General features: G+C 44.2%; 1 protein-coding gene across 2 annotated transcripts; it reads left to right on the top strand.

The window, feature by feature from the left end:
- The first annotated feature begins 192,424 nt into the window (after window positions 1–192,424).
- Window positions 192,425–437,902, top strand: ZFHX3 (zinc finger homeobox 3). 2 transcript variants are annotated; one of them, XM_082862484.1, is made up of 10 exons: window positions 192,425–193,068; window positions 267,782–270,543; window positions 276,166–276,662; window positions 331,554–331,785; window positions 384,535–384,642; window positions 411,024–411,157; window positions 411,311–411,511; window positions 421,296–421,398; window positions 422,670–428,081; window positions 431,989–437,902. In XM_082862484.1, exons 2-10 carry the CDS (start codon window positions 267,828–267,830, stop codon window positions 433,641–433,643), a joined length of 11,058 nt encoding a protein of 3,685 aa, XP_082718610.1. In that variant the 5' UTR covers window positions 192,425–193,068; window positions 267,782–267,827; the 3' UTR covers window positions 433,644–437,902. The 2 variants fall into 2 exon arrangements, with proteins under 2 accessions (XP_082718610.1, XP_082718611.1); XM_082862485.1 differs by lacking the exon at window positions 267,782–270,543.
- The last annotated feature ends 138,814 nt before the right edge of the window (window positions 437,903–576,716 follow it).

Here is a 576,716-nt window from a genome sequence, read left to right as displayed (position 1 = left end):
TGCTTTATCATCTAATAAATCTCCAATACTATCCTTCCCCTGTCCCCACCCATCACTCTTTATTGCAACTGACTTTAGGGTTAGGTATAGAACAAGAGACATTATCTGTAGATCAAATCCTCCAAAGGTCTCACTACATTACTAAGCAAAAACGTATAGTGAAAGCCTGGATTATGCATGGGATGTTTAACAAGTTGTACTTTCTAGATGTAGAAACAAACCTCCACAGGATTTCCCAGTAAGAGATGACATGTGAACTTGTCCCTGAGTACCCATCAATCATAACCACCTGAGACCTCATCGAATAATAGTTATGCTTGTAAATTCTGAGACTCTCCCTTTAAAAACCTAAGAGGAGGGGGAGATACATATATACATACATACATACATACATACATACACACACACGTGGGAGGATTTCCTATCAAGATGGCATGTTAAATTCATACATTGACTCACTTCCTTTGCTCCAACATATAAAATATAGAAAGAGAAAAATTAATATATAGCTGGACTTAAAAGCACAGTAGATCTCCCCATGGACCAAAACTGGAACAGAAATAAAAAGTGATGAGCAGGGCTAAAGCCATGGATCCACCAGACTCTCCAACTGGAAATAGACAGTGGCAATCTGTGGGGTAATAGAGGCTAAATGTTCTTCTTGAAAGATGGGGAATTAGCAGCCTCTGTGCTTGAATCCAGAGTCTATGGTAGGCTTCAAAAAGAAGACAATTTAAAAGTAAAAGTGCTAACTGCCACTGCCTGGAGATAAAGCTTTATAGGGAACTGTAGACATGGGGAAGTAAAAGAATAAAGACATAGCTTCTGGAGAAATGGAGCCAAGCTATCTGCAATTTCAGTGACTGGACCTATGCTATTCCCAATATTGCAGTGAGGCAAAAGTCCCAAAGTGCTATTAAAATAATGCCTTGGTCCTGGGCTGATGATCCAAGGACTGGGCAGAAAGACATATATAAAACTAAACAAGGGGGCTTCCCTGGTGGTGCAGTGGTTGAGAATCCGCCTGCCAATGCAGGGGACACAGGTTCGAGCCCTGGTCCGGGAAGATCCCACATGCCATGGAGCAACTAAGCCCGTGAGCCCCAACTACTGAGCTTGTGCTCTAGAGCCCATGAGCCACAACTCCTGAAACCCGCATGCCTAGAGCCCATGTTCCACAATAAGAGAAGACACTGTAATGAGAAGCCAACACACCACAATGAAGAGTAGCCCCCACTCGCCACAACTAACAACAAAGAGAAGCCCCTGCTCGCAACAACTGGAGAAAGCCTGTGCGCAGCAATGAAGACCCAATGCAGCCAAAAATAAATAAATTAAGTAAATAAGTTAAAAAAAAAAACTAAACAAGGAATGACTGAGCTTAAAGAGAAAGAAACAACCACCACCACCAAAAAAAATAAATAAAATAAAACCTCTTCCTACAGACCAAAATTCCAAACAACGTGAAGAAATCCAATGTTAGTAAAGATAGCAAACAAAATGCACAATTAGAGCATGAATTTTCTATAGATTAATATTCTGACATAGTCTGACAAAGAATTTATATTAGTGAGTTTAAGATATTCAAAGATTAACAAGAATTATATCCATTGAAGATGAACATGGAAGACTATTTTTTTAAAACAAATGAGAAACTATGACCTAGAAATAGGTAGAAAGAAAACAAAAATTGTTGAATATGAAAAAGAACCAATTAGAAATCCTGGCAGTCAAAAATTTGAAGTTGTTATGAAAATGATCTCTACACTTGATACACACAAACGCACACAACTAATAATTCCTAAGATAGCTTGTCTATCTTAGGCACCCACATATGTCTAACTATGAATTTCAGAAAAAGAGAATAGAAGTATGCTGGATATTCCAAAATTTAAAATGTAATTTCTTATGTTAATGCATTGTAGATTTAAAGGAAGCTAAATAAAAATAATTCCACACATTGTAATAAAACAATTAAGAATAATTGTAATGTAATAAAACATTGTAAGAAAAAAATTTAAAGCTGTTAGAGAGAAAGGCAAATTATTTTCAAAAGAAATGAGCATTAGATTGAGCACAGACTTCTCAGCAATAGCAAGAGATACCAGAGACAATCAGAATGCTTAAAAAAATTGCCAACATATGCTTTAATACTCAGCTAAACTATTTTTTGAGACTAATTGCAAAATAAAGTTCTTTTTAGTTGTATATAGATTAGGAGTTAAACACTCTCAGAGCTTCACTAATAGAACTATTAATAGAACCTAGAAGGGAGTCAAAACACATCAGTAAGAAAAAAAGAAGAAGTAAAACATGCCAATAAATGTAATTGTTTACATTTATTAAAAATTTTTGTATTTTAATTAAAATATTAGACAATAATGACAAGCTGGAGTAAGGAAGATTTTAAAGGATAAAGTGTGTAATACTTTATCCTTATCCCGAGTAATACATACTCGGGAACATGATAGAAATATATTTTGTTATAAAAATCTACAGTTAAGTTTACGTTTAAAAAATAAGTATAATTTCCAAAACAAGAGGCATGCAATCCATAGTTCAAAACCAGTGCAGAGCAACATGACCAAAAATTGGTTCTGTGAAAAGCTGAGAAAACAGACAATCTTTCTCTGGCAAAATCGACAAAGAAAATAAATAAAAGTTTAAAAAAAGCAAATGCTAGTCATGGAGAGGGACTTAACTACAGACAGATTAAAGATTTTAATAGTCATAATTTTGTGCCAATAAATTTGAAACTTAGAAGAAACATATAGTTATCAAGAGAAAATGTACGGTGCATTGTCTCCAGAGGGAATGATAATAACAGTTAAAAAATTGAATATATAATCAAATCTCTCACCACAGAAGACACTAAAAGAAAGAAGACTTAGGGAACTGTAAAATCCCTAATAATCCATTTCAGAGAATGAAAAAAGAAGGATGTTGCCCAACTTGTATTATGAGGCTAGTATAATCACCAAATCTTGCAGGACCAAAACAAGAAAAGAAAACTAGAAACCAAACTTATTTATGAATCTAGATGCAAGAGTCCTAAATAAGCAAGCAAATACACGAAAGCTAGCAAAATAAATTCAGCAGGAGATAAAATATAAAAATTCATATTAATGGAGAAGAGTTATTTCAGGAATGCAAAGTGGTTCAAACGCAGAAAATCAAGTCTTGTGAGCTACCATATTAACAAATGAAATGAACTGTACCATGAGATAGAGCAAAATCATTTAATCAAATAAATTCATATTCAACATAAAAATTCTTAGCAACCTAGGCATACAAATGTTTCTTAAACCAATAAAAGATATCTATCAAAATATACAGCAAACATCATACTTACAGCACTTTCATTTGAGTCATTTTCTTTGAGGAATGTAGAGAAAATTAAGAAAATGATGCTGGTAATTACTGTGAAAATATGTATACATGTACATATACATACACATATATATACACATACAGTTCGTACATATGCATATATATACAGTATATTTCATTATATATACAGCATATGCTGGCTAGGAGATTTCAAAGAGAAGGGTAGGGAAGAGTAATGGAGTCAATTATCCCTAACAAATTATCAAAACAGATTAAGAAGTAACAATAATTAAGGCAATTTGGTGTTGCAAAAGAAATAGATGGATAGAATCCAGACAGAATGCAGAAGTAGTCCTAAACATGAAATGAAGAGAGTATATCAAGTCAGTAAAGAATAGACAGATTATTAATGAATAATGTGGAATATTGGCTAATCATTTGGGGAAAACAATAAAGTGACATCAACAAACCCAATAAATTCCAAATGGATCAAAGTCTTTAAAGCAACAAAAGGTGTAGAAGAGAGCATAGGTGAATTTAGTATCCTGAAGTACTGAAGTATATTTGATTTACAATGCTGTGCCAATCTCTGCTGTACAGCAAAGTGACTCAGTTATACACATATAGACATTCTTTTTTTAATATTCTTTTCCATTAGGGTTTATCACAGGATAATATAGTTCCCTGTGCTCTACAGTAGGACCTTGTTGTTTATCCATCCTATATATAACAGTTTACCTCTGCTAATCCCAGATCCCAGTCCTTCCCTCCCACACCCTCCTCCCCCTTGGCAACCACAAGTCTGTTCTCTATGTCTGTGTGTCTGTTTCTGTTTTGCAGATAGGTTCATTTGTGCCGTATTTCAGATTCCACATATAAGTGCTATTACATGGTATTTGTCTTTCTCTTTCTGACTTACTTCACTTAGTATGATAATCTCTAGTTACAACCATGTTGCTGCAAATGGCACACTTTTGTTCTTTTTTATGGCTGAGTAGTATTCCATTGTTTATATATAGCACATACTCTTTATCCATTCATCTGTCAGTGGACATTTAGGTTGCTTCCATGTTTGGGCTGTTGTGAATAGTGCTCCTATGAACATAGGGGTGCTTGTGTCTTTTTGAATTAGAGTTTTGTCTGGATATATGGTCAGGAGTGGGATTGCTGGATCATATGGCAACTCTATTTTTAGTTTTCTGAGGAACCTCCACACTGTTCTCCATAGTGGCTGCACCAACTTACATTCCCACCAACAGTGTAGGAGGGTTCCCTTTTCTCCACCCCTCTCCAGCATTTGTTATTTGTAGACTTTTTAATTTTCATATCCAACGGGGGTTTTTAGATAGTATGTTTATAAGCCATTTATAGTCTTCATATTTTAATAAATGTATTTCAAGTGGCCCACAACCATTATATCTACTGTTCTCTGCACTACCTCCTTGTAGTAAGTGAACCTCAAAACTATGACCACATGAGTGTCAGGACACCCTTATTAGTGTAGCCTCATCAGGGGCTGATGGACTACATAGAACAGGAATATTATGCGCTGTCTAGTGGGATTGTTTCAAAAAGGTAACAAATATTGATTGAATGTTCTTGTAATATATTGATAATATTGATATTTCTAGCAGACATGCTTCTTTTTACTTTTCCTAAACTAACTATTGGAAATGACATTAAGCTCAATGAGGGCAGAGGTTATATTTTACTTGTTTTGTGTCCTTCCTGAGACTCCAGCACAGTGTTTAGGACAAATCAGATGCTCAATAACTGTTGGTGGAAGAAATTAAATCAGAAGCTGAAGGACTTTCTTTCTCTTCCTTCCTTCCACTGGCAACACGTTTGCACTGGAAGATAAAGTGTGATATTCATTGATTTAACAAATGTATATTGTGTATCTTTTAATACATAGTTATTCTTTAGAGTAATGGCTCTCAGACTTCTTCACTTCACAGCCTAGTAATATCTCACCCACATAATGGGAGAGACAAATATAGGCTACCCAATATTTTATTTTTCCATGTAAAGTCATTTAAAAACATCTACTACAATCTACTATCATTACTGTGCCATTAATAAAGAGGCATTTAACAATCAATCAATCAATCGATCAGTCAATCAATGGAAGCTATAATCTGAGAATAAAAGACGGTTCTTTAAATAAATACAGTTAGCGCTCCTTTTTTCTTATTTTTGGCTTCAGTTGGTGAAAACTCCATCAGGGGTGAATATTATTCCAGGAGCTGTGTGACCTCAGCCTTCCTGAGGTTCAAGTTGCTTGTCTGTAAAACAGGGCAGTAATAGTGCCTGGATCTGGGGTCATTATGAGGATTAAATGAGGTACTGTACGTAAATCACCTACCAGTTCTGGGCACAAAGCATTCAGTAAATGTTCGCTATTAGTATAGTTGTGGATGATGATATTATTGTCTTGGAATTGCCCCTACAGAGGCTGAGAGGAAGCATAAGACTTCCTTTCTTCCCTTTAAGAACTCAGCATGTCACTGGGAAGAGAAGCAGGTGATGAGAAAATGCCCCCAAAAGTGATATGAATGATGAGAGGCATAAAGGTGTTGTCAGAGGCCGGAGGCAGTGCAGTGGAGTCAGGGGAGACTGGGGTGGGTGGACCAGAATATAACCAAGTCTGAGTGAGCCAGGATGGAATGCTACCCTTTTTCAGGTGCTTACTGTGTACCAGGCCCATGTCAAGTGCTTTACAGTCATCTCATGTCATCCCCATTCAAAAGTTTAGTGAGGAGGTTCCCTGGTGGCGCAGTGGTTGAGAATCTGCCTGCCAATGCAGGGGACATGGGTTCAAGCCCTGGTTTGGGAAGATACCACATGCCACGGAGCAACTAGGCCCGTGAGCCACAATTACTGAGCCTGCGCGTCTGGAGCCTGTGCTCCGCAACAAGAGAGGCCGCAATAGTGAGAAGCCCACGCACCGCGATGAAGAGTGGCCCCCACTTGCCGCAACTAGAGAAGCCCTCGCACAGAAACGGAGACCCAACACAGCCAAAAATAAATAAACAAATAAATAAAATTTTTTAAAAAGTTTTGTGGAAGAAGATATACTGACAGCCAAGATGCACTTGAGAAGATGCTCAACATCACTAATCATCTGGGAAACGCAAATCAAAACCACAGTGAGATACCACCTGTACCTGTCAGAATGGCCATCATCAAAAAGACAAGAAATAACAAGTGTTGGTGAGGGTGTGGAGAAGTGGATCCTAGTACACAGTTGGTGGGAATGGAAATCGGGACAGCCACTCTGGAAAACAGTATGGCGGTTCCTCAAAAAATTAAAAATAGACCTGCCATATGACCCAGCAATTCCACCCTTGGGTATACATACAAAGAAAGCAAAAACACTAATTCAGAAAGATATGTGCACCCCAATGTTCATAGCAGCATTATTTATAATAGCCAAGTTACGGAAGCAACCTAAGTGCTATCAACAGATGAATGGATAAAGAAGATGTGGTATATAAGTATACAATGAAATATTACTCACCATGAGACAGAATGAAATTTTGACATTTGCAACAACGTGGATGGACCTGGAGGGTATTACGCTTAGTGAAATAAGTGAAATAAGTCAGACAGACACAAATATTATGTGTTCACATATCTGTGGAATCTAAAAAATAGAACAAATGAATGACTATAACAAAACAGAAACAGACTCACAGATACAGAAAACAAACTAGTGGTTACCAGTGGGGAGAGGATTGGGGAGGGGCAAGATAGGGGAAGGAGATTAAGAGGTACAAACTACTAGGTATAAAATAAATAAGGTATAAGGATGTAATATGCACCACAGGGAATATAGCCAATATGTTATAACTTTATATGGCATATAATCTATAAAAATATTGAATTGCTATGTTGTACACCTGAAAACTAATATAATACTAATTATAATATTATATCATATATATTATAATATCATATAAACTAATGTAGAATACTATTATAATTATATAATACTAATTTAAGTATAGCAAGTCAACTATACTTAAAAAAAAAAACAAAAAACTTTGTGTCTGTTCCTGTTGTCATTCCTATTTTACAGTCACCAAGCTGGTCACTGGCAGAGGTGGGGTTCTGATCCAGTTCTCTTTCACTCAGAAGCCAGGCCACAATGTGGGTCCAGACATCTGCCCTTAGCCCTTGACTGTGCCTTGCTGCGCCATAGAGCAGTACGGGCTTTAGCCAGTAGGACAGGAAAAGCCACCAAGAAGTGAACAGAGGCATGACCTACCTACCCAAGGAGGTGGCACAGGAAGATCACGTATGGAACACAGTGAAATAGGGAAGGACTCAAAGCAAGAAGACCGGCTTAGAGGGAAACCAAAAGCACCCATTTGGTTGAAGCGGTTCTGCTTAGAATGATGAGAGCACTTGTGTGCTCAGGATCTTTCCTCGTGGCTTATAGCCTAGACTTGGTCATTAATGGATGCTGTTGTAGCCACATAGCTCAACTCTGGGACACATTCCACTCAATGCCAAGCTCTTAAAAACATCCATGCCTGGGCCACACCCTAGAAAAATTGAATCGCAGCCTCTTGGATGAAGCCCAGTGGGACAGATCAGATTTCATGAGAACTTCTTGGGAAAAAAAGAACATAAAATCACCATCATCATCAACAACAAAATTCCATGCTGAGTATTTCTTTAAAATGAGGACAGAAATCTTACAAATTACTGAGATACAGGTCCCTTGCTTCTGAGATTTCTGCCAGTGTCCTGACTGCAGCCTGTCTTCTTCCCTCCGCATCTAGAACACTCTATAACTCCCAGCACCTGCCAGCACTCATAGGGTAGCAGGCACTTGTAAAGGCCTGGAGCTTTAGCCTGACTATCTTCAAGGACAGTCTGTGCCTGGTCCTAGGCATCGTTTTATAAACTCTCCACCTGATTCTAATGAGCAGCCTGATAGAGGAACACTGATCTCTATCCAGCATTAACACACTCCACAGGACATAAGAAACTCTTAGTAAGTGACCGATCAGCCCTGTGTGATTTTAACATCTCCCACCACATATGTGCACACCCTAGTCATGTCCGCTTGGAACATGAGCCACCATCCTGCCTGCATCAATCATCAAATATTTATTGAAGGACCTGCGTGTGCTTGGCCCTGAGCTGGGTGCTGTGGGGAATGGAAAGGCTCAATTTCTGCCCCGAAATGAGCTCAGCATGTTGGAAACTTTAACGAAGAGCATTGCTATGTTTTGCCTTTCCTGGGTTGTACATTTTTTAGGTACTTGGGAGGAATTTGACAAATCTCTGCTAAAATGAGGTGCATGAGGGCTTGCTTCAACAAGAATTTGGGCAGAGTGGATTCAAAGTGATTTTTTAAATGAATTATGACATGAATCTCAGCATCATTACAAAGATGTAATTTAAAAATCACAGTGAGATCTTGTAGATACCTATAGAAATGACAAATCCCTAGTGCTGATGGAGAAGTGGAGCGACTACATCTTGCATCCACCACTGACGGCAGTGCAAAATGGTATGCAAAATCCGTACATGAAAATATTTGAGCAGTTTCTTATAAAATTAAATATATGACCAAGGACCAAGCAATTCCACCCCTAGACATCTAGCCATGAGAAATAAAAATATATACCCACACAAAGATTTGCACCTGAATGTTCATAGCAGCATTGTTCACAGTAAGCAAAAAGTGGAAACAACCCAAACATGCTAATGCTGGAGCATCAACTGTGGTACACCTGTCGAATACCACTTACCAATCAAAGGGAACCAACTACTAATACACAGGATGACACAGATGAATCTCAAAAGCATGATGCTGAGTGAAAGAAGCCACTAACAAAAAACTCCTTTCTGAATTATCCAATTTATATTACCTTCTGGAAAAAAAAAAAAAAAACAGAATAATAGGGACCAAAAAACATCAGTGGTTGTCTGGTCTGGAGCCCAGAAAGGGGAAGTGACAAGAAAAGAGCAAGAAGGGATTTTCAGGGGTGGTGGAACTGTTCTGTATCCTGATCGTGATTATGGTTTATGTGACTGTTCACATTTGTCAAAACTCATAGAACTGTATAGGTTAAAAGGGTGAATTCTCCTGAATGTAAATTATACATTAAGAAGACTAACTTGTAAGATGGTAGGTAGGTAGGTAGGTAGATCGATAGATACATTTTTTTTTTTAAGTAACCAAATTAGGATAAAGGGTACATTCTTAGAATAAGGACAGGTGCCAGGTTATATGAGACTAAAAGAAAGCAATAACTAAAGAGCTTTTCACCCCAAAAGTACAGTCAGTCCAGGTCTTTGTCCCCCTGTATCACATCCATGGTGGTTTCTGAACAGTTTCCAGCACTGGGCACAGCTCCAAGCTGGGCTTCAGCACGTCCGTGGAGTGTTTCTGGACCCTGTTGCGGCTGCCGCCCCATAGGTAGCTGCCTGGGTTCCCTGCTGCCCTCCGTCGTCCTCTGTAGGAAGCGTGCCTTCAAGGCTGACAACCAAGTCACACTCCAGGCGTACCCCTGCGTCCCCACGGTTATCCCTAACCAGGGGGAGAATGCAGTGTTTCAAGTTGACACCAACCCCTCGTTTTAGAACAAAAGCCTAATGAAAGGGCAGGTGTGCCCTGAGCCCTCTGTGATTAGCTGTAATTCTTGGCAGTGTGACATACTTATTCTTCTGAATTAGCACAGGCCACAAGGCATTTACCATGGTACTAATTGCTGTTGGATGAGAACAAGCAGCCCCAGTATGTGGGCATGAGGCAAGACAAAAGAGATGCCAAAGCTATTCAGAGCCATACCCCACATCAGGCATTGTGCCGGTAGCTGAGAACACGTTTGTCTAAATGTCAGTCTCCTGTGGGTAGGGTGTGGGGAAGTGAGCCTGGAATCCCGCACGATTCTGGTTGGGTAAGTGGGCACACCCTTCTTCCTCCCCTGCAATACAGTCAGCACTTGCATTCAGTGCTGTTCTTTATACTTACATAGAGATAGATGGGGAAATACTTCCAAAGCATCTCCCCCCACAAACTGCAGTGTATGAAGTGTCCTCAGTAAGGGAATGATTGCTCCAAGCAAAGCCAATTGCAGGCCAAGTTTAACTCATACGCTAGACTTCTTCAAAAATGCAAGTCCAGGAAAAATGACCTATTTCAGTGTCATTTATTATGGGAAAAAAATATGAGCACATCCTACTTCTTCATGCTTCCTCTTGTCTTCCCGGCAGTCACCATAGACATATGGAAATGGACTTACCTAATAAACCAAGTCTTCTGAAATCTTCCAAGTATAGTAACGGAGGTCAATTATAGAGATAATATCACCGTCCAATTTTATCAACAGATACACCCAGAGGTGGTGATGAGGGGACTTCATGAATTGAAAAAATGAATACACTTCCTGTGGTTCTTAATTACTTTTCCTATAGTTAAAAGTAAAGCTCTGGAAAAAATAAAATGAGGAAAAGTTCACTTAATGAACATTTGCTTATCCCCTTAAAGATGAATGGAAACAGCAATACTAGTTCTTTCAGCATCTACTGGGGTGGACCAGGTCTGATCTTAAGAGTCTAGCCCAGCACTCCCTCAAGGGGCCCCAGGCTGGACCAAGCCTGTTGACAGAGATCTTTGGCAGGCAGAAGGGATGCCAAGTGCAAAGGTGTCAGGGCAGGTGGTCAGGGCTCAGGAGGGAAAAGCCATCCCGTAACCATGAAGCCGCCATCTGACGTCATCTAGGCTTATCTGCTTTGTATGAGAATGACCCATGTTTTAGTGAATGTCCCATTTTCAAGGCTGGGATGCTAGGTAAATATAGATCTCTGAGCCTGGTGTCATCACTAAGGACTACTCTATATGACCAAATTCCACTTCTCCCAAACCTAGTCAGAATTATCCTCCCCACTGAAACCTAGCTGCTGCATAGCTGTTTGGGTAGGTGTGGTCATATGGAAGCCATGTGTTTCCTGATTAGGAAGACGACCCCCCAAGAGCCTGTGCCCCTGGACCCAAGATGACATTCTCCGACTACAAGCAGAGGAGCATAGTGTCACAAAGGGCATGAATAGTTCCTGGAGTCTGTCTTTGCATCTGTAAAATGAGGACACATTGGTGCATAGTTCTTCATCCTGAAAGCCTTGTGAAAATTCTAGGTAATAACAGCTCTCGTGATGCTTGGCACCTCATAGTTGTTCATATGTTTCTTGAATTTCAAAGGGAAAAGTGTAGATATTATCCTGTATATAAGTTTGCTTCAGAAAAGGAAATGTATAGTCATTTGTTAAAATGTACAGTAGATACATCCTCCCACCAAAACAAACAAAAAAGATTGCAGAATTTGTGATGATAAGGTTATAAAAACCCTGGTATTCAGAAAAGAACCCAGTCTGAACTGCCTACTGGGTGCAGCCTGGAAACAGTCCAAAAGTTCAATGCTGTTGAGTACTGTCTTTGCTTATAGGACCTAAAGGTTACATTTGCATTTGTAATCACTGCCCTGTCACATTTTGATAAATTGGAGAGCAGCTAGATCTTTCTCTTGAAAAACTTCATTCCCTTTGCTGTAAAGAGTAAGCGGGTTGCTTTCAAAATTGACTACTTGATTGCCATGTTTTCTCCCATCTCTATTAGCAATTGAGAAAGTGGTCAGATTTGGGAAATTGCTGCTGAAAAACTGAAGCAGCTCATATGACACCCACACCCAGAAGCTGTTTACATTTGCATCATTGTCCTTAGGAACTCTTGATTTTCCCTTCAGCAATTTGTGCTTTGGCCAGCAAACATCAACTTCTAACTTCCACTAGGACTAGAACCTGAACTAACTTATGTTGCCAGTCAAAATGCTACAAATTACTTGCAAGCATTTTTATACAAATGCCCAGAAACTTCCAATAAAGTGGCTGATCTCCATTTGGGACAGAAAACTGACCAGGGAAATTCCAGAAGGGCTGATGAGGTAATGGACCAGAGTTTCCAGGGTGATGACACAGAGATTTCCTCATCTCTCTTCTAAAGCACCTCTTAAAAGTACCAAATACCCCACAGGCTGATGGGAGTGGTCAAAACCACTTTCCTCCAACCTACATGATCAAAGTATCTCAGTTTATTCTGAGTCCTATGAAGAAATTTGCCATCCACAGAAGACAATTGTGTGTCTCAAAGTTGATGGAATTCTGAAAGCTGTGTGAAGCACCAAGCTAGGAGCGAGGGAAGCAGAGCCCTGGTGAGAAGGAAACAGAAGCCCCACTGACCGCAGCTCACTTTCTGCCCTCAGCGTCTCCTCCTGATACCCACCAGGGTTCTTGGCCTCCCCCAATCAATAGAAATTGACTAGAGGCCAAACAAGAAATTCAGACAAGGCTTTACTGGGCCCCTGCTGCAGCAGGGGGCAACGAGAACAAGAAACATGTTCCTTTGCTCGCTAGCTCCCTGAGAGGGGGTAAACTTGTTCCTTATATGGGGTGAGAGTAGGGGTGTGTCCAGGGGTCACATCAGAGGGGTGGCTTAGGTGTTTTGCCCACCTATCTGGTGGTGTTGAGTGCAGGGGGCATGCTCAGTACCCTGCTTTTGCTCCCAACACCCTGTCTTTGTTCCCAGCTCTTCAGAAGTGGCAGTTGAAGTTTTTTGGTCTTTTGTGTCTTTTTGTCCATAATTTGCCCCAACTGTGCATGCATGCAGTTTTGTTTTGTTTTTTAAATTTTTTCACGTAGTTATTTTTAATCCCATATAGTTTCTTCATATTTTGTTGCTCAAGGAGAGGTCTGTCCAGATGCAAGTATTGCAGCACTGCAGCAAAGGATCCCAGGTCCCAGGACTGTCTCACTCCCCTCTTGATTTCCGGGTCCCCGACTGATTCTACCTTTGTCTCCAAAGACAGGTTCTCCCTTTGCCCATATGCACTTGGTCTCCTGGTAATAAAGAGATGCCAGAACATCCTAAGATTCTGATCTGGAGAACCGTGAGACTTTAATCAGGAGCCTGGTATCACTAGGCTCATCTTCACGTGGGCAATTAGGAGGAAAATTGTAAAAGAGAAAATTGAGAAGATACCTAAACTTGGTGGGAAGGGGAATGGGTGAAAGATGCAGCCGTGAAATTTAGCAGAAACCCAGAAACCTTAATTTATTTCTGGAAACAGCACCTTGAGGGAGCGGAGGTGGGGGGCATGTGGAATTATTAATAAAAGCCAAGTAAAAGGGAAATGAAGGAGAAAAGGAGAATGGTGAGTGAAAACTTGGAATCATGTGACTCAAGAAAATTACTCCCTAGTTCTCATTTTTACAGGATGTTCTTCTGCTGTTGCCCAGCACCCCCCAGCCAGTGCCAGCCAAGGCCCCTCCCTTTCAATCCTATAGGAATAATCTGACAACAGTGTATCCGTGTGGCCCATAACCGGGGTCTCGAGTCTGTAAAGGAAGAGGTGGAACAGAAGGGCTCTGCAGCTAGCAGCTCCCTGCGTCCTGGACTGCTCTCTCATGCTGTTACTACAGAACTATGGTCCGTGACTCTGAAGGACACGGATTTTCCTTCCCTTGCTAGGGTTGCAGGCAGAGTCAGGGGGTGTCCCTGGGAGCAGAGGGACATGGACCAGGCAACAAATAGGCAGGGGGAGCGAGTCAGTCTAGGTGAAGAGTTGTCACCCCAGACATCCTAGAAATGCATTCCAAATGTGGTCTCACTGAAGAGAGGCTGTTGCTGGGTTCGTTATCAGTTATTTTTTGCTGTATAATAAGCCACTCCTCTACCTAGTGGCTTAACACATCAAGCATTTATTAGTTAGCTCATGGCTCCATGGGATGACTGGGATGGCCAGACAGCTAGGGCAGCTCTTCTGGTCTGGACCAAATCTGTTGATTTCTGTGGTCTGCTGGTGGCTTGACTGGAGCTTGTGTTGGAGCTCTGTGATCTGGGGGTAGGGAGGATGGGGGAAAGGAGGTCTCACTCATGTGTCTAGCAGCTGGCCAGTTTGTTGGTCGAGAAGGACCTTTACTGGGACTTCTCGCCTCCACTCCACGCGGTCTCTCATCCTCCCACAGATTAGCTCAAGCCTTTTCCCATGGCAGCAGCATCCAAAAGAGTGAGAGCAGAAGCTGCGGGATTCCTTGAGGCCAAGACTCATATCTCACGCAGCCTCCTTTCCGCTACATTCAAGGAGTGCGGAAATCAACTTGTCCTCTTGATGGGAGGAGCTACAAGGAATCTGTGGCCACTAACAATATACCACAGCTAGCAATCCCACCACCAGTGTTCTAGGTTTGAATCTGCTCTGGTTGACTGTGCCCGCTTGGGTAGCCACTTTATCTCCTCAAGCCCTACTTTTATCTGTTTCATCATCTGGAAAATAAGAGACAGGGATTAGATTATCTCTGAGCACCCTTCAAGGTCTACAATTTGATCATAGTAAGAATTATAGTTTGATAACAAGTGTTAGCGAGGATGTAGATAAATTGGACCTCTTGTTCACTGTTGGTGGGAATGCAAAATGGTGCGACCTGTTTGGAAAACCGTGTAGAGCTTCCTAAAAAATTAAAAATAGTACTTACCCTATGATCCAGCAATCCCACTTCTGGGTATTTATCCAAAGGAATTGAAATCAGGATCTCAAAAAGATGTTAGCGTTCCCATCTTGTTTGCAGCACTATTCACCAATAGTCAAGAAATGAAAAAATAACTCATATGTCTATTGTCGGGTGAATGGATGAAGTGGTATGTACATCCAATGGAATTCTTATTCAGCTGTAAAAAATAAGGAAATCCTGCAATATGTGACAATGTGGGTGAAGCTGGAGGACATGTAAGTGAACTAAGCCAGTCACAGAAGGACAATACTGGCTGATTCCCCTCATCTGAGGTATCTGAAATAGTTAAACTCATAGAGGCAGAGAGCAGAACAGTGGTTGTCAGGGGCTGGTGAGAGGGACAAATCAATGAGCATAAAGTTTCAGTTGTACAGGATGAGTAAGTTGTAGAGACCTGCTGGACAACATCGTGTCTGTAAGTTAACAATATTGTACATTTAAAATCTGTTAAGAGAGTACATCTCACAAATGTTCTTACCATTTAATAATAAAATAAATGAAAATGAACTAAAAACAAATTATAGCTTATATTTATTGAGTGATTACCATGTGTCAGCATGGTTCTAAATGTTTTACATAGAATTACCTTGCAACGATCCTAGAAGTCCCATTTTACAAGAGAGGAAACTGGGACAGAAAGAAGTTAAATAACTTGCCCCAAATCACAGGCAGAGCCAGAGTATGAACATGAGTTCCCTGACTCCAAAACCCACGGTCATATCTGCTAGCCTCTGTTGCCTGCCTGGAGTATCACAGTTCTTCCACGAAGTATTGAATGACAACAATGCATTAGGACTGCTCCTTAAGTGTATTTCTGTGCTTTTAAAAGTGGTTAAACATAGTTCTTCCCCCATCTTTCTTCTTTCATAATTTTATCCATCTATCCATCCATTCTTCACAAATATTTATTAAATTCACATAAGTGTAAAAAGGTGTCATTATTAATAGTCACAGTAGCCTGGAATTTTTGTTTTCAGACTGTTTCACTCTCTATTCTTGCTTCAATTTCATTTCCTCTGGTTTATAGGCTATATATTATTATGCCCATATGACAGATGGAGAAGTTAAAGTATAAAAGGATCATAAGGTTGTTTATACATACTTATGCCAGGGGCTGGTGATCAAACTGCGGTTATGCTTTTAACTATCCTACTGTTCCAGAAAATGGATTTTCTTCTCCAATATTTGAGTTACTAATGAATACTTTATGTAAAATGACGCTATATTTTATCTTTTATGGTATTTTATTTTTTAATACTTCATATAGTCCCAAATTTAAAAGGTACAAGGAAGTTTATGGTAAAAGCCTTTTTCCCCAAGTTGCCCAATTCCCCTCTCCATCAGCAATCAAATGATTTTTGTTTCTTGTATGGTTTTTCAGAGCTGTTTTATGCACTTATCAACAAGCACATATACATATACAGATATATATACATATATATACATATATATACAAATATATAATATTTGTCTTTGTCTGACTTGCTTCACTTAGTATGATATTCTCTAGGTCCACCTGTGTTGCTGCAAATGGCAAATTTCATTCTTTTTTATGGCTAATATTCCATTGTGTGTATATGTGTATGTATACACACACACACACACACACACACACACACACACACACACACACACACACACATATACATACATATATACCATGACTTCTTAAACCAATCATCTGTTGATGAGCACTTGGGTTGTTTCTGTGTCCTGGCTATGGTAAATGAACAGTGGGGTACATGTATGTTTTCAAATTAGAGTTTTCATCTTTTCTGGATATATGCCCAGGAGTGAAATTTCTGGATCATATGGTAGGTCTACTTTTAGTTTCGTAAGGAACCTTCATACTGTTTTACATAGGGAATCACCAGTTTACATTCCCACCACCACTGTAAGAGAGTTCCCTTTCTTCCACACTCACTCCAGCATGCATAATCTGTAGGCTTTTTGATGATGGCCATTCTGACCAGTGTGAAGTGATACCTCAGTGTGGTTTTGATCTGCATTTCTCTAATAATTAGCAATGTCGAATATCTTTTCACGTTCCTGTTGGCCATCTGTATGTCTTCTTTGGAGAAATGTCTATTTAGGTATTTGCCAATTTTTTGATTGGGTTGTTTATTTTTATGATATTGAGTTGTATGAGCTGTTTGTATGTTTTGGATATTAACCCCTATTGATCGCATCGTTTGCAAATACTTTCTCCCGTTCCATAGGTTGTCTTTTTGTTTTGTTGATGGTTTCCTTTGCTGACCAGACACACAGTTTTATATTTTGATTTTTTTTAACTCAACAATGTATTTTGGAAATAATTCCTCAGTCTTTTATGGATACATGCCATCCCAGTATATGGGATGTAAATAATTTTAGTGGTCCCCTACTGATGGACCTTTAGGTTTTGTCTCATCTTTTTCTCAACTGTATAATGCTACAATTAATAACTTTATATATAAATCTTTTAACAAATGTATGGGTATATCTGTTGCAGGGATCTCTGAAAGAGAAATCACTAGGTTGTAGCAGTAACTAAGAGACAGCAGTAACAAAGCGTACACCTAGCAACCAGATCTTGGTTTCTAAATACCATTCCCCACTTAAAGGAAGCAGGACTCCTTGGAAAACAGTCAGTTCCAGGACAGGAGCTTGGAAAGCAAGAGATGAACCTGAAACATTTTATTATTCCAGAAAGTAAGGAAGTGCTCAAAGAATAATGGAGACATGTCAAAAGGACCCAGAAGTCAGCTTAAAAGGGTATCTGAAACTAGTTGGTCATCAAAATAAATAATAATAGTAACCAATATGGCCTATTAAATCCATGAGTCCATTCTGATATAAATAGGATATTTCCATAGTCACAAAATAATGTCCTCAAAAGATACTTATTAATTACAAAGCAAAAAACAGTAACCTGGCAGATAACCCCATAACCAAGTGATAAAAATAGCATCACCAGTAACAGAGCAAACTGACATCAAGTGTATACTTATATGATGTACTGAGAAGGACACAATATCACTTCTGTGGGAATTTTGCCAAAAATGCATACCTTGTATCTAATCATGAGGAAATATCAGATGAACCAAAAATGAGCACTGTACAAAATAACAGACCAGTACTCTTCAAAAATACCCTGAAAAGATGAAAAAGACTGAAGAATTTCTCCATGTTAAAGGAGGCTAAAGAGATATGACAACTAAATGCAACAAATGATTTTAAATTAGGGCCTAGAAAGGAAAAAAAATTTTTTTTCTTTTACTATGAAGGACATTCATAGGACAGTGGATGAAATTTAAATAAGATATGTAGATTAGATAATAATATTATGTCAATGTTAATTTCCTGACTTTGACAGCTCTTCTATGGTTAAATAACAGAGTGTCTTTGTTTTTAGAAAATTTTCAGAAGTCATTGGAAAGGTAGTGTGTGGGTACAAATATCTATAGATGCATATAGCTCTAGATACAAGTATGTATATACACAGAAGGAAAGAGAGAGAGGAGGGACAGAGAGGAAGAGGGAGGCTGAGAACTGTCATGCAAATGTGATAAAGTGGGAACATTTTGACAATCTGGAATTCTTTTTACTAATTTCACAACTTTTCTGTAATTTTGAAATCATTTTTTAAGTTAAAAGAAAATATACGTGGATTTGAAATTTTGATAGATTCTGTCAAATTACCTGCTCTAGAAACTGTATAAATATCCTCTCCTACCACTAGCAATGTTGCACTTGATATTTGCAAAATACATTCACACATTGCACCGGAAAAATTTATTACTCCTCCAGGAAATAGGCAAAGGTGTTTTCTCCCTTTTACATAACTGAAGTGTAGACAGTAAGACTAGTGGTTAAGAACACTGGATTTTGAAACAATAATTATATTTTATTTCACCCCAGTCAGACTGGCAAACATTATAAAGTTTGAAAATACTGAGCATTGGCAGAGATGTAAAGAAATGAAAGCTCTCATAATTCCTTGGAGGGAGTATAATTTACTACAGTCATTTTGTACAACGATTTGGTAATATTTAACAAAATTGAAGACGTGTACATTCTGCAAGCCAGCGATTACACTTACAGCTGTATGTCCTAGAGAAGGGCTCACACATGTGTGTGCACAGACACGCACATACACACAGCCGTGTTCCCAGTAGTGGGACTTGTGATAGTGAAAAATGGGAGACAAACTAAATGTCCACCAAAAGAAGAATGCTTGGATACATTACCATCTGCTTATTACAATACAATAATTAAAAACAAAGAATTAGACCTATAATTTCAACATAGATAAAGCTCAAAAACAAATGTTGACTAAAGAAAGCAAACTGCAGAAGAATGTGTACCCTTTCTGTGTATTTTTTAGAGTGTTATGTAATTGTTGGTGAACATACTCACATACATGTAAGAAAGTATAAAATCTTTCCGAGGGAGGATATGGCTTCAGTAGAACGGTTATTTGGGGGAAGAAAGTGAGAGGAACAGGAATTAAAAAGTCCAAAAGGGAGGGGCTTCCCTGGTGGCACAGTGGTTGAGAGTCCGCCTGCCGATGCAGGGGACACGGGTTCGTGCCCCGGTCCGGGAGGATCCCACATGCCGCGGAGCAGCTGGGCCCGTGAGCCATGGCCGCTGAGCCTGCACGTCCAGAGCCTGTGCTCCGCAACAGGAGAGGCCACAACAGTGAGAGGACCGCGTACCACAAAAAAAAAAAAAGTCCAAAATGGAGATTCATCTGTATTTGTAACATTTTATTGCCAAAAAATAAATATAAAGCAGAGATGAAAAAATATTAAAAATTGTAAAATTGGGTTGCATAGTACATAGATATTTATTAGATTATTCTGTGTACTTTTCTGATTGGTTAGAATATATCAATAGGAAAGAAAGAATAGGAAATAATAAACATGTGCCTTGAAGTCAAATAATCCTGGGTTCAAATCTCCTCCAACACTTACCAGTTGTGTAGTATTGGGTGGTTTCCTTAACATCTCTGGACCTCAGTTTCACCATGTGTAAAATGGGAATGATATTGCTTGCTTTGAAAGGCTGGTGTCAAGACTGAATGTGATGATGTATATAAAGCCCCAGCATAATGCCCCTAATAGGTGCTCAAAAATAGTAGTTATTACTGTAATTCAGTGTGGTTCTCAACCGGGGACAGTCCCTGCCCCCTGGGAGACATTCGGCAATGTCTGGAGACATTGCCACAGATATGGGGTTGGGGAGATGCTAATGCCATCTAGTTGGTAGAGGCCATGTTTGCTGCTAAACATCCTCCAATGCACAGGATAGTTCCCCCTACTCCCACAACAAAGAATTATTCAGCTCCAAATCTCAATAGTGTTGAGGCTGAGAAACCCTGCTCTAGCCCAAGGTCATCCAGAACTTGAACCAGGCCTCAAGTGGAGTTGAATGTTTTTGCCTCTAAAACATATACAGTTATTAGACCGTGATCTTTCTATTAAGTTATTAGAGTAACTGGTGATGGATATTTACTCTCCTTCTAGCCAATCAGCTTCACATTGGGTAAAACTTCATATGTCACTGAGTAGAACAAAGGCTGGGCATATAGAAGGTCTTCATAAATATGTTTTGAATGAATGAGTCAATCAGTCCTTTAATGAATGAGTGCAACCTCTTAAATCGTGAAGATCTAGTCACTATTCTTGACATGATTTCTCTATTTCCCATTCATTTGAAATGAGGACCTGCTCAGTTATTATTTTCTTATATAAAGAGAAGAACCAAAAAACAAATGAGTCAGAAGTTCTCAGAGCCTTGTAGCCCATCTCAGAGAGGTCCTCTAACAACTCTGGGCTATTCTTCCAATGGTCCTTGTCAGGACACCTCTGGAATTTGCTAAGATACACAACTTTTCAGCTTCAACTGATCGTGGCCACACAAAGTAAAGTGAGGAATTGACCTAAAGATGATGAGAGTAATTATGACACTTAAATTTGACTTGATTCTAGCACAGCTTGTGGAAAGCACTTATTATTCTTCTGATGAAGCATCAGGACTACATACAATTTCTTGCAACTCTTTACTTTCGTTTTATCCTAGGCACCGATTTGGGAACCCAGACACTGTGGTTGCTCAGAGGACGACTTTGAATCCCTACTGTCATCTTCTTCATCGTCAATTTTAGAGAGGGTAAGTACCGCTTCTTTCTGAACTCATTTTTTCTAATGTTTGCTTTGGCATCCCTGAAGCTCTCCACCAATTGGTTCAAAAGGTTTAAAAATTTCCGAAATAATCCAGACATGTTCTAGTTTCTCCTTATGTGCATATGTGTCCAACAGGACTTGAAGGAGAAGATAGTGACCAAACCACACAGTATAGTGAATACAAAAGGCACTAAGACTAGACTTTGCTTCTAGTCTTAACTTTCCACTTATAACTGGCTGTGTGACCTTGAGAAAGTTACTTAATCCCTCAATTTCTTCATCTTCAAAATGAGAAATTTGGGCTGGATTATTCTGAAGGTATTTCCCTTTAATATTATACTCATGTAGAGTTGAAAAGCACGGGTTTAAAGCAGTTACTTCCGAAATATGATGGGCAATCCTTCTGCTTCTATCACTGGAGTGTTTACTAAAAGTGTACCTTCCCAAGCCCCTTCCAGATCTACCAAGTGAGAATCTTGAGGCTGAAGAGCAGAAATCTGTCTTTTTAACAAACTCTTGAGGTGAATTGGATGCACAGTAATGTTCGACAGTCATTGCCCTAACTATTGAAAGCATCATTCTGGTCACATGTACATTCAGTTCTGGGAGACGTGATGAGCTAGTTCTGAGCCAGGCAGAAACTGGCTGGAATCGTCTTGTATTTGCAGTAGCATTAACAAGGGCAGCATCTGATGGCTGTTTCACCCTTTGTTTCTTGACTCTGTACCTTCCCTTTGGCAGTCCTCCACTCAGTGGTTCACTGGCCAGATCCAGGTGTCTTGTGTAGGCTTCTTGGCTCTCCTCACCTTGGCTGCAACTGAATGAGAGTAAAATCCTTTAGGAAATGATGATAAAAGGATAGAATGTGCTCCTAGACTCTATTAAAACAAGATCTTGTCAGTCTTCTCGCTCCCAGAGATTTCATGGTCATCACTTCCTCATTTGCGATAGGCTTCGCCGTTCGTCTTGTTCTCAAGTGTGTCATCACTGTAAAATGACTGAGTGGATGTGGGTTGAGCCACGTTTGTATGTGGAACCAAGGTGGCAGACTCCTAGAGAGAAGGCATCGGTCCAGAGATCCCACATGAGATAGTACCAGACTGTGCTCAGAGATCTGAACCATGAATCAGAAGAGCATTCAGACTGTGCTATAGTTTGATTCTGTTGCCGATACAGGGTATGTGCCATTTCAGCCTTTCTGTGTTGTGTGCCTAAATCCTCAAGGAATCACAGGCACCCCTAAAGAGACTTATGTCTTAAAGGAAAACAAAATCCTGGCTTTGACATACAAACAGGGTCTCCCAATACTGCCTACAGAGACTCCCCACCAGGATCAGACTAATTTCTCAGTGGGGTGACCATTGCTCTTCTCTAGAGCTTCAGCAGATGCTATTTTCTGGCATCAAATAAAGGGAATTGGAGTTTAAGAACGCAGTGTCGCTGCTGTCTGCTGTGAGTCACACGTAAAACTCTCCTCCCAAATCACAGGCAAGACATTGTGTGTGATGTGTTAGGGAAAGTACTAACAAGTGCCCCTTCCTGAGGGAACCACTGGCCCATAAAGAGTGTTCCAGACAACACCACTGCTGGCTGCGGATGGAGGTGGGCTTTATTTGATTTGGGTTTGATTTATTTGTTTGCCTTGCTTCTAGAACAGCATAACTTGGGTTTAATGTCTCGAATACTGAATCCAATACTTCTGGGTTCACTGACTTGTTATTATTTAGCATTTATGAAGTATATGTCAATGCACTTGCTGCTTTACAATGACTCGTAAAAAGGCATGATCCTGGCCATTGAGCATAAGGTTGCTACCGTTTGAATTACTGCCTGTGTGGAAATGATCACAGGACAAATCTGGATATCCTTTTGTCCCCTAAACAACTAGATATTCTTTTCCTTTTGTTAAAAAATTATTTATTTATGGCTGCGTTGGGTCTTCATTGCTGAGTGCGGACTTTCTCTAGTTGCGGCGAGCAGGGGCTACTCTTCATTGCGGTGCGCGGGCTTCTCATTGTGGTGGCTTCTCTTGTTGCAGAGCACCGGCTCTAGGCATGCGGGCTCAGTAGTCGTGACATTCAGGCTCAATAGTTGTGGCTTGCGGGCTCTAGAGCACAGGCTCAGCAGTTGTGGCACACAGGCTTAGTTGCTCCGCGGCATGTGGGATCCTCCTGGACCAGGGCTCGAACCTGTGTCCCCTGCATTGGCAGGCGGATTCTTAACCACTGCGCCGCCAGGGAAGTCCCCACAACTATATATTCTGGTTCCTCATTGCACCTGAGCCCAGGCAGAGGAGTGGTAGCTGCTGCTGCTGTGTTGATGTCAGTGTCCTCATAACTCGGTGTCCAGCTCCTGACGCTTAGGAAACGCTTAGCAAACATCCATGGATGGATAGATGGAGGAGTTGATGGATGGGTGGATGGATGGATGGATGGAGGGCTTTCTCGTCAGTGAACATCTGTAATTTTCTGTTTGTCCCTCCACCCATGGCTTTATTTATGCATTTCACAAACCTTGTGGTTATAGAACTGGCTGACCTGGAAGAAAGGGAACTGTTTCTTCTTAAGGGGCTTTTGGCAATGAAGATGAGATCAATGTATCTGTGAGGTGAACAGAAACATAATGAGAAACTGATTACTCCACTGGCTTTTTCCCCTGGGTCTATGAACATTGGCTCCTTTGTCCTAAACTCAACTTTCCCCTGATCCTTCTATCCCTTTGAGCTGTCCTCATACAGCTCTCCTTTCCTCATTATCAAACCTCTTGAGAGATGTTTCTGTACCTGCTGCTTCCTCCCCTTTCTGACCAGACACACATCCTCTGACCCCTCTCCTTCCCCACCAGTCAGTTGAAGCTGCTTCCTCACAGGTCTGTATTGTTGAACCCAATGCCTTGCCTTGGGTCTCCCCTTCCACCTTGTCTGTCACCCCTCATTCTCCACTTTTTCTCTTCCCTTGGCTTCTAGGCCATGCTGCCCTCATGCCTCCTCCTGTCTTTCTGACCTCATCATTTCTGACTTCTCTTCTTATTATCTCTTAATGTTGCCCCAGATTCTCTCTTCATCACTCTTGCTGTGACTCCACCTTCTCTCCCTTCACATTCTTTGCCATTTTCAGGATTAACACTCCATGCTCTGCAGAGTCTCTCCATCACCAGCTCTAATTCCCTCTCAAGCTTAAATTCCCAGACACGGTCCCTGTACATCTTGCCAGAGCTTCAAATTCTGTGCCTGCACTTCCCCCCTGTATTCTCTTCTCCTCTGGGCTTTGCTCTTTCTCTTAATGAGACTCCATTCTGTCTGTCATGCGGGTTGGAATCTTGCATCAACTTGGCCCTTCATATCCATTACTCTGTCTGTCCTTCCTCCACAGAGTCTCTCCCAGCCTCTCTGTGCCCACAGTCCCTGCTCAGCTCCAGCCCTCGCTGCCTGTCCATGTGGTCCTATCGACACCTCTAAATCAGCCTTTCCACCTTGAGTCTTTTCTCCTTGCAGGCCGTAATAGTCACAATGGCAATTTTATTTTCCTAAAAGCATAGCTTTCATTATGTCCCGTTTGTGCTGAAAAACCTTTGATGGCTCTACATTGAGTATTGGACTCCTTCCTGCCCAGGAGCTAAAAGTAATCTCCTCCCAACTAAACTGCCTTGTTTTTTTTTTTTTTTTTTCTCTACATATCTTTTTTTTTAGTACTTATTACTAACTGATTACTAACCAACTAGTTCTCTAAGCTCATTTCCCTACCCCTCACTGACCTCCAAAGAAACAAAGATGTGTGTGTGTTACTCTTGTTTCTAACTTATTCCTGTGTGTTTTCACCTGCAGTAGCTAGTCTCCCAGAAAGGACGTAAAGCAGAACATTCTGTTGGGTTCTACACTTAAATAGGGCTCATGGTGTGTGACTAAGAGTGAGGCTCTGGGGGTCATTCTGCCTGGGTTCAGATCCTGTCATCTTGAACATGTAGTTTATCTCCCTGAGGCTTGGTTTCCTCACCTATAAAATAGGCTGATAATTGTATGTCTGCCGTAGGATTATTATGGGGACTAAATGAGGTAATGCACAGAAGAGGTTCAGAGCCACGCTTGTCACCTAGCAGTGCTCAGTGTTAGCTGCTGTTATTTTCATCATCGTTATTGTTTTATCACACTTGCAGCATGACGTTATCTACAGCTTAATTATTCACTGTTTGGCACAAGAGACTAACTTGGGAATTATACACAACTGGTGAATTAATATCCTGAGTACTTCCACTAAGACATCAGGCTAATAATTTTTGGTACTTTAGATAACCCATGATGGGTCCCAAAGGATCCTGAAATCAAGAGCCTACATTTTCCCTAGTAAGAGTGAACTTTTTTTTTTTTTTTTCTGAGTTTTATTTGTCTGTAGTTTAACATAGCAGCTTCCCCAGCTAGAGAGCTGGAAGTTGAACTGAAGAAGGAAGGAAAGTCCTGCTGACACAGAAAATCTCTGGTTCATCACACGTGAGGTAACACACATGTCTCAGATTGTAGATGAGACCAAGGACCTGGCAAAGGTGGCAAAAAACCAACTGTAGGAAGAAAAAAGGGCTATCTTAGAGGAAGTTTTAAAAAAGCAATGTGAAATATAGAAGTTGATTCTAAAAATGAAAGGCATTAAAATGAGGGTTAAAACTGTTGAGGTAGGTGGTTGCATAACATTGTGAATGTAATTAATGCCACTGAATTATACACTTAAAAATGATTAAAATGGCAAATTTTATGTTATATATATTTTACATAATAAAAAAGTAATCAATACACACACCAACAAAGCTAGACAGCTAAAATTTGTAATACTATTTTTATTTGAGAAATGTATTTCCATATGACAGAGATGCTTATGTCAGCTTGGTGTTCATTAAGTACCACTGTTTATAAACACCATGCTTGGCACATCATACTATGATAAGTAGCTATTTTTTATGCATTAGTACTGAAGTCTTTATTACTACTAATGAAAGAATGATATCATACACGAAAGAGTAAATGAACATTAATGCAATCATCACAGACTTGTGGACAAAGGACATCTATCTTAGTTAAAAGAAAAAATTAGCTTCAAAATTGTTTGAAAAGTATCTTCTGCTTTAAACACTGAAGAATGAGCCAGCTAGCTCCTGTATTAGCATTATGATGCATAAAAGAACCGATGTGTTCTTTTTTTCCCACCTAACCCTGCATTAATTCAGTCTAGCAACAATCACTAAAGAGGAGTGCAAATAAACAACAGAGTCTCTCGTAAGTGACAGCAGATCCTTGGGTCATGTGGTGGCATCAAGCTCAGTCACTGAGAACTGGTACAACTTCCTGGTTGCTTTTGAACTCTTCCACATATTTAGGGAGAGGAAGGGTCAGTGACTCTGGCTGATGTAAATGATCATCTTAGAGTCTGTTCCTAGTTGTCTTTCCCCAGTTGGAAGACAGGAAAAAAAAAAAAAAAGAATAAGAGCAAAAGTAGTGATAGAACAGACAGCTTCTTTTTTTTTCTTTTATTTTTGAATTTTATTTTTTTTATACAGCATATTCTTATTAGTCATCAATTTTATACACATCAGTGTATATATGCCAATCCCAATCGCCCAATTCATCACACCACCACCACCCCCCCCCCACCGCTTTCCCCCCTTGGTGTCCATACGTTTGTTCTCATCTGTGTCTCTATTTCTGCCCTGCAAACCAGTTCATCTGTACCATTTTTCTAGGTTCCACATATATGCGTTAATATACGATATTGTTTTTTCTGTTTCTGACTTACTTCACTCTGTATGACAGTCTCGAGATCCATCCACGCCTCAACAAATGACCCAATATCGTTCCTTTTTATGGCTGAGTAATATTCCATTGTATATATGTACCACATCTTTATCCATTCATCTGTCGATGGGCATTTTGGTTGCTTCCATGACCTGGCTACTGTAAATAGTGCTGCGATGAACATTGGAGTGCATGTGTCTTTTTGAATTATGGTTTTCTCTGAGTATATTGCCCAGTAGTGAGATTGCTGGGTCATATGGTAGTTCTATTTTTAGTTTTTTCAGGAACCTCCATACTGTTCTCCATAGTGGCTGTATCAATTGACATTCCCACCAACAGTGCAAGAGCGTTCCCTTTTCTCCACACCCTCTCCAGCATTTGTTGTTTGTAGATTTTCTGATGATGTCCATTCTAACTGGCGTGAGGTGATACCTCATCGTAGTTTTGATTTGCATTTCTCTAATAATTAGTGATGTTGAGCAGCTTTCCATGTGCTTCTTGGCCATCTGTATGTCTTCTTTGAAGAAATGTTTATTTAGGTCTTCTGCCCATTTTTGGATTAGGTTGTTTGGGTTTTTTTTAATATTGAGCTGCATGAGCTGTTTATATATTTGGGAGATTAATCCTTTGTCCGTTGGTTCATTTGCAAATAATTTCTCCCATTCTGAGGGTTGTCTTTTTGTCTTGTTTATGGTTTCCTTTGAGGTGCAAAAGCTTTGAAGTTTCATTAGGTCCCATTTGTTTAGTTTTGTTTTTATTTCCATTACTCTAGGAGGTGGATCAAAAAAGATCTTGCTGTGATTTATGTCAAAGTGTGTTCTTCCTATGTTTTCCTCTAAGAGTTTTATAGTATCCGGTCTTACATTTAGGTCTCTAATCCATTCTGAGTTTATTTTTGTGTATGGTGTTAGGGAGTGTTCTAATTTCATTCTTTCACATGTAGCTGTCCAGTTTTCCCAGCATCACTTATTGAAGAGACTGTCTTTTCTCCATTGTATATCCTTGCCTCCTTTGTCATAGATCAGTTGACCATAGGTGCATGGGTTTACCTCTGGGCTTTCTATCTTGTTCCATTGATCTATGTTTCTGTTTTTGTGCCAGTACCATATTGTCTTGATTACTGTAGCTTTGTAATATAGTCTGAAGTCAGACAACTTCCTATAGTGGGAAGAAGAATAAAGCAGAGTTATGAAGCTGGGCAGGCTATAATTTGATTAAACTTGATTTGATATAGCAACAATGAAAAACTTTGGTAGACACAATAATTTGTTTTTGTTGTAAAATGTAATATGTATTTGGAAGAGTACATATATACAGTTTAAAGTATAATCGTAAAGCAAACAAGTATGTAAATCACCTCCCAGTTCAAAGCATGGAATATTGCCCACCCCTCAGAAACCCCAGTCCCCACTGTGAATTCCTTCTTGATCATAACCTCCATCTCCAGTAGAGGTAGACATTTTCCTGGATTTTACGGCAATCGTTTCTTTGCTTTTCTTCAGGGTGTTTTAGTTTGTTTGTTTTTTCATTTTCATCTGGCTTCATTTTATTTTCATTACATTGTAATATTTCACTGTCCAAATAGAATGCAAAGTAGCCTTGTTGATGGTTACACGGTTGCTGCTGTGAACATTCTTATGTGTCCTGTAGACATGCTCACAAATTTCTCTCAGGTGGTGCTTCTTGTACTTGAGAGCTCATCACCACCACCCGGAGAGTTCACAGGTGGCAGGGCCTCACCCTCAGAGTGTCTGATTCAGTGGAAGTGGAGTGGGATCTGAGAGTTTACACTTCTAACAGGTTCCCAAGTGATGCTGATACTGCCAGCCAGGGCTGGGGACAACACTTTGAGAACCACTACTTTAAGTTATGGAAAGGGATTTGCTGGATCAAGGGATGTGCATCTTTTCGGCTTTACTAATTAATGCAAAACCATTTTCCAAGGTAGTGTCTTACATTCCCACCAGAAGTGTATGTGTTCCATGGTTCTGTTACACCCACGCTAACACTTATTATTATCAGACTTCAATTTTTGCGAAGTTGTTGGCTATGGACCTTTTCTCTCCTTGTGGTTTTGATTTGCATGACCTTAATTCCAGTGAATTGAACATTGATTGGTCATTTCACTTTCTTTTTTTGTGAAGTGCCTTTTCAAGTCTTTTGCCCATTTTTCTGTGGATTATCTGTCTGTCTTTTTCTTACCAATATGTCAGGACTATTCATTGAAAAGGCCACAAAAATTTTTTCATTAATTTTTAAAACATAAGGAAATCTTAGTATCGTTGAATATCTTCTTTAGTAATAGGAGGAGCAGGTACAGAAGAGAATTCTTTAGGTAGCCTCTCTTTTGCAAATGGCTTGAAAGAAATAAGTTAAGGACTTTTTCTCCAAACAAGCTACTGACTGTAGAGGCAAAACCACATAGAAGAAATATCAGCATTCTTCATACGTTCACTGAAAATGTGTCTGTAAGCACAAGGCCATCTTTAAACAGTAATAATGCAACTGAAATAGATCATTCAAAGAAAGGAGACCTATTATTGAGGCCAACATGGCCATCGACACTTGTTAGCTTGTCTCTGAAGAACAGAATTCTGAGCAGCAAAAGCTTAAAGTGAATGAAATTGTATGCAACTCTCAATCTAATGAAAATGCTTTGGGCTCTGGGCCAGAGAATAGATTTGGACCACGGATGCAACTTTTTTCAGGGTCTTAAATTTAAATGGCTGAATTGTTTTTAAAGTATCATCCTACTCAGTCTTTTGGAATAGAAACGTGTTTTTTCAATTTAAAAAAAAAAAACATCATTTTAACACAAGGATGGAATGCAACATCTTTTTCTAGAAAAGCTGATACTTCATTCTAGTGCATGCTCAGCACAGAATAATGATACATATTATAGCCTCCCTCAACCCATGAAAAACACACACACACACTCCACGCATACAAATGTACACAGAGACACATTATATACATAGTATGCACACACACAAAAACACACATACACACACATATATTAAATATACACACATAACACGCACACGCACACAGTTTGTGCCTAGAATACTTGAAACAAATATGCATGTACATCAATTTAGCATAAAGGGATATATCTTCCACTCTGAAAACGCTAAATATTGTATCTTGAAAACATTTATAACACTCAGTTTCTCAACCAGTCAAGAACAAAGGAGCCATTTTAGAATTACTAGTTTGTGTAAAGCTTAATTATCTAGGAACTGAAGTTAGTTGCTGGAGAGGGAAAGTTTACCTCAAATTGTTGTTTATTTTAAGGATGTCATGCCTGAATAATATATAGAGTTGCTTTAAATACAAGCATTTAAAAGGAAAGGTGTTGTTATGGCCCGCGTGCTCATTCATGCTCTCTGTCTCTGTCTCTCTCTGTCTTTCTTGCTCACTTGGTCTTGCGCTCACTCTCTTACATAAATAAGGTAGTATTAACAGTATGTATAATTAATACAACATTGTAAATCAACTATACTTCAATAAAATATTTTTTTAAAAAAACAGTAAGTGTGGATTAATTAAGAGATCTGCTCAGATGGGAAAGACCCCCCCCATAAAAGTCGTAATCAAGCTGCTTCCTAAAGCTTGCTCACTGCCCACCCCCATGTACCTCAGGGCTCAGTGGGTGGCAGTGGCCCAGCTGGTTCCATATGGACCCAGTCATCCCTGACTCTATTCCCAAGGCATTTACCTCCAGACTTCTTGTCCTCGGCCCTGTGCTCACAGCTCCAGCCTCGATGGGGAGATGCTGCTAGGGAACACAGATTCACCTCTGACTTAGGAGCCCACCACTGGCCATGCCCCTTCCTCCAAGACCCTGGCCACGAGGAGGGAGCCAGACCCCAGTGAGGACTGGATGCTGCCAGCAGGGCCTCATATTCAGGGCGCTTTACTTCTGGGCACTCCATGGACCACTGCGGACCAGCTCTCTCTTTGAATGTCACAACTCTGGGGTTTGGAATCAAGAGACAAATGACAACCTGTCAGCCTGGGAAGGCCCCCTGGCCAAGGTGCCCTGCTTACCAGGACCATCACCAAGAACCTTGGCTGGGAAGCGTAGGACTGCTCACAGGGATGTGGGCCTTCTCACTATACTCTGGGAGGAGACAGGAGAGTGACCCCCGTGCCACAGTCACAGTGTCTGCCAGCCTTCAGCTGCCTGAAGTATCTCCAATCATGTTCCAACCCCAAGGATCCAACCCTCTTGAAGTCCACGGATCTAAAGAAGCAGGACAAGTTCATCTGTCCTAAGTTCTCACCTTGCAGGACCTTGCTCTTCTTACCCTTTCACTTTTTCAATTTTCAAGACCTCAAAGTAGTTGGGGTATGAGACTACCACCTGCCTGCTCATTGCAGAGCTCTGGGGACCTGTTTTAGAACACTGAGATCATCACTAAAGGCTACAATCAGGAGGGTATAATCCAGAAGGTTCTGAAAGAGCCCATGTAGGGGCCAGCTTTGGACTGTACCTATTCCCCCGAACTTGCCTCTGCCCCGGGAGGTTCTGAATGGGGTCTTGCACCTCTTTCTCTGCAATGTCCTTGAACACATCCTTGCTTACTGACATAACCTCATCTCAGACGGTCATTTCATTTGTGACATCTCTCGATCTCTTCACATATTTATCTATTCATCCAACAAACATTGGTGAAGTGCGTGCTGCTTACCTGACACAGTGCTGAGAATAGGAATCTAAAGGTGAATTAAATATACTCCCTTCCCTCGAGGAGCTTACAGCTCGCAGGAGGAGACAGATGAGTAAATCAACAATTAGGGAACAAAGCGGCAAGTGCTGTTGGCTCTGGGGGAAGTGGAGACAGAAGCTTCTATATCGGTTATCATGTCCACGCAAGTAGCGTTTGACTACCCACAGTGTCGTGCTCCTGACACCCATCCTTTCTTCCCAAGGTTTCCAGGGATAGATCCCTGAGCTAACCGGTTACTCCAGGTCACACCAGTGTGGACCAAGGGTCATGTTGATGTGGGTGGCTTTGACCTCTACCTACAATTGTAGGACCTCCATACTCACTCACAATTTCCCCCAGGTGGGAAGTAACCAGGGAGGGGGATGCCACATGTGCTCACATAAGTCCTCTGAGCCTCCACTGGTCTCTGAGTCCTCTGCCACGTATGTCTCCTTATGGGTGTGCCTCGTCCTGCCACTGTCCAGGCTGCCATGAGGGCACATGGCTGCTGTCCCTGCAAAAGTACTATTTCCTGTCATCCCCAAAGCTGGTGGCATTGCTGTCTGCCAGTTTCTCCCTGCTGCCCGAGCTGGCGATGTCCCACATCACTGTGCCAGTCACTAGGGGAACCTCCTGAAACTGGAGCTGATAAGACCATGAGCGCTCGGGCCTACTTCGGGTTGAAATTTCCCAGGTCTACCTTCCCATTTCTACCCTTTGCCATTGCCATCACCTGGAAACAACCACACTGCCAACGGAGAATCCCTTTCCTTCACTTTTATTCCACACTTAATCGCCTTGATCCCAAATGCTCCTAGCTACCATGTCCCATCACTCAAAAAGGCGTCGTGTGAAAGTCATTCTTGAACCTTTCACTTGTCACCAGGACTTAGCCCTGTGTCTCGGGCTTTGGCCTGGAAGAAGGAGGAGAGAAGGCTCATCTTCACAGTTGGAGGTATCCCATGTCCCAAATCATAGGGTCACCTACCCACCCCTTTGATGACTGTGTCATTCTTGAGTCAAGCTTTATGTGCCTGACCCTCTCCTTGGGATGAATACTTTTCTAGAAGATTCCTTCATCTACCACTCAAAAGTATTCCCAGCACAGCTTTCCACAGCTCTCCATCCCAGAAGTGTGGGAATCCCTGTGGGATACTGCTCTTAAATTGTAGAGCTCTAGGGCTTCCCTGGTGGCACAGTGGTTGAGAGTCCGCCTGCCGATGCAGGGGACATGGGTTCATGCCCCGGTCCGGGAAGATCCCACATGCCACGGAGCGGCTGGGCCCGTGAGCCATGGCCGCTGAGCCTGCGCGTCTGGAGCCTGTGCTCCACAACGAGAGAGGCCACAACAGTGAGAGGCCCGCGTGCCGCAAAAAAAAAAAAAAAAAAATTGTAGAGCTCTGTCCATGGACAGACAATGTTTCCCGGTATTCTTTGGGGTCCTTCAGTTATCAGTTCAGATATTCTCATGTACCCTCTAAAGAAGAGGCAACTTAATAATGGGGAGTCCCCAGAAACCAAGAAGTATTGCAGATCCAGAAGCACCAACTTTTATTGGACCAATGGTACCACTTCCCATTCCCCACAGGGACCAACACATCCAAGGTAGCCTTCATGAGTGACCCACACAGAAAAAGATCTAAGAGCCCATACCCTTTCTCATCACCCTTTCTTTCAAGGGAGGGCAGCCTTGCATGGTGCAGTTACTTCTAAGAGCTCCTGGCCATGAGCGTAGCATTCAAACCTGGTACTTGAAGGGAGGGGGCTTCACATCCAGCTGAGACTGAGTGCTTAAGGGACTCTAACATCCTGCGCTTCCGTGCATGCCACTTCAGCGGCAACTTTTCTGGCTCCTAGAGGGCTTTTCTTTTTAACTAGTTCCAGATAAGTAAGGTAGTTGCTAACAGTTGGATTCTGGATGAGTGAGATGTTGCATAAATCCAGATTAAACCACTGAACAGACTGTACCCGAAAAGCACAATGTGTTAGATGCTTCTGTGTATCCATTGTGATCTTTTTCTATGCCTATAGAATGATGGAATTGCTGAAGCAGAACCCTGATGAAAGCTATTCACCATGTAGCATTTACCATCATATGGAAATGTCAATTCCATCTACCAAAGAGAATATTACAGGCATGTTCAATATAAAATGCAAATATAATAGCTTTGTGGACCGGATATGTCAGCTGTGTTTCACTTAAACCTATTACCTTGGCAGATTAAATACAGTTCCAGATCTTTTGCAAGGAAGATATTCTGAAGAAGTTACATCTTATATCAGCTTTTGTGGCTCATCAGTTCAATTGGATATGAGTAGAATGGGAACAAAAATGAGTGAGGAATAAGACTGAGTGGGACACAGCCATGGAAAAATAGGAGGATCTGCCCCACAGACCTTCCCTACCCACTAAGGAACGTTACTATTGGCTCAAGGATAAATCTCAGCAATTTGTAGCAAAGATTTATCTCTTAGGTGATGAAATAGGTGAGGATCCACCAGTTCTCACCAGGCCTGCCTCACCACTTCTAAATCTTGCTGCCTGCTTGGGTAGCGCAACTCAGCTGAGCAGAGGTGGGCCCAGCCTGTGCTCTGACGCTGACTCCAGCTTGGCGCTTCTGTAGCTATGTGGGGCGCCAGCTCCCTTAGCTGAACTCAACAGTAGTAGACCCCTCTCTCGTTTGACCACACACTCCACACTCTGACCGCAGCTTCACCTTTAAACTCATGCATACATCATGCCTTGTCTTGCTAATGCTGCTGTCCTGCTGCATACAACTTCCCTCTTGAATGCCACGAAATCCCCATCATTTCATGGTGCCAGCCAGTTCCTGCAAGGGCTTCCCCTGGACTGCCCTGTCTCACCTCCCACCCCACACCAATGGAAAGGTTGCTGGCTCCTGGAACAGCCCACTTTGAGCCACCACTCAGTAAGACAGGCTTGGTGGAAATTAACCAGCCCCGTACAGTTTGTCCAGCACAGTTCTCTTGTCTCATCATTGCATGATCAGTTATAAGCTTTGGGGGTTATACATCCAGCAGCGTTTCCCTGTGGACTTTTCCGAGAGAGCATCTTGCAAATTACTGCGTAGAACTGCAGAAATACTTGATCCTTTTTAAAAAGAGCATTCCTCTGTAGCTTCTATGCTCCTTTTTGCTTCGTCTTACACTGATATGCAGTGAATGTTATTCCTTGATAACTATTTATATTTGTAGTAAAAAAAGAATATGAAGAAATCATGCTCAATAGTTCCTGCTCTAAAATACTCTACTTGGCTAATGCACAGCAAGCACTGAGCTTGATAGTAACCCACAGAGCAATGGTTTCTGGGCTGTTGGGGTGAGAAAGGTGGGTGTGGTAGACGGTTGATAGTTGGTGGAAAGAAGTTCTAGAAGGGAGATCTGGGCACGCAGGACTTGACTGCATAGTTGTGAACTGAGCTCCAGAGAGCTGGGTTCTCCTTTTGATTCTGTCCCAACTAGCTATGTGATGCTGTACCGGTTGAATCGTACTCAGCCGATTTTCTCCTCTACACAATGAGGTGGTTGACCTAGAAAGGTTTTTCAACTCCAGTCTTCTATGACACCATGAATATGCATTACCCAGAGGTCAGAGCAGATGGTTAGTTAGGAAGCTAGAAAACTGTAACAAAAGCAACAATTACCACCTTCTATTTTCATAGTGTTTTCTGCTGGACTTTGAGTTCAGCACTTTACATGCATGACCTCATTTAATCCTCACAGACACTTCTGAAGGTTGGTATCATGCTCTTTACTTCACAGAAGAGGGAACAGTTCTCAGCACCATTACCCAATCTTGTTAGGATCATAATAATAAATAACAGAGATTCCAATCCTGCTGTGGAGCCAACTCCACACTTACTCCTTGTAAGACATAGTAAGAAGTTCCAGACCCTTCTCTTATCACTCCCATTATCTGAAATTTTGCCATGCTTCTCTTTTCTTTATACTCTGAATTCTTAATTTATCCCCTTTCCTGGCTTCTCAAATGCATGTCTGTGTCTTTGGCTTGTGTGAAAGAGTAGCATAGTTTTAGCACAGAGTTCTGCATCCATTCTTTGCACCAAGATGGGGATCAATAAGAAAACAGCAAAAACAAATTTCTAAGCAGTTGCTTGCAGTATGAAATGTAAATGAAGATATGACCCAGAGAGGCCAAGATTTAGCTCAAAAGAATAGCTTTATAAGACAGTCATGTAAGGACTTCCCTGGTGGTGCAGTGATTAAGAATCTGCCTGCCAGTGCAGGGGACACGGGTTCGAGCCCTGGTCCAGGAAGATCCTACATGCCACAGAGCAACTAAGCCCACGTGCCACAACTATCGAGCCTGTGCTCCAGAGCCCGCGAGCCACAACTACTGAGCCCTTGTACCACAGCCACTGAAGCCCACACGCCTAGAGCCCGCGCTCCGCAGCGAAGAGTAGCCCCCACTCGCGGCAACTAGAGAAAAGCCCATGCACAGCAACAAAGACCCAGTGCAGCCAAAAATAAATAAATAAAAATAAAATAAAAAAAATTAAAAAAAAGAGAGACAGTCATGTAAAATCCTCTTCATATGGACAGAGATGCCTAACATGAGTCAATGTTAATTTTGCTGAGGCCATAATAAACATCGGGAGGTGGCAGTGGGAGACTTCTCCTAGCTGGTGACAGAGTTTAAATGCTCTCCCAGGCTTTGCATCTCATCACAGCAAACCAATTTTGTTCCTTGGAGAAAAATGCACCACCCCAACCGCAACAATCAGACAACTTCTAGCAAGTGGCAATTACTTATATGAAGGGTTCCAAGAAAGTGAAGGTGAGGTGACCCTTTGCCAGAAAGAAGTTTTGCACAAATTAAAGAATGGACTCCAAAGTCAGAACTGTCCTGTGAACAAGGTCATCCTAATCTCTATTTGCAAATAAGCAAAACTCTTCTGTTTCATCAATATATATTAGTAGTACAGTCAATTGCATTATTCACAGATTCTGTATTTGCAAATTCACCTACTCACTTAAATTTATCTGTAAATCCTAAATCAATACTTGCAGCACTTTCATAGTAATTGGTGGACATGTACAGAGAGGCAAAATTTTTGAGTCATCTAATATGCACATCCCAACTAAGGCTGAATGAGGTAACACTCCACCTTGTTTCAACTCTACTGTAAACTAGTGTTCTTTTCACTGTCTATTCAGTGTCCTGTTTTTCACTTATTGTGCTTTTGGTTCACTGTTTAAAATGGCTTCCAAGCAGAGTGCCGAAGTGCTGTCTTGTGTTCTTAAGCTCAAAAAGGCTGTGATGTGCCTTAGAGAGAAAATGCATGTACTAGATCAGCTTCAATCAGGCATGAGTTTCAGTGCTATTGAACATGAGTTCAATGCTAATGATTTAACAATACATATTAAATAAGGTGTCTTTAAACAATAACACACATAAAACAAGGTTATGTATTGACCAGTTGACAAAAATACTGTGACCAGAAGCTCAAAGGAACCTAACCCCGTATTTCCCCTAGGAGCAATGGTTCAGTTTTTGCTAATTCAAATTCTTTGGTGACTTTATAGAACATAAGTACCAAGAATAATAAGAACCAACTGTCTTTGGAAATTTAGGAATTCCTGACGATGTCTTGAGATATTTCTGGGGACTGCCCGGAGGCTATGGTACTAGTGATTTCATGCCATTTTCTGCTTCATGGGAGATGGGGGCTTACAAAACCATCCTCATTCCTCCTTCTGTGGTGCACATCTTTTCTCACCATTCAACTCAACCGGTATTAATTGAGTGCTCCAGAATGTGCTGCTGCTGGAAGATATGCAAAAGACGCGTTTAGCAGTCTCTGACCTCTGGGTTAGGGTTAGGTAAGATTACCTTTGTTGCAAAGACCAGGGTTAAGGTGGCAGATGCAGCCAGGTCAAAAGGAAAGTGGAAACATCTTAGAAATGGCAGGGAAGAGAACAAGCTCTCGGAGGTATAGCCTAAAGGAAACAGGCTATTTCTCTAATAGTAACCTTGAACTGTTAATTTAGTGTTTCCTCCCAGGAACTCTGCAAAGGAAGTTCAGCTTTGGCCAGAGCTTCTAATTAACTCCAAAGTTTCTACCACATCCACAAACACCTAAAGACCACCCCAGTGTTCATTTCTTACCTGACAAAAGTCAAAAAACTGATGTAAGTGAGAATTACACCATAGGAAATCCTTTTTTCACTATGGGAAGTGGTTGCTATATTTCCCTCAGTTTGATTATTTGGGGGACCTGTAATCTTACAGCTAAAAAAATATTATTTATGATACGGAGAATAAAAATAGTAATATTAATTTATTAAGCACACAGTGTACACCAGGACCTGTTCTGGGTGCTGGGAATACAGCTTTTAAGTGTCTCACAGTCAAATAGGAGAAACTCACTGTCGTAAAACCAGGGTAAATGCCATGAGAGAGGGAGGCAGGGTAGGGGGCTTGTGGCAGCACATGACACAAAGTGGGAGACTTGGGAGGGTGGATAATGCTTCTTCCTGGAACAGAGTCTTGAAGGTGAAGAAGGAATTGGCCAGACGAAAAAAGTAGAGTTGAACATTCCAGGAGGCGGGAACACCATGTGAAACCCTAGAGGCATGAAAGAGCTATGGGTATTGCATGACCTAGAGCATAGAGCAGGAGATGGAAGAGGTTCAAGAGAGAAGGTTTGGGAGAGGAAAGACCCAGATCATGAGGAGCCTTGAAGGCCAAATTAGGAAAGTGGAATCCACTGAAGGATTTCACAGAAGTCAGCAAAATAATCCCATTTGCACTTTCTCTAGATTAATTAGAAGTAGTACAGAGAATGCACTGTGTGTTAGAAAAGCCACTGGGGAAATAAGCCAAGAGAGGAGCAGTAGAAATGTAGTGAAAGAGAGAGGTTAGAAAGCAGTTAGGAGAGTAGAATTGAAAGAACTTGAAGAGCAGTTGACAATGGGGTGGGGCCGGGGGAGAGGGAAAAGGGATGCAGAGGAGGAACAGATTTGGGAATGATGATGAGTTCAGTTCAGGGTGTACCGAGTCGGGGGTGCCATGGACCAACCCAAGGAGAGGTCAGCATACAGCCAGATATCTGGGGCTGAGTTCAGGAAAGTGGTTTGGGCTGGAGGTTATAATTTGATGACTGGTTCATATGACTACTGAAGCCAGGGGCTTACACTTGCACAAAGCTAAGTATGTACAATTGAGACTAAAAGAGAGCCACAGAAACCCTCTTTGGGAGCACTAATATTTAAGGGACTAAAAAGAAGGATGTCTGAGGTGACACCACCATCAATGAAGGAGAAAATCTAGCATAGAATAGTGTCAGAAGTGACAGAGGAGAAGAGTGCCATGGAGGAGGGAGCGGTCAGTGGAATCCAACCATGTCAGGAAGGAAAGCACAGTTTAATTGGGCATTAATGACCTGAGCAGTTAAATGGGGAAGTAGAAATGAAAACAGAGTGCTCTGTGTAGAGATGCAAAAGGGGGTGAAGAAGTAAAGACATGGCACATGTAGACGAGCCTTTGGCTAAACTAGATTTTCAGGGGAAGGAAAGAGATAGGAGCAAATAGCAGAGAGTGGAAAGTTAAGGAGGGTTCCTGCCACTGCCGGTTGGAACTTAGCAGTGGTTCTTAATTGCTGTCGGGGTACAGGGAGCACTTTCAAATTGCACATGACTACAAATTACACAGACTACAAGATGCAAATCTCATAGTGAGGGAGTGAGGTGGGGGAATGATAGAGGATCAAGAATACAGGAAGCATTGGGTCAGGGGTTCTGAAGAGGATTTTTTTTTTATGAGACCTATGGCAAATAATAAAATGGCATCAGATGAAGACTCAGAGGACCCGTGAATGCCTCTTAGTAGCTTTCAACCTCAGGCAATTTCATCACCTCTCTGAGCCTAGGATCCTCATCTATGAAATCAGCTAAATACTAACTATCTTGCCTGGTTGTAGTGCGAATTAGACAGGATAATATGTGTGAAGAGCACCCTGGAAATTGGAAAGCCCTGTACAGTTGTGTGAGGAGATGGGCTCTCTTGCTGCCCTTCACCATTTGCTGAGGTGCTTTTTCCTGTTGAAGTTATTTCAGGTGCCGTGGAAAAGCTTTCTTCCAAACTAAAGGCAGGATCTCTCTTTCCTGGGGATTTCTATCTTTTTTTCCTACTCAGCTGCGATGAAGAGTTCTGTTGATAAATAAGAAGAAAAATGTTTTTAAATTTTTTTGATGTTAAAATACTACTAATCACTAATTGTCTTAAAAATTGATGGAGATACACATGAAAAATATTCAAATGTATTCCTTTCTAGATAGTTAATCCTCCCAGTTATAACCTTTGTGAAAAATCTTTGTGGCTCAATCACTACCTTAGATAAAGCTAACATTAGACACTGCCTGCTAAGATGCCAGTGACCAGCAGACCAGCAGGCCATGCAGATATCTATTTCCTTCCCCGCCTGATTGTTTTGAATTAGCACTTCCCTCTTGGTCCAACAAAACACACACTCCCATGATATTTGCTATACAGTTGCTAATATCTATATTTTTTAATTAAAATATTTCACAGAAAGACTGAGCGTTTAAAAAATTACAAAATTAACAAAAACACCTGTGGTAGTTATTTTAGACTAAAATGAAGACTGCAAACTGTCATGCTATAGGCCAAGGCTGTCCCCACAAATATGCTTTATTTGACCTGTAGAATTTTTTTAAAATAACACTTCGAGCCAATATTTCAAAATTGATATTTTTTATATTTAAACATACCAATTTCTATTACCTCTTGGAACATTGAAAGATCAGGCGGCACAAGGCAGGGCCTTTATTCCCGTAAATAAAAGTGAGTGGCTGTGTCTGAAGTTCATCCCAAGCCCCACTCCTCCCTGTTGCCTCCTCAGGCTGGTACCCACAGATCCCTGGAGAGTTCAGAGTGTGTGACCCCTGGCTTAAAGTCAAACCAGTACAACACAATGGAAGGGGAGAAGTTTGTTTCTAATGATACAGTGGCTAAGATAAAGAAAAAGGAAGCCCACATACCTGGGGTGGAGTGCCTGATTCTTAGCTCTTAGGCAGCATTCTGTCTGCTTTCATATGGGGCTCTACAGGAGTGGAAGTTAAATTTCTTCCTTTGTGTACTTCTTTGTATGATAGAGATTAAAATAAAAGCAACTACTTCCTTTGGGAAAGGCCAAAGCATAGCCCAAAAGAAAAATCTGTATTACTTCAAAAGCTGAGGCAACTGGCCAAAAGATTCCAGAAGGCTCTCCCTAGCCTCACAAGGTCAAGAAACTTTGATAACCTGTGACGGCATGGAAAGACGTCTGGTAGACCACACTTTACAGTTCGGAAGATAAAGCTCATTCTAAGTTTTATTAACACAGACATACTGGCCATGGCTGGTCTTTGCCACATAGAAGAAATTCCCAAGCAATGCATTCTTGCGCTCTCATCAAGGGGTCTGTTGGCTGTGGAATTTCCTATTCTCCAGCGCCAGAACAGAAAGCAACCCACCCCCACCCCCAGCTTTGGCCGACATGAGATTTAAAGAGGATCGTTTGTTTTCATTACAGCCCCTTGAAGCCCTTCCTTCCCTCCTCATTAATGAATTTCCAGTCTTTCATCAAAAAACAAAAACAAAAAAACAAACACAAAAAAGGACCTGCCAGAGGACATGGTTAAGTGGCTCGCGCGTAGCGATGCCGGCTTTAAAGAGAGGAGACGGCCATTTACTGATTGCAAGGAGGGGTTGACATCCTTGGTTAGTATGCTAATTTCATCTTCTGCATTTAACATTCAGATCAGGTCTGTACAGGCCCTCCAGAGTGGCAGAGTCCAGGGATGGATGGCTGTCTGCCTTGCAGCATTGAACATTCAATGCATGAATTACATAAATGCCCAAACATTCCGTCTGCTCCGACTTCACTCTCTTCCTCCCTCTGCGAGAGACACACAGACACAGAGCCATACACATGCAAGCAAACACACGCGTGCACGCGCGCGCACACACACACACACACACACACACACACACACAGACCCTATAGACACAGGTCTCTATGAATGCTGAAGAAATGCAGTTTAAGATGCCCGAGCCATCCGCAACTGGCTTAATTCCTCCTCCTTTGAGTCTCCAAGGCACACTTCTGCAGGATATATTTCTCCTGCTCAGGAAACTTGCAATGTACTGGGGTGTCTGAAATAAGGAAGCAACATGAAGAGTAAATCCCCTGTGAGAAGGAGCATGTCTTTCTATTGACCTTCCAGTCCTGGAAATCCTAAAAAAAACCAAAAAAACAAAAAAACCCAACTCCACTCATCTGTAGGGGAACAAGACAGCTCAGTTAACTGAACGCCCAGAGAGAAGGAAGATCCAGCTCATTTTATTCTTTGGGGTCCCCACTTTGTCGTGTGTGTTTGGAACCCTGTGTTAAGAGTCTTAATTCATCATGGTTGGCTTTGGACTCACCAAGTCACAGCTGGGTGACAACAGAAGACGAATCCCAAACTAGCTCCCACATGATGGTCCAGATGTCAAAGACAATCACCTGGCATGTTTTGCCAGAAGCCCGGTCAAGGGAAAACTGAATTTCCTCAACCTCCTTTTCCCAGCATCTTTCTGTAACATTGCAGCAGCTTCCTGGAGACAAACAGAGAATCAGCAGCTCCTGTTATCAGAAGGCACATTTGGAGGTTGCTTTCAATAGACAGAAGCTATTTTGAGCAAGCAGGGGCTCCCACTAAAAGAAAAGGACAGGTTGGTCTTTATTATTTTGTTTTGTTTTGTTTTCTCAAAGTATGACATAACTGTGTCACCTGGCATGCCATGGCTCTTTCCTCTGGATGTTCTTGTGATCCCTGGCTCTATCCCCTGGTGCCCACATAATATTCCATTGTCGGCTGAGGAACACTGGGCAGTTCCTGTGGGAGCCTCCAACAGGAGTGATGGGTGTTTTCTCTGAGCCGCAGACTTGATTTGACCGGATTTTTTTTTTTTTTTTTTTTGGCTCTGGTCCAAGATGTTTTCCTGTCATCATTTCACTGTCTTTTCCAGTAATCCCTTTTTTAAACATGGCCAACAATTAGTCGATTTATCTCCGCCCTCGCCCCCACCCCCACCCCATCTCCACACAAACACACAGTCCACTGAGCCCCATCACTGTCTTGTTTTGCCTTGAAGTCTAAGAAATTACAGCTTCTCATTAGCCGGAGAGCACGTTTGGAACGGCTTTGTATTTACTCACTTAGTAAGTGATGCTGGCCTTTTTAATTACTCTCCCTCCGCGTGCCATCAGAGAGCTGCGAGCTGTTCCAGGCAAGCCAAGAGACTGCATGTCCTCCGCCAGGCGGTTGGAAGTAATCGTGTTTTACCTCCCGGCTGCTGCTTTCTTCCTTTCCTGTCAGCAAGCCAAGGAATCCCCCCAAAGCTCTTACGTAGGAGATACCAAAACTGTGAGTCACTTCTGGCTCCCCGAGCAGAGGGAGTCCAGGGCAGGATGCACGGAACAGCAGACCCAAGATGGGGGTTTCCTCCAAGCCACCAGGAGCCCTGCAACCAGATGTGCAGCCGGCGCTTCGTTTTTCTTGCTGTTGCTCCCTCTTTCTCCTCCACCCTCATCCATTCCTTCGTTTCCCGGCACGTTCCTCTTTTTCTCTTCCTTTCTGTGTTGCCGACAGCCGCAGACCCAGCAAGAGCTGGGTCCCTCTCGCCTTCTGCTGTTTCTTTCGCCTGCAGCAGGCTTTGGCTGCTACCTCTGCGAGCCGGATCACCAAAGACACACGACTCCCTCACAATGAATAATCAATACAGATATTGATCTGTGGAAAATGTTTGTAAATTCCTGAAAGGGAATCAGGAGCACGGGGCAGGGAGGCTTGTGGGGGACGACGCTGAAGTGCTGGTGGCGGCAGGCAGCCGAACTGGATTTGGATCCCAAGGCTGGCTGGCTCCGAGGTGACGGTACCGGAATGCGTGCGAACGAGGGTGCGCGCGTGTGAGTGCGCGGGTGACGCCGGTGTTCTGTATTCCCCTTTCTCTACAGCTGCTTTCCCCGAAGAATCAAGAGCCGAATGGTCGGGAGCCCCCGTCAGTGCCATGCCTTGGCTGCGGGCCAGCACTGTTTTGTTTTCATTATCACACGCTACTTTGCAATTTGCATAAATACAGGGTTATTTTTTATCGTGTCGCCCAAAAGATAAAAAAAAAAAAAAAAAAGAAATAGAAGTCTTTGTTGTGTGCAAGAGGAGCTCGCTGCACTCATCATGGCTAAGGATTTAGCGCATGTAGAGGACTCCAGAAGAAATGCCGGCAAAGAAGTGGCAATCACAGAGAGAAACGAATAGAGGAGAGGCGGAGAGAGGAGTTGAAAGACAACTGCAGGGCATTCAGCTTGGTAGAACCAAATATTAGGGATACGTTTTCCTCTGTGGAGAAGTGGTAGTGCCTTAGTAAAGCAAAGAAGATATAAAGACCACCAAGGTCTAACCAGTGCCCTGTATGGTATACACGTGTCACTCTTCCAGCTGGAATGCACTATTTATCTCTGGTGGAAAAGGTACACAGGACGCTGAACACAGCTTGCTTTTTCTGCCTCATCCAAAACCTAGAAAGTATGGGAGCAGATGGAATGTTTCCAGCAGGCGAGACATTTCAGACCTTGGTCTTTTTTCCCCTCTTCCCCTCTTCCCTGCCTGAGCAGCTCAACGGAGTCTCCTGAATTGCACTTGCCCTAGTATTGAATGGAATTCATCCTCCCCTTGGCTTTTTCACCTTCAGAAAAGTGGGTACAGGAGTGTCAACCTAAACGCAAGCTTTGAGTGACTTTCTCCTGAGTGCTTGGAGTCCTGGCTGCAGAGATGAGGCCTCCTGAAGCTATGCCCCCACGTGGATGGCAGGCATGCTCACGGGTCCCAGGAAGTAGCACCTTATGTCAGAAAAAGCTTCTAGCTCTCTCAGGCCATTGGATGGTCCCCCCGTCTTCGATTTCCTATCCTTTCACCTCTCCCCCACTTACTCTGTTTCTGTGATTCGGTAGTAAAATCTCTTTGGGATCATTCTACTCTCTTCTCTCACTGCTCCAGCTGTCTCCTCCTGGCCTGGCAACAGAAGGGATGCACCTCCTTTGAGATAGCCATCTAGAGTAAGACCTCCACATGAGGACTCAATTCCAGCACCCCCGTCCTGAAAGGAGCGGTCTGCTTTATCAGCCAGCAGCAGCAGCGGGAAGACGGATTTTTTTATTCCCTTTCTGGCTTCTGATTAGCTCCAGCAATCCAATTAGCAGAGGAATTTATATCACACAGGCTGAGGTGTCCCTACTCATCACAGCAGCTCAAACGCACTCTTAAATTCTGCCAATAGTACATCTTCCTGTGACGTAGATTAATTACAGCGCCAAGCCTTCCCGAGTAGATCTACCAGGAAAGGTATATGTGAATATCAGAATTAAAGAAGAGGCAAAAAGCGATGACTTTTGTGTATCACCAAGGATGCACGAAGGCTGCCTTGTGCACCCTCCACTCTGCGCATCTCCCATTGTTCTAGTGTGTATCAAAGAGGCCAAGCGAGCATTTCAGAGGATTCAGAAGTGGCTAAATCATGGAACACCTGTGCATTTCCTCCCTATCACTGACACATTTATTATGAAACTTCAGAGCTCTTAGACACTGACTAATTTCCTGCCTCCAGCCTATACTTCCCCCAAAAGAGTTAAACTATTTAAAGTAGCTCCATGGAGAGAAATGACATTATCTTCATTGTTATTCCATTCCAGTTGGGTACAACCGTGATATCGTTGTACCCTTGCATCTATCTACAATTTCATTCCAAATTTATCCTTACATTCATCAATCTCTAGCATCTATCTCTCCATTCATCTCTCTATATTCATTTATATATCAACTATTTATTCTATTTCCCAGTCATCTATTCATCCATGTGCATCTAGCTATCCATTTTCTAACCATGTATTGATCTATGAATATCTTTCTATTATCTGTCATCTACTTGTCTATCCATTTGTGTCTCTATTAATTCATTCATCTGTATTATCCATCTATCTGTTTTTCTATCTATTCATTAATCTATTCGTGTATCTAGCCATTCAATCATCTATCATTTGCTTATCAGCTACCTTTTTACTTTGTGCCTTTTGTTAGCTGTGATCTTAACAGAATCCCAGATTAACATTCTCGATCATTTTTAAGGTAAATAATGCCCGGTTTCCAAATGAAGTCTGTACATGCTGTGTACTTGGTTATCTGTTCTCTAGTTTAAAGGAGTCTTGTCAACTAAAAAAGTAAGTCAGTAAAATCATACAGTTTTAAATGTGTTAAAAACTACAAGGAAGATATTTTATCCCAGATTCTTGGTACATTTTTCTTACTTACCATGGCTTTAAAAGAGGGGAATTTCACATGAAGTCTACACATAAATCTCATTCAGGTTGTTAAATCTACCACTGAGAGACCTCATGAAAGTGATCCAATTCAGCTAGAGCTAACCTGAGATTACTTTTATCATAAAGCAAAACAGATACTAAACGCTTACATGGTAATGTGGTCATACATGTTTGAATCTTTCTTGTATCCAGGCTGGGAGTCGAGTAGCAGTTTGGGAACTAAAAATAGATTTTTTTTTGTTTCCCCATTACTTTTGTTCAGAATATATTCAAGTTTGGGCCAACACTTGAGAGTCAACACCTTCTCAGAGTGACCCCTAGTTTATTAGCTCTTAAGAACATGAAGCATTACTGGGTTGGGAGGAAACGTCAGTGGATGAATCTCATTTGCACTGGGGACAGAAACTACAGTTTGTTGCTATGAGTACTGTGGGGTTTGGCTGAATTTTTTCTGTGTTTCTAGGGAATCACTTCCCAAATGGGGGCCCAGGTCAGAATCCTAATAGAGCAGTCGATCATGTCTCTGACAACACTGGTCATCTCTAATATTTATTAATCTGTAGGCAGTACTGTCCATTAAGGATCCAAGTTTGTTTTTCTTTTTGTCATTTTTTTTTTAACTAAGCCATAGTATATTGATTAAGGTAAAGCCCATAAAGACCTCATCAGTTCCGAAGTTGCCATCCTCAAAGAACCGGCAAGGACCCAAGCCATGCGTCCTCCAAGAAAAAAAGGAGATGAAAACCTCCTCATTCCTCTTCTCATGTTATTTCCATTCGTTCCATCACCATAGCTTTGTGGACTTGGCTGTAATCAGAGATGAGATTCCATGATCTCCCGTCCTAGGCCTGGCTTTTTTGTCATGCTAACCACGGCTGACTTCTCGAGATAACCGTAGACGCAGTGCCTAGGGCCCACCACACTTTGAGGGGGCCACGAAAGTCTTTTAATTTCTTTTAAAATCATCAAAAAGGTGAACTTTTTGGTCCAAAAATTTTTAATATGTATTATTAATATATTCTAATGCCAATGCAATTAGAAAATAGAAGTTTGAATAATTTTTCAGGGAGAAAGAAGCCCATGAAGGCAAAAGCACCCAGAGCCAATGAATGTGGCTTTGACACTAACCAGCTGCTTATAACTTAGTTACGCTCACAAGAGTGCAGTGGTTAAGGACCTGCTCAGGAGTCAGATTCCTGGGTTCAAATCCTGGCACCACCACTTGTTAAAGTCATTTAACTTCTCTCAATCTCACTTTCCTTAGCTGTAAAGTAGAGATAATAGTGCTTAATGCATAGGAATGCTGTCAAGATTAAATGATATTGTATATTTAAATTGCTTAGCATAGAACCTACACGTAACGAGGGCTCAAAGAAATTTGTTATATTAATTGTTATTATTATGATTGTTTTGGCTTTGTTTTAAATGTCTACCTCTCCTAATTTCAGCAGCCATGACTAAATTAATTTTTTATTAAAAAAATTAGAATGTCTTCTAGTTACCATAGACAGAAGGAAAAGTTGCTAATTGAAATGTCCTCCTTATTCTGGAAATCAGGAAATTTTCTCTCCCAGAAGTAGCAAATTCTGTACTCTCTACCTGGAGCTAGGTCTTTATTCTGTATTATAAAACTCCTCCAATAAATCAGCATCATCTCTCTCGGTCGGAGATTTGATTCTTTCCTAACCTAAAACAATCCTGCAAAAATCTTATTAAGAACCACAGGTTAAAAAGAATATTGTCAAAACTTTCTCTCTCCTTTTCTCTTTACTTTATTATCCCCTCATTTTTTTTGTCATTTAACTCCAATTATGAGATGCTAAGTGCTTTTGGAAATTTCATTGTTAATATCTTCTTACAGTGCTATTAACGTAAATCAAGTTTAATAGTGTCCCAGCAAGTGTAAAAGCAATCAAAAATTCAGTACTCACGAATCATTCTGTAATTTCAGCATAAAATGTTAATAGAAATAATATCCAATACCATAAAATATCAGTAAATTCAACTTTAAATATATGTGATGAATTACCTCACCATCCTATAGCATTCATGGAATATTCTAGTATGAAGTACTTAATTGGCCAAGCCATACCTCAGTCATTCTCAGGCTGCCAGAAGTCCCCTCCTCTGCTTTCCCCCTACTAGCCAATCCTGGAAGATTGGACAGCTCAATGACAGGCATTTTTTCATCCCAGGCGCACTGAGTTATTTGGCCATAAGGAAAAATGACTCAGGATCAAGGTGGGAAGTACAGTCAACTTGAAGGAATTCAAATTAACGAGAACAAAGACACTGTATTCAGTTCTAAGAATATTGATCAGTAGCTGCAAGGCCTTAGCTACATATACTCAGCAAAGATGGTTAAGATAGAGAGGCCCTGTCCTTGGAGAGTTCACATCTCATGAGACAGGCCAAGGCTGAGACACATACGACATACAGTATTTCAGGCCCAGCAGTGAGAACAGCTGTCGTGTATGCCCTTAGGAAGGCTCTAATGGAACAGGAGTTGGTTGGTTAATTTTAAAATTTGTCTAAAGCAGGGAAACATAAATGTATATATGATCACATGTACTTTAAGCATCTTAAACTTAAAACAACATACATCTTTTTGCGTGAACCAGCGCCATATTGCTTGTCCACCGCTTCCGATCTTTGAAGTAAGGGGAGAATTTAAGGCACCCAAGAGGCGCTTAGAGTGCAGAATCCTTCAGTTAACACTTCTCCTACCCACACGGCAATTTTCAGCAACTCAGCTGAATGTTTTCACAGAGTTAGTTTAGCTGTCATAGAAACAACTCTTTTTGCACGCATGTATCTCTGGTTTATACTTTATTTAATTCAGTTATGAATTTCATGAACAAGAACAACCTCCATAAAGAGGCTTGGGGACAAACACAACTAACTCTTAGGAAGGATATAGCTCAGCTGGTGGGGCCAGGACTGCTCAGGTGCTCCAGGGTGTAGATTATTACCTGGGACCACACTGAGTACATGGGCCTCAGTCAGCAGGATTTCCAAAAGGCATGGAGAGTGACTGTCAGTTCAGCTAGTTAGTGAAGTGAGTGATGCTTAAGGAGTTTCATAAACAGAAAGGTGAGCCCAGAGACAAAGAATGTAACTTTGGGTCAGAACAAAGAACCACGCTGGCCAATATTTAGTTTGTTCTAGGATTATGTGACGCTGGACAGTGTTAATGGGTCCCTCTGCCGTCAGAGAGTCAAGTTAGTGTCTTTAATACCGCTAATTGAACAGCTCATTGTGGCTCTGACCCCTAGACATTTATTTAAATCTTCTTAAAACTGGCTTCATTTATAGTCTAGAAGAGTTTCAGAGAAACAAGTCTCAAATGTTTACTCGCTATTATAGACAGTCGCACTTTCTGCATTTGTCCTGAAAGAGCTTTCCTTAAACCAGTATGTCCTCACGTGTGGGTGCATAGCCACAGTGATGTGGAAAATCATGTTTGGAGGTATGCTAACAATTTTTTTTAACATTTATGTACCTATAAAAATATAATAAGCACGTAATCTCATGATTTCATACATATTGTCTCTTAGGATGAGGCTAAATCTTTCAATAAAATTGTGAGTCCGTTGAGAGAAAAATATTTAGTCACAGTGGAGGTGTTGTAGGAATAGGACAGAATCATGAAGATGATAATCAAATGACTGAAGTTTAGGAAAGCCAGCTTAAGCTTTGAGGGATATCTCTAAGTTTGAGAATTCTACAATTCAGCCACTCTACTATTCATTTTTCAAGTAGAAGATTCTGGAAGTCATAGGTTGTTATGCTCATGTGAAGCAACTCACCATCCTGATTTTGTGTTTTCTGCGCCTTGCTGTTTTTGTCTATTTGAGTGAAACATTTGAGCTTCCACTCACAGGTTTACATCAAGCAAGACACCTGAGAGACCTCTTTTAAGCAAACAGTTCTAGGGGGTTGGTGCAGCCTTTTCATCAGTGTGCCAACATGGAGGCCTTTTTCCTGTAAATAAGACTCTGTTGGCCACAGTTCTGCACAGGCTCTTTCTGCACAGGTCACACCTAGAGATATGGTGCAAGGTACTTAGAAATAGCACTTTAAGAATATTGCTTTTTTGGGCTTCCCTGGTGGCGCAGTGGTTGAGAGTCCGCCTGCCGATGCAGGGGACACGGGTTCGTGCCCCGGTCCGGGAAGATCCCACATGCCGCGGAGCGGCTGGGCCCGTGAGCCATGGCCGCTGAGCCTGCGCATCCAGAGCCTGTGCTCCACAACGGGAGAGGCCACAACAGTGAGAGGCCTGCGTACCGCAAAAAAAAAAAAAAAAAAAAGAATATTGCTTTTTTGACTGGGCTCGTCTTGCTTAGGTGAGGTCAGCCGGCTCCTCATGACTCTGTCCTGGGAAAGTTCCATGTCAAGAAACTTGACAGAACCACAGAGAAGTGATCTAGAAGCTCAGTATGTGACTGATTTGAACAAGAAAATTTTCTGAGTATTTTATATACATATTGTGCTGCTAAATCCACTTTTTATTTTTCATTTTCTTATGTTGTAAGGGAAAGTAATACTTTAAATTTATTTATTTATTTTTGGCTGCGTTGGGTCTTCATTGCTGCGCGCGGGCTTTCTCTAGTTGCAGTGAGCAGGGGCTACTCTTTGCTGGTGTGTGGGCTTCTCATTGCCGTGGCTTCTCTTGTTGTGGAGCACAGGCTATAGGCATGCAGGTTCAGTAGTTGTGGCTTGTGGGCTCAGTAGTTGTGGCTCACGGGCTTAGTTGCTCCATGGCATATGAGATATTCCTGGACCAGGGCTCGAACCCGTGTGCCCTGCATTGGCAGGCGGATTCTTAACCACTGCACCACCAGGGAAGTCCCATGGGGAAGTAATACTTTAAAGCCGAGTATTTTCAACATGCCATTTTGTGTTACTGATCTTCGTATATGACATTCACATGAGGAGAGATTATTCACACCTGGTAAGTATCTTGTTCATCTTTGGAAAATAATTATAACCAGCAGTGATGACTGTAGGGTTTATAGTGTTATAGAAGTATAAGAAAAAGATGTGAGAGGCTTCTGGGAAACAATCAGAGATGTGGGAAAAAAGGGGTTCATCACTGAGTTATGTATAAGAGAAGAATTTAAAGCAACCTAAATATCCAACAATGGGGGTATATTAAATAAAATATAGCTTGTCCATATAATGGTATACTGTGCAGCCATGTTGTGAAGTGATATTTAAAGACAGGGAAAATATATATAATACATTAATAAGTGATTTTTTTAAAATTAAAAATAGCATAGATAAGAGATCCCAATTTTATTTTAAAATCTATTAAAATGAAATTTTTAAAATAAAATGTATAGTCATATGTAAACAATCTATAAAAATAAAATACATACTTATATATAAAGGTGTATAAAATGTATACACCAAAATTGTAACTGTGAACAAAGGTATTACAGTGGTTGTTTTTATTTTCTTTGTGTTTTTTTATTTTCCAAATTTTCTACAATGGTCACATACCTTTTATAGGCAGAAAAAAATAACACATGATATACAATGTGTATATATATATTTATTACAAGGCAAGAAACAGATAGCAACCTGACGTACAGAATTACTTTTATTTATGAGCCATTTGGCTTTAATGCCACCAATTTTGTAATCCTAGAAGCATGTTTATCTAGTAAACCCTGTTTTCCATTATGATCATGGCCATGGTTTGGGATGTTGTGATTAGTCAAATCTTCTTAGAACTATCCCACATGGAGTACCAGTTTTCAGAGAATTCGAATATAAATACATGAAACTAGGCAATATAAAAAATAAGTTAATCATCCCGAGTTGATTCAAAAGGAATCTCATAATCCCTTAGTGCTCCAATATTCTTTTCATTTTGAACATCAATGACCTCTGAGGGGAGGAAGCACAGAGGTGAGAGTTAATAGCTGTGTCCGATTCAATGCCCAGCTCAACTTTTCCCTGAAGACTTTCTGGACTGTGCGTCCCACTGATGCCTTCCTCTCTGACTTCTGGGGCTTTTAGAGGATGTACCTCAGCCTTGGGCTTTCTGTCAGCTCCTTCCCTGCCTCTGGTCTCCCAGACCTTCATCCTGGACTTCCTAAGACCTTCCTCCTGACCAAAGAAGAAAGCACAGCCTCAAGTTCAGTCTTCAGGGAGGTCAGAATTAAATCAAGTTTAGGACCTCAGATATAGGGGCTCAATTACAACAATAGGGTTCTGCCATGCTTCCCGAGACTGCTCATCCCTAATGAATTCCAAGGTGAAGTGGCTCTAGGCATCAACCCTTGGATTACTGTCTTTCCCTGTTCAGGCTGCTCTAACAGAAATACCACACACTAAGCGCCTTATAACAACAGGAGTTTATTTTTCTCAATTCTGGAGGCTGGAAAGTCTCAGATCAGGTGCCAGTAGATTTGGGGTCTGGTCAGGGCCAACTTTCTTATTCATAGCTGGCCCTCTTCTCACTGTGTTCTCACATGGTGGAAAGGAGAAGTGAGGTCTCCAAGATCTCTTTCATGAAGGCTCTAATCCCATTCATAAGGACTCTACTCTTATGACCTGATACCTCCCAAAGGCCCCATCTCCTAATATCATCACTGGGGTTAGGTTTCAACATGTGAGTTTGTGGAGAACACAAGCATTCAGTCTACAGAAATTGCCTTGTTCTTAGTAACTGGTCTTTCCCAGGGCTACAGCCTTGCCCTATTTAGGATATGCCCAGCAATTCCCTAGAATTGTTTGTTCCCTGCATACATCTCCCTCACACACACACACACACACACACACACACACACACACATATCCATCCCCAGTGCTCTACCAAAAAGGGTTCAGGGACTCTGCTACCTACAGAGCACACTTAGGAAGGTTAGAAAAGGGAGACCTTTCTTGGAAGACAAACAAGAACGCAAGTCCTCTGGCTGAACGCAGCCCCACAGACCCTTAGTTTGGCAGGCGGAGCACAGCGCACATCCTTTACAGTGCACAGGGATTCCACAGTCAATGAATTTTAGAGAATACTGCATACTGCGTCTGGCCTCTTGGGGTTTCAGAATGCACATGCGTGTATTAAAACTCTCTGCCAAGACCTGTACACCGAGATCTATTTGACTTCCTTTAACCTAACCTCTGACCATATTTCTCAGACTTACTTGTCAGTGAAACCCATTCCTTTTTTTTTTTTTTTTAATGGTTTACAGTTCACATAGCTTTCCCCCAAATATATTTTGCAGAGGAACTCTTACCCGGTTTCCTGAGACCCTACTGACCAGGAAAGGCAGCCTTCAAGCTCTCACCCACCTGAACTCTGGATAGGGCCAGTCCAGGAGAAGCCAGCACAGCCCTCTCTACTCTCTGTCTTATGGGCCATTCCCTTTAGTTCAGGATCTCTTACCACCAACCATTTGTCCAAACAATGATAGGAAATTACAATATCCTTCAGACAAATGGTCTCACAGTCCAACAGGGCACATCTTGGGTACCTGTTCTGCCCTAGCCAGCAGATTTCACCTGATATCCTCCTGTCTGACACATCCATAGACCACCTGTACTAATTATTTTGCAAAATTCTTTCAAGGACATGAACTCATCAAGCAGTCTTGACTGAGTGCCTCTAGTGCCAGTACATGTTGACGGGTGACTGAGAGTAAAATGTTAACAACCTGACTTGTTAAAAACAACTGCAACAACAGTAGATCCGTATGTTGTTTCTCTGAATTTCTGTTACCACGAAGAGAAGCAAAAATCAGATCTAAGAAGCCAAATGTCCATCACCAGATGAATGCATAAACAGAATGTGGTACATCTGTACGATGGAATATTATTCAACCGTAAAAGATAGTGAAGTGCTGATACATGCTACAGCAGGGGCCCCCAACCCCCGGGCCATGGACCTGTTAGGAACTGGGCCCCACGGCAGGCAAGCGAGCAAAGCTTCATCTGCCGCTCCCCGTCTCTCCCCATCGCTCACATTACTGCCTCATCCATCCCCCTCCCGCCACCCCGTCCATGGAAAAATTGCCTTCCACGAAACGGGTCCCTAGTGCCAAAAAGGTTGGGGACCGCTGTAGCTACAGTATGAATGAAACTTGATGACATTATGCTAAGTAGAAGAAGCCAGACACGAAGGGCCACGTATTGGGTGATTCCATTTATATGAAATATCCGGAATAGGCAAATCCACAGATAGATAGAAAACAGATTTTTGGTTGCCAGGAGCTGGAGTGAGGCGGGAATGGGGAGTGACTGCAAATAGGTACAGGGTTTCTGTTTGTGATGGTGAAAAAGTGCTGGACTTAGTAGTGATGGTTGCACAACATTGTGAATAACTTAATGCCACTGACTGTACACTGTAGAAGGTTAAAATGATAAAGTTTATGTTATGTGTTTTTAGCACAATTTTTTAAAAAATCAAACTAATTCTAAGAAGGTTCTGGGTGTTGTAGAGATGCTTAAAAGTATTAGTTGGGAAATGCCCTGGATCCAGCCCAGGATTATTCCCCGTGATCCTCGTCCAAAAAGTTTCCTTGGACAGGTTAATCACTGCCTCTCCGTCGTGAGGTTTTAAGATTGGAATCCTTTTAATCGAGTGGGCCAAAGCATACTGAGCAGTTTCCTTTTTCTTATTTAGTCATGGTTATGACACATTACAGAATTTTCTAGTGAGCTGTCTCTGGCCTCCTAACGTATATAAATCCCAGTAAGGCCACACCTTTTATTATGCTCCATTCTGGGTACCTCATTTTGCAGGATGAGTGATTCCAAAACTATACTAAATATAGGATAATTGAAAAGACATGAGAATTGGTGGAGAGGATGGAGTGACATAAAAGCTTTCACTCCCGGAATAAAACTGGAGGCAACAGTCACTTCTGTACTCTAGAAATGACTCATGGACAATATAAATCACCAATCAGTTTTTTCTTTTAAGTTCTGGCATCTATGGGTTAAAAGAAATTGGATTTTTTTTTTTTTTAGGTTAACTACAAAGCCACCAGCAGGGGGAAGTATATAGAGCGATGTCAGGATGCTTTGGGGCCCCAAAATGTCCTGGGCTCCTCTGTAAACAGGGAGGCTTCTTTTGTGCCTTCAGTAGGAAAAATAGTCCTATTGTGAGGCTGTGAGAGAAACAACCTTTAATCCTTGCAAAGCCCAATAATATTATGTATATTGACTAAAACCCTGTAGAGTGGGCCTGACGGGGTTTTTTCATTACCACGGTACATTGTAACCTAGCTACCTCTGAAAAGTAACCAACGCCAAGAGGCACTTGACATTTGCAAAGTATTATGGGTGTCCTCTCTATGTCCTCTCAAGTTCCCAAATTTACAATGGTCTTAATTTAAAAGTTAAGCTGGGGGATCAATTGCTTAGTGTAGGGCCAGGCTGCCCTTTTTAAAACAAAACAAAAAATATCAAACCCCTGTGGGCCAGTGTGACCTGACTTCCTCATGTGGCTCAGGTTTTGGTGGGTCGCATGTTGTCTTGTGTTTAATTTTGAAGGAAGGTGTCTGAACCCCAACTGGACGGTCGTGTTCCACTCCTCCAGGTGTTGCTGAGTTGTATGAAGGAAGCAGCAGCTGGTAATGAGTCGGGGAAAATGAAAAAGGAACATAAGTAGCTTCTTTAGCAAATCCCCTGGAAATGACATGGATCCTTGAGGATCGATAACATCGATCTATCCCAGGGCTACAGCCCTGCTCCATCTGACTCATCTGCAACAGTCAGCCCGGGGAAAACAGCAACATTATTACAGTCAAAACTGCAACCGAATCAACTGGGAAAATCAAACTGCAGCCCGGTTTCAGCTCCCTCTATTTGGGCAATGGCCATGGGTCAACATTAGAGCAAGGATCAGGCTGGAATCCCAAGGGGAGAACTTAAGTAGGCCATGGCCTTGCTTTCAGAACATATCTTTATGACCTTCAATGATATTTGCACCACTATCTACCTCCTACTGAAACTCAGATCATTGTGTAAACCTAGACTCCTGACCTAGGAAACTGTGGAGTCGAAGTTACTTTTTAGAAAATGTTCAGATGACATTTGAGTCTGTTGTAAGCAAATGGTCTGTCAATGTTTTCTGTCAAAGGCAGGCAGGCTGTAATCATTACTAAGTAAAAGTAAAATTTCAATTTGTTTACCATAAGCTAGTGCTGAGACTACAAAGATGAAGAGACTGACTCTTGACTCTGAAGTTTCACAGTCTTTCCAGGGAGATAGATGTAATACTAGTGATATCCAGTGTGGCAACTATGGTTGTAGCAGATCATGGGACGGCTCTGGAAACCCAAAGGAGGGGAACCAATTCAGTTTGGGAAGGCTTTGCAGAAAGACTGACACTCAGGCCAAAGCTGGATTGGGAGAGGCTCTGAGTGCCATGGCAAAGAGTTTGAACTTACCCTATACATGGCAAGGAGCCATGAAGCAAGAGGCTAACATAATAACATGGCAGTTTTAGAAAGATAACTCAGGTGGCAGCGTATCAGTCAGCTATTTCCACTATACTGCCGTGTTACAAACCTTTCCCAAAACATAGTGTCTGAAAACAGCAAACATTTATGTTTCCCTTGTATGTCTATAGGTCAGCTTTGTCTCCACTACGCTTGTCTGGGATCTGCTGAGCTTGGCTCCAGGTTGTAAGATGCATTCAAGTCAGACACACGCACCGAGTGTTTTGTCATTCTGAGACCAGTCACTACTTAGGGCGTATTGTTCTTGTAGCACATCAACAGAGCATAAGAGTGGGAACAGAAAAATGCAGTGCCTCCTGGGCCTCAATCGAGGGCTAGCACCCACGTGCGCACGCGCACACGTACGCACACTCACATTCCATCAGTCAGATGAATTCACATGGTTGAGTCACACGCTAATTCAATGAGCAAACACACTCCACTTTTAGTGGAAGGGACCTCACAGTCACAAGGCAAAGGGTGTAGGTGTACAATCCAGATACAGAGAAGGCATGAAGAACTGTGAACAGTGATTCTCTCCACTACACCTATGGAGAGACCACAGGCAGCTTATGTGGAGTACGGTCTATGTAAAACAGAAGGAAACAATCCATTGAGCGACACAGAACTTTTCTGAAACTGCATAGTCCAACCAAGTTGGTCTCCCCCATCTAATCAGAACAGGGAGAAAACTCCAGCTAGAACATGATTAAATGCTTGGTTGAAACATTTAGGAATTCCTGGTTGAATTATAGTCTCGCTGCAGCTGCCTTCCAGACCCATCTGGTTTGAATTGGCAAAAGTGCAGCTGTGCTTGTTGGTATGGGTGAGCCTTTCTTTTGAGTAATGGGCCTGCATGGAAGGGGTGGAGACGGGGAAGAGAAGGATGAAACTGTTGTCATGAAAAACGGGTAGAGAGAACAAGAAAGCTACTACTGTTTCACTCTGCAACATGGAAGTGGGCCTGTGGTTCTGGACTGGAGGACAGATTCTTGTAGGATTACTGGGTCCCCTCTGCTTCTCTTGAGCTGTCGTACACAGTAGATGCTGTCACATCCCATACTTGGGTTATGAATTGATTGTTATGCTTTTATGGCGCTGGTATAATTAGTTTCACATTTTTAATTTATAGCATCAGCTAAGCTTTTTAATCCGTTATTTATGGCAAAGACCTAAGAACTAAATTGCCTCCCGCCCCCCCCTCTCAGAAAGCATTTCAGTCCCACAGTTTGTAATCAGTTGTTTGGCTAAGACGTGTGGCCTTCTTAAAGGAAAACTTTTCTCACAGAGGAGTTGCTGCAACTTCTTTGGATTTCTTCCTATGTGAGTCCTGGAAACCCTGGAAAAAAAAAAAAGCCTCAAATATTTAAATGGAGTAATGTTTGTCTAAAGCTCTGCTTTAGCAGAAAGTGAAGCTGGCAGGGATGAGAAAGTCATGCCAGAAAAGTTCCATTTCAAGAAAGACTCTTGTGTTGGGTCACATCTTCTATCTTTGGCTGCCCCCCTATGCAGTACTCAGGTGTATTTTTTTTTTTTTTTTTTCCTAAAACAACTAAGGAATGTTGAGTGTATGAGAAGGGAGCTCAAGGAGCTGGGATATGTGAGGAGAGGTCTGTGCCGGGAAGCAAGGGTCTTGGAGATTAGGCAAGTGAAGGCCAAAGCAGCCCGATGGACTCAGAAAACATCCTGATCTACTTCTGGTTCATTTCATAGGGCTCCCGATGCATCTGGTCTCGTTTGGGAGAACAGCTGCGAGGTTTTTGGCATCCTCCTCCTGTTGAGTTGTACTGATGGCCACACCATAAGTCACTTTGAAAAAAATCACAGTCACACTTGCAGATCTGGAAAGACAGGGTAGCCTGTAGCTCACAGTCAGCGTTGCTGTTGAGAGGGCACCAGGGGAATGTGGACAGCTTCCAGACTGGTAGCCCCTGTGGTAGCTTGAGCTGCGAGCTGCAGTTTCGGCTTCAAAGCTGACTTTGATTCTTTGCCCAAGTCCATTTGAGCTGGAGTGTTGAAGGGTTAAAGATGAAGAACCAGACTGCGGCAGGAGCAGCTCCTACAGGACAAAGGAAAGCATTGATGCCGGGCTGGGGTCCTCCCCCTTCCCCCCCGCCGCCCCCATCGAGGCTAAAGGGTCTCAGTGTTTACTGAATGTTAAATAAATACCAATTGAATAGTATGTTTAATGAGGTGTATCAAACATGTAATAAGATACATATCTATTAAACAGTTGTGAAATCTCAGTAAATATGTTCTTAATAATAAAGGATGCAGATGGCTTACAGATTGGACCAAAGAACAAAGGCTAAAGGAGCTTATGGAAGGAATAGGAGAGCCATCTTCTGAAAGCTGAGAAGACAGCTGGTTTTCAGCCAGAATTTGATACACGTATCTGTGCTCAACGAGAGCAAAAATGGGACCCAGGCCCACAAAGGAGAGGACTATAAACTTCGAAACCTAAAGACTAGGAGAAAGAGCGACCAAAATTAAAGACAGAAAAATGGTTGCTCACAAAAATGTCAGCAAGATTTTAAATATACCTTCAGGTTTTAGCAGGATACAATTCTCAGTATCACATGTTTACCCCTTGAATGTCCCCAAAGTGTAGAGACTAGCCAAGTATTAGAAAACAAAAGAGTCACATGATACGTAGGTAAAGGATTATTAACTTGTTTTCCTTTCTCTGAAAAGTGGTAATTATCATATTATATTGCAATATGCTATTGAAGTTACATCAGAAAACTACTATTGAAAAACAATCTCTCTCTCCTTGCACACACAGGTCAGGCTGAGAGTCTGGTTAAGTGTGATTGTTTGTCAAATAATTGGTCCTTAGAGTTGAGAGAAAAGAGGGAGAAAGCAAAATGTGCAGAGCAGAGGCAGGGTGTCTTACAGTGAATTCGGAAACAAACATGAAGCTCGTGGCCATGCTTCCCATCCTTTCTCGAGTCTTTGCACACAACAAAAACGATCCTATTTGTTCAGCACCCTGGGACAATCAAAGCTTGGGTGCTACCAGCTCAGGGGCTCTCTGATCCCTCAGGCATTGCCGTACTGTCTTGAGGGCAAACAAATCGCCATCTCATCATACTGTTTGGGAAGCTTCGTCCCAGGCCGTACAGAGGACTAGAGCTTCCAGACCCCAAGTGTAACATTCTGTCTCTCTGATCAGAAACCATGCCAGCTTTGAAGTAGTCAAAAAGTGTGCAGGTGTATATACAAGGTTCATTGACATTTTGATTGCTTTCCATCTGTTTGACATTGTTCTAAGTGTTTACATGTATTAACTTATTTCAATAACACAATAACTGTGAGCTCGGTATTATTATTACATCCACTTAAGAAATGAGGGAATTGGGGGATACAGAAAGTCACTTCCCCAAGATCCCCCCCACCTCGTCAGTGGCGGCACTGAGGTTCAAGGCCAGCTAGTTTTGCTGGAGAGGGCTTGTTTGTAACTCCTACTCTCTATTTGATGCTTTCTAAGAATTTTAGAGTCGTGGGTCACAGAGAAAAGCCCATTTATAGAGTATATTGAGGTAAACCCTGGAGGTAGCTCATAGCCGCAGGCATAGGGGTGGGGACAGAGCAGCAAGTGGGCTGAGTGGCTCTATATTGCCCACACTGGAGACTATTTGCTCTATGTGCCATGTGCCGTGGCACACCAGACTGGAGCTTCTGCTCTCTGTAGCTCTCAGGATGTTCACAGCAGGGTTGTTTACAATATCAGAACGAATGCCTTGGATAGACTAGATGCATAACAGAAGTGGATAAAGTCCATATGCTAACATCTGGGGAGCCTTTACAAGGTTTGACGTAGAGGTATATTTGCTGGTGAAGAGAAATGTTCATGATATATTATGTAAAAAAAAGTCAAGTGACAAAACAGGATGTAGAGTTTGATCTCATTTTCATTTTTTAAAAAAGGAGGTAGATAGATTGATAGAGAGAGAGAGAGAGGGAGAGAGACGGGCTTATAGAATAGTCACCAGATGTGTACAGCTGTCAGGATAATGGGCTCATAGGCGGCTTTTTGTTCCTTTGTCTGTTTTCTCCATCCTTTTTCTATAATGAACATGGATGACTTGAAAGTTTTTTTATAAAGAGAAGTCACCTGTTGAATTCCTGTGGAAGAATTATTAACGTTCAGGTTCCATTTCAGTCCAAACATAGTTTCCCCAGACCAGTGACTTTCAACCTTTCACTGTCATTGTTTTTAGCAGCAGATTTCTTTTGCTAATAAAATCTAACTCATAGCTTCAATATATAAAAGCAGATCAAACAGAACTTCTCTGATTGAAGCCAGATGTCGGGCCCAGATCCCACCACCCAGTTACTGCCCCCTTCCTCACCACCCCAATTCCCCAGTTCTTAAGCGGGCCTTGTTCACAAAATGCTGCCCTGGACCACTACGGGAGAATCATGGTAGCCTGAAAAACATGCTTGGAAGGAATAATATATATATATATAATCAAAATAATAATAATTGAGAAAAATAATAGAAAACTTGATTGTTTAAAAAAGATGATTCTTTGTAATTTAAATTGAAATGCATAGACTTTTGCCAGATCCTGCTCTGTGGGCACTAAAGGGGGGTCGCCAGGTGGTTTATTCATGTGGCAGCCTCCTTGCATCCAACGTGATGCCTTTATCACAGATACAGGTAAATGTCCCCTTCTTTGTAGTTTGACTTCTACTGTCTGATTTCTGCTCATTTCTATATTGTCCTTAAGTGTCATTGAACCTCAAGAAGAGTCCAGAAAGAAGCTGAACGCCCAGAAACTCTACTCTCCCACCCCTTGTTTAAGCTTGCTTTCATATTTACCTGCCCCATCAAGGGGCAAGTCAATTGCAATTGGTAGAAAAAGATTTTTAAAGAAACTGGGTTGTTTATCCAAAGAACACAGATACACTGATTTGAAAAGATTATAGGCACCCCTGTGTTCGCTGCAGCATTATTTACAATAGCCAAGATATGGAAACAACCTAAGTGTCCATCAGTGGATAAGTGGATAAGGAAGATGAAATATATAGACACAATAGAATACCACTCAGCCATAAAGAAGTCCTGATCTTTGCAACAACATGGGTGGACCTTGAAGGTATTATGCTAAGTGAAATAGGTCAGATGGAGAAAGACAAATGCAGTATGATTTCACTTGTATGTGGAATCTTAAACAAGAGAAATGAACAAAGAAAATTAAACAAAAATAAACTTACAGATACAGAGATCAGATTAGTGGTTACCAGAGGGGAAGGGGGATGGGGGGCTGGGAAAAATGAGTGAAGGAGGGCAAATGTATGGTGATGAATGGTAACTAGATTTGCGTAATCACTGTGTAGAGTAGACAGATGTCAAATTACAATGCTGTACATCTGAAACTTATATAATAAAAAAGTAAGAAAACTGGGTTGTTGCTTTTTTAATGCAATATGGTCCCCAACAACCAACATTTTTGGCTGATAAATAATGGCATTGTGAGACAGACCAGAATCAAGCCTCAAGACTGCCCTTATGTGGACTTCGAATCTAAGCTTCATCCTCTGTTTCTCTAGAATGAACCCAACAGTCAACGAAAGAGATATCTTTCTGCTTGTATTTATCATTCATTCACAAGAGGAAAGCTGAGTAGATCCCTAAGAATTGGGTGAATCATCATTCAATCACTGGAGGGCTATTGTCTTGTTACCTTTGCTTCCTAACCGTTCAGGAAACCAAAAACATATTTGAAAAAAAATCTTTCTGAAAAAGAAGCCCAGATATTCCTACCACTTTCTTCTTTTCCTAGCTCTCTTGTCTGCCATCTCTGCTGTTCCCGCACACCCCACATAAGAGTAGCTTCGTGACTTTTAGAAAGGATTGTGACACTGTGAGCTCAAGTCCACTGAGCTGAGCTGAAATCTCGTTCTGTATGCTACAGGTTATTAGGGTGAGCCAGAAGAATGTACATTTATTTACTGAAGGTACTTTATAAATCAATACCTTGTTTTTGAATTCAGGTCAACAGGAAGAACTCTGAAACACAAGCAACAACTACAGCAACCCTAAAACAGCACTTTCAACTTATTGATTTTCAGAAAAGTATCTTTTCCTGGCATTATTCACACACCCTTGATAAGCAGCTCAATGCAATTAAAAATCTTAATGGATTTTTTTACCCCCCCCCTTCCCAAATATATATATTTATATTTTTTTCAACGTGTCTTTGAATTGCAACCAGTTAAGTTCTTGAAAAAGATAAGTTGGGCGGGGGGGGCGGTGGTGAAAGATGGAGTTTGCAGTTATTTCTTCCCATTTGTATGGGGAGGCATTTTGCTGATTCATTGTTAGAGCACAGCTAACCAGATCCACTAGCTGTTTACTATTTAATTTCATTCAGTCTTTGGGTGATTTTAGATATTTCTCTAACTTCACTGAGAAAATTTTATTTCTTCTTGTGAAACAGTATTTATCACGTACTTAACTGAGCATGGTCCTGAACCGGGGCATTTAAAAAGCAAAAGTAGCTGGAATAATTCTTACCTTCCTTTCAGGCCAAGTATTTTTTTTTTCTTTTCGCGGTACGCGGGCCTCTCACCACTGTGGCCGCTCCCATTGCGGAGCACAGGCTCCGGACGCGCAGGCTCAGCGGCCATGGCTCACGGGCCCAGCCGCTCTGCGGCATGTGGGATCTTCCCGGACCGGGGCACGAACCCGTGTCCCCTGCATTGGCAGGCGGACTCTCAACCACTGCGCCACCAGGGAAGCCCCCAGGCCAAGTATTCTTAATCTGGGGTGCCCATAGACTTCAGGGTATTAGGGAATCCCCAAAGTTGTTTACAAACTACTGTGTGTGTGTGTGTGTACATGTGTGTGCATGCTCCTTTCTTGGAGAAGGGAGAACATGCATGGTTCTTGGAAGAACCATGACCCTGAAAAGGACATGAATCATAGCTCTAAAGCAACATTTCTCAAAGTGTGTTCTGGGAACCCGTGGGTTTCCTGTGGTCTCTGAGGTCAAATAATTTACATATGAATGCAAAGACATTATTTTTCACTCTCACTCTCTCACAAGTATACAGTGGAGTTTTCCAGAGGCTACACAACATAATATATTGCAGCAGATGAAATATAGAGGCAGATCTGAGAATCCAGCTGTCTTCTCTTAAACTAGACATTAGAGATTTACAAAAATGTAACACAGTGGCACTCTTCTCATTAAATTATTTTGGTTTGGGAAATATAATTATTTTTATAAAAAGATGTTAGTTATGTTAATGCATAATGCGTTTCTTATTTTATGTTTTACATGAATTAAAACATATTTTTTAAATTTCTCTTTTTCAATCTCTAATATATCCATAGATATAACCTAGACAGACAAAAGCTCTTTAGCATCCTTAATAATTTTTAGGAGTGTAATTAGGCCCTGAGACCAAAAAAGTTTGAGAATCGCTACTTCATAAGATTTCGGGCTTTCTCTGAACAATACTAACAGACAGAAGTAAAAATAAAAATAGACACTCTGGTAATTAACTTTACAAGTAAGCAGTTGCGCTGTTCCTAATACAGGGTTGAATCATATGAAATTGCCAGCATGTTACTGTTACTTACCTACAAAAATGGTTATTTCCTGTAGTAAAACTAGTAAAAAGATATTATTATTAATCTACCAGATGGGTTACAGTTGCTTTGGCATTTCAGACTTGTTTGGGCAATGCTGGTAAAAGAGTTCACTGCTTTGTCTGCACGCTCTTATCCCGGTTCCTTTTGTAAAATAACTTTTTCTTTTCTAAGTATTTTATTCATTAACTTTGATTATAAAAGTAATACATGACCTAGTAGAAGTACAGAAAAGTACTAGAATGGACATTCATAATTCGTCATCCGGAGGTAGCTTCCTGTGGAGCTTTCTTACCAACATATTACTTTCACTCAGTTTTCTAGGCATATTTTTACCTAAATAAGAACGTACTGTATTTTTCGATCTTGAATCCTACTTTTAACACTATTATATAAACATTGCCCACTTTATTTTAATCTCTTCATTTAAAAAAGTAAATATGTTTTCTGATTAGAAAAATTAACATGCTAACTTTTTTAATCTTTGAAAATATAGAAAATTGTAAAGAATTAAAGTACTCTACGTCACCACCCGAAATAATCATGCTTATGATTTTTGTGTTTTTCAGTATTTACACATAATGTTTTACACACTTGATATCATATCGTTTACACAGTTTTATATTCTTTTTTTCATATGATGAACATTTTTTGTATCAGTGGAAAACTTGTCATAGTTGGTTTGCAGAATATTTTATCATATGGATATAACATTAGTTATTAACAATTCCACTATTTTTTCTATTGTTTGCACTTTTTCACAAGCACAAATAAGGCTGCTGTGAACATCTTTTTCTCTACTGGAGGTCTTTTCACCTCATTTCTCAAAAATGGAATCATCCCATTTCGACTCAGAGGCTCTTCACACAAGTATGCCACTAATAGTGTTAAAGCACAGGGCATAGTAGAGAGAATGTTCTAGAAGAAAAGGGCAGCTTCCCTAATTCTGTAGGCTAGATTCCTAGAAGTAGAACTACTGGGCCAAAAAGCTTGAACATACATTTGGCTCTTTACTGCCAAACTGTTTTCCAAAAAGTTGTGCTAATTTCCATTTCCATCTGCCATGTTGGAGTGGCTGTTTTACTTATCCATGCCACAACTGGGTTTTCTCCCTTTGTCTCTTACTCATCCTCCCCTCTCCCCTCCTCCCCTCCCCTCCTCTCCCCTCCTCCCCTCCCCTCCTCTCCCCTCTGCTCTCCTATGTTTTCCAAATGAACTTAACGGGAAAAATGTTATCTTATTTTAATTTGCATGATTTTGATCTTTAATGCTGTAGAAATTGGTTTTCCAAATATTCTGTGCTGGCCACCGACTGTGCCTCTCCAGTGAGTCGCTTTTATTTTCAAGATGGCTGACTAGCGCTAGAATCAATCTTTCATATCCCTAGTCTGTAGTTAGAAAATGGGCAAAGCCAACTGGTCTGCAGGGTTCTGAATTCATTCTTTCGGATTCATTATTACCTATTTGCTAACCAAATGAACTAATGCCAATCAAATGCCACTGTTAGAAATATCTCTGACCAGAAACATAAAATGTTGAAACCACAAGTAACCTTCTCATTAGACCCTGCACTGGTCAATAACCCCACTTCAGTCTAACTTGAGGCCCTATCATTTATACTTCAAAAAAGGGCAGTAACAGAAGAGTAAACTTGAAATGGGTCTTATTTAACTGGGAAACTAGTGCATATCGTCTAGTACCTTGCTGGCTCTTTCCTCTGGCTTGAAGTCTCTTGAATGACTGAACGTCCTTTCTCTGTGGATGTGTATCAACATATCTAAAGACAAAGGTGGTGTTTAGTTCTCTTTTTATAATTCTGCACAAATAGATCCTTTCTAAGTGTTCTGTTTGTTTGTATTTTGAGATTGCGGCCACATGTAGGGAGGAAAGAAGGAGATTGGGGAGAAAAATTGTTGTAAATATATTTAATAGAAAAAAATACTGAATGTATGATAGTAAAGGAGAGGACTCCAGATGCCAATAAGAATCTTTGAATGAAAAACCTTGAGAAACCCTATTTATGATGTAACCAAGCTATGGCCTTGACAGGAAAGGCAATAGTGAACTGTAAGCTTCCCTAGGGATATAAAGGGATCAAAATTGAAAGGGAAACACCCTGACATAAATGTCTAAAAACAGCAGACTCCCTGTGTTCTGTTGACCAGATCTCTTTATTAACTATCTCCCAGGCCTCACCAGTATCAATAGTGGTTCATAATGATGACCTGAGGGCAGAGCAAGATCTCGAAGTGGCCTCTGACTCATCAAAGAAATATTAAATTAAATGTATTTTGTTGTGGTCTAATTCTTTTAAAATTGGTAATCCATGTGGGGTATAGATGATAATTCCCTATTAATCCAATATTTTATTCGACCAGAGCAATCTTTGAGTCATCCATTTTCCAACCACAAGGAAGGGTTGATGCTAGTTTTTAAATGTCGTTGAGCATACATCAGTTGCGTCTCTATTGTACGTCGCTCGAGGAATTTACATAAGCACAGCTGAATATCCATTGTTTTCTTGCTCTGTGATAAAAGTTCATTTTTAAAGCCTCAAATTGTGATTTGTCAAAGTCCATTTGCCAGTTCTCTAACAATTTCAGCCAAATTGTAAATTGTATAACTGTCTGCATCATTTGCATACGTAATCATGTTAGAGTGATGGTATAATCTAGGCACATCATTTATGAGAAGAGGGAACAATAGCAGGGAGCTTCCAATTCTTGGGATACTCAGAGTAATTTATTACATGGCTGATGTTTTCTTTCTAATTTCCACCAAATGATCTCTTTTAGAATGATGAGCACTAAGGATGGCTGTCCCTTGTGTATTATCTTTACTGCTTTCCTAATCTTGAATTGAGAGCCTAGATGAGCACCGTGTTACACATCTGCTTCATTCTCTCACATACACACAAACACACACACACACACATACAGAGTAATTTCAGTCCAAACAATATCGGAAGAGTTCAATGTTCAGTGAAACATCCTCCTGAAATGGTGCCCCTGTGTTAAATTAATTTGATATCTGGATCTAGTTATTGAGTATTCTTTTCTGTGCATTGACAATTTACCAATTGCTTGCTTCCTATTTTTAATCAGTCTTGCAGATAATTTACCAGCCAACTAAATTGTTTTACTGGCCTATCACACTTCTCTACCTGACAGAGAGCAAAAGTAAATACAATCAGTCTTGTGTTGCACCATCGGAAATTTACGATGACCCCAGGCAAGTAGCTTTCTGCAAGACTAATTTATGTATAGTCACATCTGTCACTGTGGCACTTGGACACATCTTAGGCTTTTTTATTAGTTATTCCTGGTAACAACCCTGTGAGATCACAAGGTGGGTCAGATATACCCTTTCTTGAAAGGCCTCTGAAATTTCATTAGACACCTACATTCTGGGACTCAGCCCTCAAGTCGGGAGTATGGTCCAGACCATCGATCAGGGTCACCTCGAGTCCTAGGACTCAGAATCTCTACCAGGCCCAAATCCATTACTCCATTTATTAATTTCTTCCCCCACAATAAATGGGGAGAGGAAATCACTTTCCAGGGGTCATAAAACAATTTAGTAGTAGTAAGATTAAGCTCCCTTGTAAGTTAATGATTAACACAGACTCAAACCTAGATTCTCATTCTGACTCAGCCATTTATTTATTTATTTATTTATTTATTTTTAAATAGACATTGGTTCAAAGTATTTATTTTATTTATTTATTTTTGGCTGCGTTGGGTCTTGGTTGCTGTGCACGGGCTTTCTCTAGTTGCGGCGAGCGGGGGCTACTCTTCGTTGCAGGGCGCAGGCTTCTCATTGCGGTGGCTTCTCTTATTGCAGAGCACGGGCTCTAGGCGCACGGGCTTCAGTAGTTGTGGCTCGTGGGCTCTAGAGCGCAGGCTCAGTAGTTGTGGCTCACGGGCTTAGTTGCTCCGCGGCATGTGGGATCTTCCTGCACCAGGGCTCGAACCTGTGTCCCCTGCATTGGCAGGCGGATTCTTAACCACTGCACCACCAGGGAAGTCCTCATCCATTTATTAGTGGTGTGACTTTGGAGTTGCCTACCATCTCTTGAAACACTGTCATCTTTCTGAAAGTGAGGGAACCGATGCTTATCCTTCGGGGGTTGTTGGTAGTGTTGAAGTAGAAACAGGTCCCTGTCTAAGTGTTTTCTGGGACTAGCTATTTATACTCCTTCCTCTTATTAATCCATACCACAGCCTTGCCAGGGGTGGGGGTTGTCTCTGTATAGAACTCCTAGTACAGGATCTACACTCATTATTATTATGATGCTATGTGGTAACTCATTATTATTAGGATACTATACAGTAGAGAACATCACCGCGGTTGTCTTTCTTTCCTGCCCTTTATTTACTGTAAACATCTTGGAATTCAGAAAGGAATCTTTTCCATTCAAGTTGCAAAATTACAGTTTAACAGAATTTGAAATAATTTTGGCTTAAAATACTCAAGTGTGGGCAGAGAGCAATTGATGAATCTCTCTGCCGACTCTCGGGACAATCCGCATAATCTCAGCTTTCATAGACGAGGCTGAAGCTCGCCAGATCCAACTCTCTCCCGAGTTACAGACGCACAGCTGTCACTGCTTCCAGCAGGGGTCGTGCTCACGTACCATGGGGCATCATCGAGTGGCGGTTTTATACACATAAGGCTCTTAGAATAGCACGTGTCCTATAGTAAGTGCTCAGTAAGTGTTAGCTAGTATTGTTGATAGAAGTATTACCCTGCTCCCATCCCACCCGACTAGTTATGTCTGCTGGATCAGCATTCTTAATGTCCAAAGCTAGAAAGATTCTCTGGTCCAGTATGAGATTTTTTTGAATGGCATTCATAGTTTTATGGCCTAGTGATACTACTTAACTTTCCATAAATGTTTATGGAACAGAAACAAATGTACACACCCTGTGGACAAGGCATCTTGAGGGATACAAAAATGGAGAAGCTTTGAATCCTCACCTCAAAGACCTTATACTCTGTTGAAGGAGACGGTGGGGCCTGTTCATTAGGGAAGTCAAACGGGGGAATTTTTTTAACATTATGTATGTGTGTAAGTGCAGCAGGATATGGGAGGGATTAAGGGTTCAGTTATCCTTCCTTCCTTCCAACCGTCTCTCCGCCCTTCCCACCAAGCACCAGGCACTAAGTGATAGGACCGCCAAGTCAGTGGCTGCATGATCTCAGCTGTCACGGTCATTCCACGGAAGAGGTACAGGTGTAGGCCAATGGCTATTGGAGAGTGGAGTAAGTGCTCATAAAGTAGGCTCTAGGAGGCGCTAGAAGAGCCCAGAGGAGAGTCTTCTGAACTGGAATGAGAGATCAGGGAGAGCTTTCAGGAAGAGGTGATGCTTGAGGCAAATTTTGAACGATAGTTTGAGGAGGTCAAGAAGAGGACAGAAAAGAAGAAAGAAAAAGAGAAAGAAGCTAGGTCAAGACACGGAAGCAAGAAAAGGGCTGGAGCATTATGGCACCCCAGGCAGTTCAGAACATGCAGGCGGGCTGGGAACGAAAGCAGAGTAAGGTAGGCAGGATGGTTAGGTCTTTAAACGGGGCAGGAGGGGAGCAAAGGAGGCAACAATTCCAGACAGAAGGACCAGCATAATCACAAGCACAGAGATGCAAAAAGGGAATTACGTGAAAGAAGGCCAACAGGTGGCATAGCTGGAAGAGAGGTGAGTCTGGAAAGGTAAAATGGGGCAAAGCCCACCTTCCTCCTGTGGAATTCCTGTCTGGCTCCCTCAGCACCATCTGGCTGGCCCAGTTCTCAGTGGTACAGTATAGTCATTCTGATTCCAGCAGCCCTAACACCCTCCCCTGCCATACCAATGGTCTTATGACTTTGATTTTGATTCTGGGCCAACTTGGCCATATGGCTGGGCTGCCTTAGTACAGAAACTCTTTGAGCCATTTGCCCTGAGTAATGTTTATATTTTCTTCAGATCTCTCTTCCATGTGGCTTTTGACTGGCCTCCCATTTCAGCCAACAGCATCAGAAAAAGATGGTTAGGAAATAAATGCCTAAGAGATAGTTGGTTCAGAATGAAAGCATTCTTTCTTTTTTTAATTAATTTATTTATTTGGCCTCACCAAGTCTTAGTTGCGGCGCGTGGTATCTTCGTTGCAGATGCGGGATCTTTTTTAGTTTGCGCCATGCATGCGGGATCTAGTTCCCTGACCAGGGATCGAACCTGGACCCACTGCATTGGGAATGCAGAGTCTTAAGCACTGTGCCACCAGGGAAGTCCCTGAAGGCATTCTTTTAACAGTACTCATTCCAGAGAATTTCAAGGGCTCAGAAATATTGGGTCTCTCCCAGATTTGGGCCACGTCTATGCATTCTAACAAGGTTTGCGTTCTTACACATCATCCTGAGGTAAGGAGTGAGTGATGGGCTACAGCAGCCGTAGAATGAATAATAGTGAGCTTAAATCTTTGCATTCAAATTTTTTTTTCAAAGATGATCATGTGAACCACAGAAAAAGGAGGCTCTTCCCATTGATTTATGTTCTTGGTGTTTTCTTGGAATTTTGTCAGTCTTCAGAGAACAGCCTGATCATTTTTAGATTGCATTAAATTCCTCAGAAGTACTGGCGTGCCATAAGTGCCTTTCACTTTTTTTAATATATATAGTAAGCGTTAATAACTGTCAGAACTTTTTTCTAATAAATTTAGCCCCCAAAATGCCTAGTTTGCACCTAGCTCTTTGTTTGCTGTCGTGGATGTCAATGAAACACAGTAGATTTGAGGAGATTTTGTATAATTCAGTACTCCCTAAAACAAAACAAAGCAAAAATAGCAAATCTTCCTCTTTCTTATGATTTTTAAGGATTTTTTTACACTCTTCTCTTACTCTAGAAGAGTCTTTCTCAGACCAAGGCAGTTTGCAGGGTCAAGTCTAAGATGTTTTAGCAACATTTTCTTCTCAAATGGACAACAAAATCATTAAACCCCTTTGAATTCAGTGAACCTGCCTACACGTTCCTATTTCAGAGCAAAAAGAAATCCATTTGAAGTATGCATATTGTTCATAGACAAAATTGCCCTAATTAATAAGGTTCTTTAGGTTGAAACTAACTGGAACTAAACTCACATTAGCTCAAGTAAAAATAGGAATATTACTTCATATGCCAAAATGCCTGGGGTAGGTAGCTTCAGGATCAGCCAGTTCACCAGCTCAAACAGTAATATCGATCTCACTTCCCTTCTCTCCCTGCTCCCACACCCACCTAGGTTCTGTTTGCCTCATTTCCAGGGGGACTATTTGCATGTGGTAGTCCCTGGCAGCTCCAGGCTCACATCTACCAACATTACCACTCCAAGGGGAGAGAGCCTCTCACTGCCAAAGGCTCCAGCAAAGGCCTGGATTGGGCTCTCATTGTCTCAGCTTGGGTCCATCATTGTGGACAGTGGTATGGTATCCAACTGCCAGGCTTGGGTCAACCTTGAACCTGGGGTTGGGTCAGCCCTACCCAAACCAAATGGACTGAGAACAGAGTAAGGTACCTCCCGCCGCAAAGAAATTTAGAGTACATGTTCCAACAGAAAGGGAAGAGAGCAAACAACAACCATTGTCCATTACAATTGCCTCAGTAAATTCTAGTGTACTGGAAAAACAGGTGGTACAGTCGAGTGAAGGACATAAAGCCAAAAATTAATAATAATAATGTAAGTGGCAATAGACAATTGAAAAGTAAAATATGTCATCAAGTATTTGGGGTTTTTTAATCTTTAAATGCCAAATAGCTCCTTTGATCGGAGTATTTTCACTGACTTCAAAAAATTAAACTATAATTGACCCAGTTGATTCCTAAGCTCACTTTAAGCTAAAAAAAAAAAAAAAATTCTATAATTCTATGTATTGGTTAGGTTGATTAGTTCATTGTTTTGGAACAATCTAGAAATGGCTTTCGTGTCACATAGCTAGGTAAACTACCTGATACTGTGTAAATGGTCTGACACTTATCAGGTTTTTTCAGACGGTGGCTTCCCTACAAGACCAGTCTAAGATATACTCCTTCAGGGGATGTTTTTATTTAATATCACTTTGTAAAAGAAACGAAAAGAGAATTCAACTCTATGTTTGGGTGAAAATATATCACACCGTTTTTTGTATGATTAGTTAATAATATTAAATTTTTCCTTGAAATTTATAATCACATTCTCACCATAACTCTAAATATATGAAGTAGAAATTCATGAAGGAATTTTACAGGTAAAATAAAAAGTATTCCCTAGAAATATGTAATAATATAGCTGATTAATTTTTAATCATAAACTTTTAAAAAGCCAAATAATAAAGTCCAAATGTGGGACTAGAAATTCTACCCAATTTGATCTGATTTATTACTATGAGCCTAAGTTCTACCTGTCTGGAAAAAAAATACAATTTTTTTTTGTTTATTTCTCTTTTTAACACTGGTGTGTTTTACTCAAACAAAACCTCTCACAAAGTTATTTATTATTCTATTCTATTTTTTCCATCATGCACACATGTCCTTTCATTTCCATCTCCTCCATGTGGAACATTGATTACAATAAAAGGCAAACATCTGTTTCACAAATTGACAAGAGCAGTGATTCTTCTTTTTTAAAAATCATAATAGATACACATTTATCAGTTTTAGGGTTATTTCACAGACCTTTTTTTTTCTTTTAACTAAGTACTGCCAATCTGCAGAACACTCTTTACCTCATTTCTGAAATAAAATTTGCATAGAATTCAGCAGCACATCAAGAATGTGACAACATTCACTTTGGAGTTAGCATTGTTCACGCTCTCATTGTGCATCTGAACTCTTGTGAAGCTACCGTTTCATCCACCAAGGCCTCCCAAAGGTACTTGTTTTAGCGATGTGTTTCACCAATTTTTCCTCATTCCAGAAAAGACAGTAGCCGACTGTCTCTCTCTAGTGGAGTCGGCGATCTTACCTTGAGGTGTTAAGAATTGCTAAGGGCCATAAGGACTTGTGTAAATTACAGCCATGCAGAGAGGCATTGAAAAATCAATAAGTAATGAAATAGTACTGGAGTGAAGTGGCCAAGAGAGCAATGGGTGGGAAACTCCCAAGGACACAGTTTCATTTTGTCAAAAGGTAAAAGAAGATGTTCTGATGTGTATCTATAAAACAGGCTTCCTTGGAAACAAGAGGCTATTGGCATAGACGGCAAGAGGGTCACTCCAACACGCCACTAAACGCAGTGGACTGTGGACTTCTTGTTGGTACAACGGTTTTATTTTAGACAACCATGCATTTTATTATTGCAGTTAAGCAATAAATACGGCGTTTTCTTCATCATTTTGTGTGTCTGCCCCACCACAATTTTTCTGTCCCCTGGATACCCAAGTGTACCCCATTTCCTGCATTCTATAACGGACCATCCATATTGCCTCCACAAAGCATCCTCATCCTTTCTGACTGGACGTTAGCAGTGTTTCCCAAGAATGTGATGGTGTGGTTGAATCTGAACATCAGTTCCCAAGGATTCCCACCCATTCACAGATGACTCTGGATACATATGGCCTGGAGGCTGGAGCTCTGTAGTCTAAGGAACATTCATATGGTTAAGAGTCCCTGAGCTGATAATTAAATCTGCTGCTTCTTTTTCTTTCTTCCTCTTTAAATTTGAAATGAAATCATGTTGATATTTTTGATATGGATGATTTGTTTTGAGATGGTAGAACTGATTTTTATAAAAAAGATATTGTGGCATATTTGAGTATCACAAAGAAGTAGGTAGTGGGAGGGATCCGATGCAGTCAACTTTGCTTGGGAGAACGTGTTTCCCTCCTGCTGACAGATGAAGGTCCCCTTTTATCTCTGCCCTTTCCAAGGTGATAATGCCCCTTGCTCCTTACATATCCATCTGGTATATAAATGAAGCTATCTGTAGAGAACGATGAGCCAGGCACCAACTGAATCCCAAGGTCTAGATCAAGAAAAAGGGAACCATGAAGATGTTATCCAGGAACTGATTGAAATGACAGGATTACATTTGCTGTGTGTGTGTGTGTGTGTGTGTGTGTGTGTGTGTGTGTGTGTGTGTTTATGTAGCTTCTGTCCTTTGTTTATCAATGGAACAATGAACACTGGTCCTCAAGCTCTATTTTGGGTCAGCTGGTGTCACTCTAGCTATGGAAGTTGAAAAGATACCCGCCTGGAAGAGAAAAAAATAGCCATGAGTGTTTGTACAATTAAAAGACTTGTAGTCTTGGTGAATTGTGACTCGAGTCTTAAAACACCAAATAAAATATTCTACTTATCTCCTTTCCCTTTACTGACACCCAAGTACACTTGGAACACTGACAAGCAGAATCTTTTATATCTGATGAAACAGGGCAGTAACCATCGAGTGAAAAGGATTGAGATGTGAACCAACCGCCAGCCTATTCCCAGACCATTTATGATATGTCGGGTATGTTTCCTGATAACTAATGAGCTAATTTTTTAATATAAATGTCAGTTATACAGCATTATAATTCAACATGTGCATGTACCCCAAAGTGGTGATCACCGTAAGTCTAGTTACCATCCATCATGATCGATCCCCTTCACCCTTTACCCACCCGTCCCCTGAACTAGTTTTAATTATTATTTTTTATTTTCAGGCTGTGTCTACCTATTATTATGTAGCATGGGAAATGAAGACATATATCACATTTAATAGAAATCTGTACAAATCAGGTCCAGAGAAACACTTTCTGATAAATAATAAGGAAGCAATGTAGGTAGCTTGGGTTGTTTGACGTTCCTCTTCTCCTTACATGAACATACAGAATCAGATTGCTTTCTTTGTACCCATAATATTCTGCCATGTCTGGATGAGAGTGCCAAGGTGAAAAATTCAACAGACAAGTACTTGTGCCACTCATCACACCCAGCTTGCTCGTCTGCCCACTGCGTGCTGTACTCCTAGTAAATCCCTGCTGGCCATGTTCCACACCATGAGCAGAGCAATACCCACCTCCTCCAACAATTCATCCGTTGATGCCATTATCCACTGTTTATGACACTGCAACCACAGTAATGAATTGATATGTCTTGATCTTTGAAATGCTTAGACAGGAGGCCACACATTCTAAGAAAAAACAATGTCAAGACAACTCTATTCGGCAGGGGTTGGAAATGGATACTGTGCAGGAAAATGCATTAAAGTTGAAGAGGGTTTTGTTTAACATGGTGGTTTTAAAGACGTAAACAATTATGATGGGCAATAACTCCCTCAATCGGAAGATTATGGAGAAGCCCCACATAGGCCAGGGTGCTGGTATGATTCCAAGTGGTGCTACCACGATGAAACACTAGGGGTCACCATATTAATACCAGTGTCCAGGCTCCATTGCTCTCCAGAGAGCCTACCATCCAGGAGCTCTTGGCTCCCTGTTTATTCAAGGAATGTTGCTCAGTGCCTACCGTTCATGACGTGTGACCCTTTGCAGTTATTTCAAGCACCACTGAAACAATGGGGTAGAGTCCTCTCTAAGCCTCTTTCTGGTGAATGACATTTTTTAAGGGCCACCTAAGTGTATCAATCCATTATTTGGGGCTAGAGATAATTATAAGGGGTGTGTAGGCCAATTAACCAAATATAGAACATTTTCATTCAATAGCTGCACAGTATGACATTTCAAATGTTCTACTTAATCCTGAGTCTCTCAAACCATGTCAATACTTTTTTACTTGGCAGGATTGATATTCTGTTGAGTGTTGACTAAAACATTAATCTCTCTCTTCCTTTGCTTCTCATCTCTTTATGTTTTCAATCCCCAATTCAGAAACTATTCTCCAAAGAAGAAATTTAAGCAGTTGTCTATAATCTACAGATACGTTATCCCCAGGCTGTACCACAGTCCCTAGAATCAGAATGGGAGACTGCTGACCCAGATCCACAGGAGGCCCCAACCTCATAGTGAGTGATATGATTCTTCTTACTCCTATTTTAGTCCTAAGGATAGTGCTACCCGCCCCACCATCATAAGGAGGAAACTCTAGTTATCTCATTTGGCGTAGAGCTTCTGAAGGCTAGGATGCAAGCAGTTGATGATCTGTGAACAGCATTTAAACCACATACACGCAACCATATACACACACCAAAAAAAAATCAGTATTGCAAGGGAAACAGATAGCAATTGATAATAATGGTAAATTCATAGCCTGGATAAAGTGCACATCTAAGTCAAAATTAATTTCAAAGCTTCTGGGTTTTTTACGTGTTCTCTTTGTCTCTCTTTATTTATTGAGTATCTAATATGCAGAGGCATGTGTCTGGCAATGGGGGAGATAGAAAGATACACATGTGCAAAGAAGGTAACTAGTGATTACTATGGCTTTCTCTTCCCTGCCCCCACCATTTGTGCAGCTGTCTTACCCAAATACATCCCTTCTTCATCCACCATTTCCCTCCCACCCTGTTCAGTCATGGTCTCGTATTTTCTTCAGCATTTCATATTATTCTGGACTGTTACTTTCACCCATCCTTTTGCTCTGTCTCTAGCCCATTTCACTGTACATATCTGTGGAGAAACTGAAATATATTTTGCAGTGTGCATTTCTCTTCCTTATCAGGCCTTTCTTTCTCTAAGAAAGAAAAATATTGATATTACTTTTATTTTTGTGTGTAGCTTTCAGTCAGTTTCTTTCTGTGGGTTATCACGCCTTAACAGTGAAAACAGAGGATTCCCCCTTTTCTTCCCCTACAGCAACCATGGTTTAGCAGGAAAGTGATTTAAGATATTTCTATGCAGCAAATTAATTTTGCAAAGCCAATGGTACAGAAGTAGAAAAATAAATCAAAACCATGCCAAGAGTGGTGTTTTTTAAGAAGGTATTTGGGGAGACTTGAAATATGCTTCTGTTGAATCTGAAAATTAAACTCTTGTGGGTCCAACCCTTAATTCCTAGCAAATTACAACGGAGCCGTCCAGGGTATAATCATATCGAAGGACGTATTTGCTATTATTTGTTTTTTAATTTAAGTTCTTCCAAACTCTAGCCTATAAACACCATACATAAGAGAGTTCTTTATCTCACTTGAAATAAGGAAACTTTCATTGTTAACTAAGAGGTTCACAACTTTGACGTTCCATTTCTCCAGAACTGGAAATTCTTAACACAGTGACCCTTGGCTCTTTGCAGCTGCCAAAGGGTGGGAAAGAAGGAGAGAGAGAATGTCTCCAAGGCTCTCTCAGAGCAGTGCGGGCTTGGACGAAAATTGCAACAGCATACGTCAAAAGCATACTGCTCAAGAAAGAGATTGTATAAAGTCTAGCTCCAGTTCAGTTATATCATACATTTTATTTTCTTTCTGGTTCTCCAGTTGATGTTACCCATAATTTAAGTTTTGAATCAGATAAACATCCTCACTGCATACAAAGCTATACTTGGATAACCCTGATGAGCTCATAAACAAGAAGGCGATAAAACAGAAGTTTCTAACCAAGGGTCTGTGGACCCCAGTAATTCCGTGGTTTGGCTGTGTTGAAATCCTCTGAAAAACATATGTGAAATTTGGGACCCATATTAACTTTTCTGCGGAGGGAGTCCACAACATTTATCATTTCCTCAAACAAGCCATGTGCCCCCCTGCCCCAGCAGCTTAAGAACCCACTGGACTTGAGTGTCTTCTCTGAGTGAGGTGTTCCGTGACTGAGTCAGGAATCTCCTGGTCAGGCTTCATCACTGCAAGGACTAGAAAATTTCAATGAATGATAATACCGTTAATATTTACTGTTTCCCACGTCCCAGAGCACTGTTGTGAGCACATTCTGTGTAGTCATTTCACCTTATCAGGTGGAAACTACTCTCATCCCCATTTTATAGCGGAGAATGCTGAAACACAGACAGGTAGGCAGCTTGCCCATGGACACAAGTTGGGAAAGTGGCAGAGTTAAGACAGAGCCCGGGTCTGGCCCTGTAGCCCCTGGGCTTAGCCGATGCTTAGCCACTCTGCATGCTGCCTCCTGACTGAGGGGTCCTCCCAGACAGGGGCTGTCCCTTTCAAAACAAAACAGGACTGAGAGTCTAAGGAAATGTGAACACTAAGAAGTGAGGAAATCAACTTCAACTTCCCTCATCCCCCTCCGGGTTCCCAGGATACTAGCAATTCAGGGCAAGGCTGGCAAAATGCCAGGGCACTGCTCGGTGCTAGAGAGGCCTCCGAGGGCAGCAGGCAGGCCTACGGGCCCGAGGAGTCAATTCGTCATCCCCCTTCGGGGCCCTTAGCGCCTCACGTTTGAAGACCACTTTCCAGTTGACAAGCCATAGCCGCGTCTCTCCCCTCCCCACTGCCCTGCCAGGAGGACAGGTGGAGGTCATCTCACAGACAGGAAAACTGAGGCCCAGAGTGGTCACGGCCTAAGCTACAGCAGAGCGGTGTCTAGGGCCCAGGTCTCCAGACCCTCAGTCCCGTTCTCTTTCCATGGCTCTTTGTTGCCTGGCCCATAGGTATCCCTTGGCATCTTCAACAGAACAGCCAGACAGGCAAGAATCCACATGCACTCAACTCCGCTCCAGTGGGAGCCTTTCTATCTGTGGCCGCAGAGTAAGCCCTACCCTGACCCAAGGCAACCACGTGACTTTCACTATCTCATTTAATCCTGAAAACAACCCAGTGAGGTGACTATTATTTCCTCAGTTTCACACACAGGGAAACTGAGACGTAGTAGCACAGCTTGTCAATTATAAAACCCAGACATCATACCCAGGCGTGTCCGATTCCCCAGTGTTTGCTCTTCACCGCTGGGCCATGCCACCATCCAGGGAGGCAGGAAAGAGCAGAGGAGTAGGAAACGGACAGCCCCATTTGCATGATGAGCAAGGCTTTTTACCTTTTCCGAGGACTGCACAGACGGAAATCTGTTTCAAACACTAGCGCATGGGGTTAAAACTGAAGAGGACAGTTACGAGTGATTCGTCACTGGAGTGGGGCTCCATGGGCATCTTCAAAAATAGGATCAGCTCTCACCCACTTGGACCTGGCACAGAGGAGCCGCCGGAGAAGTCCTTTCCAGGCCTGTGATTCTGTGATTAACTCTTTTAAAGGAGTCAGACTGCTGAAGCTCATTAGAAACAATGGCCCCATTTCTCAGGGGCTGTCGAGTCAAGCGGGTCCTGAGGAAATTTCTCTGGCACCCAGGGATCATGAAATTAACACCAGAGCCGCTGGCACCAGATCACTGTCCTCTGTTGAGACCTCAGGAAGGGAACAGTCACTCAACCTTTTTGTCCTGAAAACCCAGGAAGCCCAGACGGCGGGGTGGTTTGGGTTTCAGCACCTCTGAATGCATCATTTCAAACAGCCGCTCTTCCTAAATTTTCATTCATCCCGAGTTCCCAGGAGAGGCATCCTGAATGAACAGAGGGGCCGGGAGGGCTTTGAAAGGCTGGTGGGAGAAGGTGATTGGGAAGGACTCTGAGCCGGATAGAAGGCAACAAGCGAGGCTCACGTGCCGGTGCCAGGGCGGAAGGGGCCCTTCTGTCTCTGATCCCTGAAACAGGCCACCTGAACAGGGGCCTTCGGGAGTTTTGCACAGACCCCCGGCACGGACAGCCGGCCAGCGCCACCGAGCTGCCGCCAGCAGCGCTTCCAAAGGGGGAGGGTAGAAGGCCGTGTCTTTAATGTGCTCAGTGGGTAAAATTCCTCTTTGTGGAACCTTCCCTCAGTTTCCAGCATTATGTCTACTGAAGACTGTGTTCGCAGCCCAGAGGAGACCTGGCCCCCCTGCAAGCCAGAGAGGCTGTAAGCCTCCCCTCCAAAGGTGGCTGGGATCCCTGGGGCAGCCCAGAGGGAGAACCAGCCCCAGGCCCCAGAGAATTAGGGTTTCTCCTCCATCAGCAGGAGAAATGTGTATCTCAGGGGTTCTCGCTGAAAGAACTATGGGCTGGAGGGAGCCAGAGAAAGGTCTGACTTATGGCCACTGTAAAAGAAAAGACGAGAAACTGAAAAGAAAACAAGAAAAGAAGAGAAACAAGTAGGGTGGAGGAGTGTAGGGAAGGGTTGGGGGTTTCTTCTGCCACAGTTTCTCTTTCAGAGATCTGAAATCGGCAAGTGTTACGTCAAAGCTTTCTCCAAATGACTTGATGAGGGTTTTTGGTTGGGTTGCTGCACTCCCGGGACTCATTGGGATGGCAGGATAAAAATTAATTAGAGGCTGTTTGGAGGGGGCTTTGCAAGACAGCCTGAGGCTACGCTTCAGTCTGGTCGTTAGAAGCAATATCATCACCACCTCCTCGCCCAGAGAATAGACCTGCGCTGGGGCGGCCGGGGGGAGCCACGGAACGTTCAACACAGACATCAGAGCCAAGACTTCCTCCCAGAGAGATTACTTACCACAAGCCAGTGGATCTACCTGCTGACAACCTCAGAAATGTGTCTCATTTCATTTTCAGATTTTTAAGAGGGGTTACATCTGAAGCTTACAGAATCCTGATGAAACGCCTGGTGGAAGAAGAGGTACTTGCCTCTTCCATGCCTCTGAATGTGACCTCCAGGCTGGGTAGAGCCACCAGACAGGCACAAGGCAGGCAAGATCCTTTCCAGGATTTGCTTCCTTCCTGTAGGGGGTGGCACACCAAAGAGGAGGACTCTAGGAGTTGGCACGTTTCTGCGTGACCAAGGCTGACCCATGATTATTGCAAATTCAGATAGTTTACAAGAAAAGTAATGCAAGCCCTCTTCACTCCTCTGTTCTTTCTCTTTCTCCCTTCCCTTCCTCTGCCCTGTGGTCCTCATGCCTCCTCTCTTCTCTCACCCATACGTAATCCTCCTCTACCTGAAGTACTGGTTCAGTGAGTGACCTTGAGGTTGGAATAATTGGGAACTGGCTCCTTAATTCTGGATGAAATAGTTCAAAGCATGAGATTAGTCCCAGCATTTTGTCAGTCACAAGTAGCTTTTCCAGCTGTATATTTCACCCTGAAATGGAAAATGCAAAGGGAGTGAATGCCTGGGTTTCCTTCTTAAGAGCACTTTTAGCCATCATGAAAGATCCTGTGCGCTTCATATATATTTATCTCCATATCACTGTAAAAATGTTAGCTAGTTAGTCCTTATAACGTTTCCTGTGATGCAAGCAATAATTAAGATCCCTGTCTTATGGATGGAAAAGCTGAGATTGTTCCTATTTCCCATGTCCAGAAAAAGGCAATCTGTGTGTGAGCTCAAAGAAAATGTGGAACCTCCGAGGGCCCTCCCCTCTCCCTAGACTTAGCTGTGTCTGTTTTATTGCCTATAATTGCTTCCTTGCGTCATGGTGAGGATGGGGGTAGGGTAAACCAATGGGAACAATTACCAAAAGAAAAATAGCAAGTTTCCCTCCAAACCGGCCACTTCCAAAATGAATTCACCAGCTGCGTCGTGATATGAAGTCACAGTACCGCGCATTTCAGCAGCTTCCCGCTTTGAAAGATATCAATACATTCTCTAAGGTGAGACTTGTTCCCTTGACCTTAGACAAGGAGTGATCGTGGCACTCACCACGTCTTCAGAAGACACAAGAAGACTTCCTCCAAGGAAGGCTGACCATCAAACCTGAACACTCGGCTTATTTCAGAGGGGTGTGAGGCAGTGGTGAGCCAAGCTAGCACCGCTTCCGTGCTCTGATCTGCTTATACATAACCGGAGAGACAAGACATAGTCCCCAGTGCACAGGGGTGATAGCGGCTGGTTAATGAGCTCAGGGGGGAGCCTAGGACCACCCCTTGCCCACTTGCTCTCTGCCGAAGGGAGGTGAAAGGAGCTACTTGAGGGCTGCTCTCAGAATCCAGGCCCAAACTGAAGTCAAGGTCAAGGGGTATGGCTACCTAAAGCCAAATCCTCTCCACTAAGTGCTTTCAAAACCAACCAGTCTGCCCGGAAATCAATCTACTGCTTTCTAAGCAGCCAGCATATTTAGAACTGTGGAAATTAAAGATGGAAAAGACCTATTAAGGCTTCTAGATCATTCCCTGGGGCCCAGTGCAGGCTCATTCCCTGTAGTACATTTGTTAGCGCTGTGTCAGGCCTAATTTCAAGTGTCTCAAGCAATGAACATAAAGGAGACAGAGATAGTGGTGTCTGCCCATGGCCGTGAACAATGATCATGTGATTAGAGTCCTCCGTGCTGCTCGCTGGCCTTTGGCATGCCTGGAAAGGGTTTGGATTCCCCAGGGCTCGGCCCAGAAGACACCAGCAGCTTCTAGAAAGTGGAGACATTTAGAGAACTCCTCACTTCTTTCTGTGTGAGCAGAGTAACACCCTGCCTTTCGGAAGTATCAAGGCACCAGGCTCTCTGTAAATAAATTGCCGTAAGGTGAGAAGAGAGAATCCAGGTGTACCAGGACTCATTTTAAAATGAAATAAACCCTACCCCCAAGGAATCCAAGCTTCTCTCTCACAAATTTTATTCTGGGTCGGTCATGGGTTCACTGAACCGCATTTCTAACCAGTGGTGAAATGGAGGAAACATTTTCAGAGATGCCAGGGCTTTATTCTAGAACATTCAGGACCCAGTGATAGGAAAATAAGAACAGATGGCTCACAATAGCACAGTCAAGTTTTTTCTGAGAAATCATTTCTCTTTTTATCTCTGTTCCCAGCTAGGGAGGAAGCAGGTCACATTCACAATTTCAGGTGGAAGAAGACTCTTTAAATGAGGGTAAACAGAAGCCAAAGCTAATAGAATCCAGAGAACAAAGGGATCAGAATCGAATGCAAGCCGTGTTCTTTCTACTTCTCCGTTTTGAGACGATGGAGAAAGTCCCTTTAGATATTCACATCAAAAATTCCAAATGCGTGCATTGTAAGCCCAGCTCTGTTACAGGACACGAGCAAAGGGAGTCATTCACGGGTCCAGTGCAAAAACGGTGTGACAAGGACTTCCCTGGTGACGCAGTGGTTAAGAATCCGCCTGCCAATGCAGGGGACACAGGCTCGAGCCCTGGTCCAGGAAGATCCCACATGCCACGGAGCAACTAAGCCCGTGCACCACAACTACTGAGCCCTCGTGCCACAACTATTGAGCCTGTGCGCCACAACTACTGAAGCCTGCACACCTAGAGCCCCTGCTCCACAACAAGAGAAGCCCCCGCAATGAGAAGCCCATGTACCACAATGAAGAGCCCCCGCTCGCCGCAACTAGAGAACGCCCGCGTGTAGCAAGGAAGACCCAACACAGCCAAAAATAAATAAATGAAATAAATAAAAATTTAAAAAAAACAACAACAACAATGTGACAGCTCATCGACCCCAAAGATCTTGAAAACGGGACCACATTACATTTCCTGGAATAAGAGTTTCCTCCAAAGAGACTCTCTAACCCCATACCTGTTATCAAGGATGAGGCCCATTTTCTTTCCCGGATACTTGAAGCAAAACTGAACTTTTCAAAGCCTGAAGTTTGACGCTCGGCCCAGCAGCAAATTCACTTGCCACCACCCCCACCACCACTTCCTCCCTGTAGCCCTGTTCTCTTCCACTTTAAAGCATTATCTCATCTCAGCATTGCCGCTTTTTTTAAGTTCAATGTCACTAGCTAGTTAGGAGAGGGCAGGAGGGTCAGGGTTTAGGACTCCAAACCGTCCTTGACGTTTCTCTGTAGATGGATCTGCTGTTTGCATCAGCCCCATAAAAAAATAAAAAAAAATAAAAATCCCTCTTTACTATCTGAGAAAAGATCAGAACAGGAAAATGTCAGTTTGAGAGCTGACAGAATTCTGATAAGAATGAACTGGAAATGAGAGAAAGAAAGGAAGAAATGCTGTCACTCAGAGTTTTTAATTTAATGTTTTTAGACAAATATGTTTCCCACTGAGTGTGTATGTTTTTTTCACACACGAGTCTTCCATCCCTCCACCTCTTTTCCAAACGCTCTTCTTGAGAGAAAGGCTGTCTATTTTGACTTGATTTGATTTGATTTTTACGGTCTTTCCACAACCTTTCAAAGATCTGGAAGGGTCAACCCTCCTGGCCTGAGAGCTGTGAGCACATTCACTCCACAGCATTTCTTCTAAGCCCTGGAATCGTTTCCACTTTCAGAAGTATCTATACATATTTTTAGAGTTAGGGAGATAATTTAAATTCTCAGGCTTAATTGAACCGACAGAATGGAGAATGGAGCGCTCCAGATGGAAACACTTTCAGAGTGTGACGACCTCTGAGTTCAAATTTAATACCTACATAATAAAGGCTTGAAGATAATATAATGGGCATTGTTTCTGTTGCCTTATTTTTTTTTTTTTCACTTGTGTAGCAACTTTCCTATTAGAGGAAATGGCTAATGTTTTTAAATACAGGCTACACGAAACATCAAGAAATGACCCCCATTAAGAGATATATTTTTCATGAAGAAAAGGCCAAGTCTTTGATGAATAAAATACTCAGTAAGAGTTAAGTGTTCTTCTGAATGGAAAAAAAAAAAAAAAAAAAAAAAAAAAAACTTTCTCTGGAAACTAGGCAGCTGCCCAGTTCACCAACAAAGCATTTATTGAGCACCTACTCTATGCCTGGCACTCTACCAGACATTTTATATCATCTCACTTAGATATTATTATCCACATTTTTCAGCTGAGAAGAATGAGGTGAAGAGAGGTGGGTTTGCCCAAGATGGCAGAGAAGTGGCGTGACAGACCCAGGGTGCACACCTGGTGGGGCTGCTAAGCGTCCTCTGTGTACAGGCCGTGTCCAGCATGTAGTGACTTTTGTCCTGCATCTTTATGCAGGGTGCCTTAAATGTCCTGTATTCAGCTACCTTTAATAAGTTACAAAAGCTTGTTACAGCTACTTTTCAAATTCAACTAAGCGTTCTGTATTTTTATTTGCTAAATCTGGCACCCCTGATATCTGTATCTCAAAATCCCAAATCTAGAGGTTTGCCCCTTCTTCTACACGAAGGAAACAAATTTTTCTGGACACTTGATGCAATGAGCAATGTACACACTAGGCCTGATCTATAGTAGTTAGGAGTGTGCGCTCTGCAGTTGTTGAGACTTGGGTCTCATCCTTGCTCCACCACTTGCAAGCTGTGTGACCTTGGACCTCCCTGAGCTTCAGGCTGCCTAGCTGTAAAATGAGGACAAGAGTAGTACCTACTTCATAGGGTTGTATGGAGATTCAAGAAGAGAATGCATGTAATAAAATAACCCGGTTTCTGGCACACAGTAAGTGTTCAAGAGACATTAGCTATTACCTGTATCTTCAAAATTATTCTACTATGGCTCTTCTAAAGCACAGCTCTGCTCCAGCATCCCTTTGCCTTAAAACATCAATTCTCGTGCTCGCTTCGGCAGCACGTATACTAAAATTGCAACGATACAGAGAAGCTTAGCATGGCCCCTGCTACTTGAAGCAAGGATGACACGCAAATTCGTGAAGCGTTCCATATTTTTGCAGCCGCGTAGCACAGGGAGATCAGCTCAGTGCTTTGTGACCACCTAGAGGGGTGGGATAGGGAGGGTGGGAGGGAGACACAAGAGGGAGGATATATGGGGATATATGTATACGTATAGCTGATTCACTTTGTTATACAGCAGAAACTAACACACCGTTGTAAAGCAAAAGATGTTAAAAAAAAAAAAAGGAAATCAATTCTCTACAAGAAACAATGCAGATCCCTTATCTTTGTATGTAATGTCTGACCCCACCAAACTATTCCCTGCTACCACACATATGAGACAGCCAGTCAATGACGGTCAGGATAACCTGCTGAATACAACTCTGAATGTGACTTAAGGAAATAACTATGTTTTCAGATTTAAGTGTGAATTCTTTTTCTGCCAAATAGGATTAACTGATAGCGCGTCCTTGGGCTTCTTTGTCCTTATAGGTGGATTTCACTTTTTAATTAAAGATGCCATATAACTTAGGATGTTCTGGGACCCTCTGCACAAGAACACCGCACTGGAGTAGGCAAAATGCTAGAGAAAGTGTCAGTGGGAAGATTTTTGTGGGGAAAAGAGTTAAGGTTCTGTCTGTCCACCACCCTCGAGGCTCACACCCCTTCCTCTGACCAAGCTCACCTCCTGGCTTCAAAGCAGTCAGGCCGTAAACACTAAGGAGGGATTTTACTGGCCCATCCTCAACTTGCTATTTTATTGTCTGGCATTTCCGCTACCTTCTCTGGGAGTTAACAAAAATATCTTCCATAAAACGGTGTTTGGTTTTGCAGGCTTGGATTCACGTTGTCCGCGGGGGCTTCCTCTGTAGCTACATTGTCTTCTCTAGCCCTTGCCATGCTGTCTCCTGCTCACCCTGTGTTCTTGGGAGGCAGCAACCACTGTCTGGACGCTTCTGTCCCTGACCTGGGAGACATTGAGAAACACCAGGCCCTGACGGCATCCCCATGCACGGGGCAAACCCTAGAACCCCAGGACGGGGACCAGGCGGGAGGTTAAGTCAGAAGGAAGGGTGGGAAACAACCCCAAGGAGCCAGCATTCCCCCTGTGAGAGAAAAGAAGTGGTAGGCCAAAGGCTTGCCTTAGTAACAACCAAGGATACAAAGCAGGCCTCTTTATAGACACATGACCTGCATCCCTGAGGCCCTGCTCTTTACGGATTCATGCACTGGCATAAGTTCTAAATTGCTGCCAGTTTCACAACTGTTTTTAATTTAAAGGCCTCCAGGCCATGATATTCCAGGGCAAAGAGAGATTTTTCTTCAAGCCGAGCAGAAGAACGAGATCAGAGCGCCCCCATGGCTTGCGACAGCCGACTTCACCTCCTCAGCTTGGGAAATCGTTATTAATTTCTCCCCATCTCCAAAACGTACTTCCATTTGGAGATAAGCGAACACACTGGAAACCATTCAGAGGAGGCTCCAAGGGGCAGAGCAGTCAAGCGCAGCGGCTATAAACATAACTTCCTTTTCAAAGAAAATAAAAGGACGTCTCAGAGTTTTCCAGAAGTTAAGACGGCGTGTGATGTCTGAGCTGTAACACCAACCATCTCTGGAGGCCGGTAGAAAGAGAAGGGCTCAGTGACACCCCAGGAATAGAGTTCACGCGGACAGGGAATGCTTGACAAATCCCTTCAGGGAGGAGAAAAACGAAGGGGCGCTCACCTCGCTTTACAGTAACCCAGTTGGGAAAGAACAAGAGAGTGAGCCAGGGTAATTATACAGGCGTTTTATTAGCCACCGCTGCCTTTTAAAAGGCAAAGTATGAACTCCTAAATGCTGTAGTTAGGAAAAGGTGGCCACACTGGGTAGACAAAAGCCCATGGACTGCATGCCTGAAGGACCAACTTTTCCCGTGTATGAAGATAAATTTACCTGCCCTTCCATCTGGACACCGCCCTGTGTCCGGGCGCTCTGCGAGACAGCTTGGCAGATAGAACATCAGCTGGTTTCAGCCCCCAATTGTCCCCTCAGCCAGGCACGTTTACAAAACCCACAAAACACCCAACCATGCATGGTGACCCTAATAGGAATTATGCCTCCAACACACTTCTGTGACATATTGACCTCGTATAGATGATCACCTCCCTCCTCCCCAATCATCAAAGCCTACTTATCCCAGAGCAGTTTTGCCCAATTCCCTTTGAGTGATAATTGCATATTCACAGCCAAGGGCACAAAAGGAAAGAAATGGAACTTGGGTTAGAAGGGCAGAATTTCACCCCGACACTGCTCATAGATAACGGAGCCAGTGGTGATTTCAGCAGCCCCCTGAGGGCTTCCCCATCCATCAGGTGGAACCCTGTGCTGCCCCCATCAGAACAGAGGGGTTTGGGGTGACAGTCTCACTCCCACAGGAGGAGCTGGCATAAAGAGATGGCTCTGAAAACGAAACTGCAACCTCGCTTTAGGCCCTCCTTACACAAATTGCTCCAGACATTCCCATAGGCACTTCTCTCACTGAAGAAGATCCCCATATAAAGAAGCAGGATGACACTGACCATGCAATGCGCCTGGGGAGACCAGGATGGCAGACCAGAGCTCTTGTTGCCCTGGCAACACCAATATGAATATGCCCAAAAGGGTGGACGGGGTGGGTTGGCAGAAAAATTTTATTGGCTGGGACTTCCCTGGTGGTCCAGTGGTTAAGACTCCATGCTCCCAATGCAGGGGGCCCGGGTTCCTTCCCTGGTCAGGGAGCTAGAACCCGCATGCTGCAACTAAGACCTGGTGCAGCCAAATAAATAAATAAATGTTAAAAAAAAAAAAAAAAGCTTATTAGCAATGGTTGCCACCCCCAATCTCCCTGTGGGAGTGGGCTTCATGCCCACTCATGTCTCCTATGTCCCCCCTTCAGCATCTGTGGCCTCATGACCTCCGCTGGCAGGCAGGGCACAGAGACCAGGTGATCTGGATCCTTCCAGTGAGTCTAGACCAGACTTGAGAGTAAAAGCAAAAAAAAAAAAAAAGAAGAATGAAATAAGAGGATCCCTTGTGAATGGATCTGGGTCCTGAATCTCTTCCCAACGTGGCTTTAAATCTTCCCTACAAATATTTGGATCTGTGCATAGCAAGTCTGATTTCATGGAGCAACTTGCTCTCTCGATGACCCCTGGGTCCAAGAGTTGGCTGGAGCCAGCAACGACTGGCCAAAGCCTGGATGGATCCAGCTAGCTCAGTCCCTGAAGGCTTTGTTCTTCAATCTGTTTATACAGTTTCCCGTAGGAGTATGTAATTTTAATCAGTAAATATCTCCCTTGATTTATCACCTTCTATTGACACAGTGGTAATTCAAGCAGTGGAACTAAAGCTGGGCCTGCTGTGTGTTTTTTCCCCTCATTGTGCCCGGCCTCTGTTTGATTTTTCTCCATCCTCTTAGGTAATTGGTCCGCCTCTGACACTCTCTGTATGACCGGCTGCAGTCAGGGGTCAGTGGGTTCCCCCTTCCAAAGAGCAGAATATTGTAACCAATCACGATGCAAGCCCATCTCAAGTTTGCAAAAACCAGAGCAGACAAACCACAGACTAATAGGACCCAGTGGATTTCATTTTTAAAGTAGAAATTCAAGATGCTTATAAAGAACACTGTTATCCTCTCTAGGCCCAGAGACAGTTTGGAGACTTAATCCGCTGATTTAGTATCTCTGAGTTGAACAGGGAGATCCTCTATCCCAAACCTTCTGGAGCTGCCAATTTCCACATTAGTGGATTGATCGCTCTGTAAACACGGGGTTGGAAAAGGCCTGGTATTCAGTTCTACTTTTTATTAATGCATTTATTTATTTAGTATTTATACTAGTAAATTGGTAAAAAAAAAAATTCCTTGGGCCCACTGTATTTTGATTTCAATATCACATTTGACCAAAAATGATCTCCTTGATAGCCAAGATAAAGACATGAGGCCTTGCTAGTCATAGAGCTGGGTGGATTCAAAGCTGGCTTGATATGCTCCAGTGTTCCGGACTAAGCTACTGGTGTTCGTAGGTGGACTAGAACTAAAAGGAAAGGCTTGATGTTTGGAGGACAGGGTCTAGATTCCCAAAAGATCTCAATAAACTGAAATAATGGGCTGAAAGTTCAAAGGCCAGGATCAATGGAACATTCTGAACTTTAGTTCCCCAAATCAAATGCCAATGCACTGAACAAGGGCAATCTGTTTAAGTGTAAGTTTTGCGAGACTTTGTTCGAAATTTAGGGGTCCACAAACTCAGTAGATGCTAACTGTGTGATCCACGGCTGCCAAAGTACTAATGAAAGCTTAGGCTGTGTTGGTAGGAATATGGTTTCCTCCAGTCGTCCTCTCACTAGACTTGACTTTCATTGAAGTTTTTCATCTTTTTATCCCCTGTAGTAACTAGAACAGTGTCTCCTATCACAGAAGCTTATTTAAGTGTCATTTGGATAGATGGATGGATGGATGGATGGATGGAGGGATGGATGGATGGATGGATGGATGGATGGATAACAAGGGAAGAAAGCGACCCACTGGTCAACACATATCTAAAGTACTATGTTCAGTTTTCAATGCCAATTTTCAGGATGGACATGAATAAAGTAGAAAGTGTAAAGAGAAGAATGCCCAGATAGTGAAAAATTTGGGAATCATGCCCTAGGTGAAAGAGTTGAAGAAATTGGTATATTTAATCAGAAATAGAAGGCAAAGGAGTCTTTGGGAAGGAAGGCACACTGGGAAAGGGGAGAGAAATGTCATCCAGATTTAGAATTGTGAGGGCAGGTACATACGAGAGGGATTACAATAATTTACATTGCTTTAGAGGATACAGCTAGAAGCACATGGTGGATACCTACAGATATCTACCTACAGACAGGTAGGTTTCAGCTCAGAACAAAGAGGAAATCTCCACCAGTCAGAAGGGTTCCCTGGTGCCTACTAGGGAAGTGGCCTGATTCTACCAATGGGTCTTTCTCTTTCTGATTGTTATAAGCAGCCCCCAACTGGAGCAGCTCCATCCCTGTGATGTCTCCACAGCTAACTGCCAATACTCCTTTCTCAGGGCTTTAATTTAATAGTGCTTTACATTACATTTAGTTTATACGTCTGTCTCCTTCACTAAGTTACAAATTCCTTGAGAACAAGGCCTGTGCCTTTCGTATTCTTTATACGTAGTAGACACTTAATCAACATTTATTTGTTGAGTTAACTACAACCTGGCTGCCTCTTTGATTCAAGTCTAATACCAAAAAAAAAAAATTGTTTGGTCTAGCCTGAGATCTGTGGAAACACAGAGGGCTCTGGAATGGCAATATAGCCGTGTTGGCTTTCCTCCAAAGTTCTGTATCTGGGGGAAGACTCATCTATGAATCCATTCTTCCCATCTTTAAAGTAAGGATACTTGTATTCTTGAGGTTTACAATACTGTGTACATAATGTTTCATATTCTTTCAAATAGAGGTAATCTCTGAATTTAAGGTGCTATTATAATGATATATATCACACTAAAGAAACATCTTCTTCTTTCTCTTTACCATCAGCATTCTTTTTTGTTCCCAAAGTTCCCACTATGAAATTCTAGAAAATTCATTTCAGTAAAATCATGTTATCTGCTACCCATCCAAACATATATGTTGGGTTGCCCAAAAAGTTCATTCGGGTTTTTCTGTAAGGTGTTACGGAAAAACCCGAATGAACTTTTCGGCCAACACAATATAAACCAGTGGCATCTCTTCTGCGTATAATGGAAGAGATCTTTATTTTCTTCTTCTTAAGGGAATTAATAACTATTTGGACTTTTCTCAACAACTCAAATCACTGAATAGTTTAGTCTGGGGGATATACAGATCTCACCTTCAGATCACATTAAGGGAACAGAGTCTCTCAAATGTGGTGGTAGACGTGTTTCCACGACTGAGTCACACCAGTGGTGCAAATGCAGGTGGGGCCAGGAATGAAATGATGAAGACAGTTGTCCTCAGGCTTATTCTGTTGGATGAAAAGAATGCCTCTGATGGAAGCCTTGTGCTATTTCTCATGATTACATCATTGCCTTCGTAGCGCATTAGGTTGCAGGGTGGGGCTGCACCAGCGCTTCAATATGAAGACTCTTCTGGAAGCTCAGTTTGTATCAAGCCTACATTCCATCACACTGCCACCTTCTTTCCCAAAGGTGGCAGCTATCTGGTGAATGGTAAAGTAAAAAGATTTCCAGAGAAGTAAAGTGCACGGAGGCTTAAGAACAACAACCAAAAAAGACAGGCTATCAGCCAATAAACAATAAAAACTTCGGGCGAGGACATTTCCTCTTAGTGTTCTTGGCTATGAGAGAGAAAGTGAGATTCACGAGGACAGGTCAGGTTACTGCGTCTTAGCTCATGTTACACAGTTTCTATATAATACAATGGACACCCATAATGAGTGGTGAGAAGGATCAAAAATGGGGACTATCGTTTCCTACTATCACTTTAGGCTTTCAGGTGGGGCGGTAAGATACGTGATCTTGGGTATTCATGGAGTAATTGCATAGACGTTGATCTCTTAATGGTAGACGATGAGTTAATTCATCCCCAAACCCTTCTAACTTGGCCGATGAGGAGTTATTAGTCATAGAACTCACTCTGGGCATTGCATATTCTATTATTTATTATTTACATATAAATGAAAGTGTGAGCCTTTCATTGGAGAAACTGGCCCACAGGCAAGAGAAGAGAATGGAGTGGTGGTGGAGGGATGTGGCAGCCCCTGCAGGATTCAGAGAGTTTCTGTCGCCAAGAGCCCAGGGTCAATACTGGCAAAAGGATGAGAGAATAAATAAATAAATATAGGAATTGGAGAGGAGTGTGGCCCAGGAGACAAGGTGGCTTGAGGGTGGCTCTGGTATCAGAAGAGGAAATGTCAGGAGTTTGATTCATTCCTTTACTCATTGATTCAGCAAATGTTTCTTGTGCTAGATCAGGATGTACAGACCTAACCCTGCCCACAGGTAAACAAATAATATGTGATGACAAGTGGGAAAAAGTGGTATGAGGGAAACAAATAGGCTATTACAGGAGAAAATAATAGGGTGAGGGGTTAAATGGATGGGAACATATTTGAATAGACCGGTTAGAGAAGATCTCTAGGGGAGTTGACATTTAAACTTAAACTTGAAGGCTAAGAAAGAAACAGCCTTACAGATATAAAAACATGAATGGCGGGTGTTTGTGAAGCCCTCAAAGCAGGGACGTTCTTGGCAAATTCAAAGAGGTAAATGGAGCGGCACTTCCAGTTACTGAGCCCCTGTCACAGTCAGACCCTGGTTTCGGTGCTTGTGTTAAAGCATTTACTCCTCCCAACCCTTTGAGTAGACATTGTTGTTGTTCCTACTTTATTGGTGAGGAAAATGAGGCTAGCGTGTCTGGAACATGAAGGACCAAAGAGAGATGGCTCAGTATCAAGTTGGAGAAGTGGGCAGGGCCCACCCAGTAGGGTTCTCAGCAGGGCAATGGGATTCATCTGATTTGGGTTTTCCAATGATCCCTCTGGCTGTTCATTGATGAGTGGACTGAAACAGGGCAAAAGAGGAAACAGAGGGACCATTTAGAAGGGCTTTGGGTTCCAGGCAAGCATGGATGTGGTTGGGCCAGGCAGGTGGTAGAGGAGATGGTGGGAAGTCGTAGCTTCGAGGCATGTTCTTGCTGTGTTGACATTTGAGAGAGGGAGAGAGAGCTCAGAAAGAGACACTTGGAAATTGGGAGATTTTCAGGCACCTAACCAGGATCCCGACTGACTGTCAATCTGACTTAAATACCCTTTGCCTGCATGTTGTGGTTTGGCCGCCCTAATTCCTCTCTTGTTTTTTTGTCAAATGGACACACACATACACACACACCACTGATCCGCTGAGCACTCAGGAACAGTCAGCAAGTAAGGCTTGTCTCCATGCAGAGGAGAGAGACCTGCTACCCAGAAAAAGAGAGAGAGAGGAAAAAAAAAAAAAAGAAGAAGGAGAAAACTAAGATGTGAAGACAGCTCACCTGGGGAAAGCAGGACCAGCTAACCTCAAGCCAATCATTAGCTCTGCCCAAGGCCACTCACACACTTGGGAATTTTAGGAGCCCGGAAACTCAGAGCAAAGTTTATTTTCAGAACAAGGCCTGAAGAAGGAAGCAAAGGATAAACAGGGACCAAATGTTTTAATTACTTGAAATGGTTTCCACCGCAACACCATTCCCCAAGTGTTAGAAAGAATGGCCGGGAGGGTTTACGGGGGACCCTTCTTCCCCCCAGCTCACTGCACCAGCCCCACGCACCCACTTGCATGACAGTTCCTTAGCAGGATGGGTGGGGCGTACCCATGGCTGTCTTGTGACTGTAGCCAAAACTGGGCGTCAGAGCCTGGTGAGTTTTCCAGGCGGCCGCCTGGAACCGTCCTTGGCTTCAGAACAGTAGCCACAGTTGGTTCTCCAGAGACCGCCTCTGAGTTTCATGTGATACAGTTCTTCATCTGGGTTTTATAGAGAACAGGGGTCTTGACCCTGGAATGGAAGAGAGCACAGCCTTGTTAGCAAACTGTCCGGGGAAAACTTTAAGGAAAACGAATGCGGTGGAGGCCAGGGAAGCCAGGAAGGGCTGAAGGAATACAGGCCTGTCACCCAGCACGGGGCCCCATCAGACTCCCCGGGCGTGGCCTCCAGACCAGCAAATCAAGTCCAGATAGCTCAGGGAGAGCCAGAGGAGAGGACAGACGTGTCCGGGGGGGGGGGGGGGGGATAGCTGCTAAGATGATAAAATGACAGAGGATACGACAAGCCGCGGCCCATCGGAGATCTCAGGAAACGCAGCTCGGAAAAAGTACAAAAGTCCTTCAGTGTGAGGTAATGAGGCGCGTCTAATTATATTTAAGAAAGAAACAGCAAGAAATGCTTTCAAAGCCCTCCCCTCTTTCTTTCCTCACGAACCGAGTCCAAATCCCAAACCGAGAGACACCGTAATTTCAGAGAAAGTGAGGAATTTCCGAGAGCATCACGGGAAACAAGGTTGTGATTTTCCCAGAACTGAGAAAAACTATCACACCAGCCCTTCCCCGCCTGCTGCCTTTTTCCCTCCCCAAAAGAACTCCCATCAGGAAACGGCAGGGGGAGGAAGAAAAAAAAAACCAAACCAAACAAAATTCAGGCAGCCCCACCATGAGAAATCAAGGCAGTCGAAATGACATTTGACACCGCCAGGCCACAGCTGAAGAACAAGGGAAAAGTTTTAGGGTGACTGTCACTGACCCATAGTCTCTCACTCCTAACCTTGCTCTCCAACATATGTTTCTCATTTCCTTGCTTATAGCTGGTCCAAGCTAATGATATGTGTTTTGGCCGGGATCCCGTGCTTGGCATACAGCCGGGCTTGTTCTCATTGTCCGGGCTACTTACAGAAACCTCCTTCTCTGTCTCTTTCTCTCTCTCCAAAAACCGGCTTGAAAGAACAGTAAATATGCAAAACAGCCCCCGTGCTCTATACAGCTACCATCTTGAACATGGCCCCCTCTACCCTAACACACCCCATCAATAAAAGCCTAAAGAGACCGTCCACGGGTGAGGGGTATGTTCAACACAAAAGCAGTGGAAATTCAAACAAATTGGCCCATTAGAGTCTCACACGGCTATAAATACAGCTCAGCTTGGGCTATTTTGAGGGACGGTGGCATGGGAAAGTTCGGCCTGGAATCTTGAGTTTGTCAGAAGAGACGGATCTCTCCCAAGACATGGGAAGAAGACGAAGCGCTCGGCAGGCCTTGAGGAAGGAGGGCATCGATTCTGGTCAGTTCCAGGGCAAGGCTAAAAGCGGACCAGGAGGCACGTCCAGGCCTCGCCCCTGTTCTCCAGGGCTGCTGGCCTTGCCATTGGAAGCATGGGCTCCGCTGTCATTCAGAGTGTCCATAACCTTTAAGAAAGCTGAACATGCCCTTTTGCTCCCCAGAGGTCAGTGGACCATTGCACTCTCCCTGAAGAACCGGGCAGGCTGCTGGAGGAGGGGTGGGAACAAGAGTGGCCAAGCAAGTCTGGGCAGGCCCCAGGCTGCGACCGGCATCTCTGGCTGACGCAGAAGGGAATCCTGAGAAGCCCATTTTTGCGGAGCAGACCCCAAAGTATGGCGCCCGTTACGTATATATTATAAAATCAGGGCACAGTCGCATGGATTTTAGGAAATGGGGACCCATGCATGCGTGTTAGCAAAGTAAGTAGGCAGACAGTGCACGCATGCAGATGTCGAGAACTGCTTCCCATTTCCCCCCAGGGTGTGTCAACAGAAGGCAATTAACTGCTAACAGTTAGGGATGGGTAAACACAGAATACACATCTACTTATGCATTGGTACCTGCCTACTTTGGGGAGAACACAGACCACGCCTTGTAGTGTCACTCCTGGGTCTATTTGACCGAGGTTCATGGACCCCATATCAATTTCTGTTCAGAAAGCACACCGAGGACAACTTTGGATCTACTCATTCGGTTAATAAGTTTGAGCACCTACTGTATACCAGACACTCTCTGAGGCGGGGGGTCACACAGACATAGCCCTGACTGCCAGGATTTTCAACCCCGGGAATGCATTTAATCTGTTCTTGACCCTAGAGTTTTCTTGACCGCACATCCCATTTTGCCCAGGACAGCCCAGCGGATAGCTGTTGTCCCAGTGCGATTATTAATAGTGCTTTCCACTCTCCAAGCTGTCCCAGTTTGGATAATAAATTCTACGATTACTTTATCTAGAGTCCCTCTTTCCGAAGTACTCTTTTGGGTCTGAAATCTAATACACAGAGAGAAAGGTGCAAAAAATATAGCGTCCTCTATTTTAGAGGCTCTTTGGAACTTGCAAAAGTCAAGAGAGGGTTCCCAAATTGTCGAGAAAATAGCTTTAGTGGATTAAATTTTAATTAGTTCAAGAACCGACTCTGCTGCATCCTGGGCTTTGAATCCTTGCCACGTGCTGCAGTTGGGTCTGTCGTGGCAGACCTTGTCTGCTCTGGATTTTCCATGATGCATCTGAAACCTCAAAGTGACTGCCTTCCCCCCAGCATGGGGACAGCCGGGGCACACGAGGGCACTTGTCCCCATACAGCCAGGAGGGGAAGAGCCAATTCAGGTTACCATGACAACACCCTTTCCTGAAAATGTCTGACTGACACTTCCTGGGGAGACGGGAAGTAAGGACAGGAAGACACCAAGGTCACTCTCTTCCCAAGTCCAGCTCTCCCCACCTCCCGGACTTGTCTGATATTTGGCCTTTCCTAGCTCAGCCTTTCTTCTCCCATTGCCATCAGCTTTTGTCCTGGGGGTAAAAGCAACCAACTGCTTCTGTCCCCTTCTCCACAGCCAGCCATTGGAGCCGCCAAATGGTTCAATCATATGCCAGATAGAAGTCACGAGTAAGGGAAAGATGCCTCAGAAAGTCAGGCGGCTGATTCCAAAGTGAAAAATAAACAATGCGTGGACTGTCTGCACTTTTGTAATCAGTGTTATTATGACATTAATAATCACTCACCAAATGTTATTGAACACTTACTACATGCCAGGCACTGTGCTAGAGATTGTGTATAGAGTATTGAACAAAAGGGATAAGGTCCCTGCCTTCCTGGGGCTTACTTACAGCGTCCCGAGGGAGACAGGCACGAAAGGGATAATCCCGCACTAAATCCATAACTACAGATTGTAGTGAGTACTACAAAGGGAAAGCGCACAGTGTAGGAGAAAGTACAAGGAGGACTAATTTCTATTTGGGTGAGTCAGGGAAAGCCCCCCCTAATAAAGCAACGTTAATCTAGGACCTGAATGATGAATAGGAAGTAGGCAAAGAAGTCCATTTATATAGAGTCCACGAGTCTCCACCATATTGGGCATCACTTTTATGCATTACTCAAATATTTCACTTCGAGACTAGAAGAGTTCTGGAGGTATGACCTTCAAACCTACATATTGATAACCTGCATCAAAAGTAATGCAAGAGGTAATAATCCCTCACTTCTAGGTTGTTAGTTGTGTGTGAAGTTCCTAGTGCAGGGCTTGAAATGTAGAAAGTAATCAGAGCATGGCATTCACCTCTCTGGAACTATTTTAGCAAATGTAGGGTCTCTCATATCTGAATCCCCAGCAACTAGCATGATTCAAAGTATTATTACCATGTAGTGTTTTATGCATGAAGTGCTCAGTGTCCAATGAACGAATAAAGGAATCAATGAACCCATGAATTAACTTTTATAGGATGTCTTCTATGGATCAGGCACTGTGCCAGGTACTTTCACAAATATCCTCTAATTTCAACACCATAACATTGTTGTACCCATCTCAAGGCTGGGATTCTAATGTGCCAAACCAAACAAGAGCTCTGAAAATAAGTATAAAATATAACCCGAATGAAGTTTGGAGAAGCAGATAAAGCGGCAGATGCACTTCCAGGGGCATTTTGAAATAGCAAGCAAAGATGCAAGCCGATGAAATGAAAAGCTACAAATGCGCCAAAGAGTCATGAAAGTGGGATGAGAAAGAGGCTTTAGAGGGAGAGGAGGTGTGAGGCAAAATGGTGGGCAGCATCGCTAAAACCTGGAGCTCCTTCGGCAGCCCACAGAATGTTTTGTAGACAAAGATGATGCAGTTGCATCCTGTCATCCTTGGGACATGTGTTGGATACGCCCCTAAAAGTCTAGGGGTGTGAGGCTTCCCTGGTGGCTCAGTGGTTAAGAATGCACCTGCCAATGCAGGGGACACGGGTTCGAGCCCGGGAAGATCCCACATGCTGCGGAGCAACAAAGCCCGTGCGCCACAACTACTGAGCCTGCGCTCTAGAGCCCGCGAGCCACAACTACTGAAGCCCACGTGCCTAGAGCCCGTGCTCCGCAACAAGAGAAGCCACGACAATGAGAAGCCCGCGCACCGCAATGAAGACTAGCCCACGTTCACCGCAACTAGAGAAAACCTGCGCACAGCAACGAAGGCCCAACACAGACGAAAACAAACAAATTAATTAATTAATTTTTTTAAAAAAAGTTTAGGGGTGGGGGAATTGGGTTTGGAGAGAATTCAGGCTCTGCGGAACATTTAAGTGCAGAGAAGCTTCAGAAAAGAGAATGTTAAAAGACTGGCATTTACTGTGCAGGTGGTAGGTAATAGGGCCGTGTTCTGAAACAAAGGTAATGAGAAGAAGTATGAAGTCAGAAGTAGCTCCAAATCTCACTGGCTTAAGAAAGGACATTGGATAAAGAAGAAAACTAAGCAGATGATTTTATTTTAAGAGGTTTCTCTAGTCTAAAAGAGGCAAGTCTTAACCGTGAACGATTTAGACAAAAGAAAGTTTAAACAGAGGTAGTGTATTTCATCAACGATGGCAGTGGGAAACAGAAAGTGGTTTTAGGGTCGGAAAATCTCTACATTTTAAAACCATTCACATTAAACAGGGGATGAATGCAAAAGGGAAATGTCTGAAAAGCTTCAAGGGGGTCGGAAGAAACCTGAAGGCAAAAATAATTGCCTCTTGTAGGGAGCTGTGATGTTCTAGAGGATTTTCTGCAGAAATGGACATGGGTTTAAACTTGGTGCTCCTCTGTTGAATTCCTGCAGTTACCTGAGATGAGGACAAGTTCCATCATTGTTCTAGCTTTATGGTTTTTCTTCCACAAACCTATTTGTGAAAGCGCCATAAAATTGTCTTACCTAACGCTCTCAGTCTCAGGAAATACGATATACAGCAGCTCAGGAGAAATTAGTATTTTTTTCCGATTCCGCGGCCTCTTGGCACAAGTTCAGCATTGAAAGGGTTAAAATATCAGCACATTTCACTGGTCTTGGGTTTTACTCATAAACATTCAGCAAAGCAATTTCGCTCAATCGCACATATTAACTGCTTAAGTTCTTCTCTCTGAGGATGTGGACTGTTATTTTATGCCAAAAGTCCTGTAATTAAGTTTGACATAAGCGCATGGATTAAATATGTGGTTGGGGGGGGGCGGGTGGAGACGTGGAATGGAAGGTTTTCTCTCCTCGCCTTTTTTGCCATATGGAGACTGTAACCAAATAATGTGCAAAAATTTTTAAGAGAATTTCCAATCTTACTACTCAGAGTTGTTTATCAGGTAATTCATAAGGCCAGCACAGTTACAAAACCAGTTTTTCTTTTCCCCAATTTAGCAATAAGAACAACAACAAAACATTCCCCTTACAGCAGTCCTGGACCCTCGTAGCTGAGTCTTTATAAGGCAGAGGACAGAACAGCTACTAGAAATTCTTCCAATGGGCAAGCGACTGTGGCTATAGTTTGGAGCTAATTTCTCAAACTGATCTAATTCACTGTTATATTTTAAATGCTAAAACCATGATGGGAGTGCTGTGCATTGCATTGCTTCATCAGCTACATTAAGGTAGGCAACATTTGGAGGTACTTCATTCTAAGGGGACTTTTATTGTGTCCAGATTTTCCCTGTCTGAAGGGTCGTCAGGTGACTCTGAAAAGGCCTGAATCACGTAAGCGGCATAATAACAAATTTACTTTCAATTTCTGGCCATATTCATGAAGGTTTCTTGTGGTTTCAGAGAGGAATTCTCTTGTTCCTCCCTTCCTAAAAACAGCTGAAAATAGCTTTTTCAAATGTTTGAAAGAGAAAACATCCTCCTTGAGTTTCCCCCAAATCGGAGTGAGCATGCAGGAGATTAACCCTAAAAGTCGGGCAACAGGCCACCTTCCAGCTTCCCTCCTGGTGAATTTGCTCCAAAGCTCTTGCCCAGTTCCAGATCTTTCTATTCATTGGTTTCACTGAGTTGATTGCCTTCTTGGTGGCTCTGTCCTTATATAACTTCTTTGAAGTATGAAAAAATGTTCTCCAAATCATTGCCAGGGTCAAGTTCTTTATACTTTATACTGTCACTGGGGAAAATGTCATTACAATCATTCCCAGCTACCTTCTGATTTGTCTCCGACTCTGAATCTTTTCCTTCTGGAGGGCTGCAGTCAAGGCTGTTCATAACTTTGGAATCCCTGTAAATCTGCATGTTGTGCTGACTTCTAGAGCGGGCTTCTGACCATTTTAGTATGTCCATTTTTATTTAACAATAAGTAGCTCAAACGGAGTGCAGTGTTGAGATAAAGCCTTGATATTTGCTGCACAAGAGTGAGAATAATTTACTAGGCTCCATACAGCCCTCTATTTGGGGCAATATCTACCTCATCGTTCAAAAGCCCATCCCAAGCCCTTCAGGAATATTCCTGTTTCTTAGTTTATCTTCCTTGTGTTATAACTTATATTTCTGCTCATTAAATTACCTAAGCCTGTTACTAGGCCCACAGCCTTAATGTCTTCCAGGCATTCTGAATTGTACTATACTCTTCTTTATTATCCCCAATCTGGTGCAAAATACAATTACCTTCGACTCTACTGTCCATGTCATTATTGGGAAATGTCCTGTTCTCTTAAATGGCTTTCACTTTTTCCTTGATATCTTAGGCAGTTCTTTCTATTCTCAAACCTTACTGTCTAGGGGGCTCAGTTCATAAGATTTGCCCAAGAGAGGTAATGAAATGCAAAGCCCTGCCCCAGAGCTGAGCTCTTACTTTGGTCATGAGGAGTGGAGAGAAAAGACTCTAGTGGGTTGCCACTCACTGAGTCCAGTCCAGTGACTTGAAATTAACGGGACTGACCCAGACTGCTCTGAGAGAGGTGGGCGTGTTCTGCTTTCTAACCATGTCTGATTGCATTTTCCATGGACCCAAGTCTGCCATTTTATTTTGTCAATATCTGATTCTTCCCTAACAACTCCAGAAAGAAGCAAAAGCCAGGCCAGGACGCATGTGAGTTTAGACTGGGCACCAGGCTGAGTTGCACGTAGCTGATTTCAGCGGGGCTGAGTGTGGTAAGTGAAGAATGCAGGGGCTGTGGCGTAGTTGTGCAGTCGTTCTTGGAGGCCTATTGAAACCTTTCTGCACTTGCGCCTTTTCTCACCTCGGTTCCCAAATAAGAACTTATCCCCATTTTTCCTCTGAGATGCTGTCACACTTTGCCTCCAGGCTGAGGCAATTCCATCACGGACCATACATTTCTCCTGTGCTTCCTATCTTCCCTCGGACATACCTGTAGGCATGAGGACCTATTAGGAACTTTTGAGGCCTGTGCTCACAGCTTTCTAAATCTGACCATAGCCCTGTTGAAGAGAATGGTCATTTTCCCTGAAGTTTATGCAGAGCAGTTTTTGGTTTATCTTCTGGAGCATGATTCAAAATTACACACCCCCACTCTTGTTGGTGAGTGGTGGTATGTAATGGTACAGTGAATAAGAACGTAGTAAGCCCTGAAGCCTGACCGCCTGGGTTCAAATTCCAGCTCTGACATTTATTGGCTATCTGACCTCAAGCACGTTAACTTAACCCTCATGACTCATTTGCCTTATCTGTATAATAGGGAATAATAGTACCTCCTTCTTGGGGTCACTGTGAGGATTAAACACATAAAGCGTTAATGAGAGCGCTTGGCGCATGGCAAGCCCTCAGTAAGTGTTGGCTCTACTCCAGATTTTCTAAGGAGTATCAACTACTCCCTAGCTGTTTTTGGTTTGAGATGAACTGGGCCTTCAAAGACGTAAGATGTTCAAGCTCTCAAGGGGATGAGGGATGAGCACATTTATGTCTTCAGGTTGTACTTCACTTGGCAGCATTTAAGTACAACCTTACATCAAAACTGATAGTCAACCCATGACTCAACCTCTCACAGCCAGGTGTTAGTTAAGGACATGGAGACTCAGAAAATGGAAAGGTTGGTGTAAAAATTAATCAAAGGATAACCAACAAGGACCTACTGTATAGCACAGGAAACCCTGTTCAACATTATATAACAACCTAAATGGAACAAGAATTTGAAAAGGAATAAATACTGTATATGTATAATTGAATCACTCAAGGACAAGAGTCTTTGTTAGGTGTTTGTAATGCCCTATTGCCCACTTCTCTGAGCCCAGCGCCTGGTTTAGTACATACATGTTAGATTAAACTATCACATGGGAAAATTATATATTTCTTGTGAATAGATGAACTTAGGTAACCAAGCCAGGCCAAATGCCCTGAAGAGTTAAATCAGGAGAAAAGACACGTAGTCCTAACAGAATGAGAGATGGCCATCTGCACGTCAAATACATGAATGTAGGAGAAACGTTGCCCACTGATCACTGTCCAATCCTGAGGGAAAACCTATGGAAAATACCTGAAGACCACATGTTCCTGGAATCTGAGCTCTGTGCATCAGTAATGCCGTAGAAGGCCAGGAACATGGGTAGCCTGAGTCTTTCCTAAGGACACAGTTATAAATGAACTCAAAGACATTCTTTAGAGGCAATTCTTATTATTATTCTTGAGTTTAGAATAACTTCACTGTTGTTTCCCACTTAGATTCATCTGAAAATAAATATTTTTATTTGTGGAAATATGACGCTCCAGGGGCAAGTACAATAGGGGTTTAGGGCAGCAGGGCTTAGAGTGATACCTAATTCAAATCTATGAGCCTTTGAGTATGTTGCTTAACCTCTTTAAGCCTCAGTGTTTCCTTCTGTGAAACAGGAATTTTGTGAGGATTAAATGAGTACAGGTATATGAAGAACTGAGTATAGGGCTCAGGACACAATAAATGTCCAGTAATTATTAACATCCAGTAATAGCAGTAGTAGCAGCAGTCAAGTCAAAGAAATAAAAGATAATTCTTTAAACATATGACCAAGGAATTCCACTATGAAGCACATACGCAAGAGAAATGAAAACCTATGTCCACATGGAAACTTGCACACAGATGTTCAGAGCAGCATTATTTATAATAGCCAAAGAGTGGAAATGACCCCAACGTCCATCCACTGTTGAATGGATACACACAATGTGGTCCATCCACTCAATGGAATATTATTCAGCCACAAAAAGCAGTGAAGTACTGACACATGCTCCAACGTGGATGAACCTTGACAACATTATGCTAAATGAAAGAAGCAAGTCACAAAGACCGCATATTTTATGATTCCATTTATATGAGGTGTCTAGAACAGTCAAATACATAGAGACAGAAAGTAGATTGGTGGTTGCCAGGAGTTGGTGGGAGGGCGGTGTGCAGAGTAGAGAAGGGTGAGGAGTGACTGTTAATAGGAATGGAGCTTCTTTGGGGGATGATGAAAATGTTCTAAAAATAGACAGTGGTTACTGTTGTACAACTCTGTGAAATACTAAGGACACTTTAAAAGGGTAAGTTTCATGGTATATAAATTATATCTCAATAAAGCTGTTAATTTTTTAAAGGCATTTCCTTAAAAAAAGTAAATTAACTTATCCTTATCAAAAAATAATCCGTAGTATATACCGTCTTTTCCCTTGATATGAACTAGAAGTTTATAGTTTAAGCATTTGACACCAAAATATATATATTTCAGCCACACCACACGGCATGTGGGATCTTAGTTCCCCCACCAGGGATTGAACCCACAGCCACTGCATTGGAAGCGTGGAGTCTTAACCACTGAACCACCAGGCAAGTTGTAGGGATACACTTTAAAAATAGATTAGTTATTAGTGAAGTTCGTACATCCATAGTGTGGTTTTTTTTCTTTTCTTTTTCTTTGGCCACACCACACGCGGCTTTTGGGAACTCAGTTCTCTGACCAGGGATTGAACCCGGGCCACAGCAGTGAAAGCACAGAATCGTAAACACTAAGCCACCAGGGAACTCCCGTCATCCACAGTGTTTAAGTGAACTTATCAAGGACATATATACATAAACTTCATTTATAAATGCCAGTTAGTTATAAGAATTACTCAGCGTCAAGAACTATGTGTTGAGGGTCTGCTGTGTGCCGCACATTACCTTGGACATAGGGACATAGGAGAAATAAGGTCCTAGAGTCACAAAACTTATAGCTCAGCAGTTTTTTGCACAGCACACCAACCAAGATGATTTGGTCATGCTCCAGTTCTCTGTAGTTTATGTCATAAGAACAATGCGATTTTGCCCAATATAAATCATATTATCATCTTATCATCATGCCTTTTCAAACCCTTCTCTCCAAGGGCACACCACCCCCAGAAAATCTCAGTTCTGGAATCTAGAAGTTTAAATAAGCTCAGGATCCCTAAGTTTTCCATAAAGAAGCTTAGAGGTCCACCAGGCCGTACATATATGGATTGCATTTTCTCCCTTGAGGACCTGCAGTAAAAGAAGGAGTCTCAGGGACTTCCCTGGTGGTCCAGTGGTTGAGACTCTGCACTTCCACTTCAGGGTCAGATCCCTGGTCAGGGAACTAAGATCCTGCATGCTGCAGAGCATGGCCAAAAAAAAAAAAAAAAAAAAAATGTTAAATAAAATAAAGAAAAAAGAGGAGCCTCAAATTTTTATGAACATAAAAATCCCCTGGGGAAGTTTGTTGACTATGCAGATTCCTGGGCCTTAGCCCAGAAAGGCAAATTCAATAGGTCTGAGGAGCCCAGGAGACAGAGTATTTAACAAGCACCCAAAGTTACTCTGTGCAAGAATGCAGGAGCAACACTTTGTGAAATACTGATCTCAAAGTTTGGAAACCAATGCATTTCTGGCTGTATATTAAGCAGCAGCCTTAAGCATAGCACTGTCTAGGCACTTCAGGGGATACGTAGACATGTAGTGTCTCCTGCAAGGAACACATAATCAAGTCTGGAAGACTTAGAAGACACAAGCATGATAACTGACTGTACACACTGGGTGTCATCAATAACCGGTGAGTGACGGACACTCAAAGGGCTGGAAGAGCTCAGAAGAGCTGAACCGCTCGATAGGCCCCGGTGGTGGAGAACGTCACGGAGGAGAGGGGTCCCTCAGGCCTAACCTTAAAAGGTAACAGTGACTGTAAAGAGGAAGACATAAGAATCTGGAACAGACAATGAGGGAGACTTGTCTCAGAGCAGTTGGCTATAGCGTGTTTATACGTGGAATAAAAAGAGGCCCAGTTGGCAAAGTAGAGTGAGGGCAAATTCTGGAAGGCCCTAAAGGTTTGGCCAAGGGACTGGGACTGGGTACCCACTTAGAACTTTTGAACAGAGGGTGGCATTCTGAGGTCAGTGCTGTGAAAGGGTTAATCCAATAATAAGTCACTGGGAGCATTTTTGGAATGAAATGACACATAAATAATGGAGCAATAGCGTGATGGACGTAGAATCCAGAATGGATTGGAGCAGGAGGGAGCCTAGGGATGAGAGAAGCATTTGGAGGGACTAGGACTGGCCCCCCACACCAGAATAAGCACGGTCCCCCCAAAAGAATAAGCATGCCATGACAGAATTCCCATTTTACTTAATACCTACTTTACTTAGAAGGGAAAAGCAATATTAATATCCTTTCTTTTGTACACTCGTGGTAAGAGAGGTGCCAACTTGAAGGAGCCCATTAGGGAGTGAGGTGACCATAACAATAATAAGGGACATGAAGATAGAAGTAAGGGGGCTTCCCTGGTGGCGCAGTGGTTGAGAGTCCGCCTGCCGATGCAGGGGACACGGGTTCGTGCCCCGGTCCGGGAGGAACCCGCGTGCTGTGGAGCGGCTGGGCCCGTGAGCCATGGCCGCTGGGCCTGCGCGTCCGGAGCCTGTAAGGATTTAACCAGCCTCAGAGAGTAGGAAAAATGCCTGTGGGCTAAGGAAGAGGAGGGGTGGCAAACCACGTGCGCTGAGCCCTGTTGGAGTGCTCACCCTTAGGACCTTGCCCCTCATCACTAGGATAAGGAACAGTGCTTCCCGTGAAACGAGTCCACAAGCACATTAGAAGCAACCTTTACAAATGACCACAATGACAACTCAGGAAAACTTAATAAGATAGGTAACCTGAAAGGGAGGGTTGGCACTGGGGAGCAGTTAACAATCGTATATCCAAAGAATGCCTTACATTTAAGGACAGATGTCTAATAATAGAGCTTTAAGGAGAAACATAACGAGCTTGGTTTTCGTTTGTTACACGGCTTTTGCCATATAACAAACCACCCCAAAATTTAGTAGCTTCAAACAGTCAACCATTTCCCACAATTCTGTGGGTTGGCCAGACAATGCAGCTGGTTGGAGCTGGTTTCACTGAAATGGACAAACGAGAATGGCCTCACTCTCATGGCTGGCAGTAGGCTCACTGTCAACTGAAGTGGTGTTCTCACCCTTCAACAGGCTAGCCCGGCTTCTTCTCATGGTGGCCTCAGGGTTTCAAAGGGCAGCAAGAGAACCAGCCCTAATGCACAAGCATTTTTCAAGCCTCTGCTATGTCACATTTGCTATTGTTCCTTTGGTCAAAGAAAGCCACACAGCCAAACCACACCTGTGAGGCACTGTTCAAGAGCACAGGTGAAAGGAGGTGGGGCGGGGGTGTGTGTGTGACCATTTTTACTACCACAGCGACGTATGGCTAATATATCCTGCACCTCTAAAGGAAGTGGCAATTTTCTACTTAATTCTGCCGAAAGGATCTGGAAGGCTAAGGGTTGGTGTTGGGCTTACGCTATACTTGTCTGAACGTGAATGTTTGAACTACTGTGAAAGAAATTAATAAATATATATTACTGATGAAAAAAGTCTTCAAAAGGAGGAGAGAGAGAGAAGAAAAGAATGAAGGAAGGAAGAAAGGAAGAAAGAGAGGGAGGAAGTGAGAAAGACAGGAGGAAGGAGAGAGAAAGATATCTTTGTTGGCATATCCAATTTCATTACTCTGCATTGGCCGCACACTACCAGTCTTATAAAGACCCTGAACTATTTGGCTGTCATCTCTTGTCTTGTAAAATAGCCTCCTCTCTCCTGAACTCCTGCGTGGGACAGATTTCTGCCTCTGCGGAGGTGCTCAGCGGTGTACGACCAGGACCCTGTCAGAGAAGAGAAGCCCAAGGTTCCATTCCAGTGGTAAATGCTTGGACTGCAGGCTCAGCCTTGGAAACACCGAAGACCAGCCACGCCCCGTTCTTAGGACATAATTAATGCGCTATTTTTTTCATCAACAAAAGATTACTAAAATACTGCATGATTTCCTTAAAAAATGTGACCCTCCCTTTCCTGTCTCATTTTTCTTTTCCTGGATCTGAACGTGGTTTCCATTGGCCTCACAAAAACAGTTATTTCTGTTCATTTTCCTCGACTCATCTCTCAGTTCCTTGATCTCAATGAGCCCAGAAATGCTAAAGCGGACTATTAGTAGAAACTTCGGGGCTGCTTCTCTCACTCGGGGCTCTTCTCTAAAACGCTTCTCCTCCTTGTGAGGCCAGTGGCTGCTTCCGCGTCCCACAGCAAACCTCATGGTGTTAGAAAAAGCCAACTAACTAAATAATGCCGCAGGAATCTTAATGACTAGGGCCGTTTGGCCAACAACATTACACAGTTTTTCCTCTCAGAATTCAAGCATTTAAAATTACAAGTATCACATCCAATTCAAATTTAATTACCACTGTTCAAACTGTAAGAACTTTCTAATTTTCAATTATGTGAAACTGGAAATAATGAACTACTACTGCTGAAGAATGGTGAATTGACTCCTTTTTTAAGAGAGAGCAGGAAAGTGGTATAATTGTTACCTCTTCCTGATAAAATTTCTATTGCTAACTGGCCATTCCTTTACTAAACTTCCCTAAATCACCCAGGTCAATTTCTCCATATTTATCATCAAGCAGGAATGAAGTTAACCTGTGATGAGCCCTGATGTCTGATTTGGCCATAGAGACTGTCCTTTCCAGAACAAAAGTCCATGTCTGAGAGCTCGGCTGACGCAAGCTTTGACAATGGCAGAGGGCATTTTAAGTAAGAATTGGCACGGGAAATCCAGGACTTAGCGGTTGCCATTAACCCAAACTTAGAGCTATTTCTGCACCATCTGTTGGGAGAGGAAAGGGAATGGGTGTTGCAGCACCTTAGGGGCTTCTAAAGCGGCCTATCCACGACTTGTCCTCCTGCCTGTGAAAGGCTAGACTTTAGAGTCAGGCACTCCTGGCCATGCTTTAGAAACAGAGCTGCTGGGAAGGCTGGGCCCTGAGCAAAGGCTTCCTTCAAGAGAGCCCTGCCAACTGGGGAGATAGCAGCTTGAAATGATGATGGACTCATGGTAGCAGTTCTCTGAAAATCTGTTCCAGTATGCTTTGCAATCTAGTTCATTGTCTCTAATGATCATCTTTGAAAAAGAAAAAATGGTTTTCTTTTAGTGTCCCAAATCACTTTTTTTTCATATTTTTTTACTGAAGTATAGTTGATTTACAATATTGTGTTAGTTTCAGGTGTACAGAAAAGTAATTCTGATACATATGTATATATTCATATATGTACATATATTCAGATATAGGTATGTATGTATATATATATATATATATATTCAGATATAGGTATGTAATATATACAAATCTATTCCTTTCCATTGTAGGTTATTACGAGATACTGAATATAGTTCCCTGTGCTAACAGTAGGTCCTTGTTGTTTATCTATTTTATATACAGTAGTTTGTATCTGCTAATCCCAAACTCCTAATTTATCCCTCCCCACTCTTTCCCCTTTGGTAACCATGTTTGTTTTCTATGTCTGTGAGTCTATTTCTGTTTTGTAAATAAGTTCATTTGTATCATTTTTTTAGATTCCACATATAAGTGATATCATGATATTTGTCTTTGACTTACTTCACTTAGTATGATAATCTCTAGTTCCATTCATGTTGCTGTAAATGGCATTATTTCATTCTTTTTATGGCTGAGTAATATTCCGTTGTATATATTAATATGTACCACATCTTTTATAATTAATGAATTAAATTTTGGCTCTGTTGGGTCTTTTTTGCTGCGTGCAGGCTTTCCCTAGTTGTGGCGAGTGGGGGGGCTACCCTTTGTTGTGGTGCGTGGGCTTCTCATTGCAGTGGCTTCTCTTGTTGCAGAGCACAGGCTCTAGGCGCATGGGCTTCAGTAGTTGTGGCTCGGGTCATGGGCCCTAGAGCACAGGCTCAGTAGTTGTGGCGCACAGGCTTAGTTGCTCCGCGGCATGTGGGATCTTCCCAGACCAGGGCTCGAACCCGTGTCCCCTGCATTGGCAGATGGATTCTTAACCAGTGCGCCACCTGGGAAGCCCGTACCACATCTTCTTTATCCATTCATCTGTCAGTAGACATTTAAGTTGCTTCCATGTCTTGGCAATTGTAAATAATGCTGCTATGAACATTGGGGTGCATGTATCTTTTTGAATTAGAGTTTTCATCTTTTCCTGATATATGCCCAGGAGTGGGATTGCTGGGTCATATGGTAATTTTATTTTTAGTTTTTTAAGGAACCCCCATACTATTCTCCATGGTGACTGTACCAATTTATGTAATGTAAGTAGGTATAGCCAAATCACTTCTTTAAGTGGGATCTACTCACCTACGTATCAAGTAGTTCATAAAATGAACCTGACTTTTGCATTCCAGGAAAGAAAGTTACAAATAAATAAATAAATGTTTGTGTACGTATGTATACTCTGTATGATGGCATAACAACATGTATCTGACATATGTGTGTGTTTCATTATATCACTGGCATCCATTTGAAATGGGCTGCATCTTGTCACCACTGGCAGTTCTGTTTACGTGGAAGGTTGAGAGATGGGGGTAAAAACTTTATTTTCACCCAGCTTCCTCTTTGGAAACCAGAGTCCTTGTGTCTAGGAGATGCTCCCAATTTCATGTAGGAATAAGATCCTTTGTATTGACCACTAAAACCTAAAGCCCCAAGGATTATTCACCCTTAAATGTGTGCTGTTTTTGCTTTGGAGCAAGTGGAACTGTTTTGAGGGTATATGTGCCAACTGAAGAAAGAAGTCCTTCTTTACTTTTATGCTGGAATTCTATTCATCCTTCTTCATTTCCACAAGCTTTCCTTTTAGTTTTTTTTTAAAGACTTTCACTAACCATATTTCTTCCATTCTTCACCTGTCTTTAGTATTACAAGGTTTTCTGAAGGTTGAACGTTTTGTATCTGACCTACAGCTTTTCCCCAGAACATATTCCTATTTACCAAAATCTCAAATTACTGTGGTAACTATCAAGAGGTCCGAAAAATGTATTTGCTTTTCCTGTACTCAGCCTATGGCGAAGTCACCACAAATGACCATAGAGATTACGTAACAACTACATCCAGGGCTGAGAAAGGAGCCACCCACCCCCATGTCATTCATTTCTTTCCATTTTAGTGTGTCTTGGGGGAGATTGAATGGCAAACCTTGGAGGAGAATAAAATCGTCTGTACAGACTCTTCTTGTTAGTTCACAGACAGGGAGAGACTGTCCAGGGGCCGTGTGTGCCCGGTCAGTGGTGCAGGAGAGAGAAGAGGAAGTGGTGAAAAACGGAACAGGAAACAGATGGGAGACGTGATCTCTCAAAACTCCCCAAATTCTGAAAAACCTCAGAAGAGCCTGGTTGCTTGAAGATTAGGACCAAAGTGAGGTCTGTGCATTTACCGAAGAGAGGCAGGCTGAAGCAGGCGCAGCAGGGAGTCGTGTCACGTGGACACGAAATCCAACTGGTCACAGCGCAGCAGCAGCGCCAAAGGGAAGTGAGAAAGCTGGGCCATTCTGAGTTAATTTGGGCCAAAAGGTGTGGAGCAGGTTCCCACTCTTGCAATGACTGCCTCAATTCTAACTCTTCATTGAAGGCTGAAATCTCTGCAACCATGTGATTTGGGGTTAAGAATACTTCTTTCTTTCTTTCTTTCTTTTTTTTTTTTTTGCGGTGCGCGGGCCTCTCACTGTTGTGCCCTCTCCCGTTGCGGAGCACAGGCTCCGGACGCGCAGGCTCAGCGGCCATGGCTCACGGGCCCAGCCGCTCCGCGGCATGTGGGATCTTCCCGGACCGGGGCACGAACCCGTGTCCCCTGCATCGGCAGGTGGACTCTCAACCACTGCGCCACCAGGGAAGCCCAAGAATACTTCTTTCTTTACTCAGAATTCAGAGGTATTTACTAGGAATGAAGCCTGTAATGATGGCCAGAGGAAAAGGACTCAGTCTTCTACATCTACAGCCTTTAGGGCTCATGTAAGGGAAAGGAGGGAGCAGAGTCTGGAATCAATGGGTCGGGGTCATTTTCAGTGACCCCCCCCCCAAGGCAGAAACGTCAAAAAATCTAAATGGTTTCATTAAAATTCATCCCAAGGTGCAGTTATTTGTCTAAAAATGATCCCTATGCCCAAGTTCAGAGCTCCGGGAGAAATGGTGGCGCTGATTGTTTTCCCAGGTTGGAACAAACATCCACCCTTGATCTGTTCATTTCCTTGCTGGTTTGGCAAGCGGGGTGTGGGAGAAGGGGGAACGATCACTCCCTAACAACCAGAAAGTGGAACCTGCTTCCTGAGGAGATGCTAAAATCTGATGGTCCAGCTGACCTCCTCTTAACAAAGCCTGATAGCAGCGCCATCCAAAACTCCCAGACACCCCTCCCCCTTCCGGGCAACTGCATTTCAGTTGTGATCTTGCACAGCCTGTGGTCAGGAAAGAGCCTTTGAACACATCTCCAGAGCTGTGGTGATTAGAGGGTCTTTGGTTGCTCAGCTCAGCGGGTCCTCCCTTCTCTGTATTTCCCAGGTCCCCTCCCTCAGCCCCCTTCACCTCACCCAGTAGCCCAGTTTTTTTTTAATGCAACCAATGTTTTTTCCTCTCTTTTCATTTTCCTATAACATCCTAAACCTCAAGATGTGGTTAACACTAATCCTGATTTATTTAGGGTTTATCTGCATTATTAATTCCAGTCATGAAAAAAAAAAGTACTCTAGGCCCTAGTTTGTATACAAAGTTTCAGTGTTTATAAAAAAGACCAGCAATCCTTGGGAAACATATTTTCTTTAGATATCTTTTAAATCCAAACAACTTTCTTTTCGAGACTGGAAATATTCCTTGTGATGGGTCCCCTCCTTCGCAGTTTCATTTATTATTATTTTTCCCCCAGTCAACATCCTTTGAAGCTGCTTCCTGCATTAATCTGGACTTAATATGGATTTAAACATTTACAATGGAAAATAATTTAGGTTAAAAAATAATCTCCCTTGATAAAGCTAGAAAACCCCTACAACTGTCACCGTCTCTGACAGCCAGGAATGAAATGAGATTCTTGAATATGCATATTGAAGAAAAGGAGAAGCAAGACCAACAGGGTGTGTGTTATATTTTATATTTGTCAGCTGTTATGACTGACTGGAGTTGAGTGATATCCAGGGTCTTGACTTGTTGTTTGAATGAATTCATCATCACTCGGAACATATGAACAGTTATTTCGTGCCCAGGATGTACTAAAAATATCTCCCATTGGAGTGAGAGAAGGCTGTCTCTCCGAGGTAGCAACCGGCATCCATCACTCACAGAAAGGGTACTCACTAACAGATTCCAGCCCCTTCCTACCCGTCCTTTCCATTTTTGCATTCTTCAGCCTATTAACTGGTATAGCGCTGGATATAGAAAGTTTACATTGCTTTGGGTAGGCCCCAGGCAAGACCAGTGTTAGCAAGGAAATTCTTCCTGGATTTGATTCAAGGAGCACATGGGGATTAGAATATTTTCATGGGAATTCAAAGGAATTCAGTTTAGACCTCCAAGTCTATTTTGTCAGACCTCGACACTTAAGACTTGTTTTGATTTCTTGGGGACTTACAAAACGAGGCTAGGCTGAATCCAAGAAGCACCCCTCTTCCAGGGGTGGAAAAAAACATGGCGTGGATACTGTCACTTTCCACTCCTATACCCAAGGCAGACATCACTAATCAATCACAACATCCTTTTCCACTGAGCCAGGAGGCAGGCGCTATATCCTTCTCATCACAAAGCTACCTGCTATGGATCCAATCTGGGACACATGTTGAAAGCCATTTGCCATTCCTGCTGGGCCCTGAGACTCTTGGCTGATCTCCTGGCTTTTAGCTTTCCCCTTTAGCCTACCTTGTACGTTGCTGCGGCTCCTATTCCTGTTCCTGATTATATGGGGACACGGTGTGGGGAACAATTCCAGAAAGAGGGCATGGTCCCTTTGATCACTGTAGCTTCCAAAATCACCAGTACTAACGAGACACACTGGAAACCTTTGCTCAGAAGGAGCTACCCCATTCCTGTTCCTGAGCCCCAGAAAGTCTGTCTCTTGTGGATTTCCTTCAGCATCCCTCAGTCACTTGGGCCAGGAGGTAGGGTGGCTGGGATAATCTTCCAGGACTCAATGGACCACTCAGAACCAATTATACCAGACTCAGAGCCTTCCCATAGTTCTTCAAGGCCTTCTTCCAACGAGCCCCTGACCATTTCACCAGGTTCATCCCTCTTAAGACCCCCTGTTACATCAGCCACTTGCCATATTCCACATGTGACATTTCTTTCCCATCCAGAAAACTTTCCAGTCCACACACCCTCCATTCCCTCCTAAGATGGCTGCCCCAGTTAACTGACTCTATGCCCTTCACCACTTTTTGCTGTATACTTTATTTGAATAACATTTACCTCTTTCCAAAGTAATATAAACTCATTATAGAAATTTTGGAAAATATAGATACACCAAAAATGAGAAAATTAAATTGATTTAATAATCCCATTAGGATGTACATATTACTGTATATGCTTCTCTTTTTATGAAATACTTCTTTTTATTGTAAAAAAATTCGTATACTTAAAGTGGGTGCATTTCATGATTTCTTATATATTAATTATACCTTAATAAGCTGATCATATATCTATATATTATACATAGAAAAGAGCATATATAGTGTGTGTCTGAACTTTATATGCATCTTAAACAAAAATAAGAGTTTTGTATTTTATGTTCTCTCTTGAAAAGTCTGTAAACTTCGTTGTCTGTAAATTTTAGATCCTAAAATGTATAATTGAATAACCTTAGGGGATATACCTGCATTTCCAGTACTCCAAAGATATCTCAATATGTTTGCCCATTCTTTTTAAAATTTCTTAACAGCTTTACTGAGATACAATTTACATACCAAGCAATTCACTCAAAGTGCACAATTTAATGGTTAGGGGTATATTCACAAGTTGTGCAACCATCGTCACGTTCAATTTTAAAACATTCTCATCACCCCCACACCAAGGAGAGCCCCCCACACCCTCTGGCGGTCACTCATACTCCCTTTTTTCTCCAAACCCCCTCAGCCCTTGTCAACCACTAATCTACTTCCTGTCTCTCTGAATTTTCATGTTGTGGACGTTTCATATAAATGGAATCATTCAATATGTGGTCTTTTGTGAGTGGCTTCTTTCATTTAGCATGTTTTCAAGATTTATCCATGCATTGTAGCATTCCCTCATTCCTTTTTTTAAAAAAAATAATTTATGTATTTATTTATTTTTGGCTGTGTTGGGTCACTTGCTGCACGCGGGCTTTCTCTAGTTGAGAAGAGCCGGGGCTACTCTTCGTTGCAGTGCGCGGGCTTCTCATTGCGGTGGCTTCTCTTGCTGTGGAGCACAGGCTCTAGGCGTGCGGTCTTCAGTAGTTCTGGCACGTGGGCTCGGTAGTTGTGGCTCACGGGCTCTAGAGTGCAGGCTCAGTAGTTGTGGCACATGAGCTTAGTTGCTCCGTGGCATGTGGGACCTTCCCAGACCAGGGCTTGAATCCCTGTCCCCTCCATTGGCAGACGGATTCTTAACCACTGCGTGACCGGGAAGTCCTCTCCTCATTCCTTTGTATTGCCAAATAATATTCCATTCTCTTTGCCCGTTCTTTGCGGTACGCGGGCCTCTCACTGTTGTGGCCTCTCCCGTTGCGGAGCACAGGCTCCGGACGCGCAGGCTCAGTGGCCACGGCTCACTGGCCCAGGCGCTCCGCGGCATGTGGGATCTTCCCGGACCAGGGCACGAACCCGTGTCCCCTGCATCGGCAGGCGGACTCTCAACCTCTGCGCCACCAGGGAAGCCCTTTGCCCGTTCTTTATAAGAGTTTGGGTTCTGTTTTTGTTTCAGTGATGTTGATTTTAGTACTTTACTGAATTGAGTGGCCCTCACATCTCCCTTTAATCATTCCAGTGATTATTTTTGGTAGGATTCTACTGAACTTACAAAGAAATCCAGTTCAGTTCAGTTCAACAGATACAAATTGCTGGGGATAGAGAGATAACTGGATGCAACCCTTGTCATTCAGGAGTTTACAATCGATGTACATCAAATCATGAGAGCAAACCATGTCCATGAGTCACCCTGATACCTTTAGCTTTCAAGTAATATTTTAATTTACATTAATTAGATGTAAATATATTAATATTTTCCAAGTTGTGTTTTTATGTTTATACCCATGCTATTCTGTAAGCTGCCCCAAAACAGTATCTATGGGCTCTATTTCTTTTCTATTATAATAATATTAATGATAACTACAGCAACTACCAGTTACTGTATATTTATTTTATTTGATCTGCAAAACAATCCTGTGAGGTAGCTACTGTTATTTCCATCTGCTGATGGAGAAACTGAGGCTCAGGGTGATCAAGCAACTTGCTGAAGGTCACTCTTCTGGTAAGGGTGGTCTCTGGACCACACTAGCCCCCAGCTGCACGGAGGGCATCCTTAGCAGCCAGTAGATGATATTGTCCACCTGCCACCCCAGCAGGCAGCTCTGCATTTCGGTCTGGGCACCCTGACATAATCTCTGGGGATAAAGGATAAAGTTAGAGTCTCAAATCTTCATCCTATGGCATCCATAGTTGTGTCCATTCCATTATTCTCTTGATAGTGATGGAAAACCTACCTCCCCCCTCAAAGAGCTCCCTCTGCTTGGTACAGAAATCGCTGGATGTCATCTCTGGAATTCACCATTTTGGAATCAGACTTTAGAGGATGCACCCAGGGATAACAAATTAGGAAGCTCTCAACCCCCAGGATGTGCCACTTGGTAGAGCAGCGTGACAAACGGCAGGATTTGAGAACTCAGGCCTCCTGTTTCGGGTCTCTAGAACTGTCCGACTCCTTGCTAAGACACACTTGACTGTACTGTGCTGTCGTCTTCAACAATGAGGCAGGTTACCTCCGTGAATCTACATATCACACTGAAGACACTCGATAAATATTAAATAATAATTATTGTTTCTTTCACATTCGCTGACAAGATAAAATCCCAGTAAAGAGCCTTTAAGGTCTAATTACTTCGTAGGCATTGCAACCAAACTGCCAGTTGAAGAATTAATTGTGGAGCCATCGGAGGTGGAGGAGTAGGAAGTTGTTTTGAGTGGTGGTGTCACTATGGAACGCCGTTGAAAATGTGGAGCAATAAATACCAATGTGAGCTGCCAAAAGAGACCGAGCAAGAGGAGACTGGGAGTGCAGCTGGCATTGGACGGACTGGAGTTCATTTACCGACGATGACTTCAGCACACAAAATATGTGTTGAGCGAGCGAACAACTGAATAAACTAATAGGCAGAATATGTCGCTAGGGTTATTTAGAGCATATGCAGATAGACTCCATGGTGCAAATGAAGGCCCCCAATATTAAGAACAATTGCAATAGTAATTAACATTTGCTGACCACTAGCTATGAGCCAGGCCCTATTTCAAGTGCTTTAAATATATTATCTCATTTAATCCTGACAACAAATTGTGAGGCAAATATCCTCATTTTTTAAAATTAATTAGTTAATTTATTTGGTTGCGTTGGGTCTTTGTTGCTGCATGCGGGCTTTCTTTAGTTGCGTCGAGCAGGGACTACTCATCGTTGGGTACGCAGGCTTCTCATTGCGGTGGCTTCTCTTGTTGCGGAGCACGGGCTCTAGGCACGCGGACTTCAGTAGTTGTGGCTCGCGGGCTCTAGAGCGCAGGCTCAGTAGTTGTGGTGCACGGACTTAGCTGCTCCATGGCATGTGGGATCTGCCTGGACCAGGGCTTGAACCCGTGTCCCCTGCGTTGGCAGGTGGATTCTTAAGCACTGCGCCACCAGGGACGCCCTCCTCATTTTTTAAATGAGGAAGCTGAGGCATAGAGAAGTTAAGTAACCTGCCCAACATCACATATTTAGTTTAAAAAATTATTATTATTATTTTTACTATGCCATTCTCTAATCTCTGAAGAGATCACTGAGTTTCCAGGACCTTAAAAAATATCCTGGGATTTTTCCAGTCTGTAGTTTTCAAACTGGTCCATGGAACCTTGGGACCTTCAGAAGCTCCACCAACAATAAAGTATTTGTGTCAAGCAGGGATGAGTTTAGCTCCCTCGGGAAATATCTGCTGCTTGAACCTGCTTGGCATATTGGATTTCAACATGGCATTTTGTTTTCATACAAAAGGGAGAAAGAGTGTTCCACTGTCAGAGGTTTGGGGCCAGCAAACGTTTTCTGTAAAGAGCCAGATGGTAAACATTTTAGGCTTTGCAGGCTACACCATCTCTGTTACAACAACGCAGTCCTACTACTGTAGTACAAAAACAGCCATGGACAATATGTAAATGAATGAGCATGGCTGTGTTCCAATAAAACTTTATTTATAAAAGTAGGCAGTAGGCCATAATTTGCTAACCTCTGATCTAGGTCATCCTCCTGTGGTCAAGTGAACCTAAACTTTCTAAATACCGGTTGTCTTGCTAACTCATAAGGGGAAGGTTTATTGTCCAAGTTCCCCATATTTATTAATGCCCATTATCAGAAAGCCCATGCCACAGTTTAAGGGAAAGAAAACTAACATGTATTGAATGTGAACTTTGTGTCAGGTACTCTGCTAATGGTTCTACACCTGAATTAATCCTCCTTGTAACTGTGGAGGGTGAAGAGCAGGATTCCCCTCAACAAAGAAGAAAACTGAGACTTGAAGATGTGAAAATAGTAACGAGAGTCAAGCCAAAGTCTCACTCTATGCGATTATACCATGTTGACCTGGATTAAAGTCACATTGCTTGTCCTGTCATGTAATAGACTGGAAGGTTATTGATAAGTCACCCTCAGTTGATTCTTCTCTAGGAAAAACCCTTCAAGTTCACTTCATAACCTCACTTTGCTCCCCCCACATGCTTTACCATCTCTGTTAGAGACTTAAAGACTAGTGCTACCATATCTATATGAGTTTTCCCAAGGTATCACGCAAGAGGAGAATAACCTTGCAATTTCAATAAGCTGTCCTCCCATTTATGCTTTCTAGTCTTCTGCTGTCTATCTTAGCAGGCTGCAATGGGGGTTTGTATTAGCTGGTGATCCTCCATGATCCATATGTGTTTTATAAAGATCATTTTTTATCTCTAAACTTTGTTCTCTGCCTCCTGTACTTGTCTCTCTTGAATTCATACTACACTTCAGGAGTCCTCAGTAACTCCTTTTCCTCAAATATTTAATGGCACTACTAGCTTGGTTATATGCCACCAGTAGGTAAATCTAACGTCTTCCTCTTGCATGGGATAGGTTGAAAATTTGAGGCTGAGATGTTGATGGTTGGAATACTAAATGTCTTCTAGAACACATGTTCGTCGTCTTCTTTCATGTTCACCAAAATGCCGTGGGACAGAAGGACCTCTTACATCTATTGTCAATTCATTCTGGATTGGTTTCCTCTCAAGAACCAATCAGACCCATTCAACCAGCAATAGGAGGTTGGTGCCATCCCAGAAGTCAGTGACAGCATCGCCTGTCATGGCTCTCGATTCCGGAAAATCCCATGTCCGCGAGCCACTGTAGCCCACCTCCACAACTGAACGGTAACACAGATGCTTGTGAAACAGAAGAGAAATCCATCATATGTGGAAAACTCAGCCATCAATAAGCAGCTCTGCAAACCTTTCAGTTGGGGACCAACCACAGAACTGGCTCTCCATCTACAATCAAACAGTCTTTAGCCGTGATCGGCCACTTCCATCACCTCTGAGACTGGCAGATTTCCAATAAAGCCAATAGCCCCTTCCCCTGGGGTAAGGTCATCAGCAGGAGGCAGGCATTGTCGTTCAGCCCAGCAATTTGACAACAGTGTTAGCTCACACTCTATTAGCCAACAGCTACACCCTGACCCCTGACCCTGACATTGGCCTCAGACGTCCCTCTCCTGAGGTAGACTCTGATCATTTGAGGTGGCCCGCCCTGCTGGTTAGCATGAGAGAAGGTCCATCAGGGCCAGGAAGGGCTCCCTGGTCACCCCTGTTCCCAACAGGAGGCTTAAGCCTTCAAGTACAGAAACAAGCCAGAGTTGAACCCAAGATGGCAAAGGTGAAAGTTCAGAAGCATATCCATCAGCAGCCTGTCACCAAAGGACGATGTAAGAACCACGGAAGCTTTCAGCATAGGGATAGCTGTTGTCTCCAGACAGTTCTGCTCCTTAATGGAAAAGACATACCAAAATATGGCTTACAAAATACAAAATAATGGACTGAGATGTACCTTATATGAGGGTGTTAGATTGCAATGTACTTTGCAGTAGGGGAATTAGATTGAAGTGTTATGCCAGGGTAGTTAGGTTGAAATATGGATTATCCTAGGAAAGTTAGCTTGAGATGTGCTTTATAACACAGTTGTTAAATTAAGACGTGCTCTTCAATGCAAGCATTAGTCTGAGATGTGCATTATAGCAGAATTGTTAGGGGAAGATGTGGATTCCACTTTGGGAGGGGGATAAGAGCAAGAAAAACACCTTGTACTGAATAGTATTCAAGGTTACAGAAAGTCTTGTGCATTACATGGATTTCAGGGGTTTAAATGCAGGGGGAATGAGAGCATGGTGCATATATAGAGATAATGTTCTTCCCTTCTCCTTTCTCCCCGGCCAAACAATCTGCCGCTTTCCCCACTTTTCCTGTTAGGGACTTAAAGGCCTCCCCCATCAATAAAGACATTAACTCACTAAACAGCCTGATGGCTTTTCCTTCCCTGGCTTAACCCTTCGGGAGCTGGGGTTTCCTTCGGATTTGTAAAGATATTGATCCCAGATAATGTTTGCCTTTCTAACTCTCTCTTCCCTAGACTTGATGGATAGGTTCAGGGCTACATCTCGGCAGCCAACTCACCGCAGCTACACAGGGAAAGGGGAATGGAAAGAGAGGCAAGTGTTCAGTAGTTAACACCATTGGAACACTTTCCCTGGGATAGACAGGTAGTAACGTGGTGGCTGGGGAGAGATGCGGGAGCTGCAGCCTCTTTCAATCAGCACGGGATTTCACTTTCGATTTTCCTCATTCTTGTCTGATCCTTCTACCAAAATTTCTTTAGTTCAACTTAGAGCGTTGTATAATTTCTAATTAATATCAGATGCTGTCTTGAGGTCGGCCGCCCTGAGTTGCATTTGTAAAGACTCCTTTTCCAGTTAAAGTATGTGCTTTTCTCCAGCTCTGTCAACATGGAATGAACACAGGTAGCTGGAACATTTGCTGTGATAGTGGCCTAGGTGGGGGCGACTTTAATAAACGCCCCCCTTAAATGCAAATTTTACCCAAGAAAAATAAGTGAAGAAGGATGGGTTCATCCTGTCTCTCATTCACCAATTGGCCTACAAACGTTCACCAGTTGTCTCCCCAACAGTGTTTTTGTTCTTTCTTCTCTTCCTTAGCTCGGAAGATATCGTTTACAGCCTCCAGAAGTCTAGCCGCGCATGATTGGATGATGTCCAGCTTTGCCCGAGTCAGAGAGGTGAGTTCCAGCCTTCTTGATTCTCAGTGAAAGAAAATGTTATACCAGGTGAGTTAACGCAGTCAAAAAGACTAACCTTCCAGACAACAGTACCAAACAAAACCAAACAGTTCAAAGGAAATTGCAGTGTTACTAGACACCTCTGCATTGTGCCTTGAGGTTCCAGGAAAGAGGCAAGCAGGCGATTCCGCATGTGTTTTGTCAGGCCCTGTTTTTCTAGATAGAAAAGTGGGTTTGTAGCAGAACCACGGCACTTACCTTCCCTGGCTGAGCTTCCTAAGGGCAGAACACAGGAATATGACAGAAATACACTGCCCAAGTGGGAAAGCACTTCCATCCCCCCCGTGCATCTTTGCCAATTTTCATCTTTTTGTCAGCCTTGCTACTCTTCCTGTCTCTGAGCATTTCCTGGTTAAGCACTCCTTAACTCCATTCTGGTGTATTCTTTTCTCTTCTTGGTGTCCATTCCTGCCTCATTTTTTGACATCACATTTTCCTTAAAAATAGGCTTTGAGAGCTATTTCTAGCCCCTGTCAAGGGATCTGTCCAGCCAGACTCCCACGGGATGTAGGAATGAGTTTAAAACCAATCCCAGAGAAGAGTTGGCTTAGTCCCAGACTCCGTTTTAAAACAAATCTTCTGTTGGGTCAAGTGAGATATTTGGGGCCCCTCCCTAAATAGAAAGGGGAATTTCATTATGGTTCTCTTGAAACACCACCTAAAATCCCACTCCGAAGAGACCACATACTATCATGGCAAAATCATGGTGGCCTTGTGGTTGGAAGCAGCTTTGGAATCTGCCCCCTACCCCCCATCACTTAATTGCTTTGTGAATTTGGGCAAAGCACTGGACTTTTCTGAACCTCAATTTCTTCATCCATAAAATGGGTTTAATGGTAGTATTGACCTCCAGGTTTCTATGAGGACCAAACTGGCTAATGCATATAAAATGCTTAACCCAATGCCTGCCACAAGGTAATCCCTCAACCGATGGTGGCTGCTAACTTTGCAATTTTAGCGCCATACCAACGACTCACCCATTTACCTTGGGCTCCCGCGACACTGAGTTATCACATACCACACTGACCCTCGTGTGCTCATTAACACATCTGGTTTTAGAAACATGCTGTATCTCTTAGCCTTGCTCCTTTCCAACACTGCTGTTCATGAGGATATTCTCTGTACAGGAAGAAGGGCAGCCCGGCCAATGAGGGGAGAGACAGATTAGAAGGGCCTCCCTGATGGAATATAATCCATGCTCTGTACTCACTGCTAACCAGCCATGATTGTATTTCAAAGGTAACAGTTCATCTCCACCGTGGGGATTGGCGTACGATCCACAAATAGGGCCTAATGTGATCCGACAGGCCTGATTTCTCTAGATATATATTAAAACAACATGCCCAGTGCTGATGGCTCCAAGGTCCTGACCCTTAGCAAGGACTTATGACGTAAGGCAACCTGCCCAGGAGAGCCAGCGGGGCAGGAGGCCAGAGGGACAAGGTCGTCGACTAATGAAGTGGTCAGCATTGAGTTTCTGTCACTCAGCTGGTTAAGAGGAAACTGAGAGGGAAGTAAAAGAAAATGGGAACATTTAAGGAACAAAGGAAAGGACCACATCTGGGCTGAGGCTCTGAAGGTGGACTGTTGTTGTCAGAAGGCAAGGGGACGAAACACAGCCCAGCTAAGCCTTCCCAGTGGCCTTGTTCAGTTTTACCTGCTGAACACAGACTGGTTGCAAGAGCATTTGAAAGAGGCTAACTCTACAGAAATCCCAAGTTAAAATGAAAATGAGCAGGTACTAAACCAGCCTGATCTTTGGTTCAAATTGGTTTCAGACACAGTAAGGAAAAGTGGTCAAGAGCTCAGGCTTGAAAATGGATTCCAGACTGATTCTCTCTGGGTTCCAAGCAAACTATGCTCTGAGCTTCAGCATCATTATCTGGAAAACTGATAACAGAACCCACCTCAAAGTGCGGGTAGAAGGAGATGATGAAGTTCACCTAGTGGGCTTCGTGCGGTGCCTGACACAAATCATCACTCACGTGTCAGGAGTTGTTACTGTTATTCCACGTGCTCTAACAGTCTTGGAGAGAAGGTGTGGGGCTTTTTAAAAAATGGATAGTAAATTGTGTGTTGTTCAGTAAGAGGACAGTTCCACCTGTTTCACAGTGGCAATTCCTAATGCTTCCCACTGGAGGAGCGTTTCGAACTTTTGTACCACTCACCAGGTCAACAAACGTTAATTGAAAACTACCGCGTGCTAAGCGCTGTGCTAGGTCTTGGGATGGGGTTGTATTGAATCAGAATCATTCTTGACTTTGTTCTTCAGAGCCTTGCTGGGGAGGCAGAGATATCAAGACCTATAGAATAACTGGTAGTCTGTTACAAGAACATGGCAAGGGGTGGGGGCAACCAACTCTTCTAGAGAAGGTCAGAGAGAAGTCAAAGAGATGAGGACGTTCATATCTGTTGCATCGCTTGATCCTTCAAAGAATGCCTAGGGGCAGGTAAGACTGATGCCACTCTCCCCCTTTGTTTTATGTACAAAAAGGTTGAGACCCAGGCAAGTTAACCCTTGCCTTGTTTGCAGTAGTTCATAGTAGGATAAGACTGTTATCCCAGGCCCCAAACGTCCAGGAGGAAGCCTCCTCTGCAACATCAGAATGAATCAGGACCACTGATAGCCTTCCAAGGTCCAAAAACATTTCTCCTAACTGGCACTCTCATCAGATATAATCCAGTTCTTGAACATCTCAATGCACAAAAGGGAAGAAGGTTTCCGTTCCATCTCCTGAGTTACTGAAAAGATTCTTTCCAACATTTTACCTTTCATTGCTCAAGGTGAGGCACTATGGGTTAGGCAACGAAGCACTCAATGGAGAGAGCAAGGACCAGAACGCTGATCTCAACAGTGCCATGGTTTCCCTCGAGTCCCATAGGCACTAGTGTCTCAGGTCCCCAGACTAGGAAACTTCATGTTCCTTGCCCACTTCTGCCTTACAGAGGTCACCTGAGGATGAACTGAAAGCACTGATCTGAAGAAGCACTTTGAGTGTTTAGTGGGGAGCATAAAGTTCCAATGGAAGTGATGATCAGATTAGACTGTAGTAGCCTGGGAATAAGGAGTTAGCGCACCACGGTGGCAGCCAACTCTCTGTTCCCATCATGACCCAGCCAAACCTCTTTCTCCGGATTCAGTTCCTTGGGACTTTTGGGGGCGTTGGGAGACACTAGCGGAGCAGCACAGATACTCACATGCCATTAACCAAGGCTGCTCTCTTTTTTTCTCTCAAATATACACCTAACATTAAGCTTTTTTCTGATTATAAAAAACATATATATAATCTCTTTTTAAAGTGCAAGCAGTTGATCAAAGCAGAAAGAAAATTAAGATCACCCAAAATTCTACCACCCAGAAGCAAACACTGTTAACCTGAAAGGCATCCTATCAGATGCCTGGTCTTCAGACATATACATATATTTGTCTTACTTTATGTCAGTGGTATCATATTATACATGTTGTCCAAACACGTAACACACCAGTGCATTACAGATTTGCATGTTCCTTTTGAATGACTGTGTTGCATTCCAGTGTTGGATGTACTGTCGGTCATTTAACTAATCCCCTACGGGTGGATAGTAATGTTATCTTAAACAATACTCTAATGAACATCCTTGTGCTTGATGAATCTTTCCAGTTGTCTCCTTAGGATAAATTCCCACAGTTGTAATTTCTGGGAAAGCTGTCCCCTTCAACCCAATGTTAAGAAAGAATTCACGTGGAGCATCGAGGGAATAAAAGGGCAGTGACCAGCCAAGCTGAAGAGTCCTGTCAATCCTAGTGGCCCGTGATGATTGCAGGAACTCTTATCCATTCATCTCTGGGGACATGGGGGTGAGAGAAGGTGAATTTTCATATCCCTGAGATTAAGCATCATGCCAGGAGGGTCTAGAACTAGATGCTTGCTTTCTTTTACTTCTTAGCTCCTGTGCCTCTTGCCCTGGCCTTTGGGTCCATTGCACATGATACAGCCCTGTCTGCCACACTCTTCATTTCCTGACACTCTGACCATCAGCCAGTGGATTCCATTTTCCCTTGACTTCCCTTTCTTCCTGCTTTCCTCCATATGGGGCCCAAAGGTTGATGAACTCCTTTGGGTAAGAAAAGGCACTGAGACCCACCGAGCAGTGAGTTGAGTTGGGTGATTACCTTGCAATGTTTTAATTTGCCTTTGGACAAATTCTCATAAGCTTTCCCGAGAAAATCTCCCTTTAGACGTAGTCATTTAATTTAAGAACAGTTGGGAGAGGAAGATGAGCTAAGATGACAGATGGAGGAAGGCAGATGTGTGTGTCTTAGAGGAACTCAGAAGCGCTCTGAGGATTTGGCATTCAGTGAAGCACAATGCCAGCTTCTACTGCTTGTGCCCGTGGACTTGAGAAATTTTCAAGAAATCATTAGAATACAATGATTTTCTCAGATGACAAGCAGGTTTTATTATTTTCTCCTGTCTGTAAAATCATGACAAGGTCACCGAAAGAACTGGATACCCCCTACACGCACCCCAAGTCCAGCAAACACAAAAAATAAAAATTTGAGTAGCCTTGTAGGAAGGCAAAACAAAGCAAAAAAATAATAACAAGGCTGTTGTTAGAAATTTCCTTTGGTCACATTGCCACAAAGATAACTTTTTAAAATTCCATGCTTACCCTGGTTTCCTTCAGACAGATTTTCTGAACATCCTAATTTGGTGTTCACATAATTCAATGTCTATTATTGTTTTAGGTCCACAGTTATTATTTTAATTATAATTCAAAGCTGCCTAATATACCCTGAAGCCACTGGGCACCTAAAAGAAATAAATAAAAACAACTTGCCATTTTTAAAAGCAGAGTGTTTATTTGGAAGTCAATCAACTAAGACATCATAAAACCTTCAAATAAACTAAAACGGAAACAAAATAAAATGTCCAGTCTTAATGTCCTTAGAAGGCATGCAGGAGACCGTTACAGCTAGCTGAGTGCTGGTGTGAGAGCTCTCAGAATGACCTTATTACTGGGAACCCAGTGTACATCTTGATGCCCACAGTCCATACCACAATCTGCACAGTCCTAGTCCTAGGTGTATAATCCTTGAGCCTTGGTGTGAAGTTTTAGTCAGTGAGAAGTTGGTCTAGCAACAAATTTGGTGCAGAAAAAGAAAAGGGCGTGCCAGAGGATTGGAAATGCCCACCCACTGACTACTTCATCCATACGGTGTTGGATGACTTTCTCCAGTGTAGGTGTCAATAAAGCAGATGCAGGTCTCATTAACTCTGATATTTTAAACGTGGAATTGCTAAAATATCAAAGTCTAGTGATTTTACATTTGGAAGGCTAAAGATATTTCAAAACAGTTCCGTAATGTTCCTACATGTGAGTTTTCCATAACAGAAAATAGTAAAATCATTTTCAAACCATTTACTGCTAGTATTCTGCATGTAATCAGAGCTGTTATGGTTTGTTAAGCAACAGAATTATCTAGTGGGCAGGAGGTTTATGCTTCTTCAAGGCCTTCAAGCTACACAAGTATGCAAATCAGTAAATATTATAGAATCCATTGAATAAGCATAGTCAGGATTTCCAGAGGGAAGCATCTATTCCCTCCACCCCCAGAATGGTCTTAGATAGTTTAGGTGACTCTCTTTGGGACCCAAACAGCTGGACTGTCAAATTTGGGTCACTTCAGGTTCTAAGAACAAGGCAGAGAGTAGTGTCCTCAGGGCGGCAAAAAACGGGCTCCCAGAGATCTCCTTCCTTACTGTGGAAGAAGTAAGAAAGAAAAGAAAAGTAGAGGAGGGGAGGGAAGGGGAGAGAAGGGAAGAGAAGAAAAAGAAGGAAGTTGACCCCCAGAGAAGCAAACTCCTGTGGCTGCATGGATTAAGCAAAGAATACAAATAAGTGAAGTGGGAATAGTATAAGGCAATAAAGAGAGGTGGGGACTATGGAGAACACGCCCAGCCTTAAGGGCAGCTGCTGCTTAACTCTAGCCAATGGTTCCCAGGCCCAATGTAACCAGAATTTTTGATTTTTCAAGAGAAGCTGGAAATATCAATTTTTTTTTACTTGAAATATCTCAAATTTTGAGTGTTGGCAATCAATCTGATATAAATACCCACACAACATAACAAACCAAATAAAAGATTCAACATGCCACATTCAGCTCATGGGCCATAAGTTTGTAAACTGTATGAGACCGAAGCAAGGAGTTGGGAGTTAAAAGGAGCAACAGATTCTGAAGCATGGAACACAGAATTTATACTAAGGATTCTTTCATTCTCTGTCTCAGATAAGGGAGAGTTTCATCAAGTCTTGCCACTAATTCCCATCTATAAAGGAAAATAGACACTTTTTCTCTCCCATGCTATCCAATGCCCTCAAACCTAAAATAACTCAATCTACTTCATCCTTTCTTTCTGATTCTCTTTGTAAGTATTGGGCTGGTGAATGAATTCTGGATGTACTGAGCTAGGCAAATGCTTCAGATCTCTTAGCATTCTGAGATGGGGATGGGTCAATGCATAAAAAGTATTCGTGGAAGGTGGAAGTCTGTTTTGAGCCTATTTGCAATATTTCTTGGAAAAATTATAATGTATTTTATTGGTTATTGAAGGATATTATCCTTATAGCATTTCTGGCACTTGAGCTTAAAAATATTGATATTCAGCAGGTATATCAGTCAGTTTTTACTAGGTAATGCTGCATTAACAAACAATCCCCAAGCCTTAGTGACTTAAAATGAAGATACATTTTTCATGTACAAAATTACATGAAAGTAATCCCTCTGTTTCACCTTGCTCCATTTCATCTAAATTACATGGTTGTATCTGTGCTCCACTTTCTCTTTATGCCGAGTCCTGGTCTGAAGGAGCAGCTCCTCCCTTGCTTCAAAACAATATCCTGCTAGAAGGGAGAAAAGAAACAACATGATGACTTTTAAGGCTTCTGCTCAGAAGTAGCGTACATCACTTCCTCTCACATTTTATTGGTGGCCAAAACAAGTCACATGGCCAAGCCTGATGTTGACGAAGCAGGAGAAGTATTACCCTCTCACAGGGAAGGCGACATTTAGGAACAATGAAAATCTCCCATAGAGGGTACTGCCTCAGGGACTTTGAAAGGGAAAAATAAGGGGAAGCTCCCCAGCATCTCCTGTTGGAGAAACAAAACTAGACCTCAGACTCCATTCTGCCCTTGGTAGGGACCATTGAGGTCATTTGAGCAGTGAGTGGTTAAAAGATGGTACCTGGAGTCAGACTTCCTGAGTTCAAATCTTGGCTCTACCATTTCTTGGCTGTAGGACCTTGTATATATTACTCAACCCTCTTGTGTCTTGTTTATCCAATGTAAGCCACCTGTCTCATAAGGCTATTGGGAGGATTCAGTGAGTGAAGATATGTATTTATATATGGAGAGAGAACACTTAGAACAGTGTTTTGCTCATAATACATATTGACTATTACTACAGTGATGATGACTAGAAAGCTGTTGGCTCAAATGCATCTCAGCCACCTTCTCACCCCTCTATAGCTAGATTACTCCAGGTCATTTTGACGTTAAGTATCCCATATGAAAATGCATGTACTTCTGGAAGGTCTAAACCCTTAAGTTTTTATCGACTAATACCTTGTTGGGGAACACTTTGAAAGCAGGTTCCAGCAGGATGAGATATAGGAAAGGGTCCTGGAGACAGTGAGACAGAGAAAACAGAAGTTGGGGTACAAGGACCCCCAAAGTGAATTTGCCACACCTGATGCTTTTACCGAGAGCTACTCTGAGCAGACCAGTAATTCTCATCCTTGGCTACATATTAGAATCAAGGGGGTGCTCAGACCATACCCTACACCAGGACATCCAGAATCTCTGTGGGTGGGATTCAGTACTCTGAACGTCTTAAAGCACCCCAGGTTCTTTTCATGTAAAACCAAGGTTGATTAGCCCAGGAGCAGTCGGACTTCCACTGAGAGCACGTGACTGCCTCTTCCTTGGTTCAAATTTTGCTCCAGGGCTTCCCTGGTGGCGCAGTGGTTGAGAGTCCGCCTGCCGATGCAGGGGACACGGGTTTGTGCCCCAGTCCAGGAAGATCCCACATGCCATAGAGCGGCTGGGCCCGTGAGCCATGGCCGCTGAGCCTGCATGTCCAGAGCCTGTGCTCTGCAACGGGAGAGGCCACAACAGTGAGAGACCCACGTACCGCAAAAAAAAAATAAAATAAAATATAAAAATAAAATTAAAAAAAAAGAAGTACCTTAAGCATACACATGGAAAGCAGTGAATCTGTAACGGTGAACTATCGGCCATTATAGCGAAGAGGACAGACAATAGGTAGAAACGAGGGCTTTCTGGGTGCTGCTAAAATTATGCGATGAATATATATATATATATATATATATTTTTTTTTTTTTTTTTTTTTTGCGGTACACGGGCCTCCCACAGCTATGGCCTCTCCCGCTGAGGAGCACAGGCTCCAGACGCGCAGGCTCAGCGGCCATGGCTCACGGGGCCCAGCCGCTCCGCGGCATGTGGGATCCTCCCGGACCGGGGCATGAGCCCGTGTCCCCTGCGTCGGCAGGCAGACTCTCAACCACTGCGCCACCAGGAAGCCCCGATGAATGTATTTTTTAAATTGAAGGAAGGAATCACAAGAAAATGTTAACAGTGATAGTTATTGTAGAGCAGAACCAAACGCGGGTGAGGAGAGTGGGGGTTTTCATGTTCATTTTGTTTTTTTCTGTATTATTTGAGTTTTCAAACCCAGCTCCACACATTGGTTTTGTTTTATACCGACAGGATTTATCGGAAAAAATTAAACTATTGCTCTGTTTTGTTACTTGATCTTTTCTTCCTTGTATACTCCACATTAAAAATTGAGTCCTTTTTAAATATCATACCATACAACCAACCACTCTCCCCACTCCAATGCCACGCCCTCAAGCTGCTGATCATCTCAACGCAGAGATAAGACAGAGCAGAGGGAAGAACTAGAGCGCCCAGCGAGATGGGTTATAATTAAGTGCCCGAGAATGCAGAGCCATCTCTTGAGACCGTAGGAGTCCAGCTCTCTTCCCAAACATGGTATTTTCCCTGATGTTTTTTTTTTTTCTCTCCACCAGAAATTTTCCACTTTAATTATGTGGGGTAGGTTAGAGGAGTTCACCTTCGGAACTTTAAATGCGCAAACAGCTAATCCCTTCCATAAGACACATTTCTGGGAAAGCCCAAAGATAAATGTTTACAGCCTGTGCTGGAAGAATAGAACCCAGCGAAATTCAAAACGATTTAAGCATGATGTGCCCATGCCTGAAGAAACAATTTAGAGAGACTCTAGCCTCTCTGTTCTGGAATTCTGGCCTTCGTTCTCACAAAGAGTGAAATCACTGGCAATGCGCATAGGTTAGATTTTCCCCCCACCTTTTCCCAGTTTTTCCTTCAACATGAGAAGGATGGTAATTAAAACCTTACTTAAAATATTAAGTCTACTACCTAAAGGAATGAAGTTTATTAAAGTTGCTAGGAGTTAAGTACAGAAACTCAAAATAGCTTGAGCACACTCCCCTCGGCATATACCCAAAATATTGGTTGAGAGGAACCCAAGCATAGAGGTGGCACGCATGCACACATGAACACACACACACACACACACACACACACACACACACCAATACATTGATATATCAATAAATGGAAGGCATTTCTCAAGTAACTAACGTTTGACAAGCAGAAAGCAAAGATGACCTCCCTAATTAAGGTACTTAGAAGGGCCAGTTACTCAGAAAAATTATTAAATGTTGTCATAAGGGCACGGAGAAAATAAGGACCAATCCTAGGCACCGCTTAACCTCTTTGAGACAGTTTCTCGTCAATCATATGGGGTCAGTGATTGATGGGAGGATGTGGGGAGGGTATAAGGAGATAGCCTGGCATGATCCCCGGCACAAAGGCAGGAGGTATGTAGTGTCAGGCCCCTTGTTCCTGGGGATCTCATGGTGGTTCAGCTGATGAAATATGAGCACTCTTTCTCCTCCCCCTGGGGCTGGCTGGAATCTACATTTCAATCCAGGTAAATTCTAACTATGATCAAAGAGAATTCCGTCACCATCCTTTTCTCCTCACCTAAGGTCATAAAGAAAGGGCAGTGTGAGGGCTTCCCTGGTGGCGCAGTGGTTGAGAGTCCGCCTGCCGACGCAGGGGACACGGGTTCGTGCCCCGGTCCGGGAGGATCCCACATGCCGCGGAGCGGCTGGGCCCGTGAGCCATGGGCGCTGAGCCTGCGCGTCCGGAGCCTGTGCTCCGCAACAGCAGAGGCCACAACAGTGAGAGGCCCGCGTACCGCAAAAAAAAAAAAAGAAAGGGCAGGGTGGTGTCGTGGGTAAACTCGGTCCTGTTTTGGACATGAGGCAACTCTCATCGCCATCCCAAAGGTTGTTGTGAGGCATGACTGCGATGCTGAATGGCAGGTGCCCAGCAGGCAGCAGGGTCTTAGCTGCTCTGCACTGCTCTGCTCTCCAGGGACTCCACGCACCCCTACACAGCTACCCGGATGGCCTGCAGGCAGGTTATGGACCCAGACCCACTCAGAAAGCACACCAGCATGATGAGGGCTGCTGCCACTCCCTGTATCCCATCACTCGTTTGGCCTGGGATCCCCTCTGGTGCTTTCTAAGGAGTTGGCGCTGTGGGCAGCCCAAGAGTGTCTTGAAAGGCAGTAGGGACAAGAAATGATTTCCTTATATGTTTGTTTTCAAATTCCTTGAAAAATTCCTTTAGGAATTTCTTGGAGCACACTACCTAGTGCATAGAAGCTGCTCAATAAATGTTTATGTGGAGTTCCCTGGTGGTCCAGTGGTTAGGACTCATTGCTTTCACTTCCATGGCCTGGGTTCAATCCCTGGTCAGGGAACTAAGATTGCACAAGCCACACAGCAAAAAAATAAAGGAAAGTAAAATAACAAATAAATAAATAAATGTTTATGAATGAACCGTAATTCGTGCTACCAATTCTTGAGTTGCTATTATGTGCCAGGCCCTGTACTCTAAGAGAATCTTAACTTCTTATTCTATTTTAACTACGCAAGAGGGAGAAAGGTACTAGAGTTTAACAGAAAAAAGACCAGGCTTTGGGATTATAATTTGAACTAGCTCCCCATCCTTCATTCTAGCTGAGTGACTTCTGGGAAAGTATTTAAATTCTCTGAGCCTCAGTTTTCTCATCTGTAAAATGGACATGTTATCTATCTCCTAGGATTGCTGTGAAGATTAAAAGATAGATCGTTAAGTAGGTAGGTAGGTAAGTAGATAGATAGGTAGGTAGATAGATAGATAAACAGATAGATCTTTTATATGTGTGTGTACAAACACACACATATAAAATCACATAACACAGTGTCTAGAACCTAGAATATGATGTTAAAAAACAGATGAAAAAATGGTATAACAACCCAGTGAGATGGGGGTTATTACCCCCATTTTATACATGAGAAACTCCTCAGAATGGCATCCTTTGACAGAAGTCCATTCAGTCTCTTCCACTGATAAGGAGTTTCTTTGTTTGTATCATGAATGAGTAGGGAATTGATCTGGAGCTTTAGAAAAACCCAAGATTGAGGGGAAAAAATGGAGAAGGTTATTCCAGACAGGCTCAGACCTTACAGAGACTTGTGGGAAGGCATGGTGTAGACAGACTAGTGAGAGAGCAAAAGAAATACTAGCCACATTTTTCTCTTCTCCTCCCATACAGAATGCTTGAGTGTGAGCCAACTGGTAAATTTATTCCCGAGCCTATACTGGGAGACCTGTTATATATTAAGTGACTAAGCTGAGGTCCAGGAAAATGGTAGGTAGGAAAATGGTTAAGAAAAAGTGTTGTGGAGTGATCTGCCTAGGCTTGAATTCTAGCCTGTCATTTACAAGCTGTGTGACCATGGGAAAGTCTTTTAACCTCTCTGAGCTTTGGGTTCCACATTTGTAAAATGAGGATAATAATAGATCCTACTGCAGGGCTGCTTTGAGAATTACACGAATTAATATAAGCAGAGCCTATGCCATGCTTATACCTCGTAAGCATTCAATACATCATAATTTTTATTGTTGTTGTTACTATTTTTATATGCTTTATATACATAGTCCAAGATATGGGTGGATTAAGCAATGGGCCAAGTCACACAACTACTAGCAACTGGTAGACACAGGATTCTAAAAACCAAAATCCCCCTGTACCAGTCAGAAAGGGTTTGGTTATGCTGGGTAACAAACAGGCCCAAAAGTTCAGCAGCATGACATAATCGAAGTTCATTCCTCACTCACACAAAATCCAGTGCAGTTTTGGACAACTATCCATGTGTTAGCTTAACATTCCAGGGGGTTTGCTCTTATCCATATGAACACAATCACCTATGATCACAGTGGCAAGCGAAGAGCAGGAAAGTTATTCACTAGCAATTAAATGTCCACCCAGAAGGGACACACATTTCATTGGCCCAAACAAGTTACATAGTCATACCTAATTCAAGAAAGAGAAGCGCAATCCTGAGCACGTGCAAGTTCAGAAAACAAGTTATCAGTGAGCACCGAATCTCCCAAAGCCAGTCTCTTAGCAGCTCAGCATTGCACCATTCTGCCTCTCTCTGTGAACGGACCAGCCTTTGGTCAACTCTCTCTTTCTGCAGCAGTTAGTTTCAATACTCCTTAAGTGCAGAGAAAAGAATCAAGGTTTTAAATGAACTAATTAATCAGAGACTGTGTCACAAATCCCAGACTGGCTCTTGTCCCTTTCCTTCCCATCAGCAGCATTCCGTGGTCCATGGCTGTCCTCCAGTGCACCCAGTCAGCTCAGTCAAGACCAGGGCCACCCATCCCTCTGTTCGGGGGCCTCTCTTCTTCCCCCATCCATCACCAGGGCCCTGTGATCTCACCTGTCGATGCCCAGCTCTTGCTTGATATCTCAGTTCTGGAACAGAGATGCTCCAGCTGCTACCTGGGAAGGCTGTAGCCCCAAAAATATTTAGTTAGCAGCCATTCAGTTAAGTGGAATTGACTTTTTATCGGCTTTCCTCTGTACGGCTGCCACCAGCGAAGACTGCCTCCTCCTTCCCTCTTCTCTGCCTGTCAGTTCACTCCACATTCCTATCGGCAGCCTTTAGCTCTGATCAATACTAACCGCTGTGTAACAGCTCACGCACGGCTGCTCTGGTCTGCATCGATCAGAACCTTCTTCCAACAGGTTAGTCAGCTATTCGAGGCAAAGACTTGAGATAAACACCTACTTTTACTTTAGGCTAATTCATTTCAGGTGGATTTCAAGGAGGCTCTGCACACCGTGTCTGTTAGACGAGCTGAAATCATAGAGTCAAGATCAACTCCTCATGTGCTCGAGACCCTAGGAGAACTTTCTTCCTCTCCCCACTTTCCCCATTCCCTTGTATGTTGTAAGTGCCACTTATAAACAAGTTACCAAGACTTGGGACATTGAAAATGCCACTTCGGGAAATGTGTCAGCCAGCCATCCCTCTTTCCTTTTAATAAGATACATCTGGGACTGCAGGAAACCCAGGGCTGCCGTGGGGACAGCATTGTCGCCGGGCAACCAAGCATCCTTCCAGCTTCCCCAGAACGAATCTCACAATATCCTGCAACCCTGGTCTCTTACCACTACAGGGGGCAGTCCTTGAATTCCTCCCCATCCTTATTCCAGCCTCACCAGTGAATCTGCCAGGAGCTGATATTGCAAAACCAGTTGTTATTTTGCAATTGATTAGGGGTTGGTACAACTTCATGGCATTTGTGTTATAACTAGAAAAAACGCAAGACTGGATGACGTACACTTTTTTCTCAACTTGTACACTAAGTGTGGCTGAGTGGTCCATCTGATACCATCGTGACCCTTTCACCTGGGTCCCAAACCTCTTGTCCTGTTTCTCTTTCTCCAGCACCCCCACCACTTGACACACCCAGCTCCTCAGTCCCCTCGTTCTGCTGAGCCTTCCCTTGCGTGCAGTTCCAACATCCTGCCCTTCATCTCGATGTTGTCATCTTATTCAAGCCCTCATCTCCTGGTGCTTGGACTACTGCAGTATCTTCTAGCTGGTTGCCTGGCTTCCCGTTGTTCCCTGCTTTGTTAATTTCATGCCGCACAAAGATTTATCTTCCTTGCACTCTGCTGTGATTGCCTTTCTCTTCTCAGAAATCCTCAGTGGCTTCCCATCGCTCATCAGAATAAAGGCAGATTCCTCAGCCTATCATTCTGGTCTCCAGTAGTCTGGTCCTTACCTCGCTCTCTCCAGACTGTCTCTTGCTATCCTCTGGCAGAAACCCCGCACTCTATTCCATCTGGATAACATCCTACTTTCTCTATAAGAGTTTTCTAGCTCTGTGCCTAAAAAAAAAAAAAAAATAGTCACGCCCCACACCGCCTTTGAAATGGGTTCAAATCCTGGCTCCCTTACTTATTAGCTGTGTGACCTCAGTTGGGTTATCTAACTTCTCTCTGCCTCAATTTCTCACCTGTGTAATAGGGATAATAATAGTACTTACCCCATAAGATAGTTATGAAGATTAAATAAATTAACATACATAAGGTGTAAAGAATGGTACCTGCACATAGTAAATTCCAAATAAATATTTGCTCTTATCATTTTGTTATTATTTTCCCAATCCCTCCAAAGCATATCTTGTCCATGAACATTCTCTAGGTCACCCTAGCAAAAGATACTCATTTCCTTTTCTGCCTCTTACAGACCTTGTTTATAGATGAATGATAATTCATCGTAATTACTGGGTGTCAGGTACATGCTCAGTTCTTTGATGCACATTATTCGCCCCAGATCTACTCTCCCTCCATCGTCACCTTACTTTTTGCCACAGGAGGCTGATCTGTATGTCCAGTGGCTCCCAGCTGGATTTGGCCAACAAGGAACACTGGCAGGAAATAAGGAGGAAAAAGTGTGGGTCAGAGTTTTTATTCCTCCAGCTCCTTCTCAGACGTGTCACTGCGGAGCAGCTTCGTCTCTCAACTCAAGGTCATGGCTGCTGCCAGGTGGCCCTCTTGATCCTGCCTGCTGTGTCTCCAGCTCTTGGTCACCTCCTTGTCTCTTCACACCTGCGGTGATAACGTGGCCCCAGGGCACTGCACTCTCCCTTGTGGGTCCCTGAACCCTGACCACACCTTTGTAAATACAATTGTTCCTCTATAAACTATCCCCAAATTATCTTAATTCCAATGTGCCACGCTGGGTGACACAGTTCTCATTACAACCCTATGAAGTAGGTACTGTCATTTTTACCAAAGAGGCCCGAGAGCACATCATGCGAGTGTTGGAACCACATCTGCCTGTCTCCAAAGCCCGTACTCTGAATCACTCTGTTATAATAAGGTGTAAGTAAGGTGGCTATTTCTCTATGGATTTCCACACCTCTTTGTCAGAATATATTAGTTTGCTTTTGCCACATGAAAGAACACCCCAAAACTTAGAGGCCTCAAACAACAATCATTTAGTAGCCCACCATTCTGGGGGGTGGCAATTTGGGCTGGGCTCAGCTGGGAAGTTCTTCTGCTGGATTTGCCCAGTTTTGCTTGTATGGTGCAGTCAGCTGGAGGATTTTCTGAGGCCTGGTGGTCCCTGGTGGTGTCACATACATGTCTAGCATATAGGGGGTATCCACAGGGGTAACCAGCTACATGTCCCCAGTATCTAGCAGGTTAGCCTAGACTTCTTCACATGGTGGCTGGGTTCCAAAAAGAGCAAAAGAGGGCAAGCCTCAGTGTTCAAGCACTTTTCAAGCCTCTGGTTGCATCAGGCTGTCTAATGTCCCATGGGTATAACCCAGATTCAAGGCCTGGCAAAATCTACTCCACTTCTTTGGTGGGAACAGCTGCAAAATACTTCAGCCATTCTGTTTTCAATCTACCACAAGGGACATTCCTATCTGGAAAGATCTATGCCTTGACAACTTCATATCCTGTATCCTCATAACCCAAGTCAGAAAAGCAATATGGGCAGGTTCTGTGTTTAGGGGGTGGGGAGTATCCGCTTTATAGCTTGGTGAACATCTGACACTCTTCCTGCCTGTTACCACCAGACTGAAAATAATTCTGAAAGGGAAGTCTCTTAAAACTTAGCATGAGGGAATGGAATTTTTTTCTAATTAGGCTTCAGCAGAATTTTTAAAAGAATCTTTCTTTTCTTCAGTTGCCTCTCCCTTGTTATAAATTTTAACTCCACCCAGTGGCATACCACAGCCAGCCCTGCTTCTCCTCCCCGGCCTTCGACACCACTGTTTGCTTGGCAGCAATGCTCAGCTCACTTTGCCACAGAAGGCAGAGGGACAAGGCTTGCTTCCTGCATTCCTCACTTCCTCTTTTTTTCCCTCCATTCCTCTTGGAGCTCATCCTTGTCTGCCCATTCCTGCTCTGCACCCATCTGGTACCCTCTCAGGATCAGGGTTCTAGGAAAGGCTGAAAGGTTAGCCTCTAGGGCTGCTCTGTACAGCCCCCCAGGTTGGGCACTGCACACAGTAACCAAGAGACTCAGCCAAAAGACGGGACCTACAGGAAGCCCTAAGATAGCATATCAATCTAGAAAGTAGTTGTACGTGAAAGTTCACTTTGAAATACCTGTGATATCATGAACTTGATGTGGTTAGCCACTCATTAATTTATTTCACAAGTATTTACTGAGTACCTGCTATGTGCCAGGCACTGTGCCTGGAAAATAATACATGGTCCCTGCCCTTGAGAAACTTATAGTCTGGGGATAGATGGGAGGGAGACAGACACATGAAGAGACCGTATTGGTTAATGACATAAGTACTATGTAAGAGGGTGTCATGAGAAGCCAGGAAGCCACTGCACCTAGCCTGGGTGACTAGGGAAGGGTTTCTCAAGAAGACGAAACCTGGTAGGGTCTAGTCCAGTGCTGTCCCAGTAGAAGTATACTACCAGCCATGTATGTAATTTAAAATTTTCCAGTAACCACATTTAAAAAGTGAAAATATACAGGAGAAAATCATCTTAACATATATTATTAAAACCAATATATCCAAGATATTGCTATTTCACTACCTAATCAATATAAAAATTATTAACGAGATATTTTACATTCTTTTTCTTTTTTTTTCTTTTTTTTTTTTTCCTGCGGTACGCGGGCCTCTCACTGTTGTGACCTCTCCCGTTGCGGAGCACAGGCTCCGGACGCGCAGGCTCAGCGGCCATGGCTCACGGGCCCAGCCACTCGGCGGCATGTGGGATCTTCCCGGACCGGGGCATGAACCCGTGTCCCCTGCATCGGCAGGCGGACTCTCAACCACTGTGCCACCGGGGAAGCCCTACATTCTTTTTATTGTACAAAGTCTTTGAAATCCAGTGTGTATTTTATAGTTACAGAACATCTCAATTTGGACACCAACTTCTCAACAGTTAAAGTAACATGTAGTCCTATCAAAGCAATAAAGGTGTGTTTAATAGAAACATATTTTATATTGTTCCATATATTCTTTTTTAATTTAAATTAATTTAAATGGCATAAAATTAAAAATTCAGTTTTTCCCTTCCACTAGCCACATTTCAAGAACTCGGTAGCTATGTGTGACTTGCGGCTACCATATTGGAGAACACAGGTCTAAAAGGATAAATAGATGAGAAGCAAAGAAAGTGGAGAGGATTGGGCATTCTTGGCAGGAAAAAGAAAACAGTGTCAGCAAAGGCATATACGATTGTATGGGGTTTGGACGGAGCCGTTTAGTATTACTGTGGCATAATGGGCAAGGCTAGTGGTGGGAAATGAGCTAAATGTGGAGGAAGAGGCCAGAGACAGTCAAGTGAGCCTTGAGTGCTCCAAAAGAATCAAGGATCATGTGTTTCATAGGAATGTACTTAATATATGAGGGAAGCTGGGCACAGAGAGGAGTCTCAGGTGTAGGCCCTGGCTGAGGCCACTAAACCCTCTTGTGAAGGAAACCACCCTCCTGGAAGCTTAGGACAGAGGCTCAGCAAGTCCACATCTGAGGTGATGGAGCTTGGCAAAACAAAGTATGGAGTGGAGGAAGTATGTATTTCCTACACCCAACAGAAGTCAACTCAAGCATGCTTCAGTGAGGGGGCCTTACTGGCTCACAGGGAACAGTCCAGAGGTAAGGCAGGCCACGTGGCTGGTTGGTTCAAGTGCTCAAGAGTATAAAGAAGGGCCAGAGCTCTTCTTCCCCTCCACTCTGTCAACCACAATGTTGACCTTGTCCTAAAGCCTGTTCCCCTTGGAGTCTTAGGATGCCTGCCGGCCAAGTTTGGAGCCCCATGTTCCCTCATTTATGTCAGTGGTAGAGAGTGTTTCATACCATCATTCCAAGTAGAATTCCTGAAATATACCTGATGGGACCATCCCAGGACACTGTGTCCACCCCTGAAGGAACAACTGTAATCAGGGAAATGAAAGGTGCTGACTGACTCAAGTCATTAGAGCTCACGGCTGGAACAGCCCACAAAGTCCATAGGCTGCATGGGGGTGCAGTTATCCAGAGGAAAATCTAGATGCTGTTAAGGTGGGAGAGGAGGACACGGATGCCCGGTAGCAACTGACAAATGTCAACTACAGTCCACCCCTTTGGGTGCCCACTCAACACCCATTCATGCCCATCTTCCGCAGAAACACTTTCCCAAATACCCATAAAACACATAAAAGTTCATGCAACTCAAATGGAAAGAACCCAAAGGTTCATATAACTACATCCTGTGAAATCTCTTTCCTTGAAATCTAGAGGTAGCTCCTGTGGTTCAGTGACCTGTGGTTAAATGATAAGTTATCTACCCCCAGTACCCCCAATACAGTGCATAAAGAACAGGATGTGTACGAGAAAAAGTCTGTTTGGAAAAACAGGGAAAAGAGCATAGCATATCCTACAGAACAGAAATAACTAAGGCTCTTGGCAGTGGAAAGAATTATTGGTATCCAGCATAGACCAAGGAGGATCGCCTCTTTCCGTTTGTCCTCTATGAGCATATCTGAGAAAGGAGCTGGAAGGCTGTGCTCTCTGGGAATGATACTGCTTTAGCAGTTCACAACCGCTTGGTACAAGTTTGGGCACTAGGGATTATCCTAAAGTTTTCCTAAGATTTGAGTAATTGCAAACTACTGTCCTCCATTCATGGAGTTTCTGTGGCAGACACACCTCAAGAAAAGTTAATGGGCTTTCCATCCTTTGCTTCTGGTCAACTCCATTGGACAGCAACCACAGCCAGAGGTTCTGTTTAATCATGCATTTCAAACCTGGAAATTTCTATTTTCTAGCCGAAAACCTCTGTGCTTCATTGATACATCTAGACTACTGGCTTTCAAACTTTTAGGCCATAGGGAATTCCCTGGCAGTCCCGTGATTAGGACTCCGCGCTTTCACTGCCAAGGGCATGGGTTCAGTCCCTGGTAGGGGAACTAAGATCGTACAAGCTGTGTGGCGTGGCCAGAACAAAACAAAAACTTTTAGGCCACAACTCATGATAAGAAATGAACTGTACTTCACAACCCAGTATGCAATTATGCATGTATGTGTATTAATATGTATGCATATATAGCCAGGTCAAAAGTTTCATGCAACAGTATGTACCCTCACTACACGAGGTGCTTGCCGATATTTTCTATTCTGTTAGGAAGGAAGAAAAGAAAAGCTGGTCACAAAACACCAAGTTGATTGTACAACCCGCGAATGGGTCACACCCAGAGTTTGAAAGCACTACCTTAGTTGAGGCCTAGTCTAAGGGCCTCCCCCTTCATTTTAGCCTCTGCTTTGAAGCAAATAAAAATAATAGCCTTGGATGGAGAGATTCTTATCATTTCTTCTAGCCCTTAGACTGCTACCACATACAACTTCACAAAGCATGTGAGTCTCCCTTTCTTAGAGACTGTTTAACAGGATGTGCCCAGGAGAGCCTAGGGTGAGGTGTCAGCATTTTCGCCATGTGCCAATCTCATCTCCTGGGAGCCCTCTGGCCTCCCTGCTTCTGTGTACGGAGCCCATCTGTAGGAATCAAGACCTCCCATCCATGTTTGATTCCACTGCCTGTTATCCCTTCTGGAACATTCCTTCCTGTGTATTTGTGGCACTTGCCTCCTTACCTCACCCCCGTAGTTCACGTAGTAGATGTATGTGGTAATATCCCACGGGAGTTCTTGCTTAATTGTAATTACTCACATTAAAGCAACACCTTGGATGAAGCCTCATTCTCTAGGCTGTAATGTGGACATGAGCATGGATAGACGTGGGCCATGTGCACAATGACTGCCCCTGGATTTTTAATTTCTGGGAGGCAGCTCTGTGGAAGCTGGCAGAAGTTCTCGTACTTCCTCAGGGCTTTTGCTAACCCTCAACTAGAACTTGTTCTTTATTTCCCAGCCAGATTTACTGACCTTCAGGATATGGGGAACAGTCTTATATTATTCTTATATTCTTGTATATTATTCTTATATATTATTATACATTCCTTCCTAGGAATATAAAACACCTTCCTTCCTCCCTTCCCTCCCCTTCCCTTCTTTCTGCCAGCTTCTCTCCCTCTCTCCTTGTTTCTTATCATCTCTTTTTCCTGTCATCTTTCCTCTTTTCTCCCGTTGTCTTCCTTCCAGTTTGTCTCTTGTCCTAACTGCTTTTCTTTCTCCCTCTGTGTGTCTCTGTCTCTCTCTCTCTCTTCTCCCCATACCCTTTCTCCCGTGGTTTGCTGCTTCACTGTTTAATTTGTTTTATCATTTTGCATGGATGCCCAGAGACTTTCAGGCCAAGGGCAAACTTTGAAAATCCCTAAGACAGTAACATAAAAGGTGCAGGTCTTCTGCGGGTGTCTGGGCCTCAAGTGTGGAGCATGTTCCCAGGGTGTGGAGGGGACCTGCCACGCCCGAATCCAGAGGGGCTGCAGACTTCCCTCCTGGTCAGCCAGGCCCCAGGGCAGCATCTGGGGACCCTCCACCAGCTCCCCTCGACGCAGAAGGAAAGTGGGTGGTCTCTGGGGCGCTTCTCTCCTCTCCACCCTTCACTAACCTCCCCTTTCCCATGCTATTAGGAAAAGTGTCTATATTATTATTTTTATTATTATTATTTTTTGCGGTACGCGGGCCTCTCACTGCTGTGGCCTCTCCCGTTGCGGAGCACAGGCTCCGGAAGCGCAGGCTCAGCGGCCGTGGATCACGGGCCCAGCCGCTCCGCGGCCTGTGGGATCCTCCCAGACCGGGGCACGAACCCGCGTCCCCTGCATCGGCAGGCGGACTCTCAACCACTGCGCCACCAGGGAAGCCCCAAGTAAAAGTGTTTATTATTTTTTAATCCTTCCCGCGTGGCTTTGTTGTCATCCTTGTAATTCATGAGACCAAGATTCCCATAGTTCGTTGTATCACAGGTCCAACCCCTCCCCCCGGCTCATTTTCTCTGTCTTCTATTTATCGACTCCTCTGTGGTCTCCTGCCTCTCTTTCTCTGACTATCTCATCCTCTCTTCTTCATTGACACTGTTCCTTATTTCTCTCTCTTGAGATGGGATACCATGGGCAAATGGGAACAGAGAAAAATGGGGGTACTCTGGAGAGAAGTGTGTCAAACATGCCCAGGGCATTACTCAAAGCTTGTTCTGGAGCATCCCTAAAAATCGAGGAAAAGGACAAGAAGACAGACACCCAGGACAGACACTGAGATCCTGAAGCTGCAAACCCGCTCTCCAGCCATCCGTAAGGGATTCTTGAAAGGCAGAGTCAGTGAGCTTCGGGGGTTGGGAAGGACTGAATCTGAATTAGCCTCCATCACCTGCTAGCTGGTGTATTCAAGACTTTGCACAAACATGTTAAACCTTCTGAGCCTTGGTTTTTCCATCTTTAAAATGGAGGGATAGTAATACTTTCTGAAGTTCCCGGCACAGAATGAAATAGTAAATAGGATGAGTGTTTGGAAGGTGTTAAGTATACAGTGAATATTAATTTCCTTCTTTCCTCCTAGAGAATATTGAAACTGCTAAGACTTAGGATAAATAATAAAGCTTGGTACTTGAAGCTGCTGAGAGCAAAGCATTTCATGTACTTGTTGGTGCTGTTTCCTATGAATGGCAAGAGTCTACAGGTCAATTTTTATTCTGGTTATGCTGTAGTAACTGCATTCGATTCTTTAATGCTTAGATAGTGGCTGTTTTCCCTTAGCTGGCATGATGATTAGACTTCCCATTAGTGTGCTTATTTATTTATTTTTAATTTCACTAGCAATGCATGAAAGCATTCTCATAGAAAAAACAAAATCAAGGAAGATAGGATAAAACAAAACTCAGTCCCAGAGGTAATAACAGCTTGGCATGTGTCCGTTCAGACCAAAAGGAAAAACGTTCATTCACATGCATATGTGTACATACAGAAATGTCTAGATTTATTTTGTGATTTTAAACATAAAATATATCCTGACTGTTATTATTTTGCAACTTGCCTGTTTGTTTCTTTACTATTTAAAATGCTCTGGAGATCTTTTGTTGTCATTATGCAGAGCCCCATCTCATTTTTTCTACCTGCTGCTGTGCGTTCCATAATCCTTCTACTAAAATGTAGGCTCAATAAGAGATGTTGTCTTCATTTCTTTGTCCCTTAAACCTCTAACATTACCTGTCACATAGTAGGTGTTTTACTACTATGTTAACAGTTACAACTATTTCTTAAACGTTTAAATGAATTGACATGGATATAACCACATACATTTTTTAACCATTCCCCTACTGATTGACTTTAGGCGATTTCTTTTTTTCCTATTACAAACAACACTGCAGTGAACATCCTTACGCTTGTTTTGTCGTGCACATATGCGTGGATTTCTCTGGTGTAGGTCCTAGGAAGTGAAATTGTTAGGGCAAAGAGACGTCTTCTTCTAAATATTGATTGCCACAATGTCTTCCAAAGATGGTGGTGCCAGTCTACAGCCCTACATTAATACCTTTTCTTAGGTGTCTTCTTGAAAATATGTTTCCAAAATAATCATATGTTGCCCTCCTCTGTTTTGATTTCAGGGAATGAGGAGGTATGATGATTAGAATGATTAGAATTAGAATGAAATAAGAGGTGGCACAGAAATTCACTCATTCGTTCATTTTTCCAATCATTGATTTCGTTCTAGGCCCTGCTCTAAATGCTGGGCACGGAAATATAAATGAGACCTGCTACATACCCCAGAGGATTTCATAGTGTGGACTGAATACTTAAATGCTTAATTCTTAAAATGCAATGACATAAAGAGACATGACAACTAAATGCGAAGTCTGATCCTGGATTTGCTCCTGGACCAGAAGAAACAATGGCCATAAAGAAAAAAATTGGGACATTTGATGAAATTCAAATGGGGTCAGTGGATTAATGTCATATTGATGTTAAATTTTCTGATTTAGATCATTGTACTGTGGTTGTGTAAAAGAATGTTTGTGTTCTTAGGAAGTACACATTGAAGTGTTTAGGGGTAAATATACATGATTTCTCCAACTGACTCTTAAATGGCTCAAAAATATGCATTCATATAACTCAGAGCTTTCCAGTGAAGCTTTCCATGATGATGGAAATGTTCTATTCCTGCTCTGACAATATGGAAGCCAAGAGCTTCACATGACCACCAAGCACTTGAAATACAGCTAATGCAACTGAAGAGCTGAATTATTAATTTAATTCAATTTAAATATAAATAGCTATGTGTGGCTAGTGGCTACCATATTGGATAGCACAGATATAGAAAGAGAAAAAAAATACTAAAACAAATGGGACAAAATGTAAAGAACTGGTGAACTTGCATAAAGGGTACATGGAAATTCTTTGGATTATTCTTATAATTTTTCTTTAGGTTTGAATTACATATTTTTAATTCCACAATAAATGCAATGTCAGGGAAAATCAAATTAAAATATCACTGAGATATATTTTATTACAATTAAATTGTCACAAATAAGTAAAATTATACTAACCAGGAGCCACAGAAAGGACACACTTAGACATTACTGTTAGGTGGGCAAATAGGCACAACCAGTCACAATATACACTTGCACAAGTACGTGAGAAAATGTGTAAGGATGTCATTGTAGCTTTATGTGTAATACCGAGAAATTGGAGACGGTTGAAATGTTCAACAACAAGAGAATGGTTAAATGTATTTTGCTTTGTTCTTCTTCTGGATTATTGTAATGTTCTTTCTCACATTAAGGCAAAACTTTTAAAAAATTTATTTTATTGAAGCATAGTTGAATTTACAATGTTGTGTTAATTTCTACTGTACAGCAAAGTGATTCAGTTATACATATATATATGTTCTTTTTCATATTCTTTTTCATTATGGTTTATCATAGGATATTGAATATAGTTCCCTGTGCTATACAGTAGAACCTTGTTGTTTATCCATTTGATATATAATAGTTTGCATCTACTAATTCCAAACTCCCAATCCATCTGTCCCCCACCCCCTCTCCCCCTTGACAACCCCAAGTCTGTTCTCTATGTCTATGAGTCTGTTTCTGTTTTGTAGATAAGTTCATCTGTGTCATATTTTAGATTCTACACAAAGTGATATCATATGATATTTGTCTTTCTCTTTCTGACTTACTTCACTTAGTATGATAATCTCTAGGTCCACCCATGTTGCTGCAAATGGCTTTATTTCATTCCTTTTTATGGCTGAGTAGTAGTCCATTGTGTATGTATTCCACATCTTCTTTATCCATTCATCTGCTGGTGGACATTTAGGTCGCTTCCATGTCTTGGCTGTTGTAAATAATGCTGCAATGAACATTGGGGTGCTGTATCTTTTTGAATTACAGTTTTCTCCAGATACATGCCCAGTTGTGGGATTGCAGGATCATATGACAACTCTATTTTTAGTTTTTTGAGGAACCTCCATAGTGGCGGCACCAATTTACATTCCCACCAACAGTGTAGGAGGGTTTCCTTTTCTCCACACCCTCTCCAGCATTTGTTATTTGTAGACCTTTAATGATGGCCATTCTGACCGGTGTGAGGTGATACCTCATTGTACTTTTGATTTGCATTTCTCTAATAATTAGCGATGTTCAGCATTTTTTCACGTGCCCGTTGGCCATCTGTATGTCTTCTTTGGAGAAGTGTCTATTTAGGTCTTCTGCTCTTTTTTTTTTTTTTTTTTTTGCGGTACGCGGGCCTCTCACCGTTGTGGCCTCTCTCGTTGCGGAGCACAGGCTCCAGACACGCGGGCTCAGCGGCCATGGCTCACAGGCCCAGCCACTCTGCGGCACGTGGGATCCTCCCGGACCGGGGCACGAACCCGCGTCCCCTGCATCGGCAGGCGGACTCTCAACCACTGCACCACCAGGGAAGCCCTTCTGCTCATTTTTTGATTGAGGTTTTTTTTGTTGTTGTTATTGCATTGTACGAGCTGTTTGTGTGTTTTGGAAATTAAGCCCTTGTAGGTCACATTATCTGAGGCAAAACTTTAAGCACTGATAGGGAAAGGTGTCCAAGAGAGATGGTTGGGTGAACAAAAAAGCAATTTGCCAAACAAAATGTTTAGTATGATTGCATTTTTATAATAAGAACACTAAAACTACACACACACACACACACACACACACACACACACACACACACTCATTCACATTTATATGCACATAGAAAAAAGTTTACACATGAAATACACATGAAACAGTTACAGGGCCATTCTCCAGAAATTCCTCAAGTCCTGTGGAAAAACCACCCAGCTCCATCACTCAAGTCCTTGGGCTGGCTGTGGAGGGTCCTCTGAGCACCTTGTGCTATAACAACAGAGGCGCCTCCAGCCAGGCAAAAATCTCAAGCTGGTGCCCGTCAGCTTGTTAGCTGCACCTCTGCGCCTACACCACCAAATCTCCAGGAAATGCCCCCTAGCATGGCCTGCCATTTCCAGGCCCACACAGTGCCCCTCCCCACAGCCACCAGGCCTGTGGGGCAGGCAGGGTCATTACTGAGTTCCAAGAAGGGAGTGTTTATTATTGTTGTCAGTTTGATGCTGATCCCAAAAGGACCTAATCAACAGGTAATAAGACCTCATGGGAGCGATTAGAAACCTCAACTTTAACCCTGTTATAACCACAGCAGAGATGACTAGACTCACTGCAGGACTGTGCCCCTTGCGAACAGGGCCTGATGGGGAAGAGATTGATGGGGAAGTAGGAGGGACAGCCAGAGAGGTACTGGTGGGTGTGCTCAGGGATGGGCTGAAAAGGGAATCTGGGGGGAAAGGGCACATCTAAAACTGAGTCTACCCAATAATACACATCATCATCGTCATCATCATCTTGCTTAATTGAAGAGCCGTACTAGGTACATGAGGTACAAAAGTAAATAAGCCAGGGTCCTGCCCCCAAGATGCTCACAGACATGGGTATAAAGACTTGCAATATGATAGGAGCTACACTACAGGATAGGTTTATTCAGGGCACAGGGCTGGTACAGAGACGGGAATTATCACCCTTGCTGGGTGAGTCAGGAAAGACAAATGTGTCAGTAAAGTGATATCTCATAGTATGTAGTCGTGACAGCGTCTGTTGGTTGCCTAAAGGGCTTCCATTTAGACACCCGCTTGTAACATGGACCTCTCTGTGTCTTCAAAGCTTCCTTAAATCCTTTTTCTTTCTTTGTAAGGCTGGATATAAATAAATAAAACTAAGTAGTAATAAATTTAAAAATATATATTTAAACACTTGCTTTTTGGTGTTGCAAGTGACTCTACTGGCCAATCAGTGAGATAGAAAGTTAGATAGAACTAAAGTGAGATAGAAAGTCTCATCCATTAGCAAAACTTAATAATGCCTGATAAGATAACAGTGTCATGACCATTTCTCATTACCCACATAGTGACAAAGTGTGTTGTTACATAATTATCACATGAGAACACCCTTGGAACGGACCCGACTGACTACGCACAGGCACATCGCCATCGCTGTCGATGGATGGTTGATAGATGTTTTAATTACTTAAAGTTTCCAAAGCAGGGCCTCTGTGATGAATGATGGAGACAAAGAAATGAAGTCACATCTGCAAAGGCCAAATCAGCCCCCAGTTTTTTCCAATTTGCATAGAATTGCAACAGTTTTTCTGGTTATTGTTGCACAAGATTTTGCATCTTGCATAAAACTAGTTGCAAATGTCACATCGGCCATCTTGATTAGGCCCAAGACTACAATAAACAGGGTGAAATTGGACAGCAGGATGGCAGCTGTCTCAGTGCTCAACCCTTTATGGCCCTTAGAGGAGGAAAGTTTGTACATTTGCAACTTGCTTATTCCTGGGTTCTCATTCTCCTTTTGTTAGAACAAAAGTCCTGGAAACCAAAAGCTGACACCATACAAAAACCAGTGTACATTTAAAGTCTTCTCAGAGCTGGTAAAGAACTTCAACTTCATTAAACGGAAAATTATACAGATTCTTCTTTCACAAACATTCATCCAGGGCTTCCCTGGTTCCGCAGTGGTTAAGAACCCGCCTGCCAATGCAGGGGACATGGGTTCGAGCCCTGGTCTGGGAAGATGCCACGTGCTGCGGAGCAGCTAAGCACGTGCGCCACAACTACTGAGCCTGCGCTCTAGAGCCTGCAAGCCACAACTGCTGAAGCCCACATGCCACAACTACTGAACCCTACACGCCTAGAGCCTGTGCTCTGCAGCAAGAGAAGCCACCGCAATGAGAAGCCCGCGCACCGCAACAAAGAGTAACCCCCGCTCACCGCAACTGGAGAAAGCCTGTGCACAGCAACGAAGACCCAAAGCAGCCAAAAATAAATAATAAATAAATTTAAAAAAATAATAAATTAATTAATTAAAAAAAAATTCATCCAGCCACCTAGCCCCTAGCACTGGGTGCGGGAAAAAAAACAAGATCCTTGGCCTTAGAGAGCTTGCACTCTAATTAAAGGAAACAAATAATCAGGGCATTATGAGAAAGGTCAGGCAGTAGCAGAAGCCCAGGGAACCAAGAGGAGAAAAGCCTAACATGACCTGGGGAAAGGGGTCTGGGGAGACTTCAGAGGGCCATGTGATCTGGGTTTTGGATGATGGAGGGGATTCTCCTGGTTCTGGGGCTGGTGTTCTAGGCAGAGGGGACTGTGTGTGCAAAAGCACAGAGGTTGGAGCTGGTAGGTCAGCATGTACATGGTGAAGTGAGAGAGATGAGGAGTCAGCGGGTAGACTGAATTCAAAGAAATCTCAATTATTATTTTTTGTGTGTGGTACGTGGGCCTCTCACTGCTGTGGCCTCTCCCGTTGCGGAGCACAGGTTCCAGACGCACAGGCTCAGCGGCTATGGCTCATGGGCCCAGCCGCTCCGCGGCATGTGGGATCTTCCCAGACCGGGGCACGAACCGGCGTCCCCTGCATCGGCAGGCAGACCCTCAACCACTGCGCCACCAGGGAAGTCCCAGAAATCTCAATTTTAAAGGTCTTGAAGGCCACGAGAACAAATTTTGACCGAGAAGACCAGGGAAGTGTTTTTGTTTGTTTTTTGTTTTGTTTTGTATAATTAGCAGACAGAAATTGTTTAAAAAAAAAAAACAGTGGCTGACCATATATTTATGGAAGAATTTATGTCACCAAGCACAATGAATGGCTGGGTATTGTAAGCTGATACCTGGTGGTCACGGTCCCTCTGCAGGACACTTACATCATCTCATGTGCTCTCAGAATGGCCCAGTGACAGACATATTGGACAGGCCCCTGCCTTCAGGGAGCACACAGTCAAGTGAGGGACAGACTCCACAGTGTAATGATGGAAATGAACGTGAAACACTGTGGGAGCACACTGGGGGGCAGAGGGCAGGGTTGAAGGGATGACCAAGGGAGGCTTCCTGAAGTCAGTGAGACTTGAGCTATGTGTTGAAAGTTGACTGGGACTTAGCCAGGTGGAGAGAGTGCAGAGCAGGTCAACACCTCAAGTCAGCTGCAGCCCAGAAGCAGTTGTTCTCTGGATGCTCTGTTTGTTCCCATTAATTTTTTTTTAATTGCAGTATAATTGCTCTACAATGTTGTGTTAGTTTCTGCTGTACGTGCAGTGAATCAGCTATATGTATACCTATATGCCCTCCCTCTTGGACCTCCCTCCCCCTGCCCCGATCCCACCCATCTAGGTCGTCACAGAGCACCGGGCTGCACTTCCTGTGCTTTATAGCATGTTCCCACTAGCTGTCTATTTTACACATGGTAGTGTATATACGTCCATTCTAATCTTCCAGTTTGTCCCACCCTCCCCTTCCCCCCTCCTGTGTCCACATGTCCGTCTTCTCCATCTACATCTCTATTCCTGCCCTGCAAATAGGTTCATCTGTACCATTTTTCTAGATTCTACATACGTGCGTTAATATATGATATTTGTTTGTCTCTTTCTGGTTTACTTCACTCTGTATGACAGACTCTAGGTCCATCCACATCTCTACAAATGACCCAATTTTGTTCCTTTTTGTGGCTGAGTAATATTCCATTGTCTATATAGCTAAGTCTGTGAACTGTAAGTCAGCCTGCCTTAATTGGTGAGCATTTTTCCAGAGTCCCTCAAAAAGAAAATGTCCTCAGCACTTCACTGAGAGATTTGCCCAAATGGTCACATTTAAATCCATAGGTAGTACCTAATTCCAAGGTGTGGAAACTAAACACATCATTTTGCCCCATTATTTTGGAAATAGTTTCAGTGGCTGTCCTCTGGAGACCCACCTAATGCTCCAGGTGGAGACAGATGTCTTTCATAATCTCCCCTATCAATTGACTTTGTCCCAAAGAGACTTGGCCATTTCTTCCTTTGAGTTCACATCACCAAATATTCCATGAGAAGCCATGAGACAAGGGGTTTGACAAGAGGCATCAGGAGACCCCCCAGTTACCTCGGGACTTTAGCCAAATCACTAAACTCCTGGTCTTGGTTTCTATGTCTTTCTCACAGTATCCACCAGAACAACCCTAGTTTGGTCCTCAGATCCAGGAAGATGATCTTATGTAAAAAAAAAACAAAAAACAAAAAACAAAACTCTGTAAACAAAAGTTGTTATTTCATCAAACCCAGAAAATGTTCATCAAGCTCTTAGAATTTTCCAAGCACTGTGATTGGGACAGAAAGAGTTATGAGACCTAATCCCCGCCCTGAGGAGTTCATATACAAAAACAAATGAACTGTCATGCAACATGAGAAGTGCTATCACAGAGGGAAGTTCAAAGTGCTGGGGAAACATGGATGAGTAAGTGTCTGCAAACTGGTGGGGGAGGGAGAAGAGGGGAGGGGGGAGGGAACTTCTGTAGGACATGAGTGGGGGGTGGGGGTGAGGGCCATCCATCTGCTGACCATTTTTTAATTTTTTCTTCCTGCTCACCAGCTCAACTCGCAGAAATTAGGAAAAGGAGAGGGAAAGAAACTAAATGAAGCTCACAGTTTGGTTACTCGCTAAGGGTTTTAGTGAGCAGTTTGATGGTGAAATCCTGGAAATTACCAACAGTGAAACCAAAGGCTTCTCTCCAAGTGTCCTTTGTCCTAATTCTCCTTGCCCCCATCCTCAGGTGTAATGGGCTGATTATTATAGTGAGATGGTGAACGTGTAGCTAGCATCTCAAGTCCTCAAGACAGTGTTCCCAGGAAAAGCTATTCCACTGAAGGGACCCCAGATAGTAGAAGGAAAAGGTCCATTGCAATAATACCAAGGCATGGCAGATGCTCACAGCAGACTGAGGGACCCAGATCAAGTTGAGCATGTGAGCTGTTCCCACTCCCTGCCTACCCCCAACCCCACTTCTGTATCTGCTGGGAACAGGATGCACAAAGTTCACCTCTTATTATTTCCAAATAAGGCTGTTTTAAGAACCTGGTTGGCTGGTGTGTGACAAAAGTTAAAAAACGCTGACAACAAAAATTACTATTCAAAGTACAGTATTATTTTAGGGTGACATTATTTTTTAAATTCACATTTTTCGTTTGTTATAACATGTAGCAGTTCTGTGAACACATAGATAAGAGGATACAATAGATATTTGACAGTGTAGTTCTCAGAATATTTGCATATCCAAGAGATTATTTCAGCAAGTATACTTAGACTGACCCTATTAACCATTCACAATATTTTGTGTTGAATCCAATTCACACTCTGTAGACACGTCCAATTCACATTTCAGCTCTTATGCTGTTTTCCCTCTTAGACTTTATATTAGGAAGTAAATCCATAACATCAAATTTCATGACAACATCTGCTCTGGCTGACATGATTGAAAGGGAATTTCACTCATGCCAGATTATTCTGTTTCTTAATTTGTTCTTCATCATACTTGAGAAGCAGTGTGTTTTATCAAGTCCAATATAGAGACTGGAACCTACTGGTGCAGAATTCACAACTGGCACCAGCCTCAGTGACGCCAGAAGGTGACTACAAGAAGTGCTCTTAGGTGGCAGTGCTGACAGGATGGCTGGAGAGTAATTACCAGGCATGAATGGCTTTGCCATGTGTGTCCAGGCCAGCTCTGCCAAGCTACCAAGCAGAGCATTCAAGATGAAAGTAGATCAGTGTGTATAATGGGCAATGACCTTTAATGAAAAAATATATCAGTCCCTGTATACTAGGGACTCAGTTTGTTATAGACCAATTCACAGCCAAAAGCCAGAAACAATGCTCATAGACAAAAGCTAGAAACAACCCAAATGGCCGTGAACAGATGAATGGATAAACAAAATGTGGTATATCCATACAGGGGAATATTATTCAGCCATAAAAAGGAATGAAGTTCCCATACATTCCACAACATAGATGAACCTTGGAAGCATTATGCTCAGTGAAATAAACCAGACACAAAAGGACAAATATTGTGTAATTCTATCTATAGGAAATATCCAGAATAAGCAACTCCACAGAGACAGAAAGTAGATTTGAAGTTTCCAAGGGCTGAGGGCAGGAGGGAGTGGGGAGTTGATGCTTAACGGGTACAGAGTCTCTTTTGGGGGTGATGAGAAATTTTGGAAATAGTTACTGGTGAGAGACGTGCACCATTTTGAATGTAATCCAGTGATTCCCACCACTGGATTGTGCACGAAAAACACATACAGTGGCAAATTTTATGCTATATATATCTTACCACAATGAGAAATTAAATAATTATATGTATAATTATTTAATTAATATATATTATTAAAAAGCTGCTTTCCTGACGTCAGGAGGTTGAGGGTCATGTTCTCAACTTCTAAGTACAGACAGAGGGAAGCAATAAGCCCCGCTTCAGATGGTCACGGGGCCCGCTATGGTTCTAATGCTTACAACCTCCTGACATTAGGATAGCTAGCAGCATTTTAAAAAAGTATTTAATTAATATATAATTATTTAATTTTTTTATTGTGGAGATATAGGTATATATATCTACAGGTAAAATCTAAAACCAGACAGTCAATTTTTTAAAAAAAAACCATGAAAGCTGTACACGGGAAATTAAGCAGAGTAAAGGAAGAAAACACAGTACGCAGCCACCTCAGAGCTACACGGTTCAAACTGTCCCAGAAAGAAGCACTTCTCTTATCTTGCTCTTGCCTGGGCTTCCCGGTGGACGTGGGTATTTGTTTACAGCACATACCCGTGGCCGCCTTTCCAGACCTCATCTCCCACGCTTGGGGCGACGGCGTCTGGCTGCACGCTCCTCTGTGCCAACACGCCTGGCGTGAGATGAGGCTCCCGAAGCCAGCTTACTCCTGGACGTCCTGGAGGAGCAGTGCTAACACAATGTCACACTCTCTGCCTGCTCCTGGCCCCGCTTCCTTCCCACCATCAGAACATCGGCTTCAGCTCCTACATACTGGGAATTCTGTGTTTTCACTGGTTGAAGAACCACGAAGGGCTCCCGGGAGACGGCCTGTGGAAGGTGGGGAGGTCTCCTGAGCTCTCGGGCCATGAAAGACCTGCCTGCCTCTCAGCCTCCAGTTCCTACTTGTTGCCAGAAGGAGAAAAGGCTAATTTCTGGAACCGTTCCGGGAGCCCAAACACAGCACGGGCAGCGGGAGCGGGCGGGCAGTAAAGTTTCCAGATCCCGGGGGATGTAATCGCATTCTCCAACCAGGTGCTGGCAGGCAGGCTTGTGGCTTCCAACCTTCTTGGCCCGAGGCCAGAGTTTCCAGGCTTCCCTCCACCCTTGAGGTCCTTCCCATCATCTTTCCAACCAGAAGCTTGTTAACTGTTTTCCTGTGCTTTTATCCAGATTTCAAGGCACCCTCTGTGTGTTAAACTTCAAAGAAAGTTTGCTACAGTAAGTGCAACGCTGTAGCAAGGGCAAGCTCCAATCAGCTCTGTTGAAAATGGTTTTGTTCAAATGAATGGGGCTGGGACTCTTTCCTCTCCCCCCTCCCCACCCTATTTCTTTCAAATGAAATTGCATTTGTGTCTGGATTAAGTTGCCTGGTATCAATCCTGAAATTTTTAAAGATGAAAAGCAGAACAGCCACACAATATTTAAAATGTGAAATGATTACAAAATGGCACTGGGCCAATGTTTATGAATCATTGAATATGATCATAAAATCATAAAAAATAATCACCAAAAGGTAAATAAATTACCCAGCTTACTGCTTATTTTCACGTAGGGTCTGACACAAAAGCGGCAGGCATGAATGATTTATACCTGTTTTAACAATAATACTCATTTTACTGAAAGATGGTCAGCACTTGGGCTGCTGTGGGCAGCATGCCAGTTGTCGAAAGGTTAATGTTTCAGCAGCAATACATTAAATTATGAATAATACCGGTCCCAAAATGGAAGGTTATTAGCTCAGTATGCTTAATTAGCCCAGCTAGAACTTTGCCATCAAGTAGCAGTGCCCATTACTGCAGCAGTAGCCATGATGGGGAATGGCGGCTTTGGGATTCTAATGCCAGGAGCGGGGGCAGGAGGGGTGGGGGTGGGGGTCCTTTATTTTCTTTTCACTCAGGGCAGATGAGAAGCATCTCCGAAGCTGGTTTTCAGGATTTTGAACTCTCCCATGAAGTCTTCCCAGCAGGAAGGAGCAGAAATTACTTGGGAGGGGCATGGTACCTAGTGTTGCAAACCGTGATCTGGTTCCACATCTGCTTGTTGCTGCTTAACTTGGGACCTGCCAGTGACACAGGGGACCATTCACAGGCTGGGCCAACCCATCAGGTCTCATCCAACATGGGCATTTATTGAACAACTACTGCCTACCAGGCAGGCATGTGCAAAACGGTTAATGAGACCAACACGTTCTTAGATCTAAGGGAGGGGAGAGCCCTTAAACAACCCGCTATGCAATTAGTGCCTTAATTACAGCCACGTGACTGCCAGAAAGGGCAGGCTTAGAGCTCCAGCACCTGGACTGGAGGCAGGGTAGAGGTTTTTGGAGAAGGCTTCCTGAAGGAAATACCATTTGCTCTGATCTCTAAAGGGTGAGTAGAAATTAGCTAGCAGAACCTGCAGGAAAAACTCCTCCAGTCAGGGAATAGCTAAACCGTGCCAGAGTGTCCAGAAAGGATGATGCTAGAGAAGCATGCAGGCCCTGCGTAAAAGGAGTATCGGCAGCGCGTTTGCCTGCCAGGACCTTAAAAATGCTCTTGAGTGCCTAGCTTGTGTGGGCGTGTGAGTCTGTGTGTGCGTATGTGTCTACACATGGCCTCACAACCACCCGACTTCCTCGCCCCATCCTGGCTTTGCCCTGCCAGGTGCTCCAGTTTAAAACTCGCAGTTTACAGCCAGGGGTAGGGCCGGGACTCGCCCATGCCCTGCCGGCTACATCCCCACACTGTCTGCACCACTGCCCTGCTCTACTTAGTACTATTAGTAGCTTGTTTTCCTAAGCCCTAAAATTCATTTTCTTTTCCCGCCTCGCTTCCAGAAAAATAAATAAAAATGAACACATCACTCATTTAAGAGGAGGAATGGAATTTAGGTTGCGTTTTTCTTTCTATTTTTATGATTAGTTAGAATTTTCCTGGGAACGCCGCCAGGAGGGCATTATGGTGAGATAATGTCCTGTATTTAATCAGTGCTGCAATGGTGAACTGTGTTCTGTGGGGAGAAGGCGAGTTAACGCATCCTTCTCTGTCTTGTGTGTTTTCAGGATACAAAGGGGTTAGCCCAAGATGAAGACAAGGCCGAGAGGCGGCCGGGCTCGGGGCTTGTGTGACGGCCCACGGGCGGACAGGATGCAGCCGTGACTCTCTTCATGCAGGACCCATCAGCCTTGAGAGCCCTGAAACCCCCAAAAGAGCGGAGTGAAAGAGGCCCCCAAAGTGACGGGCCTTGGTCCTGCATCCGGGGGACACTTCGGCCGTCTTCCTCCGCAGCCTTCACACAGCCTGTCGGCCCGGACGCGCTTCTTGCTTTCACGCGGGCCTCCCGCCCCTTTGCAACCAACCCCGACACCATGTGCGCAGGGGAAGCACAAGGCTTCTAAGTGCACCTGGAGGTCAGCCACAGGTAGGACGAATTGGCTTCTTCACTCCGCGCGTGCGAGGCCGTCCGGAGACACCCCCCCCCCCCGACCCCGACCCCGGCCCCCCGCGGGAGGCGATGGTGGTGGCTTACAAGTTTCGGAGCTGCTCTTGTTTTCCAAGATGGTTGTTCCATCGCTGAAGAATGAAAGAATCCCTGGCAGTGGTAAAATAGAAACAGATATCTGAGAGAGATGTCTTAGTGAAATGTCTCGAAGGCAGGAAAAATGGGAATGGATTTAGCCTCAAGGAGGGGAGCCTGGAGGGTAGGTGGATGGATGCAGAGTGTCCTTTCTGTGCAGTCAGCACGGGTGGTCAGGAAAACAGGAGCTGGGGTCACACAGAGCCTTTTGCATTTACTGCCGTCCCTTATTAAATGCGGGGTCTGCGGGAGCCAACTGCCCGGGTAAGGGTGCCCCAAGCAACCCATAAATAGCAGGGTGAAGACAAAGTGTTTATTACTTAGCCTCATGAAGCCCATATAAGTGCGCTCCCAGGGTGCGAGAGAGCGGGAGCATGTGTGAGCCGGCCTGCCCGCGTCCGGGGAATGCGAGTCCCAGACCCGCTGTTCGCGCTTGGCTTGATTCTATGAAGGCGTCTATTTGATGGAACGTACTGGAACAGTTCATAGCCAGCCCAGCAAACCTTGTGTGGAGACAGAGCTTCCTTTTTCTCTTTCCTTTTCCTGTTTGCAGCGAGAATGAGGCCTTTCTCTTCTCGGCCCTTTGCTCTCCCCAAAGTTGTCTCACGAGGTCATTGCCAGCTGACAGACTGCCTTTCAGTGCAAGGTTTGGATGGAAACAATGCCCTGTTTTCCATCAGGGCCCAGGGCTGGTGAAGCTCTGGGCCTATTCCTGACTAGGATGCCCTATATTTAAATGGGCTATTGTTTTAGCAGGGCTGTCGCTTTCTATAGACAATTTGGACTATGTGATGCAAGACTTGCTCCTTCTACTTTGTGTGTGTGTGTGTGTGTGTGTGTGTGTGTGTGTGTATTACCATATATATTACCATATATAGGAACATACATATACACATACCATCAATACTTAGTGGCAGAAAGGTGGTTTAAGATCATCGTGTTTACGTTCAAGCCAGGTTCGGCCACTCACTTGCTGTGTGTCCTTGGGCAACTTACTTACCCTCTCCAGCCGGGCATTAGCGTCCTCAGTTCAGACAAGTCTACCTACAAGATCCCTTCTCGTTCAAACATACTTTGACTCTGCGATTGCAAGATATTACATTACCATGTTCAACGACGAGCTTAAAAGCACTTTCTCTGAATAGCTTGTCCATCGGCAGAACTGATTTTCTAAGAGCAGTCAAGGATGTGTGCTGAATATTCTATTGAATCTCCTGAATACTGAAGTTAGTGGTTTGCAGAAATGAATGGCAAGGAGTGGAAAGTAGAAGAGATCTGTGTTGTCAAGTTCTGAGATCTTGAAACATCCTTACAGTTGTACTCAGCGTTGTCAGCTACAATACTCTTTGTCGCCAATGGATAATATCTGGAGAATTAAGAAGCACTTTCAAAAGCTACATATTGAGGAATTTCTGAATGAGGACCCAGCTCTGCAAACTCTTTCGCTGGATTAGGAATAGCCAACAGATAAAAGCAATTCACCAAAACTAAGGTTAACTATTTTTCATTATTAATAACGATCAAATAACGATAATATCACATATCGGAGGCCTCAGAGGAAGCTGGCAGGACAGTGACGGAACTTAGCAAGGCCCAGCCTCTGGGATGCTAGGAGCCCTCTGGCATAGCCAACCGCGGGCTGGTGCTGGCTGGCTCTGCAGAAGTGTCGCCAGCACAGAACCGTGCACTGGCCTTTCAGGAAGGTAAGTGACTAGCTGGGCCAAGAAAGAGGGATTCCCCGGGGTTCTGCCAGTAGCTGCACTGGGAATCACAGCCCTGCAGCCACTAACAACCATGGCCCACTCCTTTGTAGATCTCCCGAGATGTTCTGTCCCAGACTGGCTGGCCAAAAGCCCTTTTGGAAGAGCCTGACACTACCGTCTGCCTGCTTAGAGGTCTCTACTGCTTCTTTAACCTACTTCTTTCCTTCCTTCCTTCCCTCCACCAGCATTGATTGAACATATACTATACGTGGTAGGCACTGGGTAAGGCACACAGTACTCATGTACTTAAACGAATGGTCCCTGAGCTCAAAGTACTCTCTGCTTCGCGAGTGAGAGAATCAAGTAGACAAATAATCACCGATATATTTTAAATAGAGTTACGTACACTGAACTTGGAGAGCACAGAGCAGGAAGAAAGTAACTCAGCCTAGAGGGTATCTCGGAGGAGATGTTTTGGGTAGGTATCGAAAGAGAGGGAGAAGGCATTCCCAGCAAAGGAAACAGTCTATTTAGAAATCACGGGTAGATATTTTGTGGGTCACATCCGGGATTTAGGCAAGAATCGAGGCTGGAGATGAGTTCAGGGATCCGCAGCCTCAAAGCAACCACAGCCTGGGTTCAGGAATATTTCTTCATCCTTACACCCTGCAGACAATTGAGGCCTGGACATTGGTGGGGGAGAATCTCCTAACCTTTCCAGTCATTAGTAAAAAAAAACACCTGATGATCATTATTAAAGCCTGCAGTTCAGTCTCTCAGGGTGACATCCTGCCTCAGGCTCTGTGTCTGTAAGGATGGGAGCTCTGCCTGGTTCACTCATCCTATCCAGGAATGAATCTTGAGTCAGAGGACTTCTGAGACCTGTACCCTGATTCCTAACAGTACAGTCAATGCAGGGTCCATTGATAGTGTGTGCACCACACCCATGATTTAATCACAGCGGAGTCCTTGATGTTTCTTGCATTACACCCTTTGATTTTTTTAAATTTTAGTTTTATTAGAGTGTAGTTGATTTACAGTGTTGTGTTAGTTTCAGATGTACAGCAAAGTGATCCAGTTATACATATATTCATTCTTTTTTAGATTTTTTTCTCATATAGGTTACCAAAGAATATTGAGTAGAGTTCCCTCTGCTATATAGTAGGTCCTTGTTGATTACCTATGTTATATATAGTAGTGTGTGTATGTCCATCCCAAGCTCCTGATTTATCCCTCCCCTTTGGTAACCATAAGTTTGTTTTCAATATCTGTAAGTCTGTAAATAAGTTCATTTATATCTTGTCTTATATTAGATTCCACATATGAGTGATATCATATGATATTTGTCTTTCTCTGTCTGACTTACTTCACTTAGTATGATAATCTCTAGGTCCATCCACGTTGTGGCAAGTGGCATTATTTCCTTCTTGTTTGTGGCTGAATAATATTCCATTGTGTATACGTACCACATCTTCTTTATCCATTCCTCTGTTGGTGGACATTTAGGCAGCTTCCATGTCTTGGCTATTGTAAATAGTGCTGCAACGAACATTGGGGTGTATGTATCTTGTCAGATTATGGTTTTCTCTGGATAGACCCTTTGTTCAATGATGTAGTTGATTTCATGTTGACGTAACTCTCTCCTTTTTGATTTCTCCTTGGTAAAAGTTATGCATTGATTGAAGAGATGCAAGTGCGTATGTAAAGATGAAACAGCACCTTTGCCTTTGGAAGTAGGTGTATGGCTATGCAGGCTCCTGAGATCCAGGCTGTATTATATCCATAGGCAGAGGACCCACCCAAGCCTAAGCCTTCCCATGAGCCACACCCTTCCGCTTCCAGCTCTCTCTGCCTACACCCCTCCTCCACATCCCTCCCGTAGAGATTAAGTAGAATGACCTCCCTTTCAGGACCTATGCACGGCCAAGACTCTCCAGTGACTAGCCAACGTGGCCAGCATGCTAGGGGTTAGAAGACCACCCTTCTTGTGATAAGACAAGCTCCTATTAGCAGTTCTATCTTCTGAAACAGTTGTCTCAATATCCCTGACCTCCTGAGCCTATACATTGGATGGCCTTGAACTTCAAGACCTCCTCGTTAATGTTTTAAATCTCGTGTGATTACCGGGATTTGTGGTCCCACAACCTACTCTGAGCCCTAATCCTCATTTGCCCCACTCATTTCTCCCTTGTGCTTCTCCATGCCTAGACTTGACACTAAGACAGACTTCATCTAGGTGACTCCTCTTGTGTTCCAGGCTATATGTAATCATGGAGATGGTAAGTACAGGTATATGAAATAAAAGAAATGAAAGTCTGGCTTGGCCAATAAACTTTCTTGTCCCTTACAACTTAAAACATTTTCTGATCTTTGAACCGCATTAAATCTCATAGGTTATTAGAATTTGGTGACACTTACCACTGGAAAGAGCCCAAAGATTACTTTGACATGAACAAAGTAATCTTGTCTGTGAGAGAAGGTGTATGAATGCCATTTGCTTATAGAGTCCCGTGGGGTTCTTGTCTGTCATCCTCCATTTTTAATTAGAACTGTAATCATCTCTCAAGAGGCACCTGGAGGCTTCATTAAATCTGCCAGCTTCCCTATGATTATAAAACTGGTGAGGTTTAAAATCTTGGCCATATCAAAAATACTAGGAAGTTGGGGTAAATGTATCTGTCATCTAAGGGCTTCAGATAAAATGAGTTCCCCTTTCATTCCTATAGAACTGAGACTTTGCTGCAGTCAGCAAAAAAACCCAGCACACTTTGCAGTTGGTACATTTGCTTCAAGTCCACCTCACATTCCTGGAGCCTTCCGTTGTCCAGTTACGTCTTTATTAGCTGCTGTTCATAGCCCTTTTATGACCATGAACGTGGCTCACTGATGCTTCTTGCACGATTCTACTGAGCCTTCATTCTTCCATCTGCAGAGAAGGAAGTTGCCCTCTGAGTGGGATTCACCAAGGGTCTTTCCAGTAAGCTACTCTGAGGTCAAACCTATAGCTATCAGGAGCATTCTAGAACCTCTCTACTTCCATTCAGGCTGCCATCCAAACCAGTGCACTAGGTAGGGCTTCCAGCCTTGGTACCCTCACCTCACCATGGAACTGCAAAGTACCTTATAGTGTTTGTCACCTGTGGGTTACTTCGCAGACCCACAACAGGTGATTACATGACCCTTTGTAATGAACCAGTGTTTCCACACTTGGGCCTAGAGGCATAGCTATAGATCAGGGATTCTCAGTAGTGGTATTCTTGATGCTTTTTAAAAAATTTTTATTTTATATTGGAGTACAGTTGATTAACAACATTGTGTTAGTTTCAGGTGTACAGCAAAGTGACTCAGTTATACCTATACAAGTACCTATTCTTTTTCAAATTCTTTTCCCGTTTAGGTTATTATAGAATATTGAACAGAGTTCCCTGTGCTATACAGTAGATCCTTGTTGGTTATCTATCTTAAATATAGTAGTGTATACATATCAATCCTGAAATTTTTTATTGAGATAATTGCTCTTGGCATTTTGAACCAGATAATTCTTTGTTGGTAGAGAGAGGCTGTCCTGTTCCCTGTAGGATATTTAGCCACATCCCTGCCTCTACCCACTAGATGCCAGTGGCACCTGTCCCTCAGTTGTGACAAGCAGAAGTGTCTCCAGACATTGCCAAATGTCCCTGGGGTAGGGAGACAGACTCACCCCCGAGTTGGGAATCACTGCTCTAGACCTCATGCTATGTGGGGCTATGTGGCTTTTCCAGTGGAATAATATTCCCTAGTATTTGTGGAATCATCTCTGGCCTATAAGAAACAGGAAAGGCAAGACCTGACCACGAGGGAAGTCACTTGACCCGAGAAAACTGCAAGATTTTCCACCATTCATTTATAGTTTTTTACCCTCACTATCTCATGTATCAGGGAATTACTCAGACGTGTTAGCAGTTGTGATGTAGGGAGAAGCTAGATTTCCTTGTCCAGCCATCTCATGTCCTATGGAAACACTTGTCTCTGTCATCACAAGAGGTCTTGTTAGAAAGCCCCTAAGAAACTTTATCTGCTTGTTATGCTGACTTTGGTGGTTCCAGTAAAGCCAAGGGTTTTTTGAAATGCCCTTTCCTGTGTCTCATTTGGCCATTGCCACAGATTCTAGTAAAGTTGTGATGTTTCAGAAACTGTGTCATCATTTCTCAGTGTTTACATCACACTTCATTTCAAAGACAGCCTTTATTCTAACAAGCTCATGTGAGTGAGCAGTGACTGAGAGCGACAACTGGGCCTGTGGAGATCTGTCCAGGCCCAGCACTTCCTTTGTGCCTAAGAAGCATAGTCTCCCAATATTCACTGCAGAGTCTCCTTTCATCTTGCACAAAAAGTGAAAGTGAATCAGTGGGAATAAAATGTAAAATCCATTCATTCACTCAAAGAAAAGTTACCAAGTAGGACGCTGTGCTAGTTACTGTGAGATATTTAGAGACACATAAGGCACAGCTGCAGAGTTCCAGAGCTCTTTGTCTAGTAGTAGAGTCAACTGTGGACAAGAACATTCACAGTACAAGTCAAGCGTCCTGGAACCTAAGTGCCATAGGTGTTCAGAACAAGGTCATAGGAAAAGAAGGTGGGTTCTGCACACTGCAGTCCTTTGCCTGGCCACAGATTCTAAAATGCGTGTGTAAATGGCCTGTGAGAATGTTTCATTTCCCTCCCGGACAGGGTTAATATAGACCAGTGGATCAAGGAAATATGGAAGACAAAAAATAGCTGGGCTTTCCTGAGGCACTTGGCAAATGACAAGTTGTCCATTTATCTCATGGGAAAGAAGACAAAGTATGAGTTTGTTAGTAATTGGTTGACTGTCGTCATTGGTGTCAATGTGAAGAGAGATTCCCTGTGCTATGACGTTAAGGTTTTTCATCCTGATCCATGTGTGGTTGTCATAAAGTCATATGTTGAGGATGAAGAACTCAACAGATTTTGATAAGTTGGGGCAATGCACCAGATCTAACAAGATAAAACGTAAAACAAGGAAATAGAAGGGCTTGTCTTGAATCCTAAAACCCATCTGCACGAAGAGAGGGGCAGGGGCCAGGCTTGGCAACAGATGTTGAGAAAGCATTTTTCCCCCAGATTTTGTGTGCATTAAGAATCATCTGGGGGACTTCCCTGGTGGCGCAGTGGTTAATGCAGGGGACACGGGTTTGAGCCCTGGTCCGGGAAGAACCCACATGCCGTGGAGCGACTAAGCCCGTGAGCCACAACTACTGAAGCCCGCGCACTGTGCTCCGCAGCAAGAGAAGCCACCCCAGTGAGAAGCCCACGCACCGCAATGAAGAGTAGCCCCTGCTCGCCGCAGCTAGAGAAAGCCTGCTCGCAGCAATGAGGACCCAATGCAGCCAAAAATAAATACATTTATATTAAAAAAAAAAAAGAATCATCTGGCATGCTTGTTTAAAGCGTGGATTCCCAGTTGTCACCCTCAGATGGTGAGATTCAACAAGCTTGAGGTAGAGCCCAAGAATCTGCATTTATTAAGCCTCCTAGGCCATTCTGTGGTAGAAGCTCTGTAAGTCACACTTCGCAAACCACTGTCTTGGAGGTCTGAGTTGATAGGAAGGGAATTCAACAATGGTTTTGAGTAAAGTGTAATGAGGAGAACAAAGGAGGTGAGAACCCTGCTCTACTGGGCTAGGCAGAGCAGATGTGAATAATTCACATTGAATCTTGGGCCGTGACCCTTGAAGAAGAGAATCAAACTAGAAACAGGGAGGCAGAGGGACTCAGAACCAGGTCATGCAAAGAAGAATTGAAGGAACTGACAGTGCCTAGAAAGATCAGAGAGAAGAGGACAGAACCGGAGAAAGGTGATCTGCATAAATTTGCTCTGTGAGGCCTCATGGAATGACACTAGAATCAGTGTGCAGCAGCTACAGGGGAATCAAGTTAGGCTCAAAAGAGTGACCATCCTTCTCCAATAGGCAGAGGTGCACAGGGCTAGAGGGGTTCAAGCATGGACTGGAGAACATGTTGAAATGATTCTTTTAGGAAGTTGGTGGTAAAAGGAAGAGTGGGACATTGAATAGGTGGTAGGATCGAGGGAAGTTTTCTTTCATTTTTAACAGGAGAGAATAGAATAGAGCATGTTTAGGTTTCCAAATAAAAATGAGTTGGACTAAAGAAAGCTAGGAGTGGGATGGGGGCAGGCACATGGGGGGGACGGGAGTAGAGAGAGGTAAATACACGAAGAAGCAGGGCATTGGATGGACCTAGAAGGGTTGGGCTCTAGAGCCCAGGGAAGATTTGCAGTGGAAGCAAGCAGAATAGAAGAAAGGAGGTAATGGTTGAGGATCCAAAGGCATTTTATAGTGGAAAAGGGGGTGCTGTGCAAGGTACCTTAAAGTATCGCAACGGGCAAGTTGAAGTTCATTCCAGTTATGGTTTCAAGAAACAAGGGGTTGAAATGTGTTGTCCAGAGTTAAGAAAGAGTAGGGTTGGTGAGGGCTTGAGGAATGTGGAAGAAGTGTGGAGTAGCAGGTTTGTGGAATTCGTTGAGGAGCCAGCAGCCATCCATGATTGGCTATTGCATTGTAGAACTTTTAACAGGGTACATTCAACTCAAGTTCTTTGCATTCCTGACAGTGTTGATCAATCCAAAGGCTTAAGTGAAGAGAGCAAGCAGCTGGGGGTAACATGGGCTGGGAAGTGGCCTGGTGGACCCAAGAAATGATTAAAAAAAAAAAAACAACTTAAATTTCAGGCTCACAAAAATTGGTAAATACCAAGCTTTGACCTGTCAAGGGCAATGGGGTTTTCTTCTTCAGAGCCTCTGAAGCATCTATCTCCACGAAACGTAGAAACTCTACACTCTAGAGATACTTACTCAGAAGTACTCAAGATATTTGAATTTCATTTCAAGAATGTCACCTCTGTGCTCCCATCTTGGTCTTTACAGAACTGGGGCTGTTCTGACTTTGAGGTGGTATCACGCAGCGTGTGTTCTAGAAATGTTGGGCTTTTACTAAGGCCTGAGATTTTGGGAAGTGTGCAGACCCTATGGCCACTGTAATTTGTGTTAAGAGGTGTAAGCTACGAGGCTTCTTATATGTTGTCTTCTATTTTTCTCATTTACCTTCTAGTGGATTTGCAATATATTTATGGAAAACAATGGCTTTGACTTGCCTGAAACTTGCAAGACTGACACAATTGGAAATTCACCATAGCTGTCTTTGGCCTTGAACCCATTCAATTCAGAAATCTTTTCAGATAATACCTAAATCCGTGGGGGAAAACTGAAAACAGGCCTGTCGAAGTAGAGGTCTTAAGCCTTGACCATTTGCTTCCTTGTTGTTTTTTCATGGTCAGCTTTTAAATAGTCCTTAAACGCTGGTAGAAATACCTTCTTTTTTTTTTTTTTTAAGTAAATTCTTCGCGGGGCAGACGTTTTTTATGAGGGAATCTCATTATTGGCTAAAATCATGGGAGTGTAACTTTGTTTTTAAAAACTTGGCAGGACTGAAAAGAAGCAGGATTAATGCCTCTATTTTTAAAAAGCAAAAGGGAAGTTCATAATGTCCTAATCTGGAACTTTACCTGAAAAAGAATCACCAAATCATTTCTAGAATAATCTGTAGTGAATACAGTGTTGGGAACCTATGTCACTTGACAGAATAAGTCCTGTCAAACTGATTCATTTCCTTCCATGAAAGAGTAACAAGATTTTAGTAGATTGAGGGGAAATGATAAATGTAATCTATATTTTATTCAGCAAGATGCTCGAACCTGTTCCATCCAACATCTTGGTCGATAAATTCAGAAGATTTGGGGATTGCATTAGATGTCCAGGGGGCACCTGATCACCTATCCTGCAGTCTGGATTGAACGGCGCGTCCCTTCTGAGAGGCTCTGCAACAGAGGAGGAGTTACCTGATCTGCTTTGAGAGGAAGAAATGATGGCAGCTTACTGCAAAAGGACCCTTTGAGTCCTGAAAAATGTATCTGATGTGTTCGTCATCCGTGGTTTTGATCGTGTAGATATGCTCAGAAGATCAGTCATGAATATATATATTTTTATCAAGTAAAATGGATGCTGGCTGCACCAGTCATTCATATGCCCTGCTTGTACATCCTTCTGAAAATTCCCCAAGAACTTCCTGACAGAACTGGTTCTCAGGCTTCTCTGTCACCAAAGAGGAGGGGGAAAAAATAAGAGGAAACAATAACTCTGAAGGCAAGTGAGATGTGTGGAAATAAATCTGTCAGACTCTGTAATTCCGAAAGGGAAAGATACTTCTGGAAGTTCTATTCCAGCCTAGGAAAGAGTCTGTTGCTAGAAATGGGGATGATATTATGCTGATGATGATTGCTCGGATTTACATATGCCCTCTGCTGCAGGGAACCCAAGTACCTTCCTAACCTGTGTCATTTTTAACTAATCTTCCCAAGGCCCCACCTGAGGGAGTCTGGTGGGTGCCTGTGCTCCTCATATTTCAGTAACTTTATGGCCGGAATTGGGTATATCAGATACCTGTATATGGAGAAAGTTCGTCCTTGATAATATATCTTAATCTCTGCCTCATTTCCCAATGCTAACAGATTTAACCCAGCGCCCAATAATGCCTAAGAAGAGTATTTTAGCTTTGTTGAGGGCCCTCTTGTTTTATGCAGCACTTTCACCATCGTTCGATCTTCACACTCCAACCCAGCAGTGCAGACAGGTCAATAGTACTGGGATAACGTTCAGCATTTCTACCGTGTACTGAACACACACCATGTGTCAGGCATTGTGCTAGACGTGTTACATGTACCATCTCATTTAATCCTCCAACAACCCTGTCGGGTGTGTGCTGTGATCTCCATTTTACCAGGAGAAAACACACACGAGGATCAAGTGACTCACTGGAGGCCATCCAACCCTTAGTGGCAGAGCTGGGACTAGGACCCAAGTCTTATGTGATCTTTCCACTCTCTACATTTTAAGAAAAGATCTTGATTCTTCCAGGTAGTTAAGGAGTTCTTTCTCATATGTGTTTACCTTTCTGTATGCTTTTAAATCGTTTATTGATTTCTATGTGTACATCACTGCAACGTGCATCCCTCTCTAGCTCACCATCTTTCTTCATGCCTTGACCATAAGGCACATCTGTCCTGAGCTACCAGCATCATCTCCCTGATGACCTGCCCTGAGCAGATTAGGAGAGAGAGTCTTTCTATGGTTTAGGTACCAGCAAAGTACTTTCTGTTCTGTGGTCATTTGCCTTAAGAGCGAGAAGTATTAGGTAACTAAATCATGTTTTTAAAAATAGGCTGATGATAAAAAGCGACTGTCAATCCACTTTGTGTTATTGTTATGCCATTTTGGCCCAGCCCACAGGCTCAGCAGTTGAGATTGTTTCTTTTAATAAGTAATACTAGAGTAAATATTTTTTTAAATAAAAATAAAGAAGCAGATCTCAGAAAAACACTCAGTGGAAGTCTTCAACGTTATTCATTCATTCTGTCTTTGTTAAGCATATCTCTGTGCCCAGAACTGTTTTCACCCTGGAATCATTAGCAATTCAGTGTCATCACTGTCATCGTCATTGTCGTCATCATCAACATTATCATTATTCTCCTCTTCACCATGGGCACATCACTGAGTACCAATTAGCGCTGTGGGCATTTATGGAGACGTGTACAGTGTAAGCACCATATGGTGCCTACCCTTGGGGGAAGCAGGTGGGCTGACCCGTAACAAGAATACAAATCTGTTCATAAATGCATGTGTATTTTCACATCATCACAGGTATTGAGTAGTGAAACAAATGGATCTTGGATGCTCTTTTGCCACCTGTATAAACTAATCCAGGAAGTCTACCCAGAGAGCTGAGTACGAGAAACTAGATGACGTGGACTTCAGCACTGGGCCAGGGGGCGGGGTCCCCGTGAGGACGTGAGCCTGAGCTAGACTCGAGGATGGGGAAAGGACTTCCCACACATCCTTTCGCAGATCCTCCAAGTTGAAAGTTGCCATATTGAAAGATCGAGAACACTTTTATGTTTTCTGCATAATTCCCATCGCCTTATGTCACCTCTCTCTACCTCTTTGGGCTTCGCTTGGGTAGTGTAAAGTCCGTGCCACAGGCTTCTCCAGCCCACAGCTGGGAACCTGTGCTCCATCTTATTCGTTTGTACTTTAATTCAGGGAGGGCTCCATAAATATTCATGGAGATGATAAGAATGGCGTTGAGGCTCTCAGCACCACTTTATGCAGGTTCTAAAACCACAAAAATCATTGACTTGACCCACAGAGCTATCTGCCTAATTGACAACTCAAAACAGCAGGTCCTTGGCCTGTAACATTTGGAAGTTAAAATTAGAACTTCTACAGCATATCGAAAGTTCTGGATTTCCAGCATGTCTGAAGAGGATTTAGATCCTGACGTGCCTGAAGAGACGCATCTATAACTGGACCTACTGAACCAGACCCTTCTGCCCGTATTGTACACTGATCTGTGACAAGGCCTCCGGAAGGTAACGTCATGATACCTGAATGCGCTCCTGGCTGGCTGCCAGGGCCAGTGTTACAGTATTGGAAGTGTTTCTCGAGAAACAGGAATGCATCTGAACGTTGAAGACCAGTGCTCTTCTAACGTTGAAAGTCCCTTCTCTAGATTTTACTAGGGTCCTCCAACAGGATGTTGTATTTCTGATTTTCTATATAACCTGGTGGTAAACTTGCCCGCGAAAGCATGTCCTCCCTTAGAGTCCCACCTTCATGCGTAATGATTGCTTAATAACCTCACTTTCGTGTGACCGTCCCATTCCCGCTTCTACCTCACTGCCCCATCCCGAACTCTAACGTGTATGAGCTCAGGAGAGAACAGCCTGGGGTGGAAGGTGGGAGCAAAAGGGCAGGTGAGGATCTGCGTTCTGCCCCTTGGCCAGGCCAGCCCTTCCCTGTGATCGCCCCGGTTGTGTTACCCTCCGGCCTCACCACCTCGTGGTCTACCTTTGAGGCGGTTTCCAGGGACATCACGTCTCCACCTTTCTGTGAGGATAAATAAACAGTTTGAGGCTCTCGTGTCTTTATTAAACATTTCCTCTAAACGGCATGCTTTGGCTGTGTGCCCATATGAACCAAGAAAGCTTTCTGGGAGCAGCCGAACCCCAGAGCCCGGCCACACGGTTCCTCGTATAAATAGCCCTTTGAGCAGGCAGGAGGCACCTGCGCTGATCGCCGCCCTTCCTCCCTGACTCCTGGGTCTTCAGAGCTCCCTGGGTCCTGGGCTGGAAGGATGCTGAGAAGCCTCCTGGGCCCCTGGCAAAATGAGGAGCGCCGAGAAGAGAGCACGAGCCAGTTACAGGCGCCCGCTCTGCAGGGCCGCTGGGGCCTGTGGTCCGGCTGTGGGGAGGGAAGGGTGCCCCTGCCTGCAGCAGTGGTGTAAATGTGGGAGAGGACAGGCAGAGAAGAAATAAATAAATAAGGCCCCCAACACCTAAATCTCTGAGCCCACTGGAGCAGGAAATTGAGTGGCTGGACAGAGCAGCCTTGCTCTGCCCTTCCCCCATCCTTGGTCTAGAAGGTTTTCTAGGCCTTACAGACTGTTTTTTTTTTTTAAGAACTCTCCAACCTATAGAGAAAGAGGAAGTGTATTTTTAAAACAGAGTGAATACTCAGTAGCCACAGATCTGAAAGAGAATGAAAGGGGAAGAAAGGCTTGTGGAAGAAGGGAAAGGAAAAGGGCCTACAGAAGAGTGTCTGTGTGTGTGTGTGTGTGTGTGTGTGTGTGTGTGTGTGTGTGTGTGTGTCCAAGACAGCTTAGGAGACAGCCTACAAGGAACAAGAAAACAAAGGGAAGTGTGACATGAGAAAGACAGAGAAATAAGTGGGAGCAGGCGTGAGTGGTGGGGGGAGGAGGCCGGTGGCGGAGAGAGGCGGGCAGCATGGATGCCGGAATGCCGCCGAGCTGGGAGGGAGGGAGGGAGGGAGGGAGGCTGCACATGTGTGAGAGAAAGACAATGATGTCAGCATTTCCTTCTGGATTGGTCACATGGTCCTTGCCAGGTAAACAGACTGGAAATAGACTCCATAAAGGCCGAGCCTGCTGGGGGAGGGTGGGAGGCCCTGCCACTTCACCCTTTCCTCGCTGTGGCATCCTGAACAAGCCATTTTTCTTCATGTTTGTGACAAGGTGGTCTCGGAGTGGAATTACATTTTTACGAGCCAAGGAACATGACTCAGGGAGGGAAAGCTATTTGCTTTTATAATTAGCTCAAGGAGTTACGAGACATTTTGATTTTAAAAAAGAACAGAGGTGGGGTGAATGTAAATTTAAGCTCAGATGCTGTGTCTCGGGGAGTGGATTGCTTATCCTCATTTGTCTCCTTTGGAAGAGGGTCAGATGGGTCTCGATGAAGGGTGGATAGGAAGGCTGCAATTTAGAATGAAAGGATCAGATGCTGTGATTATCAAGATTAGGAAAAAGAAAATGCTAACAGACTCAAGGTGAATATATTAAAGGAGTGTGATTCAGCTCAGTAGTGACCATGGTGCCACAGGAGGAATGGAGACCCCACAAAAGAGATGAGGTGAAAAAAAGACAAGTTACTGTGACTTTCAAACAGAGTTGTTGTTGTTGTTGTTGTTTTCCAAAATGACGGTTCCCAACCCAAACAGGGCAGAGCATTTTAGAATGGCAAAAGCATGTCTGGAAACTATCTGAAAAGAAAAGTGGATGGAACAGGTAATTCTTCCACTTGGAAGGCTGTCGAATCCAAAATGGTAGGGGTGGGGAGAACATGGCTCTTTCTTCAAATTCCTGGAAACAGGGCCTTTGCATCATGTTGCAATAGCTTATTTAGGTCATTCTTTGAATAATTTTGGATTGAAAGGAACTACCTTATTTTGGTCATCATTTTCTACATCCTTGTGGAAATTTGGCCAAAGCTTGTGTGAGGGAGGGTGGCCAACTGTCACAGTCTTCCAGGGTTGAGGGCATTTCTGGGATGCAGTTTTAAATCTAGGATAGTCTTGGGCAAAGTGGGACCAGTTGGTCATGGTAGTGGGAGGCCTAGTCTAGTGGACAGAGAAATAATAATTCGTCCCCACCCTGCTCCACCAACAAACAAAACAGAACTCTCACTCTTTTTCTACTCATTTCTTCCTCTCTCCCCCATCATTCCTTCCCCTCAGCTTGCCACTGCAAGACGAATTTGAGGGTATGTGACTGCATACTCGGACTTGGGAGCCGGCAGAATACGGCTGAGGTGAACAGTTGGCTTTAGTTACCCCTGGAAAAAGGAAGGGAGAAGAAAAGGTTCATCCTCGCTGCTTCTGCTTCCTCCCTGCCTTCCACTTCCCCCATTCATTGGAGGGGGAGGAGGGGTCCATCAGTGCCACAAGTGTACTTTCAGCCCTTCGGTTGAAAGATAGATATTTGATACCCTTCTCCGTTAACAAAATACGTCACTCTGACAAGACTCCCAGCCCAGAGTTATTTTTGCAGCATTATGTAACTGGATTCCCTGGTCAGGAGGACTTCCTTAACAAGGCTTTCAGCAACCCCTCCGTGGGGGCCTGGCCAGTCCTGCCCAATTACACACACTCACTCTTGTGCAGTTTCAGCCCAGGTCAACCCAGTGAAACATAGTGAGGAGACATCAGCCCTCGCTGCTGACCTGCTCACCGTATCCCTGTGCTGTAGAGCCCCTAGAAGGAGTGTTTCAGTGGCTGGTGGCCAGAGTTGGGGGAAGACTCTCCCATGGCAAACCTCGATATGCACATAGCAGGCATTGCAGCACAGACCCTCCCCCGTACCTACCCTTCCACCCGTCCCACCAAGGCCTGCAAAACTGAACTCCTGGGGCCAGCCCTGAAGGGACTGGGAGACCCTCCGAAGGCCTGCCATTTGGATGTCGCTGCCCTCTCCTCTTCCCGGTCTTCTGGATTTCCTCATACTTGTTCATGAGTAATCGGTCATCTGATCGTCCCTTCCTGTTAGCCTGCTGACTCACAGAAGTTAGAAATGTGTCTGAGCTTCAGACACAGTAAGAAAATTTACAAAGAAAAACAAAAAAAGGTCAGGTATGAACTTCTCCTGGTATGGCCAACGTAGGCCTACAAATCCAGGGGTACGCTGGGCAGCTGTTTCGGGGTGACAGTATGTTGCCATCCTCCTGGGAGCTTGTTCATGCTGTTGTGTTTCATTGTCATTTCTGTCTTTTGGCCTTGAGACAACATCCTCCATGACCTTCAGTAGCCCGTCTCCTCGCCTTGAATCCAGTCCGGAATCCATACCAAAACCAAAGAACCCATCCCACAGTATTTTTCTTTCCCTCCCCTCAGCCCACGGCACCTCGTATCTCTCTTTTATTTTCTCTTGAGTCCCTGGTTCTCCTATCTTAACAAGAGGCAGATGGTATAATAGAAATAGCTTTAAAGCCAGATGGAGCTGGGTTCACATTGAAGCTAAGCCCTGAATAGCTATGCGATCTTAATCCCTGAGTCTGATTTTTCTCATCCATAAAATGGGACTAATAATACCCATTTCCCAAGGCCACTGGGAGAATTGAATACAGTAACCTAGAAAGTGCCTTCCAGGGGACCCACAGTAGGTGCTCGATAAGTGGCAGGCCTTCAGGGAGGGAGGAGGGAGGAAGAGGAAGGGGCCATTTTGCCAGGTTCCTAAGAGCTAATTTCCATCTCCGTTACTACACCATCCATCTCCCACGGGGATGCCCTTTTTAAGGCTGCTGAAATGAGTCTCGCCATCCTTTGTTGGGGGGCGTGGGTGCGGGAAGCAAAGAAATGCTCTTGGACTCAGCCTCTCAGCACACCAGCACAGGGTCCCTGGGATAGAGACCCCTGTGGCTGTTCCTTTTGGGAAATCTTCCCAGCCTGAAGGATCTGTCTTCCCCCCACGCCGGCCCCCCTTATAACCAAGGTCTCCCTGCAGACCCCTCCAATGTTAGGCATTATGTTCAATATATTAGCTCTGCGCCAAGTTGCAGGGGCCACCAAGTACCCAGAGCAAAGGGAAAAGGGATGAGTGTGGTTTCTCCCAGAGTATCCACCTGTGTGAACCAGGTGGAACCGGCACACGTCAGGGATGCTGAGGGCAGACTGAGGCATAAATGATGGGGAGAGGAGGCAAGAAGATTCCCTGGAGGTGGGGGTGGGATGGGAATAGCCACCACCCAGGGGCACCTCTCCCTGAAGGGCACAAAGGCCAAGAGCCAGTGACTTTGGCTGTACCTGGAGCGCGGGCTAGGCAGGGTGGAGGAGAGCCTATGGCAGCCGCACCACTGTTCCAGTTGGCAGAAAGCCCTTCCCTGAAGACTGTGAGTTTAACCTTTAGCATTCAAGTGTCGGAGCTTAAGTGTCGTTATGAGCAATTCTTCCTGCTGCAGCGTTCCCAGACTGCGGGAAGAGGGGTCGGCAGAAATCCACCCGCTTTCCTTTTTCTTCCCAGACAAAACGAGAGGGAGGGAGACATGCAGAACCAAACACGCAGACACAGGCAGTGCTCAAGTCGGGCCCTCGCTAACCCTAAACATCCAGTCCCATCCCCTTGGCCAGTCTTGTTTCTCCAGGCCTGAGTGTCTCCCAGGGGGTCCCCCACTCCCAGCTCCCCTGGGGCTGTGGGGTTCACAACCACCCTCTGGCCCCCCAAGCCTCCGCTGGGAGTGTTGTCTGGGAACATCACCCCTTGCTCTCTGCAGCTGGATTCAGGGCCCCCAACTGCCCCCAGCTTGGTGGCCCGCAGGTTGGGGTTGGGGCACCTGTGTCCTGAAAGAAGCTGGGAAGTCTGGCGTGGGCGGTGGAGAAAGGATGCCGTCGAGCGGCCCGGGGTGGGGAGTGGGATGCAACGGGGACAGGCACTGGGCCTGGGCGTCTGAGGCCAAGCGCAAGACGTGCGCCCGCCGCCGCCACGCCCTCTCCTTCCCAGGTGGCTGCCGGCGCCGGGCGTGGTGGTTTTCGGGGGCGGGGGCGCCCCGCAGGGTAGCTCCAGTTGCTCCGCGTGGGGTCATTTTCCCCCCAGAGCCAGCCGCCGTGCTTTGCGCACACCTGTGAGGGTTGCCCAGGTCCCAGGGCAGCGGTTCTGCGCCGGCTTAAGTTCCCCAGCTGGCCTCTCCAGGGGCCTGAGCGCCCGGGCTTCCTGTCGGGAGCTCGGAGCCGGCGGGAGAATAAAGCTTTTCCGAAATGGGACTGGGTGTGCCAGACTTTAGGGACGCGAGCCCTGGCTCAGTGAACTGTGCGGTCAGTGTCTCGGGAAACTGTCGGGATCCTCGAGGTTGTGGTTCATGGGAAGGAGGGAACAGCGCAAGGTCTCTACCGAGCCCCGGGGGAAGGAGGGCAGCGGTGAAAAGCGTGCGCCCTATGCCCGGGCCAGAGGAAGGTGGCGTCGAATGTCCCTGCTGCCCCACTGGGCCTTGGAATTAAACAGGGAGGTGGTTGCGCCCACAGGGGACCACTGTTTTGCCCGTTGCCCCGGCACAGGCTGGGCCCGCAGGACATCCGCGGGGAGTCCAGCTATAGCCAGAGCCCCCCGGGCCTGGTGTGCAGCGGACTCTTCGAAGCCCGTGGGGCCGCGCCGGATTCTCCGCCCGCCGGCCTTAACCAAGCGCTGGCTCCAAATTTCGTGCCATCCGTGTGCAGGAAGATTGGGTTTGCCTTTTTCTCTATTTCTAAGAATAGGAAACAAACGAATTGGAAAATTTTTGCTTTGGAAAAATATCTGTTCGATGTCGTTCGGTGCTTAAATTGTCCTTGGATTTTTTTTTTCCAGCTTCGTTTGAAAAAAAAAAAGAAAAGAAAGTTGATGCGCGTCCCAAACCTTGTTTCTCTTTAAACCGTCCCTTTAGACGTGCAGTCGGTTGCTGCAGATGTTTTCTGGGGCAAAGAGAGTGAAATGGAATGGGAGGGAGGATGAGGGCTGGGACTCTCTCATTTTAAATCCCATTACTGTCTTTGAGGAGAAGCACAAAAAAATCAGGAAAAGATGGTTCGTCCCCCACTGATTTCCCTCACTTCAAAGATTTCCCTCACCCCTTAAATCAGAAATATTATGGCGCTAGGTATTTCTCAAGAAAAAAAAATGCACATGTTTCTTCAGAATACGTACACGGTATATAGGTCCCGTTTTACATTTCTCAGCAAAAAAAAAAAAAAAAAAAAAAAAATGGGGGGATATCAGGCACTCAATTCCTTGGCTATTAAACAAGCCTGCAAGAAACGCAGGCATCGGGGGAATGCTCAGCCGCGCATCCCTCCATTAGCTCAAGCTTGCGTGTCTGCGTGTCAACAACGCACGTGCTACCACGGGCACCGACTCCCCACGCCGGCCCTAGAAGGCTCCGAGCAAATGGGTGCCAGGTCCCAGTTACGCGGTCGCCGCCTTGCTTCCCAGGCCGCCGCCCGTGCCTCTCAAGGATCCCTTTTTCTGCCTCCGCCTGGCAAGTCGGAAGCCTCGATCATTCCCCGCCAAGTAGCCCTTGGAATTCCCTAAAGCGCATGTAGCCTGACCGAGGGTCTCTTGTCCTCGAGTTGTTCACTTTGTTACGTTAAGATGAGGTTAGTTCTCTCTCTGCTTCACCCGCCCCAGGCTTTAGATGTAGTGCAAACTTCTGGTACCAGGTCACCAAAAGGGGAGCCAGCGCTCGTCAGTGGTGTGGGCGGTGCGGAACCTAGGAGAGCCACCAGCTCCGAGGCGCCTCCTGCCCCAAGGCTGGAATTCAGATTTCTATTGCAAAGGAGCCGAGGAAACTGGGAATCTGACTCAAACCCTGGAACTGACTAATTGCCCTGCATTTTCACAATGCGCCATGTATTCGAAATGAAGGGCAGGCTTTATCATTTGGAACTCTTTCAAGGACCTGGGCGCTCCAAGTTTGGGGCTAATTCTTTAAAGGTTTTACTTCTGAGAAATAGGGAGAAAAGAATGAAAGAATGAAATATACCCACAATCCATGTACTGGGGATGGCACTCAAGAGTAGGTTGTGGTCTCTTTTGAATCGGGAGTTCAAAAGGAAAAAAAAAAAAGTCTGTTCCCTCCCCCTTGCCCCAGGGATGAAACCTCTCTAGATTCTAGCGGCCAATTTGGTTTGATTTCCGCGGTTTGGAGGCTCTGGTGGGGTAAAGGGCAGCGGGGCTCGGAAGACAGACCTCAGCTGCCTCCTGGACCAGCTGGTCCGCTCTTGGCCCTGGAAGCAGAAGCTGAAATCGGGGTGATTCACCCTCGCCCTGGCAGCTGGAGAGAGCGTCTGGGGAGCGCGACGCTGAGCCTCTTGTATGTGGACCTCCTAGCTCCCTCCTCTCCCTCTCTACTCTCGGCACCCCCCACCTGCCTACTGTCCCCCAGGGATCTAGTTTCCCTTTCTGTCATTTCGAGCCAGTTCTTTTCCCACCAGAAACTCCTTTTTCTTGGAGTAACTTTCCAAAAGAGCTGTCGTTGTCCTGAAGTCCAACCTTGTGGGGGTGGATCCGGGAAGCCCTTTCTCAATTAAAGCTCCTTCTTTGGGCACCGTGTACATGCCCCTACAGTCCCTAGGACATCACCTGGGCACTGAGACCCACAACTTGGCTCACCCGGCCCAGCGCCAAAACAAAAGGGGACTTCAGTCGCTTTTCTCTTTTCCAGTGAAATGCCTGAGAAACAAATCTGAATTTGGTTTTCTTGCAGGCATGAAATATATTTTCACTAAAGTATTCTTCAGGCTGCCTTAGATGTGGGGGGCGGGGAAGCTTTTGACCAAGAATATGGGCAGAAAGCAAGAAGCTGCAAGTAATGGACACCACTGTGTACATCCGCTCTCGACTGTGAGGTGTGCAACCCGAGTCTGAGGGACTGGTGCCAGCATCCAAAGTCCCCCATTCTGCCAAGAGCGCCCCTGATTTCTACAAACAGGGAGCATTTTCTACCCAGACCTAGCTGCTCACCGTCTGGTGCACGAAGAGCAAACTTTCTGATCTGGTGGTTGAGGCTCAGGGCACGGTGGTTTCACCGTAGGACAGAGTTGCGGGTGGAGCAATTCTGGACGCGCGGAAGCACCTCGCCCTGCACCCTGGGAGAAAGGGGGGAACTGTTCGATTTGTCTGGGGGTCAGGAGGTGGGCTGGGGGGCGCGGGGAGGGAACGGATGTATGGAGCGCCAATTGCCGGTCCAGGCTGCCTCTCTCTCCTGTTTCTCCCTCCCTACCTCATCTTCTGCCATTTCCAGAGGCAGGAGAAAGGTGATCTCGGACTTGACCCCTAAATCACAGCTGCTGGTGGCTGCACCTCGCTCCGGGATGAGCACAGCCCCTTCCCCGGGCTCGAGCAGCTTAACCCTTTCGTCCCCGCGCGCTCAGGGGCCGACGGCAGCGGCGCCTCTGACCTCGGCACTGCGGTGCAGCCCGCCTCCTCCGCGCGGCACCTTGGATCCCACCAGGAGACCACAAAAGGGCGAGACCGCGGGGCGCTGCAAGCCTGGGGCACGGGCCGGGCGGCCCAGAGCGCTGCCGGGGAGCCGGAGGAAAAGCCGGAGTTAGCGGAACGAAGAGGGATGTTTGGATCGTGTTAACTACCCAGACAGATGCACTTCGGCATGTCTGCATTTATGGAATCCATATGTTGTCGTGGCAAATGAGAGGACAGCAACACGTACATACAATAGACTTAGAATAACAATATACATTCAGAAAGGGACCGCACATTCTTCACCCTGCAACCCTTCTCTTAGATCTAGCTCTGGAGTTGTACGGAGAGGCGTCCTTTCAACTTCCCCTGCCTCCACACGGGGTTTTCTTTTTCCTTCCTCTTCCCTTTTTTGTTTTTGTGTCCCCAGTCCCCCAGCAGAAGAGAACCCAGGGTCCAGAAGCTAGGCTCTTTGGAAGTGAGATCTCCTAAGATCCCGTCCATCTCCCTTCTCCCTTAAAAAAAGACTGGCCCATCGCATGTTTTAGCCCTTGGAGCAAATAATAGCTGCTCCCATTGAAAACTGACTCTGAAAATTGCAGGGGAGCAGATTCTTAATCAAATTTGCTATCCATATCTTCATCATTAAACCAACATTTCTATGTTATAGTTGCAATAAAGTAGCTTCAAACAGATCTGGAAACAGAAACCCTCAGCCGGAGAGCACAGCTCTGTACAGTACCTGCATTTATGTACACCTTGTATATTTGTGTGCACATATATTCATGTGCACACAGAGATGCAAAGACATCTAAAGTCATTCAAATGTATATTTATGTACTCATTTATGCATATATCTTTGTGTTTATGTATATATCCATTCATTTGAGCGAGAGCCAGGGAAATATACATATCAATGCAATATTTAGCCTACATTCCACTTTCCCTCCCTACTGTAAATGTCTTTCTTAAAAACAGATTGGTCTCAAATTTTCTGTCCTCTTGCCAGCTTAATGAAGGATTTAGATTCTGAATTTCTTGGTGCCTTTTTTCATTTTGTACATAAATAATCCATAGAGATGCTGGATTATCGCCTAAGCATTATTCAATCATATGAGCTTGGTACCTGTCCTCCTTATAACGAATTCACTCAGTAAAATTAGCATAAGTATTTACCAGATTAAGCTGACATTTTCCTATATGGCAACACGAAATACATTTATATCCAGAATTTCCCTCAACTCGCCTATACCACTGGAGAGACTGATTTCCTCCATGCCGTTTTGTATATGATACAAGCTACAAGTTCGCTTCTAGTACTAGTTACATTTTTAAAAGAATATAAATACATAGCATTTAAGTGAGATTTCAACATCCACAAGGAGAAATTGAATTCTGGTACATCTTAAAAAAATAAACTAACAGATTTATGAAGATTCATGAAGACAGATAAAGAGGAAGCACATATACTCCTGAGGGTCTGAGCAATTTTCCTTACCTGACGTATAATGGAAAAATTCAGAATTTACCAGTCTTCTTTCAGTCAGCTACACTTTACACTGACCTGCACTTTGGACTGAAAGGGAAAAAAAAAAAAAAAAGATTAACTGTTGCCAATGAAAATTTTAAAATAATAATCAGAAACTGGACAAACTGAAGGTAAAAATATACGTTGGCTACAATAAAGATAAATATTTATTTAATCAACGTAGAAGTTGTGTTTGGGCTGTAGGAATGTTTCATCCTTCCCTTAAAAAAAAAAAAAAAAATCAAGAAAGAAAAAAGCCAGAGTCTTTGCAGACTCCTGGAGAGTTCCCATTGTCCAGGGCTATCGAGAGCCCAGAATGGCATTAACCTCACAAAAGACACATTGTGCAGGGGACAAAAAAAAGCCCCTTCTTCTACAATAACTTTTAGCTTTTTTATTTTTAGAAAATGACAAAGGTTTTGCAAGCACTGATTGGTGAAACCTGTAGCAAGCCAGGCTGGACTTGGCTTTATTGATCTACTGTCCCGCGTGGAAAGCAGCCAGGAGAAGTTTGAATGGCAATCCAGATTTGGCTCATAGAGAGGAAACCCCCGATTTTTCTAAATGTATTTTTTTCCTAAATAAAACAGCATTATTCCCAGAGTGAATTCAGAAGGATTAGATGAGGTAACCCTGCAAAATCCTAAACCGGTTTTCTCCTCTTAGTCTTGACTAAGAAGCTGCATGCACTTAAGAGCACTGGAAAATCTCTCAAAATGAAGAATTCCCTTCTAGTCAAACAGATTTCCCGATTAATTCCCCAATTCCTTCTAAAATAAATAATCCAGCTAGGCTGGGACAAAAAAAATTTTTTTTCTCTAAAAAATAAGTTTTAGTGCGTATTCTCTACCTGATGTTTACGGAGTTCACGAATAATGCCTTCAAAAACATAAATGTTGTTTTTACATTTGTGTGCAGATCACTTAAAGTGCAAATTGCATTTTATTTTATTCCAGACATTGTAATTTCAATGGTACTAGTTCATATTTAGAACTTACATAAATACATACTTGTCATTTAAAAAAAATCTATTGCAGTAGCAGTGACGGTAAGGCTAGGATTTGAAAGGGGGGGAGAAAAAAAGGAGAGAGAGAGAGAGAGAGAGAGAGAGAGAGAGAGAGAGTCCTGTTCTTCCTGCGTTTGTTTGCTTGCTTTTTGGAGGTATCATACACCCGCCTAAGTGATGGCTTTGATGTACTGGGAATCGGTACAGTAGCAGGGTCCCTGGTTGCTGTCTTTGATTCTAGGGCTCTCCTTTGGGCTCTGGTGGGATGTACCGCGCTCCTAGTCTTTATCTGAAACCCATCCTCTCATTTCAAGCCCTTTGGCTTCGCGACTCTGCTCCAAACTCTTGGAGGTAGCTATAAGACTTTTTTTTTTCTTTTTCTTTTTTTTTTTTTGGCATTTAGGGAAGAGGTATGTAATTCCCCCCCCCCCCCACACACACACACTCTAGACCTTTCCTCGCTATTTAAATATATTGGCTTTCTTTCTTACGAATTTCGTCTGAAATTATTTTTCACTGCCTTTATTACATCCCTGCTTTTGATGGCAAAATAGCTTCCTGTGTTTTGAAAACATCTGCTTTCCAGGTTTTACACGAGAAAATTGATTTTACTTTTCTCTTAAGTCCAGAAAGGTAGAAAGTTGGACTTGTTTCCAAGTGCAACTTTTCCTTTTCTTGTCTTTCCTTGAGTTATCCCCTTTCAGTTCTGATTCACTTTCCCCCTTTTACTTCTAATCATCACTCCCCCTTCCCCTCTCCTTCTAAAGAACCAGAGAAGATTGATTGCATCTTATTTCAGAGGACAAAATTAACATATTATATCTTTTTTCGTCTAGTCTATGGTACGGTTAAAGTTTTCTCCATTTGTCCTCTGATTTGGGGGGGGGGAGGTAATTTTCCTCCTTTTTAAAAAAATCTCCGATTTGCAATTTAAAGTGGCCTCTATTCTAAGTCTCTGCTGCTTCTCTGCTCTTTCACTTAAATCTTTGCTTTAAGCTGTCCCACTCCATTATTGCCCCCCCCCGTACTCTTCTTTGAAGATGCTCTCTTCCTATTTAATTTAAACATTGCTGCGTTTGCCTAAAAAAGAAAGAAAAAAAGAAAGGGGGAAAGAAAAAACAAGAAAGAAAGAAAAGAGAGAAAAAAGAGAAAGAAAAAAAATCTTTTAAAAAATCTTAGCCAGGTTCCTATTGTTGCTTCTCTGCATTTCACTTCTCGGTGTGTGTGTGTGTGTGTGTGTGTGTGTGTGTGTGTGTGTGTGGTGTGGTGTGGTGTATGTGTGTGTGTGTGCGCGCGCGCGTGTGTATGTGTTTTTAATACATGCATAAACTTTTGGTGCCTCTCTCCCTCTTCCTGGGCTCTTCTCCCATCCTCTCTTCCTGCTCTCCTCGCCCAGCTCATCACTTTCCCCTGGTTTTTTTTTTTTTTTCCCTCCCTTCCTCCCCTCTGCCTCCCTCCACCTCCTCCTTTTCTTTTTTGCTGAATCTTATTGATCCAGAAGGTGGCTAATTAGCCCTTCCCGTCGTGCCTGGGTAATGAAGCACATGCGCACTGAATTAATCACAGCCATTTTTTGCAGGAAACTAATTAGCAGAATAAAGATCCAAAGACTTTTTTTTCTTTTCACTCATCAGCTCCCACTTCCAGCGCGTCCCCTCCGACCGCTGCAGCCGCCGCCGCCGCCGCCTCCTCCTCCTCCTCCTCCCGGCCGCAGCCGCCGCCGCCACCGCCTGCTTTGCATCCCAATTACAGCCTAGAGCCGCTGCCGCCGCCGCCGCCGCTTCTCCTCCGTGGCCCCTGCCCGCTCCGGGGGCTGTAAACTCCCCGCCAACCATGCTGCTCGGCGGCAGCGGCGGCGGCGGCTCCGGCTCCCCGGCTGCGGCCGCCTCCCGCCCCGGGCTCCGCCGAGCGCGCTCCAGCTCCGCCGCCGCCGCCGCCGCCGCCGCCGCCGCCAGCAGCGCGTCCTCCGCCGCCGCCGACCCCCGCCAGCCGCCGCTGCTGCCTTGATGGGCTCCGCGGCCCGAGCGCCTCTTTTCGGGATTAAAAGCGCCGCCAGCTCCCGCCGCCGCCGCCGCCGCCAGCAGCGCCGCTGCAGCCGCCGCCGCCGGAGAAGCAACCGCGTAAGTGGCAACTTTTCCCTCTTTTTTTTTTTTTTCCCGCCGCCGCCGCCGCCTGCTCCTCCTCCTCCCGCCGCCACCGCCCGGACGCGGGGCTCCTCGGGGCGCCCGGGCTGCTTTGCATGGGGCTCGTCCTGCCCCCTCCCGGCTCCCGCGCCCGGCCGCCGTCGCCCGCGCTCCCCGCGCCCGCGCCCTGCTCGCTCGCTGCGTCCCGCTCGCCTTCCCCCTGCGCCAAACTTTCTCTTTCTCTTCTTCCTCCTCCTCCCGCCGCCGCCGCCGCCGAGCCCGGGCCGCCCCCTCCTCCCCGGCCCCCGCGCCGCCGCCGCCGGCGACCCCCGGGAGGGTGGAGGCGCCCGGGGCGAGGCCCGCGCGGCGAGTTTGGAGGCGCCGCCGGGCAGGGCCGGCCGGGGCGCGGGCCGAGGGCGGGAGGGCGGCCGGGGTCCGGGCGCCGAGACAAAGGCGGCGGTCGGTGGGGGGGTTCCGCGGTGCCGAGCTCCCCCGCCCTCGGCCCCCAACTTTGCCCCCCACCCCGGGAGGCGCCGGGGCCCCGGGCTGAGCCGCGGCGCGGGGCGCGCACCCGGCCTGGAGCCGTCGCCGCGGCTGCTGCAGCTGGCCGGCCGGCCGGGCGCCTTCCGCGCCAGGGCTCCACTTGCCGGGAACGCGGCCGCCGGGCCGGAGCCCCGGGGTCCGAGAGCGGGCGAGGGGGCGAGGCGGCACCCCGACCTTCTCTACCTGCGCGCCCTCCGCCCTGCCCCACTGGCAGCGCCGCGAGCGCCCTGAGGGGCCTCTGCCCTGGACACTAGGGGCTCCCGGGGGCTCGGGGCTGCGCCGCCGGCCGGGACCAGACCTCGCCTGGCCGGCCTCTCCTTGGCCAGCTGAGTTGAGAGACATCAGATGATTCCTTCTTCTGTCCCCCGCGCCTTGTTTTTTGTTTCTTTCCTTTTCTTTTTTTTTTTTTTTTTTGTTCACGCGAATCTGGGATTGTTTACGTTCCGTTCCCCACTTTCACCCTCGTCCTGTTCCACTCCTCTTTCCCATGTATTTTCCCCATTAGATGCAAAAATCACGTTCCTGAATTTTGCATTATGCATTTTCATGTACATCTTTTTGCATATCTATTGGAGAGTAGAGCTAAGTGTATTTTATGCCGGGTATTTAAATTGTGTGTGGACTCAGTAGGCTGCTTGTGGAGCTGTTGAAAAAATACATTTTACTTTGCAAATTAATCTGTTGCTCAGACTCTGACTTTTGCAAAATGTTGTGCAGTTCCTTCGACTGTGGCAAATTCTTTGATTACAAGTGCTTGCAAAAATCACCCACTCTTAACTTTTCCCTCTTGTTGCTTTGAAGTAGGGTAAATATGACAGTTTTTATTGGTCTCAATTATTGAAACTTGATCTATGGACTATATGGAAGAAGGAGGCTGATTGCCTTTTTCTGGCCTCCAGTTCTAGTGACTTTTAAAAGGGTGTTTGTTAAGTACCTTTGAAGAATATGACATACGGTGATCGCTTGGCTGTAATGCAAATTACAGAACATAAATTTACTTTGGAATTAAAAAAAAGACTCGAGCCCTTTCAGTGGGGACACTTGAGGATTTATTATGTTTTTTAAAAAATTACTTTTTTCTCCCTAGTTGGGAGAATGGCTAGTTCCAGACCAACTTATTTGGAGGTCTATGGAAAGAGGCTTGGGAAATGGGAGAGGGGAGAAGATTGATCACAATCTGCATAATCGATAGGGCAGCGTGCTGCAATCTTGTACCTACATTTACTGTAAATTTCTACAGTATCTGCAGCGTGGGTGCTCCAGTGCCTTGCTCGGCTTCTTGGAGCAGATTTAGAGGCAGTACAAGCAGAATTTACTGCCAGCCCTCCGGAATAATATAGGGGAGAGCTGCTGGATTGTGTCTCATTTTAAACCTCCTTCATAGTACTGTATTTTTTTTTTTTTGGTGAATCTGTTTACATGTGAGGCTTTTGGGTAGTGAACCCCCAAAGTGTAGGTATCCTATAGGTTGGGAGTGGAAAGTTTGGAAGGGGGGTTAGGAGATGGGAATTCATTTATTGAATTACCACTTCGGGGGTCCTCTGCTTATCTTATAATGTGAAATATCTTTAACAAGAGCAAGGAATTTAGAGTGAGGAATATGAGAGAGTAATACACCAGAGACTGAAGCAGTGTGAAAAGTAAGGATTGCTCTGTGTGTGCATTGGAGAGAGAGAGAGAGGGGGGGGGAGAGAGAGAGAGAGAGAGAGAGAGAGAGAGAGAGAGAGAGAGAGAGAGAGGGAGAGAGAGGGAGGGAGAGAGGGAGAGAGGGAGAGAGGGAGAATACAGACACTTATAGTCAGGCTTGAAAGCTTGGTGGTAGGTGAATCCATATTTGGAGATGATTTTGAAATAGTCTAGCAAATGGTGCATGAACAGGATTTCGTAAAAAGTGTGTACGGAGTCAGTTTTGAAAGGATTGCCGTTCGGGGAGATGAGGTGTGGGCAGGAAAACCCACTCTAGGCCAGCAGCTTTCCTCTGTCTGTATGTCTCGTCCCTTCCCCCTCCCTGAGTTCTAGTTTTTAATTACTTAATGCTGAAACGCACAGGGCTTATATAAATATTTGCAAATGCTCTTTCCTATTGATTTCTCTGGATAAACTGCCCTGCTCAGGTCCAGAGAGGAGGCAATTCAGATCTGTGGACTTTTTAAACATACAAAGTCTCTGGAGGAGGGTTGGTCTGTGCACGTGTGCGTTTATGGGTAGAGTTGTAGATGTGAAGATTTTGGGGGGCTGCAAGGAGAGTTCAGTCCCCTCTGGGCTGGAGCTGGCCCCAAGGCCTGGCAGTTCTGACAGATGCGTGTGTGTGTGTGTGTGTGTGTGTGTATGTACTTGTGTACAGGTACGTACTGTGCGGGGGGGGGGGGGTCTACCCTGGGGGAGTCTGAATGCATATGCACTTACAGCACTCCCCCCCCCCCCCGCCCCCATTAAATATGGAGCAGTTTTGCAGGGCTCGGTGACTGCCTTCTCCTCAGGGTCACGTTGAGTTCGAATCTGACCCAAGGTGCAGGAATCCTGCAATGGGGAAATAAAAGAATATATAGAATGGGGTCAGGTCAGCTGCTCAGAGGCCAAAACCCCTACAGCTGCTTTGATTTTATTTTTTTGTGTATATTTTAGGCTCCTCCTGCCATGGTACAAATTGGGCCTCCCCCTCTCAGGTGTTTGCTCTGTAGCTTAAAGGCACCAGAGCCTCTGCCTGCGTAGATGTCTGCTTCCAGCAAGAACAGAAAACCCACATACCAAATCCAAAACAAAACAGAGGAAGGAGGGGGAGGAAGAAAACCCCTATTGAGTTCAGGCAAATAAGGTTGGGTCTCCAGATCCGATTACAAAGCAGCTCTGAATATGCAAGACAGCACACAGGACCAGTTATTCCAGTTACAACAAACTATTAAAAAAAGAGAGAGAAAAGAAAAGGCATGTTTAGGTCGTAATTTGTTAGTACAAGGAAAAGAATCCCACATAAAGCTGCCGTTTTCCCCCCTCCCTTTGCTGGCTTCACATAGAATTCACTCACCCTTTTCCGATTTGTCTACTGTATAGGTTCTTTTATTAAAATCTTTGGGTTTAGGAAGATCGCTGCAAGCAACACATTTTCTGTATTTTTCCCCCTTTATCTTAGAGGAGAGTTGGCAGGGGTTCTGTGGTTTGCAGTTACACAATATGTTATCATGTTTTTAATCACTAAATCATTGCAGTGGTTATAGATTTACAGTCTTGGGGTATTACAGCGAAGAGCAGGGCGGCTATATGTATGCTTTTAAATTACACCAATGTAAACTGAGTACAGCAGCTGTGAATATGGTCGGCAGACTTCATCCCTCCTCCACCCCCAAGCATCTTCGTTCTTTTTTTCCCCTCTGTGATTTTTTTTAAATTGTTCAGTTTGCTTAAAAAAAAAATCCCCCCTCCTATATTCCTTTTCTCTTCATCCTCCTGCACAAAATATTTTTATTTCAGACTTCTGACACCAGGTAAGTTGGAATTCAAACTCTTGAAATAGGACTTTGGATCAGGGAGTATAGTAATAATAATTTAAAAAGTGGATTTCCTGAGAAATCCTCTTGGTTTTCATACCCATCTCCTGTATAGGGATGGAGGGCGGATTGCACATCGTGAGGCGGGGTGGCCAGAGTGGAGGGAAGGCAGGCTTGTGGCGCTTGCCTGCCTAGAACCTCCAGTGTCCTGTCACTGTGAGCCCACTTTCAGCTTCTGTTTTTCATATTATTATGTAACAGAATCCTTGGCAGCATTAAAAATTCAGTATTACAAGCTGATTGTAATGCTGCCTCATTAGACAGCACTGTCTGGCCTTGTATTAAGTGAAACACAGAGCATGGCTTTTAGATTATAAACACCAATAAATATTAAGGATCAGCAGAGGGGGGAAATAGTCAGCTGGGTTTTTGGCCCCTTCTGGTTTTAAATCCCTTCCCATCTTCTTCCCTTCATCATCCCCTCCCACCCCCACCCCTCCGACCCCGGGCCTTGGTAACTGTCATCTGTTTTCTCGGGATGCTGATGTGTCGACCTTGGTGACATTTTAGGAGGGCTTTTTATAGAGTTATCTTGTATACACAAAAGGTTTGGAAGTTTGTTTTGTTTTGATCTGCAATAAACAGGCCCTTCACTTTGCTGATGTCATTTCCGTTCATATTTGAGTTGTTTATTGTGCTTCTTCGCAGGGCCCTCTCATCCCTACCCCCACCTCGCTTTTCAGCCAGAGTCTGTGGCCGCCTGGGGAAGGGGGAATGCGTTCCTAAGCTGCCAGGTCTGGGTTCAAAGGCTGAGGGTTGCGTGTCACTGCGTCGTCCTAGGGTTCGCCCGCTGGGGAAGATGTTTCTAGCTTCGAATCTGGTTAAGCACTCCGACATCCACTTGCCCTGGTATTTTCATGGCATGCAGTGATTCACCTCAGCTTCCTTTCTTTGAAGCACCCCCCCCCCCCGCCCTGCGCGCGCCCGTGCACGCACACACACACGCACACGCACACACACACACACGCGCACACACACACACACGCACACACACACACCCCTTGTCTGTGTCTTTAGGACATCCTTATTGCCCACATCTCCATGCAACGCCCCCCCCAAAAAAAAGAAACAACACCTAATCTCGTAATGATGACTTTGATTCAGTTGCAAATCTGAAGCTGGCTTTAGGGACTTCATGCTGTGAAAAAAAGAAAACATTTCCAGGCGTTGCCCCACAGTCTCGCTGCAACCCTGCACCTTCTATCCCTGTTCAGTTTTTTTTTTCTCCTTTTGCATTTATTTTTCTGTTCCCTGCCTTTTCATAGACGTAAAGGCTATCCTGGTGTTACTAAAAATGACCGTAATGACCAGTGTCTCTTATTTCCATGTGACCCACAATCGGGATACCCCCTCCTCAAAAAAAAAAAAAAAAAAAAAAAAGGGTGGGGAGAGGAAGGAGGAAAAACTGAGTGTGTAGACCCCCAAGGCTTTCCTCTAATAGGATGATGGGTTTTAGGTTAAAAAAAATATTATTGTTTTGTTCTTTTAGGTTTAGAAATAATAGGGGGAGAGGGAAAAGCAGTCATTAGGAAGTTCACTGAGCTGCTTTCCAACTAAGACGGGTGAAAAATGAACCTGCATTGACACTTGGCTCCATGTGAAAGCCCCAGTAACCTCTCCCCCCTTCCGTTGCCCTGGCCTTTTGTTCCTGGAGAACGGAGCTAAGGTGCTTTTTCTCCCAGACCAAAGGCGGCAGGCAAGGAGTCCCCTTGTGTGCGCATCGCCTTTAGATGGCCTTCTCATGGTTATTGTCAATGCAGACTCCCCCAAACAATTGCTCCAGGGAGACACAAAAGCAAAAACATTTGTCCTATTTTTTTAACCTCTTTGTTTTAGGTTTTTTTTTATCCATTCTTTAAATTTCACAGTTTCTATTTGTCTGCAGAGAGACAAACGGAACAGCATGAAGCAAGCGCATTTTACCATAGGCCTCACTGGCAATTGGAACGGCCTCAATAGAAATCCAGATTCTTAAAACACTGGCTGACTTGGAGGAGATGTGAAATTTCAGCTTGGGGCTCTTAAGTGAGATTAGCACCGATTTCGAACAAAAATGCACTAAAAGGAAAAGATAAGACAATGGGATTCTGGAATCATTTAGGGGAAGTGTGAAAAGGGTCACCTTTTGTTTATCTCTTAGGATCCTACCCCAAGAAGTGGTCGCTTGATGGGAAGGAATTGCAAATCCAAATGCAATTCTTCATTTAAAAAAAGATCTGATTCTGGTTATTGTGCTCTTGGTGTATCGTTTCAGTGTTGGTTTTAAAGCGCTGGACCGGTGTGGGGACTACTGGTACGCACTGTGGAACTGATGCTGTGTTGAGAATTTGTTTTTGAAACTACGATTTATATAGAGGCCATATCCCCTCCCCCCTTTTCTTTCCTCTCCCGTTTCCTTTTTCCTTTATTCTCCCTCCAACCCGCTTCCCCTCCAAGAATGTAGTGGTTTGCATCAGGCTGAGGGCAGAGGGATGTGTCAGACCGTGGGGATGGCCTGTGAACAGACTAGGAGTCCACCTCTCTTTCCTGGCCCCGAACAAAGCACCTCTCTCCTGTAATGTATGGGCCCTGATTGCAATGTTGTCCTTAAGCATCTGTCTGCCTTTTTATTAAAATTCTCAATTTCAAGGTTTAGAAACACAAATGTAAGAATCCCCCTGGGTATAAAAGTCTTGCATGGCAAATCCTCTTTGCCCTTTCAGAAATAATATTTTTGTTTGAAAAAAAAAAAAAGCTCAAGCTCTTTACCTAATGTCTTGAAGCTGTTTTAAGGCAAGGTCTTTGTTTTTGCTTTCCGAAAACTTGGCCTTTGTAACTTAAAATTGAGGAAAGCTCTTCTCTATCACAGTTTTGAAAAAATGGTTCCTCATTTGTGTCTTTTTTAGATGTGTCATTGATAGCTTTAGGGTCTGAGCTGAGGAGGGTGGGGAAGTGAACCACATAAGGTTCCACCTACGATTTGGGGGGTAAAAATTAATCTATGGAATTAGCATTGTAGCGAGAGATGGAGGCCTTGAGGTTTGTGACAGAGAAATGTGAATCGAAACATCTGTTAGGCCTTGGCACACCAGCCTCCAGCGGTTCTGAAGGTGAGTGTGGGCTGTTCTGAGGAAAGCCTGCATTCTGTATCACACCCAGCAGGGCCTGGCCACCCAGTGGTACCAGGCTTCTAAGTATAACTGCCTATAAAGGGTGGGGTGAATTCAGGGCATGCAGTGCAGTTCAGCTCCCAATGGATCCTTGCTTATTTCAGGGACTTTTCTTTTTGTTTTGTTTTGTGCCCTCTTCTGGCTTTTTTTCTTTGTTAAAGCCTCAGGGTTATTGAAGCACTAGTTTTAAAATCAACGTGTATGTATAATTTAATAAAAATAGAAGGATCTGAAAGAATACACAAGTCTGCCTCAACCCAGTTGTGCTGTGTAGAGCCCAGGTTTAGCTAGAAGTCAGCAGGCTGACATTCGCTGTCTCTTAGCTCAGAGATCATATTTACCTTTGCTGAAGTGAAAGGAACAGCATTGGCGAGTGAGTGTATATGTGGAGTGAGAGAGAGAGAGAGAGCGCGCGCGCGCGCCAGAGAGAGAGAGAGAGAGAGAGAGAGCGCGCGCGAGCGGGAGAGAGGGAGAGAGAGAACCAGTTTGGCTCGGATGGGATCTTTGTAATTTACCAGCCAGCTAAGTAAGCATTAGGGGGCTGGCCTCTGGCTTGGAGAGTGGCTAAGGGGAGGAGTGAGGGAAGGGTTAGCATTGCCTGATTTATTTTTAAATATTTATCCTTTTGGCTGTTGCCAGTTACGCTTTCCAGATGAGACGAGACTAGTTATGGAGAGCTGGAAGGAAAGAATTGCCTTTTCTGAGAGTGGGTTTATTTGTCAACAGTTTTCAGGACGGAGAGCGCCGGGCTGTCACTGCTGGGTAGGCCGTGGGTGTCACGTCAGGCAGCTGCCCTGGGAAGAGCTGGGGCCTTTCAGAGCTGGGGGACAGAATTTGTAACATGTATGTCAGAGAAACTGTTGATTCCATATGGAAGTGCAAAAGTTGCAAATCCCCTCTGAAAAGGTATTGTTTTGATTAGCGATGGAAAGAAGTTTTGGTCGAGGTAACACACCCGCTTTTGGCTTTTGTGTGATCCTTTATATTCCTGATGATCCAGAGGCCACAGATTACCGGCCTGTGGATTACCTGTTAAATTTGTGTCTGTAACAAAGGCAAGCTTGACCAGGCCTCACTGTGTCTGTAGCTGGTGTCCGATTAAGATAAAGGAAAGGGACTCAGGGTCACGCTCAGCTCTACTTGTCAGGACTCTTGAGGTGCAGCAGGCAGATGCAAGTGTCTGCCCCTTGCGACAGGCAGTGTCAGGACAGACCCCCTCAGGGCCTTCTGCCCACAACCTCCACATACTTCCAGGTTGCTTTGAAGCTGGCTCTTTGGGCTTTCTAGCTTTCATTGTATTGAAAATATTTATCTGTTGGCCCACCAGGTTCATGATGTCACCAGATTAGGTTTTCCCCTGTTAATAAAAGTTAAGACAAAGCAGCAAAATTCGATTTTCTGTGAGTATAAACATTTTCGTATTGTCATTAATTTATCTGCTGGGCCGTGGGTTGCTTCCAGGCAAGAATGGGGGCCTAGAGTCTTCATTCTCGTGAAGACGTTTCCAGAGACATCTCTGAGTCGTGTGCGCCATGTTACTTGCCTTATTGCTAGCGTCATCATCTACGTGTATTATTCATAGTTACTTTTTCAATTAAATTATTCATTAGTTTTCTTTAAGGTGTTCTCGACTCATGTGGCTAACATAAATAATAGTGTGTTTTGAAAACACCACCTGTTCTTGGGCCTTAAGTCAGGCGGTCTGGAAACAGCTCTGCAGTGGCCATACTCTGGTTTACAAAATCATCCTCCACTTTCCTTTTCCTATCTTCACCCCCCCCACCCCGTCACTCTCTCATGTGTGACAGAATGTGGCTTGTGTTCTCCTTTGTCCCTAATCAGACATGATTCCCTAGAGGCAGTCTTTTCTCCCCGGGCCCTAGCTGGAAAAAAAATTTTTTTTGGAGTCTCTTTTTTGGACTAAAATGTAGAGAGGGATTGTCCTTCCCCAACAGGTAAGATAGCTATGTTAATCTGAACCCGAATTATATTGTGCAAAATGCCTTCTAGTTTTCATCATCCTTTTCTCCTGCATCAGTGTGTGCTTAATGCTAATACGATTCCATACATACAGCTCTTCGCCTCGTGAGCTTATTATATTTCTAACACTTGCACGGTTCATTATTGTGCAGTCAGAAAGGACTCTCAAGGCTCTGGGGCCAGCCTGGGTGGGTGGCTTTCAGAAAGGGTAAAAGCAGGTGCCTTTCTGTGCTGAGAATCGGGAGTAAATTCAGACAGAGCGTGGGATTCTGGCAGGGAGGACAGGGGACTTCCGGTGAGATTTCTGTGGCGCTGTCTTTTCATATCAGAATGGAGAAGGTGAACCTGGGGAGATGCAAAAGTGTCCAGCGATTACTTTGACCACCTGGGGTAGCCGCATTAAATTTGACCCGGGGGGTAGAATCTTCCTACGCAGGGCATGAGCTGTGCGTTATCTGTGGCTTCTTAAGGCATCTTGTTTAAGACCCTAAGGTTAACTGCAGACTGCGACTTTTCTTCCTCTCTTTATGTCTCTTTTTTCCTTTTTTCTCCCAAGAAAAACTCTATCCTTAAACTCTCAGTGGAGAGCAGGGGATGTTTTTATAAGTTTCTGCAGCTGAAAAACAGAAGTGCTTTGTAAAGCAGTTAATAGGATGGGTGTGTGTTTCAAATAAATTCCTGTCCACATTGGCTAATGTCCCCATGCTAGAGTGGCCTGGCTGTGACGTGGCTGGGGCCCAGAGACCGATGGCTTCTGTTCGGAGGCCCCAGGCTCCTTCTTGTGGCCGAGGGCATGTCCCTTTCTTCTCGCCGTTTTCTAGGCCGGCCCCTGACTTTTGATGAGTGAGGGGTCAGCGCCTGGGGAGGACCGTGCTTTGTTCCCGCCGGGCCGGTTCTCCGCGCGGCGCAGGCCGAGCCGCCCGGGGCTCAGGTCCCCGGGCGCGAGGTCCGGCCTGCCCGGAGGCCCGTGCCCGGAGCGCGGCCGAGTGCTTGGGCCTCGCGCGCCCGTGTGTGTCCCCGTGTTCCCGCGGGCGCGGCTGCCGCCGAGCACCCGGCCTGCGCCCGGCACGACTGTAGATGTCAGGCTTTGCCCGGGGAGCGGAGCGGCGGCGGGGCTGTGAGTTTCAAATTAACCTTCCGCTTTGTTGCTGTGTAATGTGGATCCCCGAAGGCCCCCCGCCCCGCCCGCCCCCCTTCCGCGGGCGGTGCGCGCTGCAAACTGCGAGTTGAGCTTCATTTACATAAAGCGATTCCAGGCGGGCGGGCGGGCGGCCGAGCCGGCAGCGGGCAGGCCGGCGACCGGGACGCGAGCGCCGCGCCCCGTGGGTGAATCTCCGCCGCGCGCCCGGGGACCCTCCCTCCCGGGGAGGGGCGGCTGCCAGCCCGGGCCGCCACCATGAGCCCCGCTCCCCTGCCCCGGGTCCCCCCGCACCCAGCCAGAGCCACCTCGGAGCCCCGGGGGCAGCGGGAGGTGGGGAAAAGGCCGCCTGGGGTGGGTAAGTTCGGGGCTCGGGTGCCGCTGGAGTTTCCCATTGTCGCGCCTGCCTCGGCCCCCGGACCCGCGAGTGCCTCCTCCCTCCGGAGGTGTGCGGAGCCTTTGTGTGCCAGGTGAGTGCAGCCTCCCTCCCCCGCCCGCCCGCCCGCCCGCCCTCCGGGTCCACGCAGCCGGCCTGGAGCTGCGGGCAGGTGTTGCGAGTCTTGGCTGAACTTCCCATTCTCTTGGGGCATGTGGGGGAAGGGCAGGCTGGATGCACCTGAACTACTAGGACTCCAATTGGAACCGACCTGGGGCGAGAGCCTCTGAATTCTGCTGCGCGCAGAGTACAGACCTTCCTCCTTCCCTCCCTTCCTTCCATCTTTCCTCCCCACCCCACCCCCCCTCCGGCCTTCCTTATTTTGCTTTTGGATTAGTTCCTGCCTTCTGAATATTTTCGGTGCTGGTGTCATTTAGAAGTTTGAGTTCCTCCGCCTAAAAATGCACCCTTTTCATCGCGAGAGAAGTCACTGGCCAGTTGGAAACAATGTGAAGAACGGGGTTATTGGGGAGTAATTAAAGGGGGAATCAGAGTTTGGGAGCTGGAAAACACCTTTGGAGATCGACTTGTCCACCCTCAACTTTGAGTCTCTTGGCACTCTGGAAAAACAGAGCAGCGTTCATTTCCGTGGGGAGGGGGGTGGGCAAGAGGGAGAGCTGAGACGTTTGCCCTGTTAAAAGAAGAGGAAGGCCCAAGTTAGGTCAGTAGCAGAAAAAAAAGTAATCATGGCAGGCTAGAGGGAAAAGAACTTTCTGGAAAATGGTCCTTTCTGCTTTGGATACACCTGTGTTATAATGATGGGAAAAGGCCTAGAGGGCAAAGATCACAGCCCATGCCTGGTGTAGTCCAAGAGTGCGTTGCCTGGCACAGTGGTGCACGGTATATAAACTGGTTTAAATGAAACTGGCTAGCAGGTGAATCCAAGAGGGTCCTCCCCCCTCCCCCCGCCCTACATTTGTGTCCTTTAACTGGCCTTGAGGACTCTAAAAGCCACTGACAGATAACCTCGGAGAGGACAGTTGGCCCCACTTGGGCACAGGGAGAAGGCCTCTCCCTCAGGCTGGGACCTGCGTGGTGGAATGCATCACGGCAAAGCGGGGAAAACAACCTTAAGCCTTGAAGGTAGATAGTGAGAAAGTTACAGGTCATCCTATTTCATTCTCATGCTTTGAGATCCTTGGGGAAAGGTCACTAAATAAATAGAGTATAATTTAGAGCTCCTGCTAGCTGAGGAACTTCCTTTCTTTGCTGTCGAGCAGCAGGTGTGTTTGTGGAGTTGGCCCCTGGGGTCCCCTCATTCCTAAATTCAGGAGGTGTCAAACCTTCATGTTCTTTTAATGGCTGTGGTTTCTGGATAGGTTTCAAGGGGAAACCCTAAAAATCACGAGCTCCAGTAGGCTGGGCTGGAGAGGGAAGCCTGAGTGAGAGGGCAGAGACTACATTGGAGAGGAAAACATACACCTTCCAGGGTAACCTGATCGAGAAAAGCCGAGGCCAGGAACACAGGCCTGTTCCTTGTTAGCAGAACAGCCACTAGCGGCATGAGATTCTGATTCCTTCTTGTTACCCAACCCAGAAAGCAATTAGGGAACAGAGGTGGCGGAATGTGAGGGAAGTCAGGAGACTGGGGTTCTAAATAATTTAAGGGTTTCAAGAATAGGGTCATTGGAGAGAGGTACATACCTGGATGTTTGCACACCTGTATTTGTGTTCATTCTCTTTTGTGGAGACCTCGAAGGCCCCCTTTCAGAGGCATGTGGCTATGAAGGCCAAGAGAAACTTTTCCTCTCCCCTTTCCTTAAATTACAGGACTAAGGAGATTGTCTGCGTTTAGTTTCCAGCATGTTTTCAGAGAGCGTGTAAGTGCCTCTCAGAATGGGCTAGGGTCACACTTTGTTCTTTTATTTAATTACACAAGTATTATTTAACAACATGGGGCAGATGCAGAAGCAAGCACTTTTACACTTTAAAATCAGTCCTTTTGGAATCACAAGGAATTAAGTGACTTGGAGACCTTCTGTCTTGATGACATGGGTCACCTCCCTTTGCCAACTCTCTTTTGAAATGGCTGCATTTTCTATTGGATAGAGCTGCTATTTTCCAGTTCTCTGGAGAACAGTTTTGATTGACAGGGGACTATTGAGAAACACTTGCTAACTCTTCCAAAATAGAAAAAAATCTGAGCTGCTTCCCCAGCCACCTGAAACTTTAATTTTGGTTTTTCCCTTAAATCTTTTATTTGCACAAATGAATACTCAGGGAGAGTGGAAAGAACCCAAATAAAACAGTATCCTCAGCAGGCCTCTGGCTCTTCCCAACAGGACAATGCCGTGCCTGCCTTCTTGCTGTTTTGGGGTTGGATTTAACTGCTGTATCAGCTCTGTGCCAACTGGACTGCCCAATGGCAAGGCACTAAACTAAGCAAGATTTCGGTTTTCATCATTATGACTTTAACTGATGATTAGTAGACACTCCCAGGACAGCACTGGCTCACCTTGGGTGACCCAAAGGTTGTTAGTTCATTAGAATAAATCCGTGATTGCAGGCTACTAGTAAAATCTTATCTGGGACTGGTGATGATTTAACTTGGTTCCTTCAGTTCTAGTCACAAGTGGTGTCCAGAGAGCATGTCCTTATGTTCACTGTGTGCTGTTGTTCCTTTTGCACGTTGGGGCTTTTTTGTTGTTTTTTGTTTTGCTTCTGAAGTGTTAAGTGTGAGAGGCTAGACATACTCCAGGACCCAAAGCATATCTTTATCTAAGAAATAATTTTTATTGCAGGGTTGCAACAGTCTCATGTTAAGAAGTAAATGTTTAAGTGACTAAGCAACATTTTATAAAAGGGTAGAGACTTGCTCTAAGGGAAAGAAAGTGAACTGTCTTTCCACCCACTCTTTAGAGTAGCTTAGGGTTTGTGTCCTCCTCTTACAGGGGAGGCAGTGGTGATTCTGGCCTGAAGAAACTTGCAAGCTCCGTCTCACACTTCCCTGTGTTACAAAGATAATGCACCTGATGCTGAACGTTAGTAACCTCGAGAAGTACAGTATGTGCTGTGGTTTATACTTGCATTTGTTACTAAGATGGTTGCTTGCTCTTAGCCTGGCCCATTTCTGTAGTGCTTGGGCCTGTTGTAATTAACCAGGATAGGGGCGTTACTGTAAAAATACAACGTGAAGGCAGATTCCATTACAGTGAGCTGCAGAGGGCTCTCGAAATGTTCTGGTATGGTATGAGATTTTGGTTGTAAGGGCGGTTGTTAGAAATCACAGCAGAGCTCAGAACTACCATCCTCTGTGTGGGTTCGAAGCTGTGGTCTGGGAAATGGAGACCTAGTTTTAATAGAATCCAGATAAGGGAATTCCTTTGCAGGAGCTAATCTCAATCAAATATTAAAAGGTTCCTGTTCTGTCCAAAGCAGTGTCCTGAGTCCTTAGACTGCTCCAATTGAGGAACAAACACACAGAAGCTAAGATTGAGTCAGACTGCCCCAAGGGAGAGACCCAGGCAAAAATCTTGGCTCGTTGGCAAGCCACTCTCAAAATCCAGATTAAGGAGGAAAACTACAAAATCAGCAGCTGTCAGATTTCTTTTCTATATGATTTAAAGTTGGCTGCCAGATTGTTCTCTTTGAACATGTGTGAACTGACAGTCAGATGTTAGAGGGTTGTTTCGTTTTGTTTTGTTTTTAGCTAATAAAGTAAATGACTCTTATATGGACAGGAACTGGGGAATTGACAGCAGTATCGTGCTGAAGCTTCAGAAGCAGTGAGACAACCTGAATGCTTTTTTCTGGTTTTCATTCTTTGGGGCAGGGGACAAGATGGTGAGGACAAGGCAGTGAGTGGTCTAGCAGTGACGGGCGTGTTTCTAGAGAATTCTTTGCCTAAGGAAGGTGGCTTGGCTTACTTGTCACTTTTAAAGGTGATTTTTCGTCAGATGTTTCTGCCCTTCTTTCACCCTTAATTCCTGGAATTTCTTGCTTTTGCAAGGGTAAGGGTGTGAATAAAAATAGGGAAAGAGACATAGAAAGTTGGCTAAGTGGCAAATTTGACTTCATTTCAGAATAAGGCTTCTGTGCTGTTGGTTTTAATCCCGGACAGGGCCTCTTAGCAAAATGCCTGGGCTTAATCTGCCTTTTGGGTGAGCCCTTCTCCCTTCCCACAGGAGGGTCGCCATGCAGTCTTGTCAACACGAGGATTAATGCACGGGAGGTTTTGATGTGTACCCCTCCAGAGAGGCCTTAGCTGGCCTCCTGGGGGTGGGGGGGTGTCTTAGGTGATTCAGCTGCTTATTCTTTGAATTTTGGTATTAACACATGTGCCGCCTCCAAGATTTTTCCGTCCTCTTCCCTCCCTGAAGTCAGTCTGAGGCTTCCAGGGAAGGGAGGAGTGGGGTATGCAAAACATGTGCTCCCTTCCCACCCGCTGCCCCTTCTGGCTGCTGCAGGTTTGGGACTGAAGCCATCAAACCCCCCTTGCAGGCTGCTCCTCGTGAAGATGGGGAAACCCCCGAGCCCTCTCTCCTATTCTGCTAATCACATAATGGCCTTAAAGGCTTTCTTACATGATTATCTTGTCTTTAATTTTAAGTGGGTCTTTTGGGGCAACAGTTGGGAGTTTGTGGAGTATCTTCTGTCATCTGTAGGCAGACTCTGAACTGGGAAAACTGGCTCCATCGGACGCTGTGAAAAGACGGTGGAATTTTCATCTGCTGCCGATTTCACGCACTGTCCTGAAAGTGATTTCGGCCACAAACCTTTGATCTGAGAGTGAAACTCCCCCCCCCCCGCCGTGTGCTTCTGGAGGCAGGAGTTGGTGACTGCTCAGACCTCCTACTCTTTGTGTGTGTGTGTGTGTGTGTGTGTGTGTGTGTGTGTGTGTGTGTGTGTGTGTGTGTGGTGGGGGTGAGTTAGCCGAAGAGAAGGGCTGAACCGCTTGTGGGTCTTTGGTGGTGGGCAGAAAAGCAATGTTGCTGGGTTCTTGGTTGTGCCTGATTTTATCCAGGAATGTGACTGGAGGAAAATTCTGCAGGGAGTCTATTGGTTGAGCTAGATTTTGAATGAGAACTGTTGCCCTTGCACATCTCTGTTGTAGGCTCTGCATTTCCATATGAGAATTCCAGTTCACAGCCAGCTCTCTGTCTTCTTTGAGTCTCCTTAGTGGAGAGGCCAGAGTCAGATGAGCTGAATGAAGACAGGGGGGCTTAATTCGATACTTGACTTCAGGCCGCATCCGCCCCCCCTCCAAAGTCATATATATCCCTGTTCAGATATGAAGTCTCGATTCAGTATGTAAAAAGCTCTTTTCAAGAGTTTAAACTCCTGTAAGCCTATAAAAAGTACATATGTATAGCCATCAGCTTACTTGCTTTCCACACTTACGGTTTCTGAGCGGCCTACTTTGGACAGCTTTTCTCTTCCTGACACGTTTGTCCAGTGAAAATATGCTAAAGAACACGTGTGTGTCTTTTTTCTCCTCCTCAGCAACTTTCCTGTCTTTTTTTTTTTTTCTTTTAAACAGTTTTTCTTAACTGCTCAAGAAACAATGTAAGCCTCTTCCACCATTTCAGGCCCTCTTCCCAAAATGCTCTTTGGCTCAGGGCCTTGGTTCTTAATGTGCATTTGGCTGGTAGGGGGAGTGGTTTTTGTTTTCCCTGTAACATCGCCGTGGTTCCCCGTGCAACATCTGTGTCGTTGCTAAAGCGTCAGGTCAACTTGTGGACGCTTAAAGAAGAGGCCCGTGGATTCAGTGTGTGTTAGAAGGCTGATGTCACTGCAAAAGCAGCTTCTTTCAAACCGCTCTTAAAACGTAGTTGCAGGTAAAGGACGGCGGGGGTGAAAATTCCAGGGGTTCCCCCACTTTTTCAAAGAGGAGGTGAAGCTGGTTTTTCCTGCAACAGGTGTGAAACCAGAGGTAGAGGTATCTTTGGGGAAAGCAGAGAACTTTTACACCTTTTGGGAGAGGACTGTCAGTTTATTTTTCGCTTGCTGGGGAATCTAGTGTTTGTCCAGACATTGGAGATATTGTCTGATGAAGGAAATCCTGGTGCAAACTCCTAAGTGTCTGATTTGAGGAGGTGCGACCTTGCTCATTGGTGAAAGAAATGAGATAATTACAAAATACAGCAGGGTAGGGTTCAGGTCAGGATCAGAGTGCCGCTCATGAGTCAGCCCTTGAAATGGGGGTGCTGGTGTCCACACTCTGTTGTCCTCGGAGAAGCAGAGATGAATCAAATGAGCCTGCTTTTTGGGAATTCTGTTCTCCACTCTGCTCCAGTCTGGGACCCCTCTGCTGGGGTCGTAGGCGTAGGGCCTGGCTCTGTTCCAGCCTGACGGAGTGACTGTGGACCCACCATGCAACCTCTCTGAGCCTTATTACTTCCTTTCTCTGTAAAATGGGCAAAATGGGCGCCTCACACGTAAAAGTGGGAATGAAATGAAATAGAAAACAAGTCTTCCCGGTGCATATTCGGTAGCCTCTCTACAAATGTTAGTTCCCATCCGCATGTCCTTTCCTTTCTGTTTCTTTTGTTCCCGCCGACGGCCCTGGCTCCCTTGTTTCCCAGCACCCTGGAAGAAAGAAACTAAAAGGTCCAGTGTTTCTTCTGTTCTTCCCTTAGGGGCTGGGAATACAGCCAACTCTTTTTGACATCCTGCAACTGCGATCAGGAGTGAAAGGGTCTGAAATTGACACAGTGTCCCCATCCTCCCCAGCCCTCCCCTCACATGTCCCCCTCCTTCGCCCCCCCCCCCCGCCCCCCAAGCTGGCAGGCGGCCTTCGAAGTGAGCAGCCCACTCAATGACCCACCTAGAGAGGCCTTCCCGGGCTGGCTTGTATATGCTAATAGGCCTGACTTGTCCTGGCTTGTTTGTCGTGATTTGTGGAGGCATTTATATGCAAATACTATCAACTTGCTGAGTTAATTATCATTTCCCCTCCCCCTCCCCCCCCCCCCCCCCGGACTTTCCTGCACAGCCTCCCAGCCTGGCTCCGCGAAAGGGGCTGTTCACATTCATCCCGGAGCTCTTCCTGTCTTGGCCTCCTCCGTCCGCTGCCCTGTCCCCTTCCTGTCCCTGCAGGCCCGCTCACAGCTCCCTCACTGCTCTGCCGCCCGGCGCAGGAACCTCTGTGGTCTGGGCTGGGGAACTGGACATGCCAGTGGCTTGCCCAATTCGGAGCCTCCGCGAGAGGCATCACCCTGCATGCAGTGCGGGGTCAGGCTCACGTTGCACGGAGCTTTTAAACCCCATTTTCTACCGAGTAGCCTGAAACACAGCTGCTCAGACCCTTCAGCCCTTGAAACTCAGTCCTCAGTCTGGTGAGAAAGTGAATATAGTTTTAACATTATTATCATTACTTTCATTTTCCCACATCGTGAATACCACTGAGACCTGTTCCCAATCCTGAGCCCTGCAGAGAAGCCATTTGGCAAAGGGATGCCCCCCTCCAGCACCCCGCCCCTGGAAATCTGAGTATTTAAAGGTGTGGTTTCATGGATCTCATCTAGTCCTTGCCCGGTTGTGTGTGGGCATGGTTGATATTTGGGTTTGATAATTTTTTTTTGGGGGGTGTCCCTCACTTCTTCAGGTCAGATGCCAGCAGTGCCCCCCTGCCCCCCAACTCCCAATCACAAATGTCTCCCGGAATTGCCACTGTCTCCTGGGGAGGCAGAATTGCCCCCCACCCCCACCCCCAGTTGAGAACCACTGGGATAGACATTGCATTTGCTTCTCTTGGATAAAAAGAGGGCAGATTCCTCCCACCTCCAAGTTAGACAAACTTGTCAGGCATCCTCTGAGATAGTGATTTGACATAGCTGATATCAATATGTTGCCATTTGCTTAATTTTATGGTCTTTTTAGCATCTAAAAATTAAGACTCTTTCCTTTTAGGGCACGGTCATGGGCTGGTGTTTGAGGTTGTAACGTTTTCATCCCCTGGGGGACCAGCCCATAGAAATAGAACCCATATGTAATTGTACACTTTCCAGGCATCACGTTACTAAAAAGTAAAAAGATACAGGCGGAATGAAGTTTAAAATGTCTTTTTTTGCACAACCCACAGTATCCCCACAACATTCTCAGCTCAGCAGTTGGGACTCACCGTTTCCAGAGCTCAGGAGCAGTGTATGGGCAGTGGCTGCCATGTTGGACAGCTCAGCCCTATCTAGGACCATTCTGGTGGCTGCCACCATATTGGACAGCTCAGCAATATCTAGGATGATTCATGCCCTTTCCAGCTGTGGGATCAAACCATTTTCTACAGTTCCTGAGTCTGGGAGAAAGTTTTTTTCTTTCCTTAAAAAAAAAAAAGGCTTTGTGTTTATTCTCTGCAGCGTAGGGCCTTGGCTGCCCAGATGCAGCTGTGTGGAGTGGAGGCCGAGGGAGCGGGGCCTCTAATCTCTAGGGAAGCTCCCCCGGCCTCCGTGGGGGAGCACCCTGGGCCGGGCCTGGGAGGAGGATAAATAATTCCGAGGGCTCAGTGTACTCTCTCACACCGCACAAACTAATGGTTCGGGTTAATTTTGTGTACAAGGTCCCTTTTGTTGGAGAAGGGGGTGAAAGTCCGCAGCTGTGACCGGAAACAGGGGAAGGGCCTACTGGGATGACCTTGTTTCGGAAAGTCTAAATGGAACACTAATGGCAGAGATCTAAGACGGGTGATGTATGTGTGTGTTTGACTGGGCCTAAAGATAAGGTGAAGAGTATTTTAAAAGTTACTTTTAGTGCAACCTCCCAGATAACCATAGGTGGGAGGCCAGTTACAATTTATGGCGAGCTGGTAGTCAGGCCTGTGCCTTGGCCTCATTTTATCTTTTGAGTCCAGGCTCTGTAGCTTAACTGGTGGTGCTCTGTTTGTTTATTTTATCTTTTTTTGGACGGGGGAGGGCAGTGGGGGCTGGTCAGATTTTGCAGTGAAGCTTAGTGGCATTTTTTAATGCACAGAGAGCCGTTCATATTTCTGCTCCTGGGTGCGTTGGGACGTGTCACTCCTTGTTGTCCCTAATAATAACGTCCCCTGGGCGTTGCACTGTAGAGTTTCCAGTAGCCCGGAGTGCAGGCCCACCCCTTGCACGGTGACACAAGCCTGCCCAAGATGTGACCAGGGCAGGAGGTGTGGAGTCCTTAATATAGCCCCAAGCCCCAGGTTTCTTTCATCTCTGAGGTCAGTCAGCCTTTTCCTGTTGCCTCTAGAGTTACTGGGCCGGCGTCACTGGGCCGGCCAGCACACCCCGGCACGCTTTGCTAGTGAACAGGGCGGCTTTGGGTGGCGAGTTCCTGGCCGTTTCTGGACAGCAGGTGCTCCAGGGGTATCTTCCGACACCCAATGGGATCCCTGCACTGAGCCATTCCCTCAGCGCTCCCTTTCTTAGAACTTAAAGAGATCCCAAAGCTTACGAAGTCCCCACGACTGGATGCTCTCCTTTCTACCCCAGTATCCCAAGGAAGGACCTTGAAACTGCTCCCAAGCTTTGTTCTTGGAAAATGTATGATCGTGAGCTCGCGGGGACTGTGCTCCCCACGATGCATTTTATGATCGGGTTGCAGCATTTGCAGCAAAATCTTGCTTATTTATTATTTGCACTTTGACTAGGTACAGATTTCTTTGGGGGGGGGGTTCTTTCCTGAGGGGCGACAAGGATAAAATAGGAAGTTCTTCTGAGTTTTGGACCTATCTACAAAAATAACCTCTTGATTGGTAGATTGGAGTAGGTTTGTGGATAACTTTTTTTTTTTTCTGAGGGTGGGTGATGCGGTCTAAGGTTCCTTCAGACTTTTCATGTTACCAGTCCCGTAAGCCACTGCCATCTGCTCTAAAATTTTTATTTTTTCATTTTAAATCCTTAAAGACAAAGGGACCTGGAAGCTCAGACCTGTCCTGCCACATTCCTGAGTAATTTGGTTTTGATTAACCCAAGGAGAAAAGTTGGTTTCTCCTAGCGACCGAGGGGATCAAAGCACCAGGAGGGGCAGTTCTAATACACGCCGTCCCCCCCCTTCTCACTCCCCCTCCCTGGGTGTTTCAACCTTCCCCCTCTTTAGAAAGCTTGAGCAGCAGTTATTTCCACTTTCTGACTCTCAGAGAAGTGGAAGTGTGTCACAGAGCTTTGGATGGACAGACTGGGGAGAAATAGCCCCCCCCATTCCTTTCTTCCTAAACTCCTTTTCCCCCCACAAAGCTGCAAAGCACATTCCTGTGCTAATCCTGCTGCTGGAGGAATGCAAATGGCTGTAATTGTGTGCCCCAGGATGGGCCTTCCGCATCTGTGCAGCTTTTCTTCTTTGAGGAGGTGGCTAAAAAGTTCATTTACATGGAAAATGAGACTGGCCTGTGATCCCTTGTGGTAGGATGGGCACCGTCTCATAGGAGAGGGGCTATGTCTGTGTCCTCTGCCCCTTGCTCCCCTTCCCTTCCCATTTTATAGTGTGTGTATGTGAGGCTGAGGTTGCGGCTGGGTACCAGCCTCCTGCTGGGCATATTTTATGGGAAGGGCAGTTACAAGAGAGAACTCTGCTCTCCATAGTGAGAAATCCAGCTGGAGGAGGAGACAAGCCTTGTATTAAACCACAATAAACAACTTTGTATTATTTTTCAAATCAGATGATTGGTCTCAGACGTAATTGATAACATTTTGAAAGAGGGTGTGTCACTCCACTGGCCTTGTCCAGCTTCTGATGCACGTCTGACCTTCTGCCTCCCCCTCCCCCCGAGCCATTGCCAAATTGCAAGTGTAAGTGATTTGGATACTAAGATTTTTCAGCACAATTACAGTTAGACTCACTTGGGAGTCTGTACGTTGTAGCTTTAGGGGGGTGATGTTCAAGATCGACAGGAAAATTCTGTCTCAGTCCTATTCAAGAACACTTCACTCCTGGCTGAGTTTGAAGTTGAAAGACAGACTGAGTTTCTAGAATAGCACCATCCAATAGAAATACAGTACAGGAGTTCCATATATAATTTAAAATTTTCTAGTATACACATTAAAAATATTAAAAAGAAACCGGTGACATTAATTTTATTTATATTTTCTGTAGCCCACTATATCTGAAATGTTATCATTTTAACATGTAATCAATATAAAGAAAACTATGAATGAGACATTTTGCATCCTTAAAAAAAATCCCACATGCATTTTATACTTAAAACATATCTCATTTCGGACTAGCCCCCTTTCCTCAACTCAGTATTCCTGAGGGGCTAGTGGCTGCCTATCGACAGGGCAGGGCTGGCATTTCAGGATGCTGCCCTGAGCTCTTCTGAGGCATTCGATGGATGGAGCTGAGTCACCCACCATCTCTTGTGACCAGCTGCTTCCATTTACTGGGGTTCAGGGGTACAGGCTGCATCTACACAGCTGCTTCTGTAAAAATCGCCCAAGTCTGCTGGCATCCTTATGGGATTGTTAGGAGGCAAAAAATGTGATGCTGCTGTGCAAGTGTTTTTTAAACTGTTTCTTGACACGCAGGTGGGAGGAGGAAGTATCCGCCTGGCTTTGAAGGCCATTCCAAACAAAGAACAGCATAGTGGCAGCAAGTGGCCCCAACCCCGTGGGAGAGGGCAGGACAGCCTTCATTTGTGTGAGTTCTGGTGGGTTTCTTACAACAGTCTTACTGCTTTATGCATCACCCCTTGCTTTTTTGTGCCCTCAGAGTGGCATGGCTGCAGGGAGCTTCTGGAAACCATCCGTTCCACCCTGTCCGTGGTGGCTTACTAGTCTGCGGTGGGACGGGGACCTTGGACGTGTGGGTAATCAGTGCACTGTCCTCTCTGACATCACACAGGCTTCCTGGTTGGTTGACCTGGGCCGATGTGGTGTGTTGCTTGGAGAGGCCTGTCTTTTGGAGGCTCCCGTGCTGCCTAGGCGCTGTTGTTGCTGGTCCCCAATCCCTACAAAAGACCCCTTCTCTTCTTCCCTTACTGTTTATTCGAATTTCTGATTTTTCACATTATCTTCATGCCACACAGTGGAGCCCTCTTTCACTCTCCAGGGCCAGTCGTCTTCTCTGGTTGGAGGTGGAGGAAGAGGGAGGCAAAGGGTGACAAGGAAAAATCAGAAACCGCCTTGCACTGAGGATAAGGGAAGGGATATGACAGAGGCAAGAAGTCCCACCCTAGACTTTTTTTTTTAAGGCTGTTGATACGTTTCTCTTGTTCGCTCCTGAAGGGACTTCTCAAAGTTGGAGGACTTAAGTCCTACTGACATTACAGCCCTGATGAGTAAAACAGCAAGGATGGCTTTCCCCTGGCTTCTGCTGGCAGAGAGAGCAGCTGTAAACCTGTCCCACAGAGGATGCGCCTTCTTGCTGAGCGGCGGCTAAGTGCTGGGGTTTTCTCACTATTGATCTCAGCGTTCCTTAGTCGATGCATGTGATAAGAACAATCTTCCTTCACCATCGCTGTGCCCAGGGCACACAGCCAGCCTCGGCCAATCCGAGGCCCTCCTCCGGGAGGACAGTGGGAGGTGTGCCCCTGGTAAGCTGAGAGGCGGGTGTGGGTTTGGGGTTTTAGGGAAGGAGGTGTCTAATTCCCTCAACGGGCCGGCCTCCTGTGCAGGCAGGAAGAAACCTGTGAAAGTGTGAGGTTGTGTGGCCCCGGCGCCGGCCTCTGCTGGAGCTGGAGGAGTGCAGTGGTCTGACCCTGGGTGAAAAGTTCAAATCTGCATTTAAAAGGAGTGCCAGGTCCGCCCCACCCTTTTTTACCCCCAGTCAAGTTGAAACTGTACGTGTTTTAGAGGATATGGTCAGTCCTCGCACCGGGACATCAGTCAGCTCCTGGTTCACTTCTGTCACAGCCCGATGATGCGGGAAGCTGTGTGTGTGTGTGGGAGGGTCTCTTCTAAGATGTCGTTCTTGGGTAACAATAATTGTTGAGGGACACTACCCCCGCCTGGGCGCCTGTGGGAGTCGGAAGTTTGTACCTTGGTCTGACGCTGGGTGTTTAACCCCTTTCCCCATGTGCTCTTGGCAAGGCCTTGCCTTTTCTGACCTCCTCCCTCCAGGGCCACCGTGGGTGGTGTGGAGGCACTGGCAGGCCTCGGGGAGGGGAGAGGCAAGGTGACGTCTGGTGGCCACGGTCCCCTCTCCAGGGAGGGGCTGCTCCCTGTCTTGGCCTTGTGGTTTAAAATGCTCTGCTGGGCCCGACTGGGGCAAGTCGGCCAGCCCCCTTCTCCTCTGTGCCCATTGGCAGTCCTGAGCAAGGGAAGCCCTGTACTTTTCTGGAAGCTTCTATGGCCTCAGTGGGTGGAATCAAAGTGGGGCCACACGGGGTCAAGGAGGGTGCGGGCCTGGGGGTGGGGAGGAACAGGGGTGGTGGGGTGGGAAGGGGAGCCTGGCCTCCACCGGTCTTCAGTCCAGGAGAAGTGACAGAAGTGCCTGGGCAGCCTTCTTCCCTCCCCCTCCCCCATCCCGCTCCCCCACACAGAGGGGGGTCTGGTCACAGCCGCCCGGAAACCCCTGCACTCGGGCCCTGATCTGTTTACTCGAGCATTAGGTGAATGTAAACAGTTCAACCTCTCCGATTTTATATCCCTAAAGGGTCTGAGTGTGAATACAAATGGGTATTAGGCCCCTGCGGTTTCAATGACTGTCCCCACCCACTCCCTTGCTAACTAGCAGGTCTTTAACCTGCCCAGAGGAAGATAAGGTCCTCTGCAAAACCCAGGGCTCCGGGCGCCTCCTTTTTCTTGTCTTTTTGGTTTTGAATGCTGAGATTTAAAGAGTGGTTTTGGGAGGCCTCCATCTGTAAGACTGAATGTTGAAGAGAGCAGAGAGAAGGGGCTTCTGTTAAGGGGAAGTCTGTAGTTATTTTGATCTCCTATTTGGGGAGGAAGAGAAGTTTTCTGTGTTCCCAATACTTTGTCAAAAGCACTTGTGAATGTTGACTCTTTGGTTAAAGTAATACTTTCGCACCAATCAGGTGGTATCGTATATCTTTGTTTCATTCTTTCTGAATCTTTTTTCTTATTTAAAGCATAGTTGGGAACTTACGCTTTTGGAAACTCCTCCCTGTAAGAATGGTGGTCTCTAGGGAAGGATCTTTTGGGTCGGTTTAACACATCTTATTTTCTCCCCTACTGGGGTGGCACACATACATTTTTGTTTTCTTCAGGAGATCATGGGAACTCAAAGTCTTGAGGGTCATGCCAGGTCACTTTACCCACAAGGTTCTAGAATATACATTCTGTTAGGGAGCTGGCATTCCTTCTGAAATCCCAGCACCCTCACTCCCCCACTCCTGACTTCTCCCATTCTACTCCCCCTGCCCCACCCCGTTCCAATAAGGGGCTCCCTTCTTTGCAACCAGAGGACCGTCGTGACCCACAGAGGAAGGAGCAGAACGTCCCCCCCAACCCCCACCTCGTACGTTTGCGTTCTGGTTCATGCGTTCAAGGCCCGGGCAGTTCTGTTCCTGTGGTGGCGCTGAGTCCAGTCACGCCATCACAGGGGCATTTTAATTAGCAGTGCCTTAGTCATTAGTGAGTTATTGTTTTTGTCTGGAAACACTTAAGTACTGTTTACTTGATGTCTCAACGAAATGCAAAACAGCAATTAAGCAGAAATTTGTTGTATGAGGCAGGAGCCAAAATGGATTGTCAAAAGCAGGTCGTGGTTCCTCCAAACCAAGTAAAATCGCTCTTCCCTTTGGCATCCTGGTGAGTGGAACGCTCCAAGCCCTGTCTTCAAGACCTGACGCCTGGAGCTATCTGATAGAAACACTCCGGAACTCATGTCTTCCTGTGTCCTGCCTTCATTGGTGTGGGTAGTTAGATTTGGTGAAGTGTTAACGGTTACCTTTTTCTTCCCTGGCATTTTTGTCCACTACCTGGGATATTTCAAAACCCTTTCCAATGAAGATTATCATTCGTGAAAACCTGCATATCCTTGTGTGGTGGTTGATGGAACTTGAGTCTGTTTTCTCTGCTTCTTGAGACCAAGTGCCACTGTTAATCTGATAGATACTTCGCGACCCCTTGAGAGGGTTGGGATGCTGGGATAGATATCCCTTTTACGTAAGAAAATCTTCTTTATAGATTGGTGAAAAAGAAGCTAAAATGAAGAATTCTGGCTAAGGCGGAGCCGGAGAGGCACTAGAATGAAAAGAAAACAGGTGCGTGTGAGTTGCCTGCAACCTGGGCAAGGATCATTGACCCCAAAGGGAGGAGTAGCTCCTTGCGGAGACAAACAAATAGACAAATGGCCTCTGCTTTGGTAGGATTCCCGCCCCCCGGAATCCAAGGTTCATGGAAAATGGAATCATGTGAGAAGGCTGAGGGGCCATCTCGGGGGTCAAGTTAACTCTAAATCACATCATCCTGGCTTCCATTCCAGGAGACAGGTTGATGTAGAAACTCTTGGTACCAAGTTCGTCATTGGGGACCCCAGTTTCTAACTGCTCGGGCTCTTGTCACTCCCTGTCTCTCTCTCTCTCTCTCTCTCTTTTTTTCTTCTTTTCCCTTCAAACAATATCTTCTGACTTCCAGATTTCTGATAAATTGATAAGAGGCATTGCGTGAGTCAATAGAGCTGTAGACACTTTGCCAATATAACCCCGGCTCTATTGATCTGCCAGTAAATTAAAGTCTTACTTAGAGGCTGCCGATATTTCTAATCTCCTGCCTCACCAATTACATCCTCCCAGCTACCTGGAAAGGGGACTTGAGCCTTTGAACCTTTATTTGTTGTTGTTGCGAGCGGGCCGCTGTCCTTCCACGGGGCTGGGGGCAGGGGCGCGTGCCTGCTTATCAGGTGGGAGAAGGGGGACCATGGAGGAAGATGAGCCAACTTAACTCCTTGCCTGGGATGGGTTTTCATGCTACAAGGTTCATTAGTAAAAATTTCTGGAAAACAAATTCCATCGTGGTGGTCACGAACATTTTATCGCAGGTCTGCAGGTCACTCTCACCCTTGACTTTGCCCCAAGTTTGGAGGTAGAGAAGCTTGACAGTAGCTGGTGTTGGGGGTCTCCCTGGCATGTTTCCTGGCTCTCTGTCACTTGAAAAAAATGCCGACAGCTTTCCTCTTGGCACTGAGAGAGAGGGAGAGTTAGGATCAAAAGCTGGATTATTAGTGTTTGTCACTTTTAAAAGATACCCAAGAGTTTGGAAAAGAACAGAGGAGGGATGCCCAAAACAGGAATGGCTGGAGGCCCACGTATGTTCTTGCTGCTTTTTTGGGTTTTGTTCTGTAGCCGTTTTGCGTTCTCATTGGAGCAGAGGCCCAGGGGAGAGAGAATTCCCTTCTTTGTCCATTGTCACTCTTACCCGTGGTGTCCCCTCTGCCACTCCCCTCTCTGCCTTCTCACTCACTCGTTTGAAGTCAGGTAACAATAACAACTGCTTCAAGCAGTCACCCTGGAACAGTGGGGCTCGTAGAGTTCCCTCCTGGGGTGCCCACTTTCCACGATGGATGGCGGTGGGAGCAGATCATTTGTCTGATAAGCTCTTTCAAGTCCTGTTTATGGGGTTGACTTCGGGAAGAAATCTCCAGGTAAATGCTGTGTTCTCTCTAATACTCCGGAGCAAAAAATCAATGGGAGGGATAATTCCTCCTCAGCACACACTTCTCAGGTGTTTCTTCCCCGAGCGGCGCTCAAAAATTTTTTAATGATAAATCCAGTCCTGGAGTCCCATTTCTTCCCCAGCATTCTTCAGGAGGACGCATTAGGAGGTGCCTGGATCCCCTTTAGGAGAAGGAACAGCTCAGACCCCAGGGCCTGGGGGTCTTCCCTCTGCTTACCTCTCCCATGGGAGAGCTGAGAGCTGAGCCAGGGTCAGGTAGTGTGGGAAGCTTAGTCCATCCGCTGGCTGACTTAGGGATGGATGGAAGGTGCACCTGGGGGTCCTGGGGACCCAGGAACTGGGTGTGAGGCGTTAATGGCCTCCCCTTCTGCCAGAGGGTGACTGGACTGGTGGCCCGCTGTGGGGGCGGCAAAGGATCCTGCTTCATGGCTGGTGAGGTCTCCGCGCCCTGGCCTGGAGACAGCCTCTCCACGCGTTCACTTGGCTCCCTTGGGCTGAGTGAGTGAAGAAGATGTTAGACAAGGAGAAACCCCAGGAGGTTGGGATTGACTTTCCCCTTTGTTTGGATTGCATTGTATTGTAGGAGGTGTTTAAATCTTGTTCACACCTGTCGAGGCTGAGGCCTGGCTTTGAGAGCGGTTTGGAACAAGACTTCTGTTGTTGTTGCCGAAAAGGTTTCTAGCTCAGGATAGAGGAACTTTATTGTAGCAACTTGTTAATGTTCAATTAGGTAAATTCTGGGTGCCCCAGGTCAGTGGAAGGGCGTGCTGGCTCTCCCTGGCTGCCCACGGCCCCTGTTGGCAGGGATGGGGCGGGAGACGCAAAGTCTTGTCCACGGGCTCCTCCGGGGGCAACAGGCGGGGCCTCGGGGACGGGAGCAGGCTGATGCCAGCCCTTCAGCGTAACAGTCTTCTCCTGTCTCTTGGCACTTGCCGGCTCTCCCACCCTTGGGTGTGGCACGAGCTGTGCATCACGCCCAATCCAGCTGTGGGTCGGGAGGAGGGAGGGAGGACCCCAAACCTCATGTGTGGCGGCTCCGGCATCATGCTGTCCCGGGCCGTGGAACCCTGTTATCTTTCAGAACCTGAGCCTGCCTGGCCACATCTGGGTATGTCCTCTGGCTTTGGTCCTGGCGTGATTCCTCTTGAATGGCTGTCCCATACCTCGATGGACAGTGTTTTCCAGCTCCTGGTAGACTGAGGTCTTGACTGTGGAAAGGGAAAAACAGGAGCTCGTTTCTCTTACGGGAGGTTTTCTTAGAGGTGCTTCCGTTCTGCCTCGTGAACATGGTGGGCTGGTAGTTGTCTTTTCAAAGTGGAGGAAGAGAAGCTGGAGCTTGAAGGGATTGGAGTTGTGCTTCTAAAAAAGGCAAAAAGGAGACGCCCAGAGGGTCCCTGCTCCATCCTGTCCTCCCCTGGCCCCCTGTCAAGGTGCACCTGGGACCTGGCAGCCGGGAAGGAGGTGGGAGGCGGGCGTGCCTTCCCCACCGTGGTAGGGAGTCTTTTGTGCTGGCGAGGCCAGGCTGTAAAGTATTGGCCCCCGTGGCAGCCTCTTGCCACGCTGTTGAGCAATGAGGAGTGCGGGGCAGCCGGCAGTGTATTAAACACTAGTTGAGCACAGGAGGGGCAGTATATCACAGGAGAGAGATAAGCAAAGTTCTCTGATAGTGGATCAATAAAGGTTAGTGACATCATATCTCAAAGTGAGGGAACCTGCTTTCTGCACAGCCATTTATCAGATCACAGCCTGGAAGGGCCTTAACCCCTTCCTGGCCACATTTCTTCTTACTGAACACAGAGAGACGGAAACTCCTTCTGGGAGCTGGGGGGGTCCACTCACCCCGACACTGTATTTAACGACACTGTTAAATACACGTGTGCTGGGTTTGGACATCAGTGCCTTCTGCAGTTAGCATGTTATTCCTGCACTGGCTTGGGCGTGCCCTGTGCGTTTATGGAAAGTTTCTTAACTTTGAAATTTGTGCACAAATTCCCGTTAAAAGGCAGTGCTTCTACAGAAGTCTTAAGACTCGGCCAGCGTGTTACGGGTGCACAGCTGTATTGATGTTGGACACTTGGGGGCTGGAGTTTGTGTTTGGTGGCGGATGGTCGAGCGGTTTCAGTGGGCGAGACTATTACAGTTGTAACGAGCCTGAGAATGATTTGTCCTTTGGGCCTGTGGTGGTCTTGATAGTTACAAGTCTCCCAGTGGGCTGGGATCGGCAGACTATAAGCCTGCAGGCCAGATCTGACCCAACGCCTGTTTTTATATGGTCTTCGAGCTAACAACGGTTTTTGCCTTTTTAAATGGTGGGGGGAGTCCAAAAAAGAATGTTATCTCATGACACATGAAATTATGCAAAAATCGTACTTGTGTCCATAAATAACATTTGGAAAACAACCAAGCTTGTTCGTTTACATGTTGTCTGTGGTGCCTTTCATGCTGCAGTGACAGAGCTGAGCAGTTGCAGCAGAGACTGAACGGCCCACAAAGCCGAAAATATTTACCTAGCTCTTTATGGAAAAAAGTTTGCCAATCTCTAGTCTAGCCTCTGGTATCAAATCCACTGCTAACTAGCTGTGTGACCTTAGGTAAGTCACTTAACTTCTCTGTTTCATTGGTCTCTGTAATAAAATCTTGGCTCTTGCGTACTCCAGGATGTTCTGAAAGTCAAATGAAAATTGGTGAGAGATGCATTTGAAAAATAGCTTGTGTTTGCACGGTATTTGTTATTAAATTAGCAGACCCTTCAGCGTGTATATCTATCTAAGACTGCTAGGATGTGGGGACTTGCCTTGTGGAAACCTAGCACCTGGCGTGGTAGTTAGAGCTTGTCTCATCCCTGCATTGTGTTGGGTGAAGTTTGAGTTTCTTTGTCTCTCTGAAAACTTGAAGACATGCATCTTCCCAGAGTGAACATCTTCTGCTTTGCAAGGGAACATCAGTTTTCCTCAGCGACTGCTGAGATTTTTATCCTTAAAGAGTTGGATCACTTTTCTTTCCTTCTCACCGGTGATTTATAGATGGAGAGAGCAGGCCTTTTCCTGTAGGTCTCTGGCTGTTTATCTTTTAGGTTAGGCCCTGACAATATGCTGGCTGGGTTGTTCTCATTGGCCAGGGCGTTCGGGGGCGAGATGCCAGTTCCAGGGCCCAGGGCTGGTTGGGGGACGGGGGAGGCCGGAGATTCCAGCCCAAGGCTAATGGGCTGATGTCCAAGTGGAAAGTGTATTTTCATTGAGGAAGTGTAGGTATTAGTGGAGCCTGGATTACTGTGTGATTGTGCTGTCAATACTGCCGTATTGAGTCTGTGAGAGCCCGCACAATACAGGGAAACACTTAGCTCACTACTGCTGCTTATTGAGAAGCCAATAGCAATTTACTTGCTGACACTTGACATCAAATCCATTCCCAGAGGTGGAGCTCCCGCAAACGACAGTGGAGCTCCGGCTTATTCCCGGGGCCCTCCCACCTTGGGGGCCGGCGGGGAGCGATGCGGGGGATGCTCCTGTTTAACTTGCAGAGCTGCGAGACGTTTTCTTCTCTTCCAAATCGCTCTTGTCCGCGTCTTCTTTCAACAAGTGCTTAGTGGTCCCCTCTTCATTCCTCCCTGGGGTGTGAGTTTTCTACATGTGGGAACTGTCTCCCCCTCTTCTTCACAAAAAAGTTGGTTCCTTAAAATGGGTACATGAGGAAATCATATGAGGGAGAGGGCCGAGCAGTATCTTTAGGAGTTGGGCGGGCATCTGGGGGAAGGCCAGGAGGGTGCCGCGTTGGGGCGTAGAGAGACCCCGTGGTACCCGGGGCAGGGGGCTGGGCCTCCCTGTGCCCACGGGCTTGGTGGGGGGGCTGGGGAGGGGGTCGTGTGACCCCAGAGCTGCTGGGATCCTTCTGTAGCTAGTCACGTGGAGTGTGTCTGCCAAGCGTACCGCTGCTTGATTTAGTGTTTTTACATGGCCAAGTCATTTAGATGCCGTCAGACCCCCAGATTCTTCTCCCAATAATCAGCTTGCAAATCAGGGCAACTGGATTCTGGGAGGCATTTGGGGGTGGCCAGCCCACGGCTCCCACTGGCTGTTCTGGCCTCCCTGAACGCCGGTGCCACTGAGTTTTGTCTCTCTGTCCCCATGCCTCGGGGTCCAGCCCAGAGAATTCTGTGTGTCTTACGTGGATCTCTCTGCAGCCGCTTCTTGCTGGTTGGGTGAAGGGAGAATGAGGCTTGTGTTGTGATGGTTGGAGAATCTCAAACCCTATCACCGTCACCGTGGAGGGTGCTGTTGCCTGTGGGTGGGGGAGGGAAAGCAGGGGGAGGAGGCCCAGGCCTGTGGGATATCGTGAGGCTCTGTGGAGACCGGCCAGTAACTCCCTGGAGTCTGCTGCCTTCACGTGGAAGGTACTGCCCGTGGGAGGTTGTCCTGCCTCACTCCTTCCTTGTCCGTCCCTTCTCCTACCTTCTTCCCCTGCTCAGCCAGCCTCCTCCTTCCTCTGCCAAAGACTCAGTTATTCCATTCACCTCAAGCAAAGCAGAGCAGCGTGGAAGTGAGATTAGGGGCCTCTTTACCTTTTCTCCAGTGACCTTGATCAGACCCAGCATCTGATGCCGATCAAGGCAGCCTGTGCCTGTGCTCTTGGTGATGCCCCATGCCGGGGACGATGCTATTTAATTATGATAATGATTTGTTATAGGGTAACTTTGAGAAGATGACGGCACTTCAAGGAGGTCATTCTACCCCGTTTACAGAAAGCTGGTGTCGTTCCCCGCACCCCCCAACCTTGGGCCTGTCCAGAAATGGATGTGTCACTCAGAGCTCTTCTGCTTTCCGTCACCGCCTAGCATAGATGAATTCACATTGCCTTGGACCAACACGATGGTGTGTGTTGTCAGAGCGACCTCCTCCTGGTTGCTCCAGGCTCTGGGATCAGCGTAGGTGGGGGCAAAGCAACACGAAGTGCGCCTGGTGGTTTTGAGGTTGTGGACCTGAGCTGTGATTCCACCAAACTTCAGAGGCTCACTTTAACCCTCGCCTAAGCCCTGCTTTCTTTAACACAGAGGGACCGTCTTGAAGGATGCCTTAGGGGTCCTTCTCGGTCCAGATTATCATGGGAGGGAGTCCGGAAGGTGCCTGGACCTGGCAGGGGCGGCAGGAAGCGTTCTCATCAGCACGGTGACGTTGCCCCAATTCCTGGGGGAGGTTGATCTCCATCTGCCTGTTCCTCGGCTGGTGGTCTGGGTGGATTGAAAGGCAGGGGAAGGTCCACGCAGGTGGCCGTCCTGGTTCCTGGCCAGTGTGAAGGTGGGGAGGCCTTGGCTTTGTCCAGGACGGGTTTAAGGCTTAGGATCACGTAGGTGCAGGCTCACACGCCTTGTGGAATTAAGGGTGGGACTTCGTGCATTCATTTTCATCTGCAAGAGACTCTCCCAAGTCTGCAGCTATTACTCTGACACCTGCAGTGAGGACCTGTGTTTTAGTAACATCTGGGGAGTTGTCCTGGTGTGTGCTTATCCCATTTCCACTTAAGTTTCTGGGACTTGGCCCTTTTCTTCATTCTCATTCCCACAGGCCGAGTCCGAGTCCGGGCCCCATCCCTTTGTGGCTGAACTCCTGCAGGCTCTGAGGAATCTCCCGTCCACCCATCCTCTGCCTCCAGGCAGCCTCTATCTAGAGATTTCAAAGTCGTGGCCTGCAGGCAAAACCTGGCCTAGAGATGAGTTTCGTGCAGCACCTATGGTATTTTAAAAATAGACATATTTCAACATAAAAATCTGGATTCGAACCTTCTCCTGGGAAAAAAAAGGGGGGGGGGGATTTGGTACTTCTCGGACCTTGAGGGCAAAAGCCAGCTAGAGCAGTGACTGCCCCTCTTAGAAAGGACGTGTGCCTTTTAGGTCGTCAGGGTGGGTCCCTGCCACAGGTGTACCTTACACCTGGCCAGCTCGCTCACCTCTGTTCCCTGTTGGTCCTTGTAGGTATGTGCTTTCTGGGGTCACTCTGTGTACACATTACCACAGAAACTCTATTGCAGTGGTTCTCAAAGGGGCCGATTTTCCCTTCCCCTGGTCCCAGGGGGACATGTGACAATGTCTGGAGACACTTGTGATTGTCATAACGTGGGGGGAGATGCTACCGGGATCTGGTGGGTGGAGGCCAGGGGTGCAGCTAAGCCTCCTAGAGTGCGCAGGACAGCCTCCCACCCCCATAAAGAACTGTTCAACCCAGGGCGTCGGTAGTGCCAAGGTCAAGAGACCCTCCCCTCTTTTCTTCCTCTCGTTCTCCTGATCAGGAGCCTACAGTGGCTCCTCGATGCCTGGCATTTTCTACCTGCCTGCAAGGACTTGGGAGCCCTGTGGCCGTGAGCCCAGCCCCTCCCGCTCGGCCCGCTGGCCCCATTGAAGCTCCCAGGGTCGGGGCTGCGCTCCACTGTGAGGCCGCCTCTGGCCTCAGGCTCCTGCCTGCCCTTGACCTTTTGTCCACTTTTTCATCAAACGTTTGAGGACGTCTCCAGTGTTCTGGGTGCTGGCGCTCCTGCGGTCGGGGAGGGAACCATCCTTGTCTTCATGGAGCTTATACTCTCTCTGCTCCCTCAGTACGTGTAATTAGTAAGAAAAATGCAGTGTTTCAAAAGAGGTTAAACGCTACGGAGAAGAAGCCGAGCAGGGGAAGAGGGAGTGCCGTGGAGGACAGCGGTTTGCAGGTGAGGAGGGCCTCGGGAGGGGACCACGTGAGAGCAGAGGCTGGAGGCAGTAAGTGATGGAGAGAGTTCTGGACGGGGAGAAGCTCCTTCAGAAATCCTGCGTGGAGCCTCCTGGCGTGTCTGGGGGGCAGCAGGAGGCCCACGCGGCTGGAGTGGGTGTGGGAAGGGGACGGGGTACATCCTCAGAGGCCACTGCGAGGCTTTCCCCTCTGCTCTGAGCCGGGTGGCCGTTTCGGGGGGGATTCGTCCGCAGGAGTGACGTGACCAGGCTGGCACTGGACAGGCTCCCTCTGGTAGCTGTGCTGGGCGGAGGGTGGGAGCACGGAGACCAGAGGGAGATAATTGCAGCCAGCTGGGCAAGAGGCGGCTCTGGCCAGGGCCCTTGCGGCGCAGGGGTGCGAGGTGGGGTGTTAGTGTCCTGTGGCTGCCAGAGCGAAGACTCCTAAGCCGAGTGGCTTACAACAGCAGAAGTTTGTTTTTTCACGGTTCTGGAGGCTCCAAGTCTGAGATCAAGGTGTCAGCAGGGCCGTGGCCCCTCTGAAGGCTTAGGCAAGGGTCCTTCCTAGCTTCCACTGGATGCCAGCAGTCCTTGGCCTTTCTCGGCCGGTAGCTGAATCCCTCTAATTTCTGCCTTGGTCTTCACATGGCCTTCTTCCCTGTGTGTCCTCTTCCATTGTGAGGGCACCAGTCATTGGATTTGGGACCCACCCTCATCCAGTATGACCTCTACTTAATCATACCTGCAAAGAGCCGATTTCCAAATAAGGACACATTCTGAGGTTCTGGGTGGACATGAAATTTTGAGGGACACTATAGGCGGTCACCGTTTGAATGTATGTTGAAGGTGGGGTGTGGGGCAGGAGAGGCGGAGTCAGGGATGCCTTGAGTGACTGGAGGGACGGCTGTGAGCTTGGCCGGGCCCCTCGCCCCAGAGCCGGAGCCGGGGCTGCAAGCTCCGCCCGCGGGGTTGCATCTTTCCTCGTGGCTCTAAGCCCCATCGATGTTTTATTGAGCTACTACACGTGCACTCGGAGTCACTGTTGAGGCCCCTGAGTTAGCCACTCAAGTATTAAACTGTTTAATTCTAAATAGAAGGGAGAGGTGTCACATCTGTCTGAGGAAAACGGGAAAGGAATTTAAGAGGCTTCATTTTTCAAAGCCCTGGAGCCTGTGTCCATTCCACTAATCCCCACAGTTGTTCTGTAAGGTATGCAGGGTGGGGACACGTCATCTTTTTTGGAAAAACCGAGAGGCTGAGTGTCTTAAGAGGATCACCTAGCAGTTGGTTCAGATCTGACTTTGAACTCCAATGGGCAGGCAGGGCATCAAGTGGAAGAGTGTTGGGGGGATGAGTGGGGGGTGGATCGTAGGGAGACGGTCTCTGCTCCCTGCCCCCCGCCTCACCCCAGGATGGCTCAGAATCCAGACAGAGGGAGGCCTCAGAACCACCTGAGTGCATGATGGGGACTCAGCCTCTGAGGGCCTGGATGAGGAAGGGAACCACGAGCTGTACTCCTCCTCTTGAGATGAGCGGGCTTTTCCATAGTTGACAGAGTGTGTAGAGAAGGACAGATCAAGATGAGCTTCTGGCCAGAAACTATTTCATGTAGGAACCAGACATGCTGCAGGCAATGCTCACGATTGGTTTGTTGGCCGGTATACAGGCGACCCTACCGGGAGAATGTCTTGTGCTCTCAAAGGCTCTGGTGTTTGAGAAACCAGGGACTGGATTCGTGCTCTGCTTTTCCCTAACTGTGTGGCCTTGGGAAAGTTACTTGGATTCCCTGGGCCTCGATTTCCTTGTGGGCAAAACAGAATTGGTGCTAGTACCCATCTCACAGGTTGTCAGGAGAATGGAACCAAGTGTGCAGGTAGAATGTTTACTGTAGTTCCTGGTGCATAAAGCTATAGGTGTTAATTGTGCAGTTACACTTCATGCTTTTTAATGTTGTCCCCACTTTTAGCTAGATAGAATAAGAAAGCAAAGGACCAATGACCATGCCTGTGACTCCCTAACCTTACCCTTAAACTAGTCAGCATTTAAATGGGAGAATGTCTAGCCCATGTAGGACATTGCAGAATCACTGAGTCGAGCCCAGCGTTGGAGGTCTGAACTGATCAGTGCCACTTGATTTCAGTTTCGGTAACTTTATTGCTGAGTCCTGGTTGACCAGCGCTGCCGAAGTCAGCACGGCGGGTCTGGCCTGGGCGGCTGGTTTCTCAGGGGTTTATTCCATGTGTTCTACGTTTCCCACTTTCTGTGTGTTGCAGAAACTGTTACATACGGCGAGGCCATTCCTGGCCCTTCCGGGCTGTGTGGGGAATGTTTTTCTTTTCAAATTTAAGATGGAGACCCTTCGTTTTGAAACTCCTTGCAAGAAATCAGAACTGTACCTTTATTTTTTCATAGAAGGATAGCGATGTTGGGCCTCTCTATGGTTTCCCTGGGCAGTCTCCCTTCGATCTGATCTGAAATTTGGTCTCGATCACCAGGGAAATGTTCTTCCAACGTAACGTTTTTGTATGTGGGTCATTATATTTACTTAAACAAACTTTAAAATAAAGTATCCTGACATCTCTGTAGAGTAATCGGGGTGCTGGTGCCTCTCGTACTGGTGACCGTGGCCTTTCCCACGTTTCTGGGGTGTCCTCTTTCTTTCTCTTACATGCTCACCTCTCAGACCAAGAATGTGAAGGGTCCGTGTGAGATGTTGCAGGGCAAAGTGGATTTTGTCTTTCGGTGATGATAAGGAGTGGTCATAGTCAATTCCCACGGAACGTCCGCCGCTCTTTCGAAAGGTTAAAGAGCTCGGTTTCTGACCCAAGCAGAGCTGGAACGTACATTTTTTTAGAACTGTTTATGCCCTGCCAGGAATGGCAGACAGCCCTCTCATTTTTCTTACCAGTGGACTAAACAAATAAGCAGTCCCGGTTGTGGGTAGCTGGAGGGAGAGATCTTGAAAAGGCTGTAGAGAGAGGGGACGGGGTGGGTGAGCCGGAGCGTGCCATGAGAACCGGGCGCGGGGGCAGGGGGGCGGGGGCAGAGAAATCTCTCTAGGAACTGGGTCAAGCCTTGAGTCCAGCAGTTGCTTCCTGCTAGTAGTGATGACTCACACTCTCCAGGTTCATGCCCTTTAGAGCAGGAAGGTCTGCACAAGGAAAATGTTAACCTGAGGGTGCAGATGCAGGCGGTGTGAGCAGTCGCCCGGGGTCAGTTCAGGTTTGGACAGGAAAGTGCTGCCGCCTCCATGCTGCAGTGAGGCTGGGAGGGGCCTGGGGTGGGGGGGGGTGGGGTCTGGGCAGAGGCTTCAGGTGGGCACACACACGTGCTGGTGCTGATTGAAGATTCCAGGGCCCCTCTGGGGCTTAGCGTTGTGCCTGAGGGCCACTTTCCTGGGTCTTTAAAGATCAAGTGGGAGTGAGGCAGACATTTACCGGCTGCATTGGGCCACTTCCCAAGATCAACTGGCCACCAGATCCTTGCCTCATAGGGGTCGCTTTGTAAAGTCACAAGCGGATTGAATCCCAGCTCTGACTGGAGACAGGATGAGAAAGTGCCAGATGCATTACTGTTTTGCTCTCATGTCCAGTGACCGTGTTCAGGACTCTTGGGTGACGCATCTGAAGACATGTAGTTACGAGAGCGTGATCACGTAGAGCGCTAGGTCTCCTGGGTGCGTGTTCCTGGGAAGCTCGGTCAGGGTCTTCGTGGAGCCAGAAACTTGGGCACCAGCAGTAGGGCGCAAGCAAAGCTGGATGCCGAGTTCGTTTGGGGTTGGCTTGAGGAGGATAACCTTTGAATGAGAAGAATTGTAGCTCTGGGTATAGAATCATGGCAGAGGAGGATTGGGGAGTTCAGCGCTTAGAATTTACGGAGACTGGCTTCTGTCTTCAAGGCGAAGAGCGGCTTCAGATTGAGAATGTGACAGCACACACCAAGCGTGGGTTGATTTAGCTCAGGAGGCCCTAAACACTTCAGTTAAAGAAAATTCTCATCATTTATTGCCTAAAGTCAATTTTTAAAATAAGATGAGAACTCATGAAAACGTAGGTCTTCCCTCCCCAACCCCCTTAAAAAACTCCAGAATTTTCTGGCCAAAATGGGGAAATCCTTCCCAGAAAAGAAGGAAGTAAAAGTAGGGGCGAAAGGAGGGTCCGAAGCACTGGATGGGAGCTCTGTGCTGGCAGCAGGAGTCTTGGCCTGGCGGGCTCATGGCCCACCTCATCCGCAGCCCATAGGGCAGTCCCTGGCACACCGGAGCCACTCGGATATTTGAGCGCATGGGTGGGCCGCTCCCTGGACAGGCTCTGACTGGGGGATGCTAAGCTGGAAAGGCTCTTTGTGCGGGACCACGATTTCTAGCACCCTGGAATCAAAGAAGTCAGCTACATATCAGAGAGCCTCAGGGTAGTGTGTTGAGCAGAAGAGAAGGCAGTCTTGAGACATGAGGGCAGCCGAGCCATAGGTGGGGAGCCCAGGGAAGCGCAGTGGAGAAAAGTATCAGCAAAGCTTTGGTGGCTTGGCGAGGGGAACCTTTGGGATGGGGACAATTTGGAGCACTTTCAGATATTCCTTCTAAGTATTCCTGTGGCCAATGGAGGATATTTCCTGGGACATCTTCTCATACCCGCCTCCCTGAATAAAAACGAAATCAAGACGCCCACCCACACTCCCGTTAATCCCAGCGTAAAAGAACTCAAACCATGTCTTGAGATCACAGCTAGTTGCCCATCCAGCCTTTGGTATTCCTTTGTCATTTTTAAAGGCGCTTTAAAGCAAAAGAAGTATTCGTCTAACTCTCTGGGGAGTTGACATTGGGTAGGGTCCCAAGTGAGCTCATACTGTAGTGGAGAGATTCCGCCCCAGAGCTACCCTGCCCTCGCCAGGCCGTGATCTCACATCCGTGGGCGGCACAGAGAACATGCTCGGTTCACGTAGAGGTTACAGAGTGGCTGTAAATGGACATTCGTATAGAAGAAGAGGAAATTACTGGAGTCAGAGCTCTGGTGCAAGGGCTTTAAAAGAAGGCCATAAATTAGTCATAAGAGCTAAGGAAGATGGGATTCTATTTCTAGGGCTGGTTTATTTTGAGGGGGACATCAGAAGAAGCAGTAGATAAAGAAAGAGAAACTGGTCAAGTAGCATGAAGATTTTGAATCTTGGGCAAATTAGACGCCAGTTTTCCCAGAATTCACCTCTTTTGGACTTTGAATATTCGAAGCTGCATCTTTGTTAAGCAGAGGCTGAATGAGAATCCTTTGTGGAAGACGGGTGAATTTTTTTTTTTTTTTTTGACTACTTCACCTTGTTTCAAGTAGCTCCTTGTACACGTGCACTGAAATCGCATGTTGAAATCCCACTGAGGAAGCCTAGTTACCCTGACCCTAAGCATTATAACACAATACTTCGTGTTACCTGTTAAACAAAAAGGAGATGGGCTAGACCGGGAGAGAGTAAACACCTTGGAGGATTGGGAGAATTAAGTAGTGTATGTGTGTGGAGGGTTAAGTGGAAGGAAGGTCTAACTTGTGATTGAAAGCAAGCCCAGGTAGACTGGAGTAGGAAGACCCTGGTGGGATCCTGCTTTGCAAAGTCAGTGAAGAAGAATGTTCTTTGCGTGGAGGCCAAGGTGGATCACAGATGCCTTTCACTGCTCTGCAGCGGGATAGCCTCCACTCCCCACGTGCGGCCGGTCTTTGTGTGGCGCGTTCTTCAAGGCGCCAGGCCTCGATCTGGTCAGCAGTGGCCTGTACCTGTGTAGTGTGTACAACCCAGTCCTGGAAAGCTGGCTCCTGCAGAGGTGTTGGGCAGCCGGGGCCGGCCAGCAGCCAGCTTCTGATGTGCTGGCGGCCTGGCTCACGCCTCTCAGGTGCTGGCGAGATGGCGAGATCCAGTGGCCCCAGGCTACCACTGAGGTGGGCAGGACGCCGCCACCTTCCCGAGCCTTCCTCCTCTCTTTGTCTTCATGAGCCCAGTGGGCGCGGGCCTGGGCTTTCCAAGGCTTCACACTGGCTGCCTGGCATCAAGGTGGGACTTCAGGCCGGCCCACTTGTGGGATCCGTTGGGCGAGGTTGGCTTGGCCCGGCTTCTGTCCGTTTGATAAAAGGAACTTTGGATCTGGGGATCCTTCCCTGTAGATTTTTTTTTTTTTTTTTAGTCCGGTATCTTCTATTAGATAAAATATGGTACACATATAGTCTTCTTTTAAGTACTGTTTTTCTGTTGTTCTCATGGTTTATCGTGGATATTTATGGATCTCAAATACAGTAGGCTAGGATGGGAGTTTTTTCCTTCTAATGCTAAGATGTCCCACCGAGCGCTAGCTACCCTCAAGTCATAACCCTTGCTTACGGCATCGGGGGCCTTCGGTTCTCATTTTTGGTGATGGAGAAAGAGAGGCTTCCGCTGACTCTTCTTCAAGTCCAGAGAGGAAGGTTTTGTGGATCCCAGTGAGGATGACTCATCCTTGAAGTTCAAGGGCATTCTTGGTTCTGTGTGTGTATTTTCACAGTCCCCTTTCTCCAGAAGGGTCGTATTAGTTTCCCATTGATGTCATTGCAAATGATTGGTTCCGCAAACTTCATGGCTTAAAACAACATCAGTTGATCGTCTTACTGTCCTAGAGTCCAGAGTCCAAGATCAGTTTCAGTGAGCTAAAGTCGGGGTGTTGGCAAGGCTGGTTTCATCTGGAGGCTCTGAGTAGAGAACCCATTTCCTTGCATCTTCTAGATTCTGGAAGCTGCCCCTGTCCTTGGCTCACGACCCTTTCCTCACATCACACCACCTGTTGCTTCCATCATCACGTCTACTTCAGTCTGACTCTGAACTTCTCCTGCATCCTTGTTATAGGGACCCCTGTTATCACATGCGCCAGCCCCCATCATCCAGGATAATCTGGATCCCATCTACAAAGTCTTATTTGCCATTTAGGGTAACACAGTCACAGGTTCCAGGTCTGAGGACAGAGACATCTTGGTGGTGCTATTAGGCAGCCCACCACAGGGGTTCTTGGAGGAGTCGGTGCAGTCAGCAAAGAAGGAGAAGCCCACATGGACCCGGATGGAGTTAGATGGCAAAGCTCAACCAAGTATCCCTGTGGAAACTGAAGCAAAGGATGCCTGTTCTGGCAAAGGAGGTTCCCTGCGGAATGCGGGGGAGGCTTTGTGGTGAAATTTGTGAGCTTCTCTCCTCGCCAAATCATGTGATATTGTTTTGTTAGATCGTGGTGAGGCGCCAAGAGTAAGACTTGAGAGAGAGTTTATGGAGGGTTCTTGAGGAAGAATCCTAGAGATGTACGATTAAGAGCAGAGGTTCAGGGGAGCCCGACAACACTGCGAGGTCAGTCGTAGGATACAGTAGGCAGCGGGGATGGGTGGGATGGAGGACTCCCACCCACCTGTGTTTCTTGCACAGCTCCTCAGGCTGGCTGCCTCCCCGACATGCGTGCCAGGTCTGTGGCGTGGTGTTCGTGTGTGCCCGGGTGGTGTGCCTAGTCACTGGACCGTGGCTTTTTTGGCAGCCTCAGAAGGAAGCATGTTCATACAATGGGGACATGTTTCTAGAACCACCATGGATACATTTTCTGCTAGAAGTGATAGTGCCAGTGGCGCTCCATTCCTTGGCCAGCCCCTGGTGGTGTTAGTTTGAACTATGTGGAATTGCTCTTTTTTGTATTACATTAGAGTGATTAAATGTTGCTATGGAGGAAGGTGTTAGGTTCTAGGTAAAGATCTTAAAGGAGCAATCTTGAAACAGGTGTAGGTAATTAGGTGCCCAGATCATGTCATACGTGCCAGGATCTCAAAAACTTGAGGTCAGAATGATTTCTCTGACGTTCCTCTTTTTCATATCCAATTGCCAAGATTGAGAAATAAGTGGCTTCAGCCGAGCTCCAAGGAGGACGTACGGGATGGAGGCCAGATGCTGCCCTAGCACGTGGCCACTGTCAGACATCTGCCACGGGCTTGGGCCGTGACCCGGTACGGAGGTAGGTGGAGCTGAGATGGTGACACCAGTGCATCGTGGGGGTAAACGGGAGTTCAGGGCTGTCCGTCTACTGTTGGTTGTACCTGTTCCACCAGATGGGTGGTGTTGGAGAACTGAGATCGCGTCCTCAGTCGGCGGTGGCTTCAAAGCGTGGTTGAGAAGACTGCTCCTTCAGGCGCCTCTAGTTTTAAGTGGCGGTGACGTTTGAGGTGCTTGATGAGCTAATAACATGCCTCTCTCTAAAGATAGTATTTCAGTCGTGGTGGAAGAGGCATACTCCTCAGGCACTGACAGCAGCAGCCGGCTTCTACTCCTTGATAGAATCTTACCTGGTGCCGCTGGAATTCGTATGAAACACCCAGAAAGGGCATCGCACCTAATGGAGTTGAAGGGCGTCTTAATTCTCCTCGCATCATCCCAGTGTGATTTTGGGGGGTTAGCTTAAATCTTAAAACTCCATCAGGGCGACTTGTGACATTGAAATGCTGTGTGTTAGCCAGAGAGTCTATGACTTGATTTTAATGACTCCTTATTTTGCGTGGAGCCCGTGTGCCAGACAGCCTGCCCGTGGAGGGAGTGGTTTCCAAAGACGGACACGGAGTGTTCGGCCAAGTTGAGACTCCTGGCTGCCAGCTCCGTCCTTTTATGAGGTGTCTAGAGTCAGTTCCCCTGAGAGGAGGAGGCTGAGCTGAGGTAACCTGGCTCCACAGGTCAGCAGCGGGGGTCCTGCTTTGGGGCGATGCGCGGGCGGTCTGATAACGCAGCATTTTCGCTTTAATGCATCTTAAATGTGGATTATACTATTAATTACTGCTGGACAAAAAGGGATTAGTGCAGCTGGCCTGCTTTCCCCCTGTGCACTTCTACACTTCCCCTGTTCTCGGCACGGCCAAAGGGCAGGAGGTTTTCCTGTTATCTGTCTTTTGTTTTAGCAGCAACGGCTGCTAAGCCTCCTGTGCTCACCAAGTCAAAAGGGAGTGAGTGGGCACCGTGCAAAGTCCTGAACTCCATTTTGGTACGGGGCGGTCGATGGAGGTGGGGCTCTTTGCTTCCCTGGAGTTGGGTGTCCTTCACCAGGCTCCGCGGTTGTCTGTCTGCTGCCTTGTCCCCAGGAGGGAGAGCCTCTTAGCTGTCAGAGGGCCTTGCTCAGTGCTCCCTTCCCACGGGGCTGCGCCTCCATGGGTGCTGTCAGTGGAAGTCCCAAGGTGCTGTGTCCTTCTATGAGTTTCGTAAATGGTCCAGGAAAGTATAGAGGATGGCTGTGACTTCTGCTGCTGGCCTCCTCTAGTCCCACTGCCAGGGAGGAGATCTTAGTAGCCAGCAATGAGCTCATACCTTGCAATATGAGACACTCTGAATTCCTAAGTCTTGGTTGTACCATCTTATGCTTGTATAAAATGGTATAGATTTTAAGTGATCTATGATTACATTTTATTTTTTCCCCCATATTCAGGCTAGTATGCTCATTTTTCATCCATATGGAATGAATTTTTTTTAAATAGATGAGGCATTAAATAACAACATCTCAGTAATAATACTCCCAGGAGTACATAACGTGGTAGTGTTTGCAATTACACACAGTGTAATCTGTTGTGTATGCAGGCGTGTGGGCTTTCTATTTACTGGCATCCTTCATTATATGGTAACATAATATACAGAATTTCCCAGTTGCAGAAATTAGAAAGTGGAAAACAGATTTCTTCAACATAAATTGGAAAACTGATTTACAGAGTTGGGTTTTTTTCTTTTCTTTCTTTTTTTTTTTTTTAACTTGGTATTGCAAAGTTTGTGGGAAACGAGTTGACAGTGGCATAATGCTTAAAATCATCACTTAATTGAATTAATTTGGGATTTAAATTCATTTTAAGTAATAAGACTGCAACAACCAGGATGCACAATATGGGGCATTCCTAAAATGGGAAAGCTGTGGTGAGGAGGTAGAGGAAACTGGGACGTCTGCTGTCTTCTTAGCTGTACCTTCAGGAATTTCAGGTTTCAAAATGGTAGCCTGATTGAAACCTGACTAAACGTTTTTGCTTTCTTTCTTTTTTTTTTTGTACTTTCTTTGCCTTGAAGCTCTTACTTCTTCTGAACTTGGAGATTTCAGAATTAGAGATCGTTTTTTTCTCTACCCTTTTCTAGCCCCAGATGTTTATCATCTTGGAGCCAAGTCTTGCTTAATAAAACCAATCTCTAAATTTCATCGAAGTATGGAAATTTACTTGGTTATATACTTAGTATATCCGGGATGGTTTCATTCCATTTATTGAGAGATGGCTTTGCTTTTTAAATTAATTTTTAAAGAGGCAGTACCTGCTCATAATATTTTCAGAAGGTACAGAAGAGAGTTCCTTTTCCCTCTCTTCCTGCGCTGCCTGCCCCTCAATCACTTAGTTCCCCAGAATCACCTGCTGTTACATCCCTTCTATAACACATATACTTGGATACAGCCATCACAGCATTACATAAGTAGTTTTGTTTTTTTTTTTAACTAAGCATTAAGTAGTGTTTTCTGCTTAAAAGTTTTTCTCCCCCTTGCCAGATTTTCTTCATCTTCTTTCAGAGATGTTTTTATCCTCTATAGAATACTTAATATTAAAAATATTAATGAAATCCAGTTACTTGAAAATTAAGAAATATTCTCCTGAATTACCTGAGTCAAAGAGGAAGTACTGTTACAGAATCATTAAGAAATACTGAGAACTCTGTGTATCTAAATGTATGGATTGTTACCAGAGTTTTATTCAGGGGTGCGTGTTCATAGCTTTAAATCCTTTCATTATTAAATAAGAGAAAATGAAAGTAAATGAATTAAGTATTCAACTTAAAGTTGGAAAGAATAAAACAAGCCTAATAAGATGGAAGTGATGCCAGTGAGTTAGAAAACAGACGAAAACATTGAAGAGATCAATCTAAGAGCTATTTATTTGGGGAAAAGTCAAGGAAATAGACTAAACCACTATCATGTCTAAGAAGAGAGAAAATAAACAAAACAAAACTAAAAGTGAGTTGACGTGATAGAAAAAAGGAGTAACAAATTAAGTTATATTTGAAATAATTATTTTATAATATAAAAATAAAATATTAGCAGCTTAAAATACAGCAGCTTTGCAAATCTCAGTTGACATGTCTGTTCTAGGTGAATCAGAAGTCTGAGTCTTTAAACTAGGAACTAGGGAAGAAACTAAGCCTTAAAAAAAATAATACTTCCGAAGAGGGCTCTGGGATGCATGCAGTTTAATGGATGAATTCTTTTAAACTTTGGGGGACAAAATAATTAATTGCTCAATAAACTGTTTCAGAATATAGAAAAAGAAATAAAGCATCCCAGTTGATTTTACAAAGCTAGCACAGCTCTGGGAACCAACATCATTACAAAGGTTACACAAAAAGAAGGCTGAAGATTGAGCTCAGGCACAAGTGTAGATGCAAACATGCCAACTAAAACAGTCACAGCTTGAATTCCACAGTATTTTAGAAAAATCATGGCCACATAGGGTTTATCCCAGAAATGTAAGAGGGGCTTAAGATTAGAATGTCTATTTTCCAAATACATGGTATAAGTAGAACAAAGAAGAAAAACATATATCCAAAAAGGCATTTGGTAGTTCTCTATTCTTACTTCTAGTTTGCTGAGAAATTTTTTAAAAAACTTTACTACAAAGGGATTGCATTAATTCGATGAAGAAACCAGCAGCTCCAACAGTTGGAGACTTAATGGTGAACCCAAAGGAAATTGGGAATAAAACAAAGATTGCCCATTGTACTCATTTCTTTTTCTTGCCTTATTGCATTGGCCAGGATATACAAACCAAAGTCAAATAATGTTTAAAAAGAAACATGAAAATTATTTGCAGGTGTTACTGTCTTCCTAAAATAACCTAAGACACATTTACATGGAATTAAGTACAGAGTTCAGTTACAAAGTAAAATTTCAAAAATCATTAGCTTTCTCATATACCAGGAAAACTGGGTTGGGATGTATTAGAGACCACTCAGTGGAATGGAATCAAATAGAAATGTGTCTGGGAAAGGTAGCATTTCAAATAAGTGAGAGGAATTAAAATAATAACAGCTCACATTTTCCAGTACTTCTAAGTGCCAGGTGTTATGTTAAACACTTTTACGTGAACTCGTCTCATTTAATCTTCACAAGAATAGTATGAGGTGGACACTATGTATAGTTCCTTTTCATAGATGAGGAAACTGAGGTTCAGAGAGTTGAAGTAGCTTACCCAGTCACGCAGACTTGAACACTGATCTGATTGGCAACAGAACCAGTGGCCTTCATCACTGTGCTTTACTGTCTCTAGTATTATGCAATTATGCAGTAAATAATTATAGGACAGTTAGATAAACAAATAGGGAAAACTTAAGTTGGAGCCGTTCTTCACAGTGTATGTTACCATACATTCTGCATGAATTAGAGAGGTATAAGTAAAACTTAAATCACAAAAGAGCTGGAAGAACGTATAGGTGAATATTAATCTGAATATGGGGCAGGCAGGGATATTAGGCCTGACTCTTCTGGTGAAGAAATCATAACGGAAAAGACTGATTTACAGGCATATGACAAACTGGGAAAAGATATTGATGACACATGTAATTGACAAAGTTTGTCCTAAATATCCTTAATATATAAAGAGCTCTTAAAATCAATGATAGAAAAAGATAAGAGAAAAATGAGCAAAGAATACTAAATGGACAACTTATATAAAGAATGTATTCAGATTGCCCATTTGAAGAACCAAATGATAGCTCATTGGTTTAACTTATTTGTTTACTAGCAAGATTGAGATTTCTTGGTTTTTTTCAACCAAGATTTTTTTTATAGAGCAAATACCCCGTTATGGTGAGGGAGTGGAAAAATCGGTGTACCCTTTCTGGAGGGTAGTTTGGCAGAGTATGTCAGAAAGCTTTAAAATAAGATTTATTTAAATTTGTAGCTTGTCTCACCATGAATTACTGATTCTTCTTACTCTGTCCTATCTTTTCTGCCATAGCCTATTTTGCCTAATAAAATACTAAATAGTACTATTTAGTATTATTAAAATAATTTTTAAAATTAAACTTAAATAATTTTTAAGTTTATTACCCTTGATTGTCTCCCCTGCTAGAATACAAGCTTCACAGGAAGCAGAGATCTTTGTTTTTTCACAAATTTGTCCCTAATGTCTAGAATAGGACTGGTGATCCAGTACCTTCATGCATAATAAAGAAATCACCAATTGTGCAAGAGGAATTTATAAATAAAGATGTTCATTGCAGACATTTATAATACTGAAAAATAGCGACCATCTACATCTCTCACAGGGGATTGATCTAAACTGTGGTGCGTCCATATGTCAGATTCTTACGTGGTTTTTTTTAAAGCTCCTGTCTCACGGTTAGGAATGTGGGAAAACAGTGATGTTAGATTACATGAAAGGAGGCTGTGTGTACTATAGGACTTCAGTTTAATTTTAAAAATATGCATAAGGGAGAGATTGAAGGATACCTATAGCAATATTAACTTGAGTGGTTACATCCAGGTGGTAGAAGTACAGGCTACTTTTAATACTTGGTTTTCTGAATCCTGAGTAGTGAATATCTGTTACTTTCATAATAAAAAATACATATGTCTAAAAGTTAGTGAGAAGGTAGGATCACTTGAATTCTACTGGTCTGTGGCTATGTCTAGAAATATTTTGGAGATTATTCAATCTTGCGAATTAGCAAAAGCCTAATTTTTTAAAAGTCAGCAATAATGCTTCGCAAAATGTCCTTAGGCTGCTTTGTCTTAATTATTTATGACCTTAACTGTAAGTGTCTAGAGTATGTGTTTGTAAAAATAGTGGAAGTCTTAGTCAGTGATGTGCAAGCTTGTGGAGCCCTCCTAGAGATGCAAGAACACCTCTGCCTATTCAACTTTCTTGACTGAAATGTTGCGTTGTCTTCCTGATGCATCACAGAATTTCAGAGTACACTTAGATTGCACTTCAGTGTGAGCTGAGGATGAGGATTTTCAACTCCTACGTTAACCAAGGGGCAAACGGTCTACCTGTTGTGACCCATCACTGTGTAGAAGGACTTTGGGGGATATGCGTAGGAGAAGCTTCCAGGTTAGAGGGGAAATGTCAAGTGGGGACCAGCTGCCACAGAATGTTAACAGTGGTGCCAAAAAGAGAAGACCAGGGTTTCTGATGACTTTTCCTAGCCAGCAAATCAGAAGTATGTTTGGGCTCAGTATGTTTGGGCTGAAGTTTCCCAGATCCCTAAGAGTCACATGCCATCCTGGCCAGCATTCAAGTTCCATCTCTGCTGCGTTATGACTGTGAGTCTCAGTTTCTTTATCTGTAGAAGGAGAAGGTTACATTAGCTCCTCTCTTCACTGTGCTTTCAGATCTGCATTCTGAACGAATCCCGTGTCTTTTTATATTAAAGCGTGTATTTTAGGTATGTATGTGATGGAGAGGCCCAGCGAGTATTGTCATTTCCTAGCTCCGTGGGCCCAAAAGTGAGCTTGATAGCTGAAGCTGCGTGGTGAGGGGGCAGTGCCTGTAGAGCATCAGTCTAGCCTAAGTGAGAATCCCAGCTCTGCCGCGTACTGGCCGAAAGTTTCGCCTTTTTCATTTGTAACATGGAGGATGTATTCGTCATCTACTGCTGCATAACAAATTGCCCCTGAACTTGGTGGCTTAAAACAACAAACAGTTATTATCTCCCAGTTTCTGTGGCTCAGAAATCTGGGTGTGGCTTAGCCGGACCCTGTGCCTCCAGATCTCTTGCGAGGCTGCCGTGAAAATGTCCACCAGGGCTACACTCTCATCTGAAGGCTCGGCTGGGGAAGGACCTGTGTCTGAGCTCATTAGTGTGTTTGTGGACAGGATTCAGTTCCTCGTGGGCTGTTGGATTGGGGGCCTCTGTTCTTGTTGGCTAGGGGATGCCTTCAGTTTCTGGCCACATGGGCCTCTCCTTAGAGCAGCACACAACATGGCGCTTGGCTTCTGTTAGGGAGAGCATGGAGGGTACGGAAGACAGAAGCTACAGTGTCTCCGTAGCCTCATCTTGGAAGTGACCTCTTGGTAGCCTGTTGGTTAGAGGTACGTCACTGTGCATAGCCCATACCGAAGGGGAGGGGGCTACACAAGGCTGTGAATACCAGGAGGTGAGATCAGAGGGGCCTGCCCGCCAGGAGTTGTAAGGACTCCTTACAGAGAGTGGAGGTGGTCTTTTAAAGTGTCAGGACGTCTTAGACGCTCAGAGTTAGCTCCTACCCCCATCCCTAACCCTTGTTTAAGAACTGCTTTTCTTAAGGATAGTCTGTGAGGTTGAGTGGAGTAGGTTAAAATGGGGCGGGTAGTCTCATTACACGATCTCATGTCCGTTCACCGTCTTCTTACACTGAAGCCTTGAAGTGTCTGTTGGCCAGTCTGTAGACCCATGACTCCTCATCCCGCGTCTGCCTTTGTGGCATGTCTAGCGTAATTTGAGAGGGAAATGAGTGTTCGGCCGGTGGAAAGTCCAGTGTGTGTTTCCGTGGGTTAGGCAGCTACTCGGGGGAACGCCCGGGAGCTCTCTGGGAGCCCGTGGGTCAAAACAGAGCAGCCCTCCGAGGCTGCCCCTTTTTGTGTCTGAATGCCACCACCTCTGGAGTCGCGGAGGTCTGCCTGGCACCCCCTCTGGGTAAGGGACACTCCAGTGGGTTGAGCTTGGGTGCCAGACATTGCCACAGCCCTAGGAAATGAGTAAGAAAAAAAAACCCAAAGCAGAGACCTCCCCCTAGAACAAGCTGAGCTTTGTGCAGAACAGGCTCCAAATATGAAAAGACCATTGTTCCCGGATGGCTTTTTAATTAATGCTCACCACTCACACCCATCAGCTTGCCAAGAAGAGCCGCCTCCTTCCTTCCTCTCCCCGCGTGCTCGTCCCCTGCTGCTCTTCCCAGGGCCTTGGGGTGAACAGGTTGAGAGACCCTTGAGGGTGGGAGGATGCCAAGAGCAGCGTTGACAGAGAGCGTTCCCCTGTTTCCTCCTGCCTGGCTTAGAGGGGGAGCCCTCCACCTGTTGGAGAGCAGCCCTCTGCGTTTCCAGGTTCAGGAGCCAGGCTCGTCCCCTGGGGGCTCCTGGAACAAGTCCCGGCCTCTGCCGTTCCAGTCCTTCCTCCCAAGCTTCACGTGCACCTTCTCTTGCCCGAAGCCAGAGCAGCGAGCCAGAAGTGAACTGTTTTCTGTATGTTGCAGTTTCCTCCTGGTGATCCTACTCTGAGAGCTGAATCTGGAGGGATGAGCCTGCAAAGAATCTTTAGCTTTCTAGTAGTGCTTTCTGGATCAAACCCTCTACCCCTCTGGATAGGGCGGATGCAAATGCAGGGAAAGGGGCTGATTTGGGAGTCGCTGCGGGGGCAGTGCATCTGGTGGCTCAGTGGGACCCCCTCCCCACCCTCCGTTCCAGCCCTGGCACTGGGAGGTGTGCTGGCCCAGACCTGACTTGCATCATGATGAGAATCCACGCAGGCTGGGCGCCCTGTTGGGGCACAGCGCTCAGGACAGATGCGTCACGTCAGAGCTATGGTACTTAAAGTAGCTCTGTGCCACTCCTGCACAGATCTGGACTGCACAGATCTGTTACCAAGTTTTCTGGTTAACAGTTGCTGAGAACACGGCCTCAACGTTTTATCTTCTGTGGAAAATTTTCCTTCTGTTTACAGGCAATTCCCAAACCCGTGGATTTGTCCTGTGCCTATTTATGCCTTAGGATTCCACAGACATGCCCTCAGTCGATGATTCTGCATAATTTTGTATCGGTGGTGTATACACATCTTGTGCAACCAGGGCAGAAATGATTCAGTGTGATCTTGAGTTAGAAGTGGGGTCTGTCCTAGCGGAGAACAGCTCAACAAGGACAGGGAGCCCTCCATGTGGGCACCAAAGAGTTAAATACACATCACCGGGAAGATGGTGAATTTGCAAGTTACAGGGTTACCAGGATTTTAAATTAGGGAACCCCAGGGGTTTACTTGAATGGTGGACAAGCCCTGGAGAGAAGATGTGATTGACCAGATAAGTTGTACAGGATTCCTTGAAAATCTGTTCACTCCAGTCCCAGCCAGCTTAAACTTCTTGACATGTCACCCAAATGTAATTGTAAATGCCGTGGGAAAGAATCTTGAGTAGGGGTGAGTTCTGTGAAGTCTGTGACTGGGAAAAACAAGTATGAGTTATTACAGTGAGGCCAGATTAGAGTTCTGTTTTAGGTTCTCATCAGCAGAGGATGGCGATGCTTTTGAGATTCCTGCAGTATGGTAGCCACCAGCCACGTGTGACTACTGGGCACTTGAGTTGTGGCTGGTCTGCGTTGAGCTGTGCTGTAAGTAAACACACACAGGTTCGCAAGGCTTGTTAGTATGAGAACAAGGGGGGAGATAGCTTAGTAACATTTAGATGGATTGCACTGGAAATATTTTATTTTATTTTATTTTATTTATTTTTGGCTGTACCACACGGCTTGCGGGATCTTAGTTCCCCAACCAGGGATTGAACCCGTGCCCCCTTTGGTGGAGTCGCGGGGTCCTAACCACTAGACCGCCAGGGAAATCCCTGGAAATGATATTTTAGACATACTGGTATTAAATAAGACATATTTCAATTAATTTTACTTGTTTTTCCCCCTTTCTTAAACATGGCTACTAGGAAATTTAAAATTACATATGCAGCTCCCATTTTAGATGAGGGATTTAGATGAAGGATGGCTAAACAAGGGAGACCCAGAGATATGCTGGTTTTGGCTCTCGGTCAGTGAACTTTGGGGAAAGTCAAGTCTGGCTTCATTTGGGAGCACTGTGACTCATGCCACGGGAGACTATCCGTGTTTGCTTTCGGGGTGAACCCGTCCTAGGCAGAAATTCGTTTAGACTGTGTCCTCCTGGCTGTGGTCGGACTGTGAAGGGATGAGACAGATGCTGTGGCCGGGAGAACGAGTCGCCCCAAGTACCTGGGGAGGCCTGAGTGCCGTGAGATGCGCAGAGGCTATGGGCCTTAACCGTGGCGAGCCCTCGGGGAGGTGGGGGAGGATGATTACTCAAGGGCCAGAGCAGCCCTGCAGGGTACAGGGCTCTTGCTCAATGGTGAGACCTTTGAGGGAAGACACGAACCTCTGGACCCTCTGAATCCAATCGTTCCCGTTTACACAGGCCCAAGGCGAGCACCGATTAATTCTTCGGTGGTATTAAGATCTTACCCCCCAGCCATGGACGGGAGTCCCAGAGCAGTTCCACATACAGCCTGTTTGTGAAACTGTGCCTTTATGTAAAGCAAAGCTAGATTCCTGTTGGTGATTTCCTTTCTCAGCATGGTTGGGGAGGGTCCCTTCTGGAGCAGGGCCCAACAGTTCTCTTTCTGTAGCACCAGGTCTTGTCCTCCTGCGCGGAGGGAGCCCGGGAGGCTTTCTCGCTGACAAGGAACGTCCAGCCTCGCTATTGGCTTTTACCAGCTGAGGGGTCAAGGGTTCACCATCCCAGTTGTCAGTAGTAATATCTAGAGGGCTCGCAAAACGAGATTGACCTTAAGCTGCTTTTAAGTTTGTCTTTCTTGTGATCCTGCGTCCAGAGTACTGGTCAAACCAGTCCGTATCTGCCTGATTATTATCAATAAAGTAAACTTAACTCTGTGGCCAGAAACAGTTTCTAGCATCCGGCAGCTTAGATTTACCCGGTGAAGCTGCCATAGTGACTGAGGCTTGCATTTCACGGGGGGCAGTGCCTGTAAAAGTGAGAAGTCGGGGCCATTTCTGCACAGAGAGGGGGGACCAAAGCCCGCACCCCTCTTGTAGACTCACAGCCAGTCCCGAGTCTTTCACTGGGTTGGTCTCTCTTCATAGAGAGTCGACGGATAGTTGTTGCATACTGGTGCTTGAGAAGGAATGGGTAACCGTGTGGGCTGTCGATTCCTGCCCTTTATTGAGAACCTGTGCGGTGCTGGCTGGTGGTCTGCACACACTGTTTGCAGAAGGTAAAAAGCCACAGTCCTTGCCTGCCAGGAAACCATGTCTAGTTGGACTAATAATTATCCACACAAAGGATTACGTACAGTTAAGGGCACAGGAGAAGCAGAAGAACCTGTGAATAAATATGCATAGTGATAGAGGAAGGCAAGGATAGCACAGCGCCTCTTGAACAGAAAATTGAGAAACTCCGGAGCCTAGGGCTCTGGTGGCTGGAATAATATCAGTGTTTATTTGCGTTTCCAGTTTGCACTGTTCTCAAATGTGCCCATTGACCCTCCTAACAATCTCGGAGGTCCCTTACGCTGACCAAGACATTCCTGGTATTTGCTGGTGAGCTGCTGAGGCCCCTGTGAAGTTACGTGATTCACCCAAGGTCATGCAGCTCAGGAGCATCAGGACTGCACGTGGGGTTGGGGGCTGATTCTTGTGTTTTTGCTGCACACCACGCCTCATCCCTCGCCTACAGTTTCTGCAGAATTTTGGAGAGCTCTGAAGGCTGACTGGTAGCCTCTGTGTGTTTCACATGAGAGGAATATGGGGGCTGGCCTTGGGGAGAAGAATATGACAGCTGTATTTGTGAGTGCGATCGGAGGGTCAGAAAAGGTGTCCATCAGAGAGGTTTGTGCCAGTGGTTTAATTTCCTTTATTTCAGGACTGGAAGTTATTTAAATTACTTTATAGACTTCCTGTTTCCTTGCAAGAGCTCATTAAGTCCAGGCTGAACTGCGCCTTGCTGTAATGGAGTGCCTGGACCCGCAGTTCCCATTCCGTCCTCTGGGGGCCCCATGTTGGCGAGGACGGGCTGAGGTGGGAGGAGAGTCGGGGCAGCCCAACCCTTTTACTAGACATCCAGTTATGACTTGACTGACATTGGTGGTCTTCCTCGAGGATAAAGAATTACCAGGCACTCTGGACTCTATAGACGACTTTCTGGACTCGTCCATTTCACCATTGTGTTATGGAGAAGAGGGAGGCCCGTCTCATCTAGCCATAGGACCTTGCCTACATTTTTGGTGATTAGATGTGATGTTAGAAGCTGATGTGTGTGCAGTAAGGCTGAGGATTTCCCTGGTGATCAGGAACACGAGACGGCGTAAGTGTGAATTACCTTAGCGCTCTCTCTGTTACTCAGTGGAAAAGGGTTTCCGACAGGGATTCCAGAATCGCACTGCAGCTTTTGAACCCTGCTCAAAGGCAACTCTTGAAGAGATGTGTATTTGATTAGATGATTTACCTTTAAACTTGCCAAGAAAATAATTTGAGGTGACCAGGAAACACCCCTTGGCCCTTGTGCATCTGTAACTGCTCCATCATGGGGAAAGCTGCCCCTACATTCAGGGCTGAGCTTGTGGGCAGCATGCTAATCAGGAATAATAGCAACAACAAACAGGTGCAAGGAGGGAGCATAGATGGTGTCAACGTCTAGAAGCTGTCGCTGGCTCTCTTTGTGGACCAGCTGTGATGGAGAGAACCGTGCTGCTTACCTCCACGCACCTGGGGAAAGGTAGGGAAGGTGGAGACGGGATGGGCTGCCACATCCAGGCCTTCCTCGACTCTGCATTTTATTTCTTGGTTTGAAGTTGTGTTCTGCACTATATATCCTTTTGGTACTCAGTACATACTCTGTTTCAGCAGGTCCAGAAGGTCTATGGGGGAATCCCACACCTGGGAGTTGGGGAGGGGCATCTTTCCTTACTCAACAGCCAGACAAGAATCTTTCTAAAAAGGGAGGTAATACAGCGACTTAAATGTAACCTGAGTCCGACTTGCGTGCCTAAGTGCATGCTGTCTTAAATATTCATTTACGACGTTAAGGTTTGTAATTTCTTCATGAGGAATTTTAAAATAATAAAGATGACCTGGTAGGCAAAATTCACTGGTATTTTCTAAAAGCTTTTGATAAGGTTCCTCATAAAAGATTAAGAGAACAAAACCACAGTGTGGCGAGAAGTCCTTGTTGTGGATTGAAGAATGGTTAAGTCATAGCGAACAGCAGAATTCTGGTGGAGACCCACTGCTTGGCGCGGGGAGGGGTTAATAGAGGGGTGTCTTGAGTCTGTCGCTGGGGTCGGAGTTATTAAGTGTATTAATTGTTTGGAGAAGGAAATGGAGGGTGAATTGGTGCAGTCGGCTGCTGCTACCCTGGTTTTCGTCACTGGTTTCAACTCGGAGCGTCTGTACCGCCTTGAATCTACTGGGGGGGGGTGCGGCGGTGCAGGGTCAGAGGAAATGAAGTTTGCGGAAGCCTGTGACGTAACTCAGATCGGCAGAAAGTCTAGCCCACACGGAAGAGCTGCGGTGCCCCGTGAAGTCGCTGCCTCTGCTGAGGAAAGAGGTCCAGGAGTTATCCCGGGCAACAGCAGTTCAGTGATGTGGCTTTTTTCGTACAGAGCAGATAGAGGACATGGGGATGGGGTGGAGTTGGAAAATAAAGGTTTCCTTTATTTTTGTGCTGTCGGGTGTCTTACTGTCCTGGTGTATAGGAAGGCGGGACACTTTTTCAGTCTTTCTGACCATGGTGTCTTTTGTGCAGTTAGGTTTATTTTTAGAGTCACAGTAAGGGCAGTCCGCTGTCCACGGACATGCTGCCTCTTGAGTTCTCGGTGGGGACTCTGCACGCTACTCTGAAACACGTTACATACGCTTGCAGGCCGCTAGTGGGGTCGGCCCGTTGGACAGGTCTGGCTGAATTACCAAATCTGCGCACACGATCATGCAGAACCCTTAGGGCAGGCTGCCAGCCTGGCACCTTGACTATTCTTCAGTTTGAGGGGGGGCACCTAGAGATTCTAAGTTTGAGGGGTGCGCTTGTGGGAGTGAGTGCATGCAAGCCAGCGGTGGAGCTGCCCTCGTGCATCCTTCCTTTTTGCATTTCTTTCTGGTGCCTCGTTAAGGCTACTTGCTGTGTTCCTTCTGTGGCTGAAATGAAAGTTTCTTGTGCAGGGCCATCTGCCTCCAGAGCTGGTGCTTTCCTGAATGGGCTCTTCCAGTCAAGCCAAGGATTTCTTTCTTCACCCCTCTTCTTTATTTACTGATTTCCTTTTGTAGCTGTCTCCTTCCCTGGGCCCCACTTTTAATTAAAACCTGGAAAAGTGCTGGCCTCCCTCAGAAATGTTGCTGAGTCCCTCCTTTTGGCTGTGAGCAGATGCCTCTGTGTGGGTTGGGGTCCCCAGCAGCCCCCCACCCCATCCCCTGGGGGAATTTTTGCAGTCTTGGTGCAGCATAGTTAGAAGCTGCAATTACTACTTGGTAGCTAATTACCCGGCCTCACATTAGATCAGTTTACAGAGGGAGCTTGGAGCCTGTCAGCAAAGGTCAGCCTGAGGTCCTCTCACTAAACAGCCCTCTTGTGATAGCTGTACAAGGAAAAAGGCATTAAGGGGGAAGACTGGGGACCAGCTCCAGGCTGCAGGGTCCTTGCTGGGGGGTGGGGGGGAATGGGCGAGGGAGAAGAGCCATGGCTGACTAAAGGGGTCACGGAGGCTGATAACCCTTCTCACAGCCTTCCTCAGAAAGCCTGGAGGAAGGTGCATCCCTTTCATTGAGAGGCTGTGCTTTAGAGAGGGCAAGATAGATCCACAGGGGAAACCAGGATGTGCCCGCCGCTGACTTTTTTTTTTTTTTTTTTTGCGGTACACGGGCCTCTCCCGTTGCGGAGCACAGGCTCCGGACGCGCAGGCTCAGCAGCCATGGCTCACGGGCCCAGCCGCTCCGCGGCATGTGGGATCTTCCCGGACCGGGGCACGAACCCGTGTCCCCTGCATCGGCAGGCGGACTCTCAACCACTGCGCCACCAGGGAAGCCCCCGCCGCTGACTTTTAATGCTTGACTCTGTTAGAGAGATTGGTTCAGCCACACACAGCCTCTAAGAGGGGAAGTAGGGCCTAAGAGAGCTCCCCAAATGTGGAGTGTCCTTTTTGTTATGTCTTTTTACTACCTGTATTACATTATTTGCTTAGAAATTTTTCTTTTCATGGATTCCCCTATTAAAACCATAATTACCTGCTCTAGCCATCATCCCAAGCGGTGATATCAGAAGAATCACAGGTTTGGGCTAGTTGTATTGGCTCAAATAAACATTAAGTAGGTGACGATTCAAATTTGAAATGTTCACCCACGCATCACCTAGCCTGTGGCCAGTGGTGCTTGTAGGACACGCTGGGAAATAATGGTGTGAAAGACACCAGTCCAGAAGTGTGAGTGTTTGTTTTGCAGGCCAGCATTGCTTTCTCATGAGATGTGAAACTATGGGTGAGTCTCCCTGCTTCTCTGAACCTTAAAAATGAGGATGCAGTCTCGGTTAGATTTTATGCGAATGAAACAATTTTATGCACACTCTGTGTGTGTGTGTGTGTATAAAGATTAATAACTAAAACATATTAAGCATTTACTGTGCTAAATACTTCAGTGTCTTATTAATCCTTACAACCATATGGGGCAAATATAATCTCTACACCCATTATAGGTATGATGAACCCAAAGTAGGTTAAGAATTTGCAGCTTTTCAATGGCCTCTGTGCTGGAATGCCAGCCCAGGGCATATGCTTAGAGCCTGTTGTATACTGTACTGTACTGTACTATACTGTGTATAGGGATTTTTATTTATTTATTTATTTTTGTCATTGACCCACTTCAAGGTGTTAGTTTAGAGCCTCTCTGATAGCTGCTTGTGGGGTGTAGCATTAGATAAAAATCATTTGACGTGAGAAGTGGAAGGAATAGAGTGTTCAGCTCCTCATGGGTGGATCTCTAAATTTCCTCAGCAGCTGTGGCGCGGTCCTTAGTGCTCCATTCCAGTCGTCTGTTCAGCCCTTCACTGGTTGGGACAGGCCTGGACTTCACCGTGGCTCCCCCGCTTCAAATCAGGGCCAGATCAGTATGCGGTTGGTGGGCACCCGGCAGGCAGGGGTACTGTGTGTTACGTTAATAAAGGGCTTGCAGCCCGAGCCCTGGGCTTCGGAGCAGTTTCAGAACTCCACGTTCAGTCTCACTGCAGGTACGAGGTGTCTCCCTGGCATCAGAGGCTGTGGCACTGCCAGGACCCTGGAGGACACTGTGCCGTCATGACCCTCCGAAATAGTCGAAGGACAGTGGGTGCTGGGAGGTGTCACGTGGGCCCCTCCATCACCTTGAGTGGCACTGCTGCCCCCTACACTATTGTGGTCAGGGCTGTGTGCCCGCTTTGGATTGGCTGAGTCTGAAATGAGCCCCAGCATGTTTTTCTTTTTAAATAATTTTATTATTCCTTCTTTTATTTCCAAAGTCTTTTTTAAAAATTAATTAATTTTTGGCTGCATTGGGTCTTCATTGCTGCGCACGGGCTACTCTTTGTTGTGGTGCACAGGCTTCTCATTGCGGTGGCTTCTCTTGTTGCGGAAAACAGGCTCTAGGCACGTGGGCTTTGGTAGTTGTGGCACTTGGGCTCAGTAGTTGTGGCTCGCGGGCTCTAGAGCACAGGCTCAGTAGTTGTGGCGCACGGGCTTAGTAGTTCTGCGGCATGTGGGATCTTCCTGGACCAGGAGCCCCAGCATGTTTTGATTTGTATAACAAATATGCAGAGAGGAAAAGAGGAGAGGAAAAGGAGAGGAAAAGAACCCCGGGTATTTTGTAAGTTAGGAAAGTTCTCCTGCCGGGGGGGGTTGGGTATTGAATGGGCTCTGGAAGCTCTGTCAGCCGAAGGTTTGGAGGTGGAACCTAGGCCTCTGCAGTGTGATTCCTCTTCTCTTCCTCGGCCTGGGGAGCCCCCGGCCTGCGTGTGAAACATGCCTTACAAAACTGTTTTACTGAACTTCCACCCACTGGGTGCTGACTAACACCACTTCCCCTCATATAACTTCACATTTGTGTAATTAACATATAATTTAATACCTGGAAACTCATGCTGGGTGGAGCTGGAAAGAATTACTCAGCTTTTAGTAATCCAGACTCTTGGTTTATACAGCGCATGTGCTGTGTCCTGGTTCTGCTGTTACTGCTGACTTGTTTTGCCAATATCTCGCTATTAATTCTTCCTTCTGTCCTGTGAAGATGACTGGAAATGATGATACGGTGGTTGTTTTCTTTTTTTAATCTTTTTTTTTTTTTTTTTGAAAGGAAGACTAGTGACTTTTATTTGCATCTGAGACATGGTCAGAACAAGAAAGTGTTACTGTTGCCTAAGACATGTTGGGGGCAGGTAGAAAAGGGTTTTCTGGGCTGCAGGCTTCCATGAGGATCTTAATTATGTCTTCTCTCAGGCCTGTCTACAGCAGCCCCAATTATTCCATGAAGGCCCCACTGAGATCAGAGCAATAGAAACCAACGTTCTGGAGATCTCGCTTATTAACAATTTTTCGTCATTGCTTTTTCGTACAATACTACAATGAACTACTGACAAAACACTGGTAGCATGAAAATTGGGCCCCAAAGTGCCACCAACAGACCTTTGGCGGTGGGAGCCGTGGTCAGTGAGACAGACCCGCGTGGGTGACCCTTCATTCCCTCCGGCCGGGGTCAGGGGGCCTTTCCCCTGTCACTTGCGGTGCGAGCAAGGGGATCGGGGCCGGGAGCACAGGCCTGGCCTAGGACGGCACCTGAGCCACAGGGCAGGGGGGCCGGCAGCCGCTCCCCAAGCGCGCTCCTCGCAGAGGCCATGACTACCGGCGGTGCCAAAAGTGTGCGCCTTGTTCGGAGGGCAGAGGTCAGGGGCCCTGCGCGCCTCCCGCCTCCCAGCGGCGGCGTGAGACGCAACCCTTATCAGGCCCTCCGGGACCCGGGACCCCTGGAGCGCTGAGCTCCCTGGCGGGCAGAGGCCGTCCGTGACGTCCTTGCTCACTCTTAATATTTTAACAACTGAAGGGTTGTGGACTGCCTGCCTCTCGAGCAAACACGTTCTTAACTTTCTTCTCCCATCAGCTAGTGGAGTTCAGTGGTGCCGTGGTTTTACTTTCCGCTTCTTCATGAAGGCAGTGCAGCAGCACTGAAAAAACTGCAGCAAGTAAATGCCAGGGAAGAATAAAGATGAAAAATTAGGACGATGTTGCAATTTAAATTTAGGGTGTATGCTGTGGTTATAAGTTTTATTTTGAGAAATTACTTACTGTGTTGACACATGTATTAATGTGGTGGGGGAGCACAGTTCTTGATATACGTGATACCTGCCGACCGAAAGATGAAAAGGCTGGGGGAACTCTGACCCAGAGCTGAGAATCAGCATAGTTGAAAGCCAATCAGGATATCTTGAAAATAAATCTGAATGTTCACATGCCTTGAAAGAGGACGTTTAGTGCAGCACAGATGGAAAATCATATCTGATGTGAACTCAAAGGAAGGAAAAGAGTGAATCCCTTAAACATCAGGAGTCACAGCCTTCTGATCCAGTGGGTTGAGGAGGATCCAGAGTCCCGGTCCCAGGTGAGCATGCTGTCATCCGTGAGCTGCAGGGGAGGTGGGAGCGGGGAGGGTAGCCCGGAGGCTAGCCGTTTGTTCCCTTCCACGGATTGTGCTTGTGAGCCTTTCAGGGTTTGGGAACTTGACTCTGGAAAGCTTCTAAATTTGTTCCTAGTGGGTTGATTTATTTTGTTGAGGTCAAATTAGAACTAATGGCCCTGATGGTTTACAATGCTCCTGAATGGTTCTTAGCACTTAGGCGGGCTTGGCTGGCCGTTGTGGGTGGGTTTCCAAGTGTGGACCGTATCTTTCCGAGGGTGTATTTTTTTTGTTGAAGTTTTTGTTGAGAGTACAACTTATGTGTGTGAGTGAGGTTAAAAGGTAACAGCAGAATTAGTCACACTTAATATTCAACTTTCTCTTGGTATCAGATCCAGGGATGTGCTTGTGAACACGGGCCCCATGGGCATTTGGTGTGTGAGCAGGGCATCTAGCTGGGAGTTAGTAGTTGATGACTGTTTGTCCTCCGCCGCTTTGCCTAGGAGTGTATCGTTCATGAAAGTCAGTAATAGGGAAGTCTCAGATTTCCTCCTACCATTTCTGGTTGCCAAGCAGTTCCTGTAAGAGCGGGGAACCAGGTTAAACTAATCTCGGTGCATCCCTTCCAGCCATGCTGTGGTATCTGTGAGTTCATGGCAAGGTCTTTGGCAAGGGGATTATACTCTACATAAAATTGGCTCCAGTCTCCTGATTTCTGTGTGATTGTGAGTAGCGGAGCAGACAGGTGTCTATAGAGGAGCTGCATGTCTCTACTGGTCCACAGAATTAAATCGTGCATGTGTTCGCACACAGGCAGGCTCCGTGGGCAGTGATCTCCCAGAGCTGCTGGGGGCAGCTGACTCGGGGGAGAATCAGGAGGGTCAGGGCTTCAGTGCCTAAGCTGAGGTCATGGTGCAAGGTCAAGACAGGAGCATTGGTTAATGATTTCTCCGTGCTTTGATTGAAAAGAAAGACGCTGCCTCCAAATCATCTTTCTTTGGCTCATCAGCTCTCAGAGCAGTGCCCCTAAGTTGCAAATGTGGTTTTGAAGGCCAAGTCCAGTCACATTCTGTTAAGGGTAAAATCCTGGTGGTCACTATGGACTGAGCCAGCATTATTCAGGGCTGAGTGAGAAAGGGGGGCTTCCATTGCTAACGGAATGGCTACTGGCTTCTTCTCAAAACTTGGGTTCCTTTTTTTCTTCTTGCACACTCTGAAAACACTTCTAGTATATTAGCGAGCTTTGCATCCTGAAGCTACCATACTTATTCTCAGGACCCAGTGAGTTTTCCCTAGAACAGTTTGAAGAGCATTAATGCTGTCTGTGAGGTGCTTACTTCTGTCGAGAAACATTTCCACATTCATCTAGTTCATCTTGAAAGTAATATCACAGCATGTGAAAATACTATCACTGTCATCATCAACAGTGCTATTAATCCAAAGACTTGGGTCTCAAGGCAGATAGCCGTGTTTATAACCAAGGTGTTAATTCCACTGTTAATAAAGTGAAGCTGCTGCACTGGGCATGATAGAACTCGAGTCATGAGCCCAGCCTAGCAGCCAAAGTCACCCCTGAGTTGTGTTGGCAGAAACGCATTCCAGAATCAGCATTTGACTGTGTTCAGTTAGCTCCATGGCCACCAGGTTCTCCAGAGAAGTTTTCATTACAAACCAAGGTGGTGTGGTTTCTTAAATGTGCTGTAACAAATGCATGTTGGCTCAAGGAGCCCTGAGCAGCCCCCTCCATCGGTAAAACCCATAAATATCACGTGGCGGGCTCTGAGGAGGAAATCTTAACGTCCTGAGTGTCTAGTCGGCTGTGCTTCCTGCTTCCCTTTCCTGAAGTTGGGGGCAGGGTGAGGGTGTGGAAGGTGAGCCCTTTCCTCAGAGGCCCCTGAGAGTCATGACACACCCAGGACAGGCTCTGGTGCTGTCCCAGGGAGGAACATGTTCATAGCTTGGGGGTGAGGTCTGCCTTTTGGTGATGGGCCAGGGGTGGAAGCTTGGGGGAGGAGGGGTGGTTAAAATGGAAGATCTTGAAATGGCAAATCTTTATTAGTTTTGTAAACAGCTTTAGGAAGCACTGGGAGCATCTTGCAGGGACCCTGCAATTATCATAATAAACAGTTTTATCATCTGCTCGGCGATCAATACTGCGGCTTATGCTGCTTTAGTATCTCAGCGGTATTGATTACCTTAACAACCGTGCTGCGGTCAGCTTCCATTAACCCCTGCTCTGCCGGCAGGGCCTGTGCCTTCCCTGGTTGGATGGAAGACTGTTCTGGTTCCAGCCCAAGCAAGTGCCAGAATTTGAAGGCCGGCCAGGGAGTCAAACACAGCTTTTACCTCAAGGTGCCCAACAGAAGGAAGGGTTTTAAACAGGGAAGCTGATGCAACTTTTAAAAGGCATCGTGTGTGTGTGTGTGTGTGTGTGTGTGTGTGTGTGTGTGTGTGTGTGTGTGTGTGTGTGTGTGTGTGTGTGTAGACAGTGTCTAAAACAATTACGGCAGTGGGGTTTCAACTGTGACTCGGGAATTTGAATGTTAGGAGCTCAAATCCTGATTCTTCCCTGCCTTGGCTGTGTCCAGTGGTCCTCTCTACTCCACCCCACCCTTCCCACGACGGAACTGAGGATGCAGTGCTGACGCCCTTATGTAACAGGCATTCCTGGGATGCTCTGAGCACTTTGCTTTGTGTACCACATTTTACTTTGAGAGAGAAACCGCTTACTTGGGGACATCTAGTTCTAGGATTCAGGTTCCTCCGGACAATGAGTGTCTGACGTGAAATGGTTGATCATAAGATGACAGAATGCTGGAGATGGATTTTGGTGCCACTTTAGATTATGTCACTCTCACTGGCTATCTCCTGTCTCGTGTCTGGTTCATGTTTACATCTCCCTTTTCTCCTGACGAAACAAAGGCAACAAGGATACTTAGCTCTAGGGAGCAGCTGGGATGGAGTCCCCAGACCTAGCCTGTAGTTAAGGGTTAGGTAGTGGTAAGTGACAGTCATCCAGACACTTTCAGGACAAGATCTTGGTAGCAGCAGTGGGGGTGATGGTGGTTTGTGTGTGTGTTGACTTTCTATGTCGTTTTTCTCTTGTAACTGCTATATTTTGTTTTGCTTTAAATGAGAAAGACGTATATGTGTGTACGCGTATGTATGTATATATTATATATATGTGTGTATATATATATATATGTATTCATATATAAAATGAGTATAAATGAAGCTGGGAGGGAGGTGAGCTTGCACACCCTATCCAGCAACTTAACCCCTTTGGCCCAATTTTAGTGCAGGCTTTCATAGGGGTCTTCATAGACCAAACAACACAGGTGCTGTTCAACCTGAGTGACCTTGACCTCTAGTGAGAAGCCAGCTACTACATCTGGGAGTCAGTTTTAAAAGTTGGTGAGTTTCATGGAGTCGCTGGGGAGTGGGGGAGGAAGAGGTGGTAATAGCTGGACCAGAGGGAGGGCGAATTGCTTTGGCAGCTGTCACCTTCCTGCCCTTCTCGCCAGGCTGCAGCCTCTGGCTTCCTTATTCCTTATGGTTACCCAAGAGGATCCAGGAATGGAAGTTTATCAGATGGGGAGGAGGCCAGTAGGTACGTGATGAAGGCAAGGGCTGTGGACTGAGCTTGGAGAAGTGTAGGTAGGTATAGACAAGAGGGTTGCAGGTGTATGGGATTCCAGGTCATGAGATTCAAGTCCCAAGCAGAAAAGAGCCCATATAAGAGAGGGCCAGGAAGCCAGACCATAGAGTCTGGGCAGCAAGATGTAAGGCTGTAGACTCTGTCTGGTGAGGCCCAGGGTAGTAATAGCAAGACATGACTGTGGTATCCAGCCACAGGCTTGATGAGCAGGGCTGAGCCCACAGGTGGCAGTGAGTAGCTAGGCCTGTGCAGGTGAGAGAATGGCCCCAGTGAGTAATGGTGGGAAGTTGGTGGGGGTGGCCCTCTTGACGTAGTTGAAGAGTCTACCCAGGGCCATAGCTTAAGCAAGCTTTCCCTCCTGACCCCACCCTACCAGGTCACCCTCTCTCCAGTTGGGATGTCAAGGGATCCCCATCACTGTCTTGTGTTCTGGGCCACCCACTTCGGTCCTCAATCTCTCTTTGCCCAGACTACCTTGGTTGCACAAGTTGGAAAGTTTTATTTTAAGCAGAATGTTCTTCCTAAAGTGTCAGTTAGATCAGTTAGGCTTAGAGGGTGTGCACTTTGGGTTATAATGCAGTAATACTGTGGCCCAAATCACCCTGCGCATTACCCCACTGGTCTTAACTCGAACTCTGCGTTGATACTAGCTCTTCTAAGTTCGACCTCATTCACGAGGAGCTCCTAGATGTTGACAGCTTTTTTACTTTGCTCTTTTCACAAATAGCTTTTTGAGCCATGTGGTCAGACTTTCGGGCAGTAATATTGTCTACGTGGTGGAGAATGTTTTAGAGGGAGTCACATTCTGTGTAAAATTTTAAGACTTAATGCCTTGCATCAAGGTTCTTGGCTGTGTGGAGCGACCCAGTATTTGGGGTTATTTATAACTCTGCTTTTTAGATGTGAGCAGAGCAGTGAAATATCTTTTTTTGGGTGTTTGGTGTACTCAGATTTTTTTCTCATTTAGAAGACGAAATGTGATCTCTGAAGGGTTTGGAAAGACGATTCTTTTTCAGGAAGTGGTGTCTTCATAGAGAAAAGAACACTGGAGTAGAAACTGAAGAATGGATCCTGGTTCCTGATTTGCTACTAAGCAGCTGGTGACCTTGGGAAAGAATGACTCATAGTAGTTGCTCTAATGTTTTAGAATCTTTTTAAGCCTGTAAAATCTGAATTATGGTTCCTAGTCTGTCTACTTAACAAGACAAGATTGTTGGTGGTCAAATGAGAAATGAATATAAGAGTGTTTGAAAATGTATAAACCACCATATAAATCAAAGCAGCATTGTTACTTGTTCCTGGGGAAGTTGGTGCTGGGTGTGACTATTTTCTTGGTCAAATGCTAATGCTACTATGAAAAAGTTCTTTGCAAAGAGTACTCCCCAGGAAGCTGTAGCATGGTGATGGATGTGTGTGGGCCCACATATGGCAAGAAGCCCACTTATCATTGGGTCATCCTCCTTGAAGATGAGCGCAAGAGAGCCAGCCCAGTGGGAACCAGCTCAGTTCAGACTTTACAAAGCAATTAAGGTGACTTATGTAAAACATTCATACTGAGATGAAAGACAATGAGCTCAAAAACAATGGTTGTAAACATTGCCAGGGAGTAAATTCACTGGAAGTGTTTAAAATTACTTTTTAACCCGCTAAATCAACCAGTTGGAGGCTTTTAACTTATCAGTGGATGTGTTTTTCTTAATCAGAGTTTGACTCCATGCTCTAACTCAAGCTCTTATGTAATCTTAGGCTGTTACATTGGGCTCATTTTTGCCCAGTAATGATAGTGATAGTTGCCATGTATAAGCGTGTCAGGGGCTGTGCCCAGAGCATGATGCATATCATCTCTTCGTGTATTAGTGGCAGGATGGTGCCTCGTACCTTCTAAGGGTAGGAATAAGGGTGGGGTCAGCAAATGGTGAGTTTTGAACAAGATTCAGAGGGAGCTGGGGCCTACAGTACTTCTTTGGAAGTCCTTTAGCTCCTCTAAAGAAAGAACAATTCCTATTTCCTTGAAAAAAGGCTTAGCTTGCCATGAATGTGTCAACTCGAGGCTGAGACGCTTGGGTCCGGCCAGTGCAGTTCTTTTTTCAGAAGGTGCTCCTGAACTGGGTAAAGACAGAACTTCCTTTCTTAAAAGAAAAAAAAAAAAAGTGTATTATATAAACAAAATAATATGATGAACCCCATCACTTAGACTTGACAACAATTTACTTTTTGTTGGATTTGTTTACTCTTTTTGTTCATTGGCTTTGATTTTAGAGCTAGTGAAAGATATCATGATGCTTCATTATTTTCTTAGGTGATAATAATATTATGTCAACATAACAAAATTAACACATTCTTAACATCGTCAAATCCCAAATTGCTGTTCAAACTTACCTGATGGTCCCCAGAATGGCTTTTTACAGTTGGTTTGTTAGAATGGTCTAACAAATGAGGTCTACCTAGTACATTTAGGTGTTTGGTTCTTAGGTCTCTTAATCTAATTCGGCCCCCTCGCCCCCAACTGTAGCCTCCACATGTGCCCCCCAAACCAGCCCGTGGATTTTGAAGGATGTTGGGGAGTAGCTACGTGTGGTAGAAAGGGGCACTGTCAGTGTGGTGTGAAGATACCCAGGTCCTATTTCTAGCTCTGCCACTGACCAGCTATCTGACCTTGGATAAACCACCAGCACTCTTCTGGGGTCATTATTCTTGTCCATCAAAAGAGGCAGTGAGGGGCTTCCCAGGTGGCGCAGTGGTTGAGAGTCCGCCTGCCGATGCAGGGGACACGGGTTCGTGCCCCGGTCCGGGAAGATCCCACATGCCGCGGAGCGGCTGGGCCCGTGAGCCATGGCCGCTGAGCCTGCGCGTCCGGAGCCTGTGCTCCGCAGAGGGAGAGGCCACGGCAGTGAGAGGCCTGCGTACCGGGATGGGGGGCGGGGAGAAAAGAAAGAGGCAGTGAGACTGACTGACCTGAAGCCGAAGCCTCCTTACTGTGACCTCGAAGGTTCTGCTTGCTACCTAGTCCTTATCCCAATTTTTGTAATTGAGAAATTGTTGATGCTGAATAATCCTGAGCGATAGGCTTGTTGTTCTTTTTCTCTTGGACATTGTGAATAGTGTACCTTAAACAAGGCTATTATGTTTTCCTTCTGGACTTCCAGAAAGCTTAGAGCCACATTTATGGCTCAATGTGTTGGTTATTATTGTATGCATTTTAAGCTTCATTTTTGGCTCAAAGTTTCCTCCACTGTTGTTGTTTGTTTCTTCTCTTGCCCTGGCCTCAATTTATGCTATCATGTTGTATTGTATATTCTTGTAAGCAGTGTGAATAAATGTGTGCTGGGTATTCATTCTCATGTGACTCTGACGTCTCTGCAGGCTCATTCACCCAGGGTCCCTGTCTTATGTAGTCTCTGCTTTGTAGAGCCACAGCTTAGGTGCTCAGCAAAAGCCTACTGATAGATTTTGATTTGACATATTGTCCTCATGCCCGCATTTCCATTTTTTCCCCCGTTTTAGTGGTGAACAGTTGTTTGGAACAGTATTAATTTTGTGAGTGTGGCCTGGTCCTTCTCTGATTCACATTTTATACGGCAGAATGGCCAAAGGAGGAGGTCTGTGAGCCGCCTGGCTGATGATTGTTTTGTTTTTGTTTTTCGGTAGAACTTGTCTTCTTGAGTAGCCCCTTGCTATTTTTTTCCCTTGGTGAGTGAAGCAGTATTTGCTGGGCAGACAGTTGGGGGGAGGGGGTGTTAACTGCTAAAACAGTAGCCATTCTACGCATTCTGAAGAGTTCACCTCTGGTTCCAGCCTTGGACGCAAGGATCGCTGTTGTTGAGTGTGTAGGGTGATAGAGGTGGATGTATCAGTCAGTCGTCTGCTCTACCTGGAGAAAAGCAGACTAGGCAATCAGATGTGCTTCATCCTAAGACTCACGCGTGAGTGGGCGAGTTCTCTCGCTGGCTCTCACGCAGCCTGCCTTTGCTGTCAGGGAGGCTGTGCTAACCCTCAGTAAGTCATTGGTCCCAACTGGCTCTCTCCCTTACCTCCCAGGACCTCTGCTTCCTTGATTGTCCAGGAGAGAGAAGGATGTTCCTCCGGCAGCGTTAGGGGAGGATCTGAGTCTGTGCTTGTTGAGCCCCTGGCACACAGTAGGCGCTCAACAAATACATGGTAAGTGCCTTCAGGAGCATCTCTACGAGTGGTTGGGAGACATATTTACGACGATTGCTAGTGGCCTCCTCTTTCCTTGTTTGTGACACTTGGAAAGGGAGCCGTTAAGCATTGGTTTTGAGGGGCTGTGGGGCGTGGTTTCGAGGGCTCCTCTTCTGGGTCCCTGGATGACTTCTCTCTCATCCGCAGAGAACTGCGGTGCCCTTGTTGGTTGAAGGAGTCCTGCCGGCGTTCCTCTCCCAGCCAGACACCCTCTCGGGCCGGTAGCGCGGCCTTGGTGCTTTCATTCCCACGTGGAGGAGGGCGCTTCCGAGCCTCTGCTCTGTGCAGACCTAGTCCAGAGGAAGGCAAGACCCCTGGGGGCTCCTGGGTGTGGCGAGGAAGTTGAGGCTCATGGCTTGCAAGTTTTCTTCTAATGGAATTTCCCATCACTTACTGCCCTGCTGATTTCTGATCAATGAAAATGAAATTGCATCACCTCCTCAGAGGCTCCACGTATGCCTGCTGCTTCCAGCTGTGTCAGTTCCGGTAAAATAATCTCATCAGGCGTGCGAGAGGGTAATAGGAAATAAAAATAAAAACCCACAATTAGCAAGAGGCCTTGCAGCTGAGTAACACTTTCCATCCCGGAGGCAGAAGGGCTGGCGAGTGAATGTTTAGGAAAGATTCCCTTTTAAAAAAAAAAAAGAAAAGGAGAATTCCCGGTCTTTTTCTTCTCCCTTCTTTTTCCCTCCTTGCCCTGAACTCTCTCCCCGACCCTTTGGGTGGGGATGGTTTAAAACTGTGCGCAGGTTTTCCCTGCCCTTTGTGTGAGGTCAGTAGAATTGCTCTGTGATGGGCACACATGAGGGTGGCTTTTGCTCTTCTCTCTCCCCACCCACCCCACCCAAGACAGACACCAAAGGAAATACAGAAATTTCAGCTTCTTCCACTGACCTGTGATGGGAAACCACATGGTTGCGGGGGGACAACTCGAAGCTGAGTTAAAGTTGGTAAACAGGCTTCTCAGAGCTGGTTCATTTTAATTCCTAGACTTTAGGCTTCAATTATCAGCCCATTAAGAACCAGACCACCCCCGCCCCCCGCCCCTGCGTTATTCCCTGGTACTTTCAGGACCATGTCGTGAACACGAGGCTCTGTCGGAGGGTGATGTTTGGTTGTGTGGAAGCTGGAGTGTGGGGACAGGCCCGCCCCAGCACCTCCACGTAGGGCTGGGGGAGGGTGAACGCTGCCTCTGAAACATTCGGCCACTTCTGTGTGTGTGTGTGTGTGTGTGTGTGTGTGTGTGTGTGTGTGTGTGCGCGGAGCCTCTCAGGTCACTGGCTCCAGCCTAAAGAGGAACTGAGGCCAGAGACACCAGGGTGGGGGATGCTCAGGGCGGGTGAGGATGAGGGAACCTGTTGGATCACCTGAGAGGAGCCAGTAGAAGTGAAATCGCACCATGTCTTGTCAACTTGACAACGTCCAAGAAGAAGAAATGCTTAGGTGAAGGCCGGTTCAGTGGTTCTGGCATTTTTTCATAAGTTATTTGGGGGACAGCATACCTTCATCCTGAGCCATCAGGAAATGGTCCATCTCAAACATGGACCACTGACTCCCACGCAGGTTGAAGGTGAGACCGTTGAGAGCGATGAGCACGGCTGGGGGTCGTGGTAGGGGTGGACCCAGGTGTGAGCACTGTGGTGTCCCCAGCACCATAGGGGCTCAGGGTAGTGGCACAACTCGCCAAACCATGCGTTGCAGTAGTTGAGCCATGTTTCTAAATGCAGTGGACATCCGAGGTCCTCACTGGCCACATCTGATTAATAGAAGGACAGATTCTGGCCTTAGAGCAGGGAGGCTCTGGAACAGGGGGAGTGGTAACCTGGTTAACTGTCTTGATACCGTGAATCCAGGAGCACGTGAAGTTCTGTGTCTCTCCCTGCTAGCACCCTGCCCTGGATGGTCGCTGCCGTCCAGGTTCTTATTTTGCGTGTCTGAACTCTAATGAGAGCAAGCTAGTAGGAGTCTGTATTGATAGGAGGGATGCTGTGTATATTGTAGGCACTCAATGAACATCTGTTGTGTGAACGGATAAGAATCATTAGAGCAGCCAGTGAGGTTTTGGCTAAGCGTGATTCACAGGAGTTTAAAGCTAAGAGCAATGGGGCCAGAACCCTAGTAGCCTCTTTATTATTGTGGCCGAAGAAATTGGCCCCGTTAGCCGGCCAGGTTGGAGTCCCCCAATCTCAGCGTGGCTTAACGCTGCGATCTTTCGGAGCTGCAGAAACAGTTTCCGCCAGCTTGCTCTCGTTCTGGTGCTGTCCAGGATTAGGGCTGCGGCCTGGAAGTTTTGGTGGGAAGAGCCGAACTGTAGGGGTGAGAGGAGACAGGGTGCCACTTCAGAAGGAAGCTGAAGTTCTCGATGTTCGCGTGCATTTTTCATTTTGTGTGAAAATGATGTTTGTGTGTTTGCACTGATAGGTTTCTCTTCTCTGATCTTAGACACTTAGCACAGGGTCTTGATCTACATTGATCACTTTTTATGACTTGAACTGGCAATCCCCACCCCACCCCACCCCCCCCCCCACCCCCGCCCAGGGATCAGACCTAACCAGGGTGTTCAGGAAGCCATTAAGGAAAAATACGTAACCACACTCATTCCCAAACTCAGTTGTTCGGTCTTAGCAGTGCTCGGATGAGAGACTTTCAAGCATAATTAATTCAAGTCCTGTTTAACGTGGCCTTGGTGGTTCCTCACAGCAGCTGTTGACCCCGAAGCAGCATTTGGAGCAGCAAGAGGAGAAAGCCCACCTGGGCCGTTTGTGCTGAGTCTGTGAGGGTGTCTTTGTTACCCTCAGTCACTTGGGTCTTCGGTGGCTTCTGGAGGGTTGAGGAAGTGCAAACGCTTGGGTCCTTGCACTTGAAGAAGAAATTTTCCTTTGTCGTTTTGCCTAATTCCCAGGGCCACTCTTGGAAGTGGCCAGTGGTAAAAATGTCTCAACCTGTTTTTCTTGATTAAAAGTAACGGTGCAAAGGATTGGCTTCCTAGTTGCCAGGCGGGATGGAGAAGGGACTGTGAAGAGTAGGACACGTAATTAAGTTTCACTCCCGGCACACCTGCAACCCACACACCCACCCACCCAACACCTAGTTGGCTTTTTAAGCTTTGGAATTTGGAAGTCCTTCAAACACACTCAGAGGGCGAACAGGATCTGTACCCTCTTTAGTCCGTCTTGAAGTCCTCCACGGTCACCATGACTGCTGTTCCACTTTGCCATGAGGAAGGGAACTGAAATGTAAAATGAGTCCTTAGGCCTCTAGGATTTAAGGACTACCCAATAGGAAGTGTGCTTCTCAGACCTTCAGTTGAGTCAAATGAAGCTGTTGAGGAGGAAATTCTGTGATGGGATTGCCATCTACAGTGTACTGTCCAACTAGGGAGCTAGGGAGGTGCTGGCTGCACAGCACCTAGAAGGTGTCAGCCAGGGCGCCCCCTTCCTGGGGCCTGGGGAAGACCCCGCGCACTGGCTCTCCATCCCCCTTGGTGCACTTGCCAACGGCTGGGCTGCACAGCCTCCATTCCCGCTTTATTTAGTGGTGCCTGTTGCTCCCTGCTGCTTGAAAAGCTGTTTATGCTAACGAGCCAGGGAAGATCTGAAGACCTCGCTGTGCCTGCACTGGTGAGAGGCTGTGTGTGTGTGTGTGTGTTGCCCCATTAATTGCCTTCGAAGGGCAACCCTTGTTTGTCTTGTCATGGTGCCAACTCCGGAGCCTTGTGCCAGAGTGCGCTGCTGATGGCGAGCCCGCCATGTGGCGTTCTTCCGGCCGGGAGGAAAACACACTCCTTTCTCAGAGAGTCATTTTGGAGATGCGCGCTGAGGGAGACTGTCCTTCCCCAAGGCCACCTCTCCCCTCACCCTTCCCAGGCTTCCCCATCATCCCTGAACGACAGGTGGCAGAGTTCGCGGAGAGCAGGAGTTCCTCTGTCCGGGAAGGTTGGATGGGGTTTCCCAGGTGCTGCCACAGGGCCAGAGAAAAGCAGCTAACAGGGTATTCGTTTGTTCTCGCCTAGATCAGACCTATACAAAGGAAAGCTTAAGGCCCGTGGCTGCTTCTCCCTGCATCCTGGAAATAGCGAGTGCAAACAAAGAACCTGCTCCGCTGAGTTTCTCTTGGGTCTGTGCAGCTTGAACCCCCGCAGTTTCTCCTGCTATTCAAATTAAACGTTCGCTGACCAAGAACTACTTCATGAGAACCTCTTACCACAGTGAGCCTAGCGCTGATAGCTCTTTCCGTGAGGCAGAAACCTTGTCCATACCTGATTCCCCTCACTCTCCCCTTGAAACCCAGAATCATATTTAGGGACTTGCTTGGCTTCTTGGATTTCTGTTTCGTTGACTATTTAAGGTGGCTGGAATGAGGGCCGCCTCTGTAGACTTCAGAGCTTTCGGATATTTGGAATAGGAAATAATAAATCGCAAAATACCGAGATACTCAGCTGTCGTACCTGAGCCGCAGAATTAGGACGAACGGGTCTTCGGTGATCAATTATATGTAACGTTCAGATCAACACGCTCCCACTGATGTTATTTAAGATGTATCCTAGAAAGAGAGAGTGCTCTTTCTAATCACGCTAATCATGTGTTAATTAAGTTAAAACTCCATCAAGTGTTTTATCCATCCTACATGCTTAGCGCTGGGCTAGGAGATGAACAGAATTATAAGCAGATGTTTGCCTTCAAGCAGCTTATCGTCCATTTGTAGAGATAAAAGTAACCAAGCTGGAGCAAGGAGGGAGTGTTTTAGTGTCAGTGTGGTGGTGATTACTGTCGGAGCTCAGAGAGGAGAGAGTTCTGTGGGTTTGAGTGACAGGAGGGGAGTCTATTGCCTCCGTGGAACTGGAGCTTGTGCTTCTGAAAGGACGTCCAAGGTTTGGATAAATGTTGAGGAAGAGAGAGAACGTCCACGGGGCCTGGGGCTGCAGAAGCAGAGGCAAGAATGTGATGATGGGGAGGGGACGGTGCTGTCGGGGAAGTGAGAGAGCTGATTGATTCATAGTGTGGTGGTCGATTTTAGAGCGTTTTAAGAGCAGTCTGGAGAGCGTCGGTTTGAATATGCGCATCAGCTGTCTCTTGCATGGGACAGGCACTGGGCGAATATGACAGCGGGAAGGCTAGAGTGATCTTCCCTTTCTGTTTTCTGGAATCAGAGATGGTACCGAGAGTTCCCCCTGGGGAGCCCAGGGCGTTCAGTGAGGGGCAGTTCCACTTGGACATGTCGAGCCACGCTGAGTGTGGAGTGATGGAAGGCTAGCGCTTGCAGACATCTTGTGGTCTGCTGAAAGTATGAGATGCATATGCAAGCGATAAGTCAGGAATGGAAATTTTTGTTTTGGGAGTCAACTCATAATTTCAGTAATTGAAACCACAGAAGTAGTTAAGGTAGTTGAGGTACAGAGATAAGAGCAGAGAGCCAGGGGGGAAGAAAGAATGACGGTGGTTCAATACTATGGAACAGAGAGGAGAGACTTCTGTGGGTTAATGTAATAGGGAATTTTATCGAATAACTGGAAAAGTGCGTCCATGGAGGGCTGAAGGGATGGGAAGAGGGGCAGGCAGGGGAGAGGTTGGAGAGGTAGGAGGAGAGCCAGAAAACCATGCCAGAGAAGTGAAGGGGGAGAAGGTTTCAGGGGGACAGTCAGCAGTTTCGAATGGAGGGGAGATTGAAGAGTATGAGAGGAAAAGCGGAGCAACTATTGGTTACCCCAGGAAGGGCATTGGTGGCCTCGGAGAGAGGGCCGAATCTTGGAGGCATGGGGCCTTCTGACCCCCCGAAGCAGTGTCCAGCGCCCCCTCCAGAGAGCCTGAGCCTGTCTGGGGTGGGGCCCGGTGTCTGTGTGTATCTTCGCTCAGCTCTGTGGTCGGGTGCGCTGCACAGCAAAGCTTGAGAACTGTTGATGTGAGGCGGTCTAGCTCCTGCTACGCACACAGAGCTGGCTTTAGAAGATTAGAGTCAGGGAAGTGAAGCCGTGGGCACAGTCCACTCGCTTAAAGGAGTTGAGATCCAAGGGAAGGACGGAGCAGCACTGTGTGCCTGGCGGTGTGAGTGGTCAGGCTTCCATTCAGGAGCTCACGCGGGAGTGGAATACGGTGGCCAGTCGAGTGGGAGGGTTGGCCAGTAAAACCCTGTGAAGCCCTCTTATTAACCATCATGGAAAGGGCAACGCACCCCTGCTGCAGAAGTAACAGGCAATTAACAAAAGAGATAGGAATTGCCAATAAGTATCTGCAGATGGGTTCTCTCTTACTAGCAAAAAGTGTATGTTAAAATGAGATGCCGTTTCTTGCCTGCCAAATTTACTTTTTTTTTTAACAAAATAATACCCACTATTATTGATGAGGGTGCAGGAAAATTGAGGCTCGTGTGCCAATGAGCATGAGCTGGAAAGGCTTTCCTAGAGGCCATTTGGCCTGTGCCGGGGAGCCCGAAATATTCCTAGCTTTTGAGCGCAGTTACACTTCCAGAAATACATCCTAAGGAAATAGAGATGGAATGTTATGGGTGAAAGCCTAGGTTTTAAAGTAGGAAGGAAGGCTTACCTGCTTTCAAAGGCTGACTTAGCTAGTGTGTGACTTGTATAAGGTATTTAACCCTCTAACCCTCAATTTGCTCATCTGTAAAGTGGGCTGTTGAACGATCAAATGAAATGTCTATTTAAAAAGTGCTTAGAACCATGCCTGGCCCTACTAAGAGGGTAGTAATTGAGCTGCTACTTATTTTTATTATTGTGTTATTATATATGCACAAAGATTTATGAGAGTTTATTGCAGCGTTAACAGCAGAACATTAGGGATTACCTACATGTCCAGTAATAGAGCTTAGTGAAATTATGCTGTGTCCACAGGATGCAGTGTGTATGCACCCATTAATTCTAACTTACGAAGAATGTTTCATGACATGGGAACAGTTTAATGCCTAAATTAAGTTCAAGGGGCAGTCCACTTAAGGAGCAGTGTGATCTGAGGTTGGTAAAGATGTGTTAACTATCGATACATAGAAGAAAAAAACCTAAAAATTTTCCACCTCCCAGTGGCTCTCTGGCTGGTGGGATTATAGGTGATTTTTATTTCAGCTATTGAGCTTTTCTGCACATACCCCCCAATTTTTAAAATACCGAGTTCATACTCCTTTAGTAAGAAGAAATTATTTAAAATAAGTCTAACATCATGAGATGCCAGAATGAAGCTGTAACGGGCCAGATGGTACATTTTACATCATTTCCTAGCTTTTGCTCCACAGCCCAGTAGGAAAAACAGAGAGATCAGAAATGGGATCTTTTAAGAGGGATTTTTAGGAAATCAGAGATGAAAAGTTTTGGGTGCTGGCAAAAGAAGGCACTGAAGTAGTACACTCAGTGGGGGGAGGTATCCAGTTCAGCGGGGAAAGCACTGAGGGATGGGCGAGGATGGAGGGGCTGAGGTACGTGCCTGTCAGGCAGGAGGGGCAGTTGAAGGAGGGGCTGCTTCACATCTGGGAGGGGGGTGGGGATCCATGTGTTATGGTGCATAAATCCAGGTCAGGAGAGAACCATGCAGGCCAGAGATGGACAAAGGATGCTGGCCTGTAGTCCTCTGGATATGGTGGGGAGGTCTCAGAGTAGACACTGAAGTAAGTACCTAAGTGTTGGGATAGCTGGTTAAACTGCCCCAAATCCTTTTTTTTTTTTTTTTTTTTTAAAGAAAAATGCAGAGAATTAAGTAATAGCTGAGTCATTTCACTTTTTATTACTGTATTCATGGGTTTGGTTGTTTTTGAACTGTGAGCGTGTCCATGTGTATAGTAACAAATTCTCTTCCCCTAAATACCAGCCCATCTCTTCCAACACCCACAGCCTGGGCTCCTAGACCTGGCTCTGCTTTATGATCTCACGACTCCCTCCTCTTCCCCTCCACGAGTCCACTGGAGCCAGAATAATCACGGTAGTTGTGGATTCCCTGCAGAATGGACTGAGCTAGCAGTTTTCACTTCCAGGCTGATTTATGTTCACGCTGGAAAGAGCACAGATGCACTTATTAGCAAACACGAAGCCCAGGGCCTGGACAATTCTCTGGGCCTTCCGGGCAATGGTCCTCCTGCAGCACAAGAGACCTGTTCCAGCATGTGTTTGTTTTCTGACCTCGCCATAGTAACAGAATAATTCTTAAGGCTACTGGGAAATTGCTACCAAGAGGATGGAATCTCACCTATTTATGGTTTAACACTTACTGACTTATACGCAGCAGCAATATACAAACACAGTTATTGTATAAAGCACAGAATGGAATTGGATGTGGTTCTTCAGTGGCTTCCAAGCTAAACAGATGAGGGTATTATTTCTTTGCCCCTTGAATGAGGTTTCTACTTATCTCAGAATCTAGGTTGCCCTTGGCTTTTTTTTTTTTTTTTTTGAGGCCAAGGGGATAGTTTATTCATTGTTGTGTATTTCGCTGATGTGTTTTAGTCTAGGTTAAGCAAAGCCCACCCTCTGTAGGTTGCTGGGGTTCTTTTCTGTGGTGGCTGCCCCTGCCATTATATTTAGAATTGCTTTTCACCAAGTTAGGGAAATCTGTGCTGAATCAGGGTCATGGGTGTCTTAGGAAATATCTTAGAGTGTGTGTTACTTGAAATTCCGCCTGGCTTAGAATGGCCGTTTGTCTCCTCCAACCAGGGGGCTCTATCTAGGACCTCTCGGCTGAAGGAAGGGAAGACCAGTTTTCTCTGTCTGTCTGTCTGCACCTCCCCGTCCGGCCTCGCAGCCTCCCTCCTTTCATGAAGCTGTGCCAGGAATGGATTTCAAATGAAGACAAGGGTAGGGAATCAGGCTGGGTTGGCTGTTCATAAGTGTTTTGGGAGGTTCAACATGTAGTATTCCTGCACTGGACAATTTCTTTTTTCTTTTTCTTTTGATATAATTTCAGGTGTACAAGAAAGGTATAATAATAGGACAAAGAATTCTAACATACCTTTCCTCCAGACGCCCCCCCCACCCAAGTTAGCATTTTCTAAGTTCTATTTGTATGTTTGTATTTACGCAGGTCTGTACAGACACACACTCTCACACTTTTTTTTCTAAGCAGTTTGAAAATCAAGACATCATGCCCCTTCACCTCTAAATGTATCAGTGTCTATGTCTTAAAAACAAAGATATTCTCTTCTATAACCATACTGCAGTTATCAAAATTAGGAAGTGAACATTCATCTACTACTACTGCCCAATCTACAGATCTTTATCAGATTTTGCAAGTTGTCCCAATTGTACCCTTTATAGGGAAAGAGAACCCAGATTCTTTGTTATGTTCATTGGTCACGTCTCTTTAGTCCCTTTTAATCTGTCTTGCTGCCTCCTGACTGACATTTCTGAAGAGCCTCGGACATGTTTTTTGAATAGATCTATTTTTATTTATCTATTTATTTATGGCTGCGTTGGGTCTTTGGTGCTGCGCACGGGCTTTCTCTAGTTGTGGCGAGCGCGGGCTACTCTTCGCGCTTCTCATTGCGTTGACTTCCCTTGTTGCAGAGCACGGGCTCTAGGCGCGCGGGCTTCAGCAGTTGTGGCACGCGGGCTCAGTAGGAGCCTAGGACATTTTGTAGACTGTCCCCAGCTTGGATTTGCCTGATGCCCCCTCCATGATTAGACTCAGGTTTTGCATTTCTGGCAGGCATGTCAGGGAAGGGGTGTTGTGTTCTTCTCAGTGTATCCTCTCAGGAGACACAGGATGGCTATTTGTCTCATTCCTGGTGATCCTAGCTTTGATCACATGGTGAAGGAAGGTGATGTCTGGCAGGTTTCTCCACTGTAAAATCACTGTTTTTTCTTCTGTAGTTAATAAGTGTCTTGTGGGGAGATACTTTGAGACTGTGTAAATATTCTGTAACTACTCAAACTTTCACCCACCAGTTTTAGTATCCACCGATTCTTTCCGGAATGGGTTATTATGATGATGGTTACCAAATGGTGTTGTTCTAAATCCGTAATTCCCTCTGCATTTGTTAGTTGGATTTCCACTAGAGTTCCAGAAGAACTCTACCTTCTCCCACTTTTTTTTTTTTTAATTTATAAACGCATGGAATCATGGATTCTTATGTTATATATTGGGTTATAGTTCTTTACCCTCATGTAACTTTCTTGCTCAAATTGTCCCAGGTTCAGGCAGTGAGAGCCCCTGCAACCTGCTCCTGGGTTCTTCGGTCACACTCTCTTCATTCTTAGAGCACTTTCTTATGTTCTGGCTTAGAAAGATGCTCCACGCTCATCCTGCACTCTCCCTGCCCCAGCCCAACAACCAGCCAGTTCTACAAGGAGACCTGGTTCTATTTAGAGGAGAATGGTTACACCACACACTTCTTCAACTAAGAGGAAAAGAAAGAATGTGTATAGGAATCATCTTTTTTTTTCCCCTCTCAAAGTGTTATCATCTCTCCTAATGCCTTAATTTTCCCCATGGTTTTTTTAAGCATCTATTACATCTTGGATGTGGACAGTACAGAGATGAATGAGACGTGGAACCTACTCTCAAGTTGCTTTCAGCCTAGTGGCAGAAACAGACCAGTCAACATATAATTACAGCAGTGCGATAACCCCAGAGTTGCAATGTGTCGCCATATGCAGAACACTGTGGGATCACAGAGGAGGAGGTTAAAGCTGATAAAGCTGCCTGAGCAACCCGATGGATCACTTGGAATGAATAGAATCTTCACATTTCAAAGGACCCAGGAGGCTGCCTGATGGAACCTCGGGCCATGGCAAAATGTCTTTTTTCTCCATTCATGAAACCAGAGTCAACATTCCATTGGGAGCTTTGATAATCTAGAGAAAGATTTTCATTTATATTGAGTTGAACTCTTAATTTTTAATAAATTCCCCCTCATTACTCCTAGTTAAACCCTGAAGCTAAGTAGGAGACTCGGAACTAATCCTCCGCGTACGTGGCGGGCGGGCCTTCGCATGGCTTGGGATAGTTGTCTTGCCCTGCAGTGGGGGCCTCTCGTTTCTTTGCTCTTGAGCTGATCGTGGTCAAGCCACGATTCACGTGGTCAAGACACGATTCAGTTGTCAGTACCCCTCTTACCGAGATTTCCCCATGTGGCTCATAACATTCTTCATGCAGGCAGAGAAAATGATGGGGCTGTGATCCTGCTGAGTTGGAACAGGTAGAGGTACCCCCTGTAGCCCAGAGGCCACATTTATGTCTTTGGTCACCAGGTCAGCTTTGGGCTGCCACTGAATTTGTAGTGAAGTAACACCTCCAGGGTTTCTTTGCATGAGCTACTGTTAATCCAGGTCTGTTCCGTTCTCTGTTGGTTTTACTGCTTGCCTGAAGTGAAATACAAGGCTTCCTACTTATCCTTTCAGAATTTCATCTTGTTCCTTTCAGCCTGTTGTTCCAACTTATCCAGATTTTTTTTAAAGTTCTGATTCCACTAATTAGCATATTGGTTAGTCCTCTCGACTTTATTTACTTTGCAAATTGGTGTATGTGCTTGGTCTCCTCTGCCCCTCAGGTTGTTGATTTAAGTGAAGGGAACCAGGGATAAGGCAGGAATTAAGGCATGTCCCCAGGCACATTGACCTTTGAGTGGGTACTGTATATCCCCCCCCCCCCACGCTGCGTGGCATGCAGCATCTTACCCCAACCAGGGATTGAACCTCGTGCCCCCCGTAGTGGGAGCACAGAGTCTTAACCACTGGACTACCAGGGAATTCCCTGAGTGGGTACTTGAGGTAACGGCATCCTCCAGCTTTAAAAGCAGGCAGACTTTATAAGACACTTTGCTACCCTAGATACAAAGAAATGATAAACTTTGGGATGCGTTATTAAAATCAAAAAGTACCCTCTACTGCATTTCTCAGATCATTGAATCTAAGTGCAGCTGCTTTTCAGTTTATTTTATGTGAATTTTCTTACTGAACCTACAGCTAATTGCTAATTCCTCAGGACTTTTTTCTCCCCAGATGCTATTCAGCAACTGTCGACTCTGTTCTCAAACTGTGAGGAACTTGCAGTATATAATCTATAACATATCCTTTTAAATTTAATATATATATTTATATTTACTTTATCCAAAATGATGATACACATCACTCCTTCCCCTTCTCTTGTTTTATATTACTTCTGAGTGCTTTTTCACATTTAACATTGTATTTATTTGTTTGCAGCCTTTTCCCCACAAGAATGTAAGCTGAGACCTGTCTATTGTTGATTCTCTAGCATCAGGCACATAATAGATGTGCAGTAAATGTTCAGTTAATGTATGAATGAATGAATACATTTCTAGATTTATAGTTTCTGGAATCTGCCTTTTTCTTTTTTTCTTAAAAGAAGTCAGGATAATGGGCCTACCGTACAGTTCTTTGCAACAGCAAAGAACTTTTATCCCCTTCTCTCCTGTATGAAGATATCCAAGTAAGAGAGTCCATTTTGAACTCTCCTCCCCCGCCACTCCCAAGCAAAAAAAAAAAAAGGGCGTGTGTATGAACTGGCAGTGTTCCATTACATAGCAGTCCTGATAGCCCATGATCTTAGAACAGTCCCTGGTACCTAAAGATTGAATGTAAATGTCAGATGTTCTGAAGTTCTCCTTGAGAAATAGACACTACAGAAAAACACAGTAGAGTGGCAAAGAACACAGACTCCACAGCCAGGCTACGGTTTTGTCATTTAGGCTGCATAGCTTGAGCAACCTCAGTTTTTCCTTCTTCAAAATGGGGATAAAAATAGCGCCCATCTCACTCAGGACTTCTCTGGTGGTCCAGTGGTTAAGACTTCACTTTCCAGTGCAGGGGGTGCAGGTTCAGTCCCTGGTCGGGGAGCTAACATCCCACATGCCTCACAGCCAAAAAGCCAAAACATAAAACAGAAGCAATATTGTAACAAATTCCATAAAGGCTAACAATGGTCCACATCAAAAAAAAATTAAAAAAAAAATAGCACCCATCTCATGGAATGTTCTGAGCATTGAGGTGGCGTTGAACCCACAGGCCTTACCATGATGCCACACACAGGAAGTGATGACTTCCCTTAAGATGATTTTCATTTTAAAAAGCCTTGGGAAATAAAGGCGCGAAGGAGGAAATGAAGTAGCCCATAACCTCATCCCCTAGCAATTACCGTTGTAAAAGTTTTTGATAGAAATCTCATGTATTTCCATATGCAGACCTATATAGGCTTTGTTCACTCAGCATCCTGTGTGATCATTTTCCCACGCCCGTAACTAGTTTCTTTTAAAAATGCCATTTTTTAACATCCTGTGGAATGCTACGCACTGTAATTTATTTAGAGAGTACCTTGTTTCGCCACATTATTTCCATCTTTTTTTTTTCTGTTATGAACACTGTGATGAATAATCTTATATCTCTTTGCATATCTTGGATTGTTTCCTGGAATGGGGGAATTGCTGAGTCAAAGGGCATGTGCATTTTTGAGGCTTTTGATACCCACTGCCAAATCGCGGTGCTCATCGAATCCCCCTCCAGCAGACTAGGGAGTCCCCGGGAGCCCTCCGGTTTGCTTCTCTCTGGCGATGCTGTATGGGTTATTCACGAGGGGGGGGCGGGCAACAGTTTCTAGCTGTCTCTGCTCTCTCTTTGTTTTTTTCTTCCCCTTTGTTTCCTTTCTTGGTTTTCTGCCAAACTGCCTCTTGTTTGTTAGGACCGCCTAATTAACCCTGTGCTAATTAACAATTTAAAATTACAGAGTGCAACCGTTCATGTTTAATTCTCCAGGAGCTGGCGCATCAGTGGAGCCCCCTCCCCTTCCAAGTAACTGCACCTCCCACCCCAGCTTCCCTGTAACTGTTGCGTGGAGCCTGGTTCTGTCTCCTTAAGGGAATGGGATAAAGCTGTCACATCACATCTTCTCAGTTGAAAGAGGGAGATGGGGGGGGGGGCGTGGCGCCCAGGATAACAGGGTGGAGTTTTATAATTTTAAACCATCTTTGAAAAATAAAGACCGATATTGGCAAAGATGCAGGGGCTTTACAGATAGGTTCCAAGGAAGCTATAACTTGTGAGAGAAGCAAGAGCAGGGGGGCTCTCGAAGATGTTAGAACTTTTCTGTGCAAGATGACTTCTCACAGGGCACAGGGAGGCTCTCAGCAGAGAGTGCGAGGCTAGATCCCTCCCGTATCTTCCCTTTAACTCTCTTACTGGAGAGGTGTGCTCAGTTGAAATCTAACTGAATTCTTAAAACCACACACACACAAAATATCCTTGCTGAGTACGACACTGGTGGTCATGAGTAGAGCACGTCTGTGTTTAAAGGGGATTTTGGGGTGTAAATGGCTGGAGGGAAGCAGGCTGCAGGAGGGGTTGCGGGTTTGTGTTGTGTGTGCTGGCCCTGGAGGTACTGGAGGAGTATGTGGGGGGGGGGGCAGAGCTGCACGTATGGGGGCTGTGAGAGCACCGGGACCCGCTGGATTCCCAGGCTGCCGTCCGTAACTGAAGATCATTGATTTTACGGGAAACCGTGTTTACAGACAGAGTGCCGATCGACCTGCTGAGTTGACTTCTGCCTCCTTAAGTAAGAACTATCTTTTTCTTATTGACTAGCTGATAAACAGAGTGAAAGGAGCTGCCGGCCGGGCAGGAGAGTGGGAGAGGGCCTGAGGTTCTGGAGCTGAAGGATGGGGCAGGGCTAAGAGATTTCTTCGTCTCTGTGCTCTGGTCCCCTGTTGTCCACCCCCATCCCTGCGCTTCCCAGGGACTGGTGGGTGAGCCCAAGACTGACCCTGCCTGGTTACCTAGCAGTGCAGGCCCCAGGCATGGAGGAGCTGGTGGTCTGGTGAAGATGTTGTAAAATAGAGAGTGTCTCACTCAAGCTTTAATAATGCACATCCCCTGGGCATTTGTATTAAAAATGCAGATTCTGATCTGAGAGTCTGCGCTTCTCACAGGCTCACTGGGTGAGCTCACTGGCCCTGAACCACACGTGACTTAGCAGAGTTGTAAGAGCTTCTGATTGCCCTGGCCAGCAAGCATTGAAAGGAAGCCCAGAACTGGTGCCTGAGGTCCAGAGTGGGATCCTTCTTTCCCACCAGCATCTCAGTGGGCTGTTGCCCCTGCAAATGAGTGGTCCCCTGTGTGTCCCCTCTCATGGGGCTAGCGTCACCACGACGGGTGCATCTGTCTTTGCCTATAAGGTCATCTTTTCTTGACACCTTTTGCTGAGGAATAGAAAACAAAGTTAGGTGAGTTTTTAGAAGTCCCGATCCCTTAGCTGGATGATTTGTGGAGGAGGAAGAAGAAGAGAGCAGAGCAAGAGAAGCCCACCAATTAATTGGTAAATGCTTGCAGGTTTCTTAGCCCAGTCCAGGCTGGAGAGGAGATTGGCTTTGCTGTCGATACACAAGTCCCTGGTGAAGCATCAAAGCTGTTCCCCTTTATCAATCGTGGCCTCCCCTTCCCGCATGTTCCTGTAACTTACCAAGCATTTATGACATTGATTTTACGATCGGGCTGTTAACCCTCCGGCCCCTTCAGGCCTGCCAACCTTTTTGGCCTGAGCTGTCAATCAGATGTCATCCAGCCAATTATGTGCATCCTTAGGAAGAACCACCCTGGATTCTCACCTGTATCCCAGCTGAGCCTTGCGAGGAAGTCTCATCGCCCTTGCTGTTTGGTTTGGTGTGGTTATCTTTGTTTAAAGTCAATATGTCTTTTCTCAGGCACACGGAACCTTGTTGTAATGGAGTTTGAGGTTATATGCTGAGAGGTGGTGTGTGTTTGTGTGTTTTAAACAAAATGTGACACGTCCTTCCAGAAAGTTGTTTCTCCTGAGACTTCTGGTAAACCTGCCTTCCCCATCTTTTCCCGAGGGGGAGCTATTCGCTCACTGTGCAGTTGAGAATCAAGCAGTGAAAAAAGAGTGGGAAGATGGGGGCTGGTGGGGAGGGAGACCAAACGCAGCCAAAACCTTCATCCGCTGTGTGTGAATGAGATGGTGGGTGGAGAAGCAGCCACGTGTTCTCCTGGAAGGAGGTGTGGCGGGAGGGTGGCCTGGGATTTGCAGCGAATGCTCAGGGCCCTGCGAGGCGCTGAGTCGCCTGTTGGAGCGGGGCCGGACGGAAGAAATACTCCTGTGATGTTGTTGCCACAGGAGCAGAGCGGTGGCGGGTGATCCGATGTCTCCCTCCCCAGGGACGCGAGGTCTCAGAGGGCAAATTCAGCTTAGTGGCACTTTGGAGTCGGAAACGGAAAAGCCCCAGGGCTGAAGGACAGCTGCTTTGGGTAGCGACTAATAACTAAGAGGCAGGTGTGGAACGGGGGCTGGCGGAGCCCAGCTGCTATCTCGGCTCGCCCGCGAAGATCCTTGACAGCAGAACCACCCAGCCAGTGGTGAACGGGCTCATCCAGGCAGGGCGAGATCCTCTCCGCTGGCGGGGAGGTCGGCCCGTTGAGAGTCGGGGCGGCTCTTCTTAGAAACATCAAGCTCACGTTTTGCACCTACATATTTTGAGTCTGAAACCAGCTGAGTCGCAAGCAAGGGTGTTCTGTGGGTTGTGGGGAGGGCATGGGAATTGGGAGATCCGCCTTTCTCAGCGCCCGGATGGCACTGGCCTCGTTTTTAGATTTAGGCCCTCAGTTTTACTGCTTGTAAAATGGGACGATGTTTCCCAGGCTCGGAGAGGATGAATGCAGCCGTGGGCCCTTCTGGGGGCTTTGCAGAGCTTGTCCAGGCCTGCACGCTTGCCCTCGAGCCCTGTAGTCCTCAACGCTTTTCCGTGAACTTCTCAAACTAGAAATCGGGTCAGTAAGAGCGACGGCACAACTTCGCCTCTAAATCAAATGGCGTATCCTCTCCCAGGTTCATGATTCTTCCTCGAGGGCTGCAAAGTCTTCCTCCTCCTTCCTGTCTGTCCGTCCCCGGCGTCCCCCTGGCTCCCAGACAGTGCGGGCAGCCGGCGTGGCTTTGTGCTGCCATCTGCGTGCGGCAGGGCTGCTGTCCTGTGTCCTCGGCGGGGCCTGGCGAGTTGACGCCGTCCTCCTCCTCCCCTGTGGCTCATCGCCCGGCCCCGACTCTGACGCTGTGCTTGCAAAGAACCCAGATTCGAACCGGTCTCCAGGGGTAGAGCTGCCAACAGTCTGAAGACGAAGAGGGATTCTCCTGATGCCCCTTTCCCCACACCTCCACCCCCGCTTCTGCCACGCAACCTGGCCGTGACACCCAGGGGCGCTGCCCACCCTCTGCGCCTCGACGGGGTGGGGCGACGGCCGGGGTCCCCACTGCCCCGCGGTCTCTGTTGTGGGTGTGGACAGAAGCCTGTTAGAGCGCTCTGTGTGGGACCTTAGCCTCGGCCCTCCTAACCTCTTTCCTTTCTCTCTCTCTTCCCCCTCTCTCCCTCCTCTCCCCCTTGCCTCCGCCCTTCAGGTCCGATCCGTACTGGGTGCAATGAAAGCTCCACGCAGGCCTTACCATGGAAGGCTGTGACTCGCCTGTCGTCTCGGGGAAGGACAATGGGTGCGGTATCCCTCAGCACCAGCAATGGACTGAACTCAACAGCACCCACCTCCCCGACAAACCCAGTAGCATGGAGCAGTCCACAAGCGAGAACCACGGGCCCCTGGACGGCCTGAGGGCCCCCTTCAATGAGCGCCTCGCGGAGAGCACCGCCCCGGCCGGGCCCGCTGCCGAGCCCGCCGGCAAGGAGGTCAGCTGCAACGAGTGCCTGGCCTCCTTCGCCAGCCTCCAGACCTACATGGAGCATCACTGCCCCGGCGCGCGCCCCCCGCCGCCCCTGAGGGAGGAGAGCGGGAGCGACAGCAGTGAGGAGGGGGACGAGGAGAGTGACGTGGAGAACCTGGCCGGGGAGATCGTGTACCAGCCGGACGGCTCGGCGTACATCGTCGAGAGCCTGAGCCAGCTGACCCCGGGCGGGGGCGTGGGTGCGGGTGGCAGTGGGCCCCTCCCGTCGCTCTTCCTGAACTCTCTCCCCGCCTCGGCGGGCAAGCCGGGGGACCCTTCCTGCGCTGCGCCCGTCTACCCACAGATCATCAACACTTTCCACATAGCCTCATCCTTCGGGAAATGGTTTGAGGGCCCAGACCAGGCTTTCCCGAATACCTCAGCCCTGACGGGGCTCAGCCCCGTCCTGCACAGCTTCCGCGTGTTTGACGTGCGACACAAAAGCAACAAGGATTATCTGAACAGTGACGGCTCTGCCAAGAGCTCCTGCGTATCCAAAGATGTTCCCAACAATGTGGACCTGTCCAGATTCGATGGCTTCGTGCTCTATGGCAAGAGGAAGCCCATCCTGATGTGTTTCTTGTGCAAACTCTCCTTCGGGTACGTCCGTTCGTTTGTGACCCATGCAGTGCACGACCATCGAATGACCCTGAGTGAAGATGAGCGGAAACTTCTTAGCAACAAGAACATCTCCGCTATCATCCAAGGGATCGGCAAAGACAAGGAACCCCTTGTAAGTTTTCTGGAACCAAAAAACAAAAACTTTCAACTCCCTTTAGTTTCCACCGCTAACCTCATAGGCCCCGGACACAGTTTTTATGGTAAATTTAGTGGCATTCGAATGGAAGGGGAGGAGGCTCTCCCAGCCGGCCCTGCCGCCGGCCCCGAGCAGCCCCAGGCTGGTATCTTGACCCCCGGCGCCCTCTTGAACCTTGGCGGGCTCACCAGCTCGGTCCTGAAGACCCCCATTACCTCAGTCCCCCTGGGGCCTCTGGCCTCCAGTCCTACCAAATCCTCAGAGGGCAAGGACTCTGGGGCAGCAGAAGGAGAGAAGCAAGAAGTGGGCGATCCGGATTGCTTCTCCGAGAAGGCGGAGCCGGCCGAGGAGGAGGCCGAAGAGGAGGAGGACGAGGACGAGGAGGAGGTGGAGGACGAGGACGACGACGAGGACGACGAGGACGACGAGGACGAGGGCTGCAAAGGGCTCTTTCCAAGCGAGTTGGACGAGGAGCTGGAGGACAGGCCCCCCGGGGAGTCTGGGGCCGCAGCAGGTAGTGGCAGCAAAAAGGACCTTGCTCTCTCAAACCAAAGCATTTCTAACTCCCCCTTAATGCCTACTGTGCTCCAGACCCTGTCGAGGGGCGCAGCTTCTACCAGTTCTAATTCCGCTTCTTCCTTTGTTGTCTTTGATGGTGCGAACAGGAGGAATCGTTTAAGCTTTAACGGTGAGGGCGTCAGGGCCAACGTGGCAGAGGGCGGCAGGAGGCTGGACTTTGCTGATGAAAGTGCCAATAAAGACAATGCCACAGCACCAGAACCAAATGAAAGCACAGAGGGGGACGATGGGGGCTTCGTCCCCCATCACCAGCATGCTGGCTCCCTCTGCGAGCTTGGGGTGGGGGAGTGCCCCTCGGGGAGTGGCGTGGAGTGCCCCAAATGCGACACGGTCCTGGGTTCCTCCCGCTCGCTGGGCGGCCACATGACTATGATGCATTCTCGCAACTCGTGCAAGACACTCAAGTGCCCCAAGTGCAACTGGCACTACAAGTACCAGCAGACGCTGGAGGCGCACATGAAGGAGAAGCACCCGGAGCCGGGGGGCTCCTGCGTCTACTGCAAGAGCGGGCAGCCCCACCCTCGGCTGGCCCGAGGCGAGAGCTACACGTGTGGTTACAAGCCTTTCCGCTGTGAGGTGTGTAACTACTCCACAACTACCAAAGGCAACCTCAGCATTCACATGCAGTCCGACAAGCATCTCAACAACATGCAGAACCTGCAGAACGGGGGGGGCGAGCAGGTCTTCAGCCACACGGCTGGGGCGGCGGCGGCGGCTGCTGCGGCGGCGGCGGCCGCCGCGGCCAGCATCGGCAGCTCCTGTGGGGCCCCCTCGCCCACCAAACCAAAAACCAAGCCCACCTGGCGGTGCGAGGTGTGCGACTACGAGACCAACGTGGCCAGGAACCTCCGCATCCACATGACGAGCGAGAAGCACATGCACAACATGATGCTGCTGCAGCAGAACATGACCCAGATCCAGCACAGCCGCCACCTGGGCCTCGGCAGCCTGCCCTCGCCCGCCGAGGCCGAGCTCTACCAGTACTACCTGGCCCAGAACATGAGCCTGCCCAACCTGAAGGTGGACAGCGCCGCCCCCGACGCCCAGTTCGTGATGGGCGGATTCCAGCTGGACCCCGCCGGGCCCATGGCCGCCGTGACGCCCGCTCTAGGTGAGGCTTGACTCCGTGTGTGTCTGTTCTGAGGATGGGAGTTAAAGCGGGGGACGCTGCGAGTGGGCCGAGATCGTGTTGACTTGGTGCATTCTGTCGAGTCCGGTGGATCTGGGGGATCTTTATTTTCTTGAGAGTTGTTTTGTGCTCAACTTGAGCGTCCAGCCCTCACGTCTTTTTCTCAAGAATCCCTTGCACTCTGTGTGAGCCTGTGGAAGATGGTTTGCGTTCAACAGAGACATGATTACACTCCGGCTCCACGGGCCGGGATTAAAATTTAAGTGTTTCCTCTAGTTTTTGGCTTCGGGTCAACTTTCCCTTCTGTTCCCATTCCCCCTTTCTCTGTCCCTTTCTCGATTTGAAAAATTGCCACAATCCCCCTAAACTTTGGGGTTCCATTAAATATTTATCGAAATGTACAGGAAACGGTAGCTGGAGTTTTAAATAGGGACAGTCATCTCCGGAAGAGGAACTGGAAACCGTAGTGTGCCTTATTTAAATAAGCCAAGGCTGGTTCCGAGCTGTCTGGGAGCCACCCAGATACGTTTCTCAGAGCTCTCCAGTGTTTTCACCAGGACCTTGATGAAAGAGACGGGTTCTTTCTCTTTCTTACTTTGCATGAGTTGCCAGTGATCAGTATAGTTGGGAATTAGATGACCCTGGGGCACCGTGAGGAGTGGTGTGATAGATGAGAGATGACTAAATTCTAAAATTGTAAATTAAAGAAAGCCCAGTTTTAATATCAGATCCCGGTTAACGGAGCCTTTGTTGCCATGGAGAACATGGCTCCGTGTTAGAAGACATGGGTTGGCCGTTTTACCATTGGCTTAATAGAGCTAGAACGGGACCAAGAGGATGGGATTTGAATGCCAAAAGCCGTGACTCTATTTCTGTTTAATTTTTTAAAAAGTTTTTTATTGGAGTATAGTTGATTTACAGTGTTGTGTTAGTTTCAGGCATACAGCAAAGTGAATCAGTTGTACATATGTTCACTCTTTTTTTTTTTTAAGATTCTTTTCCCATTGACAGAGTATTGAGTAGAGTTCCCTGTGCTGTATGCTAGGTCTTTGTTAGTTATCTATTTTATATATAGTAGTCTGTATACGTCAATCGCAATCTCCCGGTTTATCCCTTCCTACCCCCCCCCACCCCCGCACCCCCTGGTAACCGTAAGTTTGTTGTCTACATCCGTGACTCTACTTCTGTTTTGTAAATAAGTTCATTTGTACCTTTTCCTTAGGTTCCACACATAGGCAATACCATATGATATTTGTCTTTCTGTGTCTGACTTACTTCACTCAGTATGACAATCTCTAGGTCCATCCATGTTGCTGCAGAAGCCATGACTCTTTATGTACAAAGAATCATGACCATTTCTGGGGGAGAGCTTCTGTAGCAAGAAAATGTACAAACCAGTTTCGTGAGGACCAGTGTGATGGTTGGGCCCCTCCTGCCCCGACTGTGTGTGCCTCGGACACGCACTGCCTGGTCTTCATTCCCTGATCCTGCTAACCTCTTGAGACCAGCAGTGATGTCCTGAATGAAACAGGATACCCTTCCTGACATGGGAGCGAGTTGTTCTCGGCCACAAAGCGTGAGCAGGTGCCTTTATCCTAGGATGGCTTAGGTTCATGCCAGAGGGCTAAACCTCCCCAGTAGGCACGTCTTTATTTGTGTGGTGTTGCAGTGCTAATTGCTGCTGATGAGTGATATTTCACAGCATTTAATTTGTTGTTCCTACCATGCATTTAAATTTGAATCCTTGCTACTTTAATCTTGTTTTCTGTTTTGGAACATTGACCTGTTGATCTTTTCTTACCAAACAATTTGAAGATGTTTTACCCACTGGTTAATCATCATGGATGCATAGGGCTCAGTCATCTTATTCGTCCCCAGAGTGAACCACAGGGGATGCACACCTGGGAGTGGCTTCAGTACTCGAAGACTTTTCACTTTTTAAAGCCTATGGGAATTGGGGTTTTCTCGTCTAGAGATTTAAAATCTTGGGGAGGCAGATCTTGGAGTAAATCAAAGATAATGTAAGTGGAATGAAGACACAGAAAAATGGATGGGTTCATACTGGGTCACAATGAAGACTTTTTAATTACCTTGAGAACCAGTAATCCTGACTAAGACTTGAATTGAGTGGTAGAGAAATAGTTTGCTTCTAACACCTGCTGTCTGTGAGTCTGCGGGGCATCGTGCATTCCGGGCAGATGGCAGGTGCACATACATAGAGGATCCAGACTTCATTTCTCAAAGAGAACAGAGTAATAGAGCGCTTCCTTCTGAAGACCTTATCCAGGTGGCCAGGGAGGGCCCTGAGTTTCCAGTGTCGCTGCCTGTCAGCCGAGGTGAGTCTCTGGAGACCTCCTGTGCCTGCCTTAAGCCACCAGAGCCGTCGAGGCGGAGTGAGGGTGACAGATACTTTATGCCGGAAGCCGGCGTGGGTATGATAGGACGTATCCACTTGGACCCACAATTTAAGTCGCACGACCTCTGTAGAAGCCAGCGTGTGCAAATGAAAAGAGCGTAACTTTCAGTTCTGTCTGCAGCTCAGCTGATTCTTCCTTAGGCTGTTTATGAGAAGGCTGTGGGCGTGTTATTAGGTGTTACTGGGCTCTACAGCGGGGAGGTAGTGTTTGTGAACTACACTCTTGCTTACACAGTTGATGTTCTCATACTGCCTTGGACAGAAACTCCTCCTTCCTGTTATCAGACAGATGCTGATCTGGGGGTGCGTTCTTCCTGGAGGCCTTCAGGGAAAAGTTCCGCACCCTCGCTCTGGTCTGGTTGAATTTGCCTCCATTTGTAGACCAGATATTAGGCGTGAGGCCAGATGAACATCCTCCCAGACATTCCTTTGGACTACAGTTGAGCCCAGCACCGAAAACTGGGTAGCTCGCCAAGGCGTCTACAAGCTTCCCGAGTAGCCAGCCAGCCACAGGACACCTACATGAGCTTTAAGAGCTCCTCTGATTCTGCTTTTGTTTTTTCGTGTGTGTTTTTTCGGTACGCAGGCCACTCACTGCCGTGGCCTCTCCCGTTGCGGAGCACAGGCTCCGGACGCGCAGGCTCAGCGGCCATGGCTCACGGGCCCAGCCGCTCCGCGGCACGTGGGATCCTCCCGGACCGGGGCACGAACCCGTGTCCCCTGCATCGGCAGGCGGACTCCCAACCACTGCGCCACCAGGGAAGCCCTGATTCTGCTTCTGATTGTAGAAGGTGTCTTTTAATCCCTCTGTCTCTCTGAGGGTGTGCTCGTGGGCGGGACTCAGGTGCCAGGGTGTCAGCTTCCAGCCTTAAAGTCAGGTATGTGGGGACATGGGGCCCATTCCTCTCCAAGACCATCTGTCCGGCATGATTCATGAGTAGGCACCCGCTAAGTTCTCAGTGTGGGCGCTCTCCTCCCACCTGCCTGAGAATTGGGTGAGGCTCCTCTGTTTCTCGGCGGCTGAATTAGTTCCTTGCAGTCCTATGGATTTGTAGGATCCAGGCCCTAGGGGTGTCTCTCCAGGGTATTGTTCTCAAGGGAGTTTTGGCTTGCCTGTCGCCCACATCTCACTGCTTCTCTGCTTCTGTCTTTGATTTGCATTTCATCTTAAGAGCTTGGGATGGCAACAGGGACCTATTTCCTCTGCGTGTTCCGAGGACTTCTCATTTTCACTCAGGCGTCCAGCAAGTGACAGCTGCATTTCTCTTAGAGCGATACGGATGTGCTGAGGTTAAATTTAAAAAGTGGAAAAGATCTGATGCTTCAGGTGGTCGGCATCAGAAACAAAGATGCGTTTGCTCCTTGTCCTACCCTCCGGGCAGTTTCCGCTTTCACTGAACACCGCATATGTTTCATGGATGCTGTCTGGCCTTCGTCCCCATCGAGGGATGGAGCTTTTAGGCTTTTTTCCCCTATCTCTTTTTCTCTCTTGTCCTAAAGAGAGTGTCACAGTTATGGCTCCTCTCACCAGGGGAGATGGCAAGAGAGAAGACAAGCAGAAAGCTTCCCCGGTCTTCTGACCTGCGTGCGCAGAAGATTTCTGTGTCTCGCTGGACTGTCCACAGGCTTCAGATGCAGCCACTCTGCTCAGTCAGGCCTGTACTGAGCTGCTCGCTCGAAGTGCCTTGTGTAGCATAAATAAGAAAATCTTTTTTTTTTTAAATAATAACGTCTTTTCCTTGATTAGCCACTAACTTGGATTCTAATCAGTCATTAAAAAAAAAAAAAATAACCTCAGCCCAACCACATGTAGAAGGTCAAGTTTAAATATCGGTTGGGGAGTGACAGGGGCAGACGTCATAGCTCAAGCGTGCGTATGTTTAGGGGAGAGGCAAAAAACAGAAGCCGAGGCTCAGCGTTCTGCTTGACTGTTCGCTTCTAGGTAACGGAGGGAAGGCTGCTCTTTCCAGGCCTTTCCCGTGGCATAAATAAGAGCTCAAAGTATTAATTTACCGCTGGTGAATGAGAGCCGGTCCCTGGTTTACGCAGGGCAGCGATGGACTGAAAAAGAGCAGGGGTGGAGAGGGAGGAACACAGCTTCCTCAGGCCCTTTTTTTCAGGGCTGTGAGCGGACCTCTGCGTTTCACTGTCCATCTTGATCCAACTTCCCAAACCTGTAACATTTTGGCTGCTTTGTACCTTGTCTGGCACATCAGACATTTGAGCCTCTGAGCAGGGGCCTGTGTACCCTCTAGAGGTTCAGCAAGGAGAAGCCTGGACCCTTGTCCTAAAGAGGCTACACCCTGATGGGGACACTGGCCAACACGTGGCTCTGTGTGTGGCAGACATACGCCAAAGGAGAATGCGACATGTCCCATGTAGGGGGCTCATGGAACGGAAATGATCGTATCTTGGGGAGGTGTGGGAGGAGCCAGCGCCATTGACAGGCAGGTAGGCTACTGACCCGTGGGGTGTGACAAGGAATAGGGAGATCATTCCCGAAATCTCAGATTTAGAGCTGTGCTGTCCAATACAGTAGCCACTAACCTAAATGTAAATGAATTAAAAAAAAAAAACACTAAAAATTCAGTTCTTCAGTTATACCTTAGCCATATTTCAGTTGTCCAGTAGCTACACGTGACCAGTGGTTCGCACATTGGACAGTGCAGATACAAAATGTTTCCATCTTCGCAGAAACTTCCTGTTAGATAGCACTGCTTGAGGTAAATTCTGCGCCCACTTCTGATTCACCATGAAGGCGTGCTGTCTTAGAATGCAGCTATAACTCATCTCCAACATTTCGGGGACGGGAGTTTCAGATTCTGTTATGTCCAGTGAATGATGCTTTTATTTCTGTCTTTTCTTGGGTCTGAGCGAGGAGCTGAATTGAAATATTCAAGCGATTAAGCGGTTCCTACGTTCTTCTAGGCGTTCTTTTCCAAAAGAAGAAACAAACAAACAAACATACACCCTTCCACACATTTCAGAATGTCCATAGGAAAGATGCGAACACATCAAGTTGATTTTTGTTGTAGTTTTTCCCGGTTAGTAGCACCTTGCAGTGCTTGAAATGGGATCTTTTTTCTGCTGGAACCTGGGTGGAGGGTGGGGGAGGGCCCATGGTGCCTCACTTAGGGCTGCCGCTGTGAGCCTGGCCTCTGATTCTCTGCCCCTCTCCTTCCCTGCAGTGGGCGGTGAGATCCCCCTAGACATGCGGCTCGGGGGCGGGCAGCTGGTGTCAGAGGAGCTGATGAACCTGGGCGAGAGCTTCATCCAGACCAACGACCCGTCGCTGAAGCTCTTCCAGTGTGCCGTCTGCAACAAGTTCACCACGGACACCCTGGACCTGCTGGGGCTGCACATGAACGTGGAGCGCAGCCTCCCTGAGGACGAGTGGAAGGCCGTGATGGGGGACTCGTACCAGTGCAAGCTCTGCCGCTACAACACCCAGCTCAAGGCCAACTTCCAGCTGCACTGCAAGACAGACAAGCACGTGCAGAAGTACCAGCTGGTGGCCCACATCAAGGAGGGCGGCAAAGCCAACGAGTGGCGGCTCAAGTGCGTGGCCATCGGCAACCCTGTCCACCTCAAGTGCAACGCCTGCGACTATTACACCAATAGCTTGGAGAAGCTGCGGCTGCACACGGTCAACTCCAGGCACGAGGCCAGCCTGAAGCTGTACAAGGTAAGGCCCAGGCTGTCTCTGGAACGGAGTGGTTTGGATCCCTGGGTGACGGGGAGGGCTGGGGGCGGACACACAGAGGGGGGCTGGGGGCTGGCTGGCGCCCTGGTGTGGGGAGGGGAGCTGGCCGCCTGGTGGTGGGCTTCAGCTGGGAACTGCAGGGTCTGTGTGTGGGGTGCCTCATTTGGGGGGCAGGTTGTGTTTCCAGTGGCCCGATACTGCACATTGTTTCCTTTACGCTCCCACTGTCTTCAGAACTGATTTTTTTTCCTACCCCACATTTGCTATTTCCCTAGTTCTGGCTTTGCCGTTGTTCTCCTGTGTTTCCCCTCTCTCCTGCAGGCTTTCTGTTCTCCTTTTCCGTCTGGTTATTCCCCCCTTTTTAGTCTCTTCTCCCCGGATGCCCCCTGGGGTTCTTTGTTTATTTGTTCGTTCGTTTGTTCATTCATTCATTTATTCAACAGGTACACATTAATCCCCAACCATGTACCAGGCCCTGTTCCGGGCCTACATCCGTGCACGAGGTAGACAAAACGTCCCTGCCCTCCTAGAGCTCCCGTTCTTTTGGGGGGCGGGGGGATGGATGGATGATGAACGCAATGGATAAATTAGACGGTAGGCTAGAAGGTAGTGAATGCTATGGGGAAAAACAGGGTCGGGTGAGGGGCCCCTTTGTTCTTTTTCGCTCTGCTTCCCGTGTTCTACACCTCCTTTCTCTTCCTCATGTTTCAATTTTCCTTCTTCTTGCCGGGCTTCTCCCGTCCTCCACCTCTTACTCTGTCCTGCCTGCTTCTTCCTTCCTTCCCTCCCGTCCCTCCTTCCTCACCCCTCCCTGCCCCCTCCATTCCTTCTCCCAGTCTGCAGACAGTAACAGGGAGGAGGTGCTCGGCTACTGTAAATAGTCCTTCCACTGGCATGGCAGAATTGCTCCAGACGCTTCTATTGATTTTCACTGGACTTAAAGCCTCACCTTTTTCTCTAATCATCTCATAATGGCTTTAGTATGAACAATCAGGTACAAATCGCCGTAAATCTGCCCAGCCTCCCTCTCCGTCCCTTCCACGCCCTCTCCCTCTCTTTCCGTTTCCCTCCCTTTTATTGTCGGTCTCTCTTCTCTCCTTTCACACCGTTTCCCACATCTTTGGGCCAGCGAGCGCCACGTTTCTCCTGACCCTGAGCTCCTTTCATCCCCTTTCTGCTCATGGTGATTTTAAATGGAGACTCCAAGTAAGGAAGACTCTCATCCTCTCCCCGTATCGGCCTCTGCCGAGATTGATAAGTGTGATTCATTTTACCATCGCTCGTTCTCAGCTTGTCAAGAGACCTGGGTAACAGGGATGAGAGACCATTTTAGGGAAAGGAGGAGAAGGCAGGCATGAGGTAGTGGGAATAGAATGTTCTGGAATTGGCTGCTGACTCTGGCACGGATGGGCTCAAGCGTTGCAGAGGGGAGGGTCTGGGCACCCCCACCCCTTGCCCTCTGTGAGCAGGACCCTCCCTGGATGGCTTCACCGTGTGCCACCCTCCTCGCCATCGCTTTAAATCGGAGGTTTTCATTGGCCACAGGGTGGTGCCGGTGTGGTCAGGAAAACCTGATGGAGAAACCGGAGGAAAAGAGTTTCTAAAGGACCCAACTGAGTGCAGTTAGTGCAGAGGACCCGGTGTGGCCCCGGAAGGTCGTATGCAGCTTTGATGGAGGTTGTTTAGAGGCGGCACGAAGCTGGCCTCTTCCACCTGAGGAAGAACATTGCCTTTTAGATGATAAAATGTGTGCGGTGGTGATTAGCTCTTCATGCTGTGGCCTCCAGTAAGAGTGGACCAGCCCCTGGATTTGCTTCTGAAGGGCCTGGAGCCTGGAGGATTCGCTAAGCACGTACCTTTTTGGTCCCCGGACCTCGTGCACTGGTCACGCCGAGAGGGTCGGGCTGTGGTGGTTTCCAGGGTGGATGTGAGGGAAGCAGTTTGAGTGTTTCCGTCTGTGCTTTGCTGAACTAGCTCTGGTTGCTCATCCCCTGCCTTAGTTTCCTCATTTTATATATGTATATATGTGTGTGTGTGTATATACATATATATATATATATATATATATATATGTATGTATGTATGTATTTGTGTGTGTTTTTGAAGATGGAGCAAACTCCTGCCCCGAAAAGGCAGCATAGTAGAAGCATAAGTACTGGGGTGCAGGGTAGAATGTGGGAACCAGCGCTTAGAGGGGAGGTGCCCAGGCAGTGCGTTTGGCTGGCGCATCTTAGGGGTGACCTCCACCCACATTCGGGGCCGAATCCCCCGTGTCAGGAGCCGAAGGTCGTCAGTCTGGTCTCATTGGGTGACGAGTGTCCCCGTGACTGCTGTGGGGGTGGGGAGTTCTCCCACCCACTCCTGGATGTGACCCAGAAACTTAGCATCTCAGTGCCTGCCCCGGGCCTTTCTGCCCCACAGCGTGGCTGAGATAAACTCCTCTTGCCCCCGAGGGGGGTCCCTCTCACAGGGTCTTGTGAGTCCTCGGATTTGGGGTGGGGCTTGGAGGTGTTTGAGAGTCAGTTTTTCTCTAGGCCCTGGTGTGGCCTGTGGTAAATGGAGATTGATTGCATGTTATTTTTCCTCTTGCTAATGTAATCCATTAGCCCAGCACATGCATAATCAGTTTAGAGCACAGTTAACTGGATATAATCGAGTTCTTTACTGTCTGCTAGAGAAACAGCTCCAGATGCTGCTGACCGGGAGGGCACCCGGCTTCTCACACACGGCCCTCCGCACTAACCCCTTCCCCAAGGCCGACCCTAGCCCCCGCCCCACTCCCACGCCACCCACCCCATCTTGGTCCCCTGGCAAATGACTCACGATCGGTCGGCAAGAGACCCACACTTGCTTTCTGTTGCATCTGCTCAAGTGGTCGTGATGCATCCGACTTCCTCGTCGGACTCCCAGCCTCTCTTTGCCTTCCTCTTCCTTTGGCATGCTGAAGGAGACAGAGCAGCGGCCTCGGGAGATGCACGCGGAAGTGTAGCTTTCCGGTCTGTCCTTGGGCCACACACTGGTCCAGAGTCATTTCTCTCGGTGTCATAAATCCTGGCACGTATGTTGCTGGATTAGGACTGAGCTGTCTGAAAGCATGAGATAGTTCCTAATCTGGACACCAGAGAGGGTTGGGCTAACCTGCAAAAAGGAGAACCTAGCGATACTCTCTCTAGGCTGGCTGGAATTGTCTAGTTGGGCTTATTGTGTGAGAGCAATTTTTAAATCGAGATTAACGTTCATCGAATTCTTCCTCCCTGCCTCCTGGAAGTGAAGGAAAGTGGGGGTCAGCTGGGGAGCCCCAGGCATCAGATGGAAGCTGTTTCCTTTTTTCTTTGCTCCCAGGTTACTTTTGTGAAGTGCTCGTGATTAAATTCCTTGAGTCTTTTTATTGGGTCTTAAATAGCCGTGGCTCTGGTCCAGCCCCCAGTGCTCGTATGTCCAGACCCTCACAGCTGCTGTTATGGGCACTGTGATAGATTGACACAGAGACACAGCGGGAAGGCCAGGGGCCCCAGTCAGGCTTAGAGGCTGAGCTCTTGGTTTTTTGCTTATAGTGATTCATCTGAGCCGGAATGGAAGTGTGTTGTGGGAAAGGTACTCGTCTCTCATTAGGGCTTGAGCTCCAGAACGGGAATTCCTCACCTCACTGCTTTCCCACATAGATGTTTCACTCTTCTCCTAGAGGACCTGCTCCCAGGCCCCAGTCTCCCACTCCTTCCCCACACAGAGATGCGGGGTGTTCTTGCTTGTCTTAAGTAGGGGGGCAGCAGGTACTGCTAGCGACTGCCCTCCCCTCTCCTCCATGCTAGCGCAGATCCTGAGTCACTTTGTGGGTTCAGAGCTAGTGGGAACTCTTCTGTGTTTATCTGGACTTGCCTGCTGTGTGGCTTCCCTGGTGAGCTCTCTGAAATCTGTAGTGTTTTCCGCTTGGGGGAGGAGGGTGCAGAAAGGGCAGTTGGAGATCGGTGCACACCTGCCAACTACTAGAATCTGTTTTTCACGTTGATGTTTTTCTTCACCTGAGAGTCATTGGGATGGAAATCCATCAACTTGAGCAGAGAGATTAAGACCCCCACCAGAATCTATTACTCAAACAGTTCCCAGCTGAGTTTTCTTTGATTGGGCCCAGCCCAAAAGTTTCATATTAATCTTAAATTATACACAAAGAAGGTTGTCTACCACAGGGTTGGGTCTGGGCCCCATGTGAGCTGCATCGGTCCAGCTAGGCAAACCGAGGGGGAGATGCCAGATCTATTCGGTTTCAAGTAGGAGGTAGAGTATGACACCAACTGACTGAACGATACTCACCCAAATTCTCCACATAGTGGGCTTTGATGCTTGCCATGCTGTTGGGATTACTCGAGGTAGAATGAAGGAAGAAACCCTCTGTCAGACTCTGCATTACTTTAGCATCCATCTTCTCAGTTCTTTCCCTGACGGGGTTCACTCTCCCAGCAGGGCAGTAAATTCACCACAGGCTGGATGGACAGACTGGAAGATGCACAACAAGTCAGAGGTTTGGTTTGCAGTTTGCATTCTTCACGCTCCTTTCTGGGTGCGCGGGGTGGGGGTCTTAGGCACACATCTGCACGCTTCATGCCCACAGATGGTGACCGGCAGCCTTTGGGTTGCTTGGAAAGCAAAAAGCTGTCCCTCCTCCCTCCTCCCTCCTCCCTCCTCCCTCCTCCTTCCTCGTCCTCTCCACCCTGATGTGGCTTCATGTTTGAAGCCCTGGTACAGGTGCCATCTGGTTTCCATCGTCACTCTGGATCGTCACCAGTTCCCTCAAACCTTGCTTTCTCATTAGGTCGACTTTGTTTTCAGTGCATACTTATGCCTTCTTCTCTCCATACCTTGGTGCTTTCAACCAAAAATGAAAGGCAGGGAGTGTTTTCCTGTGGTTAATTTAGAAGGTGTGAAGGGCCAGATGTTTTGGTAAATTTGAGCACATTTCGCCTTCATGCCCTCCATCTCCTGGAGCAGCTGGGTGTCTGAAGTTCATTTCCCTCACTTGATGGCTGGGCTCGCGGGATGGGGAGCTTCTGGGGCTGGGCTGGGAGACTGCATGCACATGGGCCCCATGGTCACCACTGGAGAGCCCGGGGTGGGGGGGCTCTGGCGGTGTTTCTGGCAACATGATAACTTCAAGGGGACTCTAAGAAGGTTGAAAAGTCAAATCTTTTTTGGAGGCAGGGCTCATGTTGGGACAGATTTAATCCTTCACTGCTGTATGAATTATGGCCAACATATGATATAGGAACGTGTGGCCAACGTGTGGCCAATGGGTGCAGTGTGAAAGATCGGCACCTCAGTGCAGTCTTGCCCTCCCTCCAGAACCATCCCACCCGCCTTCACCTGAATCCCTCTAGTGGGTGTCATTTCATTCAACACATTCATTCAGCTGATTGGCTTTAAGCACAAGCTTTGCCTAGATCCCTCAGGTTACTGGGTTATACACACCTTCATGTCAAGAAGGTTGGGTCATTGTTACCTTTTGGCTCCCTGCTTTAGATACCAGTTAATGGAATTGAAATCTTATTAGATGAGCCTGTTTTTTTTAAAGTCCAGTAGTAAATATGCTACCTGTTGAAAAACCAGTTTCATAACCATTAACCATAACACTTTCCCCTTTTTTCCAAATGCTCTTAGTATTTTTATTTTCTCTTTTGTTTTCCCCTGCATCCTTTTTGTGGATGGTGAAGAACTGATCAGACCCCTTTAGATTATTATTGTATCCTTAATTACTTCTTCAAGACTGGCATCCCATGTTTACCTCAAGTGTAAGCTAATAATAAAATGTGGCTTCCTTATTTTTATGGTAGAAATTGTTAGTATGAGTAATGTGTTCACTGTAGAAAATTTGAAAAATCCAGGGAAGTATGAGAAAATAATCCTCAGCCTAAACCCCATCATATGACAACATATTTTTATTTCTTTCTTTTTGCATAACACAAGATGCATAAGTCATCTTACAAAATTGGAATTATGCTGCATGTCTACAGTATTGTACCTCAGCCCTTATATCAAGTATTTTTCAGTACTTTTTAAAATGGAAGTCTTTTTTCTACTCTCCAGCTCTGCTCTCCAGAAGCAAATCACTGTTACTTAGATTATCTCCTTTTGTTTTTTTCCTGTGCGCACACTGATAGAAGTAATGTGTGCATGTGTGGACGCGCACATACTGTTCACCTAAGAAAGCTTTATAGACACATGCTATGCTGTTGCCTTGCTTTCCTCATATAGCTTCTTATCCTGAAAATCATTTCAGGTTATTATGTATTGATCTAGCTCACTCTTTTTAGTGGCTACATAGTTTTCCATTTATTGACCAGGTCCTCACTGATGTACATTTATGTTATCTGCAGTTTTGATCTTACGGACAGAGAGGTGTAGGGAACAGCTGTGTTCATACTTCTCTCTACACTTGAGCTGTTCCAAGAAGTGGGCCTGCTGGGTTCCAGGGTGTCGTGCCTGTAGATAGAGTACTTTCTAATGGCCCTTCAGAAAGAAGACCCTGTCAGAATATTATTCACACTGTTAAGAACATTTTAAATATTATTAAGTTTTAAGTATTTTAACTGTTTTAAACATTTCAAGTTTTATTAAGAACATTTTATCCCCTCCCTATATTAGGTGATGCTCAAACCCCTGCATGGTGACCGACACTACGTTATTTTTTTTTGTTTTCATCAGGTTGGCAAATTTGTTCCAATGTGGGTCTCTTTAATTGTTAGATAGGGTGAACGTTTTTTCATGCATTTATTGGCTGTTTGAATTTTTTCCTTTTAACATTTATTTATTTATTTTTGCTGCATTGGGTCTTCGTTGCTGTGTGCGGGCTTTTTCTAGTTGAGGCAAGCGAGGGCTACTCTTCGTTGCGGTGCGCGGGCTTCTCATTGCGGTGGCTTCTCTTGTTGCGGAGCACGGGCTCTAGGCGCGTGGGCTCAGTAGTTGTGGCTCGTGGGCTGTAGAGTGCAGGCTCAGAGTTGTGGTGCACAGGCTTAGTTGCTCCACGGCATGTGGGATCTTCCCGGACCAGGGCTCGAACCCGTGTCCCCTGCATTGGCAGGCGGATTCTTAACCACTGAGCCACCAGGGAAGTCCTGAATTTTTTTTTTAAATAAATTTATTTATTTATTTTTGGCTGCGTTGGGTCTTCATTGCTGCGGGTGGGCTTTCTCTAGTTGCGGCGAGCAGGGGCTACGCTTCGTTACGGTGCGCGGGCTTCTCATTGCGGTGGCTTCTCCTGTTGCGGAGCACGGGCTCTAGGCGCGTGGACTCAGTAGTTGTGGCGCACAGGCCTAGTTGCTCCGTGGTATGTGGGATCCTCCCGGACCAGGGCTCAAACCCGTGTCGCCTGCATTGGCAGGCGATTCTCAACCACTGCGCCACCAGGGAAGCCCGTCCTGAATTTTTAAAGAATATTTATTTATTTGGCTGCGCCGGGTGTTAGTTGTGGCACGTGGGATCTTCGTTGCGGCATGCGGGATCTTTAGTTGCGGCATGTGGGATCTAGTTCCCTGACCAGGGATCTAACCTGGGCCCCTTGCATTGGGAGCCCGGAGTCTTAACTGCTGGACCACCAGCAAAGTCCCTTGGCTGTTTGAATTTCTTTAGTGGCTTTCCTTTTCGTAGCCTTTGCCCTGTATTCATTCATTCATTCAGTTCATTCATTCATTTGGGGGGTTTGGTCTTTTTTGTGATTGGTTTGCAAGAGCTCTTGGTTTATCAGGGCCAGTGGTCCCTACTGTGCTGTGGATGCTACAGAAATTTCTCCGAGTCTTACTCATCTTTCACTTAGCTTATGATGTGCTTCAGCCTACAGAAACTTTTTCGTTTGTATGTTGTCCAATCTGCATGTCTCTTTCTTTATCCTTCTAACTCTTCTCTTTTTCCAGGGAGGCTCTCTCTCGCTGCTAATGTTATAAAATAATAACGGTAATAGCTAGCTCCTATACGACACTTATCGCAAGCAGGTACTATCTGTCATACCTGCTTTGCAGGATTAATTGATTTACTCTTCTCTTAACCCACCTGTTTTCAAATGGGGGAACCCGAGGCAGAGGGCGTTACAAGTCACCAGCTAGTGAGTGTTGTTGGAGTGGGTCTTCAAACCCAGGCAGCTGGGTACCACTTGACTGATAGTTTCTTCAATACTTTCTCCCCCTGTTTAAGACTTTAATTTATGAGGAATGTATTTTGTATATGGTACATTGTAGGACTCTGTTTTTGTGTGTTGTGTGATTTAGGACCATGTTTTCTTTCAGATAGGATGGTTGGTTGTCCAACAGATTCTTAAATAGCCATTCTTTCCTTGCTTATGTGAAAAGCCCTGTGTATCATCCCCCGTCTGTAGATCTTACAGAGCACCTCCCGAATACTTTGCAGATTTGGGTCAGTCCGTGCATATTTCCGGAGTATTGCTTGTCGAAAGCACTGAGACGCAAGAAGAGGGAACACACAGGCGGTTCTCTTTTCCAGGCATGTAAAGCCCTGTGGATGAGATTTCTTCCTCTCTCCTTTTCCTCTTCCTCTCTGGTGCATTCCCCAGGGTGAAATTTCTTAGATTAATTACCTTCATCTCAAATACACTGAGATGAGGGAGTCTCCAGGAGAGCAGGGGGCTTGAGAGAGGGACCAGATTTTTTATTGTTTCTTAATGGAGACTGTGGGTCTCTTTCTTTCCTTTTTTTTTTTTTTTTTTGGTAAATAAGACAGAGAACAAATACTGAAAGTCTGAGAATTTCCCTTTTCTGAAGCTCTTACTTGGATAGTGGCTGTGTCCGCTTATTTCCAGGAGGAGCTGTTTTCAGCGACTGGTGACAAGTCTTTTGGATTCCAGAGAAGGTGTGCCATGGCCCCCACTCAGGCTGAGGAGCGGGGTCGTCTAATTTCAGAAAATCTAATAACTACCGCTTTGTCGAAATACTTGAAACCCTACCACGCCCACTCTCCCCCGCCCCACAAATCCTTAAGCTCAAAGCCCTAGGCCTTCTTGGGAAAGAAAAGTCTCAAAGTATCCATCCCCGCCAGCCCAGCCCCGTGGAGAGGAGTAAGCCACACTACTTGTGGAGTTCTTTGCACGAATGCCACCTGCCGTCTTAGGGTGGTCTGTAACCCTAAGAATTTTGCTGCAAGTATTCCATTGCCTCCACATTCCAGAATAATCCTGTGTTACAGTTGCTCCAGGTGAACCCTGTCTGGGGGAAAGCGATGCCAGCTAGCAGGGGGAAAGACCTAAACCCAGTTTTGAGTCCTTTCGACTTGCTCAGGACTTGGACTCAAAGGACAAATTTGCATACATTTAGCCCCAACAGGTGTTTCTGGTTTTTTGTTTTGAAAGGGAAATTGTAAGGGAACAATTAAGCACTGTCAGGAACATTGTCAGAAGGCAAGAGTTTTTAAAGAATTACATAATACACCTGAACCATAGTCTTTATTCCTTTTTCAACATAACTTGAAACTCTAAATGCTATTTAGGTGCAGGGTGGGAAAGGCTGTTGCTATGAAAACCCTTTCGGTAGCACTAACTGAGTCATTTAATACTTTAATATTTAATAAAATTAGGTTTCCAGCCCTTTTTTTTTTTTAAGCAACCAGGTTTTAGGGTGAACGTTAAAAATGTTAAAGACAAAAAAAAAATCTATTGCTCACAGAGATGTTGGAGGGTATTGAAACCAGCAACATCAGGCTGGTGCCCCTGAGGAGGACTGAAAATCCCACAGCAGGGACCTCAGGGTCAAGTTGCCAAATTTAGCAAATAAAACTGTGAAATACCCAGTCAAATGTAAATTTCAGACAGACAAGAAGTAATTTTTTGTTATGAGTATGCACCATAAAATACAATTATATTTACTTATCTGAAATTCACATTTACCTGGGCGTCCTGTGTTTTCTCTGGTAACTCTTCTCTGGATGACGAAGAAATTCTTTCCTAGTGTCCTACCCACTGGCCCGGTGGGAGCGTAAAGAGAGGTAAGTGGCTTCCTTGTTGGTAAAGCCTCTGTTTTTTTTTTTTTAATGGGTCCCAACAAAAGAGGAAAATTACAAAGGCCTGTAGTGATGATTTCCAATTTTTGTTATTTATAGAAAACTCATATCAGATTTTCACATTTTCTACATTAAATAAATTGCTTTTCCTATAATGAAATCTGAAATTTTCTCCAGAGCTATTTGTTAAGATTTGCTTTTCAATAATTTTTTCATTATTTCCTTGTATTTGAAGTGCTTTCATGTTGCACAGCGAGACGGACGGCAGGATGCCCAGTTCAGTTCGTTGCAGTCTTGCCAGAGGCTTCCACTGTCCTTGCTCACGCTGGGCTCCTCGGGCCTCTTTCTGCATTGTTATTCGTATGTAAGTGGTAGAAATTCACAGCCCTTGAGCATCGGCTGTTGTCGATGGCACGGCTGTGCCCTTCCACAGGTAGGACTCTCCGAGGAGACGCTGAAAGTGGGTTTGAATCAGGACTAATCATCAAGAATGATTAAGGAACCTTCTCTAGGGTCTGTATCCTCATTTTGTAAGAGGCAAACTAGTTAGAAGGTTAGAAATGTTTATCTACTGACAGTATTTGAGTTGTAACATGTTAATTAGCAGGGCAGGTTCCCAGTCCCTGGACGAGGGCCTCCAAAGCATATCCGGTCTCTTAGGTCAACAGTTTTAACACCATTTCGTTTGCTGGGTCAGCCTGTGCGTTGGAATTGCGGGGAGGATTTCTCACGTCCTTGCTTGTCTCTGTTGAGTCTTCTCTTTCTCTCTCTGACCACAGGCTCCTTCTTGAGGATTGTTGGGCCCTTGTAGCCGCTTCTGAGCCAACCTCTGGACTTCCCTGGGTGACGTATCATACCAGGTTGTCCTTCTTTTCCTACAGAAGACAGGGCCCTGGGGCCCCTGGTTCTAGGATGGGAGTGTCCCTGCACCTGTCACCTTGATTTGCTCTCCTGCTGCTGGTTTGGACCCCAGCACTTAGGACACCCTTCCCTGGTTTGGTCTATGGGACACCAATAAATGGGAAGGGGATTTCTCCCTCTGGGTCAACAGCATTTATTGAGTCTGATTTTGTGCTGAGCCCTGAAGTAGGATTTTTGACTTGGGCTGAAAAATCTTGTAACGTGTTACTTAAAAACATCTTTTGTGTAGTGAGTGGCATGCGCTGGGAGTGTGTTTTACCTCCAGCGTCTGTGCTCTGTGACAGGGACCCCAGTCCCTGCATCTGTCTGTTTGCCTTTCACGTTGCTCTTGCTTCTGAATCTTCGTCCTTTTGGAAGAGTGCCCAGGGCGACATGAGCAGACACCAGGTGTAGTTCTGAGTTAGGAGAAAATCACTTTCCCAAAACCTGTGGCACACAGGTCATACCTGTGTGGGGCTGGAACTTTTTTCTGGTCTACCCTTACTTCCTTTCTCTCTTCTTCCAGCCAAAAAGTTGGAAAGATCCCACAACCAACCACAGCCTTGCTGATACCTGCCCTCCTGTGACAAGTAGGGAGGACAGAATCCCGAATGACCTCAAGGCTTTTCCGGCAGGATCCTGTCCCCCTTAACTGTTGGAGGAGCACCGGTGTCCCCAGGCTGGGGGTTGGTCTTGTGGTCTTGCGCACACATCTGGATTGTACTCAGTTCCTTTCTTTGGCTTTTGTGTTAATGTATCTTGGGGCTTTGGGGACAGTGGGAGCAATAATGTTGGGATTTGGTGTTTGCTCCCGGGTTCCCTTTGGCCCTTGCGAGGGAGGGCTGGGTCCCTGCAGAGAACCTGCAGATGAGATGTGGATGTCGGTGCTCCTGGAGATCTAGGAGAGGCTTTGATTTTATTTACGGCAGAGACTGTCCTGGTGGCACGACCCCGTCTCTCTTTAGAACATGTTTTGCTGATTTAAAATAGGACTCATCTGAGTTCCTGACTCTCCGTGAACCGTTGAGTATCGTGGGCCAGGAAGGTTCTCTGATGAGCATCACGTTTCTCCGGCACTCTGCGCATGTGTGGCGGGAGATAAAGGGTCACCCCAGATGGTCACCCCCATGCCAGGGTGGTTTTCAGGGTAATCTCCCCACCTCTGCTTGGCCTTCCCATTTCCGTATTTCCCTTCTCCCACCAGCTCTCGAGCTTTCTAAAATCATTAAAGATGATGCAGCCTGGGGAGCATTCCTAGGTTCTTCCAGTCAGCCAGGCCAGGAGGCGTGGGTCCCAGGACTGATTTCCTCAGTGTCCTAGACATGAGTCAGCGAGTGTGACTCTGCGGCCAGCTGTGGTTTAGGAAGCGCTGCGGGGAGCGATTTGGCTGGAGGCATCTGCTTGTGTGTGTTTCTTTCACTTCTGGTTCTCAGATTAAGATCCAAGCATTTTTCATTATTATTATTTTTTTGTCCAGTCTGGGTTTCTGTTAGTGATGGCCACAGCTGCCAGTGTGGGAAGACCAAACCATTTCTCCAGGGACAAGAGTTCTGTAAAGTAGTCCAGTCTCGTCGTGTCCAACTTTGAATCCATACCCCACCTCTCCACCTCCGTCATCTTGCTGCGATCGTTTGCATTTCTGGGCCTTCGCCACTTTGAGTTTATCCAAAGTTCAGGCTCGGGGCATCTGTGGGTTTGTTCTGAGGTGGCGAGTTCTTGAGTCATTCTTCCTCTCTGACTCTTTCTCCTCTGACGTTCTAGCACCCAGAGGACCCCAAAAGTCACCGAGACACGCCTTCTGCATTCTCAGTGCCTCCCACAAACACTGTCACATGCTTTTTTCCTTTGCCTGGTCTGCTCTTTATTCCTCTTTGTACATGGCATTTGGAATAAAATCTCACCTGGGGAAGTCTCAGACAGCAGCAACAAAGCCCAGCTCCACTGAGGGGAGACTAATTACACAGCTAATTAATCCAACAGATGTCACTGTAAATGCTCGTTTCTTTGTAATTTGGATCTCCATCGCCGAGATAGGCTTTGGGCCCCACTGGAAATGTCCTTTTTATCAGACTTTAAGGAAGAGCATATTTCCGGCCTCACCTTTATGCCCTTGTGACACATCCCCGGTTTTCCAGAAAGCTCTGCCCCACTACAACAGCCACAGATGGTGTCCCTGCCCTGAGTGCATGTCACACCATTTGCCACCAGGCTTGTCTCTTGTCTCACGTTGTTAGTTTGTTTCTCCACCTGGTTTGTAAACCTCTTCGGAATGTCAGCTGCCTTAACCAGTGTTCATCTCTCGAGAATGCACCACGACACAAGACAAGCCGACTCCCAGAGATGGTCACCAGTTTCTTTCCCTTTGCTTCCTTGCCTTTCCTGCAAGCAAGTTTGTTTGTGATGAATGCAGCAGAAGAGTGTTTGAAAGGGACCGTTTTGATATCAGATGGTGAAGAAGCATAGAACCCTGTGATTTGGTTGGTGAAGTCGAAAAACTCACAGATGGATCAACCACAGGGTTCTTGGAGGTGGGGGAGGGGTGTCAGGAAGCAGGAGGGAGGGGGTGATTTTGTTTCCTCCCTGCTCAGGGATATGAGTGGAACAGACAGGATGCAAGGCTCTGCTTTCTGCAGGCGGCCTGGGGGCGCTGTGCGCCATCGCTGGTGGTCCTGGGCCGTAGGCTGGCAGCCTGTGCCTGCAGAGGCTGCATCGTTCCTAGTTGCCACCCGCCCAAGGCCGTGATGACTGAGTTCTGTTTGCTGACGTCCCCTTGGCCTCCCTTGGTCATGCCCGCCTGTGAGTGAAGTCACAGTGTCCCCTCCTGGCTTCTGTGACACCAGTCTTCTGGTTTGTCTTGTCCCTCTCTGGCCCGTCTCCTTGGTGCCCTCTCTGGCTTCTGTCGCTCACAGTAAATGCTAGAGTCCCCAGGGCTTGGCGCAGGCCCTCTTCTCTTTTCTGTTTATAATTCTCCCCAAGTGTCATGTTCAGCTTTTAAACAACATCTCCCTTCTGGTGACACTGGAATCACGGTCTTGAAGCCTGGGCTCTCTTATCTGCCTCTGTACTGGGCCCTTCTGCTGAATGTCTGACAGTTGACTCCTCAGCCTCGGCATGGCCTGAAGAGAAGTCTTGCTGGCCACGTGACTCCCAAGCCCCTTTCTCCCCCGGCTCCCGTGGTCAGGGCCATGCCAGTCTACCATTTGCTCAAGCCTGACAGCTGGGAGTTATCGTGGCCACCTCCTTCTTTCACTCCCCTGCAGCCAAACCATCACTACGTCCTGCTGACCCCACCTTCAAGGTATGTTTCTGCCACCTTCCCCATTGTCTCTCAGTGTGTCAGCTCTCTCCTGGCCGCTACTCTTGCCCCTTAGAATCCACTCTCCGTGCAGTGATTTCATGAAGAGGAAAATCAGGTCATATCACTCCCCTGCAAAGACCCAACAGCGGCTTTCCATCCCACTTAAAATAGAAGCCAACCTTTCTGCCCTGGCTAACAAACCTCCTTGTGGCCTGGACTCCACCCACCATACCAACCTCATCTTATAACACCCCCTCCCCTTCCCATGACACTTCTGCCGCACGGGCCTTCTTACTGTCCCTTCAGCGGGCCAAGCTGGTACCTCCTGCTGGGCCTTTGCACTTGGGGTTCCACTGTCTGGAATGTGCTTCCTTGACCTCGACGTCCAGCTCTAGTCCTCAGAGAGGCTTCCCCTGACCACCCACTCTCAACTAGTTACCGAGAGTAGCTCCATCTGAGTTTACTTCTCTGCACTGACAGTTACTATGTATTTTCTTATTCGTTCATTTATTTATTTGCCTACCAAAAGATCGACTATCTCGGTGGCCTTATTAATGGCTGTATCCCTGGCATTTAGAACAGTGTCTGACACCAGCTCAGTAAATACTTACTGAATGACAAACGTACTAGTGGAACGTGCCCACGGTTTCTCCTCTCTAGGATCTAGTATAGCAGTGTAGTCTGAACACTTGGCTTCGCATAATTGGGAGTCCAGAAGCACATGTCAGAGCAAACTGGATGTCATGTGTGGACCAGAGCTTTCCAGAGCTGTTCATAACCATGTTATTTACCATCAATTCTGTGCAGCTTTTTTCTGTACTGACCCACTGAGAAACAGTCCTGGGACTGCTGGGCAGCTTGTGTCCAAGTGTTTTGAAAATTCCCACATGCAGCTGGCCTAGGCTCTGTGTCCCTAAACTCCACCAGCCCAAATCACACCTCTTTTCACTCAGCAGTCATAGAGATTGATGTTGAGGTAGAAAAAGTGATGACACTTTCCTCCTACTTCCTATGATAGTCTATTTTTACAGTGGTCTTTCTCCTCTACTCAATTACAAGACCCTTTACAGCAGGATTTGTTTATTCTTATCCAACTTTGTATCCTTCCCAGTCCTGCAGGTATTAGATAGTCAGTCAGTGTCAGTTGAAGATTTGATACCAAGGACAAAAATCTTAAATATAGAAACTTAAAGATTAGGTTCAGTCCTGAAAAGTCTACTCCTTCTGTTTCCTTAGAATCTTCTCTGTTCACTCTCCAACTCTTTGTGTCTAGATGATGCTGGTTAGCCCCATATCTGGTTTTCTCCAGGAGAACCACGTGGCAGAATGTATTCCCAGTAAGAGAGGAGCTCCAATCTCCTTCTCTCCTCCTGCCCCACGTTCAAGCTGCACATCTTTGAACACCTTTTTTTTAAAAATAAATTTATTTATTTATTTATTTAGTCTGTGTTGGGTCTTCGTTTCTGTGCGAGGGCTTTCTCTAGTTGAGGCAGGCGGGGGCCACTCTTCATCCCTGTGCACGGGCCTCTCCCTATCACGGCCTCTCTTGTTGCGGAGCACGGGCACGGGCTCCAGACGCGCAGGCTCAGTAATTGTGGCTCACGGGCCCAGTTGCTCCGCGGCATGTGGGATCTTCCCAGACCAGGGCTTGAACCCGTGTCCCCTGCATCGGCAGGCAGATTCTCAACCACTGCGCCACCAGGGAAGTTCTAAACACCTTTAAGGAGCAGGATAACGTACTGGCTTCTTTAGGGCTGTGGTCTTAAACTTTGTAAACTTTGTTGACTAGAATACAAAAAGAGATACGTTTTAATTGGTGACCTAGCACATACATATAGAGAGATATTTTATATATATAGCTGAAACAAAAGTTTTACAAAATCATTTTATCCTTACTACATGTGCTGCATTCTGATACTTTCTTTTCTATCCTATTCCTTTTTTTTTTTTTTTTTAACACAAATGCTGGTTGTATTCATGGCATTGATTTTTATGATTCACTAATGCTATGACTCTCTACCCAGGGAGGAGGGGCCTGCCTGGCCCAACCCTCAGAGATTCAGATTTCCCAGACTGTGGGTTTCTAATAGCTCCAGGTTCAGAACCACTGCACTGAAGGATCAGGAACTGCAGTTTGAAAAACATTGTCATGCAGGATACAAAGAAGAGTTGATCGGTGCCAAAGTTATCCAAGTCTGGCATGAGTTAGAGGGAGAGAGAAATCACAGCCAATTGGTTAGATCAGAACAGACCTCCTGGAAGGAGGGAAGCTGGAGTTTGTTTGGGCAAGCTTTGAAGAGGGAATGATCACATAGACGGGCAAGCTGGACAGCGGACAAAGGCAGATTCATCTCTTCTACATACTAAACCCGAGGCCGTAATTCTAAACTGATTTTTGTAACTGGTGCTTCCTTTCATGCACTGTGGTGGTCACTATAACTTCTCAGAAGAAATCGTCGTGAGCCACACATTTCATACTAGTAACACACTGGAATCGGGGCCTCTTCAGTATTGTAATCGTAAGGAAGTCTGCTCAAATCATCTGTTAAAATAATACAAAATATTTTTTAAAAGTACCCCATAAACAAATATTGAACTATAGTTAACACCATGTGTGCTGAAGTATTTGCGGGGGCTGGCGGAGTGGCGCAAAGTGTATTTGTCTGCAGTTGACTTTGAAATGCATCAAAAATGGAAGCTTCATTGATAAATGGATATTTTATATATATATATATATATATATCTCAAACTAATATATATGTACACATATATATGTACATATACATATACAAACTAATATATATACACATATACAGATTAGTGTGTGTGTGTGTATATATATAGCAAGTATTTTAGCATCTGGGTGATAGATAAGTGTCTACTATACAATTTTTTTTCAATTCTTCTCTATTACTGAACATTTTCATAATATAACATGAGTGTAGAATACTAAAACCTGATGTTAGGTGGTATTTCTACTCTGAAGTCCACACGTGGAAGCTGCAGGTTCACTGTGAGGTGTCTTCTCCACCCTCACTGTCCTCCCCTCTGCCTTCCCACGCAGATGTTCTGCTGTGTCTCTGAAGGTCGGGCTCAGATACTTCTCTCTTTTTCAGGCAAGTGCATATATTTCGCTGGAGGCAGAAACCCTCCCCAACTGAGAGGTCTCCAACCACTGCAGGAGAGGCAGTGGGAATTGAAGAGGCTGTTGGTCATTCCAGAAGTTTCAGATGCTCACTAGATGCCAGGCGCTAGAAAACTTCAAGATAGGCTGCCCGTGTGTCTTAGGGGAGAGCCAGGTAGCTCTTGGGGTTTTAAAGAGGGAGAGGCTTCCTGGTGTCAGGCTGCCTGCGTTTGAATCTTAGCTCCTGCCCTTCACAGATGTGTGGCTTTGGACGTGAAACGTAATCCCTCTGTGTTCTTCCACTGTGAAACGGGCTCCTGAAACGACCTGCCTGGTAGGACTATTGAGCGAGTTAAATGTGATCCTACCTGGGACGTGCCTGCAGTGCAGTCGGCACACGGCACAGAACAATTTGCTCTTCTCTAACAGTGCCACTTTCCTGCGTTAGATTTTCCGTTGTCTTACGTAGACCACATAATTGAAGTTACTTTATAATTTGGTTTTCATTAGTTTTGAACTTGGCACGCTTTTTGTTTAGGGGACAGAAAGGCTGGTGGGGTTTTTTGGTTTGCAGGAGGGAGAAAGAATTTCCCTTGAGAGATGTGACCAATGTGTAGTGAAGACTTTGGGCAATAATTTAACCTCGGTCAGTCAGCTGTGGTCCCATCGGAGGAATGAGGGGCTGGGAGGGACCACTAGGTTCCCTTTCAACACGAAGAGTGTGTGTCTGCAGGATTTTTTTTTTTTTTAAGGGAATACATCAGTCTCTTCTGTGGAATGCAGCGAGAAGTGATCTAGTGAAGTACTTAGGAGAGTTAGAAAGTGATCCAAGTCCAGCCTTTATTTTGGCTACGCCTTCTTTGACTCCTTCTCTGAGACGTGCCTAACAGGTCTTCCGCTGTGAGAGGAAAGAGCAGTGAAGTTACTTTGACCGACATAATTTTATGATGTTGTCCTGCCTAACCTGGGGGACCTTGGGGACTTCAGAATTTGATTTTTTTAAGCAGGCCTACCCCCGCAAGCCCCAATACACCCATATTTCCCTTGCGTGACCAAAACTAGGTGCAAGTAAGAATTGGGGCTTGGAAACTGGTTCAGAGTACACGGCACACTCAGAACTGTGGTCTCTGTTTTTCCCCTTCCCTTATATACGTTCTTTTCTGATTAAAGCTAATGCAGATTCACTCTGAAGAAATTATAATCCAGAAATGCACAGCATGGAGGGCAAAGATTGAAAAGCGAAGGTTACGTTCTAGTTAAACGGGAGTGTATTTGGCTTTGGCGTCTCTTCAGTGTCTTGTATTTGTGCCTGTTTACGTTTTGTAACCTTGGCAATGCCACAGACTATCGTAAAGGGGGAACAGCCTCTGAACACAAATGAAGTATTAGCCAGAGCTGCAAAGCTGCCTTACCCACCTTGCCTAAGTGAGTTCATTTATGTTGAAAACCACAGTGTTGGTGGCATGGATGGCTTAACATTGCCTTAGGACTCTTCTTTCAGTGTTTACATTCACTGTAGCGAACACCTGCAGTCAAGTACGTAAAACGTTTCCATGGCAACTGTTCGTTATCCATTAATTTACAATATTCCAAAATTTTTCTTCAGCTGAAACTTTTTTTTCTTTAAACTGTGCATTCCTTTATTTGTACATTGGAAGTTAATCTCCTTGGCTACTCAAGTTATGGATGTTTTCTCCCTACCCCACCTCTTTTGAAAGCTGATTTTTTTTTTTTTTTTTTTTTTTTTTGGTTTTATGAACTAAATGGCTAAACCTGGGATCTCTGATTACAGCTCTGAGTCAGTAAGTGGGAAGAGAGGCCTCCCTCCTTGATTTGAAAGAAACAAGACTTAATGTGAGACAATCTTTAACATCTGAAACGATGTGCAAAGTATGTGCAACAGAAAAATCTCACCAAGTTCATTGCCTGCCTGATGATTAGATCAGCATGAGCGGATCTGGCAAGTATGCTTGGGAAGCAGAGCAGCTTTTTGTCATTTGAATGGTGAATTTAATGGCTACTCTCCACGACTGCGTTTCGGGCAATGTAAGTTTCACGCTGGTGTCCAGAGGCCTGTAAGGAATGTATCCACCACTGACGTCTGGAAACACCTACGAAATGAAATGCAAATCAACGGCAGTAACATGCTAAGGTTGCAAATTTGGACACAAATGAGGAAATGCAAAAGGAAGTTTTGCATAGCAACACTCACTTCCCATGTGATTATTACCACTAACTATGATATTCTAATACGCAGGATGTGGGGCATCATTATGCCACACAATTATTACTCCTTGGGTGAAATTTTACATTTTATAACTATCGTATGCGAGTCTTTTGCATTTCTTACACACTCGGACGTAGGTAATGATTCTGTCATTTATCTTCAGTATAATCATAACCTTCCTTATTTTGGAAGCATACAGGCATTATCTTTGTTTTCTTCCCTAGTAGGTTGTATGGGCATTTCTAAATGTTATCGACACTGAGCGGTTTTTCCCAGTTGACAGTGGCAGGTGAAGGCAAACGCTAGTTTGGTTTTGTTGCTGGAGAGCTTGAATTACTGTTGTCTTCCTAGCTATTTCAGGTTTGAAGCGTGTCCTGGTCATTTTGGGCGTTAGGACTTTCGCACCTTGTGTCCTGGTCCTTTTGGGCGTTAGGACTTACGTTGGCTTCCAGATATACTTGGGACTTAGAAAGCCTGTCTGTAAGCATAGATCACACAGAGTTCATTACCCTCCCCGCCCACCCACCCCCAATTTAAAAAATAAATTTACTTTCGTTTTTCTTTGTTCTCCTCCAATTCTAAATAGTTTGGCAAAGATTTTTAAGAAGAATCTTAAAGGAGTACTTCATCAGAGACCACTCCTCTCTCATGGAATAATATAAAGAGTGGACAGGAAGCTGTGTCTGTAAGGGGAGTAGGTGTGAAGTATGTTAGGTAATATATATGTGTGTATATATATTCTAAGTGACGCTTTCTTTTCATCTTCTCCCCCTTTTCACGTTGGGGGTCTCGGAGCCCAGCGCATCCCTGTGACTGTAGTTGATTCAGCGTAATTGATGCGCTCTCATTTCCCACAGCTGATGAGGATTATATCAGCTTGGTTTAACGGTCTCATTTTCTGCTCCCAGTGCACACTTGTTTTAATGTGTTTCAGCTAATGAGGTAGAAGAGAGAACGAGGTGTTACTGTTTATACACAGACAGTGAGCTTGTGTGGAGAGCCCTGCTACAGCCCACGTGGCCCTGGGCGTCCTCGGGGGCGGGTCCCACAGAGCGAAGCCACCTTTTTGGAACATGTTTTTTTTGTGGCTAAAGATAATGATCATTAGCCGTAAGCTTCGCCAGATAGTCTTCTTTTTTATTTTATTTTTTTGCGGTACGCGGGCCTCTCACTGCTGTGGCCTCTCCCGTTGCGGAGCACAGGCTGCGGACGCGCAGGCTCAGCGGCCATGGCTCACGGGCCCAGCCGCTCCGTGGCATGTGGGATCTTCCAGGACCGGGGCACGAACCCGTGTCCCCCACATCGGCAGGCAGACTCGCAACCACCGCGCCACCAGGGAAGTCCCACCAGATAGCCTTCTTAATACTTCTCTCTTCTCGGTGTGTCTCTCGTGTGTCATGATGAGAAGTTAAAAGGTGTCTCAGAGCTCAGGGTGCAGTTGAGTGCGTTGATCAAAACCCCCCACCCCTGCCAAAAAGCTTCGTTAAACTCCAGGTTCCATCCCCCAGCCCCAGGCCCCTAGGTGGACCCTTCCCCACTAACGGTCAGTACATTTGAAGTAACTCAAGTGAGACCATTTTCAGAAGTCTAAGAGCAACCATACCTGTGAGTGGGGAATGCTGAGAGTCTGAAATAGGCACTGAGAATTAGTATTTTATGAGCTATGGGTCAGAACAGTGTTATTGGTAGGGATGGCGGAAGAGGTGGAAGAAACTTCCAGGGTGGTTTTCTGTGAGCAGGGGTCTGGTCTGGGTCATGACTTGGCTCTTGCCTCTTCGGGAGGTGGGGCACCGGAGGTTGGAGGCTGGTGTAATCGAGGTACAGATGCTGCCGCCCTCCCTCCCTCCCTCCCTCACCCCCTTCTTCAGGCTGCTTGGTGAGCAGGTCGCTGCCTCAGGGCAGCCAGGAAGCCGAGGCTGGTGGGCCTTTTGCATGCATTCAGATCTCCAGCTTCTGGACACGAGGGAAATAAAGGGGGCGTGAAGGGGGCAGGGGCACAGCAGAGGGGACCTTTCCCTCTTGGGAACCACTCTGAGCCACTTTGTGGAAGGACACGCTCTCGTGCCTCCGACGCCCTTTCCTGCCATGTTTCACTGAAGTCCTTTCCTTTCCCTCTCTCTCTCAACGTGGAGCACCCTAAACGGTTAAACCTGTCCCCTGGCCTTGGCCTGGTGCCAGCCCCATGGGGCGCTGCGCCGGCTCGAGGCCCCCAGCACATCCCGGCTTCCCGAAGGCACAGCAGCCGTGGGTTTCAGCAGGAATTAAACAATTACTAAGTCTTAGTCCTCCCCACCTTCCGTGGATTGACTCTATAAATTGTCAGCCTGTTGACATTTTAATGCGAATTATGTCATGTGGTATCCCCTTTGATTTCGACACGCCTCAGTTTGTAAATACATGAGCCACTGAAAGGCTTGTGGTTACTGTACACTCCGGAGGCCTCGGGGTTTTTGGTGGGGGAGAGAGCGCTGCAGAGCGCGCAGTGCTGGGAGTGTGCCTGGCGTGGAAATCCTTTCGCAGCTACCCCGGGCGGCTTGGAGGGCAGGCGGGCGGGCTGTGCACGGGCCCTGCTGGGAGCCCCAGCGCCATGCTGCTGGCCTTCCGGGGCGCCAGGAAGGCCACCGCTGCCTTTGGTACCAAATCACGGGGTATTTCTATCGGATGCATTGATGGCTGAGCGTCTCCCCAAAGTTCCCGTGCAGCGCTGCTCCTCCTCTTGTGAAGCGTGTCACCTCACCCCACCCCCAGCACCTGGAGAAGAACTGACTCATTCTAGATAAGAGAGCAAACCAGGAGGGCAAGGGAGCATTACCCGCAGCAGGTGTTTCCCTGGAGAAATGATTCCACAAGGCTTTTTAAGGAAATGACTGATGCAGATTGAGAAGTTGAGGAAGAAGAAAGGTAAGGATGATTAAGATGTAGAGAGGAAAGAGGAAGACTCGCCATTTGTGCGGGAAAGGAATGGAAGATTCTGAATGTTCAACTCCCCGAAGTGAAACTAAGGGGAGAAATGTTGAAGTAGATTTTAAGAGGCAATTCTCCAGTGAGAACAGTCCAGAAACCCTGTACTAGGACTCTGCTCCAGCTCACTGTTCTCACGGTACGCGGGCCTCTCACTGTTGTGGCCTCTCCTGTTGTGGAGCACAGGCTCCGGACGCGCAGGCTCAGCGGCCATGGCTCATGGGCCCAGCCGCTCCGCGGCATGTGGGATCTTCCTGGACCGGGGCACGAACCCGTGTCCCCCGCATCGGCAGGCAGACTCTCAACCACTGCGCCACCAGGGAAGCCCTGGCTCACTGTTCTTAACACCCTATTTTCCAGCTTCTGATCTCTTCTTATTTGAGACTTTCCTTTAAAATTAATAAGCCTGGAGGAGCTGACTCCTTGGCGATGCCTTGTCTGTGGAATGTCAGTACTCAGAAAAGTTAGAATTAGCCATTTTGAGATGGGATATGTTGTGCCTGGAGGTGGTTGGCCGGGATGACATCATCGATAGGCCTTAAAGATGGACCAGAAGTAAGAACGTTGGTTTCTGCTTTGTCCACAAGGGGCATGAAATCATTTCTCCTCTGAATCCAGCAACTGCTGGGCCTGCTGTCTGTGTTGCATTTTGGCTGACTTAGAAATATGTCATGGGGTCTTTAATGGCCATGGGTGGTCGGGACCTATTTCCCACGTGCTGAGTAATTCCAGTTTCATGTGTGAATAATGCCCATATTAAAGCAGTTTGAGCTACAGATAATCTGAAAAGGCAGAAGGGACCCAAATTCCTGTAGATCACAGACACTTGCAGCTCATTGATTTCTCCAGTAGCTTCCATGAGGGCTGGGAAAAGTTTTTTTTTTTGATGGATTCTAGATCTTAATTCATTTTTCAAAAGTTGTAATACAGACAAGTGTTTGGAAAGTACAGTTGCTGCCGAGATCTCTTCTTTTGCCGCCTTCATGGATTTATCTGGCTTTTATTACTCGGGGAAGGAAGTGAGTAAGAGGGTGGGATGGGGTGAGAGAGACAGGAAGAGGGAGTGCGTGTGTGTGTGTATGTGTGTGTGTGTGTGTGTGTGTGTGTGTGTGTGTGTGTGTGTGTGTGTGTATGAGAGAAAGAGACCGCTTAGGAGCACTGTTTAGTTGGTTATCATGAGAAATTATACTTGGTCCCTGTCCAACATCTAGTTAGAGTTTAGCTGTAAGAGTGTATGTGAAGTAAAATGACAAGACATTATAAGCATCATGGCCCATAAGAACATTACTCCTTGCTAATCAAAAAGTTCCAATTGATGTTTTTTTCCAAATTAAAAAAAACAACAACAGCGGCTTCCAGCCTTTAAAATGAGCCCTGTGCTTTGTGAAAAGATCGTAAAATGTTGCTTGCAACAGGTACATAGGTCTCGGTTACCTGCCTCCTCTATACTGTAGTCAACTGTTTATATGGTAACAGTTGGAAACATGCTTTCAGACACGAATTTAGGGCCCATTTCAAAAACCTGACATGTATTCTGTAGCTTGCTTGGGAGTGGGAGACTGTGCGTCTTTTCATTTCATTCTTGTCTTCCAGAAGATGTAAAACTTGTGATCCCCGCCCGCCCTTGGCTGGTGCCCATTCCAGCCCCCTAGAAAATTGGTCTGGGATGGATTGGGCCACAAGGTGACAGTTGGTTTCTCAGCCTGCAAATGAGAAGAATCCTGGGTGATGGTAGAGTTGCAGATGAGGGTATCCGTGAATTTGCTTTGGGTCCTTTCTTTCTCAGTTTTAGTTCTTCAAAAATCAAGGCAACTCAAGGTGTTGCGGAAGGTAATAGAAGGACCCAGGAAGGGGGTAAGAGTTGTGGGCTATATTTTGGCACGGGTGGGGACCGGCATCCTCAGAACCTCCATCCTTCACCAGCGCTGTGTGTCCTCGACATTGCCACTGTGGTTGGAGCTGTTCAATCTGACCTGTGTCATGCTCATACCCCATGAAATTTTCTGACACCCCTGGGCTCTAGAACTCTCTTGCCCTTTACAGAGTTAGGGGCCCCGAGATTCTTTTTTTAAAATATTTATTTTATTTATTTATTTCCTTTTGGCTGCGTCGGGTCTTAGTTGCAGCGCGTGGGATCTTCGTTGAGGCACGCGGGATCTTTCGTTGAGGCACGCGGGATCTTTCGTTGTGGTGTGCGGGTTCTTTGTTGCAGCGTGGGGGCTCATCTCTAGTTGTGGTGCGTGGGCTCCAGAGTGCGTGGGCTCTGTAGTTTGCAGCATGCAGGCTCTCTCGTTGAGGCGTGCGAGCTCAGCAGTTGCGGCTTGCGGGCTTAGTTGCCCCCGCGGCATGTGAGATCTTAGTTCCCTGACCAGGGCTTGAACCCATGCCCCCTGCATTGGAAGGTGGATTCTTTAGCAATGGACGGCCAGGGAAGTCCCCCGAGATTCTTTTTTTGGCCTTTTTTTTTTAAAGTCTAGCTAGCTAGCTGAAGGAATAATTGATGAGTAAAAATGCACGGGACTCGCAGTGACCAAGCTGAACTCGGAGCTGCATTGATGGTGGCCGAGGCTTGCTCAGAAGGAAGAAGCCGGCCAGCCGCTGGGCAGCCGGGGAAAATGGGCAGCGACTGACCCATTTCTATAGCACAGCAATGGCTTTGTGTTCACTCCACATTCCAGCTTGTCCCAGCCCCACAGGTTATTTGCATAGCACACAAACAGCGGATTGTACAATGCATACAGGTATCGCCGGCATTGGCAATGGACCACGAACATGAATGGGATCTGTGTGTCCCTGTTGTAAGACCTTCCCAAACCACCCCCGCTACTTCCTGGACAGAGTTCAGACTTGCTGGGGGGTGGGGGGAGGGCGGTACCCGACCCATCTGCGTTCTCACTTCTGAAAATGCATTTATAGAAAGGGTAGGAGGAGATGGGATTAAAATCCTGCAGGAAAGAAGTACCCCAAGGAAGAAAGCCCAGGAGGTTAGTTTAATAAGAAGAGAAAAAAAAGGGACGTTCGAGGGAGGCGGGGGATGAATGAGAGAGTGAATGAGAAGGGTTTCTGACAATTAACTAATTCTCCTTGCTCTAACCCATGACAGAATTAATCACACATTAACACACTGACAGCAAAATTGATGTCATATGCAAATTAATATTGCAGGCTTGGTATTCAACAGCCTGTTGGCTTTTTAAGGCTGGCATTGTAGTTACACCCTCTGGCTGCAGCCCACAGTCTGCCGCATCGCTGCCCACCCCCCGCCCCCCATTCTACCTGAGAATACCCAGTGCAACTTGGTGGAACCGAAGCGACATCCCCTCCGCTAACTTGAAACAACTTATGGCAAAACCCGTCAGCCGTTGTAACTGTTTGCTTCTCATGGAGGGAGCAGAGTCAGGAATAAAACAAGTGTTGGTTAGGAGCTCTTTGGTTCTTACCTCCACCATAGTTTTCCCAGCAGTGACTACCCTTGTAGGAAAGCAGAGGTAATTTTCTTGAAACACTCCTAGGAAGCTACTGTCGTGTTGCTTTGGAGATGCCTTCATATGAGACACCTTGGGTTGGAGAGTTGAGTTCAGAGCCCGGTCAAATCTACAGTCGTTCTATCAACAGTTTTTTGTTATGAGCTGCAAAGTGAAGATCGTCTTATGTGGCTTCCAAGAGGCTTAACCTATTGAAACCAACTCTAAAGGAGAAAATGGGAGCCTCTCGATGTTACAAAATAAATAACCAACCAGAAGAAGGAACAGTCTGTTTCAGAACATTCTGACGGCTGAACTTGAGTGCCCGGGGCAAGTGGGATCCAGCCCTGTTAGCGCTGATGACTAACCCACTTGTGAATTCGCCATCTGGGATAATTATTATTTTGACACTTAATGAGTAATAGCATCGTGAAGCAGGCGTTATATGCAACGTAAGGACATGATCCTGCCTGGGAGGCATTCCAGAAAGGACGAGGCAATTCAAACTAGGATAGAAACAGTCAGCTGTTTATGTTGATTTCGAATGAGTATTGGCATTTTCTTAGCGGTGCTGATGATTTCCTTAGGTTTTTCATTAGCTCCCACTTCATCTACTACCAGGGAGAAGGGACTTGAGATTGATGAGGTCAGGACAGAGATCTGGGAAGCAGTGTTGCTGGCTGTGGGATAGTGTTAATTCCTGGGTGTGCCGGTGCTGCTTCTTATTGCGTGTCTAAAACCGCCCGAGACTGACTGCCTGGCCTAAATCAGGGCCATAGAAATGGGGACCCTAGAAAAATCACTGACAAAATACTTGATTTTGTAAATGAAGTGAGGAGTTTGCCTGTATCAAGGATACAGTATATCCCTTCTATCCCTGATACCCAGATGGATGGACAGATGGATAGATGGATGGATAGATAATGGACGCCAGTTACATATATGTATGTAACATATAAATAGATATACATATAAATACACATATGTGTATATATTTGCTGTAATGTTTATGGATGATATAGTGCCTTAGATACTCCTAATTTCATCAGTCCTTACAGTGTCTTTACCATATATGGGCTTAATACTCATACCTAAGGGACTTGGTATGGACAGAGCAGGAAGCTGGATTGGGGAGTGGGATTCTGGTTTGTTCCTAGCTCAGGCATGTACCAGCCTCGGACCCTGCCCGGGTACCTTAATAGCATCTGTAAAATGGACCTGTTTGCCTCCCAGAGTTACTAGGATTGGATTTTCTGAGAGATGTGAAGGAGTTCCCAAAACAGTACAGCACGTAGCAGTTGAAAGCAAATTTCTTATGATTAATATCTGATCACACAAGATAATTTCATAGATGGAAACCAGGTAATGGAAGAGCACCTGGAGTAACAGTGTGCTACGGCCGTGTGTGCCGTAAAGTGTGCTCGGCTGCACCCATCTTATCTGGCACTAGCTTCTACTCCAGTCCCTTCGTCGAAGGTGACGACCCGATGGACCTCCTTGCTGTGACTGCAAGGCTGGCCCAGATGTTGGCCCTTTCCTATACGTGCTGTAGAGTTAGGCTAAGTCCTCATGTCAGTCATCACTCCTCCCACTTGGCCTTCGTTGGCGTAATGGGTTGAGTAGAACGTGGTGAACTTAGGCTGATAGAGAAGGAACGGTTGAAAGTACACAAAGGGAAGGTCCTATGTCTGGAACAGGTGGGCCCGAGCTGCTGCCACGGTTGGGAGATGAGGGGGAACTAAGCCTGTTTAGCAGAGGGTGTTGCCAAATGGAGCGGGCTTGTCAAAGTAACTGCAGAGGAAGGAATTGGGCTGCAGAGAGAAGAGTCAAGACGTGGGTGCCTTGGATATCACTGCCTGGGATTAAAGTTCTAAGGACAGTGGGGTGTGCCCTTCCGGTTTCCACACCCCTGAAATGTGGAAAGGAAGTCTGCTGTTTCTATCCCACGGTGGCAGGGTGTGAGGTCGCCGGTGTGAATGTGCTCTGCAGGTGCTGCAGGGCCAAGGAGAAGGAAGTGAGACCTCCTCCGTAGGTGGTACCCCAAATGCCTTTCGGCGGAGCTTGGTTTGGGGGCTAGTTGCCAGGGGCCCTGGGTCCTGCCATGCCTAACTGGGAGCTGGGCCTGCTTCAGTTTTGCATCTATGCCTGTGGCCATTTTAATTTTCCCCTGGATGCTGCCTGCTGCCTGCAAGGGTTGCTAGGAAACCGGCAGAGGCCTATCTTCTTCCTTAGGACAAGGCCCTACCAGCTTCCCAGGGCCTGGAACCGGCATGAATCACAAGCACACAAGAGCCAATCTAGATACACTGGCCTCTCTCTGCCTTGGCCCTTTTCTTCAGGACGCCTTGCCTCCTTTTGGCACGTGGTGGCCATTTGCAGCATGGTAGCATTCAGGGGAAGCCAGGCCACGTCAGCTGTCTCTGTCATGCCTGTCACCTTGGTATTCAGATGCCTTGATCAGGGGTTGAGGGTAGTTCTAAATCCAAACGACAGCAAGATTCCCTCTGATGATTTTTCTAAGGCCTTTCTCAGGTCACACCTGCGCAGCCCGAACCCCCTCAGCTCCCTGTCCCCCTCTGTCTACTGCCCCATGGTCTCCTGGAAGAGCCCCCTGTATCTTCTGCTTCTCCAGCAACGCCTCGTGCCTTCTGAAGGAAAGAGAAGCTGGGTGCATTTGGGCCACGGAGTCCTGGAGGGAAGTAACCGGTCTCACTTCTGTTACGGGCTCGTCCAAGTCCCTAGAAGCCGCATCTCCTGGAGGCTCTGCTGGTTGTTGCCCTGTTACCTTCCTGTGTCGGAGCCCGGTGCTGGGTGTGGGGGGAGTAGGAGAGGGCCGGGTATGTACTTCAGAACTGGGCTCTGGAGTGAAGAGGCGAAGAATGCCCGTGCGTTCTGCAAGGAGGTTTTCTCCTGATCTTTGTTGGATTTTCTTTAAAACTTAAGAAGGTTGTCCTCTTCCATTTGGGGAAACTGCTCTGCAGGTTCCACACAGACTGGCAGTTTTCCCCTTAAATGTTTATCATCTTGCTAATTGTGAGGGAATCCAGGGGCCCCTGTGTCCTGTTGGTGAGCATGTAGTTGAGTGTAATTTTCTGCCGATGTGTATCCAAATGTAAAGCGGCCTTAGTCTCTTATGAGGCACTCCGACTTACGGTCGTTGATATGTTTGAAATGCTCCTCATTACAGCGTTGTTCAATTCAAGGGTTTTTTTCTTTTCTTTTTTTTTTCAAGTTGGTAAAGTGGTCATTTGGACTGCATAAAATCATTACTGCAAGTTCTTGCTGTGCATTACTGTGCAGCTGTTAAAAACGATGATGCGTATGTATCTTTTAGTTGGAAAGATGGTCTCAACATAGTATAAAATGTTACATATATAGATTATTCCATTTATGTGAAGTTGTGATGTATTCTGCATATGGATTAGAGATGGTCAAGATGGATATTGGCCAGAAATGTTCATCTTAGTGACAGAATTTGGTGATTTTGACTTCTTTTGTTTCTTTCAATATTGCCTTAAAAAAGAAGATATTTCTTAAAAACCTATTAAAGACGTCCCCTTTCCAAGGGTTTCTGAACCTGATTGTGCATCAGAATCGGCTGGTGAATCCTTTAAAGTCCAGTTTCTGGAGTTTTGCCTATGAGTTTGACTCTGAGTCTGGGCTGGGGAAATACGAGGGATCTATGTTTCTGACAAGCTCCTGGTCCTCGAAGGGCATTTAGGAAGTACTGACCCTGATGAAGGAATATCCTCTAGAAATACCTCTAATCAGTAGTCTTCGAGTTCTCAGAGTGTTTCCACTTTCTTTACATACAGGAGTCTAGGGGCACCTCGAATTGTTAGAATCCTTTCTGTTGAGATACTGTCTACTTGGTTGCCTGCAAGGGTAGAGACAGTTGTTTCTTGTTCCACTCCCAGAAGAGCGTCTTCCTGCTGTTATTCATTGTAGAACGTAAATGACACTGTGTGCATTTCGTAACAGGCTGCTTTCAACTTTGCCGTGTGTGCTTTTTGATACCCCTAAATATTTCTCTGTCACTTGAGTTTTCGTAGCTGTACAGGGCAACCCGGCGTGAAGGTGCTGTAGTTTATTTCGCTTTCTGCTCCCACCTCTTTTTGTCACTTGTCCCTGTGCGTGTCCCTTTTCCGTTCAACTGAGTACACATCTCTGGTGTTTCTAATTTTTCCTATGAAATGGTTTCCAAGGTCCTTATCATCCCCGTCACTCGCCTCTGACGTGTTTGCCTGTGGATGCGTCTCCTGGGTGACGATGCTTGTTGTGGGATGTGGTCTTCTCGGTTGAACCTCACTGGTTGGTTACAGAGTCTTTCTCCTTCCTTGGTATAGACACCGAATCACTAACTTTCTGTTCTTTTATGAAGAAACCAAATCAAACCCTTGGCTTCTGTGGAACTTGTGGTCCCCTGAAATGAGCAGGGTTTTTGTTTTCACGGAGTTGACAATTAAACCAGGCCTCTCTGTCCCCTAAAGCTGAGGACAGGACTTGACATTTATTGCTGTTTTCTTTCATCCTGTTGATTGTGTTGTCTCAGTGCTGGCCACCGTCCCATGTGTATAATAGCTGGAAATGTGACTGTAAAGTTGTCCTCTTTCTGTGTATATACATTTTTTCATTTATTTATTTTTATTTTTTATTTTTGAGTTCAAAAGTATTTCTTGTCTATTGTTTTTTTAAAAAAAAAACTTCTAGAAATGCAGAGAAGCACAGAAGAGAAAATCATCCCTAATCTCATCTCAAAGATGGTTTTAATTTTAAGCATTTTGGCATATGTAATTTTAGCCTTTTCTGTACAGATGGGATATTATTATTTTTTAGAATTTGAACGATGCTATATCTTGTAACTGGCTTTTAACTTAACAATGTTTGATTTTTTTTGATGTCACTAAATGTGTTTATACTGCATGATAATAACTGCACAGTGCACCACTGTATGAAGATGCCGTGATTTATTTAGCTGTCCCTCCGCTTAACATTCATGTTGTTTCCAGTATTTTACTATTATAAATAATATTTTGGGGGCTTCCCTAGTGGCGCAGTGGTTGAGAGTCCGCCTGCCGATGCAGGGGACACGGGTTCGTGCCCCGGTCCGGGAAGATCCCACATGCCGCGGAGCGGCTAGGCCATGGCCACTGAGCCTGCGCGTCCGGAGCCTGTGCTCCGCAGCGGGAGAGGCCACAACAGTGAGAGGCCCGCGTACCGCAAAAAAAAAAAAAAAAAAAAAAAATTTTGGTAAATATATCATGTAAATAAACAAATTAGAAGAGCTCTTTCTGTATAAAAACTGCTAAACACGTGTTTGTTCTCTGTTACAGTTTCATCCATCCTTTATCATTATCTTTTACAGTTTATGTGTTTTGAGATTCCCAAGTTACAAATTTTTATGTAGTGAAGTCTTTTCATTTCTGCTTCCTTCCCCTTTGTTAAGCTTAGAAATCCCTTTCCCCTGCCAAGATCATGTTCACTTATGTTCGCTGTTAGTTCCTCTATGGTTTCATGTTTTGACACTAAACTCCGTAATCCATCTGGAGTTTATTTTGGTGTATGTTGTGAGGCAAGGATCCCTCCATGTTTATTTTTTTCTCAATTAGTTATCGTCCCCAGCCCCACTTACTATGCAACCCACCCATCCTTTCCTGCAGCGCTTACACATGCCACCATATCGCACTCTAAATTCTTATTTGGATCCGTTCCTATACTTTCTTTTGTTTCGTTAACTTGCCTTAACTTGGGCCCATACAGGACTGTTTTAATTACTTTAGTTTCGTACTGCCTAGTATTAAAGTATTATGATTTTCATCAGTCATCTTTTTAAAGTGTTTTAAATTTCACCTGTTTATTGTTCTCTATGACCTTTAGACTCATGGTTGTGGCGTTTTTTTTGATAGGCAGGACTTCTGTCTCTATTCGCACCTTACTGGAACTGTTAGACAAGAGAGGTCCAGTGAGATCATTGTGTTCTCCTGTAGACATTTTCCTCCAGGTGGACTTTCATTCAGGATCAGTGTCCTTTCAGCCACATTCATGTCCTTTCAGTATAGTAAATACTACCATACTACCTACCATACTAGAACCAGATCCTCCTGTTTCCAGATTATTCACAAGGATATCACGGGAGACAAAATCAGATGTCATTAATCTCTAATAATTTGCTGATCCACCAGTTCAGTATTAGTAATAAGAGCAGTAGTGGTATTATTTGGGGGGGGAAATAAAGGGGAGAGTTAAGGAAAGAAAGATATTAGCCTCTTGTTCTGCACTTGGTGAACGTATGTTTATTTTTTTAATTTTTTTAGTTTTTAAATTTATTTTTTAACTTTTTATTTTATATTGGAGTATAGCCGATTAACAATGTTGTGATAGTTTCAGGTGCACGGCAGAGCGACTCAGCCGTACATATACATGTGTCCGTTCTCCCCCCAGACTCCCCTCCCATCCAGGCTGCCACGTAACATTGAGCAGAGTTCCCTGTGCTGTACAGTAGGTCCTTGCTGGTTATCCTTTTTAAATATAGCAGTGCGTACATGTCAGTCCCAAACTCCCTAACTATCCCATCCCTCCACCCTTCCCCCACCGGTAACCATAAGATTATTCTCTAAGTCTGTGAGTCCATTTCTGTTTTGTCAATACAGTTGAACGTACGTTTACTTCTAGCGATTGATTACTTTTCTAGGCGCTTACAAATATCTGCTTAAGTGATTTTAGGTTTTTGCCGCACATCATGCTCCAGTCCATAAGTTTCAGGTTTTGGTGCCATGAAAAATTGGGAAATGTGCCCCTTTTGAATATTATTTTATCGTTTGCGACTGAGGTAAAACCTTGAAATGCACGAGAAAGAATACATTGAAATGTTACGCAGTTACCTCTAGGGTGGTTGGTGATGAATGTCTTTTTTCTTTTTTGAACAGCCCTGAGAACTGTGCCTGGCACATAGTAGGCATTCAGATATCCGCTATTAACAGCACTCCTCTGCATTTGTTTTATTTATTTATTTATTTGGTTGCACCAGGTCTCAGTTGCAGCAGGCGGGCTCCTTAGTTGCAGCTCGCCACCTCCTTAGTTGTGGCACGTGGGATCTAGTTCCCTGACCAGGGGCGGAACACAGGCCCCCTGCACTGGAAGCGTGGAGTCTTATCCACTGCGCCACCAGGGAAGTCCCAGCACTCCTCCGCATTTAATAGAACATGTCTAGGCGCTTTTAAAATGCACACTGAGACTCCGTCTTGTGGGGAGGTGTTTCTGTTTTCCTCTTAAGACCTAGCTCGATGGATGTGTTTAAACAGAGGCCGACTGCGCTGATCTGGGAAACTTACGTGGAGACAAGCGCCAGAGGCTGTACCTTCTGTTCCCTGTTCTGTAATTCTAGGTATTGACAGAAGACCTGCCCTCTGTCCACTTGTGAGATGGGATCGGGGTGGTGTTAGAATTGACATAGTTCTGTATTAGTGGCATTTTAAAGGCACATTTTTGCAGGTGAAACAGTTGGAGAACAGTACAAGCAAGAGTTAAATGGAGGAGAAATGAACGGGATATTTAGAGAGGACAGTGGTGTGGAGCGGGCGTCCAGGAAAGGGACATTCATCACTCCCTGCTTGATTCTTCATCGTTTTTCTCTGTGGCGAAGGATAATGGTAAAGTTCACTGTGGGAACTGAGTAACGTGGGCTACTGGGGAAGGCGGCAGCTGCCCACACGTTCCTGGTTCCTTTCTTGTTTTTCTAGAAACGGCTCGTTTCCTTGTTGCTTTCTGATGTCAGTATATCAAAGAGTTAATGGTTGGGATTCAACAAGCCCACGTTGCAGATGGGACAGGTCATGGGCCAAGTGTCTTCCCCCGTCTGGGCGGTTGGTCTCTTTCTGTCTTATATCCTCTCTCTCCCCAGCCAGACAGGCTTGCTCCAGCCTTGACCTCTGTGCTCCGTTGCTGACTCCAGAAGTGTCTTCTGAGGGTGTTACAGTGAACCCTCAGAAGCGTAGGAATAGTCATTGTTATTGCGGGAGACAGTTCCAAGCTGGTCTCTGTGACACATGGGCTGGGATATCAGTAAGCGTTGTGGTCCATGGATTTTGAGAGTCCTTTATGCCCGTGGACAGAGAGGTCCTTTGACGAGCTCAGGTGTCCTGTATTCCCTGCCTCTCTCTAAAGGTAAAGGAGGACTGTCTTCTGTTGAAACCCTGCCCCCACCCCCCGCTCCAGAGCATCTTGGTTTTGTTGGGCCTACTTAGCCCTGCAGTGTTGATCCGAGGAACGCCACTGTGGGTGTGCTTCTCTCCAGAGAAGCCTCTGTCCCATTTGGGTCTTTTTTAAAAATTAATTAATTTATTTATTCATTCATTCATTTATTTATTTTTGGCTGCATTGGGTCTTCGTTGTTGCACGCGGGCTTCCTCCAGTTGTGGCGAGCGGGGGCTACTCTTCGTTGTGGTGTGCATGCTTCTCATTGCAATGGCTTCTCTTATTGCGAAACACAGGCTCTAGGCACGCGGGCTTCAGTGTGGTACACGGGCTCAGTAGCTGTGGCACGCGGGCTAAGTAGTTGTGGCTCACGGGCTCTAGAGCACAGGCTCTGTAGTTGTGGTGCATGGACTTAGTTGCTCTGCGGCATCTGCGGTCTTCCCGGACCAGGGCTCGAGCCCATGTCCCCTGCATTGGGAGGTGGATTCTTAACCACTACACGACCAGGGAAGTCCCCATTTGGGTCTTGACATCTTGCCCCAAGTCACTCTTCTCCATGAATTACACTTTGCTGCTGCATTTGACTGTCCTGAAATTTGGGAGTTGTATACTGAGAAGCAGGATCACAGAGAGCTCTCTAGACAGCATGATGTCTAGAGCCAGGAGGCCAGAGTTCGAATCCTGCCCCACCATTTAGTAACTGTTAACAGGAGCAAGCGATTGACCCTCTTTGTGCCACGTTTCCCCACTTGTAATTTGGAGTCGGTCAGTATAATGTTGCAGCCTCACTTTCATCAGGCTGTTCTGAGGATTAAATGAGTTAATATGTCTAAGTGGGCAGGACGCTGCCTGGCAAAGAGTGAGGGCTCTGCAGTTGTGGACATTTGTTCATCTATGTTGTTGACAATCCACATATCGAAAACAAAGAAACAACTCTGACCTTCTAGACAGACGTCTTCCTTAGATACTTCTGTTTGCATGAAGAGAAGGTGATCTCTTTTAAGGGATATTTTAATCTTATTTAACAGCATAGTAACCAGAAGGTGGAGCTTCGTTCCCCTCCTCTTGACTGTGGGCTGGACTTAGCGACTCACTTCTGGTGAATCAAGTATGGAAAGGGAAGGAAAGTAACTTGCCAGTGGAGGAGCCTGGCAGGATCACCTTCTGAGTGATGAAGGTTAACCTGACCGGTGATTAGTCATGTTGACGGCCATGTCCTCCCCCACCCCCGCCCCCACCATGCGAGGCAGTAAGCTCAGTCAGATCTTGAGGAAACATCTGACAGATCAAAATTGAGGGATGCTCTATAGACACCTGACCAGCACTCTTCAAAGGTGACGAGGTCACCAAAGACGAAGGAACTGGCACAGATTGGAGATTAACATGTAAACTCTGTGTGGGATCCTGCTTTGGAACCTGGCACAGAAAAACGGCGTGAGTGGAAAAACGATGTATTCTTCAGTAACAGTATCGTACCAACGTCTATTTCTTGGTTTTGACAAACGTTCCGGATGTTAGGACGCCAGATGTTAACAGCAGGGGAAGCTAGGTGAGGACATGTGGGAACTCTGTACTATCCTGCTCTTCTGTCCATCTAAAATTATTCCAAACTAAGAAGTTTTTTTAAAAAACCAAACAAAGAACAACTAAATAACGCATCCTATGTGCTTGTTTGAAAAATGAGTCATCAGTTTTAAAGAATGTGAAGTTAAAGTGGAAGGCCCTCCCCCGCCTCCTGTTCTCTGTGGCCACGCCTCTCAAGGGCAGCAACTGTGAACAGTTGGTGTTCCTCCCAGACCTCCTTCTAAGGGCACGTAAACGTTTGTATTAAACATCTGTAAAAAGCCTTCTTTTACTCCTGTTCTGCTTGTATGCCTTAGACATTGCAAACCTTTTTCATTTTAGTACATCAATTTTCCAGATTCCTTTTTGGGCACATTTTGGCTCTTCCATAAGACTTATTTAAAGCGGTGTTTGTTTAGCCGGCGCTTAATTTTATTTTCCACTCAGACTTCTAACCCATCCAGGTCCCTTTTATATTGCCTCTGCCCTTGCCAGTCTTACGAAAGCCTCCCAAATTAGCATCATCGGAGAATTTAATTAACTTGCTGTTTACTAACCCTCTCCTTTCAAGGTAATTAACGAGGATGTGAAGTGACACTGGGTCCGACACTGCTCCCCGTGGCACCTACCCGGGCGGGCCCCGCGGGGTGGCCGTCTCTCTCTTGTTTACCTTTCGCTGCGTGGCCACACTAGGTGTAGGTACAGATGGCAAATGTTTGCTCAAAACCAGGCTTTCCTGCCTCACCTTTTATCCGCCCGTTTTTCTGCCTTGTTAATTAAAAAAAGCCTCATTTTACTTAGAATGGAATGCTTATTTTTGTGTGTGTTATTCCCTAGACAAGAGTCCACATTATTGGGCTTGAAATTAAACTAGCTGAGAGAGTCAAGCGTTACAGTTCCCTTTTGTTTCTCTGAAGGTACCAGCATAGCATCTCCCTTCCCCCAACTTTCTCTTTAATCCATGAAGGAAGAGGTTATCCTCCACCAAGAATTCAGTGCTGTCCTTGGAAACTTCCAAGGCGATGGAAGTGTTCTGTATGTTCTCTCACGTGGTAGCCACTAGCCACGTGTGGCTGTGAGCACTTGAAACGTGGCCTGTGTGGCTGAGGAATGGAACTTTAAATTTTATTGAAATTAATTCAAATGTGTGTCATCACAAGCGGCTAATGGCTACCATATTGGACCACCACTCTTTGATCTGCCTGGGGTTATCTGTGGCAGGTCTGAAATTCCTGGCAGTTTCTGTAGTCTCCCAAGCAGCTTTTTTCTCTGGCAGAGAAGGTAAACTGATTTCTCCATCACATTCGGCAAGCCGTGATTAGGAAGGTAAGTTTTCCGAGGGAAAAAGATGTTACTTTCTAAATCCAAATGTAAATGACTTGGATTATCCGTGTCACTGAGCACTTCATTCATGCAGTTAATTGAGAATTGACAGTGTCCTTTTCCCTCAGTTACTTCCTGATAGTTCCATGTGTTACAATGGGAGGAACATGGAGCTGTTTTTAAATAGCTATGTTAATGTCCTCATTAATTTTACCTTTTCCTACCAATTAGCAAATATTAACTCCTGTGGCAGAACTAAGTTGGCTTCCCTCACGAAGCCATATTCATCCTGAACACCCTTATCGCCCGAGCGTGGTGTAGCTCAGCTTTTCGCCTTCGGTTTTGTGGTCTGCTGCTCCAGCAGAGGTGCTGGTTTTCAGGGGGGTCTTTGCACTGGGTTATTCACAGTGTGGCACGGTGTGGCGTCACCAACGCCAATTCAGGATGAGAAGACCCGGGGTCGACTTGCACGGCCCCCACTCACAAGTCCCATTCTCTTTTACACATGGTACAGCCCAGTGGAGACCAACCCAGGTGCCCACGGGGGCCGTGCAGGCATCATACATGCACCTGCCCCATCTTATCCAGATAATTGTAAAACAGAGTCTGAAAATCTCAGCTGCATGGGAAAGTCACAGATTTTAAAGTGTTAGTCATGAATCAAGAATTTTTTAAAACTCCAAGAATTTTGCAGCTCATACCCACAGTCTCCCCAGTTGCTGCCAGTTTGTCATCTTTGACTTAACTCTCTCCTCTGTCCACAAGACAGTGAAGAAAGGCATCTGTACCCCCTTAATTTCACAAGGTAGTTGTGAGAATCAGTTGAACTAATGAAGGACCAAACCCTTTGAAGTCTCTATAGGGCTATATAAACATAAATGGTGTTATTGAGAGAACGTTTAAATATTTTATTTCTCTAAATCCAGACTTCTTGGTCACTCATTGTCGGGTGTCAGAATCATTGCTGGTATTCTCCTTTTAGGAGATGCTTAGGAAAGAGAAGCGTGGCGTGCAGGATGATACACAGGAACCATCATGACCTAAGTTTTCACCTTTTCGTTTTGCTCCCTGGCCCTTTAAACATGGATTATTTTCATCTGCTAGAGGGCACAGAGGACACCTACATTTTTATTGTCATTAGTAATTCCGTCATTAGGTTGGTTAAAAGTTGAATCAGTTACAGGTATTGTTTAGTTCTGAATAAATGTATAACCTTAACTCTCACTCATGCGGCATTGTTCACGGTGGTTATAGACTGAGATGTGGAACTTGAGAACGGGTACCGCCAGCTACAGAGCACATTTACACGCAAGTTCTTACGTTCAAATGCCTGAAAACAAGGATGAAGCTTAACTGTTCTGGAGTGATTTCATAATTCTGAGTTAAATGGTACTTGAATTACTATTGACCTTCAGTTTGAAACAGTTTACTTTTATAACAAGTTTGCATGTCTGGCTCTTACTGAGTTTTGACAAGTTGGAAGGAACTTATTTTGATTAACAAAGTATGTGTGTGTGTGTGTGTGTGTGTATATATGTGTGTGTGTGTGTGTGTGTGTTTGTGTGTGTGTGTGTGTGTTCTCCCCTCTTCACTGATATTCTGAATGATTGGGTAAATTTTTCTCAAAGTTCTACATCCGGGTTTAGCACATGGCTACTAGATGGAAAAAATCCAGCCAGTTATTTGTTTTTATAAATAAAGTTTTATTGGAACACAGTCCATCATTGCTTCTGTGCTCTGGTGGCAGGGTTAGGCAGTGGTGACAGAGACCAGATGGCCCTCAGCCTAAAATATTTACTGTCCAGATATTTAGAGAAAAAGTTGGCCGACAGCTGGTCTAGATTTTAGAAATATGTCTTTTAAGAGGTGGTATTTTTATGAATTCTGGGAAAATTGTGGACTAACTAATTATTCTCGCCCCAATCCACCCTTAAAAATGCAGTTGTCAGCTCTGTCGGCTGTGGTGTATTTCCGTGATCTTAAGAAGTTGCTTATCAGGATGCAATGACCCTGGTTTCATGGTAACTAAACCTGCATCAGCTTCCTGCTAATGTACTGCTAGTCATTTTGTTCAGTAGACTGAGTAGCTTTCAGTGTTTCTATGAGAAGGACACTGCTCATTAACGGATATGTTCAGCCTTCAGTTTAGCTAAAATCTGAATGCTTTCTCAACCTGAAACAGTGGGCATTATTCTAAATGTTAAGTAATATAGCTCTCCACAAAGACAGAGTGCTTCCCGGTCGTTACAAGCTGTGCGACATCGTCATTCCTCACCAAAACGCTGTGAAGTAGGTTCTTCGTTTTGCCATCCAGATTTCATCACTGAAGCGGGAAAGGGTGACTTGCTGAAGGTCACATAATAACAAAGCCCACTGGCAATTCGTGTCATCTCGTGAGTCATGTTGGCACTGGGAATGCAGCTGGCACCAGTGGGACTCACACCCAGGGGCTAGCCAGTCTTCCTAACCGGTTTCTCCCCGGCAGAACCGATGATTTCATTAGCGAGGTAAGTGAACGGGTGATCCAGTAATTAATTCGTCGTTGTCTAGACTTAGGACCCCAATGAAATCAGATGGTGGGGAAGGCTTGCTGAGTCTTCAGGTGCCCCCTCCAAGCGATTCTCATCACCCAACGTTTTTTCTTTTAATTCTGCCTGACCATTTATGAAGTACATTCACATTGATTTACTCTCCAGATCCTCACGGCCCCGCCTCGTGTGGCAACCTTATTCCGAGTTACACTTGAGGAGGGAGCGCGGTGTCAGAGTCCCCTCTCCCTTGCGTGGCTCCCAACTCCTAAGCCTGTGTTCTCGCTGTGGAATGACCTGACTGCTGTGTGCCCAGGACGGGGACACACGGTCCCTGCCTTCGGGAGCCTTCCAGTCTCTTGGGGAATGTGCCACGTACGTAAAGCTGATAACCGTCGCTCAGGGTTTCAGACGTGCTGTGAGATGGAGGCTTTGAGTTCAGAGGAGAAAGAATCACCGTGGACAGAAATAGGGGCGGAGATGTGATGCTCAGAAAGGGAAGTAGGGTTTGGCTGAGCTGGGAGGGAAGTATGCACGGGAGGGAGTGGCGTGACCCGTATCACACACATGCACGCACACACACGCGCACGCGTGCGCACACGCACACGCGCCTGGAAGCCACTGAGAGACTGAGTCAGTAGACAGCAGAGCTGGCTGGAGATGGGTGTGGTGCAGTAGAGGAGAGGGTGAAAAGATGCTCCAGTGGAGGACCTTTCTCACCTACAGAGAATGATGGAAACAATGTTTAGAGAAGATTTATAGCCTCTCTCATTGTCGTGAGGGAAACAGGAAGCAGGAATGTGGATAGACAAACGGGAAATGAATGAGTCCAAAGGTGGAAGAAAGACTGCCGTAAAAATATGTGTCACCAGAAACCAGACCGGCTGTTGGTTCCTCTGGCCTCATGTTATTATAGAGTAATCTGGAAAGGTCATTGAAAAATCTGTATTTTAATACTCTCTGCCTTTAAAGCACCTGCTAAAAAAGGTATCTATATTCTGTATGAATACAGAGTAGCCTCCTGGATTTGAGATTCCACAAAGCTGCCACCTAACAAATTAAGGTGTGAATGAGTGGCCATATCTTAATACTGTAGCTCCTGGAAGGAACTGCAGGCCGGTTTGTGTCCAAATGTCACCGTGCCCCAGTCACACAGTCCCTACTAACATGCACAGTGCGTGCCAGGGCATCCCGGTGCCCCAGGGCTGGCAGGATTCCAGCCATCCTCTCCCTAGTCCTGCCTTTCTCCAGCATCCTCTAGCCCCACCTTAAACCCCACCATGCTGCTCAAAGAAATTTCCCCAGTTTCCAGTCTTACAGATGCACTTTTCTGAAACTTGGATTTCACTGAGGAAGATCCCTCACGGTTCTCCAGCAGGTTTTGTAAACCATCAGTCTGTCCAGGATGAAACTGTGCCTCCAGCAGGTCTTCTGCTCCGGGTCCTTCCCGCCTCACAGCGGTTCTTGGACCTGCCGGACCAGAGTGAACTTGGATGAAAATGGGGAAAGGATGTGTTGGTCAGTGTGGGCTGGTTGATGAAAACCCTCTGTGTATTTCACCATTTAAAAATACGGTTAAAAAAATATATCTCACTGACTGCCCTCACAGCCACATTCTGTTGGGAGGTTGAGAGCAGAGCTGGGAGATGGCATCTCTGGACCAAGTTGCTTGGAAGACTCTGTGGAGGGTCTGTCGTAAGTGGGACCAGCCAGTCAGCAGGCTGACGAGCCCAGAGGTTGGGCATAAACTGGGAGGGGAGGGGGGCACAGCTAAGCGTTCAGCTTCTGAGCCCGTGTGGAGAATGGTTCCCTCCTCGCAGGTCCCAGAACTTGAAAATTGCTGAAAGTGTAAGATGTAACCAGTTCCTTAGGGTCCAGATAGCAGCAGTTTTCAGCATATAGGAGGACAGGAAACTCGGGAAGAAAATAAAGATGTATGTGTGTGTTAAAAAAAAAAAAAAAAAAAAAAAAAGTCCTTATCCTGATTCTTCAAATCTGGAGACAGTCCGGCTGCTCTGTCATGCATTCTGGGGGTGCTCACTCAGCCACCTCCTTCCAGATGTTTGAGCACTGTCACCTCACTCCGTTGTCTCTCGTAGGATCTTATGTTTAGAACTAAACTAACGTACTAAGTTGTTTTTATCTGCAGAGGCGCAGTGGACACTTGTGAACTCATCCTCGGAGTTCTCGTGGCCAAGTTACTCCCCCTGAGAGGCATCTGCGCTCTGTGCTCTCTACCCGCGGTTTCTGTGATCGTCTAGACATTCTAGCTGTTTCTCAGTATCTCCAAGTCTTGCAGTTATTTGTCAGTTTAATAGTAAAAGAGCTCTTGTAAAAGAGGATAGCGATATTAAACCCATGTAAATACGGCAAGGGGTGTAGACGAAACGGAGGATAGAATGACAGTGACCGACTAAGCTGGCCTCTGGCTGGGAGACATTTGACTGATTTGGAGGGAGGACATATACTGAAATGTACTGAAATAATGAAGTCACTAAATGCAGCCATTTATAGTCATTATCTCCTGCCAAAAACCCTTATTTAAACGAGCAGCGTATATTAGCAAACATATTTATTCCCTCAGCCCCAGCGTCCCATCTGGGTCATCAAGGACTGCAGAGCCCCGTGTGGAAGTCCAGGGAAGCATTTCCTGAAAAGAATGACTCACAGTGGGCTTGGGTGGGGTCACCTGTGCTCTGACATCCCAGAGGCGAGGAGATGGGGTTCTGGCTCAGGTGTGATGGGGAAAAACTTCAGGCCGAGGTGCTATCTGCCTGCTCCGGTGGCTGTGCAGCCCTTTAGCAGGTGGAGAGGGTGTTGGGGAGAGTTTCCAAGCGGGAGAGGCGCCGGGACCAGAAGGATGAGGGTTGGTGGGTGAGGGTGGCAACTGCCAGCCGGTCTAGTTGTGTGTGGGGTGTGGCGTGGAGTGGAGGATTGAAATCTGAGATGGAGGGAGGGAATTGGACTCGGTCTTGAGTGGCCAGCTGAAGACTGAGAGCCCCAGTGGAGCCTCAGAGGAGATTGTTTAGACTTTCAGCCGGCCATCTTTCAGTACCTGCTGTGGGTTGGGAGCTCTGCCCGGTACCGAGATAGAAAGTTCTCCCCACCTGTGAGCTGCTGTCGACAGTGTGGCAGAGGAGCAGTGGTTTGAAACACAGTGAGATGAGTACAGTGTGGACAGTGCTCCTGGCGGTTTGCCGGCCCAGAGGAGGGAGAGGTGGAGCTGGGGGCTGGGAAGGGCTTCGGAGAAGGAGTGGCCTGGGAGCCGGGACTTTGCACAAAGGAGGGATCTGCTCTCTCTAGCTGTATATTTATTTTCTTTTATTCTGCTCATCCGCAGACCTTTAAAAAGACTGTTATTCTCATTTTACTTCATTCACAATATGAAACGGTTAACTTTTGAAATTCAGTAGTGTGACCCACTCCGTGATCTTTTCCCACTAATAAAATGGAGTTTTCAGATGGGTCTCATTCCTTCGGTTTCATTATTCCCAGAGGTCTTGCATTCTGGAGCAGATGGGTGGTGGGCCCTGATCCAAACCTCAGGGAAAATAGAGGTTTTATAGATATATCTTGGGCACTGAACTGTTTCTGATCCAGAAAGGACCAACTTGCTAACTTACTCATCCTCTAAGATGGTGGTTGTTAAATGAGCTTGCATCGGAAGCATCAGATGAGCTCGGCCTGCACCCTCGAGGCTCCCGTAGACCTGGACAGGGTCTGAAGGGTTCCTAGGAAGTGCTGACGCTGTTGGTCCAGGGGCCACACTTTGGGAACCCCTGCTCTATCTAAGCCATGCAGCCACTGGGAAAAGGCACTGCTGTATTCTTGGTGGAATGTTCCTTTACATGGCCCTTTCTTAAGGACTTCCCCAGTGGGCTGTCTCCCTAGCCAGTCATAGCAGGAACAAGGGTGCAGACACACGGTGCCCTCCAAGGGAGAAAAGATGGCTCTCCAGACTCCCCAGGAGCCCTCCAGGTTATCCTCGTGGGAATTCAAACTCCTGCAGAGCCTGTGCCAATTGCAAAGATGCTGGGACAGGTGAAGTGGGAGTCTAGACTCTTTTTTCTTTAATTAATTTTTTTATCTTTGGATGCATTGGGTCTTCGTTGCTGCGCACAGGCTTTCTCTAGTTGTGGCGAGCAGGGGCTACTCTTCGTTGAGGAGCACGGGCTTCTCACGGCGGCGGCTTCTCTTGTTGCGGAGCATGGGCTCTAGGTGGGTGGGCTCAGTAAGTTGTGGCTCACGGGCTCCAGAGCTCAGGCTCAGTAGTTGTGGTGCACTGGCTTAGTTGCTCCGCAGCATGTGGGGTCTTCCCGGGCCGGGGCTCAAACCCGTGTCCCTTGCGTTGGCAGGCGGATTCTTAACCTCTGCGCCACCAGGAAAGCCCTGGGATTCTAGACTCTTGACTTTCCTCCTCCTTGTCTGTGAGGGCTCACCCATTCTCAGGACCAAAACTCGATATCAAACACGGACATCGCCTGTGGAGAGTAGCAGATTTATTCTTGTCCGGCGTCAGTCCGTGGCCCCCTGTTGTCGCTGTCAGGAATCAAGATTCAGCCTGGTCTCCCTTCTCTCCTTCTGTGAGAGGCCCCTCTTGTAGTCTGGAAACGGGGTGGAGGGGATGAGGGCCCACGGGAAACGGGCAGACACCCAGAGATCCCCCAGCTCAACGGGTGCTCCCATGCTTCGAGCTCACACCCATTGGGATGATTAATTGATGTCCTCCACTCTGCTGGACAATTAAGACAAGCAGGAGAAGGAGGGAAAAGTCTTCAGTTGGACCTAATTTGGCACCATATTGTTTTCTGTTAATCTATTTTGTTTTCTGTCCGTCTGTCCCCAGGGACGGGTGCCTTGCTGCTTGCTGAAGCACGCATAACTAATGTCCTCGTTAAGGGCTGATCTGTTTATCAGGGCCGTGCGAGGAGGAAGCCAGCCTGCCAGACCTAGGTGCAAGCGGGGGGCTGTTACCTCCCTCTGGGCCTTAGCCCCACCTCATTAAGCGGGTCCGGGCTATTGATTGGGAGCCTGTGTTTGGAAGAGTCTTACTTACTCCATGCATTATCTTGACAGATTGATCAGACCTGATTGAGAACCTCTTAAAGGAACGAACAGCTGTAATGGGAAAGTTGGACTCTGTCATCCGTTAGGATGATTCTGGGAGCAGGGAGAACAAGTCTGACATCTTGGAGCAATTGTATTTACAATTAACATGGCTGAAAACGATTGCCTCTATTGATCCCCCCTTCCTGCAATTACAGCCCCATTGTTTACATTCCAGCACTTCAGTTATAAAAAGGAAATTCAATAATTATTGCATTATTTAAAGTTAAAGTGCCACAGAGTTTGCTGGCTACGCTTGCTGGTTGATTTAACGTTCAGTAAAATCCATGCTGAACTCTCCATCTTCAGGCCGAACAATATCGGCTTTTAATGAGACTTAAAAAGGGGGGGGAAGGAGAGCAAAACCTGGTGTACAGGGTGTTTGTCTGGCTTATTTATGGGGGGGGAGTGGAAACCTGAAAGGAGGGCAGAGAAACTAGCCGTGTCATCTTTCGCAAAACTGTGTCCCGTCTCACCACGTGGCCGTCCACTCTGCCGCCAGCCGTCTCCTGGTCTCTCAGCTCCACTTCCTCAAAGCAGCATTTTTCTCTTTCCTCTCTCGGTCCCTTGTCCCCCTCCCACAAGTGTAACTTATCTTCCTCAACCTTCAACAAAATCCACATAATTTAAGGAGAAAGGGTGAAATGTCTTAGCAGCCAGAATGAGCGACATCAAAGGCATTTGTTTAGAGGGAATTTTTCTCTCGTGCCTGGTCACTTTCCCATTTTCTGTTTCAAGGGAAAAAATGAAATAAAAATTAAGCTCCCGGGCTTCCCTGGTGGCGCAGTGGTTGAGAGTCCGCCGGCCGATGCAGGGGACGCGGGTTCGTGCCCCGGTCCGGAAGGATCCCACATGCCGCGGAGCGGCTGGGCCCGTGAGCCATGGCCGCTGAGCCTGCGCATCCGGAGCCTGTGCTCCGCAACGGGAGAGGCCACAACAGTGAGAGGCCCGCATACCGCAAAAAAAAAAAAAAAAAAAAAAATTAAGCCCCTCTTATGAGGAAGAAATCAGCCCTGTGCGTGCTCGCTGCCCCCTGCCCATCTCATGCTGGCGGCCCGTGTTCTTCTCTCATGATGAAGGTGATGAGGGTATTTGTCAGCAGATGGTGGGAGCTCAAGAGAAGCCTCCAGGTTTGAGCACCAAATTCATGCTCTCAGTAGCAGCAGCTAGAAAGTTCAAGAGCGTGGGAGGAATTTTAAAGACCGTTTTATTTTTCTCATATTTGGTGAAAGCTCTCCCATGGGCTTGGTTCCAGCAAGACATCTGGACAGGTGCACTCAGCAGGATGCAGGGCTCGCGAGGAAGAAGTGATGCCTCACGCCTCGCCATCAGGAGTCACGCTTTCAGCCACAGCCCCACGAAATTTTAGACTGCAGGTGCGAAAGGGGAGAGGAAGATGAATAGAGCCCGTTCCGACTTTATGAAGTATCTGGAGCAGGCCAGTAGCAGGCAGCTGCTTCCGAGTGACTTTTTCATTGAAGGGGTAAATTCTTGTGTGCAGGCATCGCATGATTTATCGAGTGCCGTTTGCTAGAATCTGAAATACTCTTTGGGAAAAGGCGGGCCGTTCGGAAATGTTAGGCCTTGGAAATGTTCCTTTTTACAGGGGAGTGTCTCCATGTATTCTGACTTAGGTCTCTGCTCTGTGGCAGTTGCTCTCCAAAGCAGCTGTTCTCAGAGGGTGATCCCAGACCAGGAGCGTCAGCATCCCGCCAGGAAGATTGTTAGAAGTGCAAATTCTCCATCCTTACCCCAGACCCGGTGAATCAGAAACCCCTGGGGTGGGCCCGAAACTCTGCGGCATGACGCACCCCCCCAGGTGCTTCTGATGCACGCTCCAGTTAGAGGACCGCTGAGCTGGAACACGTCTGCATCATTAACCACCAAGCCCGCGGTGGTGTACCTGCCAATCAGAGGTGAGGAAGCGAAATCTGGTCTCAAGGTAAAGAGATGATGCCTGTGCCAGATATTCAGGTCGTCCTTCACACCTTCTGAGCGATCTTCATTCACATTTGTTTGCTCATGTGGTTTTTAAAATTGCATCCAAGGAAGACAGGGCAAGTATAAACGTCTATATTTTACAGATGAAGTAATGCACCTGTTTTGACCACCAGACAAGTATGTTTTTCCTGCTGTGTTGACTGTCATGGGGTTGGAGATACAAATAAGCAAATCCTTCAGAGCGGATTTGGGGAATCAGCGCCATGTCTGCAGCCTTTTCAGCAAAGTTCTCCTTTCCTGGTTCTCACCTGGGATGTTGGCAGATGTGATAAAAGAGCAAGGGTTCCGATTTTCATTATGTATTGACACCTCATGGGCAGAGAGATCCAGAGAGAACAGATGGGGTTCTGTGGCAAGGACATGGACCTGGGGTGTGATCCTGGCTCTGCCTGCACCAGCTGCACGGCTTGGACAAGGGACTTAAAATAAAAGTTAAGCACCTCTTGTAAGGAAGAAGTCGGGCCCGTGTGCGTGCGGTTTCCCCTCTATTTTATCATTTCTGTACATCGCGGTTTCTTTATTGTCAACAAGGGATTCTTCTTTGGCCCTGGGGGGTGGTGTGGGGTGGTGGTTCCCAGGGAGGGGGCAGGAGAGTTTGGGCATAAGGAGGGAAGTGTCAAATTGGTAAATTCAGTAGACATTCATTTCTATTCCTAATCCCAAAAGCTTAACTGGTTTGAAAGATAACGGCAGTAATAATAATGGTCTCGTTGATCATGAAGGCACAGCATACAGCAGGCACTGTATGGAACACTTTGTACGAGTTATCCCACTGACCTCTCCCAGTGGTGCTATGAGGGGGTTCTGTTATTGTTCCAACATTGCAGATGAGGCACCTGAGGCCCACCCCGTGTGTGTAATTTGCTGAAGGTAGCACAGAGGGAGGGTTTTCCCTGGCCTGCCCTAATCCAGAGTTCGCCTTAAACCACCGTTATGACAACAGTGTGACATGGAGCTGAATGAGGACCAGCTTGAGTAGCATATATATGGCGGCCTTCGTTGTGTGTGGGGACTTACACCTGTGAGAGCCAGAAAGGAGCGTGAGGGAAGAAGCACATCTTAATGAACTCACTGTTGCCAGTGCCCTGAGTGAAGGGCTGATCTTCAGATCCAGGGAGCTGTGGGTAGTTCCTGGAGGATTAGTCAGTTTGATGTTAGCCCTGTGGGACCCGCTTGATTGTCTTCCCCACCACATACCTCCGTTGCTTCCAAGTTTACGTAGATGCTCATTTGACCGTCGTGGAAACTAGCCCTTATTTGGCTTGAGACCTCAGGCTCCGATGGGCCCTTTCCTTAGGGAGGACTCCTATACCCCTTATCAGCTTCCTCTCTATGTATGGTTATGCCACACTCCTTTCTGGAGGTTTCCCAACAGAGGGAAATGACATCTGTTAGGGATGGCATCAACAGTCTGCAAGAGTCCACGCTTGGACTTTTCTAGAAAAGATTTCAAAGCCAAGGCCGCTACAACCTATAGATTGCAGGTTTATGCTTTTTTTTTTTTCTAGAATTTACTGTACTTCTCTTAAGGAACATTCATCTTGAGACTTTTGAATGAGGAAATATCACTCATGCCAGCGAAGAGATGCAGGGTTAGAAAGTCTTGACTGTGGCCTTGGAGCTCGGGTGCTGAGAGCGAACAGTCATGGCTTGTTCCAGGGCGTGAGGAGACTGGCCTAGAAACCAGAAAATAGGTCAGAGCAACGCAAATGGATTGATCTAAGGGAATATTTTTACTTCCTTTCACGTTCTCTTGTAAATGGTGGTTGGGGCTTATATCTTACACCGTCTGCTGGGCTCCTGCCGTGAAATAGGACTAAATTAACAGGTGCCGAGGATGAGGGCATGAGTGGGTGAAAAGCCAACATGAAACAGAGAATACATATATATTTAGGTTGACCTTCCGGAAGCTTTCCTAGGAATGCGACATTAAATTTGGAACTGTAACACAACCCCTGATTAAAAAAATTAACCACCCCCGTTCTGGATTGCATTACACCTGAAACAATTTCTTTTATAGGCATTCAAAGTGAATACCTGGGTCTGGGGAGTCTCGTGTTCAGCACCCCATGGTCATTGCAGTGTAGCTGGACAGCTGTGGACCTGGCCTCCAGCCCTGGATTCCAGTCGCATTTCTTCCATGCTCTGTGGGACCTTGGGGGCAAGGAGTCACATGACTTCTTGGAGCTCTGGGTTTCTCCAAGGACAGGAGCCAAACGCTGCCCACGTCGGGGTGTCATGAGAAAATCAAAGGTGTGAAGGTGCTTCCTCAGCAGTAAATGCCGTGCACGGGTGTGATGGTGAATTAACACCTGCTTACTCCTTCCTTATTTCATCTTACTGGGTAATTAGCAGATTCACTCTGGACCCTCATCTTCCTGTTTCTTCTCACTGGAAGTGTTGGTGAGACTTTCATAGTCCTACCCCAAGCCCCGGGCTTGCTGTGGTTACGTTTTTTCCCTCCAGAGGCCTGACGCAACAGCGACCTGTTCCACTGGGGACCTCTGTTTTATGGATTGGGAGGCTCTTCTACCTGCCCGTGCCGGGTTGCACTTCCGAGCACCACAGGTGTGTCAGGGGCCTTTTTGGACGCCCGCCGTGGGGCTTCTTCTCTGTGATGCAGGAGGTGTCTGGTCTGCCGCTTGCCCGGAGGGATGCCCGGGAGCTGCTTTACCCCATCAGGGAGCTTCAGCGTTTGCTTTGTCCTCCAAGTGCAGTTGCGTTGTACCCATGGGAGAATGTGGTGAGCGGGGTGGGCGTTCGTGTGTTCATGGTAACAGTTGTTATTCCCCGAGGAACCTTCATTTGTGAATCGTGTGTTTTCATTTGTGAGTGTGTGTGTGTGTGTGTGTGTGTGTGTGTGTCAGAGTGTACTTTGTCCATTTCTCCTTTAAAGGGGAGGCTTTGACAAAACCTGATCAATATTTTGCATTCCATGCATGAAGAACCAGATGTTAGAAGTTTCCTATTGTTGAGGAGGAGGGAGCCGGGGCCCCTCCAGATTTATAGAAATCGATGTCCTCTGACAGAACTTGGTTAGTTTTCCTGGGAAACAAGTAACAGGAACACATTTTTTTGATTTTCACGATGAATTATTTTCTAACAAGAGCCCTCTTTTCGTCTCTTTGACTTTCATTCGTTGGCCAGGGTGGACGAGCCCAACATGTCAGTGGGGTGGGATCCCACAAATAACGCGGGCTGGCTCCTTTCCTTTCTTTTTTAATTATTAATTTGCTTTTTGCACTCGGCCTCACGTGCCAGGCCTATTATTCAAGGTGCCTCTTGTTGTATTGAGGGCTTTTCTTTTCCAAGTTCTTCCCTCGGAACCAGACCCAGAAGGGAAAACGTGGGACATTGGATGTTTCCGTGTCAGGCGCACAGGAAGTGTCGCCTGCCAGCTAAACCAGGACAGGACGAGCATTTTAAACTATACATGCTCCGACAGGATCAGACAGATGGACAGGAAAGGTCCCTGACCAGTGCGCGGGAGCCCCGCTCGCTCACTTCCAGCACAGGTGCTGCCCACCTAGTGTGTGTGAGTCCAGTTCCTACTCGATTGCTGTGAGGACAGTCTGTTTTCTGCCACATAGTGGTCAGTTGGAGAAGTTGGAGTTTGTTGGGCTCTTTCTCTGTTTCCATTTATGAGTCACACTGGATGCTTATTCCCTTCTTGTGGGTCCTTGTACTTCTCTGAGCTTTCAGGAAATAAATCCTCTTGCCACGTGTAGAAGTTTCTTTTGGTGGAAACAGTGGTACACTTGCAGTTCATATAACCCGGCGTTTTGCAGGTACTTTAAAAAACAGCAGTGAGATTGGGGGAAAACAAGGAAACCCTAGGTGGTTCAGTGTTCAAGGTTGTAGAAGAGGCTGGCTGGGCCGAGTGAGTTTGGTTGAACCTCGGTTGCCAGTCTTCTTTAGCTGGGTAGTTCTCCCTTTCTTGATTCACTAGTTGGTCCTGCTTCTTCATTGTTCATTGGTAGGTAGGTGTTGATTTTTCTTGAGTGAGCCAGTGATTTTCACCGGTCCAGCTGGAGGGTGTATTCTCACAATGGTATTCACACTAAAGGGATGCCCTCCTTATATCCCTTGGCCTGTCTGCCAAGTCACCACCATCACTGCCTTATTACCTGCAGGGTCATGCCCTAGGGTAGGGCATAGTCTGTATGTGTGTGTGTGTTTGTGTGTGTGTGTGTGTGTTTACATAGTGTCTCATGTGTTGTAGATGCTTAGAATTGAACCAAAACCAAACCCTGCCTGATGGGCTCAGTGGCCAGTTTTCTCTGGGTCCACGTGTAGCACACTAACCACAGTTGAAGTTCAACTGCACACCTGACCCGATAGAGGTGAACAGTTAAGAATCTTGAGCACAGAGTAAAGAAATAAATGGAAAAAGGCAAACAAGACCTGGGTCCTCCTTCCCAAGGATGGGCAACCTTTGTGAGGGGGAGAGTGTTGGGGGAGTCCAGTATCTGCGTGGGAGAAGAATTTCCTGCCTGCAGAGGAGAGCAAGAACTGTGAAAGGAGGCAGACAGCTCCTCCGCTGAGTCTTCCACTGGGATTTGTGCCTTGGTGGATTCTCCGTATATTACAGTGAATTTAATTAAATACATTGTGATCCCAATTGACGGTATTCTAATTAGCTGGGACAGGAAAAATCATTCTCCCTCTTTCTCCAAATGAAAACATCTACTCTCTTCTGCAGGGAAAGCATGTCCTTGGCCGACTGGCTTGCCCCGTGGAGTCCTCATCGGCCTCTGCAGCCCCATCCCCTCCTGCTGCGTCTTACTAGGCAGGTTGCAAGGGTGGAATTCTGGGGATGGGCCAGGGCATCTTGGGAGGGAGAGGGTGCCTGGCCAACAAGGTCAGGGCATTGACCCACTCAAGGCCTGGGAAATGACCAGATGGTGTGGAGAAGTCATAGAAGTCAGGCCCCAGGACGCTGCTGCTCGCTTTGGGCCCCGTTTGCTGGAGATGGGACAGCCTGAGAATTACCGAGCTTACGAGATGTGGTGAGAACAGGAGCTGTGACATGCAGGTAGACCTCAAGAGACTCCAGTTGTGAGTGGAAGTTTGGGTTGGGTATAACCTTTATAAGCAGGTGTTTCCTAGGATGGAGAAGTAGTTTATTCTGGACTTTTGTGTGTATGTCTTGGAGAATGAACTTGGAGTGCAAAAGCAAGCTTGGAAGTTTGAATCACGCCTCTGTGCGAGTCTCTGAGAGAGGACCCTAAATGTTCCCTGCACTGGGATCAGTGGGAAAGGCCGTGGCTCTGTTTTCCGCATTTCCTTTTATTCTTTTCTCTACCATTTGTAGCATGTAACTGTTTCCCTTCCTAAATGGTTCTCACATGGCAGACAGAAGACTTCCTGGTGGCAGTAGAGATTGCCGCTGCCCACCATGAGTCAAGTGTAGTGGTTTGGGGACATCATCCTTATACAATTATTTTTTAAACAGGAGTCCCCAGTATCATGTTTATTTTAGTTCAGGGTTTATACAGCCCTGTCACCCAGGAACCCATGGATTTGAGGACAAAATACATCTGACATCTGACAACTCCCATCCAACACTTTTTGGCCATGTTATCCTCTCTTCTGGCTCAGAGACTAGAAACCCCAGCTGTTTGGAAAAGAACCCTCACATCCATATTAAAATTTTGTGTTTAAGATTCAGAGCTTTAGTGCAAGGAAGTCCTGTTTCATGGGAAAGTAATGAGAATTTGGGGTTAGGGCTTTCATGGTCCTTGCTCTGATTTCATGGTTTATGATACCACCAGAACCCCTCGACAGGACTTACTGCTGTAGATGCCATGGCTATTTTCCCTGTTATCTTTCATTCAGTCAGTTTTTGTTGAAACTTTAATGAATGTCATTCTTTTGGTCTTAGTGATCCAAGGCAGCAGTGTCTGGCTCCTGTACAAGTTTCCTCTTCCTCAATCCCAAGCCAAACCCTTGCTCCCAGGAATATCCTGGTGCAGTGTTTGGCTTTCGGGGGCCCCTGTGGAGAAGCCGGGGAGAAGGAACATGGACGAGCTCATCATTTTCCTTTCCACCTAGCCCATCAGACTCTCCTTCTTCCCAAGGTTGCAGCCTCCAGAAAACCTTGCTTTGGTGCTTTCCATTCTCCTGAAACCCTCTGTAAGGAGTCTTATGTCAGAGGCAGTAAATTGAAGGTAAACGATTAAAAAAAAAAAATCAGCTCAAATTTATTTCAAGAAAAGTCGCTTTATATTTTCAGTTGTTATAATTTGACAGTTAACACCGAGCTTGCTAGTTCTTCAGACTCCTTCTGGTTGTGAGTGTTCTAGGACAGCGATTACGGGGTCGGGGCAGGGAGGGAGGATATTGCTTTGTTCCGAGGCTCTGCACTTGAGTGTGTTAAATCAGCCATTTCGAGGACAGAAGGGATTGTTCTCTCTTGGTACCGGTGAAGCCCTTCACTCTGTTATCTGCAAGTTGGCCCCAGAGCAAAAGTGATTATAGTAGTGTAGCTTTTCTACAGCACTCTATTGTTGCATTCCTATTTCCTCTTCCAGCAAGGTCCAAACGTGCTTCTGGAATGTTCACACTTTTTCCGTGAACATAGGATGTGTGCGTGTGAGCACATGAGCCTCAGAGCCATGTCATCCAATGGGAAGTGCTGCTGGGGCCACTGTGGTATTTTCAGTATGAGGCAGAGTGCAGGACATTCTGACTCTTGTGCTTTCTGAGTGTCTCACTGCATAACGTGGACGAGAAAGATATCCAAGCAGGACCAGAAACAGTTATCAGGCATGGGCATCAACTAGAACAAGTGTGGGCAGAAGTGAGAGGGGCCGGACAAAGAAGTGCTGAGGCATTTATCGTGCGCTCTGTGTAGTTAGTCCCTTGGGCCAGGCTCTGGGGACTAGAGGTGGGGCTGAGAGTGAGGAGAAAGAAGGAAGGACAGGTGGAAACATGAGCCCATAAAATACATGATCTGAATTTCCTCCTCCAAAAGGATGCTGGGGGACGCGAGACCCAGCTTCTAGTTCTCTCGCCCACTAACTAGCTGGGTTACCTTGGGTCAACCACTTAAACTTTTTGGAATTGTTTCTCCTGCTTTATGTGTGCCCAATGGAAAGGTTCCCTCTTCCCCTAAAATGAATCATTTGAAATGAAGGAGGCGGCCTTCCTATACCAGGAGCGTGTCAATTCCCTAATTGCTAATAAAAAGGGTCCACAGCTTTCAGCATATTCTCAGAGGCCCCGAAAGGATGTGAACGTTGTGCCTGGATAATCTTGAGGCCTTCTCCTAAATGCAGAAGTCTGGGCTCTGCTAACTGTTTCCATGGCCTCCACTGTCTCGTGCCCCGGACTTTAGTCCTGTGTGTGCCTGCGTTCTGCCAGCTCTGGGGCTTCCGTGTTCTGAAATCAGAGCACTGTGTTGACACAAACACAGCACCGACTGTAATTTTGACCATCTGAGCACTAAGCCAGATGACCTTGAGCTGTTGACAGGGAAACTAGTCTGGAGAAATTTACTTTTCTGTCTTTTTTTTTTTTTAGCCAGGGGAAAACCTAATTTTGGGTTCTCCTAATAGTCTGTAGTTCTAAATACAAAAACTTGAGTCATCTTTCTTGTGAAGTAGCCAAACAGCAGCTTTGCCTCTGTGTTACTGACCTGAGATTCTATACAGGTAAGGTGACTATGTGGGCCATCCCCTGAAACGGGGGCTGGTCACTTTTTCCATAAGGGGCCAGATAATAAGATTTTAGGCTTTGCAGGCCAAACAGTCTCTATCGCAACTGTGGAACTCCGGTGTTGAGAGAGCAGCCATAGACAATACACAAATTCACAGATGTGGCTGTGTTCCCATAAAACCCTATTTACAGAAATAGGCAGCAGGGTGGATTTGGCCTGTGGGCCATAGCTTGCCGACCCCTGTTCTAAATAAAGCAGGACGCTTTGGAGAGTGGAAGGAGGAACCTTTAATTATTGTGCCGGGAAGACCAGTTTTGTACTGGGAGGGTCGGATCCGTCAGCGTTTTCAGCACTCTGACACGTGTGAGGGAGACGGGAACGAGGGTCAGCTTGCTCCCCTGTCCTCACAGAGCTGCGGGGAAGGACCCGCTGGGAAAACCAAGCAGCCCCCATAAGGGATCCTCGGGCTGCCGCCAGGGCATGGTGGGCTTGGAGTGGCTTACCTGAGGCGTGTCCCTCTCTTTCGCCCCTGTAGCACCTGCAGCAGCACGAGAGCGGCGTGGAGGGCGAGAGCTGCTACTACCACTGCGTCCTGTGCAACTACTCCACCAAGGCCAAGCTCAACCTCATCCAGCACGTGCGCTCCATGAAGCATCAGCGCAGCGAGAGCCTGCGCAAGCTGCAGCGGCTGCAGAAGGGCCTTCCGGAGGAGGATGAAGACCTGGGGCAGATCTTCACCATCCGTAGGTGCCCCTCCACCGACCCCGGTGAGTGGTCTCGTGGGCATGGGCGGCCCGGGGCCGCCCGGGCAGTGGCCTCCCGAGGGCTTCGGCTCGGTGCAGCTGGCCGTCACGTCCATGACTAGCCTCACAGCTGACCATTGTGTTCTGAAGGGACACGCAGGGATTGTTGCTTTTCCCATTTTTTAAAGGAACTTAGCACCACACTTTTCTTCAGGTGTCACAAGCCGCTGCCCAGGGAGCAAAAGCCAACAGACCGTGTTTTGTCCCCTCTCCCCACATTCTTCTGAAGTGCGCTCTAGATTCAGTTTTTTGGTTCAGATCGACATAAAGCAGACGCTAAGCTGTGTCTTGCTCAGTATTGAGAATGGGCGGTGTGTGACCTCGAGTCTGGTCGGTAAGAATGAACTTCAAAGAAGATCGAAACATGTGTTTGCTATAAACATTGCGATTGTATTTGAGAGCGACCCAGTTGTTCCTGGCTCAGTGCTGGCTGTTACTTCACAAAGAGGGTGGAGACCTTCCAGGGGAGCTCACCCCGCGCTTCCGCCTCCCACCCTGTCCTCTCACCCGCCGTCCCCTTCTCCTTCCTTCCCCATGGGACTCTCACTCCCACTGGGACCTCACTCAGCAGAATCTCCCCTCTCTCTTATCTTTTTAGCCTTCCAGTCCCTTTCTCTCTGGTCGGGAGCACAGGACAGTCACCTGTCTCTTTAAAAACCGTTTATGGTTAAAGCCCTCCCTTAATCCTGTGTCCCACTCTCTCTCCAACAGCATCTTCAGATTCTTGAAAGAGCACTCTGTGTTGGTCCATCTCCTGTTCACACGTCAGCCTATCATAGCCCGTTTCCTCCCATCATCAAACCATCCTTGAGAAGGTCACCGCTGACTTCGGATTTTCCGAGCCCAGTGGCTACGTGCTGAGCCTTTTTCTTTCTGTGGTCTTTGAAATTGCTGCCCATTCCCTTCTGGAAGCGCCCCTCCCTGGACGTGTTTCTCTCCTGCCCTCCTGTTGCTCTGGACTGTCTTCCACGCCACCCCCCCCCCGCCCCCGCCCCACACCCCGGCTCGTGGTCCTCAGGCTGCCCTACGTGCCGTCATCACCTGGGCACTAGGCCTGGCCCTTGGCTCCCAGCCTCTTGAAACTTTGTCTCCTGGTGTTGGCCCGTGTGCCCTTCAGACAGCTTCCTGGACCTCTCACGGGCGCCACCTCATACACGCTGGGCTCACAACTTCCCCTGCAGACCTCTTTCTCCTTCCGATGGCATGCTGTCGAATGACCTAGCCGGGCTGCAGACTCAGGCCTTTTGGACTCTCCATCGCCTGCCGCGTCCTCTCGGCCTCTCACGTGTCGTGGCCATGTGGGGACTTTAATCCTAATATTATCATTCACGTTTTTATGAAGTTTTTAAAGGCAAAACGTTATATAAACCTTACTGTGAAAAATGGCATAGCCCCCGCCAGTCCCATTCCCCAGAGCACCACCTTTCAAGTTTAATTGTTCCTTTTGTTACTTATTTCCATATTTCTTAACGAGCTTCTACTACTATTTCTTGATTAAAAAATTTCTTTTTTTGGTAAGTTGTACACATTATCTATTGGCTTTCGACTCCAGAAGATGTGGATTTTCCTGGTGTGCCATTGTGCAAGCTCACACACTCATACCACTCACACACATACCCTCCCATAATCCATACACACTCTCTCATACACATACACACACAGACACGGTGCCCACACACCCCAGCGCCCTACACACTCAGTCTTCCCCTCCCTTCATCGTCCATTATGATTAAATCATAATTTGGGGGCATATTAATATTCAGTGTTTTCATTACTCTGACTCTATAAATATTAATCACAGCTGAGCCATGTCGAGTTTTATAATTTCATTTACCTTCTTGTACAACTTTTTTGTTTTCCCTGGTTTTCTAGGTACCTACGATTAATTCACGGCTGGCTCTCTGCCAGCGTAGACATTTTCTCATCTCCGAAGGCTCTGCTGTATCGGTTTCTCTGTTAGCTTCATTTCCTCCTGGAGACATCCCTCCCGAGCCCTTGTGGACCCCTCTGCCCATGGCTCTTGTCTCCGTCACCTGGCTGTAGCTTTGCTCCCTTTTTCCATATAAACGAAACCGGATTCTTCAGTGGTGGGATATACCAGAATTGGAGAATGCTTCCCCCCCTGCTAGAGTAGGATTATCACAGAGGAGGGGCCAGTCCTCCCGGCAGTCAGTCTGAAATGTTGCTTCGGGAAAGTACTGTGTGGGTACCAGGATGATTTTTGTCACCTCCAGGTCGCTGCAAGACTGACTGTGCCTTCCCATGTGTATGGGAAATGCCCCTTTGGGTTAAAGTTCAGTCTTAATCTCTGGGGCTTGTGCTTCGTGTCTGACCCCATGGCTCTGCATGTGAGCCAGGGACGGGGCCCAGCACCCACAGACATGCCAGTGCCATCTGGCTGTGGGAGTCCCTGCTCCCCACTGGGGCATTTTGGCCTGTTGGAGCCTGCCATTCCCCATTATTCTGCTATTAAGTCATTTCACAGGATTCTCCTTCCTCTGCCAATATACTCAGACCTATTTATTTCAGGGTTTAAAAATTTTTTTATTGCGAGCTCTGCACACATCATTGTTTCAATCTTCCGCTAAAAGCTGGTCCCTTTCGCCCCTCAATTCTTTCTTTCACTCTGCTCAGAATTCCCTTTTTATTAATGAGGTGCCCCAAACTAAATAGTGTACAGCTGCCATTTCACCCGGGGTCTATGGACTGGAACAAACAGTTCCCTGTTTTATAATGTAATACTTCTATTTATGCAGTCGCTCTGGAATTGCTTTCTTACACCATTGCCTTCTGGGTTTCTCTCATTTAATGCGTATTAGGGTTTTTTTTTTCCTCCTCCCGAAGTGTATGAGCAACTTTAGTCTAGATGATAGACTTCCTTTCTGTATTTCAAAATCCTTTTGTATTGTCTTTGGCCTGGAGTCATGTTTTTGCTCTCCACCCACCTCCCTCCCAACCCTGCGCCCCTCCCACTCATACGCTCTAGCTACGTTTATTTATACTCTTTACTAATGACAAACGGGACAGATTATTAGACAACACTCATATTGGCATTAGCAGTAACTCGGTTCCGTTTTAGAAACTCATTTAAGATAACTCATCTTATATATTTTAATATATCCTTTTCCCTCCCGCCGGGAATTGACTGTTAAAAACTTCTTGGAAGAATGTCTTCAAGAAAAGGGACATTGTGGGCCTAGTAGAGTTGGGACATTGTGGGCCTAGTAGAGTTAAGACATTGAAAGTCATCAGCTTCAAGTTTTGTAAACACAAACTTTATAAAATACAGGCATACCTCGTTTCTCTGTGCTCCACATGCTTCGTTCTTTTACAAATAGAAGGTTTGTGGCTGACCTGCATGGAGCAAGTCTGTGGGCCCCATTCTTCCAACAGCATTTGCTCACTTTGTGTCTCTGTGTCACGTTCTGGTAATTCTCGCAATATTTTAAACCCTCCACCAGCAAAAAATATTACAACCCCCCGAAGGCTCAGAGGATGGTTAACATTTTCTAGCAATAAAGTATTTTTAATTAAGGTATGTACATTTTTCAGACATCATGCTGTTGAACACTTACTAGACTACAGTATAGTGTAAATGTAACTTTTATGCACCCTGAGAAACCACAGAATTCGTGTGATTCGCTTTACTGTAATACTCGATTTATCGCAATGCTCTGGAGCCGAACCTGCAATATCTCTGAGGTATGCCTGTCTTCCCAGCTTTCTCCCCTGGAACGTAAGGATGGGGTCACTAATCTTCAGCTGGAAACATCATTCATGTAGCATAAGGCGGCCGCGGGGAATCTTTGGGCACCTTTCAGGAGCCCTGCCTGTTCTGACTCTAAGCCGCGTATAAACGGTGGCGCTGTCTAGGGTTTTCGTTCCTGGTATTCTGTCATCATCTGGTTAAACGATGGTTTTCTCTCTCCTTTCCTTCCTTTTCTTTCCTCCTGTCTCGTCCACATACCAGAAAGTTTTACACAAAAGCCATCAGAAATAACTTCCTTTCCTTCTCTGAGCCCAGGACCTCAGACCCCAGTCTCCTGTCGCCTTCTGCAGGTGGCAGGGCTTCCCTTGCTGAGGCTGATGGAGTGGACTCTACCATGGATTCTTCCCAGTGGGTGACAGAAGTGTATCACTTCTTCAAATCTTACTTGTTAACTTAAGCCCACGTGTTTTCCAATCAGTCAGGCTTACCACGTAGCCTGCCAGCCCACATGGAAGTGTAGAGAAGGAGAAATTGTGAAGGTCTCCTCTGCCCTTCAGCACTTTGTGGCAGCGGCCAGGACTTACACCCACCACGGGCCCTCTAACCCCTTGAGAGGCCTCATGACCAGACGTAAAGCGTCTAGGTCCTGCCCTGCTGCACCAAAGGACTGAGTCTCGGTTGCTGACCGTGTGCTAGTAAGAAGTCCACCCTCCCTTACATGGTCCTGCTTGTGGGCAAGCTTCACCCTTACGTCAGTGGGCAGGCTGAGTCCTGTATTATATGGTCTTTAACCGAGTGTGATGGGCTTCGTCCTTGCTACAGACATACATGCGCGCACGCACGCGTGCACACACACACACACACACACGCACGCGCACACACACACGGCCTTCCCACTTAAAAAAGCATGTCTTGGAATTATACATCTCAGAGAAAAGAAAGTGGCCAAACTAGATGAGGTTCACTGCATCCCCACATTTTTTGTGTGTGACCTGGCCTTTCAGTTCGTGGCTTGAGTGTATTTTCTGCAAGAGCAAGTGTTCTCCTGACTTTGTTGGGATTTAGCCTTTCTGTTTCATCCCCACACACAGATAAAGGAAGAGAAAGCCTGTTGTTGTGGCCACACCCTGGGTTATATCTCCCAGTTGCTGGCTTCGGCTGTTTGCTTCCCCTTAGTTGACCAGAAGCTCTTGAAAGATGGAAAGCTCTCGTAGGTGGATCGTGTGTAGGATCAGCTTCCCTGTTTGCTTATTAAAAAGGCATTTCTGGCTCCCGGGTGAAACTGTAGTTAATTTCACTCTATCAGTGCCCTGGGCTTCCAGAAGACAAGAGGTGCTTTGTGTTTCTGTCCTCAGCCTTCCTCTCCTTTTCCTCCTCCTGTTTCTCTTACCCTCGCCTTAACTACTTCTTTCACGGAGACGTCAACCTCCGAACATTGCACAGAAGTAATTTAATGATTCTTCATTGAGCACCTACTGTGTGCGAGACTTTGAGTTGGGGGCACAGCTGCTGCTCTCCTCTCAGCTCTTGGTGTGGGTACACTGCATCATACGCCAGCCCAGGCATCCGGGGCAACTGGACGGTGGCTCAGTTTACAGAGGGCGCGCTCATTCAGAGTTTAGGGGAATATTTTGCTTGGAGCGGAAGACGGCGGCCTCCTTCACTGACACATCTTTGGCGCTCAAGGTAGTGAATTCCTGGGGTCAGGGAGGCAGACACAGCTGGCCAAGTGATGATGTGGTTTTGGTGACAACCTTTACTGGAACACTCACCGGCTTCACTTGATGGGTTATTTTTTTGAACCAACTTCCAGGGAGTTCTGCTTAACTCATACAGTTTAAGAGAATAAGAAAATGTACTGTTTTCCACTTTTCTCATTTGTTTTTGTTTTGATTTTTCAAAATTGGCATAAGGCTGCCCTCTGAATATGAAGTGCATTTTTTTTTTGTAAATGGCTAAATTATATGCAATTTCAGTGTCATTCTTCTTATAGCACTAAAATATGTTGTGGCCAGTTCTGAAGCACTGTTTTCATAAAACCAGCACAGTTATGCTCTTTCCTTTTTCCTTTTGACTGTGTGTCTTGTCCATGGGGTTTGGGAAAAAGTAGGATAAAGTATTTCTAACTAGAGAAGTTAAATGGAAAAAGAATGTCAGAACAAATTGGGGTGACTGAAAATTTAAGCACTCATGGAGGAGCAGAGAAAATATGACTTTATCTGTTTTAAATCCATTCCCTGATGAAGGACTATTGGGATAGGATTGTGAATTTCAGTGTGCTTTTTTAGATAAAGGGACATCATTTTGTATCGACATGAAAAGAGAATATAATATTGTTAAATGAAAAATGGAGTTTACAGAATAGGGTATAGTTTGACTCTAATTTTTTTAAAGCTTTTGAACTAACCATTCTAAGCATAGTTTGTAATTGGCATATCTGGCTGTTTCATGGGTGGGATCTGAGTGTCAGGCACATGGCAAGAGCTCAGATAGTGGTGGAGCTCATTGACAGAGCTATTAGCAAAATTGCTCACAGGAAACCAAGGGGTGAACCTTGGCTGTCTTTTGTTCATGGTGATAAGTTTTCCGTTTGCCGGTATAAAGTATACGTCGTTTGATTACTGTCTGATTTGCTTGCATTTTGCATCTACATGAAGAGCACAGGAGTACTTCTTAGGGTGTATACTGCCTTGTTTTTTCATTGGAACAGAGTTCCTGATTTGCCTTCATTAGTCCTCTAACAATCTACAAAGGTCAGCGCCAATTGCCTGTTCATTTACATTTGTAATTGTGATGGCTTCTGATTACATATTCCTTGTTTTAGTCCTTCCTCTAAGTATATGCTAGTGTGTCCTCCCCTCCTCCCACACGTGTGTGCACGCCTAGGCGTCCATGTGTGTGCATGCCTAGGCGTGCATGTGCGCGCGCGCGCGCGCGCGCACACACACACACACACACACACACACACACACACACACACACACACACACACACACACACACACACACACACACAGAGGCACCCACACCGCAGGCCAGTGTAGAAGCTAAGGATCTGTCTCTCCATACAAAACAGCTTTGTAGTGATGGCACTGTCTTCCCTGGAACGCCAGAGTCTGTTATGAAGAGGCATCTTGGAGAGGCTGTTGCTTCTAAGCTAGGAATATAATGAAGCCAGAGTCAGGGAGATGATGTGGATACCAGGCAAGAAGTCCAAGAGCCGTTATCTAGGAGCTTTCTTGAACTGGGTAATTAAGGACAATTAAGGTTTTCTGCTTGCTGTCTGCAAAGCATGCTAATGATCTGGTGTGTTGGAAGGTGGACATGTGCGGGGTGCTGGTTCACTGCTGTCCCGTGCTCCTGGTCTGGAGGGGTCCCTCTGGAGAGGATGTGACATCACCAGGATAGTCCTTGGGCGGTGGGTCCAGGGTCTACGACCTCCCACCTACTCTGTTTCCCTTCTGTCTTCTCCAGAAGAGACGAGCGTCTGCACCAAGACATTCCACCTTTTAGAAATTATCTGAGATCTGGCTGCAGTAGCCTGAGTTGCAGTGATTATCATTTATTCGCCCTTTGATACTCTGGATCCACCATTTACTAGTTGCTTTATTTTCATGGGAGGTTCAAAGCTGTCGAGGTTTTTTGGTTTTATTTCAGTATGTAGCCCTGGAGCATACATTGCCTATATATTGGGCTGTATGTATGGCTAGACATTGCCTGCCCGGTTAGCCCTGTCCTCAGCTGGGGGCTCTAGTTGTCTTGCATGCTGTCCCCTTGGGTAGGTAGTGGTGTGTGCCCTTATCGCCACCCTGCGCTGCCCACTCTGAGAGGTAGCAACACTGTGGCTGCTCCCTTCCAGGGACGGTGATACCAAGGGGCACAGCAAAAAGATGAAAGAGAAAAAGGCGCCCGCTGATGGTAACTGGAATTAGGAGAGACTGGGGGTCCTCTTGGAGGGGGATATTGAGGGTGAGCATTAGGGGTCTCCTGTTTAGGGCTGTGAGCATGTCAGAGAGCCCAGAAACACAGGGATCCCCAAGGGAGACAGAGAATGTCATGACACACCAAGTGTCACTTCAGTGAAACTTTTCTGCCAAGTCACCTTTGAAAGGGGTATCCAAGGAGCTTGAAAGTTTGCATCTTGACAGATGAACATGGGTAGCTAGCCAGTGAGTCGGTGTTTGCGCTGGGCTGGGGTTAGGGCTGTGCACCTGGATTTCATGTGGGTTGGGGATGGCGGTAGCAGGATGGGGCGGTCATCATCTACTGTCCTCCGCCACGTGGGCAGACCCTCATCCCAGCACTTCACGCCTCCTGTGTTGCCCAAATGTAGTTTTTCAAGAGAAAGGAAGATTTGTACTTGTTTTGCCTTTAGGAATGTCTAAAGAATCCATTTCTTGGGCTAGTTATATTAAACTTGTTCCTGACCTTGGCAGGGGGCCAGGGAAATAGAACATGCATCTGTCTCTTTGCTTACAGAAATAGCTCAAAGCCTTCTTCTCAGAGTTACAGATGTTAAGGAAGAAGCCCCTTCAAACTGTGACCCAATTAGGAGAATTATAATAGTCCCACATGATTTTTTTCTAACATTGACTAGCAGTGGAAAGTTTTCTGGCCTCCCAAATCAGAATAAGCGCTGTCCGGAGTCCCCTGGTCGTTGGGTTTCTAGATCCCTTGAGAGCAGCAAGGAAGCTTCCAGATTCTCTGTCTGCCCGTTCTGCACAGCAGCCACAAGCCCCCTGTGGCTATTTAAGTTTAAATTAATTAAGGTTAAATAAAAATTTAAAATTCAGTCTCTCTTGTCATACTAGCCAAATTTCAAGTGCTTCTTAGTCACATGTGGTTCATGGCTACCTTGGTGGACAGAACAGATTTCTAGAACAGTTCAGAAGGTTCTGACGGACAGCGCTGGCCGGCTGTGAGGACGCATGACACACTTACCCTGGCTTTGGGTTCCTCCCTGGGATCCTGCAGGTCCAGGCTGGGTTTGGGCTGCACTTTCCATAAAACGCTCTGGCTTCCGTTTTAAAGAATATGGTGCCTACCTGCCACCTGCTTTCTGCCGGGCTGCGTAGGGTGTGTTCTTTATTGCTTTCCCATTTCTCTTTTTGCTTTTTTTTTTCCCCTCAGTTTTTCTCAGTATGGGAGAAATATGTTTTCAAATAGGCTTTTACTTTGGGTTTTGCCACTTTAGCCTAATCCATTAGCAGTTCTGAGGGAGTTGGGAAGGACTTTGTAAAGATGTAGCCTTCAGAGTGGTTGTTAAAGGGCTTTGTATAGTTTTTTTTTTTTATAGTTTTATACCTCAAGACCATATCTTGAGACCTTCTGTGTGTTTGTTAATAAAAAGAGCTATTTATTGCTTTTAAAAGATCCTTGACTTCTGCTCTAATTAGAATATTAGGAATTGGACAGTATGTGATTTTTCTTGGAACAGGCCCGTCTGTTGTTTTAACTCAGTTTTATCCGGATCTGTTGCCCTCTCCTGAAGACACAAAAAGAATCTATGTGCTTTGCTCTCACCATTTTCCTTGGGTTAAAATCCTCTGCTTAGGACAGAGTTTGTCCTTTCAGACTGCCTTAGTTTGCTTAGAGCTGCCATAACAAAATACCACAGGCCGAGTGCCTTAAACAACAGAATTTAATTTACTCCCAGTTCTGGAGGCTCGAAGTCCGAGGTGTTGGCAGGTTTTGTTTCTCCTGAGGCCACTTTCCTCGGCATACAGAGGCTGCTTCTCTTCTTCCATGGTCTTTGCTCTGTGCTCAGCCCTGTGTCTCTCTGTATGTCATAATGTCCTCTTCTTATAAGGACATCCGTCGGGGTGAGCCCTAATCCAATCTAACACTCATTTTTAACTTAATCACTGCCTTAAAGGTCTTTCTCCAAATACAGTCACATCTGAGGTGTTGGGGGTTAGAGCTTCAACATATGAATTTGGGGAACACAGTTCAGGCCGTAACATTGACTCTCTGACCTCTGAGGCCAGTGTCTTGTTTCTTTATCTGTGGTCCTTTTGGATGTGGAAGGAGGGCAGGAGGTGGAGGTGGGCGCAGAGGCGGAGGGCGGTGTGAGACCCTGGACGCGGCCCTCCCGCAGCATTGTCAGGACCTGCTGGTCCCTCCGTAGCTTCCTGCTCCCAGCCCTTGGTCCTCGGTCAGGGCCTTGGCCTGTGAAGGAAAAACAGAGCCAGCTTCTTGGAGAGGACTCCAGAGGAGTCCCCTTGTTAGATCAGGCAAGGGGTCAGAGTGCTGTGCCCACTGAGCTCGTCGAACCAAGAGTCTTTTTCTCACCTGTCCTGACACAGCCTCTGCTCAAACCTTCCACTGATGGGCCCCAGGGGCACAGCCAGCCCCATGTAGGGATAGTCTCGTGCCTGTGAAACTTGGCAGTCTGCACCTGGGGACAGCTTGCCCTTGTCGAGGGTTCTCCAGTAGGCTGTCACGTATGAGGCTCTTGTGGGAGGATCTATGGCAGTAGCGACTCCTCTCTTTTACCCACTGGTGCTTTCAAGGACAAGCACAGCTCCCTTGTGGATTTGTGGGTGGTGTTCAGTGGCCCTGTTTGGTTTTTGTCCTGGCTGGAGTGAGTGCCCACCCCCGCCCCCTAGACCTTTCCACCTTCTACGACCTGCTTTGGTAGAGAATTCTACATGGTGTCTATTGGTTGGGCTTCCATCCAAAGCATTTTTTCGGTTGCCGGAAGTACCTGAAGGACTCTGACTCCATGTGGTTTTTACCTTATCTGTGTCAAATCCTCCAGGATAAAGGCCCCAGTGTGTGAGTTTTCACCCTTTTCATGTCGGGCCCACCCCTCACATGTGTCCATAGGGCAGGTACATCCTCTTCCCCAACCCTCAGCTTTCCCAGATGCGAATCTGGGATGCAGGTTTCACGGCCGACCTCCAGAAGGGCCTTCCTCTGCAAGAGTGTAAAGCAGGGCATGTTCACTGCTTCTCAGCCATCGTAGGTCTCAAGTCTCCAGGTTCCCCCCGTTCCAGACTGTGTGCTCAGTGCCACGTGTGACTAGGAGCTGCCGTGTTAGTGAAGACAGAAGGAAGAACGTCCTTCGGGACGTTCTCATGGGTGGTGCTGCTGTAGACAGAGGCTCAGGGCAGCGCTCTTCCCGTTGTGTCCTGCCTCCATCGTGTGGGCTGACGACCTCATCCAAGGGACGAGCAGTGCTTTGTCCCAGGGACAGGCTTCTTCGTATCCAGAAAGGAGTATAATCCACTGCCGGGTCCTCTCAGGGTAGAAATGAAGAAACCCGTCAGACAGGTGAGAGAAGGGGCAGCGATTATCTGTGACTCTCCAGCCAGCAGAGTTTAAGCCTTGGTCTTCTCCGAGAACTGGAAATGGTGTGCGCGGTTTTCCTAATATTCAAAACCCTTTTGTGATTTTCTTGTGTGAGTCAACCCAGGAAGGACTGAGAAACCACACAGAATGGAGAGGGCAGCCCTGCCCTGGTGGGCTTGGGTGGGAGTCTGTACCGGGAGCTGTGTGAGGCACTGAAGTGATGAGGGTGTGGCCCGGCCATGGACCAGGCAAGCTTGTGTCCGCCCCAGACATTTTCATGCTGATATTGCGGTAGATGTGAGCTGGAATTTGGGTTGGTGGGTCTTGAATTATTAACAAAACAATGAAGTCTGTGTAGGCAGTTAAATTTAGAACAAAATCAAAATTGGGGCCGTGATTTTTGACAAAGGGAGGGAAATGAGGTATCAGGAGGATGGGCAAGTGCTGAAGAGTTTGGAAATGAAGAGGCGAAGATGAGGCCCAAGTAGGGAAAAGGCAGTATCTGACTTGCCTTGCTGCTGCTTTTTTTTTTTTTGGCGGTACGTGGGCCTCTCAGTGTTGTGGCCTCTCTCGTTGCGGAGCACAGGCTCTGGATGTGCAGGCTCAGCGGCCATGGCTCACGGGCCCAGCCACTCCAGGCATGTGGGATCTTCCCGGACCGGGGCATGAACCCGTGTCCCCTGCACCGGCAGGCGGACTCTCAACCACTGCGCCGCCAGGGAAGCCCTGCCTTGCTTTAGAAGAGAACCACGGCAGGGGAAGAAGCGACTGGTTGGAGTCCAGAAGTGGAGCTCTTTAATCCTGCATGCATGGGCGTGTCCTTAGTATGGCCACACGCCACTCTAGGCTCTGGGAGAGCCGCCGGCAGGGAGAGAATGCAAAGTCTGGACTTTGCCCTCTAGTAAGGGGGAGACAGACAGCAGATAAACAAGTAGATGATGTCAGGTGTGCAAGGTGCTATAAATATAGAGCAAGGCGGGGCAGGGTGTTATATAAGGCGCTCCGGGGGGGGGGGGGGGTGTGTGACAGGTGACATCGGAGCTGAGCGGGAGCGGCCCTGGCAGAGGGCCCAGCAAGTGCGCAGCCCCTCGGCTGATTGGAGGAGCAGCGGGGAAGGCGGGCAGAGGGCTGGCAGGCTGGGAGCTGTGGTCCAAGCAGCCCGGTCCTGTGGACCCTGGCAGGATGCAGGGGGATTTGGAATTTGCTCCCATCAAGATGGGAAAGGTCAGAGCAGGGGAATGACAGTGCAACTTCCACTATTCTGGTTACCATGGAAACTGACTTGCATGTCCACTGTCGTACAGATGTGAATTGTCTCCCTCCCCATCACCCCCAAGTAAAGGAGCCCCTCAGGCAGGGAGGAGAGGGGGCACCATAGGGTGCAGTCTCTGCAGGGTGCTTGTGAGCCAGGATGACCGTAAGTGGAAGGGGCTACGTTGACCTTGAACTGGGATCAGAGTAGCTCTTTGGAGTTCTCTGGTTTAGCCCAGGGGTCAGCGGTTTTTTCATAAAACAAAATCCACTTGTGGTGAGTCATCACGCAAGTGTGAAGCACAGGACAGACTCGTGTCCTTTGGACTCGAGGATGAGCTGTCTCTACTACATCATAAACACCGTATGTGAAGAGTGAGAAACTGGCTCTGGTCGGGGTATGTGTTAGGATGACTAGAGCGAAGTAATAACCTTCCATCTCCTCCTGCCCTCTACCTTCTGATAGGCGTTCATATTCCACACAGCGTCTCGGTGTGTCAGAGGGTGATGTGTATTTCCTGGACAAGAATTCCATTTCACTGGTTAGTGTCATAATCCAGAAAGTGTGCAGTGCCCTAACACCTGTGTTCTCTTGGTGTCCCTGGTGCTGCGTGTCCAGAGGTCATTATCCCGTCCTGGGTGGCTGATGACCTCGCTCTGACTTGCGTGCCTAGCCAGCCTTTGACAGACAGGCCTGATCTAATTCTGCAGCCATTTTTTCTCTCCGTGGACATGTGTCCAGACCCCAGGCAGATCTGAAGACTTCCTTAGAACCCATAAGACCAGGAAGATTTGTGCCCTACTATACTGTTTTTTTCCTGGGCTTGCTTTAATCAGGAATGCAGACTGGGGTGTGTGTGTATTTCCAGTAGATGGTGTGCAGGTGCAGGGCCTTCATTCCCTTCTATGAGGCAGTATTACACGGCTAAGTAAATTTAAAATGGGAAATAGTGATTCTTTTTCAATAACGGGGGTCACTCCTCCCCGCTCGCGGTCCTGGTCCCTTTGGGATTGTCAGGCTCGCCTTGAAAGGGCCCTGGAGGGAAGGATGTTGGTATATATCATGGATATTTGGAAAGAAAGTTTCAGCCACACCTGGCTGCCGTGTGTGAGGACAAATCTAATTTATTTTAAAAATCTGGCCACAGGCAGCCTTTTCTGTCTGTTTCTTTTGGGCAGGGAGGGGGGACCTGGATTGAAAAGCAGCAGTAAGCTATGGTTCGCATTTGTTTTCTTCCAGATTTGACCAGCCAGCAGAAGAGAGATTATCTCTAACGGATATGAAAGGTTTAATCATTTTAATTTTGTTTTTATTAAAGTTTATCATAACTTTTTCCCCCAACGTGCCCTGGTAGAACAGAGGGGAGAGAAGAGGAGGTAATATAAATATACACAAACCCCCAAGCACTTGGTTAATAAACTCTCTAAGGGGACGGCCCACGTGGGGAGGGAAGTGGCTGCGTGGCTGGGGACGGTGGTCTGACCGGGGCATGCCGTGACAACCCTGAAACGTGGCCGGCATCTCCCAAGCTTCCCGGCCCCCTCCAGCAGACACTTGCCATGGGGAGCTCTTGGTGTTCATTAAAGAGAGAGAGAGAGAGGAAGCTTCAACTCTTGTCTTCCTTTATCATGGTTCTCAAATGGACTGGATCCCCAAGCCATTTCTAGCTGTAAAGAAGCCTAAATTTATAGAGAATAATAGAATTTGCTTAGATGCTTCTACCCCTTATCATAACAGTGAAATGTATGAACCTGGATATTCTGAAGACTTACTTTAGGTCAAAATCCCTGAGGTGTTGTGTGTGTTTTATGAAACAGCAAAGTTGGGATAAAAATAGTCTTTAGTTTTGGGGGTAGGGAAACTGTCCTATATACATGATGGTGAAACAGAGCAGGTAGGATCCTAGAGGAACGGGACTGTTGGCTAATTTTCCGTTGAGGGCAATAAAAGAAGCTTGTTTCAAAGTGAATTGTCCCAAATCACCTAGGTGTGGACTGGAGTCACCCCTGGCCTCAGCTCAGTCTTCCCTCACCTCCGTGACTGGAAAGCCCCATGGAGGCATGACTGTTCGGAATCCCATCACCTAGACCAGGTGGGATGTTGCATGGCCTGGGAATGATGAGATTGTGTTCACGCCTGTGTTCTCATCGAGGCTGGAAATTGGACTTGCACACTTCAGCCATTTTTTTAAAGCAGTGGGATGAAAGCATTGTCATCTCCTTAAACCTGACTTAAGCAGGTAGCTCACTTAACCTTAATACATACCAGTCTTGAAGTTCTGGGATACGTTCAGGCTTTACAGTACTTTCTCTGCCATTGTTGGGTGGTGGGTGGTGGGTGGTGGGTGGTTCATCAGTAGAGAAGCAGCTTTCCTAGTGGTGGCTGAGACTCCAGTTCCTCGAATCAAGCAGAAACTGCACTGAGGAGGGTTCGACCCAGCCGCTTGCGTGAGTGAATGACCTGGCCCCTGGCAGGCCGTGTGGGCTGTCACATGCTCCATACAGGTTCCCTTGGGGTCTGTGGGCTTCCATGAGGAGCTGTGTTGGGTGGAAGGCTTCCCAAACCAAGTGTGTCTTCTGAGAAGGAAAGCCCGAGCCAGAGACTGTCCCAGGTTTGCAGGCACCTGTTGTGCCCAGCAGGCTGTGTCCAGGCAGGAGAGTGTCAGTGACAGCGCAGCAGCCTGTCACTTTGGAGTTGTCTTATGAGAGTGACTTGAGGGGCAGCTTTCGTGGTCACTGTCAGCTGGGGTTGTGTGAACAGTAGAAATGCACAAACGCAGGCCCGAGTCATTCCCTGCAGGCTCTTACCCACAGTTTAGGCAGCCCTCCATGAGAGGAGGAGAGACCTGGCTATTCCACAGAATTTCTAGTTTGTATGTGAGATCTTAGTCTCATATTTTCAAAGCCGTGTAGATTCTGAAGACAGTAGAAGGTGGGGAAACAAAAATACATCTCTTCTTGTATCTCACAGCATTCAGCTGTGAGTTGCAAAGGCACCCCAAGAGTGCTTACATGAATTAGGGGCTTCATGTTCCCTCACACAAGCAGACTTGGGAGGAGAGCAGTCAAGTGCAGGAGTGAAGGCCGCACAGGGTCAGCAGGGGCCCTGCTTCCGCCCATCTTTCCACACAGCTGTCCTCATCGTCTCAGGATGGCCGCTCCATCTGTGCTCTGGGCGGGAGGAAGCGGGAAGGGGAAAGCACGGGCACCACCTGAATTCGATTCTTCAAAGAGCTTTCCCCAAAGCATCACCCAGTTACTTCCTCCTGCATCTCATTGGCTGGAACTTGGTCACATGACACTCTCTGGGCACAGAAGAAACTGGGAGATGCAGATTTTAACTGGGGGTATTGCCGCCCCGAATAAAAGGAGTGCTCTGTCACAAGGAAGAGCAGTTATTAGGAAGGCAGATAGGAGCCTCTGCCACACATCTTTTAAAAGATAAGGAGGGGATTAAGTCAACTGTGTTATGAAAATGTGGTGGAAATCTGGGTAGCCACTAGGAATAATGTTCTTGATTAATATTTAAGGATATCAAAGGAAGTTCAATAGACAGGGAAGCAAGACCCCAAATCATATATAATTGTCCTAGTTTCCTTTAAAGTATATATAAATATATTGAGGTGTTATCACTGATTACGGGCGATTTTTACTTCCTTCACACTTTCTGTATTTTCAGGATTTTCAACAGTAGGCACTTATTGCTTTTATGATCAGGGGAAAAAAAGGCAAACTTTAAGTGCAAGGGATAGAGAAGTTGGTAATTACTATCTCGTATATGAAATATACTTGATGGAAAACATAAAATGAATAATAAAGGGGAAAATCCATAAACGTGTGGCGATAATGGAATGGTGATGAGCAACTGTAGCGCTACGGCTTCATCAAGGACAAATCCCATCACACCAATAAGAGGAAAGGAAGTAATGTATGTCAGTCCTCATCGCAAAGGGAAGTTGTATTGTGCAAATGCAAACTTATATTCTGGAGGCTTTAGACGTACTTCAGTAACATTCAACATCCTCTCCAAGCATCGTTTCAAGGTGACTCAGGGGCCATTCTTTCCCCCATTTTTACTCTGGAAATACTGGGGCGTGTTGAGCTTTTCAGTTGTTCAAGCCCCTGTTAGTGTAAACACTAGTTTCTGTGGAAAAGTATGAAAGAATAGGAGAAATGACCCCTGCCTGTTGTCTTTCGGGAGGATTTCACACACACACACACACACACACACACACAGACGATTAACACAGTTCAGGATGACCCATGGTAATCACTAGATAGTAGGGCAGGGCAGTTGAAGGTCCTGGGCCTTCTGAGGTGTGAGGAATTCTTGGGTTGTACGACTGGGGAAGCTCCAAGAAGCAAGCGAACCTGTTCCCGGTAGAGTAAGATTCTCGGCATTCTGGGCGAGTTCAGGAGCTTGGTCGGGGGCCAGGGAGCCAGGCGATTCAGCCAGACAAAGGACCCTGGGCAAGGACCACCAGCTGTAGACCCATTTCCTTCCATCGTTTGTATCTAGCTTCCTGCGCTCTCCCCTCCGCCACGCCAATCTGCCCCTTTGAGAGACAGATAGGATTGCAAGTGTGAATATCATAGGTGTATTAAAAACAAATACATCAAAACTACTGTCTTTTCCAGAACCTCCTTATCAGATTCTGAGCCTAAAGAGAAATGTTTACATGTGTTGAACCCTGACTAAAAGAAAGACTAATAAGCAGGGATAATATTATTGATTTCTGGGCTATATGTGTTGAGGGGAACTGCAAATGCTGGTGAAAGTTTTGTTTTTATTTAACATTTTCATTAGTAACTTGAAAACAAATAGTAAATGAAATTTGCATACAATCTAAAATATTTATGCAGTAATGTGTGTAATTGCCAATATTTAACACAAAAATATATATAATTGGACTAGAGATGTTAGGAATCTTACTGTATTTTATTTTCAATTTGTAGGTTTGTTTCGTCCATGGTTGTTCAGCAGTTAGTTGTGATTTTGGTGTTTTTGTGAGAGGGGGTGAGCTCACGTCCTTCTACTCTGCCATCTTGTCTCCACCTCTCAATTTGTACTTTTTAAATGTTTTTATTTTGATGTAATTGCAGACTTACAGAAAAGTAAAGAGTGAAAAGAATTCCCATATATCTTTACCCAGATTCCCCAAACGTTAACATTTTAGCACATTTGCTTTCTCAAGCTCTCTTGCTCTCTCACACACACTTACTGTCTACATACCTATGTAGGTCAGATACACACACACACACACACACACACACACGGAGGTATACACATTTTTATTTTTTTCTGCCCATTTCAGAGTATATTTCAGACATAGTGCCATTTGATCTCCAAATATGTTAATGTGTATTTCCTAAGAACAAGGACATTATCTTACATAACCACAGAAAGATGGTCAAAATCAAAAAATTAACACTGATACAAAGCTACTAGGTAACCTACAGATCTTCTTCAAATTTTCCCAGTTATACCATTTATATGAAAAAAATCCCAGATCACAAGTTGTATTTGGACGTCCATCTCTTTTTACAGTCCTGTAATGTAGAGCAGTTTCTCCTTCTTTCCTTTGTCTTTTACAGCCTCAGCATGTTTGATGAGTAGAGGTGAGTTAATTTGTAGAGCGTCCTCAAGCTGAGTGTGTCTGATGTTTCCTTATGATTAGAATCAGGCTTTGCGTTTTGGTAGAAATTCCCAAAAAGTGATGTTGTTCTTCCTAGTACATTGTACCAGAAGGGACGTGGTATTGATTTGTCTGTTTATTGGTGATGTCAACTTTGATCAGTTAGACATGCTGACAGATAGTGATTACTTTGTTATGTTAGTGAAGAGTCAGTAGTTACGGTGATCAGTTATCCATTGTAAAGTCACTGTTTTCCGCTTTGTGACTAATGAGAATCTAGTGGAAGGATACATTGAGTGTATTCAATAAGGAATTGAATTTTTAAATGGGATTATTTGGAAAAATGTATGGTAATAAAAAATCAATAGGTAGAAATATTTGGCAAAAAGAAAGAAGTATAGTCATTAAAGTTGATTTTTAAAGCTTATGTATTATTTGCCAGTTTCTAGAGGATTAAGTAATTTGACAATCCAGAATATTGAAAGAGTGAAAAGAATTTTCAAAAATGCCCCTGATGGTAGAGTGAATGAGGGACACTGAAAGGAACCAAAGAAGTGGTTCTAGTATAAGAAGGAAGATAAGCGTCAGCTTGGCCAGAGCCTGAAGGGCAGGGTCTTAGGAATGTGAAAGTTGGGACTAGGGTAAATCTTAATTCATTTCTAATTCCATTATTTTTGGAAAACAGGCACCTCTTGGTCTCGTCGGTGTGCTCGGATGTAAGTGGGCCTCTGGTTGTGGGAAGCTCCAGCAGGATGGGTCGGTAGCCGAGTGCGGAGTGCGGAAGGGAACGTGGGGCTTCTGGCGTGCGTCCTGCTGTGCGGCGTGTCTGGTTCCCTCCTCCGGTCCCGCAGTACTTTAACGTAAGCCCTAGTGAGGGCATTTGATGAGCTTTCCTTTCCTCTCTGCTAAATCGAATACAGTTCTCTGTCCTTGTTCCTCTACTCTCCGTCTTCTGCCCTGTCTCTGAGGGGCGCAGGGGAGAAGGCCCCTCTTTGCCCTGGGATGTCTCGGAAGGCACAGCCTCCTTCCTCTTCACCTTCCACTCCTTCCTCTTACTGGCTCTGGTGGAAATACGGCCTCCTCATTTTTCTTCTTCTTGCATCAAATTGTGGTCAGCTGTTTCTCCTGTCCATTCTTAGAATTCCTGCCCCAGGCTTACCTGTCTTCCTTTCTGGAGGGGATTATTCCTCCCTTCATCTTCAAGGCTGTACATACAGTAGGGCCCTGTCTCCCTGACTCCTTAGGTGAACAGAGGTCTAGTGAGCCCTTGGTGGAGCAAAGGAGACGGAGAAGCCGAAGGGGAACGGGACATGCTCTGTGCCCAAGGGGTCTCACTGTCTAACAGGAAAAGATTCCTAAAAAGGCCACTGACACGGACTCGGAACACTGCTGATATGCCCGCGTGTAAAGGGCATGGGATGTTCTCTGTGGCCAGTGCGTGGCGTGTGAGCCGGTGGATAGGGTGGAAGTAATTCCCCAGGGGGACTGGGGCGACCCACGTTCTCCATGAGGAAGGGAGTTTGGACTTCCCTCTCGGAACCGGGAACCATGAGATGCTTGTACTTAGCAGAGTCATGTGACCTCACCCTGTTTTAGGCAAGCAATACTGGCTCCTGGGTGGAAGATGGAAGGGTTTGAAGGTGAAGCTCATGTGAGGTGACAGGTGAGGATCTGTGTTAATGGAATTGGGGAGGGCGGATGGTGGTACGAGTGAGATACTTAGTTTTGTTCAGGCGGTTCCATCTGGGAGACATGGAGAGAAGGCAGCCAAGGATGATTGTGTGGTGTCTGGCATGGGTCCCTAGGTGGGTGCTGGCGCTATAAGTAGGACAGAGCAAATCAAGATGGAGGTGTGGGTAGGAAGGGAAGTTATCGTTGAAAGCACTTTATCGGCCTCGTCTCCCAGTTTTCTTAATGAATATACTGCTTAATCTGTACCACAGCGTCTTACACATAATTATAATTACGTACTGTTTATTTATCTCATATTCCGAAAAGATTTGACGGCCTTGTCTGGCTGATTATTTAATATCTGCTGACTGTTCATCCCTAAAATTGTAAACCTCTGTGGAGCAGGGACCGTGTCCTGTGCTGCTTGCGTGGCTCCTGGTCCAGGATCTGTGCCGCTGGCGAGCAGCTCAGCCAGTGTCCTCTTGCTGGATCCCTGTGGGTCCCGTGGTCAGCTCTGAGCCTGCGCTGCCCCTCGCACTTACTCTGCTGTGTCCCCACTGCCGCTGTCTTTTTCCTGCGTCTCTAAACGTTCACCCCCTTGCGACCTTTAGTGAGAACTCGCCAGGAGAGCCACCTGAGCAGGTTTGTGCACTGACTGACTGGGGGCACCATCAGAAGAGGAAAGCTGCCACCTTGACAAAAAAGTGCCTGGTCACGTACAACATCATTTCTCTTTCGTTTCTGCGAAAGATCGTACTCTCCCTGGGTCCGCTGCTTTTCACCTTGGCTAGAAATTTGACAGGAAATGACGACAGGCGCAAAAACAGATGGTCCATCCGAAACAAATGTGGATTACAGGTTTAAACTGCTATCAGCAACAAATGGAGGAAGAGTGGAGCTGCCTGCTCATTGGCTCCAAGGGGGCACTAGCTCACAGCAGCGTTACACACAGTCCTGCTCCTACGGCCCTCAGAGCTGGGCGTGTTTTGTCTTCCAAAAGGTTTTCCGTGTGTCTCTCCATCCTCTGGATAGAAGGGGGACACGCTCCAGAGCCAGTACGTGTCTTCCGACTCAGGGTGACCCAGAACGCGCCTCTCTCATTTGATAAAGTGCACCTTTCCTTTGTTCTCTTATCTGGGTGATGCTATGCTCGACTTTCCCCGACCCTGCTTAAGAAGTTCTGGTTTTTCTAAATTTAGTGAAACTACTCCTCAGGGTTATCACATAACATGCTACCCTGCTGTCATTCGCTGTGTGGAGTAGAACTAAGGGTGTGCTTTTCTCAGCAGAGTCACAGATGACAGGTTTCCGGAACACTTAGGGCTGGGGCTAAGGACGCCGACCGGATAGTCTTATGCTGGGTTAGTGAGACTTGACACCAGACCCTCCAAACTAAGGAAAGCAAGACATGCTTACTCTTTGTAAAATTGCAATGTGTATGAGGGGTTGGGAAATCCCACAGCCTGTAAGGATGAGACTTCCCCCTCCCCAAAGACAATGGCGATGCATATTCTGCAGAACTTCCTTCCAGAAAGACTATAATTTAGGGAATCTGGGTATTTAATGTTTCTTCTGTCATCCCCAGGTCATTTTCTGACTTCAGGGAGAGAGCTGGGCTTCAGGTCGGCGGGTCTGTGCTTGTATCAAAGATGCAGACAGGGAGGAGGGGACTGGGGGGGGTTCCACGAAGAAAGGTCGCTCTCGTACACTGAACGTTTCCAAGAGCTGAAATCGCTTTGAAGAACCTCTGGGTTAGAGTGAAAAAGCCCCGTGAATGTGCTCAGACCTTCTGCTGTGACCCAGCGCCCACGTCCTCTGCTTCTGCATCTCCTCAACTCCAAGGAAACGTCTAGGTTCTCTTCCTTTCTCTCGCAGCAAACCTTGGGGGACTTTAGGATCAGACCTGGTTTCGAGACCTTTTAAAAATCACATGGTGGTTTAGATCCCGGCTTTTCTGTGCCGGCTGACTTTGGTCAAGTTACATAATCCAGGGATTCTTGACCTTTCCAGGTAATCTGATACACAGGATGGTCCCTCACCCCCCAAAAACTGCATGGATACAAAAAATCCCGCGTGTCTACTTCAGGGACCCCCAATAGCACACCTCTAAAGCATCAGTTGTTTTATCTGTAAAAGGGACACTCGGGCACAATTTGGGGTCTGTCTCAGTAATTCTCATATGACAGTTAAGTGAGAGAAGATACATAGAAGTTTCATCCTTACCGTGAAGTCTGGCACAGAGCTGATGCACATTCTTTCTGTCTCTCATTCACTCTCACTCTCCTTCTCTCTCCCCAAAACGGCTGTGCCTTGGCCTATAGTACATTTGCCAAGGGAGAAAAGTTAGTCTCATTTCATTTTGGGATCATTTGTTAGGATAGAGCCCTGCCAGATTTTCGTTTTTTTCTGGCCACAATGATTTCTTTGTTCCTTCTCTTCTCCCTCCTCCTAGGGCATCTCATGGCCGGAAGCGTCGCATTATCTTTTTGGTCTGCAGCTTTCGCACGCCCATGTCTTTCCTGTAGGAGGGGGTTGAGCTCGGAGAAGCTGCGTGTCTGCTTCTTCCACTCACGTTGTTCTGGAGTCACGCAGGATCTTCATGGTGGCATTTCCTTTACCCTCGAGGGCAGTGGGGGCCCTGCTCCACATTTCATGCTTCAAACAAGCATGAATGGCATAACTGTGACCTTGACCCGCAGGGCACACGGCTCCACCAAGGGATGGAGATCCCGGGGCCATTGGTGGAATTGGGAAGAGCCGGCCCTGGCGGTGGGAACACTCGTTTGTTGTGGGTGGGAGGTGACACTGACCTCAACTGTAGCGTCTGGATATTTCCAAAAAGCTTGCCGTGTGGATGATCGATGGCTTTCATCCTTGATTCAGAATCTGATTTAGGCCACAGTTGTTGGAACTAGCGGTCCTAATGGACACCAGCAATGTGACTCAGTGACACTGGAGCCATTTGCAAGGTCAGTCACCCACCTGATGTGATCGGACTTCCCCGTAGGTTGCCTGGTATGCAGTTTGTCACACATTCCTGTCCTCATAGAGCTTACTGTTTCAAGGAGTGAAAGACAGAAAACTAGACAGAAACTAGTTACATCTGTTCTTGTGCCAAATTTTTAAAACACACGGACTCCGCGTTCTTGCATCTTTTGCCCCCTGGTGACTTCACTTTTTTCAGATAGGATTTTTCTCTGATGTGATCTTCCAGTCCCAGACTCTGGTTTGCAGGGAAGCATTTGGGGCTTCCTCACGGGTGTCAGGTTGTTCTCTTGCTTTCGTGAGACTGAAATTCCTGAAGTGTAAGGATTCACTGGTGTAAGGAAATGTGTAGGTGAGTAGGGAATGGTCTTGCTTTACAGACTCAGAGGACTAACCTGAGATCCCACTCGGGACCCGTTCTCTCGTCTGGAGCTGCAGGGGTGCCCGCGTGGCCATGCCTGTGCTCAGCCACAGTGAGGGGGCCTGTCTGCGTCTGAGTTGCTCCCTGCCCTTGTCCTGGGGCTTATGTTCACTTTGCTCTGTTACTAATGTGAGTGCTTCCGCCACATGCTTAGAGGAAAGACCTAAGGTCCCTTTATCTTTGCTGCAATTACTCTTTATAGAGAGATTTAAATATGGAGAAGGGGGAGGTGCTGTAGGACAAACAGTCTGTGACAATACAGCCCTGTAGCTGTAGGGACCAGTAGGTACCAAGGCACTTCCGGAAGAGCCATGTAGATGTTCACAGCACAGGGGACGTAGGTGTCTGCCAGCCAGACGTGGGTTTGCGTCGTTTGAATGGGAAAGTGAAGAGCGAGCTGTACACTGGCTAGTTGCTGTTGGCCAGGTAAGAAGAAGGTGAAGAAAAGTGGTGGAAGCGGGGTTTGTAACTTGGGAAGACACTGCGAGGCTGTAAAGGCAACTTGAGAGATGTCGGAGGAACAGACAGGCTTGGGTAAAGATCTGAAAAGCAAGGGTGACTGAGGGTTTAGCCAAAGGCTGTCCTACGGGGGCAGGGAGACCCACAAGGCGGCAGCTCCAAAGGTGACTTAAAAGTTTATAAATTATGAAGGAGGCGGAAAGGGACGAGTTTTTAATATTGATTAAGTGATGAAAAGGGAAAACAAGAGTGAACTTAGCAAAAATAAGCTGCTCTCCTCCTTGTTGGTGTTGTTACTTGTCACCCATTTCTGTACACCGGCCTCTGAACCTCGTGTCTGGGAGCAGGTCCCACCTCTGGGCTTGGGTCCTCCTGAAATAAACTCTCCTGACTTCAAGACCATGAACAAGCAGCAGCCAGGCAGATGTGCTCTTACGTCCCTGACCGGAAGTGGCCATAATCAAACTGTCCCTGACCAGTGTCCTGCGGGTTCTTGTGTGGCCGGGCAACTCTCTGTAGACTGCAGAATGGTGTCGGTAAAACTCACTCCTGCCCTGGACTCCGCCTGTGTTCTCGGGAAGATGGGGAGCTTCAGCCTGTGGTCTTGTCCGCTGCAATTCACGTGAAGTTAAAGCTCTATTTTAACTTCCCTCTGTGTCTATATTTCCCTCAATGGGAGACAGAAAAAAGTGGGGCCTTGTCGATGGACCAGCAGATTTCCAAAGATTCCCACCCCAAGGGCAGAAGGGAAGTTGCAGGGAGACAGCTGAGGTGGTGATGGGCGGTGGGCTTTCGTCTCATGCCCCCATGTGGCCTCACTGAGCCGATGATGGTTGTCATGGAAACCCACACCCACAGACAGGCCTTTGCCCCATTTCCACCCACAAGGAATGGAATGCAGAGAACTCTCCTGCCTGCTGGACATGGAGGGAATGGCTGAGTTGGTGAGAGGGAGAAACAGAGGATTGGTCCAACTGTTTATTCATCTGAGTTGGATATTTCTAGGGAGAGTAAGTCAGCATCATCTTTTTGGTAGAAATGCCTTTCTGTGGATTGCTTTTTTTTTTTTAAGCAACCTTTAGGTGCAAGTTAGTTCTCTTTTTGGAAACGTGAAGTTATATCGCCTGGTTGGAGGCATCCAGTCAGCACGTGGAGGGCTTGCAGGGGTGCAGGTAGAAGCCAGCGGGGAGAGCACGTGGGGGCAGGCTGGGAATGGTCCCCGAGTGGCCAGCCTTGCCTGCCTGCCTGCCTGCCAGTGAGGTGGCCTCGGGAGCCGAGCGTGAGAAGCAGGCAGAGGCCGGAGCTGAGCTGGGCGTAGCTTTCTAGATTAGCTCCCTGGAACTGCCCTGTTGGGATTGGCCTGCAGCTGAGCGGGAGGCCCGTCCAGCTTTCTGGAAGGGGAGCCAGACCTGCCTGCCGGTCAGGGACCGTGCTGCCCGCGCCTCTGCCCTCTACCTCGCCCAGGTTGCAGCAGCTGGTGCCTAAACGGGGCAGCACGTCCGCGTCTCTCCTTTCCTCGGCACAAATTGGAAACGACTAAACCTTGCCATATTTAGTGTAGCACTCACGGCCACTCGCCTCTAAGGGGTAATCATGCAGGCATAAATTCGGAAAGTTGCTAAGCCATGAGCAGTCTTATGAGCATTAAAAGTGTCCTCTTTGCCAGAAAGGTCATTCATAACTTGGCTACCCTGCTGACGTACAGTCAGTGATATTGATTGATTAATGTATAAAAGCACCAGATCCATTTGCTTCTATGAAAGCGAATAAAGTGCAGTCAACTCGCTCTTTATTTTCACCTCATCCTTTTGTTTGAAGGACATTTTTTTCCCCTCCTCGTGTGGCCGGCTAGGTTTAAGGGGGTTACAGAAAGCCAGTTTCTGCCAAGTAATGTGTTCACAAAGGGAACATTGATTCACATCAGTGTCGCTTGAATTACCCTTAAAGGTTTGCCAAGGAGTTGCTCTTCTATTAACCTTCTGTTCGTGAAGGAAGAAATAAATAAGTAAGTCATAAAGTGAAGTTCGTTGCTTTGGATTTAGTTTTGGAACTGTTCTAAAATAATTTCTTCCGTGGCTGATTGGGTTGAAGGGCATTGCCCAGAAAGTTCCCTGTTCGTTTTTGGGGTACAGGCTGGGGTGGGAATAAAGGGAAGCGAGCCCACCCCCGCCCTGCCTGAGCCCTACGGGGCAGGGAACAGATCAGGGAACAGAGGCAGAATTTAATTCCAGGGTAGAGATTAGTTCTGATTGGCTGCCTTGCATTCAGGCTGAAGCGCTGTGGTCCCCTTCCCTGCCGTCCTAGGCAGTTCACACAATCAGGTGATGCAAACCGCAAGAAAGACCTTCCTTTGTCTGGAAAATGAAGGATTCTGGAAGGCGACTTGGCTTCTCAGCTTCGATGGAATGAGTCAGTTACCCAGTCTTGAGAGTCATCCTAAATTTCCTCGTTCTTTAAAAACCTAGCAGGACAGTAGCCTAAAGCTGGGGAAAAAGAGCTCCTCAGCTTTTTGTTTTAACCTCAAATTAAGTGTGGTTAGTTACAGTTGTTGTTATTTTAATTTTTCCGTTATGCAGGCAGTCTGGAGACTTCCCTGTTCTTGAAAAACCAAAATGGTATTGGTGGATTCTGAAACCCAGAGCGTACTGATTCCCCTGTAATTCGGTGAGCCTTGGGTATTATATGGGGTAGAGCATTTTGCCAATAATGGGCTCCGTTACTAAGGCTTCTTTCAATGACTTGACGAGAAAGGCCTGGAAGATAGCCCCGCACCGGGCACATCTGAGGACATCCATCAGTGTCAGCTGACTGGCCATCTCGGATTCTTCAGCATTTGACATAACCATTTTCAGAGCTGGAAGCATTTCCAAACAGCGGAGGCTGGGAAGCCAGGGGAAGGTGGAATTCTGGAACACTGGCTGCACTGAGCTCCCGGGGAGGTGCGGTCTGAGGCATGGCCTGCAGGTGCCAGTGTGGAGTTCCCGTATCAGCTGCTCCGGCAGGGAGTGAACGCTGGTCAGCCTGCACGTCTGTTCTTCTAAGCCAGGCCCCGTGCCGTTGGCGAAATCTCCCTTACCAGGCCCAGGCTGTTCATTCACAGGACCCGGCAGAAGGTGGCCACCCTCTTTCTCTCCAGGCTCCTGCAGATGCTGGAAGAACTAGTTTTAGGTTAGTTCGCGCAGCTCTTGACCTTGGAGAGTGTTGATGGCTGGGAGCCACCGGGGACTTTTCTCTGGGCTTAGGGAGCATCGACACCTCAGTCTTCCCTGGGAATCTGGGCCCTGGGACCCATATGCACCTTCCCTCAGCCTGGGCAGCCACGACCCCGGAGGGTAAAAGCGGCGGGCGAAAAAGTAGTTTGCTGTTTTTCCCCTCCCAGAAGTGGTTTGGGAGTTTGAAGGTTTCTAAGCCCCTGAGAATCCCTCCTAGTTAAAAGGAGCCTGCCGGTGAGCTAGCTGCACCTGGCCTGTGCTTTGGTAGAGAGGCGCTTCTTCACTTGGGGGCACCGGAAGGCCCCCATGACGCCCCACAGACACTTCGAGTGATCTCACCTGTTCAGCCGGGGGTCGTCCAGGCTGCTGATGGCTTGCGGTCGTTCTGCCCAGCGCAGATGCTCGTGTCAGTCTCACCGGCTTCTTCGTTCTAGAGCGAAGCAGGGAACCACAGGCAGACAGGTCCAGGGTCTAGCTTTATAGTCACGCGTACACTGTGTCATGAGTTTCTTCCCCTTCATAACAGCCGGAGCTCTAAACGCTTGTTGCCAAGCTAACGCCACGACGCTTGGGGAAGTGTTGGCCCATATGGGGAGCCACACTAACTTTATGTAATTGTTTAATTAAAACCTTGGTTTTCTAATTGCAGCCTAAACACAAGTGCCTTTTGTTAATGAAAGGCAACCTCCGTGCTTGGTGCTTTTGTGCACAGCGTTTCTTCCCCCCACCCCCCCACTTTTTTTCCCAACTTGAAAATCGCCAGTTAAGTTCCCACCGTGGGGAGCTGGCACGTGGCGTTTCTCGGCACTGGGGGAGACGTTCCACGGTTCCTTTTGTCAGTCCTCGTCAGCATCTTATCTCGGCTGTGGTTGCCTTTCTGATTTCATATGGCAGTGAATCAAATTTGAAAGCCCCTTCACCTGCTGGAATAATCAGAAAGCCAGAGAGAAAAACCACCAAGTTTCTGTGGCATAAGCATTATTTTCCATATTCCTGGTGCAGGGGTTGAAACAGATCCATTTTCATGTTTGCTCTTTAAAGGAGAAACCTTCCCTTGATTTCCAGATGACTCTTGGCACCTTCCCCCCGCCCCCGCCGCCCCCCCTCCCCCCCCCCCCGCTGAGGTGATAGGAGCTGGCTCAGAGGATATACTGAGAATGAATCCATTTTCTTTCCTCTGTCTCTGCAGAATAAATTAGAATTTGCCTGATTTAATAAAATGGCTTCATCTCCCTGCCGTCTTCGCCGTCTCCAGAGTATTCCTTCTGCAGTGGCCTGCTCTTCTATAATGGATCTCAGCGCCGTATCTCCTTATTCCAGGATAGTGGTTTCATATGTAATGCTTTCCCTTGCACTCTCGCGCAGGCACCGTGTCACACATGTGTGCACATGCCAGCTTTGGGGGATCCCTGATGGCTAAAGATGCAGAAATTTGTCACCAGACCTCATTTTCCCCATTGTCAGGCGTGATGGTTTATAATTGATGTAGAGGTTGGTGCAATTTGTCGTCCGCCTGCCATTAACCCAGCCTCCTGGAGTTGATGTGACCACAATGTAGAATGTATTTTGGGGGGAAGAGAGAGAGGTTGAAGATGGAGGTTTGCAGCATGAATCTTCTCACTCTGCCCCAGCCCTTTCTCTATTTAATTGGAACATGTTTATCTCTGTGTATGGTGGAGTACTTTGCTATCTCCCTGTTGCTCTCAGATGGACTGATGGAAGTTTGTTGTTGGAATTGGGGATGGTTTTTCCATTTGGACCTCCCCCTACCCCTTAAATTTGTGTTTTAATTTCTATTTCCTAGGTTGACTTTTTTTTTTTTTTTTTCCTTTCCTTTCCATTCTGACACTAATTATGCCAGCCGCACTGGGAGCCCTCACTGCTGGGAGGTACCCAGCTAAGTGTTAAGAAGGGTTTTAAAAACAGGCTGAACTCTTTCTTAATGAGGCTCAATCGGGCTCTCCTCCGGGTGGTTTTGTTTTGCTGATCTGTCAGTTTTTCAAGGATTTAATTGCACTTTTTTTCGTATTAGTCTTTGAAATTGGCCTATACAATCTTGCTATAAAATAACATTTTTTTTTTTAAAGCAAAAAGTTAGTAGCTTTTGTTTCCCCCCTTTTATTGTTGCTGGGAATTTTACTTTTTCACTTTCATCTCTCAGGACCATCTTCTGCCAGTCACTCTTGGGGGCTAGTGAAGAGCCCAGAATGGAGTGGCAGGAAGGGCCCACAGAGGCCACAGAGCCTGAACTCCAGGCCTCACAGGCGATTTCCCCATTTCTTCAGCTTCTGTCTTTGGGACTTTGATAAATGCAGCTCAGCTTATGTCTCCGCTTCTGGGTCTGCTCTGGGTCAGGGACTGGGAGAGGCACAGCCGCTGTTTCTTTAGGCCCGGAAGTGACAGATTCCATCCAGTGGTGCCAGGCCAGCTAACCAGCATCTTGATTCTTCAACCATGGGAGGTGGAGGAAAGGAAGAGTCCTAAAAGACAGAAGGCAGAAGTCTCCAGGCAGGGGAGGGGCAGAGAAGCAAGGCCATAGCCTTTATGCTATTATCTTTATGGCATAGAAAAACATGCTTGAAGCAATCAGCATGAAATTCTTAATTGCTTCACTTACTTCTGCTCTCCTCATGGGACAGATTGTGCAAATGCCGGAGCTGCCAGGACCCTCAGGTTAGCACACTGTCCCTGCTGCACACACTATTTTTAACTAGTGCTTTGTTTTGCAGAGATGCACAGAGCTTTTCCTTTCTTTCTTTTTTTTTCTTCCCAAGGATGCTAATAAACAGCAGAGGCAATAAAGAGCTGCTCCAGCCACCCTGACAGCAGCTACGCTTACTAGGCTACGTGCCTAGCTCTTTCTCCCTGCCACCCTGCTTTCTGCTTCCTCTCTCTGGATTTCTTCTTTCCGTCCCATTTGGTCTGAGTTTTGGCTTAAAAAAAAAAAAATTTTTTTTAAAAATTTTTGCTTCTGAGTTTATCCTGTGAACACACCAGTTTCCCTTTCCCCCTTACCACTCTCCTGAATCTGATTTGCATCCCTCTACTTCTGTCTCTTCTGATGTGTATCTTCCTCTTTGAGATTTCCAGTCCCCTCTCATGAGGATGTAAAATCCAAGAACCAGATCTCAGAGATTTCAAAATAAAATAAAAGTAAACTCTGCTTAAAAAACACTTTAGCAGGAAAGCCAGGCTAATTGTAAATCAATGGGTCTTAAAATGCAGCATCGATCTCCAGTTAGAAGTTTGAAGGGGAAAGCAGTAATTACTGCACCAGAAGGTAGTTTTTCCTCTTAGTAAGTTCTGGGCAGAAAGAAGGCTCATTAGGGCAGCACTTTGGAATCTGAGTGATTAGTTTACAAAGTACTTTTGTGGTGTTATTCCCTTGGCTAGAAATTATTGGAGTCTTCACAGATTTATAGCTCAATTCTGATAAGATTTGATGTATTATTGTGTTTGGTGTGGAAGAACCTTGACACGGAATCACCCAGGTGAAGATTCAGGAAAGTGTGGATCAGAGTCCTGGGGACGAAGAGGCTTTTTGGAGTAGGTGGGGTTTGATTCTTTCAAGATTCCAGCTGTTCCCTGAGAGTATTGAATATGGCCAACTTGGGACTCTAACATGGGAGCCCAGTTACAGCAGTCTTGGCCAACCTCGCCGTCCCTCAGGTGAGCAAGCGGAAACCTTAGTAAAGAGAGGTGATTTTCTTGTCAGAGTGCATGTTGGCGTGAAGGCTCAGGGCCTGGTGGGGCATAACGCAGCCATCCTCTGTCACCCAGGGCAGGTCTGCTGGAGGGCAAGTTCCATGAGGGCGGGAACGTCTCCTTGTCCAGTTGGATCCACAATGTCTGGGACTTGGTAGGTGCGAACTAATGGATATGTTTCCTGACTTGGCAAGTAACTAAACGAACAGACAAGTCTTCTTCTCTTAGAGAGAGAGCTCCTAAGCCCTTGTGTTTGTGGGGGGGGAACTGCCACAGAAGCTTCTTTCTGGTTAGGTTATCAGCTGCCTCTCCGAGCGGGTCACTCACTCTTGCAGACCAAGCAAATGGCCCTTTCTTAAAGGGACTGGGTCTTTGCTTCCATGGAAGGTCATCAAGAGGTCATTCTGCTCCTTTATGTTTTTATTGTAAAGAAAATACACGACGCGAGACGGCACTTTTACGTCAACTACGATCTTACACCGAGGCGTAGCTCGCTCCATTTTGCCGCAGTATCTCTCTCCTGCCAGGGTGGTATGACTAGTGGGTTAAATGTACATCAGAGTGCGTTATCAGCTCAGAGCTGTGAGTTTGTAAATTCTTACTAGAAACTTCACGTTTTCCGCATTCTTTCCCAGAGGGGTTCTCTGAAGAGGGCCCTCCACTGTTGATCTGGTATTATATGTAAGATGGAACAGTGTGGTTTGTAAACTTTTATTAGTGGAGCCCCCTTTCCTAAAAAATGAAAACTAATTTGAACCCACTAAATAATGTTTTTTTGAAAAGCTTTATAACTATAGTTATTTTAGGAGTTTAGATTTGTAATATCTGTGTGTCAAGAAAAACCCAAACAAGAATAAAGCAGAGCCGATCAGCATTTTGATCAAAATTAAGAGCTATGGGAGGTAGTTAAATAGTCTGGACTAAGCTTCTGTTGTGTTATGTAGTTTGTTTTGGTTCCATTATTTTACAAATCTTCATTCACGTGGAGGAGCAGTTCCAAATGGTAACAGTTTTCAGCAGTGTGCCTGGTAATCTAAATGGCAGAAGTTGTTTTACTCGGAGGTCTACACAAAAACTAGTTAACTTAGCCACGCAAGTTAACGCCCTGGCTTCCAGTGTGTTAAATTTTGGCATATATCACATTTGAGTATGTTTATTATTACAGTGTTTAATAATAACCAGTAGAGTTTTTGATAATGGCCATTCTGACCAGTGTGAGGTGGTAGTTTTGATTTGCATTTCTCTAATAATTAGTGATGTTGAGCATCTTTTCACGTGCTTCTTGGCCATCTGTATGTCTTCTTTGGTGAAATGTCTATTTAGGTCTTCCGCCCATTTTTTTTTTTTTTTTGCTGTACGCGGGCCTCTCACTGTTGTGGCCTCTCCCATTGCGGAGCACAGGCTCCGGACGCGCAGCCTCAGTGGCCATGGCTCACGGGCCCAGCCACCCCGTGGCATGTGGGAGCTTCCCGGACCGGGGCACGAACCCGTGTCCCCTGTGTCGGCAGGCGGACTCTCAACCACTGCGCCACCAGAGAAGCCCTTCCGCCCATTTTTTGATTGGGTTGTTGGTTTTTTTGATATTGAGCAGGGCAGGAGTAGAAACGCAGATGTGGAGAACGGAGGTGTGGACACGGGGGGGAAGGGGAGGGGAGGGTGAATTGCAAGATTAGGTTTGACATAAATACACTACCATGTGTAAAATAGATAGCTAGTGGGAACCTGCCGTATAGCACAGGGAGCTCGGCTTGGTGCTCTGTGATGACCTGGATGGGTGGGATTGGGGGGAGGGGAGGGAGGTCCAAGAGGGAGGGGGTATATGTATACATGTAGCTGATTCACTTCACTGTACGGCAGAAACTAATACAGCATTGCAAAGCAATTATACTCCAATAAAAACATAAATAATAACCAGGAGCTTAATAACCAAGTTAAAATGGAACTAGATTCAGAATTTGCAGAACCCTTGCAGCATCGTGGGGTTCCCCAGAGAACAGTTCAGGCACCATTGCACTACAGGACACCATCTACCCTAGAAGTACACTGGGACTCTTGCCATTGGAAGAGCCTAAGGGTGTTCTTGCTGAAAAAAATTCACTGTGGTGTGGAACGGCTGATAAAGGGTCCCTCGTCTGGGTGTCTCCCTGTCACTTGAATCAGATGACTGCTGCCACGTAGAATGCAGCCTTCTGCTCCGTGTGAAGAGTGGCTTTACAGGTGGAAGAGGTCTCGGCCTTCGCTCTGCAGCCTCGTGCCCCTCCTCTCTGCTCTCTGTCAGTCTCCATCCTGAGAGGGTGTCACCCAGCCGGGGCATCTCTCTCTGGCCCCTGCCTTGGTCTGTTCAGGACTCGCCTCTGTCCTGTGAGCATGGAAGAACTGCTGGTCCACGTGGAAAAATGTCACTTTATGTTTATACATGAGAGGAAATATTTCTACTGTTTATGCTAGAAGCCTCAAGCCATGCTTTCAAACTCTGAGAATGATGTCCCTCAGCGTGGCCTCGTTGGCCTCCTGTGCTCTGTCTCTGCTCTACCCAAAGCTGCTTTCTTCCTCACCCCCCGTCTGCTTTTCACCACTTCTTGTAGCTTGCACCCTCTCTCCTTGAGTTAAATGTTTGTGCTTGCAAAGCTTATTAATAGCACTAGCACCGCTGAGTGGAATAGTGATTTGCTTCCCCTTTTTAATTTAATTTTGGCTTTCAGAAACAAATCTGGAAGAATATTTCAAGCTGCTCCCTTTTGAGGTGAGCTCCAGTTAATCCTTTCAAAGCACGTCTTGGGGGGTCAGGTATCCCCCGTGTACTCTCCCAAAGCCATAGGCACATCAGCTCATCCCCTCTGAAGTGGCGTGAATGCCCCGGTGGTCGCTAGTCATCGGTGAGGTCCAGCTCTAAATCCATGGCTCTGTGCATTCACCTGACACCCCTATCCCGGAGCCTTTTCCAAAACAACCTACCTGAAGACATGTTGCTGCCCAGGGAAATTTTTTTCCCCAGCTGTGACTTGACAGTGATCCTAGTGCTGTTCAAAGGATTTATTGAGCACATTTCAGCAAACATCAGAATGCCACGTGTGTGTGTAAATTTACTGGTGGTGATGGTGGGGCGGTGGCTCCTATGTGACAAGCCCTTTCCGTACTGGAGCTTGGGATTTAAGATGGGCAGGCAGTGGTTTCATACAGAGTCAGTCCGTTGGAGGCACTGAGGGAGGTGGATGCCGTTAGGTGTGGTCGGCAGGTGTGATTGTGGACCGGGGGTCTGGGGAGGCTTCCCCAGGTGTGCTGAGGGCGGATGACGGCGGTTTGTATTTTCGGGCTGGTCCCATCATTGCCTGGAGTATTGTGCAGTGTCCAGCCTGGAGACCTCATCGCCTCTATCATCGGTGCCTAGTCTAGAAACTTCTCCTGATTCCTGCAGTCCTCCTGTTTGCTGTGACAGTCCCCAGCCCCTCACTCCTGTCCTTCTAGCTTATGTATCCTGACGGAGAGCAGCACTTTTGTCCCCAGAGAACATGGAAAGGTGATTTTCGAATGAAAGTGGAGGCCGGGGGTAGGTGTGATTTTGTTTGTTTGTTTGTTGTCTTGATAGCTGAGCCCCAAGTGGCAGAGAGACGACCTGAAGGGGAGTTGAGAACCAGGAGCTCTGAGTGAAGGGGTGCCTGGCGCGGCTTTGTCTCCTATCTCTGAACAGCCTGGGGAGCAGATGGCAGCCGCTGGCCAGGAATTGATTGCATTAATTGATATGCCAATAAGAGAGCTTGTTACATCCGCCATTGGTTAGGAGGCCAGCTAACAAGCCTGCTTGCTGATCAATGGCACCAATAAAGGTTTCCTCCATTAATGAACAACGTGGTAATTAATGTCACCCATAAGCCAGCAGCCTGGCTGGCTACCGGAAGTGGCCGGGCAGCCACCCCACTCGGGGCGGAGTTGGGCCTTCAAGCGGCATCATGGGCTGTGAGAGAGCCTCAGACTCTGGAGGGTTTATTCCAAGTGGAGCAAGGAAGGAGAGCCTGGAGCGTTCAGAGCCCTGGCCGAGGAGGCCGATGGAGTCCTGGCTGGGCCCCAGGCCGCAGCGCGGCTGTGTCCGCCTCGTCCCCCATACCTGCTGGGAGGAGAGCGGGACGCACTTTTCTCTTGCAGTCCCTTTGGCTGCAAAGCTTTCCCACGCGAATCTCTCGGGGCGTGATGGAATGACTGAGTCCCCGGGTCACTCCGGTCCCAGCTGGGCACGCTCTCCCCAGGGACAGCCCCCCTCAGTGGCTCACACGCACTGCCCTGAGCCCCTGGAGGGTGGGCCGTGGCCTCCTCTGGGAACTGTGAACGAGCGGTGAAGTAACTAACATCCCCCCCCCGCGCTGCCCCAGCCCCCTGCCTCCCTGTTTCACCAGGAAGAAACATTTTGCTAGAGGAAAGAAAGAAAGGAGAAACAGATGATTTGAAGCCGTGCCTTTTCCTTCCCCCTGGTTTTCTGAAATGACATCAGTGGGTTGTTTGCCAAGCATAACCTGGCAGCCTGGCGGCTCTGCCTGACTGCCTGAGATTTCTGGGGACCGTGCGGCTCGCCAGCTCCAGCCGTGGCAGCGTGCCAAGGTGACGTTCAGTGACTAAGCAGAAACGAGGGAGAGGGAGAGAGGGAGGAAGAAGGTATGTGCGGTTGGGGAGCTGGGGGAGAGAGTGGTCCCGGGGCCGGGTGTGGCGTGGGGAGACGTGGAGGCATGTCCGGGTCATCCGAGGAAGAGGGCGGGCGTCGGGGACGCATTGGCGGGCCAGGGAGTGTCCCTGTGGCACCGGGTGGGGGCAGGGAAGCGGGGGGTGCAGGGCAGCAGCCACAGATTCAGCCTGTGGGTGGTGGCCAAAGGGGTCTGACCTGGGAGGGAACCAAATAAGCCCACGCGAAGGTGACAGCCCCGAGGGCCTGGAGCTGCTGGGAAGGCTTAGAGGAGCTTTTATCAGCATCAGGCCCAGTACTCCTCAGCGGAGTTTCCTTTGCATTGTTAGGTATTGACCCTCAGAGACCCCTTGTGGGTTCCCTAATTGAAAATTAATACTAGATCAATGCCATGGGCAATTTGCATATTGATCATAAACAACTTTGAAGGCACCAAGTGTGCGCGGCAGATCAATAGGGCTCCTGAACAGGCTGCAGAGGGAGCACCTCCTAGTACAATGCACTCCGAGAAAGGTTAATGATTTGGGAAGTTCCTAACCGCTCAGCGCAGGGAACGGCCCCCGTACCGCACGGCGTCAGCGAGAGAGCAGTTAGTGTGGGGCCCGAACCGCCCCCCGCAGCCACCCGTCCCCAGCGGAGGGGAGGACGGCTGAGCTGCTGTGAGACAAGGGCTGGCCCTGAGTGTTTTTATAGTTGCCTTTTTTGGTGGTGGATGAAGTCCTGGGGCAGTTTATTCTGGGAAGTGTGCTGTGAAAGGCCGCGGCCAAGTTAAGGCTCCAGTAATTATTCTGGCCCCTTCCCCAAAACACAGTTCTCCCGGTGGCTTGAATGGAGTGAAATGAGGACAGGGCAGCAGCTCCCTTTACCCAGCCTCGTCCTCAGGCTTCCCGTCACTGGAATCCCGAGCTCGTGTTCGCTTTAAGCTGTGATGGGTTTGGCCCCGTTTTGCATCCTGTTCCATTCACCTCCCAGTTTCTGGCTTTGGGCTCCTGGCCCATCACTCACCCTCCCCTGCTGTGTGCCTTCATGTCCTGCTCTGGCATCAGGTCTTGCCTTTCTGGTCCATTCCCAGGTGCTCCCGTGGATTCCCCAGCAGGCCTGGAAGGTGCTCCTCCAGGTGGCCCCCTTCACCTGCCCCCTGTTCGCTTCTTTTGTTTTCCTCCCTTTCTCCCTCTGGCCCAGATCGGCTCCTCTTGTCTCCTGGCCATAGAAGCAGTGTGTGGACCAGCTACCCTGTAGTTGCTCTGGATTCCCCCATTCATGTTTACAACAAAGCCCAGAACACTTGAGGACCTGACCACTGATTCTGTCTTCATGCTCCCGGGGTTCCTTGAGATGGCTGGTCTGAGGATCGGGGCCAAAGGCAGCCTGAAGAGACAGGTGATGCCTGACTACCTGGCTCCAGCCCCGACAGTGGAGGGTGGTGGTGCCGGTGGCGGTCGCTAGGGGGAGACACCTCTTAGGTAGTGGTGAGTAGAGCGGACTTTTTTCCTCAACAGCACAGCTCCTACCCGCACCCCGCCCCCACCCAAATTCATCTTGTCCTAAGAAGAGCTACTGTTATGATAGCAGCCCTGTCAAGGTCACGTCGCTTTAGATGGTTATTAAGTTTGCAAAGTGTGTTGAAATTCATTGGTGTGAAAGGGCAATACGGTTTCAGAGAAGGGACATGCAGAATGGTTGGTGGATGAATTTCTAGGTTGGAGCTGCAGCCCTTCTGCACCTTGAGTCCTTCACCCCGTCCTGGTGCTGTCCCTTCACCTTCACAGGGAGGTGCTTTGGACCATGGTGGTCTGGTGGGTACTTCTGGTGTATGGCTGTCTAGCCTGTCCACGTGCTGCGGCATCAAAGGATGGTCCATGTTCCCTTTCTCCTCTTGGCGTTTCGTCACCTCAAGGTCAGCTCCTCCCCACCCGCCAGTAAAGGGAAAGGCTCAAGGAGATTTTATCTGTCTCTGCATTTATATATTACTTGTACTCATACTTAGAGAAATATGGTAGCCTTTCCCCTGGGAAGCGCTCCCAGGGCAACTGTGCAAGCTGTGTAGGTTGTCTCCACGTGCACAGCACCCAGCTCTGCTGAAGGGGTTGAGCGAGGACCCAGGCCACCCCAGATCTGACCTAACAAACAGGGCAGCAAGTCCGGGGCTATATCTGCCCAGAGGGAGGGGTGAGGAAGGGGAGCCCTTGTTCCGATTTTCACACAAGTACCTACATGTTAGCAGTGCCTCTGGCCCAAGGATGGCTGATAAGGCCTGCAGGAGCTTGCCCCCAAGGCCCAGCTGAGCTCATCTCTGAGCCCCTCCCGCCTCTGTGCTTGCTATTCTTCCAGCAGCCCAGCCCGCCCCCCTCCTTGGGCCGTTGCGCTAGCTGTTCCTCTTGGCCTGGAAGGCCTCTTGTGCTCACACCCTCACTTCTTTCAGGTCTGGGTTTGAGTGTCTCCCTATCTGAACTTCCTCTATGAAATAACCCCTGGGATTCCTTTTGTCCCCTGTCCCTGCTTTCTTATCCTCCCTCATCAGCGTCTCATAATATGTCCACTTGTCTAGCTGCTTTTTGTCTATCTTGTCCCCTGCCTTCTTCCTACCCCTGCTCCTGGAGAGCAGGGACTCTTCCTGTCCTGTTCACAGCTGTATTCAGTGCCCAGAATAGGTGCTCCATGGATGTGCGATGGGCGGGCGAGTGCACGGATGGCACAAGCAGAAGCGTAGCTTCTCCAGGGGAGCCCACAATGGCAGCTCTAAAGGGAGCCAGTTAAGAGCACGGGCCTTGGCATCAGCTCTGTGGCCTTTGCCGGTACTTCAACCTCTCTGAGCCTCAGTTTCCTCATCTGTGAAATGAGGGTAATAATAGTATCTGCTTCAGTTGAGTGATGACTGTGCTACTACCATTATGATTATCGTTAGATGATAATGACTTAAGCAAATGGAGGCTTTCAAGGTGCCTGTTGTTGCTTCTCACGATAAGGTTCTTTGCAGTGAAGGATTTTACCCAGGCAGCAGAAGAGGAAGGTAGCCGGCATTTTTGTGCCTATCAGTCCCACTTTGCTAGTCCCTTCCTTCGTCTCTTTCCAGTCAGGGCACTTGTGATTATGTCAAAGAAAATGTCATGCAGGCCGAAAGCTCCTGGGGCAGGATGGGGGTGACCTGACGTGGAATGTGGGAGCACATGGAGGTGGGGGTGGGGTGGAGAGTCGGGGGAGGCTGGAGAGCCCCTGTCAGCTCGATTCTGGGCCAGGTGTGGCTGCAGCCCCGCCAGCCCAGAGGGCAGGTGCCGGGCCGTCCCCGTGCATGTGATTACTTCATTACGGGTAGCCTTTCATTGGCTTGGCCGCACTGTGCTGATGAACTGAGACTGGGGACAAGAGCACCTAATTGCGGGAAATAGATTCCCATCACAGGCCTGGCTGCAGCCAGAAGTGAGTGTCCGCGTGTGTGTGTGTGTGCACGCGTGCGTGTGCGTGTGTGTGTGTGTATGCGGGTGGGTGGCCAGGTGTTCATGTTCTTCCCTGGGTGCACCTCCCCTGCCTTCCTTCCCTTCCAGAGCCTCCTGGGCACTGGCTGCAGGCCCAGTGAGCAGCATCCTTCCAGACCTGCCTCTGTTTCCCCTGCTTGGAGCCTCTTGCATTCCGCAGCGCAGTCTTTTCATCACCCTGAGGGACGGGAACCTGCTGGGGGCTGGGGGTGGCGCACCTGTTCACACACCTGTTCTTTCTCTTGTTCAATCCATCTCCTTTCGTCCGTTTGTTCACCTTCAGTCCTGTCTGCGCCCTCTGCTTCGATCTCCATGAAGACGGAGAGGGGGGAGCTCTGGTGCTGCCCTTCTTAATTGAAATCGCATTTCATTCATCTGGGAAATGAGGCAGAGGAGGGGGTGGAGCCGTTTTCCACCGGCAGCTGATTCTACACGAGGCCAGGCTTGAAGATACCAGCTCCAGGAATACATAGCACGATCTTAAGAAAGAATTTAGGAACCAAAGCCATTTGCATAAAACTAAACTGAAAACCACATAACCAGCCACGTGATTTTAACTACCACACACACACGTGCAAAAAGTCCTACTGTAGTGCATTTTCTCAGTACCAGGAAATTAGTGGCTCAGGTCACCAGAGCATCTGAAGCTGGTCATTACTAATCAGTTGTTTACAGCGAAGAGATTTTTTCTTCTCCTCCAGTGTTTTCTGGGCCTGAAAAGACATTTCCTGGAATCCTGACTGAAGTCAGTGTGTGCAGTGGGCTGGTGATTCGCATAATGGCTGGCCTGGGGTGGCAGGTTGCCTCAGTTACAAAGAAGCACGGGTGGCGTGAAGGCAGAGCAGAGAGAAATGGAGAGCCCTCACTTGACACCCTCTGACCTCAGCCAGTGGAGCTGAATGCTGGAGAGCTGGGACTGAAATTGCAGTCACTTTAGATTATTTGGAGTGAGGAGAGGCAGGGAAAAAAGGGTCTGTTGACTACAGGAAGCTGAATTCTTCCTCTGCTGAAAAGCTTATTAATGGAAGGGGAAAAAGCAATTACTTGGCTTTTGCTAGTTCTCTGTGGCAGGGATTCAGGGCTGCAGCAGCCCCTTGGACCTCACCCTGGATCCAGAGTATCTCTAATGGGCACCACCCCAAGCCATTTGGGGGCAGTACTTCTGGGATTCCCCCTCTTCCAGAAAGAGTGTGGAGGCAGGGGGTGGAGAGAGAGAGGGAGAGCATGAGAGGGAGAGGGAGAGAGGCAGGCTTGTCCTGTCTTTAACGTGATGGTTTTCCTTTGGGTACCACGTTGCCAGTGGCAGGAAGTTAACAGCGTGCTGTTTGCTTAGAAGCATGCATATCTGTTTTCTTAGGGGCTGATTTTTGGTTCATTTTGGTTTGGGTGAGGCCATTTTTATCCATGCTGTGCCTTTTGTCTCAAAATATAAAGCAAAACTAGAAGTTGCTTTGAACAACCATGGTACCACTATTAGAATCCATTTGCCTCAATCTCACAGCTTTCATTGAGGAAGATTCCTGAGGAGCCCGCGTCCAGGGAGCAGGGTGCCAGGCCTCACCTTTCAGTGCTTCTCTGCCTGCGTGAGTGTCACCATGACCACTTGTTCCCTCCATGGCTGGTGCCCCTCGGCCGCCTTTGGAGACCCCCCTTTGGGCTCTCTCACTGTGTGGCCTTGGAGCCCTTCCCTTCTTTAGGCCCTGGTCTCCTAGTTTGTAGAATTGAGGTGCTTCAGCTCCGCCAAATCTCTCAAAATAAAGGCAGATCCCTCTGATGACCGGGTTGCTGCAAACAGCCATTATTTCTCTTTCCCAAATCTGTTTTTCTCGTGTTTGTGCTTTTATGCCTTCTCCTTGTCTGGACTACCCTACCTATTTTATATTTTATATATTTACATTTATATCATTTAGAATTTCTAAAGCACACATTTTTGATTTCACTACCTTAATTGTATCAAGCTAAATTTTATACAGCTCGATTTTTTAGTCCATTGATCCATTTTTGTCTCCGTTCTTCAACTTCTTTTTCTTTAAGGCCCAGTTTCTGTCATTTCGTTTCTCCTAGAACAATTCCTGTTCTTTCCAACCTGTCACCAAAGTGTTTTAGTAGTTGAGTCAGTTCATAGACTAACTCTTTTCAAAACTTGAATTTTTTCTGCCATAATATGTATTTAAGATACACTCTTACCTAGGGTTTTTTCTTTTTTTTTTGGAAAGTACCTCATTGGTTACTGTCTAAATCCTCCTCTTTATTCCGCCTCCTCTTCCTCCTTTTTTTTTTTTTTTTAAATTTATTTATTTTTGGCTGTGTTGGGTCTTCGTTGCTGCACACGGGCTTTCTCTAGTTGCGGCGAGTGGGGGCGACTCTTCGTTGTGGTGCGCGGGCTTCTCACTGCGGTGGCTTCTCTTGTTGCAGAGCACCGGCTCTAGGCGCATGGGCTTCAGTAGTTGTGGCACGTGGGCTCAGTAGTTGTGGCTCGTGGGCTCTAGAGCGCAGGCTCAGTAGTTGTGGCGCATGGGCTTAGTTGTTACACGGTCTGAGGGCTTCTTCCTGGACCAGGGCTCGAACCCGTGTCCCCTACATTGGCAGGCGGATTCTTAACCAGTGCACCACCAGGGATGCCCTCTTCCTCCTTTTTATGTTTAAAGATGTTGCTCCGTAAGTGAGGAATCATTCACTTTCTCTTGCTAATCATTGGACGATCTAATCTTTAATATTGCGTTGCATTTTAGCTACTTTTCATTCACACCTTTGGCTTATTTGACTGCTTTTCTTGCTGTAAATAGTGGCCTTACAAAATGAAGCAAAAAATTTTGCTTGGTGAGGGTTCCTTTTCCTTATTTGCTCTACTTAGGGTCCATATTCACTTAGAAAAAATTGTCCACTTTTGAAAGTTTGAGGTGGATTCTAACTTAAGGATTTCCCTGTGAGAGGTTTCTGGTACTTTCCTCAGTTGCAGTGTGCACACAGAAGAACTTAAACCTCCAAAGTTGTTTCTTTAAAATGTAAACGTGGGCTACAAACTTGTATATCTCCCTTATTCCTGCCTGTCCGAAGAACCAACTCTTTGTCACAGAATCGCGCTTTCTGCCCAGGTCCTTGATGACTTTCTCATTTCATGGCAACATTTTCTTTCTCTTTGGTTTCACGTTTTAGTTGTTGACAAATGTTCCCACCATTAAAGAGAATGGGTGTGAGTCTAGAATTTAAGTTCTTTGTTTGCCTTGATTGTGACTGTGTTTTTTTTGGTTTTTTTTTTTGCCTTGAGATCTACTGCAGGATAAACTTGGGGGTGTGTAATGCATGCTTTGCTTTTCAAAGGATACCAGGCTGTTCTTAGATCTAAGAAACACCTTATGGGAGGAAAAGCTGAATAGATGCTTACAGGGTCTTGAGGCCGAGACTAAAATACAGTTGGCAGCTCTGGCAGATTTGAGGATGGGCGGCTGTAGCTGAAATCGCTGTGAGAGGGCAGGTGTGCTGGCGGGGAGGGGTGGCATCATTTTGTTAAACAGTAGAAAAGGACCATTTCATTGTACAGGATCCAGATTTTTAATATTCAACCATTGGCATGACTGTGGAAGTTTCTAAAAAGGAGGAAGAAGATCCAAGAATTTTCTTTCTCCCTTTGGGCACAAAAGAGCTATATAAGGTGCATGTTAAAAATGACCACAGTTTAGCAATTCCATCTGCTTTTTCTACCATTAATGTAGGAAAGCTCTTGAACACAAGCCTTTGGATTTTCTCTTTACCTCGGCGTCCTGCTTCACTTTCTCTGCGGTTTCCTAGGAAGTGTCAACTAAAACACGTCGCTCCCGCTGCCCGCATTCGGGGGCTTGGTGGCTCTGGGCGCTGGCCCAGTTTCTGGCTCTCCGCGAGAGGGTGCGTCCTTCGGTGTCTTGGGTGTGACTGTAAATGCTCGAGTCAGAGGCAGGTTCTTCGCCGCTTGTACCAGGTGGTGAACATGAACACGTGGTAGTCACCTGAGGACTCCCCAGCGTGCTTGGAGGTGTAATACTGTTCTGGGCCACCACCAGGTTCACGTGCGTTTCTAGCGCTGCATTCTGGGATGTGTGAGGCTGTTAACATTTGCGGTGACCTTTGTGTGGCTTGCGTCTGGCCAAGGGAGGGCAGGGTTAGCCAGTGCTTTTCTGGGTACAGCATTGCCTGAAGTCAGCCTGATGTCTGTTTCCCAGCTTTGGTTTGGAAAGTGTAAGCCTTTGTTTGTGCTTTGTTTTTATGAATCAGCTGGTTTTACCAGCTGTGCGTATAAGTGGCCTGTGATCATGCAGAATGAAGCTCATTGACAGCCAGCCCCTCACACTGCGGCCCGTGGATGGGAGTAGACTAATATTTCTGCATGCATCCTGTGCTGCACAGGGCAAAGCTCTTTTCTTAATAGGCTAGAGACCCTTTGGACGGTGTGGCCATCAGTGAGGCCACAGAGGGGCTAGAAACTCGAGTCCCTCATTTGTGTGTCATGTGACTCAAACCCCTGGTGTCATGATTTTATCTTTCTCAGTTGAGTGCTAATCATTTGGCGAAATGTCTACCTGCTACAGAATGTTTACCTGTTTCTCTTTCAGTTTGCTTTTTTGCATGTCCTGTCCCCAAATATTCCATCTCTCCCTTCGGTGCTGTCGTATCATGTCTCCCCCGCATTGTGACACCTCGGGTCTGCACGGCCACCCCCTACCCCCCTCCTTGCTATCATTCCCGTATAGATTGCGTCCATCAGCATTGGCGTTCCCGTTACCAGAGCCCTCCCACAAGGTTTCACTTATACCCATTAGGTTCTAATCACCATCATCGAATATCACTTCTGGTACATCCTGTTCATTTCCCATACACCTTCATTTGTATATAGATGCTTAAGTACACTTATAGGCCTGCCTTGACTTTTTTTTTTCATCTATGTATTTCCAACATTTTCCAAGTAAAAATAAATAAATTAGGGAACACATCATAGATTTTGTTTTGTTTTGTCTTGCCTTAAGCATAAGATCTCTCTCTGACAAGCCCAGTCAGTTTTGACTCAGAAGGTGATACCAGCCTTCTTTAATGGAAACTGTTAATTTTTTAAATTTACACTTTTTCTATCACTCGTGTGTGTTTGTCTCTCTTGTCTTCTCCCCTCTGACCATGGAAGCCTGGAAGTGTTTATTTCAAACCGGGGGTTACTGAAAGATGGATGCTTGTAGGGACTGCTCAGTCCTCACACCTGGAATGTTAAAAAGCTTTCAGGCAGATCTGTTGGGTTGAAAAATGTCCCTTTCTGTAGAGGAGGGGGGACGAGGGGGGAAGCGGTACCCCACCAGAGAGGCTTCCCTTCGTCACCCCCATGTGGTCATGACCCCCCAGTTCTGACTGTACATCCAGACACCTTAGATGATGCTTTCAAATCCACAAAGCGGTTTATTCTGATGAGCAAACTTAAGAGGCCATTCTTCCTCTATCAAGACTCTCCTTCTGCTTGCCCTGGCTTTTTCGCCTTTGCCCATCAAATATTCTGCCGTTAAGACGCCACCATTTACTTTCTGCCGTCTTCCATTCTCTTGTCAGTAGCACACTGAGTTAGAATCAGTACTTTTCTCCATGACTTTGTTTTTAACGGATGAGGGAGTGGGGAACCACCCTTCTTGGTTTCAAGGACCTTCTATTTTGCTCGCCTCTTCTTTCCAGAACATTCCAGTTTGCTGTGAGGTTAAACTGTGCAAAATACTGTTTGAAAGAAAGGAGAAAAAGAGAAAAGGACTTGTCAAAATGCATTTGTTAGATCACGTTTTAAATGAAGTACAATTGAAGGTAGTTTTTGTCCAAAGAAAGGAAAAACCCCTGCAAATCCGCTGAGCTCCCAGAGAGCGCACCTCCTTTGTCGTCGCCCTGACATTGAAGTGTAATTTTTCATGGTTATTTGGACTGGAAAATGGGGGGGAAGGGGAGAGATGGGCCTGCGATTATTTCCCATAAATGACAACACAATCACATCACGCTCTGCTACAAACATGCTCGGGGAATTTGCCTTTTTTACATTTCATGTGTGGAAGTAGCAGCAGCAGTCACGGCTTTGTAGAAATCCAAGGGAATTAATCCCCGCTGAACCCAGTGTTCTTCAGATTCTTGGGACATAGCTGGATTTCTGGTTTAGTGTGGATTCCGAAACCATTTCAGGGCTTGGGTTTGTATTTTACAAACTGGAACTCCCATCTTTCAGTTATTTAAAAAAAAAAAAAAAAAAAATCTTCCCGGGAATAGCCACCAGGCGAGTCAGCGACATATTTCGTTCCGTTGTGCTTTGTCACCGCACATTGGCTTTCATCCTTTCTGCACTTCTGCAGGGGGCAACCCAGGTGCTTTTGCTGAGAACACAGATAAATGGAACCGTTTGCAATACCGGCTCTAGGTGTTTCCTCCCTTTTTCTCCTCTCGTGACCCCACCCACCCCCTTAATTCTAGCGCGGTTTTGACAAGCTGTTCAAATGACCCAGTGGCTTTGCCCGGAAGAGGAGAAACGGCACACAGGAGGACAGCTCAGAGCGGGGCGGTTTTCTCCGGGAGGCCCAGGCGGGCTGTGGACCCGCAGAGCGCTCTCTGGTGCCCACGCTCACGGCAGAGGTGAGCTGAGCGGCAGGCGGATGCAGAGGCTCTCCCAGGCGTGCCTCCTGGTCCGCTCTTTCTCCGGCAGGGCTGCGCACACCGGCTGCAGCTTCCCAGGCCCCCTCAGGCTGCACAAGCCCCATTTTTCTTGTTTCTATCAACAGTGGCAAGATCTTCAAATATACAAAAGCATAAATGTTCTCTATTCTCCAGTTAGTCATTTTAATAATACCCGGCCTTGCCTTCAGAGTGTTGATTCTTTTAGCCTGGCGCCAAAGCCAGGGGCAGTGGGGTGGGGGCGGGAGGGAGGGGCAGGGCGGGCGCGAGGGGCTGCTTCCCGCCCCCGCCCCCTCCCCCCCCCCCCCCACTTTCCTGGCTTTGCACCGTGTGCCTGCAGAGCCTTCGCCCCGGCCCCGTGCCAGCGAGGCTGGCGGGCCTCCACCGCCTCGCACGCTCTGTCCAGAAACTCCAGGCATGGCGGCCCCAGGTGTATTCGGTAAATGAACACCTAGTGGTGAAAAGAATTCTTGTGGTAAAATGATCACTGAAGGGATCCACGTGAGAAAAGAACATGTCAGTGGAGGGTGGGAGTGGGTCTGATCTTTTCCAAGTCCCCTGTTCCTCTCCCGCTCACACCCTCTTGCCTCTCAGAGGACTGAAATTCTTTATACATGACATCTTCAAGAGGGCAGTTATGTTTCAAACAACTGGTTAGCACTTTGGTCACATTAAAAAAAAAAAAAAAAACAAACAGACATCCCCTGGGGTGAGGAGATCCCTGTGGGGCTACCAGGCTAACTTCACTCCAGCTGGTGGGGAAGCGTCCCCAGCAAGATGGCCTGGCCTGGTGGAGAGCTTAGGCGGGTGAGGAAGTGGGAAACGCCGGAGACGAGGGCGACCTGGAGGGGGAGACCCACCTCTGCCTGTCCCGTGCTCTGTGCCCCAGACCTGTGGGAGGGTTTGGAGAGGCCGGGCAGGCGGGAGTGCAGGAGGTCAGAGTGCCTGTCATCCACCTGGAGAGCATACTTTTCACCAAATGCCTTGGACTCCGTTAGTGCACTGGAGTTCTGATGTCTGCTGGGGAAGAAATGGCATCTCATCCTGAGAAGGTAGGAAAATATTACACTTCTGATGCACAAAGCAGTGCCCCAGCCTTGGAGCCCCTGCCTGCCCCACCTTCCTGCCCTCATCCTTCACCCCTGCAAGGATTCCTGCCGGGACTGTGAGAGTCGTATCTCATAGTGTTCCGCTCACCAGTGTTGACTTGGATCCTGGGCCCTTCATGTTGTGATTTGACTATTTCTTCAATTAATCTATACCCTGTTAAGATGTAGGAAGCGGAATGGGCAGTGTTTGCCAGCAATTAAAAATAATATTCAGAGGATTACCCATAAAGGACTCCCAGGGAGGTGTATAAGTTCCCTGTTCTATGTGCATGGTGAGAACACGCAGTCACCTCCACTAAGATGCTAAGTCTAAGGACTGGTGTGTTAAAAGAACAGTTTGCATTTGTGGTAGGCAAAAAGTACCTTGATTTAAGGGAGAATTGCTGGGGCTGTGGTAGTGTCACTCAGAAAACCTAATGGCTCGAAGCTACGTCTCAGGCAGTTTCCAGCCACGTCATCGGGGCTGGAAAGACACCGTGGAGCAAAACTGCGGCATTAACATGTGAGAAAGTGTGTTTGAGAATGTTGCGGCGTAGATTATTGCGTCCTGAGTCTGGGAGTCACTGTGTGTTTGCGGTATAGCCCAGAGCACATGGAGTGTCACCTACTGATAGGACCTGCAGTCACCATTCAGTGAGACCACACTTGCCAAAGTGTCACGAGGGAGACCAGCACAGTTAGCGGCCCACCCCTGTGGGTGTGGCCACATGCACATTCACCTCTCCCTCTGTGACCTGGAGAGGGAAGGAGCACTAGGGTGACGAGCTGGGGGCAGCAGAGCCGTCTTTCTGTCACCATGGCAGATCACATCCTGTTACAAGTTACTCTTGTAGCAGAATTCTAAGGCACTGGATCTTATTCAAAACAAGTGATCTAGACCTTAGCTGTCATCTTTCATATTGTAGGATTTGATTTGACCTCTATTTGCAAAGTAAAGCATACATACTTTGTAGAAGTACGTCCAGCCATTAGAGGTTTCCTGTGGATAACAAGAGGCCAAGAGGGTTGGACAAGCTGGACTGTTCGGCCTTCGTTCTCCAGTTGTTACGGTCAGCACTGCAAGAGGACAGCCGATGTAGGCCAAGGTGTCCTACAGTGAGTCTCTAGTTACAGGAACAAGGAAACAAGACACGGTCGTGGAATCCCTCCGCCACCACCATGGAGGCTCCTGAAAAGTAGCCGCCACCCTCCGTGTCCCTGCTGGTCAGAGTGTGCTGGGCCTTTCCCGCCCACTTCGCGGTTGTCCTTGGTTAATTAGGTTGAAAATGGGGAAAGGAAGGGCTTTAACCCTATCTTCAAAGTAAGCAGATTGGTTATTTTGTTTTTCAAAGAAGAAGTCCGATACACAATTAAAACTTGTTTCTGGTAAACCTCATTCCAGGAAAGATGAGCTTTTAACAAAAGGCTTTTGACAGCTGCAGGCTATTTCATTTTTTTTAATGCCGAATGAAAAATCAATACATTTTTCTGGGTTATACATATTCAGAACAGGCCTGATATTTCCATTATAATGGAAAGTGGGTGTCTGTGCACATCTCGCCTGTCAGAGCTGCACTGCCGCATTTTCCAAGCCACTGCTAAATATTTCAAACCTGATTTGATTGTGGTTCATGACAGCTAATGTTTCTCAGCTCTTGAGCCTGCCGACAGGCAAACGCACTTTAGCTTACCGCCCCCCGCCCTCAAACATTGCTCCCCGCAAAGAAAAGGGAAAGAACAATTTCATTCTTCAGGGATCCCAGACTGGCGTATTATTTAAGTAACGCGGTCGCCTGAGCCCTGGGTATGGACACCCTGGTTCTTAGGAGAATTTCCAAATTTCTGCCCTCGAAGCCCAGTGGGGGGCTTTGCCAGGTGTGGGGGAAGGTTTAACTTAGTCCACATTATCCCGTTAAGAGTTAGGAACAGTTAGGACTAATCTCAGTCATTGATGGACTCCCCCTTCCTTCACGTCTATAAGTGACTTGTAAAGTACGCCCAGCGGACACGGACCTCAGCCCTAGTTATTTGGTGAACAGTATCCTTTTTTAGCAACTGGCGCGTGTTTTTCTGGGTGACGCACTCGGAGCGTGCGCGGTGGTGGCGGCTGCTGACTTTGCACTGATGCCACCTCTGTTTTTGCTTCTGCCTCGTGCTCCTTCCACAGACCAATTTCCAGGTTGTTCATAAAATCATTGCAAATCCCCATGGGGTTGCCAGTTGGCACACACACCTCCTTCCGGAGCCGACGTCACCACAAATTGGGAAGTCATGCAGTCACCTTCACCAACGTGCTAAGTGTAAGGTATGTTAAGAGAACAGTTTGCGTTTGGGGTAAGCAAAACCACCTTGACTGAAGGGAAATTTTCTGGAGCTGTGGTATCATCACCCCCAAAACCTAAGCTGTCCTAGGAACCCTTCCCTTTTAGAATTGTATTATCTGCTGAAATTCTTACACCTGAGGGCTCTGCCCTTAACCGGGAGACACGAGCGAGTGCTAGTGAGCGCTGTATGGGAGAAGCAGTTGTAAAAAAAGAGGTGGTGATGGAAATAGATTTTTTAAAGGCCTTCAGCCGGTCTTTTACATGGAAGTTGAAGGCAGAAGGGACACCAGACTTCACAATTATTCAAGATGTGCTTCTATTTCCCTAACCCTTTACCATGAAAATAAAGCCCAACAGGAGGGGTGCCCGAGTTTGAGGGCTCCTGTGGGGTGTAGCCACGAAGCAGGAGTCTGCGGTGGGGGTGGTGTGAGGCGCCTCATCTGGAGTGTCCTGAAGAACAGACCTTCGGCCGGAGAGGTGCGGGCTCTGCTGCTTCCTGCTAGAACCGGCCGGGCGTGGGGAGCAGAGATGACCTCCTCACCCCAGCCCTGGCTGCGCCCCTGAGAACGCATTCCTGGTGTGTTCCGGTTGGGTTCTGAAATAGTGTTCAATTCTTTGGGGAGAAGAGGGTTTTGATTTTTTTTTTTTTTTTTTTTTTTGGCCTTAAAAATGGCACAGTGGCTGTTGTCTGTCTTGGGGAAGGGAAGTAACTTTGTCTTCTGAGGGAAAAACAGGATCTTCCAGATAAAACCGGATTGTCGTCCATCAGGTCTTCACTTCTTCCCACCATCTGTCAGTAGCTGATATTATAGGGGGAAAAAACCCCCAGACTTCTGTAATGACCCCAGCCAGTTGCCACTGACTTCACGGGGGGAGAAAATGCATTCTGTGGTCCCCTCTGCTCTGTGCTCTGTGAGCGCGTGGGTATCAAATCTACATTCCTAAAGGGGACGTGGGCCACCTAACCAGCCGCGGGAGCTCAGAGTGTTTCAGAGCTGGACGCCATCCTGCCCCTGGTTCCCACGTGTTCTGGCGTGGGGAGACTCAGGCCCTGCCCGTGGGTGCCCAAGGCCCTGGTCTTAGTGAGGTTACAGGAGGCTTTGGGGACCAATAAAACATACCCCACCTACAGAGCACTGTGGGCCCAAGCTGTCCAGACGAATTCATAGTTTATATCTCTGTTTTTGAATCGTATCTCTACCTTTATTGGTACTCAGAGCTCACAGTTTTCTGGTTACTGTCAGCCTGGGCTTTCATCCATTTTAAAGAGTTATTTTTTTCCTCTTGCTGTTGATGATGATGGTATCAAGACAGATGGTGTAACTGCTTATGAATGTCCTATTTTACTTCCCCGGGACCAGACAGTTCACTTGAAGACGTGTATTATTTCCACATGCTCAGGTTAGGCGGCCCAGACGGTGTCTGCCTCCTGCAGCTAGCTGCCCTTCCAGGCCTCGCCATGCAGAGGGCGACACCTGTAGGTCACGTGCGGAACTGCAGGGGAGCACCTGCTTGGCTGAAGGGGACCTGGTTTTCTAGCTGGGGGCGAGGACACTGATCTGCTTGTGAAGGAAGCTGGCTTGTCCAGGAGTTTCTCGATCATTTCTTCTTCCACCAGGCATGTAACAGCTTTTTGGTGTTTAATATATCAGAAATGATAATATTAAATCTAAAAACTTAAAGAGGACTTTATTTTTAAATCTTTAAGAAAAAAAGGAGAAAAAGAGAGAAGCAAAAGAAGTTCCGGAGTCAGCCTCTATCCTCTGCCCTCTCACTGGAGCTCAGCTGCCTTCACTTTTCTGCTTATAGCAGGGCAGGGAGGGAAGAAAGCAAAGACCCAACTAGGCTCATAGAACGAGGGCTCTGGGAATAGTCACAAAGGGCCATGCGGTTTCCTTGCTCATTGCATGAATCATATGCTCATTCTTCAGTCTCTGTCTCTGGATAGATTTGTTCAGGAAGGTTCAAAGAACTGAGGTCAGTGCCAGAATGACCATGAGTTCTTAACTCTCTGCTTGGGTGGCTACAGCCCACATAATACGTAGGAGAGAGGCACTGGCCTTGGAGCTAGCCTCCCAGTGGGTAAGTTTTTTCCGTCCTCTGCAGAGCAGCGCCCTCAGACACTGCTCATCACATCAGGGTGTTCCCTATCTTGTAGGTGTCAGACTCTCCATCTAGGGTGATAATGTGTGTGTGTCCTGGAGAGGAGGGCCCGTTGAATCATCTCTTTGTATAATCACGTTTGATTAATGTATGGATACATACAGATATTTTGTATCATAGGATATATTGGGGCAGTTGAGTATGTTTTAAGAGACCTAGCTGCTTTGGGTAGACTCAATTTGATATTGATTGACTGAATGCTGGTATAACCTTTCAGAGATGGATTTTGTAATTACAGTGTTGAATAGTTTTATCCAAAGCCTAAAAATGTGCATTGAACATCCCGCCTGGACATAATTAAGACGGTACATATAGCATATTGTGTAACTTGCTTATTATAGCTCAACTAACCCTTCGTATATATATTTTTTCTCCACTAAAGGATGTACCGTGTTAATATGGTGCTGTATATCTGACTGACTTCAAACCAGGTTGCCTGATTCTTCTCTGTTTGAACTAGGGGTGGGGAGACTTAATGTTAACTTGACTGTGCAGTGAGACAGAAAGGCAACATAGAAATTATTTGTGGAAGCCTCTTAGCTGGAGAGGAAAATAAGCAGTATTTCCTCTCACCCATGTTCCCCATGACTGCCTCATACATCCCCTCTCGGTGGTAATGAAGACATGTTTCTTAATCCCTAGTTCCGTTTTCCAGCTCTTGGTCTTTTTGGGAAGAGTTAGGAAAATCTGGGTCTACATAGATACTTTATTCCTCAAGTGTTTTATATACCCTCTGAGGTCAGTTTACTTTGAACTCTTTTTACTTCCTTTGTGAGATGAAATTTAGAAATTTTCTGGAGGGTCGGAGGGTATTACACCTTGAAATGTTGAAAAGTAGAGTTGGGGCTAGAGGGACCTAGGGTGATGTTGGAATAATTCCAAGTTCATGGACCTAGATTGGACCGTCACCTCTGGTCCCGTGGATCTGGTCTAGCGCTGGCCTCGGGTGACAGACGTGGGTGGCTGGTTTCAGTGTCTCTACACTCAGGAAGTTGTGCTCTTCGAAGTCTCCTAATAATTTAATCATCAACCCACCTTGGTTTGCCTGCCTTATTCATTCATTTAGCCCATTCTTAATGAATGTTTTAGATAATGATCCAGAGGGCCAGGAGATCAAGGGAGAAATGTCTCACTTCCTTTCCCTCAGCATCCAGAGAATCTTATCCTCTTCATTCCCACTCCGGCAAGCAAGTGGCATTTTACGTCGTGAGTAACCTAATGTTGGAAATGACCATTCTTCTCCCTTCACTAAAGCACTGTGTGTTGAGCTGGAGAGAATTTCCTTGGTTCGTTTTAAGCCAGTGGTGGGTAAAGCATGGAGTGACTTCAAAGGGAGGTATATGATTCTGATGTAAACTTTTTTCCCTTTCTCTACAAATCTGGCTTCTCGCCACTGATGCCTGGCGTGCCCACAGATGTTTGTTTTCTAGACCTCTTCACATTGATGAAATCATATCGCTGATACCCTGTGACTCTTCAGAATATGAGTGACTGTAACAACCTCCCGCCACGGTCTGGCAGGTGCACAGGCACCGAGAGGCCTTATGAGGGGTCAAAGGTTGGGTCTAGTCTAGTTCAATGGCAGTTCGCAGTGTGGTAGGAGCTAGGCAAGAAGCAAACCTCTGCTCCTTCTTTGCGTTTGCAAGTGGAAAAGACTTGCATGCGATTTCAGGTAATCAGATGGAGTTATTTCCTCAACAGGATTGGCTTTTCAATGAGAAAAGCTCAAATGGGGCATTCAGAACCCATCTGGAAATACCTAGTTTCTGCACATCTAGAGCAAGTTGTGGTCTCACGCCAACGAGTGGGGAAGGAAAGCCCCCGCCGCTTACCCAGACCTCGCATGTCCGTAGTGCGGTCGGCCTCTCAGGGGCCACTGGGAGGGGAGGCAGCATTGGCTGCCTGTGTTTTGTGGTTGGTACTTCTTTGCAGTAGGAGGCAAGAGTCCTTCATCTTCTGTCTACTTTTAATCCTTGACATTTTGTTTTTCTTCTCTTTCAGAAGAAGCCATTGAAGATGTTGAAGGGCCCGGTGAAGCGGCTGCTGATCCCGAGGAGCTTGCTAAAGACCAGGAGAGTGGAGGCGAGAAGGACCAGAGCAAGTGGACAGGTAGACTGTGTGGCTGCCCTCCAGCCCCCGGCGTTTCTCCCCTGGTGGAGTGAGGCCAACAGGTCAGGGGGCGGCAGCATCCTTAATCCACCCAGAACAGCTGGGCTGCTTCTGTGTCGGTGGGAGATGGACTTCATTTTCGCTTTTTCTCATTAGTCACCCTCCTTCTCCTATTATGTTATATTAAGGAATTTTTAAAGTTGTTTGAAATGGCCCCCAAACCAGCTTGTTTATCGAGCGAGCATCCAGGTGTTTGGCCCTGTCCTAGGGGCTGCTGGTGTTGAGGTCACCCTTCTTTAGCACCTCCTCCCCGTTGTTGTTTTGCCCTTGATGTGATTCTTCCTCCATGGAAGGTCCAGGGCCCTGTCCCACCTGCTCCCAAGCCCCACGGAGGGGTTTGCTGTGTGGAACTGGATCAGTGTCACCCCTGAATCTCTAAGGAGTCAGCAGTGCAGGGTGGGCTTCATCCTGCCTTTGGGGGCCTGGGCAGCTCTGCGTGTTCATGGTGTCCTACCTTGGCCTCAAAGGGGAGGCAGGCGGCACAGCCAGGCAGGAGGATGTCTTACCAAAAGCAGGAGAAATTGAAGAAGTCAGGAAAGGAAGTGCTATTTCTGGAAAAGCTGGTGTTGAGAGAAGGGGCGAATGACCTTCTCGCAAGATGATAGGATTTCTGTATCAAGGGAAAGAATTGCTGAGACTGAGAAGAAAAGCTGAGGTCTTTTTTGAGGAGGAGCAAAGTCTTTTTTTTCCTAACATCTTTATTGGAGAATAATTGCTTTACGATGTTGTGTTAGTTTCTGCTGTACAACAAAGTGAATCAGTTATACGTATACATATGTTCCCATATCCCCTCCCTCTTGCGTCTCCCTCCCTCCCACCCTCCCTATCCCACCCCTCTAGGTGGTCACAGAGCGCCGAGCTGATCTCCCTGTGCTATGCGGCTGCTTCCCACTAGCTATCTGTTTTACGTTTGGTAGTGTATATATGTCAGTGCTAGCAAGGCCATTTCTGAGAAGACTTATTGGGACAGAGAAGTCTCCCAGAAACCACGACTATAATTAGAGGAAATGATATGACAAGCAACAGAAATTATTTTATTTGGTCAACCGAATTCTTACTGCCTTCCATTATTAATATTGTAATACTTTGTTGTTGTTGTTGTTGTTTGAGGAAATATTTACCTTCTGGAGTCCATACTGGTTGGGCCTTTGTTACTTTTCCAGGCATGACTGTTCTTAAATCATGTTCACTGTTGGCCTTTACTATTTATTTAAACAAGATACAGAATCTTGGAGAGAGGCCAGGGGAGAGCAATGAAAATGACTGAAGGCTGAGAAATGCTGCCTCTGAGAAGACGCTGCAAGAAATTGGGGCTGTTCAGCCTAGAAAAGAGAAATTTGAGTGTAACAGCTTCTAAGTATTGGTAGGGATCCGGCCCCGCAGGTGATGTGTCGCTGTCCTGCATTTCCTGGGCATCCTGGTAGCTGAGTGACTGACGGGCACACTGGACGAATTTTACCATCTGTGCTGCTCATGGCCCCTTTTTGAACTGGGCTCTGTGGTGTCCAGAGGCCTTTGCTTGAGCTAATACTGAGGGCCATGGTGAGCTAGCTCCCCAGGAAGATCTGGAAGGTGGGACCAGTGAGTAGGGGATGGAGGTCCACGCTCGAAGGCCGTTCAGTGTGTGGGGAGGCTTGTCCTGTGTTGCTTCGCATGGATCAGGATCCCAGACTTTGCTGTGTAATATTAAGATGGCGAGATCTAAACAGACTTTGCAGGCAGCAATGTTTAACACACATCTGCCTGGAGGAAGTGAGCTGGGGAAGAGGATTTCACAGACACGGTTTGAAGACTGAGTCACCTTCCAGGCCAATCCGTCCTTTGTTTTCACAATTTGGGTGCCTGGTTTCTTTTTCTTTTCTTTTCTTTTCTTTTCTTTCTTTATTTTTTGGCTGCTTTGGGTCTTCGTTGCTGCACGCGGGCTTTCTCTAGTTGTGGCGAGCGGGGTCTGCGCTTCGTTGTGGTGCGCGGGCTTCTCATTGCAGTGGCTTTTCTTGTTGCGGAGCACGGGCTCTAGGCATGTGGGCTTCAGTCGTTGTGGCACACGGGTTCAGTAGTTGTGACACACGGGCTTAGCTGCTCCGTGGCATGTGGGATCTTCCCGGACCAGGGCTCGAACCCGTGTTCCCTGCACTGGCAGGCGGATTCTTAACCACTGTGCCACCAGGGAAGCCCACGGGTGCCTGGTTTCTAATCCTGCCTCTGCTGTGTACTAGCTCTGTGACCTCACTGCAGGTACCTTTCCGTGCCTCAGGTTTCTCCCGTGAGATGGGAATTAAGAACAGTCTCCACTTCCATGGCATTGCTGTGAGGGTTATTTGAATGTGGGAAGCTTGGAACAGTGCCTGGCATATAGTAACTCTGTATCAGGAGGGATTTTTTGGGTTTGTTTTCAGTTTAGTTAAATAAAATGAGGAAACCTAGTGGCAGTTTCTCTTCGGGTCCTCCCATTTGAATGTAAAACTGTTGCCAGGCAGTGTTCTTGAGAAGCTGAGGGGACCAACATAGAAGGATTTCATGGGATTGTGCAGATGGCACGTGGTGTGTGTTTCCTGCATTCTGTGTGCTGAGGACACGGAGAGAACAACAAGAAGTAGCACCGTCTGCGGAGCTCTTACTGTGTGCCAGGCTCTGTGCCGGGCACTTTGTATGTGTTACTCTAATCCTTACACCAGGTTACAGCACGCTTTGTTGGGGGTGGTTCAATTAAATCTCATTCAAAGTGTTTATAATTCAGTGGGAATGTGTCCTCACAGCACTGGCAGACATGCCGGGCAGTCAGGAGACTACATGAAGACTTAAAATGAGCACCCCCAAAATCCAGCGTCTTTAATAAGGCTCCACTTTCTCATTCAGTCATTCAGGGAACATACTTAATCTTTATCTGTACGAGAGAAAGCGGGGGAATGAATAACTCAGAGATGCATCTTGCCAGTTGCACAGTAGTAAAGGGCGAGGGGAAAATTCTTCCCTGACTTCTGCAAGCGATCCTCTTTTGACCTGAAGCATAATTTTGTCTGTATTGTTTGAGTGTGTAATGACAGCCTTTATTAAGGTACTTGGGCCGATTTGATCTTGGAATGGATTTAGGTGCCAGCAACCTCTCCTGAGCTTTCTTTGGGATCCTTAGTATTTTATAAAAACTGTCTGCGTTGGTTCCATTCACTCCCTAAATTGAGCTGTTCCTATCTGATGAAATGTGTCGGGGAGTGCTTCCTCCCGGCAAATAAATAAATAGTGATTTCACAATTTGTCCTGTTGATTAGTGGCTGCTCAGGATGCAGTTAATAATATCTCAAATGGACCTGGACAATTGGCATTTTCTCAGCTATTGATTATGGACTTTGGGGTTTGGTGCAGGAATGGATAAGCTTTACTAAAATAGTTTGTGTTATTTATTTTTACATTGGAATGGGATTCCTGGTTTCCATTTATTTACTTATTTAATTATTTACTCATTCATTCATTCATTCCTAACATTTATTTTATTCTTTTTTGAAACATCTTTATTGGAGTATAATTGCTTTACAATGGTGTGTTAGTTCCTGCTGTATAACAAAGTGAATCAGCTATATGCATACATATATCCCATATCTCCTCCCTCTTGCATCTCCCTCCCACCCTCCCTATCCCACCCCTCTAGGTGGTCACAAAGCACCGAGCTGATCTCCCTGTGCTATGCAGCTGCTTCCCACTAGCTATCTGTTTTACATTTGGTAATGTATATATGTCAGTGCTCTCTCTCACTTCCTCCCAGTTTACGCTTCCCCCTCCCCGTGTCCTCAAGTCCATTCTGCATGTCTGCATCTTTATTCCTGTCCTGCCCCTCGGTTCATCAGAACCATTTTTTTTTTTAGATTCCATATATATGTGTTAGCATACGGTATTTGTTCTTCTCTTTGTGACTTCCTTCACTCTGTATGGCAGACTCTAGGTCCATCCACCTCACTACAAATAACTCAATTTCGTTTCTTTTTATGGCTGAGTAATATTCCATTGTATATATGTGCCACATCTTCTTTATCCCTTCATCTGTCGATGGACACTTAGGTTGCTTCCCATGTCCTGACTACTGTAAATAGAGCTGCAGTGAACATTGTGGTACATGACTCTTTTTGAATTATGGTTTTCTCAGGGTATGTGCCCAGTAGTGGGATTCCTGGGTCATATGGTAGTTCTATATGTAGTTTTTTAAGGAACCTTCATACCATTCTCCATAGTGACTGTATCAATTTACATTCCCACCAACAGTGTAGGAGAGTTCCCTTTTCTCCACACCCTCTCCAGCATTTCTTGTTTGTAGATTTTTTTGATGATGGCCATTCTGACCAGTGTGAGATGATATCTCATTGTAATTTTGATTTGCATTTCTCTAATGATTAATGACGTTGAGCATTCTTTCATGTGTTTGGTGGCAATCTGTATATCTTCTTTGGAGAAATGTCTATTTAGGTCTTCTGCCCATTTTTGGATTGGGTTGTTTGTTATTTTGATATTGAGCTGCATGAGCTGCTTGTAAATTTTGGACATTAATCCTTTGTCAGTTGCTTCATTTGCAAATATTTTCTCCCATTCTGAGGGTTGTCTTTTGGTCTTGTTTATGGTTTCCTTTGCTGTGCAAAAGCTTTTAAGTTTCATTAGGTTCCATTTGTTTATTTTTATTTCCATTTCTCTAGGAGGTGGGTCAAAAAGGATCTTGCTGTCATTTATGTCACAGAGTGTTCTGCCTACGTTTTCCTCTAAGAGTTTTATAGTGTCTGGCCTTACATTTAGGTCTTTAATCCATTTTGAGTTTATTTGTGTGTATGGTGTTAGGGAGTGTTCTGATTTCATTCTTTTACATATAGCTGTCCATCCATGCACCACTTATTGAAGAGGCTATCTTTTCTCCATTGTATACTCTTGCCTCCTTTATCAAAGATAAGGTGACCATATGTGCATGGGTTTATCTCTGGGCTTTCTGTCCTGTTCCATTGACCTATATTTCTGTTTTTGTGCCAGTACCATACTGTCTTGATGACTGTATCTTTGTAGTATAGTCTGAAGTCAGAGAGCCTGACTCCTTCAGCTCCGTTTTTCTTTCTCAAGATTGCTTTGGCTATTCGAGGTCTTTTGTGTTTCCATACAAATTGTGAAATTCTTTTGTTCTAGTTCTGTGAAAAATGCCATTGGTAGTTTGATAGGGATTGCATTGAATCTGTAGATTGCTTTGGGTAGTAGAGTCATTTTCACAATGTTGATTCTTCCAGTCCAAGAACATGGTATATCTCTCCATCTGTTTGTATCATCTTTAATTTCTTTCATCAGTGTCTTATAGTTTTCTGCATACAGGTCTTTTGTTTCCTTAGGTAGGTTTATTCCTAGGTATTTTATTCTTTTTGTTGAAATGGTAAATGGGAGTGTTTCCTTAATTTCTCTTTCAGATTTTTCATCAGTAGTGTATAGGAATGCAAGAGATCTCTGCATTAATTTTGTATCCTGCTACTCTACCAAATTCACTGATTAGCTCTAGTCGTTTTCTGGTAGCATCTTTAGGATTCTCCATGTTTAGTATCATGGCATCTCAAACAGTGACAGTGTGTTACTTCTTCTTTTCCGATTTGGATTCCTTTAATTTCTTTTTCTTCTCTCATTGCTGTGGCTAAAACTTCCAAAACTATGTTGAATAATAGTGGTGAGGGTGGGCAACCTTGTCTTGTTCCTGATCTTAGAGGAAATGGTTCCAGTTTTTCATCATCGAGAACGATGTTGGCTGTGGGTTTGTCATATATGGCCTTTATTATGTTGAGGTGGGTTCCCTCTACGCCTACTTTCTGGAGAGTTTTTATCATAAATGGGTGTTGAATTTTGTCGAAAGCTTTTTCTGCATCTGTTGAGATTATCATGTGGTTTTTATCTTTCAATTTGTTAATATGGTGTATCACATTGATTGATTTGCGTATATTGAAGAATCCTTGCATTCCTGGGATAAACCCCACTTAATCATGGTGTATGATCCTTTTAATGTGCTGTTGGATTCTGTTTGCTACCATTTTGTTGAGGAGTTTTGTATCTATGTTCATCAGAGATATTGGCCTGTAGTTTTCTATTTTTGTGACAGCTTTGTCTGGTTTCGGTGTCAGGGTGATGGTGGCCTCGTTGAATGAGTTTGGGAGTATACCTCCGTCTGCTATATTTTGGAAGAGTTTGAGAAGGATAGGTGTTAGCTCTTCTCTAAATGTTTGACAGAATTTGCCTGTGAAGCCATCTGGTCCTGGGCTTTTGTTTGTTGGAAGATTTTTAATCACAATTTCAATTTCAGTGCTTGTGATTGGTCTGTTTATATTTTCTATTTTTTCCTGGTTCAGTCTCAGAAAGTTGTGCTTTTCTAAGAATTTGTCAATTTCTTCCAGGTTGTCCATTTTATTGGCGTATAGTTGCTTTTAGTAATCTTTCATGATCCTTTGTTATTTCTGCAGTGTCAGTTGTTACTTCTCCTTTCTCATTTCTAATTCTATTGATTTGAGTCTTCTCCCTTTTTTTCTTGATGAGTCTGGCTAATGGTATATCCATTTTGTTTATCTTCTCAAAGAACCAGCTTTTAGTTTTATTGATCTTTGCTATTGTTTTCTTTGTTTCTATTTCATTTATTTCTGATCTGATCTTTATGATTTCTTTTGTTCTGCTAACCTTGGGTTTTATTTTGTTCTTCTTTCTCTAATTGCTTTAGGTGTAAGTTTAGGTTGTTTATTTGAGATGTTTCTTGTTTCTTGAGGTAGGATTGTATTGCTATAACCTTCCCTCTTAGAACTGCTTTTGCTGCATCCCGTAGGTTTTGGGTTGTTGTGTTTTCATTGTCATTTGTTTCTAGGTATATTTTGATTTCCTCTTTGATTTCTTCAGTGATCTCTTGGTTATTTAGTACTGTATTGTTTAGCCTCCATGTGTTTGTATTTTTTACAGTAATTTCTATCTAGTCTTACAGCGTTGTGGTCGGAAAAGATACTTGATACGATTTCAATTTCCTTAAATTTACCACGGCTTGATTTGTGACCCAAGATATGGTCTATCCTGGAGAATGTTCCATGAGCACTTGAGAAGAGAGTGTATTCTGTTGTTTTTGGATGGAATGTCCTATAAATAGCAAATAAGTTCATCTTGTCTAATGTGTCACTTAAAGCTTGTGTTTCCTTATTTATTTTCATTTTGCATGATCTGTCCATTGGTGAAAGTGGGGTGTTAAAGTCCCCTACTATGATTGTATTACTGTCAATTTTCCCTTTTATGGGCTGTTAGCATTTGCCTTATGTATTGAGGTGCTCCTATGTTGAGTGCATAAATATTTACCATTGTTATATCTTCTTCTTGGATTGATCCCTTGATCATTATTTAGTGTCCTTCTTTGTCTCTTGTAATAGTCTTTATTTCAAAGTCTGCTTTGTCTGATACGAAAACTGCTACTCCAACTTTCTTCTTGTTTCCACATGCATGGTATATCTTTTTCCATCCCCTCACTTGCAGTCTGTATGTGTCCCTAGGTCTGAAGTGGGTCTCTTGTAGACAGCATGTATACAAGTCTTGTTTTTGTATCCATTCAGCCAGTCTATGTCTTTGGGTTGGAGCATTGTAATCCATTTACATTTCAGGTAATTATCCATGTGTATGTTCCTATTACCGTTTTCTTAATTGTTTTGGGTTTGTTATTGTAGGTCCTTTCCTTCTCTTGTGTTTCCTGCCTAGAGAAGTTCCTTTAGGATTTGATATAAAGCTGGTTTGCTGGTGCTGAATTCTCTTAATTTTTGCTTGTCTGTAAATTTTTTAATTTCTCCGTTGAATCTGAATGAGATCCGTGCTGGATAGAGTAATCTTGGTTGTAGGTTTTTCCCTTTCATCACCTTAAATATGTCCTGCCACTCCCTTCTGGTTTGCTGAATTTCTGCTGAAAGATCAGCTGTTAACTTTATGGGGATTCCCTTGTATGTTACTCGCTGCTTTTCCCTTGCTGCTTTTAATATTTTTTCTTAGTATTTAGTTTTTGACAGTTTGATTAATATATGTCTTGGTGTGTTTCTCTTTGGGTTTATCCTGTATGGGACTCTCTGGACTTGACTATTTCCTTTCCCATGTTAGGGGAGTTTTCAGCTATAATGTCTTCAAATACTTTCTCAGTCCCTTTCTTTTTCTCTTCTTTTTCTGGGAGCCCTGTAATTCGAATGTTGGTGAGTTTAGTGTTGTCCCAGAGGTCTCTGAGACTGTCCTCAATTCTTTTCATTCTTTTTTCTTTATTCTGCTCCCTGGCAGTTACTTCCACCATTTTATCTTCCGGCTCACTTATCCCTTCTTCTGCCTCAGTTATTCTGCTATTGATTCCGTCTAGAGTATTTTTAATTTCAGTTATTGTGTTGTTCTTCACTGTTTGTTTGCTGTTTAGTTCTTCTAGATCCTTGTTAAATATTTCTTGTATTTCCTCCATTTTGTCCAAGATTTTGGATCATCTTTACTCTCATTACTCTGAATTCTTTTTCAGGTAGTTTGTCTATTTCATCTTCATTTATTTGGTCTTGTAGGTTTTTATCTTGCTCCTTTGTAACATATTTTTTTGTCATTTTATTTATTTTTTGATGGGTGGGGCTGTATTCCTGTTTAGTGGTTCTTTGGCCTCAGGCGTCCGGCACTGGAGTTTGTAGGCAGTTAGGTAGAGCTGGGTCTTGGTGCTGAGATGAGGACCTCTGGGAGGCCTCACTCCGATTAATATTCCCTGGGGTCTGAGGTTCTCTGTTAGTCTAGCGGTTTAGACGCGGAGCTCCCACCACAGGAGCTTGGGCCTGACCTCCAGCCTGGGAACCAAGATCCCGCAAGCTGGTCACTGGGGATTCCTCCTGTCCCCTTAGGTGTCCGTGGTCCCCCACCGGTGCCTGGTAGGTGCCCTGGTTATCCTGATTTCCTTTGTTATGTCTGTTGGCAGTGGACCCTCTTTGGGCTTCTTGTATTTAGGAGGCAGGTCTTTTACCTTGAGTGGCAGCAAGACAAGCAGGATAGTGACTTGATGCATGAGAGCATCAATCCCATGGTCAGTGGTTGGGTCCCTGCCACACGCGGGGCAGTGGGCAGAGTTCCACTGATCACAAGTTCCTTGAGATTACAGGCCTTGCCTTCAGGGAGCGTACACCTCTACTGGGTATTTCAGGAACACCCATGGTCATCAAACAGTATTACTATAGGTCAGTGCTGTGTTGATAAAAATGTTCTGCATCTACACTGTACAGTACAGCAGCCACTAGCCACACAGGGCTATTCAGTGCTTGACATGTAGCTAGCATCACTGAGGAGCTCAATTTTAAATTTTACTTAATTTCAGTGACTTTAAAGTTCAGTAGCCTGTGGCTAGCAGCTACCATATTGGCCAGTGCAGCTAGAGATACTCAGCAGGAGCAAAACCAACTTTGAAAGAATGTGTCTGCAGCTCTCATTGTACTTTCCAGTTATTACTCTGGCTACATCGAGCTGTAACTGCGTGCCAGATTGCACCTGTCCTGCCCAGCCAACGTGCCATGAATGGTCACAGATACTGATCTCCATAGCCCTTGGGTTGGCCTGCGGAGGCCAGGGGCTGCTCCAGCCAGGGGCTGCTCCAGCCAGGGGCAAGTGCAACTTCATCTGTTGATACTAATTAGCTATGGTTTTCTATGTGTGCTGCCATATGAAGAAGAGTTGGGCAGCACTGCTTTATATACGATTATTTCACTTGATTCTCACCCCCAATGCCATGAAATAGATACTGGAAGGAACCACCCCCTTGTCCCCCCTCCCGCCATTTTGTAGATAAGCGAATGGAGCCTGGGAGAGCTCGAGCGAGTTGCCAAAAGACATACGAGCAGGTTCAGCTTTGCGTACTGGCTCTTCCACATGCTCTTAGGGACAGAGCCCAAGCTCTTAGGAGTTCATTATACATCTCTCCAAGAATGGACTTTTTCAGTCTAATCACTTGATCCCATTTTCACCCCCATTCTGAGTGTAGAGAACAGCACCCTCCTAAAGTTGTGCAGTGGAAAACGGTAACACGACTGCCACCTGTATGTTCGAAACGAGTGGGACTGTCAGCCACGAACATGACTCGTAGTAAGGCAGCGTCATGCTCAGTCTGAAAGCAGGTTGGTGAAGTGGAAAGAACTCTCTATATTTGGAGTCAGGAAGCCCACCAGTTAGCCAGTGACCTTGGCCCCTGGGAGCCTTGGAACACAGACAAGTGACACCCACCAGCCGCAGCCTGGGTTCCACAGTGGGACGTGGTGGCACATGGACGAGTCCTTAGTAGACACCTCGGGTCACGTCTACTCAAGGCAAGTGTAAAGTGCTCCTGTGGGCCACCAGAGGGTGCGGAAAGGGTCTTTGATTCAAAGCCTCTTCCTTAATGCACAGCCATTTCCACCATCCAACTTTGCGGTTTTCTCTTTTAAAATGTGAAAGCGATCGCTTGTTCTCTTTTAGCAGTGTGGATTTAAAAGTGTGTGTTGTAGATTGAAGAGCCCCCAGTGTCAGCAACTGAACAATAATTAATGCAGTGATTATCCAATCAATCATTAATTGCTATAAATTAAGTGATATACAATTCATGTAATGCTTTATCACCAATAATTAGGGGAAAAAATTGAACCCTTGGCAAATAATCATAGCAAGATGGTTATTTAAATCCTGTAGCCGCCATGGTTTCCAGCCACGGAGCACTAGGCTGGGTCTAGTTAAGCTAATTTGAGGCAAGATGACCTGGGGGATATTGGGATTTTAAAAAAACAAACAAACAAAGATGGGGCAACACTCCAACTTAAAATGACAACATAATGCTTCAGAAATCCCTAACTGATGTCCATGTTTGTATTTTTGTAAAATTTTGGTTTGGAATTGTAGTTTGAGCACTGCTTTTCAAGGGGAATAGCTTGAAGGGATTTTATTTTATTAATTTTTTTTAAATCCATGATGCTCACCTAACACACAGCAATTAGTGCAGCGGAGCATCCCTGATCTGAATCTATGGAAGACTGCTATTAAAGGACGTCTTAATGGGCTGGCAAGGTCTGGGCAACTGTTAGGGAAAAGTGTGTTTATGGAAGATGGTGCTGGCAGGCATGATTTCAATCGGGTTTGACATGTTTAACATAAATGTAGAGTGTATGGCTCTTGCTGCGTATGAATAATTCCTGCAGACCCACTGCCTTTCTAATTACTGAGGTTGAAAAAAAGCAGGTCAGGAACGTCCTGGTGGAAATCTATTACCAGCCCCTCCCCCTCTTCTCCCTGTTGTTTACAGCTCTGTATAAATAGCGATGCCATTGTATGGGGAACTGAGTGCCTGAAATGTAATCTGTGGCGGAGAAAGGAAAGGGGCTGAAACAATACTTTTTTGAAAAGACTGAGTCCATAAAGACAAGACAAGGCGTGTGCTGAGAGGAAGCACTCTGCACTATGAGAAGGCAGAAGCCCAGGGCTCAGCGCCCAGTCCTGCCACTGAGATAAGCCACGCGAACTTGGTCTCTGGACCTCAGTTTCACAATCTGTCAAGTGGCAGGTTTGGACTAAATGGGTTCTTGCAGTTCTGGAACGTCTTAAAAATATGATTGGAGGAGGGACAGTTGTACAGTAGGGTAGAATCTCGGAAAACATTAATTTCTAACGTCAGAATGCTCATAGCTTGCAAGGATGTTCCTCGTCTCTGGCTGGTGGAGAGAGCGTGGGCCAGGAGCCTGGACAGAGTTCCCGTGGGCCCCCTAGCCTTCTTCCGTGAAGGTTAGATAGTACCACACGGCCTTTCTTGGTGGGGCATCAGAACACTGAAGCTCTCACCTGGTCCACTGTTACGGGGCCCCATCTCACTGAGCTGTCAGAGCCCGGTGATGAGGACATCAATCTTTGGAGACTCCCGAGGGTGTCTTTTGAGTGGCTCTCCATGTCCCCGCCCCGTTGTTTGCTGGAAACCAGGCCATTCACTGCCTCTACGAAAATCATTTTGGCCTAATTCTGTGTCCTTTCGGACTTGGTTCCATGTCTCCACCTCACCCAAAGGTAGATGTGTCTTTGCAGTAGGGTACGTGTGAGGGAATGCTGGTAGCCTGGCCTGCATGGCCCCTCTGTGGTTCCCGTTCTTGCCAATGGAATGCATTTTTGGTTTTACGTTTTCACACACAGATGGGAAGTGTGTGGCTAAGTCGGCTTTTCCAGAGTCCACTCGTTCCCTTCCCCCACCTCCACTCCCCACGCTCTTTTTGTTCCAGGCCACTTTCAGTATAACTTGGCTGCTTAAGTCACTGCAGGCAGAATTCTGTCTCACAATTGAAAACAAACCATCTGAACTATTTTTATGTTGAGAAGCAAAAACAGATACAGGGTATGGCATGTATCTGGACTTGCCCGAATTCCAGTAATTCAGCCATCTTGGCCTTGAGAATTTATATTTAAGTCATAAGAGACATAGGCACCACATCAGTTGAGCAAATATTTTTTGTGCAGATATCTAATGCAGATATGGGTTATACAAAAAAAAAGTAACTGGAACTCACTTTCTAGAAAGGATGTTATATGCAATCATATAACTATGGTAACAGTGTAATGAGAATTATCATCAAGGTGTAGATAGAGAGCAGTGAAAATGTAGATTAAGGAGCAAATTATTTTTCATCGCTGTAGAAAATAACTTATAGATTTGCATATTATTCTTCTACACGGCCATGTTAATCTTCTTGCTTTGTTTCAGTTTTAGCTTTTGTGCTGTTGGGGGAAGCACCTCTGTTATCAGAATCATGATCATGAGTCTAAAAAAAATACTATGGCGCTTTTGTTAGGCTCTCACATTCTTCCTGGGTCCAACATTATCTTTATCCAGCAGCTAGAGAACGAAAACTCATCGCACTCCCTAGGGGTCAGATCTGTGATCAAAGTGCAATGTGCCCTCTGGGTCAGGGATATATCCCCCCGATTAGAAACCTGAAGAACACATGACCTGGTAGCTTTCTCTTACTATACGAAGATTGGAGAAGACTTGAAAATCCTGTTTCTCTAGTTGTCAAACAGAATTGTCACCTCTTTATGGTCAGGGCCATGTGGCATTCATTCATTTTTGTTTTTGTTTTTTTAAAAGACTGTTTTTTTTAGAGCTGTTTTAGGTTTACAACGAACTTGAGAGGGAGGCGCAGGGATTTCCCGTATACCCTCTGCCCTGCTCCCCAGCCCCCGACACGCATAGCTCCCCCATTATCAACATCACCTACCAGGATGGTACTTTTTTTTTTTTTTAACCAGTGATGAACCTACATTGATCCATCATAATCATCCAAAGTCCACAGTTTACCTTACGATTCACTCTTGATGTACATTCTGTGGGTTTGGACAAATGTATAATGACATAGAACCATCACTATAATATCATACAGAGTATTTTTATTGCCCTAAAAATCTTCTGTGCTCTGCCTATGCATCTCTCCCCAACCCCACATTCATGCATTTTTGTAATCGCTAGCATCTAGCAAGTGCTTAATACTGTTTGGATGTTTCATTAGCAATCAGTTGGTAAAAGAGCATAACCATAAACACTTTAAAGTGCAAGTTATTCAACTTTCTGCTTTTTAGATACTAAACCCATGGGGTGAGTAGAATGCTTCCGCGTTGATTTACAGAAAAGGCAAATTTAGGGTGTCTTTGCGTGCCCTTGAAACCAGGCCTCTCCCCTCACTCTGTGGTTATGTGGCCGCACATGCACCTGTATTATTTACCAGAGACACTTCTAAAAATGAAACCATAGCAACAAATGTTTGAGCTCTCGCTGTGTGCTTGACCCTGGTGGGCTTCGTGTGCCTAATCTCTCTTGCTAGCCTCCCAGAAGCCCTGTGAGTAGACGCGGTCCTCCCGCTGACAGACATGGAAGCTGAAAGTCCAGTGTAGTCAACTGAAACGCTCAAGGTCACACAGCCGGGACTTGAGCCAGGTTGTGGCAGCCCTGCAAGCCATGTGCTGTGTTCCTTAGCGGGGGGAGGGGGTGCGATGCCTCTGTGTAAAGAGAACTTGGCCAGGGAAACACAGGAGTTATGGAGGAGTGGTGCCCCCGAACTGCCTCCCCCGCCCCTTCACACACATGGGCCGTCCTGGGCCTTTGCAGGCTGTGAGCAAACACAGCCTTTGGAGCGTGGTGGTGAGAGAAATGCTGACGTAAACATTACTCGGTGTGGGGCTCCCCCTCTGTGCTTTCCAAACTCCAAGAGGAGACCTTTCCATTCTGCTTGGTACTTGAAACCTGCAGGGGAAAGTGGAGAGTCATTCCCATTTTCCAGCCCTTCCGGGGACCTGAGTGACGTTTTTCTCGCCCATTACAGATTCTCACGCTCCTGCTAACCTGAATGAGCGAAGAGAAATCCTTGGTGGGTCCTGGGGAAGAGCTGATTTGTAAGGGTGCGGAGAAGTGAAGGGCAGGGCTCTTTGTGTCTGTCACCATGCTGGACCCAGACTGTATGTTTTTATTGTCACAAGTTCCATTTGACTCTTAAAATTTCGTTAAGTATCTTATGAAGATAGGTTTGGAGTGGAGGAAACCCTGGAAGAGTACCCTTCTCGTCTGGTCTCTGGGAGCCTGTGCTGTGCGGGGCTCAGAGGCTCTGACTAACCTAATTAATATTGGAGCTGATGGATGAGCTTCTGTTAATTAACTGCAGCCTGGTCCCAGCATGACCCACATCACCTCTTGTTTTGACCTACATCTCGCACCTCTGTACTTTTTTCTGTTAATTCAAGTGTCTCTAAGGTTCTCCCTGTTCTAGCTTTTTCCAAGCCCACGGTTGTCACAGTCCTGTAATGAAGCCAGAGGGCAGAGGGATAATGCAGACCCCGAGGTGCCCGCCAACTGCGCCCCATCCTCACCGGGCACTGTGACCACAGCGGCAGATGGCACCTGTGCACAGCTCAGGGGCTCTGCAGGGGAAGACAGGACACTCTGGGGAAGCTGACAAGAGGCCACAGGCAGGCAGGCTGATTTGATACCTCGAAGTGAAGAATTGGGTCTTGGCCCCTTTGGTCCCTGGCTTCTGGCACAGGCTGGGCTCAGGGTGGCAGCCCAACGTTTAGAAGTTACGAGTACTCCGACAGCTGATGTTGGGCTAAACGAAGTGGTGACTGGTGGTTCATTCATAAACCTGACACAGAGGGAGTAAGGTATCTTGAAACTGAATTGCGGGATGGCCTTTTGGGAGCGCAAATCAGTGTAGTTAAGCAGCCTTATGCATATTTCAACAAGGAATTAGTACAACAGATTGATGCCTCTGATGTGGGACTTAGCACTACTTTTTTCCCCGAAGCTGCAGACAAGCGGCGGCAGCCAGCACTCAGCATGGGCCCGCCGTCGCACCCTGGCCGCTCACTGGGAAAGCACGGCCTGACCCCCCATTCCCAGAGTGCCGACTCGCGGACACAGGGGCCAGTGTGGGTCTCTGCATTCTTCCCAGGGCCGAAGCAAAGGGCGCCTCGGGCTGGTGTAGCCTGCAGGTGCCAAGACCTGGGAAGCCAGCACCAAAAAGAGGCTTCCTCTTCCTGCAAAGTGGAAAGAGCCCAGAGGTGTTTGTCCTTTTCACAGAGGTTCTCCAGGACACGTGGAAAGACCGAGACTTTCATAAGCAAGGCAGTCTGTCATTATTCTGGATTACACTGCTAACAGAACATGTAGAGGTTATTCCTTCTGAATTTCTGGCTTTGAAAATGTGTCTGTGTTGGTTTAGAGGAGGCAGGTTCCCTGAGGGACAGCCATATTTAATCTTTCACCTTTGGCCTGAGGGGGAAAACATCGGGCTTTGAGACCAGGCCCGGCTTTTGTCCCCGAGTGTAGATGATGAGAATAGCATTTTCAGCAAGAGTCATTTGAAAGTGCATGGCCAGATCCGCCCACGCCTGCAGGCCCCCTTATTTAATTCTAGTCCAGCCACAAGGTGGTATGGTTCCTACCAATTACAGAAAGCTTTGGCTCTGACAGCGGTTCTCAAAATGTGGTCAGACCACCAGCATCACCTGGGAACTCACTGGAAATGCAGATTCTCTGAATCAGACCTATGCTAGGGGGGTGGGGCCTGCCTTCTGTGTGTTAGCAAGCCTTCCAGGGGATTTCTGACTCACAGTTGAGTTTGAGAACGTTGGGGCTCTGACCTCTGTGACGTGCGTGAAGTTTGAGACTTACGTCTCCTTTAACCGGATGGCAAGGCCCTGAGCCCCCGCCGCGTGAGGAAGGAACTGAGCTTTCCTCAAAGACAGAAGTGTGTAGAAGAGGCACGAGTCCTGGTCTTGGCCGATGGAATCCCGGATTGCAGGAGTGGGAGAGGAGGAGACATGTGGTCATGATGAAGAGTGATCAAAAACCCAGCAATGTTTTTTTGTTCTGTTTTTTTTTTTACCAGCTCATGATTTAACGAATGGTATGATAAAAGATAACAGATGAACAGTCAGATGAAGAGACACATAGGGCAAGGTCTGGAAGGATCCTGAGCGCAGGAGTTTCCGTCCCCACGGAGTTGGGGTGTGCCAACCTGGAATTTTTAAAAATTTTGGGATTTTTATGGAGGCTTCATCAAGTAGGGATGATGGATCATTAACTCCGTCTCCAACCCCCTCCCCTTCCTGAAGGGTGGGAGGTGAGATTGAAGATCCCAAGCTTCTAACCACGGCTTGGTCTTTCTGGTGACCACTCAGAGTCACCTCATTGGAACAAAAGATACTCCTGTCACCCAGGAAATTTCAGGGGATTTAGGGGCTCTGTGTCAGGGAGCAGACAATGAACTCAGGCAATGAAACAAGGATTTCCTTTCCCAGGTTCAGCTACTGATTCTTCTTGGGATGACAGCCCCTGCCTCCTCCTGGGGCAGCCTTCCTGGGATCAGCTTCCAGCCTCTGGGCCCCTGTGGATGCCTCTCCTTCTCCTACTCCCTTTTCCTCAGCGTCCTCTTCAGTGCGTCTGCCCTTTCTAAGATTCTTCTTTTCACTCCTGTCTCCTCCTCGAGCCCCATCTCCCAAATTAAGTGTCACACATAGATGCTGGCAGACAGAATGAAGGAATGCCCAGTATCAGGGGAGGGTGGGGCAAGCCAGAGGGCACGGGGCATTGGCTCCAGCCCACGGCTACCGCATAGGAATGAAGATCCTGTTGCCAGATTTTTCCACTTATCTGGAGGTCCTTGTCCTTCTGCTTTGTATGAAACTCCCTGTTTTATTTTAGGCTACATCGGGTCTTAGTTGCGGCACGCGGGATCTTTTGTTGTGGCGTGCAGGCTCCTCTCTAGTTGCGGTGCGATGGCTTCTCTCTAGTTGCAGCGCACGGGCTTAGTTTTCCTGTGGCATGTGGGATCTTAGTTCCCTGACCAGGGATCGAACCCGCATCTCCTGCATTGGAAGGTGGATTTTTTTTTTTTTAAACATCTTTATTGGAGTATAATTGCTTTACAATGGTGTGTTAGTTTCTGCTTTATAACAAAGTGAATCAGCTATACGTATACATATATCCTCGTATCTCCTCCCTCTTGCATCTCCCTCCCACCCTCCCTATACCACCCCTCTAGGTGGTCACAAAGCACCAAACGGATCTCCCTGTGCTATGTGGCTGCTTCCCACTAGCTATCTATTTTAAATTTGGTAGTGTATATATGTCCTTGACGCTCTTTCACTTCGGTCCCAGCTTACCCTTCCCCCTCCCCATGTCCTCAAGTCTATTCTCTACATCTGCGTCTCTATTCCTGTCCTGCCCCTAGGTTCTTCATAACCATTTTTCTTTTTTTAGATTCCATATATACGTGTTAGCATACGGTATTTGTTTTTCTCTTTGTGACTTACTTCACTCTGTATGACAGATTCTGGGTTCATCCCCCTGACTACAAATAACTCAGTTTCGCTTCTTTTCATGGCTAAGTAATCTTCCATTGTATATATGTGCCACATCTTCTTTATCCATTCATCTGTTGATGGACACTTAGGTTGCTTCCATGTCCTGGCTATTGTAAATAGAGCTGCAGTGAACACTGTAGTACCTGACTCTTTTTGAATTATGGTTTTCTCAAGGTATATGCCCAGTAGTGGGATTGCTGGGTCGTATGGTAGTTCTATTTGTAGTTTTTTAAGGAACCTCCACACTGTTCTCCATAGTGGCTGTATCAATTTACATTCCCACCAACAGTGCAAGAGGGTTCCCTTTTCTCCACACCCTCTCTAGCATTTATTGTTTGTAGATTTTTTGGTGATGGCCATTCTGAGTGGTGTGAGGTGATACCTCATTGTAGGTTTGATTTGCATTTCTCTAATAATTAGTGACGTTGAGCATTCTTTCATGTGTTTGTTGGCAATCTGTGTATCTTCTTTGGAGAAATGTCTATTTAGGTCTTCTGCCCATTTTTGGATTGGGTTGTTTGCTTTTTTGATATTGAGCTGCATGAGCTGCTTATATATTTTGGAGATTAATCCTTTGTTGCTTCGTTTTGCAAATATTTTCCCCCATTCTGAGGGTTGTCTTTTTGTCTTGTTTATATTTTCCTTTGCTGTGCAAAAGCTTTTAAGTTTCATTAGGTCCCATTTGTTTTTTTTTTTTGTTTTCATTTCCATTTCTCTAGGAGATGGGTCAAAAAAGGTCTTGCTGTGATTTATGTCATAGAGTGTTCTGCCTGTATTTTCCTCTAAGAGTTTTGTAGTGTCTTGGCCTTACATTTAGGTCTTTAATCCATTTTGAGTTTTTTTGTGTGTATGGTGTTAGGGAGTGTTCTGATTTCATTCTTTTACCTGTAGCTGTCCAGTTTTCCCAGCATCACTTATTGAAGAGGCTGTCTTTTCTCCATTGTACATTCTAGCCTCATTTATCAAAAATGAGGTGACCATATGTATGTGGGTTTATCTCTGGGCTTTCTATCCTGTTCCATTGATCTGTATTTCTGTTTTTGTGCCAGTGCCATACTGTCTTGATGACTGTAGCTTTGCAGTATAGTCTGAAGTCCAGGAACCTGATTCCTCCAGCTCCGTTTTTCTTTCTCAAGATTGCTTTGGCTATTCGGGGTCTTTTGTGTTTCCATACAAATTGTGAAATTCTTTTGTTCTAGTTCTGTGAAAAATGCCATTGGTAGTTTGATAGGGATTGCATTGAATCTGTAGATTGCTTTGGGTAGTATAGTCATTTTCACAGTGTTGATCCTTCCACTCCAAGAACATGGTATATCTCTCCATCTGAGAAACCCAGCAATCTTTATCTAAACCCTGGTTAAAAAGAAACACCTAGGCGAAGGGGAAACAGACCTCTCTGTACTGATCTTGCAACTTCCTGTGAATCTATATTTCCAAATAAAAAGCAAACTAATAACAACAACAGAAACGACACTGAAGAGCTTCTGGATTTTCAAAGTGCTGACCTATCTGGTTCATCTTTGAGTTGGAGGAGAAAAATAATGAGCCATTCCCCGAGCATCAGTAATACCCATCTGTAGTATAACTCAAGTTTTCTTTGAAATCCTTCATGGAAACAGGAAGACATGTCTGGTAAGTGGATGAGGCCTGTGTGTCTCGCTCTGCCTACCTAGGCATGTTCTTCTCCTTTTTGAGTACTTCTCTAAAATGCTTTCAAGAGACATGCAGGAGCAGTGTAGCCTGCACTTAACTGAAACCAGGACTGTGTTTTCAATAGAAGGTTCTTACCCTCATGGGGCTGGACTCTGGGTGTGTAAGGGTGTAGAGACCCCGTTGGGTGCGCCTTCGCCGTGCACAGACTCCCCGATTCCTCTTTGAATCATCTTCAAGTGCTTGGTGAGAGGCAGAGCCGTGCATGTTTAGCGACCAAGTTGGCAGCCGAGCAGACCCTTTAAACGAACTGTTTCTTTCCGTAGGGAGGGAGAGGATTTAGCCAGCTCTCTGGCCACTTCTGAAGTGCAGTAGCTCTGCAGGAGATGCGAGTACGAAATCTTAGCCTCTCCTCTGGGGAGGGAATTGCAAGCAGATGCCAAGAGCAGCTCCACATTCAGTGACAGTATCACAGAGGATCACAAGTCCAGAGCACAGATTGACCCTCTGGAAACTGTGCATTTCTGCTTTCTAGAGGGGAGTGTCGGGCCTCTGAGAAGCTGAGGGGAAGGGGCTGTGGAGAGGGCTCACTGCCCCTTTCATCTCATTGTCATTATGAGCTGAATGACCACTTTCCAATATGGTGAAGCTTCTGTGACTATCGTGCTGGGGTCATTATCCCAACTCAAGCACTGAGTATGGAGCTGTGTGAACGTTTTTTTTTTTTTTCTCCTTAGTCAATGGAGATAAAAGATTGCTGTAAATTTCTGGGGCAGGTGGCAAGCTGGTTTACGGAACACAAGGCGATGAGAACCTCTGGCTTACGGAAAGTAGCATGAATTAATAATCATTTAATTGGCTCCTCCATTATGTTGCTGGTTTGGGAGATGGAACTTTAGATGGAGGGGCTGTCAGTGGTACTTTAGCTCAGAGTCTGATGGTTGAGAAGTGGGGCTGGAGGCTGCCTTTGGCCGCTCCACAAGGATGACATGTCAGGCAGCATCCCAGGCCTTCAGTGGGCTCACCTTGGGGTCCCCAGAAGGAAGGGGGGGTCAGCATCTTGGTGAACACCACTTCCGAGTGCCACTATGCCATGAAGAGAAGAAACGCAGAAGAGACTTCCCAGTAACGCGGACAGCTCAGCGCATGCCCAGGATCTCCCCAAGGGAGGACTCTGGCCAAAGGCGGGCCTGTGGCAGAGAATGTCCACCATGCCAACAGCACCAATGGTGTGCTGAGTGATGAGAAAGTCAGTTTTGCTCATGGAACTGAAACTTCCAGTACTTCCGTTTGTCATGGAGGGAAGTTGACGTCTTGGCAGATGATTAGGGAAAGCCAAAAACTGTGTACCTTCAGGTTCCATTTCTACTTCACTTCCAATTTTTCTTCAGGTTTCTTTTTCAGGAGGCAGCAACTCCCTGCCTTCCCTCGCTTCAGAGTTGTATGACCACATCACTAGGTGGGAAATGAGGCACGTGGTTGGCATTAAGTCTGCTGGCAGTACATGGTATTGCAAGTACAGCTCTCAAGTTTTCTGTCACCAAAATTTCAGTGATTCAGGTTTTAGTTTATTAGTGAGGATTGGGATTGGGTGAGAATTTGTTCTAGGAAAAGTGGTTTTATCAGGTGCAGTTAAAGAGACTGTGTTTCTACCATACTTGACCACTTGATAAGCCCCCTAAATTATACTGTTCTTACCTATTCTTCTTTTTTTAAATTTACTTTTTATTTATTTATTTTTGGCTGCGTTGGGTCTTTGTTGCAGCACATGGGCTTTCTCTAATTGCGGTGAGCGGGGGCTACTTTTTGTTGTGGCGCGTGGGCTTCTCATGGCAGTGGCTTCTCTTGTTGCAGAGCACGGGCTGTAGGCACATGGGCTTCAGTAGTTGCGGCACGTGGGCTCAGTAGTTGTGGCTCGCAGGCTGTAGAGTGCAGGCTCAGTAGTTGTGGCACACGGGCTTAGCTGCTCTGTGGCATGTGGGATCTTCCTGGACCAGGGATTGAACCTGTGTCCCCTGCACTGGCAGGCGGATTCTTAACCACTGCGCCACCAGGGAAGTCCCCTTAACCTGTTCTTTACAGTTAGTCACCTCTTACCTGAAACCTTACTAGGCTTGTTTTAATTATTCTGTATGCTTAGAACATAATAAAACCTCTTCTTGAAAATTGTAAACAAAACTTGCATGAATTCATATTGGCTCTCTTCTCTTCCCTACTCCCTCTAATTAATATGACAAGAGGGGAAAATTTTTAAGTAATTATTTTTAGAGGTTAAATACCCCCAAGCAAATATGTTAAAAACAAAGGATACCTGGAAGTTGACGTCACAGAAATGATTTTTGTTTTTCCTGAGGAAGCCATGCACTGACTACTGTGTCTTTCCCTTGGAAATGAAATTTCTTTTGCTTGGAATGTAGAGGAACAATGAAATGGAGAGTCATGAATCAGGTCTGCCTCTCAGTACTTGCCTTCCTCAGATATAGTGACCAACCCATCACAGTTTAAGGTGGAATGGTGGCTTTTGGCCCAGAAAGTTGACTTTGAATTTTCTGTACTCCATAGCCAGGCCACGCCGGTCCTTTTCCTGCCTCACCAGCGAGTCCAGTGGGGCAACCTTAACTTCTAACAAGTTGAGCAAGTGTTTGTCCACTCCTTAGAAAGTTTGCGTGGCGAGGAGTCCGCAGCTAACATCCTGTCGGGCTGCGCTTGGGGTTTGACCCTGCATTTCCCCGATATTGCCCCAGTATCCCTCTTGCCTCGCTTTACAGAGTATGTAATCGATGGCACTCGCATGATTCCTTGCCACGTTTTTAAACCCTTTGAAGTGCCAGGAGCCCAGCATGTTGCCTGTGGAAGATTCATTGAGATTTAACACATATTTTCACATGGCATACCTGCCAAAATGAGGAAAAATTGCTTTAACCAGCAAAGTAAAAATACCACCTGATGTTTTGCACAGTATGGATCCAAATATCAACCTTTTCATGGACAGTGGAATTTAAATGCTAAACTCTTTAATTATAGTATTAAAAATAATATAACTACATGACAAATGTAGAAAATGGGGAGATGGTCCGTGATGCCATCACCTAAATACAGCAGTCATTTTCTTCCAGTCTTTTTTTCTAATACCTATTTTTTACAAAGCTGTATCATGTTATAATGCATATGTTATCTTATTTTTTTTCTGATTAACCTTCTCAAGGATTTTTCCATATTGCTTCATAGCTATCATATGTAATGTCATCTAATACTGAATAGAGTGGCGGTACCATTGTTTACTTAACCGTGCCCTGTTGTAAAATATCTAGATTGTTTCCAGTTCATTTTGTCATTATTGTAAAAGCCACTACAGGTAGTTACCCTTGAAGTTGTTACCAGTATAATCCAGTGGTTCCAGGCACTGTTTAAACTATGGCTTGTCTCTGGAGCGCATCTATTTGTGTTTCACTACTGTGACGTCGTAATGGCCTTAAACTGATCAGTAATTAATTTTAAAAAGTAATAATGTTTTCTAGACTGTGACATCGCTCTCGGAATTTAAGTCAGAGTTTCAAAAAGTCTTCAAAAAAGAAAACCACGGTACTTTCCCTCTTGGTATTCGTACAAGCTCATTTACTTATGCCTACAATGTATGCTAGTGACAGAACTAAAGTAGGAATTGATTTTGGGAGTCTGGCCCTTTTGAAGCTGTTCAGAGAGAAGAAGCTTGAGAAAACCTTAGACTGTCATTGTCAGTAGTGAACCCTCTTCCAGCATGCTGATGGAGAACTTGCGCAACTGTTTACCCATCTACAGAAATCTTATAAAATCTCTGGTACCATGTTTTCATAGGGATTGACGTTTTAATGTCTGGGGTCAAGCTAGGAGGGGCCTGTCAGCCTCGTTAACCTAACTCTTTGGAGCAGTCCTCACATCACCCAGGGAAGCACAATGGGATTGTAACTGGGTGTTAACAGACTCCGATATAGGAAAGGCACGGCGTTATCTTTAGAGAAGAAGCCTAGCGAGCTGCAGGTGGCTAATGTCCACTTCTAGACAGCTCTGATCTAATAAAAATGCAGATTGCCCCAGATAGAAGGGAGATGAGCCCCGGAAGTTCTTACACCAGTGGATGCAGTATTTCATATCATAGCAGAGCTGTTGTGTTACTCCAGAGAAAGAGGAATGAGTGAGCAAGTGCCGATTTCATTTTTGAAAACGCTTTAGAACAGCTCCTTAGCTTGAGCTCACAAAGGAAGCTTTAGAATTACAGAGCAATTTGAGAGTATGAAAAATAAAAAAAAGGTAATAGAAGTCCCCCTCTCCATGCAGGGGGAAAGAATAGTGGCTTCTGAAACGAGAATTCTCACCTCTGCAACCTCGTCACCATTCATCATGCGTTCAGCCTTGAAGGACGCGGGTGGACTCCGGTCCTGTGAGGACGCTAATGCTGCACTGGGTTACACCGGGTTTGCTTTCCAGGGAGTGGATGAGTCGGGCGGTCTCAGCCTCCGCGCTCGTTCATCCACACTGCTGAGCAACTGCACGGTTGAAAATCATTCTGAAGAGGGCGGGTAGCAGGCAGGTTGAGGGCATTGACAAGGAAGGCAGTGTCACGGTCCTGTAAAAGCAAGTGTTGTTTCAGGTCAGGCAGACTAACAAAAAGACGGATATGGGTGTTTAGAATAGGATCTGCATCTTGGCTTGCCCCTAGGGGAAGGGGGAGCAGAGAGCAGCTCTTTCCTAACTGTAAGCCCTGAACCTAACCTAATCCTACAGGTTGGAGGTGGAGATGGGGAAGCTGGAGGATGGCTCTAACAAATAAGCATCTGAAGGGTCATCTAACGTGCCCACCCACCCCATCTTTAGAATGCCTTTGAAAAGCTACAGGAGAGCTAACATACAGAAGACAACCAGTAAGCAAACATGAAAAACGATGGAGAGTAAGAAACCTTCTGGGGGCAGGAAGATCTTACATCCCCAAAACATTAATTAAAAGCCTCCTATTGTGGGAGTGTTCAGGCAGGGGGCCCATCACACTCCGAGGTCTAACACCTGCGACGCAAGGTTTCGCGGGATCAGGTCTGCCGGGGGCTGGGAGATGGGAAGTGGGCCGTGGGAACCAGACTGGAATGTCACATACAGCACCTAGTTAATCGGCAGCCAGTCCATCACATTAAATATCCAGCCGTCATGTATTACCTTTCAAGTGAAAATGAATAACTCCCATTAAGAAGAAAATGGGTTTGAAGTCGATTCGAGACAGATTAAAGTACTGTTATGAATGTGTGCTGGGAGGAGGAGGGGTCCGTGTGTAATATGCTTGTCCTTGTACTTTTTAAATAATAGATGTTCTACAAACTTATGTAGACCAGGTTACCAAGATACTGGGGTTAAAGATCAGAAGATGTGCATTCTGGGAAGAGCATCCACTTCCAGGAATATTTCCTGCATTTTGCATTTTTATTTTCCAAAATTATTGTGTGGCCTTATGATTTTAATGAATAAAATTGATTTGTTACAACTGTTTATTAAAGCACACACCTGTAATGACAGCATCTTGGGTATCCATGTCAGAACAGATTTCAAGGCTGGAAACACATGCTAGGGAACTAGGCTGGATGAGACAGAAAGCAGTTTGACCAAAGAGTAAACATGAGGCTTTCTAAACCAGTGACCTCAGTGCTGAGTCAAATGATTTTTCAGTGAGGTAGGGAGGGCAGTGGGTATGTACTGTCTCACTACCATTTTCAGGATTTTTCTTCTTACCACTTGTAGCAAAATGCTGAAAAATGGAGTTCCCGTCCAAAACAAGTGAGAGAGCCAGCCTTAAGATACTGACCAGGTTTTGGAATGACCACATCTGACCATTTGGAGATTTGTGTTTATACTGGAGGAGCCCTGCTTATTCATCCTTGTTAAAACCCTTTCAGCCCAGCTGTTTTCTCATCACAATCTTCCAGATCCCTTTCCATGCTTCAGAGAACTCCTTCCGCCAACACTTCCACGCTCACTGCTTGCTGCTTCACTCTCATGTGACTCTCCTTCCTCGTTGGTGTTTTGTTGTTTTGGTGGAGTGGGGTGCAGAGGGCATGTTTCTGGCAAGCAGAGAGGACACTTTCCCTCTGAACCACCCACTCTGAATAAACTCTTGTGTCTGGAGCACTGGCTCGATTAGAAGTTGGAGTCACGCCCTATGTAGTTCCACTCTTCAGTTACTTCTTCCCCAGAAGCAAGTTGCTGAAGCCACACTTGACTTTTTTGCATGCATTTGTATGCAGATATCCGTGTAAACCTTTCTCGGGTCCGTCCCATTTATCATGTCTCCTGTGATGTGCTGTGCTGTGCTGTGATTTCAAGAGCTGTGACAATAAAGTTGGAAGCACATCATCTATTACATCCATGAAAGCAGAGTGTGTCTGGTACTTGGGTTGACTCGTGGTTGGCAAAGCAGTTGGTGAGACTTTCCCACCCACCCTCATAAGCCAGCAGATTGTGTCTTGATTGGGGGAGGTCAGAATAGACTGAATGTAGCTTAATCCAACTCAGAGCCTTTTAGTCCATTTCTGTACCTTTTTTTCTTAGTGTTCAGTTGTTAAAGTTGTGTAGTGACAGAAATTCATGGGGGACAAAAAGAAACACTTGCTTCTTTTCTAGCATGCCTGATAAATCAGTCCGGATGCTCATCCTACTTTAATTTTGGTGTTTCAAGAAAATCCTGTGCTATAAATGAATGTTGATTTTCACCCAACGCAAACCCTCTGGGAGCTGGCCTGGTCTGGCTGCTGTATTACATCTTCTGCTTTTTCTTCCAGCATCATCAAGCCAAGCAGAGAAGGAGCTGACAGATTCTCCTGCAACCTCCAAACGCATCTCCTTCCCAGGTAGCTCAGAGTCTCCTCTCTCTTCAAAGCGACCAAAAACATCAGAGGAGACCAAACCGGAGCAGGTGAGGCCAGAAGGGGCTGTGCTGGTGGGGGAGTGTTTCACATAACTGGGGGGAAGGGGGGGAGTGGAGTCTCGGGTGGGCGGGCTTGGGGCGGACACAGTTGCGGTGGGAACTGAAGATTCAGCCGGAGGGGTGGCTGTGTGTTCCCCACAGATGTACCAGTGTCCCTACTGCAAGTACAGCAACGCCGATGTCAACCGGCTGCGGGTGCACGCCATGACGCAGCACTCGGTGCAGCCCATGCTCCGCTGCCCCCTGTGCCAGGACATGCTCAACAACAAGATCCACCTCCAGTTGCACCTCACCCACCTCCACAGCGTGGCGCCCGACTGCGTGGAGAAGCTCATCATGACGGTAAGGCAGCTGGGAGCAGGACCTCGGGGCTTTTCTTTCCCCAGCGGTCAAAGGTGATGCAGCAACATGGACAGGACTCTGTGTTGCTGGATGCGATGCGAGAGCCAGTGCAGAGTTGGAAATGTCAAAGATAGTTCTGTGACCTTTGTTCACCTTAGACTTGGCCTGACTGTGGCCTAAAGGGCTGAATACATATGCATTTCTCAACGAGCCTTATCATTCCTCTCTCCCCTCAGGACGCAGAGGCCTAGAGTAGCTAACCATTTACATGAAGAAGTTGTTATTCAGATTCTCCAAACCTTTACTGAGCAGGTCATCTTCTAGGTTGCTCTTAAATTCATTATGTCTCATTTCATCCTCACAACCACTCTGTTTTATTTAAAGAGTTTGACACGTTTACATTGACGGCTGAGGAAACTGAGGCTCAGAGAGGTTAGCTGACTTGATGCCCCTGCAAGTGGCAAACTCGCAGAATGTAGCCCTGTGACGTGGGAGTTTCTCAAGTGGATGCTTTCATTCTCAAAGCAGGAAGGTGCTCAGTTGGGTAGCACGTGGCGAGTCATGAACAAGGGCTTTGCATTTTGAACATGATGTTGCTACACCTGCGGGGCATGGCTCTAAGTGGCCACTGTAAACATGGCCCAAAAGATTAGTATAAGGATTTAAATCTAATGTAATGTGAAAACTTTTCAAACGTCTACAGGCGATACCAATATCCTGCATTCTGTGTATGCTTGGGCTGCTGGAAAGCCCTTTCCTGATCACTAGAGGAAAAACCCCCAAAGAGAAAAGTTCTCACCTCTAACTTCCTTCAACAGTGGAGTAATAAGTTAATTTGATTGCCTTTTCGTGTGACGATTCCCATGCAGGTCACAGATGTGTAACCTCTAGGCATTTCCCATTCCACTTGGTTACGCAAAATTAATGAATAACATTGTAAATGATGTTTAGTCGTGAGGAACATACATTTGATGATGCGTCAAGAGGACCTTAGCAGCCAATGGCAAGCTCTAAGGTGACCTAGCATGAGTTTCATTTCAAGTGTAAATGCACTTTCCATGGGTATTTTCAAATAGACAGACTGGTGAACATGGTTGAAAGGTTCTAAGTGGAAACTTCCTTTTGTGGATGAGTGGGTTTCTGTTACAAATTCCCCTGGAATTCTCTCCAGCCTTGGAAGTAACAAGGGGGATTTTCCTCAGGCCTCATCATACTTCCCACAGATGGCCTGGAACCATGGGAGCCTGAAGAAACAGGAAGAGATGTGGGGAGGGTGGCATTTTCAATACATCGTCCTTCTGCTCTGGTGATTATTTCTCCTGTTTAATATCAGTCTGGTCTAGGAAATGTGAGCCTGTAGTAATCTGTATGATTGGTTTACATCAGACAGTAAGTTTCATTTATACATCCCTAGGGACTACTATATAAATTACATTTCAAATATCCATTGTTTGTCATACTTTTATAACAGCAACAGTATGGTACATTCAAAGTAGCAAGTCTGGTGGTCATTATGAATCTTCTTCATTTATCAACAGAGTCTTTGAGAGGAGGATGTTACTGCTGTGTTTGCTTGGGTACCAATCCCTAAGATATTTCTGGGTGTTACCCACTCAAGCAGTGATTCTCAACCTTTTTTTTTGGAGACGCTGGTGAAAACGGTTCAGTAGCCTTACTGGGTGTTCTGTGCACACTAAAGTTTGACAACCACTATTAAGAACTCTTTCAAATATTCTCCATGTTCAAAATTGTGTGTACAATGCCAGAGAGCATAAGGATACCCTAAAATCCATCCATGGAAACAGGTTAATAAACCCTATTTGAGAAGACTCCCTAAGAACATAATTACGGAGGAGAAACACACTCCCTAAAGGGGCTGTGCTTGGCACCTTGTACAGGAACCCCTGTGTACCTACCTCATTTGCCCATAGCAGACAATGGAGATGTTTTCTAAATATTTCTGAAAAAAATGTGCAAATTGTGGGAAATGTGCTGACTATAGGAAGTTCATTTGCTAGCAACAAGAGAAAGTTAATGGATTCAGAAATACAGTTGAAAGTTGTGGGAAATGTAATCATAAGGGTTTTACACTCGATTTAAAGGCGTATATAAGGATGATTTGGTACCCTGTCTTTGCATGAGAAGATGGAGTTACTGCATGGCTGTCAGTATTGAATTGGTTTCTCAAGTCATGAGGGTGGTTTGCATTGAGCTAAATGAAGCAATTCCACCTCGACCCTTCAGCAGCATCAGCAGGAAAAGATGAGCAACCAGCGTTAGAGGGGCGTTTGTGGCCATACCTTGGGGTGAGCCCAGCATCCTATTTGAGGACTGGACTGCTGATCTTGGTCTCTGCCCTGACCAATTAAGTAGTTGCCATTGTCCTTCCTCTGAAAAGTTTGGTGTTAATATGAAATTTGCAATTGTTTTACAACTAAGTGTTTATAATGAACCTGTGGTTAGAATCATGCCCCTGGAGGATATTTTACAGCAATTTTATTAGAAAATTGGCCAAGGGAAAGTATTGGTTAGGCTTTCTGACGATACATCTGTTTGTTCCTGGCCAACTAGAGCAGGAAACTCTGAGAAATGCCCCTCAAATCAGAGCTGCATTTCCTAAACCATATCATTAAGGAATGGTCAGTGTTCAGTCATTCATCCTCCAAGAGGAGAAAGTTATGTCTGCTTTATCCTTGAGTGGCTAGGATGAATGGCAGTGAGAGGAGTGAATCTTCTTCCTTGCCAGATTGTTTGACTGAGTTCACTGCCTTTGGCTGCAAACTAGGAGAGCCTGGCAAGACCCACCAAACAGACAGCTCCTGGCAGACACGGGGTATGTCCAGGGTAGCTAAAGCTATAAATTCTGGGAAATACTTTTTGCTGTTTGGGTCCAAGGGCCCAGGATCTGGCTTGAATTGGGTTTCAGTCTCTCTAAAAGTAAATTCCACCCTGATAAATGGAAATAGATTACTTTCTCTACAATGCCTTTCCGTTCAGTTGTAAATGGAGAGTGTTTTGAGGAGGCTTCATTTAATAATACCTTATCAGACAGCTTTCAGGAACCTGCAGTGTCTAATATGTCTGTTGCTATGGTAACAGCTGCTTGCTTATGCTCTGCATCTCATATCTGTGTCTTCCATGGGCCCCCTTCTTTTTACCGATGAAGGGGCTTGAAAAATATTCTCCACTGGGAACAATTGCAGCTCTGGCCCTCCGCTATGGAAACTGCACCCATACCACTTCATTCTGCTCGGCCTATTGGAAACAGAGCTCCAAACGGTGTCTTTACACACGTCATATGAAAGACAGAAATCTATAAAGCTCAAGGCGGTGAGACAGGTGCCCCTCCAGACCCAACTGAGCGACCCGCCCCCGATGTCAGTTCCATAGAATTCTCACCTATTTACCGAGAAGTCCGAGATTCCGAACTGGTGGTGGGGATATAGGGGCTGCTGCTCATGCCCTCCTTTGTCTCACAGTTTTTAGGCGAGGAGGGTTGAGGGCATAGGGGACAGGTTTCTGGCCCCTAAATGAGAATGGGAAAGACCACTTACAATGCATATCAGTAGTCTTAAATTATTCTAATTGATCACTGTCCTTCTAAGTGGCAGGACACACCACTGGGATCCCGGAGCACTAATACGGGGAAACTGTCTTTGTTCCCCAGTCACTTAACAGAGTATCACCTCATGGCAGAGAAGGGGGTTGGCTGTGGAGCAGCCCAAGGAACACCTCTTTCTCTAGCCCTTTGTCTTCACTCCCTTAGTTATTCTGTACGTTTTGTCCACGCACAGATTCCCCTTGGCTGCCCCTGGACCTGCACTGCCTGCAGGTCCCCTCCACCCCCAGCCCGCCCCAGCTGTCTGTCTCCTGTGATGTTTTCGGTCAGCGTCTGTCTCTGCTCGTCGTGTGCCTGTGCATCCGAGTCTCCAGATCAGGCTGGCTGCTTGGCCCCCCTGCACTGGGGGCTCTCGGGTGGCCAGCGGCCCTGAGGCTGTGGCACCCACTTGGGTACCAGCTCTCACTTTGTCTCCATCTCAGAGGAGGGTAATGAAAATAATCGGGCTTCATTAATTCCAAGCCCTGTGAGGTGATAGCCATTTGGAGCCTGTTTGCCAATTAGATGGTCTAAATTAAAAGTGACCTTGGTATACTGCCACTGCTTGCCTCTCCAAGTCTAATGAAGCTTTTCTCTCCAATTCAGTCCCCTTCTCAGCTTTTTTCTCCCTCACTCACTCTGTGTGTGTGTGTGTGTGTGTGTGTGTGTGCATGTGTGTGTGAACTGTTCATATGTTTCCTGTTCTCCCACCTACCTCCTTTTCCCGTCTTTCTCATTCTTAGATTTTAAAATCTGGTTCAGGGCTGCATTTGTTTCTGGCCCATATGAATTGTTAATATGGCCCTACAATTCTTCCTCTTGGGTTTTAGGTTTAAAAAAAAACAACAAAAAAGATAGACAACGACATAGGAAGACATTTTAGAAGGGAAACGAGACAAAGAGAGAAACAGCCCTCTCGGCTCCGTGGTCCAGCGCCCAGCCTGGCACATTTGGAAGGTAGTAAAGGAAAGGAGGGAAGAACCTCTGAAGCGCTCTCTGCTGCCGTGAGTTGCCGGGCTTGCTGGCTGCAGATGTGCAGAGACCAGCTGGCAGCCATCGAGGTCAGGGGAGGAAGTGAGCAGCCAGACCCTCGCTGGCGCCGTCGACTTTGGGTCCCCCACTAGCTAGAATGCTCAGTTCTGGAAGCGGTTGGCTTTTAACTCCATGCTTGTGTTTTGAACAGGACCAATGCCTCATTCACAAGGTGTAGAGACCGGCCAGGTCTGTGCCAGGAAGGCCGGTGTCTGAGGCTTTTTCCCTCCACCTGAGGTTCTTCATTCTCTTGATTTTTTTACTGAAATATGAAGGATTTGAGTCTCCTTGGGAGTCTAGGTTTTGGCAAATCTGTACTTTCACTTGGAATAGAGAGCCTTTCAGAAAGAAGCTCTACTCAGGCGAGCAATGCCAAGGCTGTGGGGATGAAGGTCTCAGAGAAACCAAGTTCAGTACTCGCTCTAAGAAAGTACCTTTGCTTTCCAGCATGTGGAACTTGTTGGTTGCATTGCTCTAACCTCAGACAGGGTGGCCTTGAGAGGTGAATCTGCATGAGCAGTCCCGTTCAGAATTCAGCAAAGTGTACACACCCCTTGGCTGCTCAAGTTGTGGTATTCGGTCATTTCATATCCATGACCCAGAGAAAGCAAGGAGTGGGGAGGGCTCCTTATAATTCCAGCTTCTTCTGTCGGAAAAGAGTCAACATCAGCGGCCCCTCCCAGATGTCACAGTGGGGACCAGACCCACATCTAAGACTCTGGGTTTTATAAGGTGTGTCCTTGGGGCTTTCGGGCCCACTCACCTCATAGAAACTTGAAAGGCGTTAAGTCATAATCCAAAATAATGGTGAACTGAACAGGAGGTAGGAACTAGGTATTTACAAACCCACGTCACCTTTCCTAGTAGTTCAAGGGCAATTAACTTGAATCCCGGAATTTCCCTCGAGGGAGCCTGTGATTTCCTGAAATTATCTACGATAGTTTGTTTTAAAAGTATTTTCTCTAGGAGGCTGCAACTTTCATCAGATTTTCTAATGAGTTTATGATCTCTAGAAGGTTAATTATTCTGGATGTGAGCTTCTTGGACACAGGGACCCGGTCTTGCTGTCTCACAAGCGTGCAGCACGGGGACCTTGTACAAAGTTTAGTGAATGATGGTCAAATGAATGGATGAGCAGTCATTTGAGGCCCTTCCTTCTCATCAGCTAAGTTGTTTTGGAATGGCTTAAGCGTGAAGATTCTTAGTACCGGCATGGAGCTCTTCTGTTTCTATCGTCATATGTGAGAATTGCTTGAACTTGAAGATTTTCAGCATCAGAGCAGAACTCCACGTTTCCCTTGTTATATGTTTACTTGTTAGGAAGGTACTGCGCCTGTTCGGATGATATTTTCTTCCTACGTTTCCGTCAACTCTGCATGCTTGACTTGGCACCGATGGCTGAGAGGAGCACATGTGGTATCCAGATCATCACCACAGAGCTGCTTTGCATGGTCATGGCCGCCGAGCTTGAGAGACTCAAGTTCTGAGGCAGTAATGGCTCTAAGCAATTGAATTTTCTTACCAGAAAAACTCTGACTTTTGGTTAAAAGTCTGTTTTAATAGTCTGAGGTCCCCTCTATACATTAATGAGTAGAGTATGGGGGAATGTAACTTAACATACTCAGTGTTTATGGGTGTAAGATTATTGGAACAGTCAAATCTACATGGGTGTCAGTGTAGGAAGCATAAGTGTTTAGACTGATTGTGTACTATTGTCTGGCCAAACCTAAAACTTTTTGTTTGGCTTTTGATTGTGTGGAGGGGAGAGGGCTTGGGGCAGAGAGGGTGAATGTGTAATGCTGCGTACGCTGTCGGGACAGGGGAGCTGCTGGCGGCATCTAGTCCTCCGAGGGTCTCTGTGGTTTGGACACGTTTGGGGCAGCTCTGCTTACGACGCTGTGGCCAGGTTTTGTCCTCTCACACACTGGCATGCTCCGACGCTCCTAGAGAAAGGGAAGGTCTTTACAGAACTCTGCCCAGCACTGTTGAGTGACCGCCTTTCCCACGGACTTTCAGCCGTCCATCAGAGGCTGGCTGGGATAGACTCAACCTTCCACACTGTGTGGCAGCCAGATATGATTGGGAAACAAGGAGTGCCAAGGCAAGTATTGAAGGAACTCAGCCTTTGGCCAACTTTCATTTTCTTCCGTGAGCAGAATTCCTCAGAGAGCCATTGGCAGGACCGTATTTTTTGGCTCTTTACAAAAAAGCGTGGTAACTTTGAGTGATGAGCTTGAGAAGCTGGTAGGAAAGGGAGTAGTGGACCCGGACACGGGAACATTAGTGTCCGAGAGCTGACGTGGGGCCCTCCAGCGTCCTGCACAGCAAAGAGGCTTCCATCGCAACCTCTCTCTTCGGACCCATGCGCAGACAGACCGCACCAGAATTTCTAGATCCTTAGGATTCTCTTTAGGGGTCTTCTTCTTTGCTTTCTGGGCATTTCTTGCCCATTAAGATTTTATAGGGCTTCCCTGGTGGCGCAGTGGTTGAGAGTCCGCCTGCCGATACAGGGGACACGGGTTCGTGCCCCGGTCCGGGAGGATCCCACATGCCGTGGAGCGGCTGGGCCCGTGAGCCATGGCCGCTGAGCCTGTGCGTCCGGAGCCTCCACAACGTTGTGCTCCACAACGGGAGAGGCCACAACAGTGGGAGGCCCGCGTACAGCAAAAAAAAAAAAAAAAGATTTTATATACCCAACATTTTTGTTTGTTTTCAGGGAGAGGTTGGGTAACACTATAGATGAGAAGATGCAGGTAGATAGAAGTAATTACGTAAACACGTATGAGGCAAGACTTGCAGGTTTGGGGGCCCAGATTAAGATGCAGAGGAGCATGTGAGGTTGATGATTATATTTTGGGGAGAGTTAATTGATGGAAGGTGAAGGCAGACAAAGAACCGCTGCTTACTGCCTTCTTGAATCCCAATCAGGAATTATGATTAAAGTCGCGGCGAGACAACAGAGGGCTGATGAATTGGTGTCTTTTTTTTCTTTCTTTTTTGCCGTCATTCACACTTGATTGACTTCAACCTTTCAAGTGCAAAAGTCTCTCTTTTCCATTATTATTCATAGCCATCTGAGTTTTTCTAATTAAAGTGTATGAAAACAATTACTGATCCGTCGTACTGAGTCTGTTAGAGGGGATGTCTGCCTTACTGTAATGTGTATAAAAAGCCCACGGTTTTCTATAATGATGTGCAGCTGAGGTGTTGGATAATTTTATTCTTTTTTACTCTGTAGGGCTTTTTTTTTTCACTTCTCATGATTCATTTTTCATAATTCCTAAAGATCCCAGGAAAGGACTGATCCTGCAGCTACAGCCGAGAAAGGAGGTGTGGGGGGGAGTCTTTTTTCCTTTCCCTTTCTCCCCCTCTTGCCCCCAACCTCGTGCTCCCCCTCAGTTGAGGACTATAAATTAATCGGTGACCTTTCACTTCTTGGATTCCCGCTGGACTCCCCAACCACACTGGTCAGAAATGCTTTCTATTAAAAAGAAAATAGATGGAATGAGTTTGGCCATCTCCGCTCCATTCCTAACGATTCATCCACAGCTAGCCGTAAGCAGCTGCTGGCGAGCTTTGTGTGAGGGTGCAGATTCTGTGAGAGCAGGGATTCTGTGTCACATTCACCTGCCACGCACCTGCTCTTCGTAAACGCAGGGTTTCTCAGAGCCCTTCTCCGTAGTGCCTGTTGCTTAATTTTTGCACCTACGGGCATCTGGGTTGCTGAGATTATCCTAATACCCTGAAATGTATTGAGGAGTTACCTTTTTGGATTTATGGGGGCAGCTGTCTGAGTTTCCTCTAGGAGTGGAACCTACCACTGATGATTCTAGTGAACACGTCAGCAGTGATTTTGAGCAAGGCCAGGATCCTCGAACCATTAAAAATTAATAGTAATTTATTTTAAATATTTAATTTTGAACAGTAATCTAGGCGTTCCAATCTTTGTAACAGCAAGTGAAGATACTATCTCAATAGTCGTGTTTGATGGGAAAGTAATGCCTCCAGGTGGGGCTGCGCGCCATGTAGAAAGGTTAGTGGTGAATGTAAGTTTCTGTTCCTGTAACCTCAGGGTCAGTTTGCTTCTCAGGCTGTCATCAAACAGGGAACGATTTCTAATTCATTTGGGAATATCATCGCCAACTACCTTCCCATCCTATAGTAGGCAAAGGGATATTGCTTCTTCTTAAATGAAGAACCTTTTAGCCTTACGTTGGATGTTGAGGGCCTCCTATCACGTTAATGGAGGGCAGATGATAACTTGTTTGGACAAGCTTGCGGCCAGATGGCAGGAAAGCCTGGAGAAATAAATGCCGAAAGATCTGACCTTAAATTGTAGCTCTTTTGACCCAGGCTAATTCTGGAGTTGCTGTATTGGGAAACAACAGCCGTGGCCAAGGTGGGGCTGCCCTGTTGTAGAACGTAGGGTGCGGGGCACCCTCTGCGGCTGGGACACTGGCCAGAAGTCCCCTCTGATGCTGTGTACCTCAGGCAAAGACCCCAGGAGAAATCCTGACTGAAGTGAGTCATAAGAAATGCTCATTTGCACTTGATCTCAGCTTGTAAAGGGTTACAAAATGTTGTTTCCTGGAAAAATCTGCCAGTGTGTCTGCGTGTCCTTAGCCCTTCCTTTGTTCCCTTCTCTTCTTCTCACCCTTTCCTTCGCTCTTATTCCCCTCCTCCTCTTGCCTGAATACATTCTGAAAACAGTACTACAATGCTCCCTGCTTCAAGATTACAGTGTACTTTACTAGGTATGATTTAATTAGGGCCCTTATTATGTTTTCAGCAGCTTAAGGTGGGCCTTTCAACTTATCTACCTAATTGGTTGCACAAGAAGTTTCACAGCCCATGACAAAACATTGTCAGTGATCAAAGTCAAAATTCTGCATAAAGGAAAAATATTAATAATAAGATTATTCTTCAAGTGTGCACTGCTAATTATGTCCAGAATGTAACCGTAGAAATGCTTTTGACTGATGTGAGCTTTGTCTAATAAACATGAATCTTCAGTGAGCTATGAAAAGTGACACCTCCAGCTTTACACTGGTGAAGGCTAATTTTGCTTATTAAATAATTTTGACACATTTCCCTATTTTGTGTCTCTTTCCTTGCCCTTTGACTCTCCTCGCTTCTCTACCGCTTGCTCTTCAGGTGACTACCCCTGAGATGGTGATGCCCAGCAGCCTGTTCCTCCCAGCGGCTGTTCCAGATCGGGACGGGAACTCCAGTTTGGAGGAGGCAGGAAAGCAGCCTGGTTAGTGTCATTATTCTTGACCCCTGAGAAGAGTAAACAAGATGAAACCTGGGGCCAAATTTTTCATGGAGCAAGAGTGCCAAGAATTCTTTACGATACTCCTAAAAGCTGAATGTAACTTTTCAAGGGATGAGGGGCACCGTTGTCAGCTACTTGATACTCTGGTTCTTGGCATGTATTTGTGTACACACTTCATATGGTTTGAAGTGAGAAAACTAGGTGAGAACCAGTGGGGTTTTTGGTGGACACCTGTCCCCTTAGACTATACAGTGAGGAAGTGACTAACCAGAGAGTCAGCCAGTAGACCCATGACTTACCGCCCTAAGCCATCAAATACTCCCTCTCTGAGGACTTAGTTATTAGGGACCTGTGGAGCACATGGGTGACCTCAGGGCACTGGATTAGTTGTCTTTCTAGGTGCTGTCATCTCTGCACAGAGCTCTTCTCTGAGACTTCCCAGGAGTGCCTTATGGGAGGCAGCGTAGAGGTGCATTTGGAAAGAACACTGTTGTAGGCATAGATGCTGCTGGTGCCCCACGGTGGGTCCTAGCTGGATGGGGCCTTAGACCTCTGTTTATGAGTCTCTCCTACATCTTTGACACCTTGTCAGCAGCTAAGGTTTAAGCTGGGAAGAGTTACATCACACTACTGCCCCACCGTGTCTCCCTTGTGATTTTTCCATATTAGGCAGCATACAGCTGACCCAAAAAAGGGTCAGAATATTTATGGGTGATGATCTCACTGTAGAGAAAAGTTTTAATGTGTTTTCATAATTGGCCACTTGAATGTTCTTTGCTTATTGAATAGAGAGGACAGTCCAAAGTCACATTATAGCAAGAAATTTAATGCCTAAAAATATATATATCCCAAAATTTCTTATATTACAGTGGATAGCGGTTCTTGCAAATCCCCCACAGCTTAGGACAGCATTAATTCACATATTCTATAATTCAGATCCATGTAAAAAGGAGGGGGTATCCCTTCAAGCCAGTTCTTGAGAAATTGAAACAAACAACTATTGTTTAAAAGACAGATTTGTGCTATGGTATAGGCCTGCTAGCAGTTGACACTTTTTGTATTTCCTTTTCTTCCTCTCTGTTCCTGTGCACCTGCTTATATAACACGTGCTCTCAGCGGTGTGGGGCTCTGTGGAGAGTGTGTGTCTGCAGGTTGGGTATTTGCCTCATCAATGAGACTCTGTTCACGAGGCCTTGCTGGGTAGACAGCTCTAAGCCTTCTTTATCATTGGGCTTTTTTTTTTTTTTTTCCAGAAACCTCAGATGATCTGGGAAAGAACATCTTGCCCTCTGCCAGCACAGAACACAGTGGAGATGTGAAACCCTCTCCCGCTGACCCAGGCTCTGTGAGAGAAGATTCAGGCTTCCTGTGCTGGAAGAAGGGGTGCAACCAGGTTTTCAAAACTTCCGCCACTCTCCAGACGCACTTCAACGAGGTTCACGCCAAGAGGCCTCAGCTGCCCGTGTCGGATCGCCACGTGTACAAGTACCGCTGCAACCAGTGCAGCCTAGCTTTCAAGACTGTGGAAAAGCTGCAGCTCCACTCTCAGTACCACGTGATCAGAGCTGCCACCATGTGCTGTCTCTGTCAGCGCAGTTTCCGAACTTTCCAGGCTCTGAAAAAACACCTTGAGACGAGCCACCTGGAGTTGAGTGAGGCCGACATCCAACAGCTTTATGGTGGCCTTCTGGCCAATGGAGACCTCCTGGCAATGGGAGACCCCACCCTGGCCGAGGACCATACCATAATCGTTGAGGAAGACAAGGAAGAAGAGAGTGACTTGGAGGATAAACAGAGCCCAACGGGCAGTGACTCTGGGTCGGTACAAGAAGACTCGGGCTCAGAGCCAAAGAGAGCTCTCCCTTTCAGAAAAGGCCCCAACTTCACCATGGAAAAATTTCTAGACCCTTCTCGCCCTTACAAGTGTACCGTCTGCAAGGAATCTTTCACTCAGAAGAACATCCTGCTAGTGCACTACAATTCTGTCTCCCACCTGCATAAGTTGAAGAGAGCCCTTCAAGAATCGGCAGCTGGTCAGCCAGAACCCACCAGCAGCCCTGACAACAAACCTTTCAAGTGTAACACTTGTAACGTGGCCTATAGCCAGAGTTCCACGCTGGAGATCCATATGAGGTCTGTGTTGCATCAAACCAAGGCCCGGGCAGCCAAGCTGGAGGCTGCAAGTGGCAGCAGCAATGGCACCGGGAACAGCAGCAGTGTCTCCCTGAGCTCCTCCACCCCAAGTCCTGTGAGCACCAGTGGCAGTAACACCTTTACCACCACCAATCCGAGCAGTGCTGGCACTGCTCCAAGCTCCAGCTTACTGAGCCAAGTGTCCGCTGAAAGTGTAGGCATGCCACCCCTGGGGAACCCCAGCGGTGCCAACACTGCTTCCCCTTCAGAGCCCAAGGAAGCCAATCGGAAGAAGCTGGCAGATATGATCACATCCAGGCAGCAGCAGCAGCAAGCACAGACCCTGGCCCAGGCCCAGGCCCAAGTTCAAGCTCACCTGCAGCAGGAGCTGCAGCAGCAGGCGGCCCTGATCCAGTCCCAGCTGTTTAGCCCCACCCTCCTTCCTCACTTCCCCATGGCCACAGAGACCCTGCTGCAGCTGCAGCAGCAGCAGCAGCATCTCCTCTTCCCCTTCTACATCCCCAGCGCCGAGTTCCAGCTCAGCCCCGAGGTGAGCCTGCCAGTGACGAGCGGGGCGCTGACGCTGACGGGGGCGGGCCCAGGCTTGCTGGAAGAGCTGAAGGCTCAGGTTCAGGTCCCGCAGCAGGGCCATCAGCAGGTCCTGCAGCAGCAGAGCCAGCTCTCTCTGCCCCAGAGTCACTCTGCACTCCTACAGCCCAGCCAGCACATCGAGAAGAAAAACAAATTGGTCATCAAAGAAAAGGAAAAAGAAAGCCAGAGAGAGAGGGACGGTGCCGAGGGGGGAGAGGGCAACTCGGGACCAAAGGAATCACTTCCCGATGCCTTGAAGGCCAAAGAGAAGAAAGAATTGGCCCCAGGGGGTAGTTGTGAGCCTTCCATGCTCCCTCCACGCATCGCCTCGGATGCCAGAGGGAACGCCACCAAGGCCTTGCTGGAGAACTTCGGCTTTGAGCTGGTCATTCAGTACAACGAGAACAAGCAGAAGGTACAGAAGAAGAACGGGAAGACCGAGCAGGGGGAGAATCCGGAAAAGCTCGAGTGCGACTCCTGCGGCAAGTTGTTCTCGAACATCTTGATTTTAAAGAGTCATCAAGAGCATGTTCACCAGAATTACTTTCCCTTTAAACAGCTGGAGAGATTTGCCAAACAGTACCGAGAGCACTACGACAAGCTGTACCCCTTGAGGCCTCAGACCCCCGAGCCGCCGCCTCCGCCCCCACCCCCGCCGCCGCCCCCGCTTCCGGCAGCGCCGCCCCCGCCGGCCTCCACCCCAGCCATCCCCGTGTCAGCGCCACCCATCACCTCGCCCACGATTGCACCGGCCCAGCCATCCGTGCCGCTGACCCAGCTCTCCATGCCCATGGAGCTGCCTATCTTCTCACCACTGATGATGCAGACGATGCCGCTGCAGACCCTGCCGGCCCAGCTGCCCCCTCAGCTTGGACCTGTGGAGCCTCTGCCTGCGGACCTGGCCCAGCTCTACCAGCATCAGCTCAATCCAAGTCTCCTCCAGCAACAGAACAAGAGGCCTCGCACTAGGATCACCGATGACCAGCTCCGAGTCCTGCGGCAGTATTTTGACATTAACAACTCCCCCAGTGAAGAGCAGATCAAAGAGATGGCAGACAAGTCTGGGCTGCCCCAGAAAGTGATCAAGCACTGGTTCAGAAACACTCTCTTCAAAGAGCGGCAGCGTAACAAGGACTCCCCTTACAACTTCAGCAATCCTCCTATCACCAGCCTGGAGGAGCTCAAGATCGACTCTCGGCCCCCTTCACCAGAACCTCAGAAGCAGGAGTACTGGGGGAGCAAGAGGTCTTCAAGAACAAGATTTACTGACTACCAGCTGAGGGTCCTGCAGGACTTCTTTGATGCCAACGCTTACCCCAAGGACGATGAATTTGAGCAACTCTCTAATTTACTGAACCTTCCAACCCGAGTCATAGTGGTCTGGTTTCAAAACGCCCGACAGAAGGCCAGGAAAAATTACGAGAATCAGGGAGAGGGCAAAGATGGAGAGCGGCGGGAACTTACAAATGATAGGTATATTCGAACGAGCAACTTGAACTACCAGTGCAAAAAATGCAGCCTGGTGTTTCAGCGCATCTTTGATCTCATCAAGCACCAGAAGAAGCTGTGTTACAAGGATGAGGACGAGGAGGGGCAGGATGACAGCCAAAACGAGGATTCCATGGACGCCATGGAAATCCTGACGCCCACCAGCTCCTCGTGCAGCACCCCGATGCCCTCCCAGGCTTACAGCACCCCGGCACCAACGGCCGGTACAGCTTCCGCTGCTTTCTTGCAGCTTACATCAGAGGCTGACGAACTGGCCACCTTCAGTTCAAAACCAGAGGCGAGTGATGAGAAACCAAAGCAGGCTGAACCTCCCAGCGCACAGCCAAACCAGACCCAAGAAAAGCAAGGACAACCAAAGGCAGAGCTGCAGCAGCAAGACCAACCCGAGCAGAAGACAAATGCAGCCCAGCAAAAGCTCCCGCAGCTGACGTCCCCCGCTTCGTTGCCCCAGCCTCCTCCACAAGTGCCCCCCCCTCAGTGCCCCTTGGCCCAGTCGAGCCCCAGTCCCTCCCAGCTCTCCCACCTGCCCCTTAAGCCCCTCCACACGTCAACTCCTCAGCAGCTGGCCAACCTACCTCCGCAGCTAATCCCCTACCAGTGTGAGCAGTGCAAGCTGGCGTTCCCGTCGTTTGAGCACTGGCAGGAGCACCAGCAGCTTCACTTTCTGAGCGCACAGAACCAGTTCATCCACCCCCAGTTTTTGGACAGGTCACTGGATATGCCTTTCATGCTGTTTGACCCGAGTAACCCACTGCTGGCAAGCCAGCTGCTCTCTGGGGCCATACCTCAGATTCCGGCAAGCTCGGCCACTTCCCCTTCAACTCCCACCTCCACGATGAACACTCTCAAGAGGAAGCTGGAGGAAAAGGCCAGTGCCAGCCCTGGAGAAAACGACAGTGGGACGGGAGGAGAAGAACCTCAGAGAGACAAGCGTTTGAGGACAACTATTACACCAGAACAGCTAGAAATTCTCTACCAAAAGTATCTCTTGGACTCCAATCCAACTCGAAAGATGTTGGATCACATTGCGCATGAGGTGGGTCTGAAGAAACGCGTGGTACAAGTCTGGTTTCAGAACACCCGAGCCCGGGAAAGGAAAGGACAGTTCAGGGCTGTGGGCCCAGCGCAGGCCCACAGGAGATGCCCTTTTTGCAGAGCGCTCTTCAAAGCCAAGACTGCCCTGGAGGCTCATATCCGGTCCCGTCATTGGCATGAAGCCAAGAGAGCTGGCTACAACCTAACTCTGTCTGCAATGCTCTTAGACTGCGATGGGGGACTCCAGATGAAAGGAGATATTTTTGATGGAACTAGCTTTTCCCACCTACCCCCAAGCAGTAGTGATGGCCAAGGTGTTCCCCTCTCACCCGTGAGCAAAACCATGGAGTTGTCTCCTAGAACTCTTCTTAGCCCTTCTTCCATCAAGGTGGAAGGGATTGAAGACTTTGAAAGCCCTTCCATGTCCTCAGTTAATCTAAACTTTGACCAAACTAAGCTGGACAACGACGACTGTTCCTCAGTCAACACAGCGATCACAGATACCACTACTGGAGACGAGGGCAATGCGGATAACGACAGTGCGACGGGAATAGCAACTGAAACCAAATCCTCTTCCGCGCCCAGTGAAGGGTTGACCAAAGCAGCCATGATGGCAATGTCCGAGTATGAAGATCGGTTGTCATCCGGTCTGGTCAGCCCAGCCCCGAGCTTTTACAGCAAGGAATATGACAATGAAGGTACAGTGGACTACAGTGAAACCTCGAGCCTTGCAGACCCCTGCTCCCCAAGCCCTGGTGCGAGTGGGTCAGCAGGCAAATCTGGAGACAGTGGGGATAGGCCCGGGCAGAAACGTTTTCGCACTCAGATGACCAATCTGCAGCTGAAGGTCCTCAAGTCATGCTTTAATGACTACAGGACACCCACCATGCTAGAGTGTGAAGTCCTGGGCAATGACATTGGACTGCCAAAGAGAGTGGTTCAGGTCTGGTTCCAGAATGCCCGGGCAAAAGAAAAGAAGTCCAAGTTAAGCATGGCCAAGCATTTTGGTATAAACCAAACAAGTTACGAGGGACCCAAAACAGAGTGCACTTTGTGTGGCATCAAGTACAGCGCTCGGCTGTCTGTACGTGACCATATCTTTTCCCAACAGCATATCTCCAAAGTTAAAGACACCATTGGAAGCCAGCTGGACAAGGAGAAAGAATACTTTGACCCAGCCACTGTACGTCAGTTGATGGCTCAACAAGAGTTGGACCGGATTAAAAAGGCCAATGAGGTCCTCGGACTGGCAGCTCAGCAGCAAGGGATGTTTGACAACGCCCCTCTTCAGGCTCTCAACCTTCCTACGGCATATCCGGCAATCCAGGGCATTCCTCCCGTGTTGCTCCCCGGCCTCAACAGCCCCTCCTTGCCAGGCTTTACTCCATCCAACACAGGTGGGTTCTGCTCTTGGTGATGCTCCCAGTATTAAATAGCCGCCCAATTAGCGCTGCTTCTAGGGCTATCACACAAAACCTCTGAGTGCTGGCCTGATAGGAGGCTTCCCTTTTCAAGTTCTCTAACAGCAATAAAACCTCAGGTCCCTTCCACTGAGTCTCCCTAGAGCTGTAGTGTACACGACTCTTTGACTTGCCTGTTCAAGGATGGGGATCTTGTGGTTGGAACAGTCTCCTGAAACCATTCTCGTGCCTGGTGTTCAGTAACACCACCAGGGTGTGTGTTATAGGCATCAACTTCAGGGTTCTGGCGTACTAGATCCTGGGGTATTTTCAAGATGGCAGTTTCCATTATAGACCCTTCCATTCAGTCCTTGTGGGGAAATGCGGATCCCATCTCGATATCTGTTGGAAATATAAAACATTTGGTTCAAGAGAACTTAAATCAACTCTTTGCCTTCCCCTGTGGTCCCACCTCCTTTTTCAGTGACGTGCTCTGGCAGGAGAGATGCTACCAGGAAGATGCTCTCATATGGTAGAGCCTTACTCCTGGGGTTCTCTTCGAGTCAGAAAAAGAGTGTTATGTTAGTGTTTTTTGTTGGTTGGTTGGTTTTTGGCTGCACCACGGGGCACGTGGGATTTTAGTCCTCCGACCAGGGATCGAACCTGTGCCCCCTGCAGTGGAAGCACGGAGTCTTAACCACTGGACCGTCAGGGAAGTCCCTGGTTTCTAAATAGACTGCCTTTGTACTGGAATGCAGTGACCAGGAACTCGTATTGGGCACTGTGGTTCTGAATTATGACATGTTTTAGTCCTCTAGACAGACAAAAATGTTAATGGTAACACCCCTTCGTTTTCTTCTGCCCGTTTCCCTTTCTAATTCAGAGTCACGTACTTGGTAGTTATTTTTTCCACTTCGTAGGGAGTGCCGCAGTTCTTTCTGTGTACCTCTCTTGTTCCTCCTCCTCTGCCCTCACCCGTCTTCTCTGAATCCAGCTGTCTTCCCTAAATTGGACTTTCACCTCCAGGAGCCTGTGAGACTGAGGCACAAGTTGGCGGGTCCCTCCACAGCCTGTGTTGACCAGTACACATTCACCAAAGGAGAGCCCCTCAGAGTGCCTCCTTACCTTCAAAACATGGCCCTCTTCCTGGGGTGGAAGTGGTTCTGCTGCTTCCCAGAGCAGCCCTGGTTTCTGGTTGAATTAAATCCAAGTTTTATAATTTTAGCAGTGTTGTACAGAACGTGAGGGCTACCTCATTCCAGATCCCAGTTTCTTATCCAAAGGGAAGAACAAGAAAAGAAAGCATTAAGATGTAGAAGTCGTTGCTTACATGTGTTGGCAAGTAATGTCACAGAATGATGTTAAAGTCAGCTAGACATAAGCCAAGAAAGAGACTATGGCAAGTGGCTGGGCACTGAACTTCACTTGCAGCCCAGGACCTTGGAAGAGGGGCTTGGGAAAGCCCAACATTTCATAATAATGTGAAAATATTAGAATCAAAATGTCTGATCTATTCCCCTTGTTTTACAGATGAGAAAACTGAGGCCCAGAGAGGTCAAGACCATTCAACAAGCTAGGGTAGGAGCCGGGCTCCCAGTGCTATGTACTCCTTCCACAGCACCCAATACGAGCCAGTCAGTCAACAGGTATATGTTTAGTGCTACTCAGGTTCTGAGCACTTAGAGTGGACTCCAGGTAGGAAGACAGATCAGCTCTTAATCATTCAAAGCAGCCAGGCCCGCCCCAGTTACCACCGTCTGACTGTACCGCAGCTCCCAGGAGCACTGCATCTGGAATTAGGAAAGAAAGAAAGAACGTGTGTTTAATACGTCAGGCCCGATGGTAAGCTCTTTCCATATGAGCTTCCATTTAAACCCTACATCCATCTGTTGTGGAAAGCTGCGGTTCCAAGCAGTCAACTAATAGGCCCGATATCACACGGCAGATGTGTGTCAGCCACAGTCCATACCTCGTCAGTCCGACTCCAGGAGTACGTGACTCAGCCTCAGGGGGATGAAGTGGCCTCTTTGGTTCTGATCTTACAGATAAGAAAACCAAAGCCACGGAATTATTGTGAGAATGTATTGAGCTACTTTACCTCACATGGCTAGTGCAGAGCCTGGTAAATAGCAGAAGTTCAGTACATGTTTCTTAAAATTGAAGCTCTCTTGTGCACTGTCAGTCCAAGGTAGAGGAAGTCAGTTCTTCTCTGGAAGCCTGATGCCAGAGGGATGGGGAGATCAATAGGCGCCTCCTTCTCTGCCCCACTGGTCATTGGGCTCTGCCTACAGCTCCAGCCTAACGCTTGGAGCAAGCCTGTTGCCTAGAAATAGACAAAGCCATGTCCCGAGTTGGAATTCATAAACTGCTTTGTGCCACTTTAACCAACAAGCCTTTACTGAGTTTTTCTAAGCCAGACACATCTTCTCCTCTGATTTCAGTCCCGTAAGTACATTCAGGAAATTGGATGACTTAATTTCAGTGGTCCCTTTCTGCCATTTTGGAAGAGTCAATTAATGATACTATGTGATGCTGAGGGAGGCATCCTCCTTGGCTATCCAAAAGTTAATGCCTGTTTTTGCTGGGACTGGCAACTTGAGGCAACCTTGTTCTCTTCACCCGAAATCTGAGTTTTTTTGTTTTAATGCAGCGTGATAGCCCAAGGAATACTGCACCACTGGAGCTAGAAATCAACATTGTCTTCACCTGGCTTGGGCTTCAGAGTGTTGTTTGGAACCCCACCCCAGCTTTCTTGCTGAAGGTGGTCCAGATAAAGTAGTACATTTTGGTGTCCTCTGAAGAGGAGGGACGCGTACCGTCTAGTGTCTTGGATGTGGTCAGTGCTGTCCTTCACCGCCACCTTGCTAGTCTTCATGAACCAGCAGCAGCCCTCCATCACCCTGAAACAAAAGATTTAACCCAGGAGATGTGGGTCAGGGAGGAGGTCAGGCTCTGGGGCTGGGTGAAGGCTTTACAGGTAGTGGTAGATTAGGCCTGAGTGTGATTGAGGATGGGGCTGTGTCCTGCGTGCGCCTGGTGACATGGTCTGCCACCCGTAAGCAGTGGTGCCTGGGGTAGGTTGTGATGTCTTAGGAATTGCTGGTGCCAGCACTTTGACATTGCTCTTCTCCTCTTCCTATGGCTGCTTTCTCAAGCATCTGCAGTCCTAATCCTCCCGTATGTCATTCAGATAGGGGCAGGAGAAGAAAATGCTCATTTTTCCGGTGGACTACAGAATCCTATTCCTAGGTGGTTACATTTTTCAGCAGATTTGTTAAAGCCGATCAGCTGAGCCAAAGCAGTGCCACTGTTTACCTTGAATGGATTGTTTCCATTTCTTCCCATTGCTCCTCCTCTCTGTGCCCTCCTAACACATCCATTCACCTGCAGCAGTGGAGGTCAGAGAGGCACATGTGTAGAGCCTGTTGTGTTTGTTCAGGTGGTCTTGGTGTCTGGCCGGGTTTCTTGCTTTTGCTGTCTTCTGCAGACAGCTTCTGGTGGGGCCTCTTGACTGTACTATTTCTGTGGGGCTTTTGATGAAGGCCATCGGTTCCGATGGGTCCCGGCTGGCAGCAGCTTGTCTGGGGGCCTCCAGACTAATTGCCTTGGGCAGAGTTGGGAGCGCAGCAGAGAAAACATGACCGAGTGGGATGGGTGTGGCACGTTGGGCAGGAAGGTGTTGGAAGTAGTTTAGCTGGTATGGGAGCTGACCCAGGGCTGGGTCCGGATTAGAATACAGGCTATCCAACCTGGGCCTGGCGGGAAAGCCGCTGGATCAACAGGATCCTCCAAGTTCAAACCCTGAGCTCTTAGACCCTGTGCCAGTGACACAGGTGAAACATCTTTAGCACTAGCCTCAGCACCCCAGACTGACACGTGATTTCTCTGTCTCCACTCCTTTCAGCTTTAACATCTCCTAAACCGAACTTGATGGGTCTGCCCAGCACAACAGTTCCTTCCCCCGGCCTCCCCACGTCTGGATTACCAAATAAACCACCCTCAGCGTCGCTGAGCTCCCCCACGCCAGCACAGGCCCCCGCGGCGACGGCCCCTCTGCCAAGTCCCCAACCGCAGCCGCCGCAGGCGCAGCCGCCGCCGCCGCCAGCAGCCCAGCCGCCACCCGCGCCGCAGCTCCCGCCGCAGCAGCAGCAACAGCAACGCAAGGACAGAGAGGGTGAGAAGGGAAAGGAGAAGGAAAAGGCACACAAAGGGAAAGGGGAACCCCTGCCCGTCCCCAAGAAGGAGAAAGGAGAGGCCCCCACAGCGGCCGCAGCCACGATCTCAGCACCGCTGCCCGCCATGGAGTATGCAGTGGACCCTGCGCAGCTGCAGGCCCTGCAGGCAGCCTTGACTTCGGACCCCACAGCGTTGCTCACGAGCCAGTTCCTCCCTTACTTTGTACCAGGCTTCTCTCCTTATTACGCCCCCCAGATCCCTGGCGCCCTGCAGAGCGGGTACCTGCAGCCTATGTACGGCATGGAAGGCCTGTTCCCCTACAGCCCTGCGCTGTCGCAGGCCCTGATGGGGCTGTCCCCGGGCTCCCTGCTGCAGCAGTACCAGCAATACCAGCAGAGTCTGCAGGAGGCCATCCAGCAGCAGCGGCAGCTGCAGCAGCAGCAGCAGCAAAAAGTGCAGCAGCAGCCCAAAGCAAGCCAAACCCCAGTCCCCCAGGGGGCTGCTTCCCCAGACAAAGACCCTGCCAAAGAATCCCCCAGACCAGAAGAGCAGAAAAACGCACCCCGTGAGGTGTCCCCCCTCCTGCCGAAACCCCCCGAAGAGCCAGAAGCAGAAAGCAAAAGTGCGGACTCCCTCTACGACCCCTTCATTGTTCCAAAGGTGCAGTACAAGTTGGTCTGCCGCAAGTGCCAGGCGGGCTTCAGTGACGAGGAGGCGGCGAGGAGCCACCTGAAGTCCCTCTGCTTCTTCGGCCAGTCTGTGGTGAACCTGCAAGAGATGGTGCTTCACGTCCCCACGGGCGGCGGCGGCGGCGGCGGCGGCGGCGGTGGCGGCGGCGGCGGCGGCTCGTACCACTGCCTGGCGTGCGAGAGCGCGCTCTGTGGGGAGGAAGCTCTGAGTCAACATCTCGAGTCGGCCTTGCACAAACACAGAACAATCACGAGAGCAGCAAGAAACGCCAAAGAGCACCCTAGTTTATTACCTCACTCTGCCTGCTTCCCCGATCCTAGCACCGCATCTACCTCGCAGTCTGCCGCTCACTCAAACGACAGCCCCCCTCCCCTGTCGGCCGCCGCCCCCTCCTCGTCCTCCGCTTCCCCCCACGCCTCCAGGAAGTCTTGGCCGCAAGTGGTCTCCCGGGCTTCGGCCGCGAAGCCCCCTTCTTTTCCTCCTCTCTCCTCATCTTCAACGGTTACCTCAAGTTCATGCAGCACCTCAGGGGTTCAGCCCTCGATGCCAACAGACGACTATTCGGAGGAGTCTGACACGGATCTCAGCCAAAAGTCCGACGGACCGGCGAGCCCGGTGGAGGGTCCCAAAGACCCCAGCTGCCCCAAGGACAGTGGTCTGACCAGTGTAGGAACGGACACCTTCAGATTGTAAGCTTTGAAGATGAACAATACAAACAAATGAATTTAAATAAAAAAATTAATAACAAACCAATTTCAAAAATAGACTAACTGCAATTCCAAAGCTTCTAACCAAAAAAAAAAAAAAAAAAAAAAAAAAAAAGGAAAAAAAAAAGGAAGAAAAAGCGTGGGTTGTTTTCCCATATACCTATCTATGCCGGTGATTTTACATTCTTGTCTTTTCTTTTCTAATATTAAAAAGAAAAAAGAAAAAACTTAACCTTGTTACATTGTGTCCTTTTGAAGGTACTATTGGTCTGGGAAACAAGTCCACAGGGCCTCCCTATGTCTTTGGAGCTTAAACCCCTTGTATATTTGCCCCTTTTCAATAAATGCCCCACGTTGATAGCACAGAGGAGCCCGGCATGCACTGTATGGGAAAGCAGTCCACCTTGTTACAGTTTTAAATTTCTTGCTATCTTAGCATTCAGATACCAATGGCTTGCTAAAAGAAAAAAAGAAATGTAATGTCTTTTTATTCTCAGGTCAATGGCTCACACTTTGTTCTGTTTTCAGAATCATTGTTTTATATATATTATTTTTTGGGGGGGGTTTTTTTTTTTGGTTTTTGTTTTCGTTCCAGAAAAGATTTTTTGTTTTGTTAATTTAAAAACGGGCAGAAAGTATTTGAGAAAAACAATGTGAACTGCTTTAGCTTTCTGGGGATTTTAAGAATAGCTTTTCTGCTGAAGCCAATTTCAAGGGGAAAAGTTAAGCACTCCCACTTTCAGAAAAAAAAAAAAACAAACCCACACACCGAGTGTTGAGGACTTGTAGCTTAAAAAAATAAGTTTTAAAAACTGACTTTCTGTATTTATGATAGATATGACCATTTTTGGTGTTGAGTAGATTGTTGCATTGGAAATGAACTGAAGCAGTATGGTAGATTTAAAAGGAAAAAAAAAAAACCCTTTTGTGTACATTTAGCTTTTTGTATGGTCCAGCTGACAGCTCCTCACTTGATGTTGTCTTGTTCATTCCTAGCAGATAGATTGCAATCCGTTGATTCACCTAAGCTTTTCTCCCCTTTGTCCCTTAATTCCACTTTCTCTTTCCTCCTCCCACCCTATAATCTCCCACTTAAGGTAGCTGCCTTCGTTTCTTAGAGGGTAGCTGCAGAATTATTTTATAAAACTAAAGAAAGAATTTCAAAGGGTTCTAGGGGTCATTAGGATCCTCACAGATTATTTTTGGTTGGGGAGTTGAAACTTTTTAAAGGCATATAATTCTAGTTACCTATGTCTGTTAGCCTTGTACATTTATTTTTTATTTATCCTTCCTTTGGTTTTTCTTTTCACCCTTTTTTTCCCCTCCTTGTTTGGTAGATGCTTCAAATATTCTTTTCCTAAACTAAAGCATTTGTTTCGGTTTGTGTAATTGGGCTGTGTGCTTTTCTTTTCTAAAAAAGTTTTTGGTTAGGGGTTTGGCTTCTGTGTTTTTGTTTTGTTTTCTTTCCTCTCTCAGAAAAAGAAATTTCATGCTTTAAATAAAATCCAAAGACACACCCTTTCACTGCTGAGGCAGAAAAAAGGGAAAGGGTTCTTGTTACTTGAGAATTTGTTTCTGATTTAAATAAACAAGACTTAGTTTAATAAAAGAAAGAGTAAAACAGAAGATTCCCAGGTTGTTATGTGCTTCTTCTGCAAGCAGAGAGGCAGCTGTTAAAGACAATTCCATATACCAAAAGACACACTTTTTACTTCAAAGTTTTGTCCTTGTGTTAGGCAGTCTGAGCAGCGAGTGATCCAGAGCGCAGCCAACAAAGAAGCAGATAGCAATGTACGTACAGAGAGCAAAAAAGGAACTGTGTGTGAGGCACTTGTGTTTATGTTAATATCCGTATTCCTGTAACACACAACACAACGCAACATACACCCTTTCTCATCTTAAAAAAGCGGTCTGAACTTTGAAAGGAAACCTTTGTGCTGCTATAACGTAGATTTTGGAGACAAATAGATGCTTTGCTGTTTCACCTTCATAGCCAAACATCAACAGAAAAAAATCTCCCCTTACCCCGAAAGTGTGAAATCCTTCTCCCCTTCATTCTCTTCCTTATGTTTCAAAAGGGAACTTTGAAGACTGTGAATGCAGGTTCCATCTGGTCACCTTTCGGGCTTCTTCCCCAGGGCTGAAGCCACTCATCGACTTTGCAAAAAGACTGGAGCATTCCAAGATCTGAAAATGAATTTCTTTTTATTCTCTTTTTCTTTTTTAGCCGGGACTATTTTATTTTTATGAATTTGTTTTTAGTTTAATGAAAGAGTAGATCCTGAACTGTTGTATATATTTCTAACTAGGCTGACTGATGCACAGTGCAAATTCCTTTTTTAATTTTTTTTTTTAAGTAGAAGTACTAAAGAATACCATCTAACTATTCATACCAGTATCCAGTCATAGCATAAGGTGTCAAAAACAAGTACGCAAAACATTTGCTGTTTTAACAAGCTATTTCTTTTAACAAGAATTCTTGTATTTCTCCCTGTGTTTGAGATGAACATTTTTAAATTTTGAAGTTGTACAGTTTTTTGTTTTCCATTATTTTATCTTGTTTGTAACTCTATGAAATATATATATATATATATTTTTTGCCATTTAACTGTTGTATGTTACTCTGTGTCTGTATCATATAGAAAAGAATTGTTTTTGTTTTTGGTTCTCTATGTGATACCAATTACCAATTTAACACTAGTTTTATCTGTCAAATTCTGCTAGGTCTTTTCTGAAAACTTTGTTTTTAAAAATGGTAACTGTTTGGTAATAGTGCAATTTCTATCCCTTTCCCTCCCCCCCTCAACTTTAAGTTCATTTCCTTGTAATTTTGCCACCCCTCCCCAAAGTGTTTTCTTTTTCCTTTCTTTTCTTTTCTTTTTTTTTGAGCTACCATGCCATCCTCCCTCTGTGAGGCAGAGTGACTGTCAGTGTTTTTGTTATGCCATGCCTCGACCTGTGGGTGTGTTCGGCAATAGCAAGGTGGTTGGGTAGACTGACTAAGCATGCTTCCACCCACCAGTGTTCCTCAGTGGGGTTATGTGAGTGTTTCAACCTGGAGTGGGTTGCACGCTTAATGCTTTCCTCTACGAGTATACCGCCCACATATACGTTCATTCAAAAAAAAAATTCTTCTCAGCGTTAACCTAGAAGTAGCAAAGCAGTCGGTGATGGTGAAGCTTAGAGGTCAAACATGAGCTAGTTAGATGTCTGTGGGCTGGCATCCACCATGGCTGTGACCAGTATCATTTACAAAGCATGAATTCACGACAACGCTCAACTGTTTAGATCGGTCCCACTCGGAGAATTTACTCCTGTCTGCTGCATAGTCCGTAGCTGAATAGGCTATCTCAAATTACTTTTTGAATTAGTTCTTCACCTCCATTGATACTTCGTGTTTTTGGTTGGTTGGTTTTTTTCTGAATCTCCACAGTGTGGGTGCCAGACACCAATCAGTCATAGCACCAAATGGGCCCACAGAATGGGAGTTATTTCCTCCATCCTCCAAAAAGAAACTTAAGAAGGAAACACATACACACACCTACACATGCGTGCGCGCGCGCGCACACACACACACACACGGAAAAGTTTAGGAAGTTCTATTTTTAATTAAAAGCTATTTAAAGAGATGAATGTGGCCAAAGTTTTACACAATTGAAAATAAGGTAACACAGACAGCACGTGTTTAAACCTGAGTTTATCAGGCATGGCAGGAAGTTGCAGGAGAGAGAGGCAGAGACCCAAGCCAGTGCACTTGATGTTCATGGACATATATTTTTTTTTAAATAATAAATTAAATTAAAACATTTTAAATAGAAGCATAAATTGAGTTGGTTGGTTGTTGGCGCTGAGATACTGCCCACTGTGAAACAAAGCTTTGACTAGTTTTTTTGTTTGTTTGTTTACTTTCTTCGGAGGGGAGGGGGGCAAGTTTGGGTAGGAAAGAAAGCATACATGAACGTGACCCTGAGGTGAAGAGGTATATGAACAGCCTTTGCAGTGTACAAAAAAACAAAAAAAACAACAAAAAAAAAAACAAAAAAAAATAGAGCAAGTGAAACCAAAAATGATGTTCTTGGTGTTTTTCTATAATGTAGTCTTGTTAGCTTTTTTGTTACTGTAACAATGCTGATCTCGAACTGTACCAAAATACATGGAGACTAACAGAACCACATGGAACTTTCAAACTGAAAAAATTTGTCACAAAAACTTTGTTGTCATAGTTAAGTTGATTGTAGATGGTAATTGAATATACTCCTTTGAAAATATTTCATCAAGTATGTTTCCTGCTCATTGTGATACATTAAAAAAAATATGAGCAAAAGTTCTTGTCTCTGTCACCAGAGTTTGTGTGTGCATGTGTGAGAAAGAGGTTGATGGCTGGCAGGGTGTAAGTCTGAACAGTATCCTGAGGTTGTGTGGCCAGGGACACTTACTCTGAGGTACACAAGCTCTTTGGTAATTCTAAGTGTCCTTGTATCTCCTGGTACTCATGAAAGTGCAGGAAGTTTTGGTGATGGTGCTGACTAGCTTATTTGAGAAGGGTAAGCCTGACAGCTTGGATGATGTTTGGCCCCAAAGAGCCCTAATAGCATTTCTACTTTTAATTCAGATGTTTATATGAGAATTTTAGATACCTGGGACAACCACAAGCAAGGAAGTTTTGCTGATGATGAGGAAAGAGGTAAGTTTAACTTCTCTGAAATGGGAATTAGATCCAGTGTTTATGACGGAAGGATATGAAAGGTGAGTTGAATTAAATGGATGATTGACTACATCTCCCTTTCCTACCAAAGGATTTTTTAAACCCCTGTTAGAGCAGAATTTGAGATAAGAACAGTCTTCAAAACAGTAATAGCATTAGTAATTCCTATATACAAGAGGACTTGGTCCTCTTACCAAAAACCCTCCCTTACAGCAGAAAATGCATGACATTCATTAATAGTACATTCAAGATCAGGCCCAAAGGCCTTCCATTCATCTCTAATTTATAGCCAAAGCCCATAAATAATTTACACAACTCTAGCAGTAGGCCTGGATGGCACTGCAAGCTAGCTGTGTTCTTGCAAGGTCTGCAGCATCTGCCCTCAGCCAACAGGGGTCTTTTCTACCCCAGAGGTTGAGCTCTGAAACCCTCTTCTATTGGCTTAGACAGCCATTGTCCACCAAGTCTTTTTTCTTAGTTCCTGCAGCAGGCATTCAAGAAGCAGCAGTGACCCTATTAACTCAACATTTCAAAGAATTCTACAACTGGTACAGGCATTACTAGAGCTCAGAAAGGAAAAGTTGGTCCCTCACTGGTAGCTGGAACCTCTATGCCAAACAAGTAGTATCACTGTCCCTAATGAAACCCTGCTCTTTCTCCAGGCATTGCACCTTTCTTTTGGGTGTTCCTGCAGAAGCAGATGGCTTTTACCTCAATGTGTTTTCTTGGCACACACTTATGTCACTGATCTTTCTTCTGACCCCATGAAAAGGTACAGTATAAAACTTGTTCAGACCCAAAGCCACATCTGCCTTTCTAGGCTATAATTATTTTAGGGTCTGGCAGGATCACACCGAAATGTTTTAAATGGAACTAGTTTTGCAGCAAGGTTTTGCTGCTTCAGCTCTTTGGAAGAAGGTGACTACAATTCAAATTCTTCTTAAGATAAATTTTTAACAAGAAAATAAGCACCTAAATTACATCGAGAGAGGGCTGGGTAAGGGACTCTTTCTGTTACTGAAAAAACTTTATACTAAAGGGAAAAGAACTCTTCCAGTCTGGCTTCAATATCATGTTCATGTGGCTATTAGTCTCCTTGGAATTAATAGTTCCCCCCCCGCCCGCCGGAAAATGTGAAATGGCAACATCTTAGTACGGCTGGTTGATATGTGTTAGTAGGGTAGCTGTTTCTAATTTTGATTTAAAGAAATGTCTGGAGTGCCTAGCTCCTGTTATAGACTAATGACCTTACAAATCTCACTTTTAACAAGTTGTGACTTTAAATTACAAGAGCACAAGCAGTTTAAGAGTCAAGCTGAAGGATGAGAAGTTTGCACCTGCTGCTCTGCAGCCTTAATTACAGGAGGACAGATGTGCTTGCTCAGTCTCTGTACATTTCTGCTGGGGGTGGACCAGCCAAGGCTCTGGCAAAACTTGCAAAATTAGTGCTCTCAGGGCCATTAAAATAGACAAAGCTTTCCATTACCTTTATTTCACAGCAAAGATGGTGGATATTTCCCTTCCTCCTTCCCTTCCCTCCTCCCTCCTTTCCTTCCTTCCTTCCTTCCTTCTTCCCTTCTTCCTTTTTTTCCTCTCCTCCTTCCCTCTTTCATTCTTTTCTTAACTAGGGGCATATATTTTTTAAATGTCTTTTATCATTTAGCTTAGATTCCTCTCAAGCTATCTTCTCGAGTTTTTAAATTCCAGATGAAAAATAAATTTGTTCTTTATCCTTTATGATTGCTTCATTTCTTATCTATATGGACCAAAGAGACTGTTTAATCCAATTTAGGGATCCCTTATTAATATAAGAATGCAAGCTTTCAGATGAACTGTTTTACTCTTGGGGCAAGATCCCTTGGCCTGAGAAATGAGTGCTAAGAAACAACAAAGAGTAGCAAGTGACAAAGGCATCAGTAGACATTCTCTGCTTCCGTAACACCAAAAGCTGCTTTGGACACTCACTCTGCCTTGCCTTCCTATGCTCAATACACTGCTCTTTCCAAAAGCCCCCTTACACATTGCTGCTGTCTTTTAGACCCCCTCTGTAATGCTTTCTATTGGCTTGACACTTAAAATATTTTGTGAAGTTTTGTAAAATTACTTCTTGCTGCTCAAAATGATCTATAAAGTAGGCAGAGTAGGTGACATTGATCCCAGCTGGTCAGGAGAGTGAGGTAATGAGTGAGGGGAGAAGGCACTGACCGTGCATTCAGCCTCTGTCCAGTGTTCCTTCTCCCCACACAGCATTAGGAGAGTGGTCAAGAGAGCGGGCTCGAGTCAGACTGACGGGGCTCCACCACTGTAACATGGATTGCATTATTACTCCCACTGTAACATGAGGATAAGGGTACCTGCTTCACAGGTTTCTTTTAAAGATTAAGTAAGTTAATATCTGTAAAATGTTTCAAACATTTCCTGGTACATACTGAGTACTGAATATCTATTGCTCCTATTATTGTCAGTATTAACTCTCCACTTCTTTGCTGTAGGTCTCTTGGAATCGCAGCTTTTTTTGTTGTTTTTAAATTAATTAATTAATTAATTTTTGGCTGCATTGGGTCTCCGTTGCTGCGCGTGGGCTTTCTCTAGTTGCGGTGAGCGGGGGCTACTCTTCATTGTGTGCAGGCTTCTCATTGCAGTGGGTTCTCTTGTTATGAAGCATGGGCTCTAGGCACACGGGCTTCAGTAGTTGTGGCACGTGGGCTCAGTAGTTGTGGCTTAGGGGCTCTAGAGTGCAGGCTCAGTAGTTGTGGCACATGGGCTTAGTTGCTCTGCAGCATGTGGGAACTTCCTGGACCAGGGCTCGAACCCGTGTCCCCTGCATTGGCAGGTGGATTCTTAACCACTGCGCCACCAGGGAAGTCCTGGAATCACAGCTTTCTAACCCTTGCTTTACTTCACAGAGGGTGTGGGGACTTACATAAGTTATATAAGTCAGTCCCATCAAGCCTTTGCCATAAGTTTATAGCTGATGTTTCCCTGTCTGTACATATCTCAGAGGGTGTAGAGATTTTTCAGGGTGTTTCTGCTCATGAGTTGTACAGGAGGACTGTACTGAATCTGTGCTTCAGTCTTCCCATGTCCAACTTCTAGTGATTAATTTGGTCAGAGAAAAGGATGGCTTATAGTTTGCTTTTGTTTGCAAGAATAGACATTCCTGCCTCACCATGCCTTGGCGGGTGAGCACTTAAATGTCTGGGTTTACATAATAGAGTAAATGGAGTAGGTTGTGACAATCTGCTCACTGCCATTGCCTGTTTTGAGGTGGTTTGAATACACAGGTTGGGAGCAGCAGTATCTAAAATGAGACTGTGAGAGTGAATGAATTGTACGTGAAACAAAATTGAAAGAGGAAATCACCAAAGGAATGCAGCAAGAGGATCGTTTTACCCCAAAACATGGGAAGAGCTTTTAAAAATACTATTGTTCTAGTAACCTGCAAAATAAACATCAGGAAGAGGCATGGGAACAACTGAGTAAAAACTACATTAGCCCAGAGAAAAGGCTTGAGTATAGCCTCTGCATATATGAACTCATCAGTGACACAGGCTTTAGGAAGCTATGGCTCTGTGAACTTTCTCCATTTTTAATCAGAAACAGTGATGGTACTGTAAATAAGATTGCTGATACTGGTATGAGAGGGCTGGTAAAGGCTATGCAGTATGACTGGTGAGTCATTTTTCCTTTTCTCTGAGGATAATAACATATAAATGAAGCTTTGGCATATTGCCTGTAGATAGGATATTATCATACAGTACCTGCCTTTGATTTCTTTGTTATATGGTTCTAAGTTTGATGTTGTTTGAATACTTTTCAAAGTCTGATTTGCATTCAGCTGAACTTGTTTCTTTTAGTAGTGTAAAGATGTTGCTCCACTGTTGTCTCATTCGAATTGTTTCTTATAAGAAGTCTGCTGCCATCCTTATTTTTTAATGTACTTTTTTCCTCTTTTAAGATTTTTTCTCTCTATCACTAGTTTTATCGCATCATGTTATGATGTGCCTTGGTGTAGTTTCATTTATGTTTCTTGTGTTTGGGATTTGTGGAGCTTCATGGATCTGTGAGGTACTACTTTTTGTCAAAATCGGAAATTCTTCAACCATTATTTCTTCAAATCTTTTTTTTTTTTTTTCCTGTCTGCTTCACTCCTTCTCCCCTTCACCTTCAGGGATTCCAATTATATATGTATTAGGCCATTTTAAGTTAACTCATAGCTTACTGATGCTCTGGTTTGGTGAGGTTTCTTTTTCGGAGGCAGGGCACTCTTTACTCTGTGTGCAGCTTTTTTTTTTTTTTTGGTAGCCCACACAGGGAATGAATGTGTTTCATTTTTGACCTTCCATGTCTCCACTTAATTTCTGAACATATCACATACAGTTAAAATAACTGCTTTACTGTCATCCTCTGCTAATCTATGTAAGTTCTAAGTTGGTTTGATTATTTTCCTCATTATGAATTGTGTTTTCTTGCTTCTTTAAAAGTCTACTAATCTTTGATTGGATACCAGTTATTGTGAATTTTACCTTGTTGAGAGCTGGATATTTTTGTATTCCTAAAAATTTCCAGTTTATTCTGGGATGTGCTTAAGCTACTTAAAAACTGTTTGACCCCTTCATATCTTATTTTTAAGTTTTGTTGGGCAGGACCAGCACACTAACCAAGGGCCAATTATTCCCCATTACTGAAGAACAAAACTTCTGAGAACTCTACTCAAATGTTCCATGAACTTTTTCTGACCCTGTATGTGCATCAGGTGCTGTTCCCTCTTACCTTTTGGGCTGGTTCTTTCTCAGCCTCAAGTAGTTTCCTAACATGCATGCACTGGTCAGCACTTTTCTGAATAATCATGGAGGACCCTGTGAAGATCTCCAGAGGTCTCTCTTCTCTGGTACTCTGTCCTGCAAATTCTAGCTGCCTTGCTTTCCCCAGACTCACCTTTATCTCCTCAGCTCAGGGAGTCTGCTGGATTCCACCTAGGTTCCTCACCCTAAGTTGTAACCTGGAAACTCTCTTTAAGGCAGTAGGGTGGGATAATCAAAGGGCTTACCTTATTTGGTTCTCATCTCTCAGGGATCACTGTTCTTCACTGTGTAGTGTCCAGTGTCTCAAGAACCATTCTTTAATACATTTTGTCTTGTCTTTTTAGTTGTTTCAGCTGGGAAAGGTACATCTGGTCTCTATTGCTCCATCTCAGCTGAAAGTAGAAGTCAAATATAGTTTTTAGGTATATATGGTAAGAGTCCTGCATACCTTTCTAAGTCGCTACCTATGCTTATGAAATTTCCCAAAAGGTGTGATTAACTTAGGAGCCTGATTTCCCCAACACACTTCCCTGAACATGATGGATGCTGACTCACTCTTAGGATCAAAGTTTGAAACTGCTTCATCCTTTTGCTTAATCACAGTGATGAGCAGTGAAAGAAATGTAGGTAAATGCATAATTCTGGCCACTTTTTGCCTTGCCATAATGCCACATAGAGTGGAAAAACCAGTTGTTAGGTTTTGAAGTTGTAAGTCAGCCCATGAAGCAGAGGTATGACTGACAGTAAAACACTATTTCAGCTCTTCCCCCTTGATATAAGGGTTATCACTGTTCATAAAGGTAATTCAAGTAAAAAAGAAACACTTTTATTTCAATGATGTCCTTCACGCAGTCCATTTTTCAGGCTAACTAAATGTGGCTCAAGGAAATCCAATAACTTGGAAGTGTGGTTCTTACTCTGAGATGAATTCATTGCACTCAAAAGGCTTACCTTATAAGTAACACAGAAGAATGCTAAAAATCTGGCCTCAGCAGACACTAGTCATTCGTGTGAAAGTCAACTTATATTTGTTTGTTATGTTTATTATTTTAGTAGAAATTTGATCCTACTTTAAATTGGTAATATAATAATACATCGATGATAAGTGAAAAACTTAAGTGTTAACTCATTATCTGCTTTCAAAATTCTCAAGATTTGTTCCAGGGTACCCTTCCCACTATGCTTATCTGCAGATGATCTGCTCCACTAACACCAGTCTACCTTCCAAACACACCCTGTACTTTTCCCTCTATATTTAAAGCCTTAACTAATGTCATTCACTAGATGACATCTATCTCATCACATCTGTCCAGTCTCTTTTCTGAAAAGATCAATGAAACTAAAAGCTGGTTCTTTAAGAAGATAAACAAAATTCATAAACCTTTAGCCAGACTCATCAAGAAAAGAAGGGAGAGGACTCAGATCAATAAGATTAGAATGGAAAAGGAGAAATTACAATGGACACCACAGAAATACACAGGATCATAAGAGACTGCTACAAGCAACCATATGCCAATAAAACAGACAACCTAGAAGAAATGGACAAATTCTTAGAAAGGTACAATCTTCCAAGACTGAACCAGGAAGAAATAGAAAATATGAACAAACCATTCACAAGCACTGAAATTGACACTGTGATTAAAAAACTCCCAACAAACAAAAGGTCCAGGACCAGATGGCTTCACAGGTGAATTCTATCAAACATTTAGAGAAGAGTTAACACCTATCCTTCTGAAACTCTTCCAAAAATTGCAGAGGAAGGAAACTCCCAAACTCACTCTATGAGGCCACCATCACCCTGATAACCAAAACCAAAGATACCACAAAAAAAAGAAAGAAAATTATAGGCCAATATCACTGATGAACATACACACAAAAATCCTCAACAAAATACTAGCAAACCAAATCCAACAATACATTAAAAGGATCATACACCATGATCAAGTGGGATTTACCCAAGGGGCACAGGAATTCCTCAATATCTGCAAATCAGTGTGATACACCACGTTAACAAATTGAAGAAGAAAAACCACATGATCATCTTAGTAGATGCAGAAAAAGCTTTTGACAAAATTCAACACCAATTTATGATAAAAACTCTCCAGAAAGTGGGTATAGAGAGAATCTACCTCAACATAATAAAGGCCATATATGACAAACCCACAGCTAATATCATACTCAACAGTGAAAAGCTGAAAGCATTTCCTCAAAGATGAGGAACAAGACAGGGATGCACATGCTTGCCACTTTCATTCAACATAGTTTTGGAAGTCCTTGCCATGGCAATCAGAGAAGAAAATGAAATAGAAGGAATCCAAACTGGAAAAGAAGTAAAACTGTCATTGTTGGCAGATGACATGATACTATACTATATAGAAAATCCTAAAGATGCTACCAGAAACTACTAGAGCTCATCAATGAATTCGGTAAGGTTGCAGGATACAAAATTAATACACAGATATCTCTTGCATTGCTATACACTAACAACAAAAGATCATAAAGACAAATTAAGGAAACAATCCCATTTACCATCACATCAAAAAGAATAAAATACCTAGGAATAAACCTACCTAAGGAGGCAAAAGACGTGTACTCTGAAAACTGTAAGATAAGAAATCGATGACACCAAAAGATGAAGAGATATACCATGTTCTTGAATTGCAAAAATCAATACTGTCAAAATGACTATACTACTCAAGGCAATCTACAGATTCAATGCAATCTTTATTAAATTACCAATGGCATTTTTCACAGAACTAGAACAAAAGAATTTTAAAATTTGTATGGAAACACAAAAGATCTCAAATAGCCAAAGCAATCTTGAGAAAGAAAAATACAGCTAGAGGAATCAGGCTCCCTGACTTCAGACTATACTACAAAGCTACAGTAATCAAGACAGTATGGTACTGGCACAAAAACAGAAATATACATCAATGGAACAGGATAAAAAGCCCAGAAATAAAACCACACACCTATGGTCAATTAATCTATTACAAAGGAGGCCAGAATATACACTGGAGAAAAGACAGTCTCTTCAATAAGTGGTGCTGGGAAAACTGGACAGCTACATGTAAAAGAATGAAACTAGAACATTCTCTAACACCATACACAATAATAAACTCAAAGTGGATTAAAGACCTAAATGTAAATTGGACACTATACAACTCTTAGAGGAAAACATAGGTAGAACACTCTTTGACATAAATCGCAGCAAGATCTTTTCTGACCCACTTCCTAGAGTGATGAAAATAAAACCAAAAATAAAAGGGACCTAATTAAACTTAAAAGGTTCTGCACAGTGAAAGGAGCCATAAGCAAACGAGAAGACACAGAATGCTAGAAAATATTTGCAGATAAGTGACTGACAAGGGATTTATTTCCAAAATATACAAATAGCTCACACAGCTCTATGTCAAAAAACCAAACAACCTAAACAGAAAATGGGCAGAAGCTCTAAATAGACATTTCTCCAAAGAAGACATACAAATGGCCAAAAAGCACATGAAAAGATGCTCAACATCAGTATCAGAGAAATGCAAATCAAAACTACAAAGAGGTATCACCTCACACCGGTCAGAGTGGCCATGATCAAGAAGTCTACAAACAATAAATGCTGGAGAGGGTGTGGAGAAAAGAGAACCTTCCTGTATTGTTAGTGAGAATGTAAACTGGTACAACCATTATGGAGAACAGTATGGAGGTTCCTCAAAAACCTAAAAATAGAACTACCATATGATCCAGCAATCCCACTCCTGGGCATATATCTGGAGAAAACTATAAGTAGAAATAATATATGCACCTCAATGCTCATTGCAGCATTATTTACAAGAGCCAAGACATGGAAGCAACCTAAATGTCCATCGACAGAGGAATGGATAAAGAAGATGTGGTACATATATACAATGGAATATTACTCAGCCATAAAAAAAGAATGAAATAATGCCATTTGTAGCAACATGACTGGACCTAGAGATTATCATGCTAAGTAAGTCAGAGAAAGAAAAATATCATATGACATCACTCGTATGTGGAATCTAATTTTTAAAAATGATACAAATGAACTTATTTACAAAACAGAAACAGACTTTCAGATATCGAAAACAAAATTACCAAAAGGGGAAATGTGGGGGGAGGGTAAAATCAGGAGTTTGGGATTAACACACACACACTACTATATATAAGACAGATAATCAACAAGGACTTACTGTATATCACAGGGAACCCTACTCAATATTCTGTGATAACCTATATGAGAAAAGAATCTGAAAAAGAATGTGTATATGTATAACTGAGTCACTTTGCCTTACACCTGAAACTAACACAACACTGTAAATCAAGTATACTCCAATAAAATTTTTTAAAAATTGGTGCAGCCACTATGGAAAACAGTATAGAAGTTCCTCAAAAAATTAAAAATATAACTACTATATGATTCAACAATTCCAGTTCTAGGTATTAATCCAAAGGAAGTGAAATCACTATCTCAAAAAGATATCTGCATCCCCTATTCACTGCAACATTATTTACAATAGCCAAGACATGAAAACAATCTAAATGTCCATCAACAGATGAATGGATAGCGAAAATGTTATGTATATATACAATGGAATATTATTCAGCTATAAGAAAGACGGAAATCCTGCTATTTGCAACAACATGGATGGTAACCTTTAGGGCATTATACTAAGTAAAATAAGTCAAAGAAGGACAAATATCATAAGATCCTACTTATATGTGGAATCAGAAAACCAAACTTAAAGATATAGCAAACAGATTGGTGGTTGCTAGAGGCTGGAGGAGTGGGTGAAATAAGTGAAGGTGGTCAAAAGGTACAATCTTCCAGTTAGAAGATAATTAAGCCCCAGGGGTGTAATGCATAGCATGGTGACTATAGTTCTGTTAACAATACTGTATTGTAAATTTGAAAGTTGCTAAGATAGTAGATCTTAAAAGTTCTTACACAAGACAAAAAACTGTAACAATGCATGGTAATGGATTTTAACTAAACTTACCCTGGTAGTCATTCTGCAATATACCCATATATGAAATCATTATGTTGCACACCTAAAAACTAACAATTATGTTGCACACCTAAAAAGTATGTCAATTACTTCTTAATAATAACAATAAATGAATACTGATGGTATAAAAAATAGCTGTGTAATTTTTTTAAATACATAGAATTTAAATACACAACATTAGCATTTAGGTCAGAAGAGGGTAAATGGAGTTAAAATCCTTTATACTTCTTGTATTGTCCATGAAGCAAGTGAAAGTACTGATCTCCATTAGGCTTTTGTGTGTTAAGAATGGTTTTAATTTCTTTGTTTAAGTTTCATGTATTTATGCATTTGCAGTCAATATTCAAAATATGACACAGGAAGAGCTGAATGTTCAATCAGTTCAATAAATGGTCTATAAATTGAGAAGGCATTCTTGCCATAGAGGAGAAAATCAGCATTCAGAAAGAGAAACAAACATTTAAGTTTTTAATTTTCATAACTTCGTTAGCAAAATAAAATACACCCACTAGCCAAACCTCAAACTCTAGTGCCTTCAAAAAAAAATCCTTGAGTGCTACAGACTTATTTTTAAGTCAGATCTACTGAGGTATAATCTACACACAGTAAAAATCATCCTTTTTAGGTGTACAGTTTTATGAGTTTTGACAAATGTATATGTTGGATCACCACCAAAAATCAACATATAGGATATTTCCATTACCCCTGAAAAGTTCCCTCCTTTGTTGTCAGTCCTCTCCCAATCCCCATCTCAAGCACCACTGATCTGTTTTCTTTCCCTATAGCTTTACCTTTTAGAGAAGAATGTAATATAAACAGAAGTATACAGTAGGTAGCCTTTTGTGTCTGGTTTCTTTCACTAAAGGATAAGGCTTTGGAGATTCATCTATGTTGTTAAATATGTCAACAGTTCCTTTTTTTTTTCATGGAATAGTGTTCCACTGTGTGGCTATACCCTGATTTAGTTACCCATTCACCAGCTGATGGATATTTGGGTCTTTTCCAGTTTGGGACAATTTTTAATAAAGCTGCCATAAACATTCATGTGCAGATCTTTGTGTGGACATATGTTTTATTTTCTCTTGAGTAAATACCTAGGCATGGGATTGCTGGGTTATATGGTAAATGTAAAATATAACTTTATAAGAAGATACCTCTGGTAGACAGACTCTAAGATACCGGCAATTATCCCAGCCTCCTAGTATTTATGCCCTGTGTAATACGATTCCCTTGAGTGTAGGTGGAACCTGTTTCTAACCAACAGAATATGGCAAAAGTGAAAGGATGTCATTTCCATGATTATATTACATAAAATTTTAACTTTCGTCTTGCTAGCAGACTTCCTCTATTTATTCTCTTTCTTCTTGGTTCTGATGAAGTAAGATGTCACATGAATTAGCCCATTAGCAAGAAACTGAGGGCAACCAACAGCCAACAATGAACTGAGGCTCTCAATCTGATGGCTCACAAGGAATTAAATCCTGCCAACAACCACATGAGCTTGAAATCAGATCTTTCCCCATTTGAGCCTCAGATGAGACTCTAAGCATGACTGACACCTTGACTGCAGTCTTGTTAGAGACCCTAAACAGAGGACCAGAATCTTGAGTCATAGAAACTCTGATATCACACGTGTGTTGTTTTAAACAGCTAAGTGTATATAATTTATGTGGCAATTGATAATTAATACACTGCCGGTTTTCTAAAATGATAATACCAATTTACATTCCCATCAGCAATGGGAGTTCCACTTGCTTTGCACACTCACTAGTACTTGGTAGTGTCAGTTTTTCTAAATTACAACCATTCTAAAATGTGTGAACTGGTATCTCACTGCAATTTTGTGTTTCCCTTATGACTAATAACTTGGACTATCTATTCATGTGCTTATTTGCCATCCATCTTTTTATTTTACTAACATTGTATTTTGAAGACCAGAGCTTTAAATTTCAAGACAATTTGTCAGTTTTTCTTCTGTGGTATGTACTTTCTGTGATCCAAGAAATCTGTGCTAATCTAAGGTCACTTTAGACTTTTAAAGACTTTCTCTTACATCTTCTTCTAGAAGTCTTAGAATTTTAGATTTTACATTTAAATCTATGGTTCATTCTGAGTTATTATTTTTGTATAGTATGTGAGGCATGGGTTTTGGGGTTCTATTTTTTTTTTTTTTTGCATATAGATGTTGAATTGTTCCAGTACCATTTGTTGGAAAGACTATCATTCCTTCATTGAATTACCTTTGCATCTTTGTTGAAAATCAATTAACCATATATGTGTGGTACTATTTCTGGACTCTATTCTGTATCACTGATCTCTATACCTATCCAAATCGACACTGCATTGTCTTGATTACTATAGCTTCTTAGTAAGTCTTGAGATCAGGTACTGTAAGTCCTCTAACTTTGTTCTTTATCAAAATTGTCAGTTCCCTCTAATTTGATGTATATGGTTCAATATCATACCCATCAAAAACTCAATAGGCTGTACTGTAGCCAATTCAATAAGCTAATTCTAAAATTTATATTGTGTTATGGTCTAAATCTTTGTCTCCCCCCAAAATTCATAAGTGGAAAACCTAATGTCCAAGGTGGTGGTATTAGCCAGTGGGGGTCTTTGGGAACTGATTAGGTCATAAGAGCAGAGCCCTCATGAATCGTATTAGTACCCTTATAAAAGAAGCCCCAGAGGGCTAGTTCACTCATTTGCCACATGTGGATACAACAAGAAGTCTGCAACCTGGAAGAAGGTCCTCACCTGACCGTGGTGGCCTCCTGATCTTGGACTTCTAGCATCCAGAACTGGGAGAAATAAATTTCTGTTTGTAAGTTACCCGGTCTGTGGAATTTTTTTATAGCAGCCTGAACAGTCTAAGACATGGAAATACAAAAGACCAAAAAGAACCATAACACTCTTGAAGAATAAACACGTAGAATAGCTTGTTCTATCAGATATAAAGGCTTGTAATAGAGTAATTAAAACAGTGTGAATAGATGCATAGATGGACAAACAGAACATAGAATAGAGAGCCCAGAAATAGACCCACACATATATGGATACTTAACTTATGACAACATTCAGAGCAGTAGGGTAACAATGGTCCTTTCAATAAAAGATACTAGAAAAACTGGGTATCCATGGGTGAAAAAATATGAATCTGGACCCCTCTGTAGCATCATTTTCTACAGATGGATTATAGACCTAAAATCTCTTTCAGCAAAACAATATAAAATTTTTAGAGGATAATATAGAAGAATATTTTCATGAACTTAGGGTAGAGATTTCTTTTTAAAAAATCATTTATGAGAAAGGGAGATGCTGATAAATTTGACTGTATTAAGAACTTCTTCAGCATATCAAAAGACACTAGGTAGAATATGAAATGTAAGCCACAGAGGAGGAGAAAGCATTTGCAACATGTGTAACTAAACAAAGTACTAGTATTCCCATATACAAAGAACTCCTACTAAAGTCATTAAGAAAACAACAGACAAGTGGATAAATGGGCAGAAAACCTCAACAGGCACTTCACAAAAGAAGAAATTCAAAAGGCCGATTAACATCTGAAAAGATAATCTCATCAGTAATCAGGGGAATACAGATTAAAAGCACAACGTGATACTATTACATATCCACAAGATTAGCTAAAAATCTGACAATACCAAGTGTTGATACTGATTTTGAAAACTCTTAAAAACTAATGTGGGCTGTAAATTGGACAACACTCTGGCATTATACAGTAAAGACAGAGATATGCATGACATATGACACAGCAATTCCACTCCTATTTGTATACCCTAAAGAAACTCACCAACAGGTACTCGCTTGTGGTACAAAACCATTATTCTAGCAGCCCTTTTTGGGAAGACCCCATACCGGAAACTCTTTTATTCATAGATCAAGACTTACAAAGTAAAACTTTAAAGAAAAGCAAGAATGTAATTTCCATAAAAGCCAGGACAGTGGTTACCTCTACTCTAAAGGTGGTGATGAGAAAGGGGCATGTGGAAACAGGAAGGTGTTTCTGGAGTTCTGGGGTTCTATTTCTTAACCTGGGTGATAAGTTTTTCCTTTATATGATTCGGTTAAACTGTACTTTTAAGTATTTTAAGCCCTTCTCTGTAATATGTGTATGTTTTCCACAGTAAAATGGATTTTTATATATACAAGATGCAATACAGGTTGCATAATAAACTAGAGTTTATATATAGAAATAAATAACAAATATATTTATTTTACACATATAAATGTGTAAGAGTGTGTGTGTGTGCAATGAGTATCTCTGATGGATTCAAAAGATACTAGTAACAGTGGTTGCTTTTGAGGAACTGGGGGGGGTCAAAGATGGGAGAGACTTAATTTTCATTTTATTTCCTTTTTACTGTTTGAATTTTATACAAAGTATATTACTTTTACAAAATGTGTTTTAAGTGTTATTTAAAACACAACAAACAACAAAAGAAAAATTACATCTTATACTAAATGAGCCTAATATTACAGTAGGCCAAGAAAGTGGGTTCATCTCAGGTTTACTCCACTGAAGAAGAGATTTAGATGCAAATGCTGCTTCTTTTGTAGCCACTGTTTACCTCTTTGGGATGTGCAGTACCAGCTCACATCCCTGGTTTTAAGTATTTTGGTACAGTGACACCATAATGAGTTTCATCACAAACTAGTGATGAAAAAGTCACTATGGTTCTGGGAAAAACAGAACCTAAACAGGTGACTTGATGAGGCTTAAAAGTGTGTCACTGACCTACTTTGGGTTTGATCTTGATGTTTACTGGTGATGAAGGCATCTCTCTCCCGTAAACCTGACAATTTACTCCCACCCATATCACTTGGATATAATGGCAAAGTAAATCCACTGACAAGTGCCCAGAATCATGAGGTGGCTGGCACACTTATAGAACTTAAAAACAGTTCCAAGGTTTTTCTTAAAGTGTTTTGTTCTTTCAGATTGCTATAAGTGACTTACAATGTGCTTTTTAGAAAACACTCAGAAAATCTTTTCTGGATGGCAATACTCATAGGAGGAAAAATTGAGACAATCAGAAGGAAGCTCCTATTTAGTAATATGTTTAGTAATTTAGTAAAAATTTAATAATTTCAGTAATGTTTTAATCCTAGGAATATGAAGGAAAGAACATTTTATACAATAGTTAAAACCGATATAGCTGAGAATACTTCACTTAATCCTCTTTCCTAAAGGCCCATTATGATATCTTTTGTTTTCATCCAGTTCCAATCTCTTGCCTACTCCTCAGCTTGCTGTATCAAATCCTTTTATGATGAGGACTACACGTACACACTCCTCAGCTTGCTTGCTTGTTTTTTTTTCTTTTCTTTCTTCTGCTCTCCCCTCCCTCTCTCCCCTTACCCCCTCCATCTTCTCTTTCTCTCCCTCCCTCCCTTTCTTCCTTCTTTCCTTCCTCCCTTCCTTCCAAGTATGTGGTTTGGGATCCCATTTCCAGTGACTGGTTATAAATACCCTTCCTTACAATACACTGAGGAATATACTTTTCTTCTATATATTTTTACAGTTAAAAGTTCAAGTAAGGTAGTCATGCTGCTCAAGCCTTTTGGTAGACGTTCTTTTGGTAAAACATACCATAGCATAGTGTGATAAAGATAAATGAAAGCAATCTACTGAAGGAAATATTTTCTGAAACTTCACTTCTTAACTTTCTTTTTAAAGAGTAATTTATGTCCTAGTTTGTTTGTTTTTTTAATTTAAAGGTCCATTAGATATAAAGACTGCCTATATTAACATACAAGAAACTGTGATTCTCTAGCAAGAATTTACAAATGATTTCCTACATTTTGGTATCTAATTATAACCATTACAGCTAAAATTTATAAAGATAAGCACACAGATCAAAGCATCCCAATTTATTCAGTTTTAGGTTTGGACTCAGCACTTTAAAGCCATGTTCTTATTTACTGAATGCCGAGAAGTGAATCACTGCAGATTCTTGACTAATATGGTTTGTGAATTCCATCAGAGGTCGTTCCTTGTTTAGATACAAGTGAGATTCAAAGGTCAAGTGTAAATTTGTTAAGTTAACCACCATGTTCTTGTCTTTTCTACCATAACTGTAAGAAATTATGAACAGTGTCAATCTAGAATATGGCCTCCTCTGATTGCCCAAGAAGAAGAGAATGTAAACCCCAGTGCTAATATGATATTCTAATCTATAAAGCAACAGATCTTTCAGGACTCTAGGAAATAGCCGGAGGGCTGTCGATAGGAGCACCAAACCCAGGCAAGACATCTAGGACATCCACTCTGGGTTAATCTCTTAGCTTTCACAATAGGAGAACATATCAAAAAAGGGAAAAGAAAAGGAAGCCAGCAGGTATACTAGGGACAATGGAATATCATGTCTAATTACAGGAGAGCTTTGCTTATCCAGTGGCCCCTTCAGATAAAATCTCCTTGAGTTTTTAACGTGTTTTGACAGGACACCTGCCTGAAGTCTTGCAGGACATCACTGAAAAGGATCTTCCTTGGTCTTTATTAGCAAATAATTTTCATAGTTGCCAAATACAAATGGAAAATGACTAGCTTAGACCATTGCTGCCCTTTATTTACTTCTTATTTGCCTGGGGCATTTCTGGACCCTCTCCAGGATATAGCAACTGCTCCACACCTTCTAGTTCGTGCAAAGATGAGGCCTAGAGCAACAGAGGAGATCCTCCTTATAAGACATATTTCTTCCCAGAGAAATCTGTGCGTTTCTTTATGTTTATAACTGTATGCAAAGGAGCTTGGAATTTGAGAGATTGTAAAACATGAAAAAGAGTTTGCAATCTGCCACATTCTAGTACTTAAGGCTCCCAAAGAAGCCATGTAGTGCATCTGACTATCCTCCAACAAGAACTGTCCTCTGATGTGTCTGAAAGAAAGGTGACCATCATGTGCAGACTCTTGATGGACTGGCTCTCTATTTGGACAGCTGCATAAGATCGAGATCTCTGATACCCTGTATGGGGACAAAATTTTCTCAGCTGTGCAGGTACCAGGTTATCCTGGAATACAGTGAAATAAAAATAAAACATTTCTTTTTGTCTGTCGGGCAGAAAAATTATATTGCTTTGTTAAAATCTGGTTTGTTTCCCTTTTCTGTTACCTAACCAGTTCTTCAACCTGGAGCTGGAAGTGATTGAGACTTTAAAACGCTTTGTTATTGGTTGTTTTTTCTAATAAGCACAATGGTTTACTCCCTTTGGAGGCAGGGGCCCCATGTAATGAGTTGATGCTTCTGTTAACTCTAAGAACCCTTAATTATTTCCACCATTTTCTCCATGTGTTTCCTTCGCCGACTGTGTGAATCAGAGGCAGGCTGCTGGTTGTCAGAGACTGAAAATTCACTGGCCTTCCTTGTTGGCAAGGAACTGAATTCTGCAGCGTCTGAATTCATGGACAGAGTATCCTGTCTCAGAGTTAGTGCAGCATCTTCTGTTTTTAGTTTACTGGTGATCGGGGCACATCACAAGAACTTGGAGTGCAGCTAAAGCCAAATCAGACTTGACAGAAAATTATTAGCAGGGTACAGAAGGAAAAAGGATCCCCCTTCCTTTCTGTAATCAGGTTAATATGTGCATGGAATGTTTCACTTTAAAAGGTAGTGTGTTTTGGCAAAGCTGGTTTCTTCAGCAGAATTTCAGTTCCCATTATTCGAGGCTATCCATTGCTGCTCTGGCAGGGCCTTTGATCAGTAAACTCGGCGGGGGAGAAGGGCATAGGCATATTAATAACTTCAACATGTGGCCCTTCGGCCCAGCTGTACCCTTGTCTTGGAAAAAGGCCAACTGGAAAGGGTTTTCTTAACGTGACCTATGTATGCATATTTTGGAAAGGGGTAAAGGGAAGATAGGGGTTCAAAGAAGAAATAAAATCTGGTTTTATGGTAGTTCTTTCTTTTGTCCCGGTTCCCTACTTCGGGCATTCTGCTACTACATATTTGGATCCTACGGACTCTGGCTCCATTCTAGACTTTTACTATCTTCATTCCTTCTGCTATAATGTTATAAAGATTAAAGCTGTTGGTTTAATTTACATACTGGCTCAGGCAAGGTTAGGGAGAGGCAGGAGGCTCTGTAAGAGTCTGTTGGGATAAGAGATTAATGGGAACCAGGTGCCTGAAATGGGAGTCCAGGGTCCATTTTGCCAGGACTGTATCTTTTGCCCTTTCCCCCCTGCATTGGTATTTTTGACTGTTTTATTTTAACAATCATAGGCTTTAGGCCTCATTAAATTACTGCCACAGACTAGAGCCCAGCCTTCTCTTTCAGTGTGTGTTTCCTTGTATTATTTCATACCATCTTCCTTTCATTTTCTTCTTCTGGGATGTTCATTTGCCATGTATCCCTGTCTGGTCCTCAAAAGGTTCCTGAGTGACTCTATACCATAGTCATGGAGAGCAGGCTTAGCTCATCACAAGCGGCTTTTCAAAAATGAACTCAGCTGACATTTATCTCTTGTTCCCTCTCTCTCCTCCTCTTCCTCCTTCAATTTTATTATATCCTTACCATTTCCTTGATCCAAATTTTCCACATTTCTAATTCCCTAACCGTCTGATACCAACTTGTCACAGAAGATTAGCAGGGAATGATCCCAGGGATGGGATGTGATACCCCAGGGCACTGTATTACCTAGGATACAAATATGATGTCTGTAAAAAAGACCAAAATAACAATGGTTTAAACAAGGTAGCAGTTACTTTTTGTGTCACGTAACAGTTCAAGCACGAGCAGCAGTGGGGCTGAGAAGGTGGGGCCATCGTCTCAGATACCCTGACTCCTTCTCCCCTGTTGCTTTCTTATTCTCAACACACAGCTTCCATCATATAGTGTAGGATTGCTTCTCCAGTTCCTGTCCTCACAGCAGGAAAGGAGAAAAGTGGGGGAGGGCATGCTCCTTCCATTTTAAAAGTATTAAGTTGTACTTACTACCTCTTATATTCTACCATCCAGAACCTAACCACCTGGCCACACTTAGCTGTCAGGGAGATTGGGACATGAATTCTTCAGCTGCTGGTTTTCTTTGCCACAGAAACCTACTTAGCATTTTGTTTCAGATAACTATGGGCATTGTGAAAGTTATAAACTGTACTAGCACACTATGCTGTCTTCTTGGAAAACGTGAAAATTAGAAGAAAAGAACAGGTAATAGTATGATGGTTATGTTTTGCTTGTTTTTGAACTACTGTTCTCTGGTCACCTCAATCATTTATTCAATCAACAAAGTAAGCATGTCAGATACTGTACAAGACCCTGGGCTTACAAAATTGCCTTTAACAGAGGACTTGCCTTTATGTATCTGCCCAGGTAAAGCAGTCAGACAAAAATGCCGATGTGCATGAACATGGAACTTCAGGGGGACTTTCAAAAGGAGTTTGTTCAGCAGATAAAAGGAAAAAAGTTAAGTAGGAGTGGGATAGTTAAAAAATCTTATATGCCAGAATAAGAAGATTCAAATTTATCCAGTAAAAGGCGATAGTGAAATACCAAAGATAAATTACCAAGAAATAACATGAATAGATTCCACTTTCAAGGGTATGATTCTACTAAAACAGAGTTACTTTATCGATTTGATTACATGAAAATTAAAAAAAAATCTACTTGGCAAATAGATTAGATCAAGATGGCAGAGGAGCAAGACGTGGCGCTAACCTTCTCCCACAAATACATCAAAAATACATCAACATGTGGATCGATTCTCAAGGAGCATCTACTGAACGCTGGCAGAAGACCTCAGATTTCCAAAGGGTAAGAAAATCTCCACGTAACTGGGTAGGACAAAAGAAAAAAGGGGAAAAAAAGAGAGGAATCGGGATGGGACCTATGCCCCCGGGAGGGAGCTATGAAAGAGGAAAGCTTTCCACACCCTGGGAAGTCCACTCACTGGCAGGGAAATCAACCAGGACAGAGGGGGAGCTTCGGAGCCTCAGAGGAGAGTGCAGCAACCAGTCTGCAGAGGGCAAAGCAGAGAAAGACCTGCGCAGATGGTTGGTGCTGCTGCCTGGCACCCCCCAGCCTGAGCCGCTCCTCGGCTGAGGCAGACAGGGGCTGGGTGCTGGGGCACTTGGGATTCGGAGGTCAGACCCAGTGAGAGGACTGGGGTTGGTTGCCTGGAGACAGCCTGAGGGGGTGAGGGTGAGGTGTGGCACAACTGAGGGAGTAAGGGAAGAGGCTGGGCCCACCAGAGAGGCAAGGTGCCATTGTGGGGTTCGTGGGAGGAGAGGAGCGGGACCACCATAGGAGCTTCTTTCTCTGTGCCCTCTCTCAGGCAGCAGGGCACCGCCTACATGAGTTCCAGGGGCAGGCATGAGGCACTGATGCCATCTCAGACTCCACAGGTGGGTGGAGAATGCTTCCACCACCGAGGGTCCTGTGACAGGGTGGCAACCACTGCCCCTGCCTCCCCAGGAGCATGCATGCGCCGTGCACCTGCTCATTCCTATCAAGGGGATAACAGCCAGCATAAGCTGAGGAAAGAGATGGCAAGCATCCAAACCAAAAACAGCTCACAAACCAAAAGAATACTAAACCCACACAAGCTACACAGAGACATTCCCACGTATAAATAGCCCTCCAAAAACTACAGTAGATAATTATTTCTCCTAAACTCACAGAGGAAGAGAAATAAAACCAAAATGAAGAAGCAAAGGAACCACTCCCAGTTAAAAGAACAAGAAAGGGACTTCCCTGGTGGCGCAGTAGTTAAGAATCCGCCGGCCAATGCAGGGGACGTGGGTTCGAGCCTGGTCCAGGAGATCCCACATGCTGTGGAGCAACTAAGCCAGTGCACCACAACTACTGAGCCCATGTGCCACAACTACTGAAGCCCGCGTGCCTAGAGCCCATGCTCCGCAACAAGAGAAGCCACTGCAAGGAGAAGCCTGCGCACCACAACGAAGGGTAGCCCCCACTCATTGCAACTAGAGAGCCTACGTGCAGCAACAAAGATCCAACATGGCCAAAAAAAAAAAAAAGACCAAGAGAATTCCACTGAAGGAACAGTGAAACAGACCTCTTCAGTCTAATAAACACCAAAGTTCAAAACGGAGGTAATGAAGATACTGAAGGAATTAAGAAAGGCTATTGAAAGAAATTAAAATTAGTGTGAAAAGGAACTAGAAACTATAAGGAGGAGCCAAGAAAACTTAGAAAATTCATTTGCCAAGATGAAAGCTGAGCTAAAGGCAATAAATAGCAGAATGAATAATACATAAGAAAGTATAAGTGATCTGGAAGATAAAATAATGGAAATTACCCAATCAAAAAAGCAGACAGGGCTTCCCTGGTGGCACAATGGTTGAGGGTCCGCCTGCCGATGCAGGGGACACGGGTTTGTGCCCCGGTCCGGGAGGATCCCACATGCCACAGAGCGGCTGGGCCCATGAGCCATGGCCACTGAGCCTGCGCATCCGGAGCCGGTGCTCCACAACGGAAGAGGCCACAGAAGTGAGAGGCCCATGTACCACAAAAAAAAAAAAAAAAAAAAGCAGAAAATCAAATAAAAAAATGAAACCAATGTAAGAGACTTATGGGGTAATATAAAGCATGCCAATATACACATAATAGGGGTTCCAGAAGGAGAAGAAAGAGAAAAGGGGATTGAAAATATATTTGAAGAAATTACGGCTGAAAACTTCCCAAACCTAAAGAAGGAAACAGATATCCAGATACAGGAAGCACAGAGTGTCCCAAACAAGGTGAACCCAAATGGAACTATAACAAGACATATTATAATAAAAATGGCAAAAGTTAAAGAGAGGATTCTAAAAGCAGCAAGAGAAAAACAAAGAGTTAATTACAAGGGAACCCCCCATAAGGCTGTCATCTGATTTCTCTACAGAAGTGCTGCAGGCCAGAAGGGCGTGGCAAAACATATTCTAAATCTTGAAAGGGAAAAATCTGCAACACAGAATACTCTACCAAGCAAGATTATCATTTAGAATAGGAGGAGAAATAAAGAATTTCTCAGACAAGCAAAAAGTAAACGAATACAGCAATACTAAAACTACCCTAAAAGAAATATTGAAAGAAATATTTCTCCTCTAAATAGAAAAGAAGCAAGAAGATATAGGAAGCAGGAAATCACAACTGGAAAGTAAATCACTTAAATTAGCCAGTATACAGATCAAAAAGAAAAAAAAACCTATTTGTGAAAGCGATGAAGAACACAAAGAACTGCAAAAGGATAAACATGAAGATGTGAAAGGACATGAAAATCATAAAATATGGGGAAGGAGAGTAAGAAACTGTAGATTCCTTTGTTTTTTTTAGAATGTGTTTGACCCTATCAGTCCAAAGCAAGCAGATATAGGAAGGGGTTAATATACTTGAAAAACAGAGAAACCGCAAATCAAAAACATACAACAGATCCACAAAAGCCAAAAAGAAGACAACACAAGCATCAAATAAAAGAAAATCATCAAACCACAAAAAGAAAAGCAAAAAGAAAAAGGAACAAAGAAACATAGATTCAACTACAAAACGTTTAAATGGCAATAAATACAGATGCATCAATAATTACCTTAAATGTCAATGGACAGAATGTTCCAATCAAATGACACAGAGTAGCAGATTGGATAAAAAAACAAAATCCTAGGACACACACAGATTCAAAGTGAGGGGATGGAAAAAGATATCTCATGCAAACGGAAATGACAAGAAAGTGGGAGTTGCAATACTCATATCAGACAAAATAGGCTTTAAAATGAAGGGCTTCTCCTTCTTGTGAGGGCACTGGAATCACAACGAACTGCTGAACAATCATCAACAGGAAGACCCTGGAACTCACCAAATAAGATACCCCACATCCAAAGACAAAGGAGAAGCCACAATGAGATGGTAGGAGGGGCGCAATCATGATAAAATCAAATCCCATAACCACTGGGTGGGCGACTCACAAACTGGAGAACACTTATACCACAGAAGTCCACCCAATGGAGTGAAGGTTCTGAGCCCCACATCAGGCTTCCCAATCTGGGGTCCAGCAACGGGAGGAGGAATCCCCAGAGAATCGGACTTTGAAGGCCAGTGGGATTTGATTGCATGACTTCAACAGGACTGGGGGAAACAGAGACTTCACTCTTAGAGGACACACAAAAAGTCTTGTGTGCACCAGGATCCAGTGGGAAGGAGCACTGACCCCATAGGAGACTGAACCAGACTAACCTGCTAGTGTTGGAGGATCTCCTGCAGAGGCGGGGGGTGGCTGTGCCTCCCCGGGAGGACGAGCACACTGGCAGCAGAAGTTCTGGGAAGTACTCATTGGCATGAGCCCTTCTGGAGTCTGGAATTAGCCCCACCAAAGAGCCTGTAGGCTCCAGTGCTGGGTTGGCTCAGACCAAACAACCAACAGGGAGGGAACACAGCCCAACCCATCAGTAGACAAGCAGATTAAAGTTTACTGAGCTCTGCCCACCAGAGCAACAGCCAACTCTACCCACCACCAGTCCCTCCCATCAGGAAGCTTGCACAAGCCTCTTAGATAGCCTCATCCACCAGAGGGCAGACAGCAGAAGCAAGAAGAACTACAATCCTGCAGCCTGCAGAATGAAAACCACAATCACAGAAAGATAGACAAGATGAAAAGGCAGAGGATTATGTCCCAGATGAAGTAACAAAACTGCAGAAAACCAACTAAATGAAGTGGAAATAGAAAACCTTCCAGAAAAAGAATTTAGAATAATTATAGTGAAGATGATCCAGGACCTTGGAAAAAGAATGGAGGCAAGGATCGAAAAGATGCAAGAAATGTTTAACAAAGACCTAGAAGAATTAAGAACAGAGATGAACAATACAATAACTACAATGAAAAATACATTAGAAGGAATCAATACCAGAATAACTGAGGCAGAAGAATGGATAAGTGACCTGGAAGACAGAATAGTGGAAATCACTGCCATGGAACAGAATAAAGAAAAAAAAAATTGAAAAGAAATGAAGACAGCCTAAGAGACCTCTAGGACAACATTAAACGCACCAACATTCGCATTATAGGGGTCCCAGAAGAAGAGAGAGAAAGGACCGACCCGAGAGAATATTTGAAGATGTTATAGTTGAAAACTTCCCTAACATGGGAAAGGAAATAGGCACCCAAGTCCAGGAAGTGCAGAGAGTCCCAGGCAGGATAAACTCAAGGAGAAACACGCCAAGACACATAGTAATCAAATTGACAAAAATTAAAGACAAAGAATAATTATTAAAAGCGACAAGGGAAAAACGACAAATAACATACAAGGGAACTCCCATAAGGTTAAGAGCTGATTTCTCAGCAGAAACTCTGTAAGCCAGAAGGGAGTGGCACGATATATTTAAAGTGATGAAAGGGAAGAACTTACAACCAACAATATTCTACCCAGCAAGAATCCCATTCGGATTCGACAGAGAAATCAAAAGCTTTCCAGACAAGCAAAAGCTAAGAGAATTCACCACCACCAGACCAGCTTTGCAACAAATGCTAAAGGAACTCCTCTAAGCAGGAAAGAGATTAGCAACTTAAAACAACCTTGTACATATATAGACTGCTATATCAAAACCTCCTGGGAAATTCGGTGACCTTGTGGGGCAGCCGCAACACCAGAAGCAGATATTCTCACCCCAGCTAAAGCTCCCATCCGGGCTCCAGCTCCGGCTCTGGCTCCAGCTCCAGCTCCCACTCCTGCTCCTCCTCCAGCTCCAGCTCCAGCTCCTGCTCAGCGCAAACAGCCTCCACCAGCCTCTGCTTTAGGAAATTCACCCCCTCCTTATGCTTCAGCCTTCAAGGGACCAGAAGACATAAAGGTTTAGGAATAAAAAGGGAACCCAACACCCACAGCAGTAAAAGTCTCAATGTCCATCCAGTCATAAAACACAGCCGTGTGGCTGACAGGGTCTTGGTGCTCCAACCAGGTGCCAGGCCTGAGCCTCTTAGATGGGAAAGCCAAGTTCAGGACACTGGACCACCAGAGACGGCCCGGCCCCACATAATAGCAAATGGCAAAAGCTCTCCCAGAGATCTCCATCTCAATGCTAAGACCCAGCTCCACTCAATGACCAGCGAGTTACAGTGCTGGACACCCCATAACAAACAACAAGCAATACAGGAACACAACCCCACCCATTAGCAGAGAGACTGCCTAAAATCATAATAAGTTCACAGACACCCCAAAACACACCACTGGAAGCGGTCTGGCCCAACAGAAAGACAAGTTCCAGCCTCAGCCACCAGAACACAGACGTCAGTCCCCTCCACCAAGAAGCCTACACAACCTACTGAACCAACCTTACCCACTGGGGGCAGACACCAAAAACAACAGGAACTACGAAACTGCAGCCTACGAAAAGGAGACCCCAAATGCAGTAAGTTAAGCAAAATGAGAAAACAGGGAAATACACAGCAGATGAAGGAGCAAGGTAAGAACCCACCAGACCAAACAAATGAAGAGGAAACAGGCAGTCGAGCTGAAAAAGAATTCAGAGTAATGACAGTAAAGATGATCCAAAATCCTGGAAATAGAATAGAGAAAATACAAGAAACGTTTAACAAGGACTTAGAAGAATTAAAGAACAAACAAACAATGATGAACAACACAATAAATGAAATTAAACTTTTCTAGAAGGAATCAGTAGCAGAATAACTGAGGCAGAAGAATGGATAAGTGACCTGGAAGATAAAATAGTGGAAATAACTACCGCAGAGCAGAATACAAAAAAAAGAATGAAAAGAATTGAGTTTCCATGAAAATTCGGAAATTTTTTGTCTTAGTTCCATGAAAAATGCCATTGGTATTTTGATAGGGATTGCAGTGAATCTGAAGATTGCTTTGGGTAGTACAGTCATTTTCACAAGGTTGATTCTTCCAATCCAAGAACATGCTATATCTCTCCATTTGTTTGTATCATCTTTAGTTTCTTTAATCAGTGTCTTACAGTTTTCTGCATACAGGTCTATTGTCTCCTTAGGTGGGTTTATTCCTAGGTATTTTATTCTTTTTGTTGCAATGGTAAATGGCACTGTTTCAGAAAGAGAAAAACTAATACCATATGCTAACACATATATATGGAATAAAAAAAATGGTTCTGAAGAACCTAGGGGCAAGACATGATAAAGATGCAGATGTACAGAATGGACTTGAGGACACGGAGAGGGGTAAGGGAAAGCTGGGTCAAAGTGAGAGAGTGGCATGGACATATATACACTACCAAATGTAAAATAAATAGTTAGGGGGAAGCAGCCACATAGCACACGGAGATCAGCTTGGTGCTTTGTGACCACCTGTGGTATAGGGAGGGGTGGTATAGGGATGGTGGGAGGGAGATGCTAGAGGGAGGAGATATAGGGATATATGTATATGTATAGTTGAATCACTGTTACACAGTAGAAACTAACGCACCATTGCAAAGCAATTATACTTCAATAAGATGTTAAAAAAAAAAAAGAATTGAGGACAGTCTCAGAGACCTCTGGGACAACATTAAATGCACCAACATTCAAATTATAGGGGTCCCAGAAGAAGAAGAGAAAAGGAAAGGGACTGAGAAAATATTTGAAGAGATTGTAGTTGAAAACTTCCCTATTATGGGAAAGGAAATAGTCAATCAAGTGCAGGAAGCACAGAGAACCCCATAAAAGATAAATACAAGGAGAAACACGCCAAGACACATATTAATCAAACTATCAAAAATTAAATACAAAGAAAAATATTAAAAGAAGCAAGGGAAAAGCAACAAATAACATACAAGGAAATCCCCATAAGAGTAACAGGTGATTTGTCAGCAGAAACTCTGCAAGCCAGAAGGGTGTGGCAGGACATTTTTAAAGTGATCAAAGGGAAAAATCTACAACAAAGATTACGATACCGGGCTTCCCTGGTGGCACAGTGGTTGAGGGTCCGCCTGCCGATGCAGGGGACACGGGTTCGTGCCCCGGTCCGGGAGGATCCCACGTGCCGCGGAGTGGCTGGGCCCGTGAGCCATGGCCGCTGAGCCTGTGCTTCCGGAGCCTGTGCTCCGCAACGGGAGGGGCCACAACAGTGAGAGGCCCGTGTACCGCAAAAAAAAAAAAAAAAAAAAAAGATTACGATACCCAGCAAGGATCTTATTCAGATTTAATGGAGATATTAAAACGTTCACAGACAAGCAAAAGCTAACAGAATTCAGCACCACCAAACCAGCTTTTCAACAAATGCCAAAGGAACTTCACTAGCCATGAAACACAAGAGAAGGAAAAGACCTACGATAAAAAACACAAAACAATTAAGAAAATGGTAATAGGAACATATATATCAATAACTACTTAAATGTAAATGGATTAAATGCTCCAACCGAAAGACACAGACTGGCTGAATGGATACAAAAACAAGACCCGTATCTTTGCTGTCTACAACAGACCCACTTCAAACCTACAGACATATACAGACTGAAAGTGAGGGGATGGAAAAAGATATTCCATGCAAATGGAAATCAAGAGAAAGCTGGAGTAGCATTTCTCATAGACTTTAAAATAAAGACGATTATAAGAGACAAAGAAAGACGCCACATAATGATCAAGGGATCAATCCAAGAAGAAGATATAACAATTGTAAAGCTTATGCAGCCAACATAGGAACACCTGAATACATAAGGCAAATGCTAACAACCATAAAAGGGGAAATTGACAGTAACACAATCATAGTAGGGGACTTTAACACACCACTTTCACCAATGGACAGATAATCCAAAATGAAAATAAGGAAACACAAGCTTTAAATGATATAGTAAACAAAATAGACTTAACTGATATTTAAAGGACATTCCATCCAAAAAAACAGAATAGACTTTCTTCTCAAGTACTCATGGAACAGTCTCCAGAATAGATCATATCTTGGGTCACAAATAAAACCTCGGTAAATTTAAGAAAAATGAAATCGTATCAAGTATCTTTTCTGGCGACAATGCTATGAGACTAGATATCAATTATAGGAAAAAAGCTATAAACAATAAAAAAACATGGAGGGTAAACAATACACTACTAAATAACCAAGAGATCACTGAAAAAATCAAACAGGAAATCAAAATATACCTAGAAATAAATAACAACAAAATGTGATGACCCAAAACCTGTGGGATGCAGCAAAAGCAGTACTAAGAGGGAAGTTTATAGCAATAAAATCCTATGTCAAGAAACCAAAAACATCTCAAATAAACAACCTAACCTTACAGCTAAAGTAATTAGAGAAAGAAGAACAAAAAACCCACAAAGTTAGCAGAAGGAAAGAAATCATACAGATAAGATCAGAAATAAAAAGAAATGAAGGAAATGATATGAAAGATCAATAAATAAAATTGATAAACCATTAGCCAGACTCATCAAGAAAGAAAGAGAGAAGACTCAAATCAACAGAATTAGAAATGAAAAAGGAGAAGTAACAAATGACACTGCAGAAATACAAAGGATCATGAGAGATTACTACAAGCAACTATATGCCAATAAAATGGACAATCTGGAAGAGATGGACAAATTCTTAGAAAAGCATAACCTTCCGAGAATGAACCAGGAAGAAATAGAAAATATAAACAGACCAATCACAAGCACTGAAATTGAAACTGTGATTAAACATCTTCCAAAAAACAAAAGCCCAGGACCAGATGGCTTCACAGGTGAATTCTATCAAACATTTAGAGAAGAGCTAACACCTATTCTTCTCACTCTTCCAAAATATAGTGGAGGGAGGAACACTCCCAAACTCATTCTACGAGGCCACCATCACCCTGATACTGAAACCAGACAAAGATGTCACAAAAAAAGAAAACTACAACCAATATTAATAATGAACATAGATGCAAAAATCCTCAACAAAATAATAGCCAACAGAATCCAACAGCACATTAAAAGGATCATACACCATCATCAATGGGTTTTATCCCAGGAATGCAAGAATTTTTATTGTATGCAAATCAATCAATGTGATACATCATATTAACAAAGTGAAGGAGAAAAACCATATCATCATGTCAATAGATGCAGAAAAAGCATTTGAAAAAATTCAACATCCGTTTATGATAAAAACCGTCCAGGGAGCTTCCCTGGTGGCGCAGTGGTTGAGAGTCCACCTGTCGATGCAGGGGACGTGGGTTCGTGCCCCGGTCTGGGATGATCCCATGTGCCGCAGAGTGGCTGGGCCTGTGAGCCATGGCCGCTGAGCCTGCACGTCCAGAGCCTGTGCTCCGCAACGGGAGAGGCCACAACAGTGAGAGGCCCACGTACCGCAAAAACAAGCAAACAAAAAAATCCCTCCAGGAAGTAGGCATAGAGGAAACTTACCTCAACATAATAAAGGCCATAATGACAAACCCACAGTCAACATCATTCTCAATGGTGAAAAACTGAAACCATTTCCACTAAGATCAGGAAAAAGACAAGCTTGCCCACTCTCACCACTATTATTCAACATAGTTTTGGAAGTTTTAGCCACAGCAATCAGAGAAGAAAAAGAAATAAAAGGAATCCATATCGGAAAAGAAGAAGTAAAACCATCACTGTTTGCAGATGACATGATACTATACATAGAGAATCCTAAAGATGTTACCAGAAAACTACTAGAGCTAATCAATGAAGTTGGTAAAGGAGCAGGATACAAAATTAATGCACAGTAATCTCTTGCATTCCTATATGCTAATGATGATAAATCTGAAAGAGAAATTAAGGAAAGACTCTCATTTACCATAGCAACAAAAAGAATAAAATACCTAGGAATAAATCTACCTAAGAAGACAAAAGTCCTGTATGCAGAAAACTAAAAGACACTGATGAAAGAAATTAAATATGATAGAAAGAGATGGAGAGATACGCCACGTTCTTGGATTGGAAGAATCAACGTTGTGAAAATGACTCTACTACCCAAAGCAATCTATAGATTCAATGCAATCTCTATCAAACTACCAGTGGCATTTTTCACAGAACTAGAACAAAAAATTTCACAATTGGTATGGAAACACAAAAGACACTGAATAGCCAAAGCAACCTTGAGAAAGAAAAATGGAGCTGGAGGAATCAGGCTCCCTGACTTCAGACTATACTACAAAGCTATAGTCATCAAGACAGTATGGTACTGGCACAAAGACAGAAATATAGATTAATGCAATGGAACAGGATAGAAAGCCCAGAGATAAACCCATGCACATATAGTCACCTTATCCTTGATAAAGGAGGCAAGAATACACAAAGGAAAAAGGACAGCCTCTTCCATAAGTGGTGTTGTGAAAACTGGACAGCTACATGTAAAAGAATGAAATTAGAACACTGCCTAACACCATACACAAAAATAAACTCAAAGTGGATTAGAGACTTAAATGTAAGGTCAGACACTATCAAACTCTTAGAGGAAAACATAGGGAGAACACTGCATGACGTAAATCACAGCAAGATCCTTTTTGACCCACCTCCTAGAGAAATGGAAATAAAAACAAAAATTAAAAAATGGGACCTAACGAATTCTAAAGCTTTGGAACAGCAAAGGAAACCATAAACAAGACGAAAAGACAACCCTCAGAATGGGAGAAAATATTTGCAAATGAAGCAACTGACAAAGAATTAATCTCCAAAATATACAAGCAGCTCATGCAGCTCAATATCAAAAAACAAACAACCCAATCACAAAATAGGCAGAAGACCTAAATAGACATTTCTCCAAAGAAGATATACAGATTGCCAACAAACACATGAAAGAATGTTCAACATCATTAATCATTAGAGAAATGCAAATCAAAAGTACAATGAGGTATCACCTCACACCAGTCAGAAAGGCCACCATCAAAAAATCTACAAACAAGAAATGCTGGAAAGGGTGTGGAGAAAAGGGAACCGCCTTGCACTGTTGGTGGGAATGTAAATTGATACAGCCACTATGGAGAACAGTATGGAGGTTCCTTAAGAAACTAAAAATGGAACTACCATACGACCCAGCAATCCCACTACTGGGCATATACCCTGAGAAAACCATAATTCAAAAAGAGTCATGTACCACAATGTTCGTTGCAGCTCTATTTACAATAGCCAGGACATGGAAACAACCAAAGCATCCATCAACAGATGAATGGATAAAGATGTGGCACATATATACAATGGAGTATTACTCAGCCATAAAAAGAATCAGAATTGAGTTATTTGTAGTGAGGTGGATGGACCTAGAAACTGTTATACAGAGTGAAATAAGTCAGAAAGGGAAAAACAAATACCATATGCTAACACATATATATAGAATAAAAAGAAAAAATGGCTCTGAAGACCTAGGGGCAGGACAGGAATTAGAGGCAGATGTGGAGAATGAACTTGAGGACACGGGGTGGGGGAAGGGTAAGCTGGGTCGAAGTGAGAGAGGCGCACAGACATATATACACTACCAAATATGTAACAGCTAGTGGGAAGCAGCTGCATAGCACAGGAAGATCAGCTTGGTGGTTATTGTCCTCCTAGGGGGTGGGATAGGGAGGATGCGACGGAGATGCAAAAGGGAGGGGATATGGGGATATATGTATATGTATAGCTGATTCACTTTGTTATACAGCAGAAACTAACATACCATTGTAAAGGAATTATATTTTAATAAAAATGTTAAAAAATAAAAAGTAAAAGCCTCATGGGAACAGCAAACCCAAAAACTACAACAGATACACACAAAAAGAAAAAACAACCCAAACACAACACTAAGGATGGTCATCGAACCACAAGAGAACAAAAGAGGAAGGAAAGAAAAAAGACCTACAAAAACAAACCCAAAACAAATAAGAAAATGACAATAGGAACACACATATCAATAATTACCTTAAATGTAAATGGATTAAATGCACCAACCAAAAGACATAGAATGGCTGAATGTATACGAAAACAAGACCTGTATATATGCTGTCTACAAGAGACCCACCTCAGACCTAGGAACACATACAGACTGAAAGTGAGGGGATAGAAGAAGGTATTCCATGCAAATGGAAATTAAAAGAAAGCTGGAGTAGCAATATTCATATCAGACAAAATAGACTTAAAAATAAAGACTGTTATAATAGACTAATAAGGACACTACATAATGATCAAGGAATCAATTCAAGAACATGATATAACAATTGTAAACATATATGCACTGAACATGGGAGCACCTCAATATATAAGGCAAATGCTAACAGCCATAAAGGGAGAAGTCGATAGTAACACAATAATAGTGGGGGACCTTAACACCCCACTTGCAACAATGGACACACCATCCAGACAGAAAATCAGTAAGGAAACACTGGCCTTAAATGACACATTTGATCAGATGGACTTAATTGATATTTATAGAGCACTCCATCCAAAAGCAGAAGAATACACTTTCTTCTCAACAGCACATGGAATATTCTCCAAGACTGACCACATCCTGGGCCACAAAGTGAGCCTCAGAAAATTTAAGAAAATTGAAATCATATCAAGCATCTTTTCCAAACACAATATGATGAGATTAGAAATAAACTAGAAGAAAGAAAAACTATAAAAAATACAAAGACGTGGAAGCTAAACAATAAGCTACTAAACAACCAATGGATCACTGAAGACATCAAAGAGGAAATCGAAAAGTTCCTAGAGACAAATGAAAATGAAAGCATCAATGGACTACAACAAAAGCAGTTCTAAGAGAGAAGTTTACAGCAATACAATCTTACACCAGGAAATAAAAATGTCAAATAAACAACCTAACCTTACACCTAAACCAACTAGAGAAAGAAGAACAAACAAAACCCAAAGTTAGCAGAAGGAAACAAGTCATAAAGATCAGAGCAGAAATAAATGAAATAGAGACAAAGAAGACAATAGCAAAGATCAATCAAACTAAAAGCTGGTTCTTTGAAAAGATAAACGAAATTGATAAACCTTTAGCCAGACTCATAAAGAAAAAAAGGTAAGGGACTCAAATCAATAAAATTAGAAATGAAAAAGGAGAAGTTATAACTGACACCACAGAAATACAAAGGATCATAAGAGACTACTATATGCAACGATATGCCAATAAAATGGACAACCTGGAAGAAATGGACAAATTCTTAGAAAAATACAGTCTCACAAGACTGAACCAGGAAGAATTAGAAAATATGAATAGACCAATCACAAGCACTGAAATTGAAACTGTAATTAAAAAACTCCCAACAAACAAAACTCCAGGACCTGATGGCTTCACAGGTGAATTCTATCAAACAGGGAAGAGCTAACAGCTATTCTTCTGAAACTGTTCCAAAAAATTGCAGAGGAAGGAAAACTCCCAAACTCACTCTATGAGGCCATGATCACCCTGATACCATAGATATCATACCATACCATAGACACCACAAAGATATTACAAAAAAAGAAAATTACAGACCAATATCACCGATGAGCATAGATGCAAAAATCCTCAACAAGATACTAGCAATTTGAATCCAACAATACATTAAAAGGATCATACACCATGATCAAGTGGGGCTTATCCCAAGGATGCAAGGGTTTTTCAGTATCCTCAAATCAATCAGTGTGATAAACCACATGGACAAACTGAAGAAGAAAAACCATATAATCATCTCAATAGATGCAGAAAAAGCTTTGACAAAATGCAACACCCATTTATAATAAAAACTCTCCAGAAAGTGGGCATAGAGGGAATCTACCTCAACATAATAAAGGCCATATATGACAAACCTACAGTTAGCTTCATATTCAATGGTGGAAAGCTGAAAGCATTTCCTCTAAGATCAGGAATAAGACAAGGATGCCCACTATCACCATTTTTATTCAACATAGTTTTGGAAGTCCTAGCTATGGCAATTAGAGAAGAAAAAGAATGAAAAGGAATTGGAAAAGAAGAAGTTAAACCATCACTGTTTGCAGATGACATGATACTATACATAGAAAATCCTAAAGATGCTACCAGAAAACTACTGGAGCTCATCAATGAATCTGGTAAAGTTGCAGGCTACAAAATTAATACACAGAAATCTGTTGCATTTCTATATACTAACAATGAAAGATCAGAAAGAGAAGTTAAAGAAACAATCCCATTTACCATTGCATCAAAAAGAATAAAATGCCTAGGAATAAACCTACCTATGGAGACAAAAGAACTGTACTCCGAAAAGCATAAGATGCTAATGGAAGAAACTGAAGATGACACAAACAGATGGAATGATATACCATGTTCCTGGATTGAAAGAATCAATATTGTCAAACTGAGTATACTACCCAAGGCAATCTACAGATTCAATGCAATCCCTATAAAATTACCAATGGCATTTTTCATGGAACTAGAACAAAAAATCTTAAAATTGTATGGAGACACAAAAGACCCCGAAGAGCCAAAGCAATCTTGAGAAAGAAAAATGGAGCTGGAATAATCAGGCTCGCTGGCCTCAGACTATACTACAAAGCTACAGTCATCAAAATAGTATGGTGCTCACACAAAAATAGAACTATAGATCAATGGAAAAGGATAGAAAGCCCAGAAATAAACCCACGCACCTATGGTCAATTAATCTATGACAAACGAGGCAAGACTATACAATGGTGGAAAGACAGTCTTTTCAACAAATGGTGCTCAGAAAACTGGACAGCTACATGTAAAAAAAAATGAAATTAGACCATCTTTTTTTTTTTTTTTTTTTTTGCGGTATGCGGGCCTCTCACCGTTGTGGCCCCTCCTGTTGCAGAGCATAGGCTCCAGACGCACAGGCTCAGTGGCCATGGCTCATGAGCCCAGCCGCTCCGCGGCATGTGGGATCCTTGCAGACTGGGGCACGAACCCACGTCCCCTGCATTGGCAGGCGGACTCTCAACCATTGCACCACCAGGGAAGCCCTTTATTTATTTTTAGTTTTTGAAATTAGACTATCTTTAACACCATACACAAAAATAACCTCAAGATGGGTTAAAGTCCTAAGTGTTAGACTGGACACTATAAAACTCCTAGAGGAAAACATAGGCAGAACACTCTGACACAAATCACAGCCATATCTTTTCTGATCCGTCTCCCAGATTAATGGAAATAAAAAGAAAAATAAACAAATGGGACCTAATAAAACTCAAAAGCTTTTGCACAGCAAAGAAACCATAAATAAAAGGAAAAGACAACCCACAGATAGGGAGAAAATATTTGCAAATGATGTGACCAACAAGGGATTAGTCTCCAAAATTTACAAACAGCTCATGCAGCTTAATATCATCAAAACAAAAAGCCCAATCGAAAAATTGGCAAAAGACCTAAATAGACATTTCTCCAAAGACATACAGATGGCCAAGAAGCTCATGAAAAGATGCTCAACATCACTAATGATTAGAGAAATGCAAATCAAAACTACAGTGAGATACCACATCACACCAGTCAAAATAGCTATCATCAAAAAATCCACAAACAATAAATGCTGGAGAGGGAGTGGAGAGAAGGGACTCCTCCTACACTGTTGGTGGGAATGTAAATTGGTACAGCCACTATGGAGAACAGTATGGAGGTTCCTTTAAAAACTAAAAATAGAGTTATCATATGGCCCTGCAATCCCACTCCTGGGCATATATCCGGAGAAAAACATGGTCTGAAAGGATACATGCACCCCAAAGTTCATTGCAGTGCTGTTTACAACCACCAAGACATGAAAGTAACCTAAATGCCCATCTACAGAGGAATGCAGAAAGATGTGGTAAATATATACAAGGGAATATTACTCAGCCTTAAAAAAAGAATGAAGTAATGCCATTTGCAGCAACATGGATGCACCTAGAGATTATCATACTGAGTGAAGTAATTCAGACAGAGAAAGAGAAATATCAAATGACATCACTTATATGTAGAATCCAAAAAGAAATTATACAAATGAACGTATTTACAAAACAGAAATGGACACACAGAATTAGAGAATGAACTTATGGTTACTGGCAGGGGTGGGGAAGGGTGAATGGAAGGGATAGTTAGGGAGTTTGGGATTGACATGTACACACCGCTAGAGTTAAAAAGGATAACCAACAAGGAACTACTGTATAGTACAGGGAACACTGCTCAATGTTATGTGGCAGCCTGGATGGGAGGGGAGTCTGGGGGAGAATGGATACATGTATATGTATGGCTGAGTCACTTTGCTGTGCACCTGAAACTATCACAACATTGTTAATCAGCTATACTCCAGTATAAAATAAAAAGTTTAAAAAATTTTTAAAATTAAAAAAAAATGACAAATACTGAATCAAAACAATAAAATAAGACAAAGGCCTTAAAGAAAGATAAAGAAGGACACTATATAATGGTAAAAGAATCAATACAAGAAGACTGTTTTACACTTGTAAACATATATGCACCTAATATAGGAGCACCCAAATACATAAAACAAATACTAACAGACATAAAGGGAGAAACTGATGGGAATACAATAATACTAGGAGATGTTAACACCCCACTCACATCAGTGGACAGATTTTCTAGACTGAAAATCAATAAGGCAACAGAGATCCTAAGTGATACAATAGAATTGTATATTTTCAGGACATCACATCCAAAATAAAAACCAGAATACACATTCTTTTCATGGAACATTCTCTAGGATTGATCACATCCTAGGGCACAAAACTAACCTCAACAAATTTAAGAGTGTAGAAATTATTTCAAGCATCTTCTCTGATCACAGTGGCATGAAAGTAGAAATCAACCATACAAAAAGAAATGAGAAAAAAAAAAAAAGATTACATGGAGACTAAACAATGCTACTAAAAAACCAGTAAGTCAAAAAGGAAATTTAGAAGTACCTTGGGACAACAGACAATGATAACACAACCATACAAAATCTATGGGATGCAGCAAAAGCAGTTCTTAAGAGGGAAGTTCACAGCAATACAGGCCTTCCTCAAAAAACAAGAAAAATCTCAAATAAACAACCTAACATACCACCTAAAAGAATTACATAGTTAGGGAGTTTGGGATTGACATGTACATACTGCTATGTTTAAGGTGGATAACCAACAGGGACCTACTGTATAACACAGGGAACTCTGCTCAATATTATGTGATGACCTAAATGGGAGGGCAGTTTGAAAAGGAGTGGATACATGTGTATGTGTGGCTGAATCAGTTTGCTGTGTGTCTGAAACTAATACAACACTGTTAATCAACTGTACTCCAATATTAAATAAAAACTTTAAAAAAATAAAATAACGTTTAGCTTTTGGCCAACTCTATAAATAAAGTAAAAATCATTGAATTATATTTAAAAAAGAATTAGGAAAAGAAGAACAAACAAAACCTAAAGTCAGCAGAAAGAAAGAAAGAATAAAAATCAGGGAGGAAAAAAATTATAAAGAGATTTTAAAAAATAGGAAAAAAATTAATAAAACCAAGAGCTGGTTCTTTGAAAGGGTAAATGAATTTGACAAACCTCTGGCCAAAGTCACCAAGAAGAATAGAAAGACAACCCAAATAAACAAAATAAGAAATGAAAAAGGAGAAATCTCAACTGATACCATAGAAATTTAAAAAAATCATAAGAGGATACTATGAACAATTATATGCCAACAAATTTGATAACCTCAAAGAAATGGACAACTTTCTATAAACATAAGCCCACCAAAATTGAATCAAGAAGAAATAGATAATTTGAACAGATCAATCACTAGAAATGAAATAGAATCTGTAATAAAAAATAAATAAAAAAAGAACTCCTTACAAACAAAAATCCAGGACCAGATGGCTTCACAGGCAAATTCTACCAAATACACAAAGAAGAACTTATACCAATCCTTTTCAAACTCTTCCAAAAGATCAAAGAGGAGGGAACACTCCCAAAGACATTCTATAAAACCACTATCACTCTGATACCAAAAGCAGACAAAGATACCACCAAAAAAGAAAATTACAGGCCAATATCTTTGATGAATATAGATGCAAAAATTCTCAAGAAAATATAAGCAAGCCAAATCCAACAACACATAAAAACGATCATACACCATGACCAAGTGGGATTCATCCCAAGTTCATAAGGATGGTTCAATGTACACAAATCAATGTAATACACCACATTAACAAAAGTCAAAAATCACATGATCATCTCAATAAATGTAGAAAAAGCATTTGACAACATTCAACATCCATTCATGATAAAAACTCTTACCAAAGTGGGTATAGAGGGAACATATCTCAACATAATAAAAGCCATTTATGACAAACCCACAGCCAATATAATACTCAATGGTGAAAAGCTGAAAGCGTTCCCACTAAAATCTGGAACAAGACAAGAATGCCCACTCTCACCACGTCTATTCAACATAGTATTGGAAGTCCTAGCCATAGCAATCAGACAAGAAAAGGAAATCAGACAGGAAAAGGTATCCAAATTGGAAGAGAAGAGGTAAAACTGTCACTATATGCAGATGACATAATACTATACACAGAAAACCCTAAGGACTCCACACAAAAACTACTAGATATAATAAATGAATTTATCAAAGTAGCAGGATACAAAATTAACATTCAGAAATCAGATGCATTTCTTTACACTAACAAAGAAATATCAGAAAGCAAATGTAAAAACAACTATACCTTTTAAAATTGCAACAACGGGGCTTCCCTGGTGGCACAGTGGTTGAGAGTCCGCCTGCCGATGCAGGGGACGCGGGTTCATGCCCCCGTCCGGGATGATCCCACATGCCGCGGAGCGGCTGGGCCCGTGAGCCACGGCCGCTGGGCCTGCGCGTCCGGAACCTGTGCTCTGCAGTGGGAGAGGCCGCGGTGGTGAGAGGTCCGTGTACTGCAAAAAAAAAAAAAAAAAGAAAAAAAATTGCAACAAGAACAAAATACTTAAGAATAAACCTGAGCAAGGAGGTGAAAGACTTATACATTGAGAACTATAAAACATTAATAAAGGAAATTAAAGAGGATTCAAATAAATGGAAAGATATCCCATGTTCTTGGATTAGAAGAATTAATATTATTAATATAGAAATACTACCTAAAGCAGTCTACAGGTTTAATGCAATCCCAATCAGATCACCCATGACATTTTTCACAAAACTAGAACAAATAATCCAAAAATTTATATGGAACCATAAAAGACCCAGAATTGCCAAAGCAATACTGAGGGGGAAAAAAACAAAGCAGGAGGCATAACACTCCCAGAGTTCAGACAATACTATACAGCTACAGTAATCAAAACATTATGGTACTGGCACCAAAACAGACATACAGATCAACAGAAAACAATAGAGAGCCCAGAAATAACCCAACACACCTATGGTCAATTAATCTTCAACAAAGGAGGTAAGAATATAAAATGGGAAAAAGACAGTCTCTTCAGCAAGTGTTGCTGGGAAAATTGGACAGCTGCATGTAAGTCAATGAAGTTAAAACACACCCTCACACCATGCACAAAAATAAACTCAAAATGGCTTAAAGACTTAAACATAAGACATGACACCATAAAATTCCTAGAAGAGAACACAGGCAAAACATTCTCTTACATAAATTGAAACGTTTTCTTAGGTCAGTCTCCCAAGGCAATAGAAATAAAAACAAAAATAAACAAGTGGGACTTAATCAAACTTACAAGCTTTTGCACAGCAAAGCAAACCATAAAAAACAAATGTACAAACAAAAAAACCCCAAAATACAACCTACAGGATGGGAGAAAATATTTGCAAATGATGTCACAAACAAGGGCTTAATCTCCAAAATATACAAATATCTCATACAACTCAACAAAAAACCACAAACAACCCAATCAAAAAATGGGCAGAAGACCTAAACAGACATTGCTCCAAAGAAGACATACAGATGGCCAGGAGCCACATGAAAAGATGCTCAACAACACTAATTATTAGAGAAATGCAAATCAAAACAACAATGAGGTACCACCTCACACTGGTCAGAACAGCCATCATTAAAAAGTCTACAAATGACAAATGCTGGAGAGGGTGTGGAGAAAAGGAAACCCTCTTATACTGTTGGTGGTAATGTAAGTTGGTGCAGCCACTATGAAAAACAGTATGGAGGTTCCTCAGAAAACTAAAAATAGAACTACCATATGATCTAGCAATCCCATTCCTGGGCATATACCTGGACAAACTATAATTCAAAAAGATATGTGCACCCCTATGTTCATAGCAGCACTATTCACAATAGCCAAGACATGGAAACAACCTAAACGTCCATCGACAGATGAATGGATAGAGAAGATATGGTACATATATACAATGGAATACTACTCAGCCATAAAAAAACAAAATAATGCCATTTGCAGCAACATGGATGCAACTAGAGATTATCATATTAAGTGAAGTAAATCAGAAACAGAAAGACAAATACCATATGATATCACTTATATGCAGAATCTAAAATATGGCACAAATGACCCTATCTACAAAACAGAAACAGACTCACAGACATAGAGAACACAGTTGTGGTTGCCGAGGGGGAGGGGGAGACGGAGAGGAATGGACTGGCAGTTTGGGGTTAGTAGATGCAAACTATTACATTTAGAATGGATAAACAACAAGGTCCTACTGTACAGCACATGGAACTATATCCAATCCCTGAAATAAAACCATAATGGAAAAGAATATGTTAAAAAAAAGGTATATATGTGTATAACTGAGTCACTGTGCTGTACAACAGAGACTGTCACAACACTGTAAATCAACTATACTTAAAAAAAAATCTACTTGGCACTAACATCATGAACAAAATCAAAAGATGAATGACAACATGAGAAAGATATTAACCACACGCAAGACAGACAAGGGGCTGATTTCCTCATATAATAATAATAATAATGATAATAATAATAATAAAACAATCTAAAAAACAATAACACAAGAGAAAATTACCCAAAGATATGAACAGAAAAAATAAATTACTAATGGTATTTATTCATTAGTAGTATGCTACACGAAATATGCACAACCTCTCCTAAAAGAAATTAAAATAAAAACTTGACATATTACATCCAAAGTTGCTTATACACCTTACTGGTGAAGATCGTGGGAAACAAGCACTCAGAGCAAAAAAGGATTAAAGTAAAAGGAATACTTTATAATAAAAAAAGGTAAATAGACTCTAAAATAGCTCCCAATAATCCCTGCTTCCTGGTATTGATGCCCCTGTGTAATCCTCTCCACTTAAGTGTGTGCTGGACCTAGTGACTCTCTTCTAACCAAAAGAATATGGCAAAAGTGATGAGATATTATTTCCAAGATTTAATTACAAATAATTCTAGCTTCTATCATATTCACTCTCTTGCTTTCTCCCTCACTTACTCTGAGGGACACCAACTGCTGCACTGTAAGCTGATTTTTGCAGAGGCCCACATGGCAAGGAGCTGATTATTTCTAGCCAATAGCCAGTGAGAGAACCTGAGGCCTGCCAACAGCATGTGAGTGAGTTTGGAAGTGGATCTTCCCACATTTGAGCCTTAAGATGACTGCAGCAGCAGCCAACAATTTGATTGCAGCCTTATGAGAGTTTCTGAGCCTGAGGAGTTAGCTCAGCCACACCAGATTCCTCACCCACAAAAACTGCATGATAAATGATTGTTAAAAATACACAGCTTTGGGACAATCTGTTACATAGCAATAGATAAATAATACAGATTTTCATAACTGTGGAACTGGGGTGCTGCCTTGGCTTTGGAAGCAGACAGTGGGCAGAGGCTGGAAAGGTTTTGAGGAGCATGTTAGCGAAAGCTTAAATTGCCTTGAATAGACTCTTAGTAGAAATATGGACTTTGAGGATGCTGCCATTAAGGGCACAAAAGAAGTGAAGAACATGTTAGTGGTTATATAGAAAAAGAGGGATCCTTGTTAATGAGTGGCAGAAAGCTTAGCAACACTGTTGCCTTCATTAACATGGAAAGCAGGATATGTGTTGAATGAACTGGGTGACCTACCTGAGATTCCCAAACAATCTGCTGAGATTACTACTTAATTTTTTCTTGCTGTTTATAATAAAAATGAGAGAATAGAGAGATATATGGAAAGAAGAATGGTTAAACAAAAATGAATCAGAACTGGAGAGTTATGGTAAGATGGTGGAGTAGGAAGCACCAGGAATTAATCTCCATACCTAGATAACATTTGTCCTGGAAGAATCTGCTTGATATAAGTTTTGGAACTCTGGAGTCAATTAAAAGGCTTGCAGCTTCCATGGGAAGACTTGGACAGTAAATTACAATAATTTAGGCCAATTTCAGCACTTAGCTCAGTAGCAGCTACCCATTGCCCACTCCCTAAACCAGTGGCAGGCAGCCATGTACATGTTCAAGGAACAGCTTGCAGGTAACTTGCCAGAGCCAATGTAGGCAATAAAAACCCTGTCCTCCAGTATCAAGGATCTATGCTCCGATTGCTGATTTCTGCTTCTGATTGCAAAGGTATAGACAAAGAGATGGGGAGCCACTGTTGCAACCCTCACCACCACTGCTGCAAGCCCATCCCTTTCAGCTAAGTGGCTTCTAGGAGATTTAAAGGGTGGGTCCATTTCCCCCCTTTCATTTTTGTCTCTCCCACCTTGTGGAGCCAGACATTTAAAGATTAGAATATTCAGAAGCAACCACATATAAAGGGGAATTTAGAAAGTCACTGTACAGACCAAGGGAAAGGTACAGACTCAGAAAAGCCTTGAGAGGACTTTATGAAGTTTATAATTCAGGCTGATTGCTGACACAGAGGTAGGAAAGAAAGAAAACTACAGGCCAATATCACTGATGAACATAGATGCAAAAATCCTCAACAAAATACTAGCAAACAGAATCCAACAGCACATTAAAAGGATCATACACCATGATCAAGTTGGTTTTATTCCAGGAATGCAAGGATTCTTCAATATACACAAATCTATCAATGTGATAAACCATATTAACAAATTGAAGGAGAAAAACCATATGATCATCTCAATAGATGCAGAGAAAGCTTTTGACAAAATTCAACACCCATTTATGATAAAAACCCTGCAGAAAGTAGGCATAGAGGGAACTTTCCTTAACATAATAAAGGCCATATATGACAAGCCCACAGCCAACATCATCCTCAATGGTGAAAAACTGAAAGCATTTCCACTAAGATCAGGAACAAGACAAGGTTGCCCACTCTCACCACTCTTATTCAACATAGTTTTGGAAGTTTTAGCCACAGCAATCAGACAAGAAAAAGAAATAAAAGGAATCCAAGTTGGAAAAGAAGAAGTAAAGCTGTCACTGTTTGCAGATGACATGATACTATACATAGAGAATCCTAAAGATGCTACCAGAAAACTACTAGAGCTAGTCAATGAATTTGGTAAAGTAGCAGGATACAAAATTAATGCACAGAAATCTCTGGCATTCTTATACACTAATGATGAAAAATCTGAAAGTGAAATCAAGAAGACACTCCCATTTACCACTGCAACAAAAAGAATAAAATATCTACGAAGAAACCTACCTAAGGAGACAAAAGACCTGTAAGCAGAAAATTATAAGACACTGATGAAAGAAATTAAAGATGACACAAATAGATGGAGAGATATACCATGTTCTTGGATTGGAAGAATCAACATTGTAAAAATGACTCTACTACCCAAAGCAATCTATAGATTCAATACAATCCCCATCAAACTACCACTGGCATTTTTCACAGAACTAGAACAAAAAATTTTGCAATTTGTATGGAAACACAAAAGACCCTGAATAGCCAAAGCAATCTTGAGAACGAAAAACAGAGCTGGAGGAATCAGGCTCCCTGACTTCAGACTATACTACAAAGCTACAGTAATCAAGACAGTGTGGTACTGGCACAAAAACATAAAGACAGATCAATGGAACAGGATAGAAAGCTCAGAGATAAACCCATGCACATATGGTCACCTTATCTTTGATAAAGGAGGCAGGAATGTACAGTGGAGAAAGGACAGCCTCTTCAATAAGTGGTGCTGGGAAAACTGGACAGGTACATGTAAAAGTATGAGATTAGATCATTTCCTAACACCATACACAAAAATAAGCTCAAAATGGATTCAAGACCTAAATGTAAGGCCAGAAACTATCAAACTCTTAGAGGAAAACATAGGCAGAACACTCTATGACACAAATCACAGCAAGATCCTTTTTGACCCACCTCCTAGAGAAATGGAAATAAAAACAAAAATAAACAAATGGGACCTAATGAAACTTCAAAGCTTTTGCACAGCAAAGGAAACCATAAACAAGACCAAAAGACAACCCTCAGAATGGGAGAAAATATTTGCAAATGAAGCAACTGACAAAGGATTAATTTCCAAAATTTACAAGCAGCTCATGCAGCTCAATAACAAAAAACCAAACAACCCAATCCAAAAATGGGCAGAAGACCTAAATAGACATTTCTGCAAAGAAGATATACAGACTGCCAACAAACACATGAAAGAATGCTCAACATCATTAATCATTAGAGAAATGCAAATCAAAACTACAATGAGATATCATCTCACACCAGTCAGAATGGCCATCATCAAAAAATCTAGAAACAATAAATGCTGGAGAGGGTGTGGAGAAAAGGGAACACTCTTGCACTGCTGGTGGGAATGTGAATTGGTTCAGCCACTATGGAGAACAGTATGGAGGTTCCTTAAAAAACTACAAATAGAACTACCATATGACCCAGCAATCCCACTACTGGGCATATACCCTGAGAAAACCAAAATTCAGAAGGAGTCATGTACCAAAATGTTCATTGCAGCTCTATTTACAATAGCCTGGAGATGGAAACAACCTAAGTGCCCATCATCGGATGAATGGATAAAGAAGATGTGGCACATATATACAATGGAATATTACTCAGCCATAAAAAGAAACGAAATTGGGCTATTTGTAATGAGGTGGTTAGACCTAGAGTCTGTCATACAGAGTGAAGTAAGTCAGAAAGAGAAAGACAAATATCGTATGCTAACACATATATATGGAAGTTAAGAAAAAAAAATGTCATGAAGAACCTAGGGGTAAGACAGGAATAAAGACACAGACCTACTGGAGAACGCACTTGAGGATATGGGGAGGGGTAAGGGTGAGCTGTGACAGGGCGAGAGAGAGGCATGGACATATATACACTAACAAACATAAGGTAGATAGCTAGTAGGAAGCAGCCGCATGGCACAGGGATATCGGCTCGGTGCTTTGTGACCGCCTGGAGGGGTGGGATAGGGAGGGTGGGAGGGAGGGAGACGCAAGAGGGAAGACATATGGGAACATATGTTTATGTATGACTGATGCACTTTGTTATAAAGCAGAAACTAACACACCATTGTAATGCAATTATACCCCAATAAAGATGTTAAAAAAAAAAACAAACAACAGAAACAGACTCACAGACTGAGAGAACGATATTATGGTTACCAGGGGGTACGGATTGGGGGGTGGGATGGTTAGGGAGTTTGGAATTGACATGTACACACTGCTATATTTCAAATGGATAACCAACAAGGACCTACTGTATAGTACAGGGAACTGTGCCCAATATTATGTAACAACCTAAATGGGAAAAGAATTTGAAAAAGAATAGGTACATGTATATGTATGACTAAATCACTTTGCTGTACGCGTGAAACTAACACAACATTCTTAATCAGCTATACCCCAATATAAAATAAAAAGTTTAAAAAAAAATGAAATTGGGGGCACCAACACACCATTTAGCTAATAAGTTGTCTAAACAAGAAAAAAGGTAGAAATCATAAATATAAAAATTAGGATGGGGAAATAATATTTTATAATAAATATTAGTCATTATGCTATACACCTTAAAATATGCAGTACTGTATGTCAATTGTATCTCAATAAAACTGAAAGAACAACAATGGGGAAATAACAGATTCAGAGGAAATATAAAGCAAATTACTTTGTTTAACTCTATATATTTAAAATATTATTGAAATGGATGAATTTTTAGGAAAAAATCATGAAAATGTACCTCCAGAGGAGAGAGCAAATCTAAATGGATTAAGTACCACAGAAAAAGAAAAAAATTTTTTAATTATCAAAGAGCCACTCTTCCCCCTAAAAATGTACCAAGCCAAGAAGTTTTCAGCAGTTCACTTTTCACCACTATTATTTTGCAGTATTATAGAGTAGCTGATGCAATTAGGTGAGAGAAAGAAATAGGTCTTAAAAGCTGGAAAGGAAAAGGAAAAGCTGTCATTCTTTGTAGGAAGTACAATGCCTATTAGACCTTTTCAGGTTCTATAGGTAACATATTCTATGACTAGAAATAGTGCTCTGGCCCACACATTAGGTAATAAAGAAGGCTGCCAGTTTTGAATGAGTCCAGGAACAGGAAAGAGCTCTGTAGAAGGTACAGGCTGTAGTGCAAGTGGCTCAGCCACTTGAGTCATACAGTCCAGTAGACCATAGGGTGTTGTAGGTATCAGTTGTGATTAAGGGTGCATTGTGTTTGTAGCAAGATCTAGGGGAAGAATCACAACGTAGACCCTGAGGTCCTAGAGCAACCATGACTGCTGTAGCATAAAGTTACATGATTTTTAAAAAACACCTTCCGGCATGATACTGGAACCTGACAGATCGAATATATGACCACAGGATACCTAGTGACTGTATATCCGGAACTGCTGAACCCAAGTCATAAAGTTAACTTGGCCTACTAGTAATCCATTATAAGATATAAATAGGACATAAAGGATAATCATGAGCAGTACCAAAGGATACACTTAAGTTGCATGAGCAGGTAGACCAGACCCCCATATCATCCACTATAGTTCACCAGCGCCCTCCCTTGCTCATATCTATGGCATATGTACAACCCATGTACAATACACCCATATACAACACACCTATGTAAAGCATGTGAAGGAGGTGGATAAAGCCTGAACTTTGAGGTAATTAATGGCTAGACTCAAGCCCAAAATGGATGGTAGTTGCATTACAGCCCCATTCAAGGGCAACCTTTAAAGACAGTGGAGAGAGACAATCTTCCCAATGGTCAGAGCTTCAGGCAGTGGTCATTCACTCTGTATGGAAGAAGTGGCTTATGGTAAGAATATGTATGGACTAATGGGCAGTGACAAATGGCCTGGCCTATTGGTCAGGGATCTGAAAGGTAAGAATGAAAGACAAGGAGCCCTAGGACAAGGCATATGGATAGGCCTATGAGAGTAGACATGAAGTGTAAAGATCTTTGTATCACACAGTAGCATTCACCAGGAAGCATCAATCATGGAAAGAGCATTAAACCACCAAGTAAACAAAATGACTTGGTGAGTTAATATTACTCCATTTTTGTCATAGGCCATGCAGTTCAATGGGCCTATGAATAAAGTTACCAGAGTGGCAGAGATGGAGGCTATTCATGGGGCCAGCATCCCACACTCTAACCAAGGCTGATATAGCTACTGTTGCCTCTAAATGTGCAAGTTGCAAGCAACAGACACCAATACTGAGCCTTCAACATGGTGACCAGCCACTAGATGTAATGTTGAGTACATTTCATCCTGGAAGGGCGGGCTGGTTTTTGTTTTTGTTTTTTCTCATAGGAATTGATGATACCTATTCCACATGTGGGTTTGCTTTTACTTCTCTCAGGGCCTCAGCCAGCACTACTATCTAAGGGCTTAAGGAATACCTATTCCATAGGCATGGAATCCCACACAACATACATCCAGCCAGGGAAGCCACTTTACAATAAAGGGAGTGTAGAAGTAGGTCCATGGGATCCACCTGTTGTATCATTTATTGTACCATCTAGAAGCTGCCAACCTAATATAGATCATTGGAAAAGACTGCTGAATGGTAAAGCTAAAGCAATACCTCAAAGGCAATACCCTTCAAGGATGAGGAGCCACCCTCTAGATCATGGTATACACACTGAATCAGAGACCTTTATGTGGTGCCTGTGTCCTCAGTAGGACACAGCATCCAGGAGACAAAGAGTGGAAGCAGGAGGGGCTCCCACTTACCATCACTTTTCACGAATCCAGGGGAGCTTGTGTTTCCCAGCTCCACAAATCTGGGCTCCACAGAGTTAGAGGTCCTGGTCCTCAAAGAGAGAACACTCTCATCAGGAGATATAGCAAGAATTCCTTCAAATTGGTATTCTGGAGCTACAAGCTACAGCTGCAACATGAGTACTTTAGGCTCCTTGTAAGAGGAGTCACCACCTTGTCAGGGGATAATGACCCCTTGAACAACAAAAGAAAATAGGGTGCCTGCTACACAGTGGGGCAAAAAGGAACATGTATGAAATTCAGGTGACACAATTGGGCATCTCTTGGTATTTTCTTGCCCAAATGTGACTTAATTGTCAAGGGCAATCCTTAGCCTGAGATGAGTATGGTTAGCAAGGACCCAGGTCCCTCAGCAATGAGGATTTGTTTGAGGTCACCCTACCAGGCAAGTCAGTGAAACAAGCAGAGCTGGTAGCTGAAGGTGAAAGGAACTTAGAATGAAAGTGGAATTTGGAGACAATGTGTACCCGTAGTAATACTGAGACCAACTTGTAACAGTGAGGTTGTAGTTCATCCTGCTAATTTCCCTATTCTAAGTTTCCCCTTAGGAATAGAGGCCCACCGGAGCCCTGGAGGAGCTGCTTTGTTTATTCATGGGCATAATACAAAAGGTGAACCGTGGCGGGCATGGAGATGCACTGCTTAGATTCTTGTTTATGAAAGAATCTGCTGCCCAGTGAGGTCAGCTGACAACTGCCAGCTGTTAATTTCAGCAGGGTCTGCTTCAGCTTTTGAATCAAGGTCATGCTTTTCCCAGTGCAGTGCCTGGGGAATGACTGAGCAAAGCAGCAGTAGCTGCATGCATATTCTTCTCAGGGCACTCCCAGCAATGACTGGACTAGGTGGTGGTACCAGTGCCTAGCCAATGCCTGACAAATGCAGGAATCCTCTAATAGGAGATCTTTGCTCTGGAGCCCCTCATAGGGCTGACAAAGACTCAGTCAGGTCAATATCATAGACTAATCCCCTCTCTCTCCCTGCCCAGTTGAGCTTCTTCCTCTTCCTTTCCAAGGTGTTATTTGCACTCCTAACTCCATCTTAGCAACTGCTTCTCAGGGAACACAACCTAAGTCATTGATGTAAGCCTGATATTTTTTCTCCTTATAAGTGACATAAACTTTATGCCTGACTATCTGAAGGATACGTTCATTATTTTCGTTCATTATTTTTTGGAATCTGATAACTTTACTAGGATAAAATTCATTTTGGGTCAATTTTGTCCAACATAAAGAGTGTGGCCCTTTCAATACGAAATAGATTAAGAACTTTCATTTTGAGAGTGTTTCTTAAATTATATCTTTAAATATTTGTTCTATTTTCTTTTTGCTTTCTTATCTGGGACTACAGTCATGCATGTGTTAGAACTCTATCTTGTATCTCCCTCTTTCTCCTTCAAACTCTTTTAAACTAATTTTTCATTTTTATTTAATGTTTAATCTTCTCATTTCTATCTTCTATTTGCTTTTATGAATGTTAACTCACTCTGTGTTCCTTTCAATGTTATCTTCATCCAGTTCTTTTCTTCTACTTCTTTAATTATAACCAATATTTTATTTCCTTCTGTTGTTTCACAATCACTTCACTGCATTCTTGCATTTATGCTTTGTGGTCGTCTTCATTCTAGAAGTGATTTCTTCATTCTTCATCTTTTGTTTTTTATTGAAATTATTCCTTATTTACCTCCTTGAGCACCTTAAATATATTTACCTTAAGAAATCAATTCTGTTTAGAGTGAATTCATATTGTGATTGCTAATTTGGTTGGTTTCTTTCAGATGAGTAAACTTGTTCCTCTGTTTGGAATTTTTAGCTATTTTGAGGTTTATTTCTAACCCACCTCTCTTCTTTCAGTGTTCAATCCAATCCCTAATCAGGTAGGCTTATGTTTACCTCCACCCAAATCCTGATTCCCCAGTTGAGAATGATGTCTGATAACAGCATGTTAGGATTTCTACCCCAGGAAGTTGATATGGGGAATATCCCTGATGCTGTCACAAAGCTCACAGGAAGCTTGGTTCTGCTCTGGTTATGGAATTTATCTTCTTCCAAATGTATCCTGAGTTTTCCTGAAAGGCACAGCCCAACATAGTGACCAGAAACTTTTCCCCCCAGACTTCTTTCATGAAAAGATCGCTTACTCCAGCCCCTCAATTCACGTTGTCATCTGGGATTCACATCCCTGGTTCAGAGGGAGCACCTGAAGTACTCCTTATCTCACAGGAGCTACACTCATGGCAAATACTGCTCTTTTGTTTTTTAAATCCACAACACAGAAGGACATTGACTTCAGCTCCACTTACCATTTTGCTTTTCTATTCTATGTTTGGTCCACAGAGATATTGATTTGTTTCGAAGTTTACCTCTGTCTTTTGATGCTTTAATATTTTATTGAACATCGCCAAGTGTTGGAGCGTTTCATATCATAAACTTAAGAAGTCATTGTGACTGGAAATTCCCTAAAGGTGGCATTTAAAATAGGAAGTCTTTAAGAAACGTTTCTGGACAAGTGAAAGAGCATTTGGGAAAAAGCTGACTTGGATCCTTACCTCATATCTCTTATTAAAATAAATTTTTGGTGAATTAAAGATAAAAACTTTAAAATAAAGCCACTGAGTTATAAAAGATTTCTTAAAGAGGACACAGAAAGTGCTAAATATAAAGGATAAAACAGACTCACCAGAATGCTGGTGAGGGTGTGGAGGAACTGGAAGTCTAAGACATTGCTGGTGGGGGTATAGGATAGTAAAACGGCTTTCGAAAACTGGTGATATCTACTAAAGCTAACTGTAGGTCTATCAAAGGTCGTATCGGTGAATTCACAGCCCCAGCCAAAGTCACATAGTAAGGAAGCGGAGGAAATGATGTCTATTTGATATCTGAGCCTTTGTTCTTTACTGCTACTCTGCTCTTCCACCATAACCCAGGTCCTTCTAAAAACACAGCAGTGCCTTAAATGAACTTTATTTCTTTTTCCGGTTCAATGTTACTTGAATCTGTTTAAAATGGAAACCCTTATCATAGCCTGGCCCTTGGTTGATTGTGGGGGTTTACTAAGCACCTTAACAGAAGCGTAGAACTCAAGTACTAGATCAAGATCAGAAGCAACAAATAAAATCTTAGAAATTGTTATTTCCTGATGTTAAGTTCACTATTGTCCCTCCCAATATACATCAGAATTATTTTTAAAAACTGTTTTGTCTTGCTACTATTTGTCTTGGTTGTAGCCCTCAGTGTCTAGAATGTCCTCACCTTCTTCCCCTAACCAAAATTCAAGGTCATGGTCTTGCATAGTATTTCTGTTTCTGATGTCATCTGCCTATTATCTCAGAGTCCTTTGTAGTCTCATGTTTGTGAGTCTACTAAACCTAATGGTATTTTATTACTTAAGGATCTCATCTGAAATCAGTTACCTGGAATTCATCATTGTTTTTTCTTCTAGAAAATTTATTTCTAGAGTCAATATGGTGGAGGTGTAGGAGGACATGGAATTCACTTCTCCCCACAAATGCATCAGGAATACATCTACAAATAGAACAATTCTCACAGAGCACCTGCTGAACACTAACAGAGGACCTTAGGCACCTAAAAGGACAAGAAAGATCCCCATGTAACTGGGTAGGATGAAAGAAAGAAGGGAAAAGAGAGAGAGGAAGCAGGACAGGATCTGTGCCCCTGGCGGGGAGCTGAAGGAGAGGCTCCCACACCCAGGGGAGTCCCATCATCAGCATGGAGATCAGCTGGGGGAGAATGGGAGCTTCAGGGGCTCAGACGAGAGTGCAGCAACCAGTCTGTGGCAAGCAGGACAGAGTGAGACCTACAGAGAGGGTCTGTGCCACAGCTCTGCATGCCCCAGCCTGAGACATGTGTCCACCATCATGGATGGGAGCTAGGTGCTGGAACGTGGGATTTTGAGAGCAGTCTCAGGGAGAGGACTGCTGTTAGCTGCAAGGAGACAGCCTGACAGGACAGGAGTGAGGAGTTCCACAACTGGGAATTCTCGTGGAGGAAGCCTGGACTGCCATAGAAGTGAAGCGCCATTGTTGAGAGACAAAGGGCGAGGCCACCAATGCAGGCTCTCTCCCCACGCGCCAGCCCCTGCCTCTGTGGGCATTAGGAAGGGCTTCCGCTGGGGCAGGGGCGCTCACAAGCCCCCAGCTACTGCCTTCTCCACCCCCACCCTCCCAGGGCAGGCTCGCATGCCCCCAGGCGCCACCTACTCTGCCCACTCCTGTTCAGGCAGGCTCATGCACTCTGGAGCACCCTGGGGAGCAGACGCCTGTGGCTGGCCCACAAGCACATGTGGGACTGAAACCACAGCTGAGCCCCAGGGGCGGTGCAACTAAGAAAGAAGAACTGAAATCTCTCTTGTGGCTGAGTGAACTGCGGATTTACACCCCTAAGACGGGCTTTGTAAACTCAGCGCCTGCAGAACATCTGAATGGACAATGAGTGCTCCCACGGCTGAGACGGATCTAGCTTTAGCAGCTGTGGACTTTGTGGGCATGTACACGTGGGGATTGGGCCAGGCCAGAGTCTGAGCTGCCTCCAAAGTGCCCATAGCAGGTCCAGATCCATGATTATTGCAATCCTGGGACCTGACTTCAGTGGATCTACACTGGTGGACTGTTGAGAACTATGCCGGAGAGATGCCAGGGCCAACTGCAGGCATACTCACAGTTAAGATGGGGCTGAGAGCAGCGCCAACAACAGTGTAATCTGAGAGCTCTAACAACGGGTGAAAGGCGACACAACAGAGCACACTTACAGGTAAACACCTCCAGAGGAAGAATACTCAGTGGCTTCTCTCCCAGTGGGAGGGCTCCAATCCCACCTACCTTGTACTGCAGATCAGAAACACAGCTAAGAAACAGATCTGGGGGCTTCTACTCCAGCAACTAGGGAGCACACCCTGTCCTTGACAGGTCAGTGACAACCACAGAGCAAATGGAAGGCCCTGCTCAATATCCAGTACAGGCTCTGGACACCACATGTCACACCCCCTTATCAAGGGGATAATGGCCAGCATACACTGAGAAAAGAAGTGGCAGATATCCATACTAAAAACAGCCCTTGCACCAAAAAATGTTAAACCCATGCAAGTTACACAGGGACGTTCTCAAATAAAAATAGCCCTCCAAGACAGTCTGAGTGTCTGGCATTGAGAGGAAGAACCTCCATAGCATTTAGCCTTGAAGGCCAGCAGGGCTGGAGTGCAGGAGCTCCACAGGGCTTGGGAAACAGACTCCGCTCTTGAAGGACACACACAAGGTCTCATGTGCATAAAGACCCACCACAAAGGAGTATCTCCATAGAAAACTGGGCTAGACCTACCTAGGGGTCTTGGAGGGTTTCCTGAGGAAGCGAGGGTCAGTTACAGCTCACTTTGGGGGCAAGGACACTGGTAGGAGAGGCTCCAGGGAATACTGATTGACATCAGCTCTTCCACAGGTCCCAATTTTGGCACCAAGACCCAGACCCACCCAACAGCCTGCAGGTTCTAGTGCTGGAATGCCTCAGGCCAAACAACCAACATGATAGGAGCGCAGTCCCATCCATCAGCAGACAGGCTGCCAAAAGTCATACTGAGCTCACAGTCACTGCAAAACACGCCCCTTGGCACAGCCCTGCCCACCAGAGGCACAAGACCCAGCTCTACCCACCAGAGGGCAAGCACCAGTGCCTCCCACCAGGAAGACTGCACAGTCCCCTGGACCAACCTCACCCACCAAGAGGTAGACACTAGAAGCAAGAGGAACTACGATCCTGCAGCCTGTGGAAAGGAGACCACAAACACAGAAAGTTAGATAAAATGAGAGGACAGAGAAATATGTTACAGATGAAGAAACAAGATAAAAACACACAAGAACAACTAAATGAAGAGGAGCAATCTACCTGAAAAAGAATTCAGAGTAATGATAGTAAAGATGATCCAAGATCTCAGAAAAGGAATGGAGGAATAGACCGAGAAGATACAAGAGATGTTTAACAAAGAGCTAGAAGATTTAAATAACAAACAAACAGAGATGACCAACAAAATAACCGAAATGAAACACACACTAGAAGGAATCAATAACAGAATCACTGAGCTAGAAGAACGAGTAAGTGAGCTGGAAGACAGATTTATGGAAATCATCCCCACAGAGCAGAATAAAGAAAAAAGAATGAAAGGAAATGAGGACAGTTTAAGAGATCTTTGGGACATTAAACACACCAGCATTCGCATCATAGGGGTCACAGAAGAAGAAGAGAAAGGGAAAGGGCCTGAGAAAATATGTGAAGAGATTAAGCCAAAAACTTCCCTAACATGGAAAAGGAGAGAGTCATCCAAGTCCAGGAAGCACAGGGAGTCCCATACACGATAAATCCAAGGAGGAACCTGAGACACATAACTAAAAAAATTAATACATAAAAAATATTAAAAGCAACAAAGGAAAAGCAACAAATAATATATAAGGGAATCCCCATAAGGTTATCAGCTGATTTTTGAGCAGAAACTCTGCAGGCCAGAAGGGAGTGACACAATATATTTAAAGTGATGAAAGGGAAACCTACAAACAAGACTACTCTACCCAGCAAGGCTATCAACCAGATTTGAAGAAGAAATCAGAAGCTTTACAGACAAGCAAAAGCTAAGAGACTTCAGCACCACCAAACCAGCCTTACAACAAATACTAAAGGAACTTCTCTAGGTGGCGAAAGCTCACTGGTAGAGGCAAACATACAGTAAAAGGAGGAAATCATCCACACACAAATATGATATCAAAAGAGGCAACCATCAGAATAGGAGAGCACAAATGCAGGAAATGGCAACTGCATTTGAACTTAAGAGAACAGCAACTTAAAGCAACATTGTACATATACAGACTGCTATATCTAAACTCAAGGGAACTGCAAACCAAAAACTTAAATAGATACACAAACAAAAAAGAAAAAGCAACTCAAACACAACCCTAAAGAGAGTCAAACCATAACAGAACAAAAGAAGAAGGGAAGAAAAAAAAAAAGACCAGAAAAAGCTCATCCGAAACAATTAAGAAAATGGCAACAGGAACATACACATCAATAATTACCTAGAATGTAAATGAATTAAATGCTCCAAACAAAAGACATAGACTGAGTGCATGAATACAAAAACAAGACCTGTATGTATGTTATCTACAAGAGACCCACTTCAGACTCAGGGACACATACAGACTGAAAGTGAGGGGAGAGAAAAAGATATTCCATGCAAATGGAAATCAAAAGAAAGCTAGAGTAGCAATACTCATATCAGACAAAATAGACTTTAAAATAAAGACTGTTACAAGAGAGGAGGAAGGACACTTGGATCAATCCAAGAAGAAGATATAACAATTGTAAATATATATGCACCCAACATAAGAGCACTTCAATATATAAGGCAAATGCTAACAGCCATAAAAGGGGAAATCGACAGTGGGGGACAATAATGGTGGGGGATTTTAACACCCCACTTACACCAATGGACAGATCATCCAGACAGAAAATCAATAAGGAAACACAGGCCTTAAATGACACATTAGAAGAGATGGACTTGATATTTATAGGGCATTCCATCCGAAAGCAGCAGAATACACTTTCTTCTCAAGTGCACACGGAACATTCTCCAGGACAGATTACATCTTGGGCCTCAAAACAAGCCTCGGTAAATGTAAGAAAACTGAAATCATATCAAGCACCTTTTCCAACATCAATGCTACTAGATTAGAAATCAACTACAAGAAAAAAAAACTATAAAAAACAAATACATACAGGCTAAACAATATGTTACTAAATAGTCAATGGATCACTGAAGATATCAAAGAGGAAATCAAAAAATACCTAGATACAAGTGACAACAAAAACACAATGGCCCAAAACCTATGGGAGACAGCAAAAGCAGTTCTAAGAGGGACGTTGACAGCAATACAATCTTACCTCGGGAACCAAGAAAAATCTCAAATAAACAACGTAACCTTCCACCTAAAGCACAGAGGTGGGGCCAAAACCAAAGCTGAGCTCCAGGGGCAGTGCGAAGAAAGAGGAGAAAGGGAAATCTCTCTGTGGAGCCTCAGGAGCAGCCTATTCAATCTACAGTCGGCTTGGTAAACCGTGCATCTGTGAAATATCTGAATGGACAACGAGTGTTCCCACAACTGAGGCTGTGGACTTTGGAGGCAAGTACATGCTGCAGTAAGGCCAGGTCAGAGTCTGAGCTGGCCCCAGAGTGCCCACAGCAGATCCAGGGACCTGCCTAGAAGTACTGGAGGACTTCCTGGGGAGGCAGGGATTGGCTGTGACTCCCTGTGGGGGCAAGGACACTGACAGCTGAGGCCACAGGAAAACATTATTACTACTAATATTCTTTTTCATTTTGTTCTGTTGTTGTCTTTTTTAAATTATTCTTTCTTCTTAATACATCTTTATTGGAGTATAATTGCTTCAGAATACTGTATTAGTTTCTCTTGTACATCAAAGAGAATCAGCCATATGTATACACATGTCCTCATATCCCCTCCCTCTTGAGCCTCCCTCCCATCCTCCCCATCCCACCCCTCTAGGTCATCAAAAAGCACCGAGCTGATCTCCCTGTGCTATGATGCTGCTTCCCACTACCTATTTTACATTCAGTAGTGTATATATGTTCATGATACTCTCACTTCGCGCCAGCTTCCCCTTCCCACCCTGTGTCCTCAAGTCCATTCTTTATGTCTACATCTTTATCCCTGCCATGCAACTAGGTTCATCAGTACCATTTTTTTTTTTTTTTAGATTCCATATATATGTGTTAGCATACGGTATTCGTTTTTCTCTTTCTGACTTACTTCACTCTGTATGACAGACTCTAGGTCCATCCATATCACTACAAATAACTCAATTTCATTTCTTTTTATGGCTGAGTAATATTCCATTGTATATATGTGCCACATCTTCTTTGTCCATTCATCTGTCGATGGACATTTAGGTTGGTTCCATGTCCTGGCTATTGTGAATAGTGCTGCAATGAACATTGTGGTATATGTCTCTTTTTGAATTATAGTTTTCTTAGGGTATATGCCCAGTAGTGGGATTGTTGGGTCATATGGTAGTTCTATTTTTAGTTTTTTAAGGAAACTCCATACTGTTTTCCATAGTGGTTGTATCAATTTACATTCCCACCAACAGTGCAGGAGGGTTCCCTTTTCAAGACACCCTTTCCAGCATTTTTTGTTTCTAGATTTTCTGATATGGCCATTCTGACAGGTGTGAGGTTATACCTCATTGTAGTTTTGATTTGCATTTCTCTAATAATCAGTGATGTTGAGCATTTTTTCATGTGGCTCTTGGCCATCTGTATGTCTTCCTTGGTGAAATGTCTATTTAGGTCTTCCACTCATTTTTTAATTAGATTGTTGTTTTCTTTGATATTGAGCTCCATGAGCTGTTTGTATATTTTAGAGATTAATCCTTTGTCTGTTGTTTCATTTGCAAATATTTTCTCCCATTTTGAGGGTTGTCTTTTTTGTCTTCTTTATGGTTTCCTTTGCTGTGCAAAAGCTTTTAAGTTTCATTAAGTCCCATTTGTTTATTTTTCTTTTTATTTCCGTTACTCTAGGAGATGGGTCAAAAAAGATCCTGCTGTGGTTTATGTCAAAGAGTGTTTTTCCTATGTTATCCTCCGAGAGTTTTATAGTGTCCAGTCTTACATTTAGGTCTTTAATCCATCTGGAGTTTACTTTTGTGTATGGTGTTAGGTAGTGTTCTAATTTCATTCTTTTACATGTACCTGTCCAGTTTTCCCATCACCACTTATTGAAGAGGCTGTCTATTCTCCATTGTATGTTCTTGCCTCCTCTGTTGTAAATTAGGTGACCATATGTGCATGGGTTTATCTCTGGGCATTCTATCCTGTACCACTGATCCACATTTCTGTTTTTGTGCCAGTACCATACTGTTTTGATTACTGCAGCTTTCTGGTATAGTTTGAAGTTGAGGAGACTGATTCCTCCAAATCCATTTTTCTTTCTCAAGATTGCTTTGGCTATTTGGGGTCTTTTGTGTCTCCATACAAGTTTTAAGATTTTTTTGTTCCAGTTCTGTGGAAAATGCCATTGGTAATTTGATAGGGATTGCAGTCAATCTGCAGATTGCTTTCGGTAGTATAGTCATTTTAACAGTATTGATTCTTCCAATCCAAGAATGTGGTATATTTCTCCATTTATTTATGTCATCTTTGACTTCTTTCATCAGTTTTTTATAGTTTTCTGACTACAGGTCTTTTACTTCCTTAGGTAGGTTTATTCCTAGGTATTTTATTCTTTTTGTTGTAATGCTGAATGGGATTGTTTCTTTAATTGCTCTGTCTGATCTTTTGTTGTTAGTGTGTAGGAATGCAAGAGATTTCTGTGCATTAATTTTGTATCCTGTAACTTTACCAAAGTCATTGTTTAGCTCTAGTAGTTTTCTGGTGGCATCTTTAGGATTTTCTATGTATAGTATCATGTCATCTGCAAACAGTGACAGTTTTACTTATTCTTTTCCAATTTGTATTCTTTTTACTTCTTTTTCTTCTCTGACTGCTGTGGCTAGGACTTCCAACACTATGTCAAATAATAGTGGAGAGAGTGGACATTCTTGTCTTTTTTCTGATCTTAGTGGAAATGCTTTCAATTTTTCACCATTGTGTATGATGCTTGCTGTGGGTTTGTCATATATGGCCTTTATTATGTTGAGGTAAGTTCCCTCTGTGCCCACTTTCTGGAGAGTTTTTATCATAAATGTGTGTTGAATTTTCTTAAAAGCTTTTTCTGCATCTATGTAGATGATCATATGGTTTTTATTCCTTAATTTCTTAATGTGGTGTATCACATTGATTGATTTGCATATACTGAAGAATCCTTGCATCCCTATGATAAATCCCACTTAATCATGGTGTATGACACTTTTAACATGTTGTCAGATTCTGTTTGCTAGTATTTTGTTCAGGACTTTTGCATCTATGTTCATCACTGATATTGGTCTATAATTTTCTTTTTTTGTGATGTCCTTTTTGGATTTTGGTATCAGGGTGATGGTGGCTTCATAGAATACATTTGGGAGTTTTCTCCCTCTGCAATATTTTGGAAGAGTTTGAGAAGGACTGGTGTCATCTCATCTGGTCCTGGATTTGTTAGCTGGAAGATTTTTAATTATGGTTTCAATTTCATTACTTGTGATGGGTCTGTTTACATTTGTTAATTCTTCCTGGTTCAGTCTTGGAAAATTGTACCTTTCCAAGAATTTGCCCATTTCTTCGTGGTTGTCCATTTTATTGGCATATAGTTGCTTGTAGTAGTCTCTTATAATCTTTTTTATTTCTGCAGTATCAGTTGTGATTTCTCCTTTTTCATTTCTAATTTTATTGATTGTGTCTTCTCCCTTTTTTTCTTGAAGAGTCTGGCTAAGGGTTTATCAATTTTATCTTCTCAAAGAACCAGCTTTTAGTTTTATTGGTCTTTGCTATTGTTTTCTTCATTTCTATTTCATTTATTTCTGCTCTGATATTTATGATTTCTTTCCTTCTACTGATTTTGGGTTTTCTTTGTTCTTTCGTTAGTTGTTCTAAGCATAGGGTTAGATTGTTAATTTGAAAATTTTCTTGTTTCTTGAAGTGAGATTGAATTGCTGTAAACTTCCCTCTTAGAACTGCTTTTGCTGTGTCCCATAGGTTTTGGGTCATCATGCTTTCATTGTCATTTGTTTCTATGCATTTTTTAAATTTCTTCTATGACTTCCTTAGTGATCTCTTGGTTATTTAGTAGTGCACTGTTTAGCCTCCATGTATTTGTATGTTTTGCAGTTTTTTTTTTCTTCCTGTAATTGATTTCCAATCTCATACCGTTGTGGTCAGAAAAGATGCTTGATACGATTTCAATTTTCTTAAATTTTCTGAGGCTTCATTTGTGACCCAAGATGTGATCTACCCTGAAGAATGTTCCATGTGCACTTCAGAAGAAACTGTATTCTGCCACTTTTGGGTGGAATGTTTAATAAATATCAATTATATCTATGTGGTCTATTGTTTCATTTAAATCTTGTGTTTTCTTATTTGTTTTCAATTTGGATAATCTCTCCACTGGTGTAAGTGGGCTGTTAAAGTCCCCAACTATTATTGTGTTACTGTCAATTTCTCCTTTCATGGTTGTTAGCATTTGCCTTATGAATTGAGGTACTCCTATGTTGGGTGCATAAATATTTATAATTGTTTTATCTTCTTCTTGGATTGATCCTTTGATTATTATGTACTGTCCCTCCTTATCTCTTGTAACAGACTTTATTTTAAAGTCTATTTTATCTGATACCAGTACTGCTAATCCAGCTTTCTTTTGATTGCCATTTGCACGGAATATCTTTTTCCATCCCTTCACTTTCAGTCTGTATGTGTTCCTAAGTCTTGTAGACAGCATATATATGGGTCTTGTTTTTGTATCCATTCAGCCAGTGTGTTTTGGTTGGGGCATTTAATGTATTTACATTCAAGGTTATAATCAACACGTATGTTCCTATTACCATTTTCTTAATGGTTTTCAGCTTGTTTTTGTGGATCTTTTTCTTCTCTTGTGTTTCCCAGCTAGAGAAGATTCTTTTGCATTTGTTGTAAAGCTGGTTTGGTGTGGCTGACTTCTCTTAACTTTTTCTTGTGCGAAAAGCTTTTGATTTCTCTGTTGAATCTGAATGAGATCCTTGCTGGGTAGAGTAATGTCGGTTGTAGGTTTTTCTCTTTCAGCACTTTAAGTATATCCTGCCACACCCTCCTGGCCTGCAGAATTTCTGCTGAAAAATCAGCTAATAACCTTATGGTGATTCCCTTGTATGTCATTTGTTGCTTTTCCATTGCTGCTCTTAATACTGTTTCTTTGTAATTTTTTTTGTATTTAATTTTTAATAGTTTGATTAATATGTGTCTCAGAGTGTTTCTCCTTGGGTTTATCCTGTATGGGACTCTCTCTGCTTCCTGGGCTTGATTGACTCTTTCCTTTCCCATGTTAGGGAAGTTTCCGACTGTAATCTCTTCAAATATTTTCTCAGACCCTTTCTGTTTCTCTTCTTCTTCTGTGACTCCTATAATTCGAATGTTTGTGCGTTTAGTGTTGTCCCAGAGGTCTCTGAGACTGTCCTCAGGTTTTTTTTTTTTTTTTTTTTTTGCGGTACACGAGCCTCTCACTGTTGTGGCCTCTCCTGTTGTGGAGAACAGGCTCCAGATGCGCAAGCTCAGCGGCCATGGCTCACAGGCCCAGCCGCTCTGCGGCATGTGGGATCTTCCCAGACCGGGGCACGAACCTGTGTCCCCTGCATCGGCAGGTGGACTCTCAACCACTGCGCCACCAGGGAAGCCCTGTCCTCAATGTTTTTCATTGTTCTTTCTTTATTCTGCTCCTTGGCAGTTTTTTCCACCATTTTTTTCTTCCAGCTCACTTATTAATTCTTCTGCCTCAGTCATTCTGTTATTGATTCCTCCTAGTGTATTTTTCATTTCAGTTATTGTGTTGCTCATCTCTGTTTGTTCTTTAGTTCTTTTGATCTTTGTTAAACATTTCTTATATTTTGTCAATCCATGCCTCCATTGTATTTCCGAGATTCTGGATCATCTTTATTATCATTACTTTGAATTATTTTTCAGGTAGATTGCCTATTTCCTCTTCATTTATATGGTCTTGTAGGTTTTTACCTTGCTCCTTCATCTGTGACATATTTTTTTGCAGTGTCATTTTTTTTTTTCAGTTTTATGAGTGGGATTGTGTTCCTGTCTTACTGCTTGTTGGCCTGAGGCTTACAACACTGGAGTTTGTAGGCTTTTGGGTAAAGCTGGGTCTTGGTGCTGAGATGAGGACCTCCATGAGACCTCACTCCAATGAATATTCCCTGGGGTCTGAGGTTCTCTGTTAGTCTAGTGGTTCAGACTCAGAGCTCCAAAGGCAGGAACTTCGGCCCAACCCCCGGCTCGTAAACCAAGATCCCTCAAGCTGCATGGGGCAGCGGTTCACTTGGGGGTTCCTACCATCTCCTTGGGCATCTGGGTCTGCACCAGAGGCCTGCAAGCGCCCTAGTTGTGGGGAGACGTGAACTCAGCATCTTCCCGCAGCACTATCTTCTGTATGCTCTTCTATTATTCTTTTAATTTTTATTTTTTATTTACTTTTCTTTTTATGCTTTTACTTTTAATACTTTTTTCTATTTTTACAGCACTTTTTTGTTATATTGCGTTTTCTCCTTTTTGTTCTTTTCCTTTCTTTCGCTTATGTTTTATCTTCTTTTTAACTATATTTTCCATTTTTCTGTTTTTACTTTACTTCTTTATTTTGTATTTTTCCCTTTTGTTTTCAACTTTCGTTTTGACTTTTTATCATTTTTGTGTTTCTTGTATGCTTTCTTTACCTGTTTTTAGTATGCTTCCTCTGTTTGCTTTGGTTTTGGTTTTTTATTTTTGTTAGTCTAGTTTTTAGTGTGTGTTTTCATTTTGGGGTTTGTTTATTGGTTCGGTTGCTCTATTTTTTGTTTTCCAAATTTTTTTCTTTTTGTGAGTGTGTGTGTTTCTTTGTGTTTTTGTCTGCTTAGTTTTGCTTTTACCATTTGTCTTGGGATCTTGTATGTTCATTTTCTTTTCTTTTCTTTCCGTTTCTTCTGTGCCATGCACCTTGCAGCGTCTTGGTGCTCTGGCCAGGGATCGGGCCTGAGCCTCTGAGGTGGGAGAGCCGAGTCCAGGACATTGGACCACCAGAGAACTCGCAGCTTCAGGGAATATTAATCAGCAAGAGTTCTCCCAGAGGGCTCCATTTCAACACTAACACCCAGCTACACCCAAAGGCCAGCAAGCTCCAGTGCTGGATGCCTCATGCCAAACAACTAGCAAGACAGGAACACAACACCACCCATTAGCAGACAGGCTGCCTAAGGTCATTCTAAGCTCACACGGGACCCCAAAACACACCCCTTGCCACAGCCCTGCCCACCAGAGGGACGAAACCAAGCTGCACCCACCAGAACACAGACACCAGTCCCCCCACCAGGAAGCCTACACAAGCCAGTGGACCAACCTCACCCACTGGGGGCAGACACCAGAAGTAAGAGGGACTACGAACCTACAGCCTGCGGAATGGAGACCCCAAACACACTAAGTTAAACAAAATGAGAAGACAGAGAAATATGTTGCAGATGAAGGAGCAAGGTAAAAACCCACAACACCAAACAAATGAACAGGAAATAGGCAGTCTACCTGAAAAAGAATTCAGAGTAATGATACTAAGGATGATGCAAAACCTCGGAAATAGAATGGAGAAAAGAAACATTTAGCATGGACCTAGAAGAACTAAAGAGCAAACAAACAGTAATGAACAGCACAATAACTGAAATTAAAAACACTCTAGAAGGAATCAATAGCAGAATAACTGAGACAGAAGAATGGATAAGTGTGCTGGAAGATAGAATGGTGGAATAACTGCTGTGGAGTAGAATAAAGGAAAAAGAATGAAAAAAATTGAGGACAGTCTCAGAGAGCTCTGTGACACATTAAACACACCAACGTTCGAATTATAGGGGTCCCAGAAGAAGAAGAGAAACAGAAAGGGTCTGAGAAAATATTTGAAAACATTACAGTCAATAACTTCCCTAACACAGGAAAGGAAACAGTCAATCAAGTTTGGGAAGTGGAGAGAGTCCCATATAGGATAAACACAAGGAGAAACACTCCGAGACACATACTAATCAAACTATTAAAAATTAAATTCAAAGAAAAAATATTAAAAGCAGCAAGGGAAAAGCAACAAATGATATTTAAGGGAACCCCCATAAGGTTATTAGCTGATTTTTCAGCAGAAACTCTGCAGGCCAGAAGCGAGTGGCATGATATATTTACAGTGATGAAAGGAAAAAACCTAAAACCGAGATTACTCTACCCAGCAAGGATCTCATTCAGATTCGACAGAGAAATCAAAAACTTTACAGACAAGCAAAAGCTAAGAGAATTCAGCACCACCAAACCAGCTCTACAACAAATGCTAAAGGAACTTCTCTAAGCAGGAAACACTGGAGAAGAAAAGGACCTAAAAGAAAAAAACCCCAAAATAATTAGGAAAATGGTAATAGGAGCATACATATCAAGAATTACCTTAAATGTGAATGGATTAAATGCTCCAACCAAAAGACAGAGACTGGCTGAATAGATAGAAAAACAAGATCATACATATGCTGTCTACAAGAGACCCAATTCAGACCTAGGGACACATACAGACTGAAGGTGAGGGGATGGAAAAAGATATTCCCTGCAAATGGAAATCAAAAGAAAACTGGAGAAGCAATAGGCATTTAAGGTAAAATAGACTTCGAAATAAAGAATGTTACAAGAGATAAGGAAGGACACTAAATAATGATCAAGGGATCAATCCAAAAAGAAGATATAATAATTATAAATATATATACGCAACCAACATAAGAGCACCTCGATACATAAGGCAAATGCTAACAGCTAAAAAAGGGGAAATAGACAGTAACAAAATAATAGTGGGGGACTTTAACACCTCACTTACACCAAAGAACAGATCATCCAGACAGAAAATTAATAACAAAATACAAGCTTTAAATGACACCACAGACCAGATAGATTTAATTATATTTATAGGAAATTCTACCTGAAAACAGCAGATTACACTTTCTTCTCAAGTGCACACAAAACATTCTCCAGGATAGACTACATCTTGGGTCACAAATCAAGCCTTGGAGAATTTAAGAAAATTGAAATCGTATCAAGCATCTTTTCTGACCACAACACTATGAGATTAGAAAGTAATTACAGGAAAAAAACTGCAAAAACCACAAACACATGGAGGCTAAACAATGTGCTACTAAATAACCAAGAGATCACTGAAGAAACCAAAGAAGAAATAAAAAACACCTAGAGACAAATGACAATAAAAACACAACGACCCAAAAATTATGGGATGCAGCAAAAGCAGTTCTAAGACAGAAGTTTATACCAATAAAATCCTACCTCAAGAAACAAGAAAAATCTCAAATAAACAACCTAACCCTACACTTAGAACAACTAGAGAAAGAAAAAAGAAAACCCAAAGTCAGAAGAAATCATAAAGATCAGAGCAGAAGCAAATTAAATAGAAACAAAGAAAACAACAGCATAGATCAATAAAACTAAAAGCTGATTCTTTGAGATGATAAACAAAATTGATAAACCTTTAGCCAGACTTATCAAGAAAAAAAGGGAGAAGACTCAAAGCAATAAAATTAGAAATGAAAACCTATAAGTTACAACTGACACCTGAGAAATACAAAGTGTCATTAAGAGACTACTATATGCAACAATATGCCAATAAAATGGAGAACCTGAAAGAAATGGCCAAAATCTTAAACTTCCAAGACTAAATCAAGAATAAGTAGAAAATATGAACAGACATATCACAAGTAATGAAATTGAAACTGTGATTAAAAATCTTGCAACAACAATAGTCCAGGACTAGATGGCTTCACAGGTGAATTCTATCAGACATTTAGAGAAGAGCTAACACCAATCCTTCTCAAATTCTTCCAAAATTGCAGAGGAAGGAACACTCCCAAACTCATTCTACAAGGCCAGCATCACCCTGATACCAAAACCAGGCAAAGATATTACAAAAAAAGAAAATTACAGACGAATATCACTGATGAATATAGATGCAAAAGTCCTGAACAAAATACTAGCAAACAGAATCCAACAACGCATTAAAAGGATTATATACCATGATCAAGTGGGATTTATCCCAGGGATGCAAGGATTCTTCAATATATGCAAATCAACCAATGTGATACACCATATTAATAAATTGATGAATAAAAACCATATGATTATCTCAATAGATGCAGAAAAAACTTTTGACAAAATTCAACACCCATTTATGATAAAAAAAACTCTCCACAAAGGGGGCATAGAGGGAACTTACCTCTACTTAATAAAGGCCATATATGACAAACCCACAGCAAACATCATACTCAATGGTGAAAAAATGAAAGCATTTCCTCTAAGATCAGGAATAAAAGCAGGATGTTCACTCTTGCCACTATTATTCAAGATAGTTTTTGAAGCCCTAGCCATGGCAATGAGAAGCAAAAAAGAAACAAAAGGAATACAAATTGGAAAAGAATAAGTAAAACTGTCACTGTTTGCAGATGACATGATACTATACATAGAAATGACACCAGAAAATTCCTAGAGCTAAACAATGACTTTGGTAAAGTTACAGGATACAAAATTAATGCACAGAAATCTCTTGCATTCCTATACACTAACAACAAAAGATCAGACAGAGCAATTAAAGAAACAATCCCATTCAGCATTACAACAAAAAGAATAAAATACCTAGGAATAAACCTACCTAAGGAAGTAAAAGACCTGTAGTCAGAAAACTATAAAACACTGATGAAAGAAGTCAAAGATGACATAAATAGATGGAGAAATATACCACGTTCTTGGACTGGAAGAAATCAATACTGTGAAAATGACTATACTATAAAAATCAATCTACAGATTCAATGCAATCCCTATCACATTACCAATGGTATTTTTCACAGAACTAGAACAAAAAATCTTAAAACTTGTATGGAGACACAAAAGACCCCTAACAGCCAAAGCAATCTTGAGAGAAAAAAATGGAGCTGGAGGAATCAGACTCCCTGACTTCAGACTATCCTACAAAGCTGCAGTAATCAAGACAGTATGGTACTGGAACAAAAACAGAAATAAAGATCAATGGAACAGGATAAAAACCCCAGAAATAAATCCACGCACCTATGGTCAACTAATCTATGAAAAAGGAGGCAAGGATATACAATGGAGAAAAGACAGTCTCTTCAATACGTGCTGCTGGGAAAAATAGACAGCTACATGTAAAACAATGACATTAGAACACTCCTTAACACCATACACAAAATAAACTCAAAATGTATTAAAGATCTAAATGTAAGATTGGACACTATAAAACTCTTAGAGGATATCCTAGGCAAAACACTCTTTGACATAAATCACAGCAAGATCTTTTTTGACCCACCTCCCAGAGTAATGGAAATAAAAACAAAACTAAACAAATGGGACTTAATTAAACTTAAAAGTTTCTGCACAGCAAAGAAACAAGAGGAAAAGACAACCCTCAGAATGGGAGAAAATATTTGCAAACAAATCAACGGACAAAAGATTAATTTCCAAAATACACAAACAGCTCATGGATCTCAATATCAAAATAACAAACAAACCAATCAAAAAATGGGCAGAAGACCTAAATAGACATTTCTCCATAGAAGACATACAGATGGCTAAGAGACACATGAAAAGATGCTCAACATCACTAATAATTAGAGAAATGCAAATGAAAACTACAATGAGGTATTACCTCACACTGGTCAAAATGGCCATCATCAAAAAATCTACAAACAATAAATGCTGGAGAGGGTGTGGAGAAAAGGGAACACGTTTACACTGTTTCTGGGAATGTAAATTGATACAGGCACTATGGAGAACAGTATGGAGGTTCCTTATAAAACTAAAAATAGAACTACCAAATGACCCAGTAATCCCACTACTGGGCATATACCCCGAGAAAACCATAATTCAAAAAGACACATGCACCCCAATGTTCTCTGCAGCACTGTTTACAATAGCCAAGACATGGAAGAAACCTAAATGTCCATCTACAGAGGAACTGATAAAGAAGATGTGGTACATATATACGATGAAATATTACTCAGCCATAAAAAAGGAACGAAATTGGGTCATTTTTAGAGACGTGGATGTACCTAGAGGCTGTCATACAGAGTGAAGTAAGTCAGAAAGAGAAAAATAAATATTGTACATTAATGCATATATTGTGGAATCTAGAAAAATGGTACAGATGAACTGGTTTGCAAGGCAGAAATAGAGACACAGATGTAGAGAACAAACGCATTGACACCAAGTGGGGAAGGGGGTGGTGGGATGAATTGGGAGATTGCAATTGACATATATATATATATATATTAATATGCATAAAATAGATAACTAAGGAGAACCTGCTGCATAGCACAGGGAACTGCACTTTGCTGTCCAGTAGAAACTAACATAACATTGTAAAACAACTACACCTCAATTAAAATTTAAAAAATAAATGAAATAGAGATTAAGAATACAATAGAAAAGATCAAAGAAACTAAAAGCTGGTTCTCTGAGAAGCTAAACAACTTGATAAACCTTTAGCCAGATTCATCAAAAAAAAGATAGAGGATTCAAATCAATAAAATTAGAAATGAGAAGGAAGTTACAACTGACACCCGAGAAATACAAAGGGTCATAAGAGACTTCTATAAGCAACTATACGCCAATAAGATGGACAACCTTGAAGAAATGGACAAATTCTTAGAAAGATACAACCTCCCAAGACTGAACCAGGAGGAAATAGAAAACATGAAGAGACCAATCACAAGCACTGAAACTGAAACAGTGATTTAAAAACTTCCACCAAACAAAAGTCCAGGACCAGATGGCTTCACAGACGAATTCCATCAAACATTTAGAGAAGAGCTAACACCAATCCTTCTCAAACTCTTCCAAAAAATTGCAGAGGAAGGAACACTCCCAAGCTCACTCTATGAGGCCACCATGACCCTGATATCCAAACCAGACGAAAATATCACAAAAAGATTACAGGCCAATATCACTGATTAACACAGACGCAAAAACCCTCAACAAAATACCAGCAACCAAATCGAACAACACATTAAAAGGATCATACACCATGATCAAGTGGGATTTATCCCAGGGATGCAAGGATTCTTCAATATCTGCAAATCAATCAGTATGACACACTACATTAACAAACTGAAGAAGAAAAACCATATCATTATTTCAGTAGATGCAGAAAAAGCTTTTGACAAAATTTAACACCCATTTATGATAAACAAACTTCCCAGAAAGTGGGATAGAGGGAACCTACCTCAACATAATAAAGGCCATATACGACAAACCACAGCTAACATCATTCTCAATGGTGAAAAACTGAAAGTGTTTCCTGTAAGATCAGAAACAAGACAAGTATGTCCACTCTCAGCACTTTTATTCAATATAATTTTGGAAGTTCTAGCCATGGCAATCAGAGAAGAAAAAGAAATAGAAGGAATCCAAATTGGAAAAGTATAAGTAAAATTATCACTGTTTGCACATGGCATGATACTACACATAGGAAGTCATAAGATGCTACCAGAAGACTACTAGAGCTCATCAATGAATCTGTTAAAGTTGCAGGATACAAAATTAATACACAGAAATCTCTTGCATTCCTATACGCTAACAATGAAAGATCAGGAAGAGAAATCAGGAAACAATACCATTTACCACTGCATAAAAAGAATAAAATACTAGCAATAAACCTACCTAAGGAGGCAAAAGACCTGTACTCGAACACTATAAGACACCAATGTAAGAAATCAAAGGTGACAAAAACAGATGGAGAGATACACCATGTTCTTGGATTGGAAGAATAAATAGTGTCAGAATGACTATACCCAAAGCAATTTACAGATTCAATCCATACCTATGAAATTAACAGCGGCATTTTTCACAGAATTAGAACAAAAAATTTTACAATTCATATGGAAACATAAAAGACAGTGAATACCCAATGCAGTCTTAAGAAAGAAAAACAAAGCTGGAGGAATGAGTCTCCCTGACTTCAGACTGTACTACAAAGCTTCAGTCATGAAAACAGTATGGTACTGACTCAAAAACAGAAATATAGATCAATGCAACAGGATAGAAAGCCAGAAGTAAACCCACAAACCTATGGTCAATTAATCAATGACAAAGGTGGCAAGACAATACAACAGAGAAAAGACAGTCTCTTCAATATATGTTGCTGGGAAAACTGGACAGCTACATGTAAAAAATATAATTAGAACATTCCTTAACACCATACACAAAAATAAAATCAAGATGGATTAAAGACCTAAATGTAATACTGGATACTATACAACTCTTTGAGGAAAACACAGGCAAAACTCTCTTTGACATAAATCGCAGAAAGATCTCTTTCGATCCATCTCCTAGAGTAATGGAAATAAAAACAAAAATAAACAAAAATTAGGTCCCAAAAATGGGACCTAATTTAACTCAAATTTCTGCACAGGAAAGGAAACCGTAAGCAAAATGAAAAGAGAAGCCACAGAATGGGAGAAAATATTTGCAAACGAAGCAACCAAGAAGAAATTAATCTCCAAAATTTACAAACAGTTCATGCACCTCAAAAGAACAAAAAACCCAGTCAAAAAATGGGCAGGAGATCTAAACAGATATTACTCCAAAGAAGACATACAGATGGCCAAGAGGCATATGAAAGTATGCTCAACATCACTAATTATTAGAGAAATGCGAATCAAAACTACAATGAGGTATCACCTCACACCAGTCAGAATGGCCATCTTCAAAAAGTCTACAAACAATAATTGCTGGAGAGGGTGTGGAGAAAAGGGAACTCTCCTACACTCTTGGTTTACCAATGTAAATTGGTACAGCCACTATGGAGAAAAGTATGAACGTTCCTTAGAAAACTAAAAATAGAGCTACCATATGATCCAGCAATCCCTCTCTAGGGCATATATATGAAGAAAACATGTTTCAAAAGGATACATGCACCCCAGTGTTCATTGTGCTGTTTACAATAGTTAAGACATGGAAGAAACCTAAATGTCCATCTACAGAGGAATGAATAAAGAAGATGTGGTACATATATACAATGGAATATTACTCAGCCATTAAAAAGAATAAAATAATGCCATTTGCAGTAACATGGATGGACCTGGAGATTACTATACTAAGTGAAGGAAGTCAGACAGAGAAAGAGAAATATCATATGATACTGCTTATATGTGGAATCTAAAAAAAAAAATGATACAAATGAACTTATTTACAAAACAGAAACAGACTCACAGACTTAGAGAACGAACTTATGGTAATGGGGAGAGAGGGGAGGGGAGGATAAATTGGGAGATTGGGATTGAAATATACATGCTACTATATATAAAATAGATAACTAATATGGACCTACCGTATAGCACAGGAAACTCTGCTCAACATTCTGTAATAACCTAAATGGGAAAAGAATTTTAGAAAAATAGATATATGTATACGTATGACTGAATCCCTTTGCTGTACACCTGAAAGTAACACAACATTGTAAATCAACTATAGTCCAATATAAAATAAAAATTTTTTTAAATTCATTTCTGTTGCTTTTCAGGATCCAGGAAATCTGCATCACTGTAATCCTAAAATTTGTAATCCTTGTGGTCAAAACTTTTTAAAACTTTCCAAATATTTGTCATTTGGACAATGTTAAACTTCTGCTTTCCTTTCCAGTTGATGTATGTTCAATCATACAGAAGCACCAAACCTGGGCATCTAAATATTCCTGTGATAATTAATATCACCACACTGATCTGATGAGTTAACATATCAATGTCATACTGGAGCCTAAAAGGCACACATGGAATGTTCCATTAAAAAGCAGTAGCTTAGAAAACTACAGAAGCTTACTTTGTGTTATTTAATAATGGTAATATTCACCCGGGAGGTCCCTCAACTACTTAGGAATCCTTCTTAAAACATTTTAGGTGAAAACAAAAATAAACAAATGGGACCTAATGAAACATCAAAGCTTTTGCACAGCAAAGGAAACCATAAACAAGACCAAAAGACAACCCTCAGAATGGGAGAAAATATTTGCAAATGAAGCAACTGACAAAGGATTAATCTCCAAAATTTACAAGCAGCTCATGCAGCTCAATAACAAAAAACCAAACAACCCAATCCAAAAATGGGCAGAAGACCTAAATAGACATTTCTGCAAAGAAGATATACAGACTGCCAACAAACACATGAAAGAATGCTCAACATCATTAATCATTAGAGAAATGCAAATCAAAACTACAATGAGATATCATCTCACACCAGTCAGAATGGCCATCATCAAAAAATCTAGAAACAATAAATGCTGGAGAGGGTGTGGAGAAAAGGGAACACTCTTGCACTGCTGGTGGGAATGTGAATTGGTTCAGCCACTATGGAGAACAGTATGGAGGTTCCTTAAAAAACTACAAATAGAACTACCATATGACCCAGCAATCCCACTACTGGGCATATACCCTGAGAAAACCAAAATTCAAAAAGAGTCATACACCAAAATGTTCACTGCAGCTCTATTTACAATAGCCCGGAGATGGAAACAACCTAAGTGCCCATCATCGGATGAATGGATAAAGAAGATGTGGCACATATATACAATGGAATATTACTCAGCCATAAAAAGAAACGAAATTGAGCTATTTGTAATGAGGTGGATAGACCTAGAGTCTGTCATACAGAGTGAAGTAAGTCAGAAAGAGAAAGACAAATACCGTATGCTAACACATATATATGGAAGTTAAGAAAAAAAAATGTCATGAAGAACCTAGGGGTAAGACAGGAATAAAGACACAGGCCTACTGGAGAACGGACTTGAGGATATGGGGAGGGGTAAGGGTGAGCTGTGACAGGGCAAGAGAGAGGCATGGACATATATACACTAACAAACGTAAGGTAGATAACTAGTGGGAAGCAGCCGCACGGCACAGGGATATCGGCTCGGTGCTTTGTGACCGCCTGGAGGGGTGGGATAGGGAGGGTGGGAGGGAGGGAGACGCAAGAGGGAAGACATATGGGAACATATGTATACGTATAATTGATTCACTTTGTTATAAAGCAGAAACTAACACACCACTGTAAAGCAATTATACCCCAATAAAGATGTTAAAAAAAAAAAACATTTTAGGAATACTTTTTAAACCGCTGAAAAATTTTAGATAGCACCTAAGAGAGAAAGAAGACTCTGAAATTCCAGTAAAAGGCCTGAATATTTCAAACAGTTTGCTGGAACAAAGTGAAACAAAGAAATCTCCCCAGATGTCAACCTCTTCCCTGGAGATCAAGAGGCTTGGGACATGGACAGGAGCAAGGAGGAGTGTTCCTCTAAGTTCTGAATCTGCAAGAGAGCTTTTTCTTAATTGATTAAAGCAGTAAAAATGGCTAAGAATTAAAGCAATCTGGCCAAATGAGAGAACAGGTTCATAATGACTTTTTCCTCCTCCCTAAGACATTTTATGACTATTTCGCACATGTGGGAATACACTGGCTTCTTCAGCACAATCTTCATTTCAGACTTTGAATCTGTGAAGAGGTCTTCCATATGAACAACATGCAATGAAGACTAAATATTTTAAACAGAAGTTAATGTTGCATTATGATAAATCACAAATAATTTCAAATATTCAATAATATACATTTATATAAATGCATATTATCACGCTGCTTTTTATCAAAGTTTGGTTCACATTGTGCTATATACCCCAGTGCTCATAATGATTTAAAAAAAACTATTTCCTTTGTTCCTCTTTATTGTCTTAGTTTGCACAGTCTGATACAACAAAATACCATAGACTAGGTGGCTTATAAACAACAGAAATTTATTTCTCACAATTCTGAAGGCTGAGAAGTCCAAGATGAAGGCACCAGAAGATTTGATGTCTGGTGAGGACCCCAATTCCTGACTCACAGACAGTCGTCTTTTTACTGTGTCCTCACATGGCAGAAGAGATAAGGAATCTCTGGGGTCTCAATTATAAGAGCACTAATCCCATTCATGAGGGCTCTACCCTCATTACTAATCACCTCCCAAAGGTCTCATCTCCAAATACCATCACACTGGGGATTAAGTTCCAGCACATGAATTTTGGGGGGCCATAAACCTTCAGTCTATGGCAATTAAAAACAATTGTCCTGAAGCTCAAGTCTCTTGCATTTTCCTATGTTTCTGAGACCTCTGCCTCACCTGAGGGTTCTTTTTGTCTCTGAGCCTGGTGCTAAAGGGTTCACAGCAATAAAATTCTGAGTCAAGGGCTGTAGAATGGAACCAGCCTGAAGGGTCTGACTGAAGGCAGTGGATATCAGGTTCTGAGGTAGGACAGCAGTACCCAGGGATATACTTCCTGGAACACACCTTCCTCTACCTTTGGCCACTTTGGAGATCAAACTTCCAGGTGGACCATTACTAGTTTTGTCCTCACTCATTCTTACAGGATAATAGATGTTACATATATTTTATTTTAAAAATAAAAGGAAGAGGAAAAGGATATTTCTTAGAAGTATCACTTGTGCTGTATGTTATTCCCTTTGCTCTCTTGATCCTCATCACAGCCAGAATTCATTTCTACCCTTCTGTGATGGGCAAGTTTCCTGCAGAGCCTTCTCATACCTCCCTGGAATTCTATTTGCCCCCAAACGTAAGTAGGTCAGCTCTTTTTCTTTTTTTTATAAAAAGTAGAAAAGTGAATGCCAAAAATTTATAAGAAGCACTAGATAATTATTAGAAACATCAGTTTCCACCTCTGACCTACTGAATTAGAATCCATGAGAGGGACCCAGGAATCTTTACTTTTAATAGGAACCCCAAGTGATATTTTCATTAGGTAACTTTAGGACACACTGAAGAAAGTCATAGTACTTCTGGTTTTATATATGTGATGACCATATAATTTACCATCTAAACAGGACAGTTTTGAAAGGAAAAGCAGGACTGTTAATAATTCATGGGCCCAACTGGCAAAAACTGGGACAATTCTGGGCAAATCAGGACACATGGTCATCCTAGTTATAGATCACTATCTTCATCTCCACCTAGATCCTTTATTTCTGTAACAGTTTTATGGAGATATATTTCCTATATCATGCAATTCACCTATTTAAAATGTCCAGTGCAATGTTTTCTTAGAGTATATTCAGAAAGTTTTACGACCATCACCACAATTTTAGAACATTTTCATCATCCCTGAAAGGAACCCTGTAACCTTTAGCAGTCACTCTCACCTCCCCATGCCCCTTTCCAAACCCTAAGCAACTACTCTTCTCCTTTCTGTCTCTATAGATCTGCCTGTTCTTGAAATTTTCTAGAAATGGAATATGATAGGTGGTCTTTTATGACTCGCTTATTTCACTTGGTATAATGTTTTCAACATTCCATGTTGTAGCATGTATCAGTACTTCCTTCCTTTTCAGTGCTGAATAATATTCCACTGTATGGATATACCACATATAGTCATCTATTCATCAGCTGATAGACATTTAGGCTGTTTTCACTTTTTGGCTATGACCATTTGTGTAGAAGTTTTTGTGTGGAGATATATTTTGATTCCTCTAGGGTATATACCAACACCACCCCCCTTCTTTTGTCACCTCTACCTTGGAAGAGTCTAATGAAGAGTTTTCACAAGTCTTGTATAAGAGCAAGAAATCAGTAGGAAGGACTGAAAGGCAGAAAACTGTGTTACTTAGATTAAATGAAATAGCTATTTTGTTTCAAAAATACATTTATTCCCTTTCTAGCAATGACCCAAATACCTGTTCAGAAGTTAAAGTGGTTGAGAAAGAGACACAGGCAGGGAAGGAACTAACCTTAAGGATCAGCAAACATCCCTGCTGGGCTACCAAAGATCCTTCTTTCAGAGTTTAAACTCATTCATTTAAAGGCAGATGGACTAATACATCAAAGCTAATATAATAGTTGCAAAAAGCTCCTGGGTCTTTGTTCTCTGACCAAATATTTGCATTCTGTGTCTTGAATCAAAACTTTTTATTTCTCGTGTTAATGGTTTACTCACTGATGACTTCTTTAATTTGGTCTTTTTCATGACACAGACAGGCTGAGCTTTCAGGAGATGTGTTTAACCTTATAAAGATCTACACATAGGTGTAATGGTCTTATGTGAGGAGAGACACAGTAAAGTTAGTTGTGTTAAAGTAAAATCAATACCTACAGAAGAGAAAATTAGAAAGAAACTGCTGGTTTTCCTTTCCTCTTTTTTTTTCTTTTTTCCTGTCCCTAGTCCATACAAGGCTGGAACTCTAAGAACCATTATATTACAAAAGTCTCCAGGTTTCCATTCTAATGGGTTCCAGGTTTTCCTGCTATGGGGATGAAACTAGCAGACTTGAGTAAATCCTTATTTATTTGTCCCAAAGGCCAGGCAGTACTCTTTCTTCTCTGGTGCTGGTTTCTATTCACTCTCTGCCTCTTCTCAGGTTCTTTTGCTGCCCATCATTAATCTTTCAAGCTACAGCTGGTGGCTTCAGAACAAAACCATCAGAGGAACTGAAAAATGAAATATTTACCTGCAGCAATGGGGAAAAAGGCCTATCAACCTTGTCCCTTCAATGCGATCACATTTTTATTTTATTTTATTCACTTTCTAGATAGAAAACACAATACATGCATACACACACACACACACGCATATATATTCCCACTTTGTGTTAATATATTATTTTTTTTTACTATCTATCCTCATTTGTAATGAGGTGTAATATACAGAGCTCAGTTAGTTACCATGGAGACACTAGTCCTCTGTTTCTTATCACAGAGCCACACTATCGTCTGGTGTCAGCCAAGGAGGGATGACAAAGTCCTCCCCAAGATCCTAGCCCTGCAATTACTGAGCAATCAAGCACCTCTTTTAATAGCGCACATCCAGGTATACATGGCACCTCACTCAGCACTGTCTTCACGTCTTCCTTTCTAAACTTACACCGCAGGATGCAGTTACCAAGAAGAGATATCTTCCTCTGTTTATTCAGGATTTCAATGATATTCTTTGGTTTATCTAATAAAGCTTACTAGCTACCATCCTCTTTATTTTAAAATCTCCCATATTTTTTAACTTCAACAAGTATTATTTCCTTCTGAAGATATACAGTGATCTTCCTTTTAAGTGTTAATCTGTTTTTATGGTTTGTCACTAACTGATGAAATGAAGGAGTGGATAAATGAGAATCAAAGTCTCTAAATTTCTTCTTACTCCAAACTTTTCCCTATCTTCTCTAGCCAAATCACTAAACCTATCAACAAAAAATTTAAAACGTGAATGACTGGTGTTCATTCTTTAGCTTCTGGTGGTGGTATAAATGAGAAGCTAAATGGATCAAACACATATAATAGGAGAAACAAAAAAAAACTAGTTTTTCTTCAAGGATTTTTAATTTATTTGGGGGTTGGCATGACTTCTCCAGAGATGACTGACTCTGGAGATGCTCTGACTCAGATGTTCTAAACTCACTTGAAAATCTGGGGTGAAACAGGGTATAGAGGTATGCCCTGCGGCATTCTAATTGAACTCAGTCTGTTATTGTATTATAGATAGGTTTCTTACAAGAACAGCTAAGTTTTGCCTTGTGTAGTATCTATGATGCTATAAAATATACAGTTGTCTTTGATTCAGTTCAAAAGGTCTGAAACTTTGCTAACATGGCCTTTTCCTTGGAAGGAGGAATGTTCAGGTATTTTAAAAAGCATGATCAGAACTTCCCTGGTGGCGCAGTGGTTAAGAATCCGCCTGCCAATGCAGGGGACACGGGTTGGAGCCCTGGTTCGGGAAGATCCTACATGCTGCGGAGCAACTAAGCCTGTGCGCCACAACTACTGAGCCTGCGTGCCACAGCTACTGAAGCCCAAGTGCCTAGAGCCCGTGCTCCACAAGAGAAGCCACTGCAATGAAAAGGCCGCACACCGCAATGAAGAGTAGCCCCTGCTCGCCGCAACTAGAGAAAGCCCGTACGCAGCAATGAAGACCCAACGCAGCCAAAAATAAAAATAAAATAAATTTTAAAAAAAGCACGATCATTGTTGGGTGGGGAGAAATGGAAACAATGAGAAACTAAAAATGTCTATGATATGATCACTGCTCTAAAAAAAACTTAAACTGGGGAAACAAGCCTTTAAACTTATATGCAAGGCTCAATAGTATGAATTAAATAGCAAAAAGTATCTAACAGCATAGTGGGGGGAAGAACAAAGATGAATCAAGTCCAGAGTTAGTAAGATTTACTGGAAGGGGTGAGATTTAAGATTGGTCTTGCAGGATGAAAGAAGAGAAGAGAAAAAAGCATCTAGGCAAGGAAAATAGCAGATGCTAAAATGTGACAGTGGGAATGGTCATGGTCTTCTCAGAGGACCATGGTAACATTAGCATTACTGAAACAAACTTATTCTTGAGTTTCAAGAAAACTTCTAGAATCAGTTCAGATGATGACGTTAGTTTTCTCCTATTATATGACTACCTCCAACCCCACAAAGGTTCTTCTATTCTCCCTTTACTAGAAAAGCAAGAGAGAGAGAAAGAGGGAAAAGGGAGGGAGGGAGGAAGGGAGAAAAGGACAGGGAAGGATGGAGGAGGTGGGCAAAGAGGAGGGAGTCAGGGAAGAGTAGGAGAAGAGGGAGGGGGAAAAAAGAAAAGAAAAAGGGAGAGGGAGAGAGGGAGGGAAAGAAGAGAAAGATAGAACAACTGTACTCAAAATTACACAATAAAGAAACAAAAAGCAGAGGTTGCCAATTTTTTTTTCTTCAGGTAGAGAACAAAGTGGGTTTCTGCAGGCGGAGTATGAACACATTCTGTGTTATATGATCCCCATATGCCAGGAATGTCATTAACTAGACAGAAATGAATGAATGACCAGAGACTTGCCAAATGCAGCTCAGGAGATCAAGGGCTACATGCTCACACATTTTCACCTTTGCTCTGGAATGCTTGGCATAGCTATACCGTGTGTATAGGCTTTGTCAGGAGCTTGACAGGAGCCTGAATTTATACTAGGTTTTTAGTAGACCACTGGCTCCTGGCATTTTTGTTACCAAAAGATGGTCTCATAAATATACAATTTCTTTCAGCTGGACACTGAAGAGAAAGATATTTGATCAGTGGCATGAACTGAGGGAAAAGCCAACATAAAAGTTTATTGGGGCTCCTTGAAAAGTTTGCAGAAAAGGTTTACTGGGAGGTGACTGGAAGGAATGAAGATGTTCATGATAACAGTAAGTGCTCCATAAACATGATCTATTCTATGTGCCTAGTATTATGCTAAACACGCTGTGTGCATGATCTCATGTAATCCTTACAACCCTATGAGATCAACCTCCACATGTTATAGATGAGGAAACTGGGGTTCAAGAGAGGTTACATAACCTACCCAAATTCACATGTGACATTGACCTAATGGAACATAATGGCCTGAATCTATTATAACAAAGGTAGAATTTGTTTCAAAAGATACAATTACTATAGTATGTATTTCTTCAGCATTTTCCTCTCCACCATTTTCTTTGATAAGATTATAATGAAAAGGCATAAAAGAAATAATCTCTATTTTCTCTGTAAATTTTATCAAAATGTAATCATTGGGGAGAATATTTCTGAATAGTCAAAGGAGGAAGAATGGAGGCATGGTATTCGAAGGCAAAGATTTCTAAGGACACTAAGGGAAAGTGGTAAAACAGTCAAGATAATTCTGTTCTTTAAAATGGTTCATCTTGTCTTTTTAGCTATGAAAGGACATATGCAAAAATAAAAATTTATAAGTAAAGAGATTTTAGCGTTTCCTATCTTCTTTCATTCATTTGTCATGCTGTGGCTATAAGATTATAAGTTCCAAGGATCTTTACTTATTATATGACTTGGCCTTCTTGTCATTCCTTGAATAAGCCAAGTTTGTTCCTGTCACAGAGTCTTCACAATGCTTGTTCCCTCCACCTGGAATTTATGGCAGACTTCTCAACACCCATGGCTCTGGTTCAGCTATCAGATCCTCAGACTGACCTTTCCTGACTAACCTATTTAAAATGTTTCTCCTTGTTCCCTGCCCACAACTCACAATCTTCCTCACACTCTATTTCAATAGCCTGCTTTTTCCTCTTCACAGCACTTAACACTTTCTCAACTTCTTTATTAATTCATTTTTGTTATGCATTTTTGTTTTATTTACATATTTATGCATAAAATTTTATGTTTTAGTCATTACTATTTATCTACTACTTATAAAAAGTAGTTGGGACATAGTATGCACTTGGTAAACATTTGTTGAGTGAATGAATGACCACTATATCCGTCAATGGGAAGGGGACAACCCTAAAGGAGATACGTTTGGTGATGCTTCACAATGTAGCAAGTGCTTACATATACTTCAGTAATCAATATCCCACAGGAGGTTATTCTGCATAACAACTAGTTATATTAAAACACCTATAAACCAGGGAATTCTATTTGCTATCAGGAGTCTTGTTTGCTTGAAGGCCCTGAGCTCAATTTAAATTCTTGGCATGGTTTTGTGCCCAGTTACTGCTCAAATTCCTTTCAAAGCACTGGTAAGAAGGACAGTCAGTAGAATGTAGAAGAGTAACAAAATGTGTTATTTCAAAGAGTTTTGGAGTTTTTATTGCCATTTCTAACAGACAGTAAAGTTCTTACTTTCATTAGCCAGAAATGTCCCTGAAAAAAGTGAAGTTTTTATTTCTGCTTTTCAGACTAGTAGAAGTTTGCTGCCCTGAATAGCTACAAGATAACATCCTGTGCTAGAGACTGAATATTTGTGTTCCCCCAAAATTTGTATGCTGAAACCTATTCCCTCAATGTGGTAGTGTTAGAAGCTGGAGCCTTTAGGAGATGTTTAGGTCATAAAGGCAGAGCTCTCATGGATGGGATTAGTACCCTTATAAAGGAAACCCCAGAAAAATCCCTCACACCTCTTGCCCATGTGAAGACCGAGAAAAGACAGCCATCTATAGGCTGAGAAGCAGGTTCTCACCAGACACCAAATCTGCTGATAACTTGACCTTGGACTTCCCAGTCTCTAGAACTGTAAGAAATAAATTTCTGCTGTTTATAAGCCACCTAGTCTATGGTGTTTTGTTTTAGCAGCCCAAACAGACTAAGACGCCAAATGAACCAATGAAACAAATGAAAACCAGTCAGTCAGAGCAGGTAATTTTTTTTGTTTATAACCAAGAGTTAATTTTGAATTTTCTGAGTACTCAAGGAGAGAATGGCATCCAGGGCTGAGAATTCAATCTCACACTCTTGGATGTTCGTATGTTTCCTTTGCTGATTTACCTAGGAATTTGGAATGTGCCCATCATGGGTTCCATCCCATTCCAGTTTCACTGGCCTGATGTTATACTGAAGAATTAGCAGCCTGAATCTGTCTCTTGCCGCTCAATCTCCCACTACTGGGCTTGGCAAACCCATTATATTTGGATTTGGCAGAAGATACAGGTAGCAAATGGTTAACCTTAAGCTGAGAAGCAATTATGTTTCAAAAATAATTACTGGCATTTTTGCTGCCAAATGATTTTTTTTTATGTTTTCATTTGCAAAATAAGGCTTAGGTAACAAATATCAATAAGAAAATCCTATGTTGGAATTGACAAAGAGAACCCAGTTCCTTCCAGTATCTCCAATGGCAGTCTTGACGTTTTTGGTTAAATTGATGACTGAAGGATTTTCCTACTGTCTTTTCTTTTCAACCAGAGGCAGAGATTACAGTTCACAATGACTTCCATCCAGATTTCTGCTCTTAATTCATCAAGGAGTTCTGTTTCTTTTTTAGGATATCACACATTGTTTCAAACCTTTTTTCACTATGGGAAATGAAAACAGATGTCGAGTTCCTTGGACATATCTGGTGGAAAAGAACCCCGCTCTTGGTGTAGTCTCCAGTCACAAGAGCCCTTCCTGACTGCTCATTATTAATCATTGTATTTTGTGGATTACCATGCAAATGTATATCCCATTATGTATTCATTAATTGATAATTTTTAAAGATTTATAAGTTGTATGTTTATCTTGGAAACATTTGTGGCAATTTAACTTTAAAAACTTGCATTCTGGTTCATTTACCTGAAAAGGATGTCTTAAGTAAAACATAGTGTTCAATGTTTCATACGAAATTCTTTCAGGGAAACTTTCGGCCCTTTATCATCATTCCAGGGCAGGTGTAAAGTGAGAAAGCTGATAGAATCAGCACAGAGGACAACATTTAGTGAACTGCACAAAGGCAAATAATATGGTAAAGAGACCCTTAATAAACCCAATGTTATCAGGACTGCAATAGAATATAGAAAATGGCAGTGCAAGAATGCATCTTTGAACAGCTATGCAAAGCCTTTCAGATCACCCAAGTGTAACAGAAGTCTCATCTCCAGCTTCCATCGTTACTAAAGTTGACAAATCCTGGCTTGCCCACCCTCCCTTCCTTTTTCTATTTTAAGTAGCTGGTATTTTTTTAATAGAATATAAAAACAAATACTAACAGAAAGAAAGAATATCAACAAGATGTGGTAACATCCAAGAGGTACATATATTAGCAGAAAATGGTAAGTAAAATGAATAAAAGGCCAAATTATGGTCCTTATCCTTTAAGTATTTTTATCCTCATTCTATAAGAATGTATGCAAGAAATTATCATAATAAATTATGACTTATTTTTAAACTTTATTAAATGTTTTCATTAAAAAATTATGTACAATATTACTGATGATTAAATAAGTACACTAACATTCATACAACCAAGTGAGGATTTTCCCTTACAGTGGGGAAAATTACATATCTATTCCATTGATAAATGTACTATACACTTTTTGTTTTCTAGCAAATTTCTTCTGGAATTGCCTTGAGTATCAGTTTCAGAAGCCATAGACAAAATCCACCTAACTACTATTACAATTCATCTTTTTTGTTATATAACTAAAAATCTCCCACCTTTGTCACTAGACTTATTTCCAAATGACTCTTGATTGTTTCAAAAACAAAGATACTCTCAATTCAAAAGCTTTAGAAGTTAGTATGCATGTGTCGTTAGGGACCTTATGATTCTCTTGCATCCATCTTTTCTCTTTCATTCCCTCAGTCAGTGTCCCAGTCCAAGCCCTCATTTCTCCTTCCAAGACCCTTCTCTTTTAACTAATGTATTTCTGATGATCAATTATGCACAGTACCACCAAGATCATCTTCTCAAAGCATAACTCCTATCTTTTTGCCCTCTTGCTCAAAAACTTTCAGTGGCTTCCAGGGAAGATTCTCCACTCTCTCATCTTCTAACACTTACATAGTACTTGCTATGTGCCCAGCATTATTCTAGGTGGTTACACATATTATTCTTCAAATCAACCCTGTAAGGTAGGTAAAAATATTATCCCCATTTTACAGATGAGGAACCAAGACACAGAGTTCAAGTCACCTGTCAAAGAACGCAGATAATATGTTTCACTACTGAGATTTTTACCCAGGGATTCTGGCTCCAGAGATCTACCTCCCTGGTTTTTTTCCTAGCTTAACTACTATTCATCATTCTCTGACCAAACTAAATGCTTTTCTGCTTTTGGGTCTTGCTTACAATTTTCACTGTGCCTGCTGTCCACATCCATCAAGTTCCATCTGAGATGCTATCTCTTTCGTGAAACTCACTCAGATACTTCTACAAATAGAATTTGTACATACATTTTAATTTGTACATACATTGCTAAATTATAACTCTTGGAGGAGTGGAACCATTTCTTATTTTTCATTGTCCCCTTTCAGCACTCAGTTACTAACAGATGGAAGATTGGCAGGCAATTGCTATAATTAAAAATAAATGGAGGGAGCGAGGGGGAAGATGGCGGAAGAGTAAGACTTGGAGATCACCTCCCTCCCCACAGATACACCAGAAATACATCCACACGTGGAACAACTCCTACAGAACACCTGCTGAACACTGGCAGAAGACCTTAGACCTCCCAAAAGGCAAGAAACTCCCCACGTACCTCAATAGGGCAAAAGAAAAAAGAATAAACAGAGACAAAAGAATAGGGACGGGACCTGCACCTCTGGGAGGGAGCTGTGAAGGAGGAAGGGATTCCACACACTAAGAAGCCCCTTCGCAGGCAGAGACTGCGGGTGGCGGAGGGGGAAAGCTTCAGAGTCACGGAGGAGAGCACAGCAACAGGGGTGTGGAGGGCAAAGCGGAGAGATTCCCGCACAGAGATTCGGTGCCGACCGGCACTCACCAGCCTGAGAGGCTTGTCTGCTCACCGCCGGGGCGGGCGGGGGCTGGGAGCTGAGGCGCGGGCTTCGGTCGAATCCCAGGGAGAGGACTGGGGTTAGCAGCGTGAACACAGCCTGCAGGGGGTCAGTGCACCACGGCTAGCCGGGAGGGAGTCCGGGGAAAAGTCTGGACCTGCCGAAGAGGCAAGAGACTTTTTCTTCCCTCTTTTGTTTCCTGGTGCGCGAGGAGAGGGGATTAAGAGCGCGGCTTAAAGGAGCTCCAGAGACGGGCACAAGCCGCGGCTAACAGCATGGACCCGAGAGACGGGCATGAGACGCTAAGGCTGCTGCTGCCGCCACCAAAAAGCCTGTGTGTGAGCACAGGTCACTATCCACACCTCCCTTCCAGGGAGCCTGTGCAGCCTGCCACTGCCAGGGTCCCGGGATCCAGCTGCTCCTTTAACCCCGTCCTGTCTGAGTGAAGAACAGACGCCCTCCGGCAACCTGCACGCAGAGGCGGGGTCAAATCCAAAGCTGAGCTCCGGGAGCTGTGCAAAAAAAGAGAAAGGGAAATCTCTCCCAGCAGCCTCAGAAGCAGCGGATTAAAGCTCCACAATCAACTTGATGTACCCTGCATCTGTGGAATACCTGAATAGACAACGAATCATCCCAAATTGAGGAGGTGGAGGACTTTGAGAGCAAGATTTATGATTTTTTCCCCTTTTCTTCTTTTTGTGAGTGTGTATGTGTATGCTTCTGTGTGAGATTTTGTCTGTATAGCTTTGCTTTCACCATTTGTCCTCGGGTTCTATCCGTCCTCTTTTTTTTCTTTAAAAAATTTTTTTTTCTTAATAATTATTTCTTATTTTAATAACTTTATTTTATTTTATCTTTATTTTATTTTACTTCTTCCTTCCTACCTCTCTCTCTCTCTCTCTCTTTCCTTCTATCTTTCTTTCTTTCTACTTTTTCTCCCTTTTATTCTGAGCCGTGTGGATGAAAGGCTCTTGGTGCTGCAGCCAGGAGTCAGTGCTCTGCCTCTGAGGTGGGAGAGCCAACTTCAGGACACTGGCCCACAAGAGACCTCCCAGCTCCACATAATATCAAACGGCAAAAATCTCCCAGAGATCTCCATCTCAACACCAGCACCCAGCTTCACTCAACGACCAGCAAGCGACAGTGCTGGACACCCTATGCCAAACAACTAGCAAGACAGGAACACAACCCCACCCATCATCAGAGAGGCTGCCTAAAATCATAATAAGTCCACAGACACCCCAAAACACACCACCAGACGTGGACCTGCCCACCAGAAAGACAAGATCCAGCCTCATCCACCAGAACACAGGCACTAGTCCCCTCCACCAGGAAGCCTACACAACCCACTGAACCAACTTTAGCCAGTGGGGACAGACACCAAAAACAACGGGAACAACGACCTGCAGCCTGCAAAAAGGAGACCCCAAACACAGTAAGATAAGCAAAATGAGAAGACAGAAAAACAGACAGCAGATGAAGGAGTGGATAAAAACCCACCAGACCTAACAAATGAAGAGGAAATAGGCAGTCTACCTGAAAAAGAATTCAGAATAATGATAGCAAAGATGATCCAAAATCTTGGAAATAGAATAAAGTGCAAGAAACATTTAACAAGGACCTAGAGGAACTAAAGATGAAACAAGCAATAATGAACAACACAATAAATGAAACGAAAAATACTCTAGATGGGATCAATAGCAGAATAACTGAGGCAGAAGAATGGATAAGTGACCTGGAAGATAAAATAGTGGAAATAACTACTGCAGAACAGAATAAAGAAAAAAGAATGAAAAGAACTGAGGACAGTCTCAGACACCTCCGGGACAACATTAAACGCACCAACATTTGAATTATAGGGGTACCAGAAGAAGAAGAGAAAAAGAAAGGGACTGAGAAAATATTTGAAGAGATTATAGTTGAAAACTTCCCTAATATGGGAAAGGAAATAGTTTAATCAAGTCCAGGAAGTACAGAGAGTCCCATACAGGATAAATCCAAGAAGACACATGCCAAGACACATATTAATAAAACTGTCAAAAATTAAATACAAAGAAAACATATTAAAAGCAGCAAGGGAAAAACAACAAATAACACACAAGGGAATCCCCATAAGGTTAACAGCTGATCTTTCAGCAGAAACTCTGGAAGCCAGAAGGGAGTGGCAGGACATATTTAAAGTGATGAAGGAGAGAAACCTACAACCAAGATTACTCTACCCAGCAAGGATCTCATTCAGATTTGATGGAGAAATTAAAAACTTTACAGACAAGCAAAAGCTAAGAGAGTTCAGCACCACCAAACCAGCTTTACAACAAATCCTAAAGGAACTTCTCTAAGCAAGAAACACAAGAGAAGGAAAAGACCTACAATAGCAAACCCAAAACAATTTAGAAAATGGGAATAGGAACATACATATTGATAATTACCTTAAATGTAAATGGATTAAATGCTCCCACCAAAAGACACAGACTGGTTGAATGGATACAAAAACAAGACCCATATATATGCTGTCTACAAGAGACCCACTTCAGACCTAGAGAAACATACAGACTGAAAGTAAGGGGATGAAAAAAGATATTCCATGCAAATGGAAACCAAAAGAAAGCTGGAGTAGCAATTCTCATATGAGACAAAACAGACTTTAAAATAAAGACTATTAGAAGAGACAAAAAAGGACACTACATAATTATAAAGGGATCCATCCAAGAAGAAGATATAACAATTGTAAATATTTACATACCCAACATAGCAGCACCTCAATACATAAGGCAAATACTAACAGCCATAAAAGGGGAATTCGACAGTAAAACATTCATAGTAGGGGACTTTAACACTCCACTTTCACCAATGGACAGATCATCCAAAATGAAAATAAATAAGGAAACAGAAGCTTTAAATGATATATTAAACAAGATGGACTTAATTGATATTTATAGGACATTCCATCCAAAAACAACAGAATACACATTTTTCTCAAATTCTCATGGAACATTCTCCAGGATAGATCATATCTTGGGTCACAAATCAAGCCTTGGTAAATTTAAGAAAATTGACATTGTATCAAGTATCTTTTCCAACCACAACGCTATGAGACTAGATATCAATTACAGGAAAAGATCTGCAAAAAATACAAACACATGGAGGCTAAACAATACACTACTTAATAACGAAGTGATCACTGAAGAAATCAAGGAGGATATCAAAAAATACCTAGAAACAAATGACAATGGAGACACGACGACCCAAAACCTATGGGATGCAGCAAAAGCAGTTCTAAGAGGGAAGTTTATAACAATAAAATCCTACCTTAAGAAACAAGAAACATCTCGAATACACAACCTAAACTTGCACCTAAAGCAATTACAGAAAGAAGAACAAAAAACCCAAAGTTAAAGAAATCATAAAGATCAGATCAGAAATAAATGAAAAAGAAATGAAGGAAATGATAGCAAAGATAAAACTAAAAGCTGGTTCTTTGAGAAGATAAATAAAATTGATAAACCATTAGCCAGACTCATCAAGAAAAAAAGGGAGAAGACTCAAATCAATAGAATTAGAAATGAAAAAGGAGAAGTAACAACTGACACTGCAGAAATAAAAGAGATCATGAGAGATTACTACAAGCAACTCTATGCCAATAAAATGGACAACCTGGAAGAAATGGACAAATTCTTAGAAATGCACAACCTGCCAAGACTGAATCAGGAAGAAATAGAAAATATGAACAGACCAATCACAAGCACTGAAATAGAAAATGTGATTAAAAATCTTCCAACAAACAAAAGCCAAGACCAGATGGATTCACAGGCAAATTCTATCAAACATTTAGAGAAGAGCTAATAACTCTCCTTCTCAAACTCTTCCAAAATACAGCAGAGATAGGAACTCTCCCATACTCATTCTACGAGGCCACCATCACCCTGATACCAAAACCAGACAAGGATATCACAAAGAAAGAAAACTACAGGCCAATATCACTGATGAACATACATGCAAAAATCCTCAACAAAATACTAGCAAACAGAATCCAACAGCACATTAAAAGGATCATACACCATGATCAAGGGGGTTTATTCCAGGAATGCAAGGATTCTTCAATATACACAAATCAATCAACGTGATACACCATATTAACAAATTGAAGGAAAAAAACCATATGATCATCCCAATAGATGCAGAGAAAGCTTTCGACAAAATTCAACACCCATTTATGATAAAAACCCTGCAGAAAGTAGGCATAGAGGGAACTTTCCTCAACATAATAAAGGCCATATATGACAAGCCCACAGCAAACATCATCCTCAATGGTGAAAAACTGAAAGCATTTCCACTAAGATCAGGAACAAGACAAGGTTGCCCACTCTCACCACTCTTATTCAACATAGTTTTGGAAGTTTTAGCCACAGCAATTAGAGAAGAAAAGGAAATAAAAGGAATCCAAATCAGAAAAGAAGAAGTAAAGCTGTCACTGTTAGCAGATGACATGATACTATACATAGAGAATCCTAAAGATGCTACCAGAAAACTACTAGAGCTAATCAATGAATTTGGTAAAGTAGCAGGATACGAAATTAATGCACAGAAATCTCTGGCATTCTTATACACTAATGATGAAATATCTGAAAGTGAAATCAAGAAGACACTCCCATTTACCACTGCAACAAAAAGAATAAAATATCTAGGAAGAAACCTACCGAAGGAGACAAAAAACCTGTATGCAGAAAATTATAAGACACTGATGAAAGAAATTAAAGATGATACAAACAGATGGAGAGATGTGCCATGTTCTTGGATTGGAAGAATCAACATTGTAAAAATGACTCTACTACCCAAAGCAATCTACAGATTGAATGCAATCCCTATCAAACTACCACTGGCATTTCTCACAGAGCTAGAACAAAAAACTTCACAATTTGTATGGAAACACAAAAGACCCCAAATAGCCAAAGCAATCTTGAGAAAGAAAAATGGAGCTGGAGGAATCAAGCTCCTTGACTTCAGACTATACTACAAAGCTACAGTAATCAAGACAGTATGGTACGGGCACAAAAACAGAAAGATAGATCAATGGAATAGGAGGATAGAAAGCCCAGAGATAAAGCCACGCACATATGGTCACCTTATCTTTGATAAAGGAGGCAGGAATGTATAGTGGAGAAAGGACAGTCTCTTCAATAAGTGGTGCAGGGAAAACTGGACAGCTACATGTAAATGTATGAGATTAGAACACTCCCTAACACCATACACAAAAATAAGCTCAAAATGGATTCAAGACCTAAATGTAAGGCCAGAAACTATCAAACTCTTAGAGGAAAACATAGGCAGAACACTCTGTGACATAAATCACAGCAAGATCCTTTTTGACCCACCTCCTAGAGAAATGGAAATAAAAACAAAAATAAACAAATGGGACCTAATGAAACTTCAAAGCTTTTGCACAGCAAAGGAAACCAGAAACAAGACCAAAAAACAACCCTCAGAATGGGAGAAAATATTTGCTAATGAAGCAACTGACAAAGGATTAATCTCCAAAATTTACAAGCAGCTCAATAACAAAAAACAAACAACCCAATCCAAAAATGGGCAGCAGACTTAAATAGACATTTTTCCAAATAAGATATACAGATTGCCAACAAACACATAAAAGAATGCTCAACATCATTAATCATTAGAGAAATGCAAATCAAAACTACAATGAGATATCATCTCACACCAGTCAGAATGGCCATCATTAAAAAATCTAGAAACAATAAATGCTGGAAAGGGTGTGGTGAAAAGGGAATACTCTTGCACTGCTGGTGGGAACGTGAATTGGTACAGCCACTATGGAGAACAGTATGGAGGTTCCTTTAAAAATTACAAATAGAAGTACCATATGACCCAGCAATCCCACTACTGGGCATATACCCTGAGAAAACCAAAATTCAAAAAGAGTCATGAACCACAATGTTCATTGCAGTTCTATTTACAATAGCCAGGACATGGAAGCAACCTAAGTGTCCATCATCGGATGAAGGGATAAAGAAGATGTGGCACATACATACAATGGAATATCACTCAGCCATAAAAAGAAACAAAATTGAGTTATTTGTAGTGAGGTGGATGGACCTAGAGTCTGTCATACAGAGTGAAGTAAGTCAGAAAGAGAAAGACAAATACCGTATGCTAACACATGTATATGGAATATAAGAAAAAAAAATGTCATGAAGAACCAAGAAGTAAGACGGGAATAAAGACACAGACCTACTAGAGAATGGACTTGAGGATATGGGGAGGGGGAAGGGTAAGCTGTGACAAAGTGAGAGAGTGGCATGGACATATATACACTACCAAACGTAAAATACATAGCTAGTGGGAAGCAGCCGCATAGCACAGGGAGATTAGCTCTGTGCTTTGTGACCACCTGGATGGGTGGGATAGGGAGGGTGGGAGGGAGGGAGATGCAAGAGGAAGGAGATATGGGAACATATGTATATGTATAACTGATTCACTTTGTTATAAAGCAGAAACTAACATACCATTGTAAAGCAATTATACTCCAATAAAGATGTAAAAATATATATATATTAACAACAGAAACTTCCCAGTATCAAGTAAATAAATAAATAAATAAATGAACTACTGATGGGTGAAATCATGATGATAAATAAATTAATAAATAAATAAACACACACACACCATAGGCACTCAGTTCATGTTAACTGATATGAAAAGAGTGCATTCAAAAGACTGTACTGCAGGGTCTGAAGGCAATTCCAGAACTCTTTTGGACATTGATGTAATAAAAATACAGCATTTCAAAAGAATAACTGTAAAAAAACAACTTATGTTTATGGACTCACTCAACTATTATTATTTATTGAGCACCAACTACATGCCAAGCACAAGAGATATGAAAAAAAAAACCTTCTCGTGCGTTACACACACACACTCACATCCACAATCCATCTAGCTTCCTCAAATTCTTGAGGAATGATGTCTTAATGACAAAATATAATTGAGAATATTCCTGTGCCATGAAGTCTCTAAAAAACTTACCAACAGGGCACAGGTCTCTCTTCAGTGGAGATAATCAGGAGGAACCCAAGGAAAAAGTTCTAAAAACAATGAGATATAATTCATACACTCCCAGGGACTTGCATGAAGAAAAGGTCTATGATTCATACATTTTAACATGTAGTAACTATTATGTATAGAATTTCTGGGAATTTGAGATTCCTGGGTAGGAGATGCTACAGTAGTTCAAAGTATGACGAAGATGATAGCTTTGCCATCAAAATACAGCTTTTATATATACATACCCATATACATATATATATATATATATATATATATGTATATGGGTATGTTTGAAGATGTGTATTTCCTAGATCTTTACATGATAGTATCCTCAAAAGAGAAGTCTAGGATTTTGAGAATTGCAGATTTTTCTCCTTTATTTCCACAGATGTCTGCTTCTATTTTGTGCCACTCTTCCTCTTATTCCTATGGAATAAACTCAAGCAAAATGTTCCTTTTCCTTAAGTTTTTGTTTATTTAATTAAGATGATTTTCTACATGATTGATTATAAAGGCCATAATCATACTGTCAAATTCCTGTCAACATAACAATTTAATGTAAAATGTTAACACTTGGCAGTGTTTAAAACATAATTTAAAAAACCTCTGTGTATAAATAAGGTGAATTTATTCAGGCTATTTATTTCTGCTGGAGTGCAAAAGAAAGTTATGGCTACCTTATTATTTACTATCACACACTACTGTAAAGAGAAAACGTTTATAAGTTGTTAGAAATAGCAGATGGCTGTGCCAAACTGAGATCCTTTCTGACATGTTTATAAAGGGCATCAGCTATTATGAAACCAGGAAGGACAGTATGACAACAGAATATAGCCCAAGCAAGGTACACACTAGCAGGTAATATTTATAGTTAAAATGTTTGGGAAAAACAGAATCAGATGATTGTGGGGCTAGAAGGGGATTCATTAGAATCTTCCCAAGGGGTTAGAGACACGATGGTAGAGCACAAGGACTTGAGCTCACCCCCTCTCACGAAAACACCAAAATCACAACTAACTGCTGAAGAACCATTGACAAAAAAGACTGAAACCTACCAAAAAAAACATATTCTACATCTAAAGACAAAGAAGAAGCCACAACAAGATGGTAGGAGGGGTGCTTTCACAATATAATCAAAGCCCATACCTGCCAGCTGGGTGACCCACAAACTGGAAAATAATTATATCACAGAGGATGTCCCACAAGACTGAGAGTTCTGAGACCCATGTGAGGCTACCCAGCCTGGGGGTCTGGCATTGAGAAGAGGAGTGCCCAGAGCATTTGGCTTTGAGGCCAGTAGGGCTCGAGTGCAAGAGCTCCACAGGACTGGGGAAAACAGAGACTCCAGGGTGTGCACATGGTTTCACGTACACTGAGAGGGTGTGGAGAAAAGGGAACCCTCCTACACTGTCCGTGGGAATGTAAACTGGTACAGCCACTATACAGAACAGTATGGAGGTTCCTTAAGAAACTAAAAATAGAGCTACCATATGACCCAGCAATCCCACTCCTGGGCATATGTCTGGAAAAAAAACATGGTTCAAAAGGATATATGCACCCCAAAGTTCACTGCAGTGCTGTTTACAATAGCCAAGACATGAAAGCAACCTAAATGTTCACCTACAGAGTAATGGATAAAGAAGATGAGGTAAATATATACAAGGGAATATTACTCAGCCATAAAAAATGAAATAATGCCATTTGCAGCAACATGGATGGACCTAGAGATTATCATACTAAGTGAAGTCAGACAGAGAAAGACAAATAACATAAGATATCACTAATATGTGGAATCTTAAAAAATGATACAAAGGAATTTACAGAACAGAACAGACTCACAGACTTCAAAAACAAATTTATGGTTACCAAAGGGGAAAGGTTGGGGGGAGGGATAAATTAGGAGCTTGGGATTAACATATACACATGACTGTATATAAAATAGATCATCTACAAGGACCTACTGTATAGCACAGGGAACTCTACTCAATATTCTGTAATAACTTATATGGGAAAAGAATCTGAAAAAGAATGTATATATGTATATGTATAACTGAATCACTTTGCTGTACACCAGTAACTAACACAACATTGTAAATCAACTATACTCCAATATGAAATAAAAATTAAATTAAAAATTTTAAAAATAACCTTTTCATTATGCATAGGAAAAAAAGAATCTTCTCTTTTCTTTGGGAACACATGTACACAGCTATTCTAGGTAAATTAAGAATATTCTTTGTGTCTAGCCTCTCTTAGGGTTGGAGATTCTATCATTCTCTTTGTTCATCCATATTGTATTTATGCAACATTTAAGCCTATTTCTCTTCTTCTGTCCTGAAGATGCACAAGGAAGGGCAACCATCCCTTCTGTAGCAAGAGCCTTCCTGTACCTGAAGATAATGTTTAATCACTCATCAGCTTTATTGTCTCAAGAACAAAAAATATTTAACTTTTTTAAAGTTGTTAGAGGATATGGTTCAATGTTGACCCACATATAACATCCAAAAACCTTAAGGAAGTGAGGGAAGAGGAAAGGAATAATCAAAAAGAAAGGCACAGCAGGCCAGATGAAATAGGAAATAAAGGCTAAACGGAGAGAAGAAAGAAAACATCCTTGACAGACTTCAAAAATAATATCTGAGTGCTTATCATATGCAAGGCACTATGTAGAGGGGTTTATACAGTTGTCATATACCTAACACTTAACTGAATGTGTACCTCGTGTCAGGCATCATTCTACGTGCTTTTCATATATGATCTCACATAATCTTCACAATATCCCAAGGGTAAGATATTCCCATATTTCGGATAAGGGACTGAAGCACAGGCTCGTAATTCCTTCATATTCTTGGTGCATTCTATGAAGGACATCATTATTTCTATTTTATAGATGTGAAAACTGAGTATCACATTAAATAACATGCCCATGATCAAAACAGCTGGTAAGTGATAGAGCTGGGTTTTTTACCAAGAATTCTCTGATTCCAAAGTACCTACATGTCTAACTTAAGAGAAGAAAGAAAATAGTAATAACAATAAGCACAAGAGCGTGTATCACATGCCTGGCACTATTCAAAGAGTTGGGGAAATGGGACTCAAACCCAGAATTCCAGTTCCAGAGCTATGCTCTTCCCACAACACTATACTGCCTCTTGTAATTAAAATATATAATGGGAGCAAGCGTTTGGGATCATGAAAAATAAGAATGGTCTAGTAGGTAAATATACACTGTTACTACTACATAACTAATATTTCTTGAACACTTACTAAATACTTCTGGTAGACACTGTAACATGCCACCCAGACCCCCCTCAGGAATGAAGGACTTATTTCACCAGTTGATGGGAGTCCTAAAAGAAGACCGCCCTCAATTGTCAGCTCTCACTGAGAAAACTTACCTATGGGGTTGGCTGAGGTCTTTGTTGGGATGCAGTACAGCTCATTACCCACAGGTGTTGATCCAAAATGCACTTCCTAATAAATAATAAACAACCTGAATGTTAAGTTTGACCTGAGAGTTTGCTTCCCTAGGAACCCAACCTGAAACAACATTTTACAGAATCTCTTTTAAGTCTCACCATCCTATGAATTAGGTGCTATTATCTTCGTATACTCATTTTACAAATGAAGACACTAAGGCCTAAATTTCCCAAGGTCATAGAGCTGGTCAAGGATGGAAAAGAATTGGAATAGAGAATGTATAATTCTGGAGGCTGTACCCTCAACTTTTACATGACTGTATACATAGAGACAGGCTCTATATACAGGCTACCTATATAAAATCTCTTTATATATATACACACACAGACTGTATATATTGGGACTAGTCATTAGTTCAACATGGATTTAATACTGAGGGGAAAGAGGCACTCTGAGGACTCTCAAATCTTGAGGGAAAAGAAATCTAACATTTATGTGTAAAGCATAGGAAAGAATAATGTTCGTAGTTGGAATGACCTGAAATGTAAACCAGGTGCCCTGAAAAGGAAGACTAGTCAAGAAAATAGTCAAAAAATTTTTACCTCTGTGCCTTCTACAATTTATTTCTTAAGGAGAGAGAGCTAAGGACCAAAAAAAGTTCCCATATGAAAGAGGAGAGGAAAATGTTCAATTAAAGATACACCTTAGGGCTTCCCTGGTGGCACGGTGGTTGAGAGTCCGCCTGCCAGTGCAGGGGACACGGGTTCGTGCCCCGGTCTGGGAGGATCCCACATGCCACGGAGCAGCTGGGCCCATGAGCCATGGCCGCGGGGCCTGCGTGCGCATCCGGAGCCTGTGCTCCGCGGCGGGAGAGGCCACAACAGTGAGAGGCCTGCGTACCACAAAAAAAGAAAAAAAAAAAAAGATACACCTTATATATTAAATTATCTTAAATTCAAAGAGAAAAGGCTTCACTCTCCAATATGCAATGTTTATCATCTGATACATCTATCTAGCATCTTTCCTCACGAGAGAAGTTGAAAACATAAAATGCCAGCATATGACCCGGACTTTAATGAAAAGTTACAGGGTATAATATCTGTTCACAGTATTCTAAAAGATATGGGGCAGTGTTAAAAGATGGGGTGGGGAGAGAGGAGTTGAGGTGGCATACAGCCATATCTTTTGCCTGAGTTATGCTATTCAATCACAGATTTTCTCCAATGTTTTAAATTCCAAGTACTATTAGCCATCTTAATTTTTTCACTTTTTCCAGGACAGATAAGATTGGAGACATAAATCTCCTGACTCATATGTAAGCTTAAATTGTGTAGAATCCACTTTTTAAAATTACACTTTTTTATGGGCATGGATAATTCCCTGTATTTCCAATGGAGAGAAGGGAAAAATTACAACTAAAAAAAATTCAATATTAAATTTATCCTCTCAGTGCTCGTGTGTCCTGGGTGCATCTTTGATTTCACTTAAAACCTAAAGTAAATCTAAAACACACCCAGAACATAAGAGGGCCTGAAAAACCAAGTTCAGAGAAAATGGGATGCAGTTAGCAAAGATTACATGCATCAGTGAACTGTAGTAAATTGAAGACTTTTAAATGCCAGAGTTTTTCTCTGTGAAACTGGGGGGTTTGAAAGGAAAATCAATAATGTTGGGAAAGAGAAACCCTCTTTACACATCTCTAATTAGTCATAGCAGAATCTGGTAGATTTCCATATTACAACTGGATCAAACTTGTGAAATTGGTTTTGATCCCAGACTCATTCAGTACATTTTCCAGAAGAAGCTCCACTCAAGACAATCAAAAGCTTTTCAACCTTGAATGATCCCCAAGATCACTCTTAGTGTGCATCCATGCTATATTATATTCAGTGTCTGTCTAATGTTGCCTCCAGCAAATCTCCCTGGAATTACCCTAAAAAAGATCCATTTATAAGAACAGGCAGGGAATCTTCAAACTGGTCGGCTTCAACTTTAGCTTGAGCCTTTAAAAATCTATATTGTAAGTGAAACCAGGCATAAAGAGGCACAGTTCTTCAGATCTTTCATTTTTTTAATAAATCGAATAAATATTGGCCATATTGTTTATATTAGGGCACGAACCCCTCTGTAAAGCCATTGCTTAAGTCTAATAATGAAATAGGTAAAGGGTTTCTGTATTTTTCTGAATAATCAATATCAAAGCTGCTGATGCAAATTTATTTGAACCCCAGGGAGCACATCCTTTGAAGTCCTGGGAAATTTTTAAATATAGTGTGCAAATCAATAAGTGGACAAAAACATCTCTGTCAATGTGTTCATTTTTATTTGGAGAGGAAATATATATTTAAATGTAATCTCTTTCTCACTCCCTCTATGAACGCTTTCCCCAAATCATCTCTTTTACAAAAGAAACTCATGACAGTCAGCTGAACATAAAACATTCTTTTTGGCCATAATTAGAAGTGGTGTAGTGTCACCTCTCTGAAAAGGATGACTCCTCAAGCCTGAAAGACAGTCTGCCTGTTTCTACTCTTTTGTAATACTCTCATGCTTTTCTCTTTTCCCTTTATTTCGCATCCAGTTTTGGAGCCTTAGCTAACTGGTATGGTTTGAGGGCATTTTCAGAAGGGATTCTACCAGCCTGGTTTGGTGGTATGTGCTGTTTTGAATGGGATGCATCTATGAGATTAAAAATATATTTTTTCATTACTGCCTATTTTCACAGTCCAAGTCCACTAAGCAAAAACACAGAACAATCCCCGCCACCCCCCCCCCCCCCCCCCCCGCATTCTCCCTTCCTCCTCTTTTTTCCCCTGTGGAGTTCAAATTAAAGAAAGGTGAAAACTGAAGCTGCTGTAGGCAAGGCGATTGCAACATGCATATTTGATTTTTATGATGGATCTAAATTGCTGAATAAGGCCATGGAACAAAGGGAGACTGCAACTTCCTGCCCATCACATGCAGCCACTGAATGCAGAACAAAAGCTTCGGCCATTAGGGGCTCAGCAGGGAGACACATTATATAAATGACTTTGTCTTTTTTGCCACCTCCCCCCACCACTGGGTGCACTGGACAGGGATGGTGTGTGTGTGTGTGTGTGTGTGTGTGTGTGTGTGTGTGTGTGTGTGTGTGTGTGTGTGTGTGTGTGTGTGTGTGTTATGATTTACAGGGATGGGGTGTGTGTGTGTGTGTGTGTGTGTTATGATTTACAGGGATGGGGTGTGTGTGTGTGTGTGTGTGTGTTATGATTTGCCAGGGCAGGAGATAAGAAATCCTGGAAGCAGCAATGGGAATAGAAAAGGTATAGCATATTATGACTCAAAAAAGCCATGCTTTACTCACTGGACCAGTGTGGCTCTCAGCACTGTTGGTCAGAGCACCACCAAAGATAACCACTTCTCTGAGAAACTTGGTATCTTTTCAGAACAACCTGTAGCTTTTCTCTTAACTATTTCATTCCTTTCATCAGGAATGATGAAGCATAAAGAAAAACACTTGGAAAAAATATGAAGGCCTAGAATTCCAGGGTAATTGCCAGACCTGCTTAAAAAACGAACTGTCATAGTTCATTGCAGCACTAATTTCCTAAGAAGCTACTACTTTTAATTCTTCCTTCCAGACTCACAGTTTTTCTTTTGTCAGTAAAAGAGAACTATGTATCAATAAAAATCATAAGCCATCACATAGCTGAGTCAACCTGTTTTTAAGAGGCCTCCTGTGGTGGTGACCTGAGTAGGTGCTACTGTTTTTCCTGGCTCGAAACACCAGCAATCCTATACATACACATTCAACAATCTTTGCATAGAATTGGTTTTGTAGCATTTTAGTGTGCTTCACAGAGGTGAATTATTTTATTATTTCTAATATCACTGTGAAAGGTAGGGATTAGGACAGATTCTCTTTGCAGGTTCTAGGTTGAAGAACAGAGTGATTAAGTACATTGAAGGTGACACACTGAGTTGGAGGCAGACTAAGAGTGAAACCCAGGTCACTGGATGCTCACTTCAGGCCTAAGTATCACTGTATGTTTCATGAGAGGAAATAGCTCAAGGGTAAGTTTCTATTTCTTAGTACAATTCAGAAGTTATACTAAGATGTTCTGACAGTCCTCCAACTCTCTTATATAGTAGAGAAAACAGTCCCACTGCGGACCAAAGTAACTGAAAGTCAGTGTCAGGTGCTGCAGAACTAGAACTGAGGGTTCTTGGTAAGACTGAATCCCAAAGACAACCTCAACAGAAGGGCATATACATCCTTAAGTAACCTAACGATGATGGAATTGTGTAAAGCTAGCTAAGCAAAAGGCCATGAGACAACTGCCATTTGTCATATACATTACTACTCTGTCTCAAAATGGGCAATTCATTTAAAATAGACTCTTATCATTTATATGAAAGCTGAGGGACAGACAGTGGGTTATTACTGTAGAGTAATTCAGTTCTGAGCTACAGAGGTCACCAAGCTACCTTTTTACAAATTCTTTTGGGTCTTACTCTAAGATGGTTAAATTCCTTATTATTGGGTAGGAAAAGGTCTCTCAATAAAGACTGCTTAATGGATTAGGATAGTATTGAGACTTACACTTATCGATAGTTTTAAGGGATGAATAAACGGTTAAGGGGAGTCCCTAACACTACATGGCCAGAGGTGGGGGGTGATAGTATGGATAAATAAGCAGATGGATCAGTTTAGTAGAGAAAAGACTGCTGAATAGTTATCCATTTCTTTATTCAGTTATCAAATATTCATTAAGGGCCTACTATGATTTTATGTGCTGTGGAATCAGTGTGAATAAGACACAGTTCCTGCCCTAAATAATAATCTTATATGTGGTTAGGAGTTGTGGTAAAGATATTAAATAGTTATACAAATATCTACATAGATTAACATATGGCAAGATATGAAGAGGAAGAGCAGTGCTCTATGAGAATGTTAACTGGGAGGACCTACCTCATCGGTAGAGGGTCAGGGATGGCTTTAATGACAATGAGACATTTAAGCTGAGGCAGGAAAGAAGAAGTTAGATATGCTCTAATTACGTACATTTCACCTTCTGAGGTACAATACATCTCAAGATATCAATTTAAAATGAGAGTCAAGGAAATGATGTATTTCTTTAGGTTTTCATAAACCTTCACTTCTCATTTATCCTATCAAAAAAGAAAACTTCATTACTTTGCTTAAAAGTAAAACAAAATACAAATTTGGCTATAGGCCTCTGGCAATTTAAATTTATTTCAGAGTAAAACCCAAAGGCCAGAAGGCTTTAGCTGCACTATAGAATATGGTAGCCACACACGACTATTTCAATTTAATTTAATTTAATTTAATTTAAAATTAACTTCTCCAGCTACATTAGCCACACTTCTAGTGTTCAACAGCCACTATACTGGACATCATTGCAGCTAGAGGCTATTAAAATTAAAATTAAATTAAACTAAGCACTGAGTTCCTCAATTGTACTAGCTATATTTTGAGTGCTCAATTTCAAGTGAATAGTGGCTATCAGCGGACAGCAGATACAGAACATTTCTATCACTGCAGAAACTGCTATTGAGCAGCATTACAAGACTATCTGGCACCTTGTTGACTCTCCAGTCTCATTTTCTACCATCCTTGTTTATGCTACCCTAGCCATGCTGGAATCCTTGCTGATCCTTCAGTATACCAGGTATGATCCTGCCTCAGGACTTTTGCATAGCTTAGAAGGTCCTACCTTCCACTCCAGCCACATCTTATATAACAGTCTCCAGCCGCTTTCTGTATCCTTAGCCATGCCAGTTTTCTTTCTATATTCCTCATTTTCCAGGTCTCCTTTTTCTCAGGGCTTTGCAAATATTATAACCTTTCCTTGGAAGGCTCCTCCTTCCTTACTTTACCTTTCCTTCAAATATCAGCTTACTTATTTCATCAAGAAAGCCTTTCTTGACTAGGTCAAATTCTCTTCTTACAAACTCACATCCTTCTCTTGCATAGTGCTTATTACAGTTGCAGGTTTACTTTTATTTATGTCATTTTTAATTCATGTCACACACTTCATATCCACTGAGAGTTCCATGAGAGCAGGGACCATGTCTGTTTTTGATCACTGTTGTATTCTCAAAAGGTAGCAGAATGTATGGAACAAAACAGGAGTGTAATAAAAATCTATGATTGAATTATCAATGAATGAATGCTTGGGGAAGAAACAGCCAATGGTCAGTTTAAAATATATATGCTGTCCTGCTTCTTCCATGCATGTCAAGTACCCAAATTTCAAAGTAAGATTATAGACAGTGAACAAAAATGAATGATGGGGAATGTAATAATTTCAGAAGTGTGAAGTACTTCTTTCAGATTGATAAAAAGGACTGCCCCCCCAAAGGATAACAGAATTAGTTTAGGTATAATTTGTATTCTTTTTGCTTATCTGAATTTTCTAATATTTCTCCGTCATCATGTATTAGTGTTGCAAGGACGTTATTTTTTATTGCAACACCAAAAATTATTATACTCCAACGCATCAGAAAGCCAAAATACCTAGGAGGTACAGTGGTTAAAAAGAAGAGTACTTTTTTTTCCTGCCAGACAAACCAGAGATGAATTCCTCGTTCTGAATTTTGCTGGTTCTGTGACCTAAAGTATATCACCTCACCTCTCTGAACCTCGCCTTTCAAATGAAGATAATAATAGTATTCACTATACAGGGTGGTTGGGAAGATTAAATAAGATAATGGATATAAAACATTCAATAAATGGTAGCTTAAAATGTACATGCTGAAATGGCCGTATTTAAAGTGTCATGGCTAACTAAGCAAAGATTTCAATAACTATTTTGTTTCTTACTTATTAATTAGAAAGTAAAAGATTTTAGGTCACAGATTCCAAGTTTGGTATTGCATACTGGATTTGCTCCCAAGTTATCTTTCTTTTGAATGTGACTGGTCCACATACTCTAGGAATTCGAGGTAACTCCAAGGAATTAAATTTATTCACTTGTTCAACAAATATTTTTGTGTGCCTCCTGTATATCAGGCACTGGGTTACAGATGATATAGTTAGTATGATAAAGATATTACATCTCTTTCAACGGAAATAACCTACATGATGCCTGGGTGAGCATCTAAGATGAAAATTTTGTTACCAACTGTCACAAATTATTTGCATTATACTGGTATGAAAGTATCTGAATAAATGATTTTTTAACGAGTGTTTTTTATAGATGTGTGAAAAGCACTTTTATAAGGATATTCTCTTAGCACTGTGTTTATACTATTGAATATTTAAGTGCCCAATAACTGTGGATTAGTTACATTAGTGATAATAAATCCATATAATGGAATACTATGTAACTATTAAAAATGCAGTGGTAGAAATATATTCACTGGTATGGAAAGACATTTATGACATGTTGGTAAATCTAAATGATTTAGATTTTAAACTTTAAAAGGTTTCAAAGTTGCATGCTTAGTAAGAACCTATTTATATAAAAATTCCATAGTATATGTCTATGTAAGCAAAAAGACTGAAAGGACAACATCAAAATGTTATCATTTTCTATATCAGTTATTCACAAATGTGACTGCATATTAAAATCAATAGGGGAATTTAAAAAATAAACTGATGTAGGGACACAATTAGAAATTCTGATTTAATTGGTCCTCTAAGGGGCCCAGGTGTTGATATTTAAATTATGCATTCTAGGTGATTCCAATGTGCATCTAGGATTGAAAACACTTTTTCCTAAGTAGTGGGACTATATTTTATTTTGTTATCTTTTTTTCTAAATTATATACATGAGCATTATAGATTATTTATGCAATGAAAAGTGATGTCACAAGGGGAACACTGTTAATATTACTATAGGTTGCCAAATAGTGAATTAGAATATATAGTAAGGTTCCTCATTTTTAATTCCTGAATTTGGTTAGTTATGCCCTTTTCAAAAAAACGATGAGTTTATGATGAGTCTTGCCTGGGAATAAAGATCAATTTTAATTATATCAAGAAACAACTTTTGCATTTGTTGAATGTTTGTTCATTATCTTTATTTTTTTTCTTGTAGCTTCTTTTGGTTTTAAGTTGTTCTTGTTTTTGCCTTCTTCAGATGGATGCTTAGGTCATGAGTTTTCAGTTTTTCTTCTTTTCTAATATATGCATCTAAAGCCAAAATTTTCCTTCTAAGAATGCTTTAGCTATACTCTTACAAGTTTTGATATGTAATATTTTCATTATTATTTACTTAAAAATATTCTCTATTTTTCCATTGTGATTTTTTTCCCTTGAGACATGGGATATTTAACAGTATATTTTAAAATCTCCAAATATATGAGACTTTTCTAATTACCTTTATGATATTCTTTTCTAGTCTAATTCCATAGTGATCTGAGAAAATACTGTACTGTTTCAACATTTTGACATTTTTTGATAATATCTGTGTGGCAGGACTACAAATTATTCTGTGTGTACTTAAAAATAATGGGTATTATAAGTCAGACAGAGGAATACAAATATCATATGATATCACTTATATGTAGAATCTAAAAAAATATACAAATGAACTTATTTACAAAACAGAAATAGACTCACAGAAACAGAAAACAAACTTATGGTTACCAAAGGGGAAAGGGAGTGAGAGGGATAAATTAGGAGTTTGGAATTAACAGATAGACACTACTATACATAAAACAGATAAACAACAAGGACCTACTGTATAGCACAGGAAACTAATATTCAGTATCTTGTAATAACCTATGATAGAAAAGTATCTGAAAAAGAATATATATCTATATATACCTGAGTCACTTTGCTATATACCTGAAACTAATAAAACATTGTGAATCAACTATACTTCAACAAAAAATATTTAATAATGGGTATTAGGTAACTGTCATATGCATTCTGAAGTTTTACATGCAAGATAAATAAATCAAGTTTGTTAACTGAGTTGTTCAAATTTCCCTTCTATTAATTTTTGTCTGCATATTCTAAAAGTCATTGAGAATGGTGTGTTAAAATCTCCCACTGTGATAATGAATTTCCATATTTCTCCTTCTGTCTTATAAATTTTTGTGTTCTATATTTTGAGGCTATGTTATTAGGTACATACCTATTTAGAATTATTTTAGCTTCCAGGTGAATTATTTTGTCAAGAAATGTCACTGTTTATAACTAATATTTTTAAATGACTTTATATGATCTTAATATAGCATTCATATATTTCTTTCAATTAGTATTTAAATTATTTGGTACACTGTATTACTGACCCTAGTTCTTCACCCCTTCCAGTATCTACATCCTTTGTCATGTGACTGCTCTTCCTTCCACTAGAGGCAGAGTACCTCCCTGAACTTTGCCTTTGGGCTAAGTCATAGGACTCTTTTTGGCCTTGAGATGTTAGTAGCTATACTGCATACAAAGACTTAAAATGTGCTTGTTCAGTTTAACTTTCCCATGCTTCTACCATCATCCTAAGAACATGCCCTGACTATACTGGTGGTCCAAGGAAGAAAACTTGACCTTTACTCAAATTCCAGTTTGGAGCCAAGCTAAGCCTATCAACTCTTCCCAAGATGTCTGAGAAGAAATAAATTATTTTTGTTTTAAACCACTGAATCAGGGGCATTATTGTGGCAAAAGTGAACAGATACAGAAGATGGTTAAGATATAAGTGGGTGCTCCAGTAGTAAAAACCTAAAATATATAAGAGTAGATTTGAAACCAGGAAGCAGGTAGTGCGGAAACTGTAATAAGAAGCTATAAAAATGGCAAGGAAATGATTAAGGAAGACTAGGAAAATAATGACTCATGTAATGGCAAAACATTTTGTAAAAATGTTGCATGGGATTTTCTGACAAAAAATTATTTAATAAACTTGGGGGAGCTAATAAAAGGTTTGGGGAGTAGAATTTGAGGAAAAATGTTAAATGTACAAAATGTTTGTTTCTAGCTGTACCTGGTCAGATTATACAAGAAAGAGATTACTTCAGAAAAAAAAGTGGTCTGTTTGCAAGCAGAATTAAAGAGACTACAAATTGCCCTGACATTTCAGGATTGGAAAATAAAATTTTCTTATCAAATAAAAGCTGTAGCCATTAAGAAACAGCTTCAGGGAGAAGACCAAACCCAGGGTATCAAGTAAAGAGCAAATCAAGGGCATGGCTATTAGACTTTTTGTTAAGACCTCTGGAAGAACTGAAGAGGTGCCCTGCAGATCATCTCTATGGGAGGAAAACGGTGACTTTAAGAAATATAAAAGGCATAGTCCCGTAAGAATGTGATGCACACCCGAGTATCTTTAATTCAAGTGTGGAGAGAAGAACATGTCTCAAAAAGAATTGTGGGGGTGGGAGAGGATCAAGATGGCAAAGCAGTAGGACAGGGAGCTCACATTCTCCCACAAAAACATTAAAAATACACCTACAGGGCTTCCCTGGTGGTGCAGTGGATAAGACTCTGCCTGCCAATGCTGGGGACACAGGTTCCATCCCTGGTCTGGGAAGATCCCCCATGCCACGGAGCAAATAAGCCCGTGCACCACAACTACTGAGCCTGCAATCTAGAGCCCGTGACCCACAACTACTGAAGCCTGAGCACCTAGAGCCCGTGTTCTGCAACAAGAGAAGCCACTGCAGTGAGAAGCTCATGTACCACAACGAAGAGTAGCCACTGCTCACCACAGCTAGAGAAAGCCTGTGTGCAGCAATGAAGACCCAACACGGCCAAAAATAAATAAATTAGTTTTTAAAAATATATCTACAAGTGGAACAATTCACACAGAACATCTACTGAACACTGAAGGAAGACCTCAGACTTCCAAAAAAGCCAAGAAAACCTCCACGTAACTGGATACAAAAAGAGGACAAAGAAAAAGAAGGAATTGGGACAGGGCCTGCACCCCAGGGAGGAAGCTGTGAAGGAGAAATGGTTCCCGTACCCAGGGAAGTCTCCTTATCTGTGGGAAGATCAACCTGGACGGAGGGGTGCTTTGGAGCCTAGAAGTAGAGTGCAGCAACTGGGCTGTGGAAGGAAAAATGGAGAGTAAACTGCACAGAAGGTCAGCACCACTGCCCTGCACTCCCCAGCCTGACACAGTCATCTGTCGGTAGGGTTAGGGGCTGGGTCCTATCCCAGTGCACAGAGAGGACTGGAGATGGCTGCACAGAGACAGCCTGAAGAGGCTGGACTGTGGCAACTGAGGGTGTACCCACCAGAGAGGCAAGGCACCATTACTGTGGGGCACATGAGGAGAGGAGAGACCACCATAAGAGCTCCCTGTGAGCGCTCTCAGGCAACAATACCGCCCAAAGCAGCACCGGGGGCAGGTGAGCTGCTGCCACCATCATGGGCTCCAGGGGCAGGCACAGGCCGCTGCTACAAGACCCACAAGCAGGTGTCAAGCGCTGCCCCTGCTGTCCCAGGTGTGCACAAGGGCCACTGTACCTGCACACCCCGTACACTTGTTCATCATCATCGGACAACCTGTATCTATTTTATACTTTCTTTCAATTTTAGTGCTAATACCAGTAACTAGCATTATTGAAAACAAGTTCCCAAAATGAAGAGACTTTCTAATATAACACATTACCCTGGTCTTGTAAACCAGAAAAGGAGAACGACACACTTCCCTAAGACTCAAGGAAGAAGCCCTAAACTTCACCGCTAGCACCCAAAGCTGAAATTCTATTTAAACTATTCCCTGAAATTATAAGACATTCACAAAATTACAGTACTATGTCATCCATTTTATCACGCACCACTATGTACATCGTTCATGTCTGTACCACTCAAGGGGATAACGGCCAGCACACACTGAGGAAAGAGGCAGCAAGCATCCAAGCTAAAAGGAGCCCCTCAATTCCAGAAGACATGGTGGAACAGAAGGATTTGAGCTCACCTCCTCTCACAAAAACACCAAAATCACAACTAACTGTTGAATAGCCATCAACAAAAAAGACTGGAACTGGACTTCCCTGGTGGCACAGTGGTTAAGAATCCACCTGCCAATGCAGGGGACACGGGTTCGAGCCCTGGTCCGGGGAGATCCCACATGCTGAGGAGCAACTAAGCCCGTGAGCCACAACTACTGAGCCTGCGCTCTAGAGCCCGTGAGCCACAACTACTGAGCCCGTGTGCCACAACTACTGAAGCCCGCGCACCTAGAGCCCATGCTCTGCAACAAGAGAAGCCATCGCAATGAGAACCCCGTGCACTGCAACGAAGAATAGCCCCTGCTCGCTGCAACTAGAGAAAGCCCACGTGCAGCAATGAAGACCCAACACAGCCATAAATAAATAATTAAAAAAAAAAGACTGGAACCTACCAAAAAACATATTTTACATTCAAAGACAAAAAAGAAACCACAGGGAGAGAGTAGGAGGGGTTCTTTCACAACATAATCAGTCCTATAACCACCAGGTGGGTGACCCACAAACAAGGAAAGAATTATATTGCAGAGATTATCCCATGAGAGAGAGTCCTGAGCCCCACGTCAGGTGTCAGCATGAGGATCTGGCATGGAGAGGAGGAACCCGCAGGGCAATTGGATTTGAAGGCCAGCAGGGCTTGAGTGCAGAAGCTCCACAGGACTGGGGAAAACAGGGACTCCACTCTTGGAGGGCACACACAAGATTTCACGTATACTGGGACTGAGCACAAATCAATAATTCTATAGGAGCCAGGGCTGGACTTCCCAATGAATCTTGAAGGGTCTCCTGGGGAGGCAGGGGTCAGCCATGGCTCACTGTGGGGGCAAGAACACTGGTGGCAGAGGCCCCAGAGAATACTGATCAGTGTGAGCTCTCCCAGACGTCACCATTTTGGCATCAAGATGTTGCCAGACCAAAGAGCCTACAGACTCCAGTGCTAGAATGCCTCAGGCCAAACAACCAGCAGGATAGGAACACAGCCCCACCCACCAGCAGGCAGGGTGCCTAAAGCCATACAGAGTTCACAGCCACCTCTAAACACATCCCGTGACACAGGCCTGCCCACCAGAGGGACAACCCCATTTCTATCCACAAGTGGGCAGGCATCAGTCCCTCCCACCAGGAAGCCTTCACAAGCCTCAGGACTACTTGACCGAGCAGAGGGCAGACACCAGAAGCAAGAGGGGCGATGATCCAAGAGCCAGTGGAAAGGAGACCACAACACAGAAAGTGAGACAAAATGAGACAGCAGAGAAATATATTCCAGACGATGGAACAAGATAAAACCCCACTAGAACAATTAAATGAAGTGGAAATAGGCAACCTACCTGAAAAAGAGTTCAGAGTAATGATAGTAAAGATGATCCAAGATCTTGGAAACAGAACACAGGCACAGATTGAGAATTACAAGAGATGTTTAACAAAAAGCTAGAAGATTTAAAGAACAAACAAACAGAAATGAACAATACACAACAACTGGAGAGAAAAATACTTTAGAATGAATCAACAGCAGAATGACTGAGGCAGAAGAACAGATAAGTGAGCTGGAAGACAGAATCGTGGAAATCACAGCTGCAAAACAGAATAAAGAAAAAAAGAACGAAAAGACATGACAACAGTATAAGAGACCTATGGGACAACATTAAATGCACCGACATTCACATAATAGAGGTCCCAGGGGGAGAAGAGAGAAAATATTTGAAGAGATTATAGCGGAAAACTTCCCTAACATAAGAAACACTTGCTCAAGTCCAGGAAGTCCCAAACAAGATAAATCCAAGGATAAACATGCTGAGAAATGTATTAATCAAACTGACAAAAATTCAAGACAGAAAAAATATAAAAAGGACCAAGGGAAAAGCAACACATAACACACAAGGGAATCCTGATAAGGTTATCAGCTGATTTTTCAGCAAAAACTATGCAGGCCAGAAGGGAGTGACACAATATATTTAAAATGATGAAAGGGAAAAACCTACAACACTCTACCTAGCAAAGCCTTCATTCAGATTCAATGGAGACATCACAAGATTTATAGACAAGCAAAAGCTAAGAGAATTCAGCACCACAAAACCGTCTTTACTTCAAATACTAAGGGATTTGGCACAACTAAAATCAAGAAAATTATGAATGGGAAAGCACACCAGTAAAGGCAAACATAAAATAAAGGTAGGAAATCATCGACACACAAATATGATATCAAACCCAGCAACTGTGAGGAGAGTACAAATGCAAGATATTGGAAATGCATTTGAAAATAAGACACCAGAAGCTTGAGACAATCTTTACATATATAGCCAGCTATACCAAAATCTCATGGAGGGCTTCCCTGGTGGCGCAGTGGTTGAGAGTCCACCTGCCGATGCAGGGGACACGGGTTTGTGCCCCGGTCCGGGAAGATCCCACATGCCATGGAGCAGCTAGGCCCATGAGCCATGGCTGCTGAGCCTGCACGTCCAGAGCCTGTGCTCCGCAACGGAAGAGGCCACAACAGTGAGAGGCCTGTGTACCGGAAAAAAAAAAAAAAATCTCATGGAAATCACAAACTAAAATCTTCACTGGATACACACGCAAAAAAGAAAAAGCAATCCAAACACAATAGTAAAGGTAGACATCAAATCACAAGAGAACAAAAGAGGAAGAAAAAAGACCTTCAAAAACAAATCCAAAACAATTAACAAAATGGCAATAAGAATATTTGTATTGGACTTATGATTACCATGGGGGAAGGGTGGGGGACAGGGATGGATTGGGAGCTTGCAATTGACATGTACATACTGCTATATTTAAAACACATAACCAACAAGGACCTACTGTATAGCACAGGGAACTCTGTTCATTATTCTATAATAACATGAATGAGAAAACAATTTGAAAAAGAATAAAAAATTTGAAAAAAGAATATTCATATCGATAATTACCTTAAATGTAAATGGATTAAACTCTCCAACCAAAAGATATAGAATGGCTGAATGGATACAAAAACAAGACATGTATATATGCTATGTATAAGAGACCCACTTCAGATCTAGGGACACATACAGAATGAAAGTGAGGAGATGGAAAAAGGTATTAATCCATGCATATGGAAATCAAAAGAACCTGGAGTAACAATACTCATATCAGACAAAATAGACTTTAAAATAAAGACTGTTATAAGAAACAAAGAAGGACACTACATAATGATCAAGGGATCAATCCAAGAAGACGATATAACAATTGTAAACATATATGCACCCAACATGGGAGCACCTCAATATATAAGGCAAATACTAACAGCCATAAGGGAGAAATCAACAGTAACACAATAATAGTGGGGGACATTAACACCCCACTTTCATCAACAGAGAGATCATCCAGAGAGAAAATCAATAAGGAAACACAGGCCTTAAGTGACACATTAGACCAGATAGACTTAATTGATATTTATAAGAGTATTCCATTCAAAAGCAGCAGAATACACTTTCTTCTCAAGTGCACATGGAACATTCTCCAGGACTGATCACATGCTGTGCCACGAAGCAAGCCTCAATAAATTTAAGAAAACTGAAATCATATCAAGCATCTTTCCTGACCACACTGCATGAAATTAGATAGCAATTAAAAGGAAAAAACTGGAAAAAGCACAGACACCTGGAGGCTAAACAACATGCTACTAAACAACCGATGGATAACTCAAGAAATCGAAGAGGAAATTAAAAAACACCTAGAGACAAATGACAATGAAAATATGATGGTCCAAAACCTATGGGACCCAGCAAAAGCAGTTCTAAGAGGGAAGTTTATAGCAATACAATCTTACCACAGGAAACAAGAAAAATCTCAAATAACCTAACCTTACATCTAAAGCAACTAGAGAAAAAAGAACAAACAAAACCCAAAGTTAAAGGAAAACTAACCCTAAAACCCTGACTCTAACCCTAACCCTTTGAAAGAAATCATAAAGATCAGAGCAGAAATAAATGAAACAGAGACAAAGGAAACATTAGAAAAGATCAATGAAACTAAAAGCTAGTTTTTTGAGAAGATAAACAAACTTGATAAACCTTTAGCCAGACTAATCAAGAAAAAAAGGGAGAGGACTCAAATCATTAAAATCAGAAATAAAAAAGAAGTTACAATGGCCACCACAGAAATACAAAGGATCATAAGTGACTACTACAAACAACTATATGCCAATAAAATGGACAATCTAGAAAAAAATGGACAAATTCCTAGAAAGGTACAACCTTCCAAGAATGAACTAGGAAGAAGCAGAAAATATGAACGATTTCACAATTACTGAAATTGAAACAGTGATTTAAAAACTTCCACGAAACAGAAGTCCAGGACCAGATGACTTCACAGGTGAATTCTATCAAACATTTAGAGAAGGGTTAACACCTATCCTTCAGAAACGTTTCCAAAAAATTTCAGAAGAAGGGCCTTCCCTGGTGGTCCAGTAGGTTAGGACTTCGCCTTCCAATGCAGGGGGTGCGGGTTTGATCCCTGGTTGGGGAGCTAAGATCCCATGTGCCTCGGGGCCAAAAACCAAAACGTAAAACAGAAGCAATACTGTAACAAACTAAATAAAGACTTTAAAAATGGTCCACATCAAAACAATCTTACCAAAAAAAAAAGAAGTACCACCAAAACTGCAGAAGAAGGAACACTCCCAAGCTCTTTCTATGAGGCCACCAACATTCTGACACCAAACCAAAGATACCACAAAAAAAGTAAATTACAGGCCGATATCACTGATGAAAATGGATGCAAAAATACTCAAAAAAATATCAGCAAGCCGAATTCAACAATACATTAAAAGGATCATTCACCATGATCAAGTGGGATTTATCCCAGGGATGCAAGGATTTTCAATATACTCAAATCAATCAGTGTGACATACCACGTTAACAAACTGAAGAAGAAAAACCACATGACCATCTGCATAGATGCAGAAAAAGCTTTAGACAAAATTCAATACCCATTTATGATAAAAACTCTCCAGAAAGTGGGCATAGAGGGAACCTACCTCAACAAATAAAGGCCATATATGACAAACTCACAGCTAACATCATTCTCAAAGGTAAAAAGCTGAAAGCATTCCCTTTAAGGTCAGAAACAAGACAAGGATGTCCACTCTCAGTACTTTTATTCAACATAGTTTTGGAAGTCCTAGCCATGGCAATCAGTGAAGAAAAAGAAATAAAAGGAATCCAAATTGGAAAAGAAGTAAACCTACCACTGACTGCAGATGACATGATACTATACATAGAAAATCCTGAAGATGCTACCAGAACACTACTAGAGCTCATCAAAGAATTTGGGAAGGTTGCAGGATACAAAATTACTATACAGAAATCTCTTGTATTCCTATACGCTAACAACAAAAGATCAGAAAGAGAAATTAAGGAAACAATCCCATTTGCCATCACATCAAAAAGAATAAAATACCTAGGAATAAACCTACCTAAAAAGGCAAAAGACCTGTACTCTGAGGAGTATAAGACACTGATGAAAGAAATCGAAGATGACACAAACAGATGAAAAGATATACCATGTTCTTGGGTGGGAAGAATCAATACTGTCAAAATGAGTATACTACCCAATGCAATCTAAAGATTGAATGCAATCTAAAGATTGAATGCAATCGCTATCAAATTACCAATGGAATTTTTCACAGAACTAGAATAAAAAATTTTTAAATTTGTATGGAAACAAAAAAGACCCTAAATAGCCAAAGCAAACCTAAGAAAGAAAAACAGAGTTGGGACTTCCCTGGTGTCCAGGGGCTAAGACTCCACACTCCCAATGCAGGGGGAACAGGTTCGATCCCTGGTCAGGGAACCAGATCCACATGCTGCAACTAAGAGTTCACATGCCACAACTAAAGATACCATGTGCTGCAACTAAAGGATCCCACATGCCACAACTAAAGAGCCCACATACCGCAATGAAGATAGTGCATGTGGCAACAAAGATCCCACGTGCTGCAACTAAGACCCAGAGCAGCCAAAAAAATAAATAAATATTAAAAGAAAGAAAGAAAAAAAACAGAGCTGGAGGAATCAGGCTCCCTGGCTTCAGACTATACTACAAAGCTACAGTCATTAAAACAGTATGCTACCAACACAAAAACAGAAATATAGATCAATGGAACAGGATAGAAAGCCCAGAGATAAACCCACAAACCTACAGTCAATTAATCTATGATAAAGGAGGCAAGAATATACAATGGGGAAAAGACAGTCTCTTCAGTAAGTGGTGCTGGGAAAACTGAATAGCTACATGTAAAAGAACGAAATTAGAACATTCTCTAACACAATACACAAAAATAAACTCAAAATGGACCAAAGACCATGAATGTAAGGCCAGACACTATGAAACTCTTACATGAAAACATAGGCAGAACACTCACTGACATAAATCTCAGCAATCTCTTTTTTGATCCACCTCCTAGAGTAATGAAAATGAAAACAAATATAAACAAATGTGACCTAATTAAACTAAAAAGCTTCTGCACAGCTAAAGAAACCATAAACAAAACAAAAAGACAACCCTCAGAATGGGAGAAAATATTTGCAAATGAAGTAACCAACAAGGGATTTTTTTTTTTTTTTTTTTTTTTTTTTGCGGTACACGGGCCTCACACTGTTGTGGCCTCTCCCGTTGTGGAGCACAGATTTCAGACGCGCAGGCTCAGCGGCCATGGCTCATGGGCCCAGCTGCTCCATGGCATATGGGATCTTCCCGGACCGGGGCACAAACCCGTGTCCCCTGCATCGGCAGGCGGACTCTCAACAACTGCGCCACCAGGGAAGCCCCCAACAAGGGATTAATCTCCAAAATAAACAAACAGCTCATGCGGCTCTATGTCAAAAAAAACAACCCAATCAAAAAATGGGCAGGAGATCTAAAAAGACATTTCCCCAAAGAAGACATACAGATGGCCAAAAAGCAGATGAAAAGATGCTCAACATCACTAATTATCAAAGAAATGCAAATCAAAACTACAATGAGGTACCATCTCACACTGGTCCAAATGGCTATCATCAAAAAATCTACAAATAGGGCTTCCCTGGTGGCACAGTGGTTGAGAGTCCGCCTGCCGATGCAGGGGACACAGGTTCGTGTCCTGGTCCAGTAAGATCCCACATGCCGCGAAGCGGCTGGGCCCGTGAGCTATGGCCGCTGCGCCTGAGCGTCCGGAGCCTGTGCTCCGCAAAGGGAGAGGCCACAACAGTGAGAGGCCCGCGTACCGCAAAAAAAAAAAAAAAGTCTACAAATAGTAAATGCTGGAGAGGGCGTGGAGAAAAGGGAACCCTCCTAGACTGTTGGTGGGAATGTAAATTCATACAACCACTATGGAGAACAGTATGGAGGCTCCTTAAAAATCTAAAAGTAGAGCTACCTTATGATCCAGCAATCCCACTCCAGGGCATATATCTGGAGAAAAGCATAATTCAAAAAGATACATGCACCCCAATGTTCAGTGCAGCACTATTTATAATAGTCAAGACATGAAAGCAACCTAAATGTCTATCTTCAGGGGAATGAACAAAGAAGATGTGGTACTTATATACAATGGAATATTACTCAGCCATAAGAAAGGATGAAATAATGCCATTTGCAGCAACATGGATGAACCTAGAGATTATCATAATAAGTGAAGTAAGTCAGACAGAGAAAGACAAATATCATATGATATCACTTATATGTGGAATCTAAGTCAAAAAATTATACAAATGGAGTTATTTAAAAAAGAGAAACAGACTTACAGATATTGAAAACTAACTTATGGTTATCAAGAAGAAACGTGGCAAGGAGGGATAAATCAGGAGTTTGGGATTAACATACACACACTACTATATATAAGATAGATAACCAACAATTACCTACTGTATAGCACAAGGAACTCTACTCAATATTCTGTTATAACCTACATGAAAAAAGAATCTGAAAAAGAATGAATCACTTTGCTGTACGCCTGAAACTAACACAACATTGTAAATCAACTATAATCCAAGAAATTTTTTTAAAAAGAATTTTGGGTGTTGTTTTTCAAATATAGAGTTGATCAGAATCTAATATGAAATCCCAGGCAGTTTTTGAGAGAGGTGAATCTGTAGAAAGGCTGCCATCCTGAAATAAAAGGAATTACTATATACTGAGGTGTAAAAAGACTTCTGGATACCACTACACACCTATTAGAATGACAAAAATCCAGAATAGTGACAACACCAAATGCTGGGAAGAATGTGGAACAACAGGAATTCTCATTAATTGCTAGTGGGAATGCAAAATGGTACAGCCACCTTGGAAGGCAGTTTGGTAGACTCTTACAAAACTAAACACACTCTTATCATATGACCCCTCAATTGTATTCACTGGTATTTACTCAAAGGAGTTGAAAACTCATGTCTACAGAAAAATTTGTAATACAGATGCTTATAGCAGCTTTATTCATAATTGCCAAAACTTGGAGTAACCAAGAGCCATTCTTTGGCAAATGGATAAAGTGTGGTACAGCCAGACAATGGAATATTCAGTGCTAAAAAGAAATCAGCTGTCAAACCATGAAAAGATATGGAGAACCTCAAATGGATAATCACTAAATGAAAGAAGTCAATCTGAAAAGGCTTTATACACACTGCATGATTCCAATTATATGATATTCTAGAAGAGGCAAAACTACAGAGACAGTAAAAAGATCAGAGGTTGCCAGGGGAAGGAGAGGGAGGAATGAATAGGTGGAACACAGAGGATTTTTAGGGCAGTGAAAATACTCTGTATGACACTATAATGGTGGATACATATCATTATACTTTTGACCAAACCCATAAAATAGACAACAGCAAGAGTGAACCCTAGTGTAAACTATGGACTTTGTGATAATGCTGTAGCAATGTAGGTTCATCAGATGTAACAAATGTACCACTCTGGTGGGGGATAGTGATAATGGGGTAGGGCTATACACGTGGGGAGAGGGTATATGAGAAATCTCTGTACCTTCCTCTCAACTTTACTAGGAACCTAAAACTGTTCTAAAAAATATAAGGTCTTAAAAAAAGAATTCTGTGGCAAGAGGATTCTGGGAAGATAGTGAGTAAAAATACTCTACCAGGAATCTTTCTTCCCACCTAGGAAACAACTGCAGTGACAGAATATGTCTGATGTTAACTATTTTGGAACTATGGAATCTATTTGAAGGCTTATAACTTCCAAATCAATGCTTGAACAATAAACAGCAGTTAATTTTGGCCAGGTCTTATTACAGTCACAGTACCCATCCCCCACTCCCCAGTCCCACGGCAAGCAGCCTTGCACATGTTCCAGAGAGAAGCTTGTACGTAGTTTGTGAGAGTCATGGTGGGCAATAAGGAACCTGTCCTCCAAATATTGGGGACATGAGCTCTGATTGCTGCTCCTGACAGTGGAAGGACAGATGCAGATTCAGGCAGCCATTGCTGTAAGCCCCTCTACCTCCATGTGAATTGACTGCCAGTGATTTAAAGGGCTCACATACTTTTCTCCTCCTTCATTTCTGTATTTTTCTCCCTTTGGAAGCCACATATTTAAGGAGTAGGAAATTCAAAATGAACTGTATATACAGAATTTAGAAAGTCATGGCATAGGCCCAGAGAAAGGTGCAGGGGAAAAGACCTAAGAACAAGACCTTAAGTTTACATCTCAGTCTGACCCCAACACAGAATCAGCCTACAACAACAAAAACAGACAAACAGCAAACCCTGGGGAAGAGGGGGAATTTGACTTCCAGAGTTACTACATTATAGGATTCAGTTTTTGTCCAGTTTTCAACAACAACAACAAATCATAAGGAATACAAAGAAATAGGAAAGTATGGCCCATTCAAAAGAAAAAGTTGACAGAATATACTACTGATATATGATGTCAAAAGAACAAAGGGGAAAAAACCCACATGACCATCTCGACTGATTCCGAAAAAGCATTTGACAAAATTCAACATCCTTTCATGATAAAAAAAAAACAAACACTCAATAAACTAGGAATAGAAGGAAATTACCTCAATGTAATCAAAGCCATATATGAAAAACCCACAGCTAACCTTATCCTCAATGATGAAAGACTATTAGCTTTTCCTCTAAGACCAGGAACAAGGCTAGCATGCCCATTTTAGCCAGTTCTATTCAACATAATACTGGAAGTTCTAGTCAGAGCAATTAGGCAAGATAAAGAAATGGAAACAGAGAAGTGAATTTATCTGTTTGCAGATGATATGCTCTTAAATGTAGAAAATCCTAGAGATTCCACACAAAAAAAGACAGAATAAACAAATTGAGCAAAATAGCAGGATATAAAATCAACAAACATTAGTGGCATTTCTATACACTAATGGTGAACAACCTGAAAAGGGATTTAAGATAATTTCATTGGCAATACCATCCAAAATGCTTATGAATTTTAACCAAGGAGGTGAAAGATTTGTAAAAGCAAAAACACAAAACACTCCTGAAAGAAATCAAAAACGACATAAGTAAAAAGAAAGGCATCCCATGTTCATGGACTGGCTAGTTAATATCATTAAGATGTCAACACTACCCACAGTGATCTACAGATTCAATGTAATACCTATCAAAATTCCAATGTTGTTTTCTGTAGAAATAGAAAAATCCATGCTAAAATTCATATGGAATCTCATGGGACCCCTAATAGCCAAAACAATCTTGAAAAAGAACAAAGTTGGAGGACTCACACTAATGATTTCAAAACTTACTAAAGCTATAGTAATCCTAACAGTGCAGTACAGGCTAAAATACAGACACATAGACCAACGGAATAAAGTAGAGGGCACAGAAGTAAACCCTCACATATATGCTTGCTATGGACTGAATTGTATGCCCCTGAAATTCATATGTTGAAGCCCTAACTTCTCATGTGACTGTTGGACATAGGGCGTTAAGGAGTGACTTAGGTTAAATGAAGCCATAAGGGTAGATCCCTGATCTGACAGACTTAGTGCCTTATAAGAAGAAACACTACAACTCTCTATCATATGAGGACACAGCAAGAATATAGCCACTTGCAAGCCTGGAAAAAAGCTCTCACCAGAACCCAACAAGGCTACACCTTGATTTTGGACTTCCAGCCTCCAGAACTCTGAGAAAATTTCTGTTGTTTAAGCCACTGGCATCCTGAGCTCACTAATACAATGGTCAAGGATGCCAAGACCATTCAGTGGGAGAAAGGACAATCTTTTCAACAAACAGTGCTGGGAAAACTGTCTATCCACATGCAAAAGAATGAAGTTAGACCCTTACCTAACACCATATCCCAAAATTTTGAGTTCAAAATGGATCAAAGACTGAAACATAAAAGCTAAAACTATAACACTCTTACAAGAAATATGGGACAAAAGTGTCATGACCCTGGATTTGGCAATGATTTCTTGGATATGACACTACAGGTACAGGCAATAAAATTATAAATAAACAAGCTGGACTTCATGAAGATTAAAAACTTTTGTGTATCAACGGATACTATCAACAGAGTAAATATGCAGCCTACAGAAAAGGATAAAATATTTGGAAATCACATATCTAATAAGGGATTAATATTAGAATACATAGAAAGCTCCTATATTAAGCATATTCATTATGACATCTCTGTCTAAAAACTATTATCTGACTCATCTGTATAAGTCTCTTTCTGTTAGGTGTTTTTTCTCTTGATTTTCCATCAGGTGGTTTTACCTTTTCCTGTGCCTATTTTTTATGTTGACTGAGCACCAATAAGTGTATATAAACAACTGCAGAGAGACAGTTGACAGACTAGGATAATTTTATCTTCCACTATAAAAGATTTAACTTTATATCTTGGAGTGGGTAAGGGCACTAGCAATTTTGTGCCATCTAAATCAGATCAAGATTTGAAGTAATGTGAAGCCTGTTTTCAGTCCCTGGGTAGGCTGGTCTATTTCAGGTTCATCCTTCCTCTTAGAGCTAATCAGGTATTACTCCCCTCTGTGTAGGCTTGAACTCCAGGTTTTCCCACAGGCTTCATGATTCTGAGTATCTCTACTTAGCTTCTCAGCCTTTTAGCCATCTTTATTAGAAATGACAGATATTTGGGTCTGCAAGAAATGGCAGACACCTCTGGGGGAAAAGCACTTCTAAATGCCAGATTCATCTCTCCTGAATGAACTCTGAGTTGGTCTCATAGGTTTCCACTATATTGTTAGCATTACAAGGTCTTAAACAGATGTTTTGTTTCGATTTCACCCAGCTTTTCTAATTGTTCTCAGTAGGGGAGATGGTCCAAACTACTTGGTCTACCATTATTACTAGAAGCCAAACTCCATATCTTACTTTTTAAAAGCATATTTAACCGTCAAAGTAAATTTTCACAAACTGGTCTGCAGATCATTTATGTAAGTATCATCTATGATGCTGGTTTAAAATGTAAATTCCTGAATTCTCTCTCTAATTTAGCTGAGTCAGACATGCATTTTTAATTAGCATCCCAGTTCACTGAGTACCTGAATATATGTATATTAAAAATGAATAACTGGAGAGATACCTTTATTTATATAATGATAATTGACCAGCTAGTCATAAAGTAACTACTACTTAACAGAAGAGTTAAGGGAAGTATTTGTCTTCTAAACAAAAGTTACCAGTATAATTTGCATCTTTAAAATGTTATTAGGTAAAAGTAAGGAGAAATACGAAGCAAACTTTCATAGTTTCAAAATGATCTTTCTTAAATGGGTAAGCAAATATAGTGGCAAACTTTGCACATAAAAAAATGTTACCTTTCTAATCTTCTATTTAAATGTAAACTGTTATTTTAAAACATGATTAGGAGATCTGTATCTATATGTGTAAAATATGAAATGTAAAGATACAAATCAAGACAATCTCACCTCATTAATAAGATAAAGATGTGTTATAATGAGAAACTATCCAATAACAGAAACCATTTTATCTTTTCTGTACTAATTAGGGCTTTTTATTCAGTGAATTGTGAGATCAAAGATTATAAGATGAAGATAAATGGTAAGGGTAAACATTATAGAACATAGTTAAAACTTAGCCTAATGAATCTTAGTTAAAATTTCCTAATGGTGAGCTTAAAATTTAATGTTTAGGAAGAAATGATAAACAATTTTATTCTTACATATATAACCCTCAGTGGCATGTTAGACACCTTATATTTCTTCTTGAAATTTTAAATGTTTATGGCCAGTTCTCATTTAGCTTTTGCTTAGCCAAGCCTCACACAGTAACTTCTATTAAACCTGACTGAAATATTAGTTTCTTTTAACTCTTCATTGTCTGAAAATATAGTTTCATTAATTTCCTTTATGAGAATCTTCAAAATGCAACACAGTTTTCTTGTATAGTCATGCTGAAAGAAACAGAAGCACATAACTATATTCCTTCCAGTTATATGCCATATAATTTTTCATATAATTACTACTTTGCCAGGTAGGAACATTTCAATCAATTTTTATTTCCTTAATATCTGTTTCTACCTATTACTTAGTCATTTTCATAAAAATTCTGCACAGTCTTTCATCTTTTAACCCAGTCTAACCATAACACTTCCCAGCACTCTACTCATCCTCTCAGAATCTTCATCACTGGTAAAAAAAAAAAAAAAAAAAGATGACTTTCAATTGTGCTGCCCAGTCCTCATGGGATTCGGCCTCTTTAAACCAATGTGTTTTTTCTTCCCGCTCTGTAACTGCCCTCTTTATAAAACTTTCTATGAAACATTTTACAAACACCAAATCCAAACTATTGTGTTACTAGGGAAAAACAGAAAGCCAGTAAGATTAAAAGAGAACAACCCAGCTACCTGATGGTCAATTCAAGTTATTCAGGCCAAGCGTATTTTGCTTTGGGATGAATTGTATGAATTGGCTGTTTATTTGATTCTGAATTCTACATATAATTGTATCATGCATGATCTGCTCTCTATCCCCCAAATACTACTCTTGAGTCCATAAATTAATCCTCAATAAGAAGCTTCTGGGCATCTACAACATTGAGTTTGATAATTACAATGTGGGTTTTAAAAAAAAATTGTGTTGCTTAACACATTTTAATTTATGTGCTCAATTTTCTTGTACTTCCTGGTACTCCCATTCTCATTCCAACCCAATTTATGCTTCTCAATATTAAAGTCAGGGAATCTATTATTTCCTCTCATACAGACAAAGATTGTGTCACTCAACCATACCTGAAAGGCTGTATTTACCAAGATTTCCAGTAATAGTCTCTACTTGTCCTCATGAAAATAACCTACAGTGGGGAGAACACTACAGTGTAGAGAACATTAACAGAATAATCTTTCCTAGTTACGATGTGAATTAGGTGAGAAGACAATGCTGGGGCGAAGGCTAGGAGACAATAAATGAAATCATTATTATTAAGTAAAAATTAGTTAATATTTACTTTGGTAAAATTTCATGCCTGAGGGGAAGTTAATTTTAATGGATGCGGTTCACACTTTTTATGGAAATAGTATTAAGAGAAAAATCTCATGGGAATAATGTCAAAATCAATGAAATTAAAATGTTGAGAAAACTTGCTAGGTTAGAAACCCATTGCTATGGCCATAAAATTTCATATGTCTCTCACATTTCCTTTCTTAGGCTCAAAAAAGAGCCTAAGACTTGAATTAAAGGCTTAGATGTTTTTCTTTTCTCCACTCTGTAAAAATGAGGAGATAAAGGAGGTTGAGAGGAATAGGACTGTCCCCTCCCTTGCCTCTATGATGCCACCTCCAACATAAAAAAATGAGATGGTGGCTCACCAAGGAATATTTAAATAAAAAGAATCAAAACAAGTCTGTAAAACACTTGAGGCATTTTGATTACACTTTTTGTTTGCTGTATATTTTTTCCTTTTTTCAGGGACTTGCAGTGGGAAAGGAAGCTGTGCCCCTGAGAAAGAATTCTCAGTATGCACCATGATTTGTGCTACCTTTGAGGCCTCTGCTCATTAAGAACACCTATGAGTTTCTTCTTTGTTTTTTAAGACGGCAGAATCCAGTAATAACTCAAGCACCCAGACCTCTCCCCAGACATTATTTTTAACAGTCCAAGAGGAGCTGATTCAAGGTCAGAGGTCATAGACTGTGCTCCATTTGCCAGCTGGCAGTAAGCTCCAAGGACAGAGGGTGCAAGAAGCGTGACGATTCCTCAAGATGCTCATTCACAGAGCACTGAGAATATCCCCACGGATACCTCAGAAATACTCATTTTATCTCACTTTGGTGGGCTGGGAGAAAAGGGGGTCAATTTTCTGGGGTAGCTTTGCAGATCTTCACATGCTATGATCCCACCTCACTGAAACTGACTTTATTTTACACTAGCACAATAAAACTTAAGAGAGGATAAAAAGTTTCTATTATAGATAAACATTATCTGCCCTGTGACTCAGAACAGAGCAACACTAACTAAAAGGCAAACATCTGGAACCTCAGTTAAGGCAGAAACAGTGGCTAGTATAAATACTCTATCTAGAATGATAAGGAAATTTGCAAACAGAAGGAAATGGTGATATTAAAATGTTGATCTACAATTATTTTGGATGAATTCTTTTCTCTCTCAAACTTATTCCCGTTTTTGCACTGGCTCTGTACCACATTCAGAATTTGACTGTTTTTCCTTTCCTAAATGGCTAAACTGAGATGTTGTGTGTAAGAAATGGAAAGTGACAAGATATGACTGAAGCATTGGAAATCAATCCAAACTAAATGTGCTTCTTAACTATAAGTGAACAGTTGAAAACAATCCTCTTTTATAGCCATGGAGATAAATACTCTGTTTTTATTAGGAAAAAATTGCTTTGGACTGAATAAAGTCTTTTGATTAACAAGTCAAAGCAGATGGTTTATTGATATTTCAGAAAGGAGTTTACAAGGTCTAGTGAAAAAAGAGACGCAGCTCTGAATTAACAAATTACCCTGGTATATAGGACATTGACAGTTCACTGCTAATAGATTTATGGGCTACTGCTGGATGTTTCATCCCTATTTGGTTTATTATGATACAATATTGGGGCATGGGTAACCTATAGCCTTATTGCAATATACTATATTGACCTTTGACCTTTAGGACCTGACAGCAAAACTATGTATTAGATTTTTAATTTGTCTTAATCTAACAGGATCAACATCACTGTTGTGTGGTTTACTTTGAAGAGGCTATTCAGTGTAACTAACACAAGGCATGCCGGCTTGGGATTTGCTAGAACTCAGTAAGTTAGCTCTCAGAGGTTATGAGAGTCCCATGGATAAGATCCAGAAGTCATTGGCAAAATGGCATGTGGTTTGAGTAAAAAAAAAAGTGTCTATAAGGAATCTCACTGTTCAACACAGAAGGAAATTATTTTTGTCTCTTAGGAAGTTTCAGACTCTTTGTATTTGAACATAAATCTTTTGATTTCAATGAACTTAATCTTTTAAAAAAATCAATTTAATTTTTTATCTCTATAAGTTCTTTTTTTAAAAATCTGCCTGGATATTTGATACTATCTGTTCTTTTCTCATGTTTTCCATTATTTCTGTCTTTAAGTATTTAGAACAGTTATTTTATATTCTCTAATAATGCTATTATTGGAAATTCTTGAGCATCTGCTACTGCTGTGTTGTGTCTGTTGATTCTTAAGATGGACTACTTTCTTTATTTTCTAAGCTTGGGTTATGCGCTCATTTTTAATGGGGTTCTGTTTTTGGGAATCCCTGGATGAGGGTATGTCTCTCCAAAATTTTTGCTTTTGATTTTTATAGGTGCTACAGGGATCTTTCCAGCCTAGGTTGACTTTTTATGACAGTTTCTTAGTTTGGGAATTCCTGAACAATGCAAGCAAGGTAAATTTGATCCCAAATCAAAATGAGGGTAGGTCTGTGGCAATGGATACTAAGGAGAAACTAGATATTTATTTTCTCTCTTTTTCTTTCTCTCTCCCCTCATCCTCTTAATCCAGAGCCCAGGGCTAGTTGGACAACTTTTCTTCAGCTCTTACTGTCCCCAAAAGAAGACTTTTTTTAATGTCCTCCCTCTCACCTGAGATGTCTTAGAGGATTTCACTTTTATATATGGTGATCTTAGCTACAATTCTGTGCCGTTCACAGCTCCCAGTCCTACATGGCACTTAAAACTTTAAACTCTTGGGTACTGAGACTGGCAAACTGCTCCAGGCAGCTACATGTTGGCTCATGCTTACTCAATTTCTTTATAATCTTTGTTTTGGGCCCCTGGAATATAATTTTTCTTACTTTCATATTAACCCATTTATGCATTCAAAAGGATTTTTTAAATAGTTTACCCAGAAATATTTGATAGTAGTTTTCAGGTTAACACATCCACCAAATTGTCAGGATTGGAAGTCAGAATCTTGTTTTAGAAATGTCCCTTTTCACATAAATAAATAAGGTAAAAGCAGGTAGGAAACTTAAGGCTCAGAAAATTTGTCCTACCAACTTTACTCACTTTATAATATACTTGTGAATAACCTGATTTATTGCATTAGCCTACGTATCTCAAAATTGCATGTTTCTTCTATTCAGTCTTTTTAAAAATATCCTAGATATTGTGTTCAATATTTTGGGACAGCATATAGAATGACACACTAACGACAGTATACAGCACTTTCTAAAACTCCCATGCAAGGCAACCTACTGAATGGGAGAAAATATTTAAATCATATATCTGATAAGGGTTTAATATTCAAAATATATAAAAAAACTCATACAACTCAATCACAAAAATAAACAATATGATTGAAAAATGGATAGAGGATCTGAATAGACATTTTTCCAAAGAAGATATACAGATGGCCAACAGGTACATGAAAAGACGCTCAACATCACTAACCATCAGGGAAATGCAAATCAAAACCACAAGGAGATATAACCTCATACCCATTAGAACAGCTATCATCAAAAAGACAAATAACAAGTATTGACAAGGATGCAGAGACAAGGGAACACTTGTACACTGTTGGTGGGAATTTAGATTGGTGCAACCACTCTGGAAGAGTATGGATGTTCCTCAAAAAACAAATAATAGAAATATGATATAATGTAGTGATTACTCTTCTGGGTATGTATCTAAAGGAAATGAAAACACTAACTCAAATGGATATACGCACCCCAGTGTTCACTGAAGCATTATTTACAATAGCAAAGATGTGGAAAGAACCTAAGTGTTCATCATCAGATGAAAGGATAAAGAAAATGTGATATATATATATAATATATATATATTTATATATATATTATATATATATAGACATTATTCAGCCATAAAAAATTAGGAAATATTGACATTTACAACAATATGGATGTACATTGAGGGCATTACGCTAAGTGAAGTAATTCAGACAGAGAAAGACAAATACAACGTAATTCAACTTATACAAAGAAACTTAAAAAAAAAAACTCATAGATACAGAGAACAGATTGGTAGTCGCCAGATTTGGGGAAAATGGGGGGGGGGGCAAAATGGGTGAAGGAGGTCAAAGGTACAAATTTCCAGATATAAAATAAATAAGTCCTGGGGATGTAATATACAGCATGGTGACTAGAGCTAATAATACTCTATTGTATATTTGAAAGTTGTTAAGAGAGTAGATCTTAAGATTTTTCATCACAAGAAAAAAATACTGTACTATGTGTGATGGTTGTTAACTAAACTTATCATAGTGATCATTTTGCAATATATACAAATGTCAAATCATTATGTTGTACAGCTAAAACTAATGTTATATGTCAATTATTTCTCAATAGTAATAAAAACAACCCCTCCTATCCTTGAAATACAAGATCTTCTTTAAGTGGGCCATTTTATGTAAATTATCAAATCATCGAATTTTCATGGTATAGTAAACATTTAGCTTGGCATGGTATTTTCAAAGGGATTTTACATGGAGCATTCCAAATATGGAAATCATTGTATTTAATGAGCTCACAGATGTATTTTAGAAATCTGCAAGCCTTTAAACATTTCTGCTTTTCCATAGGAGCAATGACCAACCAATAAATACAATTAATGCTTCGATCTTTGTGACCCCATATTCCTTACTGCCATAATACTGGATACAACAATTTCCTTGTGGCATAACGTATTTGGACACTATAGATTACTAACCAAAAGATAATTAAAAAGAAGTGATAGAAGGTAAGATTGAGAATTAAAGTTTTGATAGACATCCATACTCCTACCAGACGGAATAAAGATTGAAATGTGGATAAAAGGAAGAAGCCAACAAGGAATAAAATTAGAAAAAAAAATGATGAACTAATACATTTATCATAGGTTTTCTTCCAGGAGATCACAGACATGTTTCAGAAAATGTTAATTTTATGGCATGTTCTTTAGTATAAAATATTTAAATTATCTTTCCTACTCTGTGCTTTTGGAATAGAACTTATTACAAAAATGAGAGAGAAACCACTTACTAATAAAGTAATTCAAGGGCTCTATAAAAACTGTTTTTGAAGTACAAGCAGTGAAGTTATTGTTGCCTTAACCATGTGATGAGTGAGACTATATCAATGACATTTTTCTGACCTCTCCTCTCAAAATTTTGCTTTGAGCATTCCTTGGATAGTAAGGGAAAAGCATTCATTTAGCAAAAATGTCATTTCAAGTTTTAGTTTTGTAAATATGAAAGCAAGATTATTGAATTGAATGGGAAAATTGGTACATAGATAATTCTATTCTTGCCCATTAGACTATCCCAAATAGCTCTTGCTTAGTAACTCAACTTGTTACTTGGGTATAGGGTTCTTATTCAACTTTGACATTTATACTCATCATCTGATGATTTTTGCTTATGGTTCAGTCTCTGGTTCAAAACACACACACACACACACACACACACACACCTTACATCATACTGAAGCTTACACTCAATTCTGCCATTAGTTTATTGCTTTCTGCTTGGTCCCCTCAAAATACTAAGAATGAAAGTAGGGCAGTTTAAAGAACATGTCCAAGAAGTTGTGACATTTTATTACTAAAGCTAGAAGAAGCAATGGAATAGAAGAACAGGTGTTGCCTTTCAAAAATTATACCACAAACTCAATATTAACTCTGGTGCAAGAACAAAAACTCACTCCTACATTTTGAAAATTTGTCTAAAAGAAAATGAATCAGATGATGTTTTCCTTAGGAAAATAAGAGGAAAAGCCTGAGTTATTCTGAATTGGTGGAAGGGAAAATATCAGATATCCAGAAGTACATGCTAATTTGTATCAAATTTTAGCTCTGCAGTGCGGCTAAACATCATCTGCATCTGATGGTGACATAGTGATGAATGGGACGTGAATACATCTTTTATTGACTCTCCCAGTTTTCTTTAGTGGTTGGTGGACAGCTGGATACAGGAATTCTTATTTGTTCTGTAGGCTTTTTTCAACCCTCTACTGTAATAGGATCTGCAGAAATAATTTAAAATGCTGAAAGATAATTTAGTGTTTTCTCTATGCCTTCTCTCTTCCACCTCCTTTACACTTTCCACAAGCACTAGGTACCCTCCAAGTGAACTAATCCTACTGTAAAATATTATTTCTGTTCTTTATTCTTCTAATCTATCAACTGTCCTCAGTTTTATTTACAAGGCTTTAGATTAACTGTGACAGAAATAACTGTTCTTGATTTCTGTCTTTTCTTCAGACTTTACTCTTCTCATTTATTCTTTTAAAAGCTGCTATTTTTTCTCTCTCTCTCTCTCCACTTTTCTGTTTGTCCATGAGAGTGGTATTATATAAATATAGAATTGTAGAATTTCAGTTTTCATTCTCTCAAAATTTTATTCAAGAATTCTTACTCTTTGGAAAAATAAACCCCAATTATCAGTATGGTTTTAAATATCTGGGTAAATACATTTTTTTGTAAACGAAAATGTTTATTTTATAATTGCAAATTGAAAGTGAACCAAAAAGTAATAATAAACAAGACTTGTTAAATGATATAGCCCACCCGAAATAAAATGTAGGATAAGAGGAGACGTGAACAGCTAAGAAGCTGAACATATTGCTAGGTGACTCTGGAGCACAATCTGCTATGGTTCAAGGACAGAACACTGATAATGTGATACCAAGTCTACAGAGTTAGCCTTAAACAATGGAGAGATGCAAACCTAAGCATTTTTGCTTCAGTGAAACCACTTCTAATGAGATCATAAATGTGTTTTAGAAAGGAAGTGAAGCATTTCGAATTGTGTGTATCTTTCAGATCTGAACTACTTGTCATGACTAGGGTACCTCTAGTCCTTCCTCCTTTTAAGCAATCTTTAGGAGTTGAGATATGCTTCTGGAGGAATATACAATGAGCCTCCAAGTCAAAGCAACTCAGTTTTAAGAGCAAGAGTTGTGATAAAAGGCACAGGCAGATATAAGTGCCAGTATAAGTGATGCACTGAATAACTGGGTTAACGAAGTCCACCAAGTAGCTCTAGGAGGAACCATAATGCTAGCCCAATTTTCACCACTCCCAAATTGGCATAAATTCCCTTTTATCAGTTGCCCATGGCTTGTCTTTAATCTTGAGTTTTTAACCTCTAAAGATAAGTGAAAGCATATTTAAAGGCAGGAAAAAACTTGGGGGTTGTAGTCACAAATTAATCAAATTTATGATGTAAAGGAGGGTTGCAGTTACAACTGTATACTTTTTGAAAAGCATACAGTTAAAATGAAGAATATTATAAATGAAATGAATAAATGAGAAATGAATTTAAGAAACTGTATAGGAAATAGAAACGGGGAGAATGAAAGGACATAATATGCTAATCATCAAGGAAAGCAGACTTAAAATAGGAGACAAAAAACCAAAACAAAATAATGCTCAATATGGCAGTTAAAGGAAATCAAAAGGGATTAAAAATAGATTCAGAAGAGAGGGGGATAGGACACTACAAAGCACAAAAAGTGAGATCTGGTAGGAATGTTAAATAGCTCTTTTGCTTAACTTTCTGTAAAAAGGTTAATAATAAGAAAATTAAGAACATTATATAAGACACCAGCAATTGCACCCAAAAGTTGAAAAAAACTATAAACCTAAAGGGTTAATAAGGAGATTGTAAAGAACAATTTATGTAATTATATTTAAATCTACAGTTTTGTATGAAGTAGTCTCAAGAATGAAACTATGGAACACCCATAATTAATCTTGGAGTCCAGTGTTAAACCCATTATGAAAGGACAAACAAAAAACTGACAGACAAAAAGATTCTACTTCCACATTCTCAAGGTAACAGAATTTGAAACCTTGTGTTACATAGCCTGGCATAAGTTCCATGAAAACTATAAACTCATTGCTAATTCATATGTAAAGAGCGAAGAGAAAGATGACTAATTGATTACTAGCAACCCGAATTTTTCCTAAATAATCCTTATCAAATAAACCATATAGGCTTTTCATAAAACTTGGAATTTACTTAATGACAATTTAGAATGGAGAGAGCAAGAATATTTGGACATCATGAGGTATTTTGCAATACTGACTTATTATTTTAAAAACCTCTTGTGATAATGAATAGATTCCAAGAAAATAAAAGTATCATGGGCTGATTTCTACATGACAGAGTCTGTAAAGGTGACACTGAAGTCCCAGTATTTCATTTCGGTCACATATTGCCTGATTACATGCAGTTGTAATGAACTGAGCGCAAAAGAAAGTGAACTGAAAGCTCATCATACCGTATGTTAGAGTTTGATTAATAAGCCAAGAATAAGGAATAGTCATCTACGGTGAAAGGAATAATAATAGAAAAACTATGAGAAATGGAGTTAAACCCTACATTACTTTCCTTTTTATCAGTGTCTAAACTAAGCATTGACTCTTTTTTTTTAAGTTAATGGAACACATATCCTACTCCTAGATTTTATGCACAAGGAAAAGATGCGACTCTTTTGAAATTTCTCATCAAAATTTTGTGGAAAAGATAGAGTAGTATGGGAGGAAATGAGTTGGGAAGAAAAAAGAAAACATTTTAAACTGGCATTTAGAGATATTTGTAGAACTCAGGGATGCTTCAGAAATCTAAATGGGAACACCAATTTGAAAGATATTATAGATTCTATTATGAATACCTTTAATAAATGTCAACATCCCTATAAAGTAACAATAACTCAGTGAATTCAAATTATGATGAAAAGATTAGAAGATAAATAGTAGATGAAGTTTTCCAAATGATCTAAATGGTGTTACATTTTGTAACTCAGAGTTTGGAATACTTGCTTGCTTTTTTTCTACATAGTATAGGAAGTAGATTACAATAATACAAAAAAGAGTGCAGAGATCTCATTTAATGATTAGAATATGTGAATGACAATAATAATAGAATGGAAATCTAATGTCATAATTAGGACAATTCCATAATTATTTTAATATTTGGTTCTAAATAAAAGTATGAAAAATAAGCAGCAATAATCTGTAGTTAGGAAAAAATTCTTAGGGAGATTCTCTGAAGAGACAGAACAACTGAGTAACATAAAAGATGAAGACAAAAATGGAAGAGCCAGACTCAAAACAAATTACCTATTTGTTAAAGTGAAATAGTAATCATATCTTTAAAATGATGAATTTCTGAAATAACTAGACAAAATGAGGCAATCAGTAATTCTAATCTTAATTTTCATAGAAGTAGCAAGAAAATATCCCCCATCATCTTCCAAATGTTCCCTAAAAATACTTTTCAGAATCTAGGACAAACCCATATAGTAAGGTAAAGTAAATTTATGTAATAACTATGGTTCCTAAACTTAATTCATTACCCAAAAGCAGTAGTAGGACCTGATAAATTAGAAAAAAAATTTACAGGTCATGAACGTCAGATCCATAGTAAGTTATAAGGGCTCCTAGAAATCTCTAACTTTCTGAGATTTGAAGGGTGGTGAACAACTAGTGACTCCCACAAATATACTTTGGCATTACTTCTGGAAACTGAGTACCATGCTGGTTCAGCTATAGGTATGACAAAGTATGGCAAGTCACATGTTATACTTATATCATAAAGCCTGTTTATACATTATGACTATATTGATTATATTCAGAATGGAATGTTGGAACATATTCTACCAAAATCTACATGAAAAACCAACATCAGAATCCAAAAAATCCAGGTCTAGCAGCAAATTTCTTGACCTGTATCATACCAACTCCTTTTCCTCTTAGGTCTTTATTTCTAAATCAGAGATGTACATACAAGTGTTTGTGTATTTTAACTGTTGTCAGGACTGAAGTTTTACAACTTCAGAATTACTGTAGTAGCAAAAAGAGAGTATTTCTCATCTTTGTGCACATTATAAAGAATCCAGAGCTTGTGTTATACTTGGCAGTAGTAAGGATGTTGGAAATAAACATATTCTACATTTAACCAAAACCTATCTTGAAGTTTACAAATATAAAATACATTTTAACAATATAGAGTTTATTTAAAGATGCCAGTTACATGAGATTATCCCAATCCATGCCTATATAAAGATCAATACATCACAGGTGCTGACAGCTCAAGTAAAGCAAGAAGGATGATGAAAACGAACAATGATAGCTAAGCTTCAGAGTGAATGAAAGACATAGAGAAATCTTAAGACTTCTTAGAGGGTGGATATGGATTTTGACTGGTTTATTATGGAGAGGATCAAAAGTCATAGGCTAAATGGGTCTTAGGATGAAATCTGAAGAGTCAGGAAGGCTACTCAATACTTCTTTTCAAAGGTGCTTCCAGGTGGTGGAACAAATAAGAGAAATCTATCACCTACCATGATACAAAGATTAAAGGAAAATCCAGAGAAATCTGGAAATTTGCAAAATGAAATGGACTAATAAACTCTTCCTCCTGTAAAAAGCAAAGGAAACAGTTCAACAATTTAATTTCACTACTGTTTAACCAAGTTTGCATTCAATTGTAACAAACATCTTGCTGCTCAGTTTTTGTTTAACAATCCATCATAAAAGTTATTTGATGGAAATACAGGAAGCTGGTAAAGGCCAGAATTCACGGCTGTCATTTTAATGAAGAATAATAGGGAAATGATTAAAATGAAAGATAACTGACCCTACCTAAGATCAGGAGCCCTTCTCAACTATAAGTAGTCAAAATGGCTCCTAATATTTTGACTATAACATGGTGAAAGATTTCAAGATAAAAAGACATGCTAGGCAGCAAAGAACTCATGGTCAAGGGTACAGTCTTAGTTTCTAAGGAAGCGATACAGACTAAAAAATTTTAAAATAGTAACTAATGGCATCTAGGATGACAAGGATATTGAGGAATATGAAGCTTTCTAAAGAAACTAATTACATTCTAGATGAGCAAAATTAGTAAACCAGATTCTTCTATGCTTTAAATTGGTGGATATGATCAGTTTACTATCTATTGTTGAAGTGACTGTAGAAATGACAACTATGCCTCTGACAGATGGGTGAGAATAAAATTATGACAGAGTTACCTCAGGAATATAAAGAAGGTATCTTCTTGGAGTTTGCTATAAAAATATCTAAGACAATAATGAATAGTGTGAACAGTTCAGGTATAGAAGCATCATGCCCCTTTTTAATTTCTTATCATGAAGTTTTTCAAAGAATTAATGATAAAGGTGCTTATGTCTAACCTTTTAACCTCACCATCCTTCTGATATTTGGAATTCTGAATTTAATTAGAGTTAAGATTAGGCTTTCTAATAATGAATAATGTAATACCAAGCATACCACCAAGGCAACTAGAGCCCAAATTAAGGGAGTTCTTATTGTACTTTATATATTCTTGCTGTATATTATATGTGATATTTGCTATATTTTATTTTGAAGAGCTGTTCTCTAACAGTGGGGAGGTTTACTGAAATAAGTGAATGGGTGATATTCTATTTTGTTTTGTAAAGATTTCAAAACAAGCAAATTGTGTTTATACTTACAGGTATTCAAGTAGCCAAACGATTAACACAAAATATCCTCAAAGCATGAGAAGGGACCTTAGAAATGATTTGGTCCAGTCTTCCATCCAGTGTAGGATTCTCCTCAGTTTCTCAAAAACCAAAAAATCAATTTATTTTATGGTCTAACACCCTTTCACCAACCATGTGGGGGTGGTCTTTCCTTCAACTCTGTGCTGTCCACGATGTTAGGTATAAAAGGAGGAGTTTGAGACAAGATCTCAAATATTCCTTTACACTCATTGATTCTCATATATTTGCTGCCACCTGCAACTTACTGAGCTTAAACATTATGTGTGCTCTCATTATTATGAATATTTTTAAGTGAAAAGGTTAAAAGAGTATTCTTATTCTAAAACCATAAAAAATGAAAGCTCGGGCTTCCCTGGTGGCGCAGTGGTTGAGAGTCCGCCTGCCGATGCAGGGGACACGGGTTTGTGCCCCGGTCCAGGAAGATCCCACATGCCGCGGAGCGGCTGGGTCCGTGGGCAATGGCCGCTGAGCCTGCGCGTCCGGAGCCTGTGCTCCGCAACGGGAGAGGCCACAACAGTGAGAGGCCCACGTACCATAAAAAAAAAAAAAAAAAAGAAGAAGGCTCATACAGACTTTTTCATGTTGAGAAAACTTTTAAAAAGCATCAAGACTTTCCAAGATGGTGGAGGAGGAGGAGGACGTGGAGTTCATATCTCCCCACAAACGCATCAAGAATACATCTACATATGGAACAATTCTAACAGAGCACCTGCTGATCGCTAGCAGAGGACACCTAAAAGGACAAGAAAGATCCACACGTAACTGGGTAGGATGAAAGAAAGAAGAAGAGAAGAGGAAGAGGAGAGGAAACGGAACAGGACTTGCACCCCTGGCGGGGAGCTGGAAGTGAGCAGAGGTTCCCGCATCTCAGGAAGCTCCCTCCCTGGCAGGGAGATCAGCGGGGACAGAAGAGGAGCTTCAGAGGCTCGGAGGAGAGACCAGCAACCGGCCTGTGGCAGACAGGACAGGCTGAGACTTACACAGATGGTCAGTGCCACAGTCCTGCACACCCCAGCCTGAGAAGGGTGTCTGCCAGTGCACACAGGGGTGGGGTGCTGGAACATGGGGCTTGGAGAGCAGACCCGGGGAGGGGACCATTGTTGGCTGGGAGGAGACAGCCTAAGGGGATGGGAGTGAGGAGTTCTGCAACTGGAAATGCTCGTGGAGGAAGCCCGGATGGCCACAGAAGAAAAGTGCCATTATTGAGTGACGTGCAAAGGTGGGGGGGGGGGGCGCCACTGCAGCTTCTCTCCTCACATGCTGGCCCCTGCCTCCATGGGCAATCAGGGAGGGCTCCCACAGTAGCCGGCTCACATGCCACTGGCATCGCCTCCTCTGCACCGCCCCCCCTCCCCCACCGCTCGCTACCCCAGCACCATCCTGCCTGGGCAGTCCACTCACCCCGACTGCCACCTGATGGGCTCGTGCATTCCAATCGCTACCCTAGCACCCTCCAGCCCGGGTGGCCCACTCACCCTAATTGCCTCCTTGGCTCTTTCCTGCCTGATGGGCTCCTCCTGTGCTCTGGCAACCTCTGGAGCAGACTCCAGTGTAAGGAATACAAGCAGAGGTGGGGCTGAAATCAGAGCTGAGCCCCAGGAGCCCTGTGACTAAGGAAGAAGAGCTGAAATCTCTCCTCACAGCTGCACAAACCACAGAGCTACACCTCCCCAGACGGTCTCCTAAATTCACCACCTGTGAAACAGCCAAAAGGACAAGTGCTCCTGCTGCTGGGACAGGTCTGGCTTTAGCAGCTGTGAGCTTTGTGGGCACGAACACATGGAGGTTTGGCAAAGCCAGAGTCTGAGCTGCCTCCATAGCTCCCACTGTGGGTCCAAGTGCACAACTACTGCAGTCCTGGGACCTGACCTCAGTGGATATGCACTGGTGGCTTGGTGAAAACAATGCCTGAGAGTCACCAGGGCCAACTGCCAGCATACCCACAGATAAGGAGGGACGGAGAGCAGTGTCAATAACAGTGTACTTTGTGAGCGCACACAATGGGTGAAAGGGGACACAACAGAGCACATTCACAAGTGAAGAGCTCCAAAGGAGAATACCCAGTGGTTTCTCTCCCAGTGGGAGGGCTCCAATCCCACCTACCGTGCACTGCAGATCAGAAAGAAAGCTAAGAAACAGATATGGGGCCTCTACTCCAACAACTAGAGAACAGACCCTGCCCCTGACAGGGCAGTGACAACCACAGAGCAAAGGGGGTGCCCTGCTCAATATCCAGGGTAGGCTCTGGTCACCAAAACATCAGTCAAACCCCCTATGAAAGGTATAATGGTACAAGCCTCTGGACCAACCTCACCCACTAGGGGGAAGACACCAGAAGAAAGAGGAACTACAATCCTGCAGCCTGTAGAAAGGAGACCAAAAACACAGTAAGTTAAACAAAATGAGATGACAAAGAAATATGTTGCAGACAAAGGAAAAAGATAAAAACCTTCAAGAATTACTAAATTAAGGATGATATAGGGGGCCTTCCCTGGTGGCACAGTGCTTAAGAATCTGCCTGCCAATGCAGGGGACATGGGTTCAAGCTCTGGCCTGGGAAGATCCCACATGCCACGGAGCAACTAAGCCAGTGTGCCACAACTACTGAGCTGCACTCTACAGTCCGCGAGCCACAACTGCTGAAGTCCGCGCAACTAACGCCCATGCTCCGCAACAAGAGAAGTCACTGCAATGAGGAGCCCGTGCACCACAATGAAGAGTAGCCCCTGCTTGCTGCAACTAGAGGAAGCCCGTGCACAGCAACAAAGACCCAACACAGCTAAAAATAAATAAATAAATAAATTCAAAAATAAAGAGAGGATATAGGCAATCTACCTGAAAAAGAATTCAGAGTAATGACAGTAAACATGATTCAAGGTCTCAGAAAGAGAATAGAGGCACGAATTGAGAAGATACAAGAAATGTTTAAAAAAGACACAGAGAAACTAAAGAACAAAGAAACAGAGATGAACACTACAATAACTGAAATGAAAAATACACTAGAAGGAATCAATAGCAGAATAACTGAGGCAGAGGAACGGATAAGTGAGCTGGAAGACAGGATGGTGGAAATCACTGCTGTGGAACTGAGTAAAGAAAAAAGAATGGAAAGAAATGAGGACACTCTCAAAGATCTCTGGGAGAACATTAAAAGCACAAACAATCGAATTATACAGGTCCTAGGAGAAGAAGAAAAAGAGAAAGGGCCTGAGAAAATATTTGAAGAGATTACAGTGAAAAAATTCCCTAACACGGGGAAAAAAATATTCACTCAAATCCAGGAAGTGCAGAGAGTCCCATACAGGATAAACCCAAGGAGGAACATGCCAAGACACATATTACTCAAACTAACAAAAATTAAATACAAAAAAAAAATTAAAAGCAACAAGGGAAAAGCAGCAAACAACATACAAGAGAATCCCCATAAAGTCATTAGCTAATTTTTTAGCAGAAACTCTGCATGCCAGAAAGAAGTGGCATGATATATTTAAAGTGATGAAAGGGAAAAACCTACAACCAAGAATACTCTACCCAGCAAGGCTCTCATTCATATTCTATGGAGAAATCAAAAGCTTTAAGGATAAGCAAAAGCTAAGAGAACTCAGCACCACCAAACCAGCTTTACAACAAATACTAAAGGAACTTCTCTATGCAGGGGAAAAAAACATAAGGAGGCCACAACTAGGAACAAGAAAATCACAAGTGGGAAAGCTCACGCATAAAGGCAAAGATATAGCAAAAGCAGGAAATCAGCCATACACAAATATGATAACAAAACAAGCAACCATGAGATGAGGAGAGAACAAAGGCAGGAAATGGAAATTGCATTTGAAAATAAGAGACCAGCAACTTAAAACAACCTTGTATGTAGACTGCTTTATCAAAACCTCATAGGAAATGCAAACCAAAAAACTACAATAGATGCACACACAAAAAGCAACCCAAACACAAAACTAAAGATGGTCATCAAACCACGAGAGACGAGAACAAAAGAGGACGGGAAGAAAAAAGACCTATAAAAACAAGCCCAAAACAATTACGTAAATGGCAATAGGTACATATGTATCGAGAATTACCTTAAATGTAAATGCATTAAATGCTCCAACCAAAAGACACAGAATGGCTGAATGGATACAAAAACAAGACTCATATGCATTCTGTCCACAAAAAACCCACTTAAGATCTAGGGACACATACAGACTGAAAGTTAGGGCATAAAAAAATATATTCCATGCAAATGGAAATCAAAAGAAAGTGAGAGTAGCAATACTCATATCAGACAAAACAGACTTTAAAATAAAGACTGTTACAAGAGACAAGGAAGGACACTACACAAGGAATAAATCCAAGAAGATATAACAATTGTGTATATATATATATATATGCACCCAACATAGAAACACCACAAAATATAAGGCAAATGCCAACAGCCATAAAAGGGGAAATTGACAGTAATACAATAATAGTGGGGAATTTAACACCCCACTTTCATCAATGGACAGATCATTCAAACAGAAAATTAATAAGGAAACACAAGCCTTAAATGACACATTAGACCAGATAGACTTCATTCATATTTATAAGACACTCCATCCAAGAGCAGCAGAGTATATTTTTACTCGAGTGCAAATGAACTTTCTTCAGGATTGATCACATCTTAGGTCAAAAATCAAGCCTCGGTAAATTTTAGAAAATTGAAAACATCTCAAGCATCTTTTCCAACCACAACGGTATGAGATTAGAAATCAATTACGAGGGAAAAAAACTGTAAAAACCACAAACACATGGTAGCTAAACAATATGTTACTAAATAACCAATGGATCACTCAAGAAATCAAAGAAGACATCAAAAAATACCTAGAGACAACTGACAAGAAAAACATGACAATCCAAAACCTACGGGACACAGCAAAAACAGTTCTAAGAGGGAAGTTTATAGCAATACAATCTTACCTCAGAAAACAAGAAAAATCTCAAATAAGAAACCTAACCTTACAACTAAAGCAACTATAGAAAGAACAAACAAAACACAAAGTTAGTAGAAAGAAAGAAATCATAAAGATCAGAGCAGAAATAAATGAAATAGAGACAAAGAAGACAAAAGTAAATACCAATCAAACTAAAAGCTGGGGGCTTCCCTGGTGGCGCAGTGGTTGAGAGTCCGCCTGCCGATGCAGGGGACGTGGGTTCATGACCCGGTCCAGGAAGATCCCACATGCCGCGGATCAGCTAGGCCCGTAAGCCATGGCCGCTGAGCCTGCGCATCCGGAGGCTGTGCTCCGCAACAGGAGAGGCCACAACAGTGAGAGGCCCGTGTACCGCAAAAAACAAAAACAAAAACAGAAACAAAAAAAACTAAAAGCAGGTTCTTTGAAAAGATAAACAAAATTGATAAAACTTTAGCCAGACTCATCAAGGAAAAAAGGGAGGACTCAAATCAATAAAATTAGAAATGAAAAAGAAGTTATAATGGACACAACAAAAATACAAAAGATCAAAAGAGATTGCTACAAGCAGCTATATGCCAATAAAATGGACAACCTAGAAGAAATGGACAAATTCTTAGAAAGGTATAACCTTCCAAGACTGAACCAGGTAGAAATAAAAAAAGTGAACAGACCAATCACAAGTACTGAAATTGAAACTGTGATTAAAAATCTTCCAGCAAACAAAAGCCCAGGACCAGATGGATTCACAGGTGAAATCTATCAAACATTCAGAGAAGAGTTAACACCTACACTTCTGAAACTATTCTAAAAAATAGTACAGGAAGGAACACTCCAAAGCTCATTCTATGAGGTCACCATCACCCTGATACCAAAGAAAAGAAAATTACAGGACAATATCACTGATGAACATAGACAAAAAAATCCTCAACAAAAAACTAGCAAACCAAATCGAACAACACATTAAAAGGATCATACACCATGATCAAGTGGGATTTATCCCAGGGATGCAAGGAGTTTTCAGTATCTGCCAATCAATCAGTGTGATACACCAAATCAACAAATTGAAGAAAAAATCCATACGATCATCTCAATAGATGCAGAAAAAGCTTTTGACAAAATTCAACACTCATTTATGAGAAAAACTCTCCAGAAAGTGGGCATAGAAGGAACTTACCTCAATAAAGGCCATGTATGACAAATACACAGTAAAAATCATTCTCAATAGTAAAAAACTAAAAGCATTTCCTCTAAGATCAGGAACAAGGATGTCCCCACTCGCCACTATTATTCAACATAGTTTTGGAAGTCCTAGCCATGGCAATCAGAGAAGAAAAAGAAATAAAGGGAACCCAAAT

Source organism: Leucopleurus acutus, assembly GCF_964270905.1.
Source record: "Leucopleurus acutus genome assembly, chromosome: 20".
NCBI classification, from domain to species: Eukaryota; Metazoa; Chordata; class Mammalia; order Artiodactyla; family Delphinidae; genus Leucopleurus; species Leucopleurus acutus.
This window is presented reverse-complemented; position numbering and strand designations above follow the sequence as displayed.

Bases quoted from the DNA above. Each gene is read 5' to 3' on its own strand.
- ZFHX3 (XM_082862484.1), top strand. From the start codon at position 267,828: ATGGAAGGCTGTGACTCGCCTGTCGTCTCGGGGAAGGACAATGGGTGC. The intron at 276,663-331,553 runs GTAAGGCCCAGG...TCGCCCCTGTAG, and splicing joins CCAGCCTGAAGCTGTACAAG to CACCTGCAGCAGCACGAGAG. The intron at 411,512-421,295 runs GTAAGGCAGCTG...CTTGCTCTTCAG, and splicing joins TGGAGAAGCTCATCATGACG to GTGACTACCCCTGAGATGGT.